The sequence below is a fragment of the Rhinatrema bivittatum genome, chromosome 3, assembly GCF_901001135.1.
Source record: "Rhinatrema bivittatum chromosome 3, aRhiBiv1.1, whole genome shotgun sequence".
Classification (NCBI taxonomy): Eukaryota; Metazoa; Chordata; class Amphibia; order Gymnophiona; family Rhinatrematidae; genus Rhinatrema; species Rhinatrema bivittatum.
The window spans coordinates 484,607,618-485,184,333 of NC_042617.1; the positions used below are offsets into that span (position 1 = coordinate 484,607,618).

The window sequence follows — 576,716 nt, forward strand, 5'->3', positions numbered from 1 at the left end:
CACTGAATTCAGGCTCACCAGTCTATAGTTTCCAGGATTACCTCTGGAGCTCTTTTTAAATATTGGGGTTATATTGGCCATCATCCAGTCTTCAGGTACAATGGATGATTTTAATGATAAGTTATAAATTACTTGTAATAGGTCTGAAATTTCATTTTTGAGTTCTTTCAGAACTCTGGGGTGTATACCATCTTTGTGTTAAAGTGAAAGATTAATTGAATTCTTTTCACACAAAAATAACTCTCAAAGAGCAATGCAACCTAAATACAAATGAAAATAGTCAGGTAATGCACTACCTTTCTGGGTTTTTTTTTTTGTTTGTTTGTTTTTTTTTTGGGGGGGGGGGGGTTGGTATGGATTGGCTGCATTTAGAAACCATTAGAAACAGAGAAAAGTGACAGCAGAAAAGCATTATACGGACTATTCTGTTCATCCATACCAACCATTTAAATAGTTTTTTTTCACATAACACCTAGGTATCCTTCAAAAATTTAGCAAAACACTGCCATCGCTTGCGGAAGATGGTCAGGAGAGTGAAGCAGTTATTTAAAGTCAGGATAGTAGGTAACCACAGAAGAAAGTCCCATGAGAAGATCCAGTCCCTGAAATGAAGAAGAATAAAGTGTCCTATGATCTCAAACTACAAGGTCATCAGCAAATGTTCTAAAGAAATACACATTACACTGGCCACAGATGTTTACTTAATATTTTTGAGTTAAGGTAAAAGAAAGAGGAAACTGTTAAATAATAGGGGAGTAACATTAAGAGAAAATAATTTATTTGACATAAGTATGATACTTACTGTAGTCTGTTGCAAACTTGTAAAAAGAAACAAAACAAAATTAAATTATTGAAATTAATGCTGTTCAGCTTAGAATGTTAGTTTTTGGAGCACCAAAAAGAAGATAGGTTCTTTATAATTTGAGTATAAAAAAACATTTGTAATTTGTGGACTTTTTTTTTTTTGAGAAATAGTTTTAATATCCCTTTCTGCTAGCAACATCTAAACAAAAAAAAGAAGAAAGCAGAAAATAAAATCAAACTATCTACAATTTGTACTTTATTACACATAGGGAAGTCCTAAATTTTAACCCTGCTTTCCTTCCTTTCCCATGGAAGACTATACTGAATGGGAAAGAGAACATCAGCTGTGCCCCCTTTTGATAAACACCATGGGTCCCCTTAATTGTCAACTGATCCACCTTGGACACTATAGCAAGACTGTAGGGGAGACCTAGTTCTGGCTAAGCAGCTAAGATGGACTCTCTGATATCAGCAGAAATGGACATTGGCCTGTGTTGCTCTGTGGACAAAGCAGAACTGAGGAATTTTGTCAGACATGCTATGTACATGCCTAACTGGCAGATTTACCGAGTTTTCCAGCCATAAAGAGGTACCCTGTGATCAGGGAAAGATAAGAAAAACATTAGTACTGAGTGAACGCGTGAGGCAGAACAGAGTGGGCCTCTTTCATGACTTTGGGGTCCATCCATGAAGGAAGGCTTATCAGTTACCTGTTCCTCCTTAACAACTGGTAAACTTCAAGATGCTCCTGATTTGGACCAAGAGAGAGACAAAAAACTAAGAAAAAGGAACGAACAGAGAGGCTATCACACTCTGACTTGTGTCTTCTCATTATATGTATGAAGTCACTAAATTATGCATAGGTGAGCCCTTAAAAGTAGCAGGCAGCAAGCTAAAAGGTTCAGTCGGTCGATCACCATGCATCCAGAAGAACCAACCCATCTGAGTGCTGCCTAGTCTCCCTGTACCTAGACCAAAAAGCAACTTGAGAGATAAAGGGCATAATAGAGCTGGATCCACAAGCTACAGGTATGCGTGACTAGAGAGCTGAATAACCCCTGTTGCTTCAGTGACAGAGGTTGTCCTCTCTAGCTCTGTGCTGAAGAACCGAGAAGGGCCGAAGCCACCAGAGCAAAAACCTGGAGAGCATGCATTGCTGCAAATCCTATATTGGTGAGAAACTGTGGGTTCCCATCCTGGTTTAGTGGGTTAGCAAGATAAGGCTCTTTAGCTCTTTACATATACAAGTCAAGGCTAGAGAGTTGTGAGGCCAGGGTTAAATCTGTAATCTGTTAAGCACTGGATGTCAAACATGCTTTTGTAATTACTATTTAATATTTTGTTTCCCTGTATTAGTGTTATTACAGCAACTCCTGAATAAAAAGTTTCAAATGGTCAGTATGGGGTAGATTTTAAAAGGGTTACATGCATAAGTTATGCGTGTAACCCTTTTAAAACCCCTCTGCATGCGCCGAGCCTATTTTGCATAGGCTTGGTGGCGCGTGCAAGCCCCGGGAAGCACGTAAATCCCGGGGCTTCGCTAGGGGGCGTGTCGTGGGCATGTCGTGGGGGCATGTCGGTGGGGCGGCGCGACATTCGGGGCATTCCAGGGGCATGGTGCCAGCCTGGGGGCATTCCAGGGGCATGGCCGAGGCCTCCGGAACAGCCCCTGGGGTCAGGTGATGGCACGCCAGCAGCCCGCTGGCAGGCATAACTTTTTTGACAAAGGTAGGGGGGTGTAGATAGGGCTGGGGGGTGGGTTAGGTAGGGAAGGGAGGGGAAGGGGGGAGGCGGCCGAAGGAAAGTTCCCTCCGAGGCCGCTCCGATTTCGGAGCGGCCTCGGAGGGAACGGGCAGCGCGCGCAGGGCTTGGCGTGCACAAGTTGCACAAATGTGCACCGCCTTGCGCGCACTGACCCCAGATTTTATAAGATACGTGCATATCTTATAAAATATGGTATACTTTTGTTTGTGCCTGGTGCGCAAACAAAAGTACGCGCGAGCGCACTTTTAGAAAATCTACCCTAAGAGGTAGATCTTCAAAAGATACGCTGGATTTTATAAGATACGCGCGTAGCCGCGCGTATCTTATAAAATCCGGGGTCGGCGCGCGCAAGGGGGTGCACATTTGTGCAACCTGCGCGCGCCGAGCCCAGCGCGCGCTGCCTGTTCCCTCCGAGGCCGCTCCAATTTTGGAGCGGCCTCTGAGGGAACTTTTCTTCGCCCTCCCCCCACCTTCCCCTCCCTAACCCACCCCCCGGCCCTATCTAAACCCCCCCTTACCTTTGTCGGCAAAGGCGTAACTTTGCGCGTGTCGGCCGGCAGTCCCGCTCCGTGGTCCGGTCCCGGGGGCTGTTCCGGAGGCCGCAGCCACGTCCCCGGAACGCCCCTGGGCCGAAACCACGCCCACGTCGCGGTCCCTGAAACACCGTGCCCCGCCCCCTAAACGCCGCGTCATCCCACCACGCCCCCGACAGGAAGCCCCGGGACTTACGCACGTCCCGGGGCTCTGCACGCACCGGCGGCCTATGCAAAATAGGCGTGCAGGGGTTTTAAAATCCGCCCCGAAGTGTATTGCTGGAACAAGGAAGCAGTGAGGAGGGAGGTAATGAGATCCCTAATCCCCCCTACAGGACTCTACCCTAAAGGCAGTTTAAAAAGTGAGAGAGTATGACTGCTGGGAATGGGGAAAAGAGAAGGAAAGAGAGTATTACTGTTGAGAATGGAGAAAAATAAGGAAAGTGTGAGACTGATGAGGATGGGGGTTAGAAAGAGTGACTGCTGGGTGGAAGGGTGAGATTGAATGAGAGACTTCTCGGATAAGGTATGGAACTGAGAAAGAGACTGCTAGGGATGGGGGTGTAGCCCTGAACTCAAGGAATACTTTGGGCATATACAGTTATAATCCACTCTTCAAGTCCCATTCAGTTTATTCTTCTTTTGGGGATATGAAGGAGGAGGAGATTATCTTTCAGGGCCCAAGGCATTAAATACATCAGTCACCAAGTGCATTTTAAAGAACCAGAGGGCCACATGATTGGTGGTCCAACAAAGTCTTTACTGAAGCACTAGTGCAATAAAAGAAATCTTACATAAAATACGCTTTTCCTTTGGTAAATCCACAATCCAGAAATAATATACTTGAATCAGCAACTGTGTGGTCTTCTCCACTCTGTTACTGGGATGCCCCCCCCCCCCCCCCCCACCCACCCACCCATTCCTTTCTGAAATTTAGGACCTCCATCATCTATTCCAACTGGAATTTAGGAACAATCAGAAATCTGTACAATGAACACTTCCTCCAATTTAGAGTTCCTTGTAAATGATTCCTGAGAAATGCTTTAGCTCTGATTAAATTCTTTTCTTTTATTTCCACTCCTCTATTTTTCTCTTTTGTACTGTTAGGCACCTTCTGGTGTCTACTGAATGGGTATAGGCTGTAAGTGGCTCCTTGTGGATGCCACCTCTCTCTCCTGCTTCCTCTACCTTCAACCTGGATACTGGAAGAATATCCGCACTTTCTCCAAGATTTTTGATGTATGGACACGGACTCTCTTGAGCTAGGGGACTCATATGGGAAATAAGTCCCCAGTCAAAAAGATGAAAGGAGCGGTCACAAAAACATCCTTTTCACAGAAGATCCAAAATAAAGAATCTTCTCCAACCTCAAAAGATAAAATCAGTTAGAAAGTGTTTTTAAATCTCCATCATCTATGTCCCAGTGAACTGGGCCTAGGACTTTTCCAGGAAAAAGTGAACAGAAAAACACTCCACTCAGAACTCCACAGCTCTTCTAGATGTCTGTCTTATATAGACCCAGGAAACAACCATGGCAGCAGACTCATACGGGGATGCTGTGGTAGAGAGAGTATGTGCCCTTTTTCCTTCTCTTAAGCATAGCATAGCCCTTGTACAAGACCATACCTTCATAGGGATCCCTAGTGGGGCCCTACAGTGGGATTGAAAGAGCATGCTGAGAATGGGGGTTGGGGTGGGAGATTGAGAAAGACTGACTGCATGGGAGGGGGGAAATCGAGAAGTCAAAGGATGTAAAGTGTACAAAAACATATAGGTAAAGGTGATTTAGTTGATATAATGTATTTGGATTTTCAGATGATATTTCATAAAATCCCCCATGAGAGACTCCTCAGGAAATTACAAATCCATGGAGTAGGATGTAATGACCTACTGTGGATTGGGAACTAGTTTAAAGACAGAACATAGAGGGTAGGACTAAATAGTCTGTTTTCCCAAATGGAGAAAATTCATTAGTGGAGTACAATTGGGATTGGTACTCAAAGCTATGCTGGAAAAGTGCAAAGTGATACACGTATAGAAAAATAATCTCAGCTATAGTTCCATTTTAGGAACAATAGGAAAAGGACGATATATTGAAATCCTCAGCTCAGCAAGTGGTGGCAGTCAAAAAAAAAGCAAAAAGAATATTAGAAATGATGTGAAAAGGAATGGAGACTAAGACAGAAAATATATTGCCTCTGTATCAAACCATCGTGTGACTGCACTTTTGAGTATTATGTGCAGTTCTGGTAGCCCCATCTCAAAAAAAGACTTAATGGAACTTGAAAAGATGCAGAGAAGGGCAACAAAAATGATAAAGGGGATAGAACAGCTCTCCTATGATGAGAGGGTTCTTCAGCTTGGGAAAGAGACAGCTGAGAAAGGGACACGATAGATGTTTATAACATTATGAGTCAGGAGGAAGTGATAAAGGATGGTTATTTACTCTTTCAAATACTAAATCAAGGGGGATATTTCATGAAGCTAACTACCAGCATAGAAAACTTTTTCATTTAATGCACAATCATACTGTGGAATCTGTTGCCAGAGGACATGCTCAAGGCGAGTAGCACAGTGACGTTTAAGAGAGGTTTGGCCAAGCTTCTGGAGGAAAAGTCCATAAAATATTAGCCAGGTAGACTAGACAAAGACATTACTAACACTGGGAGTATCAAGATATAGATCTACTTTTTGGAATCTGCCACTGTCAGAGACAGGATGGGGGTTTGATGGGACTTTGGTCTGACCCAGCATGGCAATTCTTATGTTCTTTATTTATTCATTTTAAAAACCATATATGCCATTCAATCTAAACCTCGGCAGCAGACTTGGTGCGATGGTGTGCATACTGTGTATTTGCACAGGGCGGCACACTTGGCAGGGCAGCGGTGGGAGTTCTTGTCTCATCTTCCAACTATTGGTCGGCTGTGCAGTCAGACTGCATTGCAGAGCTTGCCGGAATTAGACTTGTACCTCCAAGTAGAAAAATGACTTAGGGGTTGGAATGGGGTCAAGGCCTCGCTGAAGCTAATTTCTTTTTTTTTTTTTTAAGCTAAGCACCGCTGAAGCCATGACCGCAGTCTGAAGCAACCAGCTGAGCAGAGGAGCTGCACCAGGCCTCTGGGTAGTTTCCCCCCCCCCCCCCCCATAGTTGCTGTTTTTTGACTATGCCACCAGCCCACCACCAGCCAATGGATAGGAATGACAGGGGGCTGTTCTTTCATTAGGCAGAGGGAAGTGGCAAAAACTGCCCCACAGAATACCCTTGCAATGGCTGTCTCACTTAATGAGCCAGAGCACAGATCTTTTGAAAGATCTGGAGTCTGGGGAGCTCTGCTGTTGTAATAAACCTCCACAGACCCCAGCCTTTGATATCTTTGTGACACACTGGCTCACGCTCAGCACGTTTTGCTCTGCCTTCTATTGCAAAGCTTCCTCTTGTAAGGGCTGAAGGCATGGTCCTGGAACCCGCTGCTCCACTCTCCCTTTTCTTATTCTGCTGTGCTTGGTCTGACTTGTTTGCTGTCTAATGCCAGTTCAACTGCCTTTGTAAACCACTGCTGGGATCTTAAAGTAAGCAAAAGCTTTATCATTCCCCTCCATTGCTCATGTCACATGGCAGCAGCTCGCTGGAGGGGGTGAGATGTTCCCAGGAGTCGAGAAAGGCGAGCAGAGAGATGCCAGGAAAGCACACAGGCCGGAGGCGGGGAGCAGAAGTTGCTGAGCAAGCCCCCTTTTTGGTAGCAGTGCTGCGGGGGAAAAGCTCACACCTCTGAATGTGGCTAAAATTTGATTCAGGCTCCTCCCTAGTCTGCGGCTTGATTAAGAGGTGCTCAGTGTGCAGGAGAAGGCTAGAGAGGAGGATATGCACTGCAAGAGATTTTGCAATGGAGTAGGCAGGAGTAGAATTTACTTGATTAGAGGCAGGAAGCAAACTGGACAATGGGAGCAGTGTGTGAGTGGGAATGTTTCTTTTTTATCATTATTAGTTTCATTTTTTGGGTGTTATTGAACGTCTATTGTTTTAAAATATGTTATTGGTGTTTGGGATATTTAAAAAAAAATTGTATATGAGTTTTTAATTATTTGCTCTTTGTATTCATCAACTATATCTACACATCCAAAACACGTAATCAACCTCACCCCTCAATCTTCGAGTTCACCCGCTCAACAAACACCACTCTCAACCACTCAACAACCTCCACTCCCAACAGATCAACAACCATCGCACCCAAATGTCAATCAACACAACACTTCACTAACAGTGCTCAACACTTTTGAGCTCACATCCACTCTAGAAATAGAGAACATTCTCAAGAAGATAAAACCATCCTCCCATCCATCAGACCATATTCCATCCAACAAACTTAGTCTTATCACCAACACCATAGCCAAACCTTTAGCAGACATTAACTGCTCTTTCAACCAAGGACATGTCCCGAACCAACTCAAGTTAGCCATGCTCAAGTCGCTCCTCAAAAAACCCAACTTACCCACCTCAGACCCAGCTAACTTTAGACCCATAGCAAACCTCCCTTTGATTGCCAAAGTTATGGAGAAAGTTGTTAACAAACAACTTACCGAATATCTTGACGAAAACAATATCCTCACCTCAAACCAATTTGGCTTTCGTAAGACTATGAATACCGAATCATTATTAACATCATTATCAGACACTATCATTTTCAACCTAGAAAAGGGCCAACCTTGCCTCCTCGCTCTCCTGGATCTCTCATCAGCGTTTGATACTGTTAACCACTCATGCCTCTTGCAACGCCTAATAGACATCGGTATTACAGGAGTAGCTTTTAACTGGTTCAAATCATTTTTGGAGAACAGATCATACAAGGTCAAGATAAATAACAAAGAGTCCCACACCATCGAATCCAAAAGGGGGGTACCACAAGGATCATCCCTCTCCCCGACCCTTTTCAATATTTATCTGCTCCCACTCTGTCAACTTCTTACTAACCTTAAGCTAAGACATTACCTATACGCGGATGATATTCAAATCCTCATCCCTATAGAAGATTCCCTACACAAAGCCATATCATTCTGGAATAAATGTCTGTTAGCTATCAACAATCTACTCACCAGCATCAACTTGGTTCTAAACAAAAACAAAACTGAAATCCTCATCATTTCACCGGAAAACTATACCCTCTCCCCACTTTCTACCACTAACCAACATCCGGACACCGCAGGGCTCTCCACCTCGCAACAAGTTAGAGACCTGGGAGTCATCTTAGACAGCAAACTCTGCCTCAACAAATTCGTCAACAACACAACAAAAGAATGTTTCTTTAAACTTCAAACATTAAAGAAACTCAAACCTCTCCTCCTTTACAGAGACTTCCGCATGGTCTTACAAGCCATCATTCTCCCAAAGCTGGATTACTGTAACTCCCTCCTCCTAGGCCTTCCAGCATGTACCATCAAACCACTTCAGATGGTCCTGAATGCCTCTGCAAGAATTCTTTCAAATGCCAAAAAAAGAGATCATATCACCCCTATTCTCCACCATCTCCACTGGCTTCCGATTAAATACAGGATCCAGTTCAAATCTTTAATGATGATTCATAAGGCCTTACACAACATCGCACCTCTCAACCTAACATTTCAAATTCGATTACACACATCCGTGAAACCAACCAGAAGCGCCTATCAAAACAGACTAATCACACAACCGGCGAAATCCATTTTGAGGAAACGTGCATTATCCACAGCTGGCCCATCACTTTGGAACTCGCTCCCTCCAGACCTTCGTTTGGAAACATGCCACCCTACATTTAAAAAGAAACTTAAGACTTGGCTGTTCAAACAAGCTTTCCCCTAGAGCCAAGAACACGAAGAAAAGTATTTTCAAGCCCACAACGTTTTATTCAGATCTATTATTTTATTCAATCAGAAATTTACACATGCTGAATTCATACATACTACATACATATACTCATATTGACTTCATATTTTTCCATGTTATTCATTGATTTATTAACTGCTTGTTTATTAACGGTTAAATATCATACACTATTTGCTTCAATTAATTTATTCAATGTAAAAACTTTGCTTACTTAGATTTGTTCAATGTAAAAACTTCTTTTATTATGTTCTATGTTCTATGTAAACCGCTATATTTTTTAGCGATAGTTACTGTTCTTTGTAAACCGGGGTGATATGTATACTATACAGGAACCTCCGGTATATAAATCATTTAAATAAATACATAAATAAATAAATATTTGAAATATTATTTGTATATTTTTACTATTATAATTATGTATTATATTTCTTGATTGTGTTTGATGTTTGAGGAATAGATTTTTTTTTATTTATAATTTTATTGAACCATTTAACAATAAACATGACTCTTTGAAGTGATATATGGATTAGTAGATCACAACAATGCAATGTTGCTCCTTTTACAAGCATAACATCAAAGATTTAACCCCAACCTCGAACCCCCTCCTCCCCCTCCCCAACCGGACAGACACAGCAATACTTCCATATTGATAACTACACATGTAGAGATATTGATGTTGGTGACTTTACGAGACTACTGCGCCAACACGATTCTGCATGTTCATCCAAAACCATAGCTACGCAGGATTCTGGCAGGTCACCCATATCTCAAATGGATGCCAGACCTTCATCACTTGTAGAGCTTCTCTGTGACTGGAGAGCCCCATTGCCTACTGAACTGACCGGAGGCTCTGCAACTGCTTTTGGAGGTGGTCAATAGGAGGGATAGCATCTGACCTCCACACTATTGCCAGCTCACATCTCGCTGCTATTATATAAGAAACTAGCTTCACCTGAGCCGGCTCCACTTCAAACGGTAAATTTAAGAGGATATGTTCTGGAGATAAAATAACTCATACTCCCACTATATTTTGTATAAGTTGGCTAATTTCTGCCCAATATTGAGATATCCTCGGGCAAGTCCACCACATGTGAAAATAAGTCCCCCTAGTGCCACACCCCTTCCAACATCAGGGATTGCAAGATGGATCAAATTTAGTCTATCCCGAGTGTAGTAACAATGCATCAGCACTTTATAACTGTTTTCAGCTAATTGAGCAAAGGGTGGTCCCTTCTTAGTGTGGAGGAAGACATCCTCCCATTTCTCCTCCGACAAAGTTTTACCCAGGTCCACCTCCCATACCTTCATGTATGTGGGTTTGACAACTGGATCCTTAGTAATATAATTATAAACCTTTGATATAGTTCACTTCAGCTTGTCTGCTTTATCACACCAGTTTTCCATTTGCGTTTTGCCCAAAACTAGATCATGTCCTAAATGTTGTGACTGTACTAGGTGCTGCACTTGGATGAATGGGAAAATGTCAGATGGAGGGAGTTGATATTTATCCTGCAGAGTGGGGAAGGATATCATAGATCCACTATCCCATAGTTGTCCTAAATGCCAAATGTCTCTCTCTTTCCACATCCAGAAGGATTTAGACTGACTCCCTGCCGTGAAAGAGGTGAGGGAATAAAGATACGTGCTGAAAAAATAGCTCCGGGCCCCCACCAAATGAATATTAGGCAAGGGCAACTAGGTAGATTTTGGTTGCCATATCATGGCAGAAAGAGGCATCCGACCCATCAACTCTTGTTCAACTCTTGTTCAATAGTTACCCGTTGTTTCTGTTCCCCTTTCGATTCCAGTCAAAGACTGCTTGAAGTTGGGCAGCCATGAGGTACCACTGTAAATTGGGGACTCCCAACCCTCCTCTCAATTTGGATCTAAACATAACTGTCTTCGAGACTTGGGGCGGGTCTCCTCTTCCAAATATGAGAAAATGCACCTCTGCCAGGACTTGATAAGCACTGCGGGGATGTCTATTGGTAAGGATTGAAATAAATATCCCAAACTGGGCAGGACATTCATCTTAACTGAAGCGATTTTGTCGAACCAGGATAAATATAACCCTGACCACCTAAGTCCGTGAAGATTTTATGAAGGAGTGGGGGGTAATTCAGCTTAAATAGGGCAGTAGGATCGCTGCTCATATACACTCCAGGTACTTAATCTTACTGGTTGCCCATTGTTTTTATCTCCCGTAACTCCCCGGCTGCCAGAAATATATTCAAAATCTCAGATTTTTCTACATTTAAGTTTAAACCCAGAAACCGCACTAAAAGTTTTCATGGACTCTAGTGCTGCTTGCAGGGATACCATAGGTTGTGTCAAAATAAATAAAATGTCATCCGTGAACATGGACATTTTATAGTCCCTCGCCCCAATAGAAACCCCCTTTATCAGGTCCCTTTTGTGCACTGTAATAGCCAGGGGTTCTAAAAATAGCGCAAAGAGTAGTAGGGACAGCGGGCACCCCTGCCTAGTACCTCTTTGTATTGTAAAGGCCTCAGAGTATGTCCCATTAACTTTCACTTGCGCCATGGGGGATTTGTATAGTTGGTGTAGCCAATTAAGGAAATAGTTCCCGAAATTCATCCCCTCCAGAGTGCAAAACAGGAAAGGCCAATGCACCATCTCGAAGGCCTTCTCTGTATCCACTGACAGTCTATTCCAGCGGTTCTATTATCTTATGGAAATTATCTGCCGCCATTTGGCCTGGGATAAACCCGGGCTGATCAGTATGTACCAATTTGGCCATTACCCCATTCATATGGGTTGCCAAAAATTTGGCTAATAACTTCAGGTCTACATTTGTGAGAGAAATGGGGTAGTAGGAACAGCATTGCATTAGGTCTCTGCCAGGTTTCCCTATGATGGTTATTCCTATGGTATTTGACACTTAACTTGTGTACCCTCTCGAGATAAGTACCCTTTCTCACCACCGCTTTTGAGCAATCCCATATCAGTGTGGGTTTTCCATTATTGTTATCCAGATATTCAGAAATACCAGCTCACAGCTGGTTACAAAACACTCCATCCGTGAGTAGGGTATCATTCATTTTCCAGGGTTTAAATCCTAAAATGTCAGTGCCAGTCTGAACTGTGATAGAGAGAGCGAGAGAGGCATGATCGGACCATGTGATAGCGTGAATGTCTGTCTACCCAATTTTGTCCGTTAGTCTTATCTACCAAATAAAAATCAATTCATGAATACGAATAGTGAGGTGGCGAAAAAAAGGTGTAATTCCTGGTTTGGGGGTTTCGCTGGCACCATATCAATAAGGTTCCACTTTCTCATAAAAAACTTCAATCTCTTCCTATGGGGACCCGTACCTGCATTGCCCCCTCACCCCCCCCCCCCCCCCCCCCCCCCCGAATTATCCGATTGAGGGTTAATGGTTATATTGAAATCTCCCATAAGTATCAATGACCCCTCTCCTTTCCTATCTAATATCTGATCTAAATAGTCCAAAAAGCTTTTCTGGTCAGTATTGGGTGCATAAATATTTAAGATGGTGTACAGTTCCCCTTGGTATTCAAATTTCACTAATACAAATTCATCTTCAATATGCTTATACACTTTATAATCATAACCTTGTGTGAACAATATGCAAACGCCTGAGTATTTACTCAGATTACTAGCTGGGGAAAAGAACTTGAAGGCGAAGCATGGCCATGCGAGAAGGTGTTCATACCGTCTTTTAAGATGTGTTTCTTGGAGACATATTACCGTCGCCCCATGATCCTGGATATCTTGCTTTAACTACTGCCTCTTTCAGGGTGTATTGAGGACCTTAACATTTTGAGAGAGAAATTGCAATGCCATGATGTCTATCTACAGATTGGAATGATCAAAGCAAGTCTCTCCCATATATAACCAATTTTAGTGAGGATATCGGGCCTTAAGCAGTGCCCTCCAGGGCTTTGCCTGGCAGAAGGGCTTCTCACTGGCCAAATGCTCCGCCCTGCACTGTAAACCAGAAGCACATGTCCTGCATCTATGCTCTGCCATGTCCCCTGTCCTCTATTTACTGACATTGTCCCTAACTCCCCCCTCCCCAACCCCTCTTTATGGACGGTACTCACAGGACAGCTTTGCAGCTGTGATTGAGGTTGGCGAAATCAGTTAGGGAAGATAGTCAGCCCCCCCCCCCCCCTCCACCAGTATCTGTGATTATAGTGTCCCCCAGTTTAAATAGAGGATATCATCTGGGAACTAAGTTTGTAAAACTGCAAGGTTATGTCAGGAACTCATACCCTTCTGAGTAAAATAAACTTCTCCAGTAAGGGCATAGTGTTCAATTCAGCCCTGGGCCGCCTGGGAGCTGCCTCCTGTATATCGGGGTAGCCTTCACCCCCCCCCCACCCCCCACACACACACTCTCTGCCATCGGGAGGTCTCCAATCTCTCACGCTGCACTGATGGTGCTTTGTCCTTGATAGTTATACCAGTCACAGTTAAAATGGCCACCGCCTCAGTGGTAGTTGTTGCTTTGGATGTGACTTCTTGTATGGTCATAGCAATTCCTATCGGGAACGACCAGCGATATCACAAATCTTCCTCTCTCAGCACGGTAGTAATAAATTGATATTCTTGTCTCCTTTTTAGCGTCATCAGCGACAGATCAGTAGACACTGAGATGCAGTGCAATTCCCACTCCCATGCCTGCTATTTCCGCGCTATTGATAAGATCTTTTCCTTAAGCGGGTACCGTAGAGCGCACACAATTATGTTCCTTGGTAGATTATTCACTCTGGGCCCCAGTGTGTGGCACGCTCGTTCTATTTCTATGTCTGATGTGGAGGCACATGCGTCTTCATCAGGAGCTTGTGAGGAAAAATCTGCATAGGGATCGCACTACCTCATGGCTGTCACTGTACGCCTTGGTCTCCGCGATACCCCGAAACTGCAGATTATATCTGCGATTTCTGTTCTCAAGGTCCTCTAGTTTCAAGGATATCTCCATGTTGGTTCTTGTCAGAGTTTCAAAATAACTTATAATTAATTCAAGCATTTGCTGTCAAAAACCTCTTGAAATTGTTATTGCAACTGCACCTTTTCTGTTAAAAATTATTTTATTGAATACAATCCAATTTCACTTTAAATTTTAACATTATTTATTGGAGGAGAAAAGACCTCAGTACTGGCAGAGAATCTGGTTACCTCCAGTAAGGAATTTTAAAGAAAATATTTCAATCACAGGTCTTTTTACCTCCTATTTTTTATATTTTCTTTAAAATTCCTTACTGGAGGTAACCAGATTCTCTGCCAGTACTGAGGTCTTTTCTCCTCCAATAAATAATGTTAAAATTTAAAGTGAAATTGGTTTGTATTCAATAAAATAAAGAATTTTTAACAGAAAACCAATAACAATTTCAAGAGATTTTTGACAGCAAATGGTTGAATTGATAACTAGTTATTTTGGATACTAATTAGAGACTAGTTAATCCCTGATTTTTCATCTCTTGTCAGAGTTTCATACTGGAATTTCAGGGAGTCCACTCTCACCTCTTGTGCGTCGAGTCGCTTATCACACTCGTCTACGCGACGCCCGATCTCTGCCATTTTCTCAAGCATTTTCCATTGGGAATCCTTCATATCTCTCCTAAAACCGCTGAACCATTGCCGGAACTCAGCTCTCATGGGTACGGTGGTATTCGGGGTTGACTGTTCGTCGGCATTGTCATAGTCTTTCCCCTATGTCCGAATCCAGTTCTGCTCGCTTCTCTCTCTCCAAGGGGTCTCCCGTATCTGGTCCTCCTTTCATATAGGAGAATAGCCGCAAGTCTGTGCCCTCTCTTTTCAATGTCATCAAGGTGAGTAATAAAGAGATGCTTAATCCTTGTAGTCCCCTCTGTTGGTGGAGGATGGATGGAGATTTACACCCTTATTTGCTCGTGATGGACGGGAGCTCTCTGTTTAGGCTGCCATCTTGCCTTGTGACATCACCAGACCTCCAGTGATGGTTCTTTGTTGTATTGTTGCACTGCATAGAGAGTGTGACTTGTTTCTAGTTCAGTTTTTGCCTCTATGTTTTCAGTTATACTTTATGCTTCCTCTGTTCTGTATTTGAAGAGGATCTGTTAATTTTCCGCATGTGTGACTGAGGTGAGATATTCTGCTAGCATGTAGTTCCTGTGTAGGGATAGCAGCCTGACTTGTTCTGTTTTCCTAATAGGAGCTACATTGGTATTTTAGGGCCTGATATTTAATTTGCAGGGTTGCCTCTTCATAAGTAGGGTTGTTACTGTTTGAGCGCTGACAGTTGGAGCTGTTTTAATATGGGAGGTTTATTATATTGTAATTCAATTTACTCATGGCTTTCTGAAGGTCAAGTACACACCCAACAAGTGTTACAACAGGCCTACGATCATATGGGTTCCAAGTGTCTTTTATGAAGGGATTTCTGGTTGGCACAACAGCAGTGCATATAAATATCAGATAAAGCAAGTGATTTTATCTCAGCAGAGTGTACTTTGATTATTCTTTTTCATGTAGAATCTATAATAAATGCAGAATTTATAACTGTGTGTGTGTGTGGAGAGGGGTGGGTGTTTGTATGTGTGCATGCATTAGGCTATAAACTTTGGCTAGGGTACCTAATAACCTTGCACTGGCCATGGGTTCCTGGGGAGAGGATGAAGAGCCAGAGGGAAAGGGGGTATCAGTTTTTAAAGTTTAGATCGCTGGAGTGAGCTGGGTTTTTTTTTGGTGGGCCCAGAAGAGAAACTGAATAAAAGCAGCGGGGGTAGGGGGGTGGGGGTAGAACAGTGAATGTTCGCACAAGGCATTGAAAAAGCTAGTACCAGCCCTGCTAATCAGTGTACAATAAAATAAATATATAGACATAATACCAGAAGACAGAAATAAACTAACAGCTATATTGACAACTTCTATTAAGACTGATGGACCTAATTCATATTCATAATTCAGCTGGATGACTTCAAAGTCATCAAATGCTATAATCCAAAATTTTAAATGGCTGCCAGAAAAAAGATAACTCTCTACATAAGCTTGTTTAAACAGAAATGCCTTCATTTACTTTGTAAATGTTTGAATGCAATCAAATACATCTGAGGTCATCAGGGAGAGAATTTCATAACTGAGGGGCCTGCCACTGTAAAAACTCTTTCAAGAGTTTCATCCAGATGAACAAATCATGCTATGTACAATTCTGGTTGCCACATCTCAAAAAAGATATAGTTGCGATGGAGAAAGGCTACCAAAATGATAAAAGGAATGGAACAGCTCCCCTATGAGGAAAGACTAAAGAGGTTAGGACTTTTCAGCTTGGCGAAGAGACGGCTGAGGGGGGATATGATAGAGGTGTTTAAAATCATGAGAGGTCTAGAATAGGTTAATGTGAATCAGTTATTTACTCTTTCGGATAATAGACTAGGGGGCACTCCATGAAGTTAGTATGTGGCACATTTAAAATTAATCAGAGAAAGTTCTTTTTCACTCAACGCACAATTAAACTCTGGAATTTGTTGCCAGAGGATGTGGTTAGTGCAGTTAGTATAGCTGTGTTTAAAAAAGGATTGGATAAGTTCTTGGAGGAGAAGTCCATTACCTGCTATTAATTAAGTTGACTTAGAAAATAGCCACTGCTAATACTAGCAACAGTAGCATGGAATAGACTTAGTTTTTGGGTACTTACCAGTTCTTATGGACTGGATTGGCCACTGTTGGAGACAAGATGCTGGGCTTGATGGACCCTTGGTCTGACCCAGCATAGCATGTTTTTATGTTCTTAAGGAACATTCAGCAAATTTTGGCCAGCCAAAATTAAGTTTCTAATCAATGCACAACCCTGTTAGGAATTATTCAGAAAGGAAGAAAAATAAAACTGGGATATAAGAATGCATCTGTATCAATCTATGGTGTGAACACACCTTGAATATTGTGTACAAATCTGATTGCTACACCTAAAAAGAGACATAGCAGAACTAGAAAAAGTACAGAGAAGAGCAGCAAAAATGATTTCAGAAATAGATTGATTCCATTACGAAAAAAAGAAACATAAGTTAGCACTCTCTATTTTGAAGTGGCAGCAATTAGAGAGGATATGCTAGAGGCTTATAAAATTATTTGATTAGACACAACAGGGAGGGAACAGTCATTTGCTCTGAAGTAGGGGACGTTCCCTGAACAGGTAGCAGATTCAGAACAAATTTAAGAAAGTATTTTTTCAGTCAACAGACAATTAAGCTATGCAACTTTTTGCCAGAAAATGTGGTTAGAGCAAAGAGGATACGTTTTTATAAGGTTTTTACACATTCCTGGAGGACAAGTCCACACATAATCATTAGCCAGGTAGACTTTGGTTTCTCCACCTCTAAATTTTTAGGGGAAACACGAAGCAGACTTTCATATTTTGCATTTCTGGAGTCTGGGTCACTTTCAGGTGACCCAGACTAGCCACTGTCAAAGACAGGACGCTGAGTTTGGACAATTGGGGTGGTCTTGCATGACATTTCTTATAGGATGCTAACACCAACACAAGAATGTGAAGCTGTCTCTTTAGTTATGGGAAATTGCCTGATCACTTGAAGACAACACTCTTAGCACTTTCAACTCAATCACACATTTTTCCCCACAGTGAAATAATGTGTGACCCCAGGATGCCGCTACACAAAGTTAACACTCAAAATGCGTACTAATGTGATAATGGATGCTGTTCAGTTTGAAAATGTGAAGTAAAATATAAACAATTACTTAATTAGAAACCAATACAATGTTTGTAAAGGGAAAACAAAAATGTTTGCTCCAAAGCTTGGACCATCAGAAAAGGGCTTACTTATTAATTTTGCTTTAAGTACATATATAGTTGTTCAACAACTTCCCCATCTCTGACATGGCTTCTGACGTTATATTAATCAGTCATGAGTTTTATGAACTAATACTATTTAGTCAGGAACATTTGATATTCTACAGCCCTGAGTATAGGATATTATTTATATATTTGATAATATTCAGTCCTGAGTACAAGTGATTAATATAGTCCTAAGTATATGACTAGATATTATTTATTTCTGAGACAAGATATTACTTTTTCTATGTTAGCCATGACGCTGGCTTTTCCTCCTTCCAGTTCAAGTGCCCCTGTTTTATTGTAACTTTTATTCACTTTTTCTCTCTTCGCCTATTGTTCACGTTGATGTTTATGTTATTGCACCGCTGTTTATTGTAAACTGATACGATATGATTGGTATCATGAGTGTCGGTATAAAAAAGCCCAAAATAAATAAATAAATAAACAAACAACTTTACAGATGAAAGAAAATGTGTCATCAGTCAGCCAGTCAAGGGGGCTTGACAAGGTGTGGGAGAAAAGCAAAATCCATGAACATCAAACCTTCCAATAGGAGCTACAAATTCACTCACCAGATGGAATTTGAAGCATACTATTTCTTGGCTCACCTGCAGGTCTCAGCCTGAGCTTTCTGAGGGCTCTTGCTAAATGTACCTATGGAGAAACCTTATAGCGTCTCCCAATAAAAGATGAAGTGCTAAGATTTGTGCATTTATCTAATAGCAATATGGTGTGCTGTGAAGCAATTAAAGGGTTAACTATGAAATGCCCATGGCTGTTTTTAAATCATAAATCCTTGCTATCCCTGACCATATTTACTATAATAAATAAGTTTCCTAAAACTTCTTTGCTCTGTCTGTGTATTGACTAAACTGTTGCTCTGTGTATTGACTAAACTGTAGTCAATACACAGTCAATACAAAAACTCCAAGGAGCAGAAACTGTCTCTTATGTGTGTTTGAACAACACTGTGTATGTTTTATAATGCTAAGGAAATGATTAGTAGTAAGCAGTAGTACTATTTGTCTATTATTTATATGCTTAGCTGGATCACAATTGTTTTTCACACAACAACCTAAAACTGCCTCAAAATACAGTTATTGTTGGGTTTATACAGATACATACACTGTCCCAAGTGATGGTTAGACACTCTCTTCAAAAGAAAAATAAAATGTCATACCAGTTTATTCCCAGCACCAAAAAGCTTGTGGTTTGAATTGTATTTGTATAAAGATAGCTATAATTCATGTACTTTAAGGTTACTATATATGAACAACCAGTTGTGCACCTACTAAAAATACAAATTATGAGAACACAGTTCTGGGTGTTTCACAATTAACTCTTTTAGTTGCTACACAGTATATCACATACATATTGCCCGCAATAAGGAGAAATTACTACTTATCTGATAATTTCCTTCCCGTTAGTAAGGGCAGGCCAATCCCCATCTTGCTCCATCTCTGCCAGCACATGGAGATGGAGCAAAAGCTAACATCACGGCCATGTAGTCCTGCCCCAACATCAACCTGCCAGTATTCTCTGGAAAAGCCAAACTGGGAATAAAACTGATTATACTTAAACATTACTATTAACAATCATTCAGGCTTCCCAACCAACAGGAACACTGAGTTCAGCCAAACGAATGAACCTATCTAGCAAACTAAGGGCTAGAGAAGCCACTTACCCATTTTCAGCTAAGAGTAAGAATCATATGCTGTATAGCTCACCTGAAGAAAGGCTAACCACTTTAAACATCGGCAGCTGAGGGTGGGTTGGGGATTGACCTGCCTTTACTAGAGGAAAAGAAATGATCAAGTAAGTAGTCATTTCTCCATCCTCATCATTCGGACAGGTCAATCCCCATGAGTGGGATGTACCAAAGCTAATCTTGAAATAGGTGGGAGGTTGCCAGCGGTCCAATCAATGCCGCCTGCGCAAACATGGGGTCCTCCCTAGCCCTAACATCCTAGCAGTAATGCTTGGAGAAGGTGTGCAAAGTTGGCCACGTCACCACTTGGCAAATTTCAGGTCGGCCCCTGTCACATGATAGGAGCAATGGATGGCCGACCAATGGCACTGGTAGCCCCTGTGATATAATGAGGGCAAAGGCTATCGGCGCCATTTTGAATACCGGCAGCCGACAGCCCGAGTGCAGGAGATCGCGCCAGGATCCCTGCTGGACCACCAGGGACTTTTGGTAAGTCTTGGGGGGGGGGGGGGTGGGTCGTCAGGAGGGTGGGGGGTTTATTCGTTAGATATGTTGTATTCGTGGGGGTTCGCCATACATTTCGTGACCCCACGAATACAACGAATAGGGACATATGTTGCGGATTGCCAATACGTCAAATGAATGCACACCCCTAACCAATACTTCCTCTCTTACCACACACACTCTGACCTGTGCTCCTTTACTATAAGAGGTTGCTTGTCTCTCCTGTCTAAGTCTCTGAGCTAATACAATTATCTTCTCTGAGTGCCTCTTTAGTTTACAGCATAGTCCTCTAATATTTTCCTCTTCTTCCCCTTCTCCTACCCAGCCTCTTAACTATGGCCAACAATCCACTAGACTGCCAACCAGCTCAAAGGGGGAAAAGCTAGGGACACTTCTTGGATAGTGAACAATAAAGGGACCAGTTTATCCAATTCCCCCACATCTATGGAAACCAATTTATGTAACATAGTTTCAACGTGTGATTTAAATGCTCCACTAATCCATAGGTCTGGGGATGGTAAGCTCCCATCCTGAGGGTTTATACTTGGAACAGCTCACATATTTGCTTAAAAAGCCTGAAAGTAAAATTAAACCCTCTGTCAGCACTTTTCGTGAAGTGCCCACCTCAGAAAGGATAATTACTAATTGCCATGTTACTGATTTTGTGGTTATATTTCTTGGCAGAATGGCCCAGAGATACCTAGTAGAATAATCCAGGACCACTAGAATGTATTGATTTCCCAATTTACTATGGTCTACTGGAGCCACCACATCCAGGGTTAGGCATGACTCAGGGACCCCCCAACTACTGATAAGGGATTAAGGGAGCCTGAGGCACTTTTTCCACTGACCAGTTGGCAGTCTGGGAAAGAAACAAAATTACTTAATCCATTTGAAAATTACTGCCCAGTAGAATTGTCTCAAGTGATGGACTAGGGTACTGGTTTTCTCTAGATAATCTGCTAACCGATTGTTATATGTTATGTACATTAGGTCTTTATGGAAAATGTGGGACCACCAATTGGAGGACTGTCTCCTCTCCTTTCATCCATTCCCCCCCCCACCACCATTCAAAAATTCCTCTTGGACAAGAAAGTAAAGTGGTATACCAAAGTCTGGTTTTTATTCACCTTCTCCCCCTCTCAACACCACTTTTGAAAGCATTTCTTAACATTGGATCCTTCTGATGCTCACTAGCATAATGCAGAATCTTCGTCTATGGCTGCTCCAGAACCAAGCCTAGTGTCAGGAGAGCTAAACCCAGACAAATGATGGTAGGATTTTTCTGCCTACAATAGCCTCTTCCCCCTTCAGGTTAAGCCTTCTGATGCTGTTGGCCAGTGATGCATGAGAAAAGGACAAAGCCCCCCTTTATAAACAAAGAGCGAGAGGCCTCAAATAGAGGGAGAAGCTGGATAAACCAGGAATACAAGAATCCAGGGAGGATAATGGGCAGGAGGCGCTGAATGTAGAATCTGCAGAAAAAGTGTTTTGGAGACAGGAATGGAGCTAGAAGGTAGGACCAAGCTTTGGCAAATGAGTGATGAAACTGCCAAGTATAAATATAAGCCTATACAGGAAATAAGATTGATACCAGGGGAAGCAAGTGCAACTGGGTTGGCAGGACAGGATAGTCCATGCAGCTCACAGAGCCACTTCTGGCTGAAGGAAAATTCAGCATCAGATTCTCATAGCCAGGATGTCTTCCCCAAAATCTTCTCCCCTTTTCTCAACCCCTTCCTTTTTCCTCCTCTGGCTCCTGGGCTTACATGACTTTCCAGGGTATGAGATTGTTAAGATCATAAGAAATTGCCATGCTGGGTCAGACCAAGGGTCCATCAAGCCCAGCAGCCTGTTTCCAACAGAGGCCAAACCAGGCCACAAGAACCTGGCAATTACCCAAACACTAAGATCGTCCCATGCCACTGATGCAATTAATAGCAGTGGCTATTACCTAAGTAAATTTAATTAATAGCCGTTAATGGACTTCTTCTCCAAGAACTTATCCGAACCTTTTTTGAACCCAGCTACACTAACTTCACTAACCATATCCTCTGGCAACAAATTCCAGTGCTTTATTGTGCGTTGAGTGAAAAAGAATTTTCTACAATTAGTCTTAAATGTGCTACTTGCTAACTTCATGAAATGCCCCCTAGTCCTTCCATTATTCAAAAGTGTAAATAACCAATTCACATCTACTCGTTCAAGACCTCTCATGATCTTAAAGACCTCTATCATATCCCCCCCTCAGCCGTCTCTTCTCCAAGCTGAATAGCCCTAACCTCTTTAATCTTTTCTCATAGGGGAGTTGTTCCATTCCCCTTATTTTGGTAGCCCTTCTCTGTACCTTCTCCATCGCAATTATATATTTTTTGAGATGCGGCGACCAGAATTGTACACAGTATTCAAGGTGCGGTCTCACCATGGAGTGATACAGAGGCATTATGACATTTTCTGTTTTATTCACCATTCCCTAATAATTCCCAACATTCTGTTTGCTTTTTTGACTGCCGCAGCACAATGAACCGACGATTTCAATGTGTTATCCACTATGACAACTAGATCTCTTTCTTGGGTTGTAGCACCTAATATGGAACCCAACATTGTGTAATTATAACATGGGTTATTTTTCCCTATATGCATCACCTTGCACTTATCCACATTAAATTTCATCTGCCATTTGGATGCCCAATTTTCCAGTCTCACAAGGTCTTCCTGCAATTTATCACAATCTGCTTGTGATTTAACTACTCTGAACAATTTTGTGTTATCTGCAAATTTGATTATCTCACTCGTCGTATTTCTTTCCAGATCATTTATAAATATATTGAAAAGTAAGGGTCCCAATACAGATCCCTGAGGCACGCCACTGCCCACTCCCTTCCACTGAGAAAATTCTCCATTTAATCCTACTCTGTTTCCTGTCTTTTAGCCAGTTTGCAATCCACGAAAGGACATCGCCACCTATCCCATGACTTTTTACTTTTCCTAGAAGCCTCTCATGAGGAACTTTGTCAAACGCCTTCTGAAAATCCAAGTATACTATATCTACTGGTTCACCTTTATCCACGTTTATTAACTCCTTCAAAAGTGAAGCAGATTTCTGAGGCAAGACTTGCCCTGGGTAAAGCCATGCTGACTTTGTTCCATTAAACCATGTCTTTCTATATGTTCTGTGATTTTGATGTTTAGAACACTTTCCACTATTTTTCCTGGCACTGAAGTCAGGCTAACCGGTCTGTAGTTTCCCGGATCGCCCCTGGAGCCCTTTTTAAATATTGGGGTTATATTTGCTATCCTCCAGTCTTCAGGTACAATGGATGATTTTAATGATAAGTTACAAATTTTTACAAATAGGTCTGAAATTTCATTTTTTAGCTCCTTCAGAATGCTGGGGTGTATACCATCCGGTCCAGGTGATTTACTACTCTTCAGTTTGTCAATCAGGTCTATCACATCTTCTAGGTTCACCATGATTTGATTCAGTCCATCTGAATCATTACCCATGAAAACCTTCTCCATTACGGGTACCTCCCCAACATCCTCTTCAGTAAACACCGAAGCAAATAAATCATTTAATCTTTCCACGATGGCCTTATCTTCTCTAAGTGCCCCTTTAACCCCTCAATCATCTAACGGTCCAACTGACTCCCTCGCAGGCTTTCTGCTTTGGATATATTTAAAAAGTTTTTACTGTGAGTTTTTGCCTCTACAGCCAACTTCTTTTCAAATTCTCTCTTAGCCTGTCTTATCAATGTCTTACATTTAACTTGCCAATGTTTATGCTTTATCCTATTTTCTTCTGTTGGATCCTTCTTCCAATTTTTGAATGAAGATCTTTTGGCTAAAATAGCTTCTTTCACCTCCCCTTTTAACCATGCCGGTAATAGTTTTGCCTTCTTTCCACCTTTCTTAATGTATGGAATACATCTGGACTGTGCTTCTAGAATGGTATTTTTTAACAATGACAACGCCTCTTGGACATTTTTTACTTTTGTAGCTGCTCCTTTCAGTTTTTTTCTAACATTTTCTCATTTTATCAAAGTTTCCCTTTTGAAAGTTTAGCATGAGAGCCTTTGATTTGCACACTGTTCCTCTTCCAGTCATTAAATCAAATTTGATCATATTATGATCACTATTGCCAAGCGGTCCCACCACCGTTACCTCTCTCACCAGGTCCTGTGCTCCACTGAGAATTAGATCTAAAATTGCTCCCTCTCTCGTCGGTTCCTGAACCAATTGCTCCATAAAGCTATCATTTATTCCATCCAGGAACGTTATCTCTCTAGCGTGACCCGATGATACATTTACCCAGTCAATATTGGGGTAATTGAAGTCTCCCATTATTACTGCACTACCAATTTGGTTAGCTTCCCTAATTTCTCTTAGCATTTCACTGTCTGTCTCATCATCTTGACTAGGTGGATGGTAGTATACCCCTATCACTGTAGTCTTCCCTGACACACAAGGGATTTCTACCCATAAAGATTCAATTTTGTATTTAGTCTCATGCAGGATGTTTATCCTGTTGGACTTTATGCCATCCCGGACATAAAGCGCCACACCTCCTCCCGAGTGCCCCTCTCTGTCATTGCAATATAATTTGTACCCCGGTATAGCACTGTCCCATTGGTTATCCTCTTTCCTTGGACACCTTGTCCCCTTCACCTAGGACCACCAAACAGAACAAATAAATGATCCGATTTCCGGAAGGGATTGGTGATCATCAAATAGCACAATAGAACCGACGCACATCCAACAAATCAAGGTCTCTTATCGAATTGCGGGACCAGTCTGGGAAGCCAGGGAGCTCTACTGACTGATTAATATGAAATGCAGACACCACCATAGGCAGAAAGGACGGCACCGTGTGTAAGGAACTGGCCGCTGAAATCTGCAAAAACAGATCCCGGCAGGACAGAGCCTGTAATTCAGAAATGTGCCACGCTGAACAAATAGCCACTAGGAAGACAGTCTTCAGGCTTCAAAGACTCCTTGAGAGAAGCCTGACCCACTGGCTCAAAGGGCAGTACACACAAAGCCCATAAGACAAGGTTCAAGTTCCAGTCTAGGCACAGTTTCCGAACAGGCGGCTTCAAATGCTTGACCCCTTTGAGGAAGCAAACCACATCAGGGTGGCAGGCCAGGGATCTGCCATCTATTCGTCCCCTAAAACACCCCAGAGTGGAAACCTGAACCCGTAGGGAATTATACGCTAGGCCCCTGCACAGACCCTGCTGTAGAAAGGCCAGAATATGAGGGACGGGTGCAGATCCCAGCCCGATCCCATTGTGGACACCAGGACTCGAAAACTGTCCACACTCGCACATACACCATGGAAGTGGAAGGGCGCCTAGCCCTGTAGTAGCATGGCAATCACCGGCTCTGAATACCCTTTCAGCCACAGACGCCACCTCTCAAAAGCCATGCCGCGAGAGAAGCGATCCTCCCGATCCGAGAAGATGGGATCCTGACGCTACAGGTCCAGTAAATGCACCAGCCGTAAGGGGTTGTCCGTGGCTAGTCGTACCAGATCTGCAAACCAAGGGAGACGTGGCCACTCCGGAGCCACCAGCACTACCTGACCTCGGTGCTGTTCCACTCATCTGAGGATTCAACTGATGAGAGGCCAAGGAGGAAAGGCGTACAACAGAATCCCTGTCAGCCATTTGGACACCAGGGCATTGAGACCTACCGACCCCATCTCCTTCTGTTGACTGAAAAAAATGCGTCGTCTTCGCGTTGAGGTGGGTCGCCATGAAGTCCAACTGGGGCGACCCCATCTGGCACAAATGAGGTTCCATGCCTTTCTGGACAGCTCCCACTCCCCTGAATCCAGCTGTTGCCTGCTGAGGAAGTCCGCCTGGACGTTGTCCATGCCTGCTACGTGTGAGGCAGCAATGCCCTCCAGATGGCGTTCGGCCCAGGTGAAGAGATGAGCTTCTCGGGCTATGGTAGGGCTCTTTGTACTACCCTGGCAGTTGAGGTACGCCACCGTGGTGGCGTTGTCTGAAAATATTCAAACCATCTGACCCTGTACCAGATCCAGAAATGCTTCCATGCCCTGCACACTGCCCTGGTTTCTAGGCGGTTTATGGACCAAGTTTGTTCTGACTCTAACCTCACGCCCTATGCTGCTCTGCCCAGGCACACCACACCCCAGCCTCGGAGGCTGGCGTTCGTGGACACTACTACCCAGAGTCTGGGGTTTCGAGGGGCATTCCTCTCTGCAGATTGGAATCCACTAACCACCATGCCAAGCTGGATCTTGACTGCGAGGTCAGGGGCAGCTGCACCTGATACTGTTCCGACACTCGGCTCCACCGGCACAGGAGAGCTTGCTGTAACAGCCTCAAGTGAGAAAGACGCCCACGGGACGAGTTCTATTGTTGAGGCCATGGATCCCAGTACCTGTAGATAGTGCCAGGCCTTCAGAGTCTGCATCGTCCTCAAGCAATTCACCTGCTGTTGCAATTTGCGCATCCGCTCCTCAGTCAGAAACACCCAGCCCAGGCAAGTGTTGAAATGAGCCCCTAAGTATTCCAGGACCTGGGAGGGAATCAGGTGACTCCTCGCAAGGTTGATCACCCACTCTAATGACTGCAGCATGTGGGTCACATAACGAATAGTCCGCTGACAGTTTTTCTCCGACTTCGCCCGGAGGAGTCAGCCGTCGAGGTACGGGTGCACCAACACTCCTTCCCGCCGAAGGGCTGCTGCAACTACCACCATAACCTTGGTGAAGGTGCGGGATGCTGATGCCAGCCCAAAGGGGAGTGCACAAAACTGGAAATGCTGTCCCAGGATAGAGAACCGCAGGAACCGCTGATGATCGTTCTGGATCGGGATATGGAGGGTAGGCCTCTGAGGTCCAAGGAGGCGAGGAACTCTCCCTTGTGCACTGCCGCAATCACCATGCGCAGGGTTTCCATTCGAAAATGTGGGACTTTCAGAGACTCTGGTTCACTTGTTGGAGGTCCAGAATGGGGCGAAAAGTCCCCTCTTTTTTTTTGCACCACAAAGTACACAGAGTACTGTCCGGCCCCTTGTTCCACCTCTGGAACTGGAACGATGGCCTGCAGGCTTATCAGACGGCGTAGCGTGGCCTCCACCATGGTTCGCTTGTTTAGGGAAGAACAGCACAACACCAGGAAGGCATCTCTGGGTGGGTGAGAAAATTCTAAGGTGTAGCCTACGCGGATCACCCGCAGTACCCTGGTCGGTCATAATTCTTACCCACTCCTCGTAGAATTGGGACAGCCGTTCCCTACTGCCATCTCCGGGGAGTGGGTGCTCCTGATTTCATTGGGAGACTTTGCCGGCTCCAGCTCCCTGGCCGGAATCTTCCCTCGCAGTCCGGTTGGGTCCCCAAAAGGACTGTTGACGTCCTGAGGAAGGCCTGGATCCATAGGAAGCAGAGGAACCCCCCTTTCCTGACTTAAATCTTCTGGAATCTCTGACCCGGGTCCTTGGGGAAAAGGCTTTCTGAAAGGGCTTTCTATCCCTCTGGGAGCCTATTCCCTTTGGATTCTCCCAGTGACTTTACCAGCTGGTCCAAGTCCTCACCAAACAGGAGCTTCCCCCTGAAAGGAAGATTGCACAAACGTGCTTTAGAAGAAGAGTCAGCCGACCAATTCCGGAGCCACAGTAAGCATCAGGCCGCCACTGAAGAGACCATGGAACACACCACCAGGTCATACAGAGCATCCCCCGTGTAAACCACCCCCTCCTCCAGATGTACTGCCTGCGCCTGGGACGATCCCCAAGACGGCTGGGTCCTGTGGTTGCTGAATCCAACACAGGCAGGTGCGCTGCATCATACTGGCACATACAGCTGCTCGGAGGCTCAAAGCAGAGACTTCAAAAAGGCATTTCAGGTGGACTTCCAATTTTCGATCCTGGGCATCCTTCAGGGCCATCGAACCTGCCACAGGAATGGTAGTCTTCTTAGTAACGGCGGAGATTCTACCTTGGGGGGTCCATAAAGACTCCAAATGCTCTTCCAACAGCGGATACAACTTGGTCATGGCCCATCCTACCTTGAGGCCGGCCTCTGGGGCATCCCACCCCCTCTGCTGCTAAGCTTCTGAATTTTCTTCGGAATTGAGAAAGCCGAGGGGGGTCCTCACAGCCTGTCCAGAATCGGATTGACCCCTTCATTGTCCGAATCCTCCTGTGACAGTTTGAGCCCCAGTTCCTCCAGCATGTAGGGAATAAGGGGACGCAATTCCTCCTGCTTAAACAGCCGGACCACCCTAGGGTCATCACTCCCCCCAGGGGCGTCCAGCAACAACGGATCATCTCCGTCAGCAGCTGGATCCGGATCAGGGTCAGTCACCCTGGGTTGTTGCAGCCTGAGGGCCCGGAGAAGGTAGAACTTGTGTCTTTAGACGCTTGGCAGAGCCACCAGCGCTGTCCTGAGACCTCCTTTTCACAGCCTTCCTAGCCAGGAAGGCCTCATGCATTAGTAGCACAAACTCCGGGGAGAAACCTCGGGTCCCACATCATTGCTACTGGAATCCGAAGTTGTATCTTTCAGATCTCCCTGGCCCGGTTCTACCACTGCTGGGGAAAGCGAGGGGGGGGGGGGTGTGTGGAACGCTACTTCCTTACCTTCTTACCCCTGGGTAACCATTGACCCCAGGGGTTTAGCTTTCATTCCTGCTCGTCCCCCAGACACACATTTAGGCTTTCTGGGCTTCTGACCCTTGGCAGATGAACCCTCCCCCTCCACAGCACATGAGGTACAGAGAGAGAGTGAGCATCCAACTCTAAAACCAGGCCACTGGCCCTACAGACCTTCACCAGGGTATTTTCAGACATGGCAGTCCTTCCCCCAGCTCCCCTGGGGTCCCAGAAGAAGAAAAAATCGGTCGGGCTGAGCACTAGCACAGGACCCGTGAAAGAAAACAAAATGGCTCCAAAAACAGCCCAAGCTCAGCGCTCCAGAAGGAGGAAGCAGTTTAAAAAAAAAAAAATACTGCAAACCGCCGGTTTAACTGTCCAGGCCCTCAGATAAATGTAGCCCATGAGCTACTTCCCCAACCCGAGGAGGCTCCGGGCAGTAGGATGTTCCTCCTCCCCCAGCCGAGCAGTGCCTGAAACGGCAAGCCTCAGAGAAAAGCTCCTGCAGAGAAAAAAACTGAAAGCAAGAATCTTTTTTTTTTTCAACTCCAAGTAAAAAAATCCCCATAGGGTACTTTCCTTTAGGAGGCGCTGGAAGAGGGCTTCGGGGCATGGAGGGAACCAGTCCCCTGGCTATCCAACTCCCCGGAATCCAAGGGCTCTACAGCCAGGGGTGCTCCACCCAAGGGATGGCCCACGATCGGAACCTCACACCTTGGGGAGCCCTGCAAAAACTCAGTCCAGAGCTGCAGGATGCACAACCACCATCTGCTGGAGACAGAGAAATACTGAGGAGCTGCAGATGGCACTAGAGTTATATAGCCGTGTCACTAAGTTTTGTTCTCTGCCTCCATCTGCTGGTGGGAGTGCATAACCCACTGGTCTGGACTGATCTGGGTAAAACCCCACCAGTAGCGCAGTGTTGCCACTACAAACATTTGTAAAACTCATGGGCTGGCATGTCTCACTGCTGATCTTGCTCATAAGTTTTAAAAATGTTTTTGGTCAATGGCTTGCCAATGCCTTCCTTTAAAATGGCACCTGGAATTTTCCAGGATTTTTCTGCCCCCTAAATTTTGGCATTCCATGTGATTGCCTAATTTGCATAATGAAGGGCTGGCTTTGCTACATTGCAACAGAAAAACAGGAATCATCTTCCATAAGATTTCATTTGCCAACATTGTACATTGAATTAGACCAATGTTTCTCAACCTTCTGTATGCTAGGCACCTACTTAGCCACCTTCCTTAATTTACATGGCCAGGTTGTGGTATTAATGAATATGGGGGGTAGGGGGCATCCCCCTCACAAATTAAAGAACTTAGGGGGAGGAGGGGAAAAGTACTCCCTTCACCTAGCCAGTCTTTAAAAAATAAAATAAAATAAAGTCCTCTCCTTCCATTCCTGTCCCTGCTAGACAACAGTAGTGTCCTTAGAAAAGAAGAAAAGTACCTCTCTCCCACTCAGCCATTGGCTTATTAAAACAAAAAAATATGAGAAATATCTTCCTTTTCCATGACAGCCCACACAACTACAATTAATCACTCTTACCCCTTGACCTTTTTTTTTTTTTTTTAATCAGTTGGGGCTGGTCACAAGCTGGTGTGAGACTGAGTTAGCATCTGCTCCACTCTCAGGCTTGTGGTGGCCCTTTGCCCTTCTGGCTTCTATATGGGAGCTGGGGCCAGATAGAATGCACTTAAACTCAGTTTTATACCAGCTCATTAACATTCAGCTGCAGCTGCTCCCATCCCCAAGATGGGACTTCAGTAGCCGTCCCATCTGAAAAAAAAAAAAAGTCCACAGAGCAGGGCAAAGTTGAAGGTAAGGAAAAGTCTCTTCTGGCTGTGGTGCAGGGTACAATACAGTGCAGTTGCAGGGTAGATCTCCTGCAATCACCACCACTCAGTGGACAGACAAATGCTGCAGAGGACCACTGCCAGTCCACAGACTGGTGGTTAAGAAACACTATTAGACTGTACTCTTTTAAAATTTTGGAATACCAATTACCGTATGAGTGATGATTCAGGACATTTTTTAAATTAATTTTATTTAAATTAAATTTATTAACTTTATTTAAAAATATTTACTATCTTCCCAGTCTCAAAGTGTTGTCCAAAGTGGTATACAACATATAAAATGCAATCATAAGACAATCAATTCCAAACATAAAACATCAATAAATAAAAAGTACCAGCAAAAATATTGAAACATAATAAACAAATATTCTCCACAAAAAAACTAGAGTATACTGTATCTGTAGGCCATTTAAAATTCTGAATAAAAGATGAGGCATTCTGTTTCTAATGATCAGAATCTACCAAGCAATTATGGGAAAATACAAGACTTGACCACCTTACAAAAGGTCAATTAATTAGTTTCCAACTGGACCTCTGTAGGATTTCATTAGGAAGGGCCCATGGATAAGAAGGATCTGGCTCTAAGCCTAGATTTTCTGTTTTAACTGCCAGAATAACCAACACTTCCAGGCTAGACTACAGGTAATGCTAGGGGCAATACCAAATCTTCTCCTTCAGATAATTGAGCTCTTTACCTTGTAACACCTAAAAAACTGAAGACAGTATCAAATTGTACCTGTGCCTTATTAGGAAGCCACAGAGGAGGGCAACAAACATACGGGATGGAATGGCTCTCCTATGATGATAGTCTAAGTAGGTGACAGCTCTTCAGCCAGGAAAAGATATGACAGAGGGAACATGATAGAAGTTTATAAAATCATAAAGAGAATGGGTAAATGAAGGATAGTAATTTAACCTTTCAAATAATGCTAGATCAAGGGGACACTCCATGAAAATAGCCACCAGATTTAAAACAAATCATAGAAAGTACTTTTTCCATTTAGTGCACAAGTAAGCTCTGGAATCTATCATCAAAGGATGTGGTCAAAATGATTACAGCAAGCTATTACTCTGGAAGTAACATGAAATAGATCTACCTTATGGGATCTGCCAGATATCTGTGACCTGGATTAGCCATTGTTGGAAACAGGATACTGGGTTTGATGGACCTTGGACTGACCAACATGGTATTTATGTTAGTGAAGAGTATGCAATAAAATTAGATAAAGCTTGTCTAGTCTGTCTTAGCACAGATTTTGCTGCAACATTTTGGATCACCCCTTTGATTTTAAAAGACTAAGATCCTTAGTTCACTAAAATAACCTTGTCATCAGTCCAACTGTCAACTAGACAAAGGTCCATGGAGGATGGACTGTCTTTCCTATATGTCTCTACAGCACTCATATACCTTATGGCACTGTGTAATAGTTTTCCAGACAGAGTTTCATGCACTTTCAAACATTCTTTTACTGTAGTTTTTTTTGGTTTTTTTTTTTTTTTAGTATTTATGTTGAAGCAGAGGGCAAAAGCAAAGCTTCAATGCTGTCTGTTGTTCTTGTCCCTGCACCACATTGTTAAGGGCTGGAAGCTACTTCTGTGGAATAATGTGTATTGCAACATATCAGAAAATATCCTAATTTACAAAACCTTTGTAATTAAGAGTGCAAGAGAACACCACACTAAAAACTGCTCTACAAACTTCAGAGGTTACTGAATTATCTTACTTTGAGAGGCCAACTAGCTCCCTTACAGTTTGAATTATAAATAAAAAAGCCACATATGAATCTACATTATTTAAGTTCTGCAGGCAGGGTAATATTAAATTAAAAAAAAAAATCCAAAATAGAAATGCTTCCAGAAAGTGGGGAGGTTTACATAGCATCAGATGAACGAGTTATGAAATATGACATTTTATCAATTGTTCACAGATTGAAATCACAAAGGACTAATCTCAGTCAAGCAATAGTAGAAGTGAAGGGAGAAGTAAAAACTGTATAGCTCAAAATTAAGTCATGAGAGAGCAAATGGACACTTCAGTTAACCAATCAAAATAAGAACCCTGGAAAAGATCACTATCCATTTCAGAATACCAGAATGATTTTGAAAAGTTGATTACATAGATTTTGCAAACCAGAAAGAGATAAAAATGAAGATGCTAAAAAGATATTAAGACAGATACAAATTTCCTATGGGAACAGAGGGCAACACAGAAATTAAAACTGTGCTCACAATAGTCTGGAAAAATAAAAGGACCACAAATATTGCCCCTAAAGCATGCTTTCACTCATTTCAGGACAAGCAAGACCTAATTAAATGAGGAGAGCAAGACAGGTTAAACACTTTTCTCACCATTTTTCTGAACTTTACACAAGTTTAATAGAAAACAAGTATAAGACCTTTGTAAAGACCAGTTTTATATAGAGGGAAAATCATATGTACTCCCCTCATGTAGCTTCTTGGTACAGTGGTGGAGTAGGCTAGTTAGAGCAGTGGGCTTTGAACCAGGGAGACCAGGGTTCAACTACTGCTCCTTGTGACCTTGGGCAAGTCACTTTATCCTCCATTGCCTCAGGTAAGAGTTTAGATTATGAGCCCTGTGGGGATGAGGAATAGCTACTAGGGATGTGAATCATTTTTTGATTTAAAAAAATCGTCAGATATTTTTTAAATCATCAAAAATCATTAGAGTCACGATACAATAGAAATTCCCCTGATTTATCGTGAAAAATTGTAAATCGGGGGAGGGCGGGAAAACCGGCACACCAAACAACCCTAAAACCCACCCCGACCCTTTAAAACAAATCCCCCACCCTCCCGAACCCCCCCCCCCAAATGTTTTAAATTACCTGGTGGTCCAGTGGGGGGGGGGGGGTGTCTCGGTGCGATCTCCCGCTCTCGGGCCATCGGCTGCGTTAATAAAAATGGTGCCGATGGCCCTTTGCCCTTACCATGTGACAGGGCAAAGCTAGTGCCAGCGCCATTTTGAATGCTGGCAATACGGCCCGAGGTCGCTCCCGGACTCCCGCTGGACTTTTGGCAAGTCTTATGGGGGTCAGGAGGCCCCCCCAAGCTGGCCAAAAGTCCCTGGGAGTCCAGCGGGGGTCCGGGAGCGATCTCCTGCACTCGGGCCATATTGCCAATATTCAAAATGGTGCCAGCGCTACCTTTGCCCTGTCACATGGTAAGGGCAAAGGACCATCGGTGCCATTTTTATTAACGCAGCCGATGGCCCGAGAGCGGGAGATCGCTCCCCGCGATCCTGCTGGACCACCAGGTAATTTTAAAACCTTTTTGGGGGGTTTGGGAGGTGTTTTGATTATCAGATCGGGCGCAGCCGATAATCAGAACTCAAATCGGGCTGGGCGATAAAAATTTTAAGATTTGGATCGGGACCGGAACCGATCAGATTCCGGTTCCGATTCACATCTCTAATAGCTACAGTACCTAAATGTAATCTGCTTTGAAGTGCTGAAAAGCTTATTATACAAATCAGATACATAAATTTTAAAATTCAAGTTTATTAGTTAAATAGTTAATCTGTTCTTAGCCCAGAAAATAGCAACATTTATCTGCTTACATACGGGCCGAACGCACTGTTAATCCTCCATTGGACGTGCGTTTGATGCGCTAGCGTTATCCCTTATTTAGTAAGGGGCCGAAAACGCACGTCCAAACCCCCCCCCCCCCCGAACCTAATCGCGCCCGCAACATGCTAATGCATGTTGATGGCCCTATTAGGTATTCCCGCGTGATTCAGAAAGTAAAATGTGCAGCCAAGCCGCACATTTTACTTTCAGAATTTCTTCGGGCACCAGGAAAGTGCACAAAAAGGCAGTAAAAACTGCTTTTCTGTGCACCCTCCGACTTAATATCATGGCGATATTAAGTCGGAGGTCCCGAAAGTTTAAAAAAGTAAAAAAAAAAAAAAAAAAAAAAATTGAAGTCGGCTCGCGGGTCGAAAACCGGACGCTCAATTTTGCCGGCGTCCAGTTTCCGAACTCATGGCTGTCAGCGGGCTCGACAACAGATGCCGGCAAAATTGAGTGTCAGCTGTCAAACCAGTTGACAGCCACCGCTCCGGTCCAAAAGGAGGTGCTAGGGACGCGCTAGTGTCCCTAGCGCCTCCTTTTGCCTGTTTTTACCGCCGGGCCTAATTAGCATACAGAATCATGTGCACAGGAGAGTGGGTGTTCGCCCGCTCTCCCGCGGACTTTACTGTATTGGCCCTATAGTTTTCTTTCAATTATTATATGCTTATACTGACTGAAACACAGCTCTCTGCTTTCACTTCTCTGTTCCACTGCCCTCTTCTGTCGAGATCCCCTCCACACATCTATTTGGCATTCTGCAAGAGATGGTGCTTCAGTTTTCCACCAAATATCTACTGCTGCTCACCTTTTCCCCCTTTATTAACAGTTTAGTCTTTTTAATTACCTTTTTTCTTGAGCATGAAAGTAAGCTAAATAATGATTCCTTCTGGCTGCACTTACTCTCTCTTTCAAGTATACTGTTAAAAAAAAAAAGTTTTTCTTATGTGCATCTCTTTATATTTGTGTTGGTGACAAAATTACTCCATGCCTCTGATAGGGTCTTCTGAGCCTGGATTCCTTCTACCATGTAGCCAAGAATGTAAAATGGCCCAGCCCATTTCAACCTCTCACATATTTGCTTGGCATTCACGGTAGCACAATAGCTGACCCAGTTAATTTCACTGGTCAGTGAGGCAGGTCAGGCAGACCTCAAGATACTATGTGATCTCTGCAGACCAAGCAGCACTACTCTGTCCTGGCATACAGTGCTTTCACTCTAATACTTACTGTTCTTGCTTGCTGTCACAAGTATTACTAAACTTAAGAAATCTTTCATTTTAGAAATTGTTCTTATATCATTTACTCAACAGGTCAGCAGTCTGAAGTTTGAATCCTTTTAATGGCATAAGTTTGTGAGGGAATTAGACAGTAACAGGTCTACGTAGACATCTTCCTGGACAACTTCTTAGAGCACTCCATTTTTTATAACAAAAAAAGAAAACAAGCAGAGGAGGGGTTCTAAACAGCCCCAAGCTGCCATGGCCATCCTCATAATTTTTAAATTTTACCTTCTGAGCCTACTACTGTTCCTGCTATAGTTATGCTTTGCATGCACCATGGAACGCCTGCATGGTCTTCTGATGAGGACCAGTACAAGATTTAAAATGGTAGGCATGGCCAAAGAGAAGCTTTCAAAACACACACCCCTCTATTGAAATATAATAAAAATACATATCTTAATTATATTAACCTTATTGTTGTGCTAATGTTGGTTATAAAAATAAACCCACTTGAGTATAGCTCCCCAAGTGTCAGTATTCATTGTTATTAATGGAATTTTATCATCTGATATACTTGAAAGTCTTCTGCAGTTCATATCTGGGTCACAAGTCCCAGGTTAGGAGCCAATGAATTAATAGAGCTGCACAATATATCTCATTACTGTCTTCTACAGCTTGTGATATCAGTTCTCACTACCATGAGAAGTAGGGATTCAAGTACATCCATTTTAAAAAAAGAAAATATAAAAGGGAGGAAAAAAGGCTGAGACAGTCTGAAAATGTAATATTTTTATTTGCAGGATTTCTGAAAGCATGCATTACTTTACAGCACCTGTAAATAAAATCAAATAAATGTTTTGCTGTATATAGATCCTCTTACAATTTTTGGAATGTTTTGCATACTAGTAAACCATTTTGTTGTTAGGGAGGAATAACTGACTCAAGGAAAAAGTTTTTTGTTTTTTTTTAGAGTGATAATTCTATTTTATGGCTAGAAACATAGCATTGGTTTTTAGAAGATAATTTGGTTAAAGTCATTGCACTTGGTGGTTTTATTGCTACAGCAAAACAAGGCCATTACACATTTGATTGTCTTGCTCTTAGTTGGTTTTACATGCTCATGGAAATGTTTACAGAACCACTTGCCAAGCATATTTTCCCCATAATTTGTAACGTGAAGAGCTTCTAAACCAGAACTTCTTCACTTACTTGGTCCATTTGTCTTTGCATGTGTATAATCTCCTTGGAAGAACAATTTTCAAAGTCTTTTATTTATTATTTTATTTAACAGCTTTTAATATACCCAGTGTTCGTGCAAGCACATCACACCGGTTTACAATAAACTTGAGAAAGGAGGAAATTACAAAAAACAGGGAGTGGGGATGGAGCAGGAGCGAAAAAAAGGGGGGGGGGGAGAGAGAGGGAGGAAGGTAAGGAGGAAAGAGAGCAGCTGAGAAGGTAAAAGGAACGTAGCAGTCTACCTGGGTAGACTGGTTCTTTGAAAATTGCCCTTATTCAATCAGGCTAAAAGTACATGTGGGATTCCATAATATGATTACTTTTAGCTGGATTGAGAGGAGGCATTTCCTGGGGCATGTTTTAGGTTGGATTGGCATACAAGAAGCATAGATTGTATTTTCAAAATTTATTCACGTTATTTTTCATAGAAATTGTACCTACACAAAAAGCAGGTGCAAAAGTCTGCGGGTACTTTGTATACATGACAGTTTTCAAAAGGAAAAGCACACATTTTCCCTTTGAAAATTAGGTTTACAGTCCACAGGTACTGTGCATCTCAGCAGATGAATATAAAATTGCCTCAAAAGAGGTAACAATTCAAAAGTACAGTATGGTGATTGGAGTACTATTGATGTAAAGTAACCACAAAATCAATATTCGACTCAAATATTCATTTACAATGTATCAAGCCAACTGATAACTTCACATTAGCTTATTGGTAAAAATATAACCTGTATAATATAATATTTCTGGTTTAGGATTTTATGAAAAAGGTTTTATATAGCCACTGCAATTAAATAGTTTATTACTGATGAACAACTGCAGTTGATGCTTTAAGATAGTCATTTATATGCATTAATACCACTGGGGAAAAAAAACTTCAGTAAAGCAAGTTTACTTATAGTAAACACTGTTTTCTGTAGATAGCAGAATGAATTAGCCATCACATGTGGGTAACATCTGGCAGCACTGAACGGACTTCTCTCCAGCCTCTTAGAACTTTTAGCCCTACTGAGCATGTGCAGAAGTTCCTGCACAGATGTTACCTTGTGACCCTTCTCAGTCAGTATCAGAGCTGAATATCTAGCTATATAGTTGACTCTACAGGGAGGTGGGCAGGTATTCCCTGACTAATTCAACCTGCTATCTATGGAAAACACTGCTTAAGATAAGTGAACTTGTTTTCCGTCGATAAGCAGGCTGAAGTAGCCATTACATGTGGGAAGCCCTGAGCTGAGGGTTGCAGCAGAGGATTACTTAGTAAGCAACCCGAACTCCACCATGGAGAGTGGCCTACAGCATAAACAGATTATGTAAAACTGCTTGTCTGAATCTACTGTCAGTCTTTGAAATGTTATCAAGAATTAAAGGGACATGAATGTGTGGACTGATGATCACATCAGAGCTTTGAGCTACAGAAAAAATCATAGCTCATACCTGATGGGTTTTGGATCCATAACCTGAAATCATGCCAGGTTGTAGCAGTGATGGATACAATCAGCTAACCAACTGGATAAAGTTCACTTAGCAATCAGCACTCCAAGGCAGTTAGGGTTGTATGAGACAGAGTTGGTTGATCTTACGATGAAGCAGAGTACATTTCATTATATGCCAAGGCCTGCTTGCAGTCCAGAATATGGAGAGCTCTCTCACTCTTATGCACAAGAGGCCTTGGGAAGTAGGTAAGTAGTACTATAGTTTGATATGGAAATCTGAAACTACTTCTGGTAGAAACTTTGGGCGAGCTTAGAGGACCAACCTTTCCGTGATAAAATTGCAGATACAGAGGGTAGTGGACGAGAGCCTAGAGTTTGATAAATCATCTTGCCAAAATGACAAGGAAAAGTAACTTCCAAGTCAAGATCAAAGAACTGGATTCTAGTGGTTCCAAAGGAGGCTTCATCATTTGAGAGAGGATACTTCTTTGAGTGTTTGAGGTGCCAGAGTCCTTTCAAAAAATGAGATATGAGCAGATGATTGGAGATTGGTTTATTTTATTTCCAGACTTTTTTTATACCGCACATACAGAAAAAACTGATCAGAGCAGTTTACAACATAATAAATGCAAAAAAATCAAAACAATTTAAAATCACATGGGTCAGTACCAAAGGGCATAAAAACTGAACAAAGCAACCAGATCTATTCCAATCCTGGAAAAAGACATGCCTTAATTTTTTTTCTAAATGACAAGTAATTAGTTTCCAATCTAATTTCCAGTGGTGCTGAATTCTAAAGCACAGGCCCACTCAGAAAATATCCTATTTTGAAACATCACTTCCTTGATCTCTTTAACCCCAGGCACTACAAACAGACAGCCATTTGCAGATCATAAATTAATGCATGGGAGCATACCTCTGCACTTTTTCCAATGAAGTGTGAGATGCAGAGATGGTATTCTGATGTACTCTGAGGAAATGGTGAGACCCAAGTTAGAGAGGTGAAGCAAGTATTGTAAGAGTTGTGGAGACTTATGTGAAAAAGGAGCAGAATCATGTTGTCGGTACTGGATAGAGAATCTTTTCAATTTGAAGGCATAGTTTCTTCTGGTGGAAGGCTTCCTAGAGGAAGCTAATGTGTCTTCGTTTGCCGATGGTAACTGAAAATTTGCAGACACTATGCATTTAACATCCAACTGGCAAGGTTGAGGGCTAACAGATTGCGATGAAAGACATCTCATACATGTTGACCCAAGAGGTATGGGAGGACTGCTGGAAAGCTTGATGAGATATGATTACCAAATATGTCTGGGCCATAAGTGGTGCTATAAGGATTAGGTGGGTGTGGTCCTTAAGGGGTTTTTTTTGCACTGTATTAGCAATGAGAGATATCAGCAGAAATGCATACATGAGCTTAGTAGAATTGAGCAGAATTGATTTAGCTATGCGCTTTGCCAAGACGCAAACAGGTCCATTGTCAATAGACCCCAGAAGTCGAACAGTGTTTGCTACTGATTGATGCAGAGACCACTCGTGAGGTTGAAAATCTCTGCTCAGGCGATCTGCAGAAGTATTGGATATGTCTGATAAGAAAGTGGCCTGAACAGTCACCCGATGCCTTTCTGCCCAATTCCATATCATCAGTGCTTCTTGGTAGAGAGGCCACAATCCTGTTCTCCCCTGATTTCCTGCTGTATTAGGATGCTCTTACCCCGGAGAAGATGCATGAAGGTGGTGAGAGCATACCATATAGCTTAACTCCAAGAGATTGATTTGAAAGGTTTCCTGAGGAGACCAAACTCCTTAGGTGTACAATGATCCCATATGGGAGGAATTGTGTAAGTTGATCCCACTGAAATCTCAGATCCCACTATAGATGACAGATGTGAAGGTAGGTTACATGGATAGCTGCCGCTATATATCCTAAGAGTATAAGGAGCTACCTAGCTGTGGTAGTCAGACTGGACTGCTGTTTCTGGATGAGTGAGAACACTGAGGTCATTTGATTGTTGGGTGGGAATGCTCTCTGTGATGAGTCTATGCAGGCCCCTATGAACTGGAGGGTGCTGTGTGGGCTAGAGGTTGGACTTTTTGAAACTGATGATAAATCCTAAGTTCTGTAGAAGATGAATCATCATGTCCAGGGAGTACAGAACTGTTTCTTGTAACTGTGCTGTAAGCAGCCAATTGCTGAGGTACAGGAAGACTTGTATTCCCTGATGATCCAAGTGTGCTACCTCTACCATGAGGCATTTTGTGAAGGCTCTGGGAGCAGAAGATAGGCTGAAGGGAAGGACTTTGCTCTGGTAGTGGGAAGAATCCACTTTGAATCAGAGATAACTTCAATGGGAAGGACAAATTGGGATGCATGTATAGGCATCCTTAAGATTCTAGGCACACATCCATTCGTCTTATAGAATAAATGGGAGAATTGTGCAGAGGGAGTTCATTTTGATTTTCTCTTGGAGGAGTGCTTGTTCAGAAGCCTCAAGTCAAAGATTGGTTGCAATCCCCCTGAATTCTTGGGAATGAGAAATATGATGCAGGGGATCAATTTCACAGTCTGTTGCTTAAGAAGTGATTGTACTTCCAGATGGATCTGTAGGAGATGAAATGGATCTGGATGGGGGAGGCAAATAGTATGGAAGGGATGGGGACCAGGAGAACTGCAATCAGTATCATAAGAACAAAAGAATTGCAACACTGGATCAGACCGAGGGTCCACCAAACCCAGTATCCTGATTCCAACAGTGGCTAACCCAGATCACAAGTACCTGGCAAGATCACAAATAGTAGATAGAGCCCATGCTGCTATCACCAAGGGATAAGTAGTAGATTTCCCCAAGTCTAGCTGGTTAATAACAGTTTATGGACTTCTCCTCCAGGAACTTGTCCAAAACCAGTTAAACTCAGTTATACTAACTGCATTTATCATATCCTCTGGCAATGAATTTCAGAAATTGATTATGCAGTGAGTGAAAAAGAATTTTCTCCAAATTGTTTTAAATGTACTACTTTCTAAGTTCATGGAGCATCCTCTAGTCTATCTCTTGAAAGCACAAATAACCAATCCACATTTACCCATTCTATTTTACTCATGATTTTATAGGCCTCCACAATCTCAAAAGGTAAGCTCTTAAGAAATGTATCCTTCCTCCCTAGGCCCTCCCAATACCTTTTCGGTAGAGCAAGGATTCTTTGTCTCTTTTCTCAATCATAGCACAGAGAGCTCCTTTCTGATTTCTTTGCCAGTCAGGCACTCCTTCCTTGGGATCTTCCCTTGGCAAGCAGCTTCTCTTGATATTCCCAAAGGACAAGCCTCTTCCATCTGTTTTTGAACTGATTCTCTCTTCTGTGGACCTTCAGACTCAACTTATTTGAAAACTTGCCTAGAACCATGGATCGAGAGGGCTAAAATTCCTAAAATAAATTTTAACTTCTAGATCCACTACTCCTACTCTTCACTGGAGTCCCAGGACTTCACTCCACCTGGACTCATTTTTTCCCCTTTCACAGAGTACCCCTTTGTCCAAATGAGAGCTTACTCCACAAAGAAACCCACTCACACTCTGCTGTGTGCTAAAGCTAACTATCCAACTCTCTCCATGTGTCACATAGGTAAGGAAGTTTTGTTAACTCAGACCCCTCCCCCAATGGAGAGTGGTACACTAACTCACCTCACTAGACATCACATAGAGAGGCAGGATCTAGTGAGACCTCTGAGTCACTGTTAGCATAGCAGGCTAGTTGAAGCCACTGCTGCCATAAAGGTAAAGAGTGACACACTGCTGGTAAGGGGCAGATTTTGGTACCCCCTTATATATTCAATGTCATTGTTTTAGATCTGTTGTACTGCTGTTTCTCCATCAGCAACTCCATATTGCACAATCTTGAAGAACCAAGATATCTAGGTTATTTTATGTCATTTTTCCAGAAAATAATGAATTCCTTTCCCTATTAAAATGGAAAGGAGGGGGGGGGCGCTGTTCGCCGCATTCAGAGATGGATGCCTGAACCTGGAGCTCCGCACCGCCAAAGACCAATCTTAAAATATCATCCCACAAAAACTTCACCCGATCTGGAGAATCACAGCAAGCCCTGAGGCAGCGTGCTGGGGGAGAGAAAATCGCCCACAAAGAACTTGAATCGCGGTGAAAAGGTAACCTTAGACAGCAGAGACGAACGAGACTGCTGGCTGCTGCGCCTGCCATTTTGATGAGGGCAGATTTGGGCGGGCGACGGAGTACAAGAATACAACCCGGCGCAAATTAAAAAGTAAAAACAACAAAACAAAAAAAACCCCAAAAAAAAACAAACTAAGGACTCAGATCAGCGTCGGTGGCTGGGGGAACGAGCGCAGCGGGAAGTTTAAGAGGCCAGGTGCCGGGAGAGCGCGTTGCACCCATCCCCCCTCCCCGGATCAGCAGCGGACCAGCAGCTGGAGCCAAGTTAACTTAGCCCGCAAAAGAAATAGGATCGAGGCAAGCGGATTTTGCAGGGCTGCAGAGAGGGTTTCGGCTGAGCGTCTTCCCGACCGCCATTTTGATGACCACGAGTGCTGCGGGAAATAGATTGATTAGGCGCAAAGCAGAGTGAATAAAAAGTAAAAACCTTAGCGCTGCAGACAGCTTGAAGATCTAGGCGTCTCAGGGGAGGTGCTCGCCGCGTGAAGGGGCGGCAGCTGGTGACTAGGACCTTGGCCCTACAGATCCCTGCAGCCCACGTTGTGCCACGAGATCCCGTCGAGCTTACATTTTGAATTGTCACCCGGTTTGAACAGGGTGAGTGCGGCTGCTGCCCCCTTGTTCTTACGCCTGCCGTTTTGGCTGCAAAGCCTCAGCTTCCTCTCCTGTCTCCGGTCAACCTGGATAGCCAGTTTTTGAGACGCTGCAGATGATTACATTTGCCTCAAATCTGATGATTCTTTAAGAGGCGTCCCGCGGGGGGGGGATGCTGATGGCTGCGGAGGAGACACTGCATCGGGTGGACTGATTATGTCGCCTTCGCAAGTTGAGCCTTCCACTCCTCTCACTGGACTCACGGACATTTCATTTTCAAGCAACTTCCAGTAAATTTCTTCTGAAAGACGTTTCTACCACACATTGTTAGACGACTACCAACTCTCTTTAAAATCAGCCTCTAATTGTTAACCGGCGTAATGGCGGCACGTAGGAAAGCTGCAGATTTAAAACAATTTGCATTTAGCAAACTAACGGAAGAGCCAGTGATCGAACAGCTGATAATGCCGACCAACGCACAAGGGCTTGGCGAGGAGGAGGAAGAGGCAGTGGGGGGGAGTTCGAAGGCCATGGAGAGCGCACCGGCAGACACCTGCCCAGCCTTCCCCACACGAGATGAGATGCGAGGCTGGTTTATTGAATTAAGAACGGAAATGCGAAATCATAAAGCAGAACTTTTAGCTTGCATGGAAAATATGAAAGAAGACATTGCCTCGCTGGGTGTGCGAGTGGACGAGTTGGATGGAAGGGCGGATGGCCAGAGCATACAGATGGAAGCTATGTCCACACAAGCAAAACAATTTACTACGGAACTTGCAGAGCTGGGCGATAAAGTAGAAGACCTGGAGAACCGATCCCGGAGGTCCAACATTCGCATCAGAGGAGTACCGGAGGAAGAGCGATATGCGGATAGTATGCAGACGGCGATCACCATTTGCCAAGATCTTTGGACTAGTTATGGACCTTCAGCAGAAGAGTCTGGAGGTGCTCCGAAGGTGGATTTGGAACGGGCGCATCGAGCGCTGGGGCCCAAACGAAACAATCAGCCCAGGGACATTATCATTAAGTTTCTTCATTACCAGCAAAAAGAGCAGATTGTGAAAATGGCACGTGCCCACCCGCAATGGAAGTGGAATAATCAGGACATAACCATCTATAATGATCTGGCGCCTGCTACATTACAAAAGAGGTTCTTACTATGAGAGGCGACGTCAGTCCTTCGTCGAGACGAAATTCGCTATAGATGGGCTTTTCCTTCTGCGCTGATTTTCCAACATCAAGGCATCTCGTACAGGGTTAAAACCTTAGCAGAGGCTGCCGAGTGCTTCACTCAAGCTGGTATCCGCTTTGAATTCGCTCCTACTTCTCGTCCCGAGGCTCCGATGCCCTCCGACGTAGATCAGCGTTGGCGACGACAGGGTCCAGGACGTGGTCGACTGCGTAGACAAGCAGCGGGTCACAGGAATCCTATTCCCGAGAAGGGCTGAAGGAACTAGTCTCGGTTATATCCATGGACTGCAATGCAGAGGAGCCTATATTAGCTTTAAGGACTTCACCTCTCGTTTACAGTTCAAAAGTTTTCCCATATTGTGAGGTTCAGTGCTGATGACTACGGTTATTTTCATAGTGCATTAGTAGAAATGTTACAGAATGGAAAATGTTGCGTTCACTTTTAGCATGTTTGGGTCTGGTGGGGGGGGGGGGGGAATGGAGTTGACTACAGTCAGCGGTGTGCCTCAAGGGCCCCCCCCAGGGGTTAGATTCGCCGAGAATGGTGAGCGAATCCTTTTTGGTACAGGAGACGGAGGTGGGGGAGCTCCAAAAACTGTCCAATCTCTCTGTATTTGACGGACTATGTTCATGCTCTGTACAACCAAGTGATATGTTGATGTATTCTCTCTACCCAGAAAACACCCCAGGTACAATTGATTTTTTAAAAGACGTCCCACAAGCACCTACAGCGATGATTGTCCTTTTGCTGGATAATGGTTAGATTAATTTCACTTAATGTTAAAGGCCTAAACACCCCCAGAAAGCGTTTTCTCCTTCGCAGCGAGTTACTACATCATAAAGCAGACGTAGCATTCATTCAAGAAACTCATTTGAAGCATAAACATGAGCGGTTGCTGCAGTGTAGAGAGTTCCCACATTTATTTTTAGCAGCAAGAGGACCAGATGCTAAATATACAGGAACAGGCATCTTAATTTCAAAACATTTGGTATTTGAACACCTGTCACATACTGCTGACCCGCAAGGGAGATATCTTATTTTAAACATTCAAATTGGCTCACAGAAAATTACACTAGTCTCGGTCTATGCTCCTAACAGAGATGCTGGGCCCTTCTGGAAGGACCTCCACAGAGCCTTGGCGGAGCATGCAGCCGGCCCAATCATACTGGGGGGCGACCTTAATGTTTCACTTCGACCTGATCTTGACTCCTCTACATCACACTCTCAATCATTGGGGTCTAGTAGAAAGGCCTTGCACAATTTTAGCTCAGACTGGAATCTAGTAGATATTTGGCGGAGTCGATATCCCAGGTCTCGATCATACACTTTCTATTCGGCTCCTCACGAAAGTTATTCCCGCATAGACTATTTTCTGATTGATAAGCTACTGGGGAATCAGGTTGGAAGCTCAGAGATAGAAGCCATCACTTGGTCCGATCACGCCCCCATCACGTTGGAGGTGGACCTTCCGGATGTAGATTCGGGTAATCTGTTTTGGATGCTTAATGAATCCCTACTACAGGATAAAGTTTTTACGCAGCGGTTGAATGAACAGATGCAGGAATACTTTACGTTGAATTCTGGGGGGGAGGTGTCACCTATTACTGTATGGGAATGCTCCAAGGCGGTGGCAAGAGGGATTCTGGTCGCTAGGGCCACTGCATGCAAACGCCAAGAACAGGGGGCCCGTCTAGACTTGCTCAACAAAATTTCAGCTCTCTCTCAGGTCCACATGCAAACGCACTCCAAGCACTGCTACCAGAAGATACTGGCTCTTAAAGACGAGTTAGCTCAGCTAGATAATAAGCGGATACTTTACGACAAAAATACTATGAAGGTGGAAACAAGGCAGGCCGCTATTTAGCTTGTCAACTTCGGGCGCGGACCACTCAAACTAATATTTCCAAAATCAAAAATTCCGCTGGAGAAGTCCTTAATGCCTCAGCGGAGATACGTACTACTTTTACTGAGTTCTTTCAGAGCCTGTATCAATCTGAGGATTCCATTCAGCTAGCTGATATAAATGCCTATTTGCAAGGCTTGGATCTGCCAAGCTTGACATTGGAGCAACGTCAGAGCCTGGACGCGCCTATTCAGCCTCTCGAAGTTGAGGCGGTGATTAAATCCCTGAAACCGGGAAAATCGCCTGGTTTAGATGGGCTTTCTGGAGTATACTATAAAAAATGTGCATCCTCGGTGGTAGAACCCTTAGCCCAGTATTTTAATAACCTCCGGGAGGGAAAAGGGGTAGGTCCCCATAACAATACCGCTGGCATTACTGTCATTCCGAAACCTGGGCGAGACCCGGCACAATGTGGCTCGTATCGGCCCATATCATTAATTAACGTGGACCTAAAAATTTTGGCACGTGTCCTGGCTCAGCGGCTCAATAGGTTTCTCGGGCAGTTAGTGCACACCGATCAAGTAGGATTTATCCCGCAGCGCATGGCAGCAGACAATATCAGAAAAGTCATTGATCTCATATGGTGGGCCAGGAACACTCAAACTCCTGCGGTACTCTTGTCCCTAGATGCTGAAAAAGCCTTCGACTTGGTGCACTGGCCCTTCCTTTTTTCAACTTTACAACATATGGCCTTTGGGCCTTTCTTTTTGCAATGGATACAGCAGTTGTACGATAACCCCGCGGCCCGGGTTAAAGTGAATGGTGGCTACGGTACCGCCTTTCCTATCAGACGGGGCACCAGACAGGGGTGCCCACTTTCCCCTCTGCTATTTGCCTTGTACCTGGAACCCTTAGTCACCCGAATCCAAAAAGCTAGGGACATACACGGCGTTCGATTGGGGCCTACAGAATACAAGGCTTCCTTATTCGCCGACGATATCCTTTTAACATTAACGAGCCCCATAGTGTCCCTGGAGGGGGTTACCTGTGAACTGCGGCAATTTGGCAACGTAGCGGGCCTCAAAGTGAATTTTTCAAAATCTGAACTACTTAATGTGACCTTGAGTCCCGTAGACATGCAAACTATACGCAGTAAATTCCCGTATAAATGGGCAAAATCTCATATTAAGTATCTGGGGGTGTATTTATCTGCTAGGCTCACAGATCTGTTCCATTTAAATTATATGCCGCTCTTAGACAACTTGACAACGGATATGAGCCGATGGAATAGGCGTACATTTTCCTGGTTGGGCAGAATAGCGATCACTAAAATGACAGTTTTGCCCAAATTTCTATATTTGTTTTCTGTCCTACCAGTGGAGATCTCTGCACTGCTGATCCGCCGCTGGCAAAAAAGGGTATTTGATTTTATTTGGCGCCGACGCCCACCCCGAATAGCGCGTCAAGTTTTATATAGTCCCAAATCACAGGGGGGCCTGGGCGTACCTGACCTTTTGAAGTACTATAGAGCGGCTCAATTACGGGCAGTTTTGGATATACACCGTACACTGGAAATTAAACAATGGGTGACAATTGAACAAGCTCTGTTAGGTCCTATGGCTTTGAGGGCCATATTTTGGCAACCTAGAAGCTCCTGGCGGACTGTTAAGGACATAACGTGGCCCCTACAGGTGACCCTGACTATTTGGAAGCAGAATAGGCGGCAAGTAGTTGGGGACTATAAATATTTTTATCAAACTTCTCTTCTCTATAATAGATGCATTTCACAGGTGGCAGCTTGGAGGGCAGCGGGTCTCACCACAATTGGTCACTTGATGTCTCAAGGGTCGCTTTTATCCATGCAGGGTCTAATGGACATTTCACCTTTTCGTTCAAGGGATTTTCTGGCGTATGCTCAAGTAGTTCATTTCATTCAGTCTCTTCACCGTGCTAACGAGTTAAGACCCAGTCGCTCGCTGTTTGAGTCACTGGTGCAAAATAGTGACCGACTGAAAGGTCCTATCTCTAAATTATATCATGCACTTTCTCCCACGGGTCACGCAGTCAGCACATTTGAGAAGCAGTGGGCATTGGATCTGGGGGAGCAACTACAACCGCAGTTTTGGGAGGCCATATTATATTTTGCTAGGAAATGCTCCATCTCCGCAGGCTTGCGGGAAAATTGTTATAAAATGATATACAGATGGTACTTCACCCCAGATAGGATTAATAGGATATATCCGACTGCTTCGGATTCCTGCTGGCGTAAATGTGGAAGTAGAGGTACATATATCCATATATGGTGGACAAGTCCAAAAATTCAAGTTTTTTGGGACCTTTTATTTGACTGGCTGAGTGACTTATTTCAAGTGCCCCTACAGGCATCCGCCTTGATGGCCTTGCTGCATGTGTTCCCAGATGCCCTTCATAAAAACCAGCAGCGTTTCTGTTCTCATACCTTTATAGCTGCTCGCACACTGATAGCAGTTCGGTGGAAAACAGAACAGGTACCGAAGATATCGGAGATTATTGATAAATTACATTCATATTATCGTCTGGCTTCTTTAACAGCTGCTAAATATGGGAGAATGGCATCTTGTCGTGCTTCATGGAAACCATTTGTGGAATATATTTCTTGCATGTAATCAGTGATTAAGATTACGTGCTTAGCTGTTTTTGGTGAGTGGGGGTGGGAGTGGATTCAACTCCACATTTATATGGGGCTGGAGAGTATGTGGGTGAATGCATAAGAAGATATCATTTACCTTGAGGAATTTGGTAACAGAGCAAGGGGAGCTCCCCTGCCTAGGTGGGGAGTTGGGAGGGAGGGGGGAATTAGGGATGTATTGTCTCTGTTGTATTCATGTTGCTATTGTAATAACTTTATTATACTGAAAGTTAATAAAAGTATTAATTTCAAAAAAAATGGAAAGGAGGGGATTAGTTGATTGGATCAAAAACTAGGCCCTGGTTTAGGCTGAGCCTGCTGGCACTCCTGTTGTCTAGGTCTGGCAGGAAGCTGCTGTGTCAGAAGAGGTGGAAGCCAGGACTGCTGAAACAGCTGGTAAGGCCATCTGAGGAAACAGTCGCTTGTAAGGAAGTATGGATGCTGCCATACAGTGGGCTGTTCTGGTGCTATGGACAGCAACTATACTGCCATATTTTGGCTTTTTATTTGGGGGAGACAGAGTTTCTCCCTGAAAAGGTTGTTTCCCAAACATGGGAGGTCCACTAATTTCTCATGAACGTCCTTGCAGTTGGAACTTGTCCATAGCCATGCCAAACGCTGCACTCCAATAGAAGCTGCAGAGATACATGAAGCAGAATCAAAATTCATACATGAAAAGGAGGTGGAGCTGGATAGCTTCTTCCGCATCCCAGAAAGAATGAGGAAAGGTATTCTGATCGGAGAAAGGCAAGTACAGGTACAACTTCAACTTTTGAAGACAGTTGACATTTTGCACCATATAGTACTGGTAGATGGTGATGAGAGCAGAAAGGATAGCACTCTGGAATATCTTTTTGCTGAAATTATCCAGAAGTTTATGGTCTTTGCCTGGCTTGGAGTTTGAATGAATGTGTTCAAGTCATAAGGGTACATGAAATTTGCTTTTCCCATAATTTTCATCAAGACGTTCTGAACATTTATTTATTTATTTAAAGTTTTTTTATATACCGCCGCTCATCAGAGATATCTCGTCGGTGTACAGAGAACAGGTACATACGCCAGAGCGTTATACATTTAACATAGGTTAATATATGAATTCTTTGGTTTTGTTCTTATGGACATGAACACCTAGTGCTGCTCCTATCATTTTGAATAGGAGAGATCTTCCAGAGGGGCAAGTATGCTCTGGAGGAACTGGCAGATTGCATGGTATTCCAGTGAAATCCTCTTGCGAGTCTAGGGTTACAGGCTTACTTATCCAGGACTAATGACAAAGGTGGTGTCATGGGGGTAAGCCTCTTGCTGAGGTCCCAAAAGTGTGAACTGGTGCATTGCCTCCCACTGACCAGACTCCACTGCAACTGAGTGTGATGAAAAGTCCTTAATCTGGGGTTCTGATAATGGCACACATATAGGTGAATGAGACACTCATCTGTGAATTGCAGAAGCGAGAGTTGAAGAGAAAGACTGGTGTGTTCCATCTATCAATTTTGAGAGAGAGGTAAAGAACTCATTTACCCCACAATTTGATCAAGCGACTGTTGTGTTCTCTGGTCTGAGGTAGTTGAAAGTACATCCTCATCTGACACCAAAACAGGCTCTGGCATTATAGCAAGTGGTCTGTGTGAGGAGAGTGGAAGTACTGAACACACAGGATCCGCTGATTGCAGGCAACAACCTTCAGCTAGTAACCTAGGAGGTATTAGCTTTGAAGTAAGGGTGACCTCATACCTTCCCCTGTAGATCTCTGATGACTGGTATATTGCACTCTGCTTGGTGCAAGGAAGGTGAATGCCTGGATCTTCCAGAGGATCACGAACCCTCCAAAGTATGTTTTTCTGCTGTCCCCCAGGGGGTGGGGGCAGAAGTTGAAAGCTTGAGTCTGTGATCATCCAGGTACTTTTTGGAATGAAATACACATCAAGTACATCAAAGCCTACATCAGATGCAAAGATGCATCATGCTGGGAGTGCATTACATAATCAAAGGCCTGATTCATTGAAATCTATGTAGTGTCTTGTTGAGCAGACTCCTGGATGCACCGTGCATCAGGCACATCAATGCACTGTGCTTCAGGAACAACAATGCACTCTTCTGAAGCTTCAGTGCACCATTTTTCACATGCATCAAGAGATCATGCATCAGACAAAAAGCTTTGTGGCACCATGGGCCACCAACACCAAGGGAAGGGCGCTCTGATAGCGCTGGTGTCAATGCACCATGCTGCTTATGTTTGACACAGGATGGGTCAAACTCCAGGAAATGTCATTTTTGCTTCAAAGCAGAGGGGCCAGCTGAACTCAACCCCATAGCCTTGGCCTGAGCAGATTGAGGAGTTTGGAGAGCTGCTATTTAAGCCTTTTCCCAAGGAGGCAGACGACTGCAACTCCAGAGAGATCTATGCAGTTCCTCCATGTACAAAACCCTGTAGTACTGTGAGAGCAGGCTATACAGTCTTTTTTGTTCATGGTTGGGTCCCAGACAGCAATAGCACAATTGAGGAGGTTCACAGGGCCTGCACATGTTCAGTAGAGCTACAAGTTTGAACAGACAAGTTCTCGTGATGCTGCTGGATGACGTCATGCACATATAATGGCTAATTCAACTGCTTATTGATGGAAAAAAGTTATTATACTAAGAGTTTTCTTTGGAAGCAGTGGGCAGTGATATGGAGCTTAGTGAAATGAACTAAAATTTGTTAGTATTTACACAGCAAAATTGCTCATTGACATTTATCAAAATCAGGAGCAAAATCTTCCATTTTTATGCCTTAGATAATCTGGGTTTAGCCTGTTTAGGCTGCAGAAAAGAGGTCATTGTTTTATCTGAAGTAATGCATTTTAAATTCATCATTTCAGGTTTATAATTTTCACAGGTGTATGTTGCCTAATGATAAAACTGCGGCCATAATAGTAGGGAAAGGGAGTATCTATTTTAAGATGCTGCTCTTCTTACTATCTTCAGTATATATTGAAAATCTGAATAAACTTTGCCTGTCATTGACAATTAAGCAGAATATCTTATGTCCATCTGTGGCACAATCATGACACCTTGTGGCAAAGGGGTACAGGCAATGCATATAATCACCTACAGATTTTTTTGTTTACTTTCCCTTTCAAAAAGACAGTTTAGATTACAAGCACAGTTTATATGCATAAATGCAATAGATTTCTGGTAAAATCCAGAACTAGTGTTTAAAGCAAATTAACATTTTAAGCTTTATATACAATAAATCTGTGTGCTGTTTGAAAATAAACCTCATGCTAAGGTATCAGTTCATCTTTAAAGACTGGCTGAACTTGCTTTGTATTGGGGGAGACAGCAGATGATAAACTTTAGCATAAATGAACTGTAGTTTCACACCACAGAAAAGTATTTTTTTTTAAATTCTGTTTTATAAAGTTATTCTTTTTAGTTTTTTAAACATGGTGCTTGTATTTTACTTAATTAGAACTGCTACAACTGGAAATGAGCTGCTGTCATCACTACAGGAATTGTATGCCTTCAGTGACATTAAAAGTCAATTTTCCACTCTAAGTACTATATTAAAAGAAATGATTAACATTATAAACTCAGCTTTTTACGTGATTACAGCATCTGTTTAAAAAGTTCATGGCCAAACTCCAAGAAAAAATACCATTTGCTGGGATTTCACCTGCCAAAATAAGATACTCATTTGGTTCTATTAATTTTAACATTAAAATCTTCACTCAATTTTATTCATCCCTAAAATAATGTAAAATCCGTGAAAATTAAGTAAGAATCCAATATCAGGGTGCTGTTGAACTAATCCTTATCAGAACCCTGTGAAGGTATCACATTCATGCATACAAAGTATGAATATGAACAATGGCAGAGTAGACCTTCGAAATTAGATTTTAAAAAATAAAAGTTATAAACCTAATAAAAGGTTCAGACTTTTTATTCCATAACAGTGTAGAAATGTAACAATTTTGGGACAAATAGGAAATGACATGAAAGAATGAGATCAAGAGAGGAAGCAAGAGTAATAAAAGGCAAGCGAATCAATACTGCTACTTTAAAATGTTTTGTCAGAGAGTTTCTAAGCCTTGTTTGAATTCATCATTTGCTTTCTATACAGAATAATCTAGCTGTGGGCACGAGAGGAAAGTTTGGTCTGGATGTGGCTCAGTTAATGTCAGTCCCAACAAGAAAATATTAAAGTGCCTCTAACAGTATCAAATATGTCACAAGTACAACTATGCTAGAGACAGGAAGGAGAGATGAAAAATGAAAGAAAAATGTAACATACAAGGCTTTTTAGGTTAAAAAGCTAAATTAAGAACTGCACCATATTTTGCAGGAACATGTACTTCAGATTAACAAAAGAAAAAGGGTGATTTTTCCCAAATGCTAGAGTGTGGACTGCTGATTTAAAGGTACACCATACATATTTTAGTAGGAAAATGTTTTTTAAAATTTGTCAGAATTAGATTGGTAGCGGCTGATACAGTCACTATTGGCAAATACTCACTAGTGTTAAGTTTGCAATTATCCCTTAATAAAATACTGTTTTGGGGTAATAAAGGCTGTTACATTTGCTAGCTTTGTTTTACAGTAACTATAGAGAAGTCAATGGACTCTTGAAAATATGCACAGCTGATCCAAACCCTAGGGATATTTTCAGATTGAAAATAAAACGTAAACAAGGTCACTACACTGTGAGATATCAACTGTGAAATGCTAGTTTTATGATTTTATCATAGGACGATCATTAAAGGAAACAAGAGGGGAACTGACCACTGTGAAAAATAGTAGTAATTACATTTTTAAGACTTAAGAAACAAATCTAATCGCTGCTGCCAAGGATGTAATGGTGCTCCTCTGACTAAGTTAGATCTTCAGACAACTTGCCATTTCAAAATCAGATTCCTCATAGACGTTGCATACTTTCACTTTTGAATAAGGACTTGAAAATGTTTAATTTAAGTGCAACACCTTAATACACTATACAGCCTGATTCAAAAGATGTGAACGGACAAATGGAATTTTAAATTGACTATCAGATAGGCAAATCCAGTCTTCTCTAGTATATGAAATACCAACATGTTTGATTCAGACCCAAATGTATAATATAAATCCTTTCTAGTAATTCTATAGTGCAAGTGACATTATCTTATTAAAAGAAACCATTTTAATTTTATCATTAATTATAGTTATTCTGCATAGGCGATTTATCTGCTTTACAGCATAATCTGATTCCTATTTTAAAATCACCTGAAAAATAAACATTAATACTTGGACTGCAGACATATAGGCATAACAATTTATAACCCTGGGAAAGAACAGCAAAAAAATAAAAAATATACAAATATCATATATTCCCCTTTCCATGAAAGGAAAAGTAGCAACCTCAATTAATCTAAAGTTATTTTGTCCCCCTTAATAGACTATGTTACAGGTTATTCAAAGGTGTATTCACCCTATTCACTGGATAGACTTCTTTAAAAATTACATTATAAGTATGCAATAAAAATCTATTAAGAATTCCCTCCTTTTTACAGATTCAGTAGTATTTTCAAGCAAACCTGAAAACAAAGGTCTGCAATTCCAGCACAGTAAGAATTAAGGCCTCTTTTTCATTGGCAAAAAAAGTCACCGTATCACTATTATATTCATGTAATATTTTTTCTAAGCACATGGAAAACAGCATTGATTATTCTGAAGTAATTCATCTTCAACATGTAGGCTCTGAGTTTCTGATAAATCATGGAAATTAGCCATCTCATGTCGATTGAACTGTCTTCTTCAGTTTTTCAATTTCACTCTACAACAGAGAAACAGCTTGTAAATACAATAAACTGGCAGTTTTAGTAAAATCACCTAGAAACAGTTAAGTACAGAAATGATGCAGCAACATAGCCTCCAAACTGTAGCACCCAATTTAGATATCTAGTCACGTTGTACCTACACATTTTGGAAGTTGCACAGATGGTCAGTGATAGATTTTTTAAAGCACCATTGCAAGGAGTATTCTTGAGAAAGCAGTCTCTCTCTGCAGGAAGCAACCTTCTACTTATCATGCTTCCATTTAAGTTTGCCATTTTATTACAGATTCAAAGTCGCTGCAGCTTGAGAAATGTGAAACACACCAAGCCCCTTTTTTCTTCTCCCAGATTCACATCAGTCTTAAATTATTTTCTAAATGCTTATGCAATCAACAACATTCTAAGAATTTCTACTGAAGATGAATAATGTTTTTCCAAGATCTATTTACTGGAAGAGAAAGTCTAAAGTTAAGGCTACTTCATAGTGAAAAAGGCATTTTGCTGCATTTGGTGGAACTTGCTCAACACATGTTCATGAGTACTATAGTGTACTAAATTTTTTCTTTTTAAACTTTACATAAAGGCCTGATTTTCAAAACTATTTACATGCTTAAACGTGGGTTTTACATGTGTAAAGGCACTTTACCCATGTAAGTAGGCTTTTGAAAATTACTACACTGAATTGCCAATAGATTTTATCTTCAAGTGCACTTAACAGGTAAATAAATTTTGAAAATTGCCAAGATAGCATGCTACATTCACATGCATAACCCCCTTGAAAATTCACCTATATGGAATTCAAACAATATGAGTTATGTTAATCCCTCACTTGTGTCCTATGTTGCCCAGTTTTACTGAACTCTTAGTTTTGTGCTGTTATCCTTTAGTATGACAGCATGACTGAAGAACAGAAGTATATTCTCCTGGGAAATTAAAGCATCTCTATAGTGAGCTTGCTCTGAATGGCTCTGGAGCAGAAGTCCTGACATGGCTACAGAATTGAGGTATGACAACAAACACTGCTAATGCACAACTGATGTGGACCAAATGTTTTTGACTTTGTGCTGAGTTACATTTGTTCAAATATTCTGCTGCTCACAGTTTCTCTGCCCCTAAAATTATAGCAATGCTATCTGCAAAAAAGCTATCATACTTGTCAAAAGCAGAGGCAATTTCAGGTTGATTTATAACTTATAATTTATATTTCATCTATTTACAGTAACTGAACAAGTTGGATCAAAATATATACTATATCTAGCCAAACTATAGGCAATAGTTTAACAAGGGAACTTAATACATCAGTGACTAGCTTTCAAGAGCTATTCCTCCTATCTCCAGTCAATGCATAATGTGCTATGGATGACTTGAAGAGGGTATAGCTCACAAAAGCTAGTTACATGTATTTAGTCCAATAAAAAGGTATCACTTAAAACTTATTGACCTTTATTTCTAAATATCCAAGTGGACTAATACAGAATGCTACTATATTCTGAGTCACCCAAAAGCTATGGAAACAGCACAGCCACAGCTACAGGCATCAGAAAAAGTCAGCACTGCTGGTGCCTTGGAGTTTACCCCTGGCTAAGAGCCTTGCAAAATAAAAATCGTAAGTCCTCTTTAATAGCAATGGAATATATGTTAGAAATTCTCATTGATAACTATTAAAGTGCTAATAATACCAGTATAAAACAAGCAGAAGATTTGGTATTAAAAAGCACAAATATATAGTACCATTAAAGTGCTAACAATACCAGTATAAAACAAGCAGAAGATTTGGTATTAAAAAACACAAATATATAGCACTATTAAAGTGCTAACAATACCAGTATAAAACAAGCAGAAGATTTGGTATTAAGACACAAATATATAGCTCTATGATTTTTATTACATCTTTTTTTTTAAAGTTTGTTTTCTTAAATTACCTCTAAGTTAGCTCGCATTATCTTCTCTTCGTCTAAATCTCTCTTTATTTTTTCCAGTTCTTTCCTATGATTTAAAATAAAATGAAAGCATTCAAATATTTTTGAAGTGAAAAAAACATTTGTAGCCTGTGAATAAACGTGTTGGCATATTTCATTCACCATTCAGCTCATGGGAAAATTTGCTTTGAAAGTCCCAGAAATCAACCCAGAATTTCCATTATCGGCAGTGGGATAAATCATTCCACTACTAAAAACTATCAGCGAAGAACTACAGTGAAATTTATTCTCATTTGATATCCCACCTATTACCACAGGCATGTCAAATTAAAAGACAGAACAAATGTCCCTGAATTGTGAGCAATTTAGCTGGAAAAAGAACTGTGACAACCACTACCAGATTGCTAGCAATACAAATGGCTTCAGCAAAAACCGCAATGTTATAGGGGTTATGCCAAACATAGAATAAGATGAAGGAGATAACAAAACTTATCTAATTTGCCCATTTTTCTTTTCTGTTGTAGTATGTCGGGTGTTTTGAGTTTTGAAGAGTCAGCGAAAAGGGACATCTTTTTCACTCCACTTTTATACGTGTTTCATGAATTCTTTAAGATAAGTAATCATATTTGAAATTTGGTTGAGGTAGGGCGATACCAAATCTTACCCACTGCTTGACATTCTAGTGTAAAGCAGTGGGTAAGATTGGACCAGTATCTAGTAGGGGGCATGCCTATCGCTGCCATGTTTTGGCAACTGCAATCCACTTGGTGTACGAATGAAATCATTCCACTTACTTTACGCATGACATTAAAGTTATGGGCTATGTGGAGGCGTCGACTGGTGGAGGAACAGGGATTACTTTTATTCATCCCATCTTTTTCGCAACAGAGTATTTCCAGCTGGGTTCCAAAATAACTTATTTAGGGTCTGGCAGGCAAAGGGCATTTTTTGCATGGAACATGTTCTACCTAGTGGAACTCTTATGACCTTTGCAGCAATATCTGATGCCTATGAGCTTTCTAATACAGGCTTCTTAGCATATGCCCAGCTATGCCATTTTCTATTGTCCAAGGAAGTTTTTATAGTCCTATCTCTAAGCAAAACTTTGTTCGAGCATCTATGCACAGAAGATAAGAAATAGGGATTAATTTCCCGGATCTATTCACAATTGTTTGGGTCAGCTAGGGTTATCTACCTCAGTGTGCTGCTGCAGTCAAAAAAGCAAACAATGTTAGGAATTATTAGGAAGGGAATGGTTAATAAAAAGGAAAATCTCATAATGCCTCTATATCGCTCCATGGTGAGACCGCACCTTGAATACTGTGTACAATTCTGGTCGCCGCATCTCAAAAAAGATATAGTTGTGGGGGAGCGTTGGGAGGTGAGAGAGACGTCCCCAGACTGCCCGTGACACCTGTGGTACCTGTGCCTTGCCTGGAGCCTCGGAGGAACGCCGACGAACCCGAGAGAGAGAGAGACGGGACTGTGACATCATCACCCGGCGCCTGCTGCATAAAATCGAGCGGCAGGCGTGGGATAATTTGGGGAGCGTTGGGAGGTGAGAGAGACGTCCCCAGACTGCCCGTGACACCTGTGGTACCTGTGCCTTGCCTGGAGCCTCGGAGGAACGCCGACGAACCCGAGAGAGAGAGAGGCGGGACTGTGACATCATCACCCGGAGCCTGCTGCATAAAATCGAGCGGCAGGCGTGGGATAATTTGGGGAGCGTTGGGAGGTGAGAGAGAAGTCCCCAGACTGCCCGTGACACCTGTGGTACCCTGTGCCTTGCCTGGAGCCTCGGAGGAACGCCGACGAACCCGAGAGAGAGAGAGGCGGGACTGTGACATCATCACCCGGCGCCTGCTGCATAAAATCGAGCGGCAGGCGTGGGATAATTTGGGGAGCGTTGGGAGGTGAGAGAGACGTCCCCAGACTGCCCGTGACACCTGTGGTACCTGACCTGTGCCTTGCCTGGAGCCTCGGAGGAATGCCGACGAACCCGAGAGAGAGAGAGGCGGGACTGTGACATCATCACCCGGCGCCTGCTGCATAAAATCAAACGGCAAGCGGCGCACCACCGCCGCCGGCGCACTACCTAAGCCGCGCGCTCCGTAAGGGGCGCGCGGCTTTGTCCGGCTTAGTCCGGAGAAGGACGGGAAGGCAGGACCACATGTCATTTGAGGTAAGAAATTTGTGAAGCTGTACTATCTATTCATCCCCAGGCCATATGGGGAGGAAAAGAAAAGTAAAGAGCTTCCCAATTTCCCCTATACCATCGAGGGGACCAATGGACAATCACGTTTTTAGACGGATTGAGTCACCAAATGAGGACAATATAGGAGACCACTTCTCGGCCTCCTTTAGTCCTGGTGAAGGACCAGCACACCCTCCACAACCACAGACATTATTATCAAGGGACTTTTTGACTCTAGTATCAGAAACCTCTCCAAAAGAGGAAGTAGGTGCTGTTTCAGGAGGAATTAAGATAGCTAATGTTTCATTAGATTCGAGTTCAGGGCAAGGTATGGAGGAATCCGATAGGCCACAACAATGGCCTGGTGATCCTCCTGATAACATCTCCCTGAAGGATATTTGGAATTTGATGTCTGTTCTTAACAATAATGTATCTCAAATGAAAGAGTCCTTGACTGCCATAGTGAATACAAATAAAGTAAAAATAGAGGAACATACAAAGGAGGTGACCAGCTTAAAGGAAGATGTGGGGAAAATAACAAATAAGATTAGCTTACTAGAAAACACTGAATCTGCCCATATTAAGGATAGTATAGCTATCCATAGAGAGATAGAAAATATGGAGAACATAATTAGATATAAAAACTTACGACTAATTAATTTCCCATTAACAAGGCTTTTGTCACCCTGGGAAATGTTTAAGAAATATTTGAAGGAGGTTTTACTCTATGAAGATAAAGAAATCCCAGTGGTGTCCAAAATTTTTTACTTTTCAAGTAAAATCGGGGAAAAAGTAGAAGAAAATGTAGAAACTTCAAGTATTGGAGTTTCGACCTTTCTGGATGAATCAATTGACATAATCCATAAGAGGGCCACCTTATTTGTCTCTATGCAGGTAGAGGCAGACAAGGACAAGGTGTTTAAGGATTTCCTAAAACACAAAGATCTTAATTTCTGTGGTCAGAAAATCTTAATGTTCCCCGATGTCTCGCGGGTTACGCAGGCAAAGAGGAAACATTTTCTATCCCTAAAGGTGAAATTACTTGCCATAGGAGCAAGTTTCTTTTTAAAATATCCTAGCATATGTTTAGTAACCTATCAGGGAAAGAAATACAGCTTTTCTGACCCCTTACATTTAGAGACATTTATATTGGATAAAGATGTAGTACGGAGAAGTAGCGAAGATCCATAAAGCCAATTAGTCTCTCTCTCCTTTAATTAGACTGTGAAGTCAATTATGTTTAATAATTTTGAAATAGTCTCCCCCATGTTATAGTTTCAGTAATGAAGATGGAAATTAATGTTGTAACATTTGGATATTTTGTAAAGTGATGTACATCTGTCTTACTTCTTTAATTTTGTTTAAGATTTAAATGAAAATTGAATAAAGTATAAATTAAAAAAAAAAAAAAAAAGATATAGTTGTGATAGAGATGGTACAGAGAAGGGCAACCAAAATGATAAAGGGGATGGAACAGCTCCCCCTATGAGGAAAGGCTGAAGAGGTTAGGGCTGTTCAGCTTGGAGAAGAGACGGCTGAGGGGGGATATGATGGAGGTCTTTAAGATCATGAGAGGTCTTGAACAAGTAGATGTGACTCGGTTATTTACACTTTCGAATAATAGAAGGACTAGGGGGCATTCCATGAAGTTAGCAAGTAACACATTTAAGACTAATCGGAGAAAATTCTTTTTCACTCAACGCACAATAAAGCTCTGGAATTTGTTGCCAGAGAAGGTAGTTAGTGCAGTTAGTGTAGCTGGGTTCAAAAAAGGTTTGGATAAGTTCTTGGAGGAGAAGTCCATTAATGGCTATTAATCAATTATACTTAGGGAATAGCCACTGCTATTAATTGCATCGGTAGCATGGGTTCTTCTTAGTATTTGGGTAATTGCCAGGTTCTTGGCCTCTGTTAGAAACAGGATGCTGGGCTTGATAACCCAGCATGGCAATTTCTTATGTTCTTATATTAGAGCATGGGAAGCTGATTTGGGGAATACTTTATCTCCTGAAACATGGGATCAGATGTTTATATCTACAAGCAAATGCTCGGTTTCTGCCCAACTACAAGAAAACTGTTATAAACTTCTTTTGCGATGGTACCTCATTCCCGCCTCAAGACTTCATCGCATTTACCGGCCGTCAGTGAGGAGGTAGGTACCTTTTTTCATATATGGTGGGAGTGCTGGCAGGTTCTCTTTCTAGACTCAAGTAATACATTGGCTAGAGTCCACCCTGAAGCTACAGGGTTTAAAAACTGCTGGGTTAATATTCCTTAATGTTCCAGTACCGAACCTAGATAAGTTCCAACAGCAGTTTTGCCAGAAAGTTTTCATAGTGCTCGCTGCAAACTAGCATTATTATGGAAGTGGCTGGAAGTGCCATCTTTACAGGCAGTACTATGCATGCTAAGACTATTATTGAATGGCTGAGATCCAGGCCTTTAAATGTAAACAAATTTCAGCATTTCAGAAAATGTGGAAACCACTGTTGGAATGGGAGTCGGAACCTTAAACATATACACTTGACTACTGGAAAAGATGGCCAGGGTCTTGTTATTAAAGACAAACCCTCCAATAAGAAGTTATTCTCTTGTTGAGCTCCTGCATAGAGGCTGTAAGTCGCCCATACACTAGGTCTATATAGCTTTAGATCAGTGGTTCTCAACTGGTGTGTCACGACACAGTGTGTCGCCAAGAACACGCAGGTGTGTCGCCACACTTCCCGGTCCCCCGCTGACCCAGCTGCGCCCCCCAGTCCTTCTCCGCCCGGGCTTAAAATGCTGTCAGCCCGGGCGGAACGCAGCAGGACAGCTGGAGTCAGCGGTATCGGCATGGTCTCTTCTTTGCCCCTCCCCCCGCGGCCCGGAAGAGGAAGTGGTGAGCATCGGATGCAGGCAGCATCGGCCTGAAGAACAGAAGAGAGTCGCGGTCTGAAGAATGTGCAGCGTGGCTCGGAGGAAAATGAAGAAGAGCGTCAACCCCCGCGGCCAATGGGACTCCTCCTTCACGAGGGCTGAAAATGAAGGAGGTTAGGGTTGGGAGGAGGCTGCTGCTAGTTCCGGGGGGGGGGGGGGGGGGGGGGGAAGAGTGTGAATGAGCAAGCATGTGTGTTTGAGATCCTGTGTGTGTGAGTGAGATAGCATGTATGTGTGTGATTGAGAGCCTGTATATGTGAAAGAGAGTATGTCTGAGATTGAAAGCCTGCCTGTGAGAGAGAGAGCATGAATGTAAGTTTACGATTGGGAACCTCTGTGTGTAAGTTTGTGATTGAAAACCTGTTTGTGTGAAAGAGTATGTGTGTATGAGATCCTTTGTGTGTGAGAGAGATCATGTGTATGCATGATTAAGCGCCTGTGTGTATAAGTAAGAGAGAGCATGTGTGTCTGTGTGTGATTGAGAGATGGTTTAGGTGAGAGATGGTTTAGGTGAGGGAGCATGTGAGTATGTGATTGAGAGCCTGTGTGTAAATGAGAGAGAGCATGTTTGTAAGCATGTGAATGAGAGTCTGTGTGTGAGAGAAAAAGACAGCATGTACATGTGTGATTGAAAGCCTGTGTGTGTAAGCGTGAAAAGATAGACAGCATGTGTGTAAATGTGTAATTAAGAGCCTATATAAGTGAGCGAAAAAGCACATGTATATGTGAGTGACAGAGCACGTGTGTATAGGTGTGTAATTGAGAGCCAGTGTGAGAGAGCGCGCTGGTATGTGACAGAGGAGAAAATTCCAAGCAAACCACCCTTCCTCCTGCTAATTCAAAACAATCTCAGGACACCTGGATATCAAACGTTTCCAGGTATGCAGAGCAAAAAAAGTTTTGTATCCTTATTTTTCATTACTGGGTCTTGTGTCTGCTATTTTGAAATATTTTATTGGTATCTAGAATTTTTTTATATGAGTTTTTAATTATTGGATATTCCACTCATCAGCTGTTTCAAAATAATCTTTTTGTTAGTATGGTTTTACTGCTACTGATTTTATATTTCTTGATTTGTTTTATAAGGATGGGTGATGTTTCTTTTTTCCTTTATCACACTGCATACAGAGACTCTAGCTTGTTGCAGTTTCCAATTCAGTTTTTTTCTGCATGCTTCTAGTTATGCGTTTTGGTCTCTTCTTTGTTAGGTGAGGGTCAGCACATGTGATTCAGGTGAGGTTTTCTGCTGGCGTGTAGTTTCTGTGTAGGGCTGTATAGCAGCCTGACTTGGTCCGTTTTCCTAATAGGAGATGTATTGGTGTCTTAAGGCCTGGTGTAATATTTCAGTGTTGCCTTTTCTTAGGTAAGGTGGCTACTGTTTAAGTGCTGGAAATTGGTGCTGTTTTGGTGTGGGATGTTTACTATTTATGCAATTTCTGTTCAGACAGAATATGTATCTTTTCCTCGTGTCATTTTAAACAAAAATAATTACCGGACCTTTACTTTTTATTTCCGCCGTAAATTGTAATGAGCAGTGTGTCATACATGTGAGCGTGGCCTGTCAGGTGTGTCATGATGGGAAAAAGGTTGAGAACCACTGCTTTAGACTATAAATCGCAATCACTATGTTAATGGGACATCCCAATGGATTGATGACTTGTAATAATGATTTGCATTTCATATGCTTTCGTGAGCAATAAATGATAGTGGTTCCTAATGCGGGGTTCAAGGAAAGGATATGGAGAGGGCTAAACTGAGAATCATATGTCTATTTAGTTTTGGTGTGTTTTGTTATATTTGCCTTGTACTGACCCTCAATAAAAATTGTTAATGGAAATTTGATTAGGTCATTCAACATGATAGTGGTGGGAGAAACACTTTAGTTTGTTATTTGTTGGAAAGGTGTGTAATTTTGCTGAAGAGACAAATATGGTATTTGAACTAGCAAATGAATGAAATTTCAGATGTCTAAGGCCGATACAGCTTGTGGCTCATTGTGGGGCGAAAGGCAGTGGATGTACACAGGGTTACACTAATTACGTCTGATGCCGTGATCTTTTGAAGGCAGGTAAAATAATTTTTCTATTATCCCTTTTTTTTTTCTTTGTTGATTATATTGGAAGGATATCTGCTTTTTTGTCATCAGTTTTCGCAATATGGCATAACCCATTACATTTCTGGCTTCTTCTTTAGTACCTCACTACTAAGATCTTTTTTGTACTAAAGGACATTTAACACTGTTTAAGACTTCACAAACAAAGGAGAACTTACCCATGTTCAGTTTTTAATTTCTCTACAATAGTCAGAATCTCATTCATTTGAGCCCTGAGCTCTTCCATGGAAGTTTCTGCCTTCGTTCTGAGGTCCCCAGAAGAACTGGGTAGAATAGAGTTTGGTCTTGGAGAAAGTGTGGGAGTAGTGGGTTGAGTTGGCTGAAACAATATAAAAAAAGAAAAAACTCACTTCAATCTCTAATATACTAGAGGCAAATCAACAGCAAAGAAAAATATTTCACTTTGCATTTGGCATATGTATTCTGTTTCTGCCTACAGTACACATTTCTGAATAAAAGTAGAACTGAATATCAAACCACTATTGTCCTACCAAATAATGAATGTGAAAAAGGTTTAAAATCCTAAATACAGTAAGCTAATGGTATGCTAATGCATCAGGAGTCATAAAAAAAAAAAATTTTTAAACATGTGCAGACTGGAAAATATGCACTCGGCACAGACTGAACGCAAATTTTAAACACATATAGCTCATTTATTTATCGAGTTTTATATACAGTCATTCGGTTTACAAAGGATTGATTTCTGTAGTCGTATATTTCTACATTACTACAGACATACATTTGTTAACATGGCTTTGTTAACATAAGAGTATATACTCTTTCAACGAGTCTTTCAGGTATTAGGCTGGTCTCTTCTTGTAAAGTCATTAGTCTAGTGTTATTGGGGGATTTGGTAAGCTTTTGTAAACATCCATGTTTTTAGCTCTTTTTTGAATGTTTTTAGATTCTGTTGTGTTCTTAGTTCCGTTGGAAGGGAGTTCCAAAGCTTGAGGCTTCCCAGGGAAATAGCTCTCTTCTGAGTTGCGGTAGGTTTGTGACCCATTGGTGGAATTTTTATTAGGCCTTTGCAGATTGTAGATTCCTATTTGGTGAGTGAGGTTTTATGAATGCACTGAGCCAGTTTGTTTTTCATATATTATTTTGTGAATTATGGATAGTATTTTGTAGTCAATCCTGTATTTTATTGGCAGCCAGTGTAATAGATGAGGGTTGGAGTAATAGGATCACATTTTCTTGTTCCGGTGAGAATTCTGGCGGCTGTGTTTTGTAGGATTTGTAGCGGTCTGATGGTGGTAAGAGGTACGTTGAATAGTAGAGAGTTGCAGTAATCCAGTTTGGAGAAAATGAGTAGTTGGAGTACTGATCTGAAATCATTGTGTGACAGGAATTGTTTTAAATGTCGTAGTGTTAGGAGTCTGTGATATCCATCTTTGATGTTTGCGGATATGTGGTTCTTGTAGGATAGTTCTTTGTCAATTATGACTCCAAGGTTGCATGCGTGGGTGACAGGCGATATTGTTGTGTTATGATTCAGTATTTTGAGTGGTGGCATGAGCGTAGGATTGTTTTTTCTGTCCATCATGATTATTTCGTTCTTATCAAAGTTTAGGATGAGTCATGTTATTTAGCAATTGTTTTATTTTTGTGAGGTAGCTGGCTGTTTTCTTGTAGGTGTCTTCTATTGAGTTGTGTATTGGGATAAGTATTTGGATGTCATCAGCATATATGAAGTGGTTCAGTTTAAGGTTTGCTAGGAATTGGCAGATTGGGAGAAGATAAATATTGAATAGCGTTGCTGATAGTGTGGAACCTTGTGGAACTCCTGTGTCCAAGTTTATTTTCTTTGATAGTGTGTTGCTGATTGAGACCTGGTATGTCCTTTGAGACAGATAAGATGCGAACCATTGCAGTGTTTTTTCCTTTAGTCCGATTTCGGCAAGGCGGTCAATCAGTATTGAATGATTTACTACTTTACTGTGTTGAAGGCTGACAGGTCTAGTAGGATTAGAATGTAGCTGTGGCCATTGTCGAAACCTTTGAGGATGGTGTCATTTAGTGATAGTAGTAAGGATTCAGTGTTTAGTTCTTTCCTGAATCCGAATTGCGTGGGATGAAGAATGTTGTTCCTTTCTAGGTGGTCACTGAGTTGTGATTGGACGATTTTTTCAATGATTTTGGCAATGAATGGTAAATTTGATATTGGCCGGTAGTTTAGCGGGTTTTCTGGATCGAGGTCGGACTTTAAGGATGGGTTTGATAATTGCTGATTTTAGGCAGTCGGGGTAGATTCCTTCAGTGAGTGATAGGTTTACAATTTCTGTTAATGTTTTGGTTATTGATGGTTCAATTGCTTTGATTGTTTGTATTGGTATGCTGTCGATGGGGTGCTTGGCTGGATTCATTTTTTTGATGATTTTTTGGACTTCTAGTGATGATGCTGGGTCAAAGTTGGGCCAACTTGATGTTTGGTTGATTAGTATTTTTGTGTCTTGTGTGTTGTTGAGGTTGTTTGAGGTTTTTTATTTTTTTCATTAAAGTAGTCTGCAAGGTCATTGCTTGACAGTTTGAAATTTGGTGTTTTCTGTTCATTGGCGGATTTGGTTAGGTCATGCACGATATTGAACATTATTGGGTTATGTTGAAATTCATTTATTGTTTGTGTAGAATTCTTTTTTTACATTATGTATTAATTTTTGTAGTATATTGTGCTCGGTATGCATTCAGTTGTATCACTGTTTTGTTATTCCTCCAGGGTTTTTCTTTTTTTCTGAGTTCGCGTTTGGCTGATCTGATGTTTTCGTTGTACCACTGGTTTTAGTGCTTAGGGTTTCTTATTGTTTTCTTTATCGTGGGGTTTATCTTATCAGCTATTGCTTTAGTAATGTTGAGCCATGATGAGGTGGCGTTTTCTGCATTAGATAGGTCTAGGTTTGTTAGTTCTGTTTGTAGATTTTCTTGGAGTGTCTCTATGTTAAAGGGCATTCTGTAGGAGAATGATTTAGGTGGATTTTTTTTCTGGTGTCTGTAAACAGTTGGAGGATAGGCTGGTGTATATTAGCGAATGGTCTGACCATGGTATGTTTGTGGTATGTGTGTGGTAGTTAGACCATGTGTCAGTATTGATGAAGATGAAGTCTAGAGTGTGCCCTGCTTTGTGCATTGGGACTTTGATGATTTGATTAAGACCAAGTGTTGATAATGCATCTATTAACATTTTGCATGTGTTGGACTGTGGAATTGTGTCGACGTGTATGTTAAAGTCTCCTAAGATGATGGGTTTGTTGATTGTGAGCTTGGATAAGAAGAATTCTATTATTGGTGAGGTAGCTCCGATCCAGTGTGTGTGTGTGTGTGTGTGGGAAGGGGGGGGGGGGCAGTATACTAGGCACATCTGTAGTTGTGGTGAGTTGAAAAGTGCAATTTCTAATGGTAGGTTGACATTGGTTTGGAGTAGTTTCATTTGTAGGGTTTTTTTTTTGTGATTAGCATTACACCTCCTCCTTTCTTTTTTGGTTGGGGGATAGAGAACATTCTGTAGTTTGGGTTCTTTATTTGGTTGATTAATACAGTGTCGGTATTTTTTTATCCATGTTTCCATTATGGCTATGAAATCTGGTTTGTGATAGTCGAGTACATCAGATATGACTGGTATTTATTTGACTATGGATTGTGCATTGAATAGGAGGAATGATAATGCTATGTAGTTGCTGCAGGACTGGGTGTTGATTCGGGTGATGTTTCTTGTTGGTAATTGGAAGCTTTCTTTGTTTCTCTTTTTTTGTATTACTTTGTTGTTTTTCGGTGTTTTTTTCCTTTCTTGTTTCCTTTTGTAGTTCGTTGTTGCTTTTTTTTTTTTTTTTTTTTTTAGTAAGTGTGACTCGAGTTGGGTGCTTGCCATTTCTTGTTTCTGTGTAATTTGCCTTTGTGATCGTTCCTAAGGGTTGTAGCAAATAAGTTGAAAGAAGTTGCACAAAGGGGCACACGTGCTGTCGGCGGAGCATGCCGGCGTTGACGTGGGGGAGTCGGCGTCGGGTCCAGGCCGGCTGCTCACCTTTTCTGGTGGAGGGGGGCTCCTGCCCGGCGGGGAACACTCCAGTGAGGGGACTCCTGCCCCAAAGATCTATTGTGGGGCTCCTGTCCCAACGTTGAGCGGGTCCTGAGATGGCGCGGGGGGGGGGGGGGTGCTCCTGCCCTGCCGATGGTGAGTTGGGGCTCCTGCCCCGGCTGTGGGTGATGGTGTGGAGGGACCGCCGTAGCAGAGAGCCCAGGTTTAAAGGGTCTGATTGACAGCTACATCAGCAGGAAAAGCAACAAAAAATTCTCTTCCTATGGAACATTTTGGAGAGAAGATGAAGGCAAAGATTTGGTGGGATTTCGAATGGTTCCTCTGGCTCTCTGTGCAGAGGATGAAGTCAAAGGGCAATGACCATGGCTAGGTATCAGGACCTACATCAGAGTCTCTGCACCATCCCTGGATCCCCTCTCCCCTGCCACAGTCCCAACTGTGCAGCAGGAGCTGGACCATCATCCAAGCAAGAAAGTGATTTGGAGCTCCAGGGCAGAGACCAGGCTTTCGAGTATTACTACTCTCGGAATTTGGCTCCTTTCAATGCAGCTTTAGAGAAGGTCTACAGAGTCTCAACTCTGCAATTGGCTGAGTGTCTGGGACACTTTCTAATGACTTTTTGGTTTTCCTTCCACCATAAATCACAAAAGAAAATTTTAAAACTGTATCTCAACCTCCTTGCCAAAACTGGCACTCTCCCCCCATCCCAGTCAAACAAACAAAAGAGAAATCCTCCATATCTGCCTAATGCAAACTGTTAGATACCAATTTATGGAAGCCAGCATCAAAAAAGAGGTTGTATAGTCATGTATAATAGACACTATTGAAAGTCCAGATTTCTTTAATATTTCTATTTTTGCCACAGCATTACATTTTCAACTTCTAGGGACTTATAGCATTAATATGGATTCTAATGTTCTGTTGACATTTGGGAAAATGTGACTTTGTAATTAGCTGATAATTACAAGTATTTAAATTAAACTCCATTTGTTAAAAAAAACCAATCGGTATAGATTTCTAGTAGTTGGATTATTCCTACAGAAGACCTGATTCTTTTCAAGTTGTGATATTATCTGAAGGGAACCAAAGCACATTCATATTATCTTTGTGCAATATTTTTTATCGGGCCAGCATGAAAGTATCCAAACTGCAAACAACCTAGTTGAAAAGTTTTTATGATAAAAATTAAAAAGTTGCAGCATAAACAAGGTAGCACAGATACATTTAATTTTTGCATAGAAACATATTAGATGCCAACAATTCAGGACTATTTGGCCAATCCATTCTGCCCAGCAGATCCCTTAAAGGACCTTTAAATTCTGATCATCACCTTTCCTTGCCTTTACCACTGCACTCTATGCAAGAAAACTCATAGTTGTCAGCCATACAAGGTTCAGTGTCTAAAGGATGCTGTTCCCATCTTGAGGAGTGCGGTCAGATCGTCCTGTTGCCCTTGTTAAGCAAGCTGTCAGCTCCTCCCAATTATACTCAAGAATATATCAAAGCCCTATTGCTGCTCCACAGTGGTTGGCTTTGCCAGCATTCCCTTTAAGCATGACATAGCTGTATTATTACTCTGTACAATGCTCTCAATGGAACTGCAAAGACCCACAGTCACAAACATAATGATCCAATGTTTTGACCACTTCGTTAAAGAAATTAATCAAGTTGGTTTGGCAAGTGTGCCCCCATGAAACCATATTGTCTAGGGTACTATAAGCCACTTGATTTAAAGTGTTCCTATAATTTTGCTCACACTTCTCCTTGACGCCTCCTCACATTTATAAAATGGTACTACATCTGCTATCCTTTCACAACACAATTTAAATACTCTCCCCTTAACTATGTATCAATAAGCATATGGCAATTTCATCTTTATGTCATGCCCTCAGAGTGATTTTGGCTTTCCCAACAATTTTTCATTTCCATAGCCTTGGCTCACTACATGGAAATATTTTGATAGTATATGTGTAGAAGAGGAAACATGGTCAGTAATCAGCATTGCTGATCAGTTTAAATTTAACATACTGTACGTATACATGCATCTACCAAACACAGCATGTGTCAAAAACAAGAGGCAGGCCTTTATACTTAGTAGTGCTCTGCCCCCTGTAATGAATGACTAATCCAAGCACAGAAAGTGAAGTTGCTTACCTGTAACAGATGTTCTCATAGGACAGCAGGATGTTAGTCCTCACATGTGGGTGACATCATCCGATGGAGCCCGGAATGGAAAACTTATGTCAAAGTTTCCAGAAACTTTGACTGGTACACAGAGCATGCTCAGCATGCCACTATCCACGTGCGGTCTGTCTCTCTTCAGTCTCTTAAGTAGATCATGAAAAAAGAAAAACTAGGATAATACAACTGTGCGGGGTGGCAGGTGGGTTTCCTGAGGACTAACATTCTGCTGTCCTAGGAGAACACCTGTTACAGGTAAGCAACTTTGCTTTCTCCTAGGACAAGCAGGATGATAGTCCTCAATTGTGGGTGAATCCCTAGCTAAAGGCTGGACCTGAGACCAATGGGAGCAACAGACACCAAACTAGGTGCCAACGGGCACAATTAACATCGGAAACAGCGTGAACCGAAAATAGGGCCATAGGTAGGAAGAGTTGGATTCACAGCTGAAAAAGATTTCTGAGGTCAGACTGGGTAAATCTGCTATCACAATGGCTGTCCTTGTCCAGACAATAATGAACAGCAAAGGCGTGGAAAGAACTCCTCATTGCATCCTTGCATATCTCCCCCAGAGGAACGGCATGCAGGTGGACCACAGTAGCGGCCATCACCCTAACAGAATGAGCCGTGACGTGGCCCCCCCCAGTTGCAATCCCGCCTGGTCATAGCAGATGACGATGCATTCGGCTAGCCAAGTGGAGAGAGGCTATTTAGCAACAGCCCAACCCAGCCGGTTGGAGTCATAAGAGACAAATAGCTGGGTGGATTGCCTATGATCTGCTGTCTGGTCCAGGTAGAAGGCTAAGGCCCTCTTACAATCCAGTGAGTGCAGCGCCCTTTCCCTGGGTTGAAATGAGGCCTAGGGAAAAATGGACTGGTTAAGGTGAAATTCAGTAACCACCTTCAGCAGGAACTTAGGGTGCATGTGCAGGCCCACCTGGTCATGGCAGAACCGTGTGTATGGCATATAAGTCACCAGGGCATGCAGCTCACTGACCCTGTGTACCGACGTGATCGCTATTTATTTATTTTAGAGTACTTATATCCTGCACCCTCCAATGTTCGGGACAAGTCACAATTAACATACACAATATTGTCAATCAAACAAGGTTAAATACATTAAAATAAATAAAAACTAAAGTTGTAAACAAAAGTTAAAAAACAAATCTTATAAAAGGTATAGGAAATAAAAGGATATCATGTTATCATCAAAATATCAAGTAAGGTAAGTATATCTGAGAAAGGATCATAAGATTAAATTAAAAACTAATTTTCCGGGGATAAATGGGTCGCAAAATTCTGGAAAGACTAGTGAAGAGATGTTTTAATGCCTTCTTAAACTCTTTGGAATTGGAAATTAGTCTAAGGCTAGGAGGTAAAGTTTTCCAAAGAATTGGACCTGCAATTGAAAAGGCGTGTTCATGTGTTACATTTAAATTAGTGGATTTTGGTAACTGAATTTGTAACAGTAATTGATTTTTTGATCTTAGATTTCTGCAAGGGGTGTATAAATGTAGAGTTGCTGATAACCATGATTTGTGATTATTATGAACAAGGTTGTGTACTATTGTTAGAGTTTTGTATTGAATTTGCCATTTCATAGGAAGCCAGTGAAGGTGAAATAGGACTGGTGATGTGTTCATGTGGCTTGTGGTTGGAAAGAAGTCTTGCTGCCGCATTTTAGACAAGTTGCCGAAAAGCATTTTGTAGTAATCCTAGAGTTAAAGTAGTCCAGGCCTGTTAAAATCAGAACTGAAGTACTGTACAGAATAGGGATTAATCAATCAGGGGTTTGATATGTTTTAACAGTCAGAGTTTATAGAAAGAGGATTTTGTAATGGATTTGACATGATTGGAATATGACCTTCCAAGTCAAATGCTTGAGAGCAGAGGAGCACAGGGGCTCAAACAGCGGCTTCATCAACTGGGCCAACACCACATTTAGGTCCCAGGACACTGCAGGGTCCCTTAGGGGAGGTTGCCTTTGAAGCAAACCACACATGAAACCCCTACAAGGGGCTGCACTGAGATGGGCGACCCATCGACCACCTGGTGGTACATGCCTATGTCACTCTGGTGCACCCAAATGGAGTTGGTTTTAAGCCTGTTCTCCAAAAAGGTGCAGCAGATAATTAAGGAGTTCCTGGATCAGACAGGAGAAGTGGGGGGGGGGGGGGGGGGGGGGGGGGGTCGAGGCCCTTCTACTCACACCAGATTATAAACCACCTCCATTCCAAAGCATAAGACTTCCTGGTGGAAGGCCTTCTTAAGGCTACCAGGACCCAAGACACATCCTCTGAGAGGTCAAACTGCTACAGGATCAACCTTTCAACATCCAGGACATGAGGGACAGGGCCCAGAGGTTCGGGTGGTGCAATCTGCCCTGATCCTGTTTGAGGAGGTCTGGGGCAGTCCCCAGATGGATTGGGTCTCACCAGTAGAGATCTTGCAGAAGCGGGAACCAGACTTGCCTCGGCCAATGGAGGGCTATGAGGATCATGGTTCCCCAGTCCTGGTGAAGTTTCAAGAGAATCTTCATCACCAACGTTAAGTGGAGAGTACACATACAGGAGACCCTCTCCCCAATGAAGAGCAAAGGCGTCCATGGCTGTCTGTCTGACCTGGACAGGGAACAGTACATAGGAACTTTCTGGGGTTCCCCAGAGATAGCAGATCTGGTCTGCCACCTCCTGCTTCAGGGATCCCTCGTGGGGTTGGAAGGTGCGACAGTCTACCTGCCAGGGTGTTTTCCACACTGGCCAAGTACTCCGCCTGGAGTGACACCCCCTAGACAGGGCCTAACTCCAGAACTGAACTGCTTCTTGACAAAGGAGGAAGGATCTGGTGCCCCTCTACTTCTTTATGTACCACTTTGCCACCTGGTTGTCTGTCCAAATGAGGATCACCTTGCTGGACAGTCGATCTCTGAAGGCCTTCAGCGCGTACCGGATCGCCCTCAGTTCCAAGAAGTTTATCTGACACAGCTTCTTGAGCAGTCCACAGACCTTGGGTACGGAGGCCCTCTATATGGGCACCCCAGCCCAGGTGGGAAGCATTTGTGGTAAGCACAACCTGGTGAGGGGGAGCCTGAAAAGGTACCCCCTGCTTCAGATTGGATGGGGACACCTCCACCAAGCCAGGGAAGCCCTAAGAGGGCAAAACCTGGATGCGGACCTGAAGGCCCTGGGTGGCCTGTCACCATTGGGAGCACAGGGTCCACTGGGCTCAACATATATGCAGGCGGGCAAAAGGGATGACATGGACTGTGGTGGCCATGTGCCCCAGGAGCTGCAGCATACGCCGTGCAGAGACCTGCCGGAGATTCGGCCAGGGTTAGTAGCGCGTGCGCCCTGACGTGGGGCAAAAAGGCTTTCACCTGTGTTTCGTCCAGCACGGCTTCTATGACATCCAGCCATGACGACGGACAGAGATTGGATTTCGGGTAGTTGATTAGAAACCCCAGCATAGAGAACGTGCTGCCCCTGTTTACGTTCTACTCTTGATCAGCCAGTCATCCAAGTATGGAAAGACCTGGATTTCCAGCTGGTGCAGTTAGGCACCCACCAAGGCCTAACACTTCGTGAAGACCTGGAGTATGGGTACTGAAAATGTTGATGGCCTACCACAAAGTGAAGATACCTCCTGTGACTGGGGATGATCTCGATGTGGGTATACATGGCTTTTAGGTTGACAGAGCAAAGCTAGTTTCCTCTCTGTAAGAGGGGAATCAAGGTGCCCAAGGATACCATCTTGAACCTTTACTTCTTGAGAAATCTGTTCAAGGCTTGCAACTCAAGAATGGGATTGGAGGCCTCCAGTTTACTTTGCAATTAGAAAGTAGCAGAAGTAAAACCCCTGTCCCTGCTGCTTCTGAGGGACAGGTTCTATTGCTTTGGCAGCTAGAAGGGCTGAGAGCTCCCCTCAGAGCACTTCTGGGTGCGAGATGGGACTCCACTGTGGGCATGGGGGAGAATCCGGAGGAACAGCCTTGAGATTCAACCTGTAGCCATGATGGATGGACAAGACCCACTGATCCAACGTCTCAGCCAGCCACTGGTCCACAAAGATACAGACTGCCTCCAACCAGTGGTCCTCTGGTACCCGAAGTGGTGACTGGCTTATACTGTCTCACATCCAGTCAAAACCCCATAGTGGGCTAGCCTGGGGTGCTGGCTGAGGCCTAGAACCCCACTGTTGCCGAGATCTGGCTCTTCCAACAAGTCTACCCAGACTAATCCCCTTCCCCCTCCCCCCCCCAGCCCATACCTCAAGCGAACCTCTTGTATATAGACTCATATAAGTAACCCATCCCCCATTCGAACCTTGTATATAGATTCCTGCAAGTAACTCGTTTAAGCCTTTATATATAGACCTGTAAATAGCCTGTTACGGTTTTATTGCTCTAACTTCATTGCCTTATGCTCTACATATATTTCTCCCTGTTTCCCCTCCCCGTTGATTGTAATTTCAGCCTTTCAGTTACAATGTGAACCGGCATGATGTATGCTTACTAATGCCGGTATATAAAAAGTTTTAAATAAATAAATAAATCTGCCCCTGGCGCTGGCGTGTTGCAGCCGAGAGCAAGGGGCAGGAGGGTAGTACTTCCATGTTCTGTAGAATGGCCTCCGCAGCCCTAGCCGGGAAGACCTCTTAGAAGATGCTGACGAAGCAGAGGCACCGGCTGACAACTGCTAGAGAGACTCAGAGGTTCTTCAGTTATGGACTGCCTCCTTGACCTTGTCACCAAACAGGTTATCCCCGGTGGAAGGGAAGTCAGCTAGCCGGTCCTGCACCTCTGGACGGAGGTCTGTGGCACAAAGCCAGGAGAGACGCTGCGTAGAAGTACCAGCCGCTGCCACTCAGCCCGCTGTCTCACAAACATCATAGGTAGCACTACTTCGTGCTTCCCACACTCCAGGCCCTGCTGCACAAGTGCCATAAGGGCCTCCTGAGGTTGCAGCGCCAGACCATCCGTAACCTCCTGGACTTGTTTCCAGAGTTACGAGTATAATGTGTCAAACAAAAGGTAGGAGGCGAAACAGCCACCAAAATGGAGCCTTGAAACACTCTCCTCCCCATAACATCCCATGCCCTGTTATCCTTACCAGGAGGGGCTGAGGCATGAGTTTTCAACCTCTCTGCCTTCTTTAGCGCAAATTCTACTACCACAGATTGGTGGGGAAGTCGGTGCTTCTCAAACCCCATGGCCTGCTGAACAAGGCACTCCCCCAGTCTTCTGGTTCATCGGGGCCACAGAGAGGTGATGCTCCCAGAGCCAAAGCAGCAGCTCTCTGAAAATCTTGTGAACAGGCACTTCTACAACCCCCTTTGGGGCGTCCACAAACTGGAGAATCTCCAGCATCTTATGTCAGGCATTTTCCTCCATCATAAGTTGAAAGGGTATGGCTTCAGCCATCGCCTGGACGAACCACGCAAAAGTTAAATCCTCTGCGGAGAATAGCAGCACTCCTGAGGAGGGAAGGATCTGATAGAAGATCATCAGAATTCACCAATGAAGCTTCAGAGGCGTCCTTCCCTCAGGGGTCATATGGGTCCTCAGGCTCATCTCGACCACCCGGAGATGGGGGCTGGGGAGCACTGGGCATATCCATAGGCGGGGCCCTCAGGAGCCTGAGAGCATAGAAGGACCTGAAGGCCTGGCCCAGGTCCTTGCAGTGCCGGAAGGGGGGCATGATGGCCCTGTAGCAGAGGGCATAGACGGGCCCTCGTCCTCAGACGAATCCCCCACAAGGTAAAGCTTGGACGCTTTGTGTTTCAGTGCCTGATGGCCAACCGAGAAATCACGGGGCACCAGCAGTAACTAGGTCCAGAGGACACAGAGGATGTCGTCAAAATGGTCTAACAACCCTGGGCATAATCAGCGCAGGTGTCTGTGCCGGCACTGGGTAAAGCATCGGCCCAGGTACCGGGAGCAAAGGTTCCCTTTCGTGCAAAGCATGTTCCACTGCCAGATGCACCAGACGTTTAAAGCTCCGCCTCAAAAGCCTCTGATGAAAGGGCAGGCTGAGAGGGGAGGGAAAAGGCTACCTCCTCCTTGGAGCCCAGAGGATGATCGACATCTGGCACCGGAACTGGTGTGGGTGGCTTCTGGCCACCGGCATAGAGGAAGGATGGAGCCTCCTCTTGCTGTGGCCGCTTCGAGGGCAAAATGACAAGCGCCAGAGCCAGATTGAACCTGGCCCCGCGTGCAGACTAGGTCCGGTGACAGTGCTTCAGAGACCTCCCTTGGTGCTTGGCCCAGTCCTTCCCCGGCACAGAGGATGAGGAAGATGATCCTGAAGTGCATGACTTGGAGATCAAGACTGGGCGATCCCTGGAGCCTTTTTCTCCCACAAGCCTCGGGAAGTGGTCACTGAGGAATCGAGGATGAATGGTTCCCCTCAGTCCTTAGTCATCCGACTAAGGACTGATGTCGAAATGGAGGGCTCTGATTTACCAGAGCCAAAACCCTTCTCCATCTTATCCTACCTGGCCCAACATCCTTTAGGGATCATTTGAGAGCACAATTTGCAGCACTGAACATCGTGTGATGCCCCCAGGCAGAGGATGCACACTTCATGTGGATCCATCAGGGACATAGTCTGGGGGCACCGACGGAAGCCCAAGGCCGCCATGAGGCTCACCAGTGACCGCAAAAGACATGACTGGCTGATACAGGAGAAGAATGAAAAAAATACCAACAGAAAAGGAATGGTAATTGACGAGAAACCCAGCACAGGAAGAAAAAACAAAAAAACAAAAACAAAACATTTCCCTGAGAAAAGAGCATGCGCTCCACCTCAGTGAAAATTTAGCTCAGCGGAAAAGAAAGGACTGAAGAGAGATCCCGTGTGGATGCATGGATAGTGGCATGCTCATGGCATGCCACTATCACTGCATCTATGTGCACAAGCCGGCATACGTGCGCGGATCTTAAATTTCACTTCTAAATGTACATCCATACTTACAAAGTGAATGAGATGCAGTGCCTTGGCAAGTGTACTGGCAATCTTAAGATGTGGAGTATTTGGGTGGGGGAAGGGAACTGGCTCAGTTTGTGCACAGTGTGCACTGGGGCAACCTCTTCCTCAACATCACCATCAGGGTCAAGGGCAGTTCATACCTAAATGAAGGAAAGGCAATCCTCTGTGCACGCTACTTTGAAGCATGGAGAAATTCACTCTTACTTAATTTCTTTTCCAGAGGAGTGGGTTAGGCTCATCGACCATTCGATGAAGACAGAGACTAATAAGCTTGATGATGAAATCCCTTAGAGGTACCCATGCTGACCTCAACTTATACAGATAATTCAGGTAAGGCTAACTCCACAAACCATTAAATTCCATAACATCAAAGGGCTTCCAACACATTAGAAACATTAATAGCACCTGTTAAGTGCTGAGACACTTATTCATACCTTCCTTTGAATAAGAAACATCAGTAACTGAAAGAAAGTTATAGTTTGGCAGAAAAATACAATGGGATGGTTCTGGACTGGTCTGTCTGAACTCAAGGAAATTATCAGGTAAAGGCAAATTTCTCCATTTTCATCCATGCAGACAAATCCAGATGAGTGGGATATACCCTGGCTACTCCTGATCTGGGCAGGATATTGCCAAACCCACTTGCAGAATCTCTGCAGCAAATGCAGCCTCTTCCCTGGTCCTTACATCCAAATCATAATGCTTTGAAAAGGAACGTAATGTTGACCATGTCGCTGCTTTACAGATTTCCTGCGGATATATCAACCACAATTCTGCCCAAGAAGTGGTGGAATGTGCCTTGACCAGTTTGGGCAAAGTTTTCCCACTATCTACATAAGCTGCAGTAATGATTTGCTTAATCCATTGAGCTATTTTAGTTTTCATTGCCACTTTACCTTTGCATGGTCCAGAGTACAGAAACAAGTGATCAGATTTTTCAAAATCAATTGTTACTTTCAAATATCTTTAAGTTCTTTGTACATCCAAGGAATGCAAGGCTGGGAATTCTTGGCCTTCAAGACTCCTATTAAAAGAGGCAAATAAATCACTTGATTCTGATGGAACACATACTTTTGAAAGGAACAATGAAGCCACATGAATGGACCATATCCTGAGCAACTGCCAAGAAAGGTTCTCTGCAGGACAAGGCTTGAAACTGATACTCATCTAGCAGAACAAACATCAATTAGAAAGGCTATTCTCAAGATTAAAGACCAAGGAAATTCTTCTATGAGGTTCAAAAGGTAGAACTTGCTAAAAAATAAATAAAAATAATAATAATCAAGTTCAAATCCCAACAAGAAACTGGGTATTTCACTGGAAGTTTAAAGTGTTTCACCACTCTCAAGAAGTGGGAAACATCAGGATGGGCTAATAAGGGTTTGCACTGTATACTCCCCTTTGTATCAAGCTATAGCTACCTCTTGACTCTTCAAAGAATTGAGCACCAATTCTTTAGTAAGACCATTTTGAAGAAATTCAAGAACAGGGAATTGAAGCATTCCTGGGAACTATCCACTTGACAGAGCACCAATGTTCAAAAACCTTCTAGTCTTGAACGTACACTAAGGACATAGATGTTTTTTTTGCTTTTAAAAGCAAATGCACCACTTGTTGAGAGTAATCTTGCTTATTTAAATGCAACCTTTCAAAAGCCAGGCCATAAGAAAGAAGATGGATTCTTATGAAGAACCGGACTTTGTGAGAAAATATTTCTATATTGAAGCAGCCATAATGGAGTTTCATCCAGCAGCCTCAGATCCACATAACAGACATCCTGGCCAATCTATAGCTATTAGAACTACCAGACCCTGTGGCCTGGCAATTCTCTGCAGAAATCTTCCTATCATTGGCCATGGGGGAATACAAACAAAAGGACTCCGTTGGCCAATCTTGCACTAGCCCTGAAAATCTTCACCGCTTGTCCTTTTATGATGCATAGAAAATGTTCTAGTGTCAATCAAATCTCACTGTTCTTCAATTGGTTTTTGGACCATTCTGCTTCTTCCTTCGACCAATAACCCTGTACAGACTTGTCCATACAGTGAGCTTCCCAATAGAAAAGGCTGGTGTCTGTTATTGTTATCCAAAGCAGAAGCTCCAGATAGACTCCTTTTTCTAGATTACTAGAGTGCAAATACCAAAGACTTTTCCTCGCTTGAATGGCCACCAATAGCCTCAGAGAATAATCCTGAGACTGTGTATTCCATCTGGACAACAATGCCCTTGCCCAGAGAACTAGATATAATGCTTCCAATATGGAGCCGAGAACCTGAAGGTAACTCCACACTGGTGGATACCTGTCCAAGACCAATGAGCGAATCTGAAGCTGTGATTTTTGAAACCTTTGATGTGGTAGCCTCACAGTCTCCTGCTTTGTGTTAAAAAGTGCTCCCAAGTTCTCTAACTTCGGTCACGGGATGAGGCTATTCTTGAAGTGCCAGTCTAAATTTTGCAGAAAATGAACTACCTGTTCAGTGGTTTGCCTGCTTTCATGTTCTGATTTTGCCCTGATAAGCCAATCGCTGAGATACAGGTGAACCAAAATTATCTGTTTTCTTAATGCTGCAACCACCACTATCATTACCTTTCAAAAGGTCTGCAAAGCCTTGGTAAGACCAAAAGGGTAGGCTTGAAACTGAAATAATCATAAAACCGCAAAACAGAGGCACCTCTGCTGATCCTTCGTTATGGGAATACAAAAAGCTTCCGTGAGATCTAAGGAAGTAAAAAAATTCTCCATTTCTTACTATGATCGATATTAAGAAATCTGTTGATCCTTTTAAATCCAAAATGGGATGAAAGGAACCTTCCTTCTTGAGAACCACAAAATATATGGAATGATTGAGACCTGGGTACTGTAATCACTACCTCTAGAGCAAGAAGGTGCTGTAGAGTCTCTTTTACAGCCTTTTTTTTTTTCTTTAGAAGCAATGACAATGAGAAACCATAAAAGTTTCTGAAATAGGCCAGGAAAATTCCAGAACATACCCATTCTGAATTATATCCAAGACCCACTGGTCTGAAGTATTATGGACCTCTCTCTGAAAGAACATTTGATAAGTGGCCGCCTATTCCTAGAGACAGAGACTGGATTCCTGGATGAGTCTGTGTACTTCTGGAGGGACATGCTGCTCCTGAGGAACCTTCTTTACCATCTTTCTTGGTTGACTGGAAGGACTGAAATCTAAGGAAAGATAGAGATCTCTGAGCACTATGGGGTGCCCCTGCCTACTCCTTTTGACATCCCTAAATCTGCTTCTGACTAGATTAGTATGGAAAAACTCCTAGACCTTCCCCTCAGGAAGTATCTGGATCTCCAAATCCTTCTCATGCCTTGGCCATCTTTTCTAGATCTTCTCCAAACAAAACAGCACCCTTAAAAGGAAAGTTTTGTCAAACTGTTTTTTTAAATTGAATCAGGTGACCAGTTCCACAACCAAAGAAGTCTCCTAGCCATTACTAGGGATGTGAATCGTTTTTCAACGATTAAAATTATCGTCCGATAATGTTTATATCGTCTTAAATTGTTATAGAACACGATACAATAGAAATTCTAACGATTTATCGTTAAAAATCGTTAAATCGTGTTAGTGCGCACTAACTCGATTTAGTGCGCACTAACTGAAAATGATACAAATAAACACTTTCCAGGTCACTGAAGGTCAGTTAGGAATGAATATGTGTTCCTATTGGCTGGCTGCCCTCTTATCTATTGATGTTACCAAGGTTACCACTGAGGTGATGGTTGGGGGGATGGGAAATGGAACTGGAAACTAACGAACACCAACAGAAAATGAAACAAAGTGTTCACACTTCCCAGGTCAGTAAAGGTCACTTAGGAATGAATATGTATGTATGTATTCCTATTGGCTGGCTGTGCTCTTATCTATTGATGTTACCAATATGGTTGGGGGGATTTGAAATGGAAACAGTTGGAAGCTTGACAAAAAAAGTAATGTAATGATCAGCACTCACGTGACTAGAACTTGTTTGTTTATTATTTTTGTTAGCAGGCACCTGAAATGCTAGTGCATGTTGAATTTGCCAATCACTGTGCATTTTAGAAAGGTGGTCCTGGCTGGAACTGTACACAGTTCAAATATATGTAACTGATTGTTGGTAAGTGTATTTTTTAAGTAGCCACACTGGCACCAGTATGTTTACTTTTCCTCCTACTTAACTCACTAGCTCAGCTTTGTAAGAAGGGCTTCTCTGCTTGTGTGTTGTTTTTGTTTGGTGTGAGGAGAGCAGAAACATCAGATCTTTATTCAATCTACTACAGTCATCTCTTACAGTGCCCTATCCCTATTAATACCAGGAGTGTTGTGATCTTCCTGCACACAGTGCCCTAACCCTGATACCAGTCTGAGACAGCTCCCTCCCTGCATTACTAGTGAGAGGCTGGCTTCACAGACAGGGGGGAGCTGCCTGACCCTCACTCCTGACTGCCCCCATGTCCCAGCTAGTGAATGGTGTGTGGGTGAGGGGGGGGGGAGGATGGTGAAGTCTGAGACAGCTCCCTCCCTGCATTACTAGTGAGAGGCTGGCTTCGCAGACAGGGGGGAGCTGCCTGACCCTCACTCCTGACTTCCCCCATGTCCCAGCTAGTGAATGGTGTGTGGGTGAGGGGGGGGGGAGGATGGGGAAGTCTGAGACAGCTCCCTCCCTGCATTACTAGTGAGAGGCTGGCTTCACAGACAGGGGGGAGCTGCCTGACCCTCACTCCTGACTTCCCCCATGTCCCAGCTAGTGAATGGTGTGTGGGTGAGGGGGGGGGGGGGGGAGGATGGTGAAGTCTGAGACAGCTCCCTCCCTGCATTACTAGTGAGAGGCTGGCTTCACAGACAGGGGGGAGCTGCCTGTCCCTCACTCCTGACTTCCCCCATGTCCCAGCTAGTGAATGGTGTGTGGGTGAGGGGGGGGGGGGAGGATGGTGAAGTCTGAGACAGCTCCCTCCCTGCATTACTAGTGAGAGGCTGGCTTCACAGACAGGGGGGAGCTGCCTGACCCTCACTCCTGACTTCCCCCATGTCCCAGCTAGTGAATGGTGTGTGGGTGAGGGGGGGGGGGGGGGAGGATGGTGAAGTCTGAGACAGCTCCCTCCCTGCATTACTAGTGAGAGGCTGGCTTCACAGACAGGGGGGAGCTGCCTGACCCTCACTCCTGACTTCCCCCATGTCCCAGCTAGTGAATGGTGTGTGGGTGAGGGGGGGGGGTGGATGGTGAAGTCTGAGACAGCTCCCTCCCTGCATTACTAGTGAGAGGCTGGCTTCACAGACAGGGGGGAGCTGCCTGACCCTCACTCCTGACTTCCCCCATGTCCCAGCTAGTGAATGGTGTGTGGGTGAGGGGGGGGGGGGGAGGATGGTGAAGTCTGAGACAGCTCCCTCCCTGCATTACTAGTGAGAGGCTGGCTTCACAGACAGGGGGGAGCTGCCTGACCCTCACTCCTGACTTCCCCCATGTCCCAGCTAGTGAATGGTGTGTGGGTGAGGGGGGGGGGGGGGGGTGGATGGTGAAGTCTGAGACAGCTCCCTCCCTGCATTACTAGTGAGAGGCTGGCTTCACAGACAGGGGGGAGCTGCCTGACCCTCACTCCTGACTTCCCCCATGTGCCAGCTAGTGAATGGTGTGTGGGTGAGGGGGGGGGGGAGGATGGTGAAGTCTGAGACAGCTCCCTCCCTGCATTACTAGTGAGAGGCTGGCTTCACAGACAGGGGGGAGCTGCCTGACCCTCACTCCTGACTTCCCCCATGTCCCAGCTAGTGAATGGTGTGTGGGTGTGGGGGGGGGGGGGGGAGGATGGTGAAGTCTGAGACAGCTCCCTCCCTGCATTACTAGTGAGAGGCTGGCTTCACAGACAGGGGGGAGCTGCCTGACCCTCACTCCTGACTTCCCCCATGTCCCAGCTAGTGAATGGTGTGTGGGTGAGGGGTGGGGGGAGGATGGTGAAGTCTGAGACAGCTCCCTCCCTGCATTACTAGTGAGAGGCTGGCTTCACAGACAGGGGGGAGCTGCCTGTCCCTCACTCCTGACTTCCCCCATGTCCCAGCTAGTGAATGGTGTGTGGGTGAGGGGGGGGGGTGGATGGTGAAGTCTGAGACAGCTCCCTCCCTGCATTACTAGTGAGAGGCTGGCTTCACAGACAGGGGGGAGCTGCCTGACCCTCACTCCTGACTTCCCCCATGTCCCAGCTAGTGAATGGTGTGTGGGTGAGGGGTGGGGGGAGGATGGTGAAGTCTGAGACAGCTCCCTCCCTGCATTACTAGTGAGAGGCTGGCTTCACAGACAGGGGGGAGCTGCCTGACCCTCACTCCTGACTTCCCCCATGTCCCAGCTAGTGAATGGTATGTGGGTGAGGGGGGGGGGGTGGATGGTGAAGTCTGAGACAGCTCCCTCCCTGCATTACTAGTGAGAGGCTGGCTTCACAGACAGGGGGGAGCTGCCTGACCCTCACTCCTGACTTCCCCCATGTCCCAGCTAGTGAATGGTGTGTGGGTGAGGGGGGGGGGTGGATGGTGAAGTCTGAGACAGCTCCCTCCCTGCATTACTAGTGAGAGGCTGGCTTCACAGACAGGGGGGAGCTGCCTGACCCTCACTCCTGACTTCCCCCATGTGCCAGCTAGTGAATGGTGTGTGGGTGAGGGGGGGGGGGAGGATGGTGAAGTCTGAGACAGCTCCCTCCCTGCATTACTAGTGAGAGGCTGGCTTCACAGACAGGGGGGAGCTGCCTAACCCTCACTCCTGACTTCCCCCATGTCCCAGCTAGTGAATGGTGTGTGGGTGAGGGGGGGGGGGGAGGATGGTGAAGTCTGAGACAGCTCCCTCCCTGCATTACTAGTGAGAGGCTGGCTTCACAGACAGGTGGGAGCTGCCTGACCCTCACTCCTGACTTCCCCCATGTCCCAGCTAGTGAATGGTGTGTGGGTGAGGGGGGGGGGGGGAGGATGGTGAAGTCTGAGACAGCTCTCTCCCTGCATTACTAGTGAGAGGCTGGCTTCACAGACAGGGGGAGCTGCCTGTCCCTCACTCCTGACTTCCCCCATGTCCCAGCTAGTGAATGGTGTGTGGGTGAGGGGGGGGGGGTGGATGGTGAAGTCTGAGACAGCTCCCTCCCTGCATTACTAGTGAGAGGCTGGCTTCACAGACAGGGGGGAGCTGCCTGACCCTCACTCCTGACTTCCCCCATGTCCCAGCTAGTGAATGGTGTGTGGGTAAGGGGGGGGGGAGGATGGTGAAGTCTGAGACAGCTCCCTCCCTGCATTACTAGTGAGAGGCTGGCTTCACAGACAGGGGGGAGCTGCCTGACCCTCACTCCTCCGGGGTATTGTGATCTTCCTGCACACAGTGCCCTATCCCTGATACCATGGGTGTTGTGATCTTCCTGCATGCAGTGCCCTATCCCTATTAATACCAGGAGTGTTGTGATCTTCCTGCATGCAGTGCCCTATCCCTATTAATACCAGGAGTGTTGTGATCTTCCTGCATGCAGTGCCCTATCCCTGATATCGGGATGTGTGCAAGAAGATCACAACACCCCCGGTATCAGGAATAGGGCACTGTGTGCAGGAAGATCACAACACCCCCAGTATCAGGAATAGGGCACTGTGTGCAGGAAGATCACAACACCCCTGGTATTAGGGATAGGGCACTGTGTGCAGGAAGATCACAACACTCCTGGTATTAATAGGGATAGGGCACTGTGTGCAGGAAGATCACAATACCCCTGGTATCAGGGTTAGGGCACAAGTTCTAGTCACACTGACTGATCACATTACTTGTTTTGTCAAGCTACCAACTGTTTCCATTTCCCATCCCCCATATACTGTCAGTAGGAAACTTGGTAGGGCAGCCAATAGGAATACATATTCATTCCTAAACTGACCTTAACTGACCTGAAAAGTGTCAAATTGTATCATTTTCAGTTAGTGCGCACTAACTCCCAGTTAGTGCGCACTAACTCCCGTTAGTGCGCACTAACTCGAGTTAGTGCGCACTAATCGGAAAAAACGATTTTTAACGATTTTTTAACTAAAAAATCGTGCCTAAGACGATTTTCTTGCCCTGCCACACGATTTCTATCGTTAAGACGATATGGAAAACGATTCACATCCCTAGCCATTACAATAGAAGCCAAACTTTGGGCAGAGGTATGTACCAACTGAAAAGAAGCAACTGCAAAGTATGTGGCTCCTGGCTTTAAACAAGCACACAAGTCAGCAATATCATTGGCTTCCATTATTTCCTCTTGAATATGCTGAGGTAAGCATAAACATGAGCTTGCAACAATGCAACTACATGCTGCAATCTGGAGTGCCATACTTGCTGCTTCGAAGGAATGTTTTAACTCGGACTCATTTTCCTGTCCTGAGCATCTTTTAAGACTGTACTACACACAAGAGCATCCACCTTTGGAAATCTGTATTTATCCTTTAGTTGGGTCAAAAAGGGATAACACTTATCCAAAGTCCTTCCTCCTTTAAAATTTACCTCTGGAGAAACCCATTCCAAATCAATTAAATCTTGTACTGCCTGGTGTAAAAGGAAAAGCCTTATGTGGTTTCCTAATACTAATCATGATGGGATCCTCTGCAGGAGAGAATCTAATCCTTCTTGTCATCTGCAATATTTAAAGTCCGTAAAGACTACGTAATCAAGAAAGTTCTTCTTTGTGGAAAAACTGAACCATTGCTGGCTGAAACATCCTCCTCTTCAAGAGGCAATTTTCTTTCTTTGAGATCCTCTTCATTAACACCATTCCCCAGGGCATCCAAAACCATCCATGGAATCTTCAGATCCTGAATAAATCATATTCGCTTTTCTTCTGAACTCATTTTTTTTTTTTTTAACTTTTCTTCCATCTGCTGCATTTGAAGAAGAAAGATCTGGGGTGGATTTAAGGGCTAAACTCTGCCCCACTGAAAAAGTTTGCTGTAAGCATCTTAAAATCTCCTTGGAAAAGAAAGCTTAAGACACCGAGGAAATGGTCCTGAAACTCCATTATGAGCTGGACTGGTATTAATCTGGTCAATGAGAATCAGAGAAGTTCTTTTTCCCTTTCGCTCCCATAAAATGGCCATCGCAGTTGCTATGGTAGAATTCTCACTGAATTAAACTCTTGAGTCTGAGAAGTCCATGGAAATGCACTCCCCCCCCCCCCCAGTCCAAAGTAGCAGCACTACTGGAATTAGTTAGCCCCTGTTGTTCCTGACATCCGCGGCATAGCTTTTCAGAGGTATTACCATGTAGCTTCTTCATGCCACAGGTAAGAAAAGCACGGACTTTTCCTGCACTTCAAAACAAATGTCACAGGGAATAAAAGTTTAAATTTAGCAACAATCACCTTCCACAAAATACATGTGGAAAAACTCTGCAGATTTCTCACTTCTTAGTAAAACATAGTTCCCCTGCTATTTTGTGTTTTTTTTCTTAAACTTTAATGCATAGTTCATAAACACACACTTCTATACTTTTGTCTTAAAGAGAAAGGAGACCAGGCAGGATAAGAGATAGGGAGGGGGAAAGGAGAAACAAAGCTAATCCCAAACTCACTCCAGCCAGTGGAAAGCCCCTCGGCTCTTGCACTGCTCATCTAAGGAGAAAACTTCTCTCTTCAGGAACTTCCTAAATTTGGATCCACTAGACCCAGGACTAAGTTCAATTGAGGGAGTACTAGACTCACCTCAGGAACAATCTTAAAGAATTCCAGTTCATCTATCCAGGCCTCAATCCTCAGCCTGGGATGTTCGCCTATCATCTGTTTGAGACTGAGAATACTGGCAAGCTGAGGCCAGCACAAATGACTATAAGGGATATCAGCAAGCCTGTTGGTGTCTGTCTCCATCTGCTGGTCAGTTAGCATAACCGCTAATATGGACTGGTCTGCAGAGATGAAATTGAAATGGAGGTTGCAGGGGCTGGAGTCCTCCAAAATGTATGCCAGATATTGAATCAGTAAGTACTTCAACTTTCTAGCACCACAACCTATGCCTTGATTACCCTGAGCTTTTCAAAAAATAATGTATTGAAATCAATAAGTTCTTGCTCTGGTACTTAACCTTGCATTTAAATACTGCAACAAGATCTGGCCTGCAGCTGATCTTTTCATGAAACTTGGGTCCCTTTTTAGGATAAGAGGCCTGCTCAGAGTGGGAATTATCTTTTCTGGTAAGGGCTTCACAAATTAAGGTGCCATTTTCACTTAGATCTTGCAACCAGATGTCTCATGGCCTGGCTCAAAGCATCCATAGCAGACACTGTGATAGTTCATAACTGACATTTGTGTATGCAGTAAGAGCATGAAGTTATCCATGAAAAGAACAGAAGATCTAAATGAATCTTAAAATTAGGTCTAGAAGTTCCTCCCCCCAAAAAAAGCTGTCAACACAACTTGACACCAATACTGAAAAGCCTGTCGCAATGACTTGAAAACCCCTCCCCCTCAGAAAACTCCTTTAAATAGAAATGTTTAATGAAACAAACTGTATAGAATAAAAAAGGTAGAAAAACAACATGGAGAAGATCAAAAAAGTAAACTTTTTAAAAATACTGAAGATCTATTAGTTTGATGATGGTTATTTTCTCAGTCATATGACTGTAGCCACATACAGAACCAGTGATAAGGAGAATGATGCTCTTGTAGAGCACCCTCTTGGCACAAGAGTAGCACTGATGGTCTGTCTTGTGGGAGAAAAAGAAATGGGGAAACTATGAATCATTAATCTATTTCAATAGGATTCTAGTTAAGTGTGATGTGTATGTCGTACTTCATTTTTCATCTCTTGGATATAAAATCCTGAAAATGTAAAATAATTGCAATTTGACTGTATAGTTGCTGTTTCCTGAAGTACATGACTAATTAGAAACTGAATACAAAGTTTATTGAAAGATGTTTTTGTAGGACTCACCTTTTTAACTTCAGATGGCTTTGGCTTGACACATTCCTCTTTATGCATGTTAAGATTATCTGTTAAATCTTTAACAGGCTAAAAAAACAAGTATTAAGTTAAAGCAACATTTTTATCTTTCTATAATTATGCTCTACTAAACTCTTATAAACTATTTGTACTTAAAATGCTGATACAATAAGAAAATACACTAAATCAAATCATTTCTCTTACACTTTTAATGGCTATAAAACAATAATCTTGAAAGTTACAAAATTTAATAAGGCAGTTTTAGTAGCTTTAGAGAGCAATCTAAAGATACAGTGACCCCTCCAATTTAGTAGCTTACATTCAACCTTTAGTTTTATTGTCATTGACTATCTTGTGCTAATAAAATCTCAGATGTCTAAATTTATAAAAATTCAATCTTTTGTAACTTCAAAGTGGATTTCATAATACAAGAGGATCTTTCACAATTTATTAAAATTTATAACAAATACTGAAAAGAAGGTGGCCATTCTAGTTTGCACAAACCATCATCTTGTATGTTAAATGTGTCATATTAGTGGTATCTGAGGCTTTTCATTTCTGTCCTCTCAAGAACACTGTTTGACAACTGCTCATCTAAGTTTATTATTTCTTTATTATGAAAGTATGACAAACAACTAGCATATTATTTTTCAATAGTTTTGATTTTAGAGGCTTTATGCAGTTTAAGGTTCAAAAGAAATCACATGATTAATCTCAATCTTTTGTTAGAAATTTCCTGTGTTCTGCTGCATTCTCTCCAGTGCCTGTGCATGACAGTATGTCATTTGGACTAGAGAAGACCCCATGTAGAATGCCCTTATCCCACAGGCACTTTATATACATTGTGTCTTCCTGAACGACACTCATGGCCATGATTATGTGTTTTCCTGTAGTGGCAGTAGCTATTCTCTCAGTCACTGTGATTGCTGCACCAATTGCAGCAAGAGAAAGCTGTTATTCCAGTAAAATACCAGCCTAAAGCTAGGGATACAGGAAAGGGGGCAGGGACTTGAGACTATGGTGGTACAAGGAAAATCACTGGTAGTGAAATTGACTCAGGGGAGAAAGTGACAGGGATAGAGGCGGCTGGTATGGGATAGTGATGTTTGAGGACAGATGAGGTAGTTGGGGAAAAAAAATGAAAGAAGAAATGGAAAACAAGAGTGGGACAGGCAGAGAAAATTAGATAAGGAGATGAGGACAACTGTGGTGTGAGAGGCAGGGAACTAGCTAGGAAGCAATGAAAAGGACTCTGGGTTCAGAAAAGGTAGGGGGAGGTAAGGTTCTGGGGAATTCCAAGAAGGGTCACAGAGAAAGGGGTGAGGGAAGCAGAAAGTTAATGAAAAAGCAGCAGGATAGAAAAAACAAACAGGGAAAATAGAAAGGCAGTTGAAGAGGTCAAGAAATGATAGAGGAAAAAGCAGTAATTGAAAGAAAGCGGATTTGCTTACCTGTAATCAGTGTTCTCCAAGGACAGCAGGATGTCAGTCCTCATACATGGGTGATCTCTCTCTCTCTCTCTATATATATATAGCCAGGCACAGAAATTTGATTTCAAAGTTTCTAGAAATTTTGAGCATGCCCTACTGTGCCATGTGTGCAGGATGTCATACTCTGCAGAAAATGGATACACCAACCGTGTAGGTAGTGGAGATAGAGCAAATCGCACTCAAATGTATACAAGTCTAAGGAAGTGTGTGTTGCATAGCAAATTTATGATTTGCCACCTACTTCAATCATGTAGCAGGCATCTTCAAAATATTTTAATGAAGACTTTTTAGACAGTCCACAATTTGGTGCAAGGGCAGCAAGCATGTAAACATATAAAACAAGCTCAACAACTTCAGTTTATATTCCAGAATGAGTTGTTGAGCTTGTTTTATATGTTTACAAGCTTGCTGCCTTTGTTCTAGATTGTGGACTGTCTAAAAAGTCTTCATTAAAATATTTTGAAGATGCCTGCTACATGATTGAAGTAGGTGGCAAATCAAATTTACTATGTGACACACACCCTTTCCTTTGATAGAATAATTGGATATGTTGAAATGTAATAACATGTTGATATGTAATAACATTTTGCTATATTTTGTTTTATGTGGATTTCTGATGGGCATCTCCCACAGGAGTGTAAACTAGTAATGTCTTAGCCAAAAGAGTGCTATAAGAATCATATTCACTCTGATCTCAGTTTCAACAAGGCCACTGAGACCAGAGGAACTGGGTAATACATACAAAGTGGTACTTTTCTGTTTGGAGGGGATACACACATTTACCACAGTTATTCCCCACTCGCAGAATATCTGGTTTGCTGTTCCCCTGACCAGAGGTTCCAAGAGCCAATTCATTCTGTCCTCTAGGACAGTCTCCTCACCTACCAGATATATGGCTCTGAGAACCATTCTCTGAGAGAAGACACAATCCCATATCTGGACAGTCTTGACATAGGAGGTATGATCCCATTTCTCCCTGATTGTTCATGCAGAACATTACTACTTAATTACCTGTCAGGACAAGGATAAGAACATAAGAAATTGCCATACTGGGTCAGACCAAGGGTCCATCAAGCCCAGCATCCTGTTTCCAACAGTGGCCAATCCAGGATACAAGTACATGGCAAGTACCCAAACACTAAGTAGATCCCATGCTACTGATGCCAGTAATAGTGAAGGCTATTCCTTAAGTCAACTTGATTAATATCAGTTAATGGACTTCTCCAAATCTTTTTGAAACTCAGCTACACTAACTGCACTAACAACATCCTCTGGCAACAAATTTCAGAGCTTAATTGTGCATTGAGTGAATGAATTTTCTCAGACTAGTTTTAAATGTGCTACTTGCTAACTTCATGGAGAGCCCCCTAGTCCTTCTATTATCCAAAAGAGTAAATAACTGATTCACATCTACCCATTCAAGACCTCTCATGATTTTAAAGACCTCTATCATATCCCCCCCCCCTCAGCTGTCTCTTGTCCAAGCTGAACTGCCCTAACTTCTTTTAGCCTTTCCTCATAGGGGAGCTGTTCCAACCCTTTATCATTTTGGTCGCACTTCTCTGTACCTTCTCCACTGCAACTATACCTTTTTTTGAGATGCGGTGACCAGAATTGTACATAGTACTCAAGGTGCAGCCTCACCATAGAGCGATACAGAGACATTATGACATTTTCCATTTTATTCACCATTCCCTTCCTAATAATTTCTAACATTGTTTGCCTTTTTGACTGCTGTAGCACACTGAGCCAATGATTTCAATGTATTATCCACTATGATACCTAGAACCTTTCCTAGTTATTAACTCCTAATATGGAACCTACCACCGTGTAACTCCAGCATGGGTTATTTTTCCCTATATGCAACAACTTGCACTTGTCCACATTAAATTTCGTCTGCCATTTGGATGCTAAATCTTCCAGTCTCACAAGGTCTTCCTGCAATTTATCACAATCCACTGTATGATTTAACTACTCTGAATAATTTTGTATCTGCAAATTTGATTACCTCACTTGTCTTATTCCTTTCCAGATCATTTATAAATATATTGAAAAGCACAGGTCCAAGTACAGATCCCTGAGGCACTCCACTGTTTACCATTTTCCATTGAGAAAATTGACCATTTAATCCTGTTTCATGTCTATTAAACAGTTTATAATCATCCTATCCCATGACTTTAGTTTTCTTAGAAGCCTCTCATGAGGGACTTTGTCAAACGCCTTCTGAAAATCCAAATATACTTACTTTTATCCACATTTATTAATCCCTTCAAAAAAATGAAGCACATTTGTGAGGCAAGACTTCCCTTGGGTAAATCCATGCTGGTTCCATTAAACCATGTCTTTCTATATGCTCTGTGATTTTGATCTTTAGAATAGTTTCCACTATTTTTACCGGCACAGACGTAAGGCTCATTGGTCTATAGTTTCCCGGATCATCCCTGGTGCTCTTTTTAAAATATTGGGGTTACATTGGCCATCCTCCAGTCTTCAGGTACAATGAATAAGTTACAAATTTTAACTAATAGATCTCAAATTTCATTTTTGAGTTCTTCAGAACCCTGGATGCATAACATCCGGTCCAGATGATTTGCTACTCTTTAGTTTGTCAATCTGGTCTACTACATCTTCTAGGTTCACAGTGATTTGGTTCAGTTCTTCTGAATCATCACCCTTAAAACCATCTCTGGAACCGGTATCTCCCCAACATCCTCATTAATAAACAGAAGCAAATAATTAATTTAGTCTTTCTGCAACGGCCTTATTTTCCCTAAGAGCCCCTTCAACCCTTCTGTCATCTAATGGTCCAACCGACTCCCTCACAAGTTTCTTTCTTTGGATATATTTTAAAAAGTTTTTATTATGAGTTTTTGCCTCGATGGCCAAGTTCATTTCAAATTCTCTCTTAGACTGCTTTATCAATGTTTTACATTTAACTTGACAATGCTTATGCTTTTTCCTATTTTCTTCAGATGGATCCTTCAAATTTTTGAAGGATTTTTTTTTGGCTAAAATAGCCTCTTTCACCTCACTTTTTAACCACGCCGGTAATCATTTTTCCTTCATTCCACCTTTTGTAAGCATGGAAAACATCTGGACTGTGCTTCTAAGATTGTATTTTTAAACAATGTCTATGACTGTTGTATACTTAACCTTTTCAGTTGAACCTTTCAGTTTTTTTCTCATTTTATCAAAGTTTCCCTTTTGAAAATTTAGTGTTAGAGCTGAGATTTATATATTGTCCCCCCTTCCAGTCATTAGTTCAAATTTGATCATGTTATGATCACTATTGCCAAGTGGCCCCACCACAATTACCTCTCACTAAATCCTGTGTTCCACTAAGAATTACATCTAAATTCTTACATCTAAAATAGCTCCCTTTCTTGGTTCCTGAACCAATTGTTCCATAAAGCAGTCGTTTATTCCATCCAGGAACTTTATGTCTCTAGCAGGTCCTGATGTTACATTTACTCAGTCAATATTGGGGTAATTGAAATCTATTATCAAAGAAAGTCAGTACAGTAACCCACGTTGTAAACTGCAATCAATGAGGGAAACCACAAATATATATAATGTAGCCTAAGTGAAGGTGTCAGCAAGCCTGACTTTTTTAAAAAAGAAACCAAACGGTCTTTAAATCATTCACCTTCACTGTTAAAAATAGATAATTTTTATTATTAATCAAAATTTCAAAATATTTATCTTAATTTTATGTATTTTCAATAAAAATATATGATCATATCTTTCACTCCGATCCATAGAGAACATTTAAGCAGCAGCCTCTTTGGCGTTATTCATAAACACAGCCCTACACGGCCGGTGTTTCGCGATAATGCTTCATCAGGGGCATATAAAAAATACTATCACAAGAGTCTTTGCCGTCTCAAAATGGACACTGTGTCTCTGTCTTCTTCATGGGAACAGAAATCTCCCATTATTACTGCACTGCCAAATTGGTTCGCTTCCCTGATTTTTCTTAGCATTTCAACATTTGTCTGACCATTTTGGCCAGGTGGACAGTAGTATACTTCTATCACTAAACTCTTATCCAACATACATGGGATTTCTACCCATATAGATTCTACTGAGCATTTAGTCTCCTGTAGGATCTTTACCCTGTTGACCTCCATACCCTCCCAGACAAAGTGCCACACCCCCACCAAGTTGATCCTCCCTATCACTGCAATATAATTTGTACCCTCATACAGCACTGTCCCAACCAATCTCTAAAAGCCTTCAGAGCAAATTGAACTGCTCTTTGGTCTAGGTAGTTTATTGGATGAAGCTTTTCCTAAGTCTATCTAAGACTCCGCATGCAGAGCTCCTCTAAATGGGCTCCCAATCCCAGGTTGCATGCATCTATAGTTATGACAATTTGAAATGGAGGAATCTGGAAGGGTATACCACTGGCCAAATGATAATGAATCATCCACCAGGTCAAGTGTCCTTCAGGATTCACAGAAGCTGTCCCTAAGATCATGATACCACTGTGATCTGATAGTCTATTGGGCTCTTCCCATGCAAAACGTGCCTAGGGAGTAACATGGACTATTGATGCCATGAGGTCCAATATCCTAAACATAAGAAGTTGCCATACTGATTTAGACAGAGGGCCCATCAAGCCCAGCATCCTGTTTCCAATAATGGATAACCCAGGTTACAAATACCTTGCAAGTACCAAAACATTAAAATGATCCCATGCTAATGCTATTAATAGCAATGGCTGTTCTCCAAGTCAACTTGATTTTGAACTTCTCCTCCAGGAACTTATCCAAACCTTTTTTAAATCCAGTTACACTAACTGCTTAACCACTTTCTCCGGCAATTGCAGAACTTAATTGTGCATTGAGTGAAAAAAATTCTCAAATTTGATTTAAATATGCTACTTGCTAACTTCATAGAGTGGCCCCTAGTCCTATTACCTGAAGAGTAAATAACTGATTCACATTTACCCGGTTCTAGTCCTCATGAATTTATAGACCTCTAACCATATCCTCTCCTCAGCTGTCTCTTCTTCAAGCTGAAGAGCCCTAACCTCTTTAACCTTTCCTCATAGGAAAGCCATTCCATCCTCTATCATTTTGGTCACCCATCTCTGCAGTTTCTCTAGGCTAGCTATATATTAATTGAGATGTGGCAACCAGAATTGCATACAGTACTCTAGGTGCGTCCTCACCATGGAGTGATACAGAGGCATTATGACATTCTCCATTTTATTCATCATTCCCTTCCTAATAATTCCTAACATTTTTTTTGACCTCTGCAGCACACTGAGCCAACAATTTCAATGTATTATCCACTGTAATGCCTAGATCATTTTCCTAACCGGTAACTCCTAATATGGAGCCTAACAGTGTAACTACAGCAAGGGGTTTTTTTTCCCTATATGCATCAACTTGCATTTGTCCACATTAAATTTCATCTGCCATTTATACACGTCCCTCTGCCAGTCTCTCAAAGCCCTCTCATGAAGGACGTTGTCAAACACGTTCTGAAAATCCAAATACACTACATCTACTGATTCACCTTTACACACGTTTATTAATAGGACATAGCCAGCATGGATTTACCCAAGGGAAGTCTTGCCTCACAAATCTGCTACATTTATTTTGAAGGGGTTACTAAACATGTGGATAAAGGGGAACCAGCATAATGTAGTGTATTTGGATTTTCAGAAGGTGTTTGACAAAGGCCCTAATGGGAGGCTTCTAAGAAAGCTAAAAAGACATGGGACTTGAGGTACTGTACTTTTCTGGATTGCAAACTGGTTAAAGGACAGGAAACAGAGCAGAATTAAATGGGCAGTTTTCTCAGTGGAAAATGGTAAACAGTGGAATGCCGCAGGGATCTGTACTTGAACCGCTGCTTTTCAATATATTAATAAATGATCTGAAAAGGGATAAGCCAAGGGAGGTGATCAAATTTGCAGATGACAAAATTATTTAGGGTAGTTAAACCACATGCAGATTGTGATAAATTGCAGGAAGACCTTGCAAGACTGGAAGATTGGGCATTCAAATGGCAGATGAAATTTAATGTGGACAAGGTCAAGGTGATGCATAGAGGGAAAAATAACCCATGCTGTAGTTACACGATGTTTAGGTTCCATAGTAGGAGTTACTACCCAGGAAAAAGATCTAGAAGTCATAGTGGATAATACATTGAAATCATCGGCTCAGTGTGCTGTGGCAGTTGAAAAAAGCAAACAAAATGTTAGAATTTAGGAATTATTAGGAAGAAAATGGTGAATAAAATGGAAAATGTCATAATGCCTCTGCATCACTCCATGATGAGACCACACCTTGAATACTGTGTGCAATTTTGGTTGCCCATCTCAAAAAAAGATAGATGCACTGAAGAAGGTACAGACAAGGCCAACCAAAATGATAAAAGGGGATGGAATGTCTCCCCTATGAGGAAAAGCTGAAGAGGTTAGAGCTATTCAACTTGGAGAAGAGACTGCTGAGAGGGGATATGATAGAGGCCTATAAAATAATGAGAGGACTAGAACGGGTAAATGTGAATCTGTTATTTACTCTTCAGGCAACAGGACTAGGGGGAACTCCATGAAGTTAGCAAGTAGCACATTTAAAACAAATTGGAGAAAACCTTTGCACTCAATGCATAATTAAGCTCTGGAATTCGTTGCCAGAGGATATGGTTAGGGCAGTTAGTGTAGGTGGGTTTAAAAAAAAGACATGGATAAGTTCCTGGAGTAGACGTCATTAAGCTGCTATTAATCAAGTTCACTTAAGGAATAGCCATTACTATTACTGGCTTTAGTAGCATGGCATCTATTTAATGTTTGGGTGCTTGCCAGGTACTTGTTCTGACCCTTTATGGCAACTTCTAATATTCATGTTTACCATCTTTGCTCTGGACATTTTTTCCATCTGCAATGCACAGAAATAAAGGCTAAAAGTTGATTAACACAGCAACTACATTACTCTATCCTTCCACAATATAAATGGATAGGCATCTGCCATTCACTAGATAAAGCCAGGAAAGTAGAGGTCCTTAGGTAGAGAAACTTTAGTTTCCTATGAAGGAGAGGGGTCGGAAGGAAAGCCTGTTTTCCCTCTTCATACCCTGGAATAATCAGAGTTAGAGCTTGCCTGGTAGGTGTGGGGCATGTACTTGATTTTACCCAGCTAGTAGAGGGACGTGCTTGTCTGTTGGGCACTAGACCCAGACAAGCTCTTGAGTCTTGGGAAATTTTCTCCCTGACAGGCTGTGAATCACTATTGGTGCAGAGGAAACCAATGTTAATTCCCCTTCGGGAACTGGTATTTGTGCCATTCCACCAGGCACCAGTGAAATTACAGAACTGGCTGGATACCCATCTGCAGAGGCACAGATGCTGGACCACCGATGCTCTATATGTTCTGACCAAGGCCTCCTGGATTTATCTAGCCAACTTGTCCTCAGAGATTGCTAATAGGAAGCAGTATGGAAGACCATGTCTTTCTGGGATACCAGAAGTGTGATGGTGGCTGATACCTGGACCCTTGGAGAATGAAGTGATTTCCAGGACTGCACAAAGTATGAGCTCTCCTCACTCCAGGAAAATTTCAGAGGATTCAAAGCTGCTGCCAGAAATGAACCCGTTCCCAGCACTGATGGACAGCAATGCTTCAGGGCCTTCACCGGAATCATGTTATCAGAGTTCCACGATTGTTTACAGAATGATGGTATATAAATACAAATAAATAAATTCAATAAATAAACAGATACTAGAACTGAAAAGGTAGAACACTCTGCTCTCTTTGGGTGGGAGAGGACAGATGGTCTGTCCCCCTGATCCTTCCTGGTGCTTAATATTGTGGGAGCCTGATGCCCTCCTGATGTCAATGTGCTGTCAGTGGTTGATTCAACTGCCATGTCCTTAAATCAAAGCCTCCAATGTTGTATCAATGGACTGGACTTATGCATTAAGTGCTTTTCCATGATGTCAAGCTGGGATAGATGCCCACTTGCATAGAAGTAACACCTCCAGATGTTTTGGTCTGCCACCTGGCAAAGGAGACATCTATCACGGGGATCTGTGAGACAATTATTTTGCATAGGAGTCACTTGAGGATGCCACTGGCCTTCTCTTGTAAAGACATTGGACAAAAATAAAATGTAGCAAAATCAAATGGCTATGACTAAAGTCCAACCAGGAGTGCCTTGATGTACTAGTGCCAGTGCATAATGCAGCCACTGATAAAGAAAGGAAATTTATAAAACTAGATTGAAACACCTACCTAGGGTGACTATAAGGAAGAGAACAAGACCATAGGGTCCTGCAAAATACTATTCCTACACACTCAGGAAGTAGAAGGTTCCCTAACAGCAGGAGGGACAAAAAAATGCAACCTGTGAGTTTCGCGGAAAAGGGGAGACTGCATGGGTGCACGGTAGTATGGCATGCTGCACAAGCCCGTTACAGCATGTTCAAATTTTCTAGTAACTCTGAAATCAAATTTCTGTGCTGGGCTCCACCTGTCACCTTATATGTGAAGGTTGTCATCCTGCTTTCTCCATGGAGAAAAAAAATATATAAGGAAAGATTATCAGAGTGAGTAATTAACTACTGTAGAGCAGAAACCACAAGACCCTGAAAAGTTGGTTTTTATTTATATTGTATTTAAAAATAAATCACTAGACAAAGGCTATGGAAAATATGGATTATCAGTATATACTTACTCTTTCCCCTATAATTTCAACAAGGAAGTGGATACCTTCCTGTTTTACTATTTTTAGGAATGACCACCCACAATTTTCTAGTGCAGTTTTGTTATCCATAATCCCATTAAACTGAAGTAAATGTATATAGAATTTTCTACATTCTACCTTAATGCTCAATTTCTGGGGTGGTTATGGGTAATGCTTGGTGAAAAAGTTGCATCACACAGTTACATGCAGTCATCTAGTTTCAGAAATTGCTACCTATAGCTTGATGCATTATTGTTCAGTTTCTGTTTTCATAAAGACAGGTGGAAATAGGCTCTGGGATTTTTCAAAGTGCAGTGAGGCTTATCCTTATTCTCCATGTGAAATAAAGGTGTCTACCAGAAGTCTTTTTTTTCAAAAACTAGACTAAATCCCACAACTCTCCCAGATAAGTAATGTTACCTATAATACCCACCAATGAAACATTATAGAGCATGGTAAATTAGTGTATGTATGTTTCCATCATTAGAAAAACCTATCTACACTCCCTTGGAAAAAGACAAACACTTACAAAATTGCCATTAAAGCGTCCAGGCAACCTTTTGCCATGCATTTTTGGTCTGCTTGCAGTAGGATGTGATAAATTATCTGAGGTAGGCTTTACATCATCAAAACTCAGCAAGTCTAGAGAAAAATATGAAAAACATATCTTGGTTACTTACAGTAGCATAACAGGATATAAAAAGTTCAGTTTTGATGAACCTTTTAAAGAGTCAAATTTTTCAAATTTAAGAAAAAATTTTAAAGGATTTATAACCTGCCTTATCCATTGTTCAAGATAGGATACATGTGAAACAAGCAAAAAAATGTTAAACAATACACAATAGAAGATTTCACAAAATAAAAAAAATTCTGTGCAGTATTATTTGAAATAAATGCTGCCACATAGGGATCTGCAAACTTCTTAAAGAGGTTAAACCAATTTCCCAAACTAGTAAAAGATCTATGGTTTGTCCAACTGGACTACTGAACCTCTCCTTAAAGTGAAAATTGCTTACCTCTAACAGGCGTTCTCTGAGGAAAACAGGATGTATTGCCTGTGTCAGGCATTGCATGAGGCCTCCTCAGATTGTAAAATAGTTAATACTGAATACCTGGCTCCAACACCAAGGGGGAAGGGAAGCAGGAGGGTACTGTGAGGCATTCTGCTGTCCTCTTGAGAACATCTGGTACAAGTAGGCACTTTTGCTATCTCCAAGGATAAGCAGGATGTAGTTATTTAAAAAAACAAACTGTATTCCATAATATCCTATATTCTAAGCAGTTTACAGAAACATTACTTAAAATAAACCATAAAATAAACACAAAAATTAAATAAAAATCAAGCTGCCATCATATAAAACAATAAGAAAAAGATAATAGTAGTCCTTACATTGGAAATTCTCGTGCTACATAAAATTTGCCATACTAAACCTCAAATAGACTCCACAGGATGGAATGACGAAACTACTGTCACTTGGAGTCTTTATCTAAACGAATGGGATGGGAAGGTGTGGATTTAGCTACATTTTGCAGTTTTGCAAATCTCTTCCATGGAGGCTGGACTTAGAAAAGCCACTGACGCCACCATGGCTCTAATATTAGCCATGATATGCCTAGCCAGAGTCAGAGCTGCAATCTACTATCCAATTAGATAGGATGTGCTTGGCTACAGCTATTCCAGGTTTATTGGGGTCAAAAGGAAACAGAAATCTGGGTGGAATTTCTAAGGGCTTCAGTCTACACCAGATAAAAGGCCAAGGCTGTTCTGAAATCCAAACTGTGCAAGGCTTGATCACCTTTGTAGACATGTAGCCTGGGGACATTTTTGGAAGAATGATGGACTTGTTAAAGTATAAGCCAGCAACTTAGGAACCATGCACAGAATCACTCATGTGAAAAAACTTAGTAAAATTTATATAAGTCACTAAAGCCTGGAGCTTACTGATCCTACTTGCCAAAGTGATTGCCACCAAAAATGTTGAGATTACTTACCTGATAATCTCATTTTCCTTAGTGTAGACAGATGGACTCAGAACAAATGGGTATAGTGTGCTTGTGCTAGCAGTTGGAGATGGATCTGACGTCAGCACGGGTACATATACCCCCACAGGAAGTGAAGCTCTTCAGTAATCTTCCTTGCACAAGCTGTTATGGATATATGTGTACTGACGCTCAATGAAATATTGAAAACAGGATTCCCCTGACTGATTGATAGTAGCTGGAGACCGCCAGCATTCCCGACCCGAAGGCGTCGACACCAGGCAGAGTGGACGCACTCATGTAAGAAGTGATAAGGCTTACCTTGAATCGGTGAAACCAATGTATACAGGCAGCTGGGTGAGATGCTGAGTCCATCTGTCTACACTAAGGAAAACGAGATTATCAGGTAAGTAATCTCAACATTTCCTGTCGTGTAGCCAGATGGACTCAGAACAAATGGGATGTACAAAAGCTTTACTCCCGGACTGGGCGGGAGGCTGCCCGAGGACCGTGTAAAACTACCCTTGCGAATGCTGTGTCCTCCCTGGCCTGGACATCCAGACGGTAGAACCTGGAGAAGGTGTGGAGGGAGGACCACGTCGCCGCTTTACATATTTCTGCAGGCGACAGCATCCTAGATTCCGCCCAAGATGCTGCTTGGGCTCTGGTAGAATGAGCCTTGACTTGTAGAGGCGGTGACTTCCCGGCCTCCACGGGCGATGGTGGGCCGAGAGGCCGCTTCTCCTTGTTTCTTCCCACTGTGAAGGACGAACAGATGGTCAGTCTTTCGAACTGTTTCTGTCATTTCCAGATATCTGGGCAGCAATCTGCCGATGTCGAGATGGCGTAGCAAACTCCCTTCTTATTTCTTCAAGCCTGCCGTAGTTGGCAAGGATATAGTCTGGTTGAAGTGAAATCGTGAGACTACCTTAGGCAAGAAGGATGGAACTGTGCGAAGATGGATAGCCTCAGGAGTGAGTCTGAGAAAAGGATCCTGGCAAGACAGTGCTTGTAGCTCCGAGATGCGGCGTGCTGAACATACAGCCAGCAAGAACACCATCTTCAAAGTGAGAGAATGTAGAGACAGGCCCCGGAGGGGTCTGAAGGTGGATCCCGCGAGGAAATCCAAAGCTAAATTGAGGTTCCACAAAGGCACTGGCCACTTCAGTGGCGGACGAATGTGCTTGACTCCTTTCAGGAAGCGAGAAACATCTGGATGCTTGGCAATGGTCTTGCCATCCTTCCTGGGACCATAGCAAGACAGCGCAGCCACCTGAACCTTGATGGAGCTGAGGGAGAGACCCTTCTGAAGCCCATCCTGCAGGAAATCCAGAACCATAGGGATGGTAGTCGCATGGGGATTGGTGCCATGAGCATCGCACCAGGCTTCAAACACTCTCCAAATCCTGACGTAGGTGAGGGATGTGGAGAACTTGCGGGCTCGGAGGAGTGTGTCTATCACTGGCTCCGAGTAACCTCTCTTCTTCAGTCTAGCCCTCTCAATGGCCAGACCGTAAGAGAGAATTGAGCCGTATCCTCTTGAAGGATGGGACCTTGACGGAGCAGGTCCCTGAGCGGAGGCAGGGGAAGGGGCTCCCCTGCCAGTAGTCTTCTCATGTCCGCGTACCAGGGTCTTCTTGGCCAGTCTGGTGCCACCAGAAGAACTAGGCCCTGGTACTTCCGAATCTTGTGGATAAGGGCACCCAGCAGGGGCCATGGAGGAAAGGCGTATAGCAGGGCCCCTGGGGGCCACGGCTGAACCAGGGCGTCGATCCCCTGAGAGAACGGATCTCGCCTGCGGCTGAAGTATCTGGGTACTTGAGCATTGGACCTGTCCGCTAGTAGGTCCATGTCCAGAATCCCCCAGTGATCCACAATTATCTGGAAAGCTGTGGGGGACAGCTGCCACTCTCCCGGATTTAGGCTTTCTCTGCTGAGGAAGTCTGCCGTGGTGTTGTCCCTTCCGGCAATGTGGACGGCGGAGATGTCCTGAAGATTCGCCTCTGCCCAAGCCATCAGCAGGGCTATCTCGAGGGACACCTGTTGGCTTCTGGTTCTGCCCTGTCGGTTGATGTATGCCACCGTGGTGGTGTTGTCTGACATCACTGACTGCTCTGTTCCTCAGTCTGTGAACAAATTTCAGGCAGGCTAACCGGACTGCCCGTGCCTCTAGTCGGTTGATGTTCCACCCCGACTCTTCTCTGTTCCACCGCCCTTGGGCTGTGAGTTCTTCGCAGTGTGCTCCCCATCCGCTCAGGCTAGCATCTGTGGTGAGCAGAGTCCACGTGGGGGAGGACATCTTGGACCCCCTGCTCGTGTGGTTGGACTTCAACCACCACCGTAGCTGAGTCCGCACTCTGGCTGGTAGAGGTAGATGCATAGAGTAATGTCAGAAGCGGGGGCTCCATCGAGAGAGCAGGGAGCATTGTAGAGGTCTCATATGGGCCCTCGCCCAGGGTACCACGTCCAGGGTGGATGCCATGAGACAGAGAACCTGCAAGTAATCCCAAGCTGTGGGTCGACTGGCTCCCATCAAGGACCGGAGACGCATCTGAAGTTTTAATCTTCTCTTGGTGGTGAGACTGACTGTCTGCCTGGGTGTCGAACTGGACTCCCAGATATTCCAAAGATTGGGAAGGCTGTAGGCAACTCTTGCTGAGGTTGACTACCCATCCCAGGCTTTCCAGAAGGGTGATCACTCTGTTGGTTGCCCGATGGCTCTCCTCTCGCGATTTCGCCCTGATCAGCCAATCGTCTAGGTAGGGATGGACAAGGATTCCTTCCCGTCTGAGCGCCGCTGCTACCACTACAATCACCTTGGTGAAGGTCCGCGGCGATGTGGCCAGCCCGAAGGGCAAAGCCCGAAACTGGAAGTGGTGTCCTAGCACCTTGAAGCGTAGGTAGCGCTGATGATCCTGATGAATCAGGATATGCAGGTAGGCTTCTGATAGATCTAAGGCCGTGAGGAATTCTCCTGGCTGTACTGCATTCTTGACTGAGCGCAGAGTTTCCATGTGAAACCTCGGGACCCGTAAGTATTGGTTGACTGACTTGAGGTCCAGGACGGGCCGAAAGGTGCCCCCTTTCTTGGGTACCATGAAATAAATGGAATAATGCCTAGAATTCATTTCCCGTGCAGGTACCGGGACTATGGCTTTCAGGGACAGGAGCCTCGCCAGGGTAGCTTCCAATGCCGCCTTCTTGTGTATGGGACATGAAGATTCCACAAACTTGTCCGGAGGGAGATGATGGAAGTCCAGAAAATAACCCTCTCGAATGATGGCGAGGACCCACTGGTCCGACATAATCTCGACCCATCTGGGGTAGAAGAGGGTTAACCTGCCCCCTATGGCCCCGTCCCCGAGATGGATCGGCTGAATCTCATTGGGAGGCGCGGCCGGGACCTGAGCCCAAGCCGGCTCCTCTCTTCTGCTGCTTGGGCCGAAAGGACTGGTTCCTGGCCTGAGGACGAGGTGCCTGGTAGCGACCCCTATAGGGATTGAAGCGTGGAGAACTTCTGCCTCTGGAAGGCCTTGGAAAGGCGCGCTGGTTCCTTTTGAACCTGTCTTCTGGCAGTCGAGGTATGGGAGAAGCACCCCATGTGCTGGCCAGTTTATCAAGGTCGCTGTCGAACAGGAAGGACCCCTTAAAGGGCATTCTGGTGAGGCGTGTCTTCGAAGGAGCATCAGCAGACCAATTCCGTATCCAGAGCTGCCTCCTGGCAGCCACAGAAGAAGAGATCCCCTTAGCTGTTGTACGGACTAGGTCGGATGTGGCATCTGTGAGGAATGAGAGAGAGGATTCCATGTCCACTGCCGGAGCATTGTTCCTAACCTGTGACAAACAGGAGCGCGTCACCACTGTGCAGCAGGTTGAGATTCGCAAAGACAGAGCTGCCACCTCAAATATCTGTTTCAGGATGGTGTCCAGTCGCCTGTCATGAGCCTCACTGAGGGCCGCCCCCCCCCCTCAACTGGAATGGTAGTGCGCTTGACCACAGCGCTAACTAAGGCGTCCACCTGAGGGCACGCCAGCATCTCCTTGATAGCCGGATCCAGGGGGTACATATGCCTATCAGCCCCCGCCCCCCCTTTGAATGAGGCCGCCGGTGCAGCCCATTCCAGATCTATCAATTGCTGTGCAGCTTGCAAGAAGGGAAAATGGCGGGCTGAAGGACGAAGACCTTCCAGCAGAGGGTTCTGTGTAGGTGGCACCGCAGGGCTGGGCCCCGAAATATCCAACTCCGCCAGGCACTGAGATATTAGGTCGGAGAGATCTTCCTTGGGAAAGAACCGCCTCATGGTTCGATATGGCTCCATCCCTGAAGGAAGTTCCCCCTCCTCGGAGGGTTCTGAGTCGGTCTCCGAGACATCAGGGTCCGCCTGAACCGGACTGCCCGGAGGCGGTGCACGATAAGGGCGCGAAGGTCCAGGGGCAGGGTCCACTGGAGCAGCAGCAGGAGCAGCAGCCCCTGTAACAGCAGGGCCTGGACGGGAAGCTGATTGCATCTGTACAAAGGCATGGATCCCCTTAAAGAGGTCCACCCATGAAATGGAGGTGGACTCAAGTCGCCTAGGTACCAGATCCCCCTGGATTCCCGGCTGTTCGAGACTGCCTGCAAGATCTGGGGTGGCCCCTGGAGAACTATCCACAAACCGTGGTTGAGACTGGTCCTGGCCCGAGGCTCCCACTGCCTCCTCACATTGGGCACAAAGGGAGTCTGGCTCCTCGCTGTGCGTGGCTCTGAGCTGGCATGCTGAACAGAGGCCGTGAGTTTTCACGCCAGAATCAGGAGGCGCCGCCGCCTGGGACACCGGGGCATTCGATTGGTCCATTGCGCTAAAGTAATATGCGGCAGCAATATGCGCTTAATACAATAGGCGCTCAATACAACGTGCGCTCAACAATATGCGCTCAATGCTAAGCGGCAGCTATATACGCTTAATACAATATGCGCTCAATACTAAGCGGCAGCTATATACGCTAAACAGAATATGCGCTCAATAATATGCGGTCAGCAATATACGCTAAACAGAATATGCGCTCAATAATATGCAGTCAGCAGTATGTGCTCAATATAGGCGCCTATCATGGGCGCTCAATACCTGAACCGGGCCAACAAAATGGCGACCACCGCAGCGTGCCGCATACAGGCAACGCCGCCGATCCTCAACTTCGGAGACCAAAAGTAAAAGTTGTGCGCCTTACCTGATCCTCTGCGCTTCCCGGCTAGAACCCGGGCGGTCTCCGGCTGCGGGGGAGAGGGGAAGTACCGTCACCACCGTGCTTGAGGAATGCACCCGCTGCCTCCCAGGTCCACGCCGGGACCGAGGCGCCTCTTAGCCCGCAGGCTTGGTCCTTGCCGCGATTCGGCCACCGGACCGAGGCCTAACCTCCGAGGGAGCACGGAAACTCACCCCGGGAAGCTCAACTGGGGGAGGGACCAGTGGTATCACCGCAGGAGTGCGGGGCTCGATGTTCCTGTAAAGATTTTAGAAGTAGAAAAGTAGAAGTAGATTGGAAACACGCTCAGCGAGCGTGCAGGCTCTCCAAACTGCTTTGGAGACGGAAATTACTGAAGAGCTTCACTTCCTGTGGGGGTATATGTACCCGTGCTGACATCAGATCAGTCTCCAACTGCTAGCACGAGCACACTATACCCGCTTGTTCTGGGTCCATCTGGCTACACGACAGGAAATATGACCTTCCAGATCAGGTAACTCAAGTAGCAAGAGTCTAATAGGGCAAAGGGAGATTTCACGAACTGTGTGAGCACCATACTGAGGTGCAAAGAAATAGCAGGAGGCTGTGATCGATGGCTACAACTGAAGCAAATCTCCGCATGAATCTGACAACCAAAGGTTACACGGTGGCAATAAGTGCTAACTGCACTGAGATGAACCCTAATGGACTTAGTATTCAGATCAGACTATGAAAGATGTAGAACATCTTCAAGCAGTTTTTGTATGGGGCAGGAGAAAAGGTCTTGGTCCTTTCCCTTACACTAGAAGGCAAACCTCTCATTTAAAACCATACGGTTTCCTTGTGGAACCCTCTCTACCAGAAAATCGTGACATCCTCAGATAAGTTAAAGAATTAATGTTACCTCTTATCATCCAGTCTGTGGGGGCTAAGGATCTGATGCTGGGATGACACAGTGTTCCCTGGTTCTGAATGATGAGAGCTGGGGAATTACCCATCTTGTTTAGTTCCCTGATGGGTAACTCCCAGAAGAGGGGAAACCAAATCTGCCTTAGCAAGTAGATTTCTGAGAATTATGGTCCCCCCCGTTTCTTCTAAATTTTAGCAAGGTTTTTGCCACTAGAAGAGCTGGAGGGCAAGCATAGAGAAGACCTTCCCAACCCTCGAAGAAGGTATCCAAAGCTAGTTTGCCTCGAGTTCCTCTCCTGGAGCAGAAGTTTTGGACCTGTTCAGAGAAGAGACAAAGATCTCCATGGGTGTTCTCCATTTGTGGAATATCTGGGTTGCTTCCCTTGAGAGAGGTCTAGGCCTACATTTGGACAGCTTCCTGACACAGGAGGTACGATACTAGCCTTCCTGCTTGTTCACATGGAACATTTACTAATTGTCTGGATGAGGACAATTGTGCTTGCCATCCAATCTCTGAAAGCCTTTAGAAAGTACCATCATTACTATGTTACGTTACTATGTTTCCCTAAGCTCTAGGAAATGTATCTGATGCAGATTAAAAGCCTTGGATATGCCTCTCTTCTACATGGACCCCCACCCCCCAGCCTAGACTGGATGCATACATGATTAGGACAATTTGAGTTGGAGAAATTTTGAAGGCGATTCCTTTTGCCAGATTTGATTAAATCGGCCACCAGGACAGAGTCCTTGAGTTACTAGGTGGCTTGGACGCTGTGTCAAAGATCTTGAGTGGCCTGCATCTACTATGTTCATTGGGTCCATTGGGCTCATCTTGTACATAAAACATATGTACACATTACATGAACTACTTGATGTCATGTGACTCAACATCCTTAACATATTCCATGCTAATGTCTGACACTATTCTACTTCTATCATTTTCTGCAGAAGGCTTTTGCATGAATTATGTCTTGCAGAGCTCTTATAAATTCCAACTGATGTGACAGCTCTAAAAGGATAATTTGGGATAATTTACTATGAACCCTAGCAAGTCCAGCACCCAGATGATTTTGGCCATCAATTTAATTGTCCAGGTAGGGAACTACATATACCCCAATGTGCGTAAATATACAGCCACTACTGCAAAACATTTTGTGAACACGTATTGCTGACACTAGGCTGAATGGAAGTACATGATAACGGAGGAAGTATTTCTCTACTACAAATCTGAGATATTTCCTGTGACAATATCTGTGTGGGTATAAGCATCCTTTCAACCACAGGAGCATAATCATTTTTCTTTTTACTGGAAACTGATATTAATGCATTAGCTCTCTATATAATGGCTCTCCAAGAACATATCAAAGTCCTTTAGTCAAATGCAAAGAGCCTCAAACAGTGGCTGGACCTCCATCTGCAAAGCAAAAGATGGCAACTCTGTGATCCAATGCTGCTGGATCTTATTAAACTTTTTCTCAAAAATTGCTAATGTTGATACAGCATAGTAAGTTAGAACTGGGGGTCACATTTTCCTGGATCTCTTGAAGATCTGTGGCTGGTATCTGGATCCTTGGATGTTACTGTGATTCCTGAGAACAATGTGAAGGTAAGCTTTCCTCTTTATGGGGATATTTCAGGACATTTAGGGCCACAGGCAGAATCTCCTGGCATCACACAGTGATGGGATTAATGCTTCTTAGCCTTTGAATCCTCTAGGAGTAATCTTCCTGCATGTGGGGCATTCCAACTTCATCATCATCCACCATGCAGAGTACATATCATAGGGATCCATGATAGACAATATACATGGGCACAGAGGACACTTATTGAAACTGCTGGCTATCTTCTGCTTCTCATACATCAGATTGATATCAAAGACTCAATTTGACCAAAACCACTAAATACACAGATACTGATGCACTGGCAGATTATGGAAACAAAAAAAATAACTTGAAACAAGAAAATCTAGCTAGTGAATCTAATAGACATGGAAGGTGGTGAACTAGGAGGCTCTGCAGACAAGTTAGATGTGAGGGACTCCCCCATGTGCCATTAATGAGGCAGGAGAGCAAGCACATACTAAGTGGCGCATATCAAATCATCTAGAAGCTTGGCAGGCTCCATCAGATGTCAATCACCTGTGTGGCATACTACATTCTGCTTGTCCTTGGAGAAAGTAACTTATATTGGAAATTCCTATCAAAAATGGAGAAATCTGCTGTACAACTGCTAATTTGTTAAGTTTGTGTGCATTTTCCCAAAGGAAAATCACTCCAGATTTTGCAAATTAGCTGTCCCACAGATTTCCATGGATCCACTAAAGGAAATCTGATACATTTCCCCAGTGTATCTTGGGGACATTTACACATTTGCCAATTTGAACCAGGCTCAAATCTACCTCATTCAATGGTGGCTTAAAAATATTCAGACATTCCTATTGTTTAGAAATTTAGGTGAAAATATCTACAGCTAAAAACAAATGTGAAGGGGAAGCCATCTTTTAAATGTTTGTGATGCTAAGGACCACAGTAGTAAAATTAAAAAATTCTGCTTACTGTATTATGATCATTCTGGTCTCACATTTGCAGTCATATAAAAGGATTAGGCAAAAGTAGGACCCATCATCTCAAGAAAAGAGTCAACATGCCTCTTAATTCGCTTGTTTAATTTTGAAATAGCACATCTTTTGCTCATGGTTTCAATTTCTTGTAACTTCTGGAATGGAGTAAAAGCCACAAGAAATTGAATAAGAAAATGTTTCTGCAGAGGACAGTGTGCTATTTGTCCAACCCTTATAACATACTCCCTTAAGCAATGAAGCTCCTCCCCCCCCCCCAATGCTTTTTGCACTAATTCTGCTTGTTTGTTTTTCTGCAGAATTCTAGAAGCTGTAAGAAAAAAGGAAAGCACTAAAAAATGTGTTTCAAAATTATACAAGCAAATTGACTTTAAATTTTTCCCTGACCTTTAAATATGGAGGTCCATGTTCAGTCACTGTCCATAGATCAAAGTTAGCTGAATAAAATTATCCGGCTAACTTTAGAGATATATTCAATAGTACAGCCACACTACTGAATATAGCAATCTACCTTAAAGTTAGCTGGCTAACTTTAGATCAGCTCTTTGGTCCAGCTAAGTTAGCCATTTAATTTGGCTGCCTGTTACGCCCCAGAATACCCCCAACATTTCTGGCTAAATTCTAGGCTCCTAACTTATTAGCCTGCTAGAATTTAGCCAGATAAGTGCCCAAATCTTCATTTAGCTGAAAAGCTTCTCAGTTAACTGGTTAAATGCTTTTGAATTTAGTTTTTTTAACTCTTTTCTATACCGACCATCATGACAAATGTCATATCACCGGTTTACACAGAACAAGGGGTAAGAACAACTTTAAAACAAACCACTTTACGAGAAGCAAAGTTACATTAAACAAGGGGGTAGAACATGGGAGGCTGAGGTAGCCAGAAAACAAAGGATAGACAAGCTAAATAGCAACTAGACTGGCAGCGGGTGCCGGACTGTTTGAGTATGACTGGGTATAGCTAGGTATGGCTAGGTGGCATTTTGAGGATTTTTGAGGTTATGGGAATGCTTGAAGGAATAGCCAAGTTGAGTTTTTTTCCGAAATGTTGGGAGGCAGGGTTCTAGTCTGAGGTCCGAGGGCATGGCATTCCATATGGATGTTGTCTCAGATTTTTTTTTTTTTTTTTTAAAGATATTCAGTTTAGGGCCGGTCACATGCAAGATATAAAATATCCACTCTGCATCCAGTATCCTTGTTAAACAAGAGGACAGAGCAAAGTAACAGGAAATTACATTTGCAGGCAGTGTTCAGAGACACTGGATAAGTTGTAGAAATTTAGATTATTCAAATTCTTGACTAGTAATCTCGTCTTAATCTTTAATAATCATTTTCTGGTTCTTTACTGAGGGATGAGGTTAAGACTAGGTTGTAGCAGAAGATATTTCCTTTATTTTGGAAGGAGAAAATAAAATCCCCAAAAATCTTAATGGTTTTTTTTTTTTAATTGTCAAGTCAATATGGACCAAACAGTGTATAATGCGAAGGGAATAGAAAAAAAAATCAAAACAAGGAGGTAAAAAGGCAAAATAAACTAAAGCAACAAAGAATAAGGGAAAACAGAAAAAGTAGCACAAGAGGATTAATTAGGGGAAACATTGATAACTTGGCACTACAAGTTTAATTACAGGATTCAACTCCTAATCCTTAGGCCACAAGGGCTGAAGGTACTACAGAGGCAATGTTTGTCTTACAAATGGATGAGGCTCGATGGATAACAAATAATGATTTTTACTATTTTGAACAGAACATACATAACTTAAAACATACATATGTTGTGCTTGGGAAAAATGCCTGGCCTTTCTTCCTCAAGCTTAGTTGCTTCACTCCCTCACATATAACACTATGCTGGAATCTTTAATTCCTCTTCTCTTATGGTCCCTTGTGTACAGACACATGGAAGCACTCACTCCACCAAATAGATACGGCCACTCACTTCAGTGTTCACATCTCACCCCTGGGATGGAGAAAATCCCAGTTACTGCTCAACAGCAACACTTATTGTGCTTGCTTAAGAGGAAGTCTGCTGTAGAGACTAGTCTAGCCATGGAAAATAGGTAGCTGCAAACAAAGGTTCATAGCATTGTAGCCCCAGTTTAGGCCAGTTTGGATTAAGCTGAAGCTCAAAGAACAGGAAGAAGGTACCAGGCATAAAGCAGAGTTGCTTATTTGTAACGTGCTGACATCCTGTCAGTACTCTCACATGGGTGACATTCAATGAATCCCAGAATGGAAAACTTATGTCAAAGTTTCCAGAACTTTGACAGAGACCTCACTTGGCATCTCTATGGCATGCCATTATACCATGCATTCACGTGCTAGTTTGCCACATGTCCTCTGTCTGGAACAGAAGTGCGGGACCTTTTTGCTCCCAGGACACGTGAACTTACCATTACTAGTGTTCCCCAATGGCGAAAGATCTTGTTCGCCACCTCCCAGTTCAAGGACTGACTCAGTATGTCCGCTAGCATGCTGTTTCCAACCAACTAAGTGGCTCTAAAGACCATCTCTCTCGAGATGGTCCAACTCCACAGCTGGACAGCCTCCTGACACAGAAGATACAAGCCCGTTCATCTCTGCTACTTGATGTAATACTTGTCACTTGATTGTCCAACTAGGCAAGGGTAACATTTGTTGGATAGCTGATCTCTGAAAGCCCTTAGACTGTACTGAATCTTCCAGAGCTCCACGAAGTTTATCTGATGTCACTTTTCCTGGGCATATCAAGAGCCCTAGATGCATAGTCCATCTACATAAGCTAATCCAATCTAGAGTGGATGCATCAGTCATGAGGACAATTTGGACTGGAGAAATTTGGAAGGGATTTCTCTGACTAAATTGGAATTGTTCCATCACCAGGCCAAAGAGTCTCTTAGCAACTGATTGATCTAGACACTGTTCCCTAGATTTTGAATGGTCTGCATTCACTGAGACCCTGTCTCTTCTCATGTAAACATATACCATGGGAGTTACATGCACTGTTAATGGAACGAGGCCCAACAGCCTCAACAACTGTCGGGTTGTCTCCTGAGTCATTTGCATCTCTTGCTGCAACTACCTTTGCTGTGGAAGGAAGGCTTGCTTGAGTCGTATCTAGCAGAGCTCTGAAAAACTACAATTGAGGTGATGGACTGAAGTGAGACTTGGGGTAGTTGATAAAGCTTAGTAACTCAACATCCAATGCTTATGCATATCGAATCCTCAGCTTCTGCCAGAGATGAGCTCTTGACCAGCCAGTCATCAAAATAAACACATGCACCTCCAGTTTGCAGTGGATCACAACATAGCCAGGAATTTTATGAAGACATGTGGGGCAGATGTTAGCCCGAAGGGCAAAACATGATATTGGAGGAGGCGGTTTACTACTACAAATCGGAGATATTTCTTGTGAACAGGGAAAATCTCTATGTGAGTACAGATATCCTTGAGTTCAATAGCATAGCCAGTCCCCTTTTTTGAAGAAAAGGGATTAAGGTGCCCAAGGAAATCTTGAACTTTTTTTGTTAAATTTAACAGCATTTATTAATTGCTTTACAGATAAAAAGTTCTCAGTGATGAATTTGATTAGAGGAAGTGAACTACAATTGTCTTTCTTGGAGAAGATGAACTACAATACATACATTTTCTGGCTGAATTCAACTGCGGAGACCTTACTTTGAAGGGGGATTTTTTTTTTTTTTTAATAGCTTTTTGCACTTTTTTTATCTTACTCATTTTTTCTACTTAGCTTTAGAAAGAGTAGAAGGGCTGGGGTTTGTCTTGCTCTAGTGTCTTTTTCTGCCTTTGGATTTAGTAGCACAAAGGGACAGCTTTTTCTTTGAAGCTTGAAGTTGAAAGGCACTCATTGCCTGTGTTAATTGGATCAGGTTCTTATCTGCCTTTATTAGAGGAAATGAACTACAATAAATACATTTTTTGGCTGAAATCAACTGAAGATCTTACTGTGAAGGGGGATTTTTTTTTTATTAGGTTTTTATTTTTCTTTGGGAAAAGGGTTTTTGGAGTTGCTTTTTTTTCTGTTTTAGGTATTTTTTCTATTTAGCTTTAGAACAGAAAGAGTAGAATGGAAAAAGCTCCCTTCCTTCCCCTTCACCCAAACTCCCAACAACCCCCCTACCTTCAACTCTAAATTTACAGACTAACCCAATAATTAAGGGATTGGAATATAGACAATAACCTGACCTTGGTTGGCAGAGTATCACAAGGAAATAATTTAGATAAATTTAATTACTGTGGAATCAAAACATTTATGTTCAGGAGGAGCTTAATTAGAAATACCATAATAGATACTTCACATAAGTAATTTTTAAGATAAAAGCGAAAAATACCGTTTGGTAGCAAGTGAATTATCTCATTTTGTGTTTTCTGAAAATAGAACAAATTAAGTAAATTTCTTGTGAGTTGACTGGCAGCAACATTTTAGATCTTGGGGCAATGATATCTTGTCGATCTGGTTTACTTTTATACTTTGAGCATGACAATCCAGTGGGAGCACAGAGGAGAGGATCACCTTGCTGGTGGCTGAAAGGAATCAGTAAGTTTTTGCTTGGGACATTGTCTATTTTAAAAGTATTGGGCAAAGTTAACTATTTGGTAATATTTTTTAGTGTGTTTGTGTTTTTAATAGTAAGGCAGCACATAAGCAGAAGTTAGACTGTTTGTATTTTTAAACAGTCAGTCAGTAAGGCAGCTAGTAAGCAGCAGTTAGAGTGTATATTTAAAAAAAAAAAAAAAAAAAAAGAGCCAGAAGCTAGAAATAAGCTAGGAGAAGTGTATACCTAATTAAAAAGGTTGAAAAGTTCAGTTCAGTTACTCACCTTGGAAAGGTGTTGAGGTAATGTAATTGGGTTTGATTAGGTACCAACATTTGTTAATCAAGCGAGCAGTGAGTCATTCTGGCTGACTAACTGAAGTTAGACTGTTTGTATTTCCCAACTCTCCCACCCACCCCTAGCTCATCCTTTAATTTACAGGCAGGTGCCACTTAAGAAAAACACCTTATTGAGAGCTTGATAATTCCCGTGTAGGCCACTACTAGACATATAGGGGCAGATTTCCAAAGGGATACATTTGCACCCCCTGAAAACCTGCCCCAAGCTCTCCCTGCGTGCGCCGAGCCTATGTTGAATAGGCTCGGTGGCGCGCGCAAGCCCCGGGACGCGCATAAGTCCCGGGACTTTCCTGGGGGGGCGTGCCGGGGGGCATGTCGTGGCGGCGCATCATCCGGCGGTGGGACTGCGGGTGTGCTTCCGGCCCGGGGGCATTTCAGGGGTGTGGCTGAGGCCTCCGAAACTGCTCCCGGGCCGGGGAACTGCGCTCTGGCCGGCGCGCGCGAGTTACACCTGCCTCAGGCAGGCGTAACTTTTCTAACAAACAGGCCGATACAGTAAGGACGCTGTAGAAAGTGCGCGGCAGTGCCAGGCGCACCCGCGTTTGCTGCACGCACAGTTCAGAAGACATACCGCTCGATACAGTATTTAAATGGCATGCAAATGCAAGCCACATCCATGAAGTGCAATCCATTTTACTGTATAGGCACTATACAGCGCCTATACAGTATCCTGGGTGCGCTGGTACCTGTCATTTCAAATGTCATTTGAAATGTCAGGTACCAGGAAGTGGATACAGAAGAAGGGCTGCCTGATCCCATCACTCCCCGGGACAAGATCAAAGTGAATCAGGCAAACTTTCCCCCAGCCCCCGCTCACCTGCCCTGGCCGCGTCCATGGGTGCTGATCTCCCATGCCGACAGCTCCGGAGCAGCCCCAGTCCTCTCTCCCCTCCTCCCGGGAACAGCCGGCGGCGAGAGCGGCTTCAGCAGCCCGAGGTGGATTGGGAGCTCCCCATGGCTCCCAGGGTTCCTATTCTCTAAAAGGTAATTAGCGCACGCCGTGACCTCGGACGTCCAGCCGAGATGAAGGGGGGCTTCCCAGTCTTTTGCATTGAGTATCACATGTATGATTTTTTACCCACCGGTGAGAAATTGTACACGTGCATGCAATGCGAAGAGTTCCTGGCTCTCAAAGAACGAGTCCGATCTCTGGAGGCTAGAGTGGCAGACCTGGAGGAGCTGAGGCTGAGAGAGAGGTATATAGATGAGACCTTCAGGGACATAGTCGCAAACTCCCAACTTCAGACTGGCAGCCCTGGTGCTGCCTTGAAGGAAGAAGGTCTCATGATTGGAGAGCATCAACCTGATACAGCAGGAAAGGATCCTGTATGACCTCCTCTCCAGGTGATGCATTGTGCTTTCGCACTGAGGATATCTCCCCAAGGCCTACTGCCCAGGAGGGAAGGGTTAGGTTGGCCGTCATAGTTGGTGATTCGATTATTAGGAATGTAGACAGCTGGGTGGCGTGAGGATCGCCTGGTAACATGCTTACCTGGTGCGAAGGTGGCGGACCTCACACGTCACCTAGATAGGATTTTAGACAGTGCTGGGGAGGAGCCGGCTGTCGTACATGTGGGCACCAATGACATGAAAATGTGGGAGGGAGGTTCAGGAAGCGAAATTTGGGCTCTTAGGTAGGAAGCTTAAATCCAGAACCTCCAGCGTAGCATTCTCTGAAATGCTCCCTGTTCCACGCACAGGTCACCAGAGGCAGGCAGAGCTCCGGAGTCTCAATGTGTGGATGAGACAATGGTGCAAAGAAGAGGGATTCAGTTTTGTTAGGAACTGGGGAACCTTTTGTGGAAGGGGGGAGTCTCTTCCGAAGGGATGGGCTCCACCTTAACCATGATGAAACCAGACTGCTGGCGCTAACTTTTAAAAAGGAGATACAGCAGCTTTTAAACTAGAACAAAGGGGAAAGCAGACAGTCACTCGGCAGCCCATGGTTTGGAGAGAGGTATCTTCAAAGGATACTAATGATACATTAGAATTAGGGCATCCCGACAGTGAGGTTCCAATTATAAGAAAAGTAGTTCAAGTGCCTGTTACTAAAAACTCAGCTGAGCTAAAAAATTGCAACTTATCACTAACAATTAAAAAGCAGAATGAAAATACAAGCAAAAAACAAACTTTGAAATGTTTGTATGCTAATGCCAGAAGTCTAAGAAGTAAAAAGTGGGAGAATTAAAATGTATAGCAGTGAACAATGACAGACTTAATTGGCATATCAGAGACATGGTGGAAGGAGGACAACCAATGGGACAGCACTATACCGGGGTACAAATTATATCGCAATGACAGAGAGGAGCACCCGGGAGGCAGTGTGGCATTTTATATCCGGGATGGCATAGAGTCCAACAGGATAAACATCCTGCATGAGACTAAATGCACAATTGAATCTTTATGGGTAGAAATCCCTTGTGTGTCGGGGAAGACTATAGTAATAGGAGTATATTACCATCCACCTGGTCAAGATGGTGAGACATAGTGAAATGCTAAGAGAAATTAGGAAAGCTAACCAAATTGATAGTGCAGTAATAATGGGAGACTTCAATTACCAAAACACACACAATGTGGAATCCAACAAAATTTTTTTAAGTTTTAGCCTAAGAAGGTGTCAGCAAGCCTGACCTTGTGTGACTTCCAAAACAGAGACACCAACCTGTCTTCTAATCATTCACCTTCATCATTTTTTTTTTAATACATCAAAAATATTTATATTTTTCATTTTTTTCTAAAAATAGTCTGCCATCATTAGAGATTCTCAAAAAACAGACTCTTGAATGTAATTGCTTACATAGCCCAACACAGCCAGTGTTTCGCTTAATAGCTTCCTCAGGGGCATACGAAAAATATTTACAGAAGAATCCTTAACCCTTTAAACAGGACGTTACGTCTCGACCATCTTATCATGGAAACATGATGAAGGTGAATGATTAGAAGACCGGTTGGTGTCTCTGTTTTGGTGTCTCTGTTTTAGAAGTCACACAACGTCAGGCTTGCTGACACCTTCGTAGGCTAAAATTTAAAAAATTTTGTTGGGTTATACATTGTGTGTTTTTTGGTTTTGGTTGTTGTTGTGAACCACCGACTCCTTGTGTTTAAAGTTGTGTAAGACTTCAATTACCCCAATATTGACTGGGTAAATGTATCATCGGTACATGCTAGAGATATAAAGTTCCTGGATGGAATAAATGACATTTTTATGGAGCAATTTGTTCAGGAACAACAAGAGAGGGAGCAATTTTAGATCTAATTCTCAGTGGAGCACAGGATTTGGTGAGAGGTAACAGTGGTGGGGCCACTTGGCAACAGTGATCATATGATCAAAGTTGAATTAATGACTGGAAGGGAGACAGTAAGCAAATCCACGGCTCTCAGCTAAACTTTCAAAAGGGAAACTGATAAAATGAGAAAAATTGTTAGAAAAAAAAACTGAAAGGAGCAGCTACAAAGGTAAAAAGTATGCAAGAGGCATGATCATTGATAAAAAATACCATCCTAGAAGCACAATCCAGATGTATTCCACACATTAAAAAAGGTGGAAAGGCGGCAAAACGATTACCGGCATGGTTAAAAGGGGAGGTGAAAGAAGCTATTTTAGCCAAAAGATCTTCATTCAAAAATTGAAGAAGGATCCATCAGAAGAAAATAGGATAATGCATAAGCGTTGGCAAGTTAAATGTAAGACATTGATAAGACAGGCTAAGAGAGAATTTGAAAAGAAGTTGGCCGTAGAGGCAAAAACATTAAAAACGTTTTAAAATATATCTGAAGCAGAAAGCCTGTGAGGGAGTCAGTTGGACAGTTAAATGATCGAGGGGTTAAAGGGGCATTTAGAGAAGATAAGGCCATCACGGAAAGATTAAATGATTTCTTTGCTTTGGAGTTTACTAAAGAGTATGTTGGGGAGATACTCGTTCCAGAGAATGTTTTCATGGGTAATGATTCAGATGGACTGAACCAAATCACGGTGAACATAGATGTGGTAGGCCTGATTGATAAACTGAAGAGCAGTAAATCACCTGGACCGATGGTATACACTCCAGGGTTCTGAAAGAACTAAAAAATGAAATTTCAGACCTATTAATAAAAATTTGTAATCTATTATTAAAATCATCCATTGTACCTGAAGAGTGGAGGATAGCTAATGTAACTCCAATATTTAAAAAGGACTCCAGGGCCGATCCGGGAAACTACAGAGCGGTTAGCCTGACTTCAGTACCAGGAAAAATAGTGGAAAGTGTTCTAAGCATCAAAATCACAGAACATATAGAAAGACATGGTTTAATGGAACAAAGTCAGCATGGCTTTACAAAAGGCAAGTCTTGCCTCATAAATCGGTTTCACTTTTTTGAAGGAGTTAATAAACATGTGGATAAAGGTGATCTAGTAGATGTAGTGTACTTGGATTTTCAGAAGACGTTTGACAAAGTACCTCATGAGAGGCTTCTAAGAAAACTAAAAAGTCATGGGATAGGAGGCAATGTCCTTTCGTTGATTACAAACTGGTTAAAAGACAGGAAACGGTAGGATTAAAGGATTAAATGGTCAATTTTCTCAGTGGAAAAGGGTAAACAGTGGAGTGCTTCAGAGATCTGTACTTGGACCAGTTCTTTTATTTATTTATATATATATATATATATATATATATATATATATATATATATATATATATATATATATATATGTGTGTGTGTGATCTGGAAAGGAATATGCGAATGAATACGATGAAGAATACGTTCCTCATGAGAGGCTTCTTGGAAAATTAAAAAGTCATGGTATAGGTGGCGATGTCCTTTCGTGGATTACAAACTGACTAAAAGACAGGAAACAGAGTAGGATTAAATGGACAATTTTCTCTGTGAAAGGGAGTGGGCAGTGGAGTGCCTCAGGGATCTGTATTGGGACCCTTACTTTTCAATATGTTTATAAATGATCGGGAAAGAAATACGACGAGTGAGGTAATCAAATTTGCAGATGATACAAAATTGTTCAGAGTAGTTAAATCACAAGCAGATTGTGATCAATTGCAGGAAGACCATGTGAGACTGGAAAATTGGGCATCGAAATGGCAGATGACATTTAATGTGGATAAGTGCAAGGTGATGCATATAGGGAAAAATAACCCATGCTATAGTTACACAATCTTAGGTGCTACCGACCAAGAAAGATCTAGGCGTCATAGTGGATAACACATTGAAATTGTCTGTTCAGTGTGCTGCGGCAGTCAAAAAAGCAAACAATGTTGGGAATTATTAGGAAGAAGGGAATGGTGAATAAAACAGAAAATGTCATAATGCCTCTGTATCGCTCCATAGGGAGACCCCACCTTGAATACTGTGTACAATTCTGGTCGCCGCATCTCATAAAACATAATTGCGATGGAGAAGGTAGAAAGAAGGGCGACCAAAATGGTAAGGGGAATGGAACAGCTCCCCTATGAGGAAAGACTAAAGCGGTTAGGACTTTTCAGCTTGGAGAAGAGATGGCTGAGGGGGGATATGATAGAGGTTTTTAAAATCATGAGAGGTCTAGAACGGGTAGATGTGAATCGGTTATTTAGTCTTTCAGATAATAGAAAGACTAGGGGCACTCCATGAAGTTAGCATGTGGCACATTTAAAACTAATCGGAGAAAGTTCTTTTTCACTCAACGCACAATTAACCTCTGGAATTTGTTGCCAGAGGAAGTTGTTAGTGCAGTTAGTATAGTTGTGTTTAAAAAAGGATTGGATAAGTTCTTGGAGGAGAAGTCCGTAACCTGCTATTAAGCTGACTTAGAAAATAGCCACTGCTATTACTAGCATCAGTAGCGTGAGAGACAGTTTTTGGGTACTTGCCAGGTTCTTATGGCCTGGATTGGCCACTGTTAGAAACAGGATGCTGGGCTTGATGGACCCTTGGTCTGACCCAGTATGGCATGTTCTTATGAGTCTACAAAGGAATCAACCCCAAACTACGTACCTCTAATATATAAATACATTACAGTCTGAAAGAATAAGATAATACACTTGATACATCCAAGCATCAAGTGAGCATTTGAATGGGATAAAGTAATGGCAAAAGCCAGAAAGATCATTGGGCCAGATAGGGAGAGGAATGATCAACAGAAAAAGAGGTGATATTGCCCATAGAGGGCAAATCTTTTCTCCTAATAGTATCCATAGTTCTAGAATCCTTTCCTGGGGGCACAGAGGAGTTCTAGATCTCTTGGCCTTTTTAAGAGTGAATTCAACCACAGATTAGCATGTTAGCTGCCAAATCCAAGGGCCTTTTTGGATGAGACAAACCGCATCCACTTTTCTATTCACGGGAGCCACAGAAAGGAGATTTTTCCACAAACATATTTGTACTTCCTGAAGGATCTTATGAACTGGAATTGCCATGATCTCCTAGAGGGTTCCATGAACTGGAGGATGTCCAGGATCTTGGTCCTGGACTCTTCCTCTGTAATTTAAATGTAATGAAGGGGAGGTTTTCCGATGGGGATTTCCTTATGTCTGGCAGAGGAGAGGGTTCAGAGGGGAGACCTGTTGACATTTCCTCTTCAGAGAGGTCCACAAAGTTGTGGCTGTACCCACTAATATTGGGAGTCCAACTCATCCTGGTCTGATGGTGAGAACTTTCGGTACTCTGTCCATAGCCCACGGGTCTTGGATCAGAACAGCTGGCTATTTTGGCCGAAACTCTGGGGAACCTCAATGTCTGGGGAAAGCTCCCACTTCAAGGACCCAAAAATCACCAATGTGCCAGAAACTATTGACCCCAACGCCCCTATGGGTATCAGTGTCAGATTGGGCATTAGTACATCCTCCATTGAGCACTCTAAGGGAATCCAGAAGCAGCTTGAAGATCAACTGTGCCAACCTTGGTACCTTCATTGCCCCGATAGAGTTCCCTGCAGCACCTTCTCCAAAGTGTGACAATGTTAACACCAACTGTGGGGCAGAAGACGTGATCACATCCTCTTCAGAACACCAGGCTCCGTGGAAACAGTCACAAATCCCTGGCCTGTCTTTATGATGAGCTGTCCTCGATGCAGGACTGCTTGGGGGTGGGGGGAGGGATCTTGGCAGATGTTGCACTATTTCTGTTCCTAGCCTTGTGCATCAATAGAGATGAATTTTGATGCTTCTTTGCCTTCCCTCAATGCTCGGCATGAGATCTCTATGCTGGAGTCGAAGAGGTGGAACCAGACACCTTCAAGTGAGAGGAATTAAGACAATGGCTTGTCTCTGGGTTCCCTATAGACAGACGGCATCGAGGAAGCCAACATGACAATTATACTCCTTCCATCAGTGCAGCTCCAATGTCTCTCAGTGTCAATGTCTCTGATGCCAATGGATCAAGTGCATACTTTCTAGGTCATGGTTGCACACTTGTGACACCCATGGACATCACCCAAAACAAAGGACATCTATTATAGGGGTCCATAACAGACATGGTCCTTTGGAGCATCACTGGGACCTGCTATAAATGTCAGATTGAAACAAGTGACATGAAGTTGAACTAGATGATCGTAATGGATCAATGGCTATTTGGCACCAAAAGGCCCCACCAACATGGTGAAGGAAAGATGTGAAATGAAACAAATGCAGAAAAACCTTACCCTAGGGACAACTACAAGGAAAAGAATACCGTGGGACCCCATGCAAACAATTCTATTGCTGGTTAGCAACATTTTTGAAAACTGCTTAAAAAAAAAAAAGAGGAGACCCAGACGGGGGGGAATGAGGCAAAAACCACGACCGGAAAGATCCATGGAAAGAGAATGAAGGGACTCCACATGGACACATGGCCTAAGGGCATGCCCAGTTAGGCTAAGTGAAAGTTTTGTAAACTCTGACATAGTTTTTCTCTGCCAGGCTCCATCAGATGTTACCCTTGTGTGAGGACTGCTATCCTGCTTGTCCTCTGAGAAACAATGAAAGAAGGTGATAACAGAAATATGATGGCAGAAAGGGCATCACTATCTGCCCAGTCACACTTTTCATCTTTATGATCCCTACCACTCCTTCAGAGATCCCCACATTTATCACATGCTTTTTGAAATCAGATAATGTCCTTGTCTCCACCACTTCCAAGGGAAGCTGTTGCATGCATCCACTATCCCTTTGATTACTCCTGAGTCTACTTCCTTTCAAAGTCACACCACACTACAGCCTTCTTTCCAATGAGAGAGGCCTACCTTCTGTTCATGGAAACCTTGGATGCATTTAAATGTCTATCATATCTCCTCTATCCTGCCTTTCCTCTTGAGTATATATGTTTAGATCTTTAAGTCTCTCTCTGTATGCTTTAGAACAAAGAACTCAGACCAGTTCAGTAGCCATCTTCTGGTCTGACTGTTTTTTATATTTTTAATGGTGCAGTCTCCAGAACTGTACCTGGTATTCCAATATTCCAAATGAGGACTTTCCAGGTACTTCTATAGAAACCCTATCACTTCCTTTGCTGACCATTCCACTCTCTAGCCTGAGAAGGGATCTAGCAAAGGTTGAGGAATAGCCTACAATCTGGGAGCTAAGATTTAATGGTAAAATATGCAGAATTGTGCAGCTGGGCTGCAAAAACCCAAGGGAGCTGTATAGTATGAGGGTGAAATTCTAAGCAAAAAAGAGAAGCAGGATCTGGGGGTGATTGTATCTAATCTTAAGGTGACCAAACAGGTGGATAAGGTGATGACAAAACCAGAAATACTTTTGGCTGCTTAGGGCAGTGATTCCCAAACCTCTCCTGGAGGCACATCTAACCAGCTAGATTTTCAGGATATTCATAATGAATATGCATGAGATAGATTTACATACATTGAAGACCAAATATATGCTGACCTATTTCATGCACATTCACTATAGTAATCCTGAAAATCTGACAGGATAGGTTTACTTCAAGGAGAGGGTTGGGAAACACTGTCCTAAGCAGCCAAGCATTTTTATGACGATGCAGGTAATGAAAAATTATATTAAATCAGAAGGCAACACACTCCAAATACTTGCAGTAGTTTAGGAATAATGTTCTGCTATTTAATTAGTCTTGAAGTCAGATATGCAGATTTATGCAAAAGACTTAAAACTATACATATGAACAAAGACAAAAGAATATACTGCACATTGCTAAAGATACACAAAACGGACAACTAAAACACCTGCAAATTTACACATTTACCATTAACCAGAACCAACACATCAAACTTCAAAAATAAAAGATATAGAAAAGTACAAGTTAAAGAAACATTCCAAAATGAATATAAATAAATATTAAGTGGCAGGTTAAGCCACTTCTACCATCTTCTCCCAAGTTAGATTTTATTAACTCAAATTATCTTTGATCCCCCGATAAATAATGTTCTTGGTGATAGGCCTATCACTTTTATAAAAACAGAATTATAAAAATATAAAAATTCAGGTTTTATGTCCAACTATTACTTTATTTGTAAGTTTCAGTTGCCTGTTGGGGCCCATTGAAACAAATATTTTGATTTGGCAGAACTGTTCCATTTTCAAAATTAAAGAAATTTCTGATTATTGCACATGATAAAATTAAATATGGGATAAATTTTACTTGCACATGTAAGGCACATGAGCCATTGCTGACAGACAAAATAGCTAAGTTTTTGCAAGGCCAGTCTTCAAACAATATCTATTAGTTTTTCAAGCAATTTAAAAACTAGACATTTGCTAGAGGATTTTATGATAAAGTTACATTTAAGGAATATAACAAAATGAAAAATATTTTGACTTCAAAGTTCATTCTAGAACAAAATATTCTTATAGCCATAAATCACAGCTTTTAAAATACTTAAATAATTTTCAAATGTTTATACACCAAAACCACATTTTAAGAATTGGGTAAAAGCCGAGCAGTGTTTTCTGCACATTTTCAGTGTGCGAAACTTTTCTGCACAAATTTTTCCCAGGTGAAAAAGTCATGGCATAGTTAAAATATGCAAATCACAACACAGAAGCCAACTCCTCTCCCAATATATAGACACAAAAACAAGGAGAGGAAAAAATTATTCACAAATATTATTAAAAACTTTTTTTTTAAATTAATTTAGAGACTTTTATATACCAGTATTAGTAGGGACATCATACCGGTTCACATTTGAACAGCAGGTTTGAAAGTACATATTAACAGGGAGAAAGAACTGGGAGGGGATAACACAAGAGCAGCGTAGAAATGTAGCTGAATAGGCGAACATAGAGCTCCTTAATATAAGGAATATAGGATTGTCTATATGGGAGATAGTTTAGCATCATAGGAGGTAGGGGGAGGGCTAATCCAGATAGGCTTGTTTAAATAACCATGTTTTTAACTTCTTTTTAAATTTAATGGTGCATGGTTCAAGGCGTTAGTTTGGAGGGAGTTCCAGAGTGAAGGGCCAGCAATTGAGAGGGCACGGTCGCATGTGGAGAGGTGGGCTGTTTTAAGGGAGGGTACTAGTAGAGTGCCTTTGTTGGCAGTTCTGGTGGGCCGGGTAGACTGATGAGTCTTAAAAGGAATGTCTAAGCCAGTTGGAATTGTGAGCGTGAATGGATTTATGTACAATGGTCAGGGTTTTGTAGTGAATTTGGGAAGGGATAGGGAACCAGTGTAAGTCTTTAAGGATAGGGGTGATGTGTTCAGATTTACGGGTATTTGAAATGATTCTAGCAGTCGCATTTTGTAACTATTGTAGGGGTTTTATTGTGGATTAGGGGAGCCCTAGGAAGAGTGAGTTACAGTAGTCCAATTTAGAGGAGATAGTGGCTTGGATCACTGTGCGGCAGTCTTGGGTGTATAGTAGTGGTTTAAGTTTTTTTAGGACATTGAATTTGAAGAACCTTCTTTGAGTATGGAGCTTACGTATTTCTTTATGCTGAGTTGTTGATCAAGCAGAACTCCAAGGTCCCTTACGAAGGGTTGGGTTGAGGTGATGTTCAGATTGGGGTCATTAGATAGGGGGGGGGGGGAAATAAGTAGAAGTTCAGTTTTGTTGGTGTTGAGTGCGAGGTGGAGGTTGGTGAGTAGAGAGTTGATGGCCGCGAGGCAGTTTTCCCAGTGCCTCAGGGCATCAGAGATAGAGTTGTGAATAGGTATGATGATCTGGACATCATCTGCATATAGACAGAACTTTAAATTTTTAATTCATATAGTAAGGAGAAACGGTATCATAGAATCAAATCGTATAAGGGAGATTGTACGTGATTAAAATTTATGGTGCCATAAAAGCTGATACTGTCTGGGGCCCTATGTGGGCGGGAGACAGTGGATTAAAATTGGAGGCACTTTGATTCTATGATACCGTTTCTCCTTACTATATGAATTAAAAAAAAAATTTAATATAATATTTGATTGGGAATAACTTTTCCCTCTCCTTGTTTTGTGTCTATAGTTAAAATATGTGCATGCTCAAAAATGCACAATAAAAAAGATCTGTCCTTTTTGCAAAATAAGAATAATATATTTTGGCGCATAATTGTGAAAACTAGAAACTTTTCTGTGAACTTTATTTTGGCACAAATACAAAACCTTTGTGCCTGTAAAATACTTACAAAATTTCATTTTATGGGGAGGAGAAAAGGGAGAGAGAATGCAAAATGTTTCCTGTTCTTTAAAGTCAAAAGTGCTTTACAAACAAAGTTTTTCAGTACAAGAGAGATGCTACTATATAACTTCATTTTACAGTTTCAAAAACTGTATTTTGCAAGTGCACAACATTTTTCACCACACAAAGTTAATGCTTTACATGAAAACACTACTTGCATCTATTGGTGCTACATATACCATCTGGATTTCCTTAACAGAATGTTATCTTACCAAAATGAAGAAGGGTAGGGTAATATCCTGACACGTAAGAAGGGAAACATGGCAAACAGGATAGGAAACAAAATCTGGAAAGAAAAGTCAAGGAGAGGAAATGTCTAGAAAAAAGATTCTGAAAATAAATTATTTTGCAAAGCAGGAAAAGAAACATTTACAGAGAGAACAGAATAGCTCAATATGTTCAGCAAAATATCATTTCCAATAAACTTTCTGGGAACAGGTGTCTATTTTAATTAATATTTTCATCTCAGGGTCCTATTTTAAGTCTAATAATTTACAGAAGAAAAGATATGACCTATTAATTTCCTGATATAATTACAATATTTAAAATAGCCTGAAAGATTTATCTATAACATTTGTGAAAGTTAAATCTAGATATAAATGTCTTTTAAAATGCTCAAAACAGGGAAAATAGTGTTTGAAAAGGATTACAGCAGTGAATGAAACTAAGCACAATAAATAATAAAGGCATGGACACATTCAGCATATTGCTGATATATTACAAAAAAGCAAGGAAAGGAGAATTATTAATCTCAAGTAATAGCATTGGCAATTGTCTTCCCAAATGGATTTTAGCTATCTTCATAATAGTCTGGTCAAAAAAAGAGACTCTGAAGACATGGTACAATCAGATCAAACTAATCTATAATTTATTAATCCAATGAAACTAATATAATCACACACATGAATTAACCAAATCTGACAGCATATTAGCAAGACTATTTTTACATTAACTACCACACAAACATTACTGATAGTACAGTATAGAGAAATGGGCATTTCATTCTTTTAAATACTAGTAAAATTACATAACATAAAAGATCTTAGTTTTTGCATGTCGCTTTCTACTACAACCAAATAGCTATATTATTTGTGTACACGCCTTTGGCTGATCCAACAGGTCTGCATGAGTTCTGGAGGAAAAGGTCTGCTCACTATACTGGCAATAAAACAGTGAAACAAGAAAATGTCATAAAGGCAGCCCAGATTAATTTGACAAACAAATTTGTTTCCCTCATTTTACCCTTAAGAATAAATAAAATAGGATGGGAAATATTCTATTTCACATTAAGGAACAAGGAATTAAATTCAACCTATACCTTGGGCACAAGGAATAAAATGTTACATAACTGATCACATTTGTATTACTTCATTGATACGCATACATTAAATCGCTAGCAGGTTGCTCACATTTTAGAAGCTAAACTTTGTTTACTTTTATTACTTTCCAAATAAAAACATAGGAAAGAGTTATTGGTTAACTTGTGCTCTTGTTTTTTCAAATCATATCAATTCTAAGGTTATTGTCTCACTGAACCATGTGACTGTTTAGAATTGTATGGGCTTGGTTTAAATAAAAAGTTATATTTTATTATTTATTTATTATTTTTATTATACCGAGTTTCATGATAGGAATCACATCAACCCGGTTTACAATTAACAATGTGAGTAAAGGCAGAGAGTAACATAGTTAAAAACATTTCCCAATCAACATCAAATATAGTATGAAACTTAAGGTTGAAAGCACAGAGTAAGTAGTCAAATACTTTGAGAGGAAAAAAAAGCATAATATGCTCTCAACCGTCTGAATTATGAGCATATGCAGGATCAGAAAGTGGGCAACAATTGATCAACAAATTACAGGAAGGAAACAAACAAGTGGGGAAGATATGCCTAAGCATAACTTTGGGAATGCTTTCCAAAAGACTTGAAGGGGGGATGGGGAATCTTAACATTGAGCACATGCTAGGCTTCAATGTTTTCCTACTTGCCTCCAAACATAGGGGGTTAAGTCTGTGTGTGTGGTAGGGGGAATTGGGAAGCAGTAAAGCCATGGATAAATCTCAGATGTGCGCCTAATCTTTACATGCTTGTTGGCTGTGTGTGTGGCAGCAGGAGAGGGGTGGGGCTGGGTATGTGTGAGGAGAGCAGTATGGTGATTAATGAGTGTGTATGAGGGAGTGTGCAGTACTACATATGAGTGGGGGCAGTGAGATTTATGATTTTGTCGCTCTTAGGCACTATTAGTGCTATCGACAGCCCTCTCCCTCACTTGTAAGATGGGACAATAGAGAGGTGGGGTCTGTAAGGCACAGCCTTAGTTTTCTGCAGCAGCTCAGGGGTAGATTCTGAGGCAAAAATCTGAAAGTCTGAAGCACACTGACATATTTCTATCTTTTTTACTTACATTCTAAAATAAAGTAATTTCCAATTTTGCTTGTCTGTACAATTTTTTTTCTTTTTATTGGGTAAGAAAACAGGATCTCAAGTATCAGTACCTGAGATCTCAAAGATGGGAAGAGGAGGAGAGGACCAGGGTAGGAAGAAGAGCAGGAATAATGTGTAGAGGTAAGAGGTGAGAGGACCGAGCATGGCAGCTGCAGTGGGAGCAGGAAAGAGGACTAGGAATGAGGGGAAGGGACCAAGGATAGAATGGGATGCAGATGAGGAAGAACAAGAATCTGGGATGGGGGAAGAAGATGGAGGGAGAGGGGGTAGACTGCAGGATCTAGGAAGAGCTACCAAGGGACAGAATCCAAGCTCAAAGGAGATAAGTTTGAATTACAATGGTGGAGACAGATAGGGAAGGAGGGAGAAAAGGCAAATGTCCCTAACTTTGCTTTCGGTCCCTGCTTTTCCTTACACTTTCCTTTCTAAAACTCCCCAGACTGGCATATACACACAGCACCAATTCTCTCACAACACATACACTGCATGCGTCTTCGCCATTCCCTTCTCTCTCACACACCAAGACATTCCCTGTTGATCCCTCTCATCCCCCAGCCTCTCTCCTTGCTCCCAAATGGATTCCTTACTCAGCTCATCCTATCCTTCCAAAATAATCCACCTTTGTTCTATCTGCTGCAGGCTTCCGCCATCCCACCCTGCCCCTGAATGACAGGAGAGGGGCTGGATTAGAGAACAGAGTAACTCTTCTTTGTTTGCTCTTTCTGCTCCAGACCTACCCCCTTCATTCCTGTTCCCTGCATGGCTGCCCAAGAGGAGGAGGGGTTGATTAGGAAACAGAAGGCTGTTTTCTGCTGAATGCAATTCAACGCAACTGAAGGGAAGCAAATCTTCAGCCAGCCTACTGCCTCAAGTTCTTGCCACCCTAGGCCTAGTGTGCCTATTAACAAATCTAGGCCTGAATGGGGGGAGTTTTGAACGTGTAAGGTATGTGTTTTGAGAGGGCTGCCAATTATAGTATATAGGTGTAGGAAGGCAATAAGCTTTGAGAAAGGGGCTTAAAGTGTATGGGGTGCTAATGGTGATGTGAGGCAGGGCAGATGTGAGAGGAAAAGGCAATGGTGTAGAGCAGGGGCGGATGGGCCTATCGGGGAATCGGGCATCTCCCGGTGGGCCGGTCGCTCTGGTCACATGGTCTGCCGAGTGCGGCTGCGACGCAGCTGCGCTCGACAGACCATGGGGTATCTCCTGGGCTGGCCTGGGTAGAAAATCCCTGGGCCAATCTTTATCCGGAATCTGCCCCTGGTGTAGAGGGATGATGTTTTGAGACGGCTGCTGATTGCGGTACATGTGGAGTGTTAGGAGTATATGGCGGTTTGATTTTGAGAGGGATATTTGAGACTGTGTGAAGGAATGTGTGTTTGGGAGGTGTGAAAGGGCACAGATTCTGACATGTGAGTTTAGAAAGTGTCAACCATCCTTTGCCAGCTTCTCATTTTTTTCCCCCTGTTGCTTTTCTTGCTCTAGAGGGAGAGGATCTTTTAGAATGGAGGTGTTACCAACTTTCTTTTGCCTCTAACCACTTCCTATAGAAAGCACTGTGGATGTATTTAGGAAAATTTGTTCTCTGAAAATGCTGACCCAATGTTTCTTTTTTCAAAACTTGTCTGAGATATTACAATTTTCTTCCTTCATGCCAAATTTGGGGACTTTTCATCCCTTCTCTGGAAATTTGACCTCGAACAGATATGTAGACAGATTCCTTTTTAAATAATTCTTTCCAAAATTTCCATAGGATGGAAAGCATAAACAGTAAAGATAGCAACTGATTCTGTATTTAAGATGAACGGGTCAGTATAAAAAATGAAATGTAGAGGAGAATAAACACAGATTTTCATCATATATAGCTTTTGTGAAGCAAGATCCTTGATTTTTCCCAACTCTATATTTAAATAACATTCATATAAGTGTTATATAATATCTCTTGACATATCTGAAGGACAGACTAAATCAGGGGTGGGCAAACTTTTTTGTGCTGGGGCCACATTTCAAGTTTATTGCGCACCAATGAGGGGCAGAGTGGGGCAGGGCGGGTCCTTGACAATCACATGTCCAAAACCTGCTGCAGGCATTTCAGTATCCAACGGGCTTAAGCGTCATCATTTTTAGCATCCAAGGAGCTCCTTCAATCATAGATTCCCAGTCTCTATCAAAAACAGAAAAACCTTCACCCCAACAGGTAAAAGACTTTCCCAGCTAACAGACCACTAACCTCAGTCATAAAATGCATGTCATAAGTATAAATAGTAAGGTGCAGACAAAAAACTGGACTGGAAACCACTAAGAGCCAGACTCAAATGCAATCAAAAACAAAAATATCACCATTCCTCATAAAACAAAATCAAGAAATATAAATCAGTCATAACTGTGAGGAACCATATTAATGAAAAACATATTTCAAAACAGATGACAAATATTTATCGATCATTTTTGTATACCGACCTTCCTCACAAGATATCAGGTCGCTTAACAGTACAACAAATATTTTTCGGTATCTAAAATACATCTACAATTTGTTAATAAAAAAATAAAAAGGTAAAATAATGTTTAAAATCATAGCTAACAAAAATAAAACAAATAAACAGATAAAACTACTAATTAATACCTCATCCCCATTATTCATTTCTGTACATGACTTCAAGCTAGTTCTATTATTGTGTACCCTTATTTCAACCCTTTTCCCCAGCTCTAAAAAAAATAATTGAACCCTATCCTTCGTAATCTCCATCGTAGTTGACTTATACCCTCTTCTTAATATCACTAGTACTCAAATGAAGTAAAACAACTCAATGGTATAAGACCAAAGCTTAACTACTGGCCTCCCATTACTTCATTGAAGGCCTGTTCAAAATAACCAGGTCTTTATAAGTTTTTTAAACTTCTGAATGCAAGGTTCTGTTCTGATATCAAGCAGTAATGCATTCCAGATTTTTGGGCCAGCCAGAGAGAGAGTCCTCTCTCTGACTGAGCTCAAATGAGCTAATTTAGGTGAGGGGATCATAAGTAATGCTTTCCCCGAGGATCTTAGATTACGTGTCGGAGTATGTATACGTAGTGATGCTTTTAACTATTCGGTATTACTACCATATACTGTTTTGTGTGTTAACATTAGGCATTTATATTGAATCCTTGCGTGTATTGGTAACCAATGCAGCTCTCTTAAGATGGGTGAAATATGATATTTTCTCTTATTGGTCAATAGCCGTGCTGCTGCATGTCTGCAATAACTGTAAGGGTCGTAAAGTTGAATTTGGAACCCCCAACAGAAGAGCACTGCAATAATCCAATTTGGGTGAGATAATTGCCTGTAGCACTGTACGGAAGACTCCTGCAATTTGTAAAAGCCATATCTATTTATGGCTTTTATTGAAGCTTTCATATTTAATTCAGCATCGAGGATGGGGCCTAGGTCTCTTACTTCATACTTAATCTCATAGGATGGTTGCAGTGACAATTTCTATTTCTATTTTCTCTGTTACTTTATTGCTCATGTATAACATTTCTGTTTTTGAGCTATTTAATGACAGTGACATATGAGTCAAAAGTTGTTTTATTGATGTGAAATATACTTCCCATAACTTCAAAGTAGATTGAAGTGAATCGTTTATGGGTAGTAAAATTTGTACATCACCCGCAAATAGATAATGAACCAGTCTCAGTCCAGCTAAAAATCTACATAATGGAGCCATATATATATATTAAAAAGAGTGGGAGACAGTGAGGAACCCTGGTCTGAGTCTCCACGGTTTCCGATTCAATTGTACCCAATTTTACTTTAAAAGATCTCTTGGTTAAAAATGATCTCATCCAGGCGAGTGTTGTATCTTTCAATCCAATTTCTTGTAGTCTATCAGGGCTTCATGGTTGATGGTATCAAACGCCGCTGATATATCCAGTAAAATTAATAAATATGATTTGTTCTGATCGAATCCTCTTTGGATTGTATCGGTCAGGGAATTTAACAAAATCTCTGTACTGTGGGATTTCCGAAATCCGAACTGTGAAGGGAAAAGCAATTGGTTTTCTTCAAGGTACTCCATCAATTGTCGATTTACCACTTTCTCCAATAATTTGGCCACAAAAGGGAATATTGAAATGGGACGATAATTTTCCATGACTTCAGGGTCAAGTTGCTTTTTCTTCAATATGGATTTTACTATAGCGCATTTCAAAAGATCTGGAAATGTTCCCTCTTCTAGCGATATATTGATAATATCAGCCAGCGGTTTAGCTATGATATATCTGGGACTGTTTTCAGAGCCTTTGTTGGAATGACATCCAATGGATGATTGGCTGGATTAATAATCTTTATCAAATTACATATTTCTAAAGAGGATACCGTTTCAAAGGAAGACCAGATAGCTGAAGGGTTACAAGGGAGTGATATATTTTGATTAGGATGATTTTTTTTTTTTTAACTCCTTTACTATCTTCTGGAATTTATTTATGAAAAAGGATTTATTTATTTATTTTAAGTTTTTCTATACCGGCATTCGCGATGGGTATCGCATCATGTCGGTTTACAATTAACAAGTGAAGAGGTAACAAGGTCATAAATAACAATAAATAACAATAAATAACAATAAATAACAATAAATTATAAAGGTAGTAGTAATAGTAAACAATATACAAGTGAAAGTTAAGAGTTGCAGTTACAATAAAACAAGGGAGTAATATAACTTGGAACAGAGAAAAGAAGCAGGGGTTTTAAACTAGATACAAATTCATTAGCTTTATCTTTAGGATTTTCAAAAGAATGTGTGTTTCCTTTCGGTTTGGTAAGATCAGAGACATATGAAAATAATATCTTTGGACTGAATTGAAATTTGTGTAGTTTTTCAGAATAAAAATTTCATTTGGCTGTATTAATCTCCTTTCTATACTCATGAAGAGCAGTTCTATAGTTTGATAATGTATTAATGTTTTGCTTTTTTGCCAGATTCTTTCTACACACCACCTAATAATTAAGAAGAATACGGATAAGAATAAGAATAAAAATAAGGATAAAAAAAACCTTTAAACTTTTCCCCAAAATCAAATATTTCAAAACAGCAGACATATCAAACGCCCAAAAATTAAAACTAAATGATAAAAAATAAATTCCATCCCCATACTTGGAAACTTTATTTCCAGTCAGCCTAAGATTGTAGACATTTTCACAGGCACGCACATACACACAAGCAGGCTCCCAATCTCTCTCCCTTCTCACAGGCACACACACACAAGCAGGCTACCGATCTCTTCCCCACAGGCAAACTCACAAGAACACTCCCAAACACACAATTGTACCTCTGCTCATTCTTCAGTCCCACTGGCCTGGGTTGAAGCAGCCACCTGGTCTCTTTTCTTCTCCTCCAGTGGACACCGCTGCTGCGTCTGCCTTCTCCTCCTTCTGCCCCGCCTTGCTATGTCTTTTTTCTTCGTTTTCAGCCCCACTGGCTTCAGCTTCAGCTCCAGCAGGCACCACTGCCCAACATATTTTCTTTTTTTTGGCCTTGCTGGCCTGGGTGTTCTGGCGGGTGCCGCTGCCACATCGCTATCTCTTCTAGCTGATGGGAATCCCGCCAGTGTCTGACAGGATTTCTCCTTGCTGGCAGGGATTAGAATCCCCACTAGTGTCGACAAATGGCATTACTCCTCGCTGGCGGGGTGGTGGGATCCCTGCCAGCACCGAACAGGGTCTCTCTTTGCCACCCGCAGATGTTCCAATCTCCCTGCTCAAGCTTCATCAAGGGCTATACCATGGCCTTTGATGACGACATTAGGCAGGCAGGTTGGAGCATCAGCTGGCCAGATTAAAACCCCAGATTTGGCCTGCAGGCTGTAGTTTGCCCATCACGGAGCTAAGTAATCACTAAGGTCATGGTATGAAGAATACACCTATCATGGACATTCTCATTCCCAGAAGCAATAAAATACACAGCATCACACACATGCCAATTCACAATTCACTAAAGAGCTTCTCTCATTTTGAGTACATAGGAAATTCCTTGAACATGGCCCTGAGCTAGCAAAAGTGGAAAAGATTATAACAATGGTTTGGCCTGATTTCCTTACTTCTAATTTAAACAAAAATATTTAGAAAGACACGAGTATATAAAAGAAAAGTTTACTGAGAAGAAAAAAAACATTTACTAAAACAGATTAATAAGTCAATTTATTTAAAAAAAAAGATGCTAATTTTCTGAAAAGTATTCTTTACATTTAGCTTTAACTAACTTTTTATTGAAAAGCTTTGCTTTATTCTTCAACTTACCTGTTTCTTTAGGACTTCTTACTGAACTTGATTCCATATCTGCTGATTTCGATCTAAATATCATCTGGTCCAAGTCTAACTTTGATTTTGATGGTTCAAACTCTGACTTAGGACGCATGAGAGGAACCTCTCCATTTGGTCTGTAATGAAGTTCATGAAAGATAAATATAAATTAATTAAAAAACCCTCAAGATGGGACTGTACATTTTAAAATAATTACATACAAAAGACTATAACAGATAACAGATGACTTCCCTTGGGTTTTGGAGAGCCTGTACCTCTTCAATTGTCTCCTCAAATCAACCACCTCACAAAATGCTTCCTTGCCCTTCTATTCTGTGTGGACCCATGACCGAGAAGTTTTACAGAAGTCCAGAAAGTATGAGTAAGACTATATAGAGAAGGGGCTGGAATATTGGCTACATTCACCAAGGGAAATGTTGGAAAGAATTATGTAAAAGGGATCTGTGTGTCTAATTGAGGGCAAATTTTTTTTCCCCAAGACTGGATGGAAAATCACCACGCTTCCCTGCTAAAGTCTGAATTTAGACAAGAATGGTTTGTGATAAAGTGAGATTCCTTTTCAGTTTTTTCTCCCTGTGTATTTGCTTCTCTTGATCTTACTTTGGGCCAAACTGCTGAACTGGAAGTGGCTTGGAATGGAGCGCTGAAGAACATTTTGCTGCCTCCCATAAACATCACAAGCTTATCTGAGGCCACCCACACAGCATATTTTTCTGTTCTTTGTAGTCCTGACACAAAGGTTGGAACATGTTCCACAAAAGGAAAGGCCATATCTAGGTACAGCATGGGACTCAGAATGGAATGGAATTACCCCACCATCCCCTTCTACAAATCTGTTTTGGAAAACATTTCTAAAGCCATACCCCTGGCATGCTTCACCCCACTTATTTTTCATTTCCAAAGCTTCATTTTATTATCAGCATCAGAGCATGAAACCTAATGGCTGAGAACCTCCTCTACATGGTTAACTAACATACAATAGAAAAGATTTTATGCAATCTTTTAGCCAATTAGCAGACAGCAGAAATTATATAGTTCCAGTTGTACATTTTAAATTTTCATAGCACTCACAGACACTGCTGTAATAACATACAGAACATTTTTGAGAATAGATGGTCATTCTCTGCATTAAAAACTGCCTATAGTTAGGGTATGTGATACTAGCATTTCAATCAAGAGCTAACAGTCTAATATAACAATTTAACACAATATAATATCCATGATACCCACTTCATAATCCCCCAAAAAACAGACAATTGTCTATTTCAGGCTAATGTTCAACTTTGAAATCATATGTGCTTTTCATCCAAGTTGTTTTGTAGTATAAGGTTGAAAATGTTACTTTATAAAGATTATTAATGCGCTCTATGATATTAAAAACATTTAAAAATGTATTTTTCTCCCCTCTACCTAGACATCCTGTTTCTTGTATGATGTATTTTTCACTGGCATTCTTTAGCCAGCATGAATTAACCTACAATTTAGGTTTTTGCTGCCCCCAGGTTCTGTTGATACTTCTATCACCACCAACACCCTCACTCCTTAATGGAAGAAGGGAGCTCTGGATCCTATGGTAGCATTTCAATGGCCAAGCTCTTGTGTTCTAGAGTACAATGGAGAGAAAGTTGCAAGGGTGACAAATGGATCATACCAAGAATATCCACAGCCCTGCAAATAACATCAGGGGGTTGTGAAACTATACTTCTCTCAATGGAATGTACAGCCATAGCATTGATAGGACAAAGAAAACACAGAGGTAGGCGATCTATGATAGCCGTCAGGAAAAACACAAGAATAGATGCCTGGAACTTTTTCAATGTTTATTAAAACAGAGACGTATATTAAAAGACTTGCCCGACTCTGGCCGAGTTTCGCGGCTCACATAGCTGCTGCCTCAGGGGCTACAAGCAAACCAAACAATCAATATCAATAACAACAAATCAAAAAGTTAACAATCAACAACATCATTAAGATCTCAAATATTAAAAGGTTTTTAATAAAATCTTAAAAACCCTTTTAAATTTCACTAAGATCTAAGATATTGATTAAAATTAAAAATAATCTTAAAATGATGACAAACTTAACATAATGCCAAACATACCAAAAAATAAACTATCTTAATATATAGCATCATATTCACTTAAAAAATATTAGATACTATATATTGTCCTTTTAAAAAACAAAAAAGAAAATGCTTTACCTTCCACACTTCACAGCTGCCAAGTAGCACTCATTAGTGAAGTGTGGAAGGTAAAGCATTTTCTTTTTTGTTTTTTAAAAGGACAATATATAGTATCTAATATTTTTTAAGTGAATACGATGCTATATATTAAGATAGTTTATTTTTTGGTATGTTTGGCATTATGTTAAGTTTGTCATCATTTTAAGATTATTTTTAATTTTAATCAATATCTTAGATCTTAGTGAAATTTAAAAGGGTTTTTAAGATTTTATTAAAGACCTTTTAATATTTATGAGATCTTAATGATGTTGTTGATTGTTAACTTTTTGATTTGTTGTTATTGATATTGATTGTTGTTTGGTTTGCTTGTAGCCCCTGAGGCAGCGGCTATGTGAGCCACGAAACTCGGCCAGAGTCGGGCAAGTCTTTTAATATACGTCTCTGTTTTAATAAACATTGAAAAAGTTCCAGGCATCTATTGTGTTTTTCCTGACGGCTTTCATAACATTGATAGGATACTGTGATCTGTATGTGCCCATTTTATGATCCTTGTAATTAGATACAGGTCAAACAGGCCTGTGTACAAACACTGGTTTAACTTTAACCATGTTCCATATGCATTACTGTTAGGTGTGTGATACAAGAGTATATGCCACCTATTTTTTTAATGTCTTCACTGGCTGTCAACTGCTTTTAGAGTTCACTTTAAGCTTTTATGTATGGCTTGTAAAGCAGTGAGGAGGACTGGTGCTAGTTATCTGTCTGTTTGACTTGGTATTGTCCTTAGTAGATGTTAAGCTTCTTGTAAGGAGCCTTTCTGGTTAAGCTCTTTCTAAACTAGATTTGTCTACAGAGTATTACACAAAGGGCTTTCAGTTTCAATAGTTGTGGAACATTTTTCCAGTAGAACATTATATAATAGATTTTGTTTAAACAATCTTTTTATTGGAAAGTAAAGGAACATTACAATGCAGCGAGGAAACCCACACAACAAAAAACATCTAATCCCCTCCCCCCACCCATGTCATGTGCACTTTAGTCCTCAAGCAAAATCCACAATCTATGTATTCATCATGTCAGAGAACAGTAGACTTGTTCTGTGTTGGTCTAAGTTTCCGATAACACAATCCCTCAATCCGAAGATGGATGTCTCCTACTACAACCTTCAGAAAATTCCTCAAATATAGTTAAATTTTAGCACAGGACTCAGTTTTCAAAGGAATAGATTTAGCCTCAAGACATAGCAAATCTAGTTTCATGTACCATATATCAGTTGTAGGCATCAACCAATTCAATAACACACACTGCTTTTCAAGCAAACAGCATTTATAAGAAAATCTCTTGATACTCAAAAGACATAGGAACAGCCAACCCGAACATACAGGTCTTCTCTATAAGAACTATAGATTGCCCAAGCCAAAAGGATATTTTCCCCACAAACATCCTTCCAGAAGATAGAAACAGAAGAACAAAACAATAACCCGTGTAAGAGGGTAGCATTTTGCATAGTACACTTTAAACAACCTCCATTATTGATAATACTCATTTTATAAGCTTGAAAAGTAGAAATGACAATTGTATGCATTATTCGAAGTTGCAATTCTCTCAAAGACTCAGAGCTCACATATTTATATGTTTTTTCATTACAGGCAAATATATCTTCAGAGAATGGAATCTAAAAATCAGCACTCCATTGTACAGCAAGTGAAGATGCCAAATAATATGATTGAATAGAATGGAAAAGTCTGTATATGAGTGACAGAATATTTTGTCGGTAAGCACATATAAGCAAAATGCTGAAAAGCCCCTGAAGTATATAATTGAGAGGAAAGATCAAAAGTTCTTGTCACATAGCTATACAATTTGGAAATATATCAAATCATGCTGCTGGAAATTTAAATTGTCCATGCAATATTGAAAATAATAAATCTTTTTATTTTGTAAACCATTTGACAACGCTGTCCTTGTATATGATTTCTAATGTCTGAAAAATAGAACTCTCATTCCCAGAAGGGAACCTAGGGTTGCCACGAAAATGTAAAAAAAAAAAAAAAAGATTCCTCCCAGGACTATTTTAATTCTTTCCTTAAGGTGCCACCCTCCCCAATATGATAGAAGGAATACCAATGTAGTTAATCTCTAGCAACATGCAAAATATAATGCACGATGATATAAAAAAAAAATGAATCCAAAAAAATGCAGTCCTAAAGGTAGCTGTTTAAAAAAAATAAAAATCAAAATACAAACACTTCAATGTTTCATGGAAAAATACACAGCCTTAGGAAAAGTTTTGATAAGACCTCTACGGTCACTGAAGCGCTCAGTATTGGTATAGTATTCATCTCTTTTTGGAAACTCTGATGAACAAAACGAGGCCAAAGTTCCAACACAAGAGTACCCATGGGTCCACTCATAAAGGACTGTATATCCAATATACACTCTGCAGCCATGATAAGCTTCAATCAACGTGCCGCATAGCGTCAAAGAAAGGAAAACACATGAAGTTGGCAAAACTGAAACATGAAACTCAGATTCTAATTAGCGCTGTCCCACCAAGAATCAACAGTGAGCAAAAACACTGCGATGAGCAAAAACTTTGCTGCCTTCCATCTGGACAACTCACTGATCAGCATACCTCTAATTTGTATGAACTCAGGAAGCCTCTCCAGTTAGCTGTGTCACAAAGCTCTTTGTGGAATCTGCAGATTGAAAGTCATGGCAAACTCCATGATGCCAGATGTGCAATCATGTGGGACACTGAAGTGCAAACTTAATATTCTTCTGCATCAACAAGGAGCATAAAGGGGTAAACTCTGTGCTTAAGCATCACTCCTTGAGAGTAATCCTGAAAAATGAGAATTTTTATACTGCAGATCTTTCATTTTGTAATAACTTGCAATGTGTGTCCTTTATGTATGTAATGTAAAATTTTTGCTATCATGTATGTGGATCTTGATTTATTTGCATTCTTAGGCCCAAGATGAAGCATGTGTTCAAAGAGATTTTTGCTGCATAGTTCAGAGAGGCTGAGAGCAGAGAGTAACCATTCCTCCTTCAATGCGGGTAATTCAGTATCGAGAAGTTCAACTACCCTCACAAATTGTAGATTACTTCTGAGTGTGAGTCTCCACATTATCAATTTTGTTGTCGTCCTCAGTCATGCTTTTTCCCAGGCTTGTACACACCTTTCCAACTGCAGAGTATCATCTTCAAAGGTAGAAATTTGAGTTTCAGCTTATCTAAGCGCGAGCCTATATCTTGCACCAAAATACTCACTGCAGCAATTTGGGACGAGATTTGATTTAATTTGCTATCCAAAGCTTCTACTACAGCAGCAGTAAGATTAGTCACTAAAGCCTCATCCATTAAGTTTGACGCACTTTCATCCTTTAAATTGGCCATCTTACCTTCCAGCATCTTAGGTTTCTTTGTTCTTTTTAACTGTTCGTGCCAACATGATTTTACCATTACACTCCACAAATCTGTCCATACGCTATCAGTAACCTTTCTAATGGAAATACATGCCAAAAGGAATGTCCATTCATAAAAGAAACACTAAAATAGGAAGGGCTGCATCTGTCCATTCATAAAAGAAACACTAAAATAGGAAGGGCTGCATCTGGAGCTTGGCAGCAAGCGTCCTACAGAATCCACATCATGTGACCCCCAATAAATTTGTTTTTAGAAAAAACATAAGACACCATTATTTACAGAAGCTTTTTGTACAGATGGGGGAGGGGGCTGTGGTAGTGTAAAAATGTGGGACTTCCTGATATATGTTTTTATATTTCTGTTGATCTTGTAATATGGGTTCATTAGTGGCAGCTGAGAGGAGTAAAACATACATTATCTAAAATGGGCTATGTTATGTAGGAGTCTATGCTGTCTGTTATAATTTGTTCATTGTGTTTTTATGAAATTTGTACATACTATATATGTAACTTATCTGCAGCATAATGAACAGGTGTGAGAAAATTTCCTAAAATAAAATGTTGATATATTTAATTTTACGTTATATAGCACTACAGAGGACTTAAATAATAATGGGATAGTCTCTCTCATTAACAGAGCACCTCTTCTCCACAACACGCATAAACTTTTAGTCAATAAAATCCCAAACTAAGCTTTCTTGTGCCACTACTAAACATTTCTATAGTGCTACATGATATACACAGGGCTGTACAAACTTATAAAAAGACAATCCCTGCTCAATAGAGCTTACAATCTAATAAGACAAACATACAGGACAAGAGACTTGAGGTATAAAGCAAGACAATAATTAAAAAGAAAAGAAAGTTAACAAAACTAAAAACAATCAGGCATAAGATTTAAAAGCAGTTTCAAAAAGTCAGGTCTTTAGATGGGATTTACACGCGACGCACCAGTTCAGGAAGACTACTCCAAGCACACACCGCAGTCAGGTGGAAAGCATGGAGTCAAACTGGAGGTAGAGGAGAAGGGTACAGATAGGAATGACTTATCTGATGAGCGGAGTGCACGAGGAAGGTGTAGAGAGAGAAAAGTGACGCATTTGTAAGTGAGAAAGAGCAGCTTGAACTGAATGCAGGAGGAGATAGGGAGTCAATGCAGTGAATTCACAAGAAGGGTAATATGAGCATAGTGACTTCGGAGAAAGATAAGTCGTACAGTTGAATTTAGGACAGACTGCAGTGGAGAGAGATGGCTTGCTGGGAAACTTGTGAGAAGAAGCAGCAGGTTTCTGGTAGTGTGTTCAGAAAGAAAAGGACCGATTTGGCAATGTTATACAGAAACAACATGTTTTAGCAGTGTTTTGGATATGCGCAGAGGAGAGAGAGAATAGGACTCCAAGGTTATGGGCTGATAGGACCGGGATGACGACCGAGTTATCCACCGAAACAGAGAAAGGAGGAAGAGGGGAGGTGGGCTTGGGGGAAAAGATAAGGAGCTCCGTCTTGGCCATGTTGACTTTAAGGTGGCGGAGAGACATCTAGGCAGAGATCCGGGAATGGATTTTTGGTGAAATTTCTGGTGTACAGCAAAACTATGAGAAATCTGCATGCTGGCTCTGTCTTAACATTTTTTTTTTTTAAATGAAGGCTACTTGCTTGATTTTTAACATTGTACTTGGGTGGGGTGAGGGAGGTATGGGTAAGAGCACACGAGTTGCAAACATACTTTGGAAATAACAGCCCCTGTACAAAGATAATAACAGATTTGATGCTTTCTACAGGAAAGATTTTACATATTTTCTTCTGAAAATATGCTAATTGATTAACGGTAATGCAATGGTTTTTGACCACTTACAGCAAAGTAAAAGGTCTTCTTAGCATCACACTTGTGGTGGTACAAAATCAGTTCTATAATTGTGGCAGCACAGTTACACTGTAAAACTACAACATTCAAATGCCATACACTTCAACTGATAAAGCAAGTTTGCTACTATAAATGGTGTTGTCCATAGACCCCAGAATGAATTAGCCATCACATGTGGGTGATGTCATCCAGTGACAAGGAACAGACCTCTCTCTCAGCTAGTATAGCTTTTCATCTACTGAGCATGTGAGGGAGTTCTCACTCAGGCATACCTTCGTGAGTCCCCTCAGTCAATTTTATAACTAATTCCAGCTAGGCAGGTTTTCAGTATGGCTAATTCTTCCTACTCTCTATGGAAAACACCATTCATGATAAGAAAACTTGCTTTTTCTGTCAATAAGCAGGACTGAATTAGCCATTACATGTGGGCCATCCCAAGCTGAGAGATGCAGCACATTGTTTACTGAATAAGCAACTTGGACCCCACCGTGGAGAGCAGACAGGTGAATAGACTATGCAGAACTGCTTGTCTGAAATTACGGTTACTCCTTAAGAGACTGTCCAGAAGTAATGGGATGCAAAAACGTGTTCTGACAACCAGGTTGATGTTTTACAGATGTCTTCAACTGGTACGGCTCATGGAGGAGGCTCTAACTTGATAAGCCTTCTTGATGTCTAATTTGTAGGCCTGCTAGCCCATAAAAGTGAGCAATGCAGACTCCTAGCCAGTTGGACAATGTACATTTGGACACTACTATGCCTAATCTATTAGGATCATAAGAGATGTGTGAAGCACGATGATGATGCAGAGTTCTTCTCCTATAGTCAGCCAAGGCCCATTTACAGTGTAAGGTATGACGTGCTTTCTCCCCTTCCTATGCATGTGGACTTGGGAAAAATAAGAACATAAGATATGTCATACTGGGTCAGACCAAGGGTCCATCAAGCCCAAAATCCAGTTTCCAACACTGGCCAATCCAAGTCATGAGTACCTGGCAAGTAGCCAAACATTAGATAAGTCACAAGCTATTACTGTTTATTAGTTACCATTATAGTTTAATTATTTTTCCTCTAGGAACTTATCCAACGCTTTTTAAAACCCAGTTACACTAACTGCTGTAACCACCTCCTCTAGCAATGAATTCCAGAGCTTAACTATGCGCTAAGTGAAAAACTATTTTCTTCAATTTGTTTTAAATGAGCTACTTGCTAACTTCATGGATTGCCCCCCTTGGTCCTTCACTTGTCAGAGAGTAAATAACCAATTTACATTAACTTGTTCAAGTCCTTTCATGATTTTGCAGGCTTCTATAATCCCCCCCCCCCCCCCCCCCCCCCCTTCAGTCATCTCTTCTCTAACTGAACAGCCCTAACTTCTTTAGCCTCTCCTCATATGGCAGCCATTCCATGCCCCTTATTTTGGTCATCCTTCTCTGCACTTTCTCCAGGGCAGCTATATCCTTTTTGAGATGCGGTGACCAGAACTGAACACAGTATTCAAAGTGTGGTCTCACCATGGAACGATACAGATGCATTATGACATCCTCCTTTTTATTTGCCAATCCCTTCCTAATAATTCCTAACATTGTTTGCTTTTTTGATCGCCACAGCACACTGAGCTGATGATTTCAATGTATTATCCATAAGAACATGCCATACTGGGTCAGACCAAGGGTCCATCAAGCCCAGCATCCTGTTTCCAACAGTGGCCAATCCAGGCCATAAGAACCTGGCAAGTACCCCAAAAACTAAGTCTATTCCATGTTACAGTTGCTAGTAATAGCGGTGTTATTATCTAAGTCAACTTAATTAATAACTTCTCCTCCAAGAACTTATCCAATCCTTTTTTAAACACAGCTATACTAACTGCACTAACCACATCTTCTGGCAACAAATTCCAGAGTTTAATTGTGCATAGAGTAAAAAGAACTTTCTCCGATTAGCTTTAAATGTGCCACATGCTAACTTCATGGAGTGCCCCCTAGTCTATTATCCGAAAGAGTAAATAACCGATTCACATCTACCCGTTCTAGACCTCTTATGATTTTAAACACCTCTATCATATCCCCCCTCAGCAGTCTCTTCTCCAAGCTGAAAAGTCCTAACCTCTTTAGCCTTTCCTCATAGGGAAGTTGTTCCATTCCCCTTATTTTGGTAGCCCTTCTCTGTACCTTCTCCATCGCAATTATATCTTTTTTCGAGATGCGGCGACCAGAATTGTACACGGTATTCAAGGTGCGGTCTCACCATGGAGCAATACAGAGGCATTATGACATTTTCCGTTTTATTCACCATTCCCTTTCTAATAATTCCCAACATTCTGTTTGCTTTTTTGACTGCCGCAGCACACTGAACTGACAATTTCAATATGTTATCTACTATGACACCTAGATCTTTTTTCTGGGTGGTAACTCCTAAGATAGAACCTAACATTGTGTAACTAAAGAAAGGGTTATTTTTCCCTATATTCATCATTTTGCAATTGTCCATGTTAATTTTCATCTGACATTTGGAAGCCCAATCTTCCAGACTTGCATGGTCCTCGTGAAATTTATCACAATCTGCTTGAGATTTAACTACTCTGCATAATTTTGTGTCATCCGCAAGTTTGATCACCTCACTGATCGTACCTCTGTCCAGATCATTTATAAATATATTAAGAAGCACCGGACCAAGTACAGATCCCCGAGGCATGCCACTGTTTTCCCACTGTGAATACTGACCATTTCATCCTACTCTCTGTTTCCTGTCTTTTAACCAGCTTGCAAGCCGCAAAAGGACATAGCCTCCTATCCCATGACTTTTTAGTTTTCTTAGAAGCCTCTCATGCAGGATCCTGTTGAATGCCTTCTGAAAATCCAAATACACCACATCTACCAGTTCACTTTTGTCCACATGTTTCTTCACCCCTTCAAAAAAAATGTAGGAGATTTGTGAGGCAAGACTTCTCTTAGGTAAATCCATCAAACCACATCTAAATGTTTTGTGATTTTATTCTTTAAAACAGTTTCCATGATTTTTCCCAGCACAAGTCAAGCTCACTGGTCTCTAATTTCCTGGATCACTCCTGGATCCCTTTTTATATATAGGGGTTACATTGGCCATCTTCCAATCTTCAGGTACACTGGATGATTTTAATGATCAGTTACAAATGAATTGAAACAGGACTGAAATTTCATGTTTTAGTTCTTTCAGAACCTTGAGGTGTATACCATCAGGTCCAGGTGATTTATTTTTCTTCAGTTTGTCAATTAGGCCTATCACATCTTCCAGGTTCACTGTGATTTGGTTCAGTTGATCTGAATCATCACCCATTAAGACCAGCATCCTCTTCAGTAAACACCAAAACAAAGAAATCATTTAATCTTTCTACAATGGCCTTTATCTTCTCTAAGTGCCCCTTTAATCCCTTGATCGTCCAACAGTCCAACTGACTCCCTCGCAGGCTTTTTGCCTCGGATATATTTAAAAAATGGTTTTTATTGTGGTTTTTGCATATATATGGCCAACTTCTTTTCAAATTCTCTTAGCCCATCTTATCAATGTTTTATATTTAACTTCCTAATACTTAATCCTATTTTCTTCTGATGGATCCTCCTTCCAATATTTGAATGAAGATTTTTTGTGGCTAAAATAGCCTCTTTCACCTCACTTTTTACCACCTTTAAATGCATGGAATACATTTGGACTGAGCTTCTAGGATATATTTTTTTTTAAAGCAATGTCCACACCTGTTGTACACTTTACCTTTGTAGCTGCACCTTTCAGTTTTTTTTCTATTTTTCTCAATTTATCAAAGTTTGCCTTTTGAAAGTTTAGCACTAGAGCTGTGGATTTTCTTACTGTCCCCCTTCCAGGTACTAATTCAAATTTGATCATATTATCACTATTGCCAAACAGCCCCACCAGTTACCTCTCTAACCAAATCCTGTGCTCCACTGAGGATTAGAACTAAAATTGCTCCCTCTCTCATCTTATCAAGTAATTTATCAATTACTTGATAAAACATTTATTCTATCCAGGAACTTTATCTTTCTAGCATGCCCCGATATTTCACTTACCAGTCAATATTGGGGTAATTAAAATCTAAAACGCCACACGGGCTGGAACTGCACTCTCAATCAAATATCCAAACATGAAAAGTGCAGAACTACTTATCGGATCCAAGTATTTTATTTGATGAACATTTCAAATTTTTGGAATTATACGATAATCTTGACAGTGGAGTTGCCATTTGAAATGTTCATCAAATAAAATACTTGGATCCGATAAGTTATTCTGCACTTTTCGTGTTTGGGTAATTAAAATCTCCCATTATTACTGCACTACCAGTTTGGTTAGCTTCCCTAATTTCTCTTAGCATTTCACTGTCCATCTCACCATTTTGGCCAGGTGGACGGTAGTATACTATCACTATATTCTTCCCCAACACACAAGTGATTTCTACCCAAAAAGATTCAAATGTGTATTTAGTCTCATGCAGGATCTTTATCCTGTTGGACTCCGTGCCATCCCAGACAAAGCACCACCCTGCCACCAAGATGCTTCTCTCTGTCATTGTGACATAATTTGTACCCTGGTACAGTACTATCCCATTGGTTATCCTCTTTCCACCATATCTCTGAGATGCCAATTAAGTAGTGAATGATGACAAACACTATACACTAATTCTCCCATCTTACTGCTTAGACTTCTCACATTAGCATACATAAGAACATAAATTGCCATGCTGGGTCAGACCAAGGGTCCATCCAGCCCAGCATCCTGTTTCCAACAGAGGCAAAACCAGGCCACAAGAACCTGGCAATTACCCAAACACTAAGAAGATCCCATGCCACTGATTCAATTAAAAGGAGTGGCTATTCCCTAAGTAAATTTGATTAATAGCTGTTAATGGGCTTCTCCTCCAAGAACTTATCCAAACCTTTTTTGAACCCAGCTACACTAACTGCACTAACCACATCCTCTGGCAACAAATTCCAGAGCTTTATTGTGCGTTGAGTGAAAAAGAATTTTCTCCAATTAGTCTTAAATGTGCTACTTGCTAACTTCATGGAATGCCCCCTAGTCCTATTATTCGAAAGTGTAAATAACCGATTCACATTTACTCATTCAAGACCTCATGATCTTAAATACCTCTATCATATCCCCGCCTCAGCCGTCTCTTCTCCAAGCTTAACAGCCCTAACACCTCTTCAGCCTTTCCTCATAGGGGAGCTGTTCCATCCCCTTTCTCATTTTGGTTGCTCTTCTCTGTACCTTCTCCATCGCAACTATATCTTTTTTGAGATGTGGCGACCAGAATTGTACACAGTATCCCAGGTGCGGTCTCACCATGGAGCGATATAGAGGCATTATGACATTTTCCGTTTTATTAACCATTCCCTTCCTAATAATTCCTAACATTGTTTGCTTTTTTGACTGCTGCAGCACACTGCATTTCAAAGTCTGTTTTTTCTTTGTATTTACATTCTGCTTTTCAGTTGAAAGGGATAAATTAGAATCTTTTAGCTCAGGTAAGTTTTTAATTATAGGCACTTGGACTACTTTTCTTATTATTTTATTTAAAAACTTTTCTATACTGTCGTTCAGTGATATACCATCACAACGGCCATCACAACGGCACATGAATAAATTCGAAAATTCGAAAGAGATTGTAATTTAACCAGTAGGTGTCGAATTTGTTCAGATACATGGTTCAAATACTATATGCTATATGTAATGTGTATTGAAATTCCATTTATGGACTATACATATATGCGATATAATGTAATTCATTAACTTAATACTTAAGTATGATAAAAATAAAAATAAAAAGAATGCATATATGTTCTCTGGTGACTTTTTTGCCTGTGTGTATAAGTCCTTTTCTTGTTTCTTACTGGAACCTCTCTGTTGGGATGCCCTAACTCTAATGCTTCATTAGAATCGTTTGAAGATGTAGGTAGCATGATGATTGATATGGAAAGCTGACCATCTTTGGTAGAAACTTCAGGTGGGTGTGCAGCACTACTTTACTTTATTGTGGAAGACCTGTATATGATGAGGATAATGAATTCATAGATTCTTCTGGCTGAGATTACTGCTACCAGGAATGTACTTTCCACATTAGGAACTTGAGAGACGCTGATTCTAAAGGTTCAAATGGTGACTTCATCAGTTCAGATCCCATAGAATAGAAAATGTTATAACTGGTGATCTAATATACCATAAGCCCTTCATGAATTTGGATACTAATGGATAAATGGAAATAGGCTTACCCTCAGACTGAACATGGTAAGTGACTATGGTACTAAGATGTACTTTTACTGATGAGGTGGAAAGACCTGAATCAGAAAGAGAGCACATAATTCAGTAACTGAGTTCATATTTGAACAGATCCAAGCTGTTTTGACAACATGGAGAGAACCTTTTCCATTTTAAACCGTAAGCTCTTCTAGCTGACTGTTTTCTGACAGATATTATGACTTCAGCTTCTTTGAGTAAGGACAATTTTTTTTTAATGTTTAAACTGTTTATTGAAGAAAGCAGCATACAAACATTGATACATATTGGTTTCTTATACTTACCAAATAGTGAATAAAGAATAATTCACCTTTATCTTATAAAATTTTGTTCTCTCCTCCCGGCACTCCTAACTCTTCCCCAAACATATACCTAACAGTGTTTAGAGCCAAAATCAAGCGAATTCCCTCCCCCTTTCCTTCACCAAATTGTAAAATTGTCAATCTAATGTCCATATAATAAAAATTAACAGTTTAAGACCAAGCTGTGAGTGTGGTGGTGAGATCTGGAGATAGCTTTCCCATACAGTCAAAAAATTCACCATTTGCATGCTGTAATGCAATAGGTTATGCCAAAACCAATAAGATAATGACAAGACATTTCTCCAGATTGCTAAGACTGTCTTCTTAATATGAAAGCTTTCCCTAGAATTAGTTTATTGCCTGTTCCTCCAAGTTTCAAAAGAGAATCTTCAAACTATATAGCTTCTACCAGAAAAGGAATTTTCCAGCTGAGGATTTCACAGAGAAAGCTGGTGATTTTAACACAAAATTTATGGATTAGTGGACATATCCCAAAAACATATAAATAGAATACCAGGTCATTGCCACATTTGAAACACACAAAATTTGATGTGTTAATTTAGCTCTCCATGCTCTAGTTGGGTTGATATATGCTCTACCTAAAAATTTAAACTGTATTTCTTTCAATTCCTTTATCAACATCCAAGCTGTCAAATTAAGAAAGGGAAAGTTTGGATGAACAGGCATACCTCATGTATTAATAAGAATGGATTTGAACTGAGAGGTACCAGAGGTTGGCTGGACAGTGAACTAGATACATACACCAGACTTGTCTGGGCCAAGCTAGAGCTATGAGAATCAGATGGGCCTGGTCTTTGAATACTTTTTATGCCATTCTGGCTATATGTGGATCTGGAGGAATAGCATACATGAGATTTGCATTCCAGTCTAGCAGAATAGCATCCTGAGCTGATCTGAATTTGCTGAGAAGAATGGAACAAAAGCTTTTCTAGTTTTCTGATTTGCTCTAACAAACAAGCCAATTGCTGGAAATCCCCATAGACTGAAGTATCTATCGAATGTTGAATGCTAAAGACACCACTTGTGTCATCAAAAAACTTTACTGAGGTGATTTGCTAACATGATGGAGAACAATGGAATGTAGGTTGCTTGCAATACAGCTTGATATTTGCATGCCTGTTCCCATATAGTTATCATTTCTTGACAGAGTCCATGACCCTGGGCCCCCTTTTGTTCACGTAGAACATGGTGACTTGATTGTCCATTTGAGTAAGAATGCTTTTTCCCTGGAGGTGGTGAGTGAACAGTTGATAGAGCATATCAGATTGCTCTCAGCTAGAGGAGTCTGATCTGAAATTGTTTCTCTTGAAATGATATTAGAGTTTGAAAAGGGCCTGTGTGCCCCCCCCCCCCCCCCAACTCCTTGTAGAAACATCCACTGCCAATGTTACTTTGTGAGAGCTGGATGCAGTGGTGCTCCTTCCTGAAGAATGAAAGGATCTAGCCATTAGCTTCATTTCTGTTGAGATTTCCACCTTGTTTAAGAATCAAGATAGCTGGTCCCATTAGAAAAAGGCCCCAGTGCAAGAGACTTGGATGCTCCAACACTGCAGATGAGCTGCTACTACAGCTAGGCACTTGAAGACCCCCAGTATTTTGCACTGATAGTGGGAAGAATCTACCGTAAAGGGTAGGTAGTGCCAGTGGGAGGGATGGATAGGAATATGAGCATTAGCATTTTTTAGATCCATAGTGCACATCCACTCTCCCTTCCAGATTAAGGGGAAGATTGAGTGGAAGGAATTCATTTTGAATTTCTCTTGCAGGATATGCTTGCCACCCAGATTTCTTAGGGATAAGGAAGTAGAGGGAATAAAACCTCCTGAGCTATGGTAATGTGGAGGAACTGGTTCTATCACCCACTGTTTGAGAAGTGACCTTCTCCAGGTGGAGCTGCATTACATAAGACAAATCCGGATTGAAGGCTGAGCGATAAGGAAGTGTGGGTAGCAGAGAGAAATGCAAGCAGTACCCAGACTCCACATTCCTGATAACCCAGCAATCTTAGGTGATCTTGCATCACTTTTACAGATAGTGCTGCATTCTCCCACCTCAGACAGGATAATTAGAAGATCTGAAAAGTTGTCAAAAACTTGGCTCAGGCTTGGGCTAGACTTGCTGTGTGTTTTGACTGCTGTCGAGGGTTAGATGGAAGTGGTTGCTGTTGCAGAAGTAGAGATATCCAGCATTACTGGAATTTCCAGAAGTGGTATGTCTGGAAATAAGGTCTTTTAAAAGCATAGAAGATGCGCCTCACAGTAGACTATTGTTCTGGTTCTGTAGAGAGAAGCAGCACCATTTGATATTCCTTAATTTGAGCTACTTCTCTGGAGTTTTTCATGAATGTAAATGAAGTTGACTCTTGTGCTCTGACACGGTTGACACAGCCTAGCAGGTGAACCCACTAGGCACATGCTGACAGCTGGTGAACGTGCCCTAGGCTGGGCCTGGGGCTTCACGTGTACCAGCTCCATTCCCCACAAGTTGAGCCTTTAGGTCCCTGGGGGTCTTAGGCAATGATCCCACAGGACAAAGAGTTGATGGCCGGGCTGGTCAGGGTAGGCAGCAGGGTCAGGCAGGCAGTGAGAAGAGCATAGTTCAGATCCAAAGCAAGGGTCAGTGGTAGGTGGTAGACAAGATAGGAGTCCATGTCTAAGGCAGAAGTCAATATCAGGAATCAGGCCGAGACAGGGTGAGGACAAGATACAAAGGACCAAGGCAAGAAAGGGTGGACAATGCAGAACAAAAGAGACCGGGCAAAGGAGGCAAGACAAGGCAAATCAGCAAAGGCAAGATAAAGAGGGAAGGTAACTAGGTGCAAGACAAGGCATAGGAGAAGCAACATACACTGCAAGGCAGGAGGACTTGTTGCTAAGGCGCTGGCTGGGAGCAGGGCGACATTTTAAATACCCAGTCGGAGCCAACATCATTGCTGAGCGACTCAGCCAGTTTCCTGCCATGAAGTCATCAAAAGGAAGGACAGGTGTGCATGGTGTGGAAGGAGCGTTGGCAGTCCTTGGCAGCACTGGTGCAAGTTGGCGGTGTTCGAGCTGCGAGGATGGGGCTCTTCGCATCGGTAGCTGTTGAAGGTGAGTGCAGCCAGTCACAAGACCCTCCATCGACCAGCTAAATATAACAATGGGCATCCTCTCAAAGGCTATTGGCTCTCAACTGGGCCATACAGCAAGCTCTAATGGAGTTTGATGAGGAGCATGTGGTGATACTGAACGCCTTGTAGACGGAACAAATAAGCTGGCGAATACATTCTTCAGCATCCAAGAATGGCCGAGGGTATACGATTCCACCTTCACTGGCCAGAAGAAAAGATGTTTGCATACAATTGCGTAAGTGTTGAACCATATAGAATTGGTGAGCAGATACGTGTAAATTTAAGCATGGAGTTTTGAAACATCTTTTTGGCAAAATTGTCCTGGCAAATTTGAATATATCTTTGTTTTCTTTGATGATTGATGGGGCAATATCACTAATCCAAACCCAATAGATTCTTTAAAAACAAAAAAACAAAACAAAACCTATGAGTCACCTACAGACCAACCAGGCTAAACATGGTAAAACATAACAGTACCAAAGAATACACTGCACAAAAACAAGGCATTGCATATAGACTCAAAATAATTTTCCAAAGTGACCCCCCATCCCCCCCAAAAATAGTTTGTACACACACACACACTAACTCCATAGATTTCTGTACTCTCTACTTACAGTATAGTTTCTATGCCACTGAGTGACAGGAAATGGAAGTTTCCCATATTCTTATTCGTAATTCTTGCAAGATACTATGGACTGGGATAGCTGCTGGCACCACTGGTGTTTCTAGAATTTGAAGGAGACCCAAAACATTTGTGCAATGATCTTTGTTTTTATGCATATTTACTCCAAGCATTTTTCCCAACTTGCCCAGAAACCTGGATTAGAAAAGGTGTTCCAGCTGAGGTGAGTGTTCCAGAGGCTCTGGAAGGTGGTCAGGGGATCCTTGTCAATCATTCTTCAGAGCCAAAGGGTGAGGGAACATTAATCCAGGATCCCGATGAACATGGTGACTGAGAAGGGGACCTTGGTCACCTAGGAGAGGTATATTCCTAGTGTACACCCTCCTCCTCTTGATTGGCTGAAGCTCACTGCAAAAAAAATGCTGTAGGATAGAATCACCTTGTGGTGGTTCTGATTGAATATATGTATGACCTGGAGATATAGGGATTCCTTCCATAGGGAATAAAGTGAATATCCTGGGGAGGGGGGGGGGGGGGAGGGGGGGGGAAGGTAGGTACCCTCATCATCTTTAGCCACCAAAAAGAAAAATCTTTCACCAATTCCAGTACCTAGTCGAAATGCCCTCTGACCTGGCATGGGTAGTGGAAATCATCTTCTAATGATGGAATTGAACCTTGCACTTCCTTTGAACTTTGCATTACCTGGCTCGGAGGAAAATTAGAGATGAGAGGAACCAGAAAGCAAATAGGATCTGGTGTTTCAAGATGTAGTCTTGTTCCAATAATTTTGATGGCGAATACTCTGGTAGCTGGTGGTAGCAGGGATGTCATCTGGAGAGAAATCAGCTTCAACCTCTCTCAAACCAACAAATCCAGGATAGGCCTCAACCCTTCCTGATTTTTTGGGAATAGAAAGTACCGGGAATAGAACACCTGGCCATATTCCTGAAGTGGTACAATCTTGAACGCCTACTGTTCTAAATGCAGCTAAGCAGATTAAGAGAGGTCAAAGCTTAAGACCAAGCTCTGGAGGAGGGAGAGAGAATCGCAAGCAGTAGCCATATTTCAAGTTTTCAGGACCCACTTGTCATTGGTGATGAAGGCCTATACTAGAAAAAAGGTCTGGACACTTCTCCATAAAAGAGGCAGCAGGCCTCAGGAAAGTCAAAAACTAGTCCCAAAAACTGGTCTGAGAGTGTTGCTGGCCTTTGGCTGATGCCTTTCCCTCTACCAATTTACAGCAGGCAGCTGCTGCAACAGAGTAGGAGGAGCCTGATGATGTTGAAAATTATGGAAGGGGCAAGGCTAACATTCAGTGTCCTTAAAGCCACTAATCACAGGCTTTAGGGCCTTGAGTTTCTCCATTTCCTTCCTTTTTTGTTGAGGGGCTGCCAAAAAATGATGAGAGAGAAAAAATTTGCGAAATGCAAACTTGAGGCAAATGAGGCCAAAACAAAACCAACATTTGAGAGAGAGACTGGGAACACATCTATGCAGTAGCTCATATGAAGAAAGACTGAGGAACTCATGAGGCAATGCGTGTACACAAAATATTCCATGCATTTTCTATAAGAGTTTCTGAGCAATAAGAGCTGGACCTGTGTTAGTATGGTTTGGATGACATCACCCACATTATAGCTGATTTATGTCTGCTGGATCTCTCAATCAAAAACATTCTACACCTTTTTAATTTATATTATTTTCATATTCAAACTCTTAGAATGAGAGTTTTTAAAATAAAAGGACATTTAAGGCAATGCAGCAGACAAAACATTGGTGAATTTATTTATTAGGCATATGCTTATTTTAAACAAAATGTGCTTACTTGGATGTAGGTGGTGGTACAACTGGTTTCTCTGGCCGTTTGGGAAGGAGTATTCCTGGTTTTAATAAATTAGACTTGTTTGGAGGAATGGGCTTCTTGAGTGGTACCTGGGGAGCTACTGGTTTAGAAGGCTTCTGATCTGTAGTTGATTTTTCCTCTGTATGTAAACAAAATTCAGAAAAATGTTGGAATCCTTAAAATTTTCGTGTGCACTACTAATAATGCTTTTGCACTCAAATACAGAGGTTTCAAAAGCAGTTCATTCTGGAAGATTGAAATCAAACAGCAATATACATGTGCACCTAAATATCCAGAATTTTGATCTTCTGATTTAAACTTCAGTAAACTTCTAAATATTACCCATAAAGACAGATAATAGAGCTTTTGAATCGTGGAACAAAAAAATGCTAAATCTGAACAACTGAAACTGGTTCACTAATACAGCTCTACTCAGTCACATAAATAACTAACTTTGAATGTAGAGCTGAAGTCCTGCTCCTTGAACTAGTTAGGCTGGGAAAATGACAGCTGCTGTAACTCAGTTTCCTTGGATGAAAGAAGCTGATACTACTCTATTAAAAAAACAGCAGCATGTGAAGGCCAGAACACTCAAGATACTACTAGCTTTTACTGTCAAGTAAGGTTGCTAGAAACAAGCACCAGCAAACAATGACTACTTGGTTCACCCAGTCTGACCATCTGTGCTGTTCACAGGCCTTAACTGATCTGTGGTCTTCACCCTGCCTCTTTCCTTGTTGCAGATCCTTTGTAAAACAGAGCTTAGGAAAATAACGGACTCATCTCCCCAACTGCTTATGTACTTCTGGAGGCCACTTTACAAAACTACTCAATGGTGACCAGCAGAATGGCGATAATAGAAAGAGGAAAACAGTTCATCTGATATTTTACCATGAGATAAATTAGTCTGGCATGGCGATTCATTATATAGAAACACTGAATATGGTGGGAGATAAAGACTGCAAGATTTACCCAGTCTGCTCATTTTCCCTCCCAGTTTTAATATCAGACACTTTACACAAAATCTGGTTTTATATTCACTTCCTTGCAACTAAGAATCTTCTGAACCTGTGCACTCAATCTTGGTACTGCCACTAGAAGTACAGTAAGTTTATTTTATTCTCCATTCTTTCTATAAAGAAATATTTTCTTAGGCAGCCCAAGTCTATTCCCTTTGTTTCATAACATGACCTATTGCTCTAGAAATTCCTTTTCAACTGAAAAATACTGAACTCATGTATTATTTATACCTTTGAGATATTTGAATGTGTCTAATATTCCTCTTCCTAAAATCTTGAATATTGATGTACATTTCATATTTACACTTTGAAGCTTGTACACAATTGCTGTTTGTATTGCTTTCATGCAGTTAGCAAACTTTTCATAAGACAAAACTTTAAAAATAATCAAGTTAAAAAAAAAAGTTCCAATGGCTTCCACACCTCTGCCCACTTCGCTAATCTACTAAACGTAATGGCTGCAGCTTCTTTATTGGTTGTTATGGAATTGGCGCACAATAGAACAAAGACAACAAGTACCTTCTCTAATGCCCTGGTAGGCAAGAATTCTAGGCTGTTGGACACGTTTTGGCAAAAGATATTCCATATTCTTATCGCGGCCCACTGGTTCTATATGGTGCAATAGTTGCACAATTGCATCAAGAAGTTGAAGATATTGCTCTGCTCGAGGGAATGAGACCAACACAAGGTATCCACAGGATCTTCAAGATGCAGAGTATGCAAATGTCATCTACTTCATTCAATATATGAATTGTTTGATACTGCATCCAGATCATCATCAGCAGCCACTGGAGCACACTGAATGGCTTTAAGTCCAGCAGTCTCCAGGAAGATATACATAACACGCTGGAGGACGTGTCCTGCTTGTGGGGGAACACTTAATTTGGGGACATACTCAGGGAAACTATTGCCCACATCAAGAAGCAACACTTTGCTGTCCAATCTCTTTCAAATTCAGCCCTACTTGTTGATGGAGAAAGCAAGTTTGCTTAACATAAATGGGTGTTCTCCACAGCAGCAGGATGAGTTAGCCATTCGTAATACCTGCCTTCCTCTCTGGACAATCAACTAATGAGCTAAAGCTCAGCTCTAAAGCAACCGAGGGACTCCTCTGCACATGCTCAGAAGAGCAAATGAGCTAGGAGAGAAGGGTTCATTTTGGTGCTGTCGAATGAAGTCACCCACGTGTCATGGCTAATTTATCCTGCTGTCCATTAAGAACCCCATTTTCGGTAAACAAGCTTGCTTTTTCTTCTATGCCATAGCATTAACAAAACGATCATCAAAACTTTTATTTTTTGAATTAACACAAAAGTGAATGTGTGACATGTAATGTTTATACAAAGTACATTATATTTTGGACCCAAAAATGTAGTTTAAAAATTAAATATGTTAACAAGATTATATCTTGGCAAGTATTTCTAGCTCTGACACGATAACGAGCAGTAAAGAAGATCAATTCCCATCTTTCCCGACAAACGCAGATAAAAATCATACCAGGGCACCAAGCTCTGAGAACAACAAAAGAAAGAGACAGGTTTTATCTGCACAAGTTGCTTTTTCTACTAGCCAGAATAATATCTTGCATCACACAGCTTTTGCTGACTTTTTTTTTTTTTTAAATATAGTTTCCACATCTGAGATACAGCTGTCTTTCAAGTTAAAAAAAATAAAAGTATATCCGTTGTATAAATATTCCAAACTAGCTGAAACTCACAAAAGATTTGTGGTGGAGTAAAATATTGCCACGTTGGTTCTTTCATTATTTCCATCACCCTTTCTCCCCATCATGCACCAACCTCTCTTCCCATAACATCCCCACCACTCACAATCTCTGCATTGCAACCATTAGTCTCCCTTAGTTGTTAGTCCTGGTTTAGAGTATATCAACAGTAATGCTCCCAGCCATTTACATGGCACAATACTACAGGCCAAGTATACAAGTTCACAGTTCATCCAGATGCCACATACACATTTCCAGGAACAGATATTGCATATAAGATACTTTTGATCTGAGTAATAGATTTTTTTTAAATATGGAATTGTAATATTTCATTGTTTATGATGATATGCCGTTGAAAAAGTATAACAAGATAGCATCTGCAGATCATGCATGTCAGTGATAACACCATAAACAAATCTGTTTTTCAGGGTAACCAAGATATGCAAATTAACTTTGCTGTTAGATTATAAACACCCAACTACATATCATGAAGATTCACTGTGGATATTCTGAAAACCAAAAGTGTAACTTTCACTCTGTAGTTCAGCTGGGAACACTGTGGAAGCAGTTTGCAATCACTAGGAGGAAGTCAGTCTTTATCATGGCATAAGCATGGAGATGAGTTCTTTAACTAAAATTAGATCCTTCCCTAATATAGCCAGAGACCTAGAAAAGGTGGCAATCTTTTTGTTATTCAGACCTAAGGCATTGCAAACTGGGGGCTCATTCTTGTTGAAATATCCATGTAGGATCAAGGTGCTATGTACATTTTCTTTGAACCCCAGCAACTCGCCACTTTTTTTTTTGTGAAACAACTGTATCTATGATCTCTTAAGATCAGGATAGCTGTGGGTAATGTGCTATACTTATATTTTAAAGTCTGTTAACTCACTTTGTGTGCTACTTTGGCCTATATTTAGTTTTTCTTTTTTGTTTGATCCTCTTGGGAGATATTATGTAAGGGTCTCCCACTAAATTTGTGAAATTAATACTTCGACAACTACAGATGTTGGTATGATATTGTAGGGACTTTCCTTTTTGATTTTGGTTCTTTTCTGGGAATTTATCAGGGTTTATTTTCACAAGAATAAAAACAGGATACATTAAGTGGAAAAAAAAGTTACTCATTTTTCCAGGTGAATATCAGAGCTTAGATTGGCGAGGACAGGGTAAAAAAAATAAAAAGGACAAAGGACAAAGGGAGAGGAAGGGGAGTATGTAAGGCAGTGGGGTTCCCAAACTTTGTGTCGTGGCACACCTGGCATTGGGCTCACTTCATCATGGCACACCAGCACATTCACTATCCCCCATCTTCCTGGGATCATCATTCTCTTTTTTTCCTCTCCCCCCAACCCCTGGCATCACCACCTTACGTTCACTCGCCCTCCCCAACATCACCTTTTCTCTTCCCTCCCCCCCAAAAATCTCCCACCCATTCAAAACCACTACCAGTTTTTCCCTCTCCCTTCTCTCCACTACAATCCTAATCTCTCCATCACCATCTCTTCCCTTTCCTCTCCCTCTCTACCACTGCTGGTATCATCACTTTCTCCTCCCATCCATCTCCTCCAGCATCACCTTCTCTTCCCTTTCTCTCTACCCCCTGGCACCATCTCTTCCCTTTCTCGCCCCTCACCCTCTGGTAATATCGTCTTCCTTCTCTCTCCTTCCACCCTGCTGTAATCTTCACCATCATCTTCCCTTTCCTACCCTCTCCTTCCACACTTCCCCCAATATAATCTCCATCAACTTCTCTCCTATCCTCTCCCCTCCTTGGCATTAGTACTTTCCCTTTCTTTCCTTCTCTCTCAGACACCCCCAGCTTCCTAACACATTCAACTGCCTCATCTAGCAGCACTTACCCGTTGCTGCTTCTTTCTTCTATGCCTGTTTCCTCCTTAATCAGAACTGCATGGGGCCTGCAAGACTTGTGAGACTCACTACAGGGTCCCCCATGCCATTTCAATTGCAGAGGAAAGCCAGCAGAAGGGAAAACAAGAGCAGAAGTAGATAAGCTCTGTTCTCAGACTCTCCCCTACCGGTGGGAGGATATCCTGCAGGACAGCTGATAGAAACCAAAAACTATTTCCCCTATCATCTCACATAGAGCAAAAGCTACAGCACCAGCTGAGAAACACTGATGTAGGATGCCTAAGAGGGAGTTGGAGAGAGAACAAGAAGGAATGGAGATACAGAGAGAAGTGGGATCCTTAAAGGGAAGGGAGATGGGGATAGAGGTGGGATGCTTAAATGAAAGAGAAGGAGTCTGAAGGGGAGGCAGGAGAGAAAGAGCAAAGATCTGGGGGACAGGATAAGGGATCATGCATATGGAGTGTGGAAATCTGAAAGAAATGTATTCGATGGGGGGTGAAGGGCTGATGTGCACGGAGCAGGAGAGAGAGCTTGGGGTGATAGTGTCTAACGATCTGAAGTCAGCTAAAATGTGACAAGGCAATAGCTAAAGCCAGAAGAATGCTGGGCTGCATAGAGAGAGGAATATAGAGTAAGAAAAGGGAAGTGATTATCCCTCGTACAGGTCCTTGGTGAGGCCTTGCATGGACTACTGTGCTCAGTTCTGGAGACCGTATCTCCGAAGGGACAGAGACAGGATGGAGGCGGTCCAGAGAAGGGCGATCAAAAAGGTGGATGGTCTTCATCAAATGCCTTATGAGGAGAGATTGAAGAATCTAAATATGTATACCCTGGAGGAAAGGAGGAGCAGGGGTGACATGATACAGACCTTCAGATACATGCAAGGTTTTAATGATCCAACTTCAACGACAAACCTTTTCCATTGCAAACAAATCAGCAGAACCAAGGGTCACGACTTAAAACTCCAGGGAGGAAGACTCAGAACCAATGTCAGGAAGTATTTCTTCACGGAGAGGGTGGTGGATGCCTGGAATGCCGTTCCGGAGGAAGTGGTGAAGACTAAAACTGTGAAGGATTTCAAAGGGGCATGGGATAAACACTGTGGATCCATAAAGTCTTGAGGATATGAATGAAGAGAAGAGGCATGGGGGTGGCTTTGAGAATGATGGCTACTACCTGATGATTAATATCCTTATTCAATAAACATACACACAGTTAATGCTTCTCCAACATTTGCTTCAACAGCAAGAGGAAATGTGGGACAAAGGATTTGCATTCACAAATAAGCGTGGGAGTAGCTTGCTTGTTGCGGCGGTTACTATCCCAAACCAATTAAGACTGATACTTCATTTTGAATACATATATAGCTAAGCTCACTGCTACAACGGCAGGGGGGGGGAATGAAGATAAGAGGATTTACATTCAGACAACTACCAACAAGGACTAAATTGAACAGGCTGGGTAAACAAGCTTGGGAGTAGCTTGCTTATTGCGGCAGTAACTACCCCATACCAATTAGGCTTGATACTTCACTTTTAAGCAGCTCCAGCACTGCTCTCTACATCAGTGGAAGTGGTGGAAGGATATTAGAACCAAAAAAGTTACCAATAAGGGCCCTGACCTCAGCGGTCAAAGTAACAGATATTTTTCTCATACTTAACTGTGAAACCTTGCTGGGCAGACTGGATGGGCCGTTTCGTCTTCTGCCATTTCTATGATTCTATGTGTCTATAAGAAAAACAATGAACGTTCTGCGGCCCCAACATAATTTACAGTACTATGTTGAGCCTTCTGAGCCTTTGCTGTTTTCTTGTGGAGGTATAGGTATGGATAGGAGTGGTGTCAGGTGGGAGAAAAGAACAAAATATTGTTTGTGCGATCCTCCACTGGCTGTTTTTGTGCTTAAAGCTATAATACCTGGCTTCACTTGTTTTTTTGGATTTTGACTGATTTTATTTTTATCTTGTTCTTATTTTATTTTTTAATATTCTGTTTTAAGTTTTGGTATTTTTTAATTTATTGTATTATGGTGTAAATCTCCTGTGTTAAAAATGTTAATGTTTTATATATTGTAAAGTTTTGTTGATATATTATTATGTATTTTATATGACTAAGTGTACACAGTCGAGACTGTCCTAGATTGACTATATATAAAAAACAAATAAAACAAAAGGAGGGGATGGGAGCAGGTGAAAGGAAGCAGCAGAAGGAAGAGGAGGTGAAGGGAGCACCCCCAACAAAAATGATCAGACCCCTCTTTCCTCATCCCACTTATTTCTCGAGTTTTATATACCATCGTTCGATTTCGCCATCACAACTCAATCCTGAATTTTATTGGGAGCCAGTGAAGTGATATAAGGGTAGGAGTAATGTGATCATGTTTTTTCGATCCAGTGAGTATTCTTGCAGCTGTGTTTTGTAGCATTTGGAGTGGTCGGATGGTGTTAAGGGGTAAGTTGAATAGTAGGGAGTTGCAGTAATCCAGGTTTGGAGAAGATGAGTAGTTAAAGGACTTATCTGAAGTCGTTTGGGGAGAGGAAAGATTTTAATTGACGTGGTGTTAGAAGTTTGTGATATCCATCTTTGATTTTAGTTGTAATGTGGTTCTTGAAGGAAAGTTCCTTGTCAATTATGACTCCAAGGTTGTGGGCATGATTAACCGGAGAGATTGCCACTTTATGGTTCATTAGTTTGAGCGGTGGTAGTTGGGGAGCGTTGTTCTTTCTATCCAGTATGATTATTTCAGTCTTATCGAAGTTTAGGATTAGTTTCATGTTGGTTAGTAGTAGTTTTAATTTGTCTAGGTAAGTGGCTGTTTTTTTTGTAGGTTTCTTCCACAGATTTTTGAATTGAGTTTAATTTTTTTTTGAAAGGGTGTCATTGATCCAAACTTGGTAGGTTCTTTGTGATAGGTATGATGTGAACCATTGCAGTGTTTTTTCTTTTGCAACAATTTCTGATAGGCGGTCAATCATGATAGAGTGGTTTACCGTGTCAAAGGCTGCTGACAGGTCGAGAAGGACTAGGAGGTATCTATGTCCGTTTTCGAAACCTTTAAATACGGTGTCGTTTAATGATAGTATTAGTGTCTCCGTGTTTAGTTATTTTCTGAAGCCAAATTGCGTGGGTAGGAGGATGTTTTCTTCAAGGTGGTCGCTGAGTTGTGAGTGGACGAATTTTCTTGATTATTTTGGCGAAGAAGGGTAGGTTTGATATGGGTCGGTAGTTCAGTGGGTTTTCTGGATCAAGGTTGTTCTTTTTGAGTATGGGTTTTATAATTGCTGATTTCAGGCATTCTGGGTAGTTTCCTTCTGTGAGGGATAGGTTTACAATGTCAATTATATTGGTTATTGATGGTTCGATATTTTTGATTGTCGTTCTGGGTATGCAATCAATAGGGTTTTAGCAGGGTTCTTTTTTTGATGATCATTTGAATTTCCAGTGAGGATGCTGTTTCAAAGTTGGTCGAACTTGATGTTTGAATGTTCTGTATGTTTAGTTATGAGGTTTTTTATTTTTTCATTAAAGAAAACTGTGAAATAGTTACTTGTGAGCTTGGAAGTTGATGATGACTGGCCATTATTGGATGATTTGGTTAGATTTTTTACGATATTGAAGAGCATCTTTGGGTTATGTTGGTATTTGAGTAGAATTCTTTTTTTTTGGTTTGTGGATGAGTTTTTTGTATTCTGCTAGGTGTGTTCTGTATGCGTTTAGTAGTGTGGTTGCTGTGGTTGCTTTGTTGTTATTCCTCCATGTTTTCTCTTTTTTTTTCTGAGTTCACGTTTGGCTGCTCTGATTTTGTCATTGTACCATTGATTCTGATGATTTGGGGGTTTTTTTTTTTTTTTTTTTTTTTTAAATAGTTTTCTTGATCATGGGGTTTTTATCTTGTCTGCAATTGTTTTAGTGATGGTGAGCCAGGACGAAGTTGCATTCTTTGCATTAGATAGATCTATGTTTGTTAGTTCTGTTTGTAACTTTTCTTGGAGTGTTTCTATGCAAAACGGTGGTCGGTATGAAGGTTTTAGGTGGGTTTTTTGTTGTAGTAAATTTACTGTTTGAATATAAATTGCAGTGGATTAAAGAGTGGTCTGACCAGGGTATCTTTGTGGTTTTTGTTTGGTGGTTAATCCATATGTCAGTATTGATGAAGACTAGGTCTAGTGTGTGACCAGCTTTGGGCCATTGATGATTTGATTAAGACCACGTGATGAGAGTGTGTCAATGATTGAGGAACATGTTGGGGAGTGGGGGAAGGTATCTATATGTATGTTGAAAGTCACCTAAGATGATTATGGGTTTGTTAATAGATATTTTGGTCAAGAAGAATTCTATAAGTGGTGAGGAGTTCCGATCCAGAGTATTAGGGGGGGGGGGGGGCAGTATATAAGACAGATTTGTAGTTTTGGTGAGTCAAATAGTGCAATTTCTATTGGGGTGTAGTAGTTCGTTGCGAGTAATTTCATTTGAAGGTTTTTTTGATGAGTAGCAAAAGACCTCTGTCTTTTTTTGTTCTGGGGATTGAAAAAGATCTGTAGATAGGGTTGTTGATTTGGTTGATTAGTACTGTGTGTTTAACCATGTTTCAGTGATTGCTATGAACTCCGGCTTGTCATCTTGAAGTAGGTCTTTTATGATGGGTATTTTCTTTATTATGGATTGTGCGTTAACTAGCAGGAAAGATAGTGCTAGGTAGGTGTTATATGTTTTAGTGTTGCTGTGAATTAAGTTCGAGTGTTGGTATTTGTAGGTTTTTTTGATTTCCTGTTAGTGTCATTATGATGTTTATCTAAGATTAGATCCTTTCTTTGGTTCTTGCTGTAGTCAGAAGGATGAGGGTTAGCCATTTCTTTCATAGTTTAGGAGGATTTGTGGTTTGGGGTGTTTAATCATGCTAGCGCTAAGGCTTGCACTAAGTGGTGCAGAAAGGGGAATGCCCCTTTGTTGCGCCCCTTTGGCGCGCGACGCACAGCGCCTGCTGTTCATGCCTCACTTAAGGGTCGGGGCCTGGGCTGATGGGGGGGGGGGGGGAAGCGGGCCTCCCGATTGGGCCACTCATTGCGGCTCCTGCCCTTCTCTTCTCCTTTATTTTCACTTTTTTACTTTTGTAAGCACCGAGCGCCTGCTGCTTGCAGTGCGGTCACCGTTGGTCGGGAGACTCCTGCTGGTAGTGCCACACTTGTGGGTCGGGGCCTGGGCTGATGACAGCGGGGGGGGCGGGCCTCCTGATCAGGCCTCTCGTTGTGGCTCCTGCCCTTCTCTTCTCCTTTCTTTTCACTTTTTACTTTTGTAGGCGCTGGGTGCCTGCCGCTGTGGTCCCTTGCGGTGCGGTCGCTGTTGGTCGAGCGGCGACTCTCCTTTTTTTCTTTCTGCCCTTAGCCCTCCCTTCAGAATCCCACCCCTCTCCCTCACCCTCTCTTCTAAGAACATAAGAAATTGCCTTACTGGGTCAGACCAAGGGTCCACCAAGCCCAGCATCCTGTTTCCAACGTGGCCAATCCAGGCTACAAGTTCCTGGCAAGTGCCCAAACACTAAGTAGATCCCATGCTACTGATGCCAGTAATAGCAGTGGCTATTCTCTAAGTCAACTTGATTAATAGCAGTTAATGGACTTCTCCTCCAAGAATGTATCCAAACCTTTTTTAAACCCAGCTACACTAATTGCACTAACCACATCCTCTGACAAATTCCAGAGCTTAATTGTGCATTGCGTGAAAAATAATTTTCTCAAGATTAGTTTTAAATATGTTACTTGCTAACTTCATAGTGCTCCCCTAGTCCTATTATCTGAAAGAGTAAATAACCAATTTACATTTACCCATTCTAGACATCTCATGATTTTAAAGACCTCTATCATATCCTCCCCTCAACTATCTTCTCCAAGCTGAATAGCCCTAACCTCTTTAGCCTTTTCTCATAGTGGAGCTGTTCCTTCCCCATTATTTTGGTCACCCTTCTCTGTATCTTCTCCATCGCAACTATATCTTTATTGAGATGTGGCGACCAGAACTGCACACAGTATTCAATGTGCGGTCTCACCATGGAGCGCTACAGAGGGATTATATTTTATGTTTTATTTACCATTCCCCTTCCTAATAGTTCCTAACATTCTGTTGGCTTTTTTGACTGCTGCAGCACACTGAGCAGAAAATTTCAATGTATTATCCACTATGACGCCTAGATCTTTTTCCTGGGTGGTAGCTCCTAATATGGAGCCTAACATCATATAACTACAGCATGGATTATTTTTCCCTATATACATCACCTTGCACTTGTCCACATTAAATTTCATTTGCCATCTGGATGCACAATCTTCCAGTCTTGCAAGGTCCTCCTGCAATTTATCTCAAGCCGCTTGTAATTTAACTACTCTGAATAATTTTGTATCATATGCAAATTTCATTACCTCACTCATTCTTTTCCATGATTATTTATAAATATATTGAAAAGCACCAGTCCAAGTCAGAGCCCTGAGGCACTCCACTGTTTACCCTTTTCAACTGAGAAAATTGACCATTTAATCCTACTCTGTTTCCTTTTAACCAGTTTGTAAAGCATGAAAGGACACTGTCTCCTATCCAATGACACTTTAGTTTTCTTAGAAGCCTCTCATGAGGGACTTTGTCAAACAACTTCTGAAAATCCAAATACATTATATCTACTGGTTCACCTTTATCCACGTTTATTAACCTCTTAAAAAAAAATAAAGATTTGTGAGGCAAGACTTCCCTTGGGTAAATCCATGCTGACTGTTCTATTAAACCACATCTTTCTATATGCTCTGTGATTTTGATCTTTAGGATATTTCCACTATTTTTCCCGGCACTGGAGACTCACTGGTCTATAGTTTCCCAGATCACCCCTGGAGCCCTTTTTAAATACCGGGGTTACATTGGCCACCCTCCAGTCTTCAGGTACAATTAATAATAGGTTACAAATTTTAACTAATAGATCTGAAATTTCAGTTTTTTAGTTCCTTCAGAACCCTGGGGTGTATACCATCCAGTCCAGGAGATTTGCTACTCTTTAATTTGTCCATCTGGCCTACTACATCTTCCAGGTTCACAGTGATTTCTCTCCCCCTAATACCATATCCACTTGCTCTTGTCCCCTGCCTCATCCATCCTCTTATGAACCTTGCTCTCTCCCCTTGCCCCCACCTCCCTTCCCTCTAATATGCCAGATCATAGGCTTTACTAAAAATGCTGTGCCTGTTGCCATGGCCCCTGTGGCCTCCTGTTTCCGATGTCTGCCAATTAGGGTAAAAATCAGTTTAAAGAGATTTTCACCTTTCTAAAAATCCGGTAATTTAGGATGAAAATCTGTTTAAACCAAAAATGAAGGTTCCTAGATATGATTTTTTTCCCCTCCTGTTTAATGGCTGTTTGCTCAAGAAGTATTTCTCATATTATGTTATAATTCAATAAATGTTTTCTTCTTGTTTGTTACCCATATCCCCCACCAAGGAGTCATTGCACAGTGCTTGACCCATGTTTCTGAAATCTCCCAATCATCAGTCTTTATGGCAGTTACTATTTAGGGTTTTTCCACACATTGCTCTACAGAAGCCAAAGTGAATTAGGGTGCATAGAACAAGCTTTTTATGTTGGTGCTGGATTCTTGACTGATTTAACAACATTTCTATACCATATTATCATACAGAGTCAATACGGTTTATGGTCCCAAATGGTACATACATAAAAATAAAAAAAGCAATGTCAAACTAACAAATCTGTAATAGCCAAGTTGTCTTTAAATAATAGTGCATTTTGCTTCTAATCTGTAAATTTTCATCTGGTGTTATGTTTTCAAAATGCCTGTTAAATAACCAAGTTTTGAGAAGTTTGCTTTTTTTTTTAAAGTGGTGATTCCAGTTCTTAATCTTTCGGGCATGTTATTCCATAATACTGGACAGCCTATGGAAAATGTTCGATCTCTAATCTCACTAAGGTGTATCCCGTTTAATCGATGGAATCTTAAGGAGCCCTGTATCTTGTGATCTTAAATTTTTCGTGGGAATATTATATCCTTAATATAGCCCCAAGCCAGGAAGCACCAACCTGGTTCAATCGTTTTTTGATCAACATCAGCACCATATATTCAATCTGCAAATGGACTGGTAACCAATGCAATTTTGCAAGAACTGAAGCAATATGATCAAATTTGTTGCAATCCATTAAACGGGCAGCAGAGTTCCACAACTGAAATTGACACATTGATGATCTGAGAGTCTCAACAGGAAAGAGTTAAAATAGTCAAAATACGGGAACAACAATGTTTGAAGAACAAATCTAAAATCAGTGATATCCAAAAAGGATTTTAATAACTAAATCTTATAATAACCAGAACGAATGACGATTTTAATGAGTAGACAGTTAACAGAGTGTCTGTCAATACCCTAAATCTCACTGTAGCAAAATCTTCATTACCTGATCGTTTAGTGAAATTTCTTTATTTTCAGGTGCAGTTTTAGTGTATGAAAAATTTGACTTAGACAAATTAAAGCTAACGTATGATATCCATCTCTTAATAGCAATTAGATAGATCTTCAAGAATTCAATAGTAGCAGTCAATGTGTCATGTATGGGAACAAGGAACCGTATGTCATCTGCATATATAAAAAGTAACCAGCATGTATTTAATTAAGGCTCATCTCAATTAATGCTCCCCTGCTACCAATGAGAAATTACCACTTACCTGATAATTTCCTTTCCATTATTCTAGACAGATGGATTCAGGACCAGTGGGTTATGCACCTCTACCCAGCATATGGAGATGGACAAAACTGACATCACAGTATATATAATCTTTCAGTGATATCAGCCTGCCAGTATTCTCTTTAAAAGCCAACTGTGGACAGACTAGCAAAAACATGGATTAATAACAGATAACCATTTCTGTACTCAAACAGGAAACACTGAACTCAGGCAAAGAATGTAATCTAGGGACCGGATAAACACTTACCAGTAACCCCTGGAACATGTAGCTACACAGGACCATTATAATGCAATCGTTTGACAGCCAAGAATAAGGAAAAGGAAATTATCAGGTAAGTAGTAATTCCCCATTTCCTAGCATCTAGACAGATTGAGTCAGAGCCAGTAGAATGTACACAAGTTACTCCCGAATAGGGTGGGAGGCTGCCCGAGGCCCAGGCAAAACCGCACGTGCAAAGGCTGCGTGCTCTTGGCCCTGAACATCCAGACGACAATACCTGGAAAAGGTGTGTAAGGAGGACATCACAGGTCGGCAGACTCCCTCCTCTGACTTCTGGTGCACAGGCTAAGGAAGTGGAGAACCTTTGTGCTCATAGCAAGGTGGCAATCACTGCAGTAGAATATCCTAGCTCCAATCAGCAAGCCCTCTCAAGGGCCATACCATAACAGATGGATCTTTGTGAAGGACAGGTCCCTGCTGTAACAAATTCCTGTGTGCCAGAAGATGGAGGGGGTGGAGTCTACCAGGAGTCTTCGCAGATCTGCATACTATGGTCTCCTGGGCCAATCTGAGGCAACCAAAAGCACCATCACCTTGTAGACTTTGACCCTCCAAACTATTCTGCCCAACATGGGCCACAAGGAAAGGCAATCAGCAGCTTGTCCTCTGGCTAGACATGCACAAGAACACAGATACTCAAGGATTTTGGATCTTTCCTGTGACTGAAGAATCGAGAATTCACCAGGTCTAGAAACATAAGGCCCCAGCGATCCATTATCTGCTGAAACGCCTCGGCCGACAATACCAATCTCCTGGGTCCAGACTCTCCCTGCTGAGAAAGTTTGTTCTTACATTGTCTTTTCCTGCAATGTGTGAAGCCAAGATCTCCTGAAGATGCACGTCTGCCCATTCTATAATTTGTTCTCTCTCCTGTAACAATTGCTGGCTCTTGATTCCTCCTTGCCAACTGATTTAAGCCACTGTCGTTGTGTTGTCCAACATTACTTGGACCGCTTGACTCTGCAGCCTGCCACTGAACTACAAGCATGCCAACCGGACCGCCTAGGCTTCCAGCCAATTGATGTTCCAGAGACTCTTCTGTATTCCAGCACACTTGTGCTTTTAATTCCTAACAGTGAGCTCCCCAACCCTGGAGGCTCACATCTGTCATGAGTACCAACCAGTCCATCGATGTCAGGGAAACTCCCTTTCTCAGATGATCCGCTTGTAACCACCACTGGAGGTGAGAGCAGACTTCCATTGGCAGGTGGAGCCGAATCAAATAGTCCTGAGACTACAGGTTCCGAGACAGCAGGGAGTGCTGAAGGGGATGCATATGCACCCTTGCTCACAACACTACTTACAGGTTTGCCACAAAACAGAGTACCTGTAGACAAGCCCACACTGTCGGGCATATAGTGTTCACCAAGAGATGCACCCGAGACATCAACTTTTGAATATGAGTTTCTGGCAGGAAAACTTTGCCCTGCCTCAAGTCGAACCAAACACCCAGATATTCCAACAATTGAGATGGCTGAAGACTGCCCTTGGCTAGGTTCACCACCCAACTGAGCTCCTGTAGCAGGGAGATCACCTTGCGGGTCCACCAGGCAGCTCTCCTTCTACAGACTTGGCACGAATCAGCCAGTTGTCCAAATATGGGTGTACTAGGATCCAATCCTTTCTGAACTCTGCCGCCACCATCACCATAACCTTGGAAAAAGTTCTGGGAGCGGTGGCCAGACCAAAAGGCAGTGCTGAAACTGATAATGGCACCCTAACATCGCGAAATGCAGAAAACACTGGTGCTCCAATCGGATGGGAATATGGAGGTACGCCTTGGACAGATCCAAGGAGGTCAGAAAGTCCCCCCAACTACACGGCCATTATCATTGAGCACAACGTTTCCATGTGAAACTGAGTTATCTGCAAATGACGGTTGACTCCTTTGAGATCCAGGATGGAACGAAAGAGCCCTCCTTCTTGAGCACAATGAAATAAATGTAATATCGATCCACATTTTCTTGAGAAATGAGTACTGGAGCTACAGCCCTCAGAATGAGGAGCCTTGACAGTGTACACTCCACTGCCTGCTTCTTCTGTGGGGAGTGGCAGGAAGACACCATGAACACATCCCGAGGAACACTGCAAAACTCCAGCGCATATTATTCTTGTATCATCTCCAGGACACACTGATCAGATGTGATTTCGACCCACCTCTGATAGAAGAGAGAGAGGCGCCCCACACCCCCCATATCATGTTCCCGGGGGTGGGTCAGCAAACCTTCATTGAGAGGCTCAGGAAGTTCCTGTCTGAGATGAAAGGACCGATACCTGCAGAAAGGCTGAGTTCTCTGAAAGGTCATCCCTCTAAGGATGAAACTGCTTGGAACGCCTGAGATGACTCCTCATACCAAAGGAGCACGGCAACTGCTTCTTATCCTCCGGCAACTGAGGAACCGTGGATTCGACCCACTTATTGGCCAGTTTCTCTAACTCGCTCCCAAACAAGATCAAACCTTTAAAAGGCAAATCTGTAAGATTAGCTTTGGAGGTCACATCGGCCGATTAATTTCACAGCCACAACCGATGCCTGGCCGCTATTGCTAAAGCCACTCCTATGGCTGAGGTACGGACCTAATCGCAGCCTGCATCTGCTAAAAAGGTAGCAGTGGATTCCATAACTGCCCTGGAATTCATTCTAGGGTCAACCACCTACTGGTAGAGAAGCAAACAAGAGTGAGCCACCAAGGAACAACAGGAAGCTATCTGCAATGTCATTGCCACTGCTTCAAATGCTTGCTTAAGGATAGCCACAATCCTATCATACTCCATCTTCAAGGCCACTCCTCCCTCCATAGGGATAGCTATCCATTTAGAGACAGCACAGACAAGCACATCCACTTTCAAAAAAACATAGATGCTCTCTCACCACTGGATCCAGAGGGTACAGGCCTTCCAAGTTCCAAACCCCTTTGAAATTTGCCTCTGGGGCGTCCCACTCAAGATCTATCAATTCTTGAATTCTCCATAATAGGAAAAAAACAAGAGGCTTTACATAAAGAAACCAAAATGGAATTTTTCTTTGGCTCAGACATGGAATCTGCCCCGGTACTCCAAGCATCTTCATGTCTAGGAAATCAGGGCCAGCAGTTCATCTCTATGAAAGAACCACAATATAGTCATATACAGTTCCAGTCCCAGAGGAATTTCCCCATCCTCCAAAAAGTCAGGATCTGTCTCATCAAAATACCTGCAGCTAATCGAGGTGTACTTTGGAGCTTAAATGGAATACCGGAAGAGGGAGAGGCCACCACCTGATAGGATTGGATGGGGCTAAGGACCGCGCCTGAAAAAAGGATTGCAATCCTTGAAAAATTCTACCCAAGAAAAGGCAGAAAGATCCATGCCAAAACCAAAAAGCACTTGTGAGGTGCCCAATGAGCTGCCATCCCCTGCTGAGGAACCAGTCAAGGGAGTTCAAAGGTCAGGCGTCCTTCCTGACGTGTCCTTAACCAGGCGAACAGGCTGGGAAGAACCAGGCTTAGTAAAATCAGAGGAAGATAATTCTCCCTGAGCCTCTAAGCAGCACTGGCACAAGTTAGAGGGCACTCTAGGATGAGATGCCCGAATATGACAGGCAGCACAGAGGGAAAGACACTTAAGTTTCTTAGTCACCGGCACCATTAGTACATCAGTATGCTTAACAGGGGACTGAAGATGTGTATCCAGCTGAGTTCATGCTGAAAAAATTTTAGGTGCACAGAATTTAGGAATCCCAAATCTTATGCGCCGCAAACTAAGCACCGTCACCACGCCAAACTTGGGTGCACAACAGATATGTGCCAGAATGTGCGCACATGCAGCACGCCTCAAAGAAACTGGGCACACAATTCAGATGCACAGCCAGACGCACTTGCGCACACTGAGGGTCCTGTAGAGGACAGCCAAATGGGCAGAAAAAGCACATGAAAACACCACCATGGCCTACAACGCGGCGCACTGAAAGAAGCATAACAGCGGGGCCGAGCCCACTAGGCTGCCCAGTTCCATTAACCCCCACAGGTGCAGCAGTGGGAACGAATGTCAGAATGGTGTGCCAAGCATAGAGATTGGAGGAAGTCCTACAACCACCCCTCTATTCTGTCCTTTTTTTTTGTTTAAAACTTACCTGAGCTCAGCCTTCCCAGCCAAGTACAGAGATGGTCTCCGGCTGCAGGGGAGAGGGCATATACAGTTATTGCTGCGCTCTGCTTCTTGCTCCCGCTGCCTTTCAGCTGCTTAATTCAACTAAATCCACACCGGCTGAAGAACCAGCTACCGGACCAAGGCACTCATCTGAGGGGACCATGGAAATCACCTCAGGAATTCTTAACTGGGGGAGGGACCATTAGGTATCACCGCAGGAGAGCGGAGCAACTCAAATCTTTAATTAATTCTCCTCTATACTTTGAAGCAATCCCCAGTAGGGAAATGCATGTCCACATCTGCTGGAGACGAAGAATACTGACAGGCTGTTACTGCAGGAGTATATATATTGTGATGACAGTTTGCTGGCAGAGGTGCATAATCCACTGGTCCTGAATCCATCTGTCTAGATGCTAGGAAATAATTTTCACTCCTGCTAGCTCAAGGGAGGCCAACTTTAGTTCTCAAGGACCATGATCCGTAATGAATATACATGAGAGATGTTTGCTTGCACTGCCTTCAATGAAAACCAGGCTTGTTTATGGCTCTTGAGGATTGGAGTTGGCCAACCCTGTATTATCTAGATAAGTAGTTTATTGTGGGTCATATAGCACAATAAATATCCACAATATATAAATGAGATCTTTAACAATTTACTTACATATTACAAAAACATTCTGCAATGTGCATATTAAATTGAAAAAGCATAAGAACTAAAAATGTACTAGTATAATATACATTTTATATTATACTGTAAGCAAAACAAGTTTAAAGTGTATATTTCAGTAATAAACTATTTTACCTATATTTCATTTTTTTCTTCAGAAAATGACCTTACCTTTCTCTTCAGATTTGAAAGGAGAAATATTCTTCTCTCCAATATGAAGTTCTGGCTTTGGAGCTATTTAAGGAAGAAAACAGGAAATGTATTTTATGATAAACTTTTTCATCTTTTTTCAAATCTGGTATCTGACATGTTATCCACAAAGCAGAAAACAGCACACAAGGTTAAGTTACTGCTGAGCAACTTGTTTAAAGTCTTGCCAGATTTCTGAAAATATACTCTTGTCCATTTCTCAGCTCTACTGTTGCCTCGATTATATTGCAAAATCTTTGGGTCTTAGTAGGCATATATATCAAATTACACTATTCTTGGAATAAAAAAAGTACACCTTTTTATTATGGCTAAATACATCATTTTGGGGGGGTCACTAATTATTCATAAGACATTGGTATTTAAAAAAGAATTCAATTATTTTGTTTGATGCAATGTGAAAACTATACAAATTTTGCTTGAAAGCTATGTTCAACTGTAGCTATGCTACAGCAGAAATATGAAAAAGTTGGAGTCTTTCCTAATTTTGGGTGATGTGTAGTTTGATATAGAAATAAATGTGCCTATTGTAATCTGAAGCATCACTAAAATTTCTAAATATAGGACAAAATATGCCATAATGGAGGCATGGAAAAACATGGAAGCATTAAAAAAAAATACAGATAAGAAATGAAACAAATCAGCACAAACATTTTATGATTTTGTTTACTGACAGAAATGTTTTTGCATAAACTAGTGCCTAAAACAACTTTTCTTGGTTTTCCTTCAGGGTTTATGTAATATGCATTTTTACCATAGACACAGAGTAATTTTCTAACTCCCCACACAGTAGATATAATGCACACGTAGACTTTACTGAGGATTTTCAAAGCAAACATATGTGCATAAGTTCACTTTCAAAATCATTTCCTAATTGGTCAGGTACATGCAGAATTGTCCATACACGAAGTTGCATTTGCTCCACGCAGGGCATTAACTTATGAGGTTAACTTACATGCATATTTTCAAAAACATAAAAAAACTGCACATACAAGTTATATCCCGACCCAACTCTACCCTCCAGAATAGCTACTCCCAATGTGCGTAAAAGTACACATGAAACCGAGTAACATGCATATTTTTATGCACATTGGCTCCCAGCTGATTATCAAAGAGCCACTTACATGCATATAACAGGATTCTAGGCATGTAAGTTGCTTTGAAAATCAGGCTGAAAATGAGAAAATGCCTTTAGTACATCTAGTCCATTAGTAACAGAAGGCATTTGATTAACACACAATTCTTACATACCTATGCATTTTATAGGTGGTGGTGGCTTCTTTGGCTTCTACAGAAAGATGAAAGTAAAACATTAACATTCTCAATAAAGGACATTTTTTTTTATTGCCCAATAATTCTTTGCCAGCTGATACCTTTGTGGATTGCTTTTCCTTCCACACATTTTTGCTTTTCATAATTTAATTTTTATGTTGGAAAAATAAAGGCTAGCAACAATAAGTTCTATGTTTATTTTATCATCTTACTGCAGTCCAGGAGAACAGCTCATGCTTGTTCAACCATACAATGTATTAAAAGAAACCCTTAAGTTTTCAGCTAATGTTTTAATTTTACAAACAACTGAACAAAACCTGCACATTTACTAGCATCAGAGCAAGTTTCACACACCTGACTTAGTGATCCCACAAACCAATTGGATTTTCAGGATATCCATGACTGTGCATAAGATAGATTTGTACATGCAAATTTAAAAACACAGGCATACAGCAGGCAATAATGAAGAGAATTACATGGGTAAACATATTTGCCTGTCTAAAAATGGGGTTTGATTGGCCCTTGTAAATGTGGCTAAAATATGAATGCATCATTTTTAAGTTTCCACACCTGCTTTCCTCTTCATATTTTTACTTTTGAAGCTGGATAAATAAATCCCCATGGTTTCAACTGTCAATGGATTGCTAAAGGGAAGGCACCCCACAAGCACTACAGCTTTTCTAAAAATTGTCCTCATAAGAATTGCCATACTAAGTCAGACCCACTGTGACAGTGGCTATTCCAGGTCATTTGTAAATACACAGAATATCCCAATAGAAGAGACTATTCCATGTTGTTCACTCTCAGAGTAAGAGATGAAGACAACCAAGTCTATTTGGTTAATAATTGTTGTCCAAATCTTTTTTAAACTTAGTTATATTACTGGTTTTGACCACATCGTCTGGCAGCAAATTCCATAGCTTAATTATGCATTGACAGAAGATAAACATTTTAAATTTGCTACTAGTTAGTTTTCATGGATGATCCTCTAGTCCTAACAATTTGAAATAACCATTCCCTATTAATTTGTTTCAAACCATACAATCTTATAGACCCATCATGGTCTCTGTCAACTTTTCTCCAAGCTGAAGAGCCTTAACCAATAAAGCTTTTCTTCATAAAGGAGCCATTCCAATCCCTTAATCATTTTTGTTGCCCTTCTTGGCTTCTTTCCTAGCTCTGCTACATCATTTTTGAGATATGGTGACCAGACTATACACAATCCAAGGAGTGGTCACACCATGGACAGAATTATTATTCTTCACAGTTTTATGTTCTATTCCCTTCTGAATTTTGTAATATTCTATTTGGGGATTTTTTTGGCTGCTGCATACTGAACTGAGGATTTCAATGTGTGGTCCACATGGACTCCAAAATCAAATTACTGTATTGTATACAGCAGTGTGTACATATAGTTGGGATCATTTTTTCCTATGTGCAAATTTTCCACTTGAACCTATTACATTTAGAGGTCTTCAAGTTTTGCAATGTTTTCCTGTACAGAAACATAGAATACAATGGCAGTTAAAAATTGTATGGCTCATCCAGTCGGCCATTCCACATTGCCACAAAATTGGCTCATGTTTTTACTACTTTGAATAATTGTGTCATCTGCAAATTCTATCACCTTGTTCATTGCTCCCTTTTTCATATCAATGATCGAATAATTGCCCCAGTGCAGATCCTTGATGCATTCCACTATTCACCTCTCTCCACTGGAGAAAATAACCATTTAGAGATCTACTCTATTTCCCATCTTTTTCACTAGTTAATCTACAACAGGATATTGTCTCCTAACCCACTACTATTTAATTTCCTGAAGTCTCTCGCCTGAGGGACTTTGTCAAATGCCTTTAGAAAATCCAAATACACCATAATTAACCATCAAGCTTTATTGGTTAAGGCTCTTCAGCTTTGTCAAAGTTTCTAGAAACTCTTGACTGGCCCTGTGAGGCCACTGAGCATGCGCATCCGGCAACCACAAGACAGAGCCTTTTCAATTGCCTCACCTAAACTTTGGAACACCCTACCTAAATTCCTGAGAACCCAACATGACCTAAGAACATTCAAAAAAGACCTAAAAACACTGTTCCGCAAATTCTACATTGACCTTCAGATGTCTGATCATCCCAACTCAACTGAACTCTCAGTTGTAAACCTCTTAATATATTCTCTTCACCATGAACCTGCATACCCTCCTCATCCAACCTAATAATGCTCTCTGAACTTGATATGCTTATTTCTGATATTGTTCAAATTGTTTTTACTGTAGCACAACTAAGAAAATGTATAACATTCACATTGCTTTTCTGTTACACAACTGCTAAAAAAAATGTATACTTTTGTAAACTGTTGTGATGGCTCTACCGAATGACGGTATATAAAACTCAAATAAATAAGGGTTGTGTTGAAATAGAAACATCCCCTGTACCCTTATGGAAGGTGGCCACTGCACTGATGAACTCTAATGGAGGAAGTTTGGAGACCCGACTCAGAGAGGTGCCAGAGGTAGTCCAGAAACTTCGTTGTGGGGAAAGTAAAGGGATCTAACTCCTTTGATGTGCACCACAACGTAAACAGTTTCCATTTAGAATGATAAGATCTTCTAGCGGAAGGCTTTCGTGAAGCTACTAAGACCTGGGATACAGAGAGTCTGAGAGGTTGAGAGGCCACAAGACTAGCCTTTCAACATCCAAGATGTCAGCAACAGGGCCTGGAGGGTTTGGATGTCGGACGCACCCGGCGTTCTGAGAGATCAGTGACGGATCTGTGCCCAGACCAATTTGCGGGCAGACGGAGAGGTTGTGAAGGATGGGAAACCACATCTGCCATGGCCAGTAGGGGGCTATGAGAATCATGAAACCCTTGTCTCGACATAGCCTCTTATGAGTGGAAGCGGGGGATAGGCATTCAGGAGACCTGTTGCCCAAGAGAGAGCGAATGCATCCCTCGGTGGAGTCCTGGGACTGCGACGTAGGAAGCATAAGTTGTCCAATTTGTGATTGTGGATCGACGCAGAGATCTATTGTTGGATACTCCCACTTCTGGAATATACGTTCTGCCACTGCAGGGTTCAGGGACCACTCGTGGGGTTGAAATTTGCGACTGAGTTTGTCTGCTAGTACATTGTCCATGCCCGCCAGGTAAGTTGCTGTCAGTAGAATGGAATGAGCTAGAGCCCAGATTTGCGCTACCTCCTGGACACAGCAGGTAGGAGCCGGTTCCACCCTGCTTGTTGATATACCACATCGCTACTTGATTGTCCTTTTGGATTAGGATTGCCTTTATTTTTATTTATTTTTAATTTTTATATACCGATGTTCCTGTATAGAATACATATCGCACCGGTTTGTTGGATAAGCAATATTTGAAAGCGAGACGGGCAAACCTGATCGACCTGAGCTCCAGAAAATGTATCTGATGTTGTGCTCCTGCTGCAGACCAGGTTCCCTGAGTCTGTAGAGGTTGTGGACATGTGCTCCCCAACCCAGGGTGGAAGCATCTCTAGTCAGAATAATCTGAGGTTCTGGAGCTTGGAAGGGTAATACCATGAGCAGGTTGGATTCCTGGACACAGCACACTAGCGAGAGACGAAGCTGCCTGGTGATTGGACAATGGCGGACATTGGCTGGTGGGCCTGAGACCACTGGAATTTTAAGGTCCACTGAGTTACTCGCATGGCGAATCGAGCCATCGGTGTAACATGGACAGAGGACACCATGTGGCCCAGCAAGACAAGAATAGGATGAGCAGTCATGGTTCGGTGAGACTGTATAGTGTGCGCAAGCACCGCAAGCGTATGCACTCGGTAACTGGGAAGAAAAGCCTTTGCTTGGATAGTGTCGAGATCCGCTCCAGTGAAGGAGAGGGATTGGGACGGAGTGAGACTGGATTTTTGATAATTCACTAGAAATCCCAAGGACAGTAGTAGTCGCAAGGTTAGCTGGAGGGATTGAAGCACCACCTCCGCCGACTGAGCCCTCAGTAACCAGTCGTCTAGATAAGGATAGATGTGAGTGCCCAGTCGCCTTAAGTATGTGGCTACTACTGCCAGGCATTTCGTGAAGACAACAGGGGCCGATGCCAGGCCGAACAGAAGCACTTTGTATTGGAAGTGCTTGTTTCCGACGAGGAATCTGAGGTATTTCCTGTGAGACGGGGTAATTGCTATATGCATGTACGCATCTTTTAGATTTAAAGAGCAAAGCCAATCCCCCTGTTGAATCAAAGGGAGTAGAGAGCACAAGGTTATCATCCTGAAACTTTTCCTTTCGTAAATACTTGTTCAAGACCCGAAGATCAAATATCAGATTTATTTATTTAAAAAGTCTTCTATACCGATGTTAGTCGAAACATCACCTCTGTTTACATGGGACAAAAGCAACGGAAATTACAAGTAACAGGGGAAGGGTAGGGGGTACAAAAAACCAATAGGAGAGCAGAGAAGCATAGGAACAATTAACAAGTGAACTATGTCATAAGAACAAGTTCATAGTCAAATTCAGGTCATGAATTTGACTATGAATGCCTCCGGACTTTTTTGGTATCAAGAAGTACCGGGAGTAGAAGCCTTTTCCCTTTTGCGGAGAAGGAACTTGTTCTATGGCATTGGCTTGAAGAAGGGAATTTATTTCCTCCTCTAGAAGTGGAGAGTGGTCGGTGGAACTCCACGTCGGATGAGGCAGGGAGTCCGATGGAATGGACAGAAAGTTGAGATGGTAACTTTGAGCTATTACCGACTGAACCCACTGGTCTGTGGTGACCGTGTGCCAGATGTTGATGAAGTGGCAGAGAGGGCCGCCCACTGGTAATTGCGGCAGAGGTGGACATTTGCTCTCTATTGGGCAGTCAAAAACCAGAGGATGGATCAAGCTGTGGAGGAGGCTGTGTCTTGAGGTCTAGGCTGGCGAGTTTGAAACTTCTGATACGTCTAGACAGGCAAGATAGAGTCTGAGATGGGTAATATATGTGTGCCTTAAAGGTGGTTTGCTTAGCCTCCTTACGGAACGGGTGTTTAGAAGAAGTGGAGAAGTCCATGTGCCCAGCTGAGAGTTGCCGTAGCATCTCGTTATGGTCTTTAAGTTGAGCAACAGTCTCCTGAATTTTCTCACCAAAGAGGTTATCTCCCATAGAGGGGAGGTCAGCTAACCTCTCTTGAACCTCTGAACGCAGATCTGAAAACTTGAGCCAGGCCCATCTCAAAGCACTTATTCCAGTTGCTGACACCCTGGTGGCTGTGTCGAAGATGTCATAAGCTGAGCGCACTTCATGTTTACCAGCATCCAGACCTTTCTTTAGAATGGCATTGAACTGGTCCTGGAACTGGTCAGGAAGAGTATCAGAAAGATCCTGAAGCTGTTTGAACAGGTTTCTGTTGTATTGCGAGATGTAAAGCTGGTAAGCTGCAATACGGGAGATTAACATGGCTCCATGGAAGACTCTATGCCCAAAAACGTCGAGGAATTTCTGCTCTTTCCTGGAGGTATGGACGAGAGGTCTTTGTGTTCTGGCTTTTTTCTGGGAGGACTCAACCACCACTGAATGGTGGGAAAGTTGAGCCTTCTGAAATCCAGGTGCTGCTTGGACCAGATATGTAGCATCAGTCTTACGGTTTACCGCAGGGACTGTCTCTGGATGTTCCCAATTGCACTGAAGCAGGTCAAGGAGGACCTCATGGACAGGTATGGACATTACCTCCTTCAGTTCATCAACAATCTGAAGGACTTCTAACATTTTATGCCTCGAGTCTTCTTCAGTCTGGAGTGTAAATGGAATAGACTCAGACATCTCTTTGATGAAACTTATAAAAGAGAGGTCCTCTGGTGGAGACTTTCTCTCATCAGGAGGAGAAGGCTCTGATGGAATATCTTCTGTGTCTTGGGAATCAGAAAAGTCATCAGACCAAGGATGACAGTGCTGATCCCCAGCACCCAACAGTCCTTCAGAGGGCAAAAATGGTCCTCCCCCGGTCAGAAGCGGTTGAGGCACCAAAGGGCCCGGTGGCTGTATGGGTGGCACCGGTGTCTGCATCGGTAGAGGTTGATGGGGCATCTGTGGCAAAAGCGGTACAGAAGGAATCTAAGGCCTCGGTGGCCTCCTCGGTGGTAACACTCCAGAAGGGCCCAGCACCGGGTCTGGCATCTGTGATTCACCCTCATCTGAAGAGAGGGGAATGGGCATCGAAGGACTCTGAGGCAACGGTGTTTTCCTTGGTGCCAAAGGCAAAGCATCGATCCTGTCCAGCAACGGTGCAAGCATCGGTGGCATTGGTTCCGGTGTCTGAATCGGAGCTGATATTCGTGCCGATGGAATCGTGTATTCATGGAGAGCTTGCACCACTGCCTCCTGAACCATCCGGTTCAGTTCCTCATGGAACGCTGGCATTGTGAAGGCTAGGTCCGGAGTGGGAGGCTGGATGGGCACCGCCGGAACAACCACCGGTATTAGGTGGAGCATCAGTCGGTGCCTGTCCCGAAGGCAAGGGATGCCTCGGTGAACCTGGCACAGAGGAGGTTTGGGGCTCCTCTGCACGGGCCTTCTTCCTCAGAGGCTCCTTGGAAGTAGAAGTGGAAGCCACCGGTATGCTCGGATCAGATGGTAAGGGTTTACAATGCCGATGCTTTTCCTTATGGTCTCCCTTACTGGTGTCCGGCGCCAAAGAAGCAGAAACCGAAGTCCTCGATGTGGGTCAAGAGTCATCATTATCTGACCGATGACGGGACTTGGATGGTGACAGTGTCGATGACTTCAACGCTTTTGATGAGGAAACCTGTTTGGAATGGAACAATAAAGCCATCTTTTCCAAACGAGCCCAACGCCCTTTAGGGATCATTTGGGCGCAGTTGGTTCACGAATCTACATCATGGGTAGGGCCCAAACACAACACAAACCTGGTGAAGGTCTGTGATGGACATTGTCCTCTGACAGTCCGGGCACCTACGAAAACCCATTGCCAATGTTGTCGTCAAAAATTTAGGCCATGGTGCGGTCGGTGACCTCCAGGCTTAAGGAGCTGGAACAGACGGTAACTGACAGAAAGGTAGTATAAACTTACCAAATGGGCACGGTATCGAAGGTATATACATGAGGGACCCCAGCCGGGGTGAAATTTTTGAAAAATCAACTTTTTCCTGAAGAATATTTTCCTGTCAGGAAACCGTGGAAGAGCTCCTATCTCCGCGTGGCAAAAGCTGCGCGGAAAAAAGCAAGTTTACTTACCGTAAACAGTGTTTTCGTAGATAGCAGGATGAATTAGCCATGCTGACATGGGATCTGTCAATCAGGTCCGGGAGGCGGAGCTTTACCAAGCAGAGATTTAGATTTTAGCTCTCTGCGGCTGCGCATGTGTTCCCGCATAGGAATAACAGATTCTCTTCAGTCTGTGATTAAGCTGTAGTGTAGTCGAAAAGACTGACTGCCAGGGTGGAGGGTGGGTCAGCATGGCTAATTCATCCTGCTATCTACGGAAACACCGTTTACGGTAAGCAAACTTGCTTTTTCCCCATCGATAGCAGGGCTGAATTAGCCATGCTGTCATGGGAGTCCCAAGCTCCCGATCACGTTGTTTATGTTATGTATGTTTGTAGGTGATCATGAACAGTGTGGCATTCACCGTGTACAAGAGAATAGAGATTGGAAGACTGCGTGCCCTATCTTCGCATCAGCGGCTGCTTGTTGATCAAGGCAGTAGTGCGATGTTAAGGTATGGAGCGATGACCATGTAGCTGCCTTACAAATGTCTATGGGTTGTACATGTTTAAGGTGTGCCAAGGAGGCTCTGGGAACAGAATGTAGCTGTAGTTTCTGTTTGTCATAGCAAAACTTGATGTACTGTGCTATCCAGCTGGAGAGGGTGCGTTTAGCCACCGGTAATCCAGGCGCATTTGGGTCGAAAGAGACAAAGAGTTGAGAAACTCGGGAGTCCGAGTTTGTTCTTTCTTTGTAGTATGCTAAAGCTCTTTTGCAATCTAGTGTATGCAGTAATTTTTCCCGTTCATTTGCACGAGGTTTAGGGAAAGATGGGTAGTTCTATGGTCTGATTGAGATGGAATTGAGAAACCACTTTTGGTAAGAAGAAGGACGGGTGAGTTCGGAGAACCACCTTTTGTTGATGAAACTGTAAATCGGAGAATAATGGACCAAGGCCTGTAATTCATTGACTCATCGTGCTGATGTTACTGCAACCAGTAACACCACCTTCCATGTGAGGTATTTAATATGTGCTGAGTCCATGGGTTCAAACGGGGACAACATAAGCTGTTCAAGAACTCTGTTGATGTTCCACTGAACTGGAGGTTTGGAGATACGAGGATGAAGGTGAGTTAACCCCTTGATAAAACGAGACAGTAAGGGGTGACTGGAAATAGGAATATTGTTAAGTGGTCTGTGATATGCCGTTATGGCACTGAGATGAACCCTAATGGATGGTGTTGCAAGACCAGCTGTGTACAGTGTACACAGTAACTCAGGTGAACAGTCTAATGATGGTACAGTTAGAAGTGCACCATGTCGAGTATCATTTCCATTTATAGCTATAGTTTTTCCTTGTTGAAAGTTTCCTGGATTCTAACAAAATGGATTGTGCCAAAGTGGAAACTCCCTGTTCTGTTAAAAGGAGCCTCTCAATCTCCATGCTGTCAAATGGAGAGATGAGTGTAGCGGGTGTAGAAGCGTTCCTTGATCTTGGAAGAGAAGATCTGGGCGATTTGGTAACCGAATGGGGTCCATGATGGACAGTCTGAGAAGGAAGCTGTACCACGGTTGCCTTGGCCAGGCTGGAGCTATGAGTATCAGATCAGCCTCGTCTGCTATGCACTTCAGAAGTGTCCTTGTTATGAGTGGTATGGGAGGAAAGGCATACAGGAGGCCTGTCATCCATGGAATGAGAAAGGCATCCTGGGCGATCCTGAACAGACTTGGTCTTATCGAGCAGAATTTGGGAGCCTGAGCATTGATCTCTGTTGCAAAGAGATCTATCGCAGGCATCCCCCATTGCATGAGGATGTCTTGGGCTATCTCCAAATTGTGTGTCCATTCGTGAGGATGAAAGATGTGACTGAGCCTGTCCACTCTTGTATTTGCTACTCCTGATAGGTAAGTTGCTTGCAGATGTATGCAATGTTGGTGAGCATGTATGAAGACTGTCAGGGTCTCCTTGCAAAGGGACCATGAACCGGACCCTCCTTGCTTGTTGATATAAAAAACATTGCCACTTGATTGTCTGTGTAGATCATGACCCTGCGGCCCTTTAAGTGGTCTTGAAACACTTGTAACGCATTTCGAATTGCTCTGAGCTCCAATAAATTTATCTGCAGGGTCTGCTCGGAGATTGTCCACAATCCTTGGGTTTCGTAAATCTCAAGATGTGCTCCCCATCCCTTGCGAGACGCATCTGTGGTTAAGACTGCGTTGTGAGGAGGAGGACTGAATAATGCTCCTTTGGACAGGAGCCACCATGTTATGTCCTTTTTCATCTCATGTCAACGATAACTGCTGTGTCAACGGTTGTGAGTGTAGTTTCCATTGACGTTTTAGTCCCCATTGCAGGCGTCTCATGCGTAGCCTGGTGTTGGGCACCGTGAAAATAGCCGCCATGTGGCCAAGGACTACCAAAATTTGTTTTGCTGATGGCCTTTGAGTGTTGTTCAACGAGTAGAGAAGTTGACATAGTTGTGTTATTCTCTCTGTTGGGAGATATGCCCGGTTGCGAACAGTGTCCAGGCCTGCTCCTATAAACTGTAGTCATTGTGTTGGTTGGAGATATGATTTCTGAAAATCGATCACTAGCCCCAATTCCTGTAAGCACTGTATCACCCGGAAGTGATAGAGTAATATGTCTGGGGTCGAGGCTATTAGCCAATCGTCCAGATATGGAAAGATGGTCAAACCCTGTTGTCTGAGATGAGCCACCACCACAACCATGCATTTGGTGAAAACCCTGGGTGCAGCCAATAGTCCAAAGGGGAGAACTTTGTATTGGTAGTGTTGATGACCGTAGCGAAAGCATAGGTAACGCCAAGAGGATGGATGGATTGGGATATGTGTGTAAGCATCCTTCAGATCGATGGAACACATCCAGTCGTTGGGTTGAATCAGAGGTAGGATCGATTTCAACAATACCATCTTGAACTTCTCTTTGGTCAGGAATTTGTTCAATTCCCATAGATCTAATATGGGGCGAAGGCCACCCGACTTCTTGGGTATGAGGAAGTATGGGGAATAAAACCGTGTTTGTCGGGTCTTCGGGAAAATCCGAATGGCCTGCTGTTTGAGAAGCAAAGTAATTTCCTCCTCCAGTTGTGGCTGGAAGCTTTGACTTTAGAGTGAAAGGTGAGGTAGTATGGGTTTTGTGGTAAATTGAAATTGGTAGTCATGTCATACTCTCTCTAAAACCCATTGATCGTTTTTGTTATTCTCTTGCATGCTGCCAGGCAAGAATGAATTCTGCCAGGTGGTGCTTGATGTAGTGGAGGTGGCTGGGTTATTAAAAAGATGGCGTTGCTTTTACTGCAGTAGCCGGTTGTTGTGTCTGCTGTCTCTGGTTACGTGGCTTACCCCTTCGTTGAGTCTGGTTGTTTTTGTTGCGGCAGAGGATGCTGGTAAGATGGATACGTCTGTACGAAAGGATTGATAAGACCTGTAAGGCCTATGGGTATAGTATTGTCTACGAGTAGATCCCACATAACGACGCGTGGTCGAGTAGTGAGGCTGTGATGTTAAGGATTGGACTGCGAGGGCCTCCTCTTAATTTGCTGTGTCTTGAAACCGTTCTCCAAACAGGTTGTCTCCTGTACATGGGAGGTTCGTTAGTTTCTCTTGTAAATCTTATCGTATCGTACTAGAACGTAACCATGCTATCCTACGGGCTGCGATAGCTGTTGCAGACGCCCTAGAAGATGTTTCAAATCTTTCATATATAGACCACAGGTGGTGTCGAGAACACTCCTCCATGTCACGAAGAGGTGGTGGTACCTGATCCGCCGTCGAGGAAAGCATACTTTTTGTGGCTTGTATGCACTCATATAGGTATTGTACCATATAGAATTGATGGTGCATAATACGGGCATTCGACATTGAGTTGTGGTACATCTTCCTGCCAAACTCATCTAAATATCGGTTGTCTTTGCCTGGTGGATATGAGGTATGCAACTTTGCTTTTTTGAATCTTTGCATTGCAGACTCTACCACAATTGAAGCATGTGGTAGTTGTGGCATAGTGTAAGGCGATTCTTTTCCATACAAAACTTTATATCCATTTTCTTTGAAACTTTTGAGAGAGTAAGGTGTTTCCCAAGATTTCTGTAAGACTGTATGTAATAGTTCATGTGGTAGGAGAGATGTTTGCTCCATGTCGAAAATCTTTAGACCACCAAAAGTTTCTGATATAGGGTCTGTCTCCTTTTGGACCTCCAGATGCAATATCGTGCCCAATTTTTCTAAAAATTTTGGGTATGTCAGGTCCTCAGGAAGGGAATATAGTTCATGCAATTGTTCCTGTGGATCAGATGGGAATCCGGTAGATGATGCTGGGGATGTTTGCGGAGACAGGGAATTGATAGGTGTATTTTGCTGTTGAATTGGTGAACTTGGTCATTTTTCTATTGAGGATGCTGGAGGCTCCACTGACGGTTCTCTAGAGGTGTGTATGCTGTGTTCCGGGAAAGTCCCCGATAGTTCGTTAGACATCTTAAAGGCTGATTGAAGGGTTTCGTAAAACCCTGCTAACGATTGGGATAATTGAAAAAATGCCTCTTGTTTGAGGAGGCATTGTTGAACGACCAGACTGTTTCGGTAACTCACATGGCCTTAGGTTGCCTGGAGGAATGTGAGGGGAAGCATTTGGCACATCATACTTCTGCCCCACCTTCTGCTTTGCCATTCTAACAGAATTATCTGAGGATGTAGAAGCAGCAGAGGAAGTGATTTATATTATGTCTCTACGAGATGAGCTGTCTGCACTTTGTGGGTGAGATGACCTAGAAGTAGAAGGGCTCACTTCCCATGTGTCCCTCGTCTTCACCGCTTTCTGATGTGAGTAACGTGATCACCTATGGTGATGACGTGACGATGATCCTGTGTGGATTTCCACGTCCTGACTGTGATCATCGTGTACGTTTTGATTTCACCTCTACAGAACTGGAATCTGAAGAGCTGGAATTAGGTACATATGGAGACTGATGTCTTCATTTTAAAAAATGTGGTATTGAATGATATGAGTGAGTGGACTGTTGTAGTCCACTATGCGCCGATTCCTTTACTGCCGTGCGCGCAGACGTCTCCGGCGCCGTGTGCACCGATGTCTTGTGCGATGTCATTTTGGGCGCAGAACTTCTATGCGCCGATGGTGATTTGGGCGCAGAAGGTACTTTGGGCGCATAAGTCATAAGCGCCGAAGTTTCAAGCGCCGGTCTCTGAGGCTCTCTCGGTCCTATCGGATCCGATGGCCTATGTCGACTTGGCAAGTCCTTACCTCCAAGCCTGGAGGGTTGAGGGTCCCACGACAACGCTCGTTTTTGAGACGGAGCCGTGGTTGTCTGAGGGGCCAGGCGAAGAATGAGCCTCCGATGGCTCCAAAAAACTGAAAAGTTCCAGTGTCCTTTATGCCTGCTGTTTTTGGGCTCTTGGGGACCTTGAGGTACAAAATTCACAATTTTTTAAATTGTGCTCTGGCCCCAGGCATCAGTAACATCAGTCATGGCCATCCGTGACCGACATTACCTTGCCACAGATACAGGGTTTAAACCCCAACTTTTTGACATTGTAAGAAAAATAATAAAACGCTGAGGAGAAATCAGCCCCGCGTGCGATCCCGCTCACAGAAAAAACAGACTGAGGAGAATCTGTTATTTTCCTGCGCGGGAACACACACGCAGCCGCAGAGAGCTAAAATCTAAATCTCTGCTTGGTAAAGCTCCGCCTCCCGGACCTGATTGACAGATCCCATGACAGCATGGTTAATTCAGCCCTGCTATCGACGGAGAAAAAAAAAAAAAAAGAGACTAAGGGGGACCCCTGCTGGATGCAGGGATGGTACCATGCTGGGCATGCTCAGTGGTGCCAGTCAAAGTTCTAGAAACTTTGACAAAAGTGTTCCGCGATTGGGCTCCATCCTGATGTCACCCATATGTGAGGACTACCATCCTGCTTGCCCTGTGAGAATACCCACTCCTGAATCCCTATCATTGAAGGGACCAATCACTGCCTAAGTATAGTGAATACATTGATACTAAGTGCTAGCAGCTGTCAGACCTATAAGCACTTAGTAGACAGCAGAGCAGGAACAGGTAACACCCTCTCTAGCTCCCATTCTGCTTTCAGGATAATTTTAGGGACTCAGTGTTGGGAAGTTTGGGCAAAATTTGTTAACAAGTATGGGTTTGGGGGTGTAGGGCATTAAGCTCGCCACAGGACAATTTTTAATTATATAAAGGGGCAGAAGGAGGCCCAGCTTGGCTGTGCTATAAGACTTGTATATATTAGGGATGGGGGTCCGTTTAGACAGAGAACATTTTTAATTCATACTGGGGATAAGAGAAATCTGTCATTGCTAGGCTGTTACATTTTAGCGTTTTCTTATTTATTTTTGACCTGTGAGTTTCCTAGTACACTGAGTAGCACTATAGAAGTGCTAAGTAGTAGTAATAGTAGTGGTTCCTCCTACTCCTTTGGGCTTCCAGATCAATTGAAAGTAGCTTCAGTTGGGTTATGACACCATGAGCTGTCATTCACAATTACCTGGATTTACTTCCTCTTCTTTATTCCCCCTTCTAGTTAGCTAACCTATTGCTGACAATTCATGGCCAAGAGACATACAACAGGGTTCCCCTTCAGATCCCTGCAACTGTAGTCTTTTAGGGGTTAACCGTGAGCAATGGATGGGGCTCCCTGCAGCATCCTGAGTCTCAGCATCATGGCAGCATGCAGCTCTGGATCCACCCTGTATTTATTTATTTATTTATTTATATACCGACATTCGATCTCAAACGAGATATCACACCGGTTTACATTCAGGTACTATAGGTATTTCTCTATCCCCAGAGGGCTTACAATCTACGTTTTTGTACCTGAGGCAATGGAGGGTGAAGTGACTTGCCCAAGGTCACAAGGAGCGACAGCAGGACTGGAACCCTGGTCTCTCCTGGTTCATAGTCCACTAGGCTATTCCTCCTCCCTCGTATTTATTTTATGTGAAATCCTACCTCATTACCAAAATGCTTTGTAAACTTTTCTGTTCTGTTTACTGTGCCTGTTGCACAGAACTGAAGAGATATGGGAAAACTCACAGGCAATGCTAAAAAGTATTTTCATCCGGTGAGGATTACCTACAAAAAATGGGGGCTTATTAACTGCTCAACTATGATTTGAGCCTTGACTGGGTTAGATTTCTAATGCAGACAATTCCCCCATACCCCACCCCCCTTGGAGACAGACCAATTGATCTTAATGTTATCTAGCAGTACCTGAGAAATAAGGTGAGATGGGATGAGGTAGTGAAGCAGTAGTACTGGGTGGAGCTATTTTTTTTTTTTTTAGAACATGTCAGTAGTGCAGGAACACAGAGTATGTGCCTTAATCACCATGGCTGCTCCCACTTCTCACAACTTATTTATTTTTAGAAGAGTGCCTGCAGGGGGAATAGGCACAGCTGCTGGGAACAAGAGTGCATTCACTCAGGCCGTTCTAATAAAGTTGCGCAGAAAATGGGCCCTAAGTGTTGAGCGCTCACTTTTATAATGCGCACCCAGCCATCTCTCTTGGGCGCGTGATAGTATAAAGCCCAGGAGAGGTGGCTGTCAGCGTGTTAGGAAAACGGATGCTCAATTTTACGAGTGTCTCTTTTCCTAACCTAACCACCATTATACTTAGTATTGCCACGATATTAAGTCAGAGGATGTACAGAAAAGCAGTATTTTCTGCTTTTCTGTAAACTATTTTGGGCTGCTCAGAAATTAACGCCTGCTCTGTGCATGTGATGAGCACCTTTAGTTTCGCAGGGGGTTGGACGTGCGTTTTGGACTCGATAATCCCCTTATGGAATAAGGGGTTGTAGACTGGCATCCAAAACCTGCGTCCAACCATGGGTTAAACAGTGCATTCAGCTGAGTGCACTGATTTGGATCGGCCTATATGTGCTCTCATGCTGTTACTCTTTCAGCTTGGTGGGGGAGACAGGGTATGGAGTAAGGGGAAATGTGATCTCTTTAGCAGCCAGTTGGATTGATTACCACCTCCCTTTTTCTGGGTTACGATAGCAAAAATTTTAATTACAGATTCTAGTAACCAGAAAACTTACAGGTATATTTGCATAACAAAAAAGAAAATTGATCTTTTTTTCTGAGCTGCCATATTGGTAAATGTGCACCCTTTATACTATACTCCATCTACAATTACATGCTTGCATATGCCAGGTTTCGCAGTCATTTACTCATTAGTTCTAACTCATTACTTGATCAAGATTTCAATAGATAATTCTCAAATATGTGCAGAGGAAAAGACTAAAAGTCAAAAGTGAGAGGATGTCAAAATCATGGAACTGCAGTTACAGTGTGGAGACTACACAAATGTTTTAATGAAGCTACTTAAATTTCAAATAGATTATCACAGGTTTAAAAAAAAAAAAAAAAGGAAAACCCCTTAACAAAACAAAACCACAATTTAAACATACCAAATACATTTTATATTGATAAAAAAATATAATTTCTAGAACTGAAAAAGCTAATTCATTTCAGTCATGTCATTGGTAGCTACATAAATCACAAGCATTAAGTTAATGACTGAATTTTTGTTAAAACAATAATTCACAAGATACTATAACCATTTTCCTTAAGAAAACAACCAAAATAAAAGTACCGTAACTTAAATTGACTCAGCAGCTTCCCGATCTACCCCATGGGCTCTTATGCATACGAAAAATGATTAGAAACTTTTAAAAATCATAAAACAGGTGATGATGGTTTCATTTTTAACTCTTCTGATAGCCGGCATTCAAAGATGGCAACCAAGTAAAACTGATGGTGTTTCTTCTCATTTGAACTGATATTTTATTAAACAGGAATATTTATTTTATTATTTTTTTTAAATTTGATTTATATTCTTTTTGGCACTTTCTAGATACAGGGAAGATTATTTAAATGTTGCATATTTCTATTAGGTCATTATGAAGTTGCAGTGTCTTTCCCACAGAAATTAGCAATTTTTTAAGCAATCTATACTTGGAGAAATGAAAACTAGATGCAACAATTAACTGAGAAATGCACTCTGTCCCTTGGAAATCTTCAATTGTATAATATGTTATAGTAGTTTAAAAATCTTTATCTTACCTAGCACAAGAAAACATGAAACTTACTTTAACAATGGTTTATATCATATAATTATTGTACTTAGGGTCAGCTGAATATGCAAACCCAGCTATTTTATAATCTTAACAAGGATCACCATGGCTTGTATACCAATACCTAAATTTTGAAGGCATAAAAAGCTATATATTTTATATTGAATGTCCTTCACAAAATCAATATACTAAGATAATCTGAGAACATGGTCTTCAACAAACTTGCATTTTAAGAAACTTACTTCCTTTTCTGTCTCTTGAATTAATGCAGCAAAGTTGTCTGGAAACACACCTTCTTTCCCATTGAACTCTCCTTTCCACCATCCTGGGTCTCCAGTATCCTAAGAAAACATTTTCAAGTTTTCATTTTTTTTTTTTTTTTTTATAAACCAGAAAGATTCACAGCCAACCAGTAATCAGGTAATATATTATTTCTTCAAATGACCAACTGCTGAAAATGTTTTTGGAACCCTGGTTTCATGTGTTACCCAACATTGTTTAATAACTAACTTAGGGCCTCATTTTCCAAGCACTTTACCGCGTGCGATAAATTCGCAAATCGCGTTAACAGCTGTTAACGCGATTTGCGAATGCAAATTAGTAATTTGGTATTCAGGGGGCGGAGTTGGGGCGGAGCATATGTAAAGCGGGAACCTGTTTATCGTGTGCGGCGAAACAGCCGCAGTGTTAGCGCGGCTGCTATCGCGGCTAATAACTACAACCTCAAATTTGCGTTATGGACTGCGCTATGGGCCAGAAAAGGATTATCGCCATCCACAATAGTTCCGGACAGCCTGTTTCAGGCTCCCGGAGGGGGGAGGGGGGGGGGGGAAGAGAGAGAGAGAGAGATGTTGTTGCCCAGGTAGAGTGTCCATCAAGCTAGGTAGAGAGAACGTTGCCCAAACCACTTCTTGGAGTGAGCGTCCTCACTCCGACGGCCAGCAAATCTGCACTAGAGACCACTGTTCTGTCCGTAGGTCTCATGTGCAATGCGAAAGTGGCCCCCAACCCCCGACGCTCATACCTAATCCCCACCCCGAGTTAGTAGGTGGCCCTCCCATAGGGCACTATAGTAAGTCTCTCTCTCTCTCTCTCCCCCCCCCCCCCGGGAGCCTGAAACAGGCTGTCTGGGACTATTGTGGCCTGCGATGATTGAAATCCAAAAACCGGCAAATATCGTGCACCGCGATAAAAGACTGAAAGAATCATCGCACACTGGGAAAACATCGTGTGCGGCGCTAATGTTTTCGCGAATGGCGAATACATCGCCGCACGCGATGTTTCCCCACTGCACGAAAGAAGCCTCATTTGCATTGGTAACGCCCCCTAATGCGTTACCAATGCGATATTGGAAAATGAGGCCCTTAATGACACTTATTTATGCATTTTTACCTTTCACATAAAATCGCCCAAAGTGCTGATAATAAATATAGCCAAAATTTCAACAAAGTAAATCCATAATAAAAACACAACACAAAACAAAATAAATATGGACCAAATTCCTCTTGCTTTCATAAGAGAAGCCAGCATCAGAGTATCTTCTCCCCAAACTTCTTTCCTGAAATATCACCATCTTACCACATCTTGAAAAAGCCTTTTTTTATTTCCTGAATTGCAATAGATTCCCCTCCAACTCCAGAGGTAGGACATTCCAAAAATTATGAATATCTGTCTAAAAGGATCTCTTCTCAAACGGCTGTTGACTTAAATACTCATGTTATATATTTCTATTGGACAGTAACTATTTTTTCAATTTATATTCTGCTTTACAGTATGCAATATAACATAAGACTAATGAATGCATGGCCAACTGCTAGCATTTCTGTACATCTAACATTTCTATCATTTGTAGAAATAAATCATGGTACAGGTAAAAGATTTTGCATTAAGGTTGCTTTAAACAAATGTACTGATCACTCAAAAATTACAAGTGTAAAAATTAAAGTAAAAATAAAAAAGTTCAGCTTCAATCAATATTGCATTCTGTAATGAGATAAGGACCATGCGGAGAAAACATCTAAATGTAATTTTGTTCAAAACTGGCATGCAGACAATTGGAATCTGCTTAGACCCAACATATATTATACAAATCACAGCATGCAGACATCTGAGAAGTGTATTACACTATATACAATAAGCTGTATGTTTTTCCCACTCTTATTTTTATTGCACCTTTACTGGTTTAATATATATCCTTCCTCCCCCCCTTTTTTTTTTTTTAATTTTTTGATTCATATGAACAGGCTCAATATGACTTGATTATATTTTTTACGTCTCAGTATTTGTCACAATTAGGCAAATTAATACATCAACTAGGCAACCTTTAAGATGTAACAAATGCATACACGGTACGTATTTCTCATTCTATCACATATACTTTTGTTGATTCCCCATTTTATTTTCATTCCTTAAGTAACAGGAAGCACTTCCTATTACTAGTATCTATTTCACAATAATCTTTTACACTGAATGTTTTAAAGATGGAGGGGAGTACTGACACCATGTTCTATAATGTTCACAATATAAATAGGTACACCTTAAAGGGAGCAACAAGATTCTGATGTGACCCACGTTATTTATTCTAAGAAAATATCACAATACATAAAGGTATTTCTGACATAAAAACAATCTAATGCATATATGTTTCTTGTAAAAACACACTATGTATTATTGTCTTTCTTATATATGTTTTATGTATAAGTTTAACTTATGTATCTTTGTGTTATTTTAATTTTTTATATTTACAAGTATTTGAGTATATTATCAGTCACTTTAACTTGTGTATGCGTGTATTATATTGATTTGAATTTATTTTTCTTATTATTTATGACACTTGTGATGTCTTAACATTTGTTTTTAAATGTAAATTATATGAATGTTTTACTTACAGTAGCCAATGAGGCAGTTCTATCTGTAGAGCAAAAAACTCAGCCAGAATCGGGCCCATATACTGTGTGAATAAAGAATTTTGCCTATACACCGATCTCATCTGTTTTGGTCGCTACATAGCTATATTGGATCGGCTTCCAGTTTGTTTTTTGTGACCATCCCAATTGCTATAGATGCAACATACCAGACTTTCTTTCCAGCATCAAATTAAGGCTACCAGACCTAATTTCTTTAAGTTACCTTTACTTCATGGCCTTAAGCCACTGCTTAATGCTGATGATTTTCGATCTGTTGTCCAGGCTTTAATTTTACCATCCCTTGATTATTGCAATGTGGTTTACCTTAGGTCTCCCTGCTGTTTCTTTAAAAGCATTTCAGTTACTACAAAATGCTTCTGCATATATTATCTCCGGTACACACAAAACACATTTTGCCTGTGCTCTACAAGATACATTGGCTTCTGATTCAATAACGTATAAAATATAAGATTTCGGTTATGGTGCATCATTTGCTTCAACTTAAATTTTCTATGGGCAAACACTCTTCTTAAAATCTACACTCCTACTAGAGATTTGCATTCACAGAATAAAGGCTTACTGGAGGAGGTACCTTCTCACAAACTGGCTCGGCTCCAAGAGACTAAAGAACTTTCTCTATTGCAGCACCAGATTTCTGGAACTTGTTACCCATCAAGTTGTAGACAGATACAAAAAGATTTAAAGCTGAACGGAAGAGTTATCTGTTTAATTTTACTTACATGTTATCACTCTTGTTTTTGTGTTTATATCTTCATCTGGCATGCAAAGAAGTTGCTTTATGAATGTTTTTATTGTATTTTATTGGTATGTTGATATAATTATGTATGTTTTTATTGTAACTTGCCAAGAGCCATTGTGTATCTGGTGATTCATACATTTTAATAAACTGTAAATAGAGTGGATTACAGGATGAAGGTGGGAGATGTGAAAAGCTTAATTGTACTAGCACATATAATCTGTGATTTATAGAAATGTGTAATTTTCTTCCGAAAACAAAGAAAAAAGAACACAGGGTTCTCTTTAAAATAATTCTTCTTGAACAGGCAAAAAGGGTAAATTATAAACCAATCCATCTTCTATAATTTGTGAAATTTTTATTAATGACTCATATTTCCATAAACTGAATTGGAAACAGGATATAGCTTGCAACCTGAAATACAAATCTAATTGCATCCTGTGTACCAAATAGATTAAAACTGATGCAGTACTAATAGATTTGTGGTAAGAACTGAGCAAAATAAAGAAAACTTACATACAAATCAACTGATTTATAACTAGTTGGTTATGCCAGAAAACTGGAATATTTTTGTTCCAAAGTATGGTGGTTTACATTTTATACAATCACAATACAGATACCAGTGTGTCCTGTACTAGCATTACTAGGCAGAGATCATTCAAATCTAATTCAAAACGAAATCTGAGATATTCCAGACTGTCATTATTATTGCAAAAAAAAAAAAAGAATCAGGCACAGGTGGATTCATAGAACTTGTTTATTTTAAGGGCTGGCTTAATTCTTTGAAACTGTTAAATATTAAAGTTAGCTTGTGATAAATTAGCAAAGCAAACTTGTTTACCTATAATAGAGGTTCTCCATAAACAGCAGGACAAATAAGCCACACAAGTGGTTGGGGTCATCTGATGGCACAGACACGAAAAACTGAACTCAGAAAGACTGAGGTGGTATTTCTAGGGGTTTCCATGCAGCCACCGTTGTGCATGTCTCTGTGGTGATTTGAGGGACCTAACTGGTTTTGGAACTGTGTGTTTAAGATGTGACACATTAGGAGTTGAAATGGCACAGTAATGCATAAGTTAAGGTAGAAATGCTAAAGGCTTGAGAACAGTCAACAAGTAGACATAACCAGATAAAACTGGATCTTGTTTATATCTAACTGTAGTTTGGCACTGCTTAATAATGATCATTAACCATTAGAAATTTTTATACATGAAGCTAAAGAATATGGGTATGAAGAAAGTATTAATCTGATTTGCTAAGAAATAAAATGTAACCATGTATGGAATAAAAGTAGTACTCATATATTGTTAGCTGTATATGTTAGAACTGCTTCCTTATTTTTGAGCTGTCTCTTACATACACAAACTAGAAAGGAATTTCTAGAGAAGCTCTTTTAGGTGTATTTTTCTTTACATTTGAACAAAGGCATGAACCAGAGGCCTTGTGAAAACCTAAAATTAATAATTTTCCACATCTCCTCAGTTTAAGTTTGTGTCTGTCTAAGAGGTAAGATGTGGAGTGAACCAGGAGTGTTGGTGAAATTGTAACTTAAGTCTAGCCCCATCTTCCTCACAAAACAGATGGTGCTTTGTAACAGGAGGAGGAATCCTGAGAACTATTCGACTCCAGGATTAGAATTGGCCTCCTCCTTGGAATCAGAAGGAACTACTATATCCAGTTGGTTAGTGCAGACATCAGTCTGTGCCGAGAAGTACAAGGTGCTGACAATAAAGGCCCTTTGCTTGTTGCTCGCACTGGGGAGGATTCAGCGCTGAGGAGTAGAGGTGTCTTAATTCTCTGAACTAAGAGTCATGGGTGCCTGTTTCAGCATCTAGTTTTTAGGTTGGGGGTACAGTTTCTTCCTCTTGTTTTACAGAGAAGGAATAATGATTGTGCTGAAACGTCCGAGAATCATGGCACTTAGTATGACAGAACTCTAACCTTTTTATTTTAGACACTGGCTTGCACAGCTTGCAGAGTCAGGGACACTACGGGATGGCTCCAAATAGTGAAGACAATGGTCATTAAGATCCAAAATGGACATTTTACAGGAATATTTGGGGCACCTTTTGAAGTCTGGTTTATGGTCCACCATAGTGAAAAGGGCCAAAGCTAAGTCAAGCTCTCAAATTTTGAACGCTCAGACTTTTTTTTTTTTTTTTTTTTTTAAAGGAGACTCAGAAGCTCCCCCAACCCACCTTGAAATTAAAGCAACAAAATCTATGAAGAAAGTACTGACCAAAAAAAAACATGAACATCTAGTCTGAAGAGAAATCAAAAGTTACATCCTTTCGCCAGAGGAGAAGAGGTCTGAGGAAACTTGCATGGCAGCAACTGCACGGTAACACCCACTTATGCTTGGATACTTGTTTTTCCGAGAAAGCTTTGCTTTTTTGGTGCAGTCTGTTGTCGTCACCAACTTGTGTAGCTGATTACTGTACTGCTTTGTCCAAGGAGAAAGATTAAATTATTTGATGAAATGTGATCCTCTATTTTACTGCATGCCAACTAATTAGGTCAAAACAATTTATTATTTTGCTGCTACTTGTATGCTTTTGTGATTAGCTTTTCCCTTATATCTTGCCTATAAGACAAGGAGGATGGTAGGATGGGTTCAGATGGATGGCGTTAAAGACATATCAGTGGGAATATTAAATACAGGTGTTAGTTTTATAACAACGCTGAATTTTTATAAATTAAAATAAATTGTCCATTGTAAAATTATTTTATTTATATTTGTATGCTACACATAAACACATACAAAATCCAATGAGCACATTAAAAACAAAGTAACAAATAAAAGGAGAAATGAATACAAAATCTTAATTCTACCTGCTAGAATCAGTTCATTAGCAGTATGTACTTATGTGAATGCTAGTCTGAATAAAGCAGAGTTGCTTACCTGTAACAGGTGTTCTCACAGGACAAGCAGGATGGTAGTCCTCACATATCGGTGACATCATCAGGATGGAGCCCAATCACGGAACACTTGTCAAAGTTTCTAGAACTTTGACTAGCACCTACTGGGCATGCCCAGCAATGCACTGACCCTGCATCCAGTAGGGGTCCCACTTCAGTCTTGTCTTATAGTAAAAAGTACATGCGAAAAATAAAAGAAGAAAACAAACAAACCTAACTCTGTGGGGTGGTGGGCGGGTTTCGTGAGGAATAACATCCTGCTGTCCTGTGAAAACACCTGTTACAGGTAAGCAACTCTGCTTTCTCACAGGACAAGCAGGATGGTAGTCCTCACATATGGGTGAGTACCGAGCTGAGGATGCCCAAGCAATGCACCCAAAGACGTGTAACAGGCACAACAACAGGGGTGGAAGTTTGGTTAGGAGGGCATCCTGAACCCTGACCGGGTCGGTGGAAGGATGTTGGGAAGTTAAACTGAAAACAAGTTGCGAAGAACAGACTGGCCAAAGATGGAATCTTGCCTGCCAGCCTTATCTAAGCAATAATGTGCTGCAAATGTAAGGAGAGAACTCCAGGTAGCAGCCTTACAAATATCAGCAAGCGGTACTGAATGTAGGTACGCTACTGATGTCGCCTTGGCCCTGTAGAGGAATGCCTGCTTGCTGGTAGCAAAAAGAAATGCAGTCCGCTAACCAGGAGGAGAGGGTTTGCTTTCCCACAGGATTTCCCAATTTGATGGAATCGAAAGACACAAACAATTGAGTTGATTTCCTGAGTGCCAACGTACGGTCTAGATAGAAGGCTAGAGCACATTTGCAGTCCAAAGATTGCAGAGCCTGTTCTCCTGGGTTTGCATGGGGCCTGGGAAAAAAAGGTAGGTAGGATAACAGATTGGTTAATATGAAATTCTGACACTACCTCACATATGGAGTGCTGAGCACTACCCTGTCATGCAGAATTTTAGTGTAAGGTGGGTAGGTAACTAATGCCTGCAATTCACTTACTCTGTGAGCGGACGTGATAGCAAGAAGGAAAACTACTTTCTACGTGAGAACTGAGATCACAAAAGTGGAGAGGCTCAAACGGAGGTTTCATGAGTCGTCCCAAAACTACGTTAAGGTCCCAAGTAGGGGCTGGAGGGTGCAGTGGAGGATTTAAGTGGAGCAAGCCTCTCAAAGTGCGTTACTAAGGGTTGAGTGGAAATAGGAACATCCCCTACGCCTTTATGAAATGCGGCTACTGCGCTTATATGCACTCTGATGGAGGAAGTTTTCAGGCCTGGGTCCGATAAGTGCCAGAGAGAGTCCAGAAACTTCACTGTGGAACAAGTGAAGGGGTCTAAGGACAGAGGTGCATCATACTGTAAACCTTTTCCATTTGGAGCGGTAAGACTTTCTCGTGGAAGGCTTTCGTGAAGCTACTAGTACTCAGGACACTGACTCAGAAAGGTTAATAGGTTGGAGTATCAACCTTTCAACATCCAGGCAGTCAGAGATAGGGCCTGGAGGTTGGGGTGGCGCAGGCATCCATTGTTCTGAGTTATCAGAAGTAGATCCTTCCCCAGAGGAATGTGGCGGCATACAGATAAATCCTGGAGGCTTGGGAACCACACCTGGCGTGGCCAGTGAGGGGCTATCAGAATCATTACACCCTTGTCCTTCCGTAACTTCACGAGAGTCTTCGATATGAGTGGAAGTGGAAGGTATGCATAGAGGAGACCATTGGCCAACGAGAGGGCGAAAGCGTCTCTCAGGTGCAAGTGGTGGCTGCGAGTGAGGGAGCAGAAGTTTTCTACTTTGCGGTTGTGGACTGACCCAAAGAGGTCTATGTAAGGGTAACCCCAATGTTGGAATATTGAGTTCACTACTGTGGGGTTGAGAGACCACTCGTGCGGAAGAAGCGTGCGGCTCAACTTGTCCGTCAGTACATTGTCCACGCTGGGCAAATAGGTGGCTGTGAGGTACATTGACTGGGAAAGGGCCCATACCCATATTTGTGCAGCTTCCTGACACAGGAGGTAGGAGCCCATTCCACCCTGCTTGTTGATGTACCACATCGCCACCTGGTTGTCAGTTTTAATCTGGATGGCCTTGTTGGTAAGGCAATCCTGAAGGACCCTGAGAGCATATCTGATTTCCCAAAGCTCCAGGAAATTTATCTGGTGTTTGGCTTCCTCTGGAGACCAGATTCCCTGAGTCTGCAGGTCGCCTACATGAGCACCCCACCCTAGGTTGGAGGAGTCTTGTCAAGGTAATTTGAGGTTCCATAGCCTGAAATGGAAGGCCTCGAATCAGATTGGAGTGTTGCATCTACCAGGCCAGCGATAGTCAGAGCTGTGTGGTAACGAACAATGCTGGACATTGGCTGACAAGCTTGAACCCACTGGGATTTTAGGGTCCACTGCATGACTCTCATGGCTAGGATGGCCATCGGAGTGACATGCACCGCGGATGCCAAGTGACCCAGCAGTATGAGGAAGTGACGAGCAGTTGAGGATACTCGAGTCTGTAAAAGATGCGCCAGAGAGGCCAGGGTGAAAGCCCGATCCTGAGGGTGGAAGGCTTTTGCCTGTATAGTGTGTCTAGGTCGGCTCCTATAAAAGATAGGGTTTGGGATGGAACTATCTTGGATTTGGGATAGTTGATTAGAAACCCTAAGGAGATCAGGGTATGGAGAGTGAGAAGCAAGGACACCAATGTGGCTTGCTGAGTCGGGCCCTTATCAACCAATTGTCGAGATAAGGGTAGACGGACACCATGACTTCTGAGGAAGGCTGCGACTACTACAAGGCACTTTGTGAATACTCAAGGAGCAGACGCCAGGCCAAATGGCAGTACACGGTACTGGAAGTGAAGAGGGCTGACTAGGAATCGCAGGAATTTGCAATGAGATGGAATAATTGAAATGTGTGTGTATGCATCCTGGAGATCTAGAGAGCATAGCCAATCTCCCTTTTGCAGAAGAGACGGCGCGAAGGTCCAAAATGGGATGAACGCCATCTGACTTTTTTGGGATGAGGAAATACCGGTAATAGAACTCCTGCCCCTGTTGGGAGAAGGGTACTGGTTCTATTGCCCATGACTGGAGGAGGGTTGAAACCTCCTGTTCCAGAAGAAGAGAGTGGTCGGATGACCCCACGTCAGCCGAGGTGGAGAGTCCGCCGGTACAGTCAGGAAGTTTAGGTGGTAACCCTGACTGACCACTGCAAGTATCCACTGATCGGTGGTGACTGTGTGCTAAGTGTTGATGAAGTGGCACAACTGACCGCTGACCGGTACTGATGGAAGAGGAGGTTGGTTTATGCTCTCCAGGAAGGAGTCAAAACCCCGACGCTGGTCCTGGTTGAGGAGCAAGTTGGGTCTTCTGAGGTCGCGCTGCCTGAACTGACCTTTTTGTTAAGGCTTGGAGGGGCGACCTCGAGAAGCCGGAGGATAATACCTTCTTGGTTTGTAGGCTGGCCGCTTAACGTCTCGCCTGAAAAGTCCTCTTGAAGGTGGATGAGAACTCAGCAGGCACTGAAGAAAGTTGAAGCAGCGTTTCATGGTGGTCCTTGAGCTGCGCCACAGTCTCCTGAATTTTACCTCCGAAGAGATTATTCCCAGCACATGGCAGGTCAGTCAACCTGCCCTGTACCAATGGTCTGAGGTCGGAGGATTTCAACCAGGCCCATCTTCTTGCACTAATCCCCGCTGCGGACACCCTAGAGGCAGTATCAAATATGTTGACCGCAGCACGGAACTCATGCTTACCAGCATCCAGGCCTTTCTGGGCTAGAGCATTAAGCTCATCCTGGAATTGGTCAGGCAAAGATTCAGAGAAATCCTGGATCTTCTTAAAAAGGTTCCTGTTATATTGGGTCATGTATAACTGGTAAGAAGCAATGCGAGATATTAGCATTGATCCATGGAAGACCCGTCTGCCAAATGCATCCAGAGATTTTTGATCCTTCCCTGGAGGAATGGAGGAATCAGGTTTGGAATGTCTTGCCTTTTTCTGGACTGTTTCCACAACCACAGAGTGACGATCCAGTTGTGATCTTTGAAACCCAGAAGCTGACTGCACAAGATAGGTGGCATCTGTCTTACGGTTGACAGGTGGAACTGAACCTGGATGCTCCCAATTCCTCTTCAGCAATTCAATGAGAATTTCATGAATAGGAATTGACACAATTTCTTTAGGGACATCAAGAAACTGGAGTACTTCCAGCATCTTGTGCCTTGAATCTTCTTCTGGCTGAAGCTGAAATGGAATTGTTTCAGACATTTCTTTAATAAAACTGATAAAGAACAGATCCTCAGGAAGAGAACGCCTTTTCTCTTCAGGAGGGGAGGGCTCTGAAGGCAGATCGGTATCCTGGGAAGAATCATCAGTCCAAGGATCATAAGGTTGATCACCAGCTCCCTGAGGATCTTCAGAAGGGAGAAATGGTGTTAAATCCCGAAGGACCAGGCCTAGTCATCGATGGCACCGGAGGTGGCACAAACGGCATCGATGGAGGCACAGATGGAACTGACGACACCAATGGACAAGTCGGTGGCAGGATCCCAGATGGCGGTATGGGTATCTATGTTTTAGTCTTCTGATGACACAGGTATCAGCATCGAAGGAAGAGGACATACTGGTGTTCTCTGTTCCAGTGGTGGAAGGGCACCGAGCAACAAATCCAGTCTACCCAATAGTGGTGCGAGTGCCATAGGAATCGGATCGGTGACTGGCTTGGGCAACGGTATCGGCAGTGCTTTACCGATGGCCTCTTGGATCATCTGATCCAATTCCTCATGAAAGCCTGAGGCGTGGAACCCCGGCACCGGAGTAGGAGGCAGCACTGACGTAGCCAGAGGGTCCACCGGTGAAAGTGAAATTGTGGCTCCCTGCACAGATGAAGGTGGGGGGGAGGGGGAGGAAACACCTCAGTGACCCGGTCGCAGAGGATGGGGCCTTCTCTGGACGGGATTTCTTTGTCTGTGACTGTCAATGCCGATGCCAAGGGCTTGCCTGGTTCGGCAGACTGAGCCTTCCTATGTTGGTGTCGACACTTTTCACGATGTTCTCCTAAGTCCTTTTCCGGAGGCGAGGAGGAAGAAGTCGACGCTGGACGAACAGCACCGGTGTCTCGTTGCTGGCAAGAGGTCGATGACACCGGCTCAGATGAAGTCAAAGCGGTCTATGGAGTCAAGAGTTTTGAATGAAAAAGAAACTCCATCTTCTCCAAATGAGCCTTGCGGCCCTTCGGCGTCATTTGGGCACATTTGGTGCAAGTTAGGGTATCATGGTCGGCCCCCAGGCACAATACACAAACTATGTGGGTTGGTGATGGACATTGTCAGAGGACAATCGGGGCACAGACAAAAACACGACGCCATGGCCTCGACAAAAATTTAGCCACGGTGCGGTCGATGGCCGGTATGCCCCGACGGGGAAAACTCGACAGGAATAGACTGCAACAAGGTTAAAACCTTACCTTTCGACCGCAGAGTACAGATATCAATAGGGGGACCCCTATGGGGTAGAATGTTTTGAAAATTTTTAAAGAAGTTCCGTGAGGAAAATTCCTGTCAGGAATCTCAAGAGAGCTCCTTAACCCATATGGCTACTGCGGCGTGGAAAAAAAAAAGAGACTGAAGGGGAACCCCTGCTGGATGCAGGGTCAGAGCATTGCTGGGCATGCCCAGTAGGTACCAGTCAAAGTTCAAGAAACTGACAAAAGTGTTCCGTGATTGGGCTCCATCCTGATGATGTCACCCATATGTGAGGACTACCATCCTGCTTGTCCTGTGAGAAAAGGTTTTTAAGTAAACCTTTAAAATTTTTCACACACTGACATCCTTAGCTCATAAGGTAGGAAATTCCAAACTGTGGGTGTGGCCACTGAGAAGGCATGTTCCTGTGTATCAATAAGTTTGGTCTCGTGAATGTTTGGTATTTCCAGCAATGCTCTTTGCAATGAACAAAGTTCTAGAAGGATTGTTTACCCATAGCATCACATTTATCCATGGAAGCAAGTTAGCATCAAGTCATTTGTACACCATCACTGCCATCTTGAATTTGACTCTCCACATAACTGGCAACCAGTGGAGGTCATACAGTACTGGAGAAATATGTTCTCAAACTATGGCTTGTAATTAACTATGCTGCAGCATTCTGGAGAAGCTACAATGCCTTAGTTGTTGATGCTGGTAAACCTAGATATGCCGAATTACAGTAATCTGGTACTGGGAACAAAAGGGCCTGAAGAATAGAACAAAAATTACCTGGCTGTTATAAATGCTTAAGTCCTTATAGTAGCCACAGTTTATAAAAACTGGATTGCACTACGGCTCTAATCTGGGGGATGAATGATAAATTACAGTCTATGAACTTAAGGCTTCTTGCCCGAGTAACAACTTTTAATTCTGCATTGAACAGAAATGGTACTGACATGCTATGCTGAATTACTAAATTTCAGTTTTTGGTAAATTCAGGGTCAGTAGATTATTGGTGAGCCAACATCCTTTAAAAAAAAAAAAAAAAGAAAAAAAAGCACAGGCAGTTAGCCTTTCAGATGAAAAATTGTATAATACTAAGTAAGTTATGGTAGCAATAAAGTATTAACTTACCTTACTTACTAACTGAATTGTATCCCCCTCCTTAAAGCTAAGTTCATCTTCATTTGATCCTTCATAGGAAAATAACGCCCTACAATAAAGTTTAGCTGCAACAAAAAACAAATTTGTGCAGTTACAAATTTACTATGTATAAACGGATTCAGGCAGTACTTTAAAAAAAAAAGAGACATAATATAGACTGCAATGTCTAATTGTGTACATTTCCTATGACAAAATATTTAATTTTACAAAATATACAGAGAATATGTTTGATACTTTTGTATAATACACTCAGTCCAATAATCCTAAATGACCAAGGAGGACCTCAAAATAATTTTACTTCATTTCACTGGTTTATCAGGCAAGAATGGTATATTGGCATTTTTAGTATCCAAAATAGGTGCTTCGTGTCATGTGATTAATATAATTGATTTTAATACCACATATTTCCTTCCTTAGATTTGAATTGGATAGTGAGAGGACTGATTAAACGTGAAAGAGTTTGTTTTCACCAAGAGTACATCACCAAGAGTACATCAGCATATTTCCCCTGAAGCAGATATAATTGAAACAATAACATGTTGGGGCAGCATCACAGACTACAGCAAATTGTGGTTTTATTTGCAAGTTTACAATTTCTTTAAAAAGTATATGAAATAGATTAGAACATGGACTAGAAATGGACAGATATTGACTAGTTATAACTTGAGACTTGTGGTTTGGATAAGTCCGCCCATGTGTCATAATGGTCCTCTAGTGATCAGGTAATTAGTTTATTTGGGTTTCAAGTTTGGAAGGTGCATTTATGGTGCATAAAATTTTACTGTAACCTGCACATCTTAAATATGGGACCTTTCTGTGGTGATTGATAGTATAATACACATTCACTTATAATGTAGGAGTGATGACAAAACCCTATCAATCCAAATCTAAACATAACACACTTAAAACAAAAAGGATACAATAAAATAGTTCACCCTCAAATACATTTGCAGTTATTTTATTTACCGTATTTTTCGCTCCATAAGACGCACTTTTTTTCCCCCAAAGGTGGGGGGAAAATGTATGTGCGTCTTATGGAGCGAATATAAAAAAAAAACCAAACAAAAATCTAACAAACACCCCCCCCGACTCCCCCAAGACCTGCCGACTTAATTTCCTACAACCCCCCCCCCCCCAAGACCTGACAAATTAATTTCCTGCAACCCCCCACCCTCCTGACCCCCCCCAAGACCTGCCAAACGTCCCTGGTGGTCCAGCGGGGGTCCGGGAATGATCTCCTGGGTGTGGGCCGTCGGCTGCCAGTAAACAAAATGGCGCCGACGGCCCTATGCCCTCACTATGTCACTGAGACCGACCGCTGCTATTGGTCGGTCTCAGTGACATAGTGAGGGCATAGGGCCGTCGGCGCCATTTTGTTTACTGGCAGCCGACGGCCCTATGCCCTCACTATGTCACTGAGACCGATCGCTGCTATTGGTCGGTCTCAGTGACATAGTGAGGGCATAGGGCCGTCGGCTGCCAGTAAACAAAATGGCGCCGACGGCCCTATGCCCTCACTATGTCACTGAGACCGACCAATAGCAGCGGTCGGTCTCACTGACATAGTGAGGGCATAGGGCCGTCGGCGCCATTTTGTTTACTGGCAGCCGACGGCTCACGCCCAGGAGATCGTTCCCGGACCGCTCCTGGACCCCCGCTGGACCACCAGGGACGTTTGGCAGGTCTTGGGGGGGTCAGGAGGGTGGGGGGGTTGCAGGAAATTAATTCGGCAGGTCTTGGGGGGGTCAGGAGGGTGGGGGGTTGCAGGAAATTAATTCGGTAGGTCTTGGGGGGGTCAGGGGGGTGGAGGTTGTTAATTTAAAGGGTTGGGATGGGGGGGGGGTTTTTGGGGGTTCCCACAGAAAGAAAAATTTTCTGATCTGGGGAGTGGACCGAAATGGCCCTCCCCAGACCCGAAAACAAAATGGGGAGAAAAAAAAAAAACTATGCACTCCCCTAATTTGCTCCATAAGACGCCCAGACGCAGAGCCGGTTTAGCACAATTTTTTTTTTTTTTAAATTTTCCCCCTCTGAATCCTAGGTGCGTCTTATGGTCAGGTGCGTCTTATGGAGCGAAAAATACGGTAATTAAAAATATTGTAATTGTCCACTACCACCAATATAATCTTTTTATTGTATTGGGTTTGATTTATTGGATGTGTGTAATCCTACTTTGTAGCGTCTGTGAGGCTTCAGAAGACGGAATATAAATTAATACATTTTAAATTAGTATGTAAATGAGGCAGTGTTTTGGTTTGCTTAAGAGCTGTGAAAAGAGCATGAACGTCATAGAAAATGTCATCTTGACTTAGTGTGATCCAGAAGGTGATATTAGTACTTCTCATACTTTTGTACCAACACTGCAGTAACAACATCTTAACTATTCCCCTTTTTGTTTCAATTGACTTTTAGATATTCACAACCTGAACAGCTGTATAATCTATCACTGACTATTCACCAGCTCAAATGCAGAGGGGTCAGCGAGGCCTATGAAGAGCACACTATCCCTATAGATCTCTGCTGTTTTGAGCATATGGGGGGGGGGGGGGGGGAGCTACAGCAATTTAGTAAAAATTCATGGCAGGATGAATGCATCTTATCAGAAAATACTGGAGGATAATTTGCATTCTTCAGCCAGGAAGCTGCTCATGGTGCACATTTGGGCTTTCCAACATGACAATGATCTGAAACAAAGCCAAGTCGATCCTTCAGTGGCTGCAGTAGAAAAAAGAGAAGGTTCTGGAGTGGCCATCACATTCTCCTCACCTAAACTTTGAGCCCCTGTGGGGAGAACTCAAACATGCAGTTCATGTTAGACAACCAAAAAATTTACAAGATCTGGAGGCTTGCCAAGAGGAATGGGCAACTTTACCACGAGAAAATTAAGGGCCTCATTCATAACTATTGCAAAAGACTGCAAGCCGTCATGGATGCAAAAGGGGGTAATACACTATATTAAGAACTAAGGGTATGCAAACTTCTGAACAGGACATTTCATTACTTCCTTTATTCTATGGTTTAATGATTGTATTATTCTATGATTCATAATAGTTTAATTTGAAACATTAAAAGAATGTGTTTTGTCTGATCACTTTCTTAAAATGCTACACATCTTAATTCTGACAGTTGAAGTAAACTTATGAGCACAACTGTACATTTTTTTTTTTTTTAAATTTTGCAGAAATTTGGATAGCCTGGCTCATTGTTGATAGCCAAATTGTTTTACTTTAAATTTTAAAATTCTATAACAATTCAATGTTTTGCTGATAATCTTGAACTGTAGCAGCCTATAACAAATTTTGAACTGAAAAGTTCTATGGAGTGGATGCTGTGGAAGCCATAAGAAATTGCAAGGCAGCATAAAAATGGCAAAAAATAAGCCAAAAGGCAAATCGAAGAGATTGGGAACTCACTTCTGTGCAGTAGTTCATGCAAAGAAATTCTGAGAGGCATACAAGGCTGTATATGCATACAGAAACTCTACAATCAGTTAAATCTTTACTGAACTCAAAGCTGTGTCTGCTTTCTCAGATGACATTACCAATGCATTATGGCTAATTCATATCTGCTTGTCAATCGAAAATGCTTAATTCTACACCCTGATAGCTTTCCAAAAAGAGAGGGTGGTACCTATGACCGCATGCTCAGGTAGAATATGGCCAACTGGTTGTCGGTACAAGGACAATTTTGTTGACCACCTGATTTCTGCAAGCGTTCTGTGCATTAAGAATTACCTGTATCTTCAAAAGATTAAGATGCAACAACTTCTCCTGAAGAGACCATGGCTCAGAGTGTGAAGCCCCCCCTTAAGCTAAGTTCCCAGGTCAGGTTGAAGGCATCTATAGCTAGAACAATTTGAACAGGAATTTGGATGGGTAAAACCGGAATCAGAGTTCAATGAGAGAGCTACCAAAACAGGGAGTATGAGCTCTTCCATGACACAGATGTTCTAGTCTAAAAAATCATCAAAAATACACTTCAAGCCTACACTAACAGTACAGTTGACAATTTGGCTTTAGATGGAATATGGAAAGATTTTAATGTGATAGATTCTGATATTATCCAAGTAATATTAAAAATGAATTCCTCCTCAAGCTCTCTAAATTCTTGCTCTACAGCCTTACTAAAATAAGAAATGAAACATCTGGATTTATTGCAAAATTGACAAATTCATCTTTCATTTTTGGTATACTTCCTGATTTTTTAAAATGAGCCTCAATCCAGCCAATTCTTAAAAAAACCACCTTCAGTATATCCGACCATACTATCAAATTATCATCCTATTTCACCATTCCCATACCTTAGCAAAATCACTGAAAGAAGTCCTTCGGCAACTCAAGCTTTGACTCCCATGATAGCCGGGACCAATACCATTTCGGTTTCCGCAAACACCATAACTGAGACACTCGTACTTTCCAGTTTTGATACACTCAGAAGAGGGTTTGACTGTGCAATATCTAGCTATTTTACTTGATAAAACAGCAGCTTTTGACAATATAGACCATACCATTCTTCTGATTCGATTTCAATCTTTAGGTATTGTGGGAACTGTATTGGCCTAGTTTTCTTCCTTTCTTATTAATCGAACATTAACTCAGGGTTGAAATCGAAACCTCTGCTTCGATCTCACTGAACTGTGGTATACCCCAAGGCTCGGCTTTATCTGCCGCATTATTTAACATCTATTTGACCCCTTTGTATAGTCTTCTTGCAAGCTATATGCAGATGACATACAATGTTTTTCTCCTAAAAAGATTAATGGAATGAAACCTAGGAATATATAATACATTACTTGTCTACTGTTCATACCTGGTTATCTGCTAACAAACTTGCTCTCAACATTTCAAAAACTGAAATTATGATTCTCTCTCGTTTCCCCAATCTACATATCTCAACTGGAATTATTTTCAAGAACTTCAACATGTCAATTTCAAAGACTGTTTGTAATTTGGGTGTTATTATTGATACCGCCCTTTCGATGCAAAAACACATTAAATCTCTTTCACAAGCTTCATTCTATAAACTTTGATTACTGTGTCACCTGAAACCTATTAGATCCTGCAGACTTTCACACTGTTCTTCAATCTCTCCTCTTTTCCAGTTTAAACTACTGTAATTCTCCTTTCCTTGGTCTTTTTGCCTACACAATCCGGCCCCTTCAAATTATTCAAAATTTGGCAGCCAGATCATTGACTGGTTCACCCATTCGAAATCATAACACACCCGTACTACAGTCACTTCATTGGTTACCTATCATATTTCGTATTCATTATAAATTGGCAACCACCATTCATAACATTTTATAATATTACCTCTCCATGGATCACTGCTGTCTTAAAATATATACTCCAGCAAGACTACTGAGATCATCTAATTAAGGTCTATTGAATGTTCCCTCACTTAAAACAGCACATTTGGAGGAAACTAGAGAATGAGCTCTCTTGATAGCAGAGCCCTTATTCTAGAACTCCCTTCCAAATTAAATTAGGTTATTAAAAGAGCTCAAATTCTTTAAAAAGGTATTAAAAACATTCCTATGCCTAAAAGCCTACTCTTGATAAATATTCCATGTTAATATTCCCGTAGGCTACACTTTTTGTCCTTTTTGTGTTTTTAGTGACATGTCTGTATGAAGGTTTTATTGTATTACTGTTTTTAATTATGTATATACCTTGTACACCGCCCTGAAAATAAAATAAAGTGGTTTGATCCTACACTGGGCTTGCCGCCTATGGTGACATCATGGAAGTGACATGGACTGGATACCATGAACCCCTGCATTCTCAACATGTCGTCAGGTGACTGAATTACTCCAACTACCATGTCTACTATATCACATACCTCTATGTTGGGAAAATAAGCTATGACTTGGATTTTGTTTAGCAGAATCCATGCAAATTCTAACTATCAGAGTCAAACTGGATTTGGGATAGTTGATGAACCCCAATGATTGCAGAACATGGACAGTGCTTTGCATGAATTCATCCATCCCAGCCCAAGATGTGCACATAACCAGCCAATCAGACAAGTAAGGAAAACACATGAAACTCCCCCCCCCCCCCCCCTCCAGGTTGACAAATGTACTGCAACAGACATTTTGTGCTAAGTCAAAAGGTGGTATCACAATACTGAATATGCTGTTTTCTTGCTAGGAATCCAAGATATTTCCTTGTGAGCTGGATTTATCTATAAGTATATACAGTCTGCAAATGAAAAAAATGTAGCCAGATAAAGAGGCAGAGTGGGAGCATTCTGGGGCATGGTTAAAACTTATCCAAGTAGCACCAAGATTCAGCACTATCTGGATAAGTCAATTAAGTATGGTAAGGGAAATCACTGTTCAAGTTATGCCATAACTTTACCTGATCAAATTTAAGTGGGTATTTTAAGCAGGAGCCTTATTCAGCTAAATGCCACCGAATATCCATGTAAAATTACCAGGTATATAAACCCAAGAAAGTTTACTTCTCAGCAAGTCCATCGAATATGGACCTTTAAATACCTATGAAAATAAACTCCTAATGTGATCACTTCAAGCTGTAGTTTGCATTTTGTTCAAATGCAATTGATATTAACCACCTCTGATTTGTCAGAAATCTTCTGTTCAACATTTTAATTTCATAGCATTGCTAAAATGCTCTTAAAAGAAATAAAGAGGCCACGAGACAAGATGACAGCATAAACTTGTAGCTCCCACAAACCTTCACCTCCATCTCCTGAAACAGCGGGTCATTTTGGCTAAATAAACTGTCCGAAATATATCTAGCTGCAAATCTCACCGAGCTGATGACCACGAGAAAAAAAAAAAAAAAGGAGGCTTACAGAAATTCTCCTTCACAAGAATGGCGGCAGAGATCAGGAAAACAGGGCCTGACATAGCTGACTGTGCTGATGGAGAAGGGGGGGGGGGGAAATCGGATGCTGAAGCACCGATTCTCTCACCGCAAGCTTCGACAGAGTGCGTGCCATCTCTCTCCGATTTACCAACTAAATCTCTTATGAGGGACTGGTTTGTAGAACTATGCACTGAAATGAAGCAGAAACAAAGAGGAACTCCTCACCTCCTTTTCTGACTTACGAGAGGATTTCATGGCGCTGGGGCAGAAGAAAATGCCATACTGGGTCAGACCAAGGGTCCATCAAGCCCAGCATCCTGTTTCCAACAGTGGCCAATTCAGGCCATAAGAACCTGGCAAGTACCCAAAAACTAAGTCTATTCCATGTAACCATTGCTAATGGCAGTGGCTATTCTCTAAGTGAACTTAATAGCAGGTAATGGACTTCTCCTCCAAGAACTTATCCAATCCTTTTTTAAACACAGCTATACTAACTGCACTAACCACATCCTCTGACAACAAATTCCAGAGTTTAATTGTGCGTTGAGTAAAAAAGAACTTTCTCCGATTAGTTTTAAATGTGCCCCATGCTAACTTCATGGAGTGCCCCCTAGTCTTTCTACTATCCGAAAGAGTAAATAACCGATTCACATCTACCCGTTCTAGACCTCTCATGATTTTAAACACAGAACGATAATGATACCCAGAGCGAGCTGGCTATGTTATCAGAAAAACATGAGGACACAGAAAACCGATCACAACACATGAACATTAGACTTCGCGGGGTGCCGGAAACAGCAGACTTTACAGACAGCATGGCCACCGCCAAATCATTCTGCACCTTTCTGCTCGACCAAGAAGCAGCGGGATCGGCGTTAGCAGATGACCGAGTAAACCCAGCCTCTCTTACAATAGAAAGAGCACATCGGGCTCTAGGTGTGCAAAGAGACAACAAGCCAAGGGACATTATATTAAATTTCAACAGCTACTCGCAAAAGGAATCCATCATGGATGCCGCATGCAAGAAAAAACAGTGGGAATGGAAAAATGCAGCGGTGTCTATCAAGATCTAGCAGCAAGCACTTAAAAAAAAAAAAAAGATATGAATTGAGGAATGTCACTGCGGCCTTGCGAAAAGCAGAAATAAAGTATAGATGGAACTTTCCTTTCTCCCTGACTTTTCAAGTTGATGGCAAGACGTATCGTCTGAAAACGGCGAATGAGGCTACTGACATCTTCCGTCAGGCGGGGCTGGAGCCCCCTCAGTCTACCCAGGAGGAGCCATCTTCAAGATTTAGAGCGCCAGCAGGGCCAAAATGGCAGAGAGTTGAACGCACGAAGAGGAGAGTGGCCTCAAAATTACCATCATTCTCGGACAGCACGCTGGAACAGGGCTGATTCAGACATCCTGAATATACACAGTTTTATTAGGTTTGTTTGACAGAAAGTTGAACTCGCATAAAAGTTTAAAGGGCAGGTATGGTTTCCTATTGTGCTCGCCTCTTAAAGGTGAAATATGGACTGGAAAATTATTGTTTATATATCTGCTTTACTGTTAATGAGGTGGGGGAGGGGTGGGAGGGGGGGTTAGGCTATCTTGAATGTGGTACTCCCCCAAAAAGGGATCCGTTTGGGAGAGTTTACGGATCAAAAAAAAAGGGGATGTAGTTATGGGTGATATGGGAGGTGTACTAAAGAGTATGCACAGTTATGGGCGGGGACTGGAACGCCTAAAAACCATGCATTTTCCACTAGCTGAAGTGATGCGGAGAACCAGAATAACTGGCACAATCTTTATTGTTTGGATTACTTACCTGGTAATCCCCTTTTCCTTAGTGTAGACAGATGGACTCAGAACAAATGGGATAGTATCCGCGTGCTAGCAGTTGGAGACGGATCTGACGTCAGCACGGGGGTATATAGCCCCACAGGAAGCGCAGCGATTCGGTAATCTTCCTTGCAAAAGCTGTTATGGATGTGTGTACTGACGCTCAGTGAAAAGTGAAAAGTAGAAACAGGATCCCCTTGACCGAATGACAGTGGCTGGAGACCACCAGCATTCACAACCGGAAGGCGTGGACCCGGGTAGAACGTACGCTCTCCTGGAAAAAAGCCATGGCTTACCTGGAATCGGTGAACCCCTGTACACAGGCAGCAGGGCGGGATGCTGAGTCCATCTGTCTACACTAAGGAAAAGGGGATTACCAGGTAAGTAATCCAAACATTTCCTGGCGTGTAGCCAGATGGACTCAGAACAAATGGGATGTACCAAAGCTTTACTCCCAGCCAGGGCGGGAGGCTGCCTGAGGACCATGTAGGACCGCCCTCACAAAAGCAGAGTCCTCCCTGGCCTGGACATCCAGGCGGTAGAACCTGGAGAAGGTATGGAGGGAGGACCATGTCGCTGCTTTACAGATCTCTGCAGGTGATAGCATCCTGGACTCCGCCCAGGACGCTGCGAGTGCTCTGGTGGAATGAGCCTTAACCTGAAGAGGCGGAGCCTTCCCAGCCTCCACGTAGGCTGCTCTGACAACTTCCTTAATCCAGCGGGCAATGGTGGGCCGAGAGGCCGCTTCACCTTGCTTCTTCCCGCTGTGGAGGACGAACAGGTGGTCCGTCTTTCGCAGGTCTTGTGTCACGTCCAAATACCTGGGCAGTAATCTGCCGATGTCGAGATGGCGTAATAAACGGCCTTCTTCAGATTTCTTCAAACCTACCGTGGTAGGCAAGGATATAGTTTGGTTAAGATGAAACTGGGAAACCACTTTAGGGAGAAAGGAGGGAACCGTCCGAAGATGGATAGCCTCCGGAGTGATTTGGAGAAAGGGATCACGGCAGGACAGTGCCTGTAGCTCAGAGATGCGGCGTGCGGAACACACCGCCAGCAAGAACACCAACTTCAGGGTGAGAGACCGGAGAGACAAGCCCCGAAGGGGTCGGAAGGTGGATCCCGCGAGGAAATCCAAAACAAGATTAAGATTCCATAAGGGCACAGGCCACTTTAGTGGCGGGCGAATATGCTTGACACCCAGCAGGAAACGAGAGACATCTGGGTGTTTGGCGATGGTCCTGCCATCCCTCCTGGGACCATAGCAAGACAGTGCTGCTACCTGAACCTTGATGGAGCTGAGGGAGAGACCCTTCTGAAGCCCATCCTGCAGAAAATCCAACACAATAGGTATGGTGGTGGCATGTGGATTGGTGTCGTGAGTGTCGCACCAGCCTTCAAACACTCTCCAGATCCGTACGTAGGTAAGGGATGTGGAAAACTTGCGAGCTCGGAGGAGTGTATCAATCACGGGCCCCGAGTAACCTCGTTTCTTCAGTCTAGCCCTCTCAAGGGCCAGACCGTAAGAGAGAATTGAGCTGGATCCTCATGTAGAATGGGACCTTGATGTAGAAGGTCCCGGAGAGGAGGCAGGGGAAGAGGCTCCCCTGCCAGTAGTCTTCTCATGTCCGCGTACCAGGGTCTTCTTGGCCAGTCTGGTGCCACTAGAAGAACTAGGCCCCGGTGAGTCTGAATCTTGTGGATGAGGGCGCCCAGCAGAGGCCACGGAGGGAAGGCGTACAGGAGAGTCCCTGGAGGCCATGGCTGGACCAGGGCATCGATTCCGCGTGAGAACGGGTCGCGCCTGCGGCTGAAGTATCTGGGTACTTGAGCATTGGACCTGTCCGCCAGTAAATCCATGGCCGGAATCCCCCAATGATCGACAATCATCTGGAAAGCTGTGTGGGACAGCTGCCACTCTCCTGGATCCAGGCTTTCTCTGCTGAGGAAGTCTGCTGTGGTATTGTCCTTCCCGGCAATGTGGACGGCGGAGATGTCTTGCAGATTCGCCTCTGCCCAAACCATCAGTGGGGCGATCTCCAGAGAGACTTGTCGGCTTCTGGTTCCGCCCTGCCGGTTGATGTAGGCCACCGTGGTGGCGTTGTCGGACATCACTCTGACAGCTCTCTGCCGTAGTCTGTGAGCGAGTCGAAGGCAGGCCAAGCGGACTGCCCGGGCCTCCAGGCGATTGATGTTACACGTTGACTCCTCTCTGTTCCATCGCCCTTGCGCGGTGAGTTCTTCACAATGTGCTCCCCAGCCGCTCAGGCTGGCATCTGTGGTGAGCAAGGTCCACGTGGGCGAGGACATCGCCGACCCCCTGCTCAGGTGGTTGGACTGCAACCACCACCGCAGCTGGATCCGAACTCCGGCCGGTAGAGGAAGATGTGTGGAATAGTCCCGTCGACGGGGGCTCCAGCGAGAGAGCAGGGAATGCTGTAGAGGTCTCATATGGGCCCGCGCCCAAGGCACCACTTCCAGGGTGGATGCCATGAGACCCAGAACCTGCAGATAATCCCAGGCTATGGGCCGACTGACCCTCATCAGATACTGGATACGTTGCTGAAGTTTCAACTGTCTCTTTGTCGTAAGACTGACCGTGTCCGCCCGGGTGTCGAACTGCACTCCCAGATACTCTATTGACTGGGAAGGCAATAGGCAGTTCTTGCTGAGGTTGATTACCCAGCCCAAGCTTTCCAGAAGGGCGATCACTCTGTCGGTTGTCCGCAGGCTCTCCTCTCGAGACTTCGCCCTGATCAGCCAGTCATCTAGGTAGGGATGGACCAGAATCCCTTCTCCCCTGAGGGCCGCAGCCACCACTACTACCACTTTGGTGAATGTCCGTGGGGACGTGGCCAACCCGAAGGGTAAAGCCCGAAACTGGAAGTGGCGGCCCAGAACCTTGAAGCGCAAGTAGCGCTGATGATCTGGATGGATCGGAATATGCAGGTATGCCTCTGACAGGTCTAAGGCCATGAGGAATTCCCCGGGCTGGACTGCCGCTTTGATGGAGTGCAGAGTTTCCATACGAAACCTCGGTACCTGTAAGTAGCGATTGACCGACTTGAGGTCCAGCACCGGCCGAAAAGTGCCCCCTTTCTTGGGTACCATGAAATAAATGGAATAGTGTCCAGAATTCACTTCCCAGGCAGGTACTGGGAGGATGGCGTTCAAGGACAGGAGCCTCGCCAGGGTAGCTTCTAACGCTGCCTCCTTGTGCCGGGGACATGAAGATTCCACAAACTTGTCCGGAGGAAGAAGGCGAAAATCCAGATAATATCCTTCCCGGATAACGGCGAGGACCCACTGGTCCGACGTAATCTCGACCCATCTGGGGTAGAAGAGGGTCAACCTGCCCCCTATGGCTTCGTTCCCCAGATGAATCGGCAAATTCTCATTGCGGGGCGCGACCGGGGCCCGAGCCCGGGCCCGCCCCCCGCTTGCGCTGCTTGGTCCGAAAGGACTGATTCCTGGCCGGAGGACGAGTCGCCTGATAGCGCCCCCTATACGGAACAAAGCGCTGGGAACTCCTGCCCCTGCAGGGCCGTGGAAAAGAGCGCTGTCCCCTTCTGGATCGGTTTTCCGGAAGTCTAGGCACAGGAGAGGCACCCCAGGTAGTGGCTAGCTTATCAAGGTCACTGCCAAACAGAAACGAGCCCTGAAAGGGTAACCTGGTGAGACGAGACTTTGAAGGCGCATCAGCTGACCATGGCCGGATCCAGAGCTGCCTCCTGGCGGCTACGGAGGATGAAATCCCCTTAGCAGTAGTGCGAACCAAATCCGATGCGGCATCGGTGAGGAAGGAAAGAGCGGACTCAATGTCAGCCGCTGAAGCGTTGTTCCTGGCCTGAGACAAGCAGGCACGTGTCACCACAGTGCAGCAGGCCGCAATCCGCAAAGAAAGAGCCGCCACCTCAAACATTTGCTTCAAAATGGTGTCCATTCGTCTGTCATGGGGCTCCCTAAGGGCCGTCCCCCCTTCCACTGGAATAGTAGTGCGCTTAACCACAGCGCTAATTAAGGCGTCCACCTGAGGACATGCCAGCAGGTCCTGGAGAGCCGGAGCCAACGGGTACATACCTTTCAGGGCCCGGCTCCCTTTGAAGGAAGCCGCCGGCGCCGCCCATTCCAAATCTATAAGTTGCTGAGCCGCCTGCAAGAAAGGAAAATGGCGGGCTGTAGGACGAAGACCTTCCAGCAAGGGTTCTGTGCCGAAGGAACCGAAGCACTGGGACCAGTGATATCTAACTCCGCCAGACACTGAGTCACGAGGTCCGAGAGGTCCTCCTTAGGGAAGAACCGCCTCATGGTTCTATATGGTTCAATCCCCGGAGGGAGGTCCCTCTCATCCGGGAGGTCGGACTCGTCCGGCGAAGCCTCCAGGTCCGATTAATCTGGACTGTCCAGTGGCGGGAGGTCTCGCTCCCTATAAGGCTATGAGGGTCCAGCTACAGGATCCCTAGGCGCTGCCCCCGTAGCAGCGGTAGCAGGAGGCGCCGCAGACGCAGCCACCGCCGGAACCGCAGCAACCACAGGAGCAGCCGGACCAGTAGGGCCTGGACGGGAAGCAGTCTGCATTTGGACAAAGGCATGAATACCCTTAAAGAGATCCACCCAGGAAATGGAAGCAGCCTCTAATCGCCGGGGTACAAGGGCCCCCGTGATGCCTGAATGGTCCAAACTACCCCCCAAATCCGGGGTAGCCCCAGGGGAACTGTCAAGAAACTGTGGCTGAGACTGGTCCAGGGCAGGGGGTCCCCCTGCTGCCTCACATTGGACACATAGTGAATCAGGCTCAGTACTGCGCGTGGCTCTAAGGTGGCATACAGAGCAGAGGCCAAGGGCTGAAATGCCGGAGACAAGCGGCTGCGCCGCTGAGGATGCGGCTGCGTGCTGATCCATACCCAAGAAAACAAGCGCGCAATAATATGCGGCAGCAATAGGCGCTGAATACAACAGGCGCACAAGCCTAATAATATGCGGCAGCAATAGGTGCGTAATACAACAGGCGCACAATAGTAAGAATATGCGGCAGTAATAGGCGCTTAAGAGAACAAGCGCACAACAGTAATAATATTTATTTTATTTATTTAACAGTTTTTTATACCGACCTTCATAGTAAATAACCATATCGGATCGGTTTACAGTTTAACAAAGGGAAAACTAGAGTAATAATTCAAGTAAACGAAAGATATCAATAGGTAGGAATAAGTCAAAGTTACAATCAACAGGGGGAGAGAACTTGGAAGCTTACAACAAGCTGGAAAGAAGAAAGGCCGGTAAAGTGTTGTTACCATAGAATGAACAAATTAAAAAAAACTTAAACAGTGCTATAACCTGAACGTCTCAGAGTCCATTTTATACGAGAAGACAGAGTGCCAGACCGGGTAGGAATGAATGCCAACTAGTAATTGACTAGTAATATGCAGCAGCAATAGGCGCTGAATACACCAGGTGCACAGTGGCAATAATATGCGGCAGCAATAGGTGCTTAATATACCAAGCGCACAGTGGCAATAATATGCGGCAGCAATAGGTGCTTAATACACCAGGCGCACAGTGGCAATAATATGCGGCAGCAATAGGTGCTTAATATACCAAGCGCACAGTGGCAATAATATGCGGCAGCAATAGGCACAAGAGGGCGCTAAAGAGAACAAGCGCACAACCCTAAGCAATAGGCACACAGCCCCAATGGCAGTCAATAGGCAGTCAGCCCTAAAGCATTTAATAATGAGTTTACAACAGTATGCGGCAAATACTCACAGTGGCAGCCAATATGCGAAAACAAAACAATAGACACACAAGGAGGAAGAAAGCCGCGACTATTACGGGCGCGGAATACCTGAATAGGGTCACAAAATGGCGTCCTCCACGGCTTGCCACGCCGCCGATCCTCGAGACTTCGGAGACCTGGGCGAAGAGATGTACGCCTTACCCGCTCTTCGGCGCTTCTAGGCTGGAACACAGGCGGTCTCCGGCTGCGGGGGGAAAGGGCCGGTACCTCTCACCGCCGCGAAGGGAGGAACTGCACCCGCTACCTCGTCCACGCCGGGACCGAGGGCCTCGGAGCCACACCCGAGTCTCCCCCGGGAGGCTATGTCCCTGCCGCGGTTCGGCCGGACCGAGGACTTTCCCACCGGGGGGCCACGGTAGGCGCCCCGGGAAGCTCAACTCGGGGGCGAGCTGGAAACGCCCCCGAAGGAGCGCGGGGCTCAATACTCGGTAGTAGAGAAGAGAATCTAGAATGAGAAAGGCAAAAAGAGAAAAAATTAAAGTAGGATTGGAAAGCACGCTGAACCAGCGTGTAGGCACTCCAAACTGCTTTGGAGACGGAAATTACTGAATCGCTGCGCTTCCTGTGGGGCTATATACCCCTGTGCTGACGTCAGATCCGTCTCCAACTGCTAGCACGCGGATACTATCTCATTTGTTCTGAGTCCATCTGGCTACATGCCAGGAAATGTACTGTTTTTGTACTCTTATCATATGAGACATGAATCGCATAGCCACATAATGTTAAAGGATTAAATACTTACAGAAAAAGGTATCTGCTACTAAAAGACTTGAAAAGGTTAAATATTGACGTGGCCATGCAGCAGGAAACACACATTCGTAAGAGATATGAACACCTGCTTCACTTTAAAGATCTCTCACATGCATATTTGGCAGCCGCAGGAAAAGACCATAAATATACTGGGGTGGGAATTTTGATATCTACGTCAATCCTTTATGACACTCTAGACCAGGTGACTGATGCACAGGGGAGATTTATATTTCTTAAAATTAAAATAGGTACGGACATTTACTCTTTACTGGCTCACCGGCGACTTGATTATCTCACAGCAATAAAGAATGATAGGATGGCTTGTCACCTTAAAGTGTAGCATCCTATCTCGTAATGAGATTGTAAAGGTCGAGGCAGGGACTCTGCTAGATCACATCCCTATATTTCTTATGGGTTCAAGGAGGTCTATAGGGGTTTATCTCACCGTGGTAAGGAGACACAAGTACTAGATTATGGAGTAATGCACACCAATGGATTACATAGCGGGATTCTGTAAGTGTTATTCCTTTCTATACACCACTCTATGTGGATCTTCATAAGCAGCGCATACCAGACACTGGGCAGTGCATTATGGAATTGATAACCTGCATCATTGATACAGGAAAATGTATTAGGAAACATCTCTGCTGTTAGGACAGGCATAAGATGTATACTCAGGGTGGGTGGGTATGGGATGGGACCTTGAGACTTGTGTTACATATTAATGTTTGCAAAATGTTGACATGGATTTTGTTACCTAAGATGCATTTTGTTTGTTTTCATGTGTCTAACATTACCATGAAGTTGTATTATCAATGAAAATGCTAATAAACATTAAAAAAAAAAAGAAAAGAAAAAGAAACATTATGGCTCGTAGAAGTATATATGATTACTCAAAGTTTTAAATAAGCAAATTTAACATAACACTTATTATTGAATCATACAGCAAGAAATCACAGAACATATAGAAAGACATGGTTTAATGGAACAAAGTCAGCATGGCTTTACCCAGGGCAAGTCTTGCCTCACAAATCTGCTTCACTTTTTTGAAGGAGTTAATAAACATGTGGATAAGGGTGAACCGGTAGATATAGTATACTTGGATTTTCAAAAGGCGTTTGACAAAGTTCCTCATGAGAGGCTTCTAGGAAAAGTAAAAAGTCATGGGATAGGTGGCGATGTCCTTTCGTGGATTGCAAACTGGCTACAAGACAGGAAACAGAGAGTAGGATTAAATGGGCAATTTTCTCAGTGGAAGGGAGTGGACAGTGGAGTGCCTCAGGGATCTGTATTGGGACCCTTACTGTTCAATATATTTATAAATGATTTGGAAAGAAATACGACGAGTGAGATAATCAAATTTGCAGTTGACAAAATTGTTCAGAGTAGTTAAATCACAAGCAGATTGTGATAAATTGCAGGAAGACCTTGTGAGACTGGAAAATTGGGCATCCAAATGGCAGATGAAATTTAATGTGGATAAGTGCAAGGTGATGCATATAGGGAAAAATAACCCGTGCTATAATTACACAATGTTGGGTTCCATATTAGGTGCTACAACCCAAGAAAGAGACCTAGGTGTCATAGTGGATAACACACTGAAATAGTCGGTGCAGTGTGCTGCGGCAGTCAAAAAAGCAAACAGAATGTTGGGAATTATTAGAAAAGGCATGGTGAATAAAACGGAAAATGTCATAATGCCTCTATCGCTCCATGGTGAGACCGCACCTTGAATACTGTGTACAATTCTGGTCACCGCATCTCAAAAAAGATATAATTGCGATGGAGAAGGTACAGAGAAGGGCTACCAAAATGATAAGGGGAATGGAACAACTCCCCTATGAAGAAAGACTAAAAAAGGTTAGGACTTTTCAGCTTGGAGAAGAGACGACTGAGGGGGGATATGATAGAGGTGTTTAAAATCATGAGAGGTCTAGAATGGGTAGATGTGAATCGGTTATTTACTCTTTCGGATAGTAGAAAGACTAGGGGGCACTCCATGAGGTTAGCATGGGGCACATTTAAAACTAATCGGAGAAAGTTCTTTTTTACTCAACGTACAATTAAACTCTGGAATTTGTTGCCAATGAATGTGGTTAGTGCAGTTAGTATAGCTGTGTTTAAAAAAGGATTGGATAAGTTCTTGGAGGAGAAGTCCATTACCTGCTATTAAGTTCACTTAGAGAATAGCCACTGCCATTAGCAATGGTTACATGGAATGGACTTAGTTTTTGGGTACTTGCCAGGTTCTTATGGCCTGGATTGGCCACTGTTGGAAACAGGATGCTGGGCTTGATGGACCCTTGGTCTGACCCAGTATGGCATTTTCTTATGTTCTTATGTTCTTAAAGTAAATTAATAAAATGTCAATCACAATGAAAAGACAATGAAATTTGATCATCTGTTCTACAGTAAAATTAGAAATGTTTCATGATAATCAAGTCATAGTATTGTTGTAAAGTTGTAATATTGTAATATAATTTATGTGATATGTTTATGATTATGACTTTTGTGACTGCATTCATACTCTACACATAGCTATTAAACCACAATGTTATTTCTATTCATGCTGTGTGCATTTGCTATGGATAAATTAATAATTTATCAGTCAACCAATCAGAAACACACCAGGTTTATTATTTTACACTAGCAGAAGCAGCATGTCAAAAATGATGGGCTGAGACAGTCTGCTCACTCATTTCTCTTCTTCCCCTCCCTTTGAATTACTATCCCTCGGTATTAACTCGGTATTAACTCGGTATAACAAAAACAATAAATAAATAAAAAAAAAATCCCTCACAGTGGCGTGATCCATCAGCATGGGGCCTTCCACCCATCTCAACAACAAACAGGCACGGCTTCAGTCATTGCCTTCCACACCACTCTTTCAGGAACATGCAATAAAGTGTGCCCAGCCTAGTGCACAGCTTTAACCGGCATAACCCCTGATGCAATAAGGGGAATCAGCACATTCAAAATGCGCATCCAAAAAAAAGGTGTAGCTAATAGCACTCATCACATGTAAGTGCCATGTAGATAAGGCTATCAGCTATTACTCCCCAATACAAAAAGTACTTGTGCGCCGAAGGCAAGCTTTTTAACCTGTAAAAGTTTACGTCAGCTTGCAGGCAAATTTTAACATAACACTTATTACTGAAATCATACAGCAAGAAAGTAAATTAAGAAAATGTAAATCACAATGAAATGCCATACAATGAAACTTGATAATCTGTTCTAGGGTAAAACTGCTTGGAGCAGGTGTAAAGTCTTCCTGCACACAAGGGCTCAACTTAAATACAAAAAAACCCTGCTTTTCTATGGTTCCTTCTACTTACTGTCACAATACTAAGTAGGAAAAATCACAGGAAGCAGCAGCATGCAAAAAATAAAGTCTAGACTTAAAAAATTTCAGAATGCACAATATACACACTCTGGGATATATTTAGCATAGGCGCTCCATGCCATGGACGAGATAGGGACGCACAATTTATCCCTAGCATGTCCTTTTTAGCACAACAGCTCATTTGCTTATTGCATTGGGTGCCCAGGAGAGGTGATTGTGTACCCAGTTTAAATGCACATCTGTATTGATCAGTCTGATTAAGACTGGCACTGCATGCCATCTGCAGGCTGATCCCCCAAGCCTTGCCCACCACAGCCAAACAGCAGTACTGGAAAGAATGCAGTGCAGCACACTAAGTGCAGACTGCATATACACAAAAATCCCTCCTGAAACAAACATGACATGAGCAATCTACTATACAGGTAAAAAAAAAGGAACAAGAAAGGTTTTATACACACATATACAAACATTTTTTCATCTTACCTTTCAGCTTACTATCAGTTTCTGTTTTACTACTTCTGTATTACTAGTTTGAGATGCTCTGGGACCCAAGGACTGAGGAGATACCTGTATACATGGAAATAACAAAAATGAACAAAATTTAAATCTGATAGGGGCATTTTTGTCTTTGTGCAAAAACCATCAACTTTTAAGTCCAGAAACACTGGTAAACAAAGTTTTTGTTTCCTTCAGGCTTTTTGGTGTTCCAAATAGAATTTTTGATGCTGATCACAGATATTACTTTGAAATTGTTACATCATATAAGGTTTTTGAGAAAACTGCCAATTTTGTTACAATTGTGAAATTTTAAAACAATCTCACATATATATATTTTCTTGCTAGACAGTAGTTTTTATGATTTTTAAAATTCATGTCGTATTTTTGATGGCCATAAGCAACGTAACATGTAACAGACTAACTTTTTTAGAAATACACCAAGAAACTCTGCCTGATCATGCCAGAACTTGCTTGGGCAAGCCCCAGCTCGGCTGCAAAATTCCAACTTGTTTCCATGTCGACGTAGCCTTATATAAGCAGCAGAATGAGTAGTCTCCTATGCAACGTGTGTGTGAATAAGCGAATTGTATCGCTAAAACTGTTGCGTTTAAAGCTTGTGGATTTAATTTCATATACTTCATGAAATGTCACGCCAATGTCTTAATAGCCGTGACACGTTTTGTTACATCTGTGGTGAGTTTACTCTGAAAGCACAGATAAGGAGTATGACTGCACTCATTAAGAAGGCATAAGAGTTATACTTCAGGTGCAAAATTATTTATTTATTTATTTACAATTCTTATATACCGCACAATGGGTAGGGAACTATCCGTCTAGGCGGTTTACATATTAGAACATACACAAGTAATATTACACTAACATTGCATTCAAACAAATCAAAAATAAAATTAAGTACAAATTCATTAAAATCATAAAATAAGCATAAAATACCAGAGACTTATAATGTAGTGGACTTAGTATATGTTGTATGCTTGAGTAAAAAGATAGGTTTTTAACAGTTTCTTAGTGACCAGGACATAGCATGGGCTCCTCATATATGTTGCGCATCTTGTGCCAGTAGTCTGCGAGCTTGGGTGAAAGGAGTGCAACCATACCGTTTGCCATTCCAATAATATGGAGGGAACAGAAAGATCATATAACTTACTTCTGCATGACGAATGTGTCAGGATACTCAAAGAACAAGAAGTTTGAGTACCCTAACTTTGCATCGGTAATGAGACCAGTACCGCATGATGACAGTCTGCCTGTTCCAAAACCGCCATAGGTGTGGACACTTGATGAGGATGAGGAGGTAGGTGATGATGGTGAGCCGTCTCATATGGAAGCTGCAGCTGATCCTGACTTTGTGCCATCAACATCCAGCAATCCTCATTTAATATCTCAGTCAGAGCTAAACAATCTGGTCAGAGATTTGTTTTTATCGAAGTCAGGCAGAGCTGCTTGGGTCAAGGCTGCAAGGATGGAATCTTGTGTCATCGGATAGGAAAATTTCAGTATTTCGCAACAGTCATGAAGACTTGACAAAATATTTCAACCAAGTAGACAGTCCGACTTTTTACTGAGACATCAATGGATTGTTTTGTGCTGTTAAATGGAGACTGTTTATTGATTCATCAATCTTAAGTTTGAAGGCTATTTTGCTGCACAACAGCATTATCTACCCATCAATACTTGTTGGACATGCTGTTCATATGAAAGAAACGTATGAGAACATGCAGCTACTGCCGAACCACACTGAGTACTCGAAGGTACAACTGGAATTTGTGTGCTGATCTCAAGGTAGTTGCAATTCTACTGGGTCTGCAGCTTGGTTACACCAAGTATTGTTGCTTCCTTTGTGAGTTGGACAGTCGAGCAAGAGATTCACATTATGTCAGAAAGGTCTGGCCTCTCCGCAAGAAGTTGGTTCCAGGGCAGAAGAATGTTGTGCACGACCTACTGATGGATCCAAGTAAGATATTTCCTTCCACCTTTGCACATCAAACTTGGGCTGATGAAAAACTTTGTTAAGGCAATGAACAAGCAAAGTAAAGCCTTTGATTATTTACATAAGAACATAAGAACTTGCCATACTGGGTCAGACCAAGGGTCCATCAAGCCCAGCATCCTGTTTCCAACAGTAGCCAATCCAGGCCATAAGAACCTGGCAAGTACCCAAAAAACTAAGTCTATTCCATGTTACCATTGCTAATGGCAGTGGCTATTCTCTAGGTGAACTTAATAGCAGGTAATGGACTTCTCCTCCAAGAACCCATCCAATTTGCGACAAATGTTTCCACAAATAAGTGACACCAAGATAAAAGAAGGTGTTTTCGTTGGCCCACAAATCTGAGCTGTGATGGACAGCCACTTTGATGGTCTTCTGCAAGGTACAGAACGTATTGCTTGATCAGCCTTCAAGAATGTCATTTGTAACTTTATAGGTAACTATTAGGTAGCAGACTATGTAGAACAGGTTGAAAACCAGGCATACAAATTGATGAAGTGCAACATGTCATTGAAGATACATTTTCTCCATTTCCACTTGGACTTCTTCCCAGACAACCTTGGTGCTGTGAGTGACGAACATGGTTGAAAGGTTTCATCAAGACATTGTCAAAATGGAGAAACGGTATCAAGGCAAGTGGAACCCCCTCCATGCTGGGTAACTATTGTTGGACTCATCTGTGAAGCGATGGACAGTGATTACAAACGAAAATCTGCGGCAAAACATTTTTATAGTTTTGTTTTCTGGTGCCAACATTGCCATTATAGCTTATGCCGCTACAGACACGTAACAATGCTTAATGTATATCGCACTTTTCTGGCAAATGGTACGTGATACAGACATAATAAATGCATATTTGTGTTCAGCTTGTTAGAATCTACTTGTTTCAGCAAAGGTTGTGGAGGAAACAAAATGTTCCCAGAAATTTGTTTACCAGTGAAATCAACGGTTTGGGAAATTTTTCAGAATCCTGCTACAATTTTGGACTTAACTTACAACAGTAAGCGTACTGTATACATATAACAGAATGTTTGAGTGAAAGCACTTTAAAAAAATCAAAAGTTTTTCAGCTGGTTTATATTTAGCTCCACAGCTATTCTTTGGGTACTTGCCAGGTTCTTATGGCCTGGATTGGCCACTTTTGGAAACAGGAAGCTGGGCTTGATGGACCCTTGGTCTGACCCAGTATGGCATTTTATGTTCTTATTTAGCATTTCTCTTCCTTTCTTTCTAGTTTCCATTCCCTTTTCTGTTTGCTGAACACCAATTTACCCTTTTACATGGCCACATTTCAATTTCACCTCTAATCTTTTTCCTTTTCACCTTCTCAGTGTCTAAATTTTGTATGCAACCTAAGCCACACACTTAACATATTTTGAAGTTTTTTCTCTTCTCCCAAGTTCTAGTGAAATCACAAATCAATACAAACAAACTCTGTCCCCAGGAAAATTTGCAGATTCTAGGGATTTTTACAATTGAAAATCTAGATCATGATTTTTAGCACACCACTAACAGAATCAAATAAAAAAAAAAAGTAAAGGTCATGGAGATGAAATAAAAAAGTAATCAATACAAGAAGCTATTTTATTAGGAAAAAGAATGCTGTTAGTTGTTAATCATCAGTGCATTAGCTGACTATTGATAATGCTTATTTTCCTGCTGAGAAGGCAATTTATTAATTTTTTATTTTTTTTTTTTAAACAGGATGATGGCCAGATGCCATAGTTTCCTCCTGTTCTTGGGCTTATAGTTCAACTGGAACTGCAGCTGGGATCCTGCACCATCAGAATTTAATTACCCATTGATTTCCCACCTATTCTGTATCTTTTCCCAACTTTATTCCTGTCATTTTAGCAACAGTCCTTAGCAGAGGGGCCAGTCGTCATCAGAGCTCCTTTCAGAACTCTGCAATCATAGGCCCCAAATTTGGCCATTAGGTGTCACCATTAAGTGGTGACTGGGACTCCCATCCCACCCCAGTGGCTTTGATTGCTGCTTCTGCAGCATCCTCGGTAGGCATAAGGACCAGAAGACCTGACCGAGAAACTGAACTTGGGTTGTCTACAAACCACCAGGATGGCTCCTGATGCAATCTGACACACATTAACATGTAAATAAGCAAAGTGCACCGGTACAGAATTAATGAGCCAGACGCATTGATACGATATGACCAGTCATAATAGGCTTCATCTGAATAGCAGTATCGCTAGATGATATGCCTTATTTGTAATCATCGGTCATTCATAGACATCAATTTTTTCATAGTTTTCATTGCATTTAAGTGATAGTGAACTTAGCTTAGTGCTGTGCTGTCGCTGAAGCCGCTACTGTGCCCGACATGGTTCCATGTTTCGAACCGTCCCGGTTCTTTTTCAAGGGCTTAATTTTCAGCGTTGTATTTGTAGTCCTTTCCTGTTCAGGGAATCCTGCATGCAATCATGGCGGATCGGCGTTGATCCACTATTCACCAATGTGATATTAAAGCAGAGAGCTTTTTCCGAACTACAGTTGGTACCAAGGCAGAGATAGATGAATTGTCTAGCTTTGGATTCATCGTAAAATTAAAATCACCACCCAAGAGAAGAATCTCCTCTGCATGTAGCACCAAGAACTCATCTAGCACTGTCAAAAAGGCCTGTTGCTCAGAACACAGAAAATATAGATTTATGATTGTATATATCTCTTTGCCCAACCAAATTTTTAGGAGAAGATACCTGCCCTGTGGATCAAGAAGATAAAACAATCTCATGAGTAAGTGAATTAGCAATCAAAATAGCTACCCCACAATACCTAGCCAAAACAGAGCTAGAGACCAAAAATTGATGAGGGTAGTCCCTATGAAATAAGAGATGAGCATATCTATTCCTAAGGTGAGTTTCTTGGAGCAATACGATAGAGGCCCTGTTTGCTGCCAGCTCTTGAAATAATTGGCGTTTCTGAGATGTATTTAAACCCTTAACATTAAGAGAAAAGATTCAGATAGACATAGTTATGACTAGAGGGAATAAAACCAGGGCTACAAATGCCTAGCACTACTCTCGACGGTCCTGTACACAAAAGAATTGTCAAAATAGCTAACCTATGGGCTGATACAGAAACAATCGCGAGAGAGTCAGCTAGCGCCCGCTCTCCCAGCGCATGCCCAGGCCACTCTCCTAGGCGCGCGATACAGAAAAAAAAATGTTAATGAGGGCCCACGGTAAAAGGAGGCGCAAGGGACACTAGTGCGTCCCTAGCGCCTCCTTTTTGACAGAAGCGGCGGCTGTCAGCAGGTTTGAAAGCAGACACTCAATTCTACCGGCGTCTGCTCTCAAACCCGCTGACAGCTACAGGTTTGGAAAACGGACACTGACAAAATTGGGGATCCGTCTTCCAACCCGCGGGCAGGTTTTAAAATTTTTTTTTTTTTTTTTTACTTTTGTGGCCTCCGACTTAATATCGCTATGATATTAAGTCAGAGTGTACAGAAAAGCAGTTTTTACTGCTTTTCTGTACACTTTCCCAGTGCCGGCTGAAATTAATGCCAGCCTTTGGCAGGCATTACTTTCTGTATCGCGCGGGAATAACTAATAGGGCCATCAACAGGCATTTGCATGTTGCGGGTGCTATTAGTTTTGGGAGGGGGGGGGGGGTTTGGCTGCACATTTTTGACACACTATTACCCCTTACCGTATAAGGGGTAAAAATAGCTCATCAAGAACATGCAGCCAAACGCAGGCTAACAGTGCGCTCCGCCGGAGCACACTGTATTGTATCAGCCTGCTAATTTGGTAAGACAAAAATGTGCAATCCCCTCCCCCCCCAGCCCCCAACCTACAAAATTCAATGCACCAAGCTCCATGGCGGTTCCTCCTATCCATGGAGGGCAAATGAGACCAACCAAGGAGGAGAAAAGAAAGACATCCCACTCCCAACCACCAAATCTCAACAATAAGAAAAAAACTGCATATGAATTTCTCATTAAAAAAAAAAAAGTGAGGATACTCAAGACAGAAATAGAAACACTGCCTGAAAGACCATAGCTCCACTAGCCACCAGAGCAAACAGATATAATGCCACCAGCTTGAAAACATAGAAATGTCCATAACTTGCCAACAATTTTGTCTGATAAGGCGATGTGAGAATCTTCTGACTGCTGACACAGTCTCCTGCCTCCCTTCACCACGCGTTGCCATCAAGGCCAGGAATCAATCTTGGGTGCTGTGGCTGTCATCTTGGGAACATCAAATGGATGGGCAAGCCCACATGTTTAAAGGCAGCTGCTGCCTCAAACAGTTTTGACTCTATGTGTAACTTCCTTGATCACAAAGTGCAGCCCAGAAAGAAAGGCCCACTGGTAACAAATCTGCTCGACCCGCAGCACTCAGGTGACATCTCTAAGTTCATAGCGCTTGCGGAGGGTGAAAGCAGCTAAATCTTGAAAAATCGCGATTGTGTGTCCCTCCCAGGACCACTCCTGCTGTTTCCGTGCCGCCTCACAAATCAGGGTCTTTTGATGAAAACTGTAAGCAAAGCACTATGTCTATCTCTATTGTTGGGCTTCGGGCCAAGCGCTCTATGTGCTCGCTCAATTTTCACCAAAACATTTTGATCTGCTGAGGCCAATGAGCCATCTGCTTGGGAGGCAAGAAAAACGGTACAGATCTTAACTACTGCCTTCACATCCTTATAGGCTTCTGTCTCGGGCACTCCTAATTCTTAAGTTGCACCACCCGGAGTGGTTTTAGAGATCCTCCAGTTTCTCAGCTAGAAGGAGGTTTTCTTTCAGCAGAAACTGTTGCTGCATCACAAGTTCATTAATGGAGTTGGTGTGCCCATCGACTCGGAATCCCAGTGTCACTAGGTCATCTCGGACCTCAGATATGGAAGCTAGGTGGTCATTTTTGTGTTGCTTCAGATTGTTTCACAAATCTATGAACCAACCATGCAGTTCGTCCCGAGTCAGTAAGTCTAAGAGACTGGGGACTGCAACAAACGCCTGTTCAGCCTGCTCTGATGCAGTTTCTCCATTGTTAACCGCAGCCTGTTCTCAGTCCTCTGCCGAAGATTGATGGCATGATTACTGAAGGAAAAATGTTTTAAGTCCATGGTTTTACCCTTGGAAGCCATTCTAAGTGTTTAAGCAGCCAGCTATTGATTTAGAGCAAAAAGACACATTAAATTGCAGTGTTTAAAGCAAATTAGGTGATGGGGGATGAGGAGCTCTCGGATCAGGCATCCATCTCGATCGGCCTCAAAACAGCACCCCCCAACTAAATGTTTGAGATGAGATGACCATAATTATACACAGTACTCAAGGTGCGGTCTCACCATGAAGCAAAACAGAGGCATGACGACATTTTCCATTTTATTCGCAATTACCTTCTTAATTCCTAACATTGTTTGCTTTTTGACTGCCTCAAAACACTGAGCTGATGATTTCAATGTATTATCTACTATGATGCCTAGCTCTTTTTCCTGGGTGGTAGTTCATCAAAAGAAACAGTTTGATTCTTCATTCAGGAGTATTCATATCAGCTCAACTACTAAGAATGGACACAAATGGGCTCTAACAAGGGTCAATAAGGTGTGTAACCAGGGAGTTGTAAGTAGATTAATTGTAGTCTCTGGAAGATCACAGAGACAAATTAAATAAACCAATAGATTAAAAGTACTTTAAATCTGTTTGAACATTCCTACTCATAGAAATTTTAAATCTCTAACTGAACAAAATTAAGATTCAGACAGTAGCCCAGCAATGAGGGGAGGGGGGGGGGGGCTATCCAATCTTTTGCATTAAGTGCTACAAGTATGATTATCTACCAGTTAGTGAGCAGCTGTATGTGTGCAATTGGTGTAAAGAGCTCCTGGCCCTCAGAGAACAAGTTTGATATCTGGAGCTCAGGCTGGTGAAGGGGCAAGCTGTGCTGTGGCTGGGGGGAGAGGCAGGCCATGCTGGGGCTGATGGGTGGTAAAGGGAAGACTATGCTGGGGCTGGAGGGGGGAGAGCCTGAGGAATTTCCAAAGGTATCAGCTAGCTCTCATATATTTAAGCTTATAAGAAGTTATTTTGCACTACTGAACAGAGAAAAAAACAAAATATCCAGGAACATAAGAGTAAGTACACTACTTAATCAACTAAATCCTATGGAACCACAAAGGTTTTTCTCAAGCAATAATCCAGATTCAACAGTAGTCTTACACAGGTTACACACTGACATGATAAACAATACATATATCGAAAGAGCGCAAATTCTTTATTATCAAAATATTTTAAGTACCAAACAAGTGTGTCAACACTCACTCATTTACTCACACATTTGGTAATTAAAATATTTTGATAAAGAATTTTCTCTTTCGATATATGTGCCATTGTGTTGAGAGAGTGGTAAATATCACCCATTTTGTGTACCTTATATGATAAACAATGACATTTCTGCTATCTAATATTACATTTTTCTTAGGATCTACTAAATATGGATATCTGAAAAAATATTGCAAACTGCCTTGGAAAACTGGTCAAGGAATACAAAAATCATGAAATGTGGACATTGTTCTGACTTGGCATCCTAACTAAATATGCAAATTTCCTAGCAGAAAGTATCGTACAATATTCCACTTAAAATAAGGAATCTGATTATCGCTCGACCCCCAAAGAAAACACTGCTCTATTTACCACACTGTCTCTAGATAGCACATGCTGATATAGGAAATGTTATATACCTTTTCTGGCTTCTTTTCCTCTGTCTCAAGACTAGATAGTCTTGTTTTCAGCTTCACTGAACCTTCTTTAAAAATGTCTCCAAAGCCAACCCCACGAATCTTCTTTGGTTGCGCTACTGATCCAGTTCCAGGTTCATTCCCATTTCCCGGTGAAAGAATAGGAGAGGCAGGAGAGGTAGAACTTGTAACCACATTGTCTGAAAAAATCATTACCATATTAAAGAAAAATACTGCATACATAGCTATAAGCAAGTAAAATTTGTATTAGAGTGCTATGTTAATAATCTTATCTACTCAGAAAAGTATATATGCAAGCCATGATCAGGTATCTTCAGTTTCAGTTATTTAATAGAGATGTGAATCGTTTTCCATATCGTCTTAACGATAGAAATCGTGTGGCAGGGCAAGAAAATCGTGTTAGGCACGATTTTTTAGTTAAAAAATCGTTAAAAATCGTTTTTTCCTGTTAGTGCGCACTAACTGGGAGTTAGTGCGCACTAACTGGGAGTTAGTGCGCACTAACTGGGAGTTAGTGCGCACTAACTGGGAGTTAGTGCGCACTAACTGGGAGTTAGTGCGCACTAACTGGGAGTTAGTGCGCACTAACTGGGAGTTAGTGCGCACTAACTGGGAGTTAGTGCGCACTAACTGGGAGTTAGTGCGCACTAACTGGGAGTTAGTGCGCACTAACTGGGAGTTAGTGCGCACTAACTGAAAATGATACAATTTGACACTTTTCAGGTCAGTTAAGGTCAGTTTAGGAATGAATATGTATTCCTATTGGCTGCCCTCTTATTTATTCATGTTACCAAGCTTCCCACTGACAGTATATGGGGGATGGGAAATGGAAACAGTTGGTAGCTTGACAAAACAAGTAATGTGATCAGTTAATGTGACTAGAACTTGTGCCCTAACCCTGATACCAGGGGTATTGTGATCTTCCTGCACACAGTGCCCTATCCCTATTAATACCAGGAGTGTTGTGATCTTCCTGCACACAGTGCCCTAACCCTGGCACCAGGGGTGTTGTGATCTTCCTGCACACAGTGCCCTATCCCTATTAATACCAGGAGTGTTGTGATCTTCCTGCACACAGTGCCCTATCCCTATTACCAGGGGTGTTGTGATCTTCCTGCACGCAGTGCCCTATTCCTGATACCGGGGGTGTTGGGATCTTCTTGCACACATCCCGGTATCAGGGATAGGGCACTGCATGCAGGAAGATCACAACACTCCTGGTATCAGGAATAGGGCACTGTGTGCAGGAAGATCACAACACCCCTGGTATTAGGGATAGGGCACTGCGTGCAGGAAGATCACAACACTCCTGGTATTAGGGATAGGGCACTGCGTGCAGGAAGATCACAACACTCCTGGTATTAATAGGGATAGGGCACTGCATGCAGGAAGATCACAACACTCCTGGTATTAATAGGGATAGGGCACTGCATGCAGGAAGATCACAACACCCCTGGTTTCAGGGATAGGGCACTGTGTGCAGGAAGATCACAATACCCCGGAGGAGTGAGGGTCAGGCAGCTCCCCCCTGTCTGTGAAGCCAGCCTCTCACTAGTAATGCAGGGAGGGAGCTGTCTCAGACTTCACCATCCTCCCCCCCCCCCCCCCCTCACCCACACACCATTCACTAGCTGGGACATGGGGGAAGTCAGGAGTGAGGGTCAGGCAGCTCCCCCCTGTCTGTGAAGCCAGCCTCTCACTAGTAATGCAGGGAGGGAGCTGTCTCAGACTTCACCATCCTCCCCCCCCCCCTCCCTCACCCACACACCATTCACTAGCTGGGACATGGGGGAAGTCAGGAGTGAGGGTCAGGCAGCTCCCCCCTGTCTGTGAAGCCAGCCTCTCACTAGTAATGCAGGGTGGGAGCTGTCTCAGACTGGTATCAGGGATAGGGCACTGAGTGCAGGAAGATCACAACACCCCTGGTATCAGGAATAGGGCACAGGTTCTAGTCATATTGACTGATCACATTACTTTTTTTGTCAACTACCAACAGTTTTCATTTCCCATCCCCCCAACCATCACCTCAGTGGGAACCTGGTTAACATCAATAAATAAGAGGGCAGCCAGCCAATAGGAACACATATTCATTCCTAACTGACCTTTACTGACCTGGAAAGTGTCAATTTGTATCATTTTCAGTTAGTGCGCACTAACTCGGAGTTAGTGCGCACTAACTGAAAATGATACAAATTGACACTAACTCCGAGTTAGTGCGCACTAACACGATTTTTAACGATAAATCGTTAGAATTTCTATTGTATCGTGTTCTATAACGATTTAAGACGATATTACAATTATCGGACGATAATTTTAATCGTTAAAAAACGATTCACATCCCTATTTAATTTCTCAAAAAAAATATTTATTTATTTTTAATTTTTTTATATACCAATGTTCCTGTATACAATACATATCGCACCGGTTTACATTGAACTGAACAGTCGCCTCAGGGGCGGAATACATTAAACCATGTGGACAGGAGAACTTTTAGGGAGACATTCATAAAAACTCGATTAACTGTAAATGGGTATCAACTTAGGAAACATATGTACAGTGGTATATATATCGTCTATCGCTAAATCAGGTTTTAGCTCTCAGGGAAAGCTTGGGTGAATAGCCAAGTCTTTAGCTTCTTTTTAAATGTCAGAAGGCACGGTTCTTGGCGGAGGTCCGGTGGGAGCAGGTTCCAAAGAGGGGGACCTGCAGTGGACAGATCTCGTTTCCTCAGTAAGGTTTTCGCCGGCTGGGTGTGAAGCATGTTCTGGTATGCACTTCTGATTGGTCTCTTGGAAAAGTGTTGCTGAAGTTGGAAGGATAGGTTGAGGGGGGAGATGTTGTGAAGAGCCTTGTGAATCATCATAAGGGATTTAAAGTGTATCCTAAATTTTATCGGCAGCCAGTGAAGATTCTGGAGGATAGGGGTGATGTGATCCCTTTTTTTTTTTTTTTTTTTTTTTTTTTTAGTGTTAGTGAGGATTCTGGCCGTCGCGTTCTGGACCATCTGAAGTGGTTTGATAGTGCTGGTGGGCAGGCCCAGGAGGAGTGAATTGCAATAATCCAGTTTAGGGAGGATGATGGATTGTAGTACCAGGCGGAAGTCTCGGAAGTGTAGAAGTGGCTTTAATTTTTTTTAAAACTTGCAATTTGAAGAAGCAATCTTTGGTAGTATTGTTTACGAACTTGGTGAAGTTGAGTTGGTTGTCTAAAAGCACACCAAGATCTCTTACATGCGGCGTGTGGTCGATCGCTTTGAAGGAGAGTTGGGAGGAACTAGGCGGGTTGAGCAGAGTGCAGTTGTCTGGAGCTATTATGAGGATTTCAGTTTTGCTAGTGTTTAGCACGAGGTTGAGGCTGGTGAGCAAGTTTTTGATTGCTGAAAGGCAGCTGTTCCAGTAAGACCACGTTTTATGGAGGGATTCCACTATCGGGATGAGATGTGCATTCGTTTTCAACGTATTGGTAATCCGCAACGTATATGTCCCTATTTGTTGTAATCGTGGGGTCACAAAACGTATGGTGAACCCCCACGAATACAATGTATCACTAACAAATAAACCTCCACCCTCCTGACCCCCCTCCAAGACTTACCGAAAGTCCCTGGTGGTCCAGCGGGGGTCCTGGAGCGATCTCCTGCACTCGGGCCGTCGGCTGCCGGTATTCAAAATGGCGCCGATAGCCTTTGCTCTTACTATGTCACAGGGGCTACCGGTGCCATTGGTCGGTCCCTGTCACATGGTAGGAGCAATGTACGGCCGGCGTCATCTTGTGCTCCTACCATGTGACAGGGGCCGACCAATGGCACCGATAGCTCCTGTGACATAGTAAGAGCAAAGGCTATCGGCGCCATTTTGAATACCGGCAGCCGACGGCCCGAGTGCAGGAGATCGCTCCAGGACCCCCGCTGGACCACCAGGGACTTTCGGTAAGTCTTGGAGGGGGGTCAGGAGGGTGGAGGTTTATTTGTTAGTGATAGGTTGTATTCATGGGGGTTCACCATACGTTTTGTGACCCCATGATTACAACAAATAGGGACATATACGTTGCGGATTGCCAATACGTTGAAAACGAATGCACACCCCTATTAGAGACTGTCCTCCATTCTGGGGGTTTATTCGAAATAGATTTTTAGCAAGTCTTTGGGGGGGGGGGTCAGGAGGGTGGGAGGTTGTAGTTAATTAAATTTAAAGGGTTTTTTTTGGGGGGAAACGAATACATATGCAACTAATGAATACATATGCAACTAATGAACGGATCAGGGTCCCCCAAGAACGGATGCAACGGATTTGGGTCCCCACGAATACAAATTCCGAATGGGACGAATCCGTCCCTGCACATCCCAAGTCTCTAATGTTACCTGATTACTCTACAACTGAATAAACTGACATCCACAATTCTTTTATTTATTGACACCATATTCCATCACATAACATAATAAAAAAAACCATTATAAAAAGGTCACATGTGCTCTTTTAATAAATTAAACCCCCTAATTTCCACTCACACTCCACACATACATTCAATCTATTCATTTAACTTAAAACTCATCCTTCAACCACATTTTAAATCACTGTTGTCACACAACTTGCCACTTATAAGACAATTCACATTATGTCCCTCTTCTTCAAATTTTCTCAACTTCACTTTTATATTGCAGCATCGCCGTAGCACCTCAATAGTCCAGCCCACATTTTTTCATTTCAAATGTCACATAATGTACTTCCAAATTTTGCCTTTAGCACCACTTCCAATATGTGTAGTGCCCAAATGTAGTCAATCAAAAATCTAGCCTGCACAATTGGAAACACTGTGAAAAGCCTGGCTGCTAAATACTGAATCAAAATGTACATTTCCAATTAAAGGTACAAGAAGCAACTTATTCCATACTGTAGCAGAGTTCTTTTGAGTTCAAATATTTTTATTGGTTATCAAAATGAATTACAATCACAAAGGCTATCAAGCCTAGAACATTTGGCAAGAGGCAAACAATCAATAGCTGCATACACTGGAAAACAATACTCAAAACAGCCCTTAAATACACTTCATGAGTTAGAAAAAAATGTAGTGGTCTCCGATCTCTAATATTTTAGTTATCCTATTCAACTTGATAGGAGCTACAGATTCTTATCTACAAATTAAACGAACTGAATTCCACCACCAGGTATTTAACAATGAAAAGCTCTTCCAATTAGACAGTATCTATTTTAGAGCAACAGTCAGTGAAAGAAATTTATATTAAGATGCCTGAAAAAATCCCAATCCCAGAGATTTCAAAATCATCTGGTACATGAGATTGCACAATTAAGTGGAAAAAGGATCTTGAATCCTGCCCCATACCCTCTCCCAGAAGGACTTCACAAGGGGACAAAAGAATAGTATATGCAACAGAGTATCATTGTCAGCATCACAAGGCCAGCAATTGTAGAAGCCCTCTAAACCAGCTTTATATAATCTCCAAGGAGGCCAAAGAGATCTATGTGCAATAAAATACATAGATTAAGTAATAGTGCATAAGGATATCCGGATTATTCACTTTCAATAATTAGCCCAAAGAACCAAATCCCCTTGACATCCCAGTTCCCAAAATTTTTCATACCCCTATTGTCCATTTTCCCCCATTTCTTAAGAATTTTGTAAAACCTTGATGCTACATGACCAGATTGATCAAGCTCAAGAGATCTGAACTTCTGGACTGCCGGGGACCGAACAGGTTCTCCATCTTATCTAGATGGGAGTGCTGGCCCTTGGGTGTCATTTGGGCACTGAACATTGTGGGAAGGCCTCAGGTAGAGGATGCAGACGTCATGCGGGTCCGTGATGGACATAGTCCGCAGACACTGGGTGCACTTCCAGAAGCCGGTCGCCATCGAATAAACTCAGCATGCAGTCGTGGCCACCGAAGGGGAAGAACCAATCGCAACACGAAAAATTGACTTACCAATGCCAGAGGAACGGACTCACGAAGGTGGACCCTGGAGCAGGGAAAAACCGTGAAAAAAAAAAAAGATCACTTTCTTCCTTTAAGAAAGAACTGAAGAGCTCCAAAGCCCGCGAGGCAACTGCACTGCGGAAAAAAAGGAGACTGAAGGAGGACCCCGCGTGGCTGCGGGGATAGCTGCATGCTGGGCATGTTCAGTGTTCCAATCAAAGTTTCTAGAAACTTTGACAAAAGTTTTCCATGCCGGGCTCCATCTGATGTAGTCAGCTTTGTATCGGAGTAAACATCCTCCACAATTCTCAGGAGATCAATGTATAAATGCTCTGAAGTGGACCACTGGAGACCAGTGTGGCTTCATGTGAGCTTGGGAGGCAGACTTCATCTCCAGATGCAGTTGCTTTGGACAGTGAAATGTCTTGCAGCTCCTGGCTCTCGGAATCATGCACTGAAGAGACTCATCAAGGCTACAGAGTCTATGAGTGACTCATATTCTCCTCCAGCAACAAGCTTGAGTTCTCAGAGCCCTTGTCTCAATTAGGGATAGTGAGATTTCTCAACTCCTGAGTCCATTCTTTGATTGAGGAGCCAAAAAGATTAAGGGTGGTGCAGCTTTGCAGTCCCTATGTGAAGTTTTCAACTGCAGCTTCAATGAACTGGAATTTTGTTCACTGGAAAGGTACAGTTTTGTTCATAAGTTTACATACCCCTGGCAGAATTTGTAAGATGTGCAGCATTTTAAGGAAACATGAATGATCACACAAAACAGATCTGTTATTTTTAATGTGTTTCAAATTAAACTATTATGCATCACAGAATAGCACAATCATGAAACTATAGCAATAAGGGAAATAAAATGGTCCTATTCAAAAGTTTGCATACCCTTAGCTCTTAATATTGTGTATTGTCCCCTTCTGCATCAATGACAGCTTTCGGTCTTTTACGATAGTTGGGAATGAGGCCCTTTATTTTCTTATGTGGTAAAGCTGTCCATTCCTCTTGGCAAAAAAACTTCTAGATCTTGTAAATTCTTTTGTTGTCTAGCATGAATTGCATGTTTGTTTGAGTTCTCCCTCAAAGTGGCTAATGTAGAGATTACTTACCTGATAATCTCGTTTTCCTTAGTGTATGCAGATGGACTCAAAACAAGTGGGTATAGTGTGCTCGTGCTAGCAGTTGGAGACGGATCTGACGTCAGCACGGGTACATATACCCCCACAGGAAGTGAAGCAATTCAGTAATCTTCCTTGCAAAGCTGTAATAGCTCTATGAGTACTGACCGATCGATTAATTAAACAGGATCACCCTGACCGGTTGATAGTAGCTGGAGACCGCCAGGATTCTCAACCGGAAGGCGTCGACACCCAGCAGCGTGGATGCCCTATGTAGGAAAACATGGCTTACCTTGAGCCTGTGAAATCCCATGAATATTGGCAGCCGGGCGGGATGCTGAGTCCAACTGCATACACTAAGGAAAACGAGATTATCAGGTAAGTAATCTCTACATTTCCTAGCGTGTAGCAGATGGACTCAAAACAAGTGGGATGTACAAAAGCTACTCCTGGACTGGGCAGGAGGCTGCCCGCGGTCCGTGCAGGATTGCCCTCGCGAATGCGGGTCCTCCCTGGCCTGGACATCCAGACGGTAGAATCTGGAGAAGGTATGGAGGGAGGACCACGTCGCCGCCTTACAGATCTCAGCAGGCGACAGCATCCGAGTTTCTGCCCAAGAGGCCGCTTGCGCTCTGGTAGAGTGAGCCTTGACCTGTAGAGGCAGTGATTTTCCCGCATCTATGTAGGCTGCCTTGATAACTTCTTTGACCCAGCGGGCGATAGTTACCTGTGAGGCCGCTTCCCCTTGCTTCTTCCCGCTGTGTAGAACGAACAGATGGTCCGTCTTTCGTATTGCTTCGGACACTTCCAGGTATCTGGACAGGAGCCTGCCGATGTCGAGATGTCGTAGGATTCGACCTTCTTCTGACTTCTTCAAACCTTCTGTGGTAGGTAAAGAGATGGTTTGGTTGAGGTGGAAGTGCGAGACTACTTTGGGTAAGAAGGAAGGGACTGTGCGAAGATGGATGGCTTCTGGCGTGATTCGGAGAAATGGATCACGGCAAGACAGTGCTTGTAGCTCTGAGACGTGTCGTGCGGAGCAAACAGCCAGCAGGAACACCATCTTCAAGGTTAACAAACGGAAGGACAGGCCTCGAAGTGGACGAAAGGCGTGTCCCGCTAGAAAGTCCAAAACTAGGTTGAGGTTCCACAGAGGTATGGGCCACTTCAGCAGCGGACGAATGTGTTTGACACCTTTCAGGAAGCGTGAAACGTCTGGGTGTGTGGTGATGCTATTGCCGTCACTCCGGGGACCATAGCAGGAAAGCGCTGCCACTTGGACCTTGATGGAACTGAGGGACAGACCCTTCTGAAGACCATCTTGTAGGAAGACCAAAATGATAGGAATCTTAGCAGCATGTGGATTGGTGCTATTAGCTTCGCACCAAGCTTCAAATACTCTCCAGATCCTTATATAAGTTAGTGATGTGGAGAACTTGCGTGCTCTAAGGAGTGTATCTATTACCGGTCCCGAATATCCCGTGACTTCAGACTAGCCCTCTCAATGGCCAAACCGTAAGAGAGAATTGAGCCGGATCCTCGTGGAGTATGGGATCTTGTCGTAGCAGGTCCCTGTGCGGCGGCAGGGGTAGTGGATTCCCTGCCAGTAGTCTTCTCATGTCTGCGTACCAGGGTCTTCTTGGCCAGTCCGGGGCCACTAGAAGAATTAGGCCTCTGTGCCGCTGAATCCTGTGTATAATGGCGCCCAACAGGGGCCATGGTGGAAAAGCGTACAGCAGGATCTCCTGGGGCCCTGGTTGTACCAGTGCATCGATCCCCTGAGACCGAGGATCCCGCCTGCGGCTGAAATATCTGGGTACTTGAGCGTTGGACCTCTCCGCTAGTAGGTCCATGCCCGGGGTCCCCCACCGATGCACAATCTGGAACGCTGTGGGTGACAGTTGCCAATCCCCGGGATGTAGACTTTCCCTGCTGAGGAAGTCTGCCGCGGTGTTGTCCTTCCCGGCGATGTGGACGGCGGAGATGTCCTGGAGATTTGCTTCCGCCCAAGTCATCAGGGTGGCTATTTCTAGGGCTACCTTTTGGCTTCTGGTTCCGCCCTGTCGGTTGATGTATGCCACCGTGGTGGCGTTGTCTGACATCACTCTGACTGCTCTGTGTCGCAGTCTGTGGGCAAGTCGCAGGCACGCTAGCCTGACTGCCTGTGCCTCTAGTCGGTTGATGTTCCATCTCGACTCTTCTCTGCTCCACCGCCCTTGAGCGGTGAGTCCTTCGCAATGTGCGCCCCAGCCGCTCAGGCTGGCGTCTGTTATGAGCAGGGTCCAGGTCGGGGAGGACATCCTGGACCCTGTGGCATTGCTGCAGCCACCATCGCAGCTGATTCCGTACCCTGGCTGGGAGAGGTAGGTGTACGGTGTAAGTTTGTGATCGTGGGCTCCACCGGGATAGGAGGGCACGTTGTAACGGCCTCATATGCGCCCGTGCCCATGGTATCACCTCCAGCGTGGATGCCATCAGGCCGAGGACTTGTAGGTAATCCCAAGCTGTGGGCCGGACGGCATGCAGCAGGGCTCGCAGACAATTCTTGAGCTTTTCTCTTCTTTTGGGAGTCAAGCTGACTGTCTGCCTGAGTGTCGAATAGGACTCCTAGGCATTCCTTCGACTGAGACGGCTGTAGGGAACTCTTGTTTAAGTTTACTACCCAGCCTAGGCTCTCTAGAAGAGCAATCACTCGGCTGGTTGCCAGACGGCTCTCTTCTGGCGATTTTGCCCTGATCAACCAATCGTCCAGGTAGGGATGGATGAGAATTCCCTTCTTCCTAAGGGCTGCCGCCACTACTACTATGACCTTGGTAAAGATCCGCGGCGCTGTGGCTAACCCGAAGGGTAACGGCTGAAACTGAAAGTGATGGTCCAAGACTTTGAAACGCAGGTAGCGCTGATGATCCCGATGGATTGGGATATGCAGGTAGGCTTCTGACAGAACTAGGGATGGGAGAAACTCCCCTGGCTGTACTGAATTTTTGACCGATCGTAGGGTTTCCATGCGAAAGCTGGGTACCCGTAGGTAGCGGTTGACTGACTTGAGGTCCAGGACGGGCCGGAAAGAGCCCTCCTTCTTGGGCACTATGAAATAAATGGAATAATGCCTAGAATTTATCTCCCCTGCAGGCACTGGGATTATGGCCTTGAGGGAGAGAAGCCTCTGTACGGTAACATCTAGCGCCGCCCTCTTGAGGGGGGGAACAAGGAGATTCCACAAACCTGTCCGGTGGAAGCCAAAGAAAACCCAGGTAATATCCCTCTCGGATGATGGCGATGACCCACTGATCCGGGGTAATCGCAACCCACCTGCGGTAGAAGAGGGACAGCCTGCCCCCTATGGCCACGACCCCCGGATGGGTCGGCTGATTGTCATTGTGGGGTACGGCCGGGACCGGAACCCGAGCTGGTTCCCCTCTTGTTGTGCTTAGGCCGAAAGGACTGGTTCCTGGCCTGCGAACGAGGTGCTTGGTAGCGAGTCCTGTAAGGGTTGAAACGCTGAGAGTTTCTACCTCTGGACGGTCTGGGGAAGGGGTGCTGGTTCCTTCCGGACGGGTCTTCTGGTAGACGGGGTAATGGAGAGGCGCCCCATTTATTGGCCAATTTCTCAAGGTCACTGCCGAACAGGAGGGATCCCTCAAAGAGCATTCTCGTGAGGCGCGTCTTGGAGGAGGAGTCGGCCGACCAATTACGTAGCCAGAGCTGTCTCCTGGCCGCCACTGAGGATGACACTCCCTTGGCTGCCGTACGGACTAGGTCAAGGCTGCATCAGTGAGGAATGAGAGAGCTGATTCCATTTCCTCTCCCGGGGTGTTGCTCCTAACCTGTGATAAACAGGAACATGTCACCACGGTGCAGCAGGTCGAAATCCGTAGGGACATGGCTGCCACCTCAAAGGCCTGTTTCAGAATGGTGCCCATGCGCCGGTCATGTGTATCCTTGAGGGCCGTCCCCCCCTCCACTGGAATGGTGGTGCGCTTCACAATTGCGCTAACCATGGCGTCTACCTGAGGGCATGCCAGCTTCTCCTTGGTTGCCGGGTCTAAGGGGTACATGCCAGCCAAGGCCAGACTCCCTTTGAATGAGGCCTCCGGCGTATTCCATTCCAGATCGATTAACTGCTGAGCTATTTGTAGGAGGGGAAAATGGTGAGACTTTTGGCGCAGGCCCTCCAACAGGGGGTTCATTCTCGGTTCCTCTGGGGCAGCATGGCCCGGAAGAGCCAGTTCTGACAGGTATTGAGAGATCAGGCCTGGGAGATCCCCTCTCAAGAAGAAGCGCCTCATGGTCCGATATGGTTCAACCCCCGAGGGAAGCTCTCCCTCCTCGGGGGACTCGTCGTCTTCCTCAGGGCAATCTGAATCCCCATAAGTGGGGGTCCCGGGTGGCGCGTGGCCATGCCTAGGCCTTGAGGATCCAGGGGCCGGGTCATCCGGTATGTATGGACCTGCTCGGGGAGCAGCCTGCATTGAGACAAAGGCATGAATCCCCTTAAACAATTCCACCCAGGAGAGCGAAGCAGGATCTGATCTGAGGGGTACCAGGTCCCTCGGGCTCCCCGGCTGCCCATTACCGCCGGCTAGGTCCGGGGTGTTCCCTGAGGAACTGGCAAGTACGCTGGGCTGAGACCGGTCCTGGCCTGGAACTCCCAGGGCCTCTTCACATTGGGCACATAGGGAGTCTGCTTCCTCGCTCTGTGTAGCTCTGAGGTTGCATGCTGAGCAGAGGCTCATGCCTGATGTTGGAGGGGCCAGCTCCACCGATGCCTGGGCTCTCTCTTACGCTCCATGTGCGTCTAGGAACGGATGCCGTAACAGCGTGCGCCTAACGCCGTGCGCGGAGCAGTGTGCGCCTAACAAACCAGGCAAGAAAATGGCGACCTCCGTGGCAGATTGCCACCCAGGCAGACTCTGCAAAGCCTCACTTCCTCAGAGACCAAGTAAAGATGTATGCCTTACCTTGTCTTCGGCGCTTCCCGGTCGCGACCCGGGCGGTCTCCGGCTGCGGGGGGAGAGGGTAAGTCCGTCACCGCGGCGCTCGAGGAAGTGCACCCGCTGCCTCTGGGCCGCACCCGAACTCGTCTCGCTCGGGGCCAAGTCCACGCCGGGACAGAGGCTGCCTCTAGGCCACGCCTGAACCGCTCGGGGGCCAAGCCGCGCCCTTCTCACTCGGGGGCTGGGTCCCTGCCGCGAACCGGCCACCGGACAGAGGCTCCTACCTCCGAGGGACCACGGAAGTCAGCTCGGGAAATTCAACTGGGTGAGTGATCGCCTGGTATCACCACAGGAGTGCGGGGCTCGTCTTCAGTAGATTTCTTCTAAGAATTTAGTCGATAGAATTTGGAAGAACCCTCAGCGAGCATGAGGAGCTCCAAACTGCTTTGGAGACGGAAATTACTGAATTGCTTCACTTCCTGTGGGGGTATATGTACCCGTGCTGACGTCTGATCCGTCTCCAACTGCTAGCAAGAGCACACTATACCCACTTGTTTTGAGTCCATCTGCTACACGCTAGGAAAATGATGTTGAGGTCAGGAGACTATGATGTCCACTCCAGAACCTTCACTTTCTTCTGCTGCAGCCACTGAAGGATCAACTTGGCCTTATGTTTCAGATCATTGACATATTGCTAAGTCCACGTGTGCTCTGTACGCAGCTTCCTGGCTGATGAATACAAATTCTCCTTCAATATTTTCTGATAAGATACATTCATCCTGCCTTCAATTTTGACTAAATTTCCTATGTCACTATAGATCACCCCCCCCACCCCCAAAAAAGCATACAATCCCTATCATGCTTCTTGGTAGGGATTGTATGCTTCTCTTCACAGTATTTATAGTTGTGACAAACCAATTTTGGTTTCATAACTCCAAATTATTTTATTCCAGAAGTTTTGAGGCTTCTCTAGATGTCTGGCGTACTATAAATGGGTTTTTTTTTCTGGCAACTCTACCATGTAGCCCATTTTTGTTCAAGTTATCTCCTTATTGTGCATGCTGAAACACCCACACCACTTTGTTTCAGAGAGGCCTGTATTTCAGTAGAAAATAACTGCTTGTTGGTTTTTCTTTGCATCCTGACAAATTTTCCTGGCAGTTGTGTCTGAAAACTTTCTTAGTCTACTTTGATATTAACAGAACCCATAATTTTCCACTTCTTGATCAGAGTCTGAACTGTACTGATTGGTATTTTTAAATCTTTGGATATCTTTTTATATCCTTTTCCTGATTTATAAAATTGCACTACTTTTCCTCACAGATGCTTTGACAGTTCTTTTGCTTTTTCCCATGGTATAATCAAAATCAGTGCAGTCCTGGATTTCTCAAAAGGTATGAAACTCATTGACAATTTATACACAGACACTAATTACAAACAAATAAGGCACATGTCGATTAGTTCTGTTGACTAATACCAAACTGTATTTTTAGGGGAAAAAATTAATTCTATAGCATATCCTTCAGTGCCATCTCATCCTGTGTGTCAACTTGAATGTATATCAGCCTAAATATTCAAAGGTTTGCAAACTTTTTAACAAGACCATTTTATTATTTCCTTTATTGTTATGGCTTGTTTTATGATTGTACTATGCTGGATGCATAATAGTTTTAATTCAAAACATAAAAATAACATACGTGTTTTGTCTGATCACTTTTAAAATGCTACACATCATACAAAGTTTGCCAGGGGTATGTAAACTTATAAGCACAACTATAGGTAGGAAGCCTGAGTTTTCAGGCCTAAATTACTCTGGGTGACATACTTGTGCAGATGTCACAACCTGAGACATGGTTCTGACCTAGACACTTATAAGCAAGCCTCGTCATACTCATCCCCCATTTGTACTTGGATCAGAACATGAAACCACTGGCCTGCTTAATCAGGCACGGTGAAGAAATCAACAGTGAAATCCAGCAAAGAAATATTTCTCTAAAAAAATAGTCTGAAGGAAAGGATTCAGCCAGACAGTCTGCTGGCAATAATTACTAGGGATGTGAATCGTTTTTGAACGATTAAAATTATCGTCAGATAATTTTAAAATCGTCCAAAATCGTTAGAGTGCATGATACAATACAAATGCCCCCGATTTATCGTCAGGGGCATTTGTATTGGATCGTTAAATAGGGCGCGAGAAAACCGGCACACCAAAAAAACCCTAAAACCCACCCCGAACCTTTAAAACAAATCCCCCACCTCCCGAACCCCCCCAAAATGTTTTAAATTACCTGGGGTCCAGTGGGGGGGCCCCAACACGATCTCCCTCTCTCTCTGGCCATGGCTGCATTGAGAAATGGCGCCGTGGCCCTTTGCCCTTATGTGACAGGGCAAAGGTAGCGCCGGCGCCATTTTGGTTCCTGGCTCCCGACGTCACGCGTGCAGATCGCCCCCGGACCCCCGCTGGACCCCCAGGGACTTTTGGCCAGCTTGGGGGGGCCTCCTGACCCCCACAAGACTTGCCAAAAGTCCAGCGGGGGTCCGGGAGCGACCTCCTGCACGCGGGCCGTATTGTCAATCTTCAAAATGGCGCCGGTGCTACCTTTGCCCTGTCACATGATAAGGGCAAAGGGCCACCGGCGCCATTTCTCAACGCAGCCGTGGCCAGAGAGAGAGGGAGATCGCATCGGGACCCCCCCACTGGACCCCAGGTAATTTAAAACATTTTGGGGGGGTTCGTTTTAAAGGTTCAGGGTGGGTTTTAGGGTTTTTTTGGTGTGCCGGTTTTCCCGCCCTCCCCCGATTTACGATTTTTAACGATTTAAAAAAAAACAAAAACACGACGATAAGATTTCCCTCCCCCCCAGCCAAAATCGATCGTTAAGACGATCGACCACACGATTCACACCTCTATTAATTACATCATGAAAACAATGGGCAGCTTAGTGGGGATGACAGAAAGAAATAAGATTTAGTGCCACAAAGCTATGAGAAAATTAAGGCTTTTATGGCTAAAGCCAAAAAAAGAATTTTCTTCAACAACTATGGAGGCACAGTACTTCATGATTCCAGAGCGGACAAAGAGGAACTGAAAGGCCAGTACAGGAACTACCATGCATGTGTGGTGAAAGATTCTTCCAAAGCATTCTGAAGAGGCATAAAGTGCTATCAATTTGATGCTGAATAAGATCACATGATCCGTGTGAACAACTCAGTTGAACTGCTGCTTTGTTACTTACCCTGACAGCTAAACCAGGTAATACATTTTATAAATTCTTAAAATATAGAAAATGATTAACTTGCAGAGTAACATGTATTTTAACGAAATATGCAGTTCTTTCATTTACACAGAGGAGCAATACATAAAGTAGTAAAAAGGTTGCTATACCTGCTTCATCTAGACCATCTTGAAATTCATTATCATCTGTCAGCTCTAACTCTTTCACAAAATTGGAAGGGAATAATCCAGACCTCCCATGTAGTGTTCCATTCCACCAGCCTTCTTCTACCTATGAAAAATAATCAAAAAATGATCCAGGCTTTAAAGAAAATAGTTTATCAAAACTTCCCCTATTCTGGGCTTATATATAAAAAAAAAGTTAATACATTTGTCCAGAGACTTTGAAACACAAATGCATATTTCATACAGCTCAAAATAAGGACAAACTATGTACAAATATGGTACATAACATTCATCATGAAACTATATAAAAGATTAAACAAAATATATACAGTGAAGCAAGACAATTGTATATTCAAATCTGTAGCTTGAAAAGAGTCCTGCTGACTAGTACTTTGAGGGGAAAAAATTAAGTCTATATCATACCATCAACGCAAATTAAATAGTTAAGCAGAATTATTTTAGTGTTGGATTGTGACTATTATAGAGAACTAATTTGTAAATCAGAAAATAAATGACAGCACTGGCACTACTTTGCTAAGCTTAAAGCTATCAAAACCTGTTCTCTCACTTTTAACTAGTTACAGTTTTGAAAGTTCAAGCTCTGTTGAAGTAGTCCAGATACCTAATATGGAGAGAAAGGCTTACAGCTGTAGGGTGAAGAGAACCACAGAGTATTCCTTAGATGACCTACAGCAACAAAAAATAGGATGAAGCCTCAAACAAGGCCTATTGTTCCAGAGACACTGTCAGCAAGTCCCTCTTTCTGAGCACCAAGGGTGGGAGTAAGACAACACACAAAAATCTTGAGCCAGCCTGGTAGCTTAGTTAGGAAGTGCTCTATGCTTCAACTAATGAACCACAATCGGCAAAAATCACCACTACGTTCAAAATCAGCTGTTTCGAAATATGTTCTTTTTGTTAGTACAGTTTTACTGCTGATTTTATAATTCTTGATTTGTTTTATAAGGATGGGTGATGTTTCTTTTTTCCTTTGTTACACTGCATACAGAGACTCTGGCTTGTTGCAGTTTCCAATTCAGTTTTTTCTGCATGCTTCTAGTTATGCGTTTTGGTCTCTTTATTCTATGTTAGGTGAGGGTCAGCACATGATTCAGGTGAGGTTTTCTGCTGGCGTGTAGTTTCTGTGTAGGACTCTATAGCAGCCTGACTTGGTCCGTTTTCCTAATAGGAGATGTATTGGTGTCTTAAGGCCTGGTGTAATATTTTCAGAGACTTATTGTACTTTAAAAGTGTGATCTTACATAAAATGCACACATTTACTTGTATTTAGTTTTAAACATATTGTATGGCTCTCATGGAATTACATTTTAAAATATGTGGCGTTTATGGCTCTCTCAGCCAAAAAGGTTCCTGACCCCTGGACTAGAAGAACCCAGACTCTCAGCTCTGGGCAAGTTAGATTTACAGTTGAAACTTTGGAAAGTTTTGGTAACCCATTTGAAACTTTTTGTGGACTTGGGGATATATTTTTCTCACAGGACAAGCAGGATGGTTGTCCTCACAAATGGGTGACATCGGATGGAGCCCAACCATGGAAAACTTCTGTCAAAGTTTCTGGAACTTTGACTGGCCCCTACTGGGCATGCCCAGCACGGCACCAACCCCGCAGCCAGCAGGGGTCCCCCTTCAGTCTTCTTTTTTTCCGCGCAGCAGTAGCCATGCGGTTAAGGAGCTCTTACCACATTCCTGACAGGAATTTCTTCACGGACTTCTTTGAAGTAAAATTTGCCCCACAGGGGTCCCCCCTCTATCTAAATTTAGCCCGAGGTACTTCGGTAAGTTTTTTTTACCGTTTTTCGCTGATTACCGTCGAGTTTGGCCCTCGCGGCCTGCTGGCCGTTGACCGTCCCGCGGCTAAATTTTTGGTTAATGGCCATGGCGTCGGGGTTCCGTCGGTGCCCAGACTGTACGCGCACCATGTCTATCACAGACCCTCATAGAGTCTGTGTATTATGTTTAGGGAGTGAGCATGATGTCCTGACTTGCACCAAATGTGCCCTTATGACACCAAAAGGTCGCAAAGCCAGAATGGAGAAGATGGGACTCCTTTTCCATGCTCACACTCAGACGCCGTCCATCGCATAGACGTCCTCGGAACCGGCACCGAAGTCACACCATCGTCGGCAACCTCCCGGTGACCGTCTGCCATCGACATCTCCACGGCCATCGACTCCCGTCCCTTCCCCCGAGGATCGAGGGGATCTGAGGGAGAAGCATCGCCATCACAAGTCTCGGACCGTCGAGGAATCGAAGTCATCGACCTCGGTACCATCCGAGCCTCCACCGAAGAAGTCTCGATCAGAAGCTGCACCGTCCACTTCTGTTTCTGAGACACCGAGGCAACCCTCACCCCATCGGGGTTTGGGAGCTGCGATTCCACCGGTGACGGTGGTCCCTCCGGTTCATCCTCAGCCTCCCTCTTCCGCGGAGCCGGGTCTCGTTACCCCAGGTCTCTGGGAAGAACTGGACCGGCTGGTCCAGGAGGCCATCGACAAGGCGATGCAATGGTTCCAGATTCCTTCGGCACAGTCTCCGGCACTGAGAGTAGAACCGGTCACCGACCCGATTCCAGCAGCGCTGGCACCGCTGCTCGCCCGGATGGAAGCGCTCATGACCGCCCTTCCACTGGTGATACCTGGGTCACCGACAGCACCGGTGCGCTCCCCGATGGCAATCTCATCTGGTGGAGAAACACCGTATCGAATTCCTCCTTCGGGAGTGGTTCCATCGATGCCGTGTCGTCCCTCGCCACCGATACATTCCTCCGGGGCGATACGCACATCGGCTCCACTGATATTTTCGATGCCCCCGGTGATTCCTTCGGGTTTCTCGGAGCCTCAGCCGGGACCTTCAGGTATCCAACCCCCTCGTGGTCATACAGGTCAGCAACCTGATCCTTATGACACCTGGGGTGATGATACTTCCACAGACACTGATTTACCTTCACTGCCCTCTCCTACTGAAAGTAGAAAGCGTTCTCCCCCTGAGGACCTCTCTTTCATCAATTTTGTGAAGGAAATGTCAGAATTGGTCCCTTTTCAGCTTCAATCGGAGCAAGATGACAGGCACCAAATGATGGAGTTACTCCAATTTCTGGATGCCCCAAAAGTCATCACTTCCATTCCAATTCATCAGGTTTTTCTGGACCTTCTAAAAAAGAATTGGGAAACTCCTGGATCTGTTGCTCCAGTAAACAAAAAAGCTGACTCTACTTATCTGGTACAGTCAGCACCTGGCTTTCAAAAACCTCAGCTAGACCACCACTCTGTTGTGGTAGAGTCAGCTCAAAAGAAAGCTAAAAGAATGAAGCCATACTCATCCATACCTCCTACTAAGGAAAACAAGTTCCTAGATAGTATAGGCAGAAGAGTATGCCAAGGGGCCATGCTCATTTCCAGGATAGCTTCTTATCAGCTGTACATGACCCAATACAACAGGGTCATTTTCAAGCAGATACAAGAATTTTCAGATACCTTACCAGAACAATTTCACCACCACCTTCAAACCCTCGTAACTAAGGGATTTGAAGCTGGGAAGCATGAGATAAGAACATCTTATGACATCTTCGATGCTTCCATAGAAACATAGAAATGACGGCAGAAGACGACCAAATGGCCCATCCAGTCTGCCCAGCAAGCTTCACACATTTTTTCTCTCATACTTATCTGTTTCTCTTAGCTCTTGGTTCTATTTCCCTTCCGCCCCCACCTTTAATGTAGAAAGCAGTGATGGAGCTGCATCCAAGTGAAATATCTAGCTTGATTAGTTAGGGGTAGTAGCCGCCGTAATAAGCAAGCTACACCCATGCTTATTTGTTTTACCCAGACTATGTTATACAGCCCTTATTGGTTGTTTTTCTTCTCCCCTGCCGTTGAAGCAGGGAGCTATGCTGGATATGCGTGAAGTATCAGTTTTCTTTTTTTTCCCATGCTGTTGAAGCAGAGAGCCATGCTGGATATGCATCGAAAGTGAAGTATCAGGCACATTTGGTTTGGGGTAGTAACCGCCGTAACAAGCCAGCTACTCCCCGCTTTGTGAGTGCGAACCCTCTTTTCTTCTCCCCTGCCGTTGAAGCAGAGAGCTCTGCTGGATGTGTGAAGTATCAGTTTTTCTTCTCCCCTGCCGTTGAAGCAGAGAACTATGCTGTATATGCATTGAAAGTGAAGTATCAGGCTTATTTGATTTGGGGTAGTAACCGCCGTAACAAGCCAGCTACTCCCCTCTTTGTGAGTGTGAATCCTTTTTTCCACATTTCCTCTTGCTGTTGAAGCTTAGAGCGATGTTGGAGTCACAGTAAGCATGTGTATATTTATTTAATAAGGGTATGGTCTCCAGGCAGTAGCCATCATTCTGGCGAGTCACCCACTCTTCCACTAGACTCTCTGCTACGGCCATCTCAGCAAGATGCTGGGCTTGGCTTAAGTCTTCTGACCTTCGCCCAGAGGTTCAGGACAGGCTCTCTGACCTGCCCTGTTTAGGGGATAATTTGTTTGGTGAGCAAATTCAACAAATAGTTGCTGAATTGAAGGATCATCATGAGACCCTTAAACAGCTCTCATTGATTCCTTCTGACTTCCCTTCTAAACAACCATTTAAGAAGGAACCTAAAAAGTCATTCTTCCGTCCACGGAAGTACTATCCCCACAAACTAAGTCTAGGTCAACGAGGCCGTATCAAAAGCCTCAGCCTCGCCAACCTCGGAAGCAAAAGCCCACAGCAGCTCTGCAACCAGGACCCGCGTCGGGGTTTTGACTTTCACTTAGAGAGCAGATGCCTAATCCCTCTACCAAGCATACCAGTAGGAGGCCGATTAAGCCACTTTACAGAAAAATGGCATCACATCACCACAGATCAATGGGTGCTAACGATAATTGCACAGGGTTACCACCTAAACTTCCTAACTCTTCCCTCTGACTCTCCACCTCTGCAAGCGTGGAGACTTACCGACCACTCTGTTCTTCTAGAGCAGGAAGTTTCCCTTCTCCTCCAGTCAAACGCTATAGAACCCGTTCCTCTCTCACAACAAGGACTAGGGTTCTGTTCCAGGTACTTTCTGATCCCAAAAAAGTCAGGAGGACTTCGACCAATCCTGGACCTACGGGCCCTCAAGTACCTTCACAGAGAGAAGTTCAAGATGGTAACCCTGGGCTCGCTTCTCCCTCTGCTGCAAAGAGAGGACTGGCTCTGCTCTCTAGACCTAAAAGACGCTTATACCCACATTGCGATAACTCAGGCTCATCGCAAATACCTCCGATTTCTAGTTGGCCAAAACCACTATCAATACCGAGTGCTCCCTTTTGGCCTAGCATCCGCACCACGAGTTTTCACCAAATGTCTCATAGTGGTTGCAGCATTCCTCAGGAAGGAAGGTATCCATGTCTACCCCTACTTGGATGATTGGTTAATCAGGGCCCCAACCCAGCAAATCGCTCGGTCTTCCCTGACCCTGACAATTCAAACTCTAATTTCTTTAGGATTTCTTGTCAACTACGAGAAATCCTACTTAGTCCCATCTCAAACCTTATCCTTCATTGGAGCAGACTTGGACAACTTACCGGAAAAAGCCTTCCTTCCTCATCGTGTCCAAACCCTTGTGTCCCTAGCTTGCCAGTTGCAGTCTCAACGCACAGCAACAGCTTGCCAATTCCTCATTCTGCTGGGACACATGGCCGCCTCAGTTTATGTGACTCCAATGGCCCGTCTGGCCATGAGAGTCATGCAATGGACTCTGAAATCACAATGGATCCAAGCCACTCAGCCTCTGTCGACCATTGTCCGCATCACTGACGCACTCAGTCTGTCTCTTGCCTGGTGGAAGAATCAATCAAACCTCCTACAAGGCTTGCCCTTTCATCCACCAGATCCTCAAATAATTCTCACCACCGACGCTTCCAACGTCAGCTGGGGAGCCCATGTAAACAGTTTACAAACCCAAGGATTCTGGTCTCTAGAGGAAGCCAAACACCAGATAAATTTCCTGGAGCTTCGAGCAATCCGATACGCTCTCAGGACTTTACAAGATTGCCTATCAAATCACGTAATCTTGATTCAGACGGACGACCAGGTGGCCATGTGGTACATCAACAAGCAGGGAGGCACAGGCTCCTTCCTTCTCTGTCAGGAAACTGTGCAGATTTGGGCAGAAGCCCTCTCCCGTTCGATGTACCTCAGGGCCACCTACTTACCGGGGGTGGACAATGTCTTGGCAGACCGGCTGAGACGTGTCTTCCAACCACACGAGTGGTCACTCAATCCCTTGGTAGCAACCTCTCTTTTCCAGAAATGGGGTTATCCCCACATAGACCTCTTTGCGTCCCCTCAGAACCACAAAGTGGACAATTACTGCTCTCTCGTTCGGAGTCAGCACTCTCTGCCCAGGGATGCATTCTCCCTCACCTGGACAACCGGTCTGCTTTATGCATTCCCTCCACTTCCTCTTCTGTCGAAGACTCTCGTGAAGTTACGTCAGGACAAGGGAACCATGATCCTGATAGCACCGCACTGGCCACGCCAAGTGTGGTTTCCCATACTCCAGGATCTCTCCATCCGCAGACACATTCCCCTGGGGAAGGACCCGCACTTGATCACTCAGAACGAAGGATGCCTCCTCCATCCCAACCTCCAAGCCTTGTCCCTGACGGCATGGATGTTGAAAGGTTAATTCTTCTACTACTTAACCTTTCGGATTCAGTTTCTTGTGTCCTGATTGCTTCGCGAAAGCCTTCCACAAGAAAATCTTATTCCTATAAATGGAAAAGGTACACATCATGGTGCACTTCTCAGTCCCTTGATCCCCTTTCCTGTCCAATTTCTACATTTTTGGACTATCTTTGGCATTTATCAGAATCAGGTCTAAAGACCTCTTCCATTAGAATGCATGTCAGTGCGGGTAGCCGCCTTCCATAAAGGTATCGGGGGTGGCCCTATTTCAGTACAACCCCTTGTAACACGCTTTCTTAAAGGCTTGCTCCATTTGAAGCCACCTTTACGTCCTCCGGCCCCATCTTGGGACCTTAATCTGGTTCTTGGTCGCCTTATGAAGCCACCTTTCGAACCTCTTCACTCCTGTGACCTTAAATATCTCACATGGAAAGTGATTTTCCTTTTGGCTATCACTTCAGCTCGCAGGGTTAGTGAGTTACAGGCCCTAGTTACCTATCCGCCTTACACTAAACTCCTGCAGGACCGGGCGGTACTCCGCACTCACCCTAAATTCTTACCTAAGGTAGTTTCGGAGTTTCATATTAATCAATCCATCATACTACCTATTTTCTTTCCCAGGTCCCACTCCAACCCCGGAGAACAGACTCTGCATACCCTCGACTGTAAACAGGCTCTAGCATTCTATCTAGACCGTACAGTTGCCCACAGGAAGAGCACTCAGTTATTCGTCTCTTTCCATCCCAACAAGTTAGGGCAACCTGTGGGTAAGCAGGCTCTTTCCTCCTGGTTGGCGGACTGCATCTCTTTTTGCTATCAGCAAGCTGGCATTCCTTTTCAAGACTGTGTCAAAGCACACTCTGTGAGGACCATGGCGACTTCAGTAGCACACCTTCGATCGGTGCCGCTTCCTGACAACTGCAGGGCTGCTACCTGGAGTTCTCTCCATACATTTGCAGCCCACTACTGCTTCGACAAAGCCGGAAGACAGGATTCCATCTTCGGCCAATCTGTCTTGCGTAACCTTTTTCCAACATGACGTACCAACACCTTTCCACCCGGTGGGGTGCGGATGCCCTCTACCAAATTCTACCCCAGTTGTTGTGCCTGTTGCACGCCGTTGGGTACATTTGGTGCACGTTCGGACATCCTCAGCTCGGTACTCGCCCATTTGTGAGGACAACCATCCTGCTTGTCCTGTGAGAAAGCAAATGTTGCTTACCTGATGTAACAGGTGTTCTCAGAGGACAGCAGGATGTTAGTCCTCACGAAACCCGCCCGCCGCCCCGCGGTGTTGGGTTCGTTTCTTACTTTGTTTTTCGGCAATGCCTATAGCTTTTAAACAAGACTGAAGGGGGACCCCTGCTGGCTGCGGGGTTGGTGCCGTGCTGGGCATGCCCAGTAGGGGCCAGTCAAAGTTCCAGAAACTTTGACAGAAGTTTTCCGTGGTTGGGCTCCATCCTCGGTCACCCATTTGTGAGGACTAACATCCTGCTGTCCTGTGAGAACACCTGTTACATCAGGTAAGCAACATTTGCTTTCTCCTGATATTGATGCATGTTGGAGCTGCACCCTAGTTATCCCACCCTCACTGTTGAGGATACTTTTTCCATCTGGATAAAGGTGTAAGGAACGTGGGAAGGGAGATATCACCTAAGATGGACAAATTGACAATCATATTCATTTTATTGGACTACCTTGACCAAGGGTAACTGTTTAACACCCACCCACCCCTAGGGTTGGGTTTCTGATATCTGTCTGCATACATAATTTGTCAACTATATAGGCCGGTAATTTGGTAATACCTTAAGTGTTATCCATCACATTTACAAAAATGAGGACTATCCAATGCAACTGCTGTGGAGCCTTTATATTGAGGGTAATCATATGGAAACTTAAGACTTGCCCCATTTGTTCAGAACTCTCTACCTTGGAAAAGGAACTGGCTGAAGTTAAAGCTGAATTAGCTTCAATAAAGAAAGTCTCATCCACTTTACATTATTCAGGAATTAATTTCCCATTACCACAGAATAATCAAAAGTCAAGGCAAAAGATTTACTGTGGGCTCAGGAAGGATAAGACCTGTGACCCACAGACACCCGTTATTGACAGCTGTGCAGCCCACATTTCTACCCGCCACTCACACAGGGCATTAAGGAACTGAAAAAACAGTATTACTGTGGGCTCTGGTAGAATTAGACCTGTGATCCAGAGACACACACTGTATCAAGTGCAACAAGTACAAAATGCCTTCTCTGTATTAAATACTGAAGAAGTTCTTGAGAAAGAGATTGAAGTGTTATCTGAAAAGAAAGAAGAAACCCAATGCATACAGAAATTCCAGATCAGAAGCCAAAGAAAAAAGCTCACTGTAATGGATGACTGTTAGAGGCACTAATCTTTTCCCTTGCACAAATGCAAAGGGAAAAGTGGATAACAAAACTCAACTAAAGAGGTCACAAAAAGAGTCCAAGAACAGCAGTAAACCGAACGAAGAAAGCTGGAAAGCTATGAGCACGAATGCTCGTAGTTTGGGCAATAAAATCCCAGATCTGCAAGCCCTGATGGTGGAGGCGGACTTGGACGTTGTTGCTGTCACAGAAACATGGTTTACAGAATCTCATGGCTGGGATACGGCAATACCAGGCTATAACTTGTTAAGGAAGGACAGAGGATAGGAAAGGGGGAGGAATGGCTCTTTATCAGTAACAATATCCAAGCATCTGAGCTGCAAGGAAGATGGGGCAATGAAGAAGCACTATGGGCCAACCTAAATAAAGATGGGGCATCCATTTTTATTGGAGTGGTTTACAGGCCTCCAAACCAAAAGGAAGAGCTGGTCAGAGATCTGGTTGAAGACATCCAAAAGATAGGAAAGAAGGGAGAAGTGGTGATCGTTGGAGACTTTAATATGCCAGATGTAGACTGGAGAATCCCATCTGCAGAATCTAATAGTAGAGAAATAGTGGATGCCCTGCAAATAGCTTTGTTCAAACAAATGGTAATGAAACCCATGCGAGAAGGAGCTATACTCGACTTAGTACTCACTAATGGAGATAATGTCTCTGATGTCCAGGTGGGCGCTCACTTCAGCACCAGTGATCAAACGGTATGGTTTAATATCACAAAAAGGATACGGAAAAGAAGCACAAAGACCCGAGTTTTGCAGTTCAAAAACACGGACTTTGATGAAATGGGGAAGTTCCTGGAGGAAGAGCTAAAAGGTTGGAAGAACGAGAGAGATGTGGATCAACAGTGGATCGATCTAAAAGGAGCAGTTACCAAGGCAACTAATCTATATGTTAGGTTTTATTTTTCTTTTGCTTTTCTTTTACTTTTCTATCTGGTTCTCAGAGGAGGTGGCTGACAAAATAAATGCTAAAGGAACAGCGTTCAAGAAATATAAAAGATCCCAAAGGGAGGAGCACAAAGAAGAATATCTGGTAGAACTGAGGGAGACGAAGAAATTAATCAAGACATCAAAAAGTCAAGCGGAAGAAAGGATTGCCAAGGAGGTAAAAGAGGTGACAAAACATTTTTCAAATACATCAGAGAAAAATTCAAAGTGGTATAGTGAAATTGAAAGGAGGAAAGGATCAATGTGTGGAGAGAGACGAAGAAATGGCAGAAATATTAAACGAATACTTCAGTTCGGTGTTCACTAAACAGGACCCTGGAGAAGGACCGTCGCTAGTTAACAAGAAACTGGAGGGGAGTGGAGTAGATGTAAGTCCATTTACAGTAGAGAATGTATGGGAAGAGCTGGGGAAACTGAAAGTGGAAAAAGCCATGGGGGCTGATGAAGTTCATCCCAAGATACTGAGGGAGCTCAGAGATGTGCTGGCGGGTCTGCTGTGTGGACCTGTTCAGTAGATCCCTAGAAATGGGAGTGGTGCCGAGTGATTGGAGAAGAGTGGTGGTGGTCCCGCTTCACAAGAGTGGGAACAGAGAAGAGGCTGGTAACTACAGACCGGTTAGCCTCATTTCGGTGGTGGGAAAAGTAATGGAGTCACTGTTGAAAGAGAGAATAGTGAACTGTCTACAGTCGGGAGAATTGCTGGACCAGAGGCAGCATGGATTCACCAGGGGAAGATCCTGTCAGATAAATCTGACTTTTTGACTGGGTAACCAAGGAATTGGATCCAGGAAGAGTGCTCAATGTCATCTACTTGGATTTCAGCAAAGTTTTTGATACAGTCCCGCACAGGAGACTGGTGAATAAAATGAGAAGCTTAGGAGTGAGTGCAGAGGTGGAGGCCTGGATTGCAAACTGGTTGACGGACAGAAGACAATGTGTGATGGTAAATGGAACTCTCTCTGAAGAGAGCAGTTTTAAGCGGTGTACCGCAAGGATCGGTGTTGGGGATTGGTCCTGTTCAATATCTTTGTGAGCGACATTGCGGACGGGATGGAAGGTAAAGTTTATCTTTTTGCGGAGGACACTAAGATCTGCAACAGAGTGGACACGCCGGAAGGAGTGGAGAGAATGAGACTGGATTTAAGGAAGCTGGAAGAGTGGTCGAAGATATGTCAGCTTAGATTCAATGCCAAGAAGTGCAGAGTCATGTATATGGGGAGTGGAAATCCAAATGAACTGTATTCGATGGGGGGAGAAAGGCTGATGTGCATGGAGCAGGAGAGAGATCTTGGGGTGATAGTGTCTAATGATATGAAGTCGGGGAAACAATGTGACAAGGCGATAGCCAAAGCCAGAAGAATGCTGGGCTGCATAGACAGAGGAATATCGAGTAAGATAAGGGAAGTGATTATCCCCTTGTACAGGTCCTTGGTGAGGCCTCACCTGGAGTACTGTGCTCAGTTCTGGAGACCATATCTCCGAAGGGACAGAGACAAGGTGGAGGGTCTTCATCGAATGACTTATGAGGAGAGATTGAAGAATCCAAATATGTACACCCTGGAGGAAAGGAGGAGCAGAGGTGATATGATACATAGTTTCAGATACTTGAAAGGTTTTAATGACCCAAAGACAACGACAAACCTTTTCCGTCAGAAAAAAATCAGCAGAACCAGGGGGTCACGATTTGAAGCTCCAGGGAGGAAGACTCAGAACCAATGTCGTGAAGTATTTCTTCACGGAGAGGGTGGTGGATGCCTAGAATGCCATTCCGGAGGAAGTGGTGAAGACCAGAACTGTAAAGGACTTCAAAGGGGCGTGGGATAAACACTGCGGATCCATAAAGTCTAGAGGACATGAAGAGTGGGTGGCTCGTGGGAATGATGGCTACTACCTGGAGGTAATACCCTTATTCAATAAACATACACATGGTTAATGTGACTCCAACATTGCTCTAAGATTCAACAGCAAGAGGAAATGTGGAAAAAAGGATTTGCATTCACAAAAAAGTGGGGAGTAGCTTGCTTGTTACGGCGGTTACTACCCCAAACCAAATAAGCCTGATACTTCACTTTCATTGCATATCCAGCATAGCTCTCTGCTTCAACGGCAGGGGGATGAAGAAAAGTGGATCTATATACAGACAACAACCAACAAGGACTGAATTGCATAGTCTGGATAAACAAGCATGGGTGTAGCTTGCTTATTGTGGTGGTTACTACCCCTAATTAAGCTAGATATTTCACTTAGATGCAGTTCAAACACTGCTCTTTTCATTAATGGTGGGGGTGGAAGGGAAATAGAACCAAAAGGTTACTAAGAGCCAAGAGTAACTGATAAGTTTGAGAAAAAAAAAAGTGTGGAACTTGCTGGGCAGACTGGATGGGCCGTTTAGTCTTCTGCCGTCATTTCTATGTTTCTATATTTCTGAAGCTGTTTTTGATTTTTGATATTGTGGTTTCGATCATCCTTTTTAAGTTACAGTAAATACTATTTTTATTTGAACACCAAACTTGGACTCCTTTGGATTTTTTTGTTTTCCCTTTCTGGATGTGCAAGGGATGAATGGACCCTGTGACTCAGATTTTTGCATTTGGTTTTAATTTTTGTTCCCCTGCCTTTAATTTTTCCTTTTTGATACCTTCAAGAGATTTTGAGACTAGTGTGTGAAGCTATTGTGGTTGATTGTGCCTAAGGCCCTGGAAATTAATCTCTCCCCCCCCCCCACCAATCTGGACTCTAACCCGGACCCGTTCCTCCCCTAGTGAAGGATAAAGCACCAAGATGGGGGACTGGCTGCATCAGTTTGGAAGTATCTGATCATTTTAAATTCAAATATCTTATGTTCCTGGATTGTTGAATTTATTCTTTAGTATACTGATCAAAGGGTTGATGGTAGTGGTCTGGGTTTTACAATGTGCTTCTTCATGAAGCTGTTGCTTTGGTCTTCTGTGTGATGATTAATCTTATCTGTGCAAGTTATTATATTTATTCCTAGCATATAGCCAGATGGACTCAGGACCAATGGGTTATATGCTCCCCTGCTAGCAGATGGAGACTCAGGTTTCAAAGCTGATGTCACTTTAGATGCACCCCTGCAGTGATCTCAGTCCTTCAGTAGCTCTCTATCTCCTAGCAGATGTGGATGTGCTTTCCCTATCAGGATCGTTGTATCGTTAGAAAAGGAAATGTTACCTTTAAATTGGAGAAAGATTGAGCCTTGCTCTCCTGCAGTGATACCTAATGGTCCCTCCTCCAGTTGAGAAATCCTGAGGCGATTTCCAAAATCCCTCAGAGCTGTGCCTTGGTCTGGTAGCTGGTTCCTGGCATAAACTATGCTCAAGCAGCTGAAAGGCAGCGGGTGCAGGAAGCTGAGTGAGACTGTGATAGCGAAAGCCTCTCCCTCCGCAGCTAGAGACCGTCTCTGTACTCAGCTGGTAAATGCTGAGCCTAGGTGAGTTAAAAAAACAACAAAAAAAAAGGATTTCCCATTCAGAGACGTTGGAGGGGTTTCGGTAAGACTTCCTCTGGTCTCCTTGCTCGGCACGCCATACAGACGTCTTTCCCGATCCGTTGCTATAAAGGGAAGTGGGCATCCGAGTGGGTTGAGTGGCCCCCCTCAGGTGTTCCCATACCTGGACAACTGGCTAGTCAGGAGCGAATCTTGCTCCGGAGCCTTGCAGGCTCTGGCCTTGACGGTGCAGACTCTGCAGACTGGGAAGTTTATAACAAACCCCACAGTCACATCTCTGTCAGTCCCCTTAGTTGGATTTCATAGGCTCCAGGCTGGACACAGCACAAGTGAAAGCTTTTCTGCCCAGAGACCGGGTGGTCGCCCTTGCATCACTGGCTACCCTTAATCTGCAGCCCACCTTCCTCTCCACCTACTGGGCCACATGGTAGCCTCCCATCCATATGACTCCTCTGGCTCGCCTCTGCATGAGGAGCGCCCAATGGACCTTACGGTCCCAGTGGCGGCAGGCATCTCAGGGTCTCGAGGTTCCAGTCGCAATTACCGAGCCTCTAAGAGCATCTCTGTCCTGGTGGGAAGATCTCTCCAATCTGGGAAAAGGACTTTCCTTCCAGCCTGCTCTGCCCCAGGGGACCCTCACCACCGATGTTTCCCCCCAGGGCTGGGGAGCCCATGTGAACGGTCTTCACACATGTAGGGCCTCTGGACCGCCGCCAAAGCCCGCTGTCAGATAAACTTCCTGGAGCTTCAGGCAATGCGATACACCTTGTGGGCGTTCAGGAGCCAATTGTTGTCCAAGGAAGTTCTGATCAGGACAGACAATTAGGTCACGATGTGGTACATCAACAAACAGGGCAGCACGGGTTCTTCTCCTCCTCTGTCACGAAGCGGTGCAAGTGTGGACCTGGGCCCTGTCTCAGGGGATGTCTCTACGAGCGACCTACCTGCCAGATCACCTCAACATGCTGGCAGACCACCTAAGCCAGTCCTTCCAGCCCCACAAGTGGTCCCTCAACCCAAAGGTAGCGGCCGGTGGGGTACGCTGGGTGGGTATCTCTTCACCTCCCCGCACAACCACAAGGTGAGCAGGTTATACTCCCTGATACTGGGGAACGGCCAACCGGCCTGCGATGCCTTCTCTCTTCACTGAGGAAAAGGCCTGCTGTATGCGTACCCTCCTCTGCCGCTCCTCTCAAAGTCTCTGAAGCTTCAGCAGGACAAGAGGGGCCATGATTCTCGTGGTGCCTTCTTGTCCCCGGCAGGTCTGGTTCCTGCTTCTACAACACCTGTCGGTGCGGGCACCCATCCGGCTCGGGACAGTGTCCGATCTCATTTCACAGAATCTGGGCATGCTGCGCCATCCGAACCTCTGGGTGCTGGCCCTCACAGCTTGGATGTTGAGCACATAGTCCTCCAGGCTTTGAAGCTCTCTGATTCTGTCTGCTGGGTCCTTATTGTCTCAAAAACCTTCCTCCAGGAAGTCCTACAGCTCGAAGTGGAAACCAATTTCCATCTGGTACGCAGAACAGGATTTAGACCCTTTCTCCTGTCCCATTCCCTAGTTGTTGGACTACCTGTGGCATCTGTTCGAATCTGGGCTTCAGACCAGCTCTGTCAGGGTGCACCTCAGTGCGGTCAGTGGGTACCATAGAGGTGTCGCTGGCACACCCATTTTGGTCCAGCCTTTAGTAGGCGGTTTCATGCGGGGTCTGCTCCAGGTGAAGCCCTCTCTGTGATCACCAGTTGGGTCATGGGACCTCAACATGGTCCTGGCATGGCTCATGCACTCTCCTTTTGAACCGCTGCAGTCCTGTGACCTGAAGATCCTCACCTGGAAAGTCATATACCTGGTGGCGATCACTTCAGCTTGTAGGGTCAGCAAGCTTCAGGCACTAGTCACGTAAGCACCATAACTAAGTTCTTCCACAATTGTGTGATCTTGCGTACACATCCTAACTTTCTGCCCAAGGTTGTGACCGATTTCCACCTCGATCAGTCCATCGTTTTGCCTGCCTTGTTTCCGAGGCCTCATTTCCACACAGGGGAGCGGGCACTTCATACCTTGGACTGTAAAAGGGCCTTGGCTTTCTACTTTGATCGCACTGCAGGCCACAGACGGTCCACCCAGCTCTTCATGTCTTTTGACCCCAACAGGCTGGGCGGGGCAGTGGGTAAGCAGACCTTGTCAAACTGGCTGGCGATTGCATTGCCTTCTGCTACGCACAGGCAGGCCTTCAGCTACCCGGCAGAGTAAAGGCTCACTCTGTGTGGGCTAAGGCAATGCCTGTTGCTCATCTGCATGCAGTCCCCGTCGTCAAAATTTGCCAGGCAGCAACCTGGAGTTCTCTTAAGAACATAAGACATTACCCATGCTAGATCAGACCAAGGGTCCATGGAGCCCAGCATCCTGTTTCCAACAGAGGCCAAACAGGCCACAAGAACCTGGCAATTACCCAAACACTAAGAAGATCCCATGCCATTGATGAAATTAATAGCAGTGGCTATTCTCTAAGTAAATTTGATTAATAGCCGTTAATGGACTTCTCCTCCAAGAACTTATCCAAACCTTTTTTGAACCCAGCTACACAAACTGCACTAACCACATCCTCTGGCAACAAATTCCAGAGCTTTATTGTGCGTTGAGTGAAAGAATTTTCTTCGATTAGTCTTAAATGTGCTACTTGCTAACTTCATGGAATGCCCCCCTAGTCCTATGATTCGAAAGTGTAAATAACAGATTCACTATCTACCTGTTCAAGACCTCTCATGATCTTAAAGGCCTCTATCATGTCCCCCCTCAGCCGTCTCTTCTCCAAGCTGAACAGCCCTAACCTCTTCAGCCTTTCCTCATAGGGGAGCTGTTCCAGCCCCTCTATCATTTTGGTTGCCCTTCTCTGTACCTTCTCCATCGCAACTATATCTCTTTTGAGATGCGGCGACCAGAATTGTACACAATATTCCAGGTGCGGTCTCACCATGGAGTGATATAGAGGCATTATGACATTTTCCATTCTATTAACCATTCCCTTCCTAATAATTCCTAACATTTTGCTTTTTTGACTGCTGCAGCACATTGAGCCGACGATTTTAAAGTATTATCCACTATGATGCCTAGATCTTTTTCCTGGGTGGTAGCTCCTAATATGGAATCTAACATTGTGTAACTACAGCAAGGGTTATTTTTCCCTATATGCAACACCTTGCACTTGTCCACATTAAATTTCATCTGCCATTTGGATGCCCAATCTTCTAGACTTGCAAGGTCTTCCTTAATATATCACACTCCGCTTGTGATTTAACTACTCTGAATAATTTTGTATCATCCGCAAATTTGATAACCTCACTCATCATATTCCTTTCCAGATCATTTATATATATATATTGAAAAGCACCGGTCCAAGTACAGATCCCTGAGGCACTCCACTATTTACCCTTTTCCACTGAGAAATTTGACCATTTAATCCTACTTTCTGTTTCCTGTCTTTTAACCAGTTTGTAGTCCACGAAAGGACATCACCTCCTATCCCATGACTTTTTAGTTTTCTTCAAAGCCTCTCATGAGGGACTTTGTCAAACGCCTTCTGAAAATCCAAATACACTACATCTACCGGTTCACCTTTATCCACATGTTTATTAACCCCCTTCAAAAATATGAAGCAGATTTGTTAGGCAAGACTTCCCTTGGGTAAATACATGTTGTCTGTGTTCCATTAAATCATGTCTTTCTGTATGCTCTACGATTTTGATCTTGAGAATAGTTTCCACGATTTTTCTCGGCACTGAAGTCAGGCGCACTGGTCTATAGTTATCCAGATCGCCCCTGGAGCCTTTTTTAAATATTGGGGTTACATTGGCCATCCTCCAGTCTTCAGATACAATGGATAATTTTAATGATAGGTTACAAATTTTAACTAATAGATAATAAATTTCATTTTTTAGTTCCTTCACTACCATAGGATGCATACCATCCGGTCCAGGTGATTTGCTACTCTTTTTAGTTTGTCAATCTGGCCTACTACATCTTCCAAGTTCACAGTGATTTTGTTTAGTTCATCTGACTCATCACCCCTGAAAACCATCTCCGGAACTGGTATCTCCCCAACATCCTCATTAGTAAACACAGAAGCAAAGAATTAATTTAGTCTTTCTGAAATGGCCTTATCTTCCCTAAGAGCCCCTTTAACCCCCTCTGTCATCTAATGGTCCAACAGACTCCCTCACAGGTTTCTTGCTTCGGATATATTTTAAAAAGTTTTTATTATGAGTTTTTGCCTCTATGGCCAACTTCAATTCAAATTCTCTCTTTGCCTGTGTTATCAATGTTTTACACTTAACCTGACAATGCTTATGTTTTATCCTATTTTCTTCAGATGGATCCTTCTTCCAATTTTTGAAGGATTTTTTTTTATATCTAAAATAGCCTCTTTCACCAACCATGACTGTAATAGTTTTGCCTTCCTTCCACCTTTCTTAATGTGTGGAATACATATGGACTGCGCCTCTAGGATTGTATTTTTAAACAATGTCCATGCCTGAGGAACACAACCTTTGCAGCTGCACCTTTCAGTTTTTTTCTAACTATTTTCCTCATTTTATCAAAGTTTCCCTTTTGAAAGTTTAGTGTTTGAGCTGCAGATTTACTTATTGTCCCCCTTCCAGTTATTAGTTTAAATTTGATCGTTATGATCACTGTTGCAAAGTGGCCCCATCGCCATTACCTCTCACCAAATCCTGAGTTCCACTAAGAATTGAATCTAAAATAGCTCCCTCTCTTGTTGGTTCCTGAACCAATTGCTCCATGAAGCAGTCATTTATTACATCCAGGAACTTTGTCTCTAGCAAGTCCTGATGTTACATTTACCCAGTCAATATTGGGGTAATTGAAATCTCCAAACACGAGAGTGCAGAATAAAGTAAGTCCAAACCACAAGGTAAATCAAAACAGCTCTAAGGAGCCTGAAATTTTTAATTCCTTTTTTTTGAATGGCAACTCCACTGACTTGCAATCACACCACAGTATAGACCGCGTCCCCCGACACGGTCCCGTGTTTCGCCAAGGGCTGCATCGGGGGGGAGCAACAAGGTTATCAAGCTTGGCCCCCGTTCCTGAGGCGCAACTAGCAGTGCATACAGCAAGCAATCTCTGGTGACCCCACACTCTTTATGTGAACAGATGCCATTCCAATTCTCGATTGAGCCCTTTCGGGGCTACTGTATCGAGGCGGAAAATCCACCTCTGCTCAATTCTTCCCAACTGTTCATTATAATTACCACCGCGCGGAGAACGAGGAACAACCTCAATGATGGAGAAGACTAAGTCGGAAAGAGAGTGTGAATGTTGAGCCCAGTGTGTTACTAGGGGTTCATTCTCCCGAGAGTTACGTATATTTGAGCAGTGCTCAATAATGCGTGTTTTTATCATTCTAGTAGTCTTTCCTACATAGATTAAGGGACAAGGGCAAATAATGGTATAAATCACCCCTTTTGAAGTGCAGTCCGAGAAAGACCGGAGAGGAAAAACCTCTTGAGTGAGCGGATTTATGAAAGACGTACAGGTTACAGTGTGTTTGCACATCGTACAACGCCCACAGGGCTGATGTCCAATTGAGGGTGAGGGGACCCTTGATTCTGGCTGTAGGTCCGCGTGAATCAGTCTATCACGGAGGTTACGGCCCCTCCGAAAGGTGAACCTTAAAGGACCTTGAAAAAGTCGATGCAGAGAGAGAGACTGCCAATGTCTACGAATAATATTCGTAACCTGCCGGCTTAAGACGGAAAATGGTAAAATACAGTTGATAGTGCTCTCAGATGATTCAGAGCGTGGGAGAAAAAGAAAATCCCGATTTGCAAAGAGAGCCCGTTTAAAGGCCCTCTTTACTACTGACATGGGGTAACCCCTGGACAAGAACCGCCCTGTCATTAACTTAGCCTGGGACAAGAATTCCACCCGGGTTGTACACAATCTGCGTAGGCGCAAAAATTGCCCAGTGGGGATGTTATGACGTAAATTACGCGGATGACAGCTTTGAAATGAAAGCAAAGTATTGCGATCAGTGTCTTTCCGGTAAATCGTTGTGGTAAACTGGTTTTCATGGACAGATATCACTATATCTAAAAAAGGAATTTGACGTGGATGTATTACAAAATTAAACTGTATATTCGGATCACAGGAGTTAAGCCAGTCAAAGAAAAGAAAAAACTGTATATCGGTACCCCGCCATATTAAAAAAATATCGTCAATGAATCGACGCCATAGGGATATATGCTGAAAGCCATCTGATGGATATACAAAAGTTTCCTCAAAACGAGCCACAAAAAGGCATGCCAGGCTCGGAGCCATTGTAGCCCCCATTGCAGTACCTTTTATCTGTTGGAAAAAAGAATCCTTGAACCGAAAATAATTTTTGGTAAGGGCCAGTTCTGCCAGAGTGGTTAAAAAGGAGGTGGGGACCCGATAAGGGGTTTGACGGTGATTTAAGGTTTCTTCAACAATCCTTAGTGCCTCTACCTGTGGAATGTTTGTATACAGGGAGACTATGTCCAAAGTTACAAAGAAAAATCCGGTAGGTGGAACAGGTGTATTGTCTAGAATAGTGATCAGGTGGGAAGAATCACGAATGTATGATGAAATTTGCGGGACCCAAGGTTTTAAAAATAGATCCACAAACTGTGATAATGGCTCAAGGACTGACCCAATTCCAGCCACAATAGGTCGACCTGGGGGTTTGTCTAAAGTTTTATGCACTTTAGGTAAAGTGTAAAAAACTGGTATTTGGGGAAATTCAGTCACCAAAAATCTAGATTCCCGGGGGGTCAATATTTTTGCATCTGTGGCCCTTTGGACCACTTCCTTAATGTGGAACACAAGATCAGGTGTGGGGTCACCAGCTAGTGGAAGGTAAAAGGAACGATCATTCAGCTGACGATAAACCTCTGCCTCATAGTGTTCAATGTCCTGCACCACTAGCCCGCCTCCTTTATCCGCAGGCTTGATTATAATGCTTCGATCGCGTTCCAACACTTTAATAGCATCATATTCACATTTGGTCAAATTGAAACATGTGAAATGACGACTAGACATCAAACTACGGATATCCTGATCAACCAGAGTTTCAAAAGCCGCAATGAGTGGGTCAGTAGTGCCTGGCGGAATCCATCGAGATTTCGGAGACACCACTGAGTCATCTCGTACAGCGGGTGAATCAGCAAAAAAGAGTTTGAGCTTAAGGGCTCTACAGAAACGGTACAAATGTATTTTCAAATCAAATAAATTGCATTGAATCGTGGGCACAAAAGAAAGTCCTTTCCCCAATATCCCCAATTCAACCTCAGATAGAACTCGAGAAGACAAATTAAAGATGGCTAAAGGATCTACTGCCACAGATCTGTTCGCTGACTGGTCGCTCAGGTTACCCGTTGAGCTTGTGAAGCATTGCCTCTCGGTCGTGAGCGGGGATTTCGATCCTGTCGAGGTTGCTGCCCGGAGTCCAGAGGTTTTTGGCCCGAGTCCAAAAAAGATGAGGCTATAGATGCATAGCGTGCCTTGATAACCTTGTTGCTCCCCCCCGATGCAGCCCTTGGCGAAACACGGGACCGTGTCGGGAGACGCGGTCTATACTGTGGTGTGATTGCAAGTCAGTGGAGTTGCCATTCAAAAAAAAGGAATTAAAAATTTCAGGCTCCTTAGAGCTGTTTTGATTTACCTTGTGGTTTGGACTTACTTTATTCTGCACTCTCGTGTTTGGATATTATTGAAGTGCAGTTCTCCTGCTCTGTGGTGTTTTTGGGTCTGGTAATTGAAATCTCCCATTTTTATCGCACTGCCAAATTGATTAGCTTCCCTGATTTCTCTAAGCATTTCATCTGTCTGACCATTTTGTCCAGGTGGACGGTAGTATACTCCTATCATTATATTCTTACCTAACACACATGGGATTTCTACCCATAAAGATTCTACTGAGCATTTAGTCTCTTGTATGATCTTTATCCTGTTGGACTCTATACCCTCCTGGACATAAAAGTGCCACACCCCCACCAAGTTGATGCTCCCTATCATTGCGATATAATTTGTACCCTGATATAGAACTGGTATAACCCATTGGTTATCCTCCTTCCACCAAGTCTCTGTGATGCCAATTATGTCAATCTCATCATTTGCTGCTATACACTCTAACTCTCCCATCTTATTTCTTAGACTTCTGGCATTGGCATACAGACATTTCAAAGTGTGTTTTTTGTTTGTATTAACAACCTGCTTTTCAGTTGCTAGGGATAATTCGGAAATCATTAGCTTCGGTGATTTTTTACATATAGGCACATGGACTATGTTTGCTTTTAATGGAACCTCTGTTGGGATGCCCTAACTCTCCTGTTTCATTAGTATCCTTCAAGGATACATTTCTCCGAACCATGCAGTGCTGAGTGACTGGTCGGCTTTCCCCCTTGTTCTAGTTTAAAAGCTGCTCTATCTCCTTTTTGAAAGTTAGTGCCAGCAGCTTGGTTCTACTCTGGTTAAGGTGGAGCCCATCGCTCTGGATTTCAGCTTCCTACCTAAAATCCTAAATTTGGCTTCCAGAACCTCTTTCCCACATTTTCCTATGTCGTTGGTGCCCACATGTACCACGACAGCCGGCTCCTCCCCAGCACTGTCTATAATCCTATATAGGTGACGCGTGAGGTCTGCCACCTTCGCACCAGGCAGGTGCAGCTCATTTATTTAGCGAGTTTTATGTACCATTGTTCGGTTTCGCCATCACAATGGTTTACAAAGTTTCGATGTTTTACAGAGTTTCCAAAGATTCATGTGACTGCCTAGACAGGGAAGCCGACAGTCCATCTTGCACAATCTGTTCCAGACCTGAACCCAGCTCTTCCTGCTTTGTACTACTTGTGGGACCCAGACTGCCCCCTGTTTACCTACAGTACCGCAGTTGTGTTGTGCCTATTGGTACCTTGTTCGGCCGCTGTTAGTCTCTCCAGTTGAATGGGACAGTCTGGAGGTTGGCATTCACCCACATGTGAGGACTACCATCCTGCTTGCCCTAGAAGAAAGTGCAGTTGCTTACCTGTAGCAGGTGTTCTCCTAGGACAGCAGGATGTTAGTTCTCAGGAATTTCCCTCCCCCCCCCCCCCCCCCAGAAGTTGGGTTCTCCTTCCGGTTTGTTTTATTTTTCATTTGTATTTTTCTTTGTTACGACACTGAAGGGGGACCTTGCATGGATGTGCGGATAGTGGCAGGCTGGGCATGCTCAGTATGCTGGTCAAAGCTTCTAGAAAATTTTACAAAAAGTTTTCGTGCCGGGCTCCATTGGATGATGTCACCCACATGTGAGGACTAACATCCTGTTGTCCTAGGAGAACACCTGTTATAGGTAAGCAACTGCGCTTTCTTGTAATCCTAAGACTAGTCTCTTCCAAGAACCTAATGTATGCCATATTGGGTCAGACCAAGGGTCCATCAAGCCCAGTATCCTGTGTCCAACAGTGGGCCCACCAAGTCATTAGTACCTGGCAAGTACCCAGTCAATTAAATGAATAGATCCCAAGCTACTAATCCTTATTGACTGATAGCATTTTATAGTCTGTTCTAGGAAATCATCCAAACTTTTTTAAACCCAGCTACTCTAACTGCTGTAACCACATCCTCTGACAATGAATTCCAGAGCTTAATTACACGCTGAGAGAAAAAAAATTCTCTGATTTGTTTTAAATGAGCAAATTACTAACTTCATGGATTGCCCCTGGCTCTTTTCCTCCCATTCTGGACCTCAAGGGTGTCAACAATCATCTGCAAGTGAAGCATTTTTTCATGGAAACCTTGCACTCTGTGAGGTTAGCCGTATAGTAAGGGGGATTTCTGACCTCTCTGGCTCTGTCTGAGTTGTATCTCCACATTTTCTTTAGACTAGAATATCAATGCTTCGTGTGGTTCGCAGTTCTGGGATGCCACTTTCAGTTTTTGGTGCTGCCCTTTGGTCTGGCAACCGCTCCCAGAATCTTTTCCAAGGTAATGGTGGTTGCGGTAGAGTTGAGAGAGGATGGAATCCTAGAACACCCATATTTGGATGACTGGCTGATTCATGCTAAGTCGCTGGAAGAGAACTGCCTGGTGACTCGCAAGGTGATTTCCCTGTTGCAGGAGCTCAGCTGGGTGGTGAAACTTGCGAAGAGTAGTCTTCAGCCTACTCAGTCGCTGGAATACTTGGGGGTTCAGTTTGACATGAAGCAGGGCAAGGTATTCTGCCGGAAATTCAAATTCAGAAGTTGCTAGCTCAGCTTCGTTTGTTGTTGAACACTCTGCGCCTGACTGTATGAACTTACCCGCAGGTCCTTGGCTTAATGGCGGTGACTCTGGAAGTGGTACCGTGGACAAGGATGTATATGCATCCTCTTCAGTGCTCCCGCCTTTCTCAGAGGAATCCACAGTCTCAGGTCTATTCGATTCTGTTCCATCTGCCGATGGAGGTCTCCTCCCAATTGCAGTGGTGACTGCAAGCGGATCATCTATGGAAGGAAGTTGTCCTATCCCCACTGGACTAGCTAGTACTAGTCCAGTGGGGATAGGACAACTAGTTGAAGCAACTAGTAGTTGCTTCAACTCACAAAAGATACAATGCAGCACAATTGGTGCTTGTATGTCGTATAAACAGTCATTTGCTGATTTAATATAATGTATTTATTTAGATGTTTTATGTACTGTTGTTCTATATCAAATCCCAACGGTCCTGGTGGATCTCCTATACAGCCTATGGGAGCATCCTGGCACTGTCCACCATTCCCCAGGATACCATCACGCCCTGGAGGGTTGGACATTCTCCCTCCTTCCAGATCTTGACATGAAACTCCCTATGACCCATGAGAGGATGTGGACACAGATACCTCTACATCAGAGGACTTGCTCTCAAAACCTTCGCCTCCAGAGGAAAGACGGTGGTCTCCTCCGAAGACCTTTCCTTCGCTAATTTTATCAAGGAAATGTCTGAAACCATCCCCTTCAACCTAGTGACTGAAGAGGACATGTGTCACAAAACCTTGGAGGTCCTACAATTTGTTGATGCCCCCAAGGAAATTATGGCCATTCCAGTGCATGAAGTCCTGTTGGATCTCCTATACAGCCTATGGAAGCATCCTGGCACTGTTCTACCAGTAAACAGGAAAACAGATCCAACATATCTAGTTCAACATGCCCCAGGCTTTCAAAAACCACAACTGCTTCATCAATCTGTTGTGGTGGAGTCTGTACAGAAAAAGGCAAAATGATTACGTCCGCATTCCTCAGCTCCTCCTGGTAAGGACCAGAAGTTCTTAGATGGACTGGGTCGAAAAATTTTCCAAGGCTCCATGTTGGTGTCCCGTATAAGAACATAAGAAATTGCCATGCTGTGTCAGACCAAGAGTCCATTAAGCCCAGCATCCTGTTTCCAACAGAGGCCAAACCAGGCCACAAGAACCTGGCAATTACCCAAACACTAAGAAGATCCCATGCCACTGATGCAATTAATAGCAGTGGCTATTCCCTAAGTAAATTTGATTAATAGCCATTAATGGACTTCTCCTCCAAGAACTCTTCCAATAGCCGCCTGCCAGCTATATATGACCCAGTACCAAAGAAACCTTTGGAAACAGGTCCAAGATTTTGCAGACTCATTGCCTCAACAATACCAGGAAAGCTTGACTGCCATTGTCCACAAAGGCTTCGAAGCAGGGAAGCATGACGTAAGAGCAGCATATAACTCCTTCGAGACTGCTTCCCGTTTGTCGGCAACAGGAATCGGTACTAGAAGATGGGCTTGGCTAAAAGCTTCTGATTTAAGACCTGAGGTCCAAGACAAACTTGCTGATCTCTCATGTACTGGAGACAATCTCTTTGGTGATAAAATCCAAGAAGCAGTGACTCAGTTGAAGGACCACCACGAGACACTATGTCAATTGTCTACAGTCATAACAGATGCTCCCTCCTCATCCCGCAAAAGCATGATAAGAGACCCGAGAGGACCATTCTACCTCTCACGCAAGTACCATCCTCCTGCATCTAGAGCAAGACCAGCCAGAGCCCCTCAGAGGGGACATACATGCCAGCCCAAAGCACCCAGTGCACAGCCAGCCCCACAAGCTGGTCCAGTCTCCGGATTTTGATGCATTTTCAGAGAACAGCGGCCACTCATCCATGAACCCAAACACAGAAATACCTGTAGGAGCTCTCAGTTCTCTAAAGCTCACTACGAATTTTCTACAGTCGCTAGGATTTCTGATCAATTACCAACAATCCCATCTGAATCCATCTCCCTGCTTACCTTCATCGGAGCAAATTTAGACACCACTGTCGCAAAGGCCTTCCTGCCCAATGACCACGCAGACATACTCTCCAAACTAGCTACATCTCTGCGCACATACAAATCAGCCTTAGCCCATCAATTCTTCACGTTGCTGGGCAACATGGCTTCCACGGTACTCGTCACTCCTATGGCCAGGTTAGCCATGAGAATAACTCAATGGACTTTGAAATCTGTGGCTCCAAGCTACTCAACCTCTTTCATCCCAGATCCATGTAACTGACCAGCTGCTTCTGTCACTTCTCTGGTAGACGAACAAAGCCAACTTGCAAGCAGGTCTACACTTCCAGCAACCAGTTCCTCAAGTGACCTTAACCACAAATGCATCCAACTTGGGTTGGGGAGCTCATGTGAACAACCTTCAAACTGAAGGTACTTGGACACAACTCGAAGCAAAGTTTCAGATCAACTTCCTAGAGCTTCGAGCCAAATGTTGTGCTCTATATGCGTTCCAAGACTGCCTTTCACACAAGACTGATCTCATATAGACAGACAACACAGTTACAATGTGGTACTTGAAGAAACAGGGAGGAACAGGTTCTTATCTGCTCTGCCAAGAAGCTGCGCAGATCTGGGCCCTTGCACACTCCATGCATCTCCTGGCCACTTATCTGGCAGGCATGCAGAACGTAGTAGCAGATCACCTCAGTCGGTTTCCATCCCCATGAGTGGTCTCTAGATCCCTGTGTAACAAGCAAAATCTTCCAATGCTGGGGTCAACCAACCATCGACCTCTTTGTATCCGAACTGAATCACAAAGTGGACAGATTCTGCTCCTTGCACAGGCAACAAAATACATTAGCCATGGACGCCTTCGCTCACCCCTGGAACACAGGCCCTCCTATACGCGTATCCTCCGATACCACTAATAGCCAAAACTCTCGTGAAGCTACAACAGGACAAGGGATCAGTGATACTCATAGCCCCGTACTGGCCTCCAGTATGGTTTCCCATGCTTCTCGACCTCTCCATCTGAGAACCAATTCGCCTGGGCACAGCGCCCAATCTCATAACTCAGAACCAAGGCATGTTACGCCACCTGAACCTTCAAACCCTATCCGTTACAGCCTGGATGTTGAAAGCCTGATCCTGCAGCCACTCAATCTTTCAACTAAGGTTTCTCAAGTGCTTGTAGCTTCACGAAAGCCTTCCATACGGAAATCTTATCTTTCCAAGCAGAATAGGTTGAATGTGTGGTGCACACAAAAAGGTATCTACCCCTTTTCCTGCCCCATTCCATCTCTATTAGACTATCTCTGGCACCTTTCAGACTCTGGTATCCAGACTTCCTCGGTAAGGGTATACTTCAGTGCCATCTCAGCATGCCCCAATAACAGCACAACCCCTTGTGAGTCTATGAGGGGCCTACTACAACTTAAACCCCCTCTATGGCCACCAGTTACCGAATGGGACCTAAACGTATTACTTACAAGGCTAGTGCGTTCCCTGTTTGAGTCTTTGCACTCCTGTGATGTTAAATATTTTACATGGAAAGTTCTTTTCCTAGTAGCCATTACAACTTTTCGAAAGGTCAGTGAGTTACAAGCCCTTGTCACATACTCAACCTATACAAGGTTCCTCCATGAGAGTGGTCCTCCGTACTCACACTAAATTCCTTCCCAAGGTGGTAACAGACTTTCACTTGAATCAGTCTATAGTCTTGCCCACCTTTTTCCCAATGCCCAACCCTCACCAGGGCGAGAGAGTTTTACACCTCTTGGACTGTGAAGGTGCACTCAGTGAGAGCCATGGCAACCTCAGTTGCACACTATCGTTCAGTACAGATTGCTGAGATCTGAAAAGCTGCATCATGGAGCGCTCTCCACACATTTGCAGCAAATTACTGCCTGGGCAAGGAAGGACGTCAACTCTGCCTTTGGCCAATCTGTCTTGAACTTATTTCCAGTATAATCCCAACTCCTTCCACATCCATCTGCCATGATTTTCAGGCTGCCTCATTTTTCCCAACAGTATACCAGTTGTTGTGCCTGTTGCACAAGTTGTATGCTGTTGATTCAAATTAAATATGAGTCAGCCTGTGGCTTGCTAATCACCAACATGTGAGGACTACCATCCTGCTTGTCCTGGGAGAAAGAGATGCTTACCTGTAACAGGTGTTTTCCCAGGACAGCAGGATGTAATCCTCACGAAACCCACCTACCACCCCACAGAGTTGGGTCCAAAACAGTTTTATTTTATTTTTTCTCTCGCACCTTTTGCTACAAACGAGACTGAAGGGAGACCCCTGTGGCCACAGGGATTATGGCATGCTGGGCATGCTCAGTGTGCCAGTCAAAGTTCTAGAAACTTTGACAAAAGTGTTCCGTGACAGGGCTCCATCTGATGATGTCACCCACATGTGAGGACTACATCCTGCTGTCCTGGGAGAACACCTGTTACAGGTAAGCAACTCTGCTTTTTTTCAAGTACTTGAGAGAAAAGACAAGTTAGATATGGGACAATAGTTATCCTAGTCATCGATTCTACTTGCTATATTTTTCGGAATCTGATTTATCACCGCTTTGTTTTAAATAAAAACTATAGTTGAACAAGTACAGCTGTCACTCAGGATGGCGAGCACTATCCAGAGGCTTGATTGAATTATCGTGAACAATACTGGAATTTACATTAAACACAATTGTATCTAATGGCCAAAATGAAGAAATACAGTAGTATAATGTATGCTGTGTGACTATTGCTCATTGGCTATGATGATAAATGTAAATGGATTGGAGATCCATTTTATTTGTTTGAAATTGATTGCTACTGGAATGTAACAGGAGATAAAAGGTAAAATGGCTGTTTTGTAACACTGTGCAGAAACATAAGACCTGGTTGACAACCCGATTGATGTAAACACCCCTGAAGTAGATAAGTAAATGCTATTAAAACATGGAGCTATGTTGAAACAAGGATGACAAACACTGACCTAGATAAATATTGTATTGACTGAATAAGGGATTTTAAGCACAGCAAAAATATTATAAAATTCTTGCAAGACCAATGATTGTAATTTTTCTATTCCATGCATAAAGATCTCAATATTTATTCACTAGGGTTCTAGGACTGAGTTGGTTTCATTTAGGTGGATGTTGAGTGGAATATCCAATAATTAAAAACTCATAAAAAATTTCCAGATACCAACAAAATATTTCAAAATAGCAGACACAAAGACCCAGTAATGAAAAATAATAAGGATACAAAAAATTTTTTGCTCTGCATACCTGGGAACGTTTGATATCCAGGTGTCCTGAGATTGTTCTGAATTAGCAGGAGGAGGGGTAGTTTGCTTGGAACTTTCTCCTCTCTCAGACACATACCAGCGCTCTCTCTCACACTGGCTCTCAATTACACACCTATACACACATGCTCTCAGTCACTCACATATACACATGCTTTTTCTCTTTCACTTATATAGGCTCTTAATTACACATTTACACACATGCTGTCTATCTTTTCACGCTTACACACACACACAGGCTTTCAATCACACACAGACTCATTCACATGCTTATAAACATGTCCTCTCTTTCTCTCATTTACACACAGGCTCTCAATCACATACTCACATGCTCGCTCTCAATCACACACAGACACATGATCTCTCTCTTACTTATACACACAGGCTCTTAATCATACACACACATGATTTCTCTCACACGCAAAGGATCTCAATCACACACACATACTCTTTCACACAAACAGGTTTTCAATCACAAACTTACACATACAGGTTCCCAATCGTGAACTTACATTCATGCTCTCTCTCTCACAGGCAGGCTCTCAATCACAGACATACTCTCTTTCACATATACAGGCTCTCCATCATTCACATACATGCAATCTCTCACTCACACACACAGGATCTCAAACACACATGCTTGCTCGCTCATTCACTCTCTCCCCCACCCCGGGAACTCGCGGCAGCAGCAGCCTCCTCCCAATGCTAACCTCCTTCATTTTCAGCCCTCGCGGAGGAAGAGTCCCATCGGCCACAGTTGAAGCTCTTCTTTATTTTCCTCTGAGCCGCGCTGCAGAGTCTTCTTTTCGTCGGACCGACGCTGACCACACTAGCGTGGTCTCTTCTTCCCGCGCACGCACCCGATGCTCACCACTTCCTCTTCCGGGCTGCGGGGAGGGCGGGGGGCAGGAAGAAGAGAGCATGCCGGTGCCGCAGACTCCAGCTATTCTGCCGCTTCCTCTTCCGGGCCGCGGGGGGGGGGGGGGGGGGGAGAAGAAGAGAGCATGCCGGTGCCGCCGACTCCAGCTATTCTGCCGCATTCCGCCCGGGCTGACAGCATTTTAAGCCCGGGCGGAGGAGGACCGGGGAGCAGCTGGGTCAGCGGGGGACTGGAAAGTGTGGAGACACACTGATTTAGATTTAACTGCGAGCCAGATGCAGCCATCAAAAGAGCCATATCTGGCTCGTGAGCCATGGGTTCCCGACCCCTGTTCTAGTCCAAAGTCCTTAACTCTTGCTTCTCTTTCCACTCTTGCTTGACTGGTCGCTTGAGCAAGAATATCCAAATCCCGATCCTCAGAGACACAGGGGAAGTAACCCTTCCCCCTTCAGACCAAGAAATCCAAAAAATCTTCAAAACCAAACTCTTCTCTATAGTTGAGATTCGGGAAGAATCTCTGCAAAACAGCTCCTATGAATTGAAACTAGAGAGGAATCTCTCCTCTTCTTTCTTCTGCAGCCAACTCACCTACTCTGCTGATATCCTGGGATATACTCTAGCTCCTTCAAGCTGCACCAAACCCTCTGACCATCGAGCTTGCTCCCAGGGGTTATAAACCCCCAAAAAATAGCTTCTCCCCAAAAAGATTGGGGTTAAAGCAATGGGAGTAAGTCCCAAAATCTCTAGCTCCACTTTCCAGAAAAGTGCTTTATGGAAAATACACTTTAGGGAAAAATATTAGTGATGGACTGAGACCTCCGTCACACTGACAAGAAAACACTAAGTTCGCAAGACCAAACACATTATGAGCCATAAAATTCCATTGCCTGGCACCTTCTGCTCACCCATCAATCCCACTCACCCTTCATACTATTAGAATGCATTTTAATATTCATATATTTTCTAGCAAAGTCAGCTTTTGCTCATGCTGTTCAGATCCGTGACCTCCTGAAAACTAGTCAAGAAATTATTTTTTTTAATGTAGTCCAATAAAAAGTTATTGCCTTATATTTTAAGCTTTATTTCCATACATTCAAGTATACTAACATGGCAACAACATTTACAGAATATCCATAGAGTTCATCCTATTTACCAACTATAAGCCAGTTTTACAAAACCTTTCAAAGAGTGATAAGATTATACAATTATTTTAATCCACATTTTTCTCACACCCTTAACTTTATACTTTAATGTGTACACACAAAAACAAAACTAAAATTCAAGAAAAAAAGGAAGCCAATATACAACAGGTACAAATGTGCTGCAGAAAACTTTGTGCCATGTTGGTGTTGGTCAAAAAGACAGTAAGGTACAGTGCCTTACTCAGACCCCTTCACTTTTCCACATTGTTACATTAAAGCCTTATTTTAAAGTGAATATGCATTTCCTCTCTCCTCAATCTACACACAATACCCCATAATGACAGTGAATCAAGCTTGTAGAAATGTGTGCAAATTACTAAAAGAGCCCTGAAATATCACATTTACATAAGTATTCAGACCCTTTGCTATGACCCTCAAAGTTGAGCTCAGGTGTGTCCTACTTCCATTGATTATACTTGAGATGTTTCTCCAACTTGACTGGAGTCCACCTTTGGTAAATTCAATTGATTGAACATTATTTGGAAAGGCACACACCTATCTATATAAGATCCCACAGCTGACAATGCATGTCAGATCAAAATGAAGACAAAGTTCCAGGACAGGATTGTGCTGAGGCACAAACATGGGGAAGGGTACAAAATATTTGCTTCAGAATTGAAGGTCTCGAAGAACAAAGTAGCCTCCCTCATTCTTAAATGGAAGAAATTCGAAACCACCAGGACTCTGCTTAATTCGGGCAGATGGCCAGTTCTAGGAAATCGAGGGAGAAGAGCTTTGGTCAGGGAGGTGACCAAGAATCCAATGGTCACTGACAGAGCTCCAGAGTTCTACTGTGGAGATGGGAGAACCTTCCAGAAGGACAACTCTCTCTGCAGCACTCACCAATCAGGCCTTTATGGTAGAGTGCCCAGACAGAAGCCACTCCTCAGTAAAAGGCACATGACAGTACTGAGTTTGTCAAAAGGCGCTTAAAGGACTCTGAGCATGAAAAACAAGATTCTCTGGTCTGATGAAATCAAGATTGAACTCTCGGGTCTGAATGCCAAGCACATGTCTGGAGGAAACCAGGCACCACTTATCACCTAGCAAATACCATCCCTTCGGTGAAGCACGGTGGTGGTAGCATCCTACTGTGGGAATGTTTTTCAGCTGCAGGAACTGGGAGACTAGTCAGGATCAAAGGAAAGATCCTTGATGAAAACCTGCTGCAAAGAGCTCTGGACCACAGACTGGGGCGACGATTCACCTAACAGGTCAACAACCCTAAGCAACCAATACAATGCAGGAATGGCTTTGACATGTCAATGTCTGAATGTCCTTGAGTGGTCCAGAACTTGGAATTGAACCTGACTGAACATCTCTGGAGATACCTGAAAATCACTGTGCATCAATTTTCCTCCATCAACCTGACCAAGCTTGAGAGGATCTGCAGAGAAGAATGGGTGAAAATCCCCAAATCCAGGTGTGCCAAGATTGTAGCATCATATCCAAAAAGATTTGAGGCTGGAGTCGCTGCAAAAGGGGCCTCAACAAAGTACGTAGTAATAGGTCTGAATACTTATGTAAATGTGATATTTGTTTTGTTTCTATTTTTAAATTAATTTGCACAAATTTCAACAAACCTGATTTTGCTTTGTCATGAGTTATTGTGTGTAGATTGGAGAAGGGAAAAATGCATATTATCCATTTTAGAATAAAAGTCTAACAAAATGTGGAAAAAGTGAAGGGGTCTGAATACTTTCTGAATGCACTGTAAATTGAACTGATAGCTCATTTTCCCTAGCAGTAGCTTCCCTAGGCAAATACAAAAATATATTTTTCTTACTGAAAGATTGAGCTAACAATAATTCTGAAGTTCAAAAGAATCTTATATCAAGCCAGTAATATAGCAGAAACACATTTCTTATGGCTTGTTTCACCATAAACAGCCAGAGAATTTAAAACAAATTACTGCCATGATGCTACAGATGGCTTGCAATCTGAAGAGCTAAATTACAGGCAATGCAAGTTCATCCTTTCAGTAGCTTAAATATAATGTATTTTCAATTCTAACATTAAAAAAAACATTAAAATCAGCAGTGCATGTTTACAAGAATTATAAAGAGATATGTCCTTAATTGTAATATTCAACTTAAATATTTTGTGTTAAATTAACAGCCAAGAAAACTATTACCCCTGTTCTTTTAATATTTCAATGCCATGTTACAATCTTCACATGAAAACCACCAGAAAACTATAATTATTTTCCATTAGCTAGTTAAAAAAATAAAAATTCTACAGCATAACTTACCTCCTCATCGATTTCAACAATATCACCCACTTTAAGCTCTAATTCATCCTCATTCTGTGGAATATACTCGAAGAGAACTTTACATTGCCGCTTCTTTGATTCTGGTGGATACAACATAGCAGGAAATTAATACAAAATTAGTAAATAAAAAAAAGCCAAATACTTGTGTTGATATCTGAAGCAAATTTGTTAGAGGAAAAAAAAATATTTAACCCCCCTCCCCCTCCACATACACACTAACAAAGTCAATAAACTTCACATGAAAGAACTACTATGCCTGCTTCTTATTTTGCCTTATCTATTTGCAATAGTTACCTTCAAATAAGACACACCTCAGAGACAAATGCTTTCATGTCACTACTGGAAAGTTTTAACCAATCAAGGCAATCAAATTTGTTGGTTTAACAAATGAGTCAGACCAGCTTTTCATTCAGTGATTTTCAGATCTCCGAGTTTACATATAGTAAAGCAGCAAAGATCTTGGCATTTTGCTAATGTAACTATCCTTTTTCTGTGTTTGTGAAACTTGTGACAGATTGTTGTGGGTTAAGACTGGAAATAATAATCTTAAAATGGCAATTATAATGCTAAATGTTTACAGTTAGAAGATGTCATGTAGTCAAACCAAACTTTAACTGAAAACTGTATCAAACATTTATTTTTCCAGAACCGGGATGGAATCTAACCCATTAAAGTCTGTAAAACCTGAATCAGCAACATACTACAAAAAACTTCAAGTTACCAGTTCAGAAAAAGGGTTTCACCAACAAAAACTGATGTGGTACACTACTAACTGGCCACAGAACCAGACTGAGCCTATAAAACCAATACCTGGGAGGATTTACATTTTGGGTTTGTTCAGGGCAGGCTTCTGCACTCTGCCCTTTCAGAGCTGGGAAAGATTAAGCAGGAATGGATTGGAGGCAGGCTTCCTCTTTCACAGATGGTACAGATGAACAGCATGGTAGAGGAAGGTAGGGGAAAGGACATCATTACTGTACATTACAAAGTGCCTCCCCCATGCTGCAGTGCACTATAGGTGAAGTCTAGGTTGTTGCTGACTTGAAACTGAACTCTTCTTTCTAGCCTTTGCCCTAATTAAACACTATATAAATGCTGGCTATGCATTAGGGCACTATATAAATGCTGGCTATGCATTAGAGCAAGAAAAACCAGGGCTCAAATCCTGCTTCTCCCACTGATCCCCTTTGTGACCTTGGCCAAATCGCCATCTCATGCTGCCTCAAATACACACTTATATAGTAAGCTTTTTAGGGAAGGAATTTCTACCTAAATTTGTATTACCATCACACAGCACTGCTTATGTCCAGTAGCATTATAAAAGTGATGAGAATTATTTTTTCTTTTAACATCCTTAATTCCAGGTGCTATTTTACATATCTAGTGGGGAAGATTACCCTATCTAGAACAACTCTTCTAGGAAAGGCAATATTTGGGAGGGTGGGGGGGGGGGACACACCTCAGCCAAGAGTAGGCTACTGGAACTAAGACTGAGGTCACAGTCTGTAAAAGGACAGAGGCATGGCAGGCAGCATTGTTTTGCATGGAGGGAGGCATGGATGGCAGATGATTGAGAATGACACTAGAGAAAATCAAGCATTGTTAACTATCTCCAATCTAGTGTGTTGCAAATTTGAAGAAGCTTGGTTTTACCAGAGAAAGATTGTGTCAAAAGATTCCGAATATTTATTTATTTTTTTAAGCTTGGGCGACTACAGAATTAGATCAAGGGTGTGCGCTAGATGTGGTTTACTTGAATTTCAATAAAACTTCTGATAATGTCACACTCAAGGCTCATGAATAAAATGTGAATCCTGGAAGGGGGTTCCAAGGTGGTGGACTGGGTTAGAAATCAGTTGATTGTTGGATGACAGAGGGTAATGGTAAACTGAATTCACTCAGGGGAGAGAAAGGTGATTAGATGAGTGCCTCAACAATCTTATGTTCAATATCTTTGGAGAGTGATATTGCAAACAGGTTAAAAGAAAACAAGTTTGCTTTTTTGCAGATGACACCAAGATCCATAAAACAGTGGACACCCCTGAAGAAATATGCAGAATGAGAAGTGATCTAAAAAACTTGAAGTGGTCAAATGCTTGGTGGTTAAAATTCAATGCCAAAAAGTCATGTATTTTGGGTGCAGAAATATAAAGCAGTAGTTTGATGGGGATGAAAGATTGATGTGCACGGACCGGAAAGTGACAGTGGGGTGATAGCATTTGATGATCTGAAGGTAGCAAAACAGATTAAGATGGCAATAACTAAGGCTAGAGAGGTATCAGGCTGCATATAGACAATCAGCAAGAAATTTTTTTTTTAAAAAAAGACGATGATGCACCTGTACATGTCATTAAGGCCTCACACCTGTGTTCAGTTCTGAAGGCCATAAAAAAAAAAAAAAAAAAAAGGAAGGATACATGCAGTATAGAAAAAGACAACCAAAATATTGCACCAAAAGTCATTTTAGATAGAAAAGGAATGACTGGGGAATATGATACAGACTTAAATTTTTGACAGGTATTAAAATTTATCAAGAAATTAACTTTTTTCCAGTGGAAAGGAAGCTGTAGAACTAGTGGTCATGATATGAAGCTCTAAGGGGGAATATTCAGGAACAATATCAGGAAATTATTTTCACAGAAAGGGTGGTAGATACCTGGAATGCCCTCCCGGAGAAGACAAAAATGGTGACTCAATTCAAAAAGGCATGGAATAAATACATGTCCTGTAAAACAGACCCTCTTGACTGCTTCCAAGGACTAAAATTCCCCACCTCTTACCTAGAGACACATTTTGCACAATGTAAAGACAGTACATAGGAATATGCAACAGGTAGGAGAGGAAAGAGGGCGTTCCAGAAGTGAAAATATCAGGAATGAATGTGACAAGTTAGTTCAAGGCTTAAAATAGAATGCATTCTCACTAGAAAAATGCATGTTGATCAACTTGTTTTTCTAGTAGATTAAGGTATTTGCAGACAATAGAACAAAATGCGTGCCTGGTTAAAGCTCCTGCACAGCTGGATCACAACCAGAACTTTGCACCCTCATCTGCATCTAGCACAGAGTTTCCCCAATAGTTTTTGGTTTTTTTTTTGGGGGGGGCACACATCACAGTCACTGCTACTAATAGTGTCTTTCCCTTGCATCCCCTGCACTATCCCCCCCTCCTGCTGGCAGGACTTCCTTACCAGCTGCTGCCTCATCTTTCAGCTTCTCTCTGAAGTCATAACTGGGTGGGACCAGCTGGTCTTGTGAGACTATGGAGCCTGGGTGGTCCCAACTTCAGAAGGAAACCGGTAGAGGTGACAGCTGCAACATGTAAGGTGCGCTGCTTTCCAGATTCCTCTTCAGATTGAGGTGATCCTAAAGGGGGAAAAGGAGGAAGGAAGGGAAGGTTATGCCAGGAAATTGGAGAGAAGACGAGGGAACAGAGGGAAGATGAAGACTTGAAGACTATGACAAAGTGAACCCGGTGTCAGCTAGCTGTGTTGCAACATATAAGATTGGAAACTACTGAACTAGCATAATACATAACATTGTCAACATCTACCTATCAGATTCAGGAAACTTGATAACTTGGTGTTGCCACAGCAATACATTTATATATAGATAGATATCAATGGTAGAGGATTTCATATGGCTAGGTGGGAGTCCATCTTGGCTCTTGACCGGAGGGTTTGTGATGTCAAAGTCTAGCCAACCAATAAATGCAAGCACTGGATATCTACTTGTGCTGAGTGGCAGTGGGGTGGATAGAGTTGCTAACTTAACTCTGGCTAGGACCAGCACATGCTCAATGGGGACCCTTGCTCTCCACTCCCCATTAACTACCACACCCCTACCTAATACACATGAATCTACACCAGCAACCTTGTATGCAATGTGTAATTTTTCATAAGCCAAACTCTTCTGTATATACACCCAAATTGTGAACCAGCTAATATATTGTATGCCTAAAAGCTTTACTACATTTTTATTTTATTTTATTTTATTTTTTTTTAAAGATTATACAAACCTTTTCAGGAAGAAAAATAACCAGATACCCCAAGCTTTCTTCAGTAAGTCTTAGTTGTGCGATGCCTGAGCTCCTCACGCTTCCCAAATTCTCACAGTCAGCTAGATCGCTTACTATAAATGATGTTCTCTGAAAGCCACATGATGAATTAGCCATGACTTTGTGGGTGACATCATCTAGTAGCATCAAAGAGACCTTTCTCCCTTAGCTAGCAGAGCTTTTGTTCTACTAAGCATGTGCAGGAATTCCCAAATGGGCACTGCCTCGTAAACCCCTTCTGTCAATTTTACAGCCAATTCTAGATAGGTAGTTTACTCTCCAGAGGGAGGTGGGTAGGTACCCTGCTGACTACCAAGAACATTGTTAACAGTAAGCAAACTTGCTTTCTCCATCAACAAGCAGGGCTGAATTCAACATATGTGGGGAGCCACAAGCTAAGGGTTGCAGTGGAGAGTTTACAGAGAAAGCAACCTGGATCCTACCATTCAGAGTAGACTACTTGGTGAACAGCTATGCAAAACTGCTTGTCCCAATTTACTATCATTCTAAGAAATTGTCCATACAGTAATGGGACATGAAAGCATTTCCTTGATGATTATGTTGCAGTTTATGAGCCACTGATTCAGCCATGACTAACCTAAAAGGCCTTGATAGTGTCTAATCTGTAGATCTGCTAGTGTACAGCAATGCACAATGCGATCTGCCATCCAACTGGACAATGTACAGATGAGTGGAGATAGGCTTTCCTTTGATTTGATACGTAACTTGGTAAGGAAGTAGACAGAGTGGTGATCACACCTGAAAGATGTAGGGAGCTAGCCACCAGTGCAGATTTGTAGAAACAAAGGCAATAAATTTTATGCTAGGAAAGTAAACAAAAGTAAGGGGAAAAAACCCAATTTGGTTCTCAAAAGAGATGGCTGAAAAAAAGAAAAAACTGCAGCACTCAAGAAGTATAAAGGATATCAAAGAGGAACACAGTGAAGAATACCTGAAATTGAGGGAGATGAAGAAAAATCAGAAAAGCAAAAGGTAAAGCAGAAAAAGGATCGCCAAAGAGGTCAAATGAGGTGACAAAATATTTTTTGATATATCAGAGAAAGAATGGAGGCCCCGAGTGGTATAGTGAAATTGAAAGGTGGCCAGGAGCCATGTGTGAAGAGAGAAGAAGAAATGGCAGAAATATTAAACAAATACATCAGCTCAGTATTCACTAAAGAAAACCCTGGAGAAAGACCGCTGCTGGTTAAGATGATCGTAAAATGAGGTGGGGTAGAAGAAACTCCGTTTACAAAAGAGAATATATTGGAAGAGTCAGAAAACTGGAAACAGACAAGCCCATGGGGCTGGATAAGGTACATCCCAGGATACTGAGGGAGCTCAGAGATGTCCTGGACTATTCAACAGATCCCTGGAAACACAAGTGGTGCCATGTGACTGGAGAATAATGTGGTGGTCCCACTTCAAAAAAGAGTAGTAGCAGAGAGGAGGCCGATTAGCCTCATCTTGGAGATGGGAAAATTAATGGAGACGCTACTGCAGTAAAGGATAGTGATAGGTGGGTTACTGGACATGAGGCAACACTGATTTACCAGCAGAGCTCCTGTCAGATAAATCTGATTTCTTTGATTGGGTGACTAAAGAACTAAATCAAGGAAGCACGCTTAATGTAATTTCCTTGGATTTCAGCAAAGCTTCTGAAACAGACCCACATAAGAGGCTTGTGAATAAAATGAGAAGCTTGGGACTCGGCACCAAGGTGGTGAAGTGGGCCACGAACTGGTTCACTGAAACGAGACAGCATATAATGGTAAATGAAGCCTTCTCTGAAGAGAGAACAGTATTAAGAAGAATGCCACTAGGATTGATTTTGAGACCAATTCTGTTCAATATCTTTGTAAGCGACATTGGGGAAGGGATAGAAGGTAAAGTTTATGTATTTGCAGATGATACTAACATCTGCAACAGAGTGGACATGCCTGATTGAGTAGAGAGAATGAAAAGTGTTTTAAGAAAGCTTGAAGAGTGGTCGAAGACTTGGCAGCTGGGATTCCATGCCAAGAAGTGTGGAGTCATACATCTGGGGTAGCATGGCTTTACCCAAGGCAAGACTTGCCTCACAAATCTGCTTCACTTTTTTGAAGGAGTTAATAAACATATAAAGGTGAACCGGTAGATGTAGTGTATTTGTCAAATGCCTTCTGAAAATCCAAAGTTCCTCATGAGAGGCTTCTAGGAAAAGTAAAAAGTCATGGGATAGGTGGCGATGTCCTTTTGTGGATTACAAACTGGCTAAAAAACAGGAAACAGTAGGATTAAATGGACAATTTTCTCAGTGGAAGGGAGTGGGCAGTGGCATACCTCAGGAATTTGTATTGGACCCGTACTTTTCAATATATTTATAAATGATCTGGAAAGAAATATGACGAGTGAGGTAATCAAATTTGCAGATGATACAAAATTGTTCAGAGTAGTTAAATCACAAGCAGATTGTGATAAATTGCAGGAAGACCTTGTGAGACTGGAAAATTGGGCATCCAAATAGCAGATGAAATTTAATGTGGATAAGTGCAAGGTGATGCATATAGGGAAAAATAACCCATGCTATAATTACACAATGTTAGGTTCCATTATTAGGAGCTACCACCCAAGAAAGAGATCTAGGCATCATAGTGGATACCACACTGAAATCATCAGTTCAGTGTGCTGCGGCAGTCAAAAAAGTAAACAATGTTGGGAATTATTAGAAAGGGAATGGTGAATAAAACAGAAAATGTCATAATGCCTCTATCGATCCATGGTGAGACCGAACCTTAAATACTGTGTACAATTCTGGTCGCCGTATCTCAAAAAGATATAATTGCGATGGAGAAGGTACAGAGAAGGGCGACCAAAATTATAAAGGGAATGGAACAGCTCCCCTATGAGGAAAGACTAGAGAGGTTAGGACTTTTCAGCTTGGAGAAGAGACGGCTGAGGGGGGATATGATAGAGGTGTTTAAAATCATGAGAGGTCTAGAACGGGAAAATGTGAATTGGTTATTTACTCTTTCGGATAACAGAAAGACTAGGGGGCACTCCATGAAGTTAGCATGTTCACATTTAAAACTAATCAGAGAAAGTTTTTTCACTCAACGCACAATTAAACTCTGGAATTTGTTGCCAGGGGATGTGGTTAGTGGTGTAGCTGTGTTTAAAAAAAGGATTGGATAAGTTCTTGGAGAAGTCTATTACCTGCTATTAATTAAGCTGACTTAGTCAATAGCCACTGCTATTACTAGCAATAGTAACATGGAATAGACTTAGTTTTTGGGTACTTGCCAGGTTCTTATAGCCTGGATTGGCCACTGTTGGAAACAGGATGCTGGGCTTGATGGACCCTTGGTCTGACCCAGTATGGCATGTTCCTATGTTCTTATGGTACAGTAATCCAAAAGAGCAGTATGTGATGAGGATGAAAGACTAATGTGCAATGACCAAGAGAGGGACCTTGGGGTGATAGTGTCTGGTGATCTGAAGGTGACAAAGCAATGTGACAAGGTGATAGCTAAAGCAAAAAGAATGCTGAGATGCATAGAGAAAAAGACTAAACCAGCAAGAAAAAGGAGATTATAATGCCACTGCAGTTCTTGATGAGGTTTCACCTGTAGTACAGTGTTCAGTTCTGGAGACCGTATCTCAAAAAGGATAGAGACAGGTGACAAAAATGATGTGGGGTCTATATAAGAAGACTTAAGAGGTGAGGCTAAAGGATATGAATATGTATACCCTAGAAGAGAGGAGGTACAGTGGAGATAAGATAGAAGTCTTCAGATACCTGAAAGGTTTTAATGAAGCATGTTCCTAAAACAATTTCCGTTGGAAAGCAAACAGTAAAACTATGGTCACAATATAAAACTCTGGGGGGTGGGGGTTCACTCAGAACCAACCTCAGGAATTATTTCTTCACGAAGAGGGTGGTGGATGCCTGGAATGCCCTTCCAGAAGAGGTGGTGAAAACAAACAGTAGAATTTAAAAAGGCATGGGATAAACACTGAGGATCCCTAAAGGCTAGAGTTAGAAATTAAGAAAAGGGGGCATGGGGGTAACCTGCATGGAGAGACAGCTACTACCCTTAATGGAAGGCATGGGGATTACTACCTTCAACCAATTAGCTTACATGATTTTGAAATAACAGCACCATTGCTTGCCACTTTGTCAGCAGGGGGGGGGGTTGACTTGAGACAACAGCCACACTGGGCCCCAACTTTTACGGTCCAGGGTACCGATATGCAGACATTAAGGAAAAGGCACAAAGTGAAACTCTGGAATTCATTGCCAGAGGATGTGGTTATAGCAGTTAGCGTAACTGGGTTTAAAAGGGTTTGGATAAGTTCCTAGAGAAGAAATCCATAAACTGCTATGACAGTAATTAATAAGCAATAGTAGCTTGTGATCTAAAGTTTGGGTACTTGCCAGGTACTTGTGACTTGGTTTGGCCACTGTTGGAAACAGGATACTGGGCTTGATGGACCCTTGATGTGACCCAATATGGTGTATCTTGTGTTAGGTTCTTATGACTGCTTCTATGGCAAAGTCCAAAAAGCATTGTATGAATTATCATAAAGGTTGCTCTCCCTGTAAAATGTTGCTAGCAGTAATTTTTGTTATGGATTTGACAGTTACTTCGTTTCAGCTGTTATTACTACTACCCTAACATAATACATGGGGTAATCTGCATGAAGTGGCAGATACTACACCTTAAACTTGCTGGGCAGACTGGATGAACTATTTGGTCTTTTTCTGCCATCATTACTTTGCATTTGCTGTGAAATGCCTATTTTGATCGTCAGGGGTTGACTGAGCTGATCCCATTGGGAGCAGAGACCTCACTGAGGAGCTTTATGTGAAGGAAGATTTGTGAATCTACATGAATCGCATCCACCATGTGGTTCAAAACAATTACGTCTCTGGCTGTTGATTGATCCACATTCAACAATCTGAATACAAGGGATCTGACAGTATTTGCCCTATCAGATGGAAGGAAAGCTGTCTCCTGTAGAGAATCTAACCATGCTACAATGGATTTGATTTTCTGGGAGGGGGTAAGTTTTCTTGAAATTCACAAAGAACTCTGACTGCAGCAGTTGTACTGAATTTTTCCATGATCGTACACCTTCCTTGGAGTTCCTTGTCACAAGCCAGTAATCTAGATAAGGAAAAACTTGAATGTCCCGATGCTGCCATGTTGCTACTACAGCCAGGTACTTAATGGAGACTCTTGGTGCTATTCAGACCCCAAAGGGAAGCACTCTATGCTAACAGTGTAAAGAGTCCACCATAAATTGCAGGTAATGCTAGTGGGAAGGGTGGATAGGAACATGAACATAAGCAACCTTTAGATTCAGAGAACACATCCACTTCACTTTCTGGATGAAGGGAAAGATTGCTGAAGGGAACTCTCTGAATTTCTCCTGGAGGATATGCTTGTTCAGGCTTCTTAAATCAAGGATAGGACTCAGTCCCCCCAGATTTCTTTGGGATAAGGAAATAGAATCCCTGGCCATGGTGACGTGGAGGAACTGGCTCTCTCGCCCGCCATTTCAGGAGTGGCTCCGCCTCCAGGACGACTTGCAGCAAGTAAGATCGATCCAAATTGAAGGCTGAGTGATGAGGAAGTGGTAATAAGCTGGGAAAAATGCAAGTGGTATCCAGAATTCATAATCTTGAGAAACTAGTGATCTTTGGTAATCTTGTACCATTTGTTGAGGTAATGCTGGATTCTCCCCCTACCATAGAGGATGCTTGCTGGTTTGGTAAGGTGGTCAAAAACTTGATCCAGGCTTTGGCTGGACTTGTTGCATTGCTTTTGGTTGACAGTGTTTTTATGCTGTCAAGCACAAGTCAGAAGTTGTTGCCTCTATTATAGCAACATCAGTATTACCGGAATTGCTGGAAAGGGAGTGCCTGGAAATATGTTTTTTTTAAAGCATAGTAAAGGGGCCTTGCAGAAGACTGTTGTTCCTACCCCATAAAAAGGAACTGTGCAGACATATGCTGCTCCTTTATTTGAACTGTTTCTCTGATCTTTTCTCCCAAGAGATGATCATCCAGGCAGAGGTGTCCACCAATTTGCTGTGGATTTCGTCGCAAAGGCTAATGGATCTTAACCAAGCCATGTGGCAAGCTCCAACAGAAGCTGTCAAGGTACATACTGTGGTTCAAACACCTTATAGAAAGATCAGATAAGATGGCGTACACATGCTTCCCCATTTAAAAGTGATTGAGGGAATGAAATTCTGCCTTCACTGGGTGGAAGGCAAGGCTTTAACTTCTGTATACAATCATGTAAATACTGAATCATGTAAAACTGGTGAGCTGAGATCTGTGAATTAAGCATGGGGCTTTGAAACACCTTCTTACAAAAGTTGTCCAGTAACCCAAGTTCTTTCCTTGGTGGAGTATTTGTCCCAAACCCCAGGGATTTTTGTACCCTATATTTGAGATCTAGTTTCCTTGCAACTAGAGCACAAACTATGGTATTTTCCCACATTCTCGTTTGTAATTCTTGCAGGATATCATGAACCAGGATAGCTACTGGTTTTGCTGGTGTGTCCAGAATTTGCAGGAGACCAAAGATCATATTGCATAGATCTTTGTCTTTACATATGCTCACTCTGAGTTCTGTCCCTAATGTCCAGAAATCTGGAGTAGAAAAGGCCTTCCAATGGAGACCAGTGTTCTGGAGGGCTCTGGAAGGGAGTCCGAGGGGATCCCCCATCAATCCCTCAAAGCCTAATGGTGAGAGGAACATTAACTTGGGATCACAATGATAAAATAGGTGACTGATGTGGTGGTCCTTGGTCACCTCGAAGAGATATACCCCTGATGGACACCCTCATACTGGCTGGACTCCACTGCAAGGGAATGCCATGGGCTAGAACCATCTCAAAGGAGTTCTGATGGAATATTGGTTATGTACTGGTAATACTGGGACTCCTTTTTGTAAGGAAAAAAAAACCTGATCTCCTAAAGAGGAGAGGTTGGAAATTAAAGAAATCCTTCACTAACTCCACTACTTGGTTGAGGAGCGGATGTGCCCTCTGTCCTGGCACAGATGGTGGAACATTCTCTTCTAACACCAATATGGATTCCTGAACATCTTCTGGGATCAGCAAAATTTGGATTGGAGGCCAATTAGAAGTAAGAGGTACCAGGGAGTAAATAGGATCTGGAGTCTCCAGACACAGCCCTGCTCCATTAACTTTGCTAGCGTAAGGAGCCTGGTAATCTGTGGAGGTGGTATATCCCTTTCTACCCCTCTTAATAGTCTAAATAAGCTAGCATACAGCTGCATGAAAGCTTTGCAGCAGGATGATAGGAACGGCTTTAATAGTAACAGCTGTAAAGGCTAGATTTTCCAGGGTTTGATGCATCAAGAAGGTTGCATCAATAATGCCAGAATCTTGTGCTTCGACAGTGCCTTGATTGAACATTGATGGCGCCATGCACAGAGGGCACCAATGTGCTGTGCGCCAATGCTGCCAATGTACCAGATACTCTGTGCTTCTTCAGTGCCAGCTGCTCTGGCGGCTCTATGGATTGGTGCCTTTTTCTTTGATGCATGTTGCCAAGTACTCAACCCTGAGGATCTGGCCTGTTCCACAGACAGGGCAGATATTTTGGAGGTGCTCCTGCTCAACTCCATTCCCAGGGAGACAGACAAGGCTGCACTTCAGGAAAACAGACTGGCTTCTGAAAGACTTATGCAGTTCCTCCATTTTCCAGGCTCTCGATCTTTGGGTACACAGGGACATCCAACCACATTCGTAGCAGCTGGCCTGATCATAGTCCAATCGTAGACAATGTCCGTGAGTTGTCCTATCGTAAATGCAGTCTTTGAAATCATTCACTGCATCCTATCTAGACACAGAGGAAAAATTTCCTTTTATTGATTTACTTTTTAAAGAGAAAAGCATTGAAAACTGCTTGGAGGCAACTAAGGCAGTGAGGCAACTTCCATAAAAAGTTAGAAAGATTTTCGCAGATAGAGGTACATGCTGGTGCTCAGACAAAAAAAAAACAAAAAACAGAAAGTTCACAAGCAACACCCGCACGGGAATTCCGGCACAAAGTTCTACCAGCTAAGATAGAGAGGTCCGTTCGGTGTCCCAGATGACATCACCCAAAACATGATTAATTCAGCCCTGCTTGTAGACAGAGAATCACAAAAACAGTATTGGAGTTCAGGTACTGTGTTGTGCCAGAATGAAACAGCAAAAGGTATATTCCTGAGCTGGTACATGTAAAGCACATGCAGTTGCAGCTCTTGCATTTATCCAGATGCAAAATATTTAAATAAAAACAGCTGTACTTTCTGATCTAGATAACTTGTAAGAACATAAGAAAATGCCATACTGGTCAGACCAAGGGTTCATCAAGCCCAGCATCCTGTTTCCAACAGTGGCCAATCCAGGCCATAAGAACCTGGCAAGTACCCTAAAACTAAGTCTATTCCATGTTACTATTGCTAATGGCAGTGGCTATTCTCTAAGTGAACTTAATAGCAGGTAATGGACTTCTCCTCCAAGAACTTATCCAATCCTCAAGAAGGTTGCATCAATAATGACTCTCAAGCTTTCAATTTCTTAAAGGGTCAATGCAATGGTAGATATACTGAAAACTGAAGATAAAGGACAGAGGGAGAGTTGCCTCCCTCTCCCCGCATCCAAGAAATTTGCTTAACCCCGAGTCGGAAATAGCATTGGCGATAACATCTCTTCCGGCGGGGAAAGCACCAGGCCCTGACGGCTTCAACTCAGACTTTTATCTTGCGTTTAAAACTGATATTGTATCTAGGTTGCATGAATACTTTACTTCCTTTACCTCACACACTGCAAACATCTCCACTTTCACTGAAGCATGTATAGTAGTCATACCGAAGCCAGGCAGGGACCCTACCTCAATCTCTAACTATCGTCCTATCTCACTCTTAAATGCTGACTATAAAATCTTTACTAAAGTACTAGCAAACCGGCTGTCACAGGTCCTTTGCTCAGTTATACACCCAGATCAGTCTGGTTTTGTCAAAGGTAGACTAATTGCCAATAATACCCGCCTTTTCTTTCATATTCTGCATCATGCTCCTTCTCTTACATCCCCTGCTGTAGCCGTATCACTAGACGCCGAAAAGGCTTTCGACAGAGTCGAGTGGCCTTTTCTACTGGCCGCTCTTCGCTGGTTTGGGATCGGTCCCACTTTCCTCTCATGGGTCAACAGCCTTTATCTATCTCCCTCTGCCTTTCTTTTTATTAACAACCGCTCCTCCGCACCTTTTTCTCTGCACAGAGGCACACGCCAAGGATGTCCTCTTTCCCCCCTTCTTTTTAATATCGCTCTGGAACCTTTGCTGTTAGCAATAAGGCAATCGGAGAACATTACAGGGCTCCCTATAGGCGAAGAGACATACAAACTATCTGCTTATGCAGATGATGTCCTCCTATTTCTTACTGACCCAGACCAATCTCTCCCAGCTCTATTTCACCTCATCTCCTCCTACTCCTCTGCGTCCGGCTATAAAATAAACTGGCATAAAACTGAGCTGCTTTCTCTCAATATTACGGGTACTGTGATCAACCTTTCCCAGTATTCCATACAAAAAGTCACCAATGGCCTTAAGTACTTAGGTATTCGGTTTTACCTGGATATCCCCACAACCATGGGCTACTGCGAATCATCTATCCTGCAGATGATCAGAGACACGACCTTTAAATGGTCTCCTTTACATCTCTCGTGGTGGGGGAGACTTGATACTATCAAAATGGTATTGACGCCCAAAATAACGTATTTATTAGCTATGACCCCGGTGTTCTTCTCGACTGATTTCTATAAGCTAATTGAAAACTTGCTCACTAGATTCTTATGGCGCAACAAGGTCCCGCGCATAGCCTTACATAAGTTAAAATGTCCCAATCAACTGGGTGGGGTGAATTTCCCTGACTTCTTCCTCTATCATCTGGCATTTCTTTTGCAACACGGGCGTTATTATTTAGACCCGGATTCCGCTATCTTAGATTCCCCTCGCTGGTTACCAATTGAGAAAGGAATAATTGCCCCTATCCCCTTGGCATACTTCCCGGGTGCGCTTCTCCCTCAATCTATAGCGTCCAATCCCATTATAGATACCATACATAAGGCAATGAAAATACTAGACACGTACCGCCCCAACATATCCCAACTTGGATGAAATCTAGTATGGCTCCACTATGGGACAACCCCCAGATTCGAATAGCTGGTCGATCTCTCAATTGGCATTCTTGGAAGAAGTCAGGGATTTGGTTTCTTACTAATGTATTACAAAATAATAGACCTCTCCCTTTCGAACACCTGCAGGCTCAATACAGCCTTCCAGCGACTCAGTTCTATGCCTGGCTGCAACTTCGTCACTTCTTATCTACTGCCAATCTACAAGAGTTACACTCTCTAGAACACCCTTGTGCCCTAACATTCTTTCAGACATATGGTATGTTGGGACACTTGGCGTCACGTCTCTATAAATTTTTTAAAACATCTCGCCCCTCCAAGTCCGTTCTCTCCCTTCAAACCCTATGGGCCCGAGATATTGGGCAGACACTTTTACCTCTCCATTGGACCAGAGTATGGAAAACCTCGATACGCATATCACTTTCTTCCAGTCTTACTCAGACCGCTTTCTTTATTTTACATAGAGCGGTCTGGACTCCTTGGACCATGCATCGTGCAGGACTACTTCAAACCCATAATTGTTGGTCCTGCAACGCGGAAAAGGGCACCCTATCTCACGCTCTTTTCCACTGCCCCTATGTGTCCCGTTTCTGGGATCAAATATGGGAGGTAATTTCCGTTATACTCAATATCTCGATACCTATTGCATATTCCTTCATTATCTTAAGAGGCTCAGATCCCTCCTTTACTACCCTCCCTAACTCCGCTCAGAAGTTATTGGATTTCTTAATCCTTGTGGTCCTTCACAACATAATGGTAAATTGGAAGAGAAGTGATATGCTATCCAAACATCTATGGTGGAACTCTGTTTGCTTGTACACCAAATACGAAAAGGCCATGGCAATTAAGTTTCACAGACTGTCATCTTGGTCCCAAGTTTGGAAGCCGTTAGACGAATATTTAACATCACATAACAATGATGTGGGTTCCTAAAGGTCCTTTAGCAATTTTACATTTTTCTGCTGGGCATTACACTAGCTTCCTTTATTAATGTTTCTATGGAATGTCACTCTCTCGTTCTCTTTTATCTCTTTTCTCTCCTTTCTATTCCTTTCTATTTTCTCCTACTCTTCTTTCTCTTACTCATGGTTCACTTACAGAGTCAATGCTGTACTAATATATCAGATGTTATTGTTACTTCAATTTGAATTTAGACCCTATACTACGGCGTATTACATCAGGTCATGTATGATTGTTATGTTCTGTAAGTGTTTCCCTAAAAACTGTTAATAAAAGTTATTTAAACAAAAAAAAAAAAAAAAGAAATTTGCTTAACCCAATAGAGGTTGAAAACCACTGCTATAGACCAGGGTTTCTCAACCAAGTCCTCAGGACACATCTAGCCAATCAGGTTTTCAGGATATCCGCCATGAATATGCACGAGACAGATCTGCATATAATGTAGGTAGTGCTTGCAAATTTCTCTCATTCATATTTATGGTGGATATCATGAAAACCTGACTAACTAGGTGTCTAAGGATTGTGTTGAGAACAGCTACCATAGACCACAAGTAATTGCTGGCTCTCTCTTTATAACTAAGATTCTTCTGTGCTTATCTCATGACCACTTGAATTTGCTTATTGATTTTGCCTCTGCCACCTGCCCTAGGAGGTCATTCTATGTATGTGTTGAGAAAGCAGCAAGGAAGTCTATCTAACAAAGCCATGGAGGAAACAAAATGAGGATTAGAAGGCAATATGTCCAAATTTTTTATTCTTTATTGGAGAAAAAATGTCTTTAAAAAGCCCAACTCAGGCTGAGTTTCACCCTCTCTGAAATGGGCTGCATCAGGGGCTACAACACATAAATGGATACATAAATACTAATAAATAAAACAAATGTATGTGCCATCCTTTTTAAGAAATGTTTATTACTACTGAGTTTATCCCCTTGAGTTGTATATCAAATCCTCTCTCTAGCTGAAAAATGTTTGCTTCTTGTGTATTTATATCATATCCCTTTTCAGTCTCCTCTAGGACAGTGCTTCTCAAACTTATTTTTGTAGATTGTACCCCCCTTTTTTCTTCTCTATAATACCTTTAGAAGCCACACACCCTCCAAAAATAAAAAGATTTTAATTGCAGTACGGTACATTGCAAATAACGTCAAATCAAATATTTCATGTTACCCATCACCCAATATCCATCCTATACCCCTTCTGGGGGGGCCTAATCCTACAATTTAAGAATCACTACTCTAGGCTATAAATATTTAGACACAAGTATTGATTCGTAGAACATTTTGTATAGATCCTGCGCCATTTTGTAGCCTCTCTCTGAATTGCCTTCACTTTTATCTATATTCTATCTGGAGGTAGCTTTATTACATCAGTCTATTAATGTGTATATTCTTTCACTGTCAAAAAAAAAGTTCAAGGACTATGGTTCCCAACAAAATGCCTTCTACAAATATACCACCTGGACCTGTGAGCCATCCACTTATTAGCAGAATAGGAGGCATATAGAAGCCCAGATTCACTGTGCAAACTAAAAGCATCTTCCGCTAGTCTGTACCCATTCAATCTCCTGCAGTAGAACAGTAAAACTAAACACTTCTATAGTGCTATTCGCGAAGAACTAAGGCTTCCCCCAAAAACACCCTGCATGCTGCAACTGTATAGGTGGTCCTGCCCCTCCATCCGATGATGCCAATGAGTGCATCGATCAACCCACTGCCAGCTCCAGAAGCACTGGAAAGGACATGCTCACGCTGCATTTCTCATTCTTTCCAGCCCTGCTCCTTCAACTAGGGCCTGCTATTGGCATCACAGCTGCAGCAAAAGGAGCCTGCTACACTGGAGATCCAGCAGGCACCACGTGTACTTTCACCCTTCTCCATAGCCGGGGAGGGTTGCGGTTACTTCGAACCAGGCTGCTTCGCCACTTTTTTTTTTTTTTTCATCTCACAGTTTGGGAGAGTTCCAGGAAAGCTAATCACCTGGTTCCCTCAGGGAGGGAAGATGAGGCCTATGGAGGCTGTCGTCCCACTGGGTCCCCCACCTCGGCCCTGGCTTTAAGGGAAAGCGACCTTACAGAAAGCAGTTTCCCTGGACCACTCCTGCTGCTGGACCAGCTCACCATTTGCAGGCAGAGACTACTAACTTCCCCTCTGCTGGGCCAGTCTTTAGGGTGCAGACATCAGAAGGGAAACTTTCGCACTCTGTCCCCATCTGCTGGTAGGAGGGGGAAATCCCATGTCACTGGTCTGGCAGGATGACGAGGAATATATGTCTTTACATTCCATATCACACACCAGCTCAGGAAGTATATTCCAAGCACATGGTGCAGCCAAATGGAAAGCACAGAATCAGGAATTGGTGGTAGAGGAGAAAGGCATAGATAGGAATGGAGAGCACAAAGAGGGGTGTAGATAAAGATGAGAGAAGAGGTAGTGAGGGAGCTGCAGAGTGAATGCTCTTGTAGATGAGTAAGAGGAGCATGAATAGATAGGGAGCCAATATAGTGCTTTGAAAAGATGGGTTATATTGGTGTAGTGACTGTCTAAAAATAAATTGTGCAGTTGAATTTTGGATAGATTGAAGTGGAAAGATGGCTCACTGGGAGACCTGCGAGGAGATTTCAATAGCCTAAGCAGGAGGTGTGAGAGTGGATAAGGGTTCTGGTAGTGTACTTAAACTAAGGGACAGATTTTAGTGATATTATAGAGAAAGAAATGGCACATTTTAGTAGTGTTTTGGGTAAGTGTAAAGGACAGAAAAGTTGAAGATGATTCCAAGGTAACAGGCTGAGGGGACTGGAAGGATTACAGTGTTAGCCACATAAATAGAGAAAGGAGGAAGAGGGGGGTGGGCTTGTGGGGAAAGATCAAGAGCTCTATCTTATCCATGTTGACTTTAAGGTAGCGGTGGGACATCAGGCAGCAATGTAACGGTAGCTTTTTGTTGTCCTCCAAGGCAAATAGGTCTATCTCTGCGATTCCCCTTAATAGGAAGATGTCTGCTATTATATCTGTGTCCAAGGACCATTCGTAATGTTCCAAACTGAGTTTATTGGCAGTCCTATTCAGTACAAGATATGCTGCTGAGAGGGACATTCTCAGAGAGAACATCCAATTCCAGATCTTTAGTGACTTCTTGCCCAATTGTTTATGTAAAACATCTCTACTTTAGTGCCTGTACGGATCACGATTCTTCTTCCTTACTACCCTAGAGAAAGTTTTGAGTGCAGTAAAGATAGTTCTACATCTGGAATATTCTTTCCCATCTTGCCCAAGCTTCTTGGGTATGTAGGGATAGTACATGAGCTCCTCATCCCATGTTGATGCACCTATGGTTAATATCACATGGTGCCAGGCAGTTGGAATGGAAGCCCCTGAATTAAGATGCTGCACATTATCCACCACTGGAGTAAAGTATGTCTTTGTTTATCCTTCACTGTGAAAATAATGGTTGGGTCAACTAGTCCTATTAGAACTTCAGTGCCGACAGTAGATTACACATGCAGGAATGTGCATACGGAGTCACATGCCCTCTAACTGCCACCTTTAGATTTCTTAAATGTCTCAATTTAAACCAATGTGCTCATGGTAAGTTGCAAATGAATACATTTACATAAGCACTTCAGTTGACAATCTCTCAACTATATTCTATCAGTAGAACTAGGGGTCATGAAATGAAACTCCAGGGAGGACAACTCAGAACAATCAGGAAATATTTCTTCACAGAGGGAATGCCTTTCCGGAGAAGGAGGTAAAGACAAAAATGGTGAAAGATTTCAAAGGAGTATGGGATAAACACCGACTACCTAAAGACTATAGGATGGAAATGAGGAAAAGAGCACATGGGTAACTTGCTGGTATGGCAGTGAGCCTTCATACTGTTGATGCAACTCCATTATTGCTCTGTGCTTTAACAGCAGGGGGGAAAGAGGAAAGGGGAAAAGGGGAATTAGTTTCAGACCGCACCCAACAAGGACACTGAATTTTATGATCTGGGAAAAAAATAAGCATGGGGGGAACTTGCTGATACGGCTGTTACTACCCTTAACCAATAAGTCTTATACTTGTGATGCAACTCCAACATTGCTCTCTGCTTCAACGGCAAGAGGTAATGGGGAATTGGACTCAGACAGCAACCAACAAGGGCCCTGACTTTGATGGTTTGGGAAGTTAAGTATGGGGGTGACTTGTATGGCATGGCAGATGCTACCATTATTGGGGGGGGGGGACCTGTATGGTGCAGCTAATGCTACCATAAGCTCGCTGGGCAGACTGGATGGACAGATTGGTCCTTTTCTGCATTTCTATGTTTCTAACTGTACAGTAACTACATAACACCAATTACCAGTATATCCATCCATAAATGTAACTAATAAAAACTGGCATAACCTATATTTCTGAAGTATGACAAAAAAAAATCCTAAACAAAAAAAAAAAAAACCACAAACACAGACCTCTCTAAGCTAACAGTAAATTTAAAAAAGTTTCACTTTTTTTCTGAATTTCATAAACTGACCAACATCCTGATTTCTTTAGGAAGGCCATTACAAACTTTGGATCCAGCATAATTAAAAGCTCTAATCTCAGGGGAGGGACCTGTAACAGGTGTAACACCTTGAAAACTAAGGCAAAGATCAAACTGTAAATTAAGTCAATGCAGAGATTTCAATGCTGGCATAATATGCTCTCAAGATATTATATCCGAAATTAACTCTCTCATGTTTTGGCCAGCCTGCAATTTATGCAAAGTTTTCTTGGGTAGGTCCATATATAACAAATTACAATATTACATCTTGGAAGGAGCCAACTTTTCAAAAATGACTGCGGTTGCTAAACTCAATAAAACTTACTTCTCCCTGGACACAAATAAGGAGTTTTCTCAATGTATTAACATAACATAAGTAGTGCCATTTTTGGGTCAGACCAAGGTCCATCAAGCCCAGCATCTGTCACCAACTGTGACCATCCAGGTCACAAGTACCTGTCAGATCTCAAATATTGTATTTCTTGTATTGTACTCCCAGGGATAAACACTGGCTTTCTCAAGTCTACCTGGCTGATAACTGTTTATGGACTTTTCCTTTAGGAACTTGTCCAGCCCTCTTTTAAGAGGTAAGTTAGTTGCCTTGACCACATTCTCTGGCAACAGATTCCATAGCTTGATTGCGTGCTGAGAGAAAAAAAAACTATGATTTTAAATATGCCAGTTGCTTGTTTTAATGAGTGTCCCCTAGTCCTTGTATTTGAAATGGTGCTCAAGCACCCACAGAACTGGCACCTATATCTTGCACATGACCAAGGCATAGATCCTCATTTGAGAGAAGCCCAAAAATGTGATACAATGAAAAATGAGAGTTCCTTACTACTGTAGGTATCTGCTTACCTAAGCAAAAAGCAGAATCAACCCAAACACCCAAAACATACACAAAGACTTAAAGCATAACTCATTTATCTTGGCCATATGGATGACACCTTGCAAAGAGGACATCATGACTCATAGTACCTTTGATTGAAACTTAACTCTTAAATCAGTGTTCTCCATTCTAAGAGAAATGACAGGCAGTCGTTTATACAATCTAATATCTTCTCCCTATTTTTCGCCAAAGGCATAAACATTTCAATATCAACATAATCAAAAATTCAATATCTAGACTTTGCAGCAATTTAAACAAAGGTGATCAATATAAATTAAACAAAAAACAGTAGAAACCAAATACCCCTTTAGTCTGCCATATAGCAAAACGCAAACGGGAGAAGCCACATTCCCCATAACAGTCCTTTGTCTCCTGTTCTCAAAAAAGAAAAGAAAACCATTTTAAGTATAACCTAGATATTCCAGTCTTCTGAAGCCATTATTTAGTGTTTGATAGTCCACTTGTCAAATGTATCACGTAGCATTGAAACATTTAAACAAGATGTTATGCAATGAGTCAAACAAGACTACCAGGGTTAACTCATTGTCACAATGGATATGAAATCCTGATATTGCATTATCCAGAATATTGATTTTTTCCAAGATTTGATTCAATTGCATTAAAGTTGCTTATCCATATAACTTTGACAGAAAAATATCGGATACTAAAGTTTCCCAGGACACAAAAGTCCAGTATGGGCTTCAAGAGGGGCTTTATTACTGTTATTTTTAGACTATGTAGCACGTAGCATTCTCTGAAGGAGAGACTGATCACTTTCCCCAATGGCATACTCAGAGGTATAGTGACATGCTTTAAAAGTCAAGAAGGTCACAGATCTAATTTATAGAATGTTAGCCTCAGCTTTCCCACCATCAACTCTCTAATTGTGGTCTATTTCCAAGAAAACCCTGTTTATGGCAAACATCTGAAAGCATAAATGACAGTTTTATGATCCTCCAAATACGGTGTCGAAGGCCCACCTTACCAAAGGAAAATTCCTAATCCAATTCCTTACATATGGTTAAACTTATCTAAACATCAAAATCACAGAACATATAGAAAGACATGGTTTAATGGAACAAAGTCAGCATGGCTTTACCCAGGCCAAGTCTTGCCTCACAAATCTACTACACTTTTTGAAGGAGTTAAGAAACATGTGGATAAAGGTGAACCGGTAGATATAGTATACTTGGATTTTCAGAAGGCGTTTGACAAAGTTCCTCATGAGAGGCTTCTAGGAAAAGTAAAAAATCATGGGATAGGTGGCGATGTCCTTTCGTGGATTGCAAAATGGCTAAAAGACAGGAAACAGAGTAGGATTAAATGGACAATTTTCTCAGTGGAAGGGAGTGGACAGTGGAGTGCCTCAGGGATCTGTATTGGGACCCTTACTTTTCAATATATTTATAAATGATCTGGAAAGAAATAAGACAAGTGAGATAATCAGATTTGCAGATGACACAAAATTGTTCAGAGTAGTTAAATCACAAGCAGATTGTGATAAATTGCAGGAAGACCTTGTGAGACTGGAAAATTGGGCATCCAAATGGCAGATGAAATTTAATGTGGATAAGTGCAAGGTGATGCATATAGGGAAAAATAACCCATGCTATAATTACACAATGTTGGGTTCCATATTAGGTGCTACAACCCAAGAAAGAGATCTAGGTGTCATAGTGGATAACACATTAAAATAGTCGGTTCAGTGTGCTGCGGCAGTCAAAAAAGCAAACAATGTTGGGAATCATTAGAAAGGGAATGGTGAATAAAACGGAAAGTGTCATAATGCCTCTGTATTGCTCCATGGTGAGACCGCACCTTGAATACTGTGTACAATTCTGGTCACCGCATCTCAAAAAAGATACAATTACGATGGAGAAGGTACAGAGAAGGGCTACCAAAATAAGGGGAATGGAACAGCTCCCCTATGAGGAAAGTCTAAAGAGGTTAGGACTTTTCAGCTTGGAGAAGAGATGACTGAGGGGGGATATGATAGAGATGTTTAAAATCATGAGGACTAGAACAGGTAGATGTGAATCGGTTATTTACTCTTTCGGATAGTAGAAAGACTAGGGGGCACTCCATGAAGTTAACATGGGGCACATTTAAAACTAATCGGAGAAAGTTCTTTTTTACTCCGAGCACAATTAAACTCTGGAATTTGTTGCCAGAGGATGTGGTTAGTGCAGTTAGTATAACTGTGTTTAAAAAAGGATTGGATAAGTTCTTGGAGGAGAAGTCCATTACCTGCTATTAAGTTCACTTAGAGAATAGCCACTGCCATTAGCAATGGTAACATGGTAACATGATAAGAATGAGAGAAAAAATGTGTGAGGCTTGCTGGGCAGACTGGATGGGCCATTCGGTCTTCTTCTGCCGTCATTTCTATGTTTCTATGTTTCTATGGAATAGACTTAGTTTTTGGGTAATTGCCAGGTTCTTATGGCCTGGATTGGCCGCTGTTGGAAACAGGATGCTGGGCTTGATGGACCCTTGGTCTGACCCAGTATGGCATTTTCTTATGTTCTTATCTAGCTTAATTAGTTAGGGGTAGTAACCGCCGCAATAAGCAAGCTACACCCTTGCTTATTTGTTTACCCAGAGTATGTAATTCAGTCCTTATTGGTTGTTGTCTGTATATAGATCCACTTTTCTTCATTCCCCCTGCCACTGAAGCAGAGAGCTATGCTGGATATGCGGTGTGTCAGCACTTAGTCCTCCCAGGAAGGATCCTGGGCGGACTAAGTGCTGACACACCGACGATGGCTGTAATCTAGTTGGCTCCAACACTGTCTGTATCAATACTCTGCATTTATAGTGTGAGTAGAACTGGTATTGGCACTGAGGTCAAAGAGGCCAACTGCACCTTTTTCAGCACAGAGGCCATCTTCTCAGTTCTCTCTCTTGACTTTAATACTGTAGTTTTTAGAGTAGCTCCTAGCAACTATGATCCTTGTGTTGAGGAGTGGGCTTGGTAGGATCCTTCCTGGAAGGATTCTCTGTGGTGATATTTTCTACAGCAATCTTCTCTTTAGCATCTGGATGAGCACTTGCTTTTGCAATGCGAATAACTCCACTTGTCTCCACTGGCTGTTGGGACACAGGAGCTAAATCCTTGATGTTCTCTCCCTAACAATTCACAGGAAAGCAAGGGGTGATGCAGTTTCTGATGGGGAGAAAGCAAGGCTTTTTCCTTAAAGGCTCTGTATCACCTTGCTTTTTACCTCAATACTGAGAGTTCGGCACATACTGGTCTGGTCGTAGGTGTTTGCAGCTAACTGCATGGGAGTCTGCAACAGAGGTTTTCTACTTGCTTTTGTGTCTTTATAAAGTTTGGAACTATCTATCATGTTAACAATCTCTGAAAATTTAAACAATTTTCTTTAGGACAGAAGAAAAAGAAAAAAATAGCAAAAGTGTGTTTTATATACACACACTCTCTATATATATTTCGGTTTTTCATTTAAGGGTAAAGAAACCTGAGGAAAGAAAGAAAAACAGACAAAAAGAAAATGACAAAAAAGTTGGAAGCAGCTAGATTTGTCAATGCTGATATTCTTAGCACCATCTGCTGGTGGAATTTCACCATCTTTATGATCTAAGTTTATATTATTTTTAAGGATATTTAGAACTTTTTTCCTTTTAACTTCAACAATTCCCAGCTTCATCAATTATTCAACATGTTATTTTATACAAGTTTTTGAAAATCATTGTATTGTCTAATTTTTGCTTTTCTGCATTTTAAGTTTTGTTTTGATTTAATCTAAAAAATGGAGAACTGTAACTGATTGCTTTCTTTTTGACCATTTCTTTGTATCTCAGATTTAGTCAAGTCATAAATTGAAGATCATAGCCTATATTTCCCTGTTCTTATAGTTCCTATATGACAATCTAAACATTTAGGGCCTGATTTAATAAGTAGCCATGCTCCCCCTCCCCTAATACAGAATGAGAGAAAGTAGAGTTGCTTACCTATAACAGGTGTTCTAGGACAGCATGATGTGAATCCTCACATATGGGTGATATCAGATGGAGCCTGGCATGGAAACCTGTGTCAAAGTTTCTAAAACTTTGACTGGCACACTGAGCATGCCCAGCATGACCTAATCCATGCATCCACAAGGGGTCTTTCTTCAGTCTCATAACATAAAATTACAAAAAAAAAACCAGAAGAAACCCAATTCCGCAGGGAGGCAGGCAGGTTTTGTGAGGATTAACATCCTGCTGTCCTAGAACACCCATTACAGGTAATCAACTCTGCTTTCTCCTAGGATAAGCAGGATGATAGTCCTCACAAAGGTAAATCCCTAGCTGCAGGCTGTTCCCAAAGGACAGACACCTAAACCAGGTGACAACACGCACAACACTGGTGCTGTTGGTAACATAGGGAGACAGCCTGAACCCGAAAAAAGGGCCCTAGGCAGGAAGAGTTGGGTTTTACAGTTGAAAGATTGCAGAGGACGGACTGGCCAAAACTAATGTCACACCAACCATCCCCTACCCAGGCAATAATGAGGCAAACACGTGAAGAGACCTTCACATTGCAGCCTTAGAGATCTCCACCAGAGGAACTGCACACAAGTGGGCCACTAACATTGCCAAGGCTCTGAGAGTGAGTTTTGACAGGACCCCCAAGCTGCAGCCCTGCCTGAGCATAGCAGAAGGAGATGCAATCTGCCAGCCAATCTGACACAGTCTGTTTGGCAACAGGAACTCTCAATCTATTCTTGTCAAAGGAGACAAAGAGTTGCGTTGACTGCCTATGTCTTTCTGTCCACTCCAGTTAGAAGGCCAAGGCTCTCTTGCAATTCAAACTATGCAATTCCAATTCATTATTCCATTCTCCGAATCCTGGTCAAAAACTTTTTCATTACTTCAACTCTACTTAACAATAAAAGCCTGGCTTTCTCACAACAGACTAAAATTGAACGCTTCAAAAACAAGTTAATTTTTCTATCTACAGTACCGGATTCATCAACCACCCAAAAATCTCATATTTGAAGGACAAGCAATACCAATAAAATCATACTCTAAAAACCTAGGCATGCTCATTGATTCCAGACTATCTATGGCTAATAACATATCAGCCGTAGTAAAGAAATCTTTTTTTAAACTTCAAATGCTAAAAAAACTAAAACCCCTATTATTTCCGTCAGATTTTCGTTCAGTCACTCAAACATTAATTTTAACAAAGCTAGACTACTGCAATTCTTTATACTTAGGGCTACCCATATCTACCATCCATCCCCTACAACTTGTCCAAAACGCTACAGCTCGGATTCTGTTTAATTTACCTCGTAGGGAACACATTACACCTGTTTTGCAGCATCTTCACTGGCTACCAGTTTCTCACCGCATCACTTACAAAATTCTTACAATCATCCATAACCTACTATACAACTAACTCAGTTTGGCTTTCTTCACTATTAAGAATATATAAACCTACCAGACCGCTTCATTTATGGATAAATGTATTTTGGAAGTACCATCTGTAAAAATCGCAAGTTTGGCATTAACTCGCAAACAAGCTTTCTCCATCGCAGGCTCGATTCTTTGGAACTCCATTCCTGAACAAATTCGACTAACTGCAAGTACTAAAGAATTTAGGAAATATTTAAAACCTACCTTTAACAGATATTATAGGCGACTGTATAATCATTAAAACATCTCCAACAACAAATTTTTTCACCGCATTAATTTCAAATAACTATATATGGTAAGAATTATGATGCATTGTAAATGTGATGTATTTTTATGGTTTGTTTTGTCATTTTAATTATGAATGTTTTATTGTAAACCGCTTAGATGGTCAGGCTATTGCCCAATTCGCAGTATATAAAAGCTTTTAAATAAAAAATAAATAAATAAAATGCAAAGGCCGCTCACCCTGGTGCGAATGAGGCTTGGGAAAGAAGGTAGGCAGGACAATTGATTAAGATGTCAGTCTCATCACCTTGGGAAAGAACTTAGGGTTCATGTGTAGAACCACCTGATCATGAAAAACCTGTGTGTATAGTGGGTAGATCATGAACACTGAAGCTCACCGACTGCACACTGAAGTGACTGCCACCAAAAATATGACCTTCCAGGTCAGGTACTGCAGGTCGCAGGACCTTAGTGGTTTGAAAGGAGCTTTCATCAGCTGAGCCAAAACCAAAACCACACTGAGTTCCCAAGACACAGCAGAGGGCTGCAGAGGAGGTTTCAACTGAAGCAGCCCATGCATAAACCAACCCACTATAGGTTGGACAGAGACAGGGAACCCATCCACGCCATGGTGGTAGGCACCAATCACATTCAAATGCACCCTAACGGAGTTGGTTTTCAGACCAGCATCTGAAAGGTGCAGGAGGTAATCAAGCAGTTTGGGAGTGGAGCAAAACAAAGGGTCTAAGCTGCATTGCCCACACCACATTGAAAATCTCCTCCACCTCAGCCCATGAGACTTCCTAGTGGAAGGCTTCCTGGAAGCCACCAGGACTCGAGACATCCTCAGAAAAGTCAAGGGGCTGCAGAATTAACCTCTCAACACCCAGGCCATGAGTGACAGGGCCCAGAGGTTGGGATGCCGCAGCCTGCCCTGATCCTGAGTGATGAGATCTGGGGAGCTCCCCAGGCTGATCGGTTCTTGAAGCGAGAGATCCCATAGGAGTGGAAACCAGACCTGCCTCAGCCAATGTGGGGCTATGAGGATCATTGTCCCATGGTCCTGATGAAGCTTCAGGAGAGTCTTAGCCACCAGAGGAATAGGAGGATACACATACAGGAGTCCCTGGCTCCAATCGCGGGCAAAAGCATCCAAGGCCGGTAAGCCGTCCACCCTGTACAGGGAGAGCAGAACTGGGCCTCCTTCCTGTTGCAGGGTGATGCGAATAGATCCATGTCCAGGAGACTCAGAGGCGAAAGATACAATCCACTACTGCTTGGTTCAGGAACCACTTGTGGGGCCTGAAGGTTCGACTTAAGCAGTCTGCTACCACGTTCTCCGTTCCCGCCAGATACGTGGCTCGGAGCACCACCCCCTGGGATATGGCCCAAGACCAAATCTGGACCACTTCCTGGCACAGGAGGAATGATCTTGTGCCCCTCCATTTGTTGATGTACCACATTGCCACTTGGTTGTCTGTTTGGATCAGGACTACCTTTTTGGCTAGCTGATGCCTGAAAGCCCAGAGAGCGTAACTGATCGCCCATAGCTCCAGAAAGTTGATTTGGCATTGTGCTTCCTGGGCGGACCACCAGCCCTGGGTGAACAGCCCTTCGATATAGGTGCCTCACCCCAAGTTGGATGCATCCGTAGTGAGAACAATTTAGGGAGGGAAGAATGAAATGTCACTCCCTCCACCAAACTGGAGACTCCCCCACCATGACAAGGAGTTCGAGTGGCAGAATAACGTGGATGCGCACCTGGAGGCACTGGGTGGCTTGCTGCCACTGGGTCCTCAGAGTCCATTGGGCTCTGCGCATGTGCAAACATGCCCAAGCAGTGACATGGACTATTGCAGCCATGTGGCCCGACAGACAACATCTGCTGCGCTGATACCTGACGACTCCATTGCACCACTCCCGCAATAGATGCCTAAGCCATGTCAGCACCAATGAAGTCCAGCTGAGGTGACAGGCGTGGATGAGACTTTGGGAGGTTGATAACTAACCCCAGCGATTCCAACACCCAGATGGGTTCAACGAAGGGACTGTGTCACCCCCGCCTGGGTAGTGCTCTAGACCAAACAGTCATCCAGGTAGGGGAAGATCTGCACTCCCAACCAGCAAAGGTACGCCCCCTCCTCGGCAAGACACTTGGTGCGGAGACCAGATGGAAGGGCAACTGGAAGTGGCACTTGCCCACCACAAACCTGAGATACTTCCCGTGATCGCGAAAGACCTTGATGTAGGTGTAGGCATCTTAAACTGAGGGAGCACAGCCAATCCCCTTTTTGCAGGAGAGGAATCAGGGTGCCCAGAGAAACCATCTTGAACTTTTTTTCTTTTTAGAAACTTATTCAAGGCTCTCAAATCCAGAATGGGACGGAGGTCCCCTGTTTTCTTTTGAATCAGAAAATACCAGGAGTAAAATCCCCGTCTCCATTGTCCTGAAGGAACAAGCTCAACTGCCCTGGCCGTTATGAGAACGGAAAACTCTGCCAAAAGGATCCATGCTGCTGGCCCCCCCAACAGGGGTTTGGAGGAGAATCTGGTGGGACACCCAGAAAATTCAGCCTGTACCCCCTGACAGATGGAGGACAGGACCCATAGGTCAGAGATGCCACTGGGCCATCAATTCACAAATAACTGCAGCCGACCTCCGACCAGGGCATCCCACATCACGGGAATGGGCGACTGACTTATGTTTCCTCTCAGCCAGTCAAAACCCTGTAGCAGGGTATGGCTAGGGTGCTGGCTGGGGCTTGGGACCTCGCTGCTATCTGTAGAACAGAGCCCACCCTGCGAATGGGAGCAAGAAGCAGGCGGGTAATATTTCCTCTGACGAAAGAAAGATCTCCTTGGGCTCTGCCCCGCCAACTTCCTGGCAGAGGACGGCATGTCAGAAGTACTGGCCAAGAGATGTTGGAGGGTCTTGTGGTGATCCTGTAGCTGGGCCACTGCCTGAGGTTCTCGCCCATACATGGCAAATCAACAAGCCTCTCTTGTACTTCTGAGTGTAGGGCCCAAGCCTGGAGCCAGGCCATCTGGAGGGCCCCGATCCCCACAGCAGTGACCTTCGCCACCATCTCAAACACATCGTAGGTGAACGTACCTCATACTTCCCACACTCAAGGCCCAGTTATGCGACTGCCCGGAAGGCTTCTTGCTGCAGTCTATCAGCCATATCCTGAATTTGTTTCCACAGGTTATGAGAGTACTGAGTCATATATAGCTGGTAGGAGGCAATTTGGGCTATCAGTGTGGTGCCCTGAAAGTCTTTCCTCCCCAGCACATCCAGTACTTTGTGCTCCTTCTCTGGAGGAGCCAAAGCATGAATTTGGTGTGGAAGTTGGATTCTCTCAAACCAATGGTATGCTGGACTAAGTACACCCCATCCATCTTCCTGTTCACAGGATGCACCGTGAGGGGGGTGGTCCCAAATCCTCATGAGCAGTTCCTTGAAGATTTTGTGAACTAGGACAGCCACAATCTCCTTCAGAGTGTCCACAAACTGGAGAATCTCCTGCATTTTATGTCTGGCTTTATCTTCCGTCAGCAGTTGGAATGGAATAGCCTCCCCCATTGTCCGAACAATCCCAGTAAAGGTTAAGTCCTTGGGCGGGTCCGAGAGGAGGCCAGCAGAGTCCTGTGAAGAGGAGTCTGAGGTGGCATCATCCCCCTAGATAGAGACATGGTCCTCACTAAAAACCACTGGGGACGAAAGCCTGAGTGCTCTGCCCACCCCCAGGCACCAAAGGCATCGAAGGTCCAGATGGTGCCAATGCAGGTGGAGCCGGAAACACTGGCCGTGGGGCGGGGAACACAATGGTGCGACTAGCCCGATGGACTTTCCTCATCGGAAGAGCCATGAATGAGGATGGCATCGGGCGGAGGAAATGGGGCACCGATAGCCCTCGGGGCACCAGCTGAGTCAGAACACCCAGGAGGACATCGAGGTGCTCCAACAGCAGTTCCAGCAGGGGCACCATGGGCACCAGCCCCAGTGGTGGCACCGGCTTGATACCCCACAGGCTCGATCCATGGCCAGTTTCAACCTGTGCTCCAACTCCTCCTCGAAGGCTGCCGATGCCAGGACCGGTTGGGATGGAGGAGGAGGAGAAGCCCGATCCTCCTCAGAGCCACAAGAGGTCGGTACCTGACACCAGGATAGGTGGGGACCTCCTTCGACCCCTGGTATTGATGGAAGGTACAACCTCCTCACTGTGGGATGCTTTGGGGGCATCGCAGCAAGAACCGGTGACAACTCAAGCCTGGTTCAATGAACAGAGATCAGTGGCAATGTTTATGAGCTTTCCCCTTGGTGGTCGGCCTGGTCTTTCCCCAGCGCAGAGATGGAAGTCGAAGATCCAGAAGTCCTCGACCTGAAGGATACAGAGGATAGCCAATCCCCCGCCTCCCTTGGGTTTCTTCAAGCCAAACAGCTTCTTCATCTTATCAAGGCAGGCACGCCGGCCCTTGGAGGTCATTTGATTGCAAAACAGACACACCCAAACGTCGTGGGGTGCCCCCAGGCAAAAGATGGATCTGTGATGGACATAGTCCGGGGGCACTGGGGGCACCTATGAAAATCCAACGCCATAATGATAGCGGCAAAATGGTTGATGACTGGCAGGCACCAAAGCACCACTGCTGTGGGAGCAGACTGTGGAAAAAAAAAAAACCCCACTTACCGCACCACAGGGACTAACTAAGGCAGGGGAAACAGATAGGGACCTAGCACAGGAAAAGGATGAAAAAAAAATCCCACAAAGGAATGTTTTCCAGAAGAAAAGAGCATGAGCTCCAACACTGCGAGATGAAGCTCCATGGGGGGAGGGAAGAGACTGAAGAGACCCCCTGCATTGATTAGGGCATGCTGGGCATGTTCAGTGTGCCAATCAAAGTTCTAGAACTCCATATGTGAGACTATCACTCTGCTTGTCCTAAAAGAAATGCTGTTTTCTAAGAAATATACAGATGTAAAGCTTATTTATATTGTAACACAAGAAAATCAGCTTTAAAAAGATGGAAAGCTACTCATAAAAAAATCCTTTATTTTTCAGCCTTTTAAAAAAATTTATTTTTTTTTTTAAACCCAGCAGGAATTGGCATCTTCTCTTAAATGGATATGCTGTCTTCTGGAAAGATTAAGAAAAATCTTCCATATTTATTTTGCAATGGTATATATAATACAGCTAAAACATTAATAATCTGTCTGTATGCTCCCAAAAATGATCAGGAATTATTCTATGATTTTCTTTCCTACTGTAGCTAGCTCTGCATTGAACCACATAATTATATCAAGAGATCTAAATGGTTTATCAGCTAGAAATCGGGTTCTTCCAATGTAAACATTCAAAATAAAATGAGAATATTAAGCTCCTTAAATCATTTAGCATCTCTGATATATAGCAGGAAAATATTACCTAAACTGCTGCACCACTGCAAATTAAAGCCTATCATCCAGAAACAACCTGGTAACAACTTGAAAGCAGACATTCAACTAAACCTTTGAATAGTGTCACTCACTTAAGCGGCTAACTGTCATGTTTGTGCATGGAAAATAAATTTAACACATACTGGGGTCTAAAGAGTTGGAAACCAGTTTGCATTTGGCTGGCATGGAAATTTTTTTGTTAAGGGAGGCCAGCAATCATCAAGACCAAACCAGCCCAATCTGCTATCTCATACATCTTTCAACATCTAATCTCACCTATTTGCCAATCACATCCAGCTTCGCATCAACACAAGGACTGACCAAATTGCAGCTATTACTAATCTCAATGACTGGTCTGAGCAGTAGTAGCTCTAAAGCTTAAACACAAACCAGCTAAATCCCCTCCAACTCCAAACTCCTCTGGATAATCTGACAAGCGGATTCTCTACTAAATTTTACCCTCCTTGTCAGGAATCCCCTTACAACCTAAAGAGTCTAAACAGTCTGGGGGGTACACCTCAACCAGTATCACATAATAGAAAATCACATCTCAGAGGTAGTAGAGACCTCCTTTATGTCCCTATACCAGTTTCATCAACTGGAGAACTATTTTGAGAAACACAACCTACCTACAGTCAGTCTCACTGATCACCATCTCAAATGACTCCAATTTTCACAGATCACAGTAGCTAGACTTTTGGTTGAGGCCAAATCCACTGACCATGTTACACTAAATTTTTGTCACACTGGCTCCCAGTTGAGATCAGGATAAAAGTCAAAACTTTCTTTGGTCTTCAAAATGTGTGAATCAATTCGTCCCTGAATCTCTTTACCAACTTTTGCTCTCCTCATGCCCCCCCCCCCCCTCGCGAGAACTTGAATCCTCCTAACAGGTCCTTCTATCCTCCCCTCCATTAGCTTCAGCTCAACCAACATGCACAAGAATTTTCGCATTAAGCTCCTCATTCACTAAGATGTGGAGCAAGATATATCTACTACTATGTCTGGACTCTACATGCAGTATAACAATGGAGCAAGAGAAACAAATTTATTTCCTCTTGTACTGTGAAAAATAAAGACGGTTACATATTTCCCAAAGATGACATTCCAATCAAACTTGAAAGAAAATGCTTTCTACCCTTGTTGTCTGAGTTTTATTTTTTTTTCCTAATCAGTTAAGTCCTGTATTTTTTTTTCTGCTTTCCATGCCTTCCTCCTCTAAGGTCTCATTTTCATTTTCCGTTTCTTTTCTCTCTCCTGTTTACTATACTTCCTTCTCTACATCTGTTTCCAACACTGATCCTTTTCTTTCATTTCTCTACCTTTCTATTCACTTATAGCTAGATATTACCGTCTTCCCCCCCCTCCAATTTTCAGTTCCCCAGCTTTTCACCTCCCTAATTCTCGCTTACATTGCCACTTCCAGCTCTCTATTTCCCTCTCACACATCTCCCGATATCTGGCTCCATTGCCTTGTCCTTAACTTGCCTCTGAGCCTTCAGAAGCCTGAGGGAGAAGGAGAAAGAGAAAATCACTGCGGGCCAGAGCATCTGGGTCCAGGTACCCCCAAATCAATATGGGACATTGACTCCCTCCCCCTGCCGCCCTGAGTTCCGCCCACTGCCAACACGTCAGATTTAAAATTGCTGGAACTCTGCTTTGTGGCACTACAAAGGGGCTTGCCAAAACAGCATACCCCTTTGTGAGACTTTAGGAGGCCTTTGGGGATGGGGATTATTGTTTATTTTATGATGTGTGTGGCAGGTTTTAATATTGAGGTAGTGGTAGGGAGAGAGGCAGTGATTATGAAGAGACATGAGCAGGGAAGAAGGGGTTATTTGAGGGAGGTGAAAACTGATTCTGTACAGGGTCTTAAGTGGTTCTAAAGAGGTGAAAGCAGTTTTATTGAATGCTAGATCATTGTGTAATAAAACAGCTCAGGTATGGAATTTAATAAACGCTACTAAGAGTGATGTGGTTTTTGTGACAGAAACGTGGTTTTCTGACGATGCAATCGCACTTCTCCCTGATCTCTGTCCTTTGGGCTATGAGATTTTTTTTCAGAGCCATAAAAGTGGTAGGGGGAAGAAGTGGCTGTTGTAAGTACAAAAGATTTGTCATCGTCAATTGATATTAGAGAATTAAGGAGATGTGAGTGTTTGCTGTTAGCAGTGAGGGAAAAAGGAGATCAATAGGCTTATTACAGATTTATTCCCTGCCCAATTCTTGTTTAGAATAGGTGGGAGAATTAGTTGAATATATAAAAGAGACATTATAGCGATTTGAAAGTTTAATAGTTTTAAGTGATCTGAATATTCATGTGGATGATTAAGCCTGTGGGAAAGCTGTGATGTCATTGGACAGTTTAAATGCTTAGGATCTGCGACAATTGTTTCCTTCAATATCCATGGGGGGGGGGGGAATATATGTTTGATATTTTTGGGACTAGGAAAATTTTAATGGAGGAATATTTGCAGATATTGGGTGGAAAGGAGGTCGCGTGGACAGACCATAAAGCTATTTTAAATTCCATATAGTCATAAAGTGGGGATGGAAGATTTGATGAAAGGTGGGATCTCTAGGGGAAGAATAAATCAGGAGAGGTTTTATTCGGAGATGGGTGTTGTTCAGTGGGAGGAGGCAGAGTGTAATATGGAAGATGCAAGATGCAGATGCAAGAGGTGTTGTGAATTGGATGGCTCCAATAAAGAATAGAAGTAGCAGAGTAAGGGATAGTGTACCATGGTTCACTTTAGAACTGAAAGATTTACAGAGGGAGGTGAGGAAGAAAGAGAAGAAATGAGTTAGAACTCAGGTGTGACATGATAAACTGGACTGGAGGAGTTGGCTAAAAAGTACTATGAAGATATAGTGCCTTGGGATTTCAGGGATATATTTATGCAGACGATGTCCAGATTGTTTGCTCTCTAGGAAAGAACCTTGCAATGAATTTGAGTAGAGTTAAGAATGGTCTGCAGCATTTAAGGAGTTGGCTTCGAGAGAAGTTGATATTGAATGAGGAGAAAACAGAGTGGATGGTTTTCTCATATGAGGCACCTGAGCGTAGTCTTCACTTAAGGGTGGGGAAGAATGTTTGTGATAATATTCATGAAATTCAGAACCTGGGGGTGATTTATGATGATAAACGGTCCTTTGTACCACATGTATCTCTGATGAGGAGGAGGATATTGTTAAAGCTGCGGCAATTGCGAAAAATAAGGAACAGAGTGAATGACGGAGTGTTTCAGACTATAGTACAGGCACTAGTCATACCACTTTTTGACTGCTGAAACAGAGTATTAATGGGAGGTATGGGGAAGAACCTGCAAAGACTTCAGATGATGCAAATATGCCAGTCAGATTGATTTTTGGTTGCCCTAGACCTATTAGTGCTAGGTCACTGTTGAGTGTTTTATATTGGCTACCAGTGAGGGAGATAATTGTATTTAAGACTGTAGCCCTAATGTATAAAGTCCAACATGGTAAGGGAGCCAGTTATTTAGTGAGCAGGTTACAGAGATATATTCCCAGGCAGATGTGTTCCTCAGGAGAGCCACTTTTTATAGTTCCAGGGAACAAGCATATACAAAACAAGAAGGGTCCAGGAAGATGATGTTCTCAGTAGTGGGGCCTAAATGCTAAAACTCTGTTCCAATAGCCATTACATTGGAAGCCAATTATTTGGGTTTAAGAAAATAGGTGAAATCGTGGCTGTTTCAATGTTTTAATTAGGGTAATCTTGTGATTCTATTGTATTTTTATTATATGATATTGTAAACTGCCTTGGTCAGCTTGCTGTTAGTGCAGTATAAAAGTGTAAGAAATAAATAACTGTCACTTTCTGATTCTTTCATCCCCCAACATCTTCAAGCTCTCTCCAACAATCCCCACTTCAAGTTCTCCTTCTTGCCATATCTTTTATTGTTTTGCACCTTCCCTGACCTCTCCCTATTTTGCCTCTTATCCCACTTTTTTTCTAATGCTCATAATCCCTCTATTTTCATCTCTCATCTGTCTACTAGCTTCCAATCTCATCCCCTTCCTCATCTCATTTTCTGTTCAGTCCTTCCCTAGTTTTTCCCCTTTCACCCACTCCTTAATCCCTCATTTTCACCCACTATACTCCACCCACCTCCCCATCTACTTTCTTCTGCCTCATCCACCCCCACTAGCTCCAGTTTTTCCCTGTTGCTGATGTGCTTCCCTGGCTTCACTTCTTTTCTTCTGTCACCATGTATCCTTTCATCCCTAATACATTCTCCAGCTCACTCCATACTCAAGTTCTCTCCGTTTCTTCTTCCTCCCTAGATTTGGGCTGCTCCACCCCGATCTCCCATAACTAAAGTCTCATATGCCACAAACCTTTATTTTATTTGTTAAATTTTTCTATACGGTGTTTGGAAAATACCATCACATCGGTTTACAATAGTAACATTAAACATAAAATCACAATGCCAAAGGTAAAATAATAATAAAAGTTCAATAAAAAATTAAACTATTAGACATAAGACTGGACTTAAACTATTCATGTTGCAATCCTAAAAATTAACACAAATTAAAATATAAAATCAAATAAAGAGAGAATGATCTTGCTTTGTCACAGCACAGTTCAAGTGTAAGATGCACGTAAAGTTTAGCTTAATCTGTGCCATCCTTAAAAACTTGCTAAAAACATGGCTGCTTAAGCATTTTCTTGTATTCTTTAAATTTGGTTTCAAGCCTTAGTTCTGCTGGAAGTGTATTCCAAAACTTGGGCCCCGCCAGAGATATTGTTCTCTCTCTAACCGATGTTAAGCTGGCTGAAGAAACTGATGGTATTGATAGTAACCCTTTGTTAGCTGATCATAAATTTCGCTGTGGTGTGTGCAGCCATATGGAAGCATTTAGCCATTCAACCTTTCATGAACTTCGACACCAGAGGATGAATGGATAAATAGCAGAGTTGCTTTCCTGTAACATTCTGTTATCAGAGGACAGCAGGATGTTAGCCTTCACACATGGGTGACATCAGATGGAGCCCCGATGCGGAAAACTTATGTCAAAGTTTCTAGAACTCTGACTAGGCACACCGAACATGCCCTATATCACTGATTCGCTACACCCTGGTCCAGGGACCACTTGTGGGGTCTGAAGGCTCATCTCAGCCTATCCGCTACCATGTTCTCTGTCCCAGCCAGGTACATGGCCCCGAGTACCAGAAAGGGCCCACGACCAGATCCGGACTGCTTCCTGACACAGGAGGTATGATCCCTTGTCTCACTGTTTGTTGACATACCACATGGCTGGTAGTTAGTTTGGATCAGGACATCTCTGTTGGACAGCCAATCTCTGAAAGCCCACAACACGTACTTGATCATCCAAAGTTCCAGGAAGTTGATTTGACAAGAGCGTTCCTGATACCATGGGTGCTGACACTATCTACATGAGCTCCCCACCCAAGGGTGAACATATCTGTGGTTAGGACAATTTGGATAGGGAGACCTCAAAATGAGATCCCTAATCCAGACTTGAAAGTACCCACCACCAGGACAATGAGTCCCGGAGAGACCGGGTGACTCAGATGCAGTCCTGGAAGCTCTGAGTGACCTGGCTCCACTGCAACCTTAGGGTCCATTGGGTTCTGAGCATGTATAAATGTGCCAAGGGAGTGACACAGACGGTTGCGGCCATATGGCCCAACAGCCTCAACATGTGCCAAGCTAACACCTGCTGGCTCTGTTGAATTTCTGCTGCAATGGTCAAGGTGACAGCCCTCTGGCAAGGCAGGAAGGCCTTAGCCTGAGCCATGTCTAAGCAGGGCTCCTAGAAAGTCCAATTGAAGTGACGGGCTGAGATGGGACTTTGGGTAGTTGAGAACAAACCCTACTGACTCCAACACCCGGATAGTCAAGCATATGGACCAGACAGCCCCTGTGCCTGAGATGTGCTGTTGAGCAGCCAATCATCCAGATAAAGGAAAACATGCAATCCTAGCCGGCAGAGGGGTGCCACCAGCGCCAGGCATTTTGTGAAAACCCATGGGGCTGTTAGCCCAAACAGCAACACCCAGTACTGGAAGTGCTGCTTTCCCACCACAAATTGGAAATACCTTCTGTGACTGGGGAAGATCTCAAATTGAGTGTAAGCATCCTTTAGATCAAGGGAGCAAAGCCAGTCCCTTTTTTGAAAAAGGGGAATCAAGGTGCCCAAGCAAACCATCTTGAACTTATTTATTTTAGAAACTTGCTCAAGGTCCTCAGGTCTAGGTTAGGATGAAGTTGTCCTGTTCTCTTTGGAATCAGGAAGTACCTGAAGTAAAATCCCTGCCCTCCTTGCCCTGGTGGTACAGGCTTGACCGCCCTGACTGTTAAGAGGGCGGAGAGCTCTGCTAGTAGTACCTTCTGATATGCTAATGGCCCCCAAAATGGGCACAGAGGGCAATTTGGTGGGACACCCAATAGATTCAATTAGTACCCTTGACAGACGATGGAAAGAATCCACTGGTCTGAGGTTATACTGGGCCACTGGTTCGCAAAGAACCACAACCTGCCACCGACTGGAGGGTCCAATATCCCAGGTAAGGGTGACTGGCCTACGCTCCCTACGACCCAGTCAAAACTACATCCTTGGAGTTGACTGGGGAGCCGGCTGGGGCTAGGGGGCTCTCTGCTGCCTGGGATGGCCACAGGAGCCCTGGTTTTGTGGATGGGAGTGAAGGGGGGGGGGGGGAAGACAGTACTTCCTTTGGTGAAAGAAAGACTTTCTGGGCCCTATCTTGCCAGTCTCCTAGAAGAGGAGGATGGGACTGGAATGCTGTTGGAAGGTTTCATGGTGGTCCCAAAGTTTGGCCACAGCATCCCTCATCCTATCCCCAAAGAGATTCTACCCAGTACACTACACATCAGCAAGTCATTCCGGTACCTTTGGTCAGAGATCTGAGGCCCACAGCCTTGCCATTCTGCAGGCGATGATTCGTGCTGCAGAGACTCTCGATGCCATCTCAAACATAGTAGGTCACTCGGACCTCATGTTTTCCACACTCCAGGCCCTTGTACACCAGTGACATGACTGTGTCCTTCTGCTGTTGAGGCAACACCTCAGCCACCTCCAGCATCTGCTTCCAGATGTCCCGCGAGTACTGGCTCATGTAGAACTGGTAGGCAGCAATACAGGCAATGAACATGGTACCTTGAAACACCTTCCTCCCAAGAGCGTCCATCGCTCTATGATCCTCCCCCGGAGGGGGGGTATCAAGGAACAAGTCAGAGCACTTCGCCCTCCTGAGGGCAGATTCAGCCACCAACTGGTGGGCAGTTGACACTTATTGAATCCAGCAGCCTTCTGGATGAGGTAGACCCTGTCTGCCTTTTTCTTAATGGGTGGCACTGTGAGGGGGTGCACCCATATCCTCAGCAGCAGCTCCTTAATGATCTAGTGCACCAGAACCAAACACTGACATCTTGCTTTAACTCATCCACTAAGCTTAACCTGGGCTATCCCAACAGAACGCTGCTTACAGATCGAAAACTCTCCAACAGATTGCATTTCTTTATAGCTCTGTGCTACTTTGTTTTTAGAATAAGATTTTGCCCCATTTTATTTTCCCTTTTATTAGCTAATAGTTTGGTTGTTGAATCTGACTATTTACATTTCTTTAACTATTGTCTATTCTATTTTTTTTTCTTTTACTGCTCTTATAGCCTGATTGTTGAATATGTTTTTTTGAAATAAAATTATAAGGCTACTCTAACATTTTTGAGAGACTTTGCTTGATAAATCTGTTCTTTGGAAACAAAGACTGGATTTACTTTTTCCATCTGGCCCTATTGTGCAAACCTGCTTCTACAGTGAGGGGCCACTGAACTAAAGGTACAAAATTCACTCAGACATGGGATCACATTTTGGTGTGCAGCTTGATAAAGGAGATTCTAGCATGCCAGCTACTAAGTATTTTTTCTAAATATACATATTTTTCTTCTCTATTTTTGTGTGTAATTTTTAAAAGTTTTTCTGCTGCTCATCTCAACTGTTAAGCCTTTCCTTCCTAACCCTCTCCCACCCACACCAGAGGTTGTTTTTCTTATAGAATTTTCCTAAGGCACATAACCAAACATCTTCAATCATATTAAGTGGTCACAAATTGTTTGATTGTAGAACATTTATTTTGATAACTGACAAAGAAATTAACATAATTAAAATGACTATTGGAGAACATAATAGGTGTGGTGCATTAGTCCTAAAGCATACCAATTGGAGGCTCAGAGCTTGCTCAATTCATTTGAAGCTCTCTATAATGGAAAAGGAATTGACTCAACCTAAAGCAGAACTAGCTAAAATTAGAAGATCCTCTCCTACCATACAGAGTCTTTCCCCACTCCCTCAGAGGATTCAAAAACCAAGAAGTAAATGGGGCACTATGGGCTCTGGTCGTATTAAGACCTGTGGCACAGACACCCCCAATACCCATTCAAATTCCTTTTCTACATTGGAAATCACTGCATCAAAAATAAAAATGGTCACTCACTATATACCCAAACCCCCAAATACTACTAACCACAATATTAGCAAATATCAAAGCAGAAAACTCCTTTATGTTGGAGGTATCTATTTTGAAGGACATATAATAGTTAAATACCTTGCAGGATCTTCATCTGGTAATAACACAAACCAGATTGTCAGCATTATTAAAGAAGAAAGTAAGGACAGTAAAAATCAATGTTATCCACCTGAGGATAAATGATCTTGGTAGAAACAGCGTTCAAGCTGTACAAAGACTTCCAGGACCTGGGGAAGTAGTTTAGGTATATGGTGAAGACTTGACTTTTCAGAAGTGTTACCTATTCACAAGAAGGGAAAAGAAAAAATTAAACCATATAGACCAGAGGTCCCCAACCCTGTCCTGGGGGCCCACCAGCCAGTCGGGTTTTCATGCAAAATTCTCTCATGCATATTCATTGTGGATATCCTGAAAACCTGACTGGATGGTGGGCCCCCAGGACAGGGTCGGGGACCACTGATATAAACAACTTTAATGTGTCTCAAAACTTGGTGTAAAGGATATATATAGAGGGCTGAAGCAGCATATGGAACAGTAAAAAGGCTATATGGTAAAGATGGCCTGAAAAAGGATCCTAAGTGAGAAATTCATGTGTCATCAGGCATTTAAACTAAAGCATGGGGGTGACAAAAAGAAGACAATGGCACTTCCGACAAATACAAATACAGGAAGTGGGTGTAGAAATTAACAAGGTTAATCAGCTGAATAGTCTATCCCTAAACAAAAAGATCAAAAGCAGCCAAGAAATGCAGAAAGCCAAGAAAGAATAGTTGTAAAGCTATGAGCACAAAGGTACATAATCTGGATAATAAAATTTAAGATCTGTAGGCCCCAGTGGTGGAGGCAGACTGGATATTGTTGCTATAAAAGACATGGTTCAGTTTGTCTCATGATTAGGAAACAGTCATACTAGGCTAAAACCTATTGAGGAAGGAAGGAGATGACAGAAGGGGCGGGGGGGGAGTAGCTATGTCGAAGACAATATCTAAGCGTTTGACATAAGAGTATTTGGGGAAAGGAGGAAGCTCTGTGAGTGTATTAAAAAAAAAAATGATAGAACATTTATCTATGCTGGGATGGTCTATAGGCAGACTTAAAATGACCTGAATGGATATCTGGCCAAAGACACCAAGAAGATGGGAAGGAAAGGAGAGATGTTGGTCAGTGATTTTAATCTGCCAGATGTGAATTGGAGTATCCCTTCTGCAGAATCTGTAGGATGCAGAGAAATTGTGGATTCCTTTCCAGAGGCTCTGCTTAGGCAAATTGTGATGGAACCCACAAGGGAAAAGAGATACTGAACCTGGTATTCACAAATGGAGACAGTATTTCTACTACCCAAATAGATGTCCACCTGAGCCCCAGCAACCAGACAGAATGTTTTTTGATATAATGGCGAAGACAGAAAAAAGTCACAAAGATCAATGTCTTGGATTCAAAAATACAGACTTTGGTAAAATGAGAATGTACCTTGAAAAGGAACTAGAAAGCTGGGAGAAGTGGAACAATGGACCAAATTGAAAGACGCTATAAAACAGCTGCTGGATCCAAGACATTGTTTTACCAAAGGAAGGTCCTGTCAAACAAATCAGAATTTTGACTGGATGACTTGAGAATTCAATCAAGGATGAGCACTTGACATGATTCACCTGGGTTTCAGCAAAGCTTTTGATACGGTCCCATATATGTAATTTGTGAATGAAAGGAAAAGGCTAGGAGTGGATCCCAAGGTGGTTGATACAGACGACAGCAAGTGGTAAATGGTAAAGTTTGTGTTTATTATAAAAAAAAAAAAAAAAAAAAAAAAAAAAAGGTCTGAAAAAGTTTAGTTTGTGCGTGTTAGTCTCTCTCTCTCCTACCCACCCCTACTTAGCTCATCCTTTAATTTATAGGGAGACACTTTCACATTAAAAATCAGTCTTATCTTAAACACAAGATTGACCCTGGCTTTATGAAGAGTTTAATTATCCCACTGCAGGTCACTACCAGATTAACAATCCAGTGGGAGCACTGAGAGGAGAGGATCACCTTGCTGGTGGCTGAAGAGACTAAGTACTGCTTGGGAAATTTGTAGAACTTAAGTTTTGGGGAGAATAAACTATTGGAGCATATTCTTTAGTGTGTTTGTTTGTATTAAATAGCTAGTCGAAGGAAGGCATAAACCAGGAGTTTGTGTGTTTCTCTCTCTCCCTCCCACCCCTAGCTCATCCTTTGATTTATGGGCAGGTGACAGTTTCACACTTGAAAAAAAAAAAAATCAGCCTTTTAACTTCCCCATACCTTATCAAGAGTTTAATCATCCTCCTTATATGTCTGGAAACCCCCTTGTATGTCTGGAAACCAAATTTAGGATCTTAAGTAAAAAGCTGAATTCCAGAACCTCCAGGGTAGCATTCTCTAAAATGCTTCTTGTTCAGATAAATAGTGAGTACACTAATACATTTAAAGGACCCTAATTATAAGCATTCCTACTCCCATAGTTCCTTACCTAGGAATTGAACAAAATTAGGATGAAGGCAGCAGTCCAGCAGCAAGAGAGGGTCCTCCCAGTCTTTTATGTTAAGTGTCACATATATGATTTTTTTCCCCCACCGGTAAGAGGATTGTGTGCGCACCAGGTGCAAAGAGCTCCCGTCTATCAGAGAATGAGGTTGATCTCTGGAGGCAAGAGTGGCAGACCTGGAGGAGCTGAGGCAGACAGAGGTAGTAGCCAAGTCCCAACTCCAGTCTGGGCGCCCTATTGCTGCCTTGGAGGAGGAAGGTCTCCTGGTCTGACAGCATCAATCTGATACAGCAGCAAATGATCCTGTAGCAAGGACCTGCTCTCCAGGTGATGTATTGTCCTCTTGCACAGAGGATGTGTCTCCCAGGACTATTACCCAGGAGGGAAGGGTTAGGTCGGCCATCATAGTTGGTGATTCAATTAATAGGAATGTAAACAGCTGGGTAGGTGGTGGGCGTGAGGAGTGCCTGGTAACATGCCTACCTAGTACGAAGGTAGTGAACCTCACGCATCAGCTAGATAGGATTTTACACCGTGCTGGCAAGGAGCTGGGTGTTGTGGTACATGTGGGCATCAATGACATAGGAAAATGTGGGAGGTTCTGGAAACCAAATTTAGGATCTTAAGTAACAAGCTGAATTCCAGAACCTCCAGGGTAGCATTCTCTGAAATGCTTCCTGTTCCACACGCATATCCCCAGAGGCAAGTAGAGCGCCGGATTCCCAAAGCATGGATGAGACGATGGTGCAAGGAAGAGGGACTTTTTTTTTTTTTTTTTTTTAAACAAAAGGATGGGCTCCACCTTAACCAGAATGGAACCAGGATGCTGGTGCTAACCTTAAAAAAAAAAAAAAAAAAGGGGCGTAACCAAGATGGCCGACCGAGTGGCAGCGTCTCTCTGAAGCTCCGGCTGATTTCAGATTTCTTGGTTAGAAATTTCTGCTTATACTTCGAATTATGCTCCACAAAAGAAAAGGTAGAGTGCGGGTTTACCCCACCGAATCCACTCTACCTTCAGACCAGAGATTAGAGAATTCGCTACTTCTACTGGACGGGCGGCAACTCCCGCTGGCAGAGTGACTGGAGGAGAGCCATTCTCGCCGGGAGAAATATCATTGAGCCTGCCGACATCGAGACAATTGCTGCAGGCTTCCTCCCCGGAATCCCCAGGAGCAACTGGAGAGCCCCGAAGAAATTCGGGTGAAGCAAACCAGTCGGGGGGTGCCGAAGGTGTGATTCTTCGGGAAGTGACGACTTCCACCCCTAAAGGCCAGAATGGAGCAGAAGGGGAGACTGAAAGCGTGGTTGACGCAGTGGTGAGGACTGATATGATTCTTGGAGCCAGTGGGGTGAGTCTGAATGCACGTAGGATTGAAAAACCAGCAATTGTAACTTTAGACTCCATTTGGGAGCTTATAGCTGGAATGGACTTTAAGCTACAAGAGCAGTCTATAAAGTTACAGGGGGTTTCTGTTAAACTTGACCTAGTAGCACATGACCACCAGCAAATTTTACAAGAACAAGGAATAGCTATCCAAAAAGTTGAAACGGAGGTTAAAGAACTGAAAGAGGTTACCGCGGCCTTTTCAAGAGAAAGGCTTGCTACACTACGCAAAATGGAGTCACTAGAAAACTCTATCAGACATCTGAATATACGTATACTTAATTTTCCAGTGGTTAAAGACGAGTTATGTCTGGTAACCCTTAAGAAATACCTGGGAGATTTTTTGAAAATCCCTCAGGAGAGGATTCCTACAATAAAAAAAAGTGATACATTTGTCCCAAAGACAGGACAATACTAGAAATAATATTTTGGATAACTTGGCAAACCTGACAATACCTGGAAGCTTCGGAAGTGGAGGTCACGAGGAGAGACACACTTCTTGTGACTTTGTTCTCTGAAGAAGATATAAATTTGATTATGCGCACCTATTACAAGAATTTGAGAGTTTCTTTTTGTGGTGGCCTGGTAAGGATATTTCCAGACCTTGCCAAAGCCACCCAATTGCGCCGAAAGGCATTTCTTCAGATGAAGCCCGAGGTTCTAGCTCTGGGCGCAAGTTTCATTGTGAAATATCCCTGTAAATGTGTTGTTGGCTGGCATGGTTCTACATATATTTTATTTGATATACCTCAACTTAGAGACTTCTTAAGTGCTAGAAATCCAGTAACAGTTGAAACATCATGATGGATTAATATTTAAGAAGTAGCCACTCGACTGATAATTATTTGTTTTATTTCTTATATTTACTCCTCTGTGATTTCTGTTACGGCCCCCCCCCCCTCAACTATTTCCTCTATAATGTGTTAGTGCTAAAAGATAAAAGGTCTCTGTATAGAGAATGTTAATTTCAATGTATGTATATTGAGATGTTTCCAAATTGTAATAGCACTTAGATTTCAAGATGGCAAAGAATATATTTGTTATTGTAATCTGAAAAGTTTAATAAAATATAAATAAAAAATAAAAAAAAAAAGATAAGCAGCTTTTAAACTCACTCAAAGGGGAAAGCCGATAGTTGCTCAACAACACATGGTTCGAAGGGAGGAACCTTTGAAGGGTACTAATGAAGCATTAGAGTTAAGGTATCCCAACAGAGAGGGTCCAATAATAAGAAAAGTAGTTCATGTACCTATAATTAATAGCTCACATGAGCTAAAATATTGCAATTTATACCTTTCAATTAAAAAGCAGAATGTTAATACAAACATTTATTATAAATGTTCTCTGTATTTGACTATGGAAATATTTTTTCCTGCTTTTTCTGTTTTATGTAAACCAGTATGATTTGCATTTTAATGTAAGAATGTCAGTATATAAAAATTCTAAATAAATAAATAAATAAATAAATAAATAAACAAACAAATAAATAAACAAACAAACAAACAAACAAACAAACAAACAAACAAAAACACACACTTTGTAGACTTCTGGCATTAGCCTACAAACATTTCAAAGTAGGATGGAAAAGAGCATATAGTGTGAATGACAGACTTAATTGGAATCTCAAGACATGGTGGAAAGAGGATAACCAATGCGATAGTGCTATACCGGGGTACAAATTATATCGCAATGACAGAGGAGCAACTTGGTGGCGGACTGGTGCTTTATGTCCAGGATGGCATAGAGTCAAATAGGATAAAGATCCTGAAAGAGACAATCCAAAATCAAATCTTTATGGGTAGAAATCTCTTATGTATTGGGGAAAAGTATAGCAATAGGAGTATACTACCATCCACCTGGCCAAAATGATGAGATGGACAGTGAAATGCTAAGAGAACTTAGGGAAGCTAACCGAATTGATAGTGCAGTAACAATGGGAGGTTTTAATTACCCCAATATTGACTGGATACAGATTACATCAGGACATGCTAGAGAGAAAGTTCCTGAATGGAATAAATGACAGTTTTATGGAGCATTAGATTCAGAAACAGACGAGATGGAGCAATTTTAGATCTAATTTTCAGTGGAGTGCAAGATTTAGTGAGAGGGGCAACGGAGGTGGAGCCGCTTGGCAATAGTGATCATAATATGATCAAATTTGAATTGACTGGAAGGGGGACAGCAAGTTAATCCACAGCTCTAGCACTAAACTTTCATAAGGAAAACTGATAAAATGAGAAAGAAAAAAAAAGGTGCAGCTACAAAGATTAGGAATGTGCAACAGGCATGGATATTGTTAAAAAAAATACTATCTTAGAAGCTCAGTCCAGATATACTATGCATTAAGAAAGATGGAAGGAAGGTCAAACGTTTCTCAGCATGGCTAAAAAGTGAGGTGAAAGGCTATTTTAAGCCAAAAGAGCTTCATTCAAAAATTGGAAGAAGGATCCATCTGAAGAAAATAGAATTAAGACATTGATAAGACAGGCTAAAAGAATTTGAAAAGAAGTTGGCCAAAGAGGCCAAAATTCATAATAAATTTCAAATATATCCAAAACAGAAAGCTTACAAGGGACTCTGTTGGAACATTATATCATTGAGGGGTTAAAAAGGCACTTAGGGAAGATAAGGCCATCACGGAAAGACTAAACAAATACTTTGCTTCGGTATTTACTGAAGAGGATTTTGGGGAGATACCCGTTCCGGAGATGGTTTTCAAGGGTGACTATTCAGATAAACTGAACCAAATCATGGTGAACCTGGAAGATGTGATAAGCCAGACTAACAAATTGAAGAGTAGTAAATTACCCGGACCAGATGGTATACACCCCAGGGTTTTGAAAACTAAAAAATGAAATTTCAGACCTATTACAATTAATTTTTAACCTATCATTAAAATCATCCATTGTACCTTAAGACTGGAATGTGGCCAATGTAACCCCTATATTTATAAAGGTCTCCAGGGGTGATCCAGGAAACTATAGACCAGTGAGCCTGACTTCAGTACCAGGAAAAATCGTGGAAACTGTTAAAGAATAAAAATCACAAAACACCTACACAAACATGGCTTAATAGGATACAGCCAACATGGATTTATCCAAGGAAAATCTTGCCTCACAAGTCTCCTACATTTTTTTTAAAGGTGTGAATAAACATGTGGACAAAGGTGAACAGGTAGATGTGGTATATTTGGATTTTCAGAAGGCGTTTGACGAAGTCCCTCATGAGAGGCTTCTAAGAAAACTAAAATGTCATGGGATAGGAGACAATGTCCTTTTGTAGATTGCAAACTGGTTAAAAGCCAGGAAACAGAGTAGGATTAAATGGTCTGTTTTCACAGTGGAAAAAGGTAAACAGAGTGCCTCAGATCTGTTTTTTGACCATGCTTTTTAATATATTTATAAATGATCTGGAAAGGGGTATGACAAGTGATGTGATCAGATTTGCAGATGATACAAAATTATGCAGAATAATTAAATCTCAAGCGGATTGTGATAAATTGCAGACGGACCTTGTGAGACTGGAAGATTGGGCTTCCAAATCGCAGATTAAATTTAACGTGGCAAGTGCAAAGTGATGCATATAGGGAAAAATAACCCTTGCTCTAGTTACAGAATGTTAGGTATTCAGGAGGAGTTACCATCCAAGAATGAGATCTAGTCATCATAGTGGATAATTGAAATCGCTGCCTCAGTGTGCTGTGGCGATCAAAAAAGCAAACAATGTTAGAAATTAAGAAGGGAATGAAAAATAAAACGATGGATGTCATAATGCCTCTGTATTGCTCCATGATCTGACCCAGTATAGCATTTATGTTATGTTTAACAGGGAATATACCAATAAATTTAAAGAACTCTTATTTACACATTCCCACTCCCTTAGCCACCTAAACTTAACTCAACAAAGTTAAGATGAAGGCTGCAATCCAGCAGCAAGAGGGGGGCCTTCCAGGCTTTTGCATCAAATGTCACATGTATGGTTTTTGAAACACTGGTGAGAGACTGTATGTGTGCACCCGTTGCAAAGAGCTCCTGGCTCTCAGAGCACGAAACTGATCTCTGGAGGCTAGAGTGATCTGGAGGAGCTGAAGCAGATAGAGAGGTTTACAGATTAGACCATCATGGACATAATAGCCAAGTCCCAACTCCAGTCTGGCAGCCCTGGTGCTGCCTTGGAGGAGGAAGGACTCCTGGTCCAATAGCATCAACCTGGTGCAGCAGGAAGTGATTCTGTAGCAAGTGATTCTGCTCTCCAGGTGATGCACGGTCCTCTCACAGTGAGGATGTCTCCTCCAAGGCTGCTGCCCAGGAAGGAATGATTAGGTCAACTGCCATAGTTGAGGATTTGATTATTATGAATGTAGATACCCGGGTGGGTGATGAGTGCGAGGATCACCTGGTAATATGCCTGCCTGGAGCATTGACATGGGAAAATGTGGGCGGGAGGTTATGAAATCCAAATTAAGGCTCTTAGGTAGAAAGCTGAAATCCAGAACTTCCAGGGTAGCATTCTCTGAAAAATGCTCCCCGTTTCACATGCAGGTACCCATAGGCAGGTAAAACCCCAGAATCTCAATGCTTGGATGAGACGATAGTGCAAGGAAGAGGGATTCAGTTTTGTAAAGAACTGGGGAATCTTTCAGGGGAGAGGGAGTCTTTTTCAAAGCGACAGGCTCCACCTCAACCAGGGCAGAACCAGGCTGCTGGCGCTAACATTTAAAAAGAAGAGACCAACTTTTAAACTAGAACAAAGGGGAAAGCAGTCACTCACTCAACAGTGCATGGTTCAGAGGGAGGTATCTTCAAAGGAAATTAATGAAGCCAGATAGTTGGAGCATCCCAACAGATGGGCTCCAATAAAAGCAAAATTAGTCCATATGCCTATAAGTAAAGAATCACCTGAGCCAAAAGACTCCATATATTCCCTGTCAACTGAAAAACAGGCTGTTAATACAAAACACACACTTTGAAACAACAGAAGTCTAAGAAGTAAGATGGGAGAGTTAAGAGTGTATAGCAGTGTATGATCAGATAGATTTAATTGGCATCTTGCACACATGATGGAAGGAGGATAACCAATGGGATAGTGCCATATCAGGGGACAAATTATATCATAATGATAGGAAGGAGCAACTGTTGGGGGGGGGGGGGGGGAACGCTTTAAATCCAGGATGGAAAAGTCCAATAGGATAAGGATCCTGCCAGAGACTAAATACATAATAGAATCTTCATGGGTAGAAACATGTGTGTGTCGGAGTATATTATCTTCTACCTTGCCAAAACGATGAGACAGATGATTAAATAAGAGAAATTAGGGAAGGTAACCAAACTGGTAGTGCACTAATAGTGGAAGATTTCAATTACCCCAAAATTGACTGGGTAAATGTAACATTAGGACATGCTAGAGAGATACAGTTCCTGGATGGAATAAAATGTCAGCTTTATGGAGCAAATGGTTCAGGAACAGACTAGAGAGGAGAACGCAGGATTTGGTGAAAGGTAACAGTGGTGGAGCCGCTTGGCAATAGTGATCGTAATGATAAAATTTGAATTGACAACTGGAAGGTGGACAATAAGTAAATCCATGGCTCTAGCACTAAACTTTCAAAAGGGAAACTGATAAAATGAGAAAAATAGAAAAAAGTGAAAGGTACAGCTATGGACATTGCTAAAAATACCATCTTAGGAGTGCAATCCAAATATATTCCATGCATTAAGAAAGGTGGAAAGAAAGTCAAATGATTGCCAGTATGGTTAAAAGGTTAGGTGAAAGAGTATTTTAGCCAGAAGATCTCCCTTCTAGTTTGTAAAAGGGATCCATTAGAAGAAAACAGGAAAAAGCATAAGCACTGGCAAGTTAAATGTAAAACATTGATAAAATAGAATTTAAAAAGAAGTTGGCAGTTGAGGCAACACTCATAACTTTTTCAAATATATCCAAAGCAGGAAGCCTGCGAGACAGTGATTTGGACTGTTAGATGATTGAGGGTTAAAGGGACACTTAGGGAAGATAAGGCCATTACGTAAAGACAATGATTTCTTTGCTTCAGTGTTTACCGAGAAGGATGTTGGGGAGATACCAATTTGCAACGGTGACAATTCAGATGAATTGAACCAAATCACTGTGAACCTGGAAGATGTAGTAGGCCAGATCGACAAACTGAAGAGCAGTAAATCACCTGGACCGGATGGTATACATCCCAGAGCTCTGAAAGAGCTCAAAAGTGAAATTTCAGACTTATTACAACTAGTTTGTAACCTATCATTAAAATCATCTGTTATACATGATGACTAGAAGGTTCCAATGTAACACCAATGTTTAAAAAGGGCTCCAGAGGTGATCCAGAAAACAATAGACTGGTGAGCCTGACTTCAGTGCTGGGAAAATCATGTAAATTATTATAAAGAATAAAATCACAGCACATATAGACATGATTTAATGGGACACAGCCAGTACAGATTTACCCAAGGGAAGTCTTGTCTCCGAAATCTGCAACTTTTTTTTTTTTTTGAAAGGATGAATAAGCAATGTAGATAAAAGGTGAACCAGTAGATGTGGTGTATTTCGATTTTCAGAAGGCGCTTGACAAAGTCAAGCTTTTAAGAAAACTAAAAAGCAATGGGATAGGTGAAGATGTTCTTTTGTGTATTGCAAACTGGTTAAAAAACAGGAAACAGTAGGATTAAATGGTCTGTTTTCAGTGAAATAAAGGTAAACAGTGACAGCCTCAAGGACAGTGGTCCCCAAACCTGTCCTGGAGGGCCACCAACCAGCCAGGTTTTTGGGATATCCTCAATGAATATGCATGAGAGAAAATTTGCATGCACTGCCTCCATAACATGCAAATTTTCTCTCATGCATATTCATTGTGGATATCCCAAAAACCAGACTGGCTGGTGGCCCTCCAGGACAGGTTTGGGGACCACTGCTCAAGGATCTGTACTGGACAGGTGCTTTTTAATATATTTATAAATGATCTGGAAAGAGGTACGATGAGGTGATCAAATTTGCAGATAAAATTATGCAAAGTAGTTAAATCACAAGCGGATTGTGATAAAATGCAGGTGGACCTTGCAACTGGGCGTCCATATGGCAGATGAAGTTTAATATGGACAAGTGCAAGGTGATACATTTATTTATTTATTTATATTTAACAGTTTTATATACCGACCTTCATAGTAAATAACCATATCGGATCGGTTTACAATTAACAAGAATAAAAAACTGGGGTAACTATTCAAGTAAACGAAAGATAAACAGTAAGTAGGAATGAGTCAAAAGTTACAATCAACAGGGAAGAGAACTTGGAAGCTTGCAACAAGCTGGAAAGAAGATAAGGCAGGAAATAAATATGAAGTGATGCCATAGGGCGTACGGGTTAAAGCTTAATGGTGCTTTAACCTGGGAGAGTCAGAGTCCATTCGTGAGTATAATCATCATAACGGGTTTATTTAGAGAAAATATGTTAGGTTCCATATTAGGAGTTACCACCCAGGAAAAAGATCTGGGTGTCATAGTGGATAATACATTGAAATATTCGGCTCAGTGTGCTGTAGCAGTCAAAAAAGTAAACAGAATGTTAGGAATTATTAGAAACAGAATGGTGAATAAAACGGAAAATGTCATAATGCCTCTGTACCGCTCAATGGTTAGACCGCACTTTAAATACTGTGTGTAGTTCTGATCGGCACATCTCAAAAAAGATATAGTTGCATTGGAGAAAGTACAAAGATGGTCGACCAAAATGATAAAGGGCATGGAACTTCTCTAAGAGGAAGGCTAAAGAAGTTAGGGCTGCTCAGCTTAAAGAAGAGAAGGCTAAGGGGGGATATGATAGAGGTCTACAAAATCATGAAAAGACTTGAACTGGTAAATATGAAACTTATTTACTCTTTCAGATAATGCAAAGACTAGAGGGCACTCCATGAAGTTGGCAAGTAGTATATTTAAAACAAATCAGTTAAATCTTTCATTCAATGCACAATTAAGCTCTAGAATTCATTGCCAGAGGATGTGGTTAAGGCAGCTGGGTTTTAAAAAGTTCTGGATGAGTTCAGAAATTGCTATCAATCAATAGGGAGTACCTGCTGCTTGCTGCCAGTTTTAGTAGCAATGGATCTGTTTAATGTTTGGGTACTTGTGATTTGGATTGACCACTGTTGGAGACCGGATACTAGGTTTGGACGATCCTTGGTCTGACCGAGAATGAACCTATTCTGTGGACAGAAGCCTCATAAGCAGCACACCTCAAGCATCAGTTCTGGGCCCAGTTCTTTTCAATATCTTTTTGAGCAATATTGCAGAAGGGTTAGAAGGAAAACTTTGCCTTTTTGTGGATGAGACTAAGATCTGCAACAGAGCAGACACACTTGAAGGAGAAGAGAGAATGAGAAGTCATCTAAGAAAACTCAAGGAGTAGTCAAAGGTTTGGCAGCTGGGATTCAATGCCAAGAACAGCAGAATCATGCAAAAGGAGCTCTACGTGACGTGGCGAAAAACTGATGTGCCCAGAGAGGGAAAGAGACATTAGGGTGAAGGTGCCCGATAATATGAAGATAGAAAATCAATGTGACAAGGCAGTGGTTAAGATCAGAGGGTTGCTGAACTGCATAGAGAAGGGCATAATCAGCAGGAAAAGGGTGATAATGCCCTTATAGAGGTCTTTGTGAGGCCTTCCCTGGAATCTGTCTTCAGCTCTGGAGACCATATCTGAAAAAGGATAGCAATGGGATAGAAGTGATCCAGAGAAATGCAACCAAATTGTTGTGTGGTCTGCACATGGGAGCTATGATACAGACTTTTAAACACCTAAAAGGATTTAATTATGCACAGGATTTAATTATGCAAATCACTTTTTTTCCCAATGGAAAAAAACGGTAGAACTAGGGGACATAATATGAAACTCCAAGGGGGTAGTTTCAGAACCAAAATTAGAAACTAATTTATTCTTAGAAAGAGTGGTATATACATGAAATGCTCACTTGGAAGAGTTAGTGAAAATGAAAATGGTAATGGAATTCAAGAGGGCATGGGATAAACACAGAAGATCCCCTATGGCTAAAGAATGGAAACAAAGAAATGGTGTAACCTGTATTAAATTGGGGGTAACCTGCACTAAGCAGCAGCTATTAGCCTTAAATTAAAAAGAATTATCATGCTAGGCAGACTGGATAGACTGCTTGGGTCTTTTTTTGCTGACATTTACTATGTTATAACTGATACTTCACGCATAGCCAGCATAGCTCTCTGCTTCAACGGCAGGGGAGAAGAAAAACAACCAATAAGGGCTGAATAACAGTCTGGGTAAAACAAATAAGCATGGGTGTAGCTTGCTTATTGCGGCAGTTACTACCCCTAACTAATCAAGCTTGATATTTCACTTGGATGCAGCTCCATCACTGCTCTCTACATTAATGGTGGGGGTGGAAGGGAAATAGAACCAAAGAGCTAAGAGAAACAGTTAAGTATGAGAAAAAAAGTGTGTGAAGCTTGCTGGGCAGACTGGATGGGCTGTTTGGTCTTCTTCTGCTGTCATTTCTAAGTTTCTATGTTATGCTTGCAAGGCTGACTGCCCTCCTACCCTGTGGCCTTGCTCCTCGACGGCTTTCAGAGTGGAGACAGAGAAATATACAGGAAGACTTGAACAGTCCTATTTCCTTAAGCTCTTCATGTCTGCAACTCTGGTTTCCAGGGATCATACTCATTCTGAAGACCACAAGTTCTCTGTACTTGGTGCACAAATATGACCTCTCCCAACTAGAAGATAATCATACATGATGCACTCAATGTGAAACAGCAGATAGCCTCTATCATACTGCTAGATTTCTGTTTCCATAATATTTTTATACAAGTTGTTCTGCTAGCTGTTTTAGGCCAAGTGATATAGGAAAATGTAGTCTGATTATATTTTGTAGGATTGCTCTGTTAATTACCACAATTAATCCTGAATAAGTATCCAATCTCTTCCTTCTGGGTGGCTCTCTATATAAGGAAAAAAAGTCTCTGGTGTGGGTGAATTGTGGGGTAGGGAGGGCGGGCTCCACTACTTACTCTACTTTACCCTAAGCAGAATAGCTTTAGAACCACCAATTCCCAGCAAAATATCTTTATAGTGTTTATGTAATTCCCCACAAAAGTTACATTGGATTGTGCTTAGAAAGTACCCCAGAAAAAAAATCCCCTAATATTTGAGGCTCTCAGGTCCTACCCATTAAATGTCTCACTGCTGTGCTGAGCCCTTAAGACCAAAATGTAGTCCTCTCCTAGTTCCCTCCACTCTTCTACCTCTTTTCCTCCCTTCCCAACTTAGGTTCTATTCCTGTATCCTTTCTCCCTCACCCCATCACTACCTGATTCTGGTCTCCCTTTTCCTGTCTTCCCCCAACCACCACCCCAAACAAAGTCTCCCTCTTCCCCCCCCTCCCCCGCACTACAATGTAAGTCTTATGTTCCTTGCCCCCTATTCCCAATATTTTCAAAGCTCCAAACCCCTGTGGCTGTACTTCCAGCTTTTCTTTGAGTCCCCCCCACAGCTGGCAGGAGTGGCGTTTAATAGTGCAGCAGCTATCTCTACCACATGGGGCCAGTCTTACAGTTTGAGCTAAAGATTCCATAATATTGAGACTCATACTATGAAACCAACCCAGCGTAATGTGCTATTAAGTGCTATTCCTTCTGTCAAGTGCATGCACAGCAGGGGAGATATGGAGGAATACCCAACCCATCAGGCTTTGAGGAGGCTTAAGAGTCCTCAAGCCTCATCTTATACTGGGCACAGATCACTACTGCCTAGACCACTGGTTGAGAAACTCAGGTAATGTTGAAAGTGCCTGAAACACCACATCTTATGGGACCATGGACAGTCTTCCCAGTTCACACAACACAAAGAGCAGCCCTGCCCTTATATGACCATTATTAGAAACATTTCAACCATTTACCTATCACTCTGTCTACTTCCTTCTGCTCACTTCAACCCAGCAGCAGTGACTAATCTCTGCCTCAACAGCACTGGGAGGTTAGTCAGTGGCTTTCTTTAGTATCTCGTAGCAATATCAAGAGTCAAGGTGAGTGTTTGTCTTCAGTTGGCAAAGCCTATAGAACCTTGCCAGCCATGTTGCTTCTGGTGGCTCCTGCTGCTACCCATCTGTGTTTTTTTTAAACTTACACGTGTAACTTTGCTTTTACCTGAATAACTTTCCATTGTCAAAAAAAGTTACATGTGTATGTTCCTGCAAGTGCATAGCTGAAAAGTTACACAGCCTGATAACTGTAGGTGCTTCTACAGTACTTTACCGTAAAGAACACCTAAAAAGGAAAGCAGATCAAGAGTTACATTTTAATTCACTCTTTAAAGCCAGCAAAATTGACTGCTAGTTGGCCAGTGAAATGATTCATTCATAACTGATAAACTTCACACATGAAGGGATAAAATCTATATGCAATATAGATATACATAGTAGAACAATCTATATAAACATGTGTATATTATACACACACTATGTAATATGTCTGTAATTCTTAAAGATCATATTGGTGATAGAAAGGATAAATAGAGAAATCTTTTAAAGATGTACCTTACATTTCCTTTGGCAAATCCAAATCTTTAACTTCAAGTAGATTCCTTCAGGAAAGCAAAATTGCTTACCTTGTAATAGGTGTTATCCCAGGACAGCAGGATGTAGTCCTCACATATGGGTGACATCGGTAATGGAGCCCTATGTACGGAAAAACTTCTTTAAAAGTTTCCATGAAACTTTTGAATGGCACCGGAGTGCCTGAGCATGCCCAGCATGCCATGATATTCCCTGCCACAGGGGTCTCCCTTTAGTCTTGTTTTGTAGCAATAAGCGTTAGCAAAAATAAAATAATAAAACGTATCAGGCCCAACTCCGCGGGGTGGCGGGTGGGTTTCGTGAGGACTACATCCTGCTGTCCTGGTATAACACCTATTACAAGGTAAGCAATTTTGCTTTATCCCAGGACAAGCAGGATGCTAGTCCTCACATATGGGTGATTAGCAAGCTAGAGGCCGAGTCATTTGGAGGTGAGCAACAGTGAAGTATTGTTGTTGACATGAATCAGTCGAAATCACAGCAGGTTGGATGTAGAAGGAGTTGGGATTACACTGGAAACAAGTTCTTTAAGACAGATTGTCCATATGCTGAATCTTGTCTTCCTTCTTTGTCTAAACAGTAGTGAGCTGCAAAGGTATGAAGAGAACTCCATGTTGCTGCTTTGCAAATGTCCAGAATAGGTACAGAGCGAAGGTGTGCTACTGAAGTTGACATCGCTCTTACTGAGTGTGCTTTTACTCGCCCTTGAAGAGTAAGGCCTGCTCTTTCATAACAAAATTGTATGCAATCTGCTAGCCAGTTTGACAGAGTATGCTTACCCACTGCTTTACCTGGTTTGCTTGGATCATAGGATTCAAACAGCTGACTGGATTTTCTTTGGGTGTAGTGCGGTTTAAATAGAAAGATAATGCACGCTTACAGTCCAAAGTGTGTAAGGCTCTTTCTCCCTGGTGAGAGTGAGGCCTAGGAAAGAATGTAGGTAAAACTATTGATTGGTTCAAGTGAAATTCCGTGACAACCTTAGGAAGGAATTTTGGATGTGTCCGGAGGACTACCCTGTCATGGAGGAACTTTGTAAAAGGTTCGTATGTGACTAGCGCTTGTAATTCACTGACCCTTCTGGCTGAAGTAATGGCTATGAGAAATACCGTTTTCCAAGTAAGGTATTTAAGGTCACAAGTATTTATGGGTTCAAAAGGAGAACGCATAAGTCTAGTTAATACTACATTCAGGTCCCATTGTATGCTTGGGGAATGAACTGGAGGTGTAATGTGAGTTAGGCCTCTCATGAATTTACTGACGAGAGGCTGTGTGGAGATAGGTGCATCTTCCAGCTTATTATGGTAAGCTGAGATTGCACTTAAGTGTACCCTTACAGATGATGTCTTAAGACCAGAGTCTGAGAGATGGTAAAGGTAATCTAGTAGCGAGGTAGTGGGGCAAGTGAAAGGATCTAAATCTGAGTGCACCACAAATAAACCGTTTCCATTTGTAGGAATAATTCTTTCTAGTGGAAGGTTTACGTGCAGCTATAAGTACTTGAGATATAGAGGATGGAAGGTTGAGAGGTTGTAAGATCAAGCTCTCAACATCCATGCTGTCAGGGACAGGGATTGAAGGTTGGGATGGCGCAACTGACCCTGTTCCTGAGTAATGAGATTGGGAGCTACTCCCAGGCGAATCGGATCCCTGACAGAGATCTAGCAGTGTGGGGAACCATACTTGTCAAGGCCAATATGGGGCTATGAGTATCATGGTCCCTTTGTCCTGTTGTAGCTTCACTAGTGTTTTGGTTATGAGTGGTATCGGTGGATACGCGTATAACAGGCCTGAATTCCAATGGCGAGCAAACGCGTCCTTTTGTAGGCTGTTCTGCTGTCGGAGTAGAGAGCAGTAATTGTTCACTTTGTAGTTGAGATGGGATGCAAAGAGATCTATCGTCGGTTGACCCCAGCGTTGGAAAATCTTGGATGCTATTGCTGGATCCAAGGACCATTCGTGCGGTTGGAACTGACGACTTAGGCGATCTGCTACTATGTTGTGGATGCCTGCTAGGTAAGTGGCCCGAAGAAGAATTGAGTGTGTCAGGGCCCAGTCCCAAATCTGTGCTGCTTCTTGACAAAGAAGATAAGAACCTGTCCCCCCTTGTTTGTTGATGTACCACATGGCTACTGTGTTGTCCGTTTGGATCAGAACAGTCTTGTGTGATAGGCAGTCCTTGAACGCATGTAGCGCATAGCGTGTAGCTCGAAGCTCCAGGAAGTTTATTTGAAAAGAGGCTTCGAGCTTCGTCCACTTGCCTTGTGTCTTTAGATGACCAATATGTGCTCCCCACCCTAAGGTGGATACATCTGTAGTCAAAGTCACTTGTGGAACTGGTTGCTGGAAAGGTAGGCCTTTGAGCAGGTTGTTCATTGATGTCCAGAGGAGTGCAGATCTGAGCTCTGGTGTTATTTATTTTATTTATTTATTTATTTAACATTTTTCTATACCGACCTTCATGGTTAAATACCATAGGTCGGTTTACATCGAACAGGGGTAGAAAATAACTAGGTAAGGAAAAAAACAAAGTTACATTAAACGAGGACCGTGAACTTGGAAGCTTAGGTAGCTGGAAGAGAAAAGATTAAGTTAAGTTAAAAGGAGAAATAACAAATTCCGGACTAGAGATAGTCCAGACTAGAGTTAGTCCACATGTTAGAGTCGGTATCCATGCTGTCCAGGTAGTCAGAGGAGGGGGGGAAGTTCAATTGATCGTGAGTAGATAACGTCTAATGTGTATCCCAGGGTTCTGGGAAGGCTAGGCGGAACAGCCACGTTTTGAGTTTTTTCTTAAAAGTTAGCAGGCAAGGTTCCAGCCTGAGTTCAGCAGGGAGGTTGTTCCAGATGGCTGGGCCTGCTGTCGAAAATGCTCGGTCCCTGGATGCAATGAGTCGCGTGGCTTTGGTTGGAGGGGCTTGTAGCGTTCCTTTGGATATTTCTCTCATTGGCCTGTTAGAAGTATGGAGTTTTAATGGAATTTCAAGGTCGAGATAAAGGAGATTGTAGATGGATTTGTGTATTAATGTTAAAGATTTGTGAAGGACTCTGTGGTTGACTGGTAACCAGTGTAGATTTCGGAGGATGGGTGTAATATGATCACTCCGGTTGGTGCTTGTCAGGATTCTGGCCGCAGCATTTTGTATCATCTGAAGTGGCTTGATGGTTGAGCTGGGTAGTCCTGTGAGGAGCACGCTGCAGTAGTCTATTTTGGCAAAAATCAAGGATTGAAGAACTGTCCTAAAGTCATGGAAATATAAGAGAGGTTTGAGTCTTTTTAATACCTGTAGTCTGAAGAAGCAGTCTTTGGTTATAGTGTTAATCATACTCTTTAGGTTAAGACGGTTATCAAGTATTACCCCAAGGTCTCTAACCTGAGTATGAGTGAGGGCGTGGTTATGTTGGGTCTGTGACTGGTAGTTGTCTTGGTTGGCAGAAATGAGGAGGAGTTCAGTCTTATTAGCATTGAGGACCAAATTTAAACTGTTGAGGAGACTAGTGATAGATTGTAGGCAGTTGTTCCAGATCGAGAGTGATTTGGTAATGGATTCCGTTATGGGGATCAGGATCTGCACATCTGTGAATAGGAGTGGACATTGGTTGAGTGGCTTGTATCCACTGAGCTTTGAGTGTCCATTGCAGAAGTCGCATGGTCAATCTGGCCATGGGAGTTACATGAACTGTGGAAGCCATGTGCCCTAGAAGAATGAGGCACTGGTGAGCTGTTACCTGGAATTGGTTGCGAAGATTGTGAGTCAACAGGATAAGTGTTTGAGCACGGTCTCTTGGAAGAAAAGCTTTTGCTATCACAGTGTTTAGCTCTGCACCTATAAACTGTATCAGATGAGTTGGTGACAGATGGGATTTCTGGTAGTTGATGAGAAAGCCCAAGGAGTGCAGCACTTGGATGGTGAGCTTGAGAGAAGTGAGAGCTCCTTCTCTTGATTGACTTTTGATGAGCCAATCGTCCAGATAAGGGAACACGTGCACTCTTTGCTTGTGGAGGTGTGCCACTGCTGCAGCCATGCATTTTGTGAATACTCGTGGTGCTGATGCAAGGCCGAATGGCAGCACTCTGTACTGGAAGTGCTGATCCAGCACCCGAAAGCGTAGGTATTGGCGATGAGGAGGAAAGATGGGGATGTGAGCGTATGCATCTTGAAGATCCAGAGAGCAGAGCCAATCTCCCCTTTGAAGAAGAGGTAGAATGGTGCCTAGGGATACCATTCTGAATTTTTCTTTTTTGAGAAATTTGTTGAGATTTCTGAGGTCTAGGATAGGTCGAAGGCCTCCTGTTTTCTTTGGAATGAGGAAATATCTGGAGTAGAATCCTCTGCCCTTTTGAGGGCCAGGAACTGGTTCTATGGCCCTGGCTCTCAGAAGGGTGGATAACTCTGTTTGAAGAATTATGGAGTGTTGATTTACTGTCCAAGATTGAAGTGGTGGATTTTCTATTGGGATAGTTAGGAAATCCAGTCTGTAACCGTGAGTTGTGATGGATAACACCCACTGGTCGGTGGTGATGGAGGTCCAATTGTTGTGGAAGTATTGTATTCGACCTCCTACTGGTGTTTCTGGGAATGGGTTGATCTGGCTGCTGCTCTCTGGGGCTTTTCAAAAACCAGATGTAGTGGCCGCCTGTGGAGGTGGTTGAGCCCTTGCAGGCCTTTGTCTAGGCTGCTGTCGTTGCGTTGGGCGGCTAGTTCTTGGCCTACCTGCTGGGGGGTAATATCGACGTGGGCGATAAGGCCGTCGAGTGTCACGCCTTGGAAATTTCCTGGCAGAAGGCTAAGTGTCTTATGGTTGAGAAGACAATTGTTTCAAGGTTTCAGTGTGGTCCTTTAGGGTTGCCACCGCTTCTTTTATTTTCTCACCAAAGAGATTGTCCCCCAAGCAAGGCAGATCTGCCAAATGTTCTTGAACCTCTGGGCGCAGATCAGAGGCTTTGAGCCATGCCCATCTTCTTGCCGCAATACCAGATGCTGATAGCCTTGCAGCAGTCTCAAAACAATCATAGGTTGCTCGAACCTCGTGTTTACCAGAGTCGAGGCCTTTATGAACTATGTCTTGTAAGGATTCCTGATATTGCTCAGGAAGAGAGAGAGAGAGTTCCTGAACCTGTTTCCAAAGGTTTCTTTGGTACTGGTTCATATATAATTGATAGGATGAAATTTTTGAAACCAGCATTGAACCTTGAAAGATTTTCCTTCCCAGGTTATCCAGAAGCCTACTCTCTTTCCCAGGTAGTACAGAGGAGTGGGATTTTTGCCGCTTTGCCTTCTTCTGAGCGGATTCAACAACCACTGATTGGTGGGGCAACTGTAGTTTCTGGAACCCTGGAATAGGTTGCACTAGGTAGTTTGACTCTGCTCTTTTATTAACTGCTGACACCGAACCTGGATGCTCCCAAATCCTATATTGCAGTTCCTAGAACACCTCATGGACAGGGACTGCTAGCATTTCCTTGGGAGGGTCCACAAACTGGAGGACTTCCAAGGTCTTTTGACGTGCATCCACCTCTGTTTGAATGGGAAAGGGAATGGTGTCAGCCATCTCTTTAACAAAGTTGGTGAAAGAGAGGTCCTCAGGAGGTGATTTCCTGTGGTCATCTGGCGGAGAAGGCTCTGAAAATATTTCCTCATCAGAAGAGAATTCAGAGCTGGTGTCTACAGGCATCTCATGTGTGTGATGAGGGATTGGCTGCATAGGACGAGATGGTAAGACCGGAGAACGAGGCCTTGGGGGGTCTTGGCACTCCAGATGGGCCTGGAATCGGTTCCATTGGAATTTTCTTAGTGAGGATGTCCAGTAGTGTGTCCAGTTTGGTGAAAACTGGATGTAACCCGGATACATCCTCCTTGGGCACCGGTGATGGCATCGAAGATATCGGTGTGGGCACCGGTGGAGGAATCGATGGAGGTACCTGTAGCACCGGTGAAGGTACCGGAGTAGGCATCGGTACCGGTTCCCATGCTCTCGGTGTCTGCGGCATCGATGGTGCTGGCTCTCTCGGTGATGGAACGGGCATCGGTGGAGTTGTCGATGGCTGAGGCGGAATCGCATCGCGCAGAGCCTGTTGCACCGCTTGACGAATAAAGGAGTCAAGCTCCACTCTCACAGCTGGTGATAACAGAGTAGCTGTGGAGGGAGGTGGTGTTGGCGATGCCAATACCTCCTCAGAGCCCTGAGGAGGTATGGAGCCCGGCACCGATATCGGTGGGGATCGCCCTTCACTAGGCCTCGGAGCCTCAGTTCCCGTCCGGGGTTTCTTTGCTGGCGAGGCCGTGGCTTCCGATGGATTCTCTGTCATCGTTACCTGGCGTCTCCGATGCCGGTGTTTTTCTTTCTGCTTTTCGCTCCCCGAGGTCGATGCTTTTGAAGAAACCGAAGGGGATGGTGTTGAGGCATCTCCCGCCTCTGGACGTTTCTGCTTCAGCATTATTTGACGGACTGAAGCGGATGGAGAAGATTGCGCTGAGGTCGAAGGCCTTGGAAGCAATTGGATATTGAATAACTGCTCCATTTTTTCGGCCCGAAGACGACGACCTTTAGCTGTCATTTCCGCACATGATTTACATTTATTTATTTAAAAGTTTTTATATACCGCACAATGGATAAATATATATCCGTCTAAGCGGATATTGTGGTCTTTGCCTAGGCAAAGAACACATTCGAAGTGAGGGTCGGTTATCGACATTGTCCTCACACAATTTGGGCATTTTTTGAAGCCCGAGGCCATGGCGCCGGACAGCCGTCGACGGCGATAAGCCCAAAAATATCGTTCCCGGCCGGGAATCGAAAGCGGAAAAAGTTATACTAAGGGAAACCCCTGCGGATGGAGTAAATTTTTTCCGAAAATACGAATTTTTTTCGCTATGTGAAATTCACCTCAGGACTCCAATTATCCCGCGATGCTAACGGCTTCGTGGAAAAAAGAAGACTAAAGGGAGACCCCTGTGGCAGGGAATATCATGGCATGCTGGGCATGCTCAGTAGGCACTCCGGTGCCATTCAAAAGTTTCATGGAAACTTTTAAAGAAGTTTTTCCGTACATAGGGCTCCATTACCGATGTCACCCATATGTGAGGACTAGCATCCTGCTTGTCCTGGGATAACCACTATATCTAATTCTAATTAGCCTAGAGTAATTTGTAAGATGTTCTGCCCTTGTCCTGCCTAATCAGCCACACATAGGACCAGTTTCAACACTAGTCACAAACAAGCAGCACCTGTTCAATTTCTATTTGCTGAACAAAAGTGAGAAAACAGGGACTGACGTGGAATTACAGTAAAATATAAACAAAAAAACTTACTAGCCCCAGTTTTTTCCAGTTAAATATAAAACAGAGCTGCTCAACTGCTAGGTTCCATGTTAAACAGAAAAACTTACTTGATCAAATTCTTACAATGTATTTAATTTAGGAGGTACTACATGTCATGCATTTAAAAAATGTACTACTTATAAAATAGTAAGGAGACTACACAGCTTGTCACAGTTCCTGAATTAGAGAGAAGAAAATAAAAGCATATAAAAGTTCCAATCTCAGAAGGAACAGTGGTTAGCAATGTCAGCATCTCCTCTTTCTGTTTCCTCTAGCACTAAAAAGGCCAAGTACCCGACCTCAATTTTGAATAAACCAAATTCGCAACCTCGTCCTGTCACATCACTTCTCCCAATCTCCCCATCCACTGCTGCTTCTCTTACTCTGATCCCCTTTCATGGAGGCGAGTTGTGTGCCACCGACAGGAACTTTCTACTGCGTACAGTACTGTGAGCTAGTGCATGTTCATAGTGCAAACCCCTCCTCTCTTTCAAACAAGAAACCTGTGAGAGCAGGTGGAAGGGGGCATACCTCACTCACAATTTGTGAAAAAAAAAAAAAAAAAAAAAAGGCTAATGAAAGATTTCAAAACTGTATTTTAAAACTCAAAACTACAATTTCAAAAACTCATGTTTGATAATCACCCAAAACCATCATCTGACAGAGCTTGTCAAATCACTCACTGGACACTATACATTGAATTTTTTTTTTTTGGGGGGGAGGGGGGGGTGTTTCCTGAAAAAATCCCGAGAAGCTCTTCTGGAGATGAACAAACCTGATTTATTCATTTCTCCTTAACATTCTTGTATAGCAGTGAAAATAACTAGACTGCTGTTGATTAGTTATTGCTTTCTCTACCAAAATAAAAAAAGGACATTCACATACTTTTCTTGAAGCTTTTATTTGATGGATGTGGTTGGAATCCTATTGTTGGTAAACCGTACGTGCTCATGCGTTGAACGAGACTTGCTACATTTCCAACCTTTTCCCTCTTCACTGGAATGTTTTCATCCTTGATTTCTGCCTCTTTAATTTCCTGAAGAAAGAGAAAAATTAAAATTAAGTACAATCAAGCTGATTTCACATCACAATAAAAGAACTAGCTGATAACTAAACCATGTTACTTGATCCAAGTTTGCTCATCCTTGTTTTAATGTAATGCATTCTCTTGCACAGGTTTTTTGTTATAATGTAAACTGAAGTGATTTGTAACTTGTTACAGGAATATCGGTATATAAGAGTACTAAATAAATAAACAAAAACAAACAAACTGGTGAAATTCACTGGTGGATGTTTTGGACTCGCCCCCACCCCTCTTTGCACATGCTAATCACCCTACTCCCAAACCAAACCTCATCACTTCAGTGCCGTGCAGGCCTACAGCTGCCGCCTCCTCCACTCTAGCAACACAGATGGTAGCTATTTGATCTGCCTGCACAACACCTGCAGATGCCTTTCTTCCTGCTGCCAGGTTCCGCACCTGCTTCCAGACCAGCAGTTCAAGCCATCCTTCTGTTTGCCTCAGGGACCCGCTGTACTGAGGCTTTACAAAGACCCACATTTAGCAGCAAAAGATACCCCCTCATGACCAGAGCCACAATACATCCACGGCCTTAAGCATTTTAGAGATATAGATACTTTTCCGAATGCCAAAGAACTCACTACATGAAGTTTATTTTAATAAGTTTGCGAAGGAAAGGTAAGCTGTGTAGCTAATTGTTAGAAAAAGCCGCATTCTTGTATTTTTGCATAGAAATCAAGGCTTGTGTGTTAATCATAAAAAAAAAAAAAAAAGTGTTTAAATGGGCTCTCCTTAATATTAAGCTAAATCATAACAGGAACAATATGTTAAAGTGGGTTTTTTTGTTTTGTTTTTTTTTTTAATTGCATCCTTCAATGTCTTTTCTTGAATTATAAAATCTGTATTCAGAGGCCTCCATGAGACCCACTTATATTAAAAGTATATGCAAACTAATTTAGCAAGATAGGTACTAAAAAGCTGAATGGAAATATTTATTAGATTTCTCATTCACCATTTCCTGAAAGCCCAAGGCAAAGTTTATATTGCATCTAATATTAAAAGCAAGTTTGCTTATCATAAACAGAATTCTCCGTAGACAGGAGGAAGAATTAGCCACAATATGTGGGCAACCATCTGATGGTAGCAAAGGGGCCACTGTCTGAGATCAGTAGAGCTTTTCTCTACTGAGCATGTGTAGGAGTTCCCACATAAGCACTGCCTCATGAGACCATCAGTCCATCTGTAGAGCTTATCTTTAGCTAAGTAATCGACTCTTCAGGGAAGGATAGATATTAAGCATGGGTAATTCATCCTGTCTACAGAGAACCTCGTTTATGGTGAAGAAAATTCACTTTCTCCATTGACAAGCAGAGCTGAATTAGCCTTGACAAGTGGGAAAGTGGACAACTGGGAGAACAGGTTGCGCAAAACTGCTTGCCCAAATTTATTGATGCTTCTTGAAAGATTATCCAGACAAATATGTGGTATGTGAAGGTTGGCAGTGTCACAACTTTGTAGGTGTCTTTGATAGGGACAGTTTTGCGATGAGCCTCAGAGGCTATGTTGTGTGCAACGCAGTTTACCAAAGAATTACATGAAGTATGTTTAGCTGCTGCTTTCCCCATCCTGCTAGGGTCATAGGAGACAAAAGCTGGGAAGCTTGACAATTCTCCTCACTGAAGTGACTGCCACAAGAAATACCACTTTCTAAGTGAGGAACAAATTTCCATGCTGGGTCAAGACCATGAATCTCAGCAGAACAGATTCCAACAGTTCAAATGGATGTTTCATCAACAGTGCAGGGAAAAGCAGAGATCTCACATAACTGCAGATTTGGAGACTGGGGGTTTTGCATGCCATAATCTTTTGATAAACTTTGCGACCAATGGGTGAACAGAGATTGGCTTTCCTTCTACATAGTGGTGGAAGGAATCAATAGCATTCCCCAAACATTTACATAGCCCTGAGAAAAACAGGTATCAAAGAAGATCCTTAGAGTGACAAGCAGAAAGATCTAAAGGTAACTGGCACCAGGTGAGAAATCTTTTCCACTCAAAAGCACATTATCTTCTGGGTAATAGTCTTCTTACAGAAATCAAAATATCCTCTACCTCCTTGGACAGTGCTCATGGAGAAATCAATGAGAACTCAATGTCCAAGCTGTTAGGTTGAGAAAGTAAAGTTTGGTCGCTGTAGACAACACTGCCCCGCCCCCCCCCCCCCCCACACACACACACACACAGTGTTAGAAGTGACAGCGAGGTTCCCAACAGAATTGGAGGATGCACCAAGAGTTAAACCAGGTACAATAACCACACCTGTCTGGGCCAAGCTGAGCAATGAGAATTATTTCTGCTCAATCCTGAATCACCTTCTGAATTGTCCTAGTTACTAAATGGTAGTGGTGGAAAAGCATACAGAAGACAAGATATCCCATCTGAGCAGAGAAACCCCAGTGTGAATCTGAGTTCATTTAGAAAAATGGAACAAACTCTCCACTTTCAGATTTATCTCTGATGCAAACAAGTCTATGGGTAGCTGACTCATAAGGGGAATAGGCTGTTTGCCACTTAAAGATCCAAGGACCACTTATGTGGTTGAAAAATTCTACTGAGACAGTGAGCCAGTGTTTTGGACATCCCTGGGAGAAACATTGCCCAAAAGGTAGGCTCCATGATTGACATCCCATGCCTTAATTCTTTCGGACTCCTAGCAAAGAATCTAGGAACCTGTTCTGCCTTGCTTGAAATGCATAAAACACTGCTACTTGACAGTCCTGTTTGAATTAGGATTTGTTTGCCTTGCAGTAGGTGACTAAATGCTTACAAAGCATAATTAATTACTATTAGCTGCAAGAGGTTTATCTAACAGTGGTGCTCCTTCAAAGACTACATCCTTTGAATTCAACAGGACTCCACTACAGCACAAATTTTCAAAGGCCTATGTGCATAAAAACCGGGGTTTACATGCGTTGCTGGGCCTTGCGTGCACAGCATGCATTTTATAACAGGCCCGGCCAGGCACATAAACCCCGAGCCCTGAAAAAGGGGCGGGACAGAGGCCAGCAGCCACTGTTCCAGGGAAGCTTGCGCTGGCAGGCACATAACTTGCTTCTACTCCAGAGGACCAATAAGTAATAAAATAAAAAATTTGGGGGAAAAGTAGGTTAGGTTTAGGGGGTGGGGAGGAGAGGAGAAGAGGGAGGAAGTGTAGGTAGGAAGTAGGGAAGGTTCCCTCCCAGTCTGCTCCATAATTGGGAGGGAACTGGGGAAGGCCCGATTGTGTCGCCACGTGTATTTATGAACATTCCCCACTCCCGGATTTTAAAATCCGGCGCGCATGTGTGCATGGCCACCCGCTTTTATAGTTTGTCCCACTATGATTAAAGGGCTCACTGGAGGAGTCTCATATGAAGATGCACAAATTGAACCACATGGATAGTAGCTGTCATTCGACTGAGTATAACTAGTACTAAATGAGGCATGGATCAATTCCAATGTAAGAAGTTTTGCATCAGATTAGAAAGGCCTCCGGAAGGAATGCCCTTTCCATGAGAGAGTCTATCCAGGCCCCTATGAACTAGATCCTCTGAGTTGGAACTAGGTTTGATTTGCTGAAGTTGATGACATACCCCAGTGACTGTTGAAGATGAATTGTAAGACTCCTGTCCTGGAGGGTCCTGTTACCGAGTGGTCCATATAGGGGAAAAAAAAAAAGAGAGATGCCAAGACAATGAAGGTACACTACTACTTCTGCCAGGCACTATGTGAACACTCTTACAGTTGCTGATAGGCCAAAGGACAGAAACTTTATTGACCGTGCCAATCAACCATCCTGAATTACCAATGAGATGAGTGAATTAGAATGTGGGTGTAAGCTTCATTCAGGTCCAGAATGCACATCCAGGTTTCATTTGGATGAAAGAAAGGATAGTGTGGAGGAAGTTCTTCATATTCAGCCATCATAAATCCAGGATGGATCTCAGAATTCTGATCACTAGGGGATAAGGCAGTATTAGGACTAAAACCCCTTGCCATGCTACGAGGAAGGAGACCAGCTCTATTGCTCATTGGTAAAGCAGCGTATCCACTTCCAAACGGTGGGTCCAGTGAGGCAAATTCAGATTGACAAAGTAATAATGCTGCCCTGGTAGATGGGAGAAAAACAAGCAGCACCCACAATTCACAATCTTGATGTGATGGTGATGATCTTTCACTCCTGTAGGAACAGCTGAATTTTCCCTCCCTCAATCAATTTGTTTGCGTCAGAGGAACACAAAAGTTGAAAAATGTTGCTTCATTCTTCTAAGCAAATTCAGGTCCGCTCAGAGTGCTTTTCTTCTCAAGATGGATGCAGAACTGCTGTATACCTTTCTTCCACTTACCCTGGTAGTGAGAATGGTGCAGCAGGTACTTAAGTACCAAGAAAGCCTTATCCTTGTTACTTTTACTTGACCCAGGCAAGTGTAACTCATATACCTAGTTAGGCTATCAGTCTGCCCACCAATCCCCCTGGTATCTGATCCACTTCAAGAGGGGGGGGGGGGGGCTGTGTCATCCAAACCTCCTCTCCCTCAACTTGACAGGATGTGGGGCACTCAATAGTCTTATCACTATCACTGTCCAAGAAAGTTGATGACATTGTGATTTCGGATAGAAAGCTGTCTCCTAGAAAAGCATACAGCTTTAAATGGAAGCGTTTTTCGTCTTGGTGTCAGGAAGGATCTGCTTCAGTTCTTGTTCTCTCTCTCCCCTACTGAAAACATTTTTATAGAAAAACTGAGAAAGTTCCATGTCCATGCTTGTGTTTGGAAGAAAAAAAAAAAAAGATTGAGGGGGCTCATGAGGCAACACTCAAGCGAGAATTCCTGCACATGCTCAACAGAGTAAAGGTTCTATGAGCTAAGACAGACTTCTGTGCCACTGGATGAAGTCACCCACAAGCATTGGCTAATTAGGCCCGGCTTATCAACAGAAAATACAACTATGTCAATTGCTCTCTGATACAAAGGATGGTTTGGTAACTATAGTATGCCAGGCCTCTATTTACATATTTTTGTACCACGGAAATCCAGATTTACTATAAGTGGAATTGATCAAAATCATATCAAATCACAGCTCAGCTTTCCATTGTTTAATCAATGTTGAACATATTTTTAATGCCCTCATTAAAGACTACTGTTTTCCTTTTTTTCCCCTCAATCAAACCCTCTAGTACTAGATTAGATATGTTTCTTAGTGGAATGCAAGATTTGGTGAGAGAAGTAACGGTGGTGGGGCCACTTGGCAACAGTGATCATAACATGATCAAATTTAAACTAATAACTGGAAGGGGGACAATAAGTAAACCTGCAGCTCTAACACCAAATTTTAAAAAGGGAAACTTTGATAAAATGAGGAAAATAGTTAGAAAAAACTGAAAGATGCAGCTGCAAAGGTTAAAAGTGTTCAACAGGCTTAGACATTGCTTAAAAATACAATCCTAGAGGCGCAGTCCATATGAATTCCATGCATTAAGAAAGGTGGAAGGAAGGCAAAACGATTACCATCATGGTTAAAAGGTGAGGTGTAAGAGGCTATTTTAGCCAAAAAGCATCCTTCAAAAATTGGAAGAAGGATCCATCTGAAGAAAATAGGATAAAACATAAGCATTGTCAAGGTAAGTGTAAAACATTGATAAGACAGGCAAAGAGAGAATTTGAAATTAAGTTGGCCATAGAGGCAAAAACTCATAATAAAAACTTTTTTAAATATATCCAAAGCAAGAAACCTGTGAGGGAGTCGGTTGGACCATTAGATGACAGAGGGGTTTAAAGGGGCTCATGGGGTGCCAGCAACAACTGGGTCGGGAAGACACAGATGAGAGCATAGAGCTGATTCAATAATGGTTCCAACCCCGGCACACAGGAGCTGGCATCTGTGCAGGCACCGGAACTGAAGAACTGGCACTGGTGGCAGGAGCGCCGGCTCCCTGTCATGCAAAGCATGTTCCACCGCCAGGCACACCCGACATTCAAATTCTGCCTCAAAAGCCTCCAATGAAAGGGCAGGTTGAGAGGGGAGAGGTGAGGCCAGCTCCTCCTCGGGATGCAGAGGTGGTTCTCACCCGACACCAGAATCTGTGTGGATGGCCTTGGACCACTGGCCGTGAGGGTGGACGAGGCCTCTTCTCGCCAGAACCACTTCGAGGGCAAGGCGGCAAGCGCCGTGACCAACCCAAGCCCCATACCATGCGAGGACAGACCGATGGCGGTGCTTCCAAGATCTCCCACAGTGCTCGGCCTGGTCTTTCCCCGGCACAGAGGATGACAATCCAGAAGTCCAGGACTTAGAAGAAATCGACATGGGCCTCCTCACCCAAAGGCCTCGGGGGGAGGATATACTGAAGGGACAAGGATGAGTGGTTCCCCCTGGTCCTTGAGCCCTGGATGGCATCAATGCCAGAGTAGAAGGATCAGACTTCCCCAATCCAAAGACCTTCTCTCCATCTTGTTCAGCTGGGTGTGGCGGATCTTTGAGGGTCATCTGAACACACAACTCGCAGCTCGAATATCGTGCAATGCCCCCAGGCACAGGATGCATATTTCACGTGGATCTGTTAAGGACAGAGTCCGGGGGCACTGATGGAAGCCAGAGGCTGCCATGAGGTGTGCAGAAGACCGCAAGGGCACGAAGATCGGCAGATACCGAAGGAGAGGAAAAGATCAACTCACAACCGATGGAAAAACCAAACGGGGATCCAGAGAGAGAGTGAAAAAATGCTTTGTGCAATGTTTCCAGCATAACAGAGCATGAGCTCCAGTACTGCAATACAGTAGCTCCGCGAAAAGAAGAGATTGAAGAGAGACCCTGCATGGATAGTTTTCCGTGCCGGGCTCCATCTGATGATGTCACCCACATGTGAGGACTCCAGTCCTGCTTGTCCTAGGAGAATCAGGATTTTGCTGGAGCGAGGCTGGGCAGGGCAGAGGGAAGTGCTGGGATTAGGCTGAGGTTGGCTTAGGGAGGGGGATCCAGCTAGACAGGTGATAAGTGCTAGAATAAGTCTGGGACAGTGGGGGTCAAAGTGTGCTGGATCTAGGTTGGTGAAAGAGTGAGGAGTGTGCTGGGATCAGATAAGGGAGGGTAGACAGGAGTGTGCTGGAGTCAGAACACTAGGGCTAGACCAGAGGGGGGGGGGGGGGGGGGGAAGATGGAGTGCAGCAGTCAGACTTGGGAAGAGGACAACTAATCAAAGGTAAAGCTCAATTCTTGCATCTATTCTGTTGCTGGCAAAGATGATCAACCTGTGGCTTGAGAGCCACATGTGGCTTTCATGTGCAAAATGCAGAGCTTTAGCTCCTGTCCCATGGCAACTGCAGAAGACAAGAGGGGAGGGGCTGGGGCAGGTAGCATACACCGCAGAAAAGAGATATTCTACTTCTACTCCAACCCCTCCTCTCCTATCCTTACAGTGCTGCTGATTGCTCCTTTCTCTGGCTCCTGTCTCCTATTTCTGCAGGATACTTTTCTCATCCCTGCTCTGCCCCTATCCTTTTGTCTACAACCTGCAGCACTGGAGGACTGGAGAAGGGAAAGAGTGAGGCTGCAGCTGACAGGACAGCAAAGAAAAGCTAATCAGCTCCCTGCTCTACCCCACTTGCTGCCTGAAATAAAGGACTATTCTCTGATGTGCTGTCCAGGAGAAAGAAATTTAAAAGTCAGCATTGCCCCAGACCCAGCAAGATCACTGTATTCCCAGAACTTGGAATTCAGCTAACAGCTGAGCTCTAGTCAGGCCAAAATGATTTTTTCAAAGGTTAGAAGGTAATTGTTGAAAAGGGAGAGGGGGAGGGGGAGAGGGAGGACCAGTAGCAGTGGAGATGTGGGATGTGAGGAATATAATTGTTTGGGGAGAAGATGTAAGGAGGGTGAATGCTTCTAGGAGAGTGATATGAATAAAAGTGAATGCTGAAAGATTTGAGGAGGGGGATGAATGCTGGGAGTTGGTGGTGAGTGGTTTGAAAGTTAGGGAACACAAGGAAGAGAACGACACTGTGATGAAAGTAAGGAGGGGGTGAATGTCAATTTTCTCCCTGTCACCCTTAAGGCCGAAATAAAAATTGGATTGACTGGCACCTTATTCCTCCCCAAGGTTCATGTTGTAATATGTTCTTCAGCAAGAGTGAAGAGACCAGAGCTAAGTTGAGGGGAGGGAGATAGAAAGGAAGGGGGATAGGCAGAGATTATGAGAATGTGTGAGTACCAGAAGTGGCAAAGATAGGATCATGACAGTGCTAGTGTTGGTGAAGGGGGATAGATAGCATAACAGGCAACAGAAAACTATAGGTAGGAGGAGGTTAGTTGCATGGAGAGAGGGTAGGATATTGAGAGATATTAGTGGAGATAGAGTGGGGGAATTGAGAGAGGAACAGACAAGGCAGTAGGTCAGGACAGAGAGACTGGTTTGGAAAATGGTGAAGGTTATGAGGAAGAGAGATACTGGTAGAAATGAGGGAAAGGGGGATCCCCAGTGGGGACTCCCCCACATGCAGGGTAGTTGCTAGGCAAAAATGGAGCACTGGGTAAAGACTGCTTTTGGCAACCCTTCCCCCTTACAGACTCTCAGATTGACTAAAAAGGGCAATGGGATGCACCCTGTCAGTCTGGCACAGGTAGTCACCTCTGTGCCACCTCTTATAAGAGTCCTGTTTCTCAAAGGATACCCTGTCTCTTGAAAATGTGAAGCTCTTTGGTACTGTACATTCTGATTTCTTGGCTTTTGATGCATTAAAAGGTTGGCCACTCCTGCCCTAATAGATCCTTGATTCTACTATAAGTACTATCAGCACCAAGGTGACAATCTTCCTCACCCCCAAAAACTATTATACTTCTACAACCTAATTAAATAAAACTATGCACAACCCACCTATCTTAACCCTAGCTGTTCAATTGCCCTACCTTTGTATTGTTGCAAGAAAAATGTGTAATGCTACTGGCAACTAAATAATTTGACTGAATTATGACTAAGTGACCTTGCCACTAGTGTTGTTACTATACCTAAGTTTGATTTAAATTTGACTGCAATCCACCTTGAGGCCATTCTTTTAAAAAGTGATAGAAGATCAAATGTTTTAATACCTTGCAACTCTTGTTTTCAAGCCAGTTTGCTTGATGCTGAGATCCAGACCAGCACCTGGGTTCTGCTCTCAGCATCTTACAGCAACAAGTCTCACCACTGGTGGCTCTTAAAACAAGTAGGAGCTCCTTTCTGAGAACATGTGTAATCATGCATGCTTCTTCTTCCTAACTACAGCATTAAGAACCAGAGTGTGAAATTAATGGGCAGCATGCAGGGTATGGATATCTGGACCCCACTTTGTGGGGTGCACACAGCACCTCCTCCTCGAAGTCCTTCAAGCCTCTCTTATCCCCATGCTGAGCAAGAAAACGAGTGTGCACTGAGCATGGAAAGTGACTCAGAGTGTTGAGAGCAGCAGCATTGGTGGAACTCTGGCAGCCACATGTAGCAGACAAGGTAACTGACTGACCTGACTGGCCACACTACACAGCCTTCTCCCTTCTTCACTTGTAAAGAAAGGGAACTGGTCCACTGCAATGTGTTCATATGCATCTTTGTCCCTCTGTGTTAAAATTTGGAAGAGACTGCTGGGGATTGCAGTGCTTCCATAGCTCTTCTTTTGACCATATGAGTGTCTGAATTGCCTGCCCCATGGAGGCTGGTGTGCTATACAACATTTTTGTCAATGAAAGTGTCTCTTGGGCATGCAAAGGTTGGAAAACACTGCTGTAAGTGTTTAACAAGTATACAGCATGCCAATATAAAAAGGGGTGGGGGGGGAGAGGATGGCACATTCTAACACTTCATAGCACTTCAGTGTTGGATTGCAAGTCTGTGCCTACTGAAAAGAAACACCAAAATATGTACACAAATGCATATCGTGACCAAAAACCTTTCCTGTAAACTGATTCATTCAAACTACTAGTCAGATTCCCTGTATACAGAAGGCTCCAAAGCAGCAGTCCAGAAAGAGTTAAACAAGCAAGGGATCCTGTACAATTAGACCACCACAAAAATTCTGTACAAAACAAAGCCCAGGGCACGTTTAATTTTTTTGAACAAAGTAATTTTGCCAAAAGCATTCCACTCTTCTTAAAGTAAACCGATGCTTGTCAACTCACTTAAATAGATGAGATTGGGATAGGGAATTATAAAACCATATTCCATGATACAATTTAGGTTAGCTGAATTTCTAAGCTGCTCTGACTAATGAGTTCAGAGTTTAGGAAGTGAAGCTTCTTTCCAGTATATTTTTGGAATAGAGTGTATGTGACTACAGACACTGCAGTAAAGCTGAATCAACTATGAACAGTAATGTGTCACTAACAAAAAAAAAAAAAAAAGAAATGAATCAAGGATCACCCAAAAAAAAAAAAGCAATGTATTTTACAAATATCACTGCTTAAATACCAAATGAAGCAATGTCTACTGAGCAATTTTAAGGAAATAGGTAAAGTCACATTCTAAATTTAAGACCATCACAGAAAGAATGAATGGCAGACTTAAACATTTCCAGAATTCTGTACTTTTTAGGTAAGAAAACAAGCTAATCACTACAAACACTAGAATCCCAGTGCTTTTCTATTTATTAACAGCAGTCATACTGGATAAAAATCAAGTCTGAATGCCAATGTGCTATCAAACACAAAATTGAATGTGGCCTTGTTTAGTCAAAAACAATTGGTTTTATAGTTCAGTGTTTCCCAACCAGTGCGCCAGACCTGATTAGGTGTGCCACAGAAAAGTCATCACTGCTTGATACTCAGATCCAAGCCAACACCTGGGCTCTGCTCTTAGTACCTTGCAACAAAAGACACTAGCAGTGGCTCTTACATGTATAAGAGCTCCTTTCTGAGAATTTCTAATCATGCAAGTCTCTTCTAGCTACAGTATGAGTTCTGGAATATGGTAATTAATTGGCAGCATGCAATGCACACAGATAGCTGGGCCCTGCTTTGTGCGGCACATACACTGCACACAGTACTCCATATTCCCCATTCTGAGCCACCTCCTCGAGTCCTTTCAGCCTCTGTACTATACACAAGCTGAATAAGACATGGTGAGCGTACACAGAGTATTGGATGTGACTTACTCAGTGTTGCAAGTAGTGGCAATGAAGGAATTCTGGCAGTCATATATAATATGGCAGCCAAGGTAATTAACTGAGCATTCTTCACATCAATTTCTCCCTTATCTGTACTTGTATTTAGAGGGAAGTGGTCCATTATGATAGGTTCATATGTATTTCTATCCCCTCTATGCTTTTGTTTCACAATTTGGAAGACAGACCGGTGGGGCTTTCAGTGCTTCCCTAGCTCTTCTTTTGGCCATGAGTCCTCTTATGTCTGCACTGCCTGCTTTGTAAAGGTTGGTGTGCCACACAACATTTTTGTTAATGTAGTTGTGCCCTGGGCTTGAAAGGGTTAGGAAACACTTATATAGCTCATCATTCACACAATATACACAACATTAGGTTACGTAAGAAACAAGAGATTAAATGTGTGTCACCTAAGTGGAATGTGCCTCAGTCTTCACGGTTTGTCATTTAAATGAAGATCTTTGATGGGCTTAAATAGGCCAACACAGAAGGGAAAGGAGTGCATTTTGTAAGAAGTTAATAAAAAAAAGTTACTTACCTGTAGCAGATGTTCTCCAAGGACAAGCAAGACAGAGTCCTCACAATCTTGCTAGCTCACAATCCCTAGCTACAGGTTATCTTCAAACCAAAAGAGGATAATATAACAAGACCACTACCAACAGGCACATCAATGATTTTACTGGCAACAGGCCATTTGATTTTGTTTTCCTTTTTTGAAAGGCAATTTGGAAATAAAAAAAAAATAATGGACCATCGAAAGAGGAGGCGTTTGACTATAAACCTCAAATAAACCTTTCAGAACAAACCAAACAAATTACTGTCATGTCAGGAGTCCCTAACCACTTATTACTAAGTTGTAAGTGTGTGGCCTGAACTCCACATTGCAGCTTTGCAAATCTCTTCCATTAAGGCTGACCTTATATGGCCACAGATGATGTCATGGCTCTAATACAATGAGCTTTGACAGGCATATCAGAAAGAGATACAATCTGCTATGTAATTAGACTGTGTATTGGCTATAGCAACTCCAGTTCTGAGTCAAAAGAAACAAAGCTTGTGTGGACTTTTAGGGCTTCAGTCTACTCCAGTCAGAAGCATAACGAACTCTTGCAGTCCAGACTGTGCAAGGCCTGTTCATCTTTTTGGGCATGTGGCTTGGGAAAAAAATACTGGAAGAATAATTGGCTGGTTAAGACGGATATCCGACACTACATTAGGAAGGAACTAGGATTGTGAGCACAGAAACACTATTTAAAAAAAAAAAAATCTTTGTATAATGTGGAAAAATCTTTAGAGTCTGGAACTCACCAACACTGCATGCCAGAGTAAACACCCCCAAAATATGATAGTCTAAAATCAGGTACTTAAACTCACTGTAGTCTGTTAAGGAGCTTTCATCAGATGGGACAGAACCACACAGATCCCAAGACACAGTTGGATGTTTCAAGGGAGGCTTTAATAAAAGTCAAAACTCACATGAATCTGACAATTTACAGGCTGCACAGAAATTTATTTAATAGGCTTACCAGCCCACCAATCCACAATTCTAAGCAGGTTATATTGTTACATCCATAAGTTTAAAAAAAAAAGAAAAGAAAAGAAAAAGAAAAATCATAACACTAAATAAGTTATGGACACCATTAACTCACTGACCTGGATTCCTTGACCAGATGGATAAAACAGCCTACCAAAGAGGGCCAACCCTAGTAGACACTCTGAAAAAGTACATTAGTAAGCTAAAATGTTAAATACCTAGCCATTGGATTCCTGGCCAGATCAAACTAACAGGATAGTTTCCCTGTCATAGGTGATTTTATTTAAAAAAATAATTAAAGATACCATGGGGTTGGGAGGGGGGGGGGGGGTTTAGAAAGAAAATAAATGCAAACCTCTCTCCACATCTCCCCTTTAGTGATGTGGCCCTATCTGAAATATCCCTCCTTCCTCACCAGTTTCTCACTTTGACTCTGCTCCACAGTCCATAACTCTCTCTCCCTCCACCAGTCCATTCCCCCAGTCACTTCAGATCCAGCTGTGTGGCTGCCTGTAGTTATACTACATAAGTTACTGAACATGAGTACATTCTTGCACATTTACCTCTGTGCTTTGCAATTATATTCTCTTTGTATCAGTAAGCATCATCTAATACATTCTAAATATTATGAACGAGCCTGTTGTACATATAATTATTTCTATTAGATTAATAACTTTTCTATATATGATACATAACTGCAGGGAAAATTGAAAAAGCATTTGGGGGGTCCACACAAATTTTGGAGGCTGGAAAGGAAGGGGTTTGGAACCCCTACTATAGCCAATTAATTTTCTGCATTTGTTACAAATGGGTTTGATAAGCCATTTAAAGAATATTGCTGTTATAACTCACATAACAGATCTATGTTTACCACACAAATTAAAATGTATCCTTGTTCACCAAAATTCAGATTTAAACAGGACTACCATTTTTTCATATTTATAAAAATCATTCAAAAGAACATACACACTTTATTTTTTTAAGTTTTATAGAGTTTCTCCAGCTTAGTCACTCTCACTATAATTTAACAAAGTAAATCGAAAACTAGTGTGCCATCCTCCATCCAAATCTCATTTGGGCATCACCCTAATGCATGTAAAAAATGAATGCAGCATGAACTGAAAACAGACTTAAGCCAGACAGTCAAATTTCAAAAATCCATTCACCTACGTGAGTGGCTTTTCTCTATTGATAAGACCGCCCCAATTGGGTCCGGATGATATTTTGGGGGGGGGGGGGGGAAGAGGTGACAAGCAGCAGCCTGGGAGAAGGAATCACCTTTGCCCTGATTGAGGCCTAGGGATCAGGAAGCAGCAGCAGAGAAAAGAGGGCACGGCAGCAGGGAGAGCAGATTAAAGTGAAAGAAAACGAAAGTGGGGGGGGGGGGGGGGGAGGGAGGACTGCAATGGGTTGAGAATGAGGGGAGTAGATTGGAGAATAAAGGACTGCACATAAGAGAAATGGGGGAGGCAAGGAGCGGGATAACGCTATTCTGGTGTAGGCAGGGGGTGAACACTTGCCAGGAAGAAATACACTGTCCACGTATGTTCATCGCTGCCCCCTCCTCAAAGCAAATTATTTGGGAAAAATGGCAGTAAATATGTCCACAGCAGGTAATTATGGGAGAAAAAGTTTTGAATCTCTGCAGATAAAAGGGAAATGGAAGATATCAGAGAACACCAAAACAATTACTAGGTTTCACCAAAGTAAAAGGTGGTAGCATTTTCCACAGGAAAAGATGGAGAGAGCTCAAAGAAAATGCATGGAAACACTTCTTTACTGCAAAAAGTCTGGATGACTAGAATCACCTACTAAGTGACAGAATTTAAACATACTTAGGATAAATACAAAAGATAGCATTAAGGGAACAAGGGAAATAACTGGAGATAATGAGAAATTACTACTTACCTGATAATTTCCTTTTTAGACCAGACACGAATTCAGAACCAGTGTGTTATGCACTTCTACCAGCAGATGGAGGCAGAGCAAACTGACATCACAGTACATATACCCCTGCAGTGACATCAGCCTGCCAGTATTTTCTTCAAAAGCCAACTGTGGACAGACTAGCAAAAACTTGATTAATATCAAATAACCATTTCAGTACTCAGCCAAAAGGAAACACTGAGCTCAGACAAAGAATGTATCAACACTAGTCTAGGGACAGGACTAACACCAGTAACCCGTGGAACACGTAGCCATGAAGAAGGACCATATCACAATCACTCAGCAGCCAAGAGCAGGAAGCTGCATTCATCTGATTATATTAAAGAAAAATTATCAGATAAGCATTGTCTCATTTTGTAGCATCCAAACAGATGAATTCAGAACCAGTGGGATATACCCAAGCTATTCCTGAATAGGGAGGGAGGCTGTCCACGGTCCTGTTAAAACTGCACTTTCAAAAGCTGCATCTTCCCGGGCCTGCATATACAGACGATAATACCTGGAAAAGGTGGATGAGGACCACATCGCAGTTCAGCAAAGGTCGATGAGAGACAACAATCTAACTTCCACCCATGACACTTCCTGAGCCCTAATAGGACCTCATAACTGCTTTCCAGTATCCACATAAGTGCCAGTGACTAGCTTATTAATCCAGTGAGCTACTGTAGCCCGCAAAGCCGGCTTGCCCCAATACTTCCATAGTGGAGGACAAACAGATGATCCGTCTTCCGGAAAAGTTCCTCCATATCTCTTTCCTTATCCAGACACAGCAGGGAAATGGACTGATTCAAGTGAAAAATCAGACTATGTTTGGAAAAAGGAAGGAACAGTATGCAGCTGAATTGTCCCTGGAGTCACTCGGAGGAACAGCTCCTATCTAGCAAGACCTGCAGCTTGGATATTCTATGTGCAGAAAAAAATCACCACAAGAAACACTGTTTTCAAGGTCAGTAACCACAAAGACAGGTTATGCATCGGTGGAAATGTAGGGTCAGCTAAGAAATCCAAAGCCAGATTAAGACTCCACAAGAGTAGCAGTAACTGCAAGGGAAGACGAAGAAGTTTCACTACTTTCAAAAAACTGGCCACATCTGGATGAGTCAATAAGGATCAACCATTTACCTGAAACCCTGAAATAGGCAAGAGCTGCTATTTACACCATGCTCTCTGATCTGCGCCAGCTTAACCCAATCTCCAAAATGTTTGCTGTGCACAAGTCAGCAAGTCTTTCCTGAACCAAAGGTTGGAAGTCTGAGGCCTGAAATCAGGTGAGTCCGTGGACACCAATCCTCACAGTAGACATTCTTGATGCCATCTCAAAAACATCAAAAGTTGACCTAACCATGTGTTTTCCACATTCCATTCCTTTATCCACTAGTGAATAGAGGTCACTGTGCTGTTTCTGAGGAAGCTACTTAGCCACCTCCTGCATCTTCTTCCATATATAACCATATAACCAACCTCAAACCCTCTCTCACTAATTCCTGCTGAATATTTATCATACTATTACCATTCACAACTGTGTCATATTTATTCATTTGATTACCTATGTACCGTTTTATAGTCTTATTTTTTTCACTTGCTATTCTAATGTATCAATAGGCTGAAATGTAAATATTGTGCTGTTCAATTTCTCCCCTTCCATCCCAAGTTTATTTTCCTTGTTTTTTGTAACTTTCCCTCTCCCTTTTTCTGATTCACTGTATTTAAAGTTCAAGGTTCTTATTGAAAATATTGTTTTTTACGTTACGTTATGCTTTACACTCCTTGTTATTTGTAAACCGGGTTGATGTGATGCCTATCATGAAACTCAGTATAACAAAAACAATAAATAAATAAATAAATAAATATATATATATATATATAGTAATTCTGTTATTGGAAAGTCGGTATATAAAAATGCTAAATAAATAAATATATCTATCTTGCTTGTAATAACCACACAAACAATTTGTGTTGGGACAATTTTACTCATATTTCATCTACTGAGGTTCAGCAAGCCATTTCCAAACTTAACCTGACTTTCTGTAAACTAAACCAGATTTCCATTAATTTACTAAAATCCGTTAGGGAAGCGATTTCCCCATTTCTTACCAACTTAGTGAATTTATCACCATCAAAAGGAATTCTTCCATGTGAAATTAAGAAGGTCATTGTAAGCCCTATTTTGAAAAATCAGAAATTAGACCCAAACATGCTAAATAACTATCATCCCATTTCCAGTTTGTACTTCTAGTCAAAGCTTATTGAGTCATTCATCCTCACACACCTTACTGATTACCTAGAAGATGCTAACATTGTTTCCCAATCAATATGGTTTCAGAAGAAACAGCAGTACAGAGACACTTACCTGCTCTAGACAAGTTTTGGCGTGGTTTTGATGGTGGTCAAGACTATCTGTTGATCCTTCTTGATGTCTTGCTGCTTTCAACACCATAGATCACAATATATTAATTGGCTGCTTAAAAGAACTAGGGATATCAGGTACACTCCTTAAATAGTTTAGCTCATACCTATGTAAAAGATCATTTCAGGTGTCAACATCTCTACTGTGAGGAACAGCAAAACTGGAGTCCCACAAGGATCAGCACTATCAGCAATGCTGTTTAACCTTTACCTAATTCCACTATATAGACTTTAGATTGGACTAGAGCTCATCATTTTTATTTATGACGACAACATTCAGTTCTAATATACCAATAAAAGATTCCAATTGTTTAGCCCCCTCCTGTTTATTCAACCCAGCTGCTTATTTCTTAAACTCATTTCCAGATAATAAACCAGTATAAGGGAAATTTAACCACCTCAAATTTTTAGCTTTCAATCTATTTTCTAACATTTCACATTTAAAGTGAAGAGAGGGATTATCTTTAAATTCCTGTTGACTGGTAGTTACCTCTTATTGTTTACCATGGTGGAAAAATATATCGTTTAGCAGGCTATCATTTAGCCTCCAGAAACTATTCCCTGTGTGACCCTTAATACACTATTTTAATCCAAACTGGGGCATGATCAGACCAGGTTAGTTGACAGATATCAGCATGGCCTAGGATTTATCAACTAAAAAATAATCTTTGAGTAAGATGTATGCACTTTAGAAAAAAAAGAGACATTACAGAAAGATTATTTCATTAATATCTTCATCGCTGGGGAATAAAACAATGGGTATATTTCAATTCCAGTTTCCCTTCAAATGTCTCCTAAGGGGGGGGGGGGGGTGCATATGTGTACTAAAAGCTGGTAACCACAAAATGCCAAGAATTTAGAAGTCCCAGCTTTGTATATATTTCACTGCAGGTTACCAGCAGTAGTCCAGGCGGTTGTGACTTCACATGTTAACACATCTAAAACCTCTCCTATACATGGAAGATTTCAGAACAGTTTTACAATCTTTCATTTTCTCAGGGACAGATTTACTGCAATTCTTTACTATTAGGCATTATCCTCCTCAATTCTTTACTATTAGGCATTATGCTCCAACTACTACAGAATTCTGAAGCCAGATTGCTCTTGGACACAAAAAGATACGACCATATCACTCCAGTACTCCCTGATCTACACTGGCTCCTGGTTTGATGCTAGAATTAAATCTAAGATATATTAATTGATAAATTCGATAAACACTACAAATGCTCCAAGGATAGGTTCTAGACTCCATATTTATACCCCATCCAGAACCCTGAGGTCTCAAAAAGGCCTATTAGAAGTCCCAAAGGTTCAACAGGCACATATCTGTGAAGTGAGGGAAAGAGCTTTTTCAATAGCTGGTCCAGCCCTTTCGAATACCTTACCAGAACATCTCAGAACACAAAGCGACTCAAAGATCTTTACAAAGGGACTAAAGACCTTGTAATTCAGAGAAGAGTTTGCAGTGGAAAGTGCTGAACTATAGAGAACAGCATATTGAATTATTCTATAGCAGATGTTCTTTTTCTGTACCATTCAAAGATATGTTTTTTGTATTTGTTTTATTTACTACACAATTTTTAATATGTAAGGCATTCTTTTAAACCATTATGAGACGTGGCATAGAAATATTTTTTAAATAAATACTGGCCCATGAACAGCTGGTAAGAAGCAAAGTCAGCGCTGAGCATTCCTCCCCGGAAAACTTTGCTCCCAGGATAATCCAGGGTTCTCAAATCCTTCCCCAAGAGCATCAAGAATGCGTTCTAGATCTCCTGGCTCTCTTGAGAGCAGATTTAACCACTTTCGTTTAGTGCAGTAGCTGTCCTTTTATTATTCCAGAACCTTTCAGAATAAGATAAATCTTACCAGCCTTCATATTAATTGGAGGTACACAGAGGGGGTTCTTTCACATCCTCACCTGCAGCTCTTTAGGAGACTCCATGAATGGAGGATATTAAATCATTTGATTCTAGTTTCATCCTCCAAAGGAAATGGAATGGACTCTGCCATTCTCTGTACATAACTGACAGAGGTCCTCAGGCTGGGACTTCCTTCTTTCTGGAGGATCTAAGGGAGATCTGTCAATTCCTCTGCTTCAAGTATCTCCAGATCTATAAGTCACACCACCAGGAATATTCCAAGTACGAACCTGATGCCGAACGAGAAGACCTAGATGCTGACCTTCCTGTAGACAAGGCTTCAGAGAAGCAAGCACTTGTCTATTGGGGCCTGGAACCCAGGCAACTCCTGCGTATTGAAGCTTCCTTCCTCAGTGGCCTGGAAGTCACCCTCTGAGCAGTCAATTTATATTATTGATTCCCTTCCAGGAACTAACATTGATATCAGGCTGCCAGACAACTGCAGAGACTCCAGCAGCAGCTGGGCATCTGTTTACATCTTATGCACTCTGCTAGGGCACCGATGCTCAGCATAATCTTGTCAAATGCCTGCTGGATTCTCATTCTAGCTCCTCCTCAAAAGATTGCTGATACCAGCAACAGGTTGCAGGCAGGAGGGGGCACTGGTCTTTCGGGAAGCCAGAGGTTTACTGACGGCAGACCCCTGAAACCCTGAAGCTGAAGACTGTCGCAGTTCTTGGGACTGCATAGAAGATGAGCTCTTTCTGCAGGACTGCTTCAGGGGATTCATGGCCACAGCCAGAATGTTCCTACTCCTAGCATTGTGCATTGATGGAGACAGATGCCGATGCTTCCTCATGTTTGATTGATGCCAGAGTCTAAGAGACCAAACCCTTGGTATTTGACCGGGAAGAGTCAAACAATAGTCTGTCTCTATGTTCCTTTCTGATGCTCGAGGTCAAGGGGGTTTAATCGCCTTCTAATGTTAGTGCATTACCAGTGTCCAACTCGCATCTCCTAGGTCCTTTGGCATCAATGCCTTCGCTGCTGATGGCCTGGACTCACAGTACCCATGTTTCTCCATGAGCTCAAATCAGTAGCAGCATCCCTTAAGGGATCATTGTCATGCATAAACACCTTGAGACATTATTCAATGCCTCCAGGCACAAGACACATCATAGGGATCCATGATAGACATGACACTGTCACACAGAGAGCATCTCTTTAAAGCACTGATAGACTTATCCATGGCCTGATGAAAAATTATAGAAAGTAAAAGTTAAAAGGACTCTGACTGCAAATAAGGTTAATGGTCCTAGATGTACTAAGATGGTGCACCAATGGCACACAACAGAATGAACAGTTATCAAAAATGATCGAAAAACCATACCTAAGGACTACTAAGGGAACTAAGGAACGATTTCCGCCTTTTTTGGAAGAAAAAATCTCAGGAACTAATGGGAGATTAAAGTCCATAATTGGTAGTCTCTACAGAAAACAAACTGAGGGTCCATGTGTGGAATAATTCCAGCCTACCCATATCCAGTAGGATGCAATCAAAGTTCTAAAAACTTTAACATAAAACTTCTAGGCCAAGCTCCAATGGATATCACCCACTTGTGAGGGCTGCTATCTTGCTTGTCCTCAGAGAACAGTTTTAAAATAAATTTTCTATGAACTGAAATTGAAAAAGTCAAATCTCAGAGCAATTTCTAATGGAGTAGAAATTTAGTTTAAAATTCTAGGCTGTTTTTGAACTGCAGTAATGTAAAACTGTATTGGCAACTTAAAATAAAGAAATACCTCTATTTTGCCCTAGATATCAAAAGCAATGTGTTTGAAATTTGGCTAGCCCAGTCCCCTTCAATATAACATATGAACAAAATCTCAGGAAAATATGGCTCTCTTCTCAGCAAAATCATGAGCAAGTGAAAATGGTTTAAGGGAATGGATTTGTCACTTACCAACAGTGAACCTGATATTTAGTGACAGTGAAAGAATGGCTTACTGTATTTGTTATGCTGTTGCTCTTGCTTTAATATACAATTTTGAGCACACTGTAGTTTTTGTTTCTGTGTTTATATCAATTTTGTTATGCTCGTGTGTACTATTGAAACATTCTGTGCTCTGTAACTTGCTTTGGGCACTTTTGTGGGAATAGGAGTAAGCAAATATTTTAAATAAATGTATTGGGGTTCTCCTGATATGATCAATGGTGCAAGATTAGCAGATACCCTGAGACTTATGACAAATGCTATTATGCTAAATCATATTTTATACAGCGTCTATGAGCCAAATTTCCAAAAATAACCAACCCTAAATTAAAGATCTCCGAGTTGAAGACAACAGCCAATCATCATGAGATCTCAAGTGCTTAGCTTGGATCTATCAATTGAGTTGGCCCCTTAGGGAACTAAAACCCAAACTACTAAGGGCCTTAAAAACTAAATATAAAGCCTTGAATTGAGCCTAGCTGGCAACTGTCAGCCAGCATAGCTGATCCAGATCTAGAGTAATACAGACCCTCAAGCCACATTTATCCAGTATATGTGCTGTCATGTTCTGGACCAAATGCATCCACCTCATAGTCTTACTGGGCAACCCTACAAATAAGGTAATGCAGTAGTCCAGGTTGTCACATGTGCATATGTTAGAATAGCCAGATGCAAACACTCAAAGTAGGGTTTCAACTTTTTAATTATCCAATAGTTGTCAAAAGGCAACTCTAGAGATTCTAATAATGTGAGATTGTAAATTTAAGATGGTTTTCAAAATTAGATGCACAAATTATAGACTTTTTTGCATAAGGAGAGTTCCAGTCAGTGAGATCTAGTCCAAAGATAATGGTAGGGTCGTATTGCTGATATACAAGACTTCAGACTTATCAGAATTTGGCTTCAGCTGATTATCTATCACCCAATGCCAACCAAACCAATTAAACAATTTCAAAAAACCCTTGAGATCAGCACCCAAAGAACTATAAGGTGGGATATCAAAAGCATATATATGGAAGCCTATAGCATCACAGTATTTCCCTTCCATTTAAAGGAACCTCTGGAGCTGAGGGGGCAGATTATCAGCTCATTTAGAACACACACGGGCCGATTCAGTAAAATGCGCGGGAGAGCCAGCACTCCAATGCGAGAGCCCGTTCTCCTGGGCGTGCGATTCAGTATGCAAATGAGGGCCTGCGCTAATAAGGAGGTACTAGGGACACTAGCGCGTCCCTAGCGCCTCCTTATTGGTGGAAGTGGCGGCTGTTAGCAGGTTTGACTGCCAATGCTTAATTTTAACGGCATCAGTTGTTGAACCCGCTGACAGCCAAGGTTCGGAACACAGACGCCAGCAAAATTGAGCATCTGCTTTCCAACCCGCAGGCCATGGGCAGATTTTTTTTTTCGGGGCCTCAGACTTAATATTGTTATGATATTAAGTCTGAGGGTGTACAGAAAAGCAGTTTTTTCTGCTTTTCTGTACATTTTCCTGGTGCCGGCCGAAATTAACTCCTGCCTTTGGCTTGGCTGCACATTTTACCTTCTGTATCAAGTGGGACTAACAGGCTCATCAACATGCATTTACATGTTGAGCGTGCTATTAGTTTCGGGGGGGGGGGGGGGGGGGGAAGGGTTGGACGTGCGTTTTCGATGCGCTATTACTGGATAAGGGGTAATAGCGCGTCGAAAACGCACATCCAAATGGGTGCTAATTGTGCACTCCGCCTGAGCGCACCGTACTGAATTGGCCTGACAGTGCCTTCTCAAGTATCATTCACTTTCAAAGCAGATGACCCCACCCCAAAACAATGCAAGTGCCACCTCAGCAAGAAAAATAAATCAGTCAACAATTAAACTTGGGTCTGCTACATATAGCAGTGGAAATGAACTTGAGGTTAGTTGCCAATATGCTTCCTTTGAAAAGATTAGTGGGCCAATCCAGTGTTATCTCCTAACAATTTTTTTTTATGACCACTTTCATAAAGGTAAAGAAAGGGATAGGAGTCACAACAATGCATACACAAATCTCTATCCCAAAAAAATCCATTAAAGTGTCATAGCCAGCCTCAGACTTTTTGACTGTTCTCATTTTCCAAAGCAGAATCTGACTCAGCCACAGCATCAAACCTTCCATCAAAACAAACATACATGAAATGGAACATTTTAACAAAGTAGGGTATTGCAAGAATTATTCAATCAAATGTTTACTTACAAAAATTTAACAATGCACTCTTGGAACACATTAATACAAAACTATCCAAAGCAGGACTGACAAAGTACACTATCTGCAAGGCAAAAAAAAAAAAGTTACTTAACTTTACAAATAGACCCCTTTTCAGTTCATGATAATTACTAACAGCCAGGCTGTCAAGTGTTAAAAATTAACTTTAAAAATGCTAAATATACTGTTTAAAAAGACAAAAATCAATAAAACCTTTTTCTGCCACACATTCAATACTACAGCCTGAACCTGAAATTTCAAAGTTACAAGTTCATTACTTTAAGCAGAACATAGTTTAATAACTTTTCATCTGTCCTTACCTCAAAAGTTAGTACGAGAATCCATTAAAAATAGAGGCTGTAATCTTGTTTTATTTAGCAATAGAAGACAAGTAAAGTACACTTACGAGGTCCACAGACATAGCTGCTGAGGCACACCCAGTGTTTCCTCCTTTTCATATGTGTGTGTGTGCGTGGAGAGCAAGGTACATTAAGTGCACTAGGTGCTAAGTTCACGTGGTGACTTGAAGCAACTGCCAGTATCAGCTATACATGTAAGGGCAGCTGTATACCTGTACAGACAAAGCAACATTCTATCCAGGCTAATGCTGTTCCTGCTGTAATAGTTCTCTACAGCAGCTTACATCAAATTGCAAAACTCAGAAAAAAATAGTAAGGGCTGTCTCAATGGCTCAGAGATAGTGCTCTCTATTGCCATATGGAAGGTTCAAAATTTAATCCCTGAGACAGATGCTCTGATCCCCAGCTTGGCAGGGGATGCTGCAAATAAAATATACATAGTCCCAGCGCAGGGGAGGGTGTCAGCAGAGTTGCTTACATGTAACAGGTGTTCTCCAAGGTCAGCAGGATGTTAGTCCTCACACATGGGCGACATGATGAAGCCAGGCATGGAACTTTGATCTCAAAGAATCTAGAACTTTCAAATATGCCCTATTGAGCATGTGCAGCTGTAGTCGTCACCCTGCCCCCTACGCAGAGTCCCTCATTCCATAATATAGCTAATACATGGAGAAAACAACTCCCAGAGGAGGCGGGCAAGTTTCACGAGGACTAACATCCTGCTGTCCACAGAGAACACCCGTCACAAGTAAGCAACTCTGCTTTCTCCAAGGCCAAGCATGATGGTAGTTCTCACACATGGATGAATCGCAAGCTATAGGCTGTCCAAGCAAGACTAAGTAGGAAACTATATCTTAGCTGAAAGCACCACCTCTCACTCTTTTTGCCTGTGAGGACGCCGATCCACAAAAGGGGTCTAAGCAGGAAAAAAGTTGGGTTCACAAAGAGAAAACCATAGAAAACACTGAGTCACAAACCCCGATGCGTAGCAAGTGCCAACAAGAAACATACTCCACATCACGGAAAACGTTACAAGCAGGGTTTCGAATCAGGAAACCCTGACAATAGGTCTAGAACCTTCTGGATACAGGAAAAATTCTAGAGATGAAAACAAGGAGTACTCTTGGGACGAAGGCCGCACAGTTTTCTTCAGTATTACAAGATAACCGAAAAACTAACTGGGGCTCGAGAACTCACCAGAAACCGCAGTCCGCTGACAAGCAGGTAGAATGTCTCTGCAGAAGTGTTGCCCGTGTTTGACTAAAAGGTATAATGGGCAGAAAACCCAAGTGATGCTTGGAAGAGTAAACAGAATGGCAGGATCTGACAGACCGTACAACTGACCAAGAGGATAGCATCAAGAATTTCAGGGGATGAAAGGCCATTCCTGAATGGGATCGCTAGCCCAAACCCTAGTGCTTAGGAGTGGCCTAGTGATTAGAGCAGCAGTCCTTGAACCAGGGAGACCAAGGTTCAAATCCCACTGCTGCTCCTGGTAACCTTGGGCAAGTCACTTTATCCTCCATTGCCTCAGGTACAAACTTAGATTGTGAGCGCTCTGGGAACAGAGAAATAACTACAGTACCTGAAAGTAATCTGCTTTGAAGTGCAAAGGGCAGGGCTATCCATCCTGTCTACAGGATAGTTCAGATGCAGCAAGGAGACACAGTGCAAACTAGTGAAGTGAGAAAAGCTAAAGGCAGTATTGGCCAGAGCCTGGCAAAAATATCGAGAAAAATTGGTGTCTATTCCTGCAGGTATACACTAAGAAATCCACAAATGCCTTAGCTGCCCCCCCAAAATTCCAACTGGTAGTCAGAAGGAGTGAAAAACGCAAGGAGGCAGACTGCTAGACTGCTGGGGTAAGCACAAGTCACTAGGTTGTATAACAACCCCAAGCAAATAACTCACTGCTGATTTCAGTAAGGAATTACCCACCAAGATAGAGCCCTCAGCCTGCTTGGAACAGCTGAAAATGACAGCTAATTCCACGGGGAAGTAATCCAGAAACACTCCACTAAGAGGCAGGAAGCTGGGATGCCACAAGTGCAAACTCCTGTCAAACAGGATTTCTTCACCGGCCTAAAAAATCTCCAAGGGTGGACGTCTCAGAACCATCAGAAAATATTTCTTCACGGAGAGGGTGGTAGATGCCTGGAATGCCCTTCCGGAGGAGGGGGTGAAAACCAAAAAACAGTGATAGAATTCAAAAGGCCATGGGATAAATATTGTGGATCCCTAAAGGCTAATGGATGGAATTGAAGAAGTGCATGGTGTAACTTGCTGGTGTGTCAGTTGCTACCCTTTAACCAATAGGCCTTGATACTGTTTATGCAACTCCATCATTGCTTTCTGCTTCAATGGCAAGGCATAACGGAGAATTGGATTAAAACAGCAACCAAGGGCCCTGCCTTTTTCGATGTAGGAAACTAATAAGCATGGGGTAACCTACAAGGCGCAGCAAATATTACCATAAGCTTACTGGACAGACTGGATAGGCCATTTGAAACTTTTCTGCCATTATTTCAATGTTTCTACTATCCCCCCCCCCCCCCCCCCCCCCACCCACACACACACACACACACACAAAGGGGGAGAGTACCAGGCATTAGGGGTGGAACATCCACCTCAGATTCCAAGATGGCATCCTCTTGATAATCCTCTGAACTTTTAATACTTGCTCAGGGGTGAGGTGCTGGTTAGAAATTAAAGGCAGAACTGAACAGATGGGATCTTGTGTCTCTAGGCAAAGCCCTTGCTCACGTAGCCTCAATGGGGAAATAGCCCTTGAGATAAGGGGAGGTAAGTGGCGCATATTTCTCTCCACCCCTGCTATGTTGCCTGATTGGATTGAAGAGACTGGCAATGTGAGGAAGAATTTGCATCAGAAGGCTCAATGCAACAGTGCCAATCCATGCTCCAAGGCTCAAGGCATCAACAGCACCACTGGTGCTGAGGGCCAGTGCTGCTTCTTCAGCACCGATGGCACCACTGGCTCCAAGGAATAGGACTTTCTTTAATCTTTGGTCCGAGCCCTGTTGTGCACATGACTGGTTTGCCAATACCTGAGAATGACGCTTTTACTGCATTCTTGATCCCGATTAAGTGGAGGGACCCCAAGTCTGCTCCAATGAGGGAAAGGACTACTCGAGGAACTTCTGCTCAACTCAGCATTCAGGAAGCCAGAAGAGTTCTGCTCTAGGAAGAGGAATGACTATGGCTCTTCAGAGATTTATGCAGTTTCTCTATCTTCCAGGCTCTAGACTTCTGAGAGAGCAGAGGTTTCCAGTTACACTGGTAGCAGCTAAACTAGGACCTAACCATGACCAGGTACAGGTGACAAAATGTCAGACATCAGTGATGGACATCTTACCACATACACAATTCTGAAAGCCACTGATGGTGGGCTTTTTAATGCTGCATATTTTCTATGAATTTCTTTATTTTTTATTTTACTGCATTAAGAAATGCTGTTTAGATGGCTACTAAGGCAGCAAGTAAGTGTAGTAATAGAAAAAGTTAAGAAACTGAATATACCAAGAGAGCGATAATACAAAGAAAAAACAAGGATAGCATACATGTTCATGCTGATGCTTAGCCAAAAAAAAAAAAAAAAAAAAAGACTGAAGGGCTCACAAGGTAACACTCACACAGGACTCCAGCACATGCTCAGTAAAGCAAAAGCTCTATGAGCCATGAGAGAAGGGTCTATTCAGCACTATCGGATGACATGTAGGCTAATTCAATCCTGCTTGTTGGAGAACCACTCTGACACAGCCTTGCAGATTTTCTCCATGGAGGCTGATCTTGAGTGGACTACCAAAAATTGCTTTGGCTCTGATGCTATGATCCTCGACATAACCCACCAGATATAGGTCTTCCTGGGCTATCTGCAATCTGTTAGCCAATTAGATCAAGTACGTTCTGTTACAAACATGTTTGTTAACAAAAGAAACAAAAAGCTGGGTTGAATTTCTATGGGCTTCAGTCCACTTCAGGTTAAAAAGCAATCCAAACTGTGCAGTGCTTATTTGCCTTGGTAGACATGTAGCCTAGGAAAGAATGATGGGAAGGATTATTGAGTAGTTAAGATGGAATCCTGACACCACATTGAGCAGAAACTTATGATGGGTATGCAGAACCACCCTCTTGTGATAAAACTTAGGGTAACAAAGAGAATAAGTTAGAACCTGAGGCTCACTGACCCTGTGCATTGAAGTTATTGCCACCAAAAACATGACCATTCAGGTAAGGCACTTCTTGCCACAGCTAGGTCAGTACCACATTAAGGTTCCATGACAATAGGCAGCCTGATGAAGCCTTCAAATTAAGCAGGCCCCACATGGATCGGATAACCAAAGGCTGTACAGAAAGGAGTCTACCTTCTATATCTTGGTACTAAGGTCACCTCCACAGAGATGAACCCTTACCAAGCTGGTCTTGAGACTTGACCTGGATAAAGGTAGAAGGTAATCTAGCAGCTTTTGTGTGGAGCAGAAGAATGGGTCCAAGGCCTTTTGCTCAGAGAACAAATCATATCTTCATTTTTGTCCACAAGACTGCCTAGTAGATTCCTTCCTTGAAACTCATAGAACACAAAACAAAGCCTCTGAGAGATCGAGGGACTGCAGTGTTACCCTCTCAACATCCAGGCTATGAGAGCTAAGGATGTGATGACATGAAAGCACAACCACCTTTGATCCTGAATGATGAGAGCTAATTCCACAGCCTGACCAGTTCTTGGACATCTCCCTCAGGAGAAAGAACCAAATCCATCTCTGCCAAAAGGGGGCTATGAGAAACATGGTCCCCTGTTTTTTTCTTAGCTTCAACAAAGTCTTTGCAACAAGTGTAAATTGGAGGATGCATAGACAGTTTGTCCTTGCTCCAAACTGAGGGCAAAGGCACCAGACGCTAGTTTGCCTCATTTCCCTTTTCTGGAACAGAAGGAGTAGGACCTTCCTGTTCCACAAACAGATCATAGATGTGCCCCACTCACAGAATATTTTATTTGATTACCCAACACACCCCCAGTCTAGATACCATTTGTGGAGTTCCAGAAGTCAGCAATCTTTCTACAAGGACATTCACCATACCTGCCAGATATGTGGCTCTCAGGATCACCACCTAAGAAATAGCCCAGTCCCCACAAAGGAGGTACAATACTACACTCTTTTTGTTGATGTAATAACTTGCTATATGTTTGGCAGTCTGGAGCAGGATCACTTAGTTGGTCAATCAATCTTTAAAAGTGTTCAGAGCGAACCAAACTGCCCTTTGCTATAGAAAGTTTATTTGCTGAAGCTTTTCCATGCAGACCAAAAAGGCCTTGTGCACAGAGTCCCTCTACACAAGACCCCCAACTCCAGGTTGGAATCATCCATGGTCAGGACAAATATGGAATGGAGGAATTTGGAAAGATATATATCTATCATGTTCTTCTACCTCTTCTTGGCATAAAACAAACAGATTCCACAGGAGTCCGCTCTTTTGGCGACACAAACATTTATCTTGTCCCACTTTGCCATGTTCCATCCACTCTGGGTATGCACTATCAGCTCTATGCTGAGGATATTCAAGCTTTTGCTAGGACTTCTTTTGATTTGATAAAGCAGGTATGCTTTTAAATTTGTTTTTGAGGGATATGAAATTTCTAATCTTACCAAATGTCTGGGTGTTAGACTAATTTAAGTTTATGTCCTCAGGTAAATGCAGTAGCAAAGGTAATCTTTTACACATCGAGGATATTGCGAAACAATAAGCCTTTACTTGAGCCCGCAGACTTCAGGACAGTCCTACAAGATTTAGGTTTTTTGTGGTCTAGATTATTGCAACTCCAAATATAAGGAGTTACAATAATCAGTCTACTATCAGAGACCTACAGGGTGCCAAAATGTACCTGTGCACACTCCGACAGGTTCAAGAAATAGGACCCATATTACTCCTGTCTGCATCAGTTATACTAGCTTCCTACTGAAGATAGAATAAAATATAAAACCTGGTCTATTACTCACAAATTCATGGATCATGTAGATTATACATTGAATTGTGCTCTGAAGATATACAATCCACAGCATACGCTGCGCTCCTCTGAGTCCAGAATGCTATTTGTTCCATCTATTAAATAAGCATACTTATCGGAAACTCATGAAAGGGCTTGTGTGTGTGGCCGGTCCAATTTTATTGAATAGTCTTCCCGATCATCTGCGTGCATACCCAGATGTCTAACCAAGATATGTATCAAAACCAGTTTTCCTATTCAGTTTGGCTTTTGAGAAATGAGTGCTTAGCTCAGTCTATTGATTTGAACTTCTGGTTATTTTTAATTTAATTATGATGTATGTTTTTATTGTGCTTTTATGTAAATCACTTTGAACTTTGCTTGCAGCAGTATATACATTTTTTAAATACATAAATGCAAACGTCTGATGACTGATAAAAAGACCCAGAAGCAAATTATTGCAACCTGGTCATGGTACTCAAAAACTGGCCACTTGAGACCACCTGCAGAGATCTGATGTCAGTGAGAAATTTTCCACAAAAGTATTGCTTTTAGTTCCACAGTATCTGTTTTTAAGTCTAGGTAAGAGGTGATAAAAGCATTTTATTGGTATTTAGTGGTTTTCAGCGGTTTTCAGCTGTCACTGATTCATTGCTGATGTGAAAAAAAAAAAGTGTTTGCTCTGGAGACCATCTCAAGCAGGATGGAGACAAGATGGAAGCAGTCCAGAGAAAGGTGACCAAAATAGTGTGGGTCTGTACCAGAAGACTACCGAGATGAGACTGAAGGCCTAAAGATGTATTACCTTGGAGGAAGAGGAGGTATGATACAGACTTAATACCCTAAATGTATAAATGATTAACAAGAATCTAATTTACCCATTGGAAAGAAAGCTGTAGAACTAGGGGACATAATATGAAGCTCCAATGGGGGTAGACTCAGAATCATCAGGAAACATTTCTTCACAGAAAGGGTGTTGGATGAATGGAATGCCTTCCCGGAAGAGAAGTGAAGACAAGAACGGTAATGGAATTCAAAAGGGCATGGGATAAACACAGAGACCCCCTAATGGCTAAAGGATGGAAATGATTAAAAGGGGAATTCTGTTTAACTGAGAACCTGCACGGAGTAGCAGTTACTACCCTGGGCAGACTAGTTATACAACTAGAGTCATTTTCTACATTATTATGGTAACTTTCTAGCATTGGGATACACTTGCCCAGTGGATTATAGCATTGTTTTGTCTGTGTAGCTTTATGTTTTGGTATGCCTGGATAATTTTATGAATTGTATATGTTTGTGTTTTTTTTAGACAGTCATACACCATCTAGATTCCTCCTAAATTAGGCAACTTACAATTGTAACCTAACTATAATAAAGAGGAAAGCTACCCTGTGCTACATTACTGGTATGCAAAATTGACTTCTGCCCCCTCTCTCTCTCTGAATGAAAATTTGAGGTCTGCCCCCTCCAACTCCACTCTGTATTGTCCAATGCACTCTACAACGACATATGGAAAATGAGCACCACTCAACTCTCTGGCTGAACACTCTCCAGCTCTGACCCTCTCTCTGACTTGTCCAATCCCCTCTTTAATACCACATGCACACACACTACCACACATCTCAATTACAGACTTTCTACACTTCACAGAATTTCCCCTTCTGTGGACGGGTTTTTACTACTAGTCTAATAATAAAAAAGAGTTAGCCTAACAATCTACCCTCTCCTGGAAGTAAATGAGAGTGACTACAGCATGAGACTAATATGGCCAACACTACATAGGGCAGCATCTCATCAGGCCCTGTTTCCCCTTCTCCCATGAAGTATAGAATGAGTCCATCAGCAAGCAACCATCTCAACTCTGACAAAGTAAGTGTTTCTGACCTCAAAAAAAAAGAAGACAAAAATTACTAGAACTGTCTTGAGTGTTTTATAACTAATTGCAAAGTCAAGCATCCTTTGTTTTATCCAAAATAATAGTTAAACAATTTTAAAATATTCCTTCCACAAAATACTAAGTTACTAGAAAGGCATAGATTTATTAAGAAAACCATAGTTTTCCCACCCCAGGAAAACATCTTGCAGAAGCAAGAATTTATATACAGGCAGAACTGGAAAAATCTCAGAAGCCAGAACACTTGGGCACTTAATTTTTGGTAGACAAATTCAGAAAAGACAAAAAAAAAAAAGCAGCAAAAAAATGGATTTAAAAAAAAAAAAGATTGAGCAAAATAAAAAGGTTAAATTATACTTATCTGATAATTGAAATAATCCAAATGGATGCCATGAAAGATCGCTGTACAATGCCTGAGGATTAATAGTCCAAACGGGAGGAATAAGTTATGAAGCATCATTGGATTCTGAGTCATGTTGAAATGAGGAATATTTACAAATTGTGATTTCACCTTAGTGATAATATCCCCTGAAGAAGCCCTTATGGGTGAAACAAGGAACCTTGTTAATGGGTTAAATTTTGTGGAATAGTGAGGTTGGATGATTGCATGAAAGGTGTAAATGGGTATGACTGATGTATGGGCGAGATGGATTGTGAATTGGAGATTTTGGGAAATTTTTGAATAAAAAGGTTACAGCGATTAGTTTGTGCACCTTATGGATATATTTTGCCTTTGTGACATGTAGCATACATTTGTTTTATTGACCTTTTATTTATATTTATTTATTTTTATATACTGATGTTCGCTTTTACATATCACATCGGTTTACATTTAAACAAAATTTGCAGGAACTCATGCGTTACCTTTGTCAAATACATTAAACATTTAAATATGGGGATTGTTAACAAGGGATATAAAAGAACATGGGGAATGGCTAACACTACGGGATGCATGAAGGGGTGCTCAAAGGGGAGTGCCCCTTTGTTGCGCCCCTTCGGCGCGTGACGCCTGGTGTTCTGGCGCCTTTTAATGTCCATTACAGTCCTCAGTGACAGAGGGGGCGGGTCTCCCAATCAAGGATCACACACTGCCCCTCCCCTCAGTTCCAGATGGATTCTTTCACTTTTTTTTTTTTCTTTCTTTCTGTCTCTCATCACTGTTAGTTATTTCAGGGAGCCCGGTGGTAATTTTTTATAAATTTAAGAAACATGTGTAATAAAACATGCTTTGATGAAGATGTAAGATGAAGTGTTATTTACCTCTATGCTTAGGTTTTGGTGTTAAACACACCCACCCATGCCTTTCATCAGGCAAGCTCCCAGGAACTCTAGCACCTGTGAAAGTTCTAAACTGCTCTTTGAACATTCACAACCCAGCCTAACTAAAAAGGGGGGTGGTTGACTTGGCCCTTATAAGCTAGATGTCTAGTTAAGGGAGCACCAAAATGCCCTGCTACTATTGCCACAACCTTGGTGAAGGTTATGGGGGCTGCCACAAGGGTGAAGTTGCACTAAATCAGTGATTCCCAACACTGTCCTGGGGACCCCCCAGCCAGTCGGGTTTCAGGATATCCACAATGAATATGCATGAGAGAAAATTTTCATGCACTGCCACCATAACAGTGGTTGGGAACCACTGCACTAGATTATGGGCATGTTTGCCTGATACACAGGATCTTACTAGGTTCTTGATGAGACACTCAGGTGGGAATATGAGAGTAGGCTTCCTCGAGCTCCAATTTTGCAAGGTACTCTCTCTCAGCCTCACCAAAACTATCACTGACCACAGCCTCTGCCATCCAGAAATAGGGAACATGTGGGTATCTGTTGGTCCTTCTTTGGGTCCAATACTGGGGAAACGGAACCTTTTTTCTTTTTAAACCCATCTCTTGTGAGAGGCCCCTTCAAGCCAGATCCCTGGAGGACATCCTCATCAAGGTGCACCTATGTTCAGCCAAAAACACTAAGGTTGATTCCATCCAAGCCATTTCTGGGCAATCTGGGAACTGCTGATCCCAACTCCAAGTGGCTTGGACCACATAGCTTTCTGCAAACAGAGATTTGCAAAACCACTGTCTTTGTTATAAAGACCCATTTAAGGGGTTCCTCTAATTTCCTGTCTTGGGGTTCTTCATTGCTGAACCCCCTTCTACCAAAATGGCAAACTTGAGCATAAGTGCGAAGACCAAGCATCTGCTCAAGAATTTCTGTGGAGGCTATTCCTTTCTTCCTGCGGCAAGGGGAAGCTTTTCTGAATACTCTTCTCTCTCTTTGGCCCCCTTTCAGGGTATCAATTCAGTAAGGATCATTATTCTAAGTGAGCTATACAAGAGGAATAACCTTGGTGGCTTCCTAGTTTCCTGAAGGAAGTGATCCCTTTCTGCTGTTTTGTTTTTTTTGCAGGAGTGTCATCCCTAGAGCAGTCACTATACTGGAAATGAGGGCTGCTAGATCCTCTTTCCAGACAGACATATTATGGTGGTGCCATAATCATCCGATGTCCATTTCCCCTCTTCCTCCAGGGAGGACAGGGGCAATGTTCCTTCTAATTTTTAAAAGGCTATACATGCACACATTTTCTTTTATGCAATTTTTTTTTTTTTTAAGCAGAGTTCAAATTTGTGCACTACACGCCAATACAATCCAAATATCAGGATTCCTTGTGCGCATTGTTTGCTATGTATGCTGGATTCATGACCTATATGTGTATGCATCCGTGTGCAGTTTAGGGGAAACAGTGTTATGGGGCGATTTTCTTCCAGATCATGACGCTTCCCTGAAGCCTGGGCAGCCTTGTGCATAAAACATTTAGGGGCAGCAGGATGGCTAAGATTTGCTACCTTCTAGCTCTGTTGAATCTAATTCAGCAGAGGACAGTCCTCTGCTACCCTTTAACAATCTCTTACAGGTGGTGGAGGAAAGAAAGCATCAAGTCCCTAGGGGTGATAAGAATTCTACATCTGTCCCTTTGGCCTAGGAGCTTGAGCATCCCCTTGAAGAGGACTCTTGACTTTTCCCTTGGCCCTTTGCCTGCTGTCGCTAGGAGTAAAGGTTATACCAGAGATGCTAGACTGCATAGGTCCTTGCATGGCTAAATAAGCTTTGTGCATTGACATTTATTTATTTAACGCTTTTTATATACTGGCATTCGTAGGACACATCATGTCGGTTTACAGGTAATTGTGAAAGGAAATTACATATAAACTCTGAGGCACAGGATCCCTGCCAGAGATCCTTGTTGCCCTCTTAGGCCTCTGGAGGGTGTGAGTTTTCTCCAGATCTCCTAGAGCAACTGGTTTCCAGCATGCCTACAAGGGGCAGAAGGTGCTCTTTCCCCACACAGTCCTGACCTGTTCTGATCCTGTGCTATCTGCCCTGGATCAAACAACAATTCTGCTCTTGATTGTATTTCTCTAGCTTGAGACTAAGTTATAGTTTTCCACCAGAGTTACACTGCTAAGCTATCCATCAGGCAGAAGGAACCTGCAGGGATGGGCACCTGCTTGGCTCCCCAGCTAAAGCATTCTCAAAACCCATGTGAAACCCACCTTCATTAAACAGTCACTAACACTGCAGGGCTGAAAATTACATACTCTCTCTTTAAGGACTGCGGTTTACAAGATGATACAGAGGGTGTGGGGGCAGGCAGCCCATTTGAGGCATTCCTGAGAGCAGCCAGGCTCTCTGTCTTGCTGTGCAGCTGGAAGTTAATTACTAAGGCGAGCTGCTGCTTTTTTTTTTTTTTTTTTTAAATGAGCTGCCAGGTTCAAGGATCCAGGAACCATTCTCTGGAGACTCCAGAAGCCTCTAAGGGTACTGGGATGGCCATCATTATCTGGAGGCTCTGCAGGCTGTTAAGGGTACTGGGATAGCCTTCCAGGTCAGAACCTGGGAGAATGCTTTCACTGGGGAAAAATCAACCCCTAGATGTTTATTTATTTATTGAGTTTTATATACCGTCATTCGGTGCAGCCATCACAGTTTACAAGATTCAAACAGAATACAGAAACATTTGCTGATCATTGCAAAGATAACAATGGGAGGGATGATGGGATGGGGGAAAACTGGAGAAGAAAGGGAAAGGAGAATAGTAACGGTATTGAGATTTATTTATTAATCTTAGAGGCACGTTGATGGATCAGGAACAAAAACTCAACCAGGCTGGGCTGCACCCTGGCTCTGGGAGCAAGTCTTCTTCACATATCCCGCAGTTGCCAAAGACTGACTACTACTGGTATTGGCCAGGACCACCCCTCCCTTATAGTCCACAGTGAGATCGTAAAAAAGAGGTGCATCCTCTGTCTGTTGGCCATGGAAAAGGGAAATCTCATATATGACGACTGGTCTAGCAGGAAGGAAAAAAAAATAAGCAAAAGTGTTTTACTGAGAAAAAAAAATTTGCAATGTGAGTCAGCATCTTTTAAGATAACACAAACTACTTGCCTTAACAAAATTATCAGGAAACATGCCCCTTTTTCCATTTACTTCTCCTTCTAGCCATCCTTCCTCTTCTAATTTCTTCACGTTCTTGATTATTTCACCAACTTTAATCGTCAGCTCATCTTCGTGAACTGCATCATAGTCATATTCCACAATATATTCAACTGTAAAAAAAAAATAAAAAAAAAGAAGCAAATTAAGTTTCACACCAAACATTTGATATTAGTAAAATATAATACCACCTACTTAATAGATTTTGGACATGGAAAAGCAGTACCTTTTTCAGCATTTATACTAACCTCATTTTCTTCTATGGCAATTTACAATCTTTTATGTAGAGATTCCCTCAGATCTCCAGAGTACCAGTAGCTAAGAGTAATATTCCATTGGTGTGGGGACAGAACAAAGGTAGTTAGGGTGGGCTTGTAGCTTCCCCCATGTGGAGCCTGAAATGGTATGCTCCTAGAGTATATAAACTCCTGCCATTATAATAGGGTATGGAATCTATAGTTGCCCTTCCACGGACAGTATTGTCCATGACTGTTCCCTTTTTTTGTGTCTATTTTTCAGGAGGAAGGCCTCTGGGGTCTCTGGATTGAGTCCTAGGTTCAGAAAAGGAGACAAAGCTTTTACTGTTTTGAAGGCCTCTCTCTGAAACCGTGCAGACCATGTCTAGAAACCTAACTTGAGTATCTTGAGTTAGGAGTTTTTTTCCACCCTCATTTCATGTTTTGATTTACCCTTTATGAGTCTTGTTTTTCCAAAGGCATGAGTACTCACCTAGATGCTCAATATATGTAACCTAAGGAGTCAGAGCACGGGTGAACTGTAAGGAGTTCTGAAGAGGAGTGGATTTTCATCCATTCCTATATGAGAAAGTGAAGGTGAAAGGAGGAGTATGTTTGAACCTATCACTAGGTTCATCATCTCAAGGAGAAAAAAGGTGCTCAACAAATACCATGAGTAAAGAAGAGAAGAACTAAAAGAGAGGCATGAATAATTGGACTTAGTTTATGAAATTACTAAATAGACCTAAAAGACATTTCCCTAATAATTAGGTGGGAGCTTAAAAACGTCATTAACATTGATTAGAAAGGAGAAGAAAGTGGACTTTTCAATTGAAATTAAATCAAATCTAAAAATTTAATGGAAACAAGGTAGGCCACAAATCTACTTAAAGATTTTGAATTTGTGATATCAACTGTTGAAACTAAAGCTGTAAAGAACTTTCAACCATTACATCTATCAGTAAAATTATGTTGAAAACCATCCAATGTATCCAGCGTGATTATTGCTGCTGTGATTATTAGTGCTGTTTATAAATGACTCATTTCAGATTTACTAAATGAAATGCATAGGGCCTAGAAAATAATTCTTCCTCTCATTCAGGTAATCTTGGAAACTCAGATAAATTAACCACAATGGGAAGACAAGAACTTAAAAGACTGTTTGAGGTGTGGTTCCTGGGACCTTTATCCAGGACTATCAACCCAGGGATTACATTTCTTAATATATGCCTTCCCTACATAATTTTAAGGGATTTGAGTTTAGCATTTTGAGCTGATCTCTTACATGAGACATTTTCCATTTTAAATGTGATTTCAGGATAAAATTAAACCTAGGAATTAATGCAATAACTTTTTCAAGTACTTTTTATACCTCACACTATTCTGCAAGTTTGCTTACTATAAATGGAGCTCTCCGTAGACAGCAGAGTAGATGAGCCATGATGTGAAGGTAAGATCAACTGTCTGCACAGAACAGAACCTTCTCTTCTAGTTCAAATGCTTTTGCTCTGAGTATGTGCAAGAGCTTCCACATATTGCCTCATAACCCCACCCCACCAAGTTCATAATGGAGCTTAGCTTTAGCTGGGTCAGGGCTTCCCAAACCTGTTGTGGGGACCCCACAACCAATCAGGTTTTCAGGATATCCACAATGACTATGCATGAGATAAACTTGCATATCATGGAGACGCCTGGTATTGACCGTAGAGACACGTCCCTTAATGAAACCAGTCTGGTCCGGGTGCACCAAAAAGGGAAGTACACTTTATAAGCGAAGCTGCAGGATTTTTAGCTAATATTTTCAAGTCTGAGTTCAGCAACGTGATAAGGTGATAAAAACTGTAATCGGCTACATCTTTCCCAGCTTTGGAAATGAGTGAGATAAAACTATCTCTCAGGGTTCCTAAAGAGGAGAACAGGGCGCAGAGAAGGCCTTCGATTGTATTTTAGCCTTTTGTGTTTGCAATTTTGAGACATGTGAAATTACCAGAAAGATTTCTGCAGTGAGTGCCATGTATGTGACCCCCAGAGCCTGCCTCTTAATAAATAGGGTGTTGTCGTCCCCCCCCCTTTTTTTTTTTTTTTTTTTTTTTTTTTAACATTGCACAAGGAATGAGGCAGGGGTGCCAGCTGTCCCTGCTGCTTTTTGACCTAGCCATAGAGCCGTCAGCAGCCTGACATCACAGGTTTTCAACTTGGGGATAATATGCATACTATAATCCCTATATACAGATGGTCTGATTTTGTCAAATCCGCGGGTCTCTGGCCCAGTCCAGATGGCGGTACTAGAGAATTTTGGTGCTTTGTCAGGCTATAAGGTCAACTATGGTAAATCGGAAATATTTCTCATTGGCTCTAGATCAGCTGTTTCCCGCATGTATGGTAGGTTTTCATATAGTAAATGAGGGCTTTCTCGTATCTAGGAGACTCTATACCTAGAGACTTTAGGCATCTCTTCACTAGAAACTATGATAGTTATTAGTTTAAAACAGAATGATCTGCCACAGTGGGCAGATTTACCGATCTCTTGGGCTGGGCGAATAAATCTAGTTAAAATAAAGATCCTACAAAATTTTTATATTTGTTCCAACATGTCCCTTGTGATGAACCTGTGAGGGTATCTGACAACCTTCATGGTATGATTTCTAGATTTATATAGAAACAATCAAGCACGTATCAAACTGATTCAGCTGTGGCTTCCTAAGAAGCAGGGTGGGATGGCACTTCAGAATGTACTACTGGGCTGCCCGGCTATTACCACTCAAGATCTAGTTTAGGCATAAAGAAGCGGCGTGGTCACCTTTAGAGCAACTGCAGTCAGATGTCGTTGACTTGATGTTGCTGTTTATTCCACATACTCTTCTTCACAAAGAAGAGAGACTATATATTGGCACACGCTCTTAAGGTTTGGAAGCTTGTCCAGAGATATTTGGGGATAAGAGAAACTTTGTCGCTGCTTGCCCCTATTTATGGAAACTTCATTTGTGTTGGGTCTCACCTTCTCTCCAGTTCTTAAGAAAAGGAGAGATTGTGGCCTATGTAATCTAGTCCAATTGTGGGAAGATAGGCAGTTCCAAACCTTTGAGTCTCTTCGTTTTGATTTTTAACTTCCTGCGTAAATGCTTATGAATTACTTGCAATTGTGGAATGTACTCTTTGCCTTTATAGACATGACTACCCCCTCCCAAAACTTAAGGATACAGCAATACTTATCGGGCCCAGATGCATTTGCAAAAACCACACTTGTTTATTGGGAAATATTACAAGGGACGTTGGGTACATCAAACCGCTGCAAGGTTTGATGAGGGAAACACACACACACCTGCACTAGGAGGACAACTGGAAGAAGAGTGCACTCTGCTTTAAAAGTACAATGACCAGTACTCATGCAGCAGTACCCCATCCTGCGGATGGTGGTACACATGTGCACCCATTTGCCTCACTTGTGGGTAGAATCCCAAGGAACAGAAGGAACCAAACACCATCTGCTAGAGTCTGCGGTTGTGCACTGCCAAAAATCAATCTGAAAGTGTGCATTTGTGCCCTCCTCGCTAGTGTCCCAGTGCGCCCTAAGGTGCAAAACTGATGAGGAAGCCAATACCTTGATGTGACGTTGGCTGTCCTGCAATCTCTGCACAGCACAGACAGAGAAATGCTGTCCATCAGCACCTTGGAGAAGTAGATGATCCCAGCCATACCCAACCACGTATGATTTGCTCTATTGTTGCACTAACTCCTAATGGAGTCAACTTGTACAGTGTGACCCACAGCGTTCCCAAGTCCGCTGGGTTCAGGACTATGGCTGTCCCTAGTGGTGGGCAGCGTTACTCCCATGGTACCTGACAATTGCTTGAAGAGGCTGATCGCAGCCCTTGAATTGGGGGGCCATGAATGGCTCACCCACCCATTTCTGTCGCATAAAGGCAGAAGGAAAGTCCATGGTAACAGACTGTGTCCTGCAGCATCTGACTGCATCCACTGGTGCCCACAGTGGAATCAGCCCCCCCCGATGCCAATAGCGTCCTGTCACTCATAAGCGATGGATCACATCTATGACACCAACGTTGCCGCACCCAGGGCTCCACAGTGAAACATAGAAACATATAGAAACATTAGAAATGACGGCCGAAGAAGACCAAACGGCCCATCCAGTCTGCCCAGCAAGCTTCCACATTTTTTTCTCATACTTATCTGTTTCTCTTAGCTCTTTGGTTCTATTCCCTTCCACCCCCACCATTAATGTAGAGAGCAGTGATGGAGCTGCAACCAAGTGAAATATCAAGCTTGATTAGTTATGGGTAGTAGGGGAAGTAACCGCCGCAATAAGCAAGCTACACCCCATGCTTATTTGTTTACCCCAGACTGTGTTATTCAGCCCTTATTGGTTGTTTTTCTTCTCCCCTGCCGTTGAAGCAGGGAGCTATGCTGGATATGCGTTGTAGTATCAGTTTTTCTTTTTTTCTCCCCTGCCGTTGAAGCAGAGAGCTATGCTGGATATGCGTGAAGTATCAGTTTTTCTTCTCCCCTGCCGTTGAAGCAGAGAGCTATGCTGGATATGCGTGAAGTATCAGTTTTTCTTCTCCCTGCCGTTGAAGCAGAGAGCTATGCTGGATATGCGTGAAGTATCAGTTTTCTTCTCCCCTGCCGTTGAAGCAGGGAGCTATGCTGGATATGCGTGAAGTATCAGTTTTTCTTCTCCCCTGCCGTTGAAGCAGGGAGCTATGCTGGATATGCGTGAAGTATCAGTTTTTCTTTTTTTAAGCTTTTTTTAAGTTTTTTTAAGTTTTTTTTTAAGTTTTTTAAAAACCTTTTGAAGTTTTTAAAAACCTTTTAAAGTTTTTAAAGTTTTTTTAAGTTTTTTTTTAAAGTTTTTTTAAGTTTTTTTTTTTTAAGCTTGTGGCATAGTGCTTGACTATGCCACAAGCGCCCGGGATGCTCAACAGCTGCAGCACCAGTGGTGCCCCAGGCACCTGCAGACGCCAAGTGGCCTAAAGGCACCTATGACTTGCGAACACCAAAGGTTGAAAATGTCCAAAGGCAGTAGCACCAATGGAGACCAGTCCCCCCAAAGGTGTCGATGGTCCGGTGGTAATGATGTCTGAAGCCCAAAGGCGGAGGTCTTGCAGCACGAACACACCACCTAGGCACACAAAGGAACAGATAAGGGATAGTGTCCAACTGTTCTCCTCAGCTCAACTATGTGCTCGAGAGTGTTGATGCTATGGGCTTGACAGTATCCATGCCAGTGCCTATGGCTGACACTATCCTCAACAGAAACTTCAGCACTCAGCAGTGCTGAAAGTACTCGAAGGCCCCCAGGGCCTCAGATGCTCCACAGCACCTTTGGTGCGCTATGGCAGCTCCAGGCATTCGAGTGCATCAGCACCCACAGTACCTGTTGGGCTTACTGCGTCGATAGCACACCTTTGTATCCCCTTCCGCACACAGAAAAAAAAAAGTTTTCCCCAATGCTCCCCACTGTTAGATGGCCTCAAGGGCACTGGAACATGGTGCAACCTGGATGCTTCAGGTTGATGGCAATCCCTGTGCTAAACCATCCAAGGTCCATGCCCCTGTCTGCTTAGGGCTTCCATGGCTCTCGCAGGATCTCAGGACCCTCAAACCCCAGCAATAGACAGTCTTGAAGGAGACTAGGCACTCTATGGCCTTCCCTGTGCCCCCTGGTGGTGATAGTGCTCAACACTGTCGAGAGCAGCCACAAATGGCATTGCTGGCAAACATGCCAGATAGCCTCCATGACGGCTCTGAACATTGATGGCATAAAGGGCAGCTCCAATGGCATCGAGGGTGACCATGGTGCTCAATGGCAGTCCTGATCCCCAACGAAGTCCAGACCGAAACGCTCTAGGTCGGTGCCCATGGCACTCAATGACATTCAGGTCAATGCCATTCCTCCAGTGCATGGAGAGATCATAGTGCTCAATGGCATAGGATGCCCACCCCCAGCCAGAGCAATTAACAGCATGTGCACAGTGCTCAACGACACTCACGTTCGATGGCCCTTACAGTGTTGAGGGAGGTCAGGCACCTCAATGGCATTGAAAGCACCCCAGCACCTTGAAGGTGTCAAGGGTGACCATGATGCTCAATGACAGTCCTGATCCCCAATGCAATCCTGAAACTGATGCGTCAGACCATTGGTGCACTGGAACAGATGTACATAGACAACTGCTACCAGTTATGGAACCAAAGGTGTAGCAGCAACACTGCTCGCCCATGCTCCTGCTCACCCTCTCACAAGACGACTGCACTGCCATCATTTGTAAGCAGGAGGGGAGGCTACTTCATATAGGGCTTATGCCATGGCAACTGGTTCCTTAGAATGTGGGGAGGATAAGCTCTCCTCTCCACAGGAACAATGCGATCCTCTATCCCTTCATTGTGCAAGCCTCCATCAATGCCAACTGATCAGTGAAACGACATGGAACTCCTGCCTGGGTAGAACTCAGGCGAGTCCATGGTTCAACAGCCTACACAGATCACACACGGACTGTATTCTGTCAGTAATGTCAGCAAAGGCACAAAAACCAGTCAGAGCAAGGAGAGGACACAAACTAAACTGCAGATGCAGTATTTATGAATTAAGGAACAGAATTAGATTTTGCCAGGCTGCACAGCGACTAAGGCCCACCAAGCAGCTGGCATAAAATTGAAAATAAAATCAAAACTACTGTAAAGAAAAGAAAAAGAAAATCTGCAACTTCAGAAAAAAAAAAAAAACAACAACAAAAACAGAGCGCAAAGATGAATTCAGTGACCACACAGCTCCATATGTGTGTGTGTGGGGGGGGGGGGGGGGGGGGGGAGACTGAGGGAGACTGCCTAGGGGGCAAGATGGCAACTATAGCTGCACATGCTCAGTAGCACATGTTTGAAATCTCTAGAATTTAAGAAATCAAAGTTCTGGGCTGGGCTTCATCTGATGATGTCACCCATGTGTGAGGACTGCCATCCTGCTTGTCCTTGGAAAAATAGAATAAAGAAAGGAGGGGAGAAGAGATTCAGACAAGTAAGAGAATAACTTGGGACTCTGAGGCATATCTAACTTCACTAGAGTTTGAGGGATACATTCTGAAGTCATTTATGCAAACGACTTGAGGCTCTGGAGATTTTTGAGAAGCAGGATTCTTGGCCACAACACTTAGGCAGTGTTGTAGATATGACAAATCTATGGCTATTTTTTCCACTATATAAGAAAAGAAAACTTTTGCCAGACCAAAGTCAAATATGCTTGAGTGAACACAAATTAAAAGACTTTCACTGCATTTTTAACATGCTGTGGATAGTTAAGTCTAGACATGTCCAAATTTTAATTTTTTATTTTACTACTGCACAATTTGAGGAAAATATACAGGAGTAGGCATCTTGGCCAGGAACAAATTAGGAGCATTTATTCCTCTCGATCTACGATCCTTCCTGCAACTGAAAATGTTGTTCCTTCCAGTGGCCATGAAGTCCCACTGTGGGAAACCCATCTATTCACGATGAGCTGATGCTGCCTCTGAAAGCTCCCACTCTCCCAGGTCTAGCATATTCCCGCTGAGGAAGTCAGCCTGCATGTCACCTGTGCCTACAATATGGGCAAACGACAAAGCCTTCGCATGATATTCAGCCACTCCAGGAAAACACCCATATACCTGATACCCCTTTGCCTGTTGACATACATGACCGCCATCCCTTGAATCAACATGGGAAAGGCCCAAACAGCTTGGTCTCCAGCCTGTTTAAATCAACTATGATATTTCCTTTCTGGATCACAGGCTTTGAGTCACTGTATCCTGGCAATAGCCACCTGAGCCCAAAAGATTCACATTCATGGTAACCACCATCCACACCCAAGGGTCCAAGTCCACCATCTTGTCCAGAGTCAGCCACCAGACCAAACTGGCTACAAATTGTTGATGCTCTCCTAGGTGAGAAACAGACGCTTTGCCCATGTGGGTGACAGAATGTAAGATGTATCTCAGTGACTCACTCGCGCCAAAATTCACCACCCAACCCAAAGATTCCAACAGCTGAGCAATTCTGGAGGAGGACCAGCAACATTTCTGCTTCAACTTGGCTCTGATCAACCAACAGTTCAAATATATGTGGACTAGGATCCTCACCTTATGTAGGGAGGTAGCATCACCACTACTTTGGGAAAAGCTCTTTGAGCCATCACCAAGCCGAACTGAAGGGCCTCGAATTGGAAATGCTGCCCCAAAACTTCAAAATGTAGGAATTTCTGATTACCTTCCCTGATGGGGAAATGGATGTCGGCATCTCTCAAATTCAGTAAAAATAAAACTTCCCACCAGACTGCCACTAACACAGAGTAGATTCTCCATATAAAAACATGAACCTTAAGATCTCTTGTTGTCCATCTTCAGATCCAGGATAAGACAAAATGTACCTTCTTTCTTCAGAACCATAAAATAGATGAAGTATAAATCCTGACTTGCTGCTGACACTAGGACCACCGCCTCTAATTGAATAAACCGGCATAGAGTAATCCCTACCACCCTGTGTTTTGCAACTGAGAAGCACGAGGAAAACAAAGGCGCCTGAAAAGCAGAAAAGCTCACTCAAGGCGTACCTGTTCCCCACAATGTCCAGGACCCATTTATTTGAAATGATCCAGTTCTACACCCAATAAAACTGGATAAGCTGGCTGCCTACTAGAATTACCTTAGAGGGGATTAGCAGACCATCATGGTACAGTGCAAGTTCTGCTCCAGGCACTAGCTGCCCATTACAAGGTCCCTTTGTTCCTCCACAAAAGGACTGGCTCTTGCCCAAACCACATGAGTTTTGAAAAGTGTGTGACCTACCCAGATTGAAATACTGTCAATCCTGCCCTTTAACCAAGCCATGGTATCAATCTGGCAGATACTGCAACTTCAATTTGACCAAATCCTTAACTGAGTCTTCACCAGACAGAAGAGCAAAACCTTACCTTAACTGGTTCTCTGAAGTCCCCATAACTGTACGGAAATTTTACCTAAAAGCTTCTAGAAATTTTTAGCATGCTTGACTGAACACGTGCAGCCTACGCCATTTCCCCACAGGGCCTTCGAAGTTAATTCAATATAGAGATCCTGGAGAACCAACTCCAAGGGGAAGCAGGTGGGTTTTGTGATAACATATATCCTGCTGTCCTTGGTGGGGGGGAGGGGGGGGACAACTGTTACAGGTAAGCAATTTTGCTTTTTCCAAGTTCTCACAAACCGGGAATCCTAAGCTACAGGCCACACCAAACAATGGGAAAAACAAACAAACAATCAAGAAACATTGCTAATGGGCTAAATTTTGGGGTGGCAGCCATTGGGCAGTCTGGAAAACAAGATAGGCCACTGAGGGATGGAGATGGGTTCTACTGCATGTCAAAATATTCCACAGGACAAACTGGTCAATGATACGAATGCGTGCAGAGAACTCCATGTCACAGCCTTGCAAATCTCCACCATAAACGTGGATCTAAGGTGGGCTACTGATGCCACCATGATATGGATATAGCCTACCAGATTCAGGTAGAAAAGTAATCCATTAGCCAGTTAAAGTGTGTGCTTGTTAAAAACAGTTCCAGGTTTGTTTTTAAGGGGTGGGGAGGGTGGAAAACAAAGAAAAGGCTGAATGGACTTAAGATTTCAATTGACTCCAGATAGAAAGCCAAGGCTCTTTTGCAATCCAAACCATACAATACTTGTTCACCTTTGTGGTTATATGACCTGGGGAAGAATATTGGAAGGAAGACAGAGGGATTAAGGTGGAACTTTGGATGTTTGGACAACGCTTAGCATAAGGTGGATAAGTCAATAGAGCCTGGAGCTCACCAACACTGTGCTGAAATGACTATCACCAAAATTATCATCGATCTCCAAAAGCCCTTACAGCGTATCATATCACCTTTTGATCTAGAAAATGCATATGATGAAGTACTTCCTGGGCAGAACATAGTTCCACTGGGAGCACTGAGAGGAGAGGATCATCTTTGCTGGTGGGTGAAGAGTATCGGTAAGTATTGCTTTGGGAAATTTTAGAACTTAAGTTTTGGGGCAAGGTAAACTATTGGGGTATAATCGTGTATTTGTTATAAAAAGCAAGCCAAAAGATAGGTAAAGACAGTTTGTGTGTATTTGTCTTTACCTCCCCTCCCACTCCTCTCCCACCCAACCCTAGCTCATCTTTTGATTTATAAGCAAAAGATACTTTCACATTAAAAATCAATCACCCTTTATCTAAAACACAAGATTGCCCATGGCCTTAAGAAGAGTTTAATTATCCCATTGCAGGTCACTACCAGATAAATAGTGAATATACCAGTAAATTAAAGGACTCAGTAACACAATCCTACTCTCTTAGAAACCTAAACTTAACTAAGAACGCAATAAAATTAAGATAAAGGCAGCAATCCAGCAGCAATGGGGGGGGGGGGGGGGGGGGGGAGGCCTTCAAATCTTCTGCATCCATCCACACGGTGCAAAGAGCTCCTGTCTCTCAGAAAACAAGTCTGATCTCAGGAGGCTAGAGTGGCAGACCTGGAAGAGCTGAGGCAGACAGAGGTTTATAAAATGGGCTGTCAGGGACATAGTAGCCAAGTCCCAACTCCAGTCTGGCAGCCCTGGTGCTGCCTTAAAGAAGAAAGCTCTCCTGATCAGACAGCATCAACCTGATGCAGCAAGGACCTGCTCTCCAGGTAACACACAGTCCTCTCGCAAAGAGGATGTGTCTCCTAGGGCTACTGCCTAGGAGGGAAGGGTTAGGTCAACTGTCATAGTTGATGAATCAATTATTAGGAATGTAGATAGCTTGGTGGCTGGTGGGCGAGAGATCTCCAGGTAACATGCCTGCCTGGTGCAAAGATGGCAGACCTCACTTGTCACCCAGATAAGATTTTATACAGTGATGGAGGAGCTGGCCGTCATGGTACATGTGTGCACCAATGAAACAAAAAAAAAAAAAAAAGTGTCAGAGGGAGGATGAGGAAGCCAGATTTAGGCTCTTAGGTAGAAAGCTGAAATCCAGAACATCCAGGGTAGCATTCTTCAAATGCTCCATGTTCCATACAAAGTCTCAATGCATGGATGAGAAGATGGTGCAAGGAAGAGGGATTCAGATTTGTAAGGCACTGGGGAACCTTTTTTGGGAAGCGGGAGTCTTTTCCGAAGGGACAAGCTCTACCTTAACCAGGGTGGAACCAGGCTGCTGGCGCTAACCTTTAAAAATAAGATTAAAAGTCACTCAAACTAGAACAAAAGGGAAAGCAGACAGTCGCTCAGTAGTGTACAGTTCAGAGGGAGGTATCTTCAAAGGATACTAATGAAGCAGGAGTTAGGGCACCCAATAGAGAGGTTCCAATAAAAGCAAAAGTAGTCCATGTGTCTACAAGTAAAGAATCACCTGAGCTAAAAGATTCCAAATTATCCCTGTCAACTGAAAAGCAGAATGTTAATACAAACAAAAAAACAAACACTTTATAGAAGTGTCTGTATGCCAATGTCAGAAGTCTAAGTAGCAAGATCAGAGAGTTAGAGTGTATAGTACTGAATGACAATAGACTTAATGTCCAGGATGGCATAAGTCCAATAGCATAAGGATCCTGCAAGAGACTAAATGCACAATATATTCTTTATGGGTAGAAATCCCATGTGTGTCGGGGAAGAGTACAGCAATGGGAGTATACTACCATTCACCTAGTCAAAATGATGAGAAGGACAATGAAATACTAAGGGAAATTAGGGAAGGTAACCAAGTTGGTAGTGCAGTAATAATGGGAAATTTCAATTATCCTAAAATTGACTGGGTAAATGTAACATCAGGACATGCTAGCGAAAGAAAGATCCTGGATGGAAGAAAGACAGCTTTTTAGAGCAATTGGTTCAGTAACTGACTAGATAGGTAGCTATTTTAAATCTAATTCTTAGTGGAGCGCAGGATTTGGTGACAGGTAACGGTGGTGAGGCCGCACAGCAATAGTGATCATAATGATCAAATATGAATCGACTGGAAAGGGCATAATAAATAAATCGATGGCTCTAGCACTAAACTTTCAAAAGGGGAATTTTGATAAAATGAGTAAAATAGTTAGAAAAAAAACTGAAAGGTGAAGTTACAAAAGGTTAAGAGTGTACAAAAGGACCCAAGGGCCCAAGATTGCGACGGGTGAGGACGCTATGTAAGAGTGCTCCGTGAAATTTCCTTTTCTACCCGCTTTTTGCAATGGTTAAATGATGTGGAACATTGAGGGGATCCCCCTGTCACTTCACCTAATCTCTTACCGCGCGAGTTGACAATTCTGGAGTTGCTGTTTTCACTCCGTCGTGGCCAGCCTTCCTTGCTGCCATCTCAGAGAGCGAAGCATCTGCCTGAAGCTGTTCTGGACATCTCTCAGCCCCAATGATAGATCGCTGCCTTCCCTGTTGCGGCTGCAGGAAACTCCACTGTCCGATGATGCTACTCTGGGCCGGGACAGCCCAGAGTTTGATTGGGGGTATCAGCGGTGGCCGCCTGTAGCCTAGACCAGCAGGGTTATAGCACAGAACATTGCAGACACTTAAAAGGCTCAGGAACATCTCAGCCCTCTTATAGATCTCCAGCTACAGTCGCTGAATCTGATGCAGGTGGAATCTCTATCAAATTACATCAAGGTGAGCCCACTGCAATTCCTGGTTTGAGCTCTTCCTTTCAAGCCTCCTCTCCCATAACCTTGGAGAATAACTGGACAGTCCTTGCTTCCGTGCAGCAGTCTCTTACATCATTAAATGCCACTGTGAACTCTTTTGTATCTAAAATAGATTCAGGAGACTCGCCTCTTTTCATACAGAAAAAATATGTTTTCGAAAGAGACTTTAAGTTTCTTCTTTTCATAATACTATAATTCAAGATAAGTCTTATGCATCATAAGTTGGAGTCATGCGAGAATTTTGCTCAATCAGCAAATCTCAGGATATTAAATTTCCCAGTGGTCTTGATATTTCCTACCATACTCTTCAAGATCTATATGAAGATGTACTTGGGCTCTCTCAAAGATTCTCAAGCGATGGCTTCTGTTACATGCATTCTGCCATACACAAATTGTACTAAGGATGTGGTGAAATCCATTTACATTGACACATACTTTCTATGAATCAAGTTTTGCAAGAAAAACCTAAGTTCATTTTTTCAAGGTGAAGAAATTTAAGAGATTTATTGGTGCATTCATTTTTATCTCCAAAGTCTTGTCAACATGAACTTAGTGGTCACACTACTTGTGGAGCATGTGAATTTTGTGATTTGGTGATCACGGGTATACAGTTATATACAGAAAAATCAAATTTTATGATCAATTATGTATCTTCATTTGAATGCCCATGTGGCCTTATATACATTGGACGCACCACTTGCACTGTGAAAAAACATTTAATTGAACACAAAAACAGATTAAAACACTGAGAAACTCACCTCGCCCTTAGTTTCTCTTTTTGTTTTTAGTATTAATCATACTTTTCAGCAAATTAAACGGACCATCACCGATTGTGTTCCTGAGCATGTTCAACAAGGAGATCAGGAAAAATTAGCCATTAACGAACAAATGTAGATTTTTAAGTTAAATACCAAAACCCCGGATGGCTTGAATAAGGGCATCAATTGGTTCAACATTTTATGATGTGGTGTACAAGTTCATTTTAATTGGTTATTTGAAAGACGTGATGGACATGTTGAACAACAGTAAGCTTTGAATGGATATTGAGAAGTCTCACAGAATGAATATATTTACTACATTTTCGTATTGCAGGAATGAGGATTTGTTTGGTAAAGATAGCGAGTTCCCCTAAAGCAGAGAGCATGCTCTCGAAACACTGCTAGTGCCAGGGTGTCTGTCGAGTTTCTCGCCTATAAAAGAGCAAAGTAGCTTTGAATATAATGAAATGAGATAAATTTTAAAAAAAATTTTATTTGCAATAAAAATTTTTAAAAAGATTTTAAAAACAGTAACAGTTCCTATGAGTTTCTCCGCAGCAGTTCTGGCTGTTGAGGTGTAATTATTTGAGGAATTGTGCTTATCAATTTAAAATAAGGCTTTGCTTACTGTTATTTTTATTACTAACAGAGATTAAAGGGGCACTTAGGAAAGATAAGACCATCACAGAAAAACTAAATTAATTCTTTGCTTCGGTGTTTGAGAGATACCTGATGGAGACAATTCAGATAAACTGACCCAAATCACGGTGAACCTGGAAGATGTAACAGGCCAGACTGAAACTGAAGAGTAGCAAATCACCTGGTCCAGATGCTATACATCGCAGGTTTCTGAAAACTCAAAAATAAAATTTCAGACTTATTACAATTAATTTGTAGCCTATCATTAAAATCAGCCATTGTACCTGAAGACTGGAAGGTAGCCAATGTAACCACGATATTTAAAAAGTGCTCCAGAGGTGATCCAGGAAGCTATAGACCAGTGACCCTGACTTCAGTGCCAGGAAAATTGTGGCAATTAGAGACACGATTTAATGGGACACAGCCATCATGGATTTTACCAAAGCAAAGTCTTGCCTCACAAATCTGCTACATTTTTTTTAAGGGGTGAATAAGCATGTGAATAAAGGTGAACCGGTAGATATGGTGTATTTGGATTTTGACAAAGTCCCTCATGTGAGGCTTCTAAGAAAACTAAAAAAATGTCCTTTTGGGTATTACAAACCTGTTAAAAGACAGGTATCTGTACTTGGACTGATGCTTTTTAATATATTTATAAATGATCTGGAAAGAGGTACATTTAATGAGGTGATCAAATTTGCAGATGACACAAAATTACTCAGTAGTTAAATCACAAGCAGATTGTGATAAATTTAAGGAGGACCTTGAGAGACTGGAAGAATGGCGTCCATATGGCAGATGAAATATGTGGTCAAGTGCAAGGTGATGTATATAGGGAAAAATAACCCATATTACATAGCTACAATGTTATGTTCCATTTTAGGAGTTACCACCCAGGGAAAAAAAGGATTGGGCGCCATAGTTGCTATTACACTGAAATCATTAGCTCAGTGTACTGTAGCAGTCAAAGAAGCAAATATGACTTATTAGAAAGGGAATACAAATAAAACGGAGTATGCCATAATGCCTCTGTGTCGCTCAATGTTTACATCTCATCTTGAATACTATGTGCAATTCTGGTCATTGCATCTCAAAAAAAAAAAAGATATAGTTGCACTGAAGAAAGTACAGAGAAAGGCAACCAAATTAATAAAGGGCATGTAACAGCTCCCCTGTTAGGAAAGACTAGAGATTAGGGATAGTCAGCTTGGAGAATAGACGACTGAGGGGGATATGACAGAGGTCTAAAAATCATGAAATAACAGGTAAATGTGAAATGGTATTTACTCTTTTGGATAACACAAGGGCTAGGAGGCACTTCATGAAATTAGCAAGTAGCACATTGAAAACAAATCGGAGAAAATTCTCATTCAACACACAATTAAGCTCCGGAATTCATTTTCAGAGGATGTAGTTAAGGTAGCTAGTGGGGTTGGGTTTAAAAATGTTCTGGATAAATTTCTGGAGGAGAAGTCCATAAACTGATATTAATCAATAGGGAATATCCATTGCTTGTTGCCATCATTAGTAGCATCGGATCTATTTAATGTTTGAGTACTTGCGACTTGGACTGGCCACTATTGGGAGACAGGATACTGGGCCTGATGGACCCTTGGTCTGACCCAGTACAGCATCTTATGTTCAGGGTACAAAGTTCCTCTAGATGAATAACCCAGTCTAGGTTGGACACACTCATAGTTAGGACAATTTGCACTGGAACATTGTTTTACCAGGGAATTATTCAAGCCCTCATGTCTTGGATAGGACAGAGTGTCCCCCCACCCATCACCACATTTCTTCAATAGTAAAAAGCCCAACTTCTTTCCCCTAGTGGAATGGATTCAACTGCACTGGCTTCTTTTTTTTTTTTAAATTCTTTATTTTCAAATTTTTTAAAATATACCCAAGACATCAAACTTGTACAGAAAAGAAGTTGTGTCATTACAAGTAATATAATTCAAGAAAAATAGAAATAAGAATTGATTACATAATGACCAACAACAAAATTATAAGAATTTTGGAGGGGATGGAGGAAAGTAATAAAGAGCATCATATAAGCAAATTCTGTGTTACAAATCAGGTCGCTACACACTAGTACACAACCTTTATTCTATATGGCAGAAGCAGTAGTAGGATTCTCCGGGATAATGACCTTATAAAGGCTCTGAGCTGGTCTGGTTCTAGATATACATATTGTACATTCCTATATCTTATACAACATTTTGCTGGATATTTTAACACAAAGCTCGCTCCAAGTTGTAATACCTCTGATCTCATTTGTAAGAATTCTTACGTCTCACCTGAGTTACTTTATAACATCCGGGTAAATCCAAATAGGACGACCAAAAAAGGATACCTGCCTATTTCTTAGAAATAATTTTAACACATAATTTCTTTCAGACAGGAAAGCAAATGAAATAAGGAGAGGCTTCCTTATTTTGATCTCAGAGTCCAATGAAGTTTCCAAAATATTGTTAAGTCCAGATTTTCCATTAGAGGCCCAGCTACGGCTTGCTCTGTAGTTTCCCTTTGCTGTAGGTAGTAAGCCTTGACGATAACAGGAGTTGCTGCTTCTGGAATCTTTAATATACGGTTCATATAGATCTTGAACATATCTAGAGGGGATGTTAAATGTTGAACAGGAAAGTTAAGAACTCTCAAATTGTGAGCTCTTAAGGAATTCTCTATTCCCTCTAATCTTTTATTAGCAATTTTCTCAGAAGTTATCAACTTCTGTTGAATTTTCTCTATGGAATCCACTCTCTTTTCCACACCGTCCATTTTTTCATTAAATGATCTTATCAATTTATTATTAGTTATCGTTTGCTCTCTTGTATCCAAGGTTATTTGGGAGAGAGATTTAATAGATGTTTCTATAGATTTCAAAGCAGCCCATATCCCTTCCAGTGTAATATTTGTTGATGAAGATATCCCAAAACCAGCAGTCATTGCCCTTAAACGGTTTTCTCCCTCCTGGCAGATCCTTGCAGTAAGGAGATTTGTTCTCCCAGATGTTGACCTTCCATCGGGCGAGGAGCGGCCGCCTCTGTAGTTTTTCCCGGACTGGCCTTCTCCTCTCTCGCTCCGATGTTCTCACCGCCTCGAGTCGCCTTATTCGCTCCACCCACTGCACTGGCTTCTAAGAGAGAGGAAAGCTCCTTTTGTGGCAGTTCCTCATGCCAAGTGTTCTTGATTGGCGATTTGGCAGGTTTCCCAATAGACACAATTGGCATGCATTTTTTACTAGGCTAAGAACCTAGGTGTGAGAAGTTACTCTGGGGCCAATATGGTGACATGCTGTAGGTCACGCTGCACATCAGTCAAGCATGCTTAAAGCTTTCAGAAGCTTTTAGGTAAAATCTCAGCACTGGGCTCTTTTAGAGGTTTCCACCCCACTTGTGAGGACTTCACATCCTGCTTGTCAGAGAATTCACCTAAGATTGTCTTAGAAACAATGTCTACTGACCAGTATCTGAGCCATAGCAACTTCCTAGCCGGTTTCATCACCACCTTCCCTATCTTGAGGAGCAGGTTAGGTCTGTTTGCTGCTGTTTGAGCCAGGGGGTTAATAAGAAGGCTCTGACTGGCTATTTTGGCTGCTCTCCCTGGTCCCTGCAAGCCTTCAATTCCTTAAGGGGGTGGTATTTCACTTCTGCTCCTCTGGAATTACAGTCCAGAATTCTGCTGCACCATACACTGGAGACTGAGAAATACAAGTTAGGCAATCTACTGCACCATCTCTTATGCTAAGGATGACATCAGCAAACAAAGCCTGTGCTCTCTCTCCCCATTTGCTGGTAGGAAGAAATAACCCAAGCGTTGGAACTGATGCAGCATTATAAGTAATAGCATGCATGGAATAAGGGAGTCTGAGAAGAAGCCATATCACCTCTCTGTTATTGTTACACTGAAGACCTTTCATTTACTGACCTCTTACAACATTTGAAGTCATTTTTGAGACATTAAGGTTGACTTCATTTTTAAAGTTCAATTCAAATGTTCCTCCTACTCCCATCAATGGGAAATGTCAGCTACATTTAGAAATTGGACAGTTACCATATAATTTGGATTTTAAATTACTATCTAAAAAAACCATGTTTCTTGAGTGTAGGAATACAGAAACAGATACTTTTTTCAGACTACAGTAGCCCTTAAGATCTACTGCACATAATCCATACTGCTTAAATTGACAAGGGAGGAAAAATCCTGGGTACCAGGGATCTAAAAATTGATATCTAGTGCCAATCTAGGCTTCATGGGACCGATGTTTGTATGTGCAAATTGTTTATCCCAATACAGCAAGGAGTTTTCTACACAAAAAAATGTGGACACAATGTGAGTACAGATTAGTGTCCTACCATATAAATCTAATAGTAGCCAATTCCTTTATTATCCCCAATGCAGAGAAGTTCACTGATTTAACTCAAGTTTCCAGCACTCCTAATCAGAAATGGAGTAAAGTTTCCAGGGCTAGTGTTGGTCTATGAGCAGAAGCTGTAGTTCTAGTACAGGACCTCTACTCATGATTTGGGCATAAATCGTGTTTTATGCATGCTAAGCAATTTCTTTTTTTAAATGTACTAATAATGTGTGAACTCAATGTAGTAGCATTACTATACAAGGTGTTAAAGTTTTTAGCATGCCACATTAAACTGTGCGCTGAACATCAGCGCACAGTTTTTAAATGCAAAGCTTATTACACTGGGACCAATAGGAATTGCTATGGCCCGAGTTACACTATGCATGCTCTGAAGAGGAGAGGCTGGAGAAGGACAGGGAAGAGATCTAGTCCTGGGGGAATTCTGCACTATTGTGGAGCACAGAATTTGCGCAGAATTCCCATTTTCTTTGCAGAATTTGGCAATTCTGTGCAGAAAATGGCAGAGGAGACCATAGCATGCTGCAAACGGAGACGCGAAGATGAAGGCCCCGGCGCGCTTCAGAACGCGTGTGTTTGCTGCAAAGATTAAGGCCCCCGTGTACCGCAAATGGAGTGTGCTCTGCTCGCTGCGAAGATTAAGGTCCCAGTGAGAGTGAATGTGTGATAAAAGGGGTAGGGGGTGCTTAAGTGTGGGTGCCAGAGAAAGGAAGCCTATATGAGCAGTTTGTGAAGGAGTGTGTATGTGTGAGAGAGATTGGGAGCTGGTGAGTATGAAAAAGGGATGTGTGTATGTGAGGGTGCTAGCCTGTGTATATGTGAGAGCCTGTGTGAAGGGGTGCGTGAGAAGAGTCATAGGTTAGCCTGTGTGTGGATGTATGTGTATGCAAGAGAGATGGACCCTGTATGAGGGGATGTGTGTGTGTACTAGAGAAAGAGGCAGCATGTGTGAGAGAGGGGACAGAGGAAACCTGTGGAGGGGCCAGTACGAGAATGGGGTCAAAATCTGGGACTGGCGATAAGAGTGGAAGGGGTTGTGCCTAGAGGTGGACAGCAGCAATACTGGCAGGTGGAAGAGTTGGGCCTGAGAGGGCAAAGTGACCACAGGAGTAGGGAGAGTGCATGGACGGACACTCTTAAAGTGAATTTCTAGGGAAATTCTGCATCTCTAAAGTAATAACTTTTTTTGTATTAATTTAAAATGTATTTAAAGACTGTCATATAATTGTGTTATTTTGACCAATATAAAGTTTGCAGAATTTTAAGTTTGTGTGCGCATGCATCACAGCTTTGGAGATATCTTCAATGAGTACTTCTCAAAGATGTCAGATAGAGGAAGCCATAGCTCAGTTGATGAGCTTGACCAAGGACTATAAATTGAAGTCCTGCTAGAGTATAGGGAGTAATGGATGCAAGTAGCCTAAACTTCATTTGGCGACCGTATTCCAAGGCACTCAGGGTCGTAAGAGACGAAAAGTTAAATATACTTTATCTTTTCAAACTAATCACTTGTTATACACTAAGATCCATTTGCAGGTATGAGGGGCTTTTTCTCCCTCATGCATTTGTGGCCTTGAGAAGGTAGATAGGTAGTACAACCAACTAATTAATAGAGATGTGAATCGGAACCAGAATCGGTTCGGATTTCAGTTCCGATTCACATCTCTACTAATTAATATGTAAAGCTGAGACTATTTCTGGTAGGAACTTTGGGTGAATTCGAAGAATTACTGTTTTGTGATAGAACTGCAGATATGGAGGATAGTACACAAGAGCCTGGAATTCACTTACTCTTCTTCTCAAGGTGACTGCAACAAGGAAAGTACTTTCCAAATCAAGAGCTTTAAAAAAAAAAAAAAGCTGACTCCAGCAATTCAAAAAAGATTTTCATGTTATGAGAGATCAGAAAAAAAGATCCTGACCCGAGCTAGATAAGCAGGTTGGGATCCCAGCAGTTTTGGGGAATACTGCTGGAAAGCTTAAAGAGATGCGCATACCAAATTTACCTGGGACATGCTGGCACTTTGAAGATCAGGTAGGCTCAATATTGGAGAACTTTCTATATTGTCTTGGTAATAAGTGGTTCCAGTGGAAAAGCATAATTGAAGCTTTGGCCCCAGTCAAGAAGGAAAGCATCTTGTACTACCCTGAGATAACTTTTAAAAATGGAGTAAAACGGATTTATTTTGTGTTTTGCTGTGATGCAAACAGATCCACGGTCAGTAGAATCTAGAAGTTGAATAGTTTGCTACCGATTGCTGAAGAGACCACTCATGAGTTCAAGAAACTAAGATTATCTGCTAAAATATTGGAAACAGCTGGCAGGCAAGTTGATTGCAGTATTACCTAGGTGTTGTGGCACCCAGGTCCAGATCTTAAACATAGAAACGACGGCAGAAGACGACCAAACGGCCCCATCCAGTCTGCCCAGCAAGCTATGCACTTTATCCCATTTTTTTTTTATTTCCCTTTTTCTCTCTCCCACCTGTTACTATTGGCTTCTAGTACCCTCCAGCCCTAATTCCCCTCCACCCCACCACCAATGTAGAGAGCAGCGCCGTATCTGCATCCAAGTGAACATCCAGCTCAATTAGGGGTAGCAACCACTGTAACAAGCAGGCCACACCCCTGCCCCATACTCTACCCACCCCTGTTTTTGTTGTTTTTTTTGTTTTGGTTTTTTTTTTTGGAGATGGCAGCCCTCCATTCTTCCGCTCCGTGAAGGTGGAACTCCAACCACTGGCATCCCGCTCCGTGAATGCCTCTGTGGCTACTGCTGCTCCATGCAGTGTTTTGCTGCCTCCTCTTTATTCACGCCTCTAGACTTGATGGATCCACAGTGTTTATCCCACGCCCCTTTGAAGTCCTTCACAGTTTTAGACTTCACCACTTCCTCCGGAAGGGCATTCCAGGCATCCACCACCCTTTCCGTGAAGAAACTTCCTGTCATTGGTTCTTAGTCTTCCTCCCTGGAGCCTCAGCTCGTGACCTCTGGTTCTGCTGATTTTATTCTGATGGAAAAGGTTTGTCGTTGTCTTTGGATCATTAAAGTTTTTCAAGTATCTGAAAGTCTGAATCATATCACCCCTGCTCCTCCTTTCCTCCAGGGAGTACATATTTAGATTCTTCATCCGATGAAGACCCTCCACCTTCCTGGTCGCCCTCTCTGTACCACTTCTCGGGGGGGGGGGGGGGGGGGGGGGGGGGGGGGGGGGGGGGGGGGGGGGGGGGGGGGGGGTTTGTTGTGTTTTGTGGGCTTTTTTTCGGGTGTGTGTTTTTTTTTCTCTTTGTAGATACGGTCTCCAGAACTGAAACAGTACTCCAGGTGAGGCCTCACCAAGGACCTGTACAAGGGGATAATCACTTCCCTTTTCTTACTCGATATTCCTCTCTCTATGCAGCCCAGCATTCTTCTGGCTTTTGCTATCGTTGTCGCATTGTTTCGCAGACTTCATATCATTAGACACTATCTCCCCAAGGTCTCTCTCCTGCTCCGTGCACATCAGCCTTTCCACCCCCATCGAATACAGTTCATTCGGATTTCCACTCCCCATATGCATGACTTTGCACTTCTTGGCATTGAATCTCAGCTGCCATATCTTCGACCACTCTTCCAGTTTCCTTAAATCCCGTCTCATTCTCTCCATCCTTCCGGCGTGTCCACTCTGTTGCAGATCTTAGTGTCATCCGCAAAAAGACAAACCTTACCTTCTATCCCTTCCGCAATGTCGCTCACAAAGATACTGAACAGGACCGGTCCCAACGGTACACCACTTAAAAGCGCTCTCTCTTCAGAGAAAGTTCCATTTACCATCACACATTGTCTTCTGTCCATCAACCAGTTTGCAATCCAGGTCACCACCTCGGCACTCACTCCTAAGCTTCTCGTTTTATTCACCAGTCTCCTGTGCGGAACCGTATCAAAAGCTTTGCTGAAATCCAAGCAGATGACAGAGCGCTCTTCCTCGATCCAATTCCTTGGTTACCCAGTCAAAAAAGTCAGATTTGTCTGACAGGATCTTCCCCTGGTGAATCCATGCTGCCTCTGGTCCATCAATTCTCCGGACTGTAGATAGTTCACTATTCTCTCTTTCAACAGTGACTCCATTACTTTTCCCACCACCGAAGTGCTTCCTGGCAGAGAAGCCAGGATCCTGATCCTCCCAGCTTGATGACACAGAACATGCAACTTGATTAACTGTCTGAATCAGGATGCTCTTTTACAGATATGGGTAAACGTGATGAGAGCATGCCAGATCACTCAGCTCCAGACTGAGTGATCTGGAAAAGAGATTACAAGGAAACCAGAGACCCTGGGTACAGAATTCTCCTACATGAGTTCCTCAACTTTGGTGTGAGGAGTCTCCTGTAAGAACAAGACGACGAGGACACTAAATAAATTAAATAAACCGGAGTGAAGCACCATCCTGGAACACATGCGGCCGCAACTACCATTGCAACTCTTACCATTGGTGGTGTGATTCGCATTACTGAAGATAGTGGTTGAGTGAGCTGATCCCAAAGATAGCAAATCCCAGTGGAGGTAACATATGAAGATGGATCAGTGGAACTTCATGAATGGATGTCGCCACATGACCAAGCAGTTCAAGAAGCATCCAGGCGGTGGCCCTTGGATTTGCAAGCTGAACTTTAATGAGCAAGATCATGGTCTACCTATGAGCGCATGGCAGGAATGCTTTCTGTAGCAAGGAGTCTATGCAGTCTCCAATAAACTGAAGGTTCCTTGTGGGTTCTAGGCTGGACTTTTCAAAGTTGATCAGAAACCTTAAGCTCTGAAGATACTGTATGGTCACATGCAGAGAATGGAGAAAGGCTTCTTTTGAATCTGACATGTCGACCAATCGTCCAGGTTTGGGAAAACTTCAATACCCCGACAAGAGAAATGCACTGCTACTACTGCAAGGCATTTGGTGAAGACTCTGAAGGCAGAGAAGTCAAGTGAAAGGATTTTGTATTAGTAGTGAGACAAATCCACTTGGAACCATAGATAACGCCAATAGGTGGGTGGATTGGAATACAAGTATAGACATATTTGAGATCCAGGGCACACATCCATTCGCCGTGTTAATGAAATATAAAATTGAACTGAACTGAATTAGTTTTGAATTTCTCCTATAGGATATTCTTGTTGATAAGCCACATGTCCAAGATTGGTCATAATCCTCTCCTATCCCCTCTCCTCAGCTTCTTGGGGATAAGAACATATCTGGAGTAGAAACCCTGCTGGTGTTACAATGCAGGGAGTATGTCCACTGCCTGGTTTTACAGAAAAAAAAAGACTGCACCTCCAGATGAATTTGAGTGATATGTGAGATTCAGTCTGGGTGGCAAATAGTATGGAATAGGTGGGTGGTTGGGAGATATGCAACTAGTACCCATGTTGATCAATGCTGAGGACTCAAAGTCCTTGATTAATGTTCTGGTCCAGGAAATGATGAATCAGTTACGCTATTGTAAGGGAAGAATGGAGATTGGACAATATTATCAAAAATTAGGTCCTGGCTTAGGTTGGGCCTGTTGAGTTGTTTTTGGTTAACAATGTTCCCTTTGTCTAGGTCTGGCTGGAAGATGCTGCTGATGCTGTGCCGGAAGACTGTGGACACAGTACTGCTGAAAAAGTTGGTACTGCTATCTGTCAAAGTATGGATGTTTATAAGGTTAGTAAGGACATCACATTGGAGCAGGCTGTTCTGGCATCAGAGAGAAAGACCAGTCTTAATCTGTGAGACAGTTTCTCTCTAAGTTTTTCCCCATGCACAAGAGATCAGCAAGTTTTTCATGATCATCCTCCTCTCAGATGGCACTGGCTCCAATAGAGGATGCAGATGCAGAGTCAAAATAAGACAGACTGAACAGAGTAGGTGTCACACAGCTTCCACTGCATCCCAAAATAGTTGAGGGAGAGTATTCTGTTCAGAAGCAGATAGGTATAGCTTCATCTTCTATAGACATGTCATGAATGTATTGTACCACATAGAATTGATCAATGGCTATGTATGCAGAGAGCATTGAACTCTGGAATGTTCTTTCACCAAATTGTCTAGGAGTTTATGATCTTATCCCAGTGGAGAATTGGAATACCTGTCATCTTTGCTTTCTTCATAGCTGATTTTATTAGGCCTGGCTGGTGTGGAAGATGTACCATGCCGAATCCCGAAGAGTGTTGGACTCGAAACTTGAAATATAGCTTTCTAGACATGGAGAGGCAGTATACAGGTGTATTTAGAATCTTCAACAGACCAAGGACTTCGGTCCATGGTCTTTGTCTTTACTGACAAATACCCGGTGTTGCTGCCAACTTTTCAATAAATTAGGAATAGGTGAGGACTTCTGGGGGAGAAGAATGCTTCAAAGGTTCAGGCAAAAGGTCCAATGGTATTCCCATTGATTCTTCATCCATGTCTGGGTGTAGTGGTTAGTTTATCGAGGACTCAAAGGATGAAGGAGGAGAAGGACACCCTTTTATTAGTGGCTCTAAAGCAGGGGTCGGGAACCCATGGCTCGCGAGCCAGATATGGCTCTTTTGAGGGCTGCATCTGGCTCGCAGACAGTCGCCACACTTTCCCGCTGACCCAGCTGCTCCCCGGTCCTCCTCCGCCCCGGCTTAAAATGCTGTCAGCCCGGGCGGAACGCGGCAGGACAGCTGGAGTCAGCGGCACCGGCGTGCTCTCTTCTTCCCGCCCCCCCCCCCCCCCGCGACCCAGAAGAGGAAGTGGAGAGTATCGGGTGCCTGCGCGGCAAGAAGAGCCACGCTAGTGCGCTCGGCATCGGCCCGAAGAAAAGAAGACTGCAGCGCGGCTCGGAGGAAAATGAAGAGCTTCAACCGTGGCCGATGGGACTCCGCCTCCGCGAGGGCTGAAAATGAAGAGGTTAGCGTTGGGAGGAGGCTGCTGCTGCCGCGAGTTCCCGGGGTGGGGGAGAGAGAGAGTGAATGAGAAAATTCACTCTCTCTCTCCCCCACCCCGGGAACTCGCGTGTGTGTGTGTGTGTGAATGAGAGATTGCATGTATGTGAATGATTGAGAGCCTGTACATGTGAAAGAGAGTATGTCTGTGATTGAGAGCCTGCCTGTGAGAGAGAGAGCGCGAGCATGAATGTAAGTTTACCATTGGGAACCTGTATGTGTAAGTTTGTGATTGAAAACCTGTTTGTGTGAAAGAGTATGTGTGTATGATAGAGATCCTTTGTGTGTGTGAGAAATCATGTGTATGTATGATTAAGAGCCTGTGTGTATAAGTAAGAGAGAGATCATGTGTATCTGTGTGTGATTGAGAGCTGGTTTAGGTGATGGAGCATGTGAGTATGTGATTGAGAGCCTGTGTGTAAATGAGAGAAAGAGAGGACATGTTTGTAAGCATGTGAATGAGAGTCTGTGTGTGAGAGAAAAAGACAGCTATATTTATGTGATTGAAAGCCTGTGTGTGTGTGTAAGCGTGAAAAGATAGACAGCATGTGTGTAAATGTGTAATTAAGAGCCTATATAAGTGAGATGAGAAAAAAACATGTGTATATGTGAGTACTGAGAGCATGTGTGTATAGGTGTGTCATTGAGAGCCAGTGTGAGAGAGAGCGCTGGTATGTGACAGAGGAGAAAGTTCCAAGCAAACCACCCCGCCTCCTGCTAATTCAGAACAATCTCAGGACACCTGGATATCAAAACGTTCCCAGGTATGCAGAGCAAAAAAATTTTGTATCCTTATTTTTCATTACTGGGTCTTTGTGTCTGCTATTTTGAAATATTTTGTTGGTATCTGTAAATGTTTTATATGAGTTTTTAATTATTGGATATTCCACTCATCAGCTGTTTCAAAATATGTTCTTTTTGTTAGTACAGTTTTTACTGCTGATGATTTTATATTTCTTGATTTGTTTTATAAGGATGGGTGATGTTTCTTTTTTCCTTGTTACACTGCATACAGAGACTCTGGCTTATTGCAGTTCCAATTCAGTTTTTTCTGCATGCTTCTTGTTATGCGTTTTGGTCTCTTTATTCTATGTTAGGTGAGGACAGCACGTGATTCAGGTGAGGTTTTCTGCTGGCGTGTAGTTTCTGTGTAGGACTCTATAGCAGCCTGACTTAGGAAAACGGACCAATAGGAGATGTATTGGTGTCTTAAGGCCTGGTGTAATATTTTCAGAGACTTATTGTACTTTAAAAGTGTGATCTTACATAAAATGCACACATTTACTTGTATTTAGTTTAAGCAATTGTATGGCTCTCATGGAATTACATTTTAAATATGTGGCGTTTATGGCTCTCTCAGCCAAAAGGTTCCTGACCCCTGCTCTAAAGGAACAGCTTGGTCTATTGCCTCCGAATGAGTGAACTCCTCTGCAATCAATTGTATCTATGAATTGCATCTATGAAGATTCTCTACATGAGGTTCTGATGAACACACCCCCAAACATGAGTTTGGGACACCAGTCTGAGAAACCACAAAAGTGAGAGTAGAAAGGAAAGGTTGCAGTGTTCCATCTGTCTCGAGTTAAAAGTGTTAAAGAAATTTCTCACCAACTTGCAACCTGGTCTTAGGTCTGCTGTGTCCTTTGGCCTGGAGATAACAGAGGAACATCTTCTGAAACTAGAACAGGTTCTTGTATTGTAATAGGCAGTGGATTTGAGGACAGTGGTACTAATCGAACAGATAGGATCTAGTGTAATCAAAGAACTTCAGCTACTAACCTTGAGACCATTTTCCATCTAATTAACCAATACATCAAAATATGACAATGTCTCATTCCACCCTCTCCAACATGCTGGAAGAAAAGTTCAAATAATTAAAAATAAAATAAAAATTATTTTTTAAAAATAAAAAACCTCACATTCATTCACAAAACATTGATCCAGAGGAGCTATACTCTATCAACCAGTAGAGAAACTCATCTTCCCATTCCATTAATGGTTTGCAAATTTCATTAACGTTTATAACACTTCTTTTATTGCTTAGGTTAGCTGTTCCATTGCATATATATTCCATATTAAAGTTTATAGAAAGCAGATGAAGGCCTATCTGTCCCTCTTAACATTTAAACATCTAGAAAGTAGATAAAGTGCCATATGGTTGAGGGATGAAATTGTTTTTGTCCTGTTTTGTTATTTATATCAAATTGTTTAATTTGTGCTGGTGTCTTCCGCCATGGTTGTATCAGAAGAATCAAGATGCATCAAGTGGGTCACAGCACGACTTGTATCTGTGCATCGTGCATTGCAGTAGGTTTGCACAGACATACCTTGCGTCAGGGCACTATGCATTTGGTGCAGCTGTGCACCAGGGCTCGGGAACGTCATGCACTGTGATTCAAGTCGATACCCCATGCTCCAATGCATCGCACTTTGCCACAGAACAGGTGGATACAGTGATCTTCCAAAGCTTTGAAACACCCATGCTGGGAGGAGGCCAACGCCATCGCCATTGAAGAGGAATGGCCCAATACTGTCTGTACCAAAGCAACCCGTGAAGATTGTTTGTGCTTTTTTGATGCAGATAGGACCAGCTTGAGGGAATGATTCCCCTCTTGTGTGATGGCGTCCAGGCAGCTGAACTTGACCCTGCAAGGCCACAGACCTCACAAATGGGGGAGTTTTGGAGCAGCTCCAACTCAAAGGCTTTCCAGGGAGGTAAATAGCTACCGTAGTTCAGCCTGCTGATCACCAGAAAAACAAAAATAAAGCAACAAAACAATGCAAAAGAGAAAAACAGCAATGTACAATTTTGGGTCATAGTCCTAAAAGTTTTGGCTAGAGCCCAAGATTTCTAATACTTTTCTACTCTTGCTTACACATGGTTAGAAAGAGGTTTAGAAAAGTTAGGTGTGAACCAAAAAATTTAGATGCCAGCCAAAAAAAAAAAAATGTATTTCAAGATTTTCAAAGTTCTGGAAGGCCTTTTTATGCTCTATTCTTTGGAAGGGTGAAGGAGCTTACTTGCTTTCCCTCTTCATTTTTTTTTCTTCGAGGTAAGGGACAGGAAGATTTTCTTGTTTGTGTTCATCTCCCCGATTCTCTGGCCTTCTTCCACTTTCTTTCATCCCGCTCCTGCTGTAGAATTCCTAGACCTACCTCTATCTCCATTCTATTCATTTTAACTTCCTACCATCTTCTTCCTCCAAACTGAAGTCCCCTCTTACCTCTAGGACCCTCATCTCAACAATTTTCCATGTTCTTTTATATGGATGAAATCATGGGCAAAAGACGATAGAAATCTATGATTATATAAGAAACCTCTGTTGAATTAACCTCAGCAATGTCTGCATTAAATATTGACTGATTTGTATGTATACAATGTGCTGGAATGTATTTGCTGCCTTATACTACAGTTACCTCAGAAGTCTGATAATAAAAATGTAAAATTCCAGAAGCTCTCGTATTCTAGAATATTACATGTATTCTGTACCAGATTTTGGTTGGACATATTTGTTGGGTAGAGTGCAGCTGCTATAAATTCTAAATTATGGGGGGGGGGGGGGGGGTCTGAGAAATCTGTAAATTGTTATACATCATCTAGTTTGTGTACTTAAAATCTTTAGCTTTTCTGTCCTCTACAGTAGTACAAAGAGTGAGCCTCCAGTAATGCAAATCATCAAGTAGTTGCATGCTTCCTCTCCCAGCTAATCTTCAGGTGATTTGTTGGTTCTTCCAAAAAAGTCTTTATAGCTTTTTTCCCCCCAAGCAGTAAGATATAGTATTAAGAAGAATTTTTGCTGTTATTAGATCTATAGTGTTGATTTTTGCAGGAGCAGCCAGACTAGCTTCTGTTTACTGTGTTGAGTCCAATCAGATACTTTCTTAGTGATGCTAAAGTGTGTGGCAATCTTTAAATATGTTATGCCTCAGTAAATTCCATTTTTCATTGTTTGGGTTTTTTTGCAATAGATGACATGAAATGAATATGCCCTTCTATGACAAAAATATTTGGTGTAAGTAATTATGGGAATTGGGATACTTAAATGTTTTTGTAAATCCATATCCAGTCCTTTGGACAAAGCTGGAAAAAATCTAGGGTCCCAGATCACACGCGCATCTAAAATTCAAATCCAGAGCTTGATCGAAGAGACACTAGTGAGGGCCAGGGAGGGAGTATTGTGGCAGCTGCCAGTGACAGAGCTCTATTGCTAAACCACAGAGGCGAGCCACCTGAAGGAGATAATGAGAAGGGAGAACACATGGAGGAAAGGGAAGGGAATTAGAAGACCGTGGATGGAAGAAAGGAAGAGAAGAAAAAAAGAGGGATAGCCAGGTTGGTTTTAAATGCCTCTCTCAAACAGGCCGATACCGTGAAGTGCACTCAAGCTGAGCTCGCTGTTAGACACATTTTGGACTTGCGTCCAGAACCCCTTATACAATAAGGGGTTTAGCATGTCCATAATGTGCATCCAAATCCTCCCCCCCCCCCCCCCCCCCATAAACTAATAGCGCTATTCACATGAAAATGCATGCTGACGAGGCTATTAGCAATTCACCTCAGATACCACTAAAAAAAAAAAAAAGTGCACCTGATCCACACATTTTAAGGCTCAGAAATTAATGCCTGCCCAAGGAAAGGCATTAATTTCTGAGCAGCCTGAAAAAGCGTACAGAAAATACTGCTTTTCTGTACATCCTCCAACTTAATATCCTAGCAACATTAACTCTGAGGAACCAAAAAGGATAAAAAAAAAAAAAAAAAGTGCAGGCGGGTCAGGGTAGGAAGACAGACTGCTCTATTTTACGAGCATCCATTTCCCTAACCTGCTGACAGCCACCTCGCCTGGGTTTCCACTGCTAAAGAGGCGCTAGGGACGCACTATTTACCTAGCGCCTTCTTTTTAGCATGATGACTCATTTAAATACAGTATTGCGTGCCCAGGAGAGGTGGCTGGGCGCATATTGGGAAAGCAGGCGCTCAACACTGAGTGCCCGTTTTCAAGCGCACTTTTACAGTATCAGTCTCTTTTTGAAAAGTATGTTACACCATTATTATTCCAGAGAAAACCCTAGCAGGGCCGGAGCCTCAGGGGCTTCCCCACACAAAATGAGTTTTGGGCATGGGAGAGGTTGAAAGACATTCCTCTGCTGAGGGAGGAAAGGACTCCCAAACCATTCTCCTGATATTTACTCCCCTCAGGGTCCAACCAGGAACACAGTACTAGATCAGTTCTGTGGCTGTGGAACACAGCCTGTTGTGTCCGCCTGGAGGAAAACACACACACAGAGACACCCAGACAGCAGAGGGCAACTGGAGCTCTGCTATAAAAGCACGCTGAGCAGTACTCATGCAGTGATATCCCATCCTACAGAAGGCAGCACAAACTATGGTCCCATGCACCGTGCTGTGGGCGGATCCCACGCCACAGCAAGGACAGTGCATCACGTGCCAGAGTCGGTGGCTATACACTGCCCCATGACAAAGTACAAAGCATGTGATGCCTCCCCCACCAGTGCTCTCAGCACTGGTGGTGCAGAACTGATGAGGAGGCTGAGACCATGACGGGACGATGGCAGAACCCTGGTATGACTTAAGGTATAGACAGGGAGAACGCCATCTGCCATTGCCCGAAGCACTTTGAGTAGATGCTTAGCCTTTCCCGACCATGCATGTTGTGCACCCACATCACAGTAACTCCAACGGAGTGAAGAACAGCAGTGTGACAATGGTGACCCCAGAACCAGTGTGCTCTGGGTAAGGCATGGTGGCAGTCTATAACATCACCCCTTCCAGTACCTGATAACACTGCGAGAGACAGGCCCTTGAAATGCATCAGGAATGGTTCACCTTCAATTCCCTCAGGGAACAGCAGCAGCGAAGTCCTTGGTGACCAAAAGTGCCCAGGAAGTTCTGCGATCATATCCTGCAGCCTCCGACCACAGCCACTGGTGCCTAGAGCAGCGACAGTGCCCATAGGGTTCATGGCACTTTCGTGCTTCACCAACGTTTAAAGCCACAAGGAGGTCACCCAGCAAATCTGCACCCAGGGCCTCAATGGCACTTGACCAACCTATAATAGGTTCAATGACATAGCCACCACAGGCGCCCATGGACACCAACCGCCCAGTGGCCCCGGTGGAGACCTCAGTGCCCTTTCCCCTCAGATCACTTATTTGTCTGAAGGCATTGATGCTGCGAGCTCAATGCACCTGTGGGCTGCAGGGTCACACGGGGGCTTCCAAAAGCCCTGGAAGTCGATGGCTTCAGGGATGATCAGGGTGCTCAATAGCAAACCCGCACCTGATCCGTGGTGCTCAACATAGTCAAGGCAGGAACGAGAAGCATCAGTGGCCCATGGGCCTCCACGGTTATCAGGGCGGCCTTGAGGTCACGCACCCTTCGATAGCCTCAAGGACTTCCTGCGCATCGAGGCTATGCACCTCAACAGCATCGAAAGCTGCCACCACTTCAACCTCAACAACCAAGGGTGGCCATGCATGCAGCTTAATGGGATCGAGGGCATCGATGACAATATGGCACCATAGGTGTCAAGCGCCCCTGCGGGCATCGAGAGCACCACAGGCATCAAGGGCACCATGTGCATTGTGGCATCGAGGGCACAGCAGCCTCGATCAATCGCATCTGTTTGCACTACTACTCTGCCACCTCGGCGCTCAAGCTGATGCAGCAAGACCACTTCCACCGATGCAGACGGCACAAAAAGCCTCTATGGCATCAAGAGCGACCATGGTGCACCATAGTGGGCTTGGTCCCCGATGCAGTCCTGATTTCGATGCGTCAGGCGAACAGTGCGCAGATGCACGGGTAACTGTTACTGGGCATGGCACTGAGGTGCGGCAGCAAGCTGCTAGCCCAGGTTTCTGCTCCCCCTCTCTCCAAAGGAGACTGCACTGCCAAGACTGGCAAGCAGGAGGGGAGTCTACATCTTCCAGGGCTCCCACCCAAGGAGACTAGTTCCTTGGGATGTGGGGAGGATGAGTTCTCGTACCCATAGCAATGGCATGGTCCTCGATCCCTGCACCATCTGAATCCAGCGATGCCAATCGATCGATGAAACATGGCACTGCAGCCTGGATAGAACTCAGGCGAGTCCCCAGGCTCAGAGGCAAACATGGATCACTGACAGACTGCATAAGTCAGTCCTGTCAGAGGAGACAGAGCAACTAGAGGACAGAAAACTGCAGAAGCAGTTTTTCTTTTAAAAATAGTAACAGATTGCCAGGCTGCATAGGGGAAAAAACCACCATGAGGCCAGCAGACAGCTGGAAAGAAAAGGAAAAGAATAAGACTACCTTAAGGAAATAAACAGTTGCAGCTCTAGAAAAAAATCACTTACAAAAACTGTGAGAAGAAAGCAAAGCTGAATATTGTGAGCACATGGCTCCACAGGGGTGGGGAAGAGAGACTCTGCCTAGGGGGCAGAGTGATGACTATAGCTGCATGTTCGAGAGTTCTAGAATTCTTGAGATTAAAGTTCCATGCCGGGCTCCATCCAATGATGTCACCCACGTGTGAGGACTGCTATCCTGCTTGTCTTAGGAGAATGAACATGCGAGCATATATGAAAGAGGATAAAGTCTGTGTGCCCCCCCAGCCCAGTTTTCTTACATCATAGGTATATTTTTTTAAATTTCTCAAGCACCAATAAAATATTTCAAACGAACAGGCAGCAAATAACATCCAATAATGAAAACTAAGGATTAAAAAAAAAACAAAGCCCCTGCTGCCCATCCTGGGAACTTTTGATTTTCTTGTCACTCTGAGATTGCTGAAAAATTATATGGATGAAAGGTGGGACCATGGCTCAAAACGTTTGCGCGCCCCTATTCTAAGGCTTATGGGGACAGACTTAAAAGATCTAAACATGTATACCCTAGACTGAGAAACGGCAGGATAGGGGCGATACGAAAGATTAAATATCTTCAAGGTTTGCATGCACAAGAGGCAAGCCACTTTCAATGGAAAGAAGGCTCTAGAACGAGGGGTCATGGGATGGGATGAGGGTGAAATGAAAAAGACTCAGATGTAACCTAGGAAATATTTCTTTACAGAGAGGGTATTGGATACATGGAACAGCCTCCCTGTGGAAGTGATGGAGACAAAAAAAAAGTATCTGAATTCAAGAAAGCATGGGATAAGCACAAGGGATCTCTGAGGGAGAGTAATGGGAGTTGAGGCTAAATTAGTTGGACAGGTAAGGCAGACTAGATGGGTTATATGATCCTTCTACCATCATATTTTTATGAATCACCAAACAGAGAAAGGACCTTGGAGTCTTTATGGACATACACTGAAATCCTCAGCTCAGTGTGCTGCTGCAGTCAAAAAGCAATTAAAATTATTTGGAAATAAATACAGAATAAAAGGAAAAATGTTTGCAAAAAGGTACAGATAAGGGTAAGAAAAATAAAAGATATAACACTTCCCTTATGAAGAAAGCCTAAACAAGTTAGGGCTCTTCAGCTTAGAAAAGAGGCAGAGGAAATATAATAGGTTATAAAATCATGAGTGGGGTGGAACAAGTAAATAAGGGGCAGTTACTTTGCAAGTACTAAAAAAAAGGGGGCAATATTAAACTAACCAGAGTTAAAATTAACCATAGAAATCACTTTTACACTACAAGAAGTCAAATTGTGGAATCTGTTAGAGTACATGGTCAAGGTAACTAGCATAACAGGGTTTAAGAGAGTTTTGGACAAGTTCCTGGAAGAAAACCCCATTAATTATTACACTTAAAGCCAGACATTTATCCCTGGGAGTCAGCAACAAGAAATACATCTACTTTTTGGGATCTATCAGGTACTTGTGAACCCAAGTGGCCACTGTCAGAGACAGGATATTGGGCTTGATTGATCCTGGTCTGACCATGCATAGCATATTTTAGTTCTTATGTTGTCATTACATAAAAAGGATGACACTTAGTGCCCAAATTCTGGGCCCCTGATTGCAATGACCAGACTACACATGATGGAATTCTGCGCAAAAAATTTAAAATTCTGCAAACTTTATATTGGTCAAAATAACAAAATTTACATAACAGTCTTTAAGTAATTACATATTAAATTAATACAGAAAAAAGTTAGAGATGCAGATTTTTAAACATTTTGAGCAGAATTTCCCTAGAAATTCACTATAAGAGAGAGAGAGAGACTTCCACTTGCTCTCCCTACTCCCCTGGCCACTTTGCCCTCTCAGGCCCCAACTCCTCCACCTGCCAGTTTCTCTCCCCTCCACTCTATTGCCAGTCCCAGAGTTTGACCCAGTTCTCAGTACTGCCCCCTCACACAGGCTCCCTCTCTAGAATACAAACACACCCTCATACAGGCTTCCTCACTCTCGCATGCATCCCCTCTCTCTTGGATACACATCCGCACACGCTCCCTCCCTCTCTCTCACACATACATCCTCACACAGACTACCTATATCTCTCTCTCATGCAGCCCTTCACACAGGCTAGCACCCTCACATACACACTCCTTTACAATCTCCTCATATAGGCTCCTTCTCTTTGGCACCCACACACAAGCATCTCCCCCCCCCCCCCCCCCCCACTCCACTCTGTTACCTCCCATGCTCTCTCTCACACACACAGACTCTCTCTCACCAGGGCCTTCATCTTCACCACAAACGGCGCACTGGGGTCTTCATCTTCACGCACTTCATTCGTGGCATACTGGGGTCTCCTCTGTCATTTTCTGCACAGAAAATGGCAGAGGTATTGCATTGGCCTTCTAGTCTTCGCCCAGGGGGAATTCTGCGCATCTGCGGAGTGCAGAATTGCCAAATTCTATGCAGAAAATGGTAGAGGAGACCCTGGCATGCCATGAACGGAGCACGTGAAGATGAAGGCCCCCGAGTGCCGCGGGACATGCTCCGATCACGGTGAAGACGAAGGCCCTGGCATACCATTCGCGGTGATGATGAAGGCCCGTGTGCCGTGAACAGAGTGTGTGCCATTTGCAGTGAAGATGAAGGCCCCCTCGTGCCATGGGACGCGCTCCACTCGTGGCGAAGATGAAGGCTGTGTGAGCATGGGAGGTGATGCATGAGTGTGGGTGCCAGAGAGGGAGCCTATGAGGAGATGGTGAAGGAGTGTGTATGTGAGGGTGCTAGCCTGTGAATGTGTAAGACAGAGCCTGTGTGCAGGGGGGGCATGAGAGAGACATAGGTAGCCTGTGTGAGGATATATTGTGAGAGAGAAAGGGAACTTGTGAGGGTGTATATGCAAGAGAGAAGAACCCTGTATGAGGGGGAAATGTGTGCGCGAGAGAGTGAAGGAGCCTGTATGAGGGTGTGTATATGCGTACTAGAGAGAGCATGTGTGAGGGGCAGAAGTGAGAATGGGGTCAAACTCTGGGATTGGCAATAGAGTAGAAGGGGTTGAACTTAGAGGTGGAGGAGTTGTGGCCTGAGAGGTCAAAGTGGCCAGGAGAGTAGTAAAAGCTAGTTTGAAGGGACACTCTTACAGTGAATTTCTAGGGAAATTCTACTCAAAATATTTTAAAAATTCTACATCTCTAAGTAATAACTTTTTTCTGTATTAATTTAAAATTTAATTAAAGACTGTCACGTAAATTGTGTTATTTTGACCACTATAAAGTTTGCAGAATTCCCCCAGGAGTAAATATCGATGTGCTAAAGATGTGCATCCTAACTGGATGCACTTTTTCTTAACATGTGCACAATCACCTCTCCTGGGCATTCTGTGCAATAGGCAAATGAGCAGCCATGATAAAAAGGACACGCTAGCGATAAATTGTGCATCCATAGCATTGGGTGCCCTGAAGCAGTTGCTGTGCACTGGCTAGGAAAATGGTCACAATTTTATGAGCATTGGTTTTCCTAGCTATGCACAATTTATTTTTTTTAGGTTACTTCTTTTTCGGTTCCTCCAACTTAATATTGCCATATGGCATTAATTTCTACATAAGGGAGTAATAGCTAATAGCCTCATCAACATGGCATTTACATGTGATGAGCACTATTAGCTACACGCTGGTTTGGACACTTTTTGGATGCACCAATCCCCTTAAAGCATAAGGGTTATGGAAATGTGTCCAAAACACACATTACCCTGTGCATTAGCCTGAGCGCACAGTACGGCATTGGCCTAGGTATGTTCTGTTTAGTGTGGGGGAATATAAAAAATAGATGAAAAAAATCCCCAGACTGATACAAATAAAGGCTCATAAGCACAAGATCCAGCCCTGGATTTTACTGAGCTGGATGCCCAAAGGAGCAGGAGGAACATCAAGGTCAGAAAAGAACAAAGCAGTGATGTCTTCTCTGGATTAGGTTGAAGACACCAGTCTCTAAAGCATTATTGGAATCCTTTCAAACCCTGAGTGAGTTGTTCTTCGCGCTGTAAACGGCCTAAAACGGCTTAGTGAATGAAATAACTACAGTATCTTAATGCTATCCTTTTTGAAGTTGCTGACCAGTCATGAAATGCAGGAATATAAATAAAAAAAATTTTAAAAATTCACACACTATTTAAAAGCACAATCATAAATATGCCAATAGATATGTAATGGTAGCTTCGCACAGTTACTAAACTTTTTCAGCTTTGAGAAAGGTTTTGCGTTTTTGGGGATATTTCCCCTGCTTTTGATCTTCCCCATTTTGGGATGGGCTCAGTAGATGTGGTGCCGAGCATGCTCAGGAAAGATTCCCTCTGGATCCTCTGAGTTGCAGTATTTGAAGAGAAGGAAATGTTGGAGGTAATCTTTTGGTAGGCCTTATGGCTCACCAGTGGAAGATTTTGCAAGTACTTTGGAGGTTCTGTATTTTGACCAGTTTTCTACCAGTGGGATATCCCTCCATTCTGGAACAGCAGGATCACACAGTGGTTTCAACCTGCAATCAGTTAACAGCGGAGCAGAAACTGAGCAAAACACGTTTTCGTATTCAGTTTGTTGAAGAAGGGAATGTTTTTCTAATCCGTATTTCCCGCTGATACTGAAGAGAATTTTCCCACCCTCTATGGGGAGGGAGCACTGGACACCGAATCAGACCAAGGGAAGAGATCTGGGATAAAGTACAACATGGGCAAAGAGACGATTGCCTTGGGAGTAGTCATCCTTCTGTTATTATTCATTATTTTTGTAATCTTGCTGTGGATTTTATTTTTCAAGTTAAACTAAATCCTCTCTTTTTGTTTAACACCAATATTGGCTCCCTGCTGAGCTATTTGGTGCCTTTCTAACCTACTGAACCAATTAGTGAGCAGTGAGTGAATTTAAAATGACTGTATTAAGCATCCCCACCACCACACTAAGGGCCTCAGAGGTTTATACCTCTTCCCTACCAGTGAACTCTGGCATCACAAGAGCTACTTGGATGATGCTATGGCAGAGTGAATAAGAGGACTGGGGCATGGATAGCATCCTGGGAACTTTGTGGTCTTATTGTTCCGTCTACCAAACAAAGGGGGACTACACATACTATTCAGGCACAAGCCAACTAAAGTTGCATTCATAGTGAAGATAGCATCACAAAACCCAACTGAGACAAAAAGCAAAATCAGGGGGGGTAAGAAAAAGGGAACAAATCTGAACTAGTGACTATTTGTGACTCGGCAAGTCATATCTCCAAAACAGAACCATCTGGCATCTTTTAAAGTTCAAAATAATATAACTTTATTTTACTCTGTACTTTTTTTAGAAATGTGGTGGTTTAACAGTCAGAATGAGGATATTAATTAGTGAGAGTTATGAAAGTGTTGGGTTCAGTCTTAGATGCCTCAAGCCTTTAATCTTATTACTTCAAAAAGTTCCATCTTAATTAATATAGTGGTAAAACACAATAAGGTGCACTCAACGTGGCCAGCTTTGCAAACACCACCACTCTTGGGTGAGCAGTATGAAAGTAATGTGTGCCAGATAAAATATTTACTAAACATATATTCAAATTTTGCTTCTGGATGAGGAAGCAAAAAAAAAAAAACTAAGTAATATTGTTCTAGGTTTTCCAGTATATCAATCTTTCTTTGTTTTGATCTGATAAAGGGCATACAGTTCCTCAAAGCTAGTCAAGAAATGTATTAAGTTAGTCTCATAAAAAGGTATCCTCTAATATTTTGTTTAACCTTTATTTCCTTCTTTGAGAGAAAAAAAAAAAAAAAAACTTGAACATGTGTAACTAGTAGAGGCACATAAAAAGGCAGGTTCCTAATACAAACAAAAACAAACTGTGAAATGTCTGTATGCCAATGCCAGAAGTCTAAGTAGTAAGATGGGAGAGAGTTAAAATGTATAGCAATGAATGACGAGACACATAATTGGCATATCACAGACCTGGTGGAAGAAGGATAACTAACAGAATAGTGCTATATCAGGGTACAAATTATATTGCAATGATAGGGAGGAGCAACTTGGTGGGGGTGTGGTACTTTATGTCCAGGAGGGCATAGAATTCAACAGAATAAAGATCCTGCAAGAGACTATTCTAAAGATCAAAATGACAGAGCATATAGAAAGACATGGTTTAATGGAAAATAGCATGGATTTACCCAAGAGAAGCCCTGCCTCACAAATCTGCTTCATTTTTTTAAGGGGTTAATAAATATGTGGAGAAAGGTGAAGTGGTAGTTGTAAGGTATTTGGATTTTCAGAAGGTGTTTTACAAATACACAATAGAATCTTCATGGGCTGAAGTCCCATGTGTGTCGGGGAAGAGTATAGTGGTAAGAGTATATTACCAAAATGATGATGAAATGCTAAGAAAAATCAGGGAAGCTAACCAATTTGGCAGTGCAGTAATAATGAGAGTTTTCAGTTACCCCAATATTGACTGGGTAAATGAACATCTGAGACGTAAAGTTCCCGGATGGAACGACTGCTTCATGGAGCAACTGATTCAGAAACCAAATGAGAGAGGGAGCTATTTTAGATCTAATTCTTAGTAGAACACAGGATTTGATAAGAGAGGTAACTTGGCAATATGATCATAACATGATCAAATTTGAACTAAAGATGGGAAGGGGGACAATATGTAAATCTACAGCTCCAACAATTATAAAAGGGAAACTTTGATGAAATGAGGAAAAGAGGAAAAGAGGAAAAAAAAGCCAACAGGCATGGACACTGTTTAAAAATACCATCTTAGAAGGGCAGTCCAGATGTATTCCGTCTATTAAGAAAGGTGGAAAGAAGGCCAAACAATTACCAGCATGATTAAAAGGTGAGGTTAAGGAATCTATTTTAGCCAAAAAACATCCTTCAAAAATTGGAAGAAGGATCCATCTGAAGGAAATAGGAAAAGCATAAGCAGTGCCAAGTTAAATGTAAAACACTGATAAGACAGGCTAAAAGAGAATTTGAAATGAAGGTGGTCAGAGGAAAACTCATAATAAAAACTTTTTTAAAATATATCCAAATCAAGAAACCTGTGAAGGAGCCGGTTGGACTGTTAGATGGCCAAGGGGCTAAAGGGGAGCTCTTATAGAAGATAAGGCCAATGCAGAAAAACTAAATGAATTCTTTGCTTCTGTGTTTACTAAGGATGTTGGGGAGATACCAGTTCCAGAGATGGTTTTCAAGGGTGATGAGTTGGATGAACAGAACCAAATCACAGTGAACCTGGAAAATATAATAGGCCAGGTTGATAAGATAAAGTCACCTGGACTGGATGATATGCACCCCAGGGTTCTAAAGGAACTAAAAAATTAAACCTTAGATCTATTAGTTAAAAGTTGTAACCTATCATTAAAATCATCCATTGTACCTAAAGACTGGCCAATGTAACCCCAATATTTAAAAAGGGCTTTAAGGGTGATCGGGAAACTATAGACCAGTGAACCTCACTTCAGTGCCAGGAAAAATAGAAACTATTCTAAAGATCAAAATCACAGAGCATATAGAAAGACATGGTTTAATGGAATATAGTCAGCATGGATTTACCCAAGAGAAGTCCTGCCTCACAAAATCTGCTTCATTTTTTTAAGGGGTTAATAAACATGTGGAGAAAGATGAACAGGTAGATGAAATGTATTTGGATTTTCAGAAGGTGTTTTACAAAGTCCCTCATTTGAAGCTTCTAGGAAAATTTAAAAAGAATCATGGGATAGGAGGTGATGCCCTTTCATGGATTACAAACTGGTTAAAGATAGGAAACAGAAGGATTAAATAGTTTTCTCAGTGGAAAAAGTGGAGTGGAGTGCCTCAGGGATCTGTAGTTTTCAATATATTTATAAATGATCTGGAAAGGAATACAAGTGAGGTAATCAAATCTGCAGATGATAACCTATTATTAAGAGCAGTTAAATCATAAGCAGATTGTGATAAATTGCAGGAGGACCTTGGGCATCCAAATGGCAGGTGAAATTTAATGTGGACAAGGGCAAGGTGATGCATATAGGGAAAAATAACCCATGCTGTAGTTACATGATGTTAGGTTCCATATTAGGAGTTACCACCAAGGAAAAAGATCTAGGTATCATAGTGGATAATACATTGAAATAGTCAGCTCAGTGTGCTGTGCCAGTCAAAAAAAACAAATATTAGGAATTATTAGGAAAGGAAATGGTGACTAAAACGGAAAATGTCATAATGCCTCCTTATCGCTTCATGGTGAGACTGCATCTTGAGTACTGTGTACAATTCTGGTAGCCACATCTCAAACAAAGATAGTTGCACTGGAGAAGGTACAGATAAAGGATATAGGAAAGGCTAAAGAGGTTAGGGCTGTTCAGCTTGGAAAAGAAGGGCTGAGAGGGGATATTACAGAGGTCTAGAACAGGTAAATATGAATCGATTATTTACTCTTTTGGATAATAGAAGGACCAGGGAGCACTCCTTGAAGAGAGCAAGTAGCAATTTAAAACAGATCAGAGAAACTTATTTTCCACTCAACACACAATTCTCTGGAATTTGTTGCCAGTGGATGTGGTTAAGGCAATTAATGTAGCTGGGCCTAAAAAAAAGGTTTGGATAAGTTCTTGGAGGAGAAGTCCATTAACTGCTATTAAATCAAGTTGATTTAGGGAATAGCCACTATTACTGGCACATGGGATGAACTTAGTATTTGGATACTTGTAACCTGGATTGGCCACTGTTGGAAACAGGATGCTGGGCTTGATGGACCCTCGGTCTAACCCAGTATGGCAACTTCTATTTAAGAACATAAGAAGTCCTGATACTTGCAGATTCTCCTCCTGGCACCTGGTTTATGAGATCAAAAATGATCATGCAAATAGTGTGGTGCAATGGTTTCCAAACCTATCTTGGACACCTAGCCAGTCAGGTTTTTCCACAATTTACACAAAGTTAAATTTGCACACAATGGAGGCAGTACATGCAAATTTTTCATATTTTATTTACAGGTTTTTATAAACCGCCTATACAGAATAAACCATACTAAGCATTTTTTATATGGATATCCTGAAACTCAACTGGTCGGGGGTGGAGGTGTTCCCAGAATAGGATGCAGTGGACCAGGTTCAAATGTTAAGGGGATATAAACCTCTACTGGAAAAGGATGAAGAACTAATAAAAAACCACTTCCCCTTTGACTCAAAAAGAAGACTGCTGTCCATCCTACTAAGAGGAATTTTAGCCATCTACTCAAAGTCCTTGGTAGATCCTGGATCCTCAAACCCAAATTCTGAGATAAAATAACTTCAGTCCAATACAATAGATTCAGTGGCTCCAACTTGAAATAAATGTATTTATGTACTCTCTAAAGCGTACACCTGACATTATACTCATTTAAAAACAGATACCCAAGACTACAACCCTGTACCCCAGAAATAACTACCCATATAAAATAATGGTTGAGGTTAAGTGCACATCTTACCATAGCAATACAAAGGTCACAATTTCTCACACACCAACTACTTTTCCATAAAATTACTATTTCCCTTGCCTAGGACTTATAAGCAGAAATCAGATTGCCTCAAAAGGCTTTAATTCACAGACCCTATAACCTTAAACAAATGGCAAACTGTTCCTAAACTTTTAAGTCTTATAAAAAATATCTATGAAGTACATTTAGCTGCCCATATTTTGTACTTATAGTTTGGGTGATTCTTTTTGTGCCTTATTTAATGACTGTTGGTTGTGGTTTCCAAAAAAAAAAAAAAAAAAGTGAAAAGTCACAAAATTCATGTTAGGCAGATTTTTGACTACTGCTATGGCTCCCCCACTCCCCCAAGTATTCACTGTAGAGGAATGAAAGTAAGCTATAGAACTTAGATATGCTTATAGATATAATTATTACACACATTTTCAAGCTACATATCTCATTTCAAATCTAAGAGCATGACTCATGAAGTAGCCAAAAATTGTTTTCCTACCAATATGTTACACATGAAATTCACTACAAATACCTCTAGCAGTGTCATCTCCCACTTCATAAAGTGGGATTTAAACATCAAGCCACACCCTTCCTCCTGACACCTGACCCAACACCGTTCTCAGTCATGAATAGTTCATTCCCCAGGCTGTGTTGGTAAAGAAAAAAAATGACCTTTCTGAAACAATATCATCTCCCTTCTAACTCCGAGAGAATTCACCACATTCATATTACACCTTACCCTCTACAATTCACCCATTTCAGAGATTAAGAGCAATCTTTACAGAGTTTAAAGATTTTCCACACTACTTCTTTCTTCCCCATCAAAAAATAGTTTTATAAAATCTTGTCAGATCTCTTTTTAAAGCCGCTTTTCTAAAACTATGCTTAAGAGGGCTGTAAAGTTAACCTCACTATTCATACATATATAGTTACAGTACCTGCCTAGATCTAGTAGTCAAAGCATACTTAAGTAAACGTTATTTCTTATAACTGCTCACGCAAGCCTAGTCAGCCAAGAAGCGCATACATTCTTGGCAAAAACCACATGTGCCTGCAAAAAAAAAATACATGACTTCCTGAAAGAATCCTCTCCCCAAAGCGAATATTTCACATCTTCTCCCAGTGCCTTAGGCATCAGTTACAGTAGGCAACTCTTCAGCAAAACTCAGCCTGGGGTTGGACCGCCTTTACCATTTGGGAAGAATGATTTTTCCCTTTAAATTTCCGCGGCTGCAGTAATACTACCCCCTTCCCCCGCCAGACAGTCGCAACTACGAGGACCACCAGAACCTAGCCTGGCACTACACGCAATCACTGTTTTCTCTCGCCGGCATCAGCTACTTCCCACATACGCCTGCCGGCGTTGGGACAGCAAGTTTCTCTTAACTATACACGACCAGCGTTCCTCCCCCTTCCTTCTCTCTTACCCATGCTCGTGCCGGCAGGGGTCCGGAGCTCCAGTCCGCCGCCGCCGCCGCACCTCCTCAACTAGATATCCGGGAGGAAAGGGGGGGGGGGGAGGGAGGCGAGGGCGTCACAGCTGCTCCATCCGAGACGCGGCGACACCAGCTCCCAGTAAAGTCTTGGCAGGAGGAGAAGGGTCTTCTCTCCACAGAATTAAGTCGCCCTACGGCTGTGGCTACCGCCGACTCACTCCCACAGTTGGCCGTCTCGCGCTTCCCTGTTCCTCGCTGCCGAGACAAACCCCCCCACCCCGTCCCCTGCGCTGCTCTTCACGGCAGAACAGTGGGCCGTGCTCAACTCCCGCGAGATCTGATCTCAGGATTTCTCCCGGAGCCCCGCCTCCTTTTCCTCGCTTTCCGACCGCTCCGTCCTTGTTCTTTCGCAGATTTTCTTTCCAGTGGAGTTTCAGCTGTTGCCAGGTACTGTGACATCATCTGGGAAGGCGCGGGGGACGCTGGGAGAGGGAGTGTGTGACTTTTGCCTTTTGCTTCTCGTCGGGTTCACGTAAGAAAATTAGAGATGGCACCGGTTTTCTTCGAGTAGACAGTATTTTAATTTTTGGCCTTCCAAATACTGAAGTACAAATTATCATTAGTTTTTTATGAAAAAAAAAAAAGTCCTCGAGGTTGCTTTCAGTTTCAGTTATGTTTATTTTGTATTCTCACATTCCAAAAATAAGAAGATGGAAGTAGTTGACTTCTGGAATCTTTTATTTTCTTAACTGGATTTTTTACAGGTTGTAATACTGTTTGTTGGACCCAACAAATATAGATCTCCAGCAAAGATATCCTACCTGAAGTGGGGCCGGCAGCTATTAAAATGGTCATAAGAACATAACAATTGCCATGCTGGGTCAGACCAAGGTCATCGAGCCCAACATTCTGTCTTCAATAGTGGCCAATCCAGGTCGCAAATACCTGGCAGATCCCATAAAAGTAGCTCTGATTCCTGTTACTCACCCCCAATGATAACAATAGCTATCTTTAGTTTACCTGTCTAATAATGAGTTATATACTTTTCCTTCTTGAATTTATCCAACCCTCTTTTAAACCATGCTTTGCTAGTCGCCTTGATCACGGCCTCTGACAATAGATTCCACAGTTTGGCAGTGCACTGAATGAAAGAGTATTTTCTACAATCTGTTTTGAATTTTCTGGTTGTTAGGTTTCAAGGAGTGGTCAAGGATCTTAATCATAAAGTATATGGGGACAGACTTAATGATCTAAACATCTCTACCCTGGGAGAAAGAGGAGATTGTCTAGATCTCCAAGGAATAAATGCACAGGATATGAACCTCTTTTAAAGGAATAGAGGCTCTAGGAAGAGGGGTCATGGGATGAGGATGAAAGGGTGTAGATTTAGGAATAATCTAAGAAAATATTTCTTTGCAGAAAAATGGTGAATGCATGGAATAGCTTGCCTGTGGAAGTGGTGGCGAGGAGAATAATAAATTCTAAGAAAATATGGGACAAGCACAGAGGATCTCAGAGTTTGAAAGGGACTATAAACCGGAAATGTGGAAGGGCTGTATGTTCTGTATCTGCCATTATATGTTATGTTTATCAAAGCTTTTGGTTTGTTGATTGCCCCACAAAAAATTACTCACAGAGATGTGTGCTTGCTTTCTCTGCTGGTAATTTTTCAATTCAAAATAGTGTGTACAGTTTTCTGACATCAAAAGTACAGTACTGAGAAAAAGTTTGTCAAACTCTTTGGTGGAGACCTTGATTGGAATATCTGAGAGTGCATGATGGTGTATACATTTTCAGTGTTGCTACGATCCAGGGAGAAGAGATGTTATTTAATACATTATGAATAGTAACTGCAAGTTTGTATTGTCTTCGGTTTGAAACAGGAATCCAATGCAAAGAGAACAGAACTAGAGTAATGTGATTGTGAATGGCAGTACCATTCAGTAAATGTGCTGCAGAATTCTGGAGCATCTGGAGTAGCCATATGGCATAGACAGTAAGGCATGTGTATAGAAAGTTACAACAATCCATACTGGAGAAGCAATTGGAGGACTGTATGAAAGTCCAGTAACTTTAATAAAGGTTTAAAATGGAATAGTAGATGTAGTTTTATGAAAGAAAATGGTTATTGATTTTATGTGGACATGCATAGTCAGAAACAGGTCAATGAGAACATCAAGGTTATGAATCATGTTAGAGATATGAATAATAAGACATCTGAATGAGAGTAGAAGGAATGTTAGAAGAAGGAAAACAGGATAAAATCATAATTTAATTTTGTTGATATTGAGAGAGAGTTTTTTTTATGATGAAGCCAGTCTTTGACTGTAGAGAGACAAAGGAAGGCAAATTGCTTAGATGGTACCCAAGATGATTTATGGGGGGGGGGGGGGGGATGTATAATTGTCAACATATAATTTGGAATATAAACCAGTTTCTTCTTCATTCTGTAGTACTTTTACTTGAATGTTTAAGGTTGTCTTGCTGCATGGCACACTTTTGGCTCGGCTTCAGCTCATGGATAGATGACCTGCAATTCTTTTCTAGAATGTTCTGATATAATGCAGACTGCATGGTTTCAGCCATGATAGTAAGCCATCCAGATCTTGATGTAGCAAAGCAGCACCATAGCATGAAAGTACCACCATACTTCATAGCCCAGATGAGGTTCTTATGTTAGAAGGCAGTATCTGGTTTTCGCCAAACAAAACATTTGTTATTATGACCTAAAAGTTCAATTTTTGAATTATTGGGAGCCCCTGTTTCAGAATTAGAAGTGATACAAGCAATCAAGACCCTGGCTGTACAGAACAGCCCAGGGCCAGATGGATTCCCTTTGGATTACTGCAATCACTTTAGGGCACATTTTGCACCTTTGTTGTGTGAGCTATTCAGTTTTTTAGGTAATCCCATGTCTTTAATGAGGACTTTGTTAGATGCTTTGGTCATATTAATTCTGAAACTGGGAAAGAATCTTCTATATTACAATTCCTGCAGACCAATCTCACTCATTAATGCAGATGTGAAGGTATTAACAAAGTGCTACAGCTCCATCTGGAACGTATATTGCCATTGTTAATTAATCCCAATCAAACCGGTTTTCTGAAAAGGAGGTCTTCTGTTAATAACACCAGAAGACTATTCAATATTATCCACTTATTTTATTTATTTATTTAAAATCTTTTCTATACCGTCATTAAGTTATTTACCATCATAATGGTTTACAGGCAGGCACAAATAGGCAAAACAAATGTTAGTACTTAACAGAGGAGCCAATAGATAACCGGTAACATATAATTCCATACAATATCTATTTGAATCATGTCATATAAGGACCATTGAATACGTCTCATGGTTAGCTTACATGTAATTTGTTCTTGTACTTTCAGGTTTAATCTATTTTTAGTTGCCAGTGGCAAGTGTAACTAGTCTTTTGGTGCTGATTTGTAATGCCAGCTTTTCCTTACTTACTTTCTCTGTTCTCTTGGTAAAAAGCCTGTTTGAAAAGCCATGTTTTCAGACTTATTTTGAATAGTTTGAAATTTCCTTGTAATCTTACTTCAAGGGGGATAAAACAGCATAAACTTCCTGGGTTAGTTCTCTCATTAGATGCAAATAAAGCATTTGATAGGATATTTTGGAAGTATTAATTTTTAGTGTTGCAGCACTTGTTGTGTCAGTCGGTCTCAGACGGCTTCGACCCTTGTGCCTCACCTTTTTCTCTGCTCTCCCCGCTAGCCTTGGGAAGATGGTTACTGCCGCATCTGCATGCCGCTCTCTCCAGCGTCCACGGAATGGCTATGGCAAAGCCTCCCACCATGTTTCTCCTAAGGGCCTCCTAGGGTGCGCGTGCCACCCACATCTTTATCCACATCATGGCGGGAACCTCGGGGGCATCCCCCTCGAGCGACGTCACGCCATCCAGGTATTTAGCCTGCCCTTGTTTGCTAGCTAATCGAGTTAGCAAGGATCCTGAATGGATGTAAAGCCTCCAGTCTGAGCTACTCTGCCACTTCCTTGCTGCCACAGGAAGCTCTCTCTGCCCTTCGGGGTATTTCACTAACCTTGGGTACCCGCTCTCTTTCAGGTGCCTATCTGGGATCAGGTACTCTCTCCTCGAGGGCCTGCTCTCCCTGGTACAGTGCCTGTATTCAACTACTTCTGCCTGCTGGAATCTTCACCCATACAGCCACCAATGTAGTGAGTAATTTAACTTCTCAGTCTGTCTCATGTACAGCTCTGCTGTGCTGGGAACCTACTCCTGGAAGTTCCTATACCATCTCATTGAGACGGGTTCCCTCTGCCGAGGGTCCCTGGACTGCTACCTCTGGATCACCTCACTACTGCCACTTCTGGTGGTATACATCAGCTGCACAATAAAAGACAGAACTCTGTGTTTGTGCGTCTCGAGTATAGCCTAGTACTATGGCTCCTCATGGGGCTCCTCCCCATGGGCGTGGTCATCCCCACAGTACCCAAGAATCCACTCAAACAGCACTATGGTTTTCTTCCGCAATTTCCGGATTCAGTAAGAACACTCGATAGATGTCCTAGAGCTCAGATATTGGCAAATGGGGTGCTTCCTAATTCTTTTGCAATTTCTATTTTTTTTTATTTATTTATCAACTTTTACCATTACAACAAAGATTACTTTGCTTGGAAACATAAGAGTACATATTCAAGAAATATTTTTCCAAAATTATCACAATATAGAAATATAGAAATACTCTCTTTCTACTTGCGGTAATACAGGGGGGAAAACCATAAATAATAAAAGAGGAGGAAAAAGAAATATAATCACATCAAGACTTCCCTAATATCCATATTTTACTTCATTCACGGTTAATTACTGTTGGGGGCCTGCTCTTTGGAACTCAAAAACTGCCTAAGCTGTTCAGGGTTATAAAACACAAAGGTATTACCAGAGGATTTAATGACACATTTAGCGGGGGTAACATAGTATAAAGTTGACACCTTTTGCGAAAGCTTCAGGGTGCAATTGCAGAAATTCCTTACGGCATAGTTGTGTCGCTCTGGAAAGATCGTGGAAAATATAAATCATACCCCCAAGATAGGTAATATTTATACATTTAAAATAATGTTTCATAATTAGCCCTCTATCATAATCAGAATACAAGGTAACAAACAAAACAGTCCTTTCTGCCACTCAAATCTAGTGCTCTCTAAATAATCTGAAAGGTTATCAAAGTTCCCAGGGTCTCCAGTTGGTGAAATCTGAAACTGTGATTGTTTCTGTTGAAGTATATTATCTTTTTTACAGATGGTATTTGTTCTTCTGGTATCTTAAGAATTTCTTTTAGATACCTTTTAAAAGTGATCAAGGGAACTTCTCCCACTACTCGGGTAAAATTCAATAGTCTTATATTTAGCTGACGAAGATAATTTTCCATCGACTCTAGTCTGCGTGTTAATATAGATTGCTCCTGCATTATAATAGCATTAAAGTCAGTTATTCCTTTCAGATCTTTTTTATCTCTATTATGGCTTGGTTTTGTCCTTCTAATTTCATTTTACAGTCTTTCTCTAGAGAGGCAATTTTTTGGGAGGTATTTTCGACCCTATAGGCCTGTTCATTGTGTCCAGTGGCAAGCCCCACAATTGGGTCCCAAAGGGACTCCAGCGTTATAACAGCTTTTTTTTTTTAATTTCTAGGGGCTTCAAAAAGGTTTTATTTACCTTCAGGACTTGATGTTATTACAGTTCCTCCTGCTGCTCCTCTCTCTTCTATCATGGCTGCAGCACCATTAATCCTCTCCCATTCCCCAACTGCCGAACTGCCCATTTTCCTGGGTCTGACCTGGGGACTCCTTCCCCTGTAGCACCAGCTGGCCAACAAAGTTAGGGTGAAATGCTTCCGGCTGCAACCGCGGATCTGGAGGACTCAACGATATATCCCCAGGAGGTGTCTGGGCTCCCCTCCCTCTCCCCGTGCCTCCAGCGGGGCTCGGCGTCCTCATCTGTAAAATGGGGGAAGAGAACTGCGAGATGGTTCTCTGTCCGGCAGAAACTTGAGGTTCAAATGGGAAAATTCTCAGTTTTCCTTTCCTCTTATGAGGCATCATAAAGATAAGAATTTACTGAAGAAAATCTTAGAGGATTGCCGGAGCATGGGCAGTAAGCGACCGTTCAGGGAGCCATTTTGGGTTTTCCCCGCAATTTCTATTTTTTAATTTAGCTCTTGAACCATTATCATAGAAAATAATGAAGCCACTGAGATATAGTATTTTTTACACTCTGTTACCCGTGAGATTTCCTTCTATGCTGACGATATCTTGTTATTTCATATGGAGACTGATAAGTCTATTCCTGATTTGCTCCATTACCAGGCTACAAGGTAGACTATAACAAATCCATTCTATTCCATATTGAACTATCTGATTGACTACTGAGGAATGGGGGGAATTTTTGATTGATTACTTAAGGGTTCAGATATTTGGGATTATATGTTTTGTTACTCTGGGAGTGGACCCTTGGCCTGGTGCAGGATTGGTACAGCCCTCCGGTTGGACCTGGAGAGCACCTGCCACCAGGAGGCAGAGCACAGGAGGAGACGGAGGCTAGCTGGAGCTTTGCCAATAGCAACCCGGGGTTCCCTCAGGTTGAGCCCTTGGTTACCCGGGCCGCCTGGTCTTAGGTGGGCCTCGCAGGGTCTCCTAGAGAGAAAGTTCAAGAGAGTGCCCACCACGAACCAGGGGTCGTGATCAGTGTCCAGACAGGCAAGACCAGAGGTCACAGGAGGCCAGAAGAGAGTGAGTGTATGGCGAGGATCAAAGCCAAAGTATCAGTCCAGAATGGTCAGCCAAAGCAGGGTCGGTAACAGAGGTCAATCCGGATGTAGTCAGGTCAAGCAGAAGGTCAAGTTCCAGGTGGCAGTCAAGAATAGTCGGAGTTCTAGGCAGAGGTCAGGGCAGGCAGCAATCAAGAGTAGTAGGCATTCCAGGCAGAGGTCAGGCCAGGTAGCAATCAAAGAGTAGTCAGAGAACAGGCAAAGGTCAGTACCGTGAGATCAGTCCGAAGGGTACTACCAGGAATGGAGAGTCGAAGGAACAGGAGACGCTGGAACAGGAGACACAGGAGCAAGACACTGGAACGCAGGAAGGCAAATTAGAGACACCAGAGTGTACGACCCGATTGCCAAGGCCTCGAGCTAGGGGCTGGGCTGGTGTATATATATCATGCATGAGTGACATCAGAAACAGGCGCCACCCGAGGTCTTCCCACACTTAGGTCTTTAAATTCATCTGAGCTCCGCACGTGCGCTAGGGGGGGCGGGGCTGACGCAGAGGAGAGCTGCAATGCCGAAGGCTGAGAGGGAGCTGGGGACGCCCTTGGAGGACACAGTCGGACAGTGCAGGAACTTGAGGCTGCGCTGGTGGAGGGTCGCGCCAGGTAAGTGGGCCCAGTCTCGGAACCAACGCAGCCGAGAAGCGCAACAGTACCCCCCTTCTAGGCCTCCCCCTTACCGGCCTGGGCTTCTCAGGATGGAGACGTTGGAATTCTGTAAGGAGATTCTTGTCATAGATGTGATGGGAGGGCTCCCAGGAGTTCTCCTCCGGTCCAAAGCCCTCCCATGACAGGAGGTATTCCCAATGGCCTCTGTATCGGCGGATGTCCAGCACTTCTTTGACTTGGAGTACGTCCTCAGGTTCAGCCTCAAGTTGAGTGGGAGCGGGAGCTCTTCGAGAGGTCCAGGACAAACCAATGGTTTTAATAGGGAAACGTGAATGGTGTTATGGATACCCATGGATGCAGAGAGTAGTAGTTGATAGGTCACAGCACCAATGTATCGAATTATTGGAAACGGTCCAGAATCCTCCCAAAAACCAGAAGAAACAAATACATCACTCCTTTACTAAAAAACCTTCGCTGGCTCCCCATTCACCTCAGAATACGCTTCACGATTCTCACTCTTATCCACAAAACACTATACAACCAAAATATAAACTGGTTTAACTCCTCCTTCCACTTTCAAACCCCCCCCCCAAAGATCCACAAGATCTGCCAATAACGGCACGTTACCAATAACCTCTCCTAAACTCACCTATCCTTGACCCGGGAACATGCATTCTCCCTTGCCGGGCCTACCTTCTGAAACACAATGCCCCCTGACTTAAGGCTTGAAACTAACACCCAAAACTTAAAAAAAAAAACTTAAAACCTGGCTCTTTAAGCAAGCCTATCAATAATCTTCGCACACTCTCAACACTGACTCTCAAGCTCCTCCCCACTACAAAATCTCGTTCCTGAAAATCTCATCCCCGTTCACAACTTGCTGTCCTCTACAATTATTATAGTTACTTGTTCCTTTCTGTTTTTATCTCTTGCGTTCCTACCTCCTTTTGCCTCTTAAACTCCTTAGCTGTTCAAATTGTTAAGATATAGTTTCTCAAATTGTTAATATGTAATTTCCTTCTGTAGTTCACCTGTTACACTGTAAACCGATGTGATGTGCAAACAAATGTCGGTATATAAAAGCGTTAAATAAATAAATAGACCTAGGGGCGAGTCGCTGAGAAGGGAGTCTCAGCCTGATGTGCTTAGCCAGGCCTTCTGGCCTGGCTGGAAGAAGGGTGCGGTGCGACGATGAGCGTCCAGTAGAGCGTTTAGCTCGCTCGGCGGCCTGGCCCAGCCTTTCCTTGACTTGGTTCCATAAATGTCTTATCGTCTGGGCCGTCGACTGGGCTGCAGGTTAAGGCACTGAGAGCGGTACCGGTAGAGGCAGACGTGGCTTGCGACCGAATACCACGGAGAAAGGTGATACATCAGTGGCAGAGGCGACATGAGTATTGTGTGATGATTCAGCTCAGGGTAATAGATCGGACCGGTCGTCCTGCTGGTCCTTAACGTAAGAACGTAAGAAAGTTTTTAATGACCTATTTGTTCTTTCTGCTTGGCCGTTTGCCTGGGGGTGATAAGCCGACGTCAGATTCAGAGTGATTTCAAATTAATTGCACAAGGATTTCCAATACTTGGCGGCAAACTGCGGACCTCGGTCCAAGATGATCTCTTTAGGTAGCCTGTTTAGGTGGAAGATGTGTTTTAGGAAGAGCTTAACAAACAATAATCACAATAATCAATGGTTTAACTGTTGTATCTTTTATGCTATATCAAATAGCCATATTTAACATGGCTATTTGATCTAGCATAAAAGATACAACAGTTAAACCATCAAAAGTTGTAGGACCCTTACTCACAGAGTCTGTATACCAATCAAACTCTCGTTTGGTACAGGGTCACTTTGCTTTATTTTAAATCCACTTTGTTTTGTTAATTTTTATAATTTACATTTTTGTTAAAATATAAGAATCTCCCAATATGCTGATGAACTTTAAATTGTGTGAACCATGGGAACAACACTTCATTTGGCAAGCATAAACGCAAGTCCCAAGTCCCAATCCAAAAATCAATATATTTAAAAAAAAAGTACTCATCTCAAAATATTTACTGAGAGTCCCGAATCCCGTCACAATCATGTTTCGAACCAACAGGTCCTGCTTCAGGGGAAATGTATTCTCAAGACTTCACTTCTTTTTATCAGCAAAATTTTCAATCCGTTGTATCAGCAAAATTCTTCAGACTGGCTATTTTTCATTCACTTTGTCTCTCACGGTCTGATTTCAGACCCACACATAGAGGTTTTCTGGAATACACATTGTGTAATTTGGGTGGAGTTTGTGATTGAGGAAGAGCTTAGCCAGCTCAGGAACTGAGAGAAGCTCTGGAGTGGAATGAAGTGCCCCATTTTCGAGAATTGGTCAATAATGACCCAGATGACCGTGTGGCCTTTGGATGGAGGTAGATCTGTGATGAAGTCGGTGGAGATGCCTGACCAGTGTTCTGTTGAAGCTGGGAGAGGCTGGAGGAGTCCCCATGGATGGCCAGTCGGGGGCTTCTGTTGCGCACAGATGGGACAAGAGTCCACATAGTTGCAAGAGTCCTTGACCATGTTAGGCCACCAATAGTATCTCCTTAGCATTTCAAGGGTCTGAGCCCGACCGGGATGGCCGGCCAACTTTGAGTCGTGAGCCCAGCAAAGGACGCGTTCGTGGAGGCGGCGTGGAACCACTGTCTTCCCCGCTGGAACAGTGTTGGTGACTATGAGGGTTATGCAAGCTGGGTTGATGATGTGCCTAGGGATGTCAGGCGTGTCCTCTGGTTCAAGAGAGCGGGATAGAGCATCCGCTCGAGTATTCTTGGCTGCAGGACGGTAACGAAGTTCGAAATGGAAGCGCTCGAAGAATAATGCCCAGCGGGCCTGTTGGGGATTCAACAACTGGGCTTCCTTCAAGTGCTCGAGGTTTTTGTGATCTGTAAAGATCGTGAATTTATGCTGTGCTCCTTCTAACCAGGGGCTCCACTCTTGGAGCACTAACTTCACCGCTAGAAGTTCGCGATCCCCGATTGTATAATTTTGTTCTGCAGGTGAAAATTTGTGCGAATAGAAGGAGCAGGGTACTTAGACTCCCTTGGAGGAATACTGGCTCAGAACTGCCCCTGCCCCAGTGGCGCAGGCATCGACTTCGACGATGAAGGGGCGGTTAGGATCTGGGTGACGGAGGCAAGGTCCAGTGCAGAAGGCCTCTTTTAAGGCATGGAAGGTGGATTGAGCCTTGGAACTCCATTCTTTGTGGTTACTGCCCTTCCCAGTCATGGCAGTGAGTGGAGCAGCTAATGTGGAATAATTAGTGATGAAATTCCTGTAATAGTTTGTAAATCCAAGGAACCTCTGTAGGGCATGGAGGCCTACAGGTTGAGGCCAATCTTAGATTCCTTGAAGCTTTTCAGGGTCCATGGTAAAACCACGATTGGAAATAATGTACTCCAGGAACGGAAGACGAGTCTGTTCGAAGATACACTTCTCTAGTTTCACATAGAAACAGTTGTCCCTGAGACGTTGATGGACTTTCTAAACATGTGGACGTGGGATTTCAGATCCTTGGAAAAGTTCAGTATATCGTCTAGATATACGACGACAAACAAGTATAGCAGGTCCCGGAAGATCTCATTCGTCAAGCGTTGAAAGACCGCAGGGGCATTACAAAGTCCGAAGGGCATCACTATGTACTCGTAGTGGCCGTCCCTGGTGTTGAAAGCGGTCTTCCAAATATCCTCTGGCTGGATCCTTACGAGATTGTATGCCCCTCGGAGATCTAGCTTTGTAAAGATCTGGGCTCCTTGGAGACTATCAAAGAGTTTGCTGATGAGTGGTAGAGGATAACGATCCTTGCGTGTTACGGCATTTAGCCCACGGTAGTCAATACAAGGACGTAGACTGCCATCCTTCTTCTTCACGAAGAAGAAGCCGGCTCCTGCCGGGAAGTCGGAGGGTCTTATGAATCCCTTGTCCAGATTCTCTGTAATGAACTCTGGCATTGCTTTAGTCTCTGGTAGTGAGAGAGGATAGGTCTGGCCTTTGGGCGGTGTGGTACCTGGTAGGAGCTCGATGGGACAATTAAACTCCCGGAGTGGAGGTAGGATGTCAGCATTCTGTTTAGAGAATACATCTTGGAAGTCTGTATACGGAGCAGGCAACCCAGTCAGGGTTTATACATTTTTACGGTGACTTGTGGAGTCACCTGTCGCAGGCAGTGGTGTTGGCACTGAGGTCCCCATTAGATTAATTATAGGGATTGCCAGTCAAATTGAGGTCTGTGTATGTGGAGCCATGGAAGTCCAAGGATTACTGGGTGCATGGAACGCTTCAGGACATATAAGGATATCTCTTCTTCATGGAGGGTTCCCACAGAGAGACGGAATGCCATGGTGCGATGAATGATGCGTCCCGGGAGATGTTCTCCCTGAATGGATGCAATCCGGAGAGGAATATCCAAAGGCTGGAGCGGAATTTGGAGGAGTCTGATGATGTCATCCAGAAGAAATTGCCACTCGCCCCGGTGTCCACAAGGGCCGAGGTGGCAAATGATCGTGACTCTTGGGAGAGAGACACTGGGAGTAGTAACTAGGGGCTAGTCACAGTAATGCCCAAGCTCGGGACCCCTGCCGGGCTCAGGCTCTGCAGTTTCCCGGTCAAACTGGGCAGGCTTGTAAGAGATGTCCGGATCTGCCGCAGTACAGGCAAAGGCCTTCCTTCTTACATCGAAGCTGCTCTTCAGGGGACAAGAACCCACGGTTGAGCTGCATTGGCTCCTCTGGTGATGGAGGAGGCACCGGTAAGGCCTTTAACTGAGGACTGGTGGAAGGAACTGGGCGTACGGCAAAAGACCAAGAGGCTTTTACCTCCTGATGTCGCTGACGAAGGTGATGATCGATCTTTCCCACCAAGGAGATGATATCGTCTAGAGATGTGGGAATCTCGCAAGCAGCCAGCTCATCCCTGAGGGCAGGAGATAAGCTGTCCAGATAAATTTTCCGTAGGCAGCCCTCTTGCCATCCCAGTTCTGTGGCAAGTGTCCTGAATTGTACTGTGAATTCAGTGAGCGAATGTGAGCCTTGATGGAGATGGAGAAGCTGGTGATCCGCAACCGCCTATCGGCCGGAGTCTTGGAAGGTCCGCTTGAACACGGAGATGAAGTGGGAGAAGTGATGGAGGAGGTCATCTGATGTTACAACTGTCGCTGCCCGACGTCTCCACTCCGCCCTCCTTACCTCTCTGGCGAATCCACCTGCGGTTGACAGATGTTTGGCTGCCGCGGCGTCTGCCTGGCGTCCCCGGAATGGCTGGGGCGCTGCCTCCCGCCATGCTGTTCAGCTGCCTTAGGGCATGCGCGCCGCACGGCCCTGCTTCAAGTACCTTCAGTGACGTGAGCCTCAGGGGCGTCCCCCTGTGATGACGTCATGCATCCAGGATACAAAAGGCCTACGTGATTGCTAGCTAATCGAGTTAGCAAAGGTTTCCGAACGGATGGGATTCGCTCTCCGTACCTTGCTACTCTGCCTCCTTTGGACCTACTCTATTTGGGGTTCTCGCTCCTCGAGGGCCCATGTTCCTGGACTCGCTACCTGGACTTCACTTCTGCTTGGAAGACACCGCTGCCTATAACATCTGTGAGTTACCATCTCTATCTCTCAGAGCTGTTCCCTGGAACCAGGTACTCTCTCCTCGAGGGCCTGCCTTTACTCCAGCTCTTGTGCTCCACACTGAGAGACCACTGCGTGAGTACATAACGAACGAGGCTCTATTCCTGAACTCTGCATATACTGCTACTACTCACATTATCAGTTCTCTCCATTATAGCACAGGCATTGTGGGATCGCTGTTCCAGAACCTGAGGGACTACAAGCCCAACCGGGCTGCTTTCCAGCTCACTACTGCCACCTCTGGTGGTTCACCAATCCTGTATAATAAAAGAACTAAGTGTGTATGTCCTACGCTGAGCCTCACCTGTGGCCCCTCACGGGACTTCCCCTTGTGGGCGTGGTCATCTGCCACAGGTCCAGGGATCCACCCAAAACCCTTACAAATAATAACATCTGAACGTTCCCAAAGTGGGGAAGCCCATGCCAGGGCCTTCCCCTCAAGGCGTGAGAGGTTGAAGGTAATCTTGGTATTTTCACTTGGACGTAGCTCAGGCTGTAGTGCAAATTGCATAAAACATTGATTGAGGAAACCTCGACAGAGGCACGGATCCCCGTTGAAATGGGGTGGAGCAGGAAGGGCCAGAGATACCCGTGAGGGCGCGGATTGGACCCAGCCCCTCGAGTTGGCCTTGAGAGAATCCTCGAGTTGAGACCATAGTCTCTCCACAGATGACGTCAATGCTTCTAGGGTTCGCTGTTGTTCTCGGACATGATCTGCTAGGCCAGGGATGGCCTGCAAGGCGGGAGACTCCACTGAGTCCATGGCCTTGGCAACCTGTTGCACTGGGAGTGGACCCTTGGCCAGGAGGCCAGAAGAGAGTTGTCCAAGTGTATGACGAGGATCAAGGCCAGAGTATCAGTCCAGAATGGTCAGCCAAAGCAGGGTCGGTAACAGAAGTCAATCCGGGCGTAGTCAGGATCAAGCAGAAGGTCAAGTTCCAGATGGCAGTCAAGAAGTAACTGCCGCAATAAGCAAGCTACTCCCACCCTTATTTGTTTACCCAGCCTGTGCAATTCAGTCCTTGTAGGTTGTTGTCTGAATATAAATCCTCTTTTCTTCATTCCCCTCTACCGTTGAAGCAGTGAGCTGTGCTGGATATGTATTCCAAGTGAAGTATCAGGCTTAATTGATTCGGGGTAGTAACCGCCGTAACAAGCAAGCTGCTTATTATTCTTCTGTGGATCCATTTGAAATCCTTGGCTAGAGATCACATAGCCCAGAAAAGGGATGGACTCCTTATGAAAAAAGCATTTTTCTAGCTTGGCAAACAGCTGGTTTTCCCTTAAGCATTGTAGGACATTGATAATATCCCAACGATGGCTCTGAAGGTCTTGTGAAAAAAACAGAATGTCGTCCAAATAGACCACGACACAGCTGTAGAGCATGTCTCTGAAGATTTCATTCATCATGTTCTGGAACACCACAGGCACTTTGCATAGGCCAAATGACATGATCAGATATTCAAAATGGCTGTCGTGGGTGTTAAAAGCAGTCTTCCACTCATCACCTTGACTTATTCTGATCAAATTATAAGCTCCCCTAAGATCCAATTTGGTGAATATTTTAGCCCCCTGGAGCCTGTCAAACAGTTCGGAAATTTGTGGTAGGGGGTAACGATCCTTCTGTGTAATTTCGTTTAAGCTGCGGTAGTCCATATACGGCCAGAGAGAGCTGTCTTTCTTTCCTACAAAAAAGAACCTTGCTCCAGCAGGGGACTTGGAAGGATGAATGAAACCTTTGGCCGGGTTTTCCTTTATGTATTCGGACATGGCTTGAGATTTGTTTAAGGAAAGTGGATAGACTCTTCCTTGCGGAGGCTCAGTATTGGGCAGCAAATTGATTGCGCAATCAAAGGAGCGATGTGGAGGTAAGCCGTCTGCAGCTTTCTTTGAAAATACATCCTGGAAGGAGGAATATTGTGGTGGAAGTCCTGGGATTGATGGCTGCGTAGTCAAGCAAGGCATCGGTGATATTGTTTTTAAACATTTTTTTATGGTAGGACTCGCTCCAGTGAGAGAGTTGGAGGGTGGTCCAGTCAAATTGAGGAGTATGTTTTTTTTAGCCAGGGTAGGCCCAGGACCACTGGATGTATACCCTTGTCCAGAATTAGAAAAGAAATAGTCTCCGAATGGAGAGATCCGGTGCGAAGGTGAATAGGGATAATGGAGAAGGTGACTTAACCAGGTAAGGGTTCACCATGGATAGATGAAAGTAACAAAGGCATTGGCATACGGATGGTAGGAATGCATAAGTGTTCTACCAGTTGCCGGAGAATAAAGTTTCCCCCGGCACCGGAGTCTACTATAGCCAGGGTGTGAAACTCCTGGTTGTCCAAGTTGATAGTGACAGGTAGAGTTAGTGGAGGAGAAGGTGCGGTTAGGCCTAGGAGGAATCCTCCAGCGGATCCTAGGCCTGGGAGTTTCCCGGACAGAGAGGGCAGGATGGTAAAGCGTGACCCGATTGGCCACAATACATGCAGAGGCCTGCTTTCTGGCGCCGCTGCTTCTCCTTTGCGGATAGATGACTACGGCCCATCTGCATGGGTTCCTCTTCTTTGTTTGAAGGGTAGATGATGTGGTATGAACCCGTGGGACACTAGTTGCTGCTCTCTTGATTCCTGTGATCTCCTGGGAACGTTCGCGTAGACAGTCTAAGTGACCGGTGAGATCAATAAATGAGTCCAGGTTCTCAGGGAGCTCACGTGCTGCCAACTCACCTTTAATATGTGGGCTAAGACCCTCGAGAAATATGGCATGCATACAGCCCAGATCCCAGTGTAATTCTGATGAGAGAGTCCAAAACTTGATGACGTAGTCAGTCAGTGAGCGAGAACCTTGCTGCAAATGCAAAAGAGTGGATCCGGAGATGGTCCTTCGCCCTGGGTCATCAAACACAGTTCGGAAGAGAGCAAGGAAGCCTGGTAAATCGTTCAAGATGGGATCTGTGCATTCCCAAAGGGGCGATGCCCAAGCCAATGCTTTACTGTCCAGAAGGGATAAAATATATGTAGTTTTGGAGACTACATCCGGAAAATAAGCAGGTTGTAGAGAAAAGTGCATGTTGCACTGGTTCAAGAAACCCCTGCATAACGAGGGCTCACCTGCAAAATGGGGAGGAGCTGGAAAAGGTACTGGAGGCTGGAAGGGCAGTGCTTGCGTTGCCAAGTCAGGTTTAGCAGGCGTTGGTATTGAATCCAGCCGGCTATTCAATTGATTGACGGCGTTAGCCAAAGTCTCTAAAATCTTCTGTTGCCCCATGATTCGCTAGGCCAGGGATGGCCTGAATTGCTGAGACCTGTGCTGGGTCCAGGATTTGGCAATCTTTTAGGATTCTGTGATGTCAGAAGGGGTGTGAACCCTGGGCCGAAGTAAGAGGTGGTACCTCCCATGGGGAGGAGCCCTGTGAGCCTCTCGGGACTCTCGGGAGGCTAGGTCTCAGCAGAGGAAGGCACAGAATGAATAGAGTCTTTATTAAAGAGATAGAAGCACTACCCATGGAGCGTAGGGTGCCAGAGAGAGAGAGTCCACACTGGGTCGATGAGATAGGTAGTGCCCTGAGGGAATACCTCCATAGCGCTGGTAGTAGTCTGTGAAGCGAGTCTACCAAAGAGGTCTCCTGTAGAGATGGTAGTGGCCCACGAAGTGGGGTACACCGAAGAGACCTTGAAGGAAATGGTAGTGGCGGGGCGGGTACACCAATGATGTCCTCGGTAAAGATGGTAAAACCTGCAGAGTAGGAAATGCAGATTGTTGGGTTTGTGGCATATTGTGGACTCTTAGTCGAAGAGGCGATGACTCCTCCCACGGGGAGGGGCCCGTGGGGAACCACAGCAATAGGCTAGACTCTAGTAAGCAGACATTGAGGAAAGAAAGCTTTATTGTACTGCTGATGTAAGTTGAATCTTGCTTCAAGGAAGGGATAGTACTGAAGGCCAGCGATATCACAGTAAACTCAGACAGTCTCTATAGATGATGGTCTCACCCGGATGTAGCATGGTTGGGTAGTGTTCCACAGCACGGGATAAGCCGAACCTGAAGGCTGGAATAAGGAGAGCTGGAGCGTAGCGATACTCACAGAGTGACAGTACTGGTAACTTCCTTGGTAGAAGAATGGAGAGAGGGACCCGAGGTCCGAGGTGCAGGATACCCTGAGCAGGCTAGGCCCTCGAGGAGCGAGTACCTAGGAGCGCCGAAGGATCCTGGAAGAAAGTAGATAGGACCCCCGAGGAGTGGGTGTCCTAGGTTAGGTAGTTGAACCCCGAAGAGCAGATAGAAGCAAGAGGCCCCCGAGGAGCGGGTACCCAGAGCTTCCGTAGGAGCGAGTTACCCCGGAGGGTAGAGGGAAATCCAAGCGAGCAGCTTAGAAGCGGTCAGAGTAGCAAAACTGAAGTCCTTGCTAACTCGTTCGTCTAAAGTGGAGCGGAGGTTAATATACCCGGAGGTACTGACGATATGCGGTGGGGACACCCCCGAGGTTCCCGCCATGACATATTCAAAAGCTTAGGTGGCATGCGCTTGCACGCCTAGGAGGCCTCAGAAAGAAGCATGGCGGTCGGAGACGCCCATGCTGTGTCGGAGACGCTGAGGGTTTCGGCAATCAGCACCGGAGGCAACCATCCTTCCCAGGGAGGAGGAAAAGGGTAGAAGAGAGGTGAGACAGAGCGGTCGCAGCTGTCTGCGACCAACGGATGCAATACAGATGAAGCTCTCAGAAGAGTGACAGCGGTCCGTAGAGAGAGAAGCACAGTCAAGACCATAAGTGGAGGTGGTAATGGCCCGCAGCTCAGGGTACACCGGTGAGGGTCCTCGGTCGGTCTGTAACGGTCCGCAAGGCGGGGTGCACCTGTGAGGTCCACAATAGTGTGGTAAAGATCCGTAGAGCAGGCACTTCTGATAGAGATCTCTGTAGTGATGGTAATGACCCACAGCGCAGGGTACACCCGATAGGCACTTGGTAGGTTGAAAGTGATCCGCAGGGCGGAGTACTGGCAAGGAGCGAGTTGGTTCCAGGAAGCCCCAGGGATCGGAGCAGACAAAGTTCCAGGCTATAGGCCCTCCGAGGAGTGGATAGCCAGGACGAGAGAGAGGCCCCCGAGGAGCGGGTACCTGAGACGTCCATGTCGGAACTGGAACTGGATCGCAGGTCCTCAGGAAGCAAGGCGGAAATAGCAAGGATGTCACTCTTTGCCAAATCATCTTTGGAGAGGGCCAGCAGGTTTAAATATCCACAGATCCTGACGTCATCTGGAAGGGATGCCCCTGAGGTTTCCGCCATGACGTGGATAAGACTGGCCTGTAAGCGCGCACGCGCGCCTAGAAAGATCAGATGACAAGATGGCGGTCGGCGGCGTCCGTGCCGACCCGGGAGGCCTGGAAGCAGTAGGCAGGTCTTAGGTAGCTAGCAGATGCTGCCAATCTACCTCCATGGAGTTAGGGAGGTGAAGAAAGAGGTGAGCAGAAGTGGTCGCAGCCGTCTGCAACCGTCGGGCGTAACACACTGATAACGTGCACTATCCAGAAATGCATAGCAGACGCGGTAGACCTGATCCTGATTGCCCCAGCATGGCCCAGGCAACCTTGGTATGCATACCTCCTCCGCCTATCAATTGATACCCCCATCCCATTGGGATACCAGACGACCTGCTATCCCAAGAGCATGGAGCCCTTCTCCACCCAATGCCGGTCTCGCTCCACCTGACAGCGTGGAGATTGAATGGGAGTTACTGATAGACCAAGGTATGTCTGCAGAAACACAAAATATTTTGCTTGTGGCCAGGAAACCATCGACCAGGAAAGTGTACCAACTAGAATGGAAAGGCTATGAGACCTAGTGCGCCATTAATCATTACGATCCCTTTGTCTGCACTCCAAACAATTTACTAGATTACCTATTCACCTTATACTCAAAGGGGCTATCAACCACCTCCGTCCGAGTGCACCTCCGTGCCATCGCAGCCTACCACAGGCCCCTCCAGGGCCACCTAATATCCCAACACCCACTGGTTTCTAGATTCATTAGGGGCCTCTACCACCTCCGACCCCCAATATCCAAGCCTCCAGTGGCCTGGAACCTCAATTTAGTCCTAGAGCAATTAATGCTTCCTCCCTTCGAACCCTTCGACTCGGCACAACGCTGGACCACCAGGGACTTTTGGCAAGTCTTGGGGGACCGTGGTCCAGCGGGGGTCCGGGAGCGATCTCCTGCACTCGGGCCGTCGGCTGCCAGTAATCAAAATGGCGCCGATAGCCTTTGCCCTCTGTCACAGAGGCTACCGGTGCCTTTGGTCAGCCCCTGTCACATGGTAGGAGCACAAGATGGCGCCAGCCATCCATTGCTCCTACCATGTGACAGGGGCTGACCAATGGCACCGGTAGCCCCCGTGACATAGGTAAAAGGCTATTGGCGCCATTTTGAATACCGGCAGCCGAGGGTGTGAGTGCAGGAGATGGCTCCCGGACCCCCCGCTGGACCACCAGGGAGTTTTGGTAAGTCTTGGGGGGGTTGTACTTAATTTGTATTCGTTTCCCGGCTAAAATTGAATTAACGCATGTACGTATCGGGGGGGGCCCCCCTGGCCGAATGCAACTTATCTGCCTCCCCGACGAATACGAATCCTGAATGCAACGTATGGCGTCCCTCTGCACATCCCTACCCAACTCCTCATGCTGCCCTCCTTCACAACTCATATTTGATAACCATATAATTCCCATTATTACTCATGCTTGCAATTTAGGATTTATTCTTGACTCCAAACTCTCTATGACAGTCAACATATCTAAAATAGCAAAAACAGTCTTTTATAAACTGAACCTCCTTAAAAGATTAAAACCTCTGTTATTCCCTGTAGACTTCAGAACTGTCCTGCAAGCCTTCATTCTCTCTGGGTTAGACTACCTCAACTCATTGTATGTTGGCCTTCCAGAATCAACAATCTGTCCACTCCAGCTTGTTCAAAATGCTGCAGCTCGTCTTCTCACAAAAACTAAGATTAGAGAACATATTACCCCAATTCTTATTAACCTTCACTGACTTCCAATCAAATAACCTATCCACTATAAAATTTTGACATTAATTTTCAACCTAATCCACAATCCCTCCGCCGTTTGGCTGTGCACTTCCCTACATCTGTACCAACCTCAGCGTCATTTACGTTTTGTTGATAAAAACCTCCAAGTCCCAACGGTTAAAATTGCTAGACTTGAAATAACCAGAAAACATGCCTTCTCGGTGGCAGGTTCCTCCCTTTGGAATTCTATCCCAGCTACACTCAGATTCTTGACCAACCCCAAAGAATTTAGGAAGAAATTAAAAACTCACTTGTGCTCTATTGCTTTTGATACACAAAGCTCAGAATATTCTCTTTTAAGTTTCTTCTTTTAACTGTTATTTGTTGTATTCTATATATTCTTTTTCACTTTTTATCTGGTCCATTTTTACTTGTTTTATTATGTATGTTTATATTTATTTATTTATTTAACACTTTTCTATACCGACCTTCATGGTTAAAAGACCATATCAGATCGGTTTACATCGAATTGGGGGACTGAACCAAATACAATAGTTTAAACAGGAAAAAACAAAGTTACATTCAACGAGGATAGTAAACTTGGAGGCATAGATTGCTGGAAGAAAAAAGGCCTAGGAACGCAGTAAACAAGTATAAACAATTGGTGAGTCAGGGGAGGATCTTATTAGAAACATGAAGGAGGTACGGAGATCCATAGTACTTCGGCTAATGTGTATTATAGACTGTAAACTACCTAGATCTCTATTTTTTTTTTGTATAAGCAGTATACAAAAGCTTTTAAATAAAATAAATAAACAAAATCAGCTCAAAAAAGCAGAAAAGGTAATTAGGAAGTGCAACAATCAAGGGAAAAAAATGGAAAACTATGACACAAAATCCTTGTAGTTTGGGCAATAAAATCCTAGACCTGCAGGCCTTAATGGTGAAGGCAGACTTGGACATTGTTGCTGTTATGGAGACACAGTTCATGCATTCTCATGCTATACCAGACTATAACTTGTAAAGGGAGGATAGAAAAGGGGGAGGAGTAGCTCTTTCTGTCAAAAACAGTGTCCAAGCAACTGAACTGCAAGGAACATGGGGTAGAGAAGAAGCATTATGGGCCATCCTAAAAAAAGATGATGTGCATCCATTTTTTACTGGAGTGGTCTACAGGTCTCCGACTCAAACAGAGACCTAGACAGAGATCTGGTGGAAGATATCCAAAAGGTGGGAAAGAAGGGAGAAGTGTTGCTTGTTGGAGATTTTAATCTGCCAGATATAGACTGGAGAATCCCTTCTGCAGAATCTAACAGAAGTAGAGAGATAGTGGATGCCCTGCAGGGGGCTCTGTTCAAACAAATGGTAATGGAAACAACAAAGGAGGGAGTTATACTCAAACCTAGTGCTCACTAACAGAGATAATATCCTGGTGATCACCAAACAGTATGGTGTAATATCGCAAATAGGATGCAGAGAGGTCATACGAAGACCTGAGTTTTGAATTTAAAAAATACAGACTTTGTCGAAATAGTGATGTACCTGGATATAGAACCAGAAGACTGGGAGAAGTGGAACAAAAGTGGCCCAAACTAAAAGGAGTAATTACAAAGGCAACAAATTCATATGTTAGAAAAGTAAACAAAAGTAAGAGGAATAAGAAACCGATTGGGTTCTCAAAGGAAGTGGCTGAAAAAATAAAGGCAAAAAAAACTGCATTCAAGAAGTATAAAGGATTCCAAAAAGAGAAACATAGGGAAGAATATCTGATGAACCTGAGGAAGACAAAGAAAGAAATCAAGAAAGCAAAATGTCAGGCAAAGGTAAAGTAAGGTGAAAAAACATTTTTCAGATATATAGGAAAAAAGTCTAAAGTGGTATAGTGAAATTGAAAAGTTACAAAGATCGATGTGTGGAGAGAGACGAAGAAATGGCGGAAATATTAAACAAATACTTCAGTTCGATGTTCATTAAGAAGACCTTGGAGAAGGACCGTTGCTAGTTGACAAGACTGTGGATGGGTGTAGAGTAGATGAAACTCCATTTACAGAAGTGAAATTATGGGAAGAGCTAGGAAAACTGAAAGTGAACAAGGCCATGGTGCCGGATGAGGTACATTCAGAATACTGAGGGGGCTCAGAGATGTGCTAGTGGGTTCACATGAAAGACCTGTTTAATTGATCCCTGGAAATGGGAGTGGTGCCGTGAGATTGGAGAAGAGTGGAGGTGGTCCTGCTTCACAAGTAAGGGAACAGAGAGGAAGCTGGAAACTACGGACTGGTTAGCCTCACCTCAGTGGTGGGAAAATTAATGGAGACTCTGTTGAAGGAAAGGATAGTGAACTAACTACAATCCAGTGGGTTGCTTGACTCGAGGCAGCATGCATTCACCAAGTGAAGGTCCTGTTAGATAAATCTGATTGATTTTTTTGAATAGGTGACTAGAAAATTGGATCAGGGATGAGTGCTCGATATGATTTATTTGGATTTTAGTAAAGCTTTTGATACTGTCCTGCATAGGAGATTCGTGAACAAAATAAGAAGCTTGGGAGTGGGGTGTCAAGGTAGTAGTGTGGATTGCAAACTGGTTGACTGACAGGAGACAACGTGTAATGGTAAATGGAACCTACTCTGAAGAAAGAATCGTGTCAAGTAGAGTGCCACAGGAATCTGTTTTGGGACTGGTTCTGTCCAATATCTTTGTGAGCGACATTGTGGAAGGGATAGAAGGTAAAGTTTCTCTGTTGGTAGTTGATACTAAGATCTGCAATAGAGTGAACATGCCTGAAGGAGCAGAGAAAATGAAAATGATTTAAGAAAGCTTGAAGTATGGTTGAGGATTTGGCAGCTGGGAGTCAATGCTAAGAAGTGCAGACATGCATCTGGAGTGCAGTAATCCAAAAGAGCTGTATGTGATGGGCAGTGAAAGACTAATGTGCACAGATTGGGAGAGGGACCTCGGTGTGATAGTGTCTGATGATCTGAAGGTGGTGAAGCAATGTGATAAGGCGATAGCTAAAGCTTGAAGAATACTGGGCTGCATAGGGAGAGGAATAGCCTGTAAGAAAAAGGAGGTTGTGATGCTCTTGTAACAGACTTTGGTGAGGCTTCGCCTGGAGTACTGAATTTAGTATCGATGCCCATATCTCAAAAAGGAAAAAGACAGGATAGAGGCAGTCCAAAGAAGAGTGACCAAAATGGTGTGGGGTCAGCATCGGAAAACATGAGGAGAGGCTGAAGGATCTGAATATGTTTACCGTGGAAGAGAGGAGGTGCAGGGCAGATATGATACAGACCTTCAGGTACCTGAAAGGCTTTAATAATGCACAGTCGTCAAACCTTTTCCTTTGGAAAGAAATCAGTAGAACTAGGGATCACAAAATGAAACTCCAGGGAGAACGACTCAGAACCAATGTCAAGAACTATTTCTTCACGAAAAGGGTGATGACTGCCTAAAATGCCCTTCCGGAAGAGGTGGTGAAGACGAAAACAATGAAAGAATTCAAAGGGGCATGGGATAAACACTGTGGATCCCTAAAGGCTAGAAAATGGAAATGAAGAAAAGAGTACATGAGGCTATCTTGCTTATTTGTACCCTTAATAAATAAGCCTTGATACAGTTGATGCAACTTCATCATTTCTCTCTGCTTCAACAGCAATGGGAAAAGGGGAATTGGATTCAGACTGCAACCAACAAGGCCCTGACTTTTACAGTTTGGGGGAAGAAATAAGCATGGGGGTAACTTGCTGATGTGGCTTTTACTACCTTTAATCAATATGCCTAATACTTTCAATGCAACTCCAACATTTCTCTCTGTTCCACAACATGGGTAAAGGGAAATTGGATTCAAACAGCAACCAATGAGGTCCCTGACTTTTATGGTCTAGGAAACTGATAAGCATGGGAGTAACCTGCACAGCATGACAGATACCACCATAAGTTTGCTGGGCAGATTGAATGGATCATTTGGTCATTTTCTGCCATCATTTATACGTTTCTTTGAAGTAATTTATTACTCATTGGCTTCATGGAGCCAGAATTACGATTGCATATTTCTGGAAATCAGTACCATCCTTATCTCCTTGGAGTGCTGTTTTAGCAGAAATTGTGATAATGAAGACAATTTCCTTCATGTTGAAGGATAAGAGAGTTATGAACAAATATAGTGAATATATTAGAAATAGAGGCATTCTTCTCCTTTATTATAATAATTTCTTGTGTTTGCATCAGGTCTGAACTTTATTTTATTTTACTTTATGTTGTCGCCCTGATAGTATGCTATGTTTTTACATGATTCTGTAACCATTTCTATTTTCATTGTATATTATTTGTTGTGATTGCTGTGATTACTGTTGTATAATGTTTATTCTGTGCCTTAAATTTAAAATAAAGAAGTTAAAAAAAAACATTGAATTGTTTAATTTTTCCTTTTTTATTGCATAATAAAAGACTGGTTTCAGTTAAACAAGCTTATCATGGTAAGAGCTTATAATCCTTATTTACACTTGGAGTTCACAAACCTTTTCTTACCACTGTACAAAGTAACATAGTAATTGACAGCAAATAAAGGCCAATGGTCTATTGAGTCTGCCCAGAAAGATGCTTATGGTAGTAACTGCCACTCCATACTCATTGGCTCCCTGCCTCCCATAGAGAAAATGTTACACCTAAATTTAATATACCATAGTTTATCCTAGTTCGTCATGCCATGCGTTGTTCAATCCCCCATCCATGGGAACAATCAGCATACTTTACCTGCACACAGGATGGGCAATTATAAAAGCTCAAATTTTCATAGGTAAAATGCTTTTCCATTCACAGAATATCAGGCTCTGAAAGCCCCTGCAGCACACTCAGCACAGGATTTATGTTGCAACAATGATTTTATTTAGAAATGGTGATAACATAACATTTCTTGCCTTATGCCCTGCAGGTACACATAAGAAATAATTCACATAGTAACATAGTAACGGCAGAAAAGGACCAAAATGGTCCATCCAGTCTGCCCAGCAAGCTTCTTATGGTAGTATCTGCTGTGCTGTGCAAGTTACCCCATGTTTCTCTTTTACTGAGTGATGAGCCTTCTTGAAAAGTCATACAGTGCTGCTTGACGTGCTTTGCTTATGGACTTGGCGATAGAAGCAGCCCTGTGCTTTTTCCCTTATGTCTGTGTATCAGTACACCAGACCATAAAAGTCAGGGCCAGTGTTTGTTGTCATCTGAATCCAATACCTCTTTCCACCCTACCCTTCAACTCCTGCCATCAAAGCAGAGAGTCATGTTGCAGTTGCGTCAAGGGAATCAAGGCTTATTGGTTGACGGGCGGATTTTCAAAGAGCCATGCATATAAAAATTGGGATTTACGTGCGTGGCTATGCCCTGCACGCGCCACACACATTTTCAAAAGGGCCGGCCCACTCGCCTAAGTCCCAATACGCGTACAAGTGCCGGACTCTGAAAAAGGGGCTGGTGGGGCAGGACGGAGGACAGCGCTGGCCGGCAGCCGACCGGCGCGCAGAAACTACTTCTGCTCGGGAAGAGCAGTAAGTAGAAAAATACAAACTTTTCAGATTGCTAGGTAGGGGTTAGGGGTAGGGGTGGAGAGGGGAAAAGGAAGGAAGATTAGGCAGAGAGGTAGGGAAGTTCTCATTGTGGGAAATAACATCACACCACCCAATCCACTCCTTAGGGGAGCATGTTATAACATCTGTTGGCCATGTGTACATATTCGCCGGCTTTTAAAATCCTTTTAAAGACTGCCCCTAATGATAGTAGTCCCATGCCTTATGTTAAGGATAGTAACTGCCGTTCCATGTAGGTTATCCCCATGCTTATCAGTTCCCCACAGCATAAAAGTTGGGGCCCTCATAAGAACAAAAGATATGCCATTCTGGGTCAGACCAAGGGTCCATCAAGCCCAGCATCCTATCTCCAACAGCGGCCAATCCAATCCATAACATAGTAATGACGGCAGAAAAAGTCCAAAATGGTCCATCTAATCTGCCCAGCAAGCTTCCCAAGGTAGTAACTGCCGCTCCGTGCAGGTTACCTCCATGTTTCTCTTAAGGGTAGTAACTGCCGCTCTGTGCAGGTTACCCCCATGTTTCTCTTAAGGGTAGTAACTGCCGCTTCGTGCCGGTTTAACTTTTTTATTAATTCCCATCCTCTAGCCTTTTAGGGATCCACAGTGTTTATCCCATGCCCCTTTGAAATCCTTCACAGTTTTAGTCTTCACCACTTGGCAAGTACCCAAACATTAAATAGATTTCAAGCTATTGATTAATAGCAGTTTATGGATGTTTCCTCTAGGAACTTATCCAAACCTTTTTAAAACCCAGTAACACTATCGGCTCTAACCACATCCTTTGGCAATGAATTCCAAAGCTTAACTATGCGTGAGTGAAAAAGAATTTTCTTCAGCATGTTTTAAATTAGATTCTTGAAAACTTTATGGAGTGCCTCCTAGTCCTTCTATTATCTGAGAGAGTAAATAACCAATTTGCATTAACCTGTTCAAGTCCTTTCATGCTTTTGTAGGCCTCTATCATATCCCTCCTCAGTCATCTCTTCTCCAAACTGAACAGCCCTAACTTCTTTAGCTTTTCCTCATAGGAGAGCCACTCCATCCCCTTATCATTTTGGTCGACCTTCTCTGCATTTTCTCCAGAGCAACTATATCTTTTTTGCAATGTGGCGACCAGAATTGCACACAGTATTCAAGGTGCATAGAGCGATTATAGAGGCATATGACTTCCACTGTTTTATTTGCCATTCCTTTCCTAATAATTCCTAACATTCTGTTTGCTTTTTTGACTGCCACAGCCCACTGAGCTGATTAATTTCAATGTATTATCCACTATGATGCCTAGATCTCTTTCCTGGGTAGTAACTCCTAAGATAGAACCTAACTATTGTGTAACTACAGCAAGGATTATTTTTCCCTATATGCATCAACTTGCACTTGTCCACATTAAATTTCATCTACATTTGGAAGCCCAATCTTCCAGTCTCACAAGGTCCTCCTGCAATTTATCACAATCCACTTGAGATTTAACTACTCTGCATAATTTTGTATCATCTGCAAATTTGATTACCTCACTTGTTGTACCCCCTTTCCAAATAATTTATAAATATATTAAAAAGCACCAGTCCAAGTACAGATCCCTGAGGCACTCCACTGTTGTTGTCTGAATCCATTTTTCTTATTCCCCTTGCCATTGAAGCGGAGAGCAATGTTGCAATTGTATCAAGGCTCATTGGTAAAGGGTAGTAATCCCATACCTTCTGTTAATAGTAGTAACCGTCCCACCAGCAAGTTACCCCATGCACTCTTCTTCATTTCCATCAATTAGCATTTAGGGTTCTTTGACTGTTTTCGTCTTTTGACACCTCCAGAAGGGCATTCCAGGCATCCACCACCCTCTTCGTGAAGAAATATTTCCTGGCGTTGGTAACTCACAAGTGGGATAGGTTTACTTCTAATCCCAGTAATCAGGCCCCATCTTTGCATGGTTGATTATCTCAGTTAAAAGCTCACAGCACAAATGTGGACAAGACTTCTGGTTACAGACAAGATACAGACTTCCAGACTGTAGCACAATATAACAATATACATCCAAGGAAAGAACTCATGGGTCTCTTCTGGGATCCCTCACTTTCTTTTGGCCTCCATGCCATTTAAATGCTGAGCACACCCTGCAGATGTTCCAGCACTGTTTTTGAAAGTCCTGAGGACCAGTCAGGATCCTCAGGGGGTGGGGCAATATAGCAGACTAGCTTGAATCTGGAGTTAGCTTTCTTTGATCCTGTTATGACCGTCGGCCATGGCCGACCCAACTCACGTCATGTCATGCCTGGCTCTCCACTCCGGGTGAACTCGCAGCTGTAGCCAGCCACTACCGCTGCGTTCCTCCTGGCTCTCCATGCCCCACGTGGCGGTGAGGATACCGCCAACCCATGCTCCGACTCCAGGCCTCTTTAGAAGCGCGCCACCTGTCCTCCCTTTAAAGGGCCAATGGCAGGAATTACAGGGACGTCCCCGGCTAATGATATCACAAACCTGAGATATTTAAGCACCTTCTTTGGCCTACGCTAACTGACTTGACAATGAGTTCCCTGAGCTCCTCTGGTGCTTGTTCCTGTTCTTTGGATCTGCTGTTCCTGCCTTGGAACTTTTCTCTCGGACTGCGGACTCTGGCTCTGGGTACCCACTCCTCGGGGACCTGTTCACCGCTTCCCCACTCTTCTGGGTAGCCTCAGCATTGCTACACCAGAGATCCTGTCTCTATGCTTCCCCGCTTCTCGGGGTAGCTTCAGTGTTGCTACACCAGAGATCCTGTCTCTACGCTTCCCCGCTCCTCGGGGTATCCTCAGCATTGCTGCACCAGCGATCCTGTCTCTACGCTTCCCTGCTCCTCAGGGTAGCCTCTGCATTGCTACACCAGAGATCCTGCCTCTACGCTTCCTCGCTCCTCGGGGTAGTCTCAGCATTGCTACACCAGGGATCCCGTCTCTACGCTTCCCCGCTCCTCGGGGTAGCCTCAACATCATATACCAGAGACCTTGTCTGCGTGCTCCCCGTTCCTCGGGGCCTGCCCTACGCACTCTAGCATTGGAGATCCTTCCTCTGGTATATGCCCTCTCCAGACCTGCCCTGCACTGCAATATCATTGAACTTCCTCTCTCTGTCCTCGCTTCTCGGGGCATTCCACAGTACAGCTACAGAGCAAGCGCCTGCGATCACGTGGCTGTGACGCAGGCAGTTCTTCTACACCCCCTCTCTCCTGGACCACCTTATTTCGAATCTACCTTGCCTCCCGATGGTGGAGACCCGTGGGGTCTAACCCCGCAGGTTGTGTCAACTCCCACCTCGGGCCAAGGGTCCACGAAACCTACAAAACCTAACAGATCCTTTCTGTTGCTCTGTGCATAAAGCACCAGTTGCAAACTTAGTAGACCTTGGTTCAAAGCCAGGAAATACACCTTTATTCCTGACAGAATTCCCCCCCACCCCCATGTGTGCCTTCTGGGCACCCCAAAATCTTTGGTGCTGTAAGGGAAGCAGTCTGGAGCAAGGTTTTTGGTGCCACAGATGCAGTTTGAAGAAAAGTCCTTAGTGCTGTGACAGGCACAGCCTGGAGGAAGGTCTCTGGCACTGCTACAGGAGAAGCTGCCTGGAACGGAGACATGGCAGAAACAGTTGAAATCATCCAAAAAAATACAGGTCCCATTGGGAACTACACAGAGATTGCTGAGACTGCTGAATATGAAATTTTATAATGTGTTGTCGCATCTTGGGATTGAGCCATCATTCGAGCGGTTTCTTCCTGGAGTGGAGCTATTGCAGGAATCAGCTCAGCCTGGACCGCAGATGCTGGACTCATCACTGGCTCTGGTTTAGCATGTATGGTTCCAGTTGTTGAAGGTGTGGACCCTTGGACCGAGGTGTAGTTGGTGCAACCTGCAGGGAGGAGTCCTGCAGGTCCCCACCATTGGCTGGCAGAGTCAGATGAGGCAGGCACCCAACTGGAGGTTCACCTATACCAGCCCACATTCTCCTTAAGTTGAGCTCTTGCATGCCGGGGCCAGCAGGTCTTAGATGGGGGCCTCTGCTGAGATCCAGAAGATCCGTAAGTAGAAGGCAGGCCGGGGTCAGGGCAGGTGGCACTCATGGGAGGTCCAAAGAACAGGCAGTGGTCAGTGGCAGTAGGCAAACAAGAGAAGGTCCAGTGGTCAGAGAGTGGTCAGTGGTAGGCAGCAGTTGAGAGTCCAGGAAGCAAGCCGAGGTCCAAGGAAAAATGGGATAGAAAGGCAGGGTAGGAAGATAAGGAGCACCACAGAAGCCAAGGCACACAGAGGGACTACAGGACTGAAGACTGACCACAGGGGCTGGTGGACAAGACAAAGAGCATGAGGACTAAAGACCTGGATGAAGATCAGGAATTGAAGACAGGAATGCAGGAGAAACGCTGAGGCAACTTGCACTACACAAAGGTGAGGACTACAAGGAAAAAGAGGCTTTTTATAGGGTGAGGCTTCTGTTATCATCTGTGAGCACCGCAGAGGATTTCCCGCCACGAGCCCTTTAAATCAGAGCAGATCGGGCGTGCGCATGTCTAAGGATGGCCATGTTCGTGTGCCGGCAGCGTTCTCGCTACTGTTGCATTGGGGCTGCACAAGAGCGGCGGTCTTCCAAGCATCCATCCGGGAGGCCTTCCTCAGAGTCGGGGGTTCCCACTGACAGCTCAGGACTGGAGATAAGAGCGGCAGTTTGCGGTGGAGGTCCGCAAACTGCCAAATGGAACACCAGTGTCGACTTCACTAGTGACAGAGGTCGTATTTTGGTGAAAAGAGTCTGGACCTTCTGCATGCTTTTTATGTTATTTATGACAGACGTACCTGTTTTAATATGGGTTCTGCCTTTTTGGGCAAGACCTGCATAGAAAATACAGGATCTGGTGTAGGATTTGCAGCAGGAATCAGTCCAGAGCCAAGCTTGATAGATTAACACTAGGTTTGGTGCAACAACTGGATTCCCAGCAAGCTGCCAGAATTGAGGAATAAAGGTTGATATGGTCATCTCTGGATTTCCAGTCCTCAGAACTAGGGCAGTAAAATACCCATGAAATTTAAGTAGAGCAAGTCAATCTTTTTAGTGGCCATCGCCATTTTAGGGCTTCCCTTGTGAACAAGAAGCTCATTGATTTCACATAGATGGTCTCATTTCTAAAGTGAGGCAGGGTTTGCTGTATCCAGGTGTGACAATGGTTCAGGTATTTTTGGAGTTGTCCTCTGGCAACATGAAAAGGCTTGGGTACCGTGGTGCAGGTTTGGCAAAGGCAACAGTAATAATATCACTTTTAGTAGGTGCCAGTTCCTTTGTAGGAGCTGGGGTAAAGGCTGGTTTAGTGAGATTTCAGGTTCCCCATATCTCTGTTCAAGATCATCCAGGAATGCTTTAGAGTCCCATGGGTGTTCAGTCTGGAACCATTCTTGAGCAAATGCCTCTGCTGATCCAAATAGTCTCTCCTGAATAAAGCACTGTCTGCATCTCTCATTATAAATGCTAGCAGAAGAGCTTCATAAAATCAGTAGCGGCACTCATCAATAAAGTTCTGCAGGTTCCTTGGGTTGCCTTAAACATGGTTGGGAATGATGATTTCATGTTTTGTACATAAGCCATAAATCTTAAGTACCAAGAGGCAGATGCAAATTATATATCATCTCCAACCCTTCTCTCCTCTCTTACAACTCCTCAGTTAATCTTCTATCATTCCCCCTCTCTCACCCTCCACAGCCATTCCCTCTCCAGGTGATCCAACCCTCAAACCCCTCCTACATCTTATCCCTTCCTTCATACACCCACTTCTCCAAACATCTCCCTGGCAGGATTAGCAGCAACATTTTCCTTTGGGCCCTGAGACAAAGCTGAATGACAGGCAGGAAGAGAGGGCAGGCTAATGACAGGGGCAACATTTTTCTCTTGGGTAGGTTAAATGGTAGGTAAGAAGAGACGAAAAGTGGCAATCTCCACTGGCCCATGCACATTCAGTTCCGAAAGACAGAAATCTACAAGTGACAGCAATATTTGTAATTAAAATCAGCATGGGACCTGTGATCCAGTGCAAGCTCACAAGCCCTGCAGTGGCTCAAATTCCTCCTCAAACAAGGCTTCCTGCTTCAACAGAAACTCACAATGTGAGGGTAGAACCACTGCAGGGCCTGTGAGTGTATGCTGGCTCACAGTCCCCACTCTGACTTCCACTTCTAATGCTGCTGCTGCTGACATCTGAACAGCATTTCTGTTTGAGGTAATTGTGACCCTCAGCTGAAGGTTTTGTGACCCCCATCTCAGATCCTGACCCACAGTTTGGGAAGCCCTGGTTGACAGGGTGTGGCACATTGCATAGGCAGATTTCAAGTGCACTCAGGCTATAGCCTAATGGCTGACATAGTTCACACAAATGGAGTGTTTTTTCATCAGCACACAACAGAAAAAAATAAAATAAAACTCTAGCTCTGTCAGAGTACTAGCTAGACTTGCTTTAATTCTGTAACTACCCTCAGACTAAGGTTAAATCCATTTTGGTTTGAAAACAAACAAAAAAAGCACAGGGATTGTAGCTTACAATGGCAGAAAAAAAGGCATTCCTTAAAAAGTTTGTCTGCCCATGGTTCCTCTGAACAGTGACCAACTAGCTGTAAAAGCTGGAAGCAGAGTAGAGGGTTCCCACCATGTTGACGGGCTCTTAAGGCCCCTGCAGCACACCCCTCATGGGATTTATGTTGCAATATTGGTTTTATTTAGAAATGATTATAACAGTTCCTGTCATATGCTCTCAAGTACACATAAGAAATAATTCACAATAAAGTAAATCTGAATCTTTGCATAGTACTTTCTCAGTTAACAGTTCACAAATATAGACAAGGGACAGAGTTCATATCATAAGTACAGGGGTTGTCAACAGACTAGATAATCTTAGAAGTATATACACACACAGTGAGAATCTTTATAATAGTTGTTAATCTGTGTCTCTGTATCTTTTTCATTATTCCTCTGTCATGTTTGCCTCTATAACCAAACTCAGGATATTCCTATACTGAATGCATGTGCCAAGTATGCAAAATGATAGCATCTAATTTGCTTACTAAAGCATTATCTGCCTTCTGCATTGCTCTGAATGTGTACTCCAGTTTTCTGTTTTATGCATTAAAAACAAAACCTTCTTGGAAGACTCATGCATATCTGAAAACAATTTAATTATTGCATAGAATAAGAAAACATTTGGATTAAGCAAAGCATATATGGAATTAAAATTGTCAACAGACAGGATATTTAACATGATGGGAAAGTTTTGTGTACAAATTTCATAATTTACAACTTCAAGAGAATGAGTCCGATCTCTGGAGGCTAGAGTGGTAGACCTGGAGGAGCTGAGGCAGACAGAGAGATATATAGATGAGACCTTCAGGGGCATAGTAGCCAAGTCCCAACTTCAGACTGGCAGCCCTGGTGCTGCCTTGGAGGAAGAAAGTCTCATGATCAGAGAGCCTCAACCTGATGCAGCAGGAAAGGATCCTGTAGCAAGGACCTGCTCTCCAGGTGGTGCATTGTCCTTTCGCACCAAGGATGTGTCTCCAAGGCCTACTGCTCAGGAGGGAAGGGTTAGGTCAGCCGTCATAGTTGGTGATTCGATTATTAGGGATGTTGGTGGTTGGTGGGCGTGAGGATCATCTGGTAACATGCCTACCTGATGCGAAGGTGGCGGACCTCACTCGTCACCTAGACAGGATTTTAGACAGTACTGGGGAGGAGCCAGCTGTTGTCGTACATGTGGGCACCAACAACATAGGAAAATGTGGGAGGGAGGTTCTGGAAGCCACAATGAATATGCATGAGAGAAAATTTGCATGTTATGGAGGCAGTGCATGCAAATTTTCTCTCATGCATATTCATTGTGGATATCCTGAAAACCCGACTGGCTGGTGGGCCCCCAGGACAGGGTTGGGGACCACCTATTTATATCCTCTTATGACCCTGTAATTTGGTTTATGTAGGACATACTAAAAGAATCATTAAAACCAAACACATTGAGCATCATCGCTGTTTGAATACTTCAAAACTTCTATTTATCACATTGTATTCTCAACAATCATGTTTATTATCTGATATGTTTTCCCTTGCTTTTCTTTTTCAGAAACAGGAAGGCTAAGCCAACAGTCTTCACCTGATTAGGCTACTGCCTGTGGCCTGCTTTGGACTTCTTCTGGAATGCCAGAAACAACTGCATGGCCAAACAAACTTATGGAAAACAGGGTCTTTATATCTTCTCAATGTCTGTTACTTCACAGTTATTACACAGTTTATTCCTGGGGCACCAAGGCAATTCAGTTATGTACATTTACAGCAGGTATTTACAGGCTGTTCCAAACTCCATGTTTCTCTTCTGAGCTGTATGTTGACACTACTCAGCCACTAACAGTAGACTCTCCAGTTTTCCTTAGCAGGAGCAGCAGCACTAAGTCTCACTCTGATTCTCTTTTCTGGTGACATTTCTAGCATGCTTATAACTTCTTCCCCTATAAAAGTTTCCTGGCTCCCCTTTTTGTTTCCCTTGTCATCTTTCCATAAGACTTTTCACATTGTCTACACCACACATTGATTAGTGTCAACTAGCCACAAAGGATAAGCCTTCTGAGGATTCTCAATCCCAGCAACTTCTTTCTTAAAGCTACATTATCCCTTTCCTTTCTCGGCTCATAACGTCCTTGAATTACAATTCCCAGTTGCCTCTCTCTTAATGCAGTGCTACCTTTTTTCTCTCTTTTTGATTCTCCAGAATGGGCTCTGCCTTTCTGACAGGTTAACTTCCCCATATCTCTGCGTTGCCTCTGACTGTGTGGCGTCCCTAGTCCATGACAGGGGGGTATAGCTAGGATCCCCTGTCAATGGGCTGTATAGTGCCAGAAAATGAGAAGGATCCCAGCCCTGTAAAATGGACCAAGAAGGTACCTCATGTCAAGGAGCAGCTTTGGCATATACTGTTCAACAGCACTATATGTTTGCATGGCTAGATGTATGTTCTGTTTGTAGCAGAGTTAGTGTGTCCATCTCATTTATGTGAGTCCAGATGATTGGATTCTCAATTCAATTGATTGTCATATGTTTGCAAAGTGTTATTGTGGTGGAAAGCAAGGGTTTGTAATCATGTGGTAGGAGGAGCTCATTAATGCCCTCCACTCCACTCAGATATGCCCACAAACACTTCTTCACCCAAATACATACTATTCTCCAAGCCAGACCAAACATCATTTATGCAGCATGAGATAAACATATAACAGTAAAATATCTTCATATATGTAATACTGTTTATACAGCTCAAGAAATTTGTGGAGTTAAGTTAAAATATATAAAACATGGCAGTACTGAAGTCCATTTTAGGATCAATAATACTGGCCTCACTGACAGCTGTGAAGATTGGACTTTGCAAAATGTCAAAAAGCATTTTACCCACTAGTAAGTTTACAAATAGTCATTTTCCATGTAAAGGAGGAAAAAATATATCACAACTAGACCGGTTGCCACTATATATTTGAATATTTTCTATATCACAAGATTTTTTGGATGTGAATTTTCAAAAGATTTGTGTGCAGACATGATATATCTAACATACCCTGAAAGAGAAAATGATCAGATGTTGTATTTGATAAAGGATCATAAATAAATAAAGATGTATTTATTAAAGGCATGTACATATGTGAACCCATTAAAATGTTAAATATCCAGTCTGATACTAAGTGCTTTCTTAATTGTTAATGAATTTTTTAATCTGCAAAACTGGGTAAAAACTTAACACTTTACTGTGTACAGGCTAAACTATTTGCATGAACTTGGTGATACAGTGTTAGCTAGGGAAATATGACAAGAAAATGGAGGGTTTCCTCAGTCTCGTAAATCACATATAATTATTCTAGAGTCAGCACTTTTGTGGGCGAGAGCCACCAGTAAATGTCAGAATGAATTGTTTCTTCCTCTGTTGCCCATGTGGACTGCAGGAGCACTGCTGGCTGCAAGTATTGCTCTTTTTGGTTTGCAGTGCCCCACTTTTATCTGTTTCACAGAATCTGTGATTATTTTCTTTTTAAGGCACATTTGCTTGCATACTGGTTTCATCAGAGTCTTACTCTTCTGATGTGTGTTTTTTCAATTGCATTGTATAGTAAGTGGAAAAGAAGTATGTGTTAGCCTACCCAAAGTAAAATTAGATGAAAGCCAGTAAATTCAGGGCTTAATTCATCCAGTTTGAGACCAGAAAGAAAACTGTAATTAATAGCTATTCAGGATAGCTAGTGAAAAAAGAAATTGTTAGTCAAAAGCTGGCACAGAGGCTGCCTGGAAGGCCAAATAACCATGAATTTTGCACTAATGAGCATAAAATGAAGCACTAGGAGCATGTACAGCTCTGATTTGTGGAACATGTTATCTACTTCATTACATTGTGCAGAAGTCTGAATATCCCTTTTTGGACCTGCAAAATCACTAGGGTGACATTGGTCCCTTAATGAAAAAGTCAGAGAAAGTGCAGTGAGCAAGCATAAGGTTGTGGCCTCAGTGCAAACTAAAACCAAGAAATAAAAAATGCCAGGCCACTCTTCAGGCAGTCTCCACCCTGCCTCATTTGAATACTCTCTGAAATGCTTATTCACCTGAGCTCCACAGGATTACCTGGTACAACAGTGCTAACACATGATTACTTATTAGTCAGATAAAATATCTGTGCCTCATTAAACTACTGTGCATGAGAAACTCTTGATATGAAGAGTCAGCATGTGTTGAAATATGAAAAATACACTTTCCACCCATCTACATCTTCTTCTGCATCTTTCACATACAGCTTTCCTCTCCATGAATGAATAGCATTCACAGAACATTAAACATTCACCTTTCCCTTGCACACAGCCTATACAATCTGTTGCGTCCATCGGTCCTCGACGGTTTCGCCCCATTTGCCTCACCTTATTCACAGCTTCTCCCGCTTACCTGGGAAAGATGGCTACCGCAGCGTCGACAAGCCAACCTCTCTGGCGTCCCCAGAATGGCTATGGTGCAGCCTCCCGCCATTGCTCCTCCCAGGTACTTACTAGGGTGCGCGCGCGCGTGCAACCCACGTCTTTGTACCACCCTTGGCGCGAACCTCGAGGGCATTCTCTCATGCTGACGTCACGCCATCCGGGTATATTATCCACAGATTTGCTAGCTCACCGAGTTAGCAAGGACTCAAATCCGTTCCTGTCTACGCTAATCTGCCGCTTCCGTGCTGCCGCAGGAAGCTCTCTCTCTGCCCTTCGGGGTAATCGCTAATCTGGGTACCCGCTCCTTGGGGGCCCTCTGCTTTTATTTCAGGTGCCTTACAGGGAATAGGTACTCGCTCGGTGCCTGTACATTCTACAACATACCTGGTGGAATCGCATACCAACAGCTACATCTAGTGAGTACTCTAACTCTGTCTACCTCATCCACAGTATCTCCTCGCTGGGAGAACTGCCGTGGAACCTCTCAACATCATCAGGGAGAGAAGGGCTCCCTCGCTGAGGTCCCTCAGAATACAACCACAGACTGCCTCACTACTGCCACCTCTGGTGGAGATTTTCAAGCTGTACAATAAAGAACTATCCTGTGTTTTGTGTGTACGAGTCTAGCCCAGTGCTGGGGCTCCTCGCCGTGGGCGTGGTCATCTCCACAGCACCCAAGGATCCACAAAACACACATTATCATATCACAATCTTCAACTTTTGCATTTCTGATATGTCCTCCTGACTTTCTAACCTCCTTCCATACAACTACACAGACTAACAAAGCTAGGGTCACTTGAATCTCATCTCATGCACAAAGCTCTATCACTTATCATCTACCCTGCGTTCCTAATAGTTATTCCATAATAGAGGAGGTTCTACCTTAATACATCCCAGTCCTGTAGGTGCTCTGCCACCTACAATACATTCATTTTATATACATATTTATATATTGTGAAGGAGTGTATGTTAGCCCTCCTTAAAAGCCTGGGCCAGGCATTTAACCTAGTTCACCTTAAGCCACAAACAGAAAAGGAGTTTGCTTTTGAAGGTGTTTTCCTTAGAAGAGGATACGAAGCTAGGTCCAAGGACAACACAAGGGCCCCAGGGAAGAGAAGGAGCCTAGGGAAGATGGATACTGCCTTCTTTTGTTTGAGAAGTGATAAGGTAAAAAGAGCTGCTTTTGTTACGTTTTTCCTGTGATTAATAAAAAGCTTATGAGAAACAGCCTGAGTCTGTTCTCTAGCCTGTCACAGACTGTTCACAGTGCTACATATGGTGTCAGTTCAGGGATTTCTGCACTAAGCCTTGCCCTTGCCTTGTTTCTGGTTCTGCTGCCTTGCTTTGCCTTGCCTTGGTTCTAGTTCTGTTCTTAGTTCTTGTGTGGCCTTTCATTGGCCCTCCTGCTTCTTGTAGGTGTGTGTAGTTTCTTGCCTGTGAAGCCTTCCAGTGGTCCTGCTTGATTTTTGCCCCTTTTCTTGTTCCTGTAGGGTCTTCCAGTGTCCCTCTTGTGTATTTGTTTCCCTATCATGTGGCCTTTCAGTGACCCTCCTGCCTGATCATTGACCTTGTTTTCTGAGTGGCCTCCCCAGTGCCCGCTTTCCTGTTTTCTGTCTTGTCTGTCTGTTCTGCTCTGCCTTGGTCTTGTCCTGTGGCTGTTTTGCCTTGTACACTGTCTCTCTGCTTTGTTCCTATCCTGTTTGTTTGGCCCTAGTCCTGGCTTTGGTGTCTTGTTTGTCCTGTGCATGTTTTATCTTGTACTCTGTCCCTGGTTTCGAGGAGTTGGAGTGGATTCTTGGGTACTGTGGGTGATGACCTCGCCCAGGGGAGGAGACCTGTGGGGAGCCACACTACTGGGCTAGACTCAGGATGCACAAACACAGAGTTTTATTTTTTATTGTACAGCTGACGTATACCACCAGAGGTGGCAGTCCAGGGACCCTCGGCAGAGGGAACCCGTCTCACCAAGATGGTATAGGGATATCCAGGTATAGGTTTCCCAGCACGGCAGAACTGTAGATGAGACAGACTGATAATAAGATTACTCTCTAGATGGTAGCTGTAAGGTTGATGATTCCACCAGGCAGAAGTCCAAGGTAACAGGCACCGAGGCAGGGAGAACAGGCCTGTGAGGAGCGAGTACCTGATCCCAGTAAGGCACCTGAAAGAAAGCAGCGGGCCCCCGAGGAGCGGGTACCCAAGTTAGAGTATACCCCGAAGGGCAGAGAGAGCTTCCAGTGGCAGCATGGAAGCGGCAGAGTAGCTTAGACCGTACAAGTCCAATCCTTGCTAACTCAATGAGCTAGCAAACAAGCGTAGGCTAAATACCTGGATGGCGTGACGTCACTCGAGGGGGACACCCCCGAGGTTCCCGCCATGATGTGAATAAAGACGTGGGTGGCACACACGCACGCACCCTAGGAGGCCCTTGGGAGAAACATGGCATGAGGCTTTGCCATAGCTGTTCCGGGGACACCGGAGGAAGCGGCGGCAGCCATCTCCCCAAGGCTAGCAGGGAAAGCAGAGAAAAAGGTGAGGCACAAGGGTCGAAGCCGTCTGAGACCGACGGACACAACACCTGATTTGTTCCAGTCCCTGTCTCCTTGTATGCCCTGATTCCTGCAAAGATGTAATTTGGTGAATGGTCCACATGGAAGACTTTCAGACTTCGTGATCTCAGTTGAGCTGAATGAGGTTCCCAACCAATCCCTGGCAAGTTCAGGACGTGGAAAGATTCTCATTCGTAAAGACCTAGCCCAGAGTGAGTATATTGATTATGGGAAGAAGGCGACACTCACCTGCATACATGGTGACCAACCATAGTACCCAACTAGTTAGCTCTTACTGACAACTTCAGCAGGGCAAGCCTATGTAGAAATGTGCATACTTCCCTAGCTTCCATATTCTGTGGTTCTGGGATGAGATTATCCCAAGTTTGAGACTCTATGGGACCAGCTCATGGCCAGTCCAGACTGCATAGAAACATCTCAGAAAGCCTCTCCATGTGATATTGCTAAAGTATACTAGACAGAGTCAAAGATGTCCAGACCAAGGAGGCAGCACCCGAGAAGAAAATCCAAGAGATTTCAGTGTCTAAAGACTACAAGACACTTTACTGTTTTAAACTTGTGTGGTGATATCTATCAGAAGGAACTGGGGATATTCCAAGAGCCCTGAGCTGATTTCCCAAAAAGGTTGGGGGAGGGTAACCCTAGAAAACTTAAGCAACCTCCACTTGAAGGTAGCTCCCTTGAGTTGGGTCAGAGGCATATACAGATGGGAGAAGGGAAGGTACCCTTTGGCCATACCGATCCTACCTTCTGTAGCAAAGAAAAATGGTTAGCTCCAGTTTAGGATAGGAAAAGAATATAGTAAGTATGATTTATTTTCCCAGGAGTTAACCTGGATATTGGCAAGCACTTGACCTGACAAGGTCAAGCTTTGGGGGAGGGTATGTGGAGTTTGTTAGATCCTCCTTAAAAGCTTGCTTTGTCTACATTAAGCCACAGACAGGAAAGGAATTCCACTCTGAGAGGGTTCTCCTTAAAAGGGATTAAGAAGCTAGGCCCAGGGACAACACAAGGGCGCCAGGGAAGAGAAGGAGCCTAGAAAAGGCAATACTGCTCTTTTTTCTTTGAAAACTACTAAAGCAAGCAGAGCTGCTTTTGTTATATTTTTCTGTGATTAATAAAAAGTTTATGAGAAAACAACCTGAGTCTGTTCCTGGCATGCCACCTACCGTGTGGGGATATATATATATATGTATGTATATGCATATACATATATATGCATTTATAATATGTAGATATTAGGGATGTGAATCATTTATCTGACAATTGAAAATATCAGATGATATTTTCAATCTCGTCAGATATCGGGGGGTCCCCGATAGTGATAGGAAACTCCACAATTAATTTCATGTGTTCTCTTATCGTTATGGGGGGGGGGGGGGGGGGCAGGAAGAAAGGGCACTTACAAGAAACACAAAAACATAGCCCGACCCTTTAAAATTAGTTCTTTAGTATCCCCCCACCCTCCGGACCCCTCCAACCCCCCCCAAAAAAACTTTTAAGTACCTGGTGGTCCAGTGGGGGTCCTGACAGCATTCTCCCGCTCTCAGGCCGTCGGCTGCCAATAAACAAAATGGTGCCGATGGCCCTTTGCCCTTAGCATGTGATAGGGTATCCATGCCATTGGCCGGTCCCTGTCACATGGTAGGAGCACTGGATGGCCTGTGCCATTTTTAAAGATGGCGCCGGCCATCCATTGCTCCTACCATGTGACAGGGCTAAGGGCAAAGGGCCATCGGCGCCATTTTGTTTACTGGCAGGCGACGGCCTGAGAGCAGGAGAACGCTCCCGGGACCCCCACTGGACCACCAGGTACTTAAAAATTTGGGGGGGATACTAAAGAACTAATTTTAAAGGGTTGGGCTGTGTTTTTGGGTTATCAGCTCAGCGCAGCCGATAAAAAAACAAAACAACGATTGGACCGTGGGAAAAATAATTTCCCGATGGTCCACGAATCCGAAACCGGAACCAATTCCGGTTCCAATTCACATCTCTAATAGATATCGACATAAAACATTGTCAAAATATATATAAAGTGCTTGCAATGAAACAATGGAACACTTGCAATAGAGTTGGACTTCAAGAAAGATACTTTGTGAATTGCTAATGAGTCACATGGAAAATACTTTCAGTGGAAACATCATTGGAACAATAGACTTGTGAAACAATTACAACAGTCCTATGAAGCAATTGTTTCACAGGACTGTTGTTCCAATGATGTTTCCACTGAAAGTATCTTCCATGTGACTCATTAGCAATACACAAAGTATCTTTCTTGAAGTCCAACTCTATTGCAAGTGTGCCATTTTGTTTCACTGCAAGCACTTTATATATATTTTGACAATGTTTTATGTCAATATCTGTACATGTTATAAATGCATAACACTACAGAGAGTTTACAAGCAGTGTGAATGAGAAATGATTGACTAGGGCAACTGATAAATATATGTGTGTGTTATTGTGCCAATTTTATTTTTTGAATTATTTTTTGAATAGTTTTGATATTCTTTGCCATTGTGTAATAAAGCTTGCAACATTAAGCATCTTTCAAACCATTTAAAACATTAATGGTGTTATTTACCCTATTTTAGGGTTCTCTAATAGATATACCATTTTAGGTACCCACATATCATTTTTATTTTATTTAAAGCCAAGATCCAATATATATATATATATATATAGAGAGAGAGAGAGAGAGGTATAGTGCTCTTTAGACTAAGATGTACTGCATGCCTTCTGCTGTCACTGTTCTGAACAGGGTTTCATGTCAGTACTCATGGAGGTAACCATTCCATGTATAAATGAATGATCACATCTGAAGGCCAAAGAATGACTGTTACCCTCAGTCTTCTTGCCCCTTCTCTAAAGCCTTCTATTTAAAATCACCAAAGTATATAGGATGCCTGGCAAATGTATCTAGGAAGCATAAAAAAAATAAAGGATTGGGCCATTTACATTGTTAATATGCTGCTCTACCGGTGGCACTGGACACAGTATAAACATGCAGGCATCATGCGTTCCACCCCATTGCCTGACAGAGCCAAGAAGGGTTAAAGCTTAGCCCAGTATCTCTGTGATCCACAACCACTGCCTGATGGCCTTCCTTCAGCTGGTCCTCCGATACTGCTACTGGGTTAAGGATGACTTCTAATGGTTAAATCTGGCATGTCTTGTCTCTTCTTTCTGTGTGAGAAAGGCAGGGTATGCACATTTTGTTGATGGATTCCATGTGTGCTGGCAGAATGAGAGTGAGTCTTCTCTAGAATAATATCTTGTTTTGCACATTTTGGATTCTATCCACTAAGGAGTGAAGGTCCAACTCTCACTGATAGAGGATATCTATCCCATGAGTATTCTCATGTACATTTCTGTCATTGTGCATCATGGTGCCATATGTGTGTCTGCAAGTGTTTTTTCACGTGATGTCTGAATCATTCTGGCATTCTCATGAGGAACCTGCCTTTTTTTATTTGCAACATCTGAAGAGATGTATAGATTAAAACCTCAGATCACCTTAATGGACCAGGACCAGTTATTTGGCCTAATCTACCTTAAATATCCAGAATGGGAATCCAGACCTCAGGGTGATGCTCAAGGGAGAGGAATAAAAGGCCAGGCTCAGGCATGAGCAAAAATGCTCAGAACAGGAAGAGGAAGCCCCAGTGATTATGTCAGAACCCTATATATTTAAATGCCTGACTCTAAATGTTGCACTGCTAAGCGAAGCAGGCTTTTGCTATCTTTCTGTTTATTAAAAGTATAAAAGTGTTTTTTCTGTTGAAAGCCGAGTCCAACTGGTTTTCTGTCCTCCAGCATGCCTCCCTGAAGCAAAGGACTCCACACTATCACACAGAATTTCTTAAAATGCTCAAAACTAGATAACAATAAAAACAGTAAAACAATATGCAGTAAACACTATAAAATAATCATATTAAACATAAGTATTAAGATACCCAAAAAGTTGCTCTTGCATAGCTCAATAGGAAGAAAACCTCTAGGGGTATACAGTATAAACATTTTTCATTTCAGGGGTTATTTTTTTTTATTATTTTTTTTTCATTTTGCATGCACTAAAATCATTAACGCACAATAAAATAGTATAGTATGCTCTGAATGGTTTTGCACTTACTATACAAAATGAAATGAAGCATATCCCTAGTGTTCCCCTATCTTATTTGTGGGAGTTATTAAATTCAGCTTCCAGAATACATGCTTTCTACTTCTGTCCCTTTCTGTTGTTAATGTGTGTTTGAACTGTGGCATTATTTCCTGTCTGTGTTTTGAGTGTAGCCCTCTTCATGCAATGGAAAGGCATGTGCTTTTTCTGAGTTTCTTGAGTTATGTCTGTGATATTGCTTGTTTTATATTGCTTTGTTTTATGTATGTCTTTTCTGTGCATCCTGACTTTGCATTCATTCTTACTGCTTCTTAGGGTAACTGTTAAACCCCTTGTATCTCAGTTTCTTCTCCCTTCTTGTATTTCCCCTAACTGGCCAGAGTATGCTGCACCTTATCCAAAGGATTAATTGGGAAGTCCGGACATGCTATCAGTGAATGCATGCTGGAGAACAAGTACACAAATTTCAGAAAAATATGTCCCTGAGGAGCTAGCAAAATTTAAATTAGATAAAGCAATGAGCCTAGATGGAAGCATCAAAGGGTTTTAGGGGAACTTAGAGAAGTTCTGTCAGCTCTGATCAGAGCCATAGCCACTACCTGAAGGGTGCCTAGTACTGCTAGTGATATCACCCTGAGGAAGAGCAACACTGTAGGGATGTGAATCGTGTCCTCGATCGTCTTAACGATCGATTTCGGCTGGGAGGGGGAGGGAATCGTATTGTTGCCGTTTGGGGGGGTAAAATATCGTGAAAAATCGTGAAAAATCGAAAAAATCGCAAAACCGGCACATTAAAAACCCCCTAAAACCCACCCCCGACCCTTTAAATTAAATCCCCCACCCTCCCGAACCCCCCCAAATGACTTAAATAACCTGCGGGTCCAGCGGCGGTCCGGAACGGCAGCGGTCCGGAACGGGCTCCTGCTCCTGAATCTTGTTGTCTTCAGCCGGCGCCATTTTCCAAAATGGCGCCGAAAAATGGCGGCGGCCATAGACGAACACGATTGGACGGCAGGAGGTCCTTCCGGACCCCCGCTGGACTTTTGGCAAGTCTCGTGGGGGTCAGGAGGCCCCCCACAAGCTGGCCAAAAGTTCCTGGAGGTCCAGCGGGGGTCAGGGAGCGATTTCCCGCCGCGAATCGTTTTCGTACGGAAAATGGCGCCGGCAGGAGATCGACTGCAGGAGGTCGTTCAGCGAGGGTTCCGGCGCCTCGCTGAACAACCTCCTGCAGTCGATCTCCTGCCGGCGCCATTTTCCGTACGAAAACGATTCGCGGCGGGAAATCGCTCCCTGACCCCCGCTGGACCTCCAGGAACTTTTGGCCAGCTTGTGGGGGGCCTCCTGACCCCCACGAGACTTGCCAAAAGTCCAGCGGGGGTCCGGAAGGACCTCCTGCCGTCCAATCATGTTCGTCTATGGCCGCCGCCATTTTTCGGCGCCATTTTGGAAAATGGCGCCGGCTGAAGACAACAAGATTCAGGAGCAGGAGCCCGTTCCGGACCGCTGCCGTTCCGGACCGCCGCTGGTCCCGCAGGTTATTTAAGTCATTTGGGGGGGGTTCGGGAGGGTGGGGGATTTAATTTAAAGGGTCGGGGGTGGGTTTTAGGGGGTTTTAGTGTGCCGGCTCACGATTCTAACGATTTATAACGATAAATCGTTAGAATCTCTATTGTATTGTGTTCCATAACAGTTTAAGACGATATTAAAATTATCGGACGATAATTTTAATCGTCCTAAAACGATTCACATCCCTACAACACTGCAGTCCTGCCAGAATTGCTGGCAGGGACTGGAGAGGAGGAGCAATGCTGCGGCCCTGCTGAAATTGCCAGCAGGGCCTCAGGAGGAGGAGGATTGGCACAACCTGTTCTGTAGGAAGGAGCTCTAGGCCAGAGCTGGATTGACCCCAAGAAGAAGTTCTCTTAACTAAGGGATTAAGAAGTTGATTGCTGCTGGGGGGGAAAGAGGAAGTTAGAGTGTGTGTGTATGTGCAAGAGAGAGCGAGAGGAAGGGGAGCATGTGTGTATGTGTGTGTGAGAAAGAGAGTGTGTGTATATGTCTGAGAGTGAGAGAAAGAATGGTTGTGAAAGTGTGTATGTGTGAGGGAACATGTGTAAGAGAAAGAGAGCATGTTTGTGCTTGCGTTTGTGTATGTGTGTGCATGCACATGTGTGAGAGAGAGTGAGGAAGGGCATGTGTGTGTGAGAGTGAGAGAGATCATATATGTGTGTGTGAGAGAGAGAGCATGTGTGTGTGAAAGAACAAAAAAATCTGTGTGCAACAAACCTCCATCCTCTCTTCCTGCTAATCTATGATAATCTCTGGGCATCCGGAAATCAAAAGATCCCAGGTAAGGAAAGCAGGGGATTTTTACAAATCCTTACCTGTTTTAATTATTGGGTGTTATTTTATGTGTCTGTTCTGAAATATTGATATTTGGAAAATATTTATATAAGTTTGTAATTATTGGTTGTTATTCTATTTGTTAGCTATTTTAATTATACTCTTTATTCATGTGGTTTTACTGCTATTGATGAAATTTTTATTTCTTAATTTTATTGTTTATGTTGACTATTAACTTTTATTTTCTTTTTTCCATTATTGCTCTGTATACAGCGTTTGACTTTTTGCAATTTCCAGATCACACATATCCATTTATATTTTATGGTTCCTTTATTCTGTATTTGGAACATGTGTTCTGCATGTGTGACTGAGGTGAGATATTCAGCTAGTGTATAGTTTCTGTGTAGAGATCTATAGCAGCTTGGCTTGTTCTGTTTTCCTAACAGCTGTTAGAATATTATGTGGGGGTAAGAAAATTGATCATATCACCCCAACTCTTATTGAATTATATTGGTTATCGATCAAGCAAAGAATCGAATATAAGTCACTATGCATCCTATTTAAAGCCATAAATAATAAACAAACTGAGTGGCTTAATGCTCTATTATGCCTCCACACCCCACAAAGAAATCTTCATTCTGCAAATAAATGTTTGTTAATAGTACCATCAATTAAAACTGCACATTTATCAGAGGTCAGAGAACAGGCTATCTCGATTGCAGGCCCCAAATTGTGGAAATTATTACCCGAAGAACTCAGACTACAAAAGGACTTAAAGACTTAAGAAACAGTTGAAAACTTTATTATTTAAAAATGCTTATGATCTGGCTGGAGAGTAAAAAAAAAAAAAAAAAAAGTAACATGTCTGTGCAATCTTTAAGGGCTATTTCCTATGCTTAAAGCTATGTCATCTAGCTTTATTTTTGTTTTTTATTTTGGTTTTTTTTTTATCTTATTACTTTTATTTTAGATTGCATGATTATTTTTACTTTTATTTTATCAATATTATTTTAGCTTGTTGTATTTTGATTTATTTTATGATATTGCATGTAATTATCATGTTATTCATTTGATTATTTTACAATAAGTTTAAGTTCTACTGTTTTATTATCTCTAAGTTGATCTTAGCTGTTTCATAATAGATTTTACCTTGATTATTATCCGTTCATTATATTCGATATGTTCCATGTAAACCGCCTCCCCGGCGATAGTTATTTCTGTTAAATGTGAACCGGAGTGATATGTATTGTATACAGGAACTTCCGGTATATAAAAACCAAAAATAAATAAATAAATAAATAAATTATGTAATTTTGATTGTATAATTATATAGTGTCCTCTCTATAATTGAGTGTAAACTGTTGAGATTGTTCCAGAGTGACAGTATACAAAACAAACAAATAAAATAAATAAATAAATATTGGTGTTTTAGGACCTGTTATAATGTTTGAATTGTTACCTTTTCATAGGTAGGGTTGTTGCTGCTTGAGTGCTGACAGTTAGTTGAATATAGTTTTGATATAGAAATGTTATTGTATTGTAATTCTGTTTTCTTGTGGCTTTCAGAGGGCAAGCCCATGCCCTAATATCATATGATTCCAAGTGTCTGTTTTGCTTTTTTGCAGGATTTTCTGGTTGGCACTGCAGCAGTGCATGTAAATATAATATACATATTGTAAGTGATATTTTATCTAAGAAGACTGTATTTTGAATATCTTTTTCATGTAAAATCTGTTATTATAAATGTATAAATGTATAATTTTTAATTGTGTGTAGGAAGGATATGACAAGGTGGGATGGGGTGCAAGGCTGTAAGGTTTGCCTAGGATGCCTAACATCCTTGTACCGCCCCTGGGCATTACTGTACAAACTTTTGACAGAGTCTTCCAACTCGTAGTGTCATGTTTTGTGTAATGGGTGAGGGCACAGCTTTTCACAGCCATAGGCACCAAATTGCTCTGGCTCTGATAGCTGACCTTTACAATGCTTCTTTAGAGTTGGGAGTAGTTCTGGAGGACTGGAGACAAGCAAATGTGGTTCCTCTTCACAAAAGTGGAAGTAAAGAGGAGAATGGGAACTATAGGCCAGTTAATCTGATCTCTGAGGTGAGAAAATTAACGGAATCATGGCTAAAACAAAGTTAATGCAGTTTCTGGAATCCAATTGATTACAGTATCCAAGGTGGCATGGTTTTTTTCCCAAAGGTAGATCTTGTCAGATTAATCTGATCATTTTCTTCGATTGGGAGGCCATGGATTGGGGAGAGCATTAGATGTAGTGTACTGGGATTTCAGTAAGATCCTTGGCACGATTCCACATAGGTGACATAAATAAATTGAGCATCCTTGGAGTGGGTCCTAAAGTATCTGACTGGGTTAGAAACTGGTTGAGTGGTAGGTGATAAAGGGTAGTGACAAATGGAGCTCACTCCAAGGAGAGGGGCAATACTAGTGGATACAGGGACAGCGTGACCATTAGGTGGAACTAGACAGTCATCTAGGGTGGCATCAATAGGCAGGGTGCTACCGGGTACACAATGGTGCCATTTTCAAAATGTGAAAAACAGTCTAAAAAAATGTGTAAAACAGTCACAGAGCACTCACTAGGTTTGTGCGACGAGAGAGAGAGAGAGAGAGAGAGAGAGAGAGAGAGAGAGAGAGAGAGAGAGAGAGAGAGAGAGAGAGAGAGAGAGAGAGAGAGAGAGAGAGAGAGAGAGAGAGAGAGAGAGAGAGAGAGAGAGAGAGAGAGAGAGTGTGTGTGTGACCATAACTCTATATATCTACCACTAGCAGAGTGCATATTAAACTCAGAGGGGGTTTTGGGGGGGGGGGGGGCGGTGTTACATTGGTCTGCCTAGGGCACTACAGACTCTTACACCAACCCTGGGTGGGTGCAAAGATTGGTTCTTGGACCAGTCTTTTCAACATTTTCATAAGCAGGATATTGGGAAAGGTTTGTTTGTTTGTATGCAGATAATACCAAAACCTGCAACAGGACAGACAGCCATGAAAGTGTGGAAAATATGAGGAGGGATCTAGCAAAGCCTGAGAAATGATCTAGGGTGGCAGCTAAAATTTAATGCTAAAAAATGTAGAGTCATGCATTTGGGATACACTACATTATAAGGGATGAAAGAATAGTCAGAGTGATTGTATCTGATGATCTTAAGATGGCCAAACAGGTGGATAAGGCAGCTGCAAAAGCCTTAAAGATGCTTGGTTGTAGGGAGAGAAATGGTCAACAACAAAAAAAAAAACAAAAGGAGTTAATATGGGCCCTGTGTAAGTCCCTAGTGAGACCTTATTTGGAATATGGAAAACACATTTGGAATTTCTAGAAAACACGCCTTCAAAAGGATTTAAACCTGTCAGTCAGTCCAGAGGGTGGCTACTAAAATGGTCAGTGTTCTTCATTCTAAAGCATATGGGGACAGACTTAAAGATCTAAACATGTATACCACAGAGGACAAGCTGGATAGGTGAGATATGACAGAGACATTTAAATACCTCCAAGATTCTATGCAGAGGAGGCAAGCTGCTTTCAACAGAAAGGAGGCTCTACAACAGGGGTCATGGGATGAAGGTGAAAGGGGGTGGATTTAGGAATAATCTAAGGAAATATTTCTTTACAGAGAGGGTATTGGATGCATGGAATAGCATCCCCAAGGAGGTAATGCAGCCAAGGACAATATCTGAATTCAAGAAAGCATGGAATAAGCACAGGGGGTCTCTGAGGAAGTGTTAGAGATTGTAAAGCTGAGGAGTTGGTTTGGATGGGCAGATTAGATGCTATATGGTCTTTTTCTGCCATCACATTTCTCCATCGACAAACAGGGCTGAATTAGCCATGACATGTGAGGGTGACATCATCCACCAATGCCAAATAGATCCTTCTCTCATTGCTCATAGAGCATTTGTTCTACTGAACATATGTGGGAGTTTCCACTCGGGCATGTCCTCAGGCATCCACCAATCCAGTTACTCCAAGAAGAGGTCACATCCGGGAGTCCAGAGAAAAATTCTCAGCAAAAGAACATTATACTGGTTTTGGTAAAAAGATGTTTCTCCTATAACTCCTGGTCAAAGGATACAGCAGCCCATAGACCAGGTAGAGGAATTGTTCAAGATTTTCTTTGCCTTGCTGACAGCTAGGGACAAGGAGGCACTCTTCAAGCTGTCCTGTCCAGTGTGTCAGATTTGGTCCTCCAAGGGGGAATTACTCTCACCTCCATGCTGGGAGAGGTTCCATCAGATTTTCCACCAGTGAAAGAAAGGATAGTGAACTATCTGAAGTCCAGTAGCTTGCATGATCTGAGGTCAAGTTTTACCGGAGGAAGATGTATGTCAGACAAATCTGATATATTTTTTGATTGGAAGACTAGAGAATTAGGTCAAGGAAGAGCACTTGATGTAATTCATCTGGATTTCAGCAATGATTTTGATACTGTCCCACATAGGAGGCTCATGAACAAATTGAAAATGAGTCCCAAGGATGTGGAATGGATCAGAAATATGGTTGACTGACAGATGACAGCAAGTAGTCATTTATTTACATATTCTTCTGTTTCACTACTTCCAAGCAATGTGTTCAGTGCGAATTCATAAATGGAATCCTATGAGGAGGGAAGAGTGATACGTGGAGTGCTTCAGGGATCGGTTTTGGGCCCAGTTCTGTTCAATATTTTTGTAAGTGATATTGTAGAAGGGTTAGAAGGAAAAGTTTGTCTTTTTGCAGATGACACTAAAATATGCAGCAAAATGGACACACCTGAAGAAGTAAAGAAAATGTAAAGTGATCTCCAAGAAAACTTGAAGATTGCTCAAAGATATGGCAGTTGGGATTCAATGCCAAGCAGTATAGAGTGCAGAAATCCAAAGGAGCTGTACATGATGAAGGCAAAAGTCTGATGTGCACAGAATGGGAGAAAGACTTTGAGGTAAAAGTGTCTAATGATCTGAAGGCTGCAAAGCAATGTGATAAGGTGGTGGCTAAGGCCAAAGGCATGCTGGGCTGCATACCGAGAGGCATAACCAATAGGAAAAAGGATGTAACAATGCACTTGTACAGGTCATTGGTGAATCCTCATCTGGAATACTGGGTTCAGTTCTGTAGACCGTATCTTTAAAAAGATAGAGACAGGATAGAAGTGGTCCAGAGAAAAGCAAGCAAAATGGTGTGGGATCTGCACCAAAAGAGTTATGAAATGAAATTGAAGGAATTAAATATATATTCACTGGAGGAGAATAGAGACAGAAATGGTATGATGCAGACTTTTAAATACCTGAAAGGTATAAATAATGCACAGGAATCAAACCTTTTAAACTGTAGAATGAGGGTTCATAATATGAAGCTCCAAGGGGGTTCAATCAAGACCAACATCAGGCAGTACTTCTTCAAGGATAGAGTGGTGGATGCTGTTATGACTGTCGCTTCCCAACGTCTCCACTCCACCCACCTTACCATTTTTGTGACTCTTCCCATGGTTGATAGACATCTGGCTGCCGTGGCATCTACCTGCCGTCCTCTCTGGCATCCACGGTCCGGCTTGGGCGCTGCATCCCGCCATGTTGTCCAGGTACCATAGGGTGTGCGCGCCACATGGCCCTGCTTCTTATTCTCTCTTTGGCGCGAACCTCAGGGGCGTCCCCCTGTGATGACATCACGCATCCTGGATACAAAAGCCTACACTTTTTGCTTGCTAATCGAGTTAGCAACGGGATCTCCTTACAGATGGGATTCACTCTCCATACCTAACTACTCTGCCTCTCCAACTTTTGGACTTTATCCTAACGGGGTACCCGCTCCTCGGGGGCCTCTCTCATTTCTTTCAGGTCGCTATCAGGAACCGGTACTCCCTCCTCGAGGGCCCATGTTCCCTGACTCGATGCCTGAGCTTATCACTTCTGCTTGGAAGAAACCGCTGCCTACATCAGTGAGTTACCAACTTTATTTCCTCAGAGCTGTTCCCTGGAACCAGGTACTCACTCCTCGAGGGCCTGCCTCTATTTCAGCTTCTGTGTTACCTTCCGGGAGAAACCGCTGTGTGAGTAACTTTACCAACGAGGCTCTATACCAGAACTCTATGTATGCTCCACTGTACTCACTATCTCAGTTTTCTTCACTACAGCACAGCCATAGAGGGAATCACTGTTCCAGTATCCTGAGGAACCCTAATCCCAGTCGGGCTTCATCTCTACTCACTACTGCCTCCTCTGGTGGCTTCTCAACTCTGTCTAATAAAAGATATAACTCTGTGTTGTGTGTCCCAAAGCTGAGCCTGACCTGTGGCCCCTCATGGGACTTCCCCCCATGGGTGTGGTCAGCTGCCATAGTGTCCAAGGGTCCACCCAAAACCTTACAAACAATAACAGATGCATGGAATGCCCTCCCAGAAGAGGTAGTGAGGATAAGGATGGTAATAGAATTCAAAAGAGCTTGGGATAAACACAGAGGATTCCTAGTGGTTAAATGATGGAGATAAAGAAAATGGTAATCCATGTTGCCTGGGGAAACCTTCACAAAGTAACAATTGCCCAAAGAATAAAAAGAAATGATTACTGGGCAGACTGGATGGACCACTTAGTAAATGTTGTCAAAAATTGAACTATGTTAATATAAAGTGATAGCCTTGGCTACCTCAGTGGCTCATCTTCAAACCATACCTATTGAAGACATTTGCAAAGTTGCAACTTGATCATCAGTTCACACCTTCACGTCCAATTACTGTCTGGAAAATCTATCAAGAAATGACAGAAACTTTGAGCAAGCAGTTTTGCGCAGCCTGCTCACCCAATAGTCTATTCTCCATGGTGGGGTCTGGATTACTTTTTCAGTAATCACTCTGCTGCAACCCTCATCTTGGGACTCCCCACGTCATGGCTAATTCAGCCATGCTTGTCGACAGAGAAAGCAAGTTTGCTTACCGTAAATGGGGTTCTCTGTAGATCACAGGATAAATAAACCATGCTTAATACCTGCCCTCCTCTCTGGAGAGTTGGCTCTCTCTCTATAGCTAAGCTCTACAATCAACTGAGTGGCTCAAGAAGTAGTGCCCATACAGGAACTCCCATGCATGCTCAGTAGAAGAAAAGCTCTATGAGCTAGGAGAGGTTTTGTTCAGCGCCATCAGATGATGTCACCCTCACACGTCATGGCTAATTCATCCTTCTGTCTATAGAGAACCCCATTTATGATAAGCAACCTTGCTTTCTATGTTTATATTTCTAGGTATCAGTAGTGTAGATGTATGAGAATGAATGTAAGGAGGATGCTTGTGGAGGGGTGCTTAGGTGTGGTTAGTAAATGTTGGGATATTTACCAGGTAGGTAGGGATTGTTAAAGCAGCTTTTCAATAGACAAGTGCTGCAGCAGTTGTACTTTTTCTTTAAAAGTATCAGGATGTGACTCAGACATGGGACTTTCCCCAGATTTTTTCCTGAGACTTTTTCTGATTTATTTTGGATTTGGTGCACACATTTTCTATTCATAGCACAAAACAAAATAGATTCAGACATAGTAAAAGAAAGTGAAATAAGCCAGCTCCCAGAATTTTTTCTATGACAGGGAAAGAAAATAATCATGTGTAGAATTGCATGGGAACTTTGAAGAATGTGTTTTATGACTCCATTGCCTTAATGTGTGTGTTATAGAAGCTCCAGATGTGTACAGTTTCTCTGTAGATGGTGGAGGAATGGGGGAGGGTTGTATATGTAACTTGGTTGAGAAGACTGTGTGGATATAAATGAGTAGGGAAGAGTATTGCTAGAGAGGAGTGGGTATCAGTGAAGTTGCTAGACCTAATACCACCTAGGGCAAGGGTTGCTTTTGGCACTCCCCCTACCCTCTTTCTTTGGACTTACAATCTTAGAGTCTGATGCAAAAGGGCATGGTAGTGCCCTCCTCTACTTGGTGCCCAAGGCAATCACTCTGTTTTCCAACCCTTTGCAACAGTCCTGGTGGATGTTTTTGCATGGCTGTGGGAGTATGTGTTTGGGATGTGGGCGCATGTGGTGTCTGAGCAGCGAAGGACTGTATATGGAGTGATGGGGGAAGGGAGTAAAGTGGGGATAGATTTGTGCTTGGAGGGTGGCACAATTTACCCTCTCCCTCCTCTTCCCTTCTAAGGTCTTCATCTCCCCCCCCACGATCCATTAGCACTACTGTAGCTTACAGATACAGCATGCCATGTTCTAACCATTACCAATGAGGCCGGTCACTTACAGCAACTACAGCATGCCATTTTCCACCGATAAACAATGAGGCCTATCACTTACTAGGGATGTGAATCGGTACTGGACTCGTTTCCGGTACCGATTTCAGGTAAAAACCGCGGGAAATCTTCGTTCCCGCGATTCTTACCCGTTTTAATCGGCTGTGTCGTGCTGAAAAAAAACAAAACACCCCGACCCTTTAAATTTAATCCTTTCGCATCCCCCCCCCCCCCCAAATTTTTAAAGTACCTGGTGGTCCAGCGGGGGTCCCGGGAGCGATCTCCTGCGCTCGGGCCGTCGGCTGCCACTAATCAAAATCGCACCGATGGCCCTTTGCCCTTAGCATGTGACAGGGTATCCGTGCCATTGGCCGGCCCCTGTCACATGGTAGGAGCACAGGATGGTGTAGACCGGCCAATGGCACGGATACCCTGTCACATGCTAAGGGCAAAGGGCCATCGGCGCCATTTTGATTAGTGGCAGCCGACGGCCTGAGCGCAGGAGATCGCTCCCGGGACCCCCGCTGGACCACCAGGTACTTTAAAAATTTGGGGGGGGGGTGCGAAATGATTAAATTTAAAGGGCCGGGGTGGGTTTGAGGTTTATTTTTAAGTGCCCTTTCTTTCCGCCCCCCCCCCCCCCAAAATGAGAAGAGAACTCCACGAAAAATTTCATGGGGTTTTCCTATTGGGTTCGGGGGCCCCCCGAATTCTGACGAGTTTGAAAATATCTTCCGATATTTTCAATCAGAAAAACGATTCACATCCCTATCACTTACAGCTACAGCATGCTATGTTTCAACCATTATCAATGAGGCCTCTCACTTGCAGCAGCTACAGCAGACCAATGTTCCTACCATTAACACTGAGGCTTCTCACTTTCAGATATGGTATGCCATATTCCAACCATTAATAATGAGGCCTATCACTTACAGCTACAGCATGCCATCTTCCAACCATTAATAATGAAGTCTGTCACTTACAGATACGGAATGCCATGTTCCAGCCATTATCACTGAGGCCTGTCATTTACAGCTATGGCAAGCCATGTTCAAACCTTAATCACTGAGGCCTGACATTTACAGCTACGACATGCCATGTTCCAGACATTAACAGTGAGGCCTGTCATTCCTATGGCATGCCATTTTCTAACCCTAACCACTGAGGCCTGTCACTTACAGCTACTCATGCCATGTTCAACCATTACCACTGAGGACCTAACCATCGATTGCATTACAAACTTATTAAAACACTCCTCAGGATTTTAAGATCATTCTTCATCTATATTATTCACCTTTTTGCCATTTCTTGTTCTTGCCATGGCTATTCATTTTTTTGCACACTTGTGGCACCACTTCATGAACTATAACTGATTTCATGGCCCACTAACAGTTCCTTTGTATTCTGCATTTGGGTACTTACCTACTACCTAACTATGATGTGTGTGTCTTACTCCGTGCCACAAAAATATCCTACTGGACTACTAGATCAGCCAGGTGCAGCCATACTTTGGCAGGAAGAGTCATCCGCCCTCTCTATTATTGTCTGCATGCTCCAATGGAATGACTGGTATCTCCCATGCCACTCTGCCTTGATGCTATGTCCCTCATCCTACACCTTCAGATCCTTGTGTCACTCAGTCTTGTTGCCATGTGCTGATTTTATACCTTGATATTCTTATTTCTGCCTGTATCTTCCTGGCATATTCCAGCTCTTACACTTTGAAGACTTCTTGCCAATCTGGGGTGCTGCCGTGCACCTCTCCCATGCTTTTTAATTCTTTATCTTGATACAACTCTGTCTAATTCTTGGTTTCTTTATTTGTATCTTGCGATTTTTTTCTGCCACATTTTCTGCTTCATTCCCCCTTCATGTTGCTTTAGGGTCCTGATGCCACCTTTGGTGCCACTTTGCCTCTCTTGTTGCCATCATGACACTATTGTTGTACAGCCATCCTCTTTCTAAACCTTGAGGTGTTCTTTCTCCTCTTACTAGGGATGTGCAATCATTTTTCCCGGATTAGGCAATGTCAACGAAATTACCTAATTTGGAATGGTTCAGGAGAACTGAAAAACGATTGAATTTTTTCCAAAATTTCAGAAAACATTCATATTTGAGTTAGTTAACACACTAACTCCCAATAGCTTGCACTAACTCTGCCAGGTTAGTGTGCACTAACCCGAAAATCGAGGCCCCCGAAAAAAAACCCCGAACCACGGGGAAAATGAAATTCCCATGGGGGGGGGGGGGGGGGGGGGGGGGCGCCGAAACGAAGCCCAAAATGAAATTTTTACCCGAAGCACATCTCTACCTCTTACTGCTTCTTTGCTTCACCTACATTGCATAAGAGAATTCCTGCCAATCTCGTAAGCCTCATACACCTTTGCGGAGCCTTAGGCTATTTTATGCCACTTTTCTGATGCCACTTTGCCATTTTCTAAAGTACAATGTGACTCTTTCCCCCTCTTGATAATTTCTTCTCCCAAATTTCATTACAATTTATATAAAATTCACTATTCTGGAGCTTATTATAGCTTGTAATAATTCTCCCATATATTTTAATGGAAAACTAATTAAACTAATGATCCTCATTCTGAGTCATGTTCTGGCTCCTATCATTGTCCGAGTCTTAGTTCTGAGCCTGTCCCATTCCCCGTGTGGTCCATGACCAACCTGTGGCAGATTGTGTAGGGCGCGCAGTGGGACAGAGTGGTCCACGACTAGCCCATGGGGGGCTGTGTAGGGTGCGCTGAGGTGTAGTGCTCCAGGAAGCTGAACCTTCATCCATGTTCCTCATCTCCAGCGCCTTCATCCATGTTCATAGTTTTTGTTCAAGTGCCAAGCCTTCAGTGTCTTTGTCCAAGTTCCTCGTCATGCCTTGTCCTGTCCTCAGCCTTTGTCTGCCCTGATGCAAAGGCCAATCCCAAGCAGCAGGTCCAAAAGGGCTATCAAGTGAATAGAGGGCTACCCTAGAGACCAGCACTGCGTTTTGGGTCTCACTCTGTGCGTGCAGGTTCAGCGGAGGTCTGAGAGTGATGTTCCAAGTTCCAAGCTATGTTCCAAGTCCAAGCTATGTTCCAAGTTCAAGCCACATTCCAAGTTCCAGCCCATGTCTGGATACCCTCGCATCCCACGGTGTCTACCTTGGAGCCTTGCCCTGAGGTTGCACCATGATTCAAGGGCTCACTCTCTCTTGAGCTAGCGACCGCACCCCACACTTGCAATAGTGTGCACTAACTCCGAAATTAGGGAAACCCGAAATAAACACCTCCTGAACCATTTTAAAAACGAAATCAAATAACAACCCGAAATGAAAAATACGAAAAAAAAATCAGTGCACATCCCTACATGGCATGTCCTAGCAGTAAGTGACAGGCCTCATTGTTAATGGCTGGAACATGGCATGCCGAAACTGTGACAGGCCTCAATGGTTAGTGTTGGAAGAAGCCAGGATGATAAAGGATAAGTTATTCTTAAATACTGGTTTTTAGAACAAGAGTCAGAGGATATCAGTGGAATCATGCCACTATGGTTTTGTCATACGCTACACTGAGGCCTGATTCCTGTGACCGCCCCTTCCTGCTTCACCTCAACAATTGTTTGGGGTGAAGCAGGCAGGGGAAGTCAGTAGTGTCATGCCTCAGTGGTGGCTTCTGGGGAATGGAGGCAGAGGAGCTCAGTGGAGCCATGCCTCAGAGATTGCATTTGTTAAAAGGAAATAGAGGAACTCAGCAGAGTGATGCCTCCGATGTAGCATTTCTTAAAAGGAGCTAGAGGAACTCAGTGAAGTTATGCCTCTGAGGTAGCATTTGTTAAGAGGAGGCAGAGGATCTCAATGGAGTCATGCCTCAGTGGTATTTGGCAAACACCACCCCAGAGGGTGGATTCCACTGACCTCCCCTGCTTGCTTCACTCCAAACAGTTGTTGAGTAGAAGCTGGCAAGGGATGACAGAGGTGTCATACCTCAGTATTTATTTATTTATTTATTTATTTATTTATTTATTTAAAAGTATTTATATACCGCTTTTTAAAATAAAATTTTATCAAAACGGTTTACAATATGTTAAAATAAAGTAAAAATAAAATATAACTAAAATAAACTTAAAATACATAAATTTAACTAAATAGCTAGATAAATGTTAGCTAAAACAAATTATTAAATAACAAAATAATAATAATGGTAACATGCCATGGGTAAAGAGTAGGGAGGGTAAAAGGGATGGAGGGGGGAGGAGAGGGGGGGGGGGGTAGCAACTTATCGAATTGTAATGTCCTAGAAAGAACATGGATGGGATAATAGAAGAGAGACGATAATGTAATATGTATCTGATGAGAGAAATTTAGGGGATGGAGTTTCATTTTTGATCGGGGAGATGTTTAGTGGGAATGTTAAATGCTTGTTGAAAAAAGAATGTTTTTAAAGCCTTTTTGAAATGATGAGGATTTGATATTAAACGGAGTAGGGGTGTAAACAACAATCCTGAGGCCTGATTCCACTGACCTCCCCTGCCTGCCTTCGAAGTGGATATTGGGGAACAGGAGGCAGAGGAACTCAGCGGAGTCATGCCTACCCAGTTTTATTTGGGGAAACAGAGGCAGAGGAGCTCAGTTTTATTATACCTCGGGGGTGGATTTTGAGGAAAGAGGCAGGGGAACCCAGCGGAGTCATGCCTCAGAGGTGGATGTTGGGGGAAAAGGAGGCACAGTAACCCAGTGGAGTCATGTTTTGGAGGTAGATGCTGGGGGAAAGGAGGCAGAGGAACTCAGCAGAGTCACACCTATCCGGTTTCATTTGAGGAAAAGGAGGCAGAGGAGCTCAACATTATCATACCTCGGGGTGGATTTTGGAGAAAAGGAGGCAGAGGAACCGAGCAGAGTCATGCCTTGGAGGTGAATGCTGGGGAAAAGGAGGCAGAGGAATTCAGTGGAGTCATGCTACCCAGTATCATTTGGGGAAATCGAGGAAGAGGAGCTCAGTGTTATTATACCTCTGGGGTGAATTTTGGGGAAAAGGAGGCAGAGGAACCCAGAGGAGTCATAGAAACATAGAAGTGACGGCAGAAGAAGACCAAACGGCCCATCCAGTCTGCCCAGTAAGCTTTCACACCTATTTGTTTTCATAATCTGTTACTCTGACCACTGAGGTCAGGGCCCTTATTGGTAACTTTTTGGTTCCAATTCCCTTCCACCCCACCATCGATGCAGACAGCAGTGCTGGAGCTGCATCTAAGTGAAGTATCTAGCTAATTGGTTTGGGGTAGTAACCGCCGTAATAAGCAAGCTACTCCCATTTGTTTACCCTGCATGTGCAATTCAGCCATTGTTGGTTGTCTGAATAAAAATCCTCTTTACTTAATTCCCTCTGTTGCTGAAGCAGTGTGCTGCTTTGGATACTTATTCCAAGTCAAGTATCAAGCTTAATTGATTTGGGGTAGTAGCCACCGTAACAAGCAAGCTACACCCATGTTTATTTGTTTACCCAGACTATGTAATTCATTCCTTGTTGGTTGATGCTGATATAAATCATCTTTTCTTCATTCTCTCTGCCGTTGAAGGAGAGAGCTATGCTGGATGTGCATTGAAAGTGAAGTATCAGGTTTATTTGATTTGGGGTAGTAACCGCCGTAACAAGCAAGCTACTCCCCTGCTTTTTTGTGGATGCAAATCCTTTTTTCCACATTTCCTCTTGCCCTTGAAGCATAGAGCAATATTGGAGTCGCAGTAACTGTGTGTATGTTTATTGAATAAGGATATTAATCTCCAGGTAGTAGCCGTCATTCCCGCAAGCAAACCACCCCTTGCCTCTTCTCTTCATTCACATCCTCTAGACTTTATGGATCCACAGTGTTTATCCCACGCCCCTTTGAAATCCTTCACAGTTTTGGTCTTCACCTCCGGAAGGGCATTCCAGGCATCCACCACCCTCTCCGTGAAGAAATACTTCCTGACATTTATTTATTTATTTATTTATTTAAAGTTTCTTTTATACCGATGACCGTTTACACATCGCATCGGTTTACAGTTAAAAAGGAACAAATGGGCAGAACCCTTACATATAACATTGAAAAAACAGGTTAACTTTTGGGCAGGGCCCTTACATGTAACTGAGAACAAGGTGGTTAAAAGTGGGATAGGGTATAGAGCTGACTATGCCGCGAGCGTCCGTGATATCAATAAATAGATACAGCAAAATCACAACTATTTACAAAAGCTAATTACATAAGTAGCCGAGTCAAAGTACAAAATCGATGGGCATGAGACGTATACCGAGAAATAGATTCCTAGTCATGTAGCAAATTCTTAGTTACTCAATTTTTAGTTAAACAGTGGGGGTTTATGTAATGGCAGGTGATGTGTGGTAAGCTTGCTGGAAGAGCCATGTTTTCAGTTTTTTCTTGAAAGTGGGTGTGTATGTTTCCAGGCGTATATCGGGAGGCAGGGAGTTCCATATGGAGGGGCCAGCGAGAGAGAAAGCTCTGCTTATGGTAGATGATAATTTGAAAGATTTGATGGGTTGGGCACGTAGGGTTCCTTGGAGGGCTGTACGTGTGGGTCTATTCGAGGTATGGGGGAGGAGTGGGGGGTTAATCCAATTGAGGTTAGAGCTCAACAGACTTTTGTGGATGATGGAAAGGGCTTTATAGAGAATTCGGGAGTGTATAGGGAGCCAATGAAGTTCGATAAGTGTGGGGGTGATGTGATCTCTTTTTTTTGAATTTGATAGTATCCTAGCGGCAGCGTTTTGTAGTAGTTGTAAGGGTTTGGTATAGGTGGCGGGAATGCCTAGAAAGAGTGCATTACAATAGTCTACCTTAGATAAAATGATAGACTGGAGTACAGTGCGGAAATCAGAAAAGTGTAGCAGTGGTCTGAGTTTTTTTTATGGTTTGGAGCTTGAAATAGCATTCCTTGATGATAGATTTGATGAAGGGTTTGAAAGTAAGATGGTTATCAATAAGGACACCAAGGTTGCGAACGTGTGATGGGAAAGATGTGGATGAGTATGCAGGTGGGATGTCTGGGAGCGGTGGCCTATTAGATATGATTAAGAGTTCAGTCTTGCTGGGATTTAGAGCTAGTTGCATGTCATTTAGTAATTTGTTGATAGAGGAAAGACAGGCTTCCCAGTTAAGCAGAGCAGTATGGAGAGAGTCAGAGAATGGGAAGATGAGTTGCACATCGTCGGCATAAATGAAATGCTTGATGTGGAGGTTAGTGAGGAGGGTAGTGAGGGGAAGCATGTATATATTAAATAGGGTAGAGGAGAGGGAGGAACCTTGGGGAACACCTTGGGGAAGATTGATGGGGTCAGATTCATTGTTATCTACTAATACAGTGAAAAGGCGATCCTGGAGATATGATCGTATCCAGGATAGGGCATTGCCAGTGATCCCGATACTCCTGAGTATGTTGAGGAGGACATCGTGATTGACTGTGTCGAATGCCGCCGAGATGTCAAGCATGGCAATAAGATAAGAGGTACCTGAGTCGGTTCCTTTAATGAGGGTATCGTGTAGGGAGAGCAGCAGGGTTTCAGTACTTAAGTGCTTTCTGAAACCGTGTTGTGTAGATGGGAGAATGTTGTTTTGTTCCAGGTGATCGGAGAGACGGGAGTTGACAACTTTTTCAATAACTTTAGCTAGGAGGGGTAGGTTAGAGACAGGTCTGTAATTGGATAAGGTGTCTGGGTCAAGATTGGGTTTTTTGAGTAGGGGTTTTACTACTGCTTGTTTAAGAACGTTAGGGACTGTGCCATGCTCTAGAGAACAGTTAAGGACATTTGAGAGGGGTTTGGCAATCACCTCGGGGATAGCTAGCAGGAGTTTTGTGGGGATGGTTTCGGAGGGATGAGATGATGGTTTTAATTTTTTAAGGATGTTTTGTACTTCAAGAGAGGATGAAGAGTCAAAAGATGAGAGGGAGACTGGAGAGTTGATGGTGGGCAGACAGATATTGCTGTTATTCTGTGAAAATTGTGCAGTGATGGAGGAGACCTTGTTTTTGAAAAATTGGGCTAATTCATTGCAACGATTTTTAGAGGGATTAGCAGGTAGTTGTTTGAGGGTAGGAGAAGTGAGGTCCGCAACCATGGTGAATAGGGCCTTAGGGTTATATTGCATACCATGTATTTTTTTAGCATAGTAATTACGTTTAATCTGAAGGATGGAATTTCTATATTCATGCATTTGTTGGTAGTATAATGTTTTAGTTGCGGGGGATTGGTATTTGCGCCATGACCTCTCAGCTGTTCTGAGTTGGGTTTTAAGATTCCTAAGTTCAGGCGTATACCAGGGTTTTCTGTTTCTACGGTTTGGGTTGATAGTTTTTATTGTAAGGGGGCAGTGTTTGTCAGCAATGCTGAGGGTGAGGTTGAGCCAGGTAGAGATGGCATTGTCTGGGGATGAGACGTCAATGTGACTGTCTATGTCAGCGCATGCTTGTGAGATGGTATCTATAGCGCATGGTTTGCAGAAGTTAAATGAAATGGGCTGATGGGGCGTGGTGGGGGAGATTTGCGGGAGTGAGAGTTTAGTCTGAATAAGGTAGTGGTCAGACCAGGGTACTGTAGTGCATGAAGGGGGATTGCTTATGTTGATGGGGGAATTGACAAAGATAAGATCAAGTGTGTGGCCAGCTTTGTGTGTGGGAGAGTTCACTATTTGTTGGAAGCCCATTGCTTCAAGGGAGGAGAGGAATGCTTCACATGCTGGGGATTGCGGGGAGGTATCCACGTGTAAGTTGAAGTCTCCTAGGAGAATTGTGGGTATGTCAGGGGATAGTGAGTTTGCAATAAATTCGATAAGAGGAGATGAATCTTTCTCCAGGAGACCTGGGGTGTATAAATGAGACACAGTTGGAGTGACTTCGATTTGAAAAAGCCAATTTCGTACTGGTTTGGAATATCACATTTCTGGGATAGTAGTTGAAATTCCTTTTTTACAGCCAAGAGTATGCCGCCACCTCTTTTCTTTTTCCGAGGGATAGAGAAAACATCGTAGATTTCTAAAGGTAGCTGGTTGATGAGGGGAGTGTCATGTTGTTTGAACCATGTTTCTGTGACAGCACATATTTCTGGTTTAGAGTCTGTAAGAATATCGTGTAAGAGATGGGTTTTCTTTTGGAGTGATTGTGCGTTAAATAGGATAATGGAAATGAGTGATAGACTGATGGCTTGAGTGCGTGTGAGGGTGTGTATTGGGATAAGCCTTCTTTTGCTGAGCGTGGTCTTGCGGTGTGTGGCCTGATGAGAGAAAGTAAATGGATAAAATGGGATGTGTTGCAGGTGGCAGGCTAGGGAAAAGTTTCCAATTAAAGGAGGCATTGTTGATCTGTGGTGTATTGAAAAACTAGAGTTGGATGAGACAGTTGTAAAGCAGAAACTACCGAGAGCTAATATCATGCACTTTACAGGCAAAACACCATTCTAGTATAGTTCCAGGCAGACTGATAAATAAAGCATGTTGTACATCCGTTATACAGTGATGACAGAATATATCTCGTTTTAGGGTATCTGGATGAGCAAAGAATGTGAAAACTTGATATTGCTAACGTACATATGCATTACAATCTAGCAAAAAGGCATGAGAGTGGTTTGTTCCTGAGTAAATCCTGATAAGGCACAGAAAACGCATTAATCCAACTAACGTGTTGGGAAAGAGAGAAAAAATGGTACTGAGTGCTAGAGAGACTTCAAATATTAAGCAACAGACATTGGTTCTGAGTCTTCCTCCCTGGAGTTTTAAATCGTGAGCCCTGGTTCTGCTGATTTTTTTTGCAACGGAAAAGGTTTGTCATTGTCTTTGGATCATTAAAACCTTTCAAGTATCTGAAAGTTTGAATCTTATCACCCCTGCTCCTCCTTTCCTCCAGGGTGTACATATTTAGATTCTTCAATCTCTCTTCATAAGTCATTCTATGAAGACCTTCCACCTTTTTGGTCGCCCTTCTCTCGACCGCCTCCATCCTGTCTCTGTCCCTTTGGAGATACAGTCTCCAGAACTGAACACCAAGGACCTGTACAAGGGGATTATCACTTCCCTTTTCTTACTCGATATTCCTCTCTCTATGCAGCCCAGCATTCTTCTGGCTTTAGCTATAGCCTTGTCACATTGTTTCGCCGACTTCAGATCATTAGAGACTATCACCCCAAGGTCTCTCTCCTGCTCCGTACATATCAGCCCTACTCCCCGCATCGAATACAGTTCTTTCGGATTTCCACACCCCATGTGCATGACTCTGCACTTCTTGGCATTGAATCTCAGCTGCCATATCTTCGGCCATTCTTCCAACTTCCTTAAATCCCGTCTCATTCTCTCCACTCCTTCCGGCGTGTCCACTCTGTTGCAGATCTTAGTGTCATCCGCAAAAAGACAAACCTTACCTTCTATCCCATCCGCAATGTCGCTCACAAAGATATTGAACAGGACCGATCCCTGCGGCACTCCACTCAACACCGCTCTCTCTTCAGAGTAAGTTCCATTTACCATCACACATTGTTTTCTGTCCGTCAACCAGTTTGCAATCCAGGTCACCACCTCGGCACTCACTCCTAAGCTTCTTATTTTATTCACCAGTCTCCTGTGCGGGACTGTATCAAAAGCCTTGCTGAAATCCAAGTAGATGACATCGAGCGCTCTTCCTTGATCCAATTCCTTAGTTACCCAGTCAAAAAAATCAGATTTGTCTGACAGGATCTTCCCCTGGTGAATCCATGCTACCTCTGGTCTAGCAATTCTCGCGACTGTAGATAGTTCACTATTCTTTCTTTCAACAGTGATTCCATTACTTTTCCCACCACCGAGGTGAGGCTGACCAGTCTGTAGTTACCAGCCTCTTCTCTGTTCCCACTCTTGTGAAGCGGGACCACCACCGCTCTTCTCCAATCACTCAGCACCACTCCCGTTTCTAAGGATCTATTGAACAGGTCACACAGCGGACCCGCCAGCACATCTCTAAGCTCTCTCAGTATCCTGGGATGAACCTCATCAGGTCCCATGGCTTTGTCCACTTTCAGTTTCCCCAGCTCATGCCTAGAAGGTGGATGCTGGGGAAAAGGAGGCAGAGTAACCCAGTGGAGTCAAACCTATCCAGTTTCATTTGGGGAAATGGAGGCAGAGAAGCTCAGCGAAGTCATGCCTGCCTTGGAGGTGGATGTTGGGGAACAGGAGGCAGAGAAACTCAGCGAAGTCATGCCTGCCTTGGAGGTGGATGTTGGAGAATAGGAGGAAGAGGAAATCAGCACAGTCATGCCTACCTGGTTGCATTTGGGGAAAAGGAGACAGAGGATTTCAGTGGAATCCTGCCTCAGAGGTGGCTTGAGCATGCAGAGGAACTCAGTGGAGTCATGATCCTGCAGTTATGCTTGGAAGAAGGCAGGCATACCAAGGATGGTGTGAGATGTTTGGCAGTGTAAGGCTGCTGCTGGATGTGAGACCTGGGCTGTTGCTGTAGGGGTACTTTAGTTTAAGGTTGCCTCAGGATCTGCTGATAGACCCCTGTGTTATTTATGTTGGGGTATGTAAGTAAAAGGCTGCTACTCAATGTCCTGTCCGACCCCTATAGTGTAGGTTGCAGTGTTTTTCTTGGGAACATGTTAGGAGGAAGTAAGCTGAATCAGACCCCAGTTTGTGGATGGTGACAAGTTAGGCATCAGCAGGAAGTGACAAGCCCCAGTTTGGTGGATGGGGACACATCTTCATGCAAGCAGAGAAAGTCAGTGCATGTTGGCCCCTGTGATGCTGGTAAGGGCATGGCAGGTGGATTTTGTCAGTGTATGTTGGCCCCTGTAATGATTTTGTAGACACAGCAGGACTCAGCATTGCTGTATTGTGGCCCTTAGATTGGTTTTTCAGGCTGTGGATGCAGCAGCAGCATAGCTGTTGTACTGTGCCCCAACTGGCGGTGACGGGGACACAGCAGGACACAAAATAGCATCTCTTCCAGCCCTTGATCTTGCATCTCAGGCCTGGACAGGAGCAGCAGTGTGGTGGATGAAGTGTGACCCAACTGACGGTGTTGGGGACACAGCAGGATTCATCATTCTTGTGTTGTAGCCCCTGGATTGGCTTTTTGGGTTGTGGAGGCAGCAGCAGCAGCGTAGTTGTTGTACTGTGTCCCAACTGGCTGTGTTGGTGACACAGCAGGTCACAGCATAGCATCTCTTCCAGCCTTAATTTTGCATCTCAGGCCTGGACAGGAGCAGCAGTGTAGTTTTTGTAGTGTGGCCCAACTGGCGGTGTTGGGGGACACATCATTCAGCAGGACTCAGCATTGATGTTTTGTGGCCCTTGGATTGGTTTCGAACTCTGGAGGCAGCAGTGTGTTGATTGAAGTGTGGTCCAACTGGCGGTGTTGGGGACACAGCATTGCATCTCTTCTAGACCTTCACATTCCATTCATTCATCTTGCCACTCGCATGGCAAATCTGGATAACTAAGCAAAGGCAAATTAATTTCAAGGAACACTGGCTTCACCATCAAGTGTGGTGACAGCCAGGAGCGATGAGGGCTTATGATGTCTCTTGTCATGGAAAATACTCTTTCACTGGAGACACTTGTTGGTGGACTAGAGAGATAGTGCTGAGCCACTCTTACTAGGTCTGGCTAGATGTTAGACTTGTGAGACCAATATGCCAGTATATCTGTCTCCATTTCCTCAATGGTTCCAGTTTGCTTTCCTAGTCCAACACGCAGACACAAAGAAAAACACAATTTTCCTAGCCCTAGCAAGAAATAAAATGCTTTCAAGGGTTTGTTTGGTTTTTTTTAGATAAAACCTGTTCTATTGGTGAAAATAAAAGGAGAGCGAGAATGGTTGACCTGTCTTCCCCCGCTCATCCTTACACATGCTTTAGTCTCAGTGAGATTGCATGTCACTGAGATTTGAGCTGCCATCTCCTTTGGTGGTATTGGACATAAGGAGCACTGGCTGGCCGGCGCCATCTTTAAAGATGGCCGCTGCCATCGTAAAGATGGCACCGGCCATCCAGTGCTCCTACCATGTGACAGGGGCCGGCCAATGGCACGGATACCCTGTCACATGGTAAGGGCAAAGGGCCATAGGCGCCATCTTTATGAGTGGCAGCCAACAGCCCGAGAACGAGAGATCGCTCCCAGGACCACCACTTGAGCACCAGGTAATTTAAAAATGTTTTGGGGGGATTGGGAGGGTGGGAGAAGTTAAGGAGTCATCTTTAAAGGGTCAGGTGGGGTTTTTTTTTAATCTGGCCATCGGCGCCATTTTTGAGTGGCAGTCAAAATGGCGCCGATGGCCCGAGAGCGGGGGATTGGTCCCCGTGCCCCCACTGGACCACCCAGGTACTCGTAAAAAGTTTTGGGGGGGTTCAGGGGGGTGGGGGAAGGTAAGGGATTGGTTTTATAGGGTCGGGGTGGGTTTAGGGGTTGTTTTGGTGTGCCGGTTTTCCCGCCCTCCCCCCAAGTAACGATTTTTCATGATAAATCGTGAAAATTTCTATTGTATCGTGCACTGTACCGATTTTTGACGATTTAAAAAATATCGGACGATGTTTTTAAATCGTCAAAAAACGATTCACATCCCTAGTGCTTATAGTACTCAGTTCCTCTGTGGCATTCTTAAAGGACTTCAGGATTTTCACAAGCTCTCTCATGACTGACTAGTCATGATGCCCTAGGGGAGTCTACACACCTACCTCCATTTCCTGAGACAGATCAGGCAGGGGTGTCTTCTTCTCCACTAGCCTCTGCAGCATCATGTAGGTTGAATTCCAGCGGGTACCCACATCTATGATGAGATGCTTTTGAGGCCTCCCTAATTCTTCTTGCTTTTCATGGAGAAGGTCACCCACCTTCATGCTTCGATGGAAGTGTCTAGCTATATTTCTACACTTCTCTAGTAAGCCATGGGATCCCTGGATCCCAGCCCCGGGGCCTTCTTCACTGCTAGGTGCAGGGTATGAGCAAAACATCGTACACTCTGATATCCACCGTCGGATACTGCCTTGACCATATTAGAGCCATTGTTGGTGATAAAGAAACCTGCTTTGAGACTTATGGCTCTCTGATCCAGCTGTCAGCCCTCCAGCATTTTTTGAATCGCTGCTAAAATATTGACAGTGGTATGTGTTGCGTCCGGTCTCAGACAGCTTTGACCTCTGTGCCTCACCTTTCTTCCTTCTCTCTCCTCAAGCCTTGGGAAGATGGCTGCTGCCGCGTCTTCATGTCGCTCTCTCCGGTGTCCCCGGATCGGCAACGGCGACGGTGTTCGCCATGATTTTCCTGAGGGCCTTCTAGGGTGCGCGTGCACGCCACCCACGTCTTTATCCATGTCATGGCGGGAACTTCAGGGGCGTCCCCTCCGAGTGACGTCATTAAATCCTGGTATTTAGCCTGCCCTTCGTTTGCTAACGAACTGAGTTAGCAAGGATTGGATTGCCTCCAGTCTAAGCTGCTCTGCTGCAGCAGGAAGCTCTCCCTGCCCTTCGGGGTATTTCTTCACTAACCTGGGTACCCACTTCTCGGGGGTCCTTCTGCTCTATTTCAGGTACCTATCTTGGGATACCTGGTCCTTGATCCTCGAGGGCGTGCTCTCCCTAATTTGGTGCCTGCCATTGAACAACTTCTGCCTGCCAGGACCTTCAACAATACAGCTTCTGCTTCAGTGAGTACTAACCCTTTCAGTCTGTCTCACCTTCAGCTTGAGCGCTCTGTCTCTACATCTGGGACCTGTCCCTGCTACACCGCGTTGCCTATCACCTACTCGAGTGTGAGACTGGTCTCCTCTGCTGAGGACCCCTGGACTACTTCTGCTGGGTTACCTTCACTGCTGCCCGCTCCCTGGGCAGTACCATCGAGCTGTACAATAAATACAACTTCTCTGTGTCTGTGTGTATAGAGTCTTGCCTAGTACTGCGGTTCCTCACGGGGCTTCTCCCCGTGGGAGTGGCCATCACTGCAGTACCCAAGAATCCACTCCAACACCTCATAACCATAACAGTATGGGAACCATCCATCAGGTGAATGTGAAGCAAAGCCCACATGTGTCCTGTTGCCCCAGCCCCTGTGGAGCTGCTGCCTGTCCCTACCTCGGCCAGGTCCCACCAGTGTGCCATCAGAGATAGGAAGGAGTATGAGGCATTTGTGGATGCTCATATGTCACTTGTGAAATACTCACTGCTCCCCTGTGCCTTCAGCAGCGCCTGCACACCGCCAAATTGGGGATGAACTATTCACTGAAAGTAGACCTGGAGAGCACTTTATAGTTTAGCATTAGAGGCTGCAGCAAATGCCTGAGACCCATGTTCTCAATGACCTGCAGGGGCTGATCATCTAAAGCGATCATCCCTCCGATAGTCCTTGTCACCACTTTGGATGCTTCTTGCCTCTTTCCCCATGACAGTGCCACCAAAAATCACCACATTTCTTCCATTGTGGGCTGTCACTTCTTAGCTTTAGTTGGGGACTACTGCTGCCAGTCTGCCACCTGACTGGTAGAAAGAGCCGAAGTCTTGGAAGGAGCTTGAGGAACTCGTCCCTTTTCAAAGACTAGTGTCCTCTGTCTTGCAGAAGGGGCCCCCTGACTACTACTACTACTACTACCACCATCCCCAGATGCATATTGAAGGGGATGCTGCTTCTTCAGGTGATGCTCCATTCCAGCATTGCTTAAGTGGCCCAGTAGCTTCCTCGGCTGATGTACTTTGCACTATAATTACTTGCAGGACTTGGAATCATACACTACATATACGCAGATGACATACAACTACTGTTTCCCATCGTAAAAACAATTGAAGAAACAATGAAACTGACCAATATGTATCTTGAAATAATCAAACACCTACTAAACCAAATGGAACTAGTAATAAACATTGATAAAACAGAATTTATACTTAGAATGAAAAAACATACACACTATCCAATCTACAATAGTAATCAAAAATAATCAGACGGTGGATTTAGCAATAAAAGTACGGAATCTAGGCTTAATAATTGACCCTGATCTAAACATGAGACAACACATTTCACAGAAATTAAAGGAAGGATACACCAAATTAATGGACATTAGAAAACTGAAACACCTACTAACACTGGCTAATTTCCGCACAGTTATACAAGCAATGATATTCGCAAGCACAGAGTACTGTAACTCCCTGCTATTAGGATTACCTCAAGTTACTATTAGACCGCTCCAAATACTGCAAAATTCCACTGCTAGAATATTGACAGACAAACAGAAAAGAGACCACATTACAGGAACACTTGCTGAACTACTTGCTGTCAGAAACTGGGAGAAGGAGTTCACTGTCTCTAGCAACCCGCAGGTCGGGAGGCAGATGTCAGGCAGGATGTGGATGGTGCTCTTCACCCTGGAAGCTGGTGCTCCCCCGGGAGGAGCCCGTAGGGGCCCAGCCGCTGGGACTTAGGTGAGTAGTGGAGCTTGAGACTGAGACAGGCAGGCAGGCTGGTACTGGAGGAACTGGAACCAGACAAGAACAGCGAGCAACGCTGTAGTAAGAGACGGGAACTGGAACCAGGCAGGAACTGTAGCAAGACTCGGGTACTGGAACCAAGCAGGAACTGTAGCAAGATTCGGGTACTGGAACCAGGCAAGAACTGTAGCAAGGCTCGGGTACTGGAACCAGGCACGAACTGTAGCAAGACTCGGGTACTGGAACCAGGCATGAACTGAAGCAAGCAGGCAAGATCCAGGCAGGTACTGTAGCAAGCAGGCAGGATCCAGGGAAGTACTGTAGCAAGCAGGTGGGAACCAAGCAAGTACCTTAGCAAGCAGGCAGGAACGGAGCGAGTTCCAAGGCAACCCACTCCGGGGCACGGAGCAACTGGGAACCGGATGGTAACCCTGTTGCAAGGCAAAGACAGTAGTGAAAAAAAGAGGGAAATATTGCTTCACTTGAAAATAATCGCTCCCGTAACTGTGTATAGAGTTTAAGTATTTTTATTTTATTTTTAATTTTTTTATTTTTTGAAGTTTTTAATTTTTATGACTTTGAAGACGACAACTTTTATGATAAGATAGTGAACCGCATCAGCAAGCCAGTCGGCGTCACACCAGGAATTTATGGTGACCGCCCGGTCTTCTCGATCATTTGCAGTCACTTATATATATTCATTCTATCATTTGTATTTCATTGTTGAACAAAAGAATTTCTAAGCTGGTGCGGACACCTCTAATATTAAAGACGGTAAGTGTCACTAGAAACGGCTCAACTGCGGCCGAAGTTTCGCTGAAACCAGCTTCATCAGGAGCCAAATTTAACAAGATTTGTCCAAAGGTTCCGTCTCTAAAGAGAACCCTCCCAGGCAAGCAGGTACTCCCAGCGTCGTTGATGGAACCGAACATCCAAAATCTCACGTACTTGATAAGTGGTGTCGTCTGGTACTGAAGGATCCAATGGTTCGGGAGCCCCAGAGTGATATCTGGACAGAACAAGAAGCTTCAACAATGACACGTGGAAAACATTATGTATGTGCATGGAGGAGGGTAGGTGTAGCCGGTAAGAGACTGCTCCCACTCGTTCGGCGATTCGGAATGGCCCACAAAATCTCGGGGCTAGTCTTCGAGATGGGATCCGTAGCTGTAGATTCTTAGTACTAAGCCAGGAAGATAGGCGCTGGCTGACGATGTCTATCTGCCCATTTCTTGGCAGACTGGGTGGCTTTATGTAACTTCCCCTGGATAGAAGTCCATAAGGACAAGAGCTGGCGGGCTGAAAGTTGCACTGCTGGGAGTGCCCTGGGTTCAAGTGAAGGCAAGGGCGGTCGAAGTTGCTTTCCGTAGACAACAAGGAAAGGCGAACTTCCAGTAGCGGCATGCGTATGAATGTTGTATGAGAACTCCGCCCACGGGAGTAACTTGGCCCAATTATCTTGTCGTTCATTTACAAAAGAGCGGAGAAAGGTCTTTAAGGTTCGGTTAGTTCATTCCATTTGCCCATTACTCTGGGGGTGGAACACAGATGAGAGATTAAGTTGTACACTGAAACATTTGCAAAGTGCCTTCCAATATCGAATGGTAAACTGTGGGCCTCGATCTGAGACTATATCCTGCGGAAGGCCGTGAAGTCTGAAGATATGTTGCGTGAAGAGATTGGCTAGGTCCGGTGCTGAAGGCAACTTTGGCAGGGGAACAAAGTGCGCCATCTTGGAGAATCGTTCTACGGTCACCCAAATGACCGAATTCCCATCTGAAGCTGGGAGGTCCATGACAAAGTCGGTGGAGATGTGTGTCCACGGCACCACTGGAATGGGCAATGGTTGTAACAGGCCTCTGGGCTTCCCAGTGAGTGGCTTCTGTACGGTGCAGGTAGGGCAAGAGCCCACAAAGGCTTGGACATCCTGTCTCATCGTCGGCCACCAATAAAATCAATTTAGCAGGTCTAAAGTCCCCTTACGGCCGGAATGGCCACCTGTAAGGGAGTCATGAGCCCAGGTGAGGACTGCTCTGCGGGAGTGGCGTGGGACGACGGTCTTCCCTTGGGAGGACACCACTGTTGCCGCAAGGCTCACCTTCACGGGGTCCAGGATATACTGCGGAGTGTCCGGGGTCTCCTCAACTTCGGAGGAGCACGAAAGCGCGTCGGCTCGGACATTCTTGGAACCGGGTCGGTAACGTAAAGTAAAGTTAAACCGATAAAAAACAGTGATCACCGGGCTTGCCTTGGGTTCAGGCGCTGGGCCTGCTTAAGAAATGCTAAGTTCTTGTGGTCAGTGTAAATTGTAACTGGGTGATTGGCCCCCTCCAACCACTGTCTCCATTCTTCCAAGGCTAGTTTTACGGCTAGCAACTCTTTATCGCCAATACAGTAGTTGCTTTCGGCTGGCGTGAATTTCTTTGAGAAATATGAACATGGTAGCAGTTGTCCAGAGTCAGAGTACTGGCTAAGTATGGCCCCTACTGCCACATTAGAAGCATCAACTTCCACCACAAAGGGCCGAGTAGGATCAGGATGATGAAGGCAGGTGTCTAGCAGGAAGGCGTCTTTTAGATCCTCAAAGGCTCGGCAAGCAGAAACAGGCCAATCTACTGCATTGGCTCCCTTTCGGGTGACAGCAGTCAATGGAGCCACAATGCGGGAGTAATTGGGAATAAAGTGACGGTAGAAATTGGAAAAACCGAGGAAGCGCTGCAACGCTTTAAGACCCCTTGGCCGAGGTCAATTCTTGATTGCGGCCACTTTCTCGGGATCCATTTGGAAGCCAGCTGTCGAGACGATGTAGCCTAGGAATGGCAGGGACATCTTCTCGAAACTGCACTTTTCCAGTTTCGCAGACAGACCATGCTCCCTAAGTATCTGGAGCACTTGACGGTCATGCTGATGATGTGTAGGCAGGTATGGGAGAAGATTAGAACATCGTCGAGGTAGACAATTACGCAGGTGATCAGAAGATCCCGTAACACCTCATTCATAAGGTGCTGGAACACCGCCGGAGCATTACATAGGCCAAAAGGCATCACGAGATATTTGTAATGCCCGTCTCTGGTATTAAACGCGGTTTTCCACTCGTCTCCGGGATGAATTCTGACTAGGTTGTAAGCACCTCGTAAGTCCAACTTTGTAAAAATCTTCGCTCCCTGGAGTCTATCGAGGAGCTCCGGAATTAGCGGGAGTGGGTAACAGTCCTGCTTGGTAATGGAGTTAAGGCCTCAATAGTCTATACATGGCCTCAGTGAGCCATCCTTCTTGCTGACAAAGAAGAAGCCTGCCCCTGCAGGCGATTTGGACGGGCGAATAAACCCCTTGGCCAGGTTCTCTGAGATATACTCTGACATGGCCCAGGTTTCAGGCAGCGACAAGGGATATATCCTACCTCGAGGGGGCATAGTTCCAGGTAGCAAGTCTATAGCACCGTCATAAGGACGGTGCTGCAGAAGGATCTCCACCTTGGACTTAGAAAAAAAACCATCCGTGAAGTCCTCATTAGGTGCCGGAGGACTGAGGGCAGAGTGCATCAACGGGAGTCCAGGAGCCTTCGGCACCTTCATGCAGTTGGCAAGACAGAAGGGGCTCCACTTAACGATTTGTAGAGTATCCCACTGGATCGTGGGCGAGTGCTTCTGTAGCCATGGCAGCCCTAGCACCACGGGGTGGACAGCCTTCTCAACACTAAGAAGGCTATCTCCTCCGAATGGATCGCCCCGGTGCGGACAGTAATGGGTGCCTTGCACATCTCTATGGGTCCGGGAAGGAGTGTCCCCTGGATGGAGGTAATTCGCAACGGGACCTCCCATCTATGCGTAGGAATTCGCAACTGGGAGACTAAGTCTTGCAAGATAAAATTACCTCCTGCTCCTGAGTCCAGGAACGCGATAGTCTCAATGGATCCTCCAGGGTACTCCAAAGTAACAGGCACGGTACATTGAGGAGCTGTCGCACAGCCTAGGAGGAGCTCCTCCCGACCTCCTAGGCTTTGGCATTTTCCGCACGCTCCTGGCAGCGTGCCAAGAAGTGGCCCTTCTAGCCACAATACAAGCACAATTTCAACGAACGATGATGTCTCTCTTCAGGAGAGATGGAGCATGTCCCAGCTGCATTGGTTCGCAGGAGGGAACGTCTGGGCGAGAAGTCTTGGGAGAAGACGTAGGTCTCGCGGAGACTGAAGCGGGACTGTGGCGGGAGGAGTGCTGCTCCTTGGCCCTTTGTTGTAGGCGGCGATCAATGCGGGCAGCCATCTCTATCAAGGCATTGAGGTCCTCCGGCAGATCTTGAGCAGCAATTTCGTCTTTTATATGCCTGGATAGACCCTCCAGGAAGATGGCCTTAAGACTTCCATCCTGCCAACCTACTTCTTGGGCTAAAGTCTGGAACTCCATAGCAAAATCTGCCAAGGAGCGAGCCCCCTGACGAAGCTGTAGCAATTCTGATGTAGCCATAGCTACTCGGGCTGGCTCATCAAAAGCCTGTCTAAAGTTTGAGATGAACTGTTGTAAGTCCACCAGCGAGGAATCATTATGTTCCCAAAGAGGGGAGGCCCAAATTAAGGCCTTCCCATCAAGCAGGGAGAGGATATAGGCTACCTTCACGGCATCCGTAGGGAACTGCCGGGGCAGCAGGGAGAACCATATGAAACATTGGTTCAGGAAGCCGCAGCAGGTCCTATTATCTCCAGCATAGCGAGAGGGTGCCGGTACTGAGTCACAGAAGAGCTGTGTCCCTTGGGGGCCAAGCCAGCAGCAGGCAGGGACTCCAGGCAAATGGATAAGCGTTCCACCGTAGCTGCCAGTGTATCGATGCAGCTCTGGTGTTGTAGCATCTGCTGGGTCATCCCAGGCAGGTTCGGGGAACCAGTCACATCCGCTGAGTCCATGGCCTTGCAATCTGTTGTGGAGTCTCAGTTTTAGTGGACCCTTGTGCCGACCAGTCAGAGACTGGGAGAAGGAGTTCACTGTCTCTAGCAACCTGCAGGTCAGGAGGCAGATGTCAGGCAGGACGTGGATGGTGCTTTTCACCCTGGAAGCTGTTGCTCCCCCGGGAGGAGCCTGTAGGAGCCCAGCCACTGGGACTTAGGCGAATAGTGGAGCTTGAGACTGAGACAGGCAGGCAGGCTGGTACTGGAGGAACTGGAACCAGACAAGAACAGCGAGCAACGCTGTAGTAAGAGACGGGAACTGGAACCAGGCAGGAACTGAAGCAAGCAGGCAAGATCCAGGGAAGTACTGTAGCAAGCAGACAGGATCCAGGGAACTACTGTAGCAAGCAGGCAGGAACAGAGCGAGTTCCAAGGCAACCCACTCTGGGGCACGGAGCAACTGGGAACCGGATGGTAACCCTGTTGCAAGGCAACGACAGACAGTCCGCGGCCGGCTTATCAAGGCCGCGGCGTCTGACGTCAGGAATTGGGCGGAGTCACCACTGGCGGGAAACAGCCTAGAAAAGCGCCCAAGTGGCGCGCACGCACGCCTAGAGACAGGGCGTCCACGGGAGGCTTCCCGGTGGCGCGGCCCCCGTGGGGATGCCACCAAACAGGCCGCAAACCAGGCCAGCAGAAGCGGGAACAGGTCCAGGAACACGGAGGTAAGGGTCTGGTCGCGGTGCTCGCGGCCAGAACCGTAACATTATGCTGTCATTAATGGAAATAACAGGCTATCCTACAAGTTTTTAACCATTGCCATGATTGTGCACCAATGTTTCACAGCACATATTCTATATCCTGCATGAGCTTAGATAATTCCTACAGTCTGCAAGACACTAACAGTAAAGACAAGGCTGTACCAGGTGAGGACTATGTCCCTCCCAGAAGGTTCTGAAGCGGTGCCATAACAGATGGTCAAGAGACAGCCTCTTCCCATCAAAGCTTGCATATCCCTCTGTACTAGCAATATGCTTTTGTTTGATTTGTTTCATTTTGCTTAGCATGCGCTATAACATTTAGCTTGCACTTAAAACATTTTAGAGGCACGTTAAATGGTTTAAGCATGTGATTAATGAATCTAAACAAAAATTTCTTTACCTACTCTGCAGCCTTTGTATCTATGGACCCCTGAGAGCATCACTGGCATGTGGCATGAGTGAAATAGATTCAGTGACCGAAGTATACATTTGTATTGTTAGTTGCCTAAAGATTGGTCACTGGCATTTGGCAATGATTATTACTATTATTGTGGTTTGTAGTCTGTCAAAAGACCACAGTAAGTGTTCCAAAGCTTAAACCTGAACAGACATCTTGGCTTTAAAGCTCACCAATTCTTTTGGTTTGAAAGCAGAGATTTTTCCTTGAGCTTTGAGAACTCGCAGATTGTGTTATCCTGGCATTGCTGGCACAGCACTATAGGATGCTGATAGAGGTGGGATGGTTACATTGACTGTGCACTGCTGAGTCAGAGTGGGCAGATTCCTTCCTGGTTTGCTCCATTCTCTCATCATCCACATGCTTTCATTCTGCTTTTTCAAGACCTGTACTGACACAAAAAAGTCAGGTAGATAGAAACATACACTCCTGTCTGATCTGACCTTTCCTGGAATCAGTAGTTTTCCACCTTCCCTCAACACAGACAAGCAACCCTTGCACCAAACGTTCTTTAAAATAGTTTTGAAGCAAGGAGATGGAACCATGGGAACAAAAGGCCTGTGCATGCTCTGTTTAGCTCATGCATATTATTTTGTGTAGCTTCCAGGAACTATTTAGAAATAAGATGGAAAAAGTGCTGAAACTCTATACCTTTGGAGGTTAATGTGTATGCCAGTATGGCGTGTATGGGATGGAGGCTATTTTTTTGTGGCTACATGCTGTAATTTAGTGCAGCGCCCATCAAGTGGTGTTTTAGTGTGCATGGTACATTTTCTAGACACGCACACTAAAACATTTTTTATGTGTTTTATTGCCTAGGCCCTCTTAATAGCCCTGTCCAATAAGAAAGGACCAGATTATGGGCAAAATTTAGACCACAATCACAGATTACAATTTTCTGGCCTATTTATAGGGATTTGCTGTCTGCCAGAATTATTATTGTTAACAGTAGATTCAGTGACTTCATTCTGTTGAATTGCTATAGCACAAGTTTTCGATAACTTATGACATGGCTCTGGATGGTAATATGTATGTATTGAAGAACCTGTTGCTCTGTTCAATTTCTTTTTGCCCTCTTTGACAGATATGCTGCCTTGGCACTTCTTCATTGTCATCTGGGAAATAGACTAGTCCCTTTTATCTGATGCCAAGAAACAGAACTTTCAGACCATTGAGTAGAATGTAAATCTTGAAAAAAATAAAACAGATTAACAGTCCTGCATTCCACCTGGCTGGTAAAAATGCATGTTGTGTGTGGGTGTGCCCTGCAAGTGACACATTACTCATGACAAAGCAATGCATGCTGGCAAACAAAAGAATGTGGCTGGAGAAAAGTGGACATCGTAGGTATCGTGGGCAATTGTACTACACACAGAAGCAATTAGAATTTCTCATTTTATAGATCAATATATACAAGATCAGGAGCAGGAACTCTTGGAGGAGGAAATTTGAAATGGCTCTCTGATAGTACCTAGGACATATTCTGCTAAATTTTCAATAGGATGCCTAACTGGCAATAAACACACATACTTTTCAGCCCACACAAGTCTGACCAATTTTCAAATACATGGTACCGGTGTACCTTGTTTTTAAATATCAGCTTGTTATGTGGTTATGGTTATGGTTAAATTTATTTGTATGCCACCCATATACAAAGTCTATACTTATTATATGCCACCCATATACAAAGTCTATACAACTTTGTATAAAACCATTATACATATCAATTTATTGCTTGAATCCCTTGTACATATCTTATCCCCATGTGTCTGTCCTCACCCTCCCCCCGCCCCCCCCCTTTGTCATGACTACCCCTACCTCTCCCTCCCTAAGTTATTTAGTTTCTTGCTCTGTTTCTGCATTAGTTTCTTGCTCTGTTACTGCATTTATGTTACATACTGTTATTTGTAAAGGCTTCTGCCTATATATCTTATGGTTGTAAGTTACTTGTAAACCGGCACGATGTGCAAACGGCTGTCGGTATATAAAATTAAATAAATAAATAAATATCCGGAGTAGCTCACAACAAACATACAAAATAAGAACAGGGATTAATAAAACATTGTTAAAATGAAAAGCATGTACAGTGTTAAATGATGGCATAAAGTATGTACAGTAGGGCATATCTACTGCATGCCTACATTTCTCAAACTGAAATGCACATATGAGGTTTTTCTATCGATAAGCAGACTGAATTAGCCAACATGTGGGTGGACCAGACTTGTATCTCCAAGCTAGTACAGCTTTAAGTTCTACTCAGAATGTTTCACAAACTGTGTATTTTTCAGATCAGTTGATCATTTTTTTCATTGCCTCCTTGCCTCAGCAGACCTCCAAAGGCACCTTTCAGTGATAAACCAGATAAAAAAACAAAAGTACTGAATCACGGTGCAATAGAAGCTGTGGCCCTCACATAACGTCTAGCCTCTTTGACAAGTCTTAGAAAAAGGAGTCAAACACTGTATTTGTGGAAAGGTAATGTTTATTGCCAATGGCCAAACTGTGTTACATCTGTCTGGGACAGACCATGACCCGGAGGGAAGTCCCCGTGTTCACAAAGTCCAGGTCTCATCATATAGAGGAGCTACATAAATCTCTATAGTGTCGCAGCAGGTCCTCCTCTTGCAGTGATTTCATCTGCCGCAGCGGGTAAAGACCAGAGTAGCGGCTCCTCCAAAACTCGACCTATTGGCACAGGCTGAAGTCATGGGGTTGAGTGCTTGAAGTTGTGACTTGAAGAAAAAGTACATGCATCATTAAAGCACTTGATACATGATGCATCACCTACATGGCCACACAGTGAATTGAGAGATTCCATGCATGATGCCTTGAAGCGATGTGCTTTGCACATGTAACATTTTTCATTGAAGCAGTCGGCATAGGCTGCACGTACAACACACATTGTACTGCTGCATACAATATCGATGCACAGTATACCTAAGCAGAAACATCATATTTCGTCAATGCATTCAGAATCATTGGCACTCCAACTCAATGCACCCAGAGCTCGATGCTTGAGATGGGAGGGTTAGTTTACAGTGCAGCCAGGATTCAGCTAGCATTTTCAGTGGTGCATAGTTGCTGCAGTACTCCAGATTTCTTGATGCAAATGGACTATCATGCATCACAGCACATAAAGTCCCAATCTTCACAACTTTCAAAGCATGCACCCACATCAGAGCTACAGATTCTTCAAGTACTTTACCTACACAGTTGTATACAATCCATTCTAGTCAGCTGGGGAAGGGGTTAGTGTTGTGTCAGCTGGCCGCAGAGCACGCGACTGGCCTTCCTCACCTGCCGCGCCACACGTGCATGTGCGCACCTTAGGTGATTCCAGAGACAAGATGGCGGTCGGCAGCACCCACGCCGTCCCGGGGTCGCTGGGGAGGTTGGTGGTGGCTGGCGGAGGCCACCATTCTTCCTAGGATTGACGTACATTGTACTGCTGCATACAATATCGATGCACAGTATACCTAAGCAGAAACCTTTACAGGTTTCCGCACGCTCCTGGCAGCGTGCCAAGAAGTGGCCCTTCTAGCCACAATACAAGCACAATTTCAACGAACTGGAGGCACCCTTTCCCCTCCGGTGGAGGGGAAAGGGTGCCTCCAGTGTGGCTTGCCTCTTTGCAGCGTGGCACTCACCTTCCATGTTAATTTAAAGGGCCCATGGCAGGCAAAGGCTGCTGGCTGTTTCCGATGATGTCATTGATCTGGGACTATTTAAGGAAAGCTCTGACAGTCAGAGCTTGCCTTGGCAACAGGTCTCCATGCTTCCTATTGTGTGCTTAGTTGCCGCTCGTTCGTGTTCTTGTTCCAGTATCTAATTATGTTCCAGTGTTCGTGTTCCAGTTCCAGCTTCCTGTTTCCTGACTACCTTTTGGACAGATTCCTTGGCTTTGACCCTCACTTGATCCTGACTACACTCTGGACGGATTCCTTGGCTTTGACCTTCACTCGAACCTGCCCTGATGTCAGCTTGAACTTGACCTTGTCTTCAGCCACCTGCCCCGACTCCAGCTTGAACCTGATCTCGCCTCTGCTGCTTCCTGGCACCCTGCCTTGGACACTCTCTCTGGTATCAACCACGCAGAGGCCTGCCTAAGACCAGCCGGCCCCGGTACCCAAGGGATCAACCTGTAGGGGAATGAGGGCCAGTATTGGTGAAGCTCCAGTTGGCCTCTGCTTCCCATTTGGCCCTGCCTTCTGACGGTGGAGACCCATGGGGTTTCCCCACGGGTAGTACCAACTCCACCTCAGGTCAAGGGTCCACCTCCGCAACACATTGCCAAGGCCATGGACTTGGCAGAGCCTTCCACTCTCTAGGCCATTCTATTATGCCTGTCGGTTGCAGACAGCTGCGACCACTCATGCTCACCTCCTTTTTCCCTGCACCGTCAATCCCAGGAAGAATGGTGGCCTCCGCCAGCCACCACCAACCTCCCCAGCGACCCCGGGACGGCGTGGGTGCTGCCGACCGCCATCTTGTCTCTGGAATCACCTAAGGTGCGCACATGCACGTGTGCAAGGGCCTCCTTTGTACATGTCATGGTGGGAACCTTGGGGGCGTCCCCTCCGGATGTCGTCAACTCGCTGCTGTACTTAAGCTGACCGGCCCTTTGCTTCAACGAGTTAGCAAGGAGTTCCCTCGCTGCTGAATCCACTCCATTCTTGGACTTCCAGTTCCAGATTCCTCTCTTGGCGTGTGGACGCTCTGGGTACCCGCTCCGCGGGGGCCCTTCCGCATTCCTGGCTATCCGCTCCTCGGAGGGCCTTCCTGCCTTGGACTACTATCTGACCCGCTTCTCGGGACACTTGCCTGGAACTACCACTTGTGAGTACCTTACTACAGACTTCAATGATACTAGCTTTACTGAAGCTTCTCTGTGGTGTACCCCGTGCCTCAGGCCACTACTGTTTCCTCTTCAGTAAAAGTTGTTCCAGTATACCTTGTGCTGCAGGGTATTGCCATACCAGCTACAAGATCCACTTCCGAGTTCCTGCACCTCAGACTATTTCATCATCATCATCAGTACAGTCATCCTCGGCATACCCAGCTCTGCGGGTGTTGCGTTCGTGCCTGTTCTCGCCCTCGCTCCACCCTCTCTACCTTTGTGGCAACTCCCTTCGGGTCTGACGGACAGATGCTGCCGCGGCTTCTCCTTGCCTCTTCGCCCCGGAATCCCCGGTTGGCTTGACGCTACGGATCTGCCCTGTTCCTGATGACATAAGGGCACGCGAGCGTGCTCCAGACTTTGTACCAGCAAGGGCGCGAACCTCGGGGGGCATCCACCCGTAGTGACATCATCCGCTTCCAACTTAAAAGGTCTTTGCTTGCAACTACGAATCCAGTTAACAAGGGGAATTATTCCTCCTCTGCTCTGCCTCTACAAACTTACCTAGGGGTACCCGCTCATCGGGGGCCCCGCTCTCTCTCTTCTTGATTTCAGATTGCTAAGACGGGATCTGATACTCGCTCCTCGAGGGCCTAAGTCCCTGAATGCTCAGAAGACTCCTTACTGCCTGGAAGCGATCACAGACGTGAACACTGTGAGTTCTATTGCAGATAGGAACCGGTACTCGCTCCATGAGGGCCCATGTTCCTAAAACCCTTTACAGACTGTCTTCTATCTCAGAAGCTATCGCATACCTATATCTTGAATTACTATTACAGATTGCAGATAGAAACTGGTACTCTCTCCAAGAGGACCTATGTTCCTAAATCCCTCCAAGACTCTCTTCTATTCCAGAAGCCATCTCAAACACAGCTATTGTGAGTTCTTATTTCAGACTGCCTATAGGAACCAGTACTCGCCTACAGCTCCTGTTCCTGAATATACTGGGTTTAGATAGGGCTGGGGGGGTGAGTTAGGTAGGAGAAGGTGCGGGGGGTGGAAGGAAAGTTCCCTCCGAGGCCGCTCCGATTTCAGAACGGCCTCAGAATGAACAGAGGCAGGCTGCGCGGCTCGGCGCACGCAGGCTGCCAATTTTGCGCAGCCTTGTGCGCACTGACCCCGGATTTTAAAGGATATGTGCGGCTACGCACGCGTCTCTTGAAATCCAGCGTACTCTTGTTTGCGCCTGGTGCGCGAACAGAAGTATGCGCGGGCGTACTTTTTTAAAATCTACCCCTTAGTTTTTGGGTACTTGCCAGGTTCTTATGGCCTGGATTGGCCACTGTTGGAAACAGGATGCTGGGCTTGATGGACCCTTGGTCTGACCCAGTATGGCATGTTCTTATGTTCTCTGTGCATAAGAGGCCATTACAGATATCTACAATTGTGAGTGTATCATCTTCTACTGGTTATGTATCCAGCATACCCTGTCTACTCACTACCTATAGTCTCTCTCTACAGCTCAGCAACCCAGAGATCACAATTCCAGTATCTGAGGGACTTCAGCCCTGCCGGGCACATCAGCTCACTACTGCCATCTCTGGTAGTTCAACTTCCAGTCTAATAAAGAACTATCTGTGTTTGTCTCAATACTCCAGCCTAGCCGGTGGTCCCTCTCAGGATCTCCGCCTGGGGGCGCTGTCATCTGCCATCGGCCCAAGGATTCACCATTTCTACTAAGTGTTTATTCCTTACACTACTAGAGCGGTATCATACCGACTGCCACTCTGTGGCAACCATCTCACATCAGATCGCTAACTCCGCCTACAGAGTATTACATATCGCTAGCTCCTCTCCTTGGGGAAACAACATTCTACAAAAGACTAACTCTGCCTCCCTGGCAGTCACATCACTAACAGATTGCTACCCCTCTCTTCTCGAGGAGTGATCTACAACAGATTGCTAACGCCTCCCCTCTGAAGGAGCTAAGCGATACGTATTGCTAACTTCACCCTCCTGGCGGGGTGAGCGCTAACAGATTACTAACGCTGCCCTCCTGGCGGGGTTATCCATAACAGATGCTAGCTCCTCCTTCTATAGGAGTATCCAGCAGCCAGATCGATACCAGATTGTTAACTCCTCCCCTCTGGGGAGCAGATGAATAACAGTGGGCCACTACCAGATCTGCACTTCTGAGGTAATCTCTACTCATCTGAAGGGACTTCCTGGCATACCCCGCTCTGCAGACCACTACCAGATCTTCACATCAGTGGTATCACCCTGGGTATACCCCACTGCTCAGAACTGTACTTATTTGCATCTCCTGCTCTGCGGGCTCTGCTTTTCCTTCTTTCATAATAAAGTCTCTATCATACAGTTCTATCCTATGCCGCTGAGACTGCACCTACCTAAGGTGAGGCTCACAGGGCTCCTCCCTGTGGGTGGAGACACCTCTCATCTCGGCCCAGGGTTCACATCCTTACAAAAACATAACACATTTTGGGCCTGGCTTTGAAGATCCAGGAACAGCAGCGGTTTCTTGAGGCGTTGGCCACTTCCATTGAATGCCTAAACACCCGATTGGATTCACACTGGAGGATTTAGCTGCGCTGAAGTCTGTCCCTGGACTTGTCTTGAAGTTGCAAAAGCTCCAGTCGGCCTTAGAACTGGTGGTAGCTGACATGAACTGCCTCGCCAAGACTGTGACCCAACGCCTCACCACCACCTCCAGCGGCTTCTGATTCCGGTCGGACGGTCCTTCCCTTGCCGGTACCGCTTCGTTATGCAGGAGATCATAAGCGGTGCTGGGGATTCCTGAATCAATGTCAAATGCATTTTACCCTTCAGTCAGCACTTTTCCCGAATGATCTAGCCAAGACGACAAGTATGGTATGCATATTTGTATGACGTTTCAGCACGCTTCCCATACCGCTGGAGACAGACCCGACAATGCTCACTCAAAACATTGAATCACTTTATCATCCTAATCTTTCGGCCCTCAACCTAACAGTCTGGATTTTGAGTGCATCATAATGGCCAATCTCCTCCTGCAAAGACTGTAAACATATTAGTCTCCTCTAGAAAACCATCAACTAGAAGGAGTTATGTTTTCAAGTGGAATAGATATTCCACGTGGTATCTCCAGAACACATTTGATCCCTTCTCATGTGAAACTCAGCATCTATTAAAATCTCGATTTTACCTTTCAAAATTAGGTCTCATCACTTCTTCGGTGCATATGCACCTCAGCACCATAGCAGACTACCATAATATGTTGGAATGCAAACCCATCTCCACTCATCCACTATCTTGTTTCACGATGGGACTTGTTGCATGTCAAAATCACCTGTTCAAAAACATCTTGTGCAATGGTATTTAAATGCTGTTCTCTCAGCTAATTAAACCTCCATTTGAGTTTTTGGAATCAGCTTCTTTATAATTCTTGACTTGGAAAGTACTATTTCTGGTTGTGATCACTTCTGCTAGAAGAGTTAGTGAACTACAGGCTCTTGTACACTATTCATATCTGCAATTTTTCACAACAGGGTGGTTCTTTGTTTCTTACAAAGGTGGTCTCAGCTTTTCATATCAAACCATTGTACTGCCTACATCTTTCCGAGGTCATATATGAATAAAGGCGAAAAAGATCTTCATTTATTAAACTGTAAACTTGGCATATTATAAAAGGAGAACTCAACCCCATCATAAAACCAATTAGCTCTTTTCTCCTACGAATAAAATCATTTTGGAATAGTAGTCGCCAAGTGAATCTTATCTAACTGGTTGGCTGAATGTTTTCATCACTGCTATGACTTAGTAGATTTACAAATCACATACTCAGTTAAAACTTATCAAGTGAGAGCTATGGCCTCGTCTGTCACTCATCTTCGCGAAGTGCCCATGAGAATATTTACAAAGCTGCAACTTGATCTTCAGTTCATACCTTCACGTCTCATTACTGTCTTGATAATATCTCAAAGACAGTCAGTAACTTTGGACAAGCAGTTTTGCAAAATCTCTTCTCACTGTAATCCAGTCTCCATGGTGAAGTCCTTGTTACTTACTAACAGGTCTATCCAGTACCGAGCGGTAGGAAGAGCTGCGTTACTGCCCGGCGCACCCCCGGTTGCCACACGCACAGTGCAGCTCACCTACCACTCGATCCTGAACAATAATTTTATGCAAATGTAAACCGCGTCTAAGAAGGGTCCGTGAAGCATTAGGCCCGCGCAACCCATTTTACTGGATAGAGCGCCTATACAGTATCCTGGGTGCGCGGGCCTAACGCTTCACGCCACGCTGGTATCTGTCATTTCAAATGTCATTTGAAATGACAGATACCAGGAAGTCGGGACTGCCAGTCCCCCCCCCCCCTCCCGAAGCAGGGCGTGAAAAGCAGCCTTGCTTCGGGAGGAGGGGAGAAGGGACTGGCAGTACGAAGCGGCGAAGCGACTTACTTTTTGCACCCCCCTCCGGACATCGGCGGACCTCTCCTGCCTCCAGCTGCTCGCGAAGATGGACGCCTGCAAAAAGTAAGTCGCTTCGCCGCTTCACACTGTCAGTCTCTTCTTCCCTCCTCCCGGAGCAAGGCTGCTTTTCGCGCCCTGCTTCAGGAGGAGGGAAGAGACTGACAGTGTGAAGCGGCGAAGCCCCGATCGGACCTCTCCTGCCTCCCGCTGCACGACTTACTGTTTTTTCCAGCCGTCCGTCCCGGGGAAGATGGATGCCAGCACGGGGGAAAGCGGCCCCTGTGCATGCAATTGGCTGCTCAAGACGTGATGTCACGACGTTTGGCGTCACGGCATGTGATGTCACGTCTTGAGCGGCCAATTGCATGCACAGGGGCCGCTTTCCCCCGTGCTGGCATCCATCTTCCCCGGGACGGACGGCTGGGAAAAAAAGTAAGTCGTGCAGCTGGGAGGCAGGAGAGGTCCGATCGGGGCTTCGCCGCTTCACACTGTCAGTCTCTTCCCTCCTCCCGAAGCAGGGCGCGAAAAGCAGCCTTGCTCCGGGAGGAGGGAAGAAGAGACTGACAGTGTGAAGCGGCGAAGCGACTTACTTTTTGCTTTTACGTTTTTTTCGCTTTTTTTTTTTTTTTTTTGCTTCTGGAGGAGGGGAGAGGACTGGGGCTGCCCCGGAGACCGGCACCCGTGATCGCGGCCGGGGCAGGTGAGCGGGGGCTGGGGGAAAGCTTGCCTCCTACCCTTACCCCTGCCTCTACCACAGGGGTAAGGGTAGGCGGTAAGTTAGCAGGTTAAACGCGCGACAAAATGGCAGGGAAAGATAGCGATAGTCGGGGCGCGGGTTACGGGATGCTAGGGAATAGCTAATTCGCTCGTTTGCATGCAATATACATGCCGCGTGCGGAAGGGGTTGGCCGGGGATTTTAGGACGCGGTAGGAGTAGGTTAAAGGGGATTCGGGATCGCAGGAAGGGATAACGCGGCCGGAAAGTGAGTAGAACGCGGCTTAGGAGCAGGGTAAACGTGGCCGCACTTTACAGGATAGACCTGTAAGTAAATGCTCCACTGCAAACCTTAGCTTGGGAGTCCCCACATGTAATGGCTAATTCAGCCTGCTTATCAATGGAAAAAACAAGTTTGCTTATCTTGATGATTTCTGTAGAGAGGATGAATTAGCCATAAAATATCCGCCCTCCTCCGTGGAGAGTTGATTACATAGCTAACTTAACTCTGATACTGACTGAGGAGGCTCATGAGGCAACACTGGTGCAGGAACTCCCGTACATGCTCAATAGAGCTTAGAGCTCTACTAGCTTGGGAAATGAATCCTTTTGGTGCTGCTGGATAACGTCACCCACATGTAATAGCTAATTCATTCTGCTATCTATGGAAAACACTATTGATGCTAAGAAAATGTGCTCTCTCTATTGCAGGACACTGCTTTCTGTTTTATCAATTTCATAATATAGAAATGCAGCAAACACATGCAATTCAGACTATAACAAAAAACATCCTATCAATAATTAATAATTAGACAGCCACAATAAATGTAGTGGCTAGATCAAGAATTCATAACCAAATTAATCTAGAAACTTGTTATGAATACTGCCCGTGGGTCCCCCCGCGAGCAGGCTCACTCACCCCATGCCGTGCTTTCTTCACCCGACACGGCAGGATGCCGTCGTCGGGCCTTCCCACGCGGCTGGAGCCGTGGTCTGTCTTGGCTCACATGGCCCGGAGGCCACCCGGATTCGTCCTCTTCACTGTGGCCGGAGCCGCGGACTTTCCTACTCTTGCATGGCCGGGACCACCGCCAATTCCATCTGCATCTTCATGGCGCAAAGGCCGCATCCCCAGGCCAGAGTAGCGGCTGGATCCGCCCCCGTCATAGAGGCCTGCTTCCCAGGCCATCCCTGCGCTTCTGACGTTGTATGTCGGTGCAGGCCGCTGTCCGCGGTCCTGCACAGCTCTCCTGCTGCTCCTTAGGCGCCGGCATACGTCTCTCTTCAGGATTTAAAGGGCCAGCCCCAGGAAGTGCTGCTGGCCCCACCTCTGTGACTGTTTCCTGCTTTAGCCCTATAAAGGGCTGCTTCGTCAGTCTGTCTTCGCCTTGCATCGGAGTTGCTTCACTCTGGAGGCTCCTGCCTGCCAGAGCTCCATCAGGTCTTCTCGTCTTCTCCATGGAGTTCTTGTTCCTTCATCTCGTCATGTCAAGTTATGTCTTCGTTGCCTGAGGTCCCCGTCCAGGTGTCCTGTCTTGATCTTCTGTTCCTGCTTCCTTGATGTCCTGTTCCTGCGTCTTTGTCTTCAACGCTCCTGAGCCTTCTGGTCCTGTGGGCCAGACTCCCTCGGACGACGTCTTTCTTGGGTTGGAATGGCCTGCAGGTGGACTGGTGTCCTGCGCTCTTGAGCCGTCATGTCCTGGATCTTCTCTGCGCTTGTCCCGTTCTCCTCATGGTCTGTGACCAGCCTCCTAGGGCTGTGTAGAGTGTGCAGTGGGACAGGGTGGTCCGCGACTCAGTCCTGCGGGTGGCCTGAGTAGGGCACCCTGAGAGACAGTGCCAATGTCCTTCCGCCCAGCTTCTCGTCTTGTCTGGACTTCGTTAGTTCCTCGTCTCATCCTGGATGCCGTTGCATCAATCCTGGTGTCAAGTCTTCATCCGCGATGCCGTTGCATCGACCCTGCTGTCATGTCTTTGTGTCAAGGCCCGTCTGCCCTCAACCTCAGGCCAGGCCTGCTGCTCCAATGCCGATCAAGCGGCTGGTCCGAAAGGGCTCGGAATGGTCGGAGGACCATTCACATTCCAACATCTTCTGTTGTTGGCCATGGGAGCTTGCCGGCCTGGCAGAGGGTAAGACCGTCAGCCATGTGGGAGCATGCCGTCAACCCTCGGCTCTGAAGGCCTGGGCCCAGGCTGAGGCCCAAGGGCACAATAAACCCCCCGAATATAACAAAACTAAATAAGCGAATTCCACTAGCAGAGCAGAAATGCCATCATATGATAGAAAATATAACAGTATCACCATATAAAAAAAAATCAGTAATTTTCAACAAAAAACAGCACTAATCTCACTTAAGGATTGTATATCTGTAGGTAGCAGAATATTTTTAGCCAAAAACTCAGAAAGCTGACTAGATTCCCAGAAACCATATTCCAGACTCTTAAGAACTTTACATTTGGCCAGATATCTAAGGGAAAAAGAGGCTACCAGCCTGCAGACATCTGCTTTTTTAGAGCCAATAAATTTTCCTTTTTCATCTGGGTTATACAGGAAACATCAGGAAAGAGCTTTACTTTACTACACAAAAAAATTTGATACATATCACAAAAGTATGCTCTCATAAACCATTCTGCAAGTTCTAGGACAAATGAAAGCAAGAGAGTTCCTTTCTGTGAGACAGTTTCTGGTAAGGCCTCTTACTCCTATGTCCTTCTGCTCCAAGGATAAATCGAAGGCTTTAGATAACAGGGTAAGCCCTCTTCGGGAATGGATAGGCAGTCCAAATATTTTTTAAGGAGTCCCAAAGGCAAAATAGATTGAGATCTTGGGAAGCTGGTAACTCACAAACTATATGCAAAGTATTCTGAATTACTTCCATTCTTTTAGTCTTGGTTAAACTATCCTTCGGTTGCCTTAAAAGACTGCATATCTTCCAGTTGTTTTTCCAACTCAAGAACACCATGGGACAGCATTTAATAGAAGGTTGTTGAACCTTCATTTTGCATTCCAAAGTGTCAACTTTCCCTTTAAGATTTTGTGTGTCAAGAAACAAAATCTTTTTAAAATTGTAAATTGCAAGTCAAAGATCCCACATGTAATTTTAGTACACACCTCAGTCCCACAACAAATAAAGCAAAACCGATTCAGTGCTGTCCTGGAACTGATGACTCCAACCAGACTCCATACTTGAAGAGGCTTGCACAGCTTGCAGTCTAACATCCTGCTGACTAGCAAATCTGGGTCCAGACAAGAACCACTGAATCAAGGAGCTCTTGTGGGAAGGGGATAGGGAGACTTCAGATCCAGTAGAGCTCTGTGACTCTGGGGCTGACATGTTCTTTCAGGCCTTCAGTATGTTTCTTGGTCATTCCTGTCAAAGCTTCTGCCATCTTTTGAGAGGTCTCTGGATCTCGCACCATCAGCTTACACAGATGCTGTCAGCCAGAGAAATTTGTCCCTCAGGCCAAAAAGGATATGACTCTCTCCTCGCCAAAGGGGCTATGAATGCTGCCTCCACAGCATCCCCAGTCCCAATCAACTTGAGGAGTTGAAGATCTGAGCTGAGAATGATACCAAGCTCAGATATCCCCTCCACCTTGCATTTTGCAGCACTGCAACTGTGCCACCAAGCTGGCCCTTTATTTTTACTTGTGTGAAAGGAACCTATGATTCTGAAAATGTAATCCATTGAGTACTGCAGTTTGTGTTATAACCTATGTCATTCAGGGCTCTCTCAATGGACAAGAAAGAAAAAATGCAGCAACATAAGTGGGTGACATCACTGGACGGCACCAATGCAGATATACTCTCTCAGAGCTCAGAAGCTGAAGTTTTTCTGAACATGTGTGGGAGTTCCCTCACAGCTGCTCCACACAACTTTCCTCAGTTGTTTTTCTTCCACTGAAGCATAAGGATTGTTTTATTTTTTCAATGCTCTCCCTATTCCATCTTCCATGTTTTGAGTTTTCAATTGTTTCTTTAAATTTTCAAGTTTATTTTCTACAGTTTTTCTTTATTTTTGTCACTGAATCTCATTAAAAAAATATATTTCCCCTCCTTGTCATGTCAGGAAGGCAACCTTTCAAGCTGTGTACTAAATAAAGCCACAAATGGCTAGCATTGACCTAAAATACCCACATTTAATCTGCTTTGAAGTGTCTGAAAAAGCAGAATATAAATAAATGGGTTTTTTTGTGTTCACTGCCTGGACTCTTCACATGATGTAAGTAACTGTGACATGCAGACAAATGTCCCTTTGAGCTTCAATGTTTATGTAACCTCACCTCCAGGAGCAAGCTATATTTCATTTCATTGCATTTTATTAAAATTTGTTAATCGCCTGTCACAAAAAGAGGTCTAGGCATTACAAAAATAGACATACCATTAACCTTTATCAAGACAGTGGTCAACAAAATTTCATTATTAGTTATTTAGACCAAATCATGAACATATTTTAGGAGAGAGACCAGTTTCCATACACATCCTAATAATTCATTAAAGAACGCTGAAAGCACATTGATATAGGAAATCTTTTAATAGACGTCTACATTTTTTTAGATTATCTAATGTTCGCAATTCACATTCTGGTGGGGGCCATAAAAGATATTTAATATCTCTTCGGGGCTGGACCTGGCTAGCTCTTAAAACACAGTCAATATTCAAAGCCATTTAAATGGAAATTCACAAGTTATCCATCTAAATGGCAAGTTATTCATCTAACTACAAGTTATCCTAGTTATTAATTTAACTTCTGTTACGGTTTCGGCTACTGTGCAGCCTCCCCTCCACCAAGAGATCCTGGCAAACTGCTTGGAACTGTACCTTCCTGCATGTCTTTGGTCCCTGGCCTCTGCTTGTCCTACAGCCTCCTTGTCACCAGAGGACCTCCATGAGCTCTCAACCCTGGCTGGCCAAGCCCTTCTCTCCTACCCACACTGTACCCAGACTCCTGCCCTGCTTAACCTTGTCTGTTCTTCCCTTCAGTGCTTTAGCATGGAGTACTATTCTGCTCCTTGCTCTAGTCACCTCTGCTTTATGGCCTTTAACTTGTTTATCTTGTGGCTCCTGGACCTTCTGATTCCTGTGTTCCTGTATCTTGTCCCTTGGCCCCTGGACCTTCTGTTTCTAGTTCCCTTGCCTGTCTTGTGACCTTCTGGCCTTCAGCTCTGTCAGGCCTAGCCTGAGACTTCCCTAGGTTCTTGCTGGAGAGGTCCATTGACTGATATTGTTCAGGTTGACTTGGGAAATAGCCACTGCTTTTGCTGGCAGTGGTAGCATGGGATCTACTTAGTGTTTGGGTACTTGCTAGGTACTTGTAGCTTGGATTGGCCACTGTTGGAAAAAGGATACTGGGTTTGATGGACCCTTGGTCTGACCCAGTATGGCAGTTTCTTATGTTCTTAGGTCTCTTCTGATTCTAGACCTCTTTGTTTCCTGTCCTCTTGCTTAGCCTGAGACGTCCTGGGTTTCTTCCCTAATGCTAGGCCTCTCTCTTCCGAGCCCCTTGGAGCTTTCCTGTATTGTAGCTTTCTGGCACTGTTTTATGTTCTGGTTTGTCCTGTCCTGTTTGAGTCTTGTGTTCCAGCCTGTCGCTCAGTTCCTGAGTTCACGCTTACCTCCACGCAGCTCCAGTGTGTTCCAATTCACTCTTACCTCCATGCAGCTCCACCCCAGCCTACACTCCGTTCCTGAGTTTCAGCGCTGAAGCCATAGAGAAGGCTCAAATATCCAGACTTAGGCAAAACCTCCAGACACCTCCTAAACCTTAAAAAAAAACCCAATCTATATTGTCCCCTGTGCTCTCTGTTTTCAGAATCTGTTTTCAGAATCTGTTTTCAGAATCTGTTTTCAGAATCTGTTTTCAGAATCCCTCCTCATCTCCATGTCTGACTTCATATTAATGGGCCTTGACAAAGGCCAATCCTTCCTCTTAATTCTACTGGACCTATCAGCCGCCTTTGATACGGTCAATCATTCCATTCTCACTTCCATTCTGGCTTCTATAGGTATCTCAGGCACAGCTCTCTCATGGTTTAAATCTTTTCTCTCCAACAGAGGCTTCAAGGTTAAGATACAGAACAAAGAATCTTCACGAATGGACGCATCCATAGGTGTCCCCCAGGGCTCCTCACTGTCACCTACACTCTTTAACATTTATCTTTTACCTATCTGCCAACTCCTCTCCAACCTTAACCTCAAACATTTCCTCTACGCCGACGACATCCAGATCGTGATACCCATTAAAGAATCTTACACAAAAACATTGGTTCACTGGGAAAACTGTCTCTTCGAAATTAAACATCTCCTGGCTAACCTAAACCTAGTTTTAAACTCCTCTAAAACAGAACTGCTTCTCATCTCCCCAGATAATAATGCCATCTCTAATCCTCCAACTATCCCAACTACTACACAGGTGAGAGATCTAGGAGTATTAATTGATAACCGGATGAACCTTAAAGCTTACATCAACAGAACCACCAAGGACTGTTTCCACAAACTCCAAGTTCTGAAAAGAATTAGACCACTCTTCCACACTCAGGACTTCAGAACCATTCTACAAGCTATCATTTTTTCTAAGATCGATTACTGTAACTCTATCCTTCTGGGCCTACCTTCCTCCTATACTAGACCCCTCCAGATGTTACAAAACGCTGCGGCAAGATTACTGACAAACTCCAGGAGGAGGGACCATATATCTCCAATCCTAAAAGAACTCCACTGGTTGCCTGTTCACTTTAGAATCCTCTACAAATCTCTTTCCATAATATACAAAACCATCCATCAACACACCCCACTCGACTTACAAGTCCCATTCCAAATTTATAACTCCTCCAGACCAACAAGAGACACACTCAGAGGATCTCTTCAAGTGCCCCCAGCCAAAACTACCAAACACATTACCTTGAGAGATCGGGCCTTTTCAACAGCCGGCCCCCTTCTATGGAACTCCATCCCACCGGACCTTAGACAGGAGCCCAGCCTCCCAACCTTCAGGAAGAGACTTAAGACCTGGCTGTTTAAAAAAGCTTTCCCGGACACCGATTAATTCTATTCAGCCAGATTCTACCACTTCCACATGTAAAAATGTTATTACTAATGTAAATACCTATACCTAATGTTATTCTCTTTCTTTTCTTCTCTCCTCCCAGTTCTATTACCTTGTTATTTGTAACTGCTTCCTTCTACACAAATAGGTTATTGAATTGTTTACTGTACACCCCTGTTATATGTAAACCGGCATGATGTGTTTGCAACATGAATGCCGGTATATAAAAATTTTAAATAAATAAAATAAATAAATAATATGCGTAATTTTAGCTGGATTAAAAATAGGCACTCATTGGGGGAGTAAACAGCACACATACATTTGGATTTTCAAATTTACGGTTGCTGTTAAATTCCTAATTGCCTGCTGCCTGCACAGATAACAGGTGTAACTGGGCACTTTGTACACAAATACCTCATAAGCAGTTTTCAAAATAATCTACAACATAATGATGGTACATTTGTACAAAAGTGCAGGATGTTTGGAAGATGCAGGCAAGAAAGCCGCTTGCCTGGGATGCCAGGGTGCCATACCGCCACCTTTAATAAAGCAGCAGACATAAGCTCCTGTGTAATTGCAACATTGGAGGAAGACTGGCTGGATGCATGATCAGAAGGAAACACCTCTCCCTCTCTTCCATTGCTACCTGAGGCACTTTTTAGCCTATAGACAGCAGGATGTGGTGAGCCATGGCCCTACCAATCTTTTGTTCCATAATGGCATCATCAACTAGGGCGCTTGGAAGGGTAAGGACAGAGGTTGGTTGTTTGACCCCCACAACAAAATAATCATTCTGCTGCCCCTTTTTAGCCCAGTAATAGTCTTCAAAATTGCATACATACCTTGCAATGTTTATTCAAAATCTTTCCCCTCTAGTGTAGAAGAGGCACATCAAGACTGTTGCATATCACTGTACTGAAAGACCAAAAAGAATAGTAGCAAATAAAAAGGAGAAAAAGTTTGCTCCTATTACTATATGTCCAAGACCATTTCTTAATGAAAAGAACTTAGATAAAAAGATCACTACAACTATAGGAGGTAATTTTGGAATATCAATCATAAGTTACATCAGTTTTCAAAGTAGACTTGCGTGCATAATTTTAGTTTGAAAATTATTCTACCTAATCTACCTGCACATTACATCAGCTAAAATGTGCACAGATTATTTCCAGGAAAATATGTGCACATATTTTTGCAAATACAAAAGTTTGCGTGTAAGTGCAAATCCCCTCCTCGAATACCTCCACTCAGTCTGGGTAAGCTTATGTGCATACATTAAATACAGGCATAATATTACCCATATATCGGTCAAGCAATTTTGTAAAAGGCCATTTCTCCACGTAAAACTCTTTTTACCTGCAGAAATCTCTTGGAAAATGATTCTCTTAGAGGGATTTTTAAAAGGATGAAGTCAGCTAACTAAGGTGTCACATTGTTTGTTTTGTCAGGCCAAAAATTCAAGGTAGCTAACTACAGCCACATGGTTTCACTGCTTTTAAAGGTGGTATTTCCATGAGCGTGTTTTGGTTAGAGAGTGAACTATGCACATATAATTGAATTTTCAAATAACAGACAGTTTCTTCCACATAACTCAAGCAAAAGAAATAGGAGGGGCAAAAATGCAGGTACCTTTCTATCTAAGAACCTTTACAAAAATACTCACATACTCTGCCATTAAGTGCCTGTTACCTCGATCGGGGCTCGCGGCGGCACGACGCGCAAGAGAGGCCGTTCAGGATCCGGGGAGTAATGGCGCGCCCCAGCGGCAACTACTGCGCGGGTCTGCAGGACTCAGGGTGTTTTTCTCCCCGTGAGAAACGCCGGCTTCTGCGCGCGAAGGAGAGGGAAGTCCCGCGCGATTGGCCCAAGCCACGCCCACTGACGTCAGACGCCGATGAGGCCACTTTTGCGCGGGAAAAAGGGCTATTTAAAGAGGAGCAGTTCTCCTGCACATTGCTTCGGCCACGATTGTTCTTGGGAGCTATCGCTGTGTGTTTGCTTGCTGTCTCGCTGCCTCTGACCCGGTCTGGATTGATTACTCTGCCAGCTGCCTGCCTATTTGGATTACTTGCTGTTGGTTCCTGATTGATTCTGCCTGCCCTGACCTTGGACCGTCTCCTGGATTACTCTGCCTGCTGCCTGCCTATTCGGATTACTTGCTGTTGGTTCCTGATTGATTACTGCCTGCCCTGACCTTGGACCGTCTCCTGGATTACTCTGCCTGCTGCCTGCCTATTCGGATTATTTGCTGTTGGTTCCTGATTGATAACTGCCTGCCCTGACCTTGGACCGTCTCCTGGATTACTCTGCCTGCTGCCTGCCTATTCGGATTATATGCTGTTGGTTCCTGATTGATAACTGCCTGCCCTGACCTTGGACCGTCTCCTGGATTACGCGGTCTGCAGCCTGTCCCGACTCGGACTATCTACCAGTGCACACGCCTTCTTCAGAGTCCAGCCCTCCACTCCTCAAGGTAAGCGGTCTTAACTGTGGTTCCACTATTTTCTGACTGATAGGCGTAACAGTTGGCCGAAGCCATGGAACCAGTGGATCTGACCGCTTTACAAGCCATTCCTGGAATGGCTAATAAAATCCAACAACAGCAGGGGGTTTTGGATCAAGTTACAGGGGTCCTAGATCGATTGGTCGCACGAATGGATGCTTTAGCCCATCTGCCTACTGGACCCGTACCCAGTGCGGCGATTCCCCCAGCCCCTGTCAGGGTACCACCCCCGCCTCGCTTCAATGGAACTGCAGCCCTATGTCGCGGGTTTATCAATCAGTGCAGAATGCATTTCTCGTTACAACCAGCATCGTTCCCCAACGATAAGACGAAGACTACTTTTCTCCTGTCTTTGTTAGAAGGTCCGGCATTAGCTTGGGCTTCTCCCTTATGGGAACGAGATGATCCTATCCTCAACTCTCTGGATCGATTTCTTAAAGAATTTCGTCTGATCTTTGATGAGCCAGGACGTTCATCTTCCGCGGTGAATGAGCTACTTCAAATAAGGCAGGGCTCACGAACTGTTGGGGAATACGCCATTCAATTTCGCACCTTGGCAGCTGAACTTGCTTGGGGCGAGGAGAGTCTTACGGCCATCTTCCGTCAGGGTCTTGCGGAGAATATCAAAGATCAATTGGCTGGTAGAGATCCTCCAGAGACTTTGGAGGGTTTAATTCGACTAGCCATCCGATTGGACCTACGCTGTCAGGAGAGGACACGAGAGCGAGCTGCCACCCGGAGAAATTTTCGTTTGGCTCCTACTTTTCAGCAGCCGATGGTCGTCCCACAATCTGGCCAGGCATCGGGAGATTCAGAAGAACCGATGCAGATTGATAGATTTCGTCTGACTCCTGAGGAACGAAATAGGAGAAGAGTAAGGAACCTCTGTCTATATTATGCAGGAGCTGGGCACTTCCTCAACAAATGCCCTAACAAACCGGGAAACTCCCGGACCTAGGTCGGGTAGGAGAGGCCTCCCTGGGTTCCACCATTCCCTCTCCACAACTGCTATTACCCACAACCATTTGCCTGAACCGCGAGGTAGTGCACCTTCAGGCTTTCATAGACTCAGGGGCGGCGGGTAACTTCATTCAGGAATTTCTGGTGCAGAAATATCAGATTCCAGTGGAACCATTAACTACTCCCCTGTCGGTAACTTCAGTCTCAGGGCAAGCGGTGGGTATGCATATCACCCATATTACCAAACCCTTGTTGCTCCACACCGGTCTACTTCACCAAGAAAGCATCCAACTATTTGTACTTCCTTCATCTGTGAATCAGATAATACTGGGATTACCATGGTTACGTATTCATCAGCCTCACATAGATTGGGCTTCGCTACAGCTTGCGAAATGGAGCCCATTCTGTTTTCAACACTGTCTTAAGACTTTTCCTAGGATTTCCCTGCAATCCATGCAACTTGTTAATGGAATTCCACTTCCTTATAAGGATTTTCAGGACGTCTTCAACAAACAATACGCTGAATCCTTACCACCTCACCGCAAGTATGATTGCACCATTGAACTTCTACCCGGACAGACTCCACCTAAGGGACGCATTTATTCCCTATCGGAACCTGAATCATTGGCTTTACGTCAGTATATTGCTGAGAATTTGAAGAACGGGTTTATCAGACCTTCCACCTCCCCGGCCGGAGCCGGGTTTTTTTTTGTTAAGAAAAAAGATGGGTCTTTAAGACCTTGTATTGACTACCGTGGCCTTAATACTATCACCAGGAAAAACAAATATCCTATTCCCCTCATTTCGGAGTTATTCGACCGGATTAAAGGGGCACAAATCTTTACCAAGTTGGACTTACGGGGGGCCTATAATTTGATAAGAATTCGGGAGGGGGATGAATGGAAGACCGCATTCAATACCCATGATGGTCATTATGAGTATCGCGTAATGCCCTTCGGTCTTTGCAATGCCCCAGCGGTATTTCAAGACATGATCAATGACATCTTTTGTGACATTCTTTATTCGCATGTAATTGTATATCTGGATGATATTTTGATCTTCTCTCAATCACTACCTCAACATGTGCTTCATGTCCGACAAGTCCTGCAAAGTCTTCGGGATCATAAATTGTTCGCCAAATTAGAGAAGTGTGTCTTCCATCAGCAACAGTTGCCCTTCCTCGGTTACATTGTCTCCAACCGGGGATTATCTATGGACCCTGACAAACTTAAGGCTATTCTCAGCTGGCCTCAACCGGTGGGGTTGAAGGCCTTACAAAGGTTTTTGGGCTTTTCAAACTACTACCGGCAATTTATTCCCCATTTCTCCTCCTTAGTGGCACCTCTCACAGCGCTCACTAAGAAGGGAGCTTCTACGCTCTCTTGGCCTGAAGAAGCGGTGTTGGCCTTTTATCGTTTGAAGAAAGAATTCACCACCGATTTATGTCTCCGACGACCGGACCCTGCACGACCTTTTACCCTAGAGGTAGACGCCTCGGCAGTTGGAGTTGGGGCAGTTCTTCTCCAAAGATCCGCGGAGGAGCAGTGGGTGACATGTGCCTTCTTTTCAAAAACATTTACGCCTGCAGAACGAAATTATACCATTGGTGACCGAGAACTATTGGCCATAAAATTGGCCTTTGAAGAGTGGCGACACCTTTTAGAAGGGGCTCGTCATGAGGTTACGGTCTACACGGACCACAAAAATCTTGAATATTTGGCTACTGCCCAGCGTTTAAACCCACGACAAGCCCGGTGGGCACTTTTTTTTAGCAGGTTTCATTTTTTTGTCCGTTTCCGTCCTGCACAGAAGAATGTTCGTGCGGACGCCCTTTCCCGGAGCTTTGACTCTCTGGATACTCCGGATCCTCCTCGCTATCTTATCGACCCAGCTCAAATCCAGTTGGCTGCCACCTTCACGGTACCCATAGGGAAAACCGTAGTTCCCAAGCGGTTGCGCTTAAAGGTTCTTCGGTGGTCCCACTCTGCGCACCTGGCGGGCCATCCTGGGGTTGCTCGTACCAAGGAACTCCTCTCTAGACATTATTGGTGGCCCAACTGGGAGACGGACGTTAAGAATTTTGTGGACTCCTGTCCTGTATGTGCGGCGCAGAAAACTCCCCGCCGGAGACCTCTCGGCTTATTGCATCCACTCCCTCCTCCTCGGACTCCGTGGACCCATATTGCCACCAACTTTATCACTGATCTCCCGTCCTCAGCTGGTAATACGGTCATCTGGGTGGTGGTGGACCGTTTTTCCCGGATGGCGCACTTCATTCCTCTTCCTGGGTTGCCCTCCGCTCCTGAACTGGCTCGCCTCTTTTTACTCCATGTTTTTCGCCTCCATGGCCTTCCTCTGAGTATTGTTTCCGACAGAGGTGTCCAGTTCACGGCACAGTTTTGGACTAATCTCTGTAAACTTCTACGGGTGAAACTTGCATTTTCCTCGGCCTATCATCCACAGTCCAACGGCCTTACGGAGAGGACTAATCAAGCAGTAAAGATGTTTCTTCGTGCCTACGTAAATCAACGACAAGATGATTGGGCTTCCCTGTTAGTCTGGGCCGAGATCTCTCATAACAACCTTGTCCATCAGGCCACAGGCAGTTCTCCGTTCTTTTTGGTGTATGGTAGGCATCCGAACTTTCCCTTGCCTGTTAGCACCTCCTCCAATTGTCCGGCGGTCAATGCCGCCGTTGCCTCCATGTCCCGTTTGTGGGCTGAGACTCATGCCCTATTGACCAAGAACGCCGCGGCGATGAAGCGTCAAGCTGATAAGCAGCGGACTCCGGCTCCTGATCTTCGTTGCGGGGATCTCGTCTGGTTGAGTACTCGTCACCTTCGCTTACGCTTACCCTCTGCTAAATTTGCTCCTCGTTTCATTGGACCCTTCACCATCCAACGACAACTCACCCCGGTCACCTATAGCCTGTGTTTGCCACCCTCCTTGCGAATTCATAACGCCTTCCATATCTCTCTTTTGAAACCTGCCATTCTGACCTGGCCCCACCGCCCGCGGCGGGCCGCTGTTCCCGTTCTTCCAGAGGAAGATTAGTATGAAGTCCAAGCCATACTGGATTCCAGACGTGTCAGAGGGCGGCTCCAATATCTCATTTCCTGGAAACATTGTGGTTCTGAGGAGAATACTTGGGAGCCCTCCGGTAATCTCCGGGCGCCTCGGTTACTTCGTGCCTTTCATCGTCGCTTTCCCTCTAAGCCTGGTCCCCAGGGGCGGAGGAGGGGGTCTTGCGGAGGGGGTACTGTTACCTCGATCGGGGCTCGCGGCGGCACGACGCGCAAGAGAGGCCGTTCAGGATCCGGGGAGTAATGGCGCGCCCCAGCGGCAACTACTGCGCGGGTCTGCAGGACTCAGGGTGTTTTTCTCCCCGTGAGAAACGCCGGCTTCTGCGTGCGAAGGAGAGGGAAGTCCCGCGCGATTGGCCCAAGCCACGCCCCCTGACGTCAGACGCCGATGAGGCCACTTTTGCGCGGGAAAAAGGGCTATTTAAAGAGGAGCAGTTCTCCTGCACATTGCTTCGGCCACGATTGTTCTTGGGAGCTATCGCTGTGTGTTTGCTTGCTGTCTCGCTGCCTCTGACCTGGTCTGGATTGATTACTCTGCCAGCTGCCTGCCTATTTGGATTACTTGCTGTTGGTTCCTGATTGATTCTGCCTGCCCTGACCTTGGACCGTCTCCTGGATTACTCTGCCTGCTGCCTGCCTATTCGGATTACTTGCTGTTGGTTCCTGATTGATTACTGCCTGCCCTGACCTTGGACCGTCTCCTGGATTACTCTGCCTGCTGCCTGCCTATTCGGATTATTTGCTGTTGGTTCCTGATTGATAACTGCCTGCCCTGACCTTGGACCGTCTCCTGGATTACTCTGCCTGCTGCCTGCCTATTCGGATTATTTGCTATTGGTTCCTGATTGATAACTGCCTGCCCTGACCTTGGACCGTCTCCTGGATTACTCTGCCTGCTGCCTGCCTATTCGGATTATATGCTGTTGGCTCCTGATTGATAACTGCCTGCCCTGACCTTGGACCGTCTCCTGGATTACGCGGTCTGCAGCCTGTCCCGACTCGGACTATCTACCAGTGCACACGCCTTCTTCAGAGTCCAGCCCTCCACTCCTCAAGGTAAGCGGTCTTAACTGTGGTTCCACTATTTTCTGACTGATAGGCGTAACAGTGCCTTAATGAAAATTGCTCCCATTATGTACTAAACTGCTTGTTTATATCATATCTGTGTTGTGATACACCTGATTATATGCTAAAGGCAAGAATGTATGATGCAATGTTGATCTCCATTAACAGATTGCTTTGTACTTTAAACACAGTTGCAGCAATGTACTTCTTGGCACTACTGAGGCCTCTTTCTTCAGTTGCGTGTAATCTCATAACAGCACACACCCTCTTCTAATTGCTTACATAGTAAATAACAAATCCAGATAAAACTCATTTTGTGTTTTGTATTTCAAAATAAACATTTAGAAGTTAATATTCAAAGCGCATTCAGTGCTATTTAGCCAGATAAGCGAGACTTATGTGGCTAAGTTGTGGCTGCTGAATATGCGTCCATGTTCAGCAGCTGCTGCTTAGCCATAAAGTCCCTTATATGGCTAAAATGAATGAGTCATTGGTAGATCAGGGGCAGAGTGAGTTAGATGTATAACTTATACGCTTAACTACTGATATTCGGAGTTAGGCGTATAAGTGTATGTTTAAGTTTAGACACTCCATAGAGCAGGTCTAAGCTTAGCTGGGTAGAGTTATCCGGCGAAGTGCGCACATATACATGTATATTCAGCGGCTTAACTTAGTCAGATAATATATCGGGCTAAGTTAATTAAATTGATAGCTTTGAATATTCACCTTGTAACTTCTTGTTACTTTTTAAATCTCTGCTACAATACAGGTCCTCTCTTGTGTCTAAAAGAGATTGAGATGAGTACAGGAGCAGAACAGGGCTAGTTGCAGTGTGAAGATTTCTGGAGGAGACATGTTGTGATTTTGGAATGGGTAGGTTATCCGTTTACCTTTCCCTTCACATGATCCTCTCTTTCTCTCACCCCTCCCCAATCATCCCTTCCAAACCTCGCCCCACACCCATAAGGTTGCCAACTCTGAGTGGAAATAACACTCCATATTTATTTATTTATTTATAACTTTCTTTATACCGAGGTTCAGGTTACAGAGTTACTTATCACTCCGGCTTACATTCCAACAGGCAAATAAATAATGACAGTAATATGTCTTACAAAGAACAAGGAGGAGAAAAACTTGGATGACCATAACTAGGAAAAAAACCAATGTGTACAGGTAGAAGGTGGTGGACTTGAGGGGTTTCAAGCCAAATGGGGGGGGAGTTGACTAATGGAGGGGGAGAGGGAAAAGTTAATATGGCTGATTAAACATGAGAATGGGCCCTGGGTAGGGACAGTTTGTAGAAGCTGTGAAGCAACTTGAAATTATGGGAAAGCTTGGCTGAATAGCAAAGTCTTGAGTCTTTTTTTGAACGAGATTGGGCAATGTTCCAGCCTGAGCTCAGGTGGAAGCGAATTCCACTGTTTGGGGCCTGCGGTGGAGGGAGATCTTTTTCTTAAAGATGTTTTGATAGGAGGTGCCTGCGGAGTGTCTCTCTGTGCTAATCTTAGCGGACGGGAGGAAGTGTGAAATTGAAGAGGAATCCTGAGGTCCAGTGGAGTGTTGTTTTGAATGGCTTTGTGGATGATAGATAATAGTTTGTAGAGGATTCTAAATTTGACTGGGAGCCAGTGGAGCCTCTTTAAAATCGGAGTTATATGGTCCCTTTTGTTGGACTTTGTGAGAATCCTTGCAATTGCGTTTTGTTACAACTGGAGAGGCTTTAGGGAGTTGTCTGGAAGGCCGTGTAGGAGTGAATTACAATAATCGATTTTTGAGAAAATGATAGATTGTAACACTGACCTGAAGTCATAGAAATGGAGGAGGGGTCTTAGCCTTTTTAAAACTTGGAGTTTGTAGTAGCACTCTTTTACCGTGTTGTTGATGAAGCCTGTGTAGCTCAGTTGATTATCCATGACGACCCCAAGGTTTCTGACCCGGGGGGAAAATGTTGGGAGCGCTGAAAGGTGTAAGCTGTTTAGTGGAAGGTTGCCGTCCTGTGTAATCAGAAGGAACTCTGTCTTGTCGGTGTTGAGTATCAAGTTGAGGTTTGAAAGGAGGTTATTAATGGAGAGTAGGCAGGAGTTCCAAAAGAGAATGGTTTTGTGCAGAGAATCTGTAATCGGTATGAGGATTTGGACGTCGCCTGCATATAAGTAATGGGTTAGCTTTAGCTCAGATAGGAGATGACAAAGCGGGAGAAGGTAGATGTTGAATAAAGTTGGGGATAACGATGATCCTTGAGGGACTCCTAAGGTGGAACTGAACGGTGGAGACTCTTTGCTGTTGATTTTGACTTTGTAGTACCTGTTCTGGAGGAAAGATTTGAACCAGTTAAGGGCTGTGTTTTTTATGCCGATCTCAGATAATCTTTCGATGAGACACTCATGGTTGACTGTGTCAAAGGCGGCCGATAAGTCGAGGAGGATGAGCAAGCAGGTCTGTTTTTTTTCTAGATTCATGAGGATGTTGTCTGACAGTGATAAAAGAAGTGTTTCGGTACTACAGGATTTGCGGAACCCTAGTTGCGCCGGGAAGAGGATGTTGTTATTGTCAAGGAATTCAGAGAGTTGTTTGTTGACTATTCTTTCCAGTATTTTAGCGATGTATATGTTCTCCTGTCTTTACCCTATCCCCATTGTTTTATCTCACACCCCTTACCTGGTCTCCACTATTCACCCCCTCTTTGTCTCTTCCCTAGTTTTCACTGCACTCCCTCCATCTTTCATCCATTTCTTGTCTCTGGCCCTCAAACCTCACCCTTCCTTGTGACTTGGCATTCACCAGTTTTCGGCCCTTCCTTGTCACACCCCTCAACATTCATCCTTCCTTGTCACACCACCTTCTCCAGCATTCACCCCTTCTTGTACTCCCTCCACAACCATTCACTTCTGCTCATCACCCCCACACTCCTAGTATTCACCATCTCTTTATTCCCCCCCTCCTAGCATTCATCCCTCCTCATGCCACTTCTAGCATTCATCCTCTACTTGTACTTCCCCCAGCTTTCACCCATTTCTCAACTCCCCCCACCAAGTATTCACCCCCTTGTGATTTGTCACAATCTCAGCATTCACCTCATATCTCCCAGCATTTCCCTATCCTCATCTTCCCCGACATCAGCCCCTCTTTGTCACACCCACAGCAAATCCAACATAGATTTAGCTAAGAGAAGTCTTGCCTCACAAATTTGCTACATTTTTTTGAAGGTATAAATAAAAATGTGGATAAAGGTGAGCCAGTTGATATAGTGTATCTAGATTTCCAGAGAGCATTTGACAATGTCCCTCATGTGAGACTTCTTAGGAAATTAGAAAGTCATGGGCTAGGTGACAGTGTCCTATTGTGGATTGCCAACTGGTTAAAAGATAGAAAACAGAGTAGGGCTAAATGGTAAATTTTCCCAGTGGAAAAAGGTGAATAGTGGAGTGCCCCAGGGATCTGTTCTGGGACTGATGCTTTTTAATATATTTATTAGGGATGTGCAGAGCAAAAGTTTAAGTTCATATGTCCATATGTCCAAAGGGGGTCCCATTTGCGGTCAATATGGACATAAACAGAATTCAATGAGTTGAGTATATGTCCATATGTGCAAATAAAAATTTAAACCCCTCACCCTCCTTAATCCCCCCCCCCCAAGACTTACCACAACTCCCTGGTGGTCCAGCGGGGTCAGGACGCCATTTCTGACCAACTTTGCAAGGAGCACGTGACGTCAGCGTCACGTCGGAGTGACGCGGCGTCACGTGATTCCCCGCGGGTTCGCGCCGGAACGCTCGTTCGGCCCAAAAGGAACTTTTGGCCAGCTTGGGGGGGCCTCCTGACACCCCCAAGCTGGCCAAAAGTTCCTTTTGGGCCGAACGAGGGTGCCGGAGGGAACTCGCGGGGAATCACGTGACGCTGCGTCACTGCGACGTGGCACCGACGTCACGTGATTCCCCGCGGGGTCGCTTCCGGGATCCTCGTTCGGCCCAAAAGGAACTTTTGGCCAGATTGGGGGGGCCTCCTGACCCCCCCAAGCTGGCCAAAAGTTCCTTTTGGGCCGAACGAGCGTTCCGGCGCGAACCCGCGGGGAATCACGTGACGCCGCGTCACTCCGACTTGGCGCCGACGTCACTTGCTCCTCGGAAAGGCTTTCAGAAATGGCGTCCTCACTCCTCGCTGGATCACCAGGGAGTTGTGGTAAGTCTTTGGGGGGGGGGGATTAAGGAAGGTGAGGGGTTTAAATTTTTATTTTGGATCAACAATCGCGATTTCCAACTTATTCAACATAGCTATGTTGAATAAGTTGGAAATCCGATCGTTTATGTCGTATCACTTTTTTAAGTTAAAAAAAAAAAAAAGTAGCGTTTTACATTTATGTTCAATACGAATGCACACCCCTAATATTTATAAATGACCTGGAAAGGGGTCAACAAGTGAGGTGATCTAATATGCTGATGGCACAAAATTATTCAGAGTTGTCAAATCACAAGAGGATTGTGAGAAATTGCAAGAGGACATTGCAAAACTGGGAGACTAGGCATGCAAATGGCAAATGAAATTTAATATAGACAAGTGCAAAGTGATGCACTTAGGGAAGAGTAACCCAAATTATAGCTACAAAATGCAAGGTTCCATATTAGGAGTCACCACTCAGGAAAAGGATCTAGGTGTCATTGTTAAAAATATGTTGAAATCTTCTGCTCAGTGTGCAGCAGCAGCCAAGAAAGCATATAGAATGCTAGGGATTATTAGGAAAGGAATGGAAAATAAAACAGAGAATAACATAATTCCTCTGTATCGCTCCATGGTGCAACCTCATCTTGAGTATTGTTTTTAGTTCTGGTCACCACATCTCAAGAAAAACATAGCAGAATTAGAAAAGGTAGAGAGAAGGGCAACCAAGATGATAAAGCGGATGGAACAATTTAACTATGAAGAAAGACTAAAGAGGTTAGGACTCTTCAACTTGGAGAAGAGACGGCTGAGGGGAGATATGATAGAGATCTATAAAATAATGAGTGGAATGGAACAAGTAAACGTTAATCAGTTGTTTACTCTTTCGAAAAGTACAAAGACCAGAGGACACACATTGAAGTTACTGGGTAATACATTTAAAACTAATAAGAGAAAATATTTTTTTACTCAACACATAATTAAGCTCTGGAATTCATTACCAGAGATGTGGTGAAAGCTGTGAGTATATTTGCGTTTTAAAAAAGTTTGAACAAGTTCCTGGAGGGAAAAGTCCATTAACAATTATTATGGGAGAGTTGCAGAAATCCACTGCTCATTCTTGGGATAAGCAGCTTGGAATCAATCTACCCCTTGGGATCCTACCAGGTACTTGTGACCTGGCTTGGCCACTGTTGGAAACAGGATACTGGGCTTGATGGACCCTTGGTCTGACCAAGTATGGCAAGCCTTATGTTCTGTTAGTCACAAAATAAGAGAGTACAGACCCCCTACTTATTACACCACAACACACATATATAGGGAGTCCAATAACATCAATCTGAGAGTTCTAATACATCATATCCTCATATAACAATTTATTCTTAATTTATTCTTAATTATCTCACTCAATTAAAGAGCAATATTGATACAATACATATACAGAATTTTCATAAATGTATCCATTAATACATACATTAACATTGATGCAAAGACCTGTGCAACCTGATATACATACCACCATAACATCAATAACCCAAGTACATTAGCAGCAATACATTAGCAGCAACATCTTAAAATACCCCATTTCAGCCATTCATCCACACACACTCCACCCCCCTTTTTTTTTTTAAAAACCACCCCTGTCTAAGATCACCACTACTGGAGGATTGCTCCCACACAGACTGTATTTGAGGTTGAGCAGAACCAAATGAAGAGAATGCTCCTACCATGTGACAGGGGCTGGCCAATGGCACGGATACCGTGCCATTGGCTAATGTAATATGGTAAGGGCAAAGGGCCATCGGCGCCATTTTGATTAGTGGCAGCCGATGGAGCGGGAGATCGCTCCCGGGACCCCCACTGGACCACCAGGTACCTGTAAAATGTTTTTTGGGGGGTCGGGAGGGTGGGAGAAGCAAAGGGATTAGTTTTAAAGGGTCGGGGTAGGTTTAGGGGTCATTTTTGTGTGCCATTTTTCCCGCCCTCCCCCAAAATGATAAGAGAACCCCCACGATCAATAACGTGGGGTTTTCCTATCATTTTGGGGGAGCCCACGATTTCTGACGATTTTGAAAATATCGACAATATTTTCAATCGTCCGAAGCCCGATTCACATCCTTAGCGATCAGGAGACTGAGCCCTGCCTTATATACAGGGCTCTGGTGATGTCATCCGAACGCGCCTTCCTCGGGTTTCCCGCGCTTGTCCCTTTAAAGGAATGGACGTCGGCTGCGCGCGTGCCTAGGGGCGGGCCGAGACGGCCGAAGACGCAGAGCCCCGTCGGGAGCTCTGCTGCGAGGCCTGCAAGGATGCTGAGGAAGGCCGTGGTGAGCGACGGGGACGTCAGGGGTTAGTGGCAGCAGCCAGGCCAGAGCTTGTGGAGGGCAGCGCGAGGTGAGCAGGTCCGGTCGTGGCACCCTCGCAGCCAGGACACACAACACTTGATGTATTTAAAAAGACAAGATCTAATGTGTGACCTAATCTATGGGTGGGACTATGTATAAGCTGTATCGATCCTAAAGAAGAAAGAATATCAGTAAACAGATTTGACTGACAATATTGAGAAGTGGAGTTAAATGGCAGATTAAAGTCACCCAAAATAATCAAATTGTTTAAATTGACTTTTGCTAACTTCAATTGTTCAAAAAACAGAGACAAATTTGATTACAGCAATTTTGGAGGACAATAAGACATATGGAAAAACCTGAAGTATATAGAAGTAATAGTACTTGCATAGTGCTACCGCTGAGATTTTGAAATTTGGGATTCCAGGGGTCTTTGTAGATGATTAGTAAGCCGCCCCCTCTACCCTTAGAACATGGCTAGGAAAAAAAGAGTAATTAGGAGGACTAATTTGATTAAAAGTGACCTTATCAGAGTCGAGAAGCCAACTCTCAGTGATAAAATACAAAAAATAGGTTTTTCCATAAGAATCAGATCATATAGCAATTGAAATTTTTTCTGATAGATTGAGGATTAATCAGCATGATTTGTTGAATGCATTGATGTGTAGGAATAAGCCAGTCAACCTAAAAGGGAGTATGCAACTGAGTGTAGGCCTGAGCAACACAAGATGAAAGTCAAGCCACGTGATGGCACTGTGGGTTTAATACCTGTGTGAATACCTGTGAAACGTGCATAGAGGAGATGAAGGTTCAATTAGGTTCTTACCCACTTATTGGCTTTCCTGGAGTCCTGACAGACCAGTCTGAACAAGTGGGATTATCTTCCGGTCATTAGATAGAGGCAGAGATCAAAAACTCACCACTGGGCCCCCTCTCCATATAAGGATCTGGTGCTGTCTCAGTTCCTCAGTACCCTATGCCAAAGCTAAAAACATCCAAAGACAATTGTTAGTTTTGGTTTCCAAATCCCCATCATAAACAAAACCTGATACCATCCTCAGAGTTCACTCCCTGGTTACTATCCCAGGAGCAAGAATTCCTACTTCACACTCCTGATTCGGATTGCTACTTTCTGTACGGACAACATACTTGCTGTTGGTTTTCTAAGGATAAGGATCCCCTGGAACTCAAAGAGAGATATTAGACATAAACACCATCCTTTCTCTCATTTCTATGTGTATGTCAACCTATATACCTACATACACATAAATACACACAACTACAGCTTTTTTTTTTTTCAATCCCCATTCTCTTCCTGTGGTGGGGCTATAGACTGGTCAGTCAGGACTCCAGGAAAGCCAATTAGCAGGTAAGAACCTAATTGAATCATCCTGATCGTCCTACCAGACTAGTCTGAACAAGTGGCATGTACCAAAGCTTTTGTACCTATCCCGGGTGGGAATAATTTAGACCTGCTTCCAGAACTCTCGAGGTAATGCTGTGCTCTTCTCCTGAAGGTTTAACCTTCAGGCAGAAATGCCCCTGTATCTGCCCTGCAGATTTCTGTTGGGTCCACTAGTTTATATTATGTCTAGAGTGATGCCTGAGCCTATGCTGAGAGTGCTATAGGCCTCAGGGCATTGGCCTTGCCTTCAATATACCTGTTCCCAGAATTGCTTACTTAATCTGGTGAGCAATTACTTCATTAGAGGCCCCCTTGCCCTCTGTGGGCTCCTGCAGCTGACATCCAAATTTGTCTGCTATCTTGTACTCCTTGTGACTTCTCATTACCACCTAAAAGCCTTGTGTACTTCTAATGATCTGAGCTCCTGCTTCTGGTTTTGACGTTCTGTTTTCCTAAAGCTCAGTAATGAAATCTCTTGATGTATGAGAAACCACTATTCTTGTAACAAAAGGCTCACATTGTATCTCCTGATACTGTTTCCTTTAAAATTTTCTGAGACACCCCAGAGACAGGTTTCCATAACTGTCTCTCAGATGATACTTTTAACTTTTATAACTTTTTGTATTAACTTTTATGCCTTTTATTAACTTTGTTTTATGACTAATAGTTCATCTTATTTCTATTTCTATTTTTATTGGATGTCTTGTATGAAATGTTTGTAAACCGTTGTGATGACTAGTCTAAACGATGGTATAGAAAAACCTAATAAATAAATAAATACCCTACAATGTCTAAGGAGAGGGTGATTGCTGATCCCCTCCTAACTGAGTTCTAATTCCAAGTTGAGGAGTCCTGATCTCAACTCCTCAGAAGCAATCTGAGGGGGAGGGAGGCAGCATTTGTTTCTATGTCTTTTTCAGCAAGCCAGACTGAGCCTAGCCTTGTAATCCTTGTGCCTCATGCCTTCCTCCCAGTCTCCTTTGGTGGAAGGACACTGCCGAAAGCCCGAACTCCTCATCTAGAACTATTATACCTCTCATAAACTGACCTCACAGAAGCTTCAAACTCTATGCTTTGCTGTGTGGTCCTCTTTCACACCAGCAGTGCCCATGACACCTGTCATTGACTATCCTTCTTGGTAGTCTGCTTCTCTTAACCAAGAAGTCATAGATTTTCTAGGGAAGAATTATTTGGCTACATTGACAAATATATACCCTTTCATGCACCTCCTGGACTAAGTCCAGGAATTATATAGGCTTCTGGCTGCTCCATCCTCCAAAGGCTGGATGCCAGTTATGGTCTTCCCAGGAGGTTTAAATCCCGTGGTTCCTGGTTTCCCTTTTTGACCTAAGAACTTGCTTGTGTAAGACTTAATAAGGTTAACCCAAAACACCTTGACAGTGCATTACCTGACCCTTAATAGGGCAAAGGCTACTTCTACCAAGCCTTACACTTCTGGGTCTGCAGCGTGTCAGCTCCAGGCACTTCATACATAGGACACTTATGTTGGCCCTGTGAGTTGCTGATCAGTTCTGCAGGAAAACTCCATCATAGCCTGAATCTGACTAACCTCCCAGGGTATGTGAGAGCTAATCATTCTCTCAGTTTGCTCCCAGCCACTAAGGGTACACTATTGGCCACTACCTTCTAGGCTGCCTATTTTGAACTAGCAGATGATCCTTTGGAATTCTAGACCATCAGGGAAATTCTAGCAATTGATTCTTGTCCTTTGCATTCTTGTCCTTTGCATGGACCCAGCCACCTTGGTTCTCTGCTAGGATTCCCATCCATGCTTCTGCTAGCTCTGACCATATCCTCCTTCAACCTATATGGCTCATGCCAAGGATGCAATCGCAAAAGGGACAGCTGTGAGGACTCCTCTATCCTGACACTTGGGAAGACTAGTTAGTATTTGAGATCCTGATCTGTGAGCTTAGGGCTTCACCTTGGCCCTATAGTAATGTCTGCTTTAAAGGAAGAACTAATTTCCCTCCTGGTATAGGGCAGCTTTTCCCTTCCTTGTCCATTGGGTATCTGGATTTGCAGCTAACCTTTCTTGCTGTCCTTGAAGGCTCCAGGAAAAGTCTTCTGAACACTAATTTGGCCACAGGCCTACCCTGGGGGACAAGGAATTCCCCTTATTGGTATTCTACCACCCAGAGGGGAGACTCCCTGCATTTCTGGGATACTACCAGTATCTGGGAACCCATAATGACAATGGTGACTAACCCCTTATGATCTCATGACAAGGCTTACTTCGCTGAGGAAGAGAAAAAAAAATGCCCAAGCTGCTTACTTTTACCCTTTAAACATCCCCCACCCCACCCCCAATCAGGACTGCTCTGGTTGGGAGAGAGGGGGCTGATGTGCAGAAGGAGCTTTCAATAAGCACTCCTCTACTAGGATCAGTCGATATAAAGGTTCTTTTACAGTGGAAAAATACTGTGCAGCAAGGTTTCCCTGTGAGTTGGGATTTATTGCACAATAACTGCAAACAGTTTGTGTGTTAAAGCCCCTAATAAATGCATTTTACACGTAGTTTGTAGGTTTAGCAGGTGGACCAAGGTGTGTCCTCTAATTAAAGAAGATGCCATAAATGTGTAAAGAAACTGTTAACTGAGGTCATTACCATGCTTTGGAATCCCAGAGACAATTCAAAGAGATAGGGTACACATTTTACAGGAAAAGTGATGCACAAAATGTGAAAGGTGTTGGGAGTAAAACTTCATTGAGCAATTAAATTAAGTCCTGAAGGATAAATTAGCCAGAAACATATATGAGACTTTCTTGATTTGATGGTCTGCTCTCTAGGGATGTGAATCGTTTTCCATATCGTCTTAACGATAGAAATCGTGTGGGCAGGGCAAGAAAATCGTCTTAGGCACGATTTTTTAGTTAAAAAATCGTTAAAAATCGTTTTTTCCGATTAGTGCGCACTAACTCGAGTTAGTGCGCACTAACGGGAGTTAGTGCGCACTAACTGGGAGTTAGTGCGCACTAACTGAAAATGATACAATTTGACACTTTTCAGGTCAGTTAAGGTCAGTTTAGGAATGAATATGTATTCCTATTGGCTGCCCTCTTATTTATTCATGTTACCAAGTTTCCTACTGACAGTATATGGGGGATGGGAAATGGAAACAGTTGGTAGCTTGACAAAACAAGTAATGTGATCAGTCAATGTGACTAGAACTTGTGCCCTAACCCTGATACCAGGGGTATTGTGATCTTCCTGCACACAGTGCCCTATCCCTATTAATACCAGGAGTGTTGTGATCTTCCTGCACACAGTGCCCTATCCCTAATACCAGGGGTGTTGTGATCTTCCTGCACACAGTGCCCTATTCCTGATACTGGGGGTGTTGTGATCTTCCTGCACACAGTGCCCTATTCCTGATACCGGGGGTGTTGTGATCTTCTTGCACACATCCCGGTATCAGGGATAGGGCACTGCGTGCAGGAAGATCACAACACTCCTGGTATTAATAGGGATAGGGCACTGCATGCAGGAAGATCACAACACTCCTGGTATTAATAGGGATAGGGCACTGCATGCAGGAAGATCACAACACTCCTGGTATTAATAGGGATAGGGCACTGCATGCAGGAAGATCACAACACCCCTGGTATCAGGGATAGGGCACTGTGTGCAGGAAGATCACAATATCCCGGAGGAGTGAGGGTCAGGCAGCTCCCCCCTGTCTGTGAAGCCAGCCTCTCACTAGTAATGCAGGGAGGGAGCTGTCTCAGACTTCACCATCCTCCCCCCCCCCCCTCACCCACACACCATTCACTAGCTGGGACATGGGGGAAGTCAGGAGTGAGGGTCAGGCAGCTCCCCCCTGTCTGTGAAGCCAGCCTCTCACTAGTAATGCAGGGAGGGAGCTGTCTCAGACTTCACCATCCTCCCCCCCCCCCTCACCCACACACCATTCACTAGCTGGGACATGGGGGAAGTCAGGAGTGAGGGTCAGGCAGCTCCCCCCTGTCTGTGAAGCCAGCCTCTCACTAGTAATGCAGGGAGGGAGCTGTCTCAGACTTCACCATCCTCCCCCCCCCCCCCCCTCACCCACACACCATTCACTAGCTGGGACATGGGGGAAGTCAGGAGTGAGGGTCAGGCATCTCCCCCCTGTCTGTGAAGCCAGCCTCTCACTAGTAATGCAGGGAGGGAGCTGTCTCAGACTTCACCATCCTCCCCCCCCCCCTCACCCACACACCATTCACTAGCTGGGACATGGGGGAAGTCAGGAGTGAGGGTCAGGCAGCTCCCCCCTGTCTGTGAAGCCAGCCTCTCACTAGTAATGCAGGGAGGGAGCTGTCTCAGACTTCACCATCCCCCCCCCCCCCTCACCCACACACCATTCACTAGCTGGGACATGGGGGAAGTCAGGAGTGAGGGTCAGGCAGCTCCCCCCTGTCTGTGAAGCCAGCCTCTCACTAGTAATGCAGGGAGGGAGCTGTCTCAGACTTCACCATCCTCCCCCCCCTCACCCACACACCATTCACTAGCTGGGACATGGGGGAAGTCAGGAGTGAGGGTCAGGCAGCTCCCCCCTGTCTGTGAAGCCAGCCTCTCACTAGTAATGCAGGGAGGGAGCTGTCTCAGACTGGTATCAGGGTTAGGGCACTGTGTGCAGGAAGATCACAACACTCCTGGTATTAATAGGGATAGGGCACTGTAAGAGATGACTGTAGTAGATTGAATAAAGATCTGATGTTTCTGCTCTCCTCACACCAACAAAAACAACACACAAGCAGAGAAGCCCTTCTTACAAAGCTGAGCTAGTGAGTTAAGTAGGAGGAAAAGTAAACATACTTGTGCCAGTGTGGCTACTTAAAAAATACACTTACCAACAATCAATTACATATATTTGAACTGTGTACAGTTCCAGCCAGGACCACCTTTCTAAAATGCACAGTGATTGGCAAATTCAACATGCACTAGCATTTCAGGTGCCTGCTAACAAAAATAATAAACAAACAAGTTCTAGTCACGTGAGTGCTGATCATTACATTACTTTTTTTGTCAAGCTTCCAACTGTTTCCATTTCACATCCCCCCAACCATTACCTCAGTATTAGCCTTGGTAACATCAATAGATAAGAGCACAGCCAGCCAATAGGAATACATACATACATATTCATTCCTAAGTGACCTTTACTGACCTGGGAAGTGTGAACACTTTGTTTCATTTTCTGTTGGTGTTCGTTAGTTTCCAGTTCCATTTCCCATCCCCCCAACCATCACCTCAGTGGTAACCTTGGTAACATCAATAGATAAGAGGGCAGCCAGCCAATAGGAACACATATTCATTCCTAACTGACCTTCAGTGACCTGGAAAGTGTTTATTTGTATCATTTTCAGTTAGTGCGCACTAAATCGAGTTAGTGCGCACTAACGGGGAGTTAGTGCGCACTAACTCGAGTTAGTGCGCACTAACACGATTTAACGATTTTTAACGATAAATCGTTAGAATTTCTATTGTATCGTGTTCTATAACAATTTAAGACGATATAAACATTATCGGACGATAATTTTAATCGTTGAAAAACGATTCACATCCCACTTGTTCCTGTGACACACAAACTGGATATGAACCGTAGTATCAATGTAACAAATTCTACAAAATAATAAACCACATGATGTTAAATGCCAATATTATTGAGCCTTTGACAAAACCCTCATTCAAGAGCAAATGTCCACACACTGTGCCGTGTTTGACAATATTCACTTATAAGGATATGTGATCTATAACCAAATATAAAGTGAACTGCTCACCACATATTTTTTGTAATCATCAGGTTTGTCAACAACATGGATTTTTTTGTGAAGGAGATTCAACCTTGATTTATCTTTCTTTCTGTTTTTTCTTCTCTTTTTTCTTTTTTAACACTTTTTGAAAATATTTTAACACTTTTAAATCATGTAGATTAGAAACAACACAGAAAAAAGGGGACACTTATCGTTATGATGTTCTGCAGCGGCACCAAACTTAAATGCCCTGCCTGGAACGCCCGACTGTATGAGGCAGCATTGGCTTTAAATGCTCTCTCTGAAACGCCCAACACTGCGCGTGTTTCATAGGAAAACTTTGTAGAGGCTCGGGCTTCAATGTCACTATAAAATAAAAATCGTAATTAAACCATGATAATAAAACATTCTATAAAGTCCATTTTTAAGTAACATATGTGTCTCTCTGTGAAACACGCGCAGTGTCGGGTGTTTAAGAGAGAGCATTTAAAGCCAATGCTGCCTCATACAGTCAGGCGTTCCAGGCAGGGCATTTAAGTTTGGTGCTGCTGCAGAACATCATAACGATAAGTGTCCCCTTTTTTCTGAGTTGTTTCTAATCTACATGATATAAGTGTTACAATATTTTCAAAAAGTGTTAAAAAAGAAAAAAGAAAAGAAAAAATGGAAAGAAAGATAAATCAAGGTTGAATCTCCTTCACAAAAAAATTCATGTTGTTGACAAACCCGATGATTACAAAAAATTTGTGGTGAGCAATTCACTTTTTATTTGGTTATAGATCACACATCCTTATAAGTGAATATTGTCAAACATGGCACAGTGTGTGGACATTTGCTCTTGAATGAGGGTTTTGTCAAAGGCTCAATAATATTGGCATTTAACAACATGTGGTTTATTATTTTGTAGAATTTCTCCCACTTGTTCCTGCATTTCAGAATCATTCTAACCAAGTTCTTTCTGATGTCTAACCCGGAGACTTTATCTATTATAAAGTGTTCCAGAAAAAAAAAACCCTGTTTATATCTTAAGTGGAAAGGTACCTAGCAAATGTCATTGGTTATTCACTCAACGTTAAAGTTTCAGGGAATTGATCACTGGGTGCATGCCAGTCATGCAAAAAGTCTTATGAGCCAGGGTCTTAGTGGACCAAGCAGAGATTGTTTCTTGTAATCCTACCAGAGTGACTCCTTTGAAACTTGGTGGGGCCACTGCAGCCTTCATCGACGTCAGTGAGGGACACCTGGCCCTGCAAGGATCTCCTCAAATCTGGTGCATCTTCTAGCCCTCACGTGAGCTCTGACACAGCCAGGTGTCCCCTGGAGTTAGGTGAAGCTACATCAACTGAGCCTCAGGGAGCTGAGGCAACATCTGGATCTGAATCTTCATTCGATTACCATTCTGCTGAATGTCCTGGTTTATGTCTGTACCATCGTCACAACCATACCATCAAGATGTTTCATTCTATCAGCTCTGATCTTAACATCTCTCAATGCTGGCTATATACCGATATGCTGCTACGGTGACTGACTTTGCCAACATGTTCACAGCACTTCCTGTGAATCTTACTCTGCTGGAGCAGAGAGATTTTTCAAGCCACTAGTGAGAAAACCTGTCCGGAAAGTCCTGCTCGCTCCTATTACTTTATCTGATGTCCTTGAACCAGCTGAGTAGTGTTTCAAGCTTTGGCCTAACAATTCCACACTGCCTTCTTCCACTACCAATTCCTCTGATGATTAGCTACTGTTCAACAACATCTTGTATACCTATCAGGATGGAAATGTCTCTCATCCCAGCACCTGGGAAAAGAACTCTACCTAACAGATGTGGTTTCCTGTTTTTGGCCCTCATGTCAACTGGTCCCCTCTGACTCTTATTGACATAAAGACAGTCCAGAATCTCTCCAGGCAGAGTCTCAAGAATATCTATTTATTCCTACCAAATACCTCTGACACAAGTGACGATTGTATCCTATCTGTAAATGCCTCCTTGCAACCCCTCTCCATGTTTCTCAGCCACTGGACCTACATGGATGACTCCTATGTCAGAATGGACACTGATACCTGAGATAAGAAACAGACTGGGTGAGGGCAGTTGATACGCTACCCTTGTGGTTGTAGGGGGTCATATAACACTGTAGCAACACCAGTATTTGTATTTCATCATCGGGAGCCCAGCTTTTAAGAAACTATATTCTATCATGACAAACTGCTTCGCTTTAGGCCATGTGATACCCCACTTCTCTGTTCATTATCAGCTCACCAATAATCCTCCTCCTATCATCACGTCATCCATTCCCATCATAGAGTGAAAAAGAGTTGCCATCATCCTCTGAGACAGAGTGGCTGGAATAAATTTGTTTATTTCCTTTTCCAAGTTTAGGAGTCACAGAACTTGAGACATTTGTCCTCAAACTTTCCTCCACCTTCGAAGACATAGCAAACCAAAGTAGTACAGCCATAAATGATCTTCAGCAAGAAGTTTTCTTGTACACTACCTTATGTCTTTCTGCAGGAAGAATGCCTCTTCAGTGTCTTTTGCCACCATTCTGCTACCTCCATCATCCCTGGACCTACCTGAGATATCTTCACTGTTGAGTTATTACACAATTGATTGGTTACTTGCACCATGCACGTTGCAGTGGATGTAGAGTGATCTTCCCCAGGATTTTATTAATTGTTTCGTTTAGATTTATGATAACTGATAGCATACAAAGGAGAGGAACTGTGGTGAATTGCTGGATTTCCAGCTTGAAATCTTTAGGTTATCTAATTGCCGTCATAAGGAATGTGACTGCACTTTTAGGCCTAGCTAGTAACAGCTAAAGGCAGAAGTACGGAAAATGACATAGCTACAGCATGTTAGAAATTATATATTTATATAATCTTTAGTAGCAGAAGCATAACCATATATGGAGATATTTAGAGTTTACTCCGAAAAGCTAACTGTAATTTCGTAGGTAAATCGTAAGTTTATGCATAGGTATTAGTTACATGAATTAGGCATGTTATTGGAATTCAATGCATATTGATAAAATGTTGTTAATATTCATATAATGTGCGATACGCTAACCTTTGATTTGTCCATAGCTTGTCATCAGTGTCTTAAGATTATTTATAAAGTGTAATTTCTTGATGCGCGAAGCAGAGCTCTCATATTTTGGGTTACTGTCAGTAACCTGTTATCTCTGGCTGTGCATGATCAGCTAATAAAATAAGGAAGAAAGCTAATTTCATTCTGTTTCTTTAGTGATTACAAATTTTTCTTTTAAGCTTTTAAATTGGTGTAGACAGAAGTGTACAAAGCCAGGTCAAGGAGCCTCCTGGGTAAATCCCATCTATGGGATTTTCCACAATGCTTATATACATATTCACAGCTGCTGGACTCTACAGATGAACCATGCATTTATTTGATTTTATATTCTACTTTTTCAGGCAGTTTAAAGCAGATTATATTCATACCATACCATACAACACATCGCCAACAGCAACCGCAATACCCTGGTCAGACCATAAATTAATACAAACCAAGATTCACCTTAAAAACCCCACCATGAATTAAAAAAAAACCCAGTACAATCATTGAGTTCAATAAAGCATGCACCAGTGAAGAGCTAATTGAAACACTCCCAGATGCACTCAAAACTCTCAATATGACCGACACAAACTCCACCATAAATTCATGGCTCAGCATCAACACCAAAGTCACCAAAAACATTTGTCCACTCATCAAAAAGGAAATCAAACCAGCATCCAAACAAAAAATACCTTGGTACATAGACGAACTGAAAAAGACTAAACAACTACTGAGACAAGCCGAAAAGAACTGGAGACGAAACCTCACCCCTCAACTAAAAGACCGATTCAAAACCATCCTTTACATATACAAGACCGACACTGACAAAGCCAAATGCACATTCCGCGCCAAGAAGATACATAACTACCAGTCCAATCCCTATTCACATACGTCAACAACCTTACCCAACCTATCTACAACACATCCAGCTCAGCAAAACAATCAAGCACTTGTGACGAGTTAGCCCAATTCTTTATCAACAAAATAATGAACCTAATTACAAAGAACCCCATCACAAACGATGAACCTACCACCAACCCAACCACAAACACGGCATGCTGGACACGCTTTGAAAACGTCACATCCACTGAAATTGAGGCAATCATACAACACATCAACCCCGCTGCACATCCCATCGACCCAATTCCGGTAAAATTCCTTTAACACATACCAAACCACATTGCAAAACCAATAGCAAATATAGTCAACCAATCACTCGACCAAGGCATATTCCCAGATAAGCTGAAATGTGCCTCTATCAATCCTATCCTCAAGAAACCACAACTCGATAAAACTGACCCAACAAACTTCAGACCAATCTCTATCCTTCCCTTCATAGCCAAGATCCTCGAAAAAAAATTGTGAACCGTCAACTCACGGAACATCTGGACACACACAAAATACTATATCCAACACAACATGGGTTCATAAATTCCCTCATCACCGAAACCCTGCTACTCTCCCTATCTGACACAATTCTGAGAGGACTGGACCAAGAACACTCTTACCTACTCATTCTCCTTGACATCTCAGCGGCCTTTGACACCGTCAATCACAAAACCCTATTACAAAGACTAAGAGAAACTGGTCTACATGGTGCAGCACTCAACTGGTTCAACTCATACCTCTCTAACAGGTCTTACAAAGTCAGACTCAACAATTTCGAAGCCACACAGACCCCCCTTCTTCATGGTGTCCCCCAAGGCTCCTCCCTTTCATCCACACTGTTCAATATCTACATGACCCCCCTGTGCAAACTCCTAAATGGATTAGGACTCCTTCACTACATATATGCCGACGACCTGCAAATTCTACTCCCAATCAAAGTCTCAATTGAACAAACCCTAAACCAATGGAACTCTCACTTACTCAGGACAAAACAACTACTCTCTCAACTCTCCCTCTCTCTCAACCACAACAAAACTGAAATCCTGTACATATCCAACAAACCCAACCCCCCACCCAAAACTGACCACAACACTCATCTACCAAGAAACCAAACAATTTCCGCTGTAAAAAACCTAGACATCACTCTGGACAGCCAAATAAACTTCAAAAAACACATAAACAACCTGTTAAAAGACGGATTCCACAAACTTCAAATCCTAAGAAAACTCAAACCCCTTCTCTACCCGCAAGACTTCCAAACCGTCCTCCAAGCTCTCCAGATTTCCAGACTCAACTACTACAACTCCCTATTCCTAGGAATCCCTTCGTCCATGCTTAAACCCATCCAACTACTTCAAAATGCTGCTGCCAGAGCCCTCACTAACACCAGAAAATCAGATCACATCACTCCCACCCTCAAAGACCTGCACTGGCTGCCCATCCAGCAAAGAATTCAATACAAGGCACTAACCATTATACACAAAACTATCTCCAACAACATACACACTGGCTGGCTACATCCCTTCAACTCCACACTCCATCAAGGAACCTTCGCTCCGCAAACACCGGTCTCCTTCAAACATCACCCCGAAAAACACAAACAGAGTGTCAACAATGCAACGAGCCATTTCACTCGCAGGCCCCACCCTATGGAACAAATGCCCTATTGGACTAAGGATTGAGCAGCCAACTCAAACTTTCAAAAAAAATTTCAAAACCTGGCTATTTCACAAAGCCTTTGCAACAATAACATAACCAGTCCCATTCAAGACCCTCTTCTCCTCTCACACCCAATTAAAACCTAACATACAAAACTTGTTCTGCCTAACTTCTAATACCAAACAACTAGTTGAAGCAATTATAATGTTCCTGTACTAAACAAAGATGACCTTTTATCTTCCTGTACTAAACAAAAGTGACCTTCCAACTTTCAATCATGTGTACCAAGCGATATTTAATTTAATTTAACTTTTTATCTGTTATCCGTTCAAAACACTTTATCTGTTAACCGTTCAAGATATTCAGAAATGTTCAATGTATTTAATAATTTTTATCTGTTAGCCGTTATAAACGTTCAATGTATTTGACCAAAGGAAACTCCCCATTTCCTGCAACACCCAGTTGTCTGTAAACCGATGTGATATGCAAAATCGAACATCGGTATATAAAAAACAAATAAATAAAGTACTCAGAGGGTTCACAATTTAAGTTTGTACCTGAGACTATGGCGGGTAAAATAACTTGGCTAAGGTCACAAGGAGTAGTATTGGGGTCTGAACCCTTGCTTACCTGGCTCCCAGCCTGCTGCTCTAACTACCAGGCTACTCATCCACTCCCCACTGTGAGGGAACTCAACAAAGGGCCTCTGGTCCCTCTTGAACTTGCCCGACCAACCTATAACAGGGCACCTAACAAAGGGCATTCTCCAACCCTTACCACCAGTCCAATTGTGACTCCATCTGGATCCTTATTGTAACCCTTTTTTGGAGGCAGCAGTCTCCTAAGGGCACATAACTAATTTATTTCTTCAGGGGCTGCTCCAGCTAACCATTCCATCCCACACTGACTCTCAATCCCTGGGGGAGGGGGACTCTTTTTATGGGTGGAAGCTCTCGCTTATGGCCCAGACGATGAGAAGAGGTTGCCAGTGTGTGTGTAATCATGTTGTGCTTCCCATGAGGTGAGAGGCTGTAAGAACTCAGACAGGACCAGGTCTGGGTGTTAAAATAAACATGTACTAATCGGTAATAATGAATTAAAGACCATTATCCAAAAGTGTGAGTTTACATCAGGCTGATGGTACATTAGAGTTTTTTCCTACGTAGATAGGTGTCCTTAATTCAGACATTTGGGAAGAGCCCATGGGAATTTTAACTGTACAAACTCTCCCAGTGGCTGTATGGGAATTCTAGCAGAGGTATCCCCAGATTCTCTGCAAGAATCCTACTTTTAGACATCTTCTTCTCCTTGGATACTCAGCCTGTCCTGGTCCCTTGGAAGGAAACCCAGTTGGAATCTCTTGATTTTTGTTCTTCCTTCCTTTAGTTTAGTTGTTCCTTTCATCTTTGATTTTTCTTTTTTTCCTGGGGACTTTTCTTGGGGAAAAGTCAGTGGGATCAGGCAAGCTCTTCGCTTTGAAATCCCAGTAGGGAAGGGGAATCCAAAAACCTTCCCACTTAAGTAAACATCCAAACATTACTTTAAAGCTTAAACTGGATATCTTTTCTGCTTTCATAGTCTCTTGCAGCAGGAACCATCACTGGTGCCTGCCTACCTATGGTTTAGAATAGGTTCACAGATCTTTGGTTCCCTGGTGGGAGCCCTTTTGCCCCTAAAGGATATCGGGCTTACAAATCTATCTCTCTGTAAATTATAAGAAGGGCCATCAGGCAGAGAATGCACTGGGAGGTATTACTTCTAAAATAAACTCCTTTGGGTAGAGCTGAGAGGCCTTACCAGTGTGTGGAAAAAATACAACTTTACTCTGACTGCTTCCTCAAACTGAACCCCACAGTTTGATAAAATGGCTGAGCTAAATGGTACTGAGGCATACAATCCAGAATCTCCAGGTGGGAGGGACTGAGGAGTATGGATGGCTTCTCACTAGAGTGTGTTCTAAGGAGATGATCTTTACAGGGACAGTGACATCTGCTGGCCAATCCCGGTAGAGGTGCCACACCATGTAAGAGGGTTCATGACCTCATCCTCTTTTTTCTGGTCATTACCTGTGAGCAAAAGTCACCTTGGTCTCCCTAAGGTCTGTTGGTCCCAGCCCAGGAGGACTTGAGACCCAGAACCATTGTACCTATTAGCCTGGGTAGAGAATGAGAAGGAAAGACAGGTTAAGTGGAGCTTCCCTTTACCTGAACTGGGAACCCTTGAAAAACTTTCCTTCCTCCACCAGCTATGGTCTTCATAGCTTGAAGGCAATGTTCACTCACTGACTCAAGTTTCCCACCCTGCAGAAATGTCTCCCTGTCCAAGCTACCAGCTGGTTAAACATAGGTAAACTGGTAGAGATAGACATTTAGAGGTAAATATTCAAAAACCATTTAGACAAATAGCTCAAAAGTGATTCATCTAAATGGCAAATACAGCATATTCGCAGCCACATATGCAGATAAATTATAGCCGGATAGCTACTTATCCAGCTATAATTTAGCTGGATAATAAAGAAGTGTTTCATGGGCCTTCCAAGGAGGGGCTTAGATATCCGGCTAATCTAGTTGAATATTGGGTATATCCGGCTAGGTTAGCTGGATAACTTTAGACCTGCTTCAGAGCTGCTTCCAGCACTGTCAATCAGAAGCAGTGCTGAAGCCACCAGGAGTAGGTAAGACCCTCTCTCTTGGCAGTGATCTGTTCTGGCCATTGGAGGGGGGGGGGTAGGGGAGTTCAAGGTGGGGAGAGGTGAGTCAGTTTCTGCTGTGACCGGTGGTAGGGGGTAAAGGCCAAGATAACCAATAACTACCTTTTTTAAGAAACCAGACCAGGAAAGGTGATGGTGGTGATGGTGGTAGTGGCTGGGGGGGGGGGGGGGGGGGGGGGGGGGGGGGGGGGGGGGGAGGGATGTGCTTGTTTTGAGGCTGCTGAGCCAGACAAGGCCATTTATATTTAAGGAAGTGAGGGGAAAAAGCTCACAATCAGGCTGCAAGCCCTTAGAATTATTTATTTTTTGGTTGACACTGGCAGCTACTTAACCGGATATCTTTGAAGGATATCTTATGCAGGACCAGTTATCCGGCTAACGTTAACCAGATAGCTTGTCCACTAAACGGCCTATTGAATATTGGCCTCATGGAATCACTATGCTAAAGTAAGGTACATCATATAATCTGCACACACCCCCCCCCCCCCCCCACACACACACTCATACACTTTTCTTTTTTTTTAAACCACGAGGCTTAAAATAAAAGGGCTGCCATCTACTTCAACAGTAGCAGCTTATGAACATACCAGTCCCTTTAGGAGCCTCTGCCAAGCAGAGAGGCAGACAGCCGTTTCCACCACATGATCCCTCAATCCCTCCCCAGCTGAGAGAGTGGGAGAGGTGAACTTCCACAGACTATGGGAGGGATAAGAGATAGAGCATGTGACTTGATCACCCTAGTATAGGTAACTATTTACTAATATATCTACTTTATTTATTTATTTATTTATTTACTTACTTACTTACTTACTTACTTACTTAATGTATATTTATTTTTTTAAACAAGGTACCCTGGCAGGGAGTTGAAGTAAGGCCAGCTACTGGAACTTTAAGTTTAAGCCAGGTTCCCAGATAACTGATTTCAGTTGAAGATCTAAGTCAATGTCAAGTTGCCTGAGTTCATGACAAGACAGTGCATCTTCACCCAACTGCAAACCGGGCCATTAGAGTTGCTGTTCAATTACTCTGAACCTCCTAATTGGCCATGCCTGTTGTTGCTGTGAGCCTCTCATCAAGGGAGTTTCCCACAGCTGTGACCAATCAAGGATTCAGAATGTTCAAATCTATTTTTTTCCCCAGCTCTACAGCCACAAAAAAAAATAATTCTGTCTTCTTTTATAAGGAAAACTGTAACTATGGCTCCATTTTGTTATGATATTTGGAGGCATACACTGCTGGGATATGAACCCAGGATCTCCATATATATATGAAACTAAAGAAACAGGAGATAAATTACCTTGCATAATGTTAGAATGAATTACAGTGCAACAAACCGGTTTAAAACCTTGGTTTTCCTAATTCTTAGTTATTTATCTTAATCACTTAGCCACTTCCTCTCCTGGTTCCCTGAAGCTGGCTCACTAGCAGGTCGATACAGTTATGCCGTGTTAGAAAGAGTGCGGCAGTGCCAGGCGCACCCTCGTTCCCCGCACGCACAGTTCTCTTCACCTACCGCTCGATACTCTCTTCAAATTGCATGCAAATGCATGCCGCGTCTGCGAAGCATTAGGCGAAGGTTAGGCCCGCGCAACCCATTTTACTGTATAGAGCGCCTATACAGTATCCTGGGTGCGCGGGCCTAACGCTTCACAGCCACGCTGGTATCTGTCATTTCAAATGTCATTTCAAATGACATTTGAAATGACAGGTACCAGGAAGTGGACAGTTATGTTCTCCGATGCTCGGCAAACTTTCCCCCAGCCCCCGCTCACCTGCCCTGGCCGTGTCCGGTCTCCGGTGCAGCCCCAGTCTTGTCCCCTCCTCCCGAAGCAAAAAAAAACAAAACCGAAAAAGTAGCAAGAGAGCGAGGGGAGAGACTGGCAATCCTAGGCTCGGGCCTGCTAGTCCCTTCTCCTCTCCTCCCGAAGCAGGGCGCGAAAAGCAGCCTTGCTCCGGGAGGAGGGGGGGGCAGTTTAAAGCGACGAAGCGACGAAGCAACTTACTTTTGCAGCCCCCCCCCCCTCCGGACATCGGCGACGACCGTGGCTCCAGCCTCCAGCTGTCAGACAGACGCATCGCACGTGGGAAAGCGGCCCCTATGCGTGCAATTGGCTGCTCAAGACGTAACGTCACGACGTTTGGCGTCACGGCATGTGACGTCACGTCTTGAGCAGCCAATTGCACGCATAGGGGCCGCTTTCCCACGTGCGATGCGTCTGTCTGACAGCTGGAGGCTGGAGCAGGAGCCGCGGTCGTTGCCGATGTCCGGAGGGGGGGGGCTGCGGCGCAAGGAGAGGAGGAGAGAAGACGCAACTTACTCCAGCCAGCCCCCACTTCGGCAGCTCCCCTTCGGTAGCCCCCCTACGGCGGAGACGGCAGTGTAAAGCGAGACGGACCTTCGGCGGAGACGGCACTGTAAAGCGAGACAGACCGCGGCGCAACAAGAGGAGGAGAGAGAAGACGCAACTTACTCCAGCCAGCCCTCCTCCGGACAGCGGCTCCTCTGCCTCCCAGCTGCCGGCGAAGATAGACGCCCGAACGGGTAGGCCCCTCGTGCAATTTGACCTCAAGGCGTGACGTCGCATGTGACGTCTTCTCTCTCTTCCTCTCCTTGCGCCGCGTCTTCTCTCTCCTCCTCTCCTTGCGCCGCGGTCTGTTTCGCTTTACAGTGCCGTCTCCGCCGAAGGTCCGCCGTGGTCCGTCTCGCTTTACACTGCCGTCTCCACCGAAGGGGGGCTGCCGAAGTGGGGCCGCATTGGATTTTTTTTTTCGCTTTTTTTTTTGCTTCGGGAGGAGGGAGAGGACTGGGGCTACCCCGGAGACCAGCACCCATGGACGCGGCCAGGGCAGGTGAGCGGGGGCTGGGGGAAAGTTTGCCGCTTACCCTTACTCCTGCCTCTATCGCAGGGGTAGGGGTAGGCGGTAAACTAACAGGTTAAACGCGCGGCAAATCGGCAGGGAAAAAAAGCAATAGTCGGAGCGCGCGTCACAGTATCGGAGGGAATAGCTAATTCGTTCATTAAATAGCTAATTCGTTCATTTACATATCATTTACATGCTGCGTGCGGGAAAGGTTACGGGTCGGTTTCAAGAAGCGCTAAGGACACGTGAAACTGGAGACTGTATCGCAGGATCGCCTTTCTCGTCCCAATTGTGCGCCCACAGCGAGTTAATCTCCAACCGCACCTTACAGTATCGAGCTGTAGGTTAACTGGCTGTGCCTTCCAGCCTGAACAAGGAAGCTCATCCACTCTTGATTATGGTACTCCCATAATCAGTTCTACTATATTCCCATTAACAGCAAGGCATGTTCTTACTCAGGGCCGGTGCAAGGGTATTAGGCACCCTAGGCAAACCTTACAGTCTGGCGCCCCCTCCCCATACACAATTTTAAATTATGCATTTATAACATATTTTACATGAAAAATGACATTCTGAGGTAAAATTAATATACAAGTTGTTGTGATAATTTCATGCACTGTTGTGATGCCAACAAGAAAACTTTGCATCTTGGAATTCATATGGCATCCTCCCGTATCAACACAATACTATCTGCCAACACTCAAAGAATAACAACCCTACCTATGAAAAAGAATACCAAAAATATTACACCAGAATCTAAAATATCAATACACCTCCTATCAGGAAAACAGAACAGGCTAAGCTACTACAAATCCCTACAGAGAAACCACATGCTAAAAGAATGCTTATCTCAGTCTTTGCATGCAGAACACAAACCCTCACCAAATACAGAATAAAGCCACATAAAGAATAAATAGAAATGTGCAGACAAAAACTGAACTGTAAAATGCATTACACCAGACTCTATACAGTGTACCAATGGAAAAACAAAAATGTCACCATTCCTCGTGAAACAAATCAATAAAATAAAGATATATAAATCATTAATCATAATTATAAAATTATACAAATAAAATAATTTCAAAACAGCTGATGAATAGAATATCCAGTAATTAAAGATTCATGCAAATTTTTAAAGCTTTACCAAACACCAATAAAATATTTCAAACAGCAGACACATCACATACTACCCAATAATTAAAATGATAGTCAATCAAGAAAAATGAACTTAAAAAGCCACCTTTACTTACCCTCTCCAGCAGTTCTCCTACTCCTTTCCCTTGCAGGCCATACCAGAAGCAGCAGTAGCTGCTGAAGCTGTCCTCACAGACCTCGTCCTTAGGGATCACAACCAGTCTCTTCTCTCTCTCACACACACACACACACACACACCAGTCACACCCTCAGGACCAGTTTCTGTCTCTCACACACCAATCATCTCCTCAACCAGTCTCTCTCTCTCACACACACACACACACACACACACACACACACACACACCAGTCATCTCCCTGATCAACCTTTCTCACACATACACACGTCACCTCTCTGGCCAGTTTCTCTCAATCACACATGCTCTCGCTCTCTCTTACTTACACACAGGCTTTCAATCACACACATGCTCTATTTCACTTACACACAAGCTCTCAATCACACACATGTTCTATCTCACTTACAAACAAGCTCAATCACACACATGCCCTCTCTCAAAGCCACAAGCCAGCCAAAAACATGCTCCATCTCTCTCGCGCACACACATTGAAGCACAGAAGCACCCTCCCTGACTCACATATACACCACACACAAACAGAAGCACCCTCCCTGTCTCACATACACGAAGCACCCTCCCTGTCTCACAAACATATTACACTCTCACGGAAGCACCTTACTTTCAGACTTGCAGCATTTTTCACTTTTACTAAAAATGAAAGTGATGCTCCCAACCGTTAAATAAGAAAACCACATTCCTATCAGAAGGCGAAATGACACCCTTCCTTCAGGTTCTGTCCTCCCAAGGGAAAGCCACCCACACAGTACAGCTTCTCTTGTTTTACGCTTCCAGGCAATAAAGCAAGTGTCTTTCTTCAAACTATCAGTCGTATGATTATTCATGTGGGAGATATGGAACAGAAAGACATCCTTAGTCAGCTTCCCTTTTAAATGGGAAGATTTTTGTCTTAGTCATTTAAAATTATTCATTTTGTAAAGGCTTAAAAAAAAAAAAAAAAAAAAAAGCAAAACCATTTCAAGTTCTATTCTAGTCTTCATGCTTAAATTATGCTTAAAAAAAAAAACAACCCACCTGGCATCAGTATCTTAAATTTGTGATTTTGCTGAGATGAACATTTTAAATACTTTATTTTTTTTGCTTTAGTATTTGTCTCTACCCACTTTAAGTTACATTTTATTTTCCAGAAGAGGGATGCTTAAAATTCAGTAATTTTATCTTTCATTCAACTTTTCAAAAGTTCAGGTATATGTATTATCATATTTCATTTCTTTAAACTGGCAGATTCCTTTCTCACATACACACACACTCACATAAAGAAGATCAGCGCCGAGACTTAGGGGGCGCCGCGGCAGGCAGGCAGCCAGCTCCCGACTTGCCCTGTCTCCTCCCGAGTGTCACCCTCCCGACACCCACCTAGTAGTCCAGCGGAGGTCCCGGGAGCGATCTGCCGCTCCCGGGGCCTCGGCTGCCACTAAGCAAAATAGCGCCGGTGGCCTTCAGCCCCTACCATGTGACAGGGGCTAACTGCCATTGGTTGACTCCTGTCACATGGTAGGGGCTGAAGGCCACCGGCGCCATTTTGCTTAGTGGCAGCCGAAGCCCCGGGAGCGGCAGATCACTCCCGGGACCTCCACTGGACCACTAGAGGGTGTCGGGAGGGTGACACTCGGGGGGAGGCAGGGCGAGTCGGGAGCTGGCTGCCTGCCGTGGCGCCCCCTAAATCTCAGCGCTTGGTCTCCATCTAGACAAGTCGAAGGCTGGCAGAATTTTGAAAGGGCACTTTTTGCCCTTTCAAAATTCTGCTGCCTGCCGCGGCCCCCCCTAAGTCTCGGCACCCTAGGCACAGGCCTAGCTCGCCTAGTGGTTCTGCCGGCCCTGTTCTTACTGTGCTCTTGTATTGCTTGCCTGCTATTTCACAGGAGTGGTTATGGGTTGGAACTTTACTATCATGTAGGAGACCCAGGCTGGATTCACAAGCCAAATTTGTGCTACTAAGGCCAGTAGAAGCTTGTGATCCAGTGTTTTCCTTTCTCCCTCTTCTACTCCTGCCCCACCAAGGAAACAAGAGCCTTATTTGGCCTATTGCCCCACTCCACCAGGGAAATCACTACCTTGTCAGACCTGTTTCTCTGGGAGTCCAGTCCTCAGCTCCTGTTGACAGACCCACCAAGGTAAAAGCCACAGGGAATTCTCCTTCAGTGCTTGCTCCTTGGTACTGGAACTCGGACTCCATTGAGTAGGTTCCCGCAGGAGATGAGGGTGGGTTGCTAGAATAGCCCTCCTTTTTCCATGAATGGCTACTTCTAAGCACCTTGGGAACACCTGAGATATGAAACATATGGTTGTCCTGAGGAAGGGAAGATCATCCCTTTGAAAGACTCAGAGTATGCTAGGGAAAATGACCCTAGGCATGGCTGTTGCCCTGGAGCCACTCCTTTCTGTTCCATTTAACTGCGGCACCAGACCATCCATCTGCTGAGGCAGAGACCATACTGAGGAACTGAGGCAGCACCAGACCCTTATATGGAGAGGGGGCTCAGTGGTGAGCTTTTGGTCTCTGCCATCTGCTGGCTAGAGGATAATCCCACTTGATCAGAATGGTCTGGCTGGACAATCAGGAAGCTGCTATTGTTCTTCATGCTGAGCAATCTGTCTTCACCTTACAGGTTAGCTGTTACCGCCAGAAACAAACTTGCTGAGCTTGTGGCCTTGACAAACTTTGTATCCGGTCATGAGGCCCAGTGTCATGGCTGTGAGCCCTTAGACTGTGGTGTGGTTGACACAGACTAGCAGGCAAACCCACTAGGCCCATGCCAACAGCTGGTAGACTCACCCTTATTGGGACTAGAGCAGGAGCTTCACCTATACCAGCCCCGTTCCCTGCAGGTTGGGCCTTTGGGTTACAGGGGCTAGTAGGCCTTAGGCGAGAGTCCCATAAAGAGCGGTTAAGTGATGTCAAGGTGCAGACAGTGGTTAGGACTGGCAGTGAGCATATAGTATTCAGATCCAGGCCAAGGGTCAGGCAGGCAACAAGACTAAGTGAAATCAGAATCCTAGCAGAGGTCAGTAGCGGAGAATCGGGCCAGGATGAACAAACAGGCAGAGTCAAACATTGAGGGACAAGACAGGGCAAGGAGGACAAAGTGACAGGCAAGGTAGGACAAGGCAAACAGGCAAGGCAGGACAAGGTATGAGGGTAGCTACACACACACTGCAGACAAAGCAGGAGAACATGTTCTTGAGGCAGCATCTAGGAGTATGGCTGGGATTTAAATCCTCAGCCTGAGCTGACATCATCGAGCTGTACAGCTGCAGGTATCCCACCACAGGGTCAGGAAGTGGCCCTAGCCTTAGTTGTCAGTACAGCGTGGACAGGAGAGCAGGTAATGGTGGCATTCTTGCCACAGGGTGGAGGAAGCAACATCAGGCAGCATACAGGGTGAGCGCGACCGATCGTGGAGCCGACCCACAGCTGGCCAAACATTATACCTAGTATTGTACACCAGATGTCTTCCAGACCATGTTATCATCTATATGAGAATCTGTATACACATACTAGCTAAGAAGAAGCAGTATTGGAATCTCACCAATCAATATCAACTTTTGAATCCTATGATTATGCATGAGGTCCTGATGAAGAAAAGACTCTGGACTTACAGATTTTGGGCTCCTCTTCACACACATGCAAACTTCACACACACTAGAAACAGACAAGATTTAACGAAGCTCAAGTCTAAGCTTTGAGACTGGGCTCCCAGCTCAGCCCAGGTCTGCTCCATTGACTTTGAGTACCTGCCTAATCATACTTTCCAATCTCAACCTTGCACAAGCCTTTGTAGGCTAAGCTAATCTTCACTCTTGTCCTCTGCCTGCACAATTTACAGAGTCTTTTGTAAGCTCCAGGTCCATCACCTTCCTGGGACTATGGTCTTAATCTGTTTGCCCAACAGAGGTCCAGCTGAATGTCCTCTATGCTAAGATATGATTCTAACCAGACCCTTTGAGAGGGACAACCCAATTGCAGTGGAGAGTGAGAAAGCCTGAGAAGTCTTCTTGCACTACGAATCAGCGAAAGATTAACTGGTTAAATTACTACTTTAACGGACTGATACAGTAAAGTCCGCGGGAGAGCAGACGAACGCCCGCTCTCCCAGCGCAAGCACCGGCCCTTCGCCTGTGCGCGCGATTCTCTATTTAAATTAGGTGACGCGGTAGATCCGGGTAAAAGGCGGCGCTAGGGACACTAGCGCGTCCCTAGCGCCTCCTTTTTGACAGGAGCGGCAGCTGTCAGCGGGTTTGACAGCTGATGCTCAATTTTGCCGGCATCAGTTCTCGAGCCCGCTGACAGCCACGGGCTTGGAAACCGGATGCCGGCAAAATTGAGCGTCCGGTTTTCGGCCCAACAGCCGCGGGCCGAATTCAAATTTTTTTTTTTTTTTACTTTTTTTACTTTTCGGGACCTTCGACTTAATATCGCTATGATATTAAGTTGGAGGGGGCACAGAAAAACAGTTTTTACTGCTTTTCTGTGCTTGAAAGTAAAATGTGCGACTTGGCTGCACATTTTACTTTCTGTATCCCGCACGCATACCTAATAGGGCCATCAACATGCATTTGCATGTTGAGGGCGCTATTAGGTGCCGCGGGTTGGACGCGCGTTTTCCTCCCCTTACTGAATAAGGGGTAAGGGAAAACGCATGTCCAAGAGCAGGCTAACAGTGCGCTCCATCGGAGCGCACTGTTAGCCTGTAAATGAGGTAGTTAATTGGCAATGTGCTTGAGATGTGCAAGTTAACTTTTGGGCTAGAGATAGGTGTTTTCATAACCTTTGTCACAAGAATGATGGCCCGGCGCCATCTTATAAATGGCGCGGGCCATCCAGTGCTCCTACCATGTGACAGGGGCCGGCCAATGGCACGGATACCCTGTCACATTTATTTATTTATTTATTTTAACACTTTTTTATACCGGCATTCGTAGGACACATCATGTCGGTTTACAGTCAACTGAGAAAGGAAATTACAAAGAACAAGGGAGGGGCTAACTGGGTAATACAAAATACCAAGGAAGAGAGAGTTAACAGCAGAATTACAACTTTTGCATTCAAGTTAGGGTTAAGTATGCAAAGGAACTTATATACAAATTAAACGAGGCATGTACACTTGAGAAATTGACATGTGTGGGCTTATTTACAGTAAGGGGAGGCAAGTGCACATATGTATAGTTAAAAGCTAGAGGGGGGGAGAAAGTAGGGAGGGAGCAGGGGGAGAGGGGCGGGTGGGGTAAAGTGAAAAAGGGGTACAGTAAGGCACGGGTACTTTGAGGGAGGGGTATTAGGGGTATTAGGGGTATTGGGGGTATTAGGGGGCTAGGAGTGTATTAGGAGTGTATTAGGAGTGTATTAGGAGGTATTAGGTATTAGGGGTATTAGGGGTATTAGGGGTATTAGGGGGCTAAGAGTGCAAGGGAAGGAAGCAGGAGGGGTGATGGGAAGGAGAGTGGGAGGACAGGGAGGTGGTATAAAGGCTGAGCGTGAGCTAAGGTGGTTCGTAGGACAAAATTAGGATTGAGAGGAGTTGGGGTATGCCTGTCTAAAGAGCCATGTTTTGATTCCTTTTTTGAAGTGGCTCAGGGATGGTTCTAGGCGGAGTTTGACGGGGAGGGAATTCCAGAGGGTGGGGCCCGCAATGGAGAAGGCTCTATCCCTGGTATTGGTAAGGTGCCCAATTTTCAGTGAGGGGATTTGGAGAGTGCCAGCAAGGGAGTTTCTCGTGGGGCGATTAGCTTGACGGAATTTTGGCATATTTTCAAGCCAGGGTGAATTGTTATTGTATAGCGTGTTATGGAGGGTGGTGAGTGTTTTGTACTGGGAACGGAAGGCGATGGGGAGCCAATGGAGGTCCTGGAGTATGGGAGTGATATGGTCTGTTTTTCTGGTGTTTGTTAAGATTCTTGCCATGGTGTTTTGGAGGATTTGGAGGGGTTTAATGGTGGATGCTGGTAGGCCTAAGAGGAGGGAGTTGCAATAGTCGAGTTTGGATAGTATAGTGGTTTGCATCACAGTACGGAAGTCGTGGGCGTGGAGGAGGGGCTTCAGTTTTTTGAGGATTTGAAGTTTATAGAAGCCCCCTTTTAGTAGAGAATTAATGTGGGATTTGAAGCTTAGTTGATTGTCTAGGGAGACTCCTAGATCTCTGACACTGGGAGGTAGTGTGTGAGTTTGTGAGGCGTTTTGAATCATTTGATGGATTGAATCGATTGGTTGATTTGCTATGATAAGGATTTCAGTTTTAGAGGCATTGAGTGCTAGGTGTAAATTGGAGAGGAGGGAATTGATGGATGTCAGACAGGATTCCCAGTACTGAAGGGTTTCATTGATGGATTTCTGGATGGGAATGAGTATTTGGACGTCGTCTGCATATAAGAAGAATTTTAGTCCAAGTTTAGAGAGGAGGTGGCATAGTGGGAGTAAGTATATATTGAAAAGGGTGGAGGATAGAGAGGAGCCTTGGGGAACGCCTTGTGTAAGGGGAATGTGAGCGGATTCAATATTATCAAGCTTGACTAAGTACTTTCGGTGGTCGAGGTATGAGGAGAACCAAGCTAGGGCTGTGTTTGAGATTCCTATCTCTGCTAAGCGTGATATTAGGATTTGATGGTTCACGGTATCAAAGGCGGCTGAAATATCAAGAAGGGCAAGTATGTATGATTGGCTGTGGTCCATGCCTTTGAGGATGGTGTCCGTTATAGCAAGTAGAAGTTTTTCGGTACTACGATCTTTACGAAAACCATATTGTGCAGGATGAAGAATATTGTTTTCTTCTAAGAAATCGGTGAGTCGTGTGTTAACCACTTTCTCCATGATTTTAGATAAGAAAGGGAGATTGGATATGGGCCTGTAGTTTGCAGGGTCATTGTGGTCGAGGGTGGGTTTTTTTAGTAGAGGCTTCACGATGGCAAGTTTAAGTGGGTCGGGGACTTTCCCAGATGTGATGGAGCAGTTGATGATTTCTGCTATTGGTTTCGCAATGGCGGAGGGAATGGTGAGGAGGATTTTTGATGGGATGATGTCTGCGATATGAGTGGCTGGTCGCATCTTTTTTAGTATGGATTCATCTTCCTTCACGGAGGTGGTGTCAAGGGAGTCTAGATTAATTTTGTTGTCGATGGGTAGTGGGTCGGTGGGGGCGGGGTTGGAGGGGAGTCGAGTAAGAATTTTGGATATTTTACTTTTAAAGTAATCGGCTAGTTTTTCACATTTCTCTATACTATTTACTTCTTGTGTGGATGGAGTGGGGGACTTTGTGAGTTCTGCAACGAAGGAGAATAAGGCATTTGGATTGAATTTGTAGCTATGGATTTTTGCTGCGTAGAAATCTCGTTTGGCGTGGAGGGTTGCTTGTCGGTATGTATGCAGTGTATGTTTGTAAGCCATTTTGTGTGTGGGTGTTGGTTGTTTGCGCCAGGTACGTTCCTTGGTTCGTAGGTCTTGTTTCAGTTTTCTTAGTTCAATAGTGTACCATGGCTTTTTCTCGGTACGTGTAGGTGTTGTAGTTTTGTGGATGGTGGGACAAAAGTCATTGGCTATATTGGAGATAGACTTATCCCATGATAGTAGAGCGGTGTCTGGGTTTGTTAGGTCGAGGTTTTCGTTTACTTTGCTGAAGGCTAGGGAGAGTTCCTCCGAGGGGCATGTTTTACGGAAGGAGATGGTTTTTTTGTGTGATCTTGTACTCGGTGTGTCGGTATTGAAGGTAAGGTGGGCGTTGATGAGAAAGTGGTCGGACCAGGGGATGGGGGTGGTGATGGGTGCTTGAGGTACTGTGATGCTTGAGTTAACAAAAAGAAGGTCGAGAGTGTGACCAGCTTTATGTGTGGGTTCGGAGATTAGCTGACTGAAGCTCAGGGCTTTGAGGGTGACAAGTAGTGTTTCACAGGAAGGTGTGTTGGGGTGGGTGTCTACGTGAAGATTGAAATCTCCGAGTATCACTGCGGGTGTGTTCGGCTTAATGTTGTCGGTGATGTATTCAATGAGGGGGGATGGGTCCTGTTCAAGTATACCGGGAGGGGCATATACGAGGCAGACTTGTAGGGATTTGGATTTAAAAAGACCAATTTCAAGTCTTGGTGGGGGGGAGCTAGTCTGTAGCTTGAGGTTGAGGTGTTTCTTAGTAGCCAGGAGTATGCCTCCTCCTCTTTTTTTGGGCCTTGGGATGGAGAAAATGTCGTATGTCTGTGTAGGGAGTTGGTTGATGAAGACATGGTCCGAATTCTTTAGCCAGGATTCTGTAATGGCACAGATATCTGGGTTAGTGTCAGAGAGTAAATCTTGAAGGATGGGGGCTTTCTTTAGGATAGATTGTGCATTGAGTAGGGAGATGGCAAGCGTGGTTAGGCCTAGCAGCTGTGTGATGGGTGAAATCATGATGGGCACTAGGGATTTATGCTGGGTAAAGGAGTGAGGGTGTGCTGGGTGGATGATCCGCCGATGGGGGTGGTGTATGACGGGTATAGTGGGGAAGCACATTTTAGGGTGTGACAGATGGGTGGTAGTGAGGCGGGTGGGTAGATGTCGGTTGTTTGGTTAGGAGATAGGGTGGGTGAGTTAGGAGATAGGGTAGGTGAGTACATGGTAAGGGCAAAGGCCATCGGCACCATTTTTATTAGTGGCAGCCGACGGCCCGATAGCGGGAGATCGCTCCCGGGACCCCCACTGGACCACCAGGTAAAAAGTTTTTGGGGGGGTCGGGAGGGTGGGGGAAGCTAAGGGATTAGTTTTAAAGGGTCGGATGGGTTTTTTGTTTATCGGCTCGGGCGCAGCTGATAAACAAAACCGCGATCGGGCCGGACGAAAAAAACCCCACGATGTGAATCGGAACCGGAATCAGAACCGATTCCGGTTCTGATTCACATCTCTAATGATTGAAATAAATTTGCATACCACGAGACTCAGTAGTATATGCAAATTTATCTCATGCATATTCATTGTGGATATCCTGAAAACTCAACTAGCTGTGGGGTCCCCAGGACAAGTTTGGAAAACCTTGGTTTAGATATTGTGCTCTATTTACATGAACTTGGATCTTATTTTATCCTATTTAAATGCCAGGTAAACATTGTAAGACTAATTATCATCACTTGCAGAAGAATTTCTCCAGTTATACTGAATTGCTTCCTTGGGCATTTTTATCTCAAATGCATGTCTGAATTTTATAGCATTTAGATCTTAGCTGCCAAATTCTAAATCATTCCTCAAGCTTTGCTGGACCTTCCTTATGTTTTCCATGCTTTTCTGTCCTGTTACAGATTTTGGTATTTTCCTTTTCCAATAGTCCTTCTACAATGTTGCAGAAAACCATCCAGTTGGCAACCTACACACACACGTGGTTATCTCTCAGTCTATCCCTTTGTCTGGCAGCAGGAGAGTGGTAATTTATGTTGCATCTGACTCCTCTATTTGTGGTTTAAATGAGTAGTGCTCTGCTACTACTGCGCTTTCAAACACAGAGTGAAACCAACTAGTAGAGTAGTCAGACACAGCATGAAGTTCCAGTCTCCTCCTGACAACCTGCCAGAGAGCAAGGAGGAGAATATTGCATTGGGGAGTACAGGATTATAACTGAGAACAGTGCCCTGCAATGCCTTCACATGATGCTAGGCGTATGTTGGAGGACCAGAGGAGAACACAGCAGAGAAATAAATGATGATGGCTGCAGCAAGTGGGGGGGGGGGGGGGGGGGGGCAGAGAGGTTGGGGAATCAAAAGAGTACAGAGAAAGCAGTGACAGCGGAGGACTAGTGGAGAGCAGTATGAGTAGCAGTAGTAGAAGGGTCTTGGAGACATGGGAACCATGGCAGTCAGGGAGAGGATCAGAGGAAACACTTGGATCATGGATGGATCATATGGCAGTTTGCTTTGATTTTGAGCACAGAGGCAAATTTTATGGAAGTTGCTAGGGGTGTCAACAGAAAAGAAATTTGGTTTGGTTCATTATTTCAGACCAGTTGCCATTTTTTTATTCATTTTGTTTGTTTTAGTTGACAAGTTCTTTCATTTCATTTGTTATATTGTTTCATTCATTTTCATTAAAGTCAACTTGGGAAGCAATGCATCCTATTTTGGAATCTAACCTAGGGGTTTTCTATTCAAATTTAATGAAACTTGTAAGCTTCGTGGACCCTTGAGCCGATCGGAACTGAAGAGGGGAGCGCTGTAGGAGTATGCAGCGTGGTTCCGACCGGTAGGCGGCTGAAGCTGGCTTGCGGAAGACTGAAGCGGGAAGCACGAAGAGCCCTATGCGACCAAGGGCTTGCAGGAGAAATGAAGAGATGGGTGACTGGCCTGGTGGAAGAAGATCTTCACCCTGGAAGCCGGTACTCCCCCGAGAGGAGCTCGTAAGAGTCCGGCCGCTGGGACTTAGGCGTTTCACCCTGGAAGCCGGTGTCCCCCCAGGAGGAGCCTGTAGGAACCCGGCCGCTGGGACTTAGGAGGGTCCTGGAGAGGAGGTCGTAGCTCACCAGGCCAGGGTCGGATGCCCGAGGATCACCGTCAGCCAGTCCGGGTCAGGAGCCAGAGAATCACCGAAGCCAATCCGAGTCAGGAGCCAGAGAATCACCGAAGCCAATCCGAGTCAGGAACCAGAGAATCACCAAAGCCAATCCGAGTCAGGAACCAAGGAAGCAAAAGACAAGCAGGAATACAGCAACTGAGAACAGGGAACCCTGGGAACCTCGTTGCAAGGCGCTGATGGAGTCCAGGTGCAGGGTTTATATACCCTGAGGGCGTCTGACGTCATCCAGAGCTGGCCTGAGGGTTTCCTGCGCTGCCCCTTTAAATCAGGGCTCAAGCCGCGCGCGTGCGCCTAGGGAGTGGAGCCAGCCGCGGCGAGACGCCGGCTGCTCCGCCAGAGTGGGGGTACGTCGGCAGAAGCGGGAGCAGGCCCGGCCGCAGCGCGAGAGCGCCGGAGGAACCGTGGCAAGGGTCCCTGGAGGCCCGAAGAGAACGGGGAGGGCACACCAGCCCAAGGAGGTAGGCAACGCGACCGGAGCCGACCCGGGAGCACAACAAAACTTGCAGACAGGCATCAGCTGTTATGATTCTGCTTGTGGGATAAGCCCACAAGCTGCCTCTCACCTTCTTCCAGCCAGCGGGCCTGCTTACCCGACACTGTCCTCAGTGCTTCGCAGCCGCTGCCAATGTTTCCCCGTGGTCCAGAGCCCGTCCACACTCTACTCCTGCCCGGCGGGCCTTGCTGCCATGCCTCCATGCGGCCCGGAGGCCGCTGACGTTCTCCTCTTGCTGTGGTGGCAGGGAGCTGCAGCTGTCCTTCTCTTTGCGGCTAGGCCACTCTAGAGCTTCCCTTTGCAGCCTGGAGGCTGCTGCCATTGCTCCTGCTCCTCTCTCCTTTGAGGCTGGGAGCCGCCGATGCCAGCACTTTCCTCCGCGGCTTGGAGCTGCCTCCAGCTTCCTCTTCTTGCAGCCAGGAGGCAGCCCTGGAGCTCCTCTTCGCGACCTGGAGGCCACCACCAGTGTTTCTTCAGCCTGGAGCCGTTCCCATTTTCCCTTCTGCGGCAGGAGCCGCCTCCGACGCCTCTGGCCTGCTTCCTTGCTTCAGCTTCCTTCTTCACAGCATGGCTGCTGTCTCTGGTCCTGCCTCCTTAGGCGTGGGGCCGCACCTCCTCTCTGGATTTAAAGGGCCAGTTCTCCTGACTCCTCCTCATGGTGTCATCCTGGGTGTTCCTCTTCAGCCCTACAAAAGGGCTCAGCCTTCAGTTCCTCTCTGCCTTCGCAAGGAGTCAGTCATGGATTTGGACTGCTCCTGGATCCTCCATTCCAGCTCTTCGGTCCAGGAGTCTCCGACGATGTCCTCCTCTGCTACTTCAAGGCACTCTGTTCTTCATCTGCATCTTTGTTCCATGTTTGGTCTCTCGCTGGATCCTAAGTCCTTATCTTCAGATGTCTTTGTCGTCCCACCTTCCTGATGTCTTCACCTTCAGATCCTCCTGAAGTCCTCACCTTCTGATGTCCTGTCTTTCCTGAAGTCTGTCATCCTGTTGTTCTGCCTCTCGGAGCCTTCTCTTTGCTCTTGGTTGAGTGTCCTGGGGTCCGAAGTCCAGATGTCCAGATGTCTTTGATGTCTTGTTCTCCAGTTCACTCGACACCGCCATGATGCTCTTAATTGAGTGCCCTGGGGGATGAAGTCCTGATGTTCCAGACGTCTTCATGTCAAGTTGTCTTCGTCTTCAGATCCTTTTGATGTCTTCATCTTCAGTCCTTTCGCTGTCAAGCGTTCAGACCCTTTTGGCTCCTTCATCAAGGAAGCCTTCAGACTCTTTGGCTCCCTCGTCGGTAGCCTTCCTCTTGGAAGTCTTGGTTCTGGATTTTACCTCCTAGTGGCCCGTCCTCTCTTCAACTTTGGTATTGACCTTCTAATTCATCTTCTACACTGGGTCTGAAGCCGTCGCTTCTTCAAGTTGGCCAGCGCCGATCATGCTGGGTCCCCAAAGTTCAGTTCAGGATGGTTGCTGCTACGAGTCTTGGCCAGATTCCTTCATACTGAGTTTTAACTCTTCTGTCGTCTATCCACTCAGCAAGTGTCATAATCAGTGTCCTTGATTATCTTCTCTTCAGCCTTGCCTCATCCTTATCCAGTATCGTCTGATCCTGTCTTCAAGTCCTTGTCTGATCATCTCTTCAAGAGTCCTCATCTGATTGTGTCTTCAGTCTTCAAGTCTTGTTCCAGTTCCATCATCTTCCCTTAACCTCTGTCCATCCTGGTGCATTTGCCATTCCTGTACGGCAGATCCAAAAGGGCTATCGAGTGGCCGGAGGGCTACCCCAGAGACCAGCATTGCATTGTTGGGTCTCTACTGATGTGTCAGGTTCGGCAGAGGTCCGAGTCCCTGGTCTTCTGCCTGTCCGCCTGTGCTTGGACATGTCTCACCTGCCTCGGCGCTTCCATGGAACTCCTCTCTGCAGTCGCATCATGGTCCAAGGGCACACCACTCTTCCCAGAATCGGGATCACTCCCTAGCGCTCCCACAACATCAGCAGTAGAGGAACCAGCATTCTAAGAAACCAAGAGTGAAGAAGAGTGAAGAAAAATAGCACCAACAGTGGAATGAACATCCTAAGGCACTATAAGTGGAGAAAAGCATCACAAAGAGTGATGAGAGCACTCTAAGTCACTGTGAAATGATCAAAGGGCACCAACAACATTGGCACCTTTCAGTTTTTTTCTAACTATTTTTCTCATTTTATCAAAGTTTCCCTTTTTAAAATTTAGTGTTAGAGCTGCAGATTTACTTATTGTCCCCCTTCCAGTTATTATTTATTTATTTAGGTTTTTTATATACCGGCAATCATGATACAATCACATCATGCTGGTTTACAGTTGAACAGGGTGCAAAATAAACTTCAAACTAGACTATGGTGCGGAGAAAGCAGTTACAAATAACAAGGAAGATAGAACTGGGAGGGGAGAGAAATAAAATGACAGGATAACGTCAGCTAAAGATAATTGTACATCGTTGAGGCGAAGTGCCTGTGTGGTATAGGTTGGGGAGTTAGAGATTAATTAATATTAGTTTAAATTTGATCATGTTATGATCACTGTTGCCAAGTGGCCCCACCACTGTTACTTCTCTCACCAAATCTTGCATTCCACTAAGAATTAAATCTAAAATAGCTCCCTCTCTTGTTGGTTCCTGGACCAATTGCTCCATGAAGCAATCATTTATTACATCCAGGAACTTTATGTCTCTAGCAAGTCCTGATGTTACATTTACCCAGTCAATATTGGGGTAATTGAAATCTCCCATTATTATTGCACTGCCAAATTGGTTTGCTTCCCTGATTTCTCTTAGCATTTCATCATCTGTCTGACCATTTTGTCCAGGTGGACGGTAGTATACTCCTATCACTATACTCTTACCCAACACACATGGGATTTCTACCCATATAGATTCTACTGAGCATTTAGTCTCTTGTATGATCTTTATCCTGTTGGACTCTATACCCTCCCGGACATAAAGTGCCACACCCCCACCAAGTTGATCCTCCCTATCATTGCGATATAATTTGTACCCTGATATAGCACTGTCCCATTGGTTATCCTCCTTCCACCAAGTCTCTGTGATGCCAATTATGTCAATCTCATCATTTGCTGCTATACACTCTAACTCTCCCATCTTACTACTTAGACTTCTGGCATTGGCATACAGACATTTCAAAGTGTGTTTTTTGCTTGTTTTAACAATCTGCTTTTCAGTTGTTTGGGATAATTCAGAAATCATTAGCTTTGGTGATTTTTTACATATAGGCATATGAACTATGTTTGCATTTAATGGAACCTCTCTGTTGGGATGCCCTAACTCTCCTGTTCATTAGTATCCTTCAAGGATACATTTCTCCGAACCATGCACTGCTGAGTGACTGTCGGCTTTCCCCCTTGTTCTAGTTTAAAAGCTGCTCTATCTCCTTTTTGAAAGTTAGTGCCAGCAGCTTGGTTCCACTCTGGTTAAGGTGAAGCCCATCCTTTCGGAAAAGTCTCCCCTTTCCCCAAAAGTTTCCCGAGTTCCTTACAAAGCTGAATCCCTCTTCCCTGCACCATCGTCTCATCCACGCATTGAAACTCTGGAGCTCTGCCTGCCTCTGGGGACCTGCACGTGGAACAGGAAGCATTTCAGAGAATGCCACACTGGATGTTCTGGATTTCAGCTTCCTACCTAAAATCCTAAATTTGGCTTCCAGAACCTCTCTCCCACATTTTCCTAAGTCGTTGGTGCACACATGTACCACGACAGCCGGCTCCTCCCCAGCACTGTCTATAATCCTATCTAGGTGACACGTAAGGTCTGCCACTTTTGCACCAGGCAGGCAAGTTACCAGGCGGTCCTCATGTCCACCAGCCACCCTGCTATCTACATTTCTAATAATTGAATCACCAACTATGATGGCCGGCCTAACCCTTCCCTCCTGGGCAGTAGCCCTGGGAGATTTGTCCTCAGTGCAAGAGGACAATACATCACCCCCAACCAGCTTTGCTCTCTCTAGCTTGGAATACAAAAATTGCAGGCTTTGCTTCCTTTTATAAAAAGTATGTAGCCACATGGATATATCAGAGACAATAACCACTGAATAGTATTGATTTTTCAGGTTTTGATGTAGAGCTAGTGGATAATTTACTTGACGTACAGCTTGCCAAAAGAACAGAAGAAATAAAAATATGAAGCACAATTATACTGACCACTACCATCCTTACAAGTTGCATAGAGGTTTGTAGAGCCTCAGTAGCCTCGAACTGCCACCTCACTAATACAATTGGTAAACCTCATCAGACATGAAATAACCACAGCAATGATTCAACAACCTCAGCAGCAGCAAGAGCCACAGCAGCAAAAACAATGTTTGAACTTGTTTTTGGTTTCTGGATTAAATAGTTTCATACCTCAGAGACAGAGTATTTCCATATTACCTCAATTCTATAATTGCAGTTACATGCAGGATCTGAAACTGGGAAACAGGCAGAGACAAAGCAAATGGATAACTGTGAGCACCTCTTCTATTAAAGGGAACGTGACAAGGTCTTATCCCAGTTATTTTTAACTTTAGTAGCTCATGTTTTCTAGGGAAATAGGCAAGAAATAGTAAGAGAAAAAAGCAGTGTAGCTAGTATAATTATGATTAAGAATAATACCAACTGCCCTGAAAGAGCACAGCACAGCCCAAGAAAACCTTGTGCCACCTTTTTGTCTGATATCTCCAGGTTGTGAAGCTTGTTATCAGCCCTGTCACCAATTATCAAACAATGCCTGACAGATTAAGAGGGTAGGGGGTAGATGGTGTAGTTGCTCAGGGTGGAACCATACTGGGGGGGGAGTCCATGGCTAGAGTATTGCTTGGGGACCAATGCATCCTTAATTTGTCCCTGCAAATATCCCAACATTTCCAGATCTTAGTGAATACATTTTGTGATAATTGTTTGTAAGGGCCCATACTCTTAGAATCGACAAACAGAAATCATCCAAGTATGGAATGATATTGTTGGAACCCAAAACCTCCGAGTTAACCCAGTGCATGAGAGAGCTGAAAGTCTGAAAAATCACAAAAAAACTGGAAAACTCCCTGACATATGTTTGTCAAAATAACATTCTTCCTCAAGAGTGATGCCCAACTCTATGGGTGCATGGGTGGAAGATGGAAGATGGTAAAAGTTTTACCTCAGCCATCCTTGTGTCGCAACCACGGAAGTAAAATTTAAGACCTGCATGCAGGCGCACATGTGTGTGCGTTTGCCGGCGCATGCACATGGACGTGGTGATTTTCTGACATATGCGCCTATATAGGCGTATATGTGCGCATGTTATAAAATCGGCTATGTGCGCATACATGTGCGCACATAGGTGGGGGAATTTTAGTAGCTACACGCGCTGATGCAATTACCTGTTTCCCCAGTTTGTTTCCAGTTCAGCCCAGTAAATCAGAGGAATTTAAACCCGCCTAGCTAACTTGCCTCCCTTTTACCCTATTGGCCCCGAGCCTTAAAACCCCGCTGACTAGCCTAGTTTTTTTGTTACACGACTTACACGCCATCCATAGCAGCAGTAAAGTTATGCAGTAGGGGATTCCGGTGCACTTGTGCGCATAAACACTTACACACAGACTTCATGGTGCAGTTCTGGCCCACCCATGTCCCGTCCATGCCCCGCCCAGAACATGCCCGTGCTCCTATTGGTGAGAAACACTTTTATGCGTGTATCGGGAGATAGGCGCGTACCCGCGTGGGTTTTAAAATCTGCACGGTGCGCACCAGGCTGAGTCACACGCGTATCTCCCGGCTTTGGCCCTTGTAAGGCTTTTTAAAATTGACCAGACATTTTTGATAATAAGGAAACAGTACTGTCAAAGCGGGCATACTGGACAGAGTAAGCCTTTGAGGCTGGAAATTAATAATAATTATTTCTATAGGTCTACTGAACATAAACAGTCCCTATCCAAAAGAGCTTGCAGTCTACCTGAGGCACAGGAAATAAAGTGACTTGCCGAAGGTCACTGGCAGAAACAAGATTTGACCCCTGCAGTGCAGGTGGAAGGGTGTTCAGCCACCCTAGGCAATGATGTCATTATGTGATATCTCTCTCGTTCTCTCTCTCAAATTGAACATGACAAACGACCCCAGCCCCTCAAAGAAATAAATACCTCAAAATAGAAAACGCCCTCCAGCTCTGTGACTCACCGGAGTCACTTCTCATCTTTTCCGTCCTTTCAAAACTGCAGCCCTTACTGGTACTCTGATACCCTGCCCACTTCCGGCACCCTACTGCTTCCACCGGCCCTGGATCCCTGGCTTCCCTGGTTTTCAGCCCATTTCTCTAATCACTAGGCCACTCCTCTTCCACACTGCTTTGTAACCTCTTTTGGGAGAAGTGGTTTATAAATATTACAATAAATAAATTTGCTTAGGACCCCTGTGAGTAGGATGGGTTTTATACAAGGCAAACTGGCCTGCTTCTTTCATGGGTACTACAGCTACCAGGCACAATGTCAAGCATCATCTTCTCAATCAGTGGTTTGTAAAAAGGAAGCTATCCAGCTAAAGCTGAGATCAGGAGCCCCTGTCTTTACTACATTCTTGTGTTTTGTAACAAGAGGCACATTAAATGACTTTTTAATTGGCTCTCCCAGGTATATGGAATCTTTGTGTAAATCCCATCCACAATAAGGAACATAAGGAACATAGAGCTTGCCATACTGGGTCAGACCAAGGGTCAATGAAGCCCAGTATCTTAAGAACATAAGAACATAAGAAAATGCCATACTGGGTCAGACTAAGGGTCCATCAAGCCCAGCATCCTGGTTCCAACAGTGGCCAATCCAGGCCATAAGAACCTGGCAAGTACCCAAAAACTAAGTCTATTCCATGTTACCATTGCTATGGCAGTGGCTATTCTCTAAGTGAACTTAATAGCAGGTAATGGACTTCTCCTCCAAGAATTTATCCAATCCTTTTTTAAACACAGCTATACTAACTCTGGCAACAAATTCCAGAGTTTAATTGTGCGTTGAGTAAAAAAGAACTTTCTCCGATTAGTTTTAAATGTGCCCCATGCTAACTTCATGGAGTGCCCCCTAGTCTTTCTACTATCTGAAAGAGTAAATCTTGTTTCCAACAGAGGCCAAGCCAGGTCACAAGTACCTGGCAGGATCCCAATGGTAGATAAATTCCAAGCTGCTTATCCCAAGAATACACGGTGGATTTCTGCAACTCTCCCTTAATAATTGTTAATGGACTTTTCCTCCAGGAACTTGTCCAAACCTTTTTTAAATGCAGCTGTACTAATAGCTTTCATCACATCCTCTAGAAATGTATTCCAGAGCTAAATTATTCATTAGGTAAAAAAATATTTTCTCTTCTTAGGTTTACATGTATTACCCAATAACTTCATTGTGTGTCCCCTGGTCTTTGTACTTTCTGAAAGCTTAAACAACTGATTAATGTTTACTCTTTCCATTCCACTCATTATTTTATATTTTATAGACCTCTATCATATCTCCCCTCAGCCATCTCTTCTCCAAGCTGAAGAGTCTTAACCTTTTTAGCCTTTTTTCACAGGGGAATTGTTCCATCCCCTTTATCATCTTCGCCGCCCTTCTCTACACCTTTTCCAGTTCCACGCTATCTTTTTTGAGATGCAGTGACCAGAATGGTACTCTAGGTATGGTCGCACCATGGAGCAATCTAGAGGTATTGATACATTTTTCTGTTTTATTCTCCATCCTTTCCTAATAATGCTTAACATTCTGTTTGCTTTTTTGACTGCCGCCACATATTGAGCCAAGGATTTTAATGCTTAGATCATTTTCCTGAGTCATAATTCCTATTATGGAACCTAACATCATGTAACTACAGTTTGGATTACGTTTCCCTATGTGCATCACTTTGTATATGTCCACATTAAATTCATCTGCCCCTTGAATGCTCAGTCTCACAAAGTCCTCCTGCAATTTTTCACAATCCACTTCAGATTTAACAACTTGGAATAATTTCATGTGGTCTGCAAATTTGATTACCTCATTCCTTTTTCCAGATTATTTATAAATATATTAGAAAGCACCAGTCCCAGTACAGATCCTTGGGGCACACCAATGTTTACCTGCTTCCATTGAGAAAACTGAAAATTTAATCCTATTCTTTATTTCCTATCTTTTAATCATTTTACAATCCACTGTTAGGACCGGCAGTGGCATAGCGAATGTGGGGCCAGGCTGTAGGGGGGCAGTGGATCCCTTCCCTCCAAAAGAAGAAAAGTCTCTACATCCGCTGGGGGCACCTATCCCACCCGGCAGCAGAGGTGGAAGAGGCCTGTGGCCTCCGTGGGAGTCCATCCCACCTGGAGGCAGAAGAGGAGGATTCCCGCGGCCACCGAGGGTGGCTATCCTGCCCAGCAGCAGAAGAGGAGGAGGACTGCAGCTGCCTGGGGAGTCCTTCCCGCCCAGTGGCAGAAAAGGAGGCGGCCTGCAGCAACGCCAGGGGAGTCCATCCTACCCGGCGGCAGAAGAGGAGGTGGCCTGCGGCCACCAGGGTAGCCCATACCGCCCGGCAGCAGAGGTGGAGGAGGCCTATGACCTAACTGAAGGAGAGGGACTGAGGCTGGAGCCAGAGCCTGCGCGTGTGCATTTGTATGGAAGAGATGGAGTGGAGCCAGCGTGTGTGTGTGTGTGTGTGTGTGTGTGTGTGCGTGGGAAGGAGAGGGATGGAACCTGGTATGAGTAAAGGAGAGACAGTGGAGCTAGAGCTTGTGTGTGTGTGTGAGTGTGTGTGTGTGTGTGTGTGTGTGATGTGTTTGTAAAGGAGAGGGAGTGGAGCCAGTGTGTGGTGTGTGTGTGTGTGAGTGAAGGAGAATGAGTGGAACCAGCGTGTGTGTGTATATATGAAGGACCGGGAATGGAGCCAGCCTGTGTGTGTGTGTGTGTGTGTGTGAGACAGGGAATGGAGCCTGTGTGTGTGTGTGTGAGAGAGATAGAATGGAGCCAGTGTGTGTTTATGGAGGAGAGGGAATTGAGCCAGTGTATGTGTATATGAAAGAGAGGAAGAGAGCCAGCGTGCGTGTGCCCAAGAGAGAGGAAGCCAGCCAGCTTTGTGTGTCTGTGAGCATGTGTGAGTTTTGAAAGAGTGTTTATGTGTGTCAGTGTGAGCATGAGGATGAATGTATATGTATATGTATATGTATATGAGGAAGGAGAAAGTTTGTGCACCTCCCTTCCACTCTCTCTACCTCAAAACAATCTCAGGTTAACCAGATGCCAAAAGGTGATTTTTCTTTTTTTAAATCCTTATTGATTTTAATTAATCAGGTGTTATTGATGTGTGTGTTGTTTTGGAATATTGTTTTGCTGTTTGGGAAATTAAAAAAAATATGAGTTTTTCATTATTGGATGTTATTCTATTCATCTGTTGTTTTGAAAATTAATTATTTTTATCAGTATGGTTTTACTATTATGATTGATGATTTATATTTTTTTATTTTATTGTTTGATATTTTCTGAGTAACATAGGGACGCGAGACCTTGCTCCGGCAGCCGCATATCATCCCTCTCCCCCCTTTGCAATAAACACAATTGACAACTGTATGGTATTAACAAAAGGCCGCAGTTTATTAACCTAACCCGAGCCGCTATCTTAACATGCTTTCAAATAACCGCCCCCCCTTTCCACCTCCTTGGCCGCCTCCTCTTCTTCGCTTACCACCGCGGCCCGGTGGTAAGCCAGCATCCTGCCCCCCCCCCCCCCCACTTACCCCGCCACGGCATCGGCGAGGGTAAGCTTTGCGGCCTGAGCATCGGCCCCCCCCTTGCTCTTTAGGCCTTCCCATGTAACGGCACCAAGTTACACGGGCATTCCTCCCCCACCTCCAAACAGTCCATAACATAATTCCAATACACAATACAGCATATGGCTCGGGTTTTCCGCCACTAACAAAGACCGGTTACGGCCTTTGTATCCCCACTGCGGCCCAGCCCCATTAACACATCACCTGACGAATCCCCTCCTCCAAGGCATCATTGAACAGATCCAATCCCACCTCCGAAAGGTGCACCCCATCCCCTACGAAGTAACCCTCCAGCACGTCCCAGGACCACCGGTGACGAATCCAAAACCCCCCTTCCCGCACCACCCATTTCCCAATTTGACGATTCAGTTTTTTCACACCGTTACGCCAGATGGGCTCCTCCCGGTGCCTGAGTCGAATAATCACATCCGACCAACCCACTTTAGTATCTGGGAAGCGATTCATAAGGGAAGCCAAATCCTTGCGAATGATTTTTATGAATTCCCGACAGGTCACCTTGCCGATATCGTTACCCCCTAAATGAATAACGATCCATTTAGGGACCCCCCATCTGTCAATATTGCCTTGCACAACGTCACACAAATCGTCCCATCTCATCCCCCCTTTTCCGATCCAGCGCACCCGGACGTCCGCACGATGCAAGTTCAAATTCACTCCATAAGGCCTCCGCTTAGCCCGTTGGTGGGCTCTCCGGATAAAGGAATGACCCACGATCCAGGCACACTCCGTACTCGACACCTCCCGATCCCGATCTGCAAGACAAACAGACCCATTACCTACGGCAGCGCCAGGACACCCCCTTCACCCAGCCGGAGGCGTCACTTCCGCACGTACACCCTGAAAACATCCGACTTCCACCTCCCCAGCGCTCGTATCCGCTCCGCCGGCCAGCCCAGCTCAGCCGCTGTCATGGCCGCACCTATGCGAAACGAATGGGACGTATACCGCGACGCGTCCCACCCCATACTCTCAACCACTCTGCGCAGGACCGCCCCGAACTGATACCTGGTAAGAGGGGAACCATCCGCATGCACCAAAAAATGACCCCCAACCCCCGGTCTGACCTGACCGTACGCCAACGCCAAGCGCACCGGACACACCCGCTCGCTCCCCGCCCGGACTAATGCAATCCACGCGCCTTTGCCGAGTTGATCCGTTTTGGACCGCCGAATCCGGATCGCCACCCGCTCTGCGCCGAGGCGCACATCGCCGACCAGCAACCCCTCCTGCCCCCTGTCCCCACCTGCCCGAGCGACCAGCTCCCCAATGCGCAGGGCACCGAAGAATGCCCACGAGAACGCTAAGCGGAACAACACTAACTCGTGCTCGGAACTGCATACCCCCCGCAAGCCGTTGGCCAACCCAAGCAAATCGCAGTACCGGATTGGACTCCGAACATCCTCCCTACGCCCCTCCCCCCTGCCCCACCCGTCCAACAGTTTTCTGACTAGGAAACAACGCGCCGGGTTGCCGCACCCCTCCAGCTTGCGAAAGAACGCGAACCCCGCCAGCTGGCTACGGACGGACGCCAAAGAAAAGCCCGCTCCCTTTGCCCACAGTATGAACCGTGCCAATTCCGCCTCCCGCACCCCGCCGCCCCTCCAGCCCAAGGATAACAGAAAACGAGTCACAGCATTGTTGCCAGCTACGTAAGCTCTCCACGTTGCCGGGGCCACCGATCTCCGGATCAACTCCCAGTGGTCGTCTCCCTGAGGTTCCACAAGTGTGCTGGGACCTGCTCGCCCCGCCTGGCCGCGTGAGGCGCCGCCGCCCGAAAGGCGTCCCACTTGAAACGAGAGAGAGCATCCGCTATAACGTTCTGAACCCCCGGTACATGCCGAGCTCGTAAATGCACATTCCACTGAAGACACAACAAAACCATGACCCGCAATAAGGCCAATACCCTGGGACACTTTGCGGCCTGCCTATTGACCACCTGAACCACTCCCAAATTGTCGCACCACCAGACCACCCGGTTATTCGCCAAGTCCTCCCCCCAAAGGGTCAGCGCCACAATTATCGGAAACAGTTCCAGGAAAGTTACGTTCCGCACCACACCCCCATTGATCCAGGACGCCGGCCAGGGCTCCGCGCACCACTTGCCCCAAAAGTATAGGCCGCAACCCGCCGCCCCTGCCGCGTCCGAATACAATTCCAGGGCCACATTGGATACTTCCGGCCCGGGCATCACACAGATCCCGTTGAACGAGTGCAGGAAGGCCTCCCACACTGCCAACTCCTCCCGCACCGGTCGCGACACCCTGATGTAATGATGACCCGCCCTGACCCCCGCCGTCCTAGCGGACAGACGCCGAATGAAAGCCCGCCCCATGGGGATCACCCGACAGGCAAAATTCAAGGAACCTATGAGAGACTGCATCTGACGCAAGGTGACCTTCGCCGCCCCTTTAACCGCATGCACCAAATCCCGCAGCTGATCTACCTTCCCCACCGGCAAGCGACACACCATGGCCTCCGTGTCCAACTCTATCCCTAGGAAGGTCAGCCTGGTGACCGGCCCCTCCGTCTTGTCCTGCGCAATGGGCACACCAAAGCGCTCGGCCGTCCGCAGGAAACCCCGCAACTGCCTTAGACAGTCATCCGAGTCCCCCCGCCCCACGAATAAAAAGTCGTCCAGATAGTGCAGCGAATCTTCGCACGCCGTATGGGTCTTCGTGGCCCAATGAATAAATGTGCTGAACGCCTCGAAGAATGCGCAGGACACCGCGCACCCCATTGGCAAACAACGATCAATAAAGTAAGCGCCCTCGAAGGAAAATCCCAACAGCGGGAAAGACGAAGGGTGAATCGGGAGCAGCCAAAAAGCGGACTCAATGTCCGCCTTGGCTAGCAGAGCCCCCCTCCCCGCTTTCCGAACCAAAGCTACCGCCTCGTCAAACGACGCATACTTCACCGTGCACGCACTCCTGGGGATAAAATCGTTAACGGAGCCTCCCTGGGGATGCGACAGATTCAGAATCAGGCGAAACTTGCCCTCCGCCTTCTTCGGAATCACCGCCAACGGGGATAAGTGCATTCATTCGTACGGCTTGCCCGGAAACGGCCCCGCCACTCTCCCTAAGGCCAGTTCATCCTGGAGCTTGTCCCTGGCCACATGAGCCAGTTTGGACACCGACTTCGCGTTCCGCGCCCGTCCCCCCTGCCCCGGGCCCTGATACGGAATCCGAAACCCCCCCCGAAACCCCTCCCGCAGCAAAGTAGCGGCTACCCGATCCGGGTAAACCCACAGGCCCTCCTCCAGCGCCGCCACACAAATGGGGGAGTCCGCCTTGCACTCCCACCCGTCCCTACTTAGCCCCTTTACCCCGCCCCCCCTCCCACACTTTGAGCGCACTTAGTGGCGGAGTGGGCACCACCGCAGGTAGCGCAGGCGTGCCGGAATTTGCACTCCGGGAACAAACAAGTGAGTTTATTGAAGCGCCAACACACGTCTGCCGCCCCCCCAGCGCTCCGCACTCCTGTCCCGCCCACCGACGCCCCTCCCCCGCGAAAGGGCTGCCCCTTCCCCCCGCCCCCCGTCGTTCCACTCCCCGCCGCGACAGCCACGCCCCCCGTCACCCCCTTTCTCGCCCCCCCGGACCCCTTGTTGGTCATCTGCGTCAACCACAGATGTATATCCTGGGTACCCCAAGTCATGAGTTTGTTCCCCGACATCTTGTCCCGGAACTTCTCATCGTAGTTGAGCAAGGCGACGTAGAGGTCGAGGAACTCGAACTGGAATCCCCCGACGAACCCCTCCTCCCGCCCCCTCGTCCCCTGTCCCCGTGCCCCAACCCCAACTTACCCGCTGCCGCGTCCCCTCCAGGGGCGCCCGCCTCCCGCGGACCTGGAACCTCTGCGCTCGCTGCCGCCGCCGCAGCTCCATCGCCGACCCGAAGCCACCTCTCCGCCGCCTCAACCGACACCGCACGCTGCATCCGCCAGGCTTCGCGGCTGGATGGGCCCGGGAGCTCCTCCTCCTCTCCAGCCGCCACGAAACCCCCCGAGCCGCCGGCCCCGCGTGGGACCGCCGCACCTCGCTCCGGCCACCGACTCGGGCCCGTGCTGCTGCCCGGGAGCCCGAGCCGCCCTCCCCGCGCTCCCGCACACCGCTCATCCCCGGGAATGCCGGACGCGCCCAGGAGAAACTGCCCGCCCTGGGGCGTCCCAAAACCCCCCGGCCCTTCCACGGCGACCGGACCTCCACGGCCACCAGCCTCCGAAGGCCCCTGGAGGAAACTATAACCGGCCCGCGCCATGTGACCCAAAATCTCAGCGATCAAGGCCGCAGGATCCACAGGGCCGCTCTCCGGGGGGGGGAGGGGATTCCCCTCCAAAAGCCGCGGCATGGGGGAAAGGACCGCCCCCTGCCGCCCGGAACGGGGCCGCCCCGCCCTGGAAGCGCTCCGTCTCTTGGGGCCCGCCACCGGAGAGCCCCTGCGCACCACGCTCCCCCGCCGTCCAGGGACCACGGCCGCCTCGGCCTGCTCGCCCCCTCGCCGGGCCTGCTGCCCGAGGTGCGTGCGCCGCTTGGCGCGCTCCCCCCCCGCCGAGCACGCCACCCCCAGTGCAGGAGACTCCGCTCCCCTCGCCGCCGCAGGAACGGGCGCAGCGCGCCGGCTGAGCTCAGCATCTGCCGTCGAGCCACCCGGAGGGGAAGGACCCGTCTGCGCCAAGGCCTGCCGCGTGTCCCCAGCCAACCCCTCCAAGCCCACGCCCGCCGGCCGCAGGCCGAAGTGAGAGCCCGGGCTACTAGGACGGGAAGGGGGCGGGCTCTCCGGCTCCGCTCCGCTCTCCCCCGAGTCTACATCACGCAAGGTAGGCCCCTGGACCAGGAGGGGAAGGTGCGGGACAGGGGCCCGAGGACCGCCAGCGGCCAGACTCACCTCGGAGGAAAGAACGCGCGCCGGCGCATCCCCCACCCGGCCGTCTCGCGGGCCGCCCGCCGAAGGCCGCACTCCGGCTCGCCCCCGCTGCCGCGACCGCTGCTGCCCAGAAGACCGCCGCATCGCGATCGCGCCGCCACCGACCGTGCCTCCCTGTAACCCCACACGCGCCGCAGGTGGAACCCAGGCGTGCAGCAAGCAAAGAACCCTCCGCTTGCTCCGCTGCCTGCTTTCCAACTGCTGTCCGCTCCTGCTCTGACCTCCTCATACCCAGCGATGCACCAATGGGAGGACAGCTTTTGAATTTCGCCGCCTCCCATTGGTGCCCAGCTGGATCCCCCTCCTGCTCCCCCCTTTCCTTCTCCCCGCCCCTCGCTCTGCCCGCGCCCATGTTACCCTCCACGACCCTGGACTCGCCAGGGTCGTTTCTTTGAAGGATGATACTTTAGTTTTTCCATATGTGCACTACATACTGAATCTGACTTGTGGTTTCCAGTTCAGTTTATGTCTGTACTTTTCCATTTATACTTTGTGGTCACTTTATTCTGTATTTGGTGAAGGTTTGTCTGTGTTCTGCATTTGTGATTGAGGTTAAGTATTCTGCTAATGTGTGGTTTCAATGTAGGGATCTGTAGATGTTTAGTTTGTTCTGTTTTCCTTATAGCAGATATATTGGTGGTTTAGGCCTGGTGTAATGTTTGCAATGTCACCTTTTCATAGGGTGACAACTGTTTGAGTGCTGGCAAT

At 43.7% G+C, this 576,716-nt stretch overlaps 1 protein-coding gene and 1 long non-coding RNA gene across 2 annotated transcripts; one reads left to right on the plus strand and one right to left on the minus strand.

The window, feature by feature from the left end:
• Window positions 1-36,060: 36,060 nt before the first annotated feature.
• On the minus strand, window positions 36,061-423,403 carry CD2AP (CD2 associated protein). Its single transcript, XM_029596051.1, is given in 19 exon segments — window positions 36,061-54,230; window positions 56,154-56,217; window positions 63,532-63,692; window positions 87,478-87,555; window positions 98,203-98,315; window positions 133,544-133,683; window positions 153,209-153,365; window positions 171,808-171,870; window positions 173,095-173,131; window positions 189,688-189,786; window positions 202,627-202,721; window positions 221,694-221,765; window positions 222,740-222,755; window positions 230,419-230,615; window positions 245,806-245,926; window positions 279,235-279,335; window positions 343,213-343,363; window positions 379,171-379,331; window positions 423,083-423,403. Coding segments are annotated over 19 exon segments (1,872 nt in total). The 5' UTR covers window positions 423,087-423,403; the 3' UTR covers window positions 36,061-54,188.
• Window positions 423,404-423,437: 34 nt separating this feature from the next.
• On the plus strand, window positions 423,438-458,442 carry LOC115088097. Its single transcript, XR_003855704.1, has 2 exons — window positions 423,438-423,538; window positions 456,855-458,442. It is a non-coding gene; the product is annotated as an uncharacterized LOC115088097 (long non-coding RNA).
• Window positions 458,443-576,716: the final 118,274 nt, after the last annotated feature.